This window comes from Microtus oregoni, unplaced genomic scaffold (assembly GCF_018167655.1).
Source record: "Microtus oregoni isolate MIOR12 unplaced genomic scaffold, Mior012 000005F_ref0000423, whole genome shotgun sequence".
Taxonomy (NCBI): domain Eukaryota; kingdom Metazoa; phylum Chordata; class Mammalia; order Rodentia; family Cricetidae; genus Microtus; species Microtus oregoni.
In genome coordinates, this window is record NW_024543064.1 from 50,413,519 (window position 1) to 50,990,234 (window position 576,716).

General features: G+C 42.7%; 1 protein-coding gene across 3 annotated transcripts; it reads right to left on the reverse strand.

Moving 5' to 3' along the window:
* Positions 1-32,756: 32,756 nt before the first annotated feature.
* Nfia (nuclear factor I A) lies at positions 32,757-371,391 on the reverse strand. Of its 3 annotated transcripts, XM_041652191.1 has the most exons (11): positions 371,015-371,391; positions 365,393-365,924; positions 194,648-194,713; positions 152,440-152,514; positions 137,005-137,122; positions 129,928-130,055; positions 108,821-108,949; positions 88,357-88,535; positions 85,730-85,895; positions 69,031-69,122; positions 32,757-40,028 (listed from the first exon to the last, which is right to left on the reverse strand). In XM_041652191.1, the coding sequence occupies exons 1-11, from the start codon at positions 371,039-371,041 to the stop codon at positions 40,011-40,013; spliced, it is 1,530 nt and encodes a 509-aa protein (XP_041508125.1). In that variant the 5' UTR covers positions 371,042-371,391; the 3' UTR covers positions 32,757-40,010. The 3 variants fall into 3 exon arrangements, with proteins under 3 accessions (XP_041508125.1, XP_041508127.1, XP_041508126.1); XM_041652193.1 differs by lacking the exon at positions 108,821-108,949; XM_041652192.1 differs by lacking the exon at positions 69,031-69,122.
* Positions 371,392-576,716: the final 205,325 nt, after the last annotated feature.

The following is a 576,716-nucleotide window of genomic DNA, read 5'->3' on the forward strand; positions in this document are numbered from 1 at the left end:
GGTCCTATACCTTAAGTACCATTTTTTGGCCATCCTGTCTGAGATGTTAGGAGTCCCTCGTAATACTAGGAGAACACTTAACTAGGTCACCAGTTTTCTATAACAGGCCACACCTTTGGTTTCAGGGGCTGTGAGGTCCCTGCCCAAATGTCCCTGATTTGTTTCTGTTGCTTGTGTGGCCATTTCATGTGTACATTTCCCACTGGTAATGACAGACCTTGTCTCTTCTAATCACAAATAGGCTTTTCATTGCGGTAGGGGTAGGTATAGATGAAAATGAAGATGGAGGTTGGGATGTCCAAGCTTGCCTATAAGACCTCTCAGCGCAGGATTGGTTTGGGGGTCAGGAGGACTTCTGTCTTTCTACTCTCTTCTTTTATTCTTGTTACAGGTTCCTCATATCCTGGGACTTCGAAGCCATGACTAAACAAGGTCTAAAATCAGCATACGTATCAGACTAGCCTGGTACTTTCCAGATACAGTGCTATTAATATTAGCTCTCACAACATAAATATGGCAATGGCTAACATGTATTAAGTGTCCCAGGCTTTCGTGGATACATTTAGCAAACGTAATGTCATTTAGTCCTCGTACCAAAGAGGGTACTATTATCCCAACTTTCTTAGTAAATATTGATGCTTGGTGAAGTTAAGTAAATAGTTGTGTGAGAATTTGGTCCTAAGACCATCTGCCAAAATCCCATGTGGCCACAGCTCCCTAGGAAGATTATCTTAGCAAGGAAGGACCATACCTCCTCTTACCGTCAGATGATTCTGAGGGTGACGCAGTGAGAACGAGGAAGGAGAGCTGCAGGGTTCCCCAGCAGAACAGTGTGCTATGTTCCTTCCATTTGGACAAGACCAGGTAGCACAGAGTGTGCTGTTGGAAAGCGAGCCATGTTGGTAGAGGACATTTTCATCTCTGCAGCCTGAGGCAATGGGATGTCAGTTATTCCTTCTAAAATTAATCTCTCTGCATCAGAGATATGGAGATTAAGGGTTCAGGGCACGATGGCTTACGCACAGATGAATTTGATTTGCTTTATGTTACTAAAATCTGGCTCACAAAGCGTTCCTTCCATCTAAGATCTCAGGGCCGTGGTGACTCAAAACCTACTGATGTGCCTAGGGGCAGCTTTCTTAAGGTTGCAAGCAAGACCTTCACATTTGCCAGTTTAAACTGGTTTTATAGCCACTGACCTCAATTCCAGCTTGAACTCAGCACACAGAAAAGTGATGATAATAAATGTATGTTAGAAAAATTCGTTGGCCGTTGGTATGTTGTCTTGTTGACTATCCCTTCTCTTTAACCGAATAAAAATTTTTGAGGAAAAATAAACATGTGTGAACAGGTACCCATCTTAGGTGCTATCCTCAGTCTATAAATGGCTGAGTTCTGTACATTACATTGTCCAAAGTGATAAGGTCGGAAATCAAATTGTTCCCCCAATGCCATTTTACGTAGCTTTTTCCCATCAATGTACAGGCGTTGGCATGCTGTCCCGTCCACATTCGCACATGGATTTTCCGTGAGTTTAGTCAGCTGTACAATTGTAGATCGAAGGACGCTTCTCCTGGCCTCATCCTCTCCACCTCTTCCTAGTAGTAGAGCCCAGATATCCATGGAGTCCCTTGCTTGGCTCAGGTCTCCTTTCTGGAGTGAAAGTCCTGTCCATTGTCTCCACAGGGACTCTATTTGTTTCCCCATTGTTCCCTTCGACTGTTTTGAGTCACAGGAATTTGTCAGGCTGGCCATGGGACCTAAGGTTGAGGATGGTTAAAGATGAGGAAAGCTTCTGAGATTCCCAGGAAACCACCTCCTCATCCATCTATGCTTACGGTGGAAGAGATCTGTCTTCTTTCTCTTGAGGGTGCACTGTGTGGGGAAGAGGCCTAGAAACATTACTGTGAGTGAAGCCAAGGAAGGGGATGAGGAAGGGAGAAAGGGGACCCTTAGAAGGATGGACTAGGGAGAAAGGCAGAGAAGCTCAAACAGAGCCACATAGCGGTGGCATCAGGATTGACTCTCAACTGTGTGGCTTCATTTGGGCTGTGCTGTTGTAGTGGGGTTATCTGCCTTTAGTTTGCATGTAAGAACCAAAGAACACAGCTTGAGGAACTCGTCAGAGCCTCATGCTAGAAAACACACACCATCAGTTAAAATCCAAGACTGCAGAGACTTTAAAATCACATCCATAATTTTTGTGTTTCTGGGGCTGGAACCCAGGTCTTCATACATGCTGGGTATGTATTCTACATGCTGGGTATGTGTTCTACGTGCTGGGTATGTGTTCTACGTGCTAGGTATGTGTTCTACATGCTGGGTATGTGTTCTACATGCTGGGAATGTGTTCTATGTGCTAGGTATGTGTTCTACATGCTGGGTATGTGTTCTACATGCTGGGTATGTGTTCTACATGCTGGGTATGTGTTCTACATGCTGGGAAAGTGTTCTATGTGCTAGGTATGTGTTCTACATGCTGGGTATGTGTTCTACATGCTGGGTATGTGTTCTACGTGCTGGGTATGTGTTCTACGTGCTGGGTATGTGTTCTATGTGCTGGGTATGTGTTCTACATGCTGGGAATGTGTTCTACGTGCTGGGTATGTGTTCTACATGCTGGGAATGTGTTCTACGTGCTAGGTATGTGTTCTACATGCTGGGTATGTGTTCTACGTGCTAGGTATGTGTTCTATGTGCTAGGTATGTGTTCTACATGTTAGGCATGTGTTCTATCACTGAGCTCTTTGCTCAGCCTCTGTTCTTTGATGCTTTCTCCAAAGATGAGTAAGAACAATGATTTTTTTTCCCTTTTCCCTCAGGAAAAATAAACAAACACTGCCTCCATTGAAGGTCCATCAAGCAGAGGCAGGCAGAAATAGAACAATACTACCACTGGAACAGAAAGAGTTGAACCAAAGCTACTAGAATCAATGGAATTGGACATAGCCAATGCTAGGTTTTCAGAAAAAGACCAACTAAAAACACTCGCTGATTCATTAAAATCCAGAGAAACCATTTTTAAATTTTATAATTAGTGGGGCTCTCAAAACATTTTTAATAACTGTGGAACAAATAAAAACATGGCAAAAATGAAGTATAAACTACTAAACTGTGTGTCTCAGCCACCACCTCCCCAACAATGGGGTGTTCTTTTTACTGAATCTCCGACAGATGGCCTTCTGCCTCTGTAAAGCAGAAATGTCCTGTTCATGAAAATGTCCCTGCCTCACGAGGTAAGTTTGCTTTTGTTTGTTTGGGTACAGTCTTTGGAGGCCAGCTCTCCCTGTACAGTTACAACCACTTGACCGGAAGCTATAGATAGAGTTCAGGATGGCCTTGCCCCGGCCGCCTTCTTGCCTCAGACTGCCAAGTGTTGAGATCATAGGTGTGCACCTCTTTGCCTGCTATAACTTTGGTTTTTAAATTACAATTTACTATAATTAATAAAAAACCCAAAATATACCTAAGAAAACCTAGTCATTACACACACACACACACACACACACACACACACACACACACACACACCTTTACTTTTATTTTAACTTTTAAACTTATTTTCTTAATATTTTATATTGTATTAAATTATACAATTCCTGTTTTTGACAAATGGCTTTTTTTTTGTTTGTTTGTTTTGGTTCTTCTTTGCCAGATGTAAGGGATGGTCAAACAGAATAAAGATGGTCCGATGTACCTGGTGGGGTAATGGGAAATGGAAAATCTTAGATGGAAACAGAGGGCACCTGTAGGAAATTATTTGCCATAGGTTGTTGATGGACACCTTCGTAAGCCTATGGAAAATGTATAGGAAGGCATTTTACAGGCTTTTGACTAAGGACAGAAGAACAGGCTTATGGACGAGGGTGACTTCATGGATGTGAGAGACTCATGCTGTGGCCAGCGAAAGGCAGCTGGAAGTAGACACCAGTGTTTGTTCAGTTGCTTGACAGAAGCCTGGACACTGCGGTGCCAACTTTAAACAGAGTTGAGACATCATAAATTCCTTGATATGAATAAAGGGAAAGAGTCCAAGGACCCTGTGAGATAGGAAGACTGGAGAGAATTTATCTCTCCTCATTCCCTGACTATGTCTCTTGGGAGAGAACAGAGAATACGCCTTTGGCCATAGGCTGGAGAAATACTTCCGGGGTGGTGGGGATGAGGCCACAGGACTGCTCTCAGCGATGGGCTCCCTGGATGCAGTGGGATTTAAACGGCTCCGAGCCTCAGGGCCTACATAAGAACTCTTCAACAGCAGAAGGCTGAAGGGCACCTTTTCTTGCCCCTTCCCAGGCGCACGTTGCTTTCATCTAGGCAATGAGAATTTTCCCGTTTCAGTTTCCTGGATTCAATTCTGAATCTTGAACAAGTAAGTAGGCAGAAGTAAGAAGTAAGAAGGCAGAAGGTCAGATTTTCTCAGCCACCTTGGGATAAGCACCCACCTACTCAACCTTACTTTGTTTAACTTTTCATGTTTTGCAAAGCTAAGTGGGATCAAATCTTGCCCTCAAATTTCATGCCCTCAGCAACTTGTGAGCTAGACCCCAACCATACTGTCCTTGATTTAGCTCCCTAGCTGATCCAAATTTCTCGACCTTGGAACTTTCCCGGTGCTGTTTACTGAAGATGTTCACTCATCCATGCCTGGATTAACTACACACAATCTATAGGTTTCAGGAGCAACAGCTCTGTCTTGTTGGGTTTTCCCTCCTACGCTCTGTTTTTGTTCCTAGGGGGAACCTCATTAGAAACTCAGTGTTAGTTACAACCGTGTTTGGCAGTCTTCTGTCTGCTTCTACTCCTATACCCTTACACGAGGTGTGAGAATAGCTTCGTTTCCCATGTCTGCTCAGAAATTGTTCTATCTATCTACCTATCTATCTATCTATCATCTATCTATCTATCTATCTATCTATCATCTATCTATTTATCCATCTATCTATTGTGTTCTGATTACGTTTCTTCACTTCTGTAGTGAGAGTATCTTAATAAATAGAAATCTATAAAGACATTTTTAGTGAGATCCTAGCATTTTCAATAAGGATTATCATAGCAATAACAGCAGTCTTGCTTTGAATGTTCCTCCCTGCCAAGCCATCACATATAGACTGCATGTGTGTGACCTGCTTAATCTGCCAAACCTAAAGGTTTATAGACTTCATATTCCTAAATTACAAATGTGTTGGAAGCATAGAAAATGAAGTCAACCTCTTCAGAGTCTCAAGGCCAGTATCCTGTACCCTCAGAACCTAGATCCAGGCTTTCTGACCCAAAATCCTGTGGTAAGCTTTCTTACACTCAACCAGTATTCTTGCTGATATATGTTAGGTTGTATCTAAATTTGGGCACCTGTGGACACTGGAATTCACCCCCTTATCTCCATACAGTTATCCAATACTATCTGAAAATATTTAGTCTTTTTTCCGCTAGACTGAACACCTTTCACCATCAGTGTGAGAATGTTCTTGCACTTTTTGATATACTCAGATCTAATAGACAAAGTTGAAAGATTTTACAGAAATACAGGATGCTGTGCTTAATTTGTACTTCATAAGGAACACGTCATTTAGTATGCATGAGATGTATTTCTGCATAGGATAAGCTTCATGCAATATTTGCAACACATGCTAAGAAGGACCATAGTTATCTGCAATGAAAAGTGTAGTTCTAATTTCAGCTTAATTGAATGTACTACATTTATTTGGTCATGTTTAGGAGAAAAAGAGTCTTCCATTGTAAATTTCAGTACTCAGGCTTTCGAGATATTACCGGGGTGAGGGCACCTGTTGCCAAGTCTTGTCAATCAGAGTTCAATTCCCGGGATCCACATGATAGGAGAGAACCGACTTCCAAAAGTTGTCCTCTGACCGCCACATAGACGCCCCTCCTCCAACTGAAAGCAAAATAGTGTTTTGTCTCGCCTTTCCATAAGCAATCATTGCAAGTAAGTTCTGGAGACTGTTATTATAAAAATGTGGGTTTCCGGGCACCAGTTAGGGCACTATCAATGCTCAGATAGGAGAAGCAGGTAAGTATCCCCTTAAGAGCCTTAAACATGAGTAGGCTTCAGCTCCTTTAAGGCTAATTGTTTCAGGTCTATAACCAAACACAAGCAGTGCAGATCACAGGTGACCCTGGGGGCTGCTGCTGCTGCTGGAGCCTGAGGTATCAAGCAGAGAGTGACGAGAATGGAAGTGCTTGGGGGTTATGGTAGGCGTTGAGCCATGAATGTGGTCATGGCTCTTATATGCCAGGCTAGTCAACAGAACGCAGTTTTAAATGGGGCAGTGTATAGTGATTTCCCGTAAATTGAAGCAATCCCTTCAGGGAGGAGTGGGGAGGCTTGAGAAACTCATGAAGCAGACAAACTTCATGTGTTTGGGAAAGCTGAGATGGTTCTCCCAGGGCCTTCCCCAAGGGTATAGAAGCAGTGAGCAGTTACCAGGAGAGACTCTGCCCACCTGAGTTGCTGAGAAGAGATTCTCCAAGCTCTCGGACTACCAAAAAGTAGTGGAGAGAGCTCCAGAGATGTAGATTTTGTGAGTTGCCGCTGGTGCTGGGGTGGGCTTTTCAGTGATCCAACTGCCTTTGAGTTATTCTTGTCCCTATAATTCCTCACCCATAATCCTATATGTAACCCTAATAAATGTATTGGTATTTGTCAACCATTTCTTCAGTCTGCCATGAGTACCCTATTTGGGTTGATAGATGTGTTCGTGCCTTCCCTCCAGTAAAAGTCTCACACAGCAGGCAACATGGGAACATTTTCTCTCTTGCCCCAGCCAGCCAACACCTGTTTTCTCTATTGTGTTAATCTTGGCGTTCATGGTTCCACAGAGCTTTTCCTCCACCCCTCCCCAAACAGTCCCCCAGGGTCCTGACACTGTCTTGTTCAAACACTGATCACCTCGGTCAGAGATTCCTACTCAGACTCTCCTTCTCTCCTCAGTTCCTTTGCGGCCTCAGTTTCCAGTTCAATTTGGTTTCCTGGGTCCTAGGTATTTGTACCACTGAGTACTGACGCCCAAGTGGAGCATATGTCTGTTCTAATACTAGACAGTACTGTGTCCACCTATTCTTGTTGGTCTCTGAGACTCAAACTCTATCATCAGTGGCTTCTGTGATGTTCAAAGCCCTCAGTTCATTTCATGATCTAGAAATGAACTTCCTTGACTAGATATGTCTGTTGTATCCCACAGTCCTTGGGCAACAGGCTGACTATGGAAATATTAATGATGCCTCATTGCTGAATATTAGCAGTGACAGTGCCCGAGTCATCCCAAAGAAACTCTGGTATTTGTTCCATGGCCACCAACCATCTTGGGTCATTCCCTTTCCCAACGCCACTATGTTTCTGACATACTTTAGACCTTTGAATCTGCGCAGGTTTATGGTAAGCCTGACCCGGGGGCTGATCTGACTTCTCTCCTTCTCAGTTTCTTGAGAGGTGTTTTCCTCTCATCCCACACTGCAAGGGCTTCATTGCTGTCTTCTTCTTGGAGTCAGTCTGGCTGCGAACCCTGCTGTGGTCTTTCCGTGGTAATACGGACAACTGGGCTCTGAGATTCATCTGCTCCACCCCCACTAGCCTCGCTGAGTCAGCTCTGTTTGTTGACAGATAACACCATAAATAGAGACTGGTTAAATGCTTGTCTCGAAACTGCCACCAGCTAGTATGTGGGAATGCCTGGGATTCACCTTCCAGTTCCCAAGTTCTCAAAGCCCACATCCTCTCTGCCCCTGGCACCCTTGCCAACACAGTGCAGAACCAGGGCAAGCCACTTCAGGTTTATGAGTTACCACTTCCTACACTCTAAAGTGGAGTTAATAACAGGTTAATAAGAGCAACTTCTCAAGATTGTTGTGCAGATTAAGCCAAATTATGTAAATTGGGCTCTTAGCCCAGAGCCTAACAGTTACCCTGCAAGAAATACTACCTTCTAGTCAGGCTGTGTTCCTCAGATTCTGTGCTGTTGGCCAAGAGGAATCTGTTCTTAGAAGAGCAGGCAATGAGGGCTCTTTCCCCAAATCATCACGGCATGGCCAAAATGGGTACACAAGAATGACCTCGGGCCTGCTCCTGGTATCTAAGAGCCTAGGTCTTCACTATTCCAGGCTGTGACTATTTGGGGGAGAAAAGCTCTTTGGGGGGGATAAATCTCTTTTGGTATTCCTAATCTTCCACCCCATCCAAGTATGCCCATAGCCCAGCTCTGAATTATGAGGCCATAAATCTCGATCACAAATTTATTGCCATAATTTATCAGCTCCTGTTGCTCAATGGCCAAGTAGTTAATTTTAAAATGAAGTGGGGCTGTTTTCATTAATACCCTTGCATTAACTACCTATCAAAACACTCAAAGACAATTAATACCATGTTGCCAAAGTACTGAACCAATAAATATCTCCAGTCTTGGCTTGTCTCTGGCAGATAAAAGACATCAGACACATCCCAGTTTTAACAATGTTCTCCCATTCTTCCTCTGTCATAGCACCAGGAGCGCTAATAGTTAAGAACCAGAGTAAGTGGCTGGACCATCCCATAACATGAATTTAAAGGCTGTTTCATGACATCTAAGTGAGGCCTTAGGGAGACCGTGGTAACAACAGTATGCTGAAAGTAGATAGGTGTTGCCTGAGGTCACACATCATCCTTACCACCGGTTTTGACTTCAAGGGCTTCTCAGAAAGCAAAAGTCCTTTATCTAGCAAGGTCTGTGATCTGGGTTGGCTAGCAGCAGTCTGAAGAGTGCAGTTGCTTCTTGGTCCTACAGCCGTACTTAGAAGATGTGGCAACTCTGGAGCCACATGTGGCCATCATGCCCCCCATTGAACGGTTATTCTACTAACGTGTGACCAGTACTTTCCGCAGAGATTTCTCAGGGAAGCCTAGTAATTCTACTTGCCCAAGTCAGCTTATCCAATCACTTTTTCCTCAGTCTGTGGGCCTACTGTGTATTAAACATTGCCCCTTTTCTGTGGAGATAGAACCTGACACTGTGTTAGCACTCAGGCTTTATGCTGGGCCTGTCCCCTGTCACCCGGCAAGATGTGCTTGCTAGTACTCAGGCAGTACTCTGACCCACTCAGGATCCTGACAAAGTCTTCAGCTATGCTTCCCCTTTAAAAGGTGGGCCCCACCCACCTCCTGTTTCTCTGCCCCCCCCTGCCCCTTTGCCTTTCTTTCCTCTCTTCTGCCTTACCTGTCTCCAGAGACCAGCCTCCTCCCTCCCCCTCCCCTTTCCCACTTTCTTACCCCCAGCTCTGCCACATGATGGCCGCCCTCCTTCTCTCTAGCTCACGTTACTTTTTAAAATTATAACATTGGTGGTGTGACTCGGTGCTGTCTTCACCTTTATTATCTTCCACTTATCAACATCATTTACATGAAAGAAAGAAACAGAAATCAAATCTGGCTCCCTTAAGGAAAACAGTCTTGGCAAGAAATGTAGGTGGTGCATTAATTTTTTTTATTGCTTCCCCCTTTTAAAAAATAATTATGTTCAGTGTGGCAAAAATTCAAAACTGTAGGTAAGCAAAGAGAGGATAATTAAGCTCCCCATTGCAAACACTTAGGCTCCACTGTGGTTAACTTGTGCCTCCTGTACTGGTTCACCTTCCTCCTTTCCATGGGTCCACTGATTCTTTCAAAGCATAATTGTCTTTTGTAACTTTGATCATTTATTCAGATTAGCCTATGTTGCTCTACAGTTCCTCTCAACAAATGCATTTCTTATAGCCAATGGCAACCTCCACTCTTGGGCCTGAACTTCACACAAGGCATTTTAAGAATGTATAATACTTTGTCAGATGGGGCTCTTACTTTTTTGAATATCGGTATTACTATAAACAAACCTGCGATTTGGTTTATCTAGTCATCCTTGCTACTATGTACACATTCAATTGTTCCCTGGGATAAGTTCTTGTATATACTCCTAACTATTCTAGCATATACACATGGATTCCTGTGTACAGCCCTAATTATTATCCCTGGGAAACTTAATTGAAATGTAGTTTCCAGGTCAAATCATTGCACATTTTATTACATTTTAAAAAATTATGTGGGTGTCTGTATATGTATATGTGTGTGTCTGTATGTGGTTATATGTGTATCTGTGTATGTGTATGTGTGTGTGTATGTGTATATATGTATATGTGTGTGTCTGTATGTGGTTATGTGTGTATCTGTGTATGTGTATGTGTGTGTGTGTATGTGTATGTATGTATATGTGTGTGTCTGTATGTGGTTATGTGTGTATCTGTGTATGTGTATGTGTGTGTATGTGTATGTATGTATATGTGTGTGTCTGTATGTGGTTATGTGTGTATCTGTGTATGTGTATGTGTGTGTGTATGTGTATGTATGTATATGTGTGTGTCTGTATGTGGTTATGTGTGTATCTGTGTATGTGTATGTGTGTGTATGTATGTATATGTGTGTGTCTGTATGTGGTTATGTGTGTATCTGTGTATGTGTATGTGTGTGTGTATGTGTATGTATGTATATGTGTGTGTCTGTATGTGGTTATGTGTGTATCTGTGTATGTGTATGTGTGTGTGTGTATGTGTATGTATGTATATGTGTGTGTCTGTATGTGGTTATGTGTGTATCTGTGTATGTGTATGTGTGTGTGTATGTGTGTGTGTGTATATGTGTGAGGAAAACTGCATAAGTCTATTCTCTCCTTCCACTGTATGGGTCAGGGATATTGAACATTGGCTATCAGGCTATCAAGAGCCCTTACACAATGAGCCATCTTGTCAATTCACATGGAACAATTTAAGATTGTGACACCTGTGGCCAACTATCCTTCAAAATTCTGCAGCCTATACTCTTTGACAGCTTTCTTCTCTAACACAGACTTGCTACCTTTGCACACTTGAGAGAGATGGCGGCAACCCCCTTTCCCCATCTCTGTGGATCTGCTGCAGAAGCCTCCCCTCCCTCCACTCAGTCCCCTCCCTCCTCTCAGTGTTCCTCCTCATCCAGCCCTGCTGCCCACTCTTGCTCCAGCCTCAGGGCTTCCCCTTTATCAGCTGAATTTCTCTATGGGCTCTTTCCACTAACGCCGAGGTTTGGATGAGGGCTATGTCCCAAGGGCCCATGTGTTGGGGGCTTGGTCTTCAGTGTCCTCATGTGAGAGGAGGCACGGACTTTTTAAAGGTGGGGTCTGGTCTCAGGCCCTTTAATCATTGGCTCTCACCTTGGAAATGATTAGGTTGTTTTTGTGAGAACTGGACCTAGATCATGAAAAATAAAATGGTTATATGAGCTGGAGCCTGGCCTGTGAATGACTCAGATTTCTGCGTGGCAGTCTGGTGATGGAGGAAGGTCATTGGTTAATTATAATAAAGAAACTGCTTGGCCCTCATAGGTTAAAATATAGGTGGGAGGAGTAAACAGAACAGAATGCCGGGAGAAAGAAGCTGAGTCAGGAGTCGCCATGGTTCTCCCACTCCAGACAAACGCAGGTTAAGATCTTCCCTGGTAAGCCACCTTGTGGGCTACACAGATTATTAGAAATGGGTTAGATCAATATGTAAGAGCTAGCCAGTAAGAGGCTGGAATTAATGGGCCAGGCAGTGTTTAAAAGAATACAGTTTCCGTATAATTATTTCGGGTAAAGCTAGCCAGGTGGCGGGAAGCAGCCCGCCGCCTTTATTACAACAGAGTGGCACCCAACGTGGGGTGCCAGATGAAGGTGTAAGTCATAAACAATCCCACACCAATTTGGAATTATGATTAATAGAGTGGTATTTATTTAAAGGGGAAAAAACTTACAGATCACCGTCCCAGACAACAGCCCTCTGCACAATCAGGAAGGAGTCTAGTCGCCGGAAACAGAGCAGGAAGCAAAGCGAGTGTGAGGAGGGAAGTGGCCCCTTTTTTAAAGAGAGAGAGACCATGCCCCAATGGGCTGGTATCTCAGCGGCTATTGGCTGGAGGAGCGGAAGGACCTCCCGCAACAGTCTGGTGTCTCCTGTCCTCCAGGATCTGGTCATGCTGCTGATGCTTTCTATTTTTTTTGTCCTCACCAGAAGCTGAACAATGGGTCCACATGATCTAGGAATTCTAGGCCACAATGCTCCGAGTTAAATATATAGTTTTAAGAACACAGTTTCTTGAATTCTGACCCAGTAACAAAAATTGGACCAATCCAACAATACTTTAAAATGTAGTTTTAAAAGATGAGATTTTATTATGAAGTATAGGGTAGTATTTATCCTCCTACCTCTGTTTCTTGAGTAATGAGTTTATAGACATGTGCCAGCGTGTTTAGCTTTAAAAATGTATCATTGTCTATTAAAGAAAAAACATTTCTTGACCCTATGATAGCCTGAATCATCCTTAGATTTATATGCTGAAGTCTACACTGTATTTGGAAATAGATCCTTAAAGAGGTAATTAAGATAAAGCAAGGCTATTTGGGATAGACCCTGATCCAATCTGAATGGTGTCCCCATGAGATGAGAAGATCTGGACACAGAGAGGACCAGGGTGATGCTCATGTACATATAAAGTGGCTGTCTACAAATCAGAAGGACTTCTTGGAATCCAAACCTGTTGACACCATGGTCTTCAATTTTCAGCCTTCCAAACTTGAAAAAATAAATTTCTATTAATATACTCCACCTGCATGTTTTTCTTTGTTCTTCATGTAGCCCAGGTTAATTTCATGAGAGCCTCCTGCCTCATATCTTTGAATAGAGAGGTGCCTCCTTGTATAAACTAGTCCCATTATGGCCATAGACACCAAACCCTTTGAAGTGTGTTAATCCCACAGATGGGAGGAGAAAGACCACTGACCCAAATCATGGACAAATTAAGTAGAGCAATCAATTAATTAAAGCAAGATATTTTATTTGTAGGCATAGACTGTCTCTTTCTAAATGTAGGGTTCAAGAGATCAACACTGGAAGGCAAATAGGTGGAGTTACAGAAGCAGAAAATAAGCATAGCAAGTTGGTCATAACAGCAAGGTGGTCATGACAAGGTGGTCATAACAACAGGTGGTCATAATAACCTTTTGAAACAAAGGCATGGTTGCCGTTTCTTGGAACAGGCAGTATAGAACCATTTGTAGTTAAGGTTATAGGCGAGGCATAGCCCAATCCTTGAGAAACAGATTTAATCGTAAGCAGGAATGAACCTATTTTGTCTTTGTTATAAGATGATTTTCAAACTTAAGATGGAGACAGGCTGGTTTGTCACCTGCACCCACATATTTTCACCTCTTGTTCCAGGTCCTTCCATATCGCACCACATCCTGACTTTTGCTTCTGCTATAGAAAATAGCTTCTCCCAAGATTACAAAAAACTTCCACCACACCACAAAAAGCACCTTGACCAGTGTGCTGTATGTGAGAGTAAGCATTCAATCATTGCGACAAACCAATTTAAAGGAATGAGATTTATTTTGCCTCACAATGTCCAAGATGTCCATCCATGGTCAGCTGGCTCTGTTGTTTCTGGGTCTGTGGAAAGGCAGGACATCACACTTACCATATGGCAGCTGGTGAATTGGGGGTAAGCACACATCAGGGAGAAACTGCAGCCTTCAAAGGGATGCTCATTGTCCAACCTCTTCCAACTATTCTCTACTCCCTAAAGCTGCCACCACCTTCTGCTATCATCACCAGAAGGAACCAAGCCAGCAGCATGTGAGCCTGTGTAGTCATTTGAGGGCCAAACCATAACCATGTGGAAAAGTGGGTGTTAACTGTTGGAATTGTTTAAGAAAGAAGTCCCAGCTAATCTGCCGCCTAAGGTAACAGGATAATAAATACACCCACTTTATTCCTTTCCAACATTTTTTTTGTCTTTTTCAATATTTGGAATGAATGGAACACACGCTTTAGATTTACTTAGAAGCAGGGAGCTGTGTGAAGCTGTGGCCAGTCCCCTCAGGTCTGCATGTCTTCTGTTGAGGGAGCTTACATGTGGTGGTTTGCAGCGTGCTCTCTCTAAAAGTGCGCTGTGTGCAGACTTCTTCCTTTTTAGGTATTGGAATAACGCTGCTTCCAGTGCTGTTCAGATCCATCAGTATCTTGTGCATCTCACCAATTTTCTTCATTTTCTCTTAGCTTCAAAAAAACCCATGATTAGGGCCTGGCTTCTATGAGTTTCAAAAGTTACTTGAACACTGGTGAAGAAGCTTGTGATCCTGGTGCCTGTTCTGCCCCTGACTATCATTTTCATCTCTACCCCTGGTGTCTCTCCTTTGGCTCTGGGGATTTCTTTGCAGCTGGCAATGATGCTGATACCATTCCGAGAAGATTGAATAGGACAATGACTGCCAAGGCAAGCACCCCATGTGACAGGGACTTTGGTCTTAGTGTCTGTCATTAACTGTTTTTTTGTTGTTGTTGTTGTCTTTCTGGAAGAAAGGATTTTAAGTGACCTTTCAGAATCAAGGACTGGTAACTCAATGTGCTTAAATAAACATTTGGAGAGTCAAGGCACAGAGACTACCAAAATACCTAAGCAGAGCTGCAATGCTTTGACAAAAGAAAGAATTTGGATCCGAAGTTAGGGTGTGGGTGGTTCCTATCACATCCCCATGGTACCCAGGCCAGGTGCAGCAGGGTGGAGGAGGGAGGAGGCAGAGGGACTTTCCTAACCAATCCATCAACCAAACCCTGTCTTGTGAGAGCTATGTGTCAGACCCTGGAGGCAAGAGGGCAGTCTCCTCCCAACTGGCACCAAACTCTTTTCTCCAGATTTACCTCCTCATCTCAATGCCATGCCTGCCTCTGCAGCTTCCCAGGCAGTTTCTCTGAAACCAGCTCCCCCTTACTCTAACACCTCTGCTTTCCCAGCTTCACCTGCCTGACAAGTTCATCCTTGGTATCCTGCTGCTTGGAATAGTTGCCAATAGTTCAATAAGCGTGCTTTCGCCGTATGTGTTTTGCATCTTGCAGTAAGGATTCAGAAATGCTCCCATTTTAAAACAGAGAGGGAAAGCCAGTTACACAGTGGAAATCCATGATAGCAATGGACAGAATGGTGTAGCAGAAGAAAGCAGGATGACACCAGCCCTGCAAACTGCCTTTAACACTCCTTCTTCCAGATTTCCAGGATCGCTCCATAGTTGTCTCCTCCCTACCCACAACCCTGTCCTCCAGGAGCCTTAGACAATTGAGAGCCAGGTCTCTACTTGACTTCAGTTACTCTTGGACACTGTAGCCTAAATCTGCAAACTGTAAATAGGCATGGGCACTAACAGGAGACCTTGTTACTTGTACTGCTGCTGTAATCCTCACCCCTGCCTCAAAGCACATACCAAAAGCTTCTATTTTGTCTAGTTTTCATGTCATTCTATAATCCAAGGATTTTGTTTTCTTTCAAGCTCAACTATATCATTTTTCAAAATATATACTGCTCAGTAATGTCAGTTATAAAACATACACACTTCAGGGTAGACCAGTTTGCCTGCCTCCACTCTATTTAGCTTCGAAGTATGAACTAGAACGCATATACAAAGGTAAGTACACGGACTAAACCCTTGCAGCTCCAGGACCCATACAACCTACTTAATTCCACTGATTTGGGGAATTGCTTTAAGTTTTGAATGTTAAGTGTTCTAGTGTTGCTGAAATTAGCAGTCCATACAATGAAATGTCTGTCTGTACTTAACTCATCCACAGTCAAAAAATTCAAAGACAATACAGTGATATACATAATCCAGACTCTCTGTGTATTTTCTATCTTTATGTGGCTTATTTTTTTTACTCGTTTTATTCCTTTAATCTATTCTGTCTGTACTCTTTTATATACTGTTACTGACTCTTTAAAGACTTTTATTTTTTAAAACTATTTACTTCTTTTTATAACTGTCTATACCCATTTTCCTCCCTCTCTCAAGCCTACATACATTTTTTAAACACAATGTGTCTTGGTTAGAGGTCTTTTGTGTCTGAATCTATGCTATTGTACATCTGAAATCCTTTTCTAGCAAGGAACATTTTAAAATGGTAAGCAGTATGGTCATGGCAGCCCTGGATGCTGGCTCTGCTCCTCTTGGCCTTTTAATATGGCAGAGGTACATTTACTGCCAGCTCTGGGACTACTGGGTGAGAGCCATGCTCATACCTCAACTCTGGGAAACACTGTGAAACACATAAACCATTTTGGTCTGAGTAAAAGCTAAATCTGCTATGCAGTGTGCTGCATGGCCTAGAAATGTCTCCATGTATGGTGGTGGGAATCTGCCATGCTTTCCTGCCTGTGCACACCTAGCAGACCTGATTCAGCTGCTTGCCCAGGTGGGGGTGCTGAGCAGCAGGCATGCTCTCAGCTACTTTATTCCTAATCCCAAGCAGGAATACAAGCACCCAGACCTGAAATGTGTGACTGGCCACACAGGTTATCCCCAAGTTGGGCACCATTTGTAGGTAGAGACCGCTCATTCAATCCCAGACATCCAGGCCCTAGTAATCACACAGAAAGTATGTTAATTACAACACTGCTTGGCCTATTAGCTCAAGCTTCTTATTAACTAACTCCTACATCTTAAGTTAACCCATTTCTATTATTTTATGTATCGCCATGAGGCTGTGGCTTACTGGGTAAAGTTATGGTGTTTGTCTCCTTCAGCAGCTACATGGTGTCTCTGTGACTCTGCCTACTCTCGCTCTATATGTCTTTCAACCTGGTTATATTCTGCCCTGATATAGGCTGAAGCAGCCTTTTTATTAACAAATGGTAATAAAACACATTGATAGCATGCAGAGGGGAATTCCACATCACTATTCTATTCTATTTTTTTTTTTGAGACAGGTTTTCTCAGTAGCTATGGAGCCTGTCCTGGAACTTGCTCTGTAGACCAGGCTGTCCTCAAACTCACAGAGATCCACCTGCCTCTGCCTCCTGAGTTCTGGAATTCTTTTTTTAAACCATTAGCTAATATTTTTAATGCTTTGACCTTTTAATATAGTTTCCCATGTTGTGGTGATCCCCTACTCACAAAATTTTTTTCTTGTTGTTATTTTACAACTGCAGTTTTACCAATGTTGTGAATCTCAATTCAAACATCTAACATGCAGGTGGTCCTAGGCTACCCATGTACAATCCCCCCAAAAATGAGATCCATAGACTTGGACACTATTCTAAGCTTTCTGTGAATCTGCTGAGGTCATTGTCTTGCTGCATTACTAGAAATAAACATAGTTTCTGGCTAACATTTGGTGATTATGGCTATGACCCTAAGTTTCAGCTTTATATTTCAAGTCCAAACATCTAAAAGTCACTTTTGAGTTAGTAATATAATATTCATCTTTCTGGGTCTGGGTTATCTCACTCAATATGATGTTTTCTAGATCCATTCATTTGCCTGCAAATTTCAAGATGTTATTTTTTTTTGCTATGTAGTACTCCATTGTGTAAATCTACCACATCTTCTTTATACAGTCTTAAGTAGAGAGGCATTTAGGTTGTTTCCAGGTTCTGGCTATGACAAACAATGCTACTATGAACATAGTTGAGCACATGTTCTTATGGTATGATTGAGCATGCTTTTGGTATATACTCAAAAGTGGTATTGCTGGGTCTTGAGGTAGGTTGTTTCCTACTTCTCTGAGAAATCACCATACTGATATCCAAAGTGGCTGTACCAGTTTGCAATCCTACCAGTAATGCAAGAGTGTTCCCTTTACTCTACAACAACCTCTCCAGCATAAGATGTCATCAGTGTTTTTGACCTTGGCCATTCTTGCAGATGTAAGATGGAAGGAATCTCAGAGTTGTTTTTATTTGCACTTCTCTGATGGCTAAAGATGTTGAGCATTTCCTTAAGTGTCTTTCAGTCATTTTAGATTCCTCTATTCAGAGTTCTCTGTTTAGGTCTCTACCCCAATTTTTATTGAATTATTTGTTCTTTTTATGACCAATTTCTTGAATTCTTTGTATATTTTGGAGATCAGCTCTCTGTCTGATGTCAGTGAAGATCTTTTTCCATTCTGTAGCTGCCATTTTGTATTGTTGACTATGTCCTTTACTTTAGAGAAGCTTCTCAGTTTCAGGAGATCGCATTTATTAATTGTTGCTCTCAGGGTCTGTGCTACAGGGGTTATATTTAAGAAGTGGTCTCCTTTTCCAATGCGTCCCACTTTCTCTTCTATAAGGTACACTGTGGTTGGTTTTATGTTGAGATCTTTGATCCATTTGGACTTGAGTTTTGTGCAAGGTGATAAATATGGATTTATTTTCATTCTTCTACATGTTGATATCCAGTTATGCCAGCACCATTTGTTGAATATGCTTTCTTTTTCTCTTTTCTATTTTTCATTACACTACTCTTAATGACCATCATATCTATAGTTGTGTCTTCTTTTCACTGCTGACATGGCTGATATGTGAGTTTAATAATCTTTGGTAGACCATTCTTCTCAAGGAGAATTTAACCACAATATTTCAAAGTACCAATTGTAGTTTTGTTAGTCCTGACTGTGTGCCAGGTATTTTTCTCCTTTGTTTCTCCAAGATAACTAAACTTCTCACAGTTTTATTCTTAACTTAAATACAGCTAAATTTATTCTTCAACTTTGATGATTGTTTGTTTAGAAATTTTGCACATTTAAAAGTGTGGTTTTTTTCTTACTGTTAGACTTAATTGCCCTTATTTATATTCTAGATTCATGTTCCTTGTATAACATAAGTGTGAAAAGTGTTTTCTAGTCTGTAAAAAGTTTTATCTATCTTTTCATAGTGTTTTATTTGGAAGGTTAAGATCTTGTTTTAATAAAGACCAAATGAACTTTTAAAAATGAATTATGATTTTTGCTATTGAATATAAGAAATTTTTACAACATTCACAGTCAAATTTTTTTCTATCATATTCTAGAAACTTTATAATTTTAGGGTTTACATTTAATTCAGTGACCCATTTTAACTTAAACTTTGAGCAAAGTGTGCAATGTACATAAAATTTATTTCTCCTCCCCATCTCTTCCTTCCAAGCAGGTTATATAACTTTCCAGTACTGTAAATTGAAGAGATTACATCTTCTCCATTGAGTTGCCTTTCTATAGGTGTCAAGCATGAATTGATTGCATTGTGTCAGTCTCTGGGTCCTGATCTACTGATTTCAGTTTGATTCCTTTGCTAATATGCTGTCTCTGTTATTAATCTTTATGATATGCCTTGTAATCACATAGTGTGGGCTATCACATAGTGTGTGTCTGTCCATTTAAATTTCTTTACAAATTTAAGATCAGATTGCTGATATATAGATAAGAAAATGATGATGGAGTTTATACCGAGATTGCATTGACTTTTTATACATCAACTTACAATGAATTGCCTTCTTAACAACATTGGGAATGTCAATCCAGAAATATGGCACATCTGCCTTATGAAGGCTTTCTTTCATTTTTTTTAGTGTTTTATAGTTTTTAGAAAATATATACTGAATATACTTTATTAGATGGCATGTTAGTACTCAGGGTACTATTTTGAGTAGAACTTTAATACTGAATTATAGCTGTTTGCTACTATCCCATAGTAGTTGAGTTAATTTTGTGTGCTGAGAATGTCAATATATTAGAATGAACGTGTGTGGTATTCCTGACATTTAAACTCATCCATTGAAGTTCTGATGGCCAATGTTATGGTATTTGGAGGCAAAGTGTTTGGGAGTTAGTGAGACTTAGATGAGGCTATATAAAACTGGGCTCTTCATGTTGTGCTTAGTGTCTCCATAAAAAGAGACACCAAAGCATGTGTGTTCTCTTCCTGCCACCTTCTCTGATATATACCAACAGAAGATCATATGAAGTGTGATCCTAATTAGTCTTAATAAGAAAAACCTGGTGTCAGATATTGTGATAAATGCTGAAATATCAGAGAAATAAAGGACCAGTCATAGTCACCTTTTAGCCCTCCAACTACTCTGACTGAAAAGGGCTGAGATCTGGTCTATACCCTGCCTTATCACTTCCTGTCTGTCTGTACAGACCTCCAGGGCTCTATGGTTAACTCATGGCTAGTTCCACTCTCTGATCTCCAGGCAAGCTTTATTTGTCAGAACACAAACAAAATATCACAAGTTTCCTCCTTTTTGTCTAAAATTAAAAAGAGAAGGTTAAAACTAACATAGAAAAACTATATACAATAAGTACAATAAGTATATACAATATATGTAGTCAAGAATTACATTAACAATGTTCAGTCCATTAGCATTTGACAAATTTAGAGAAAATATTTCATTATTTATCCTATGTTGGTGAGTACAAAGTGTTGTTCCTAATTCACCGTTTATTGTAATTTGCATTACCAACCCCAAACTATCTTTTGATCTCTCTCAACCCTATACACTTTACACCTCTTTAAGTGTTTTTTTTTTCTGAATTGTTAACAAAGAAAACTATATCTAGTCTTCAACTCTATCAGAGACCTGAGAAGGATATAATATTACCTGAATAACCAGGAAGTGCAAGCATGTGACTTTCAAAAAAAAAAATGTGAGAAATGGCAGAAACAGCTGGCTTCCCGAACAGCCACCCAAGGTTTCTCTGTAATTTTGGGCATCCATTTTTGGCTTACATGCCCAGAATACCTGACAGACTTTTCTGTAAAAAAGGATATTTTGAATGGCTGTCCTACCTTGTCTTGCTAAAGTTTGGCGATCAATCACGTTCTTTTGTGTCCTGCTCATCCAATTTGGACAGCAAATGTCAGCAATTGAGGCAAGGGTACTTTCTTGCCCAGTGGGTAACTTCTGTAACAAAGAAAGTAAACTTCATATAGAGTTTCTTCGATGCCCATCATCTTCTCTGAAGTAGATTGGTGTTGCCAGGAGCAGACATGTTTCATTGTCATTAAAAAAAAGAACCCATGTTAATAAAACACCTTAAATGCCATATTCTGTAGATCTTTGAAGATTTGCATTACATTATTAAATGAGCTGTATAGGTACAATACCTTGAACAAGAGTAGAAGTGTATGTACAGTATGTTCTAACAAAATAACCTTAAATTTATACCAATATATAAAAATCCACATCAATGTAAAATATTTAAGACTAGTAGTTGCTTTTTTGGTTTAAAAATAGATTCAATAATCTCCTCTATTATCTTAGGATTTCTATAACATATAGACAGTATAATAAAAATAATCTCAATTTTGTATCAACATACAAAAATCCAAGCCAATATAAAATATTTAAAACTAGTAGTTGCTTTTTGACTTGAAAGTGGATTCAAAAATGTATAGAAATTATATTTCTATATCCCTCCCCTTTTTTTCAGAACAGGAGTGTATGCTCCTTTTTAAGTTTTTATTTTTATTTTTGAACACAGGATTCTTAATCTCAGGGTCATTGATTTGAGCTCCACATTGGGTGCCAGATGAAGTGCAATCCTAATTAGTCTTAATAATAAAAACCTGGAGTCAGATATCATAGTAAATGCTGAAAGATCAGAGAAGTTAATGACCACGACACCACAGTCACCTCTCACCTCTCTGCTCAGACCGCAAAGGACCAAGATCCTCTCTACACCCTGCCTTATCACTTCCTGTCTGTCTGTACAGACCTCGAGACCTTTATGGTTAATTAGTAGCTTCCTCTACCCTCTGATCTTCTGGCAAACTTTGTCAGAACACAAAATACAGTCATGAACATATACAGTGATACCACTCCTAAGTCACGAGAGGAGCTCTGAGATTGGTACTGATTTGCTGCTTTGGTGGTTTGCATAAGAATGTCTCCCATAGATTCATATATTTGAACTGTGTGAAAGGATTAGAGGGTGCGGTCTTGTTGGAGGAAGTATGTCTCTGGGGGTGGGTTTTGAGGTTTCAAAAGCCCATGCTAGACCCAATCTCTCTTTCTCTGCCTAAGGATCATCATGTAAAACTTCCAGTCACTCCTTCAATGCCCACCTGCATGTTGCTGTGCTCCTACACCTCTGAAATGATAAGTCAGCCCCCAGATGGATGCTTTCTCCTTTCCTTGGTCACAGCATCTCTTCCCAGCAATAGAAAAGTGTTTTCATTTTGAGTGCACTGGTCTCCAGATCTGTAAGAAGTGCATTTCTGTCATTTAAGCCAACCTGACTGTAACATTTTGTACACACAAATAAATGTCTATTCTCATTTATTACTTTCGGAAGACTTTTTAAATAGACTGGGCTTTCTCCAGAGAGAAGGATGTAGCCTCTGAAGAAATACAGCTTTAATTTTCTTTAGCATTAGCCATGATGATGTGCTGAGCTATCGTTGAAATTTAGAGAAACATTTAAAAGCTAGTAATGCTGGATGTGTGTATTTAAATATTCGACCATGAATTATATTTAATTTTACCTTCAAAAGTTTGCAGTCCAGGAATGCTAGAGTACTGATTTTTCACAAGTCGCCTGTTGCATTCTTTGCTCTAATCAAGTGTCCCACTCGCTAGATCTGAGGCCTGGCCCTGGATGTGCACTTCTATCTGGGAAGTCATTGTTCAGACCGAGAGGAGAGCAGAGTAGAGGGATGTACCCTTCCTTGCTAAGAATCTCGTACCTTCTCACCTCGCCTGGAGTTCACCAGAAAGGACGATGGGTGACATAGTCTTCCCTGATCTCAAGGCATGACCTCTCTGCTATGATGCAGGGAGCAATTTCCTTGATTTGATATGGGGACATCTGGAGATGATGCACACACCAAGGGTACTGCTACTCAGCTCTCAGTGTGAGTGTAAATCGTTGTCATCATTAAGATTTTTCACAGGGCAATTTTTAGATACGGTTTGTGTTTTTTTCTTGTTGTTACAGAAAAGTCAAAACAATGGGACATCGTTTCCTTCAATTATCCTAAGATGGAATTCAGCATTTGTGTCCTAAGCTCCTTTGACTGGTTGCTGACAGTGGGAGAGAAGTTAAAATAACAGTCATTATTTGATGTATAGAGGATAACTCTGTCTCTATGCTGGAGAGGTGGGTCAAGGGTTAAGAGCATCTATTGCTCTTGCAGAGGTCCTGGGTTTGGTTCCCTGCTCCCACATGGCAGCTCACAGCCACTTGTAATTCCAGAGACTGACACCCTTTTCCAACTTCTGAGGCACAAGGCACAGACATGGAACATATAAATACATGCAGAAAAAACACGTAGCCACATAAAATAAAATTTAAAAACTATATGACTCTCAGGTTGGGAAGGTAGTTCAGTGACAGAGAACTTGACTAGTATGCAGGAGGCACTGTGCCCTTCCCAGCATGGCAAGAAAATGAATGTGTGGCAGGGAAGGAACTCTTTGTTTCTTTTTTTTTTTTTTTGGTTTTTCGAGACAGGGTTTCTCTGTGGTTTTGGAGCCTGTCCTGGATCTAGCTCTTATAGACCAGGCTGGTCTCGAACTCACAGAGATCCGCCTGCCCCACCACTGCCTAGCTCTCTTTGTTTCTAAACCTGACTAGTTTCTGTCTCTAAGGTATCATGAAGTCTTTCTGTAAGCAATTCAACAATTCAACTAGATAAGGTTTTAAGTAAGTATCTATTCATTTAATGACCTTTGACCTGCAGGGGAACAGTCAGCAACAACTGTTGTTAGTATTTCTGTAGTGTCCTTGTTAAGATGCTAAGATTGTTATCTTCAATTCCCCTGAGATCCAGCTACATAGGAAACAAAAGCGTCTGTGCGCTTTGCCTTTATGTGCCGATCTGCTTTGTAAAGACTTACTTTCTCTTAGACTATGTGTATATGTGGGTTTGTGATTGTGAGTGCAGGTAATCCTGGAAGCCAGAGGCATTGGAATACCCTGAGCTCTAGTTACAGGCTGTTGTGAGCCACCCTGTGTGGGTGCTGAGAGTTGAACTCGGTTCCTCTGGAAAAAGTTAACCACCAAGTAGATTATAACCACCGAGCCATCTCTCCAGCCTCATGAGTACCAATTTATGGAGGTAACAAAGTAAGGTTTGCTTTATTGGTAATAAATCTAGAAAAAAGAGTAGTTTTGGCTTTCTTTTTTTGTTTTTTTGAGACAGGGTTTCTCTGTAGTTTTGGAGCCTGTCCTGGAACTAGCACTGTAGACCAGGCAGGCCTCAAACTCACAGAGATCTACCTATCTCTGCTTCCCAAGTGCTGGGATTAAAGGCATGCACTGCCACCACCCAGCAAGTTTTGGTTTTCTTTTGCAAGTGCATAGCAGAGCCTCTATGTTCTGAGTTACCTGGCTTCAGAGAGTTGCTAATCGTTTTTAGGTTTTAAGTTCAAGACAAAGTTTCTCTGTGTTCAAAAGGTGCTTTAGGTTGAGTCTATTGATTATAAATCCAGCCACACTAAGAAGGGTGAAGGCAGGAAGTTGAGGTTGGAGGTAGGTGATGTCTAAGAGATCCTTTAAGAGAACCTAGGGAAACAGAGTCAGGGGCCTCTGTGCTGTGGGCCTCTTGTGAAGACCATCAGAAGGAAACATATTGCATGAAGCATAGTCAGGCTGGCTCAGCATGTAACCAGTTAAATGGTAGAAGAGCTGTGGCTCAGCCTGTCCCAGAGTGACTGGGACTGATGATTTCCAGGACAAGCTGGACCTGGCCACACACCAGATATGACATCCACCTGGCATGTGTGCACAGAGGAAAGCCTTGTGGCATGGCGAGGAGGCCACCATCTGTAAGTCACAGAGACTTGATCTTAGAAGAAACCAAAGCCACCAGTCTGGGCGATGATGTTCAGCTTCGTGACCTATAATAGATAGCTGTTTCATGCATAGGGCTGTGGTCCTTTGTTAGGACAGTCTTAGCTGACAAACACAGAGATGAACCGAGGCTAACAGCAGGCAGTGCCCTTTGTTGGGGCCAGTAAACACCAGTAACAAGCAGCCTCCAGCATCCAGGCTCAGATTAACAGGCAGAGGACAAATGGCCAAGGAGACAAGCACCAAGTGAAGAAGAAGAATCCACCATCGCTTCCATCAGGAAGCCAGTCAGTCATTTCTTATGGAGACTTGCGGTTCCATCTCTCCTTCCCTGCTCTTATCAACCTTCAAACATATCCCCCTGTTACTTACAGGTCAGGGTTGTCTCGGAGCATCCAGACTGATGAGTCCGAATGAGCATGTGCAGACGATCCTGCCTTCATTGATCTGCACAGCAGAGCTAGGGAAAGGGAAAGATGATTTAATGCCTGTTTCCCAAGACGGAAGGATTCTTTTATTTTTTTTTTTTTCGGCTCTCACCAAGGAGCAGACAAAGGAAACAGGCTTCACCTGTAACAGGAGGGGCTGCGTTAGACAGCAGGGAGATTTATCAGGCAAGGAGGCTGAGGGCCCCGGAGTGAGTTATAGTCTTCCTTTACCTGGAGATCTTCAAAGTAAGATATACTTCCTCTGACAGGCGCACTCAGGGGTGGTGTTGGGGTGGGATTCCTCGCCGGAGGCAGGGAAATGGACTCCAGCGACCTTTGAAGGTTGAGTCCGGCCTTCTGAGTGCAGCAGAAACTAAGACGGGAAAATTTCTGGTCTTGACATCCATCATGTGGGTGAATATGAACCTCTGCTGTTTCATAAGAATGGAGATTCGGGCCTGACTGCTCTATCAGTCAGGGCTCCAGCAGGAAACAGATGGCCCAGTCAATCGAAAATGATTTGAGAGGGTTTAATAAAGACACTATTTACAAAGGTCTGGGCAAGATGGAGATTATACATGATGTAGCAGTACTCTAAGGCTCTTAGTGCCTTCACTGGGGTACAGAAAACTATCTTGGGGTGGGGGGCTGCAATGTTCTATTGAGGAATGTTGCCAGTTAGAGAGCTCCCAGGACCAGAGCTCTGAAAGAGGCTTACTGAGGATCCTTGTCCCTCTTTACCAATCTACTCAAAAAAACCCCTTGACCAGACCAAACAAGCAGGAAGAACTTTGGGAAAGAGTGAGAGAGAAGATCAATTTGAAGAGGTGAATCAATTTCTCCTCCCTTTCCAGCACGGGGCGCCTTCTGTGTGCTGAGCAGACTTTCACTGATGTCAAACGCAGCTGACACATGTACTCCGTTCTACGAACCTCTGAGTGGCCATAAAGGTTACAGTCAAGAAGCTATTAAAATAAGTAAGGCAGGAAAGTTACTGAAGCCTCTTGTGACTCAGTGTATTCATCAGAAAAACCGGGATAATCATGGAGTCAGGATATATACGCTAGTCTCTGGAAGCATTAAGAATAACGCACAATGTTAAGAGGGCTCACTCAAATATGTCAGCTATTACCATCGTCCTTATTAGTGTGCACATCTCTCTGACAGTCTCTTGGGAGCTATCTCCTCTGTGAAGACTTCTTGGACTGGCCATCTCTAGACTGTGGCGCCTGCTGCGGTTTGAATACGTCTCCCAAAAGATTCTATGTTGGAAACTACATCCTCAAACTATGATATTTGGAGGTAGAGTTTTTGAAAAACAATTGGGATTGAATAAGGGCGGGGCACTTATACTGACATTAGCGACTTTTCATGGAGAGCTAGAGTAGCAAGCCAGCATTCAGGCTCAGTTTTGCCATGTGATACTTTCTGCCATGCTCTCATGAATCAAGAAGACCTTAATCAGAAGCTAGCATCATGCAGTTAGACTGCCCAGCCTCCAGAACCATGGTTAAATACATTTTTATTAGTTACCTAGCCTTAGGTATTTTGTTACAGCAACAGAGAACACAAAAGGACATCATTTCTCATTTAGATAAGGCCAGTGTACAGTTACCTGGCTTGCATATCTGCTTCCTCTGTTAAACTTTTCACCGTGTTGGGATTATTTTGGTTTTATCTCCTTTGATAGTCTTAAGTTCTAGTACATAGGAGATATTTGATAAAATTTGTTGTGTGGCCCAGGCATCGTCAAGAATCCAGCTGTCTTAGTGGCCAAGCAGAGAATTCCTCTCTTGAGAGTTAAACAAGAATTACTTACCTTGTTTTCCCTTAGGGTGAAGTTGGCTTTAAAAAGTTATCAGAAAGGAACAAATGAGAACACGGATTTGTCATTCATTGAACTCTTAGTCTCTCTTCCTTCTGTCAGAGAAAAGGGGTGTGGCTGGGGAAGAGTGGTTTTAGCAGCACCTTTTTCTGGGGTCCAGGGATTTTTTTCTTCCATAGTTTTCAAAGCCAGAGCCCAGTGTATGTATGCCATGAATGATGTTCAAGATAGCTTTGGAATTACCTCCTATTGGGTCAACTCCCAAAGTCAGGGGCATGCTTCTACTTTAGTGTTAGAACATGGCGTCTTTCTTTTCTAATGCCATGAAAGAGCACCATGACCAAGGCAACTTAAAAAAATATACCATTTGTCAGATGATGGAGGCACATGCCGTTAATTCCAGCATTTGGGAGGCAGAGGCAGGCAGATCTCTGTGAGTTCGAGGCCAGCCTGGTCCACAAAGTGAGTTCCAGGACAGCCAGGGTTGTTACACAAAGACCCTGTCTTGAAAAAGAAAAAAAAAAGCATTTAATTTGGGGGTTCATGGTTCCAGAGGTTATGATCGTCATGGTGGGGAGCATGGTGGTAGCGGGCAGGCATGGTGCTGGACCAGTAGTTGAGAGCTTGTATCCTGATCCGCAAGTTCAAGCAGAGGAAGAGAGCTAACTGGGGATGGCACAGGCTTTCAAAACATCAAAGCCACCCCAAAGACACTTCTTCCAAGGCCACACCTTTTAATCCTTCCCAAACAGTTCCACCTATTAGGGAACATGTATTCAAATCATATAGGCTATGGTGGGGGGCGGGGCTGTTCTCATCAAACCACCACACCTGCTGAGGTATAGGAGTAAGTTGCAACCCACAAAAACTCCTCAATATAAATGAAAGGGGAGCACATTATCACAAGGAAAATATAAGAGTTGGAGGGTGATTTTATATACTTTACAGCCTTAAGATGTATATGAATCCTTACTTTGAATCTTTGTATATGAATCCTTACTTGGTTCTTTACTTAGACAAATCATTAAAAATTAAAAATCAAAAAATTGTATGTATAGATGTTTTGTCTGCATGTATATCTGTATACTATATGTATTCAGTGCCCCCAGAGGCCAGAACTGGGCATTGGATCCTTTGGGACCAAACTTACAGATAGTTGTGACCTGCCATCTGGGTGCTGGAAATTGAACCTGGATCTTCTAGAAGAGCAGCAAGTGCTCTTAACCTTTGAGCCATATTGCCAGCCCCCAAATTATTTAAAAAAATGGAGACAATTGGTAGTATTTGAACAATGATAGCAGATAATATCAAGGAATTTTCCCAACATTTTGAGATATAAAAATTGTATCCCAAATATATTTCATAAAAGAACCTTGTCTTTTGGCGATGTAGTTACACCTATAAATGAAATTATATGGTAATTGAGATTTGTTTCAGAATAATCTAAGCATGGCCAGGAAGAAGACAGGAGCAGAGAGTCCAAAGTTGATTGTAAATGATAAATTATAGGCAAAGTTAACTTGACAATTCTGTCTATTTTTATATACACATGGTATTTTTCTATAATTTAAAGTGCAATGTGAACCAGACTTGAAATCCAGTTATCCAAAAGGCTGATGCAGGAAGATTATAAATCCTAGTCCATCTTGGGCTACAGAGTATGTTCAAGGCTAGACTGGGCTATCTTGGGTAAATTGGTGAGATCCTGTCTCAAAATAAGAAATAAAAAATGGGCTGGGAAAATAGTTGAGCTGTAGCGAATGTGTTTATTATGTGTGAGCATCAACATTCAATTTCTAGTAACACACACACGTCAGAAAAACAATTAATTCAATTTCAATGCCATGAAATAAGCATACTTTGAACAGGTTTTGTCCAAAAGAGTACTCAGTTCTGAATGTTGGTTAGCATTAAGGTGAGGCAGGAAAGGCATGGTGATCCGGGTGAGGGAGAACATGAACAAAGACACAGAGAAACACAGTGCTGAATGTAGCATATTCTCTGAGAAGGCAGATGGACTTGATTGGGGGAGAAGAGGTGAGTGCTCGGGTTTGACTGGCATACAGTGGACACTGATGACACCAGCATGCCCAACGAGCTGGTAGGAGCCAGCGTGCCTGTTGTTTTATTAGCAGTGCTGGCTGAATGGGACTGGAATCCGTACTGAATGTGCTGGATGCAAAGCCAACACGGGTTGAGCTGACGCTCTTTGGAGAATCTTTTTTCTTCTTTACAAGACAAAGTCCACCCTGGGTCTTGCTCATGGCCAGTGGGACCTTTCCTACTTAGTCACGTTCATTTACCATAGAGCCAGAACTTGAAGGTCCAGAAATGATGGCTGACATAACTTCCCTTGGGCCCATTGTCCCTGCTGGTAAGAATCAGTTGCTTGGCCAACCCTGTCCAGGAAAATGAGACCAGGGCCAGTGTTGCCCTGAAGCTGGGTTCTCTCCATCCTAATCTAGTGTTGATGCCTGTCTATCCCACTGCATTCTCATCTGTGTCTACTCCGCTGTTCTCACTTCTCTCCCCCAGGAAGCAAGATATTGATGTATTCATTTGACAGGCGAGGAAACTGAGAACCAAAGTGCAGAGATAATTTGCTTAATGTTCTGTGGCCAATAAAAGATGGGAGTGGGATTCTCTCTAGTTCTCTGGGTTCTTTGATCTCTTTTCTCCTCCTGCCTCTCCCCATCCTCCTCTTCCTCCTCTGTTCACCCCCTCCTCACTGACCCTCTTGAGACGGGGGTCTATCTGTGTAGTTCAGCTTGGCCACAAACTCATAATTCTCCTGCCTCCATTTCACATGCATTGGGATTACAGGCCTGTCTCACCTCACCTGGGAGTACTCTTGTTTCAAGCTCAGCTTCTCCCTGTAACTTCCCTGTCCTCCAGGATTTCAGGGCTCCTTTCTTCTGGTTGAACCAAATAATAACAGGCTGTTCTGTGATTGGTAGTTGGCTGGGAGGGTGTTCTACATGTATCAACTGTTTCAGGTCCTAAGGGAGGCACCAGACTCTTTTCCATTTTGTAGATGGGGAAATTGAAGAACTGACGGTTGGCAGCATTCAGAAAATGAGAAATCAACATGTAAATCCTAGACTAAATTTCTTGGGCTACTTCTTTCTGTTTAGCTGAGAATTCACCCAAATGAAGGTGTGAGAATACGCAGGAAGAGAATTTCTATTACCACTGCACTGAAATCTCTGCATTGCGGTCCTTTCTTTGGTTGTCGCATTCACGTAGCATTTATAACACGGCAGGCTAAACACATTTTAATTCGTTAGATATCCATAATGACCATGTCATAATTATTCCCATTTTATCAATGGGGAAACTGAGGTATTAGCCAATACCACAGAGCTAATGAAGGAGAGCGCTAGGGGTCAACCCAGCCAGTTTGGTACCTGAGTCCATGGTTTTGATTTCAGTATGGTCCTATGTCCAAGCCCTGCACCGGGATACCCCCTGTCCTAGATGGTTTAGGCTGACTTGGATTCCGATCTCATGAGGGTAAATTATAAAGACCAAAGTGATTAGGGACTGATTTGGCTTAACTTAAGCTCTAAGTCAAGTATTAAGAAGTTGCTCAATTCAACTTGGTCAGAAATGCATTGCAAGGACTGACCGTGCCTCTCCAAAAGTTGCCATCAGAGCAGAACTACAGCGCTTGCCGCAGGAGAGTTTAGCGCTTAGTAGCCTTTACTGTCCTTTTGGGCTCTGCTCTGCTCACTTCTCTTGCATTCTATCTTGAGCCTGCGGCCCACTGCTTACTCCCTCTCCGCGGCTCTCACTTCTTCAATGCTCTGCTCCCCTCAGTCCACTGTACGATGCTCACTTCCTCCCCTCCTCAAGTCTAGCCTTGTTCTCTGGCCTTCCTGTGATTTGCTTTGGCCAATGAGATGTGAGCCAAAGTGGTAGGAGTTGACTCCAGATGGGGCTGTTAAAAGCCATTAAGAACCCTGCCTATACCTCCTGCAACGGTCCGAATGCTATCTGTTTTCTGTCTTGTGTCCTAGAATGAGGCAATCCTGTGCAGAGGCCTCAGGCTATCCACAAGAGACATGTAAAATAAGTTTAAAATCCTCGTGGCTGTGGCATGTGGAATTGTTTCTTTGACGGTCTAGTTCTTTATACGAATCGAATGAATGGCTGTTTTATAAGCTTCTCTCCTATGGCACGAGGGTGAAATGTTCCCTTGCAGGCTCATGTTGAATGCCCAGTTCCCAGCTTGGAGACTTGGCCTTTTGAAGGCCCTGGGGCCCTGAGGAGGTGGGTCCTGGTTGGTGGAGGTAGACTGGAGAGGTAGGGCTTTGGAAGGTTATACTATCCCTGGTGTTGGCCTGTGCCTTCTCTTGGCCTGTTGGGATGCGAGGGGTCTCTGATACATGCTCCCACCACCAAGATCTCCACCCTGCCTTCTTCAGTTTGACGACTGAAAGCCCCTATGAAACACGAGCCCAGTGTTTCTGTCACGTGATGGGAAAAGTAACAAGTAAAGATCCATCTTGTGCTACAATGACATGCAGTGTCTTGATTCAAGATCAAATTTCATATTGCACCCTATCGTCTCTCCTTCCTTCAGCCTAATATGCCTTCCTGGAGTCCCCAGTAGGTGTAAGCTCCACGCTGATTCCAGGTACCTTCCTACATAATGTTTCCTTATTGCCCACTGTGAAATTTTCTTACTCTGTCTTTTGCCTGATCGTTTTTTACCTATGACATTGGCCTCGCTGGCTTTCAGAACAATGTGAAGACCCATGATGACTATGCTGTTGAGTGGATCTGAGTGATATTTGTCCACTAGATCATACGTCACAGGACAGATGCGGTTCTATTTACCGACTAGTCCTAGCATTGGCATAGTGTCTGGCACACAGTGGGCACTTTCCCACCAGTGTTTGTTGAGGAAGCTGTTAACAGACTCAAGCTGCAGTGGTGTGATTATGGGAAGGAAGCTGGCACCTGACTTCTTGCATTTGTATCCCGCCCAGGTGATTACTCTTTGCATGACCTCCAGCAACCAATCCCTGCTCAGGAGCCTCATCTACAAGGGGATAAAAACTATACTCATCTCACGGTGTGGCCTCAAGGTTAAAATGGATTAAATGGGCCCCTGATTTATGGCCCTGCTTGCCTAGTGTACCAGTTCACATCCTGCTGCTGAGGCTGGGGCTGGTATATGTATATTCTTGGTTCTATTTCCAGGCTCTCCTTCTAAACAGCTACTATTAGAACCAGCCAAGGAGATACCCTGGTGGGAGCCAAGAGGAGGATGGAGAGGAGAGAGTTTCCTTTCCACAGTGTGGCAGCAGCAGCTACAGCTGTAAAGCATTCTCCAGCTGCTTCTGACATCCCTGCTCCAGCTAGGCCTTGCTCGGCAGAAACCTCACCTCCCTTGGTAATTCTATCTCCAGCCAATCCTCTTCTCACAGAGGTGCTAATCATCTAGTATAGTGTTCCCATTTTGATGGTGCCCTTCTACCTCAAAAGATCCAGGTATCAGCCACACGTGTCCCACCCTCACCACCTGAACCCTTGCTTCCTTGTGCTTCTCCAGATCCATGGCTGATGGCTGTGCCCTACAGTTATCCCATCCAGGGCCATTTAGATGCCCCTTCTCTCATAGGACCCACTTCCTGATGCCTGATAGCAAGAATAAATCAGAGAGCAAGCACTCTGGGGACACAGGAAGCTCCAGGTGGGTGTGCAACCTTGCAGCTATCCAGGCGGGTAGGATGCCATACTCTCTTTGGAACCCTGTGGAAGATCCTACACACATAAAACTCATCCAGGGTAACGACGCTGCGGTCAGAAAGCCCGTCTTTTGGAGAAGCCCCAGCCCACAGCACAGGTCATGATGTACCCAGCAAAGAAAGACATGACTTCTGTAGCATTAGCAATTTTTTATTTTTCCTTTTTTGTTGCATAGGAAATGCAGTACTTGCTTCCAGTAATTGTATTGTAATGTGAGAAGGTGGTAGCACTAAGGGTTGAATACAAGAGTTAAACTAATCCACACCAGCTCGAAAACCCTGTGGAGATTTAGTTGGTAAGAATGGACGCCCACAGTGATTCTCAACCAATTACAAGTTTTCACAGAACACAGTCAACGAAAAGGGTAACTATGAGAGTCAATACAAATATGCTAGAGGCACAAGGGGCCCGGCTCATAAAAACAATTTCAGACCAAGTTATTAACACGGGGTGTTTCGTTTTACAATAGGTCTCTTTTTCCATCATGTAAAGATTTTAATCCTTTCCCCCACAATTTGAAATGAAAATCAGAGGCACTCTGAGGAGACATTTTTTTATTTCCATGTGTGATGGAAAGGGTTAGCAGGAGGGGAGAGAAGGAAGCATGGACTTCGCCTTGACAGTCTCCCTAAGGACCTAATGGGACCTGCTGGCAGTCCGCGTCTAGTCTGGCTGGCATCTCAGTGGCAAGTTTGCCAAGACCAGCAGAGAGACAGCGGCCTGAGGGGGAACAGAGCTAGCAGCTCCCACACACCTACCTCCTACCACAGCCAGTGGCCTGAGACCCTTATTTGAGAATGCTAACAGGTTATTAGCAAGAAAAAAAATTTAAAAAGTAAGAATACTACAAGTAACAGTCAAGGGAAAAGGAAAACCAGCGTTAGGTATTTTGGAAGCTGAGCATTGAAGAGCAGGAAGAATGGCCTATTCCTTGGATAGCACTTGCCTTTGAAACCACTATAGAGGCAGGAAACTTCGTATTTTCAAGTCTGTGATACTTTCTGCCAGGAACTTGCTCTAGTGAGCTAAGAGGTAGGACTTCTCCTGTGCCCTCTCGTGGTCCAGATACAGTTTACAAAGTTCGACCCAGATAGCATGGTGAGTCTATGGGTAGGGATGCGTGGCACACAGAGCAGGGGTCCTCAATGTGCTATAGCCCCATGCTGGAGTTCTCACATTGCTTCCGAGCATGGCTGGGACCTAGTTCCCATGTCTTAGCCCTCTAACTTGCTTGCTGGCTTAATGCGACCCTTCAGAGAATGAGGCAGATGGGTGCTGGCTGGTTCAGGGGGAAAATTAAGAAAAAGAAAAAAAATCAATTTGGAAAGCAAGTAGTTTCAAATTTAGACCCGACAAAAAAAAGAGCATATTAAAAAAATCCCGTGTTAATAGCAAACTTCTTTCTTATGAATCGAGCCCAAAGTTTGTACAGAGTTATAGTTTGGAAGAAAATATTGCATCTGTGCATGTAACTGAATAGCCACGTGAATTCTTATGATTTTTTTTTCTGTTTAATATGAGGAAGTCTGGTGTGAGGTGGATCAAGCATGGGTAAATTGTCCATTAAGATGTCAGTGTCGCCTAGCTCCTGCGGAGGGTCACAACAGCGACTCTCATGTGGAAATCTTCTCAGAGCGGTTTTTGCAGTAGCGCTCTTGAAATTCAAATGGTAGTTTTGAGACAAAAATCTTACCAGATACTGATTTCTGAAACCAAACACCCATGCTTGTCCCTTAGGAGAAACAAAATGAAACAAAAAACAAAAACAAAAAAATGAAAACAAAACACACGTAATACTGAATTTAAGTAAGTGTACACCTCCAAGATACTGAAGACAGCCGGAAGGAAGACAGAGTTCGCGTTCTCAGTGAAATACCTCAAACCTAGCTGACAAGAACCGAGGCAGAAAAAAAAAAGACTAACAGAACTTTGAGTAATATTCATACAGTTCACTAAGCATTATGGAATAGCATGCATAATATTGTACGGTTATCTTACATCACCTATACCAGAGGTCCTGACTGACAGACAGCGAAGGCTACCGGTGTAGAAAAATCTTACTTCAGAAGAGCAGTATAATACAGATTTCACAGGCACTACATTTTAATATATCAGGTATTATGCTGGTTTTCTTATAATTCTTTCTGTCCTAAAGCTGGCATTATAACAATGACCAAAAAGGCAAGGATTGAAGTAAACGGAAAGTAGATACCAAAGTTGATATAGTTATTTTTTTCTTCAGATAGATTAGTGCATAGTTCTCATGCAGATAAACACTGCTATGCATTTACACTGTTGGGAAGCAGAGTGAATTGAGCCCAAGTTGTCACATTTGTGTAAATCATTTTGTCAGCCTGTAATAGCACCATGTAATGGATTTGCATTAAACATTAAATTGATTTCAGAAGTGGTGACACTAGGTAAGTGCTATGGAATAGCTTCAATATACCTGCTATATATCAAAGCAATTTTCATCCCACTGCTTTTTTTATTGGAAAAAATAAAGGGGAAACATACATGACACTAATTAGACGATTGCACAGCCTTGGACGTGGAGAAGGCAGAGTAGGATTACGGTCAAACAGTAAGTGCATGCATTGACGTCAAGACAAAATGGCCTCGGAAGCCCATGTAAATGAAAGCCATGCCCGGAGGGCGGAGCAGCCTCTGGGACTGTCTGGGAAGGTCTGGCGGGTAGGCTGGGAGGCACCACCAAAGCGCTCCTCACTGACCACACGTCTCGTATTTTACACCTGTCAATGGAGGCCTGCTACCAGAAACCAGAAAGAAAAAAGAAGCAAAGAAAAACCAGACAGCCAGAGACACCAAGAGACAGGGAGGAAAGGATGGAGTGGTAGAGATGAGGGGAGAGACTCTGATGGAAGGGAATATCAAATGACATCCTTAAAAACCATTCTCCACCAAAAAAGAAAAAAAAAATCACAGGAGAAAATGTTTTCCTTTGCAAATAACTCATGATATCACCACTACAGAGGTTGAAGCACATGAGGATAAGGATCTGGGAAGGTGAAAGGCGACCTTTTTGAGATGGGTTTTGCATATTCCTGTGGGCTGACTGAAGATAGCACAGCGTGACTAGAGATTTGGATCCTGCACACTTGGACTGTCGGGGAAAGAAAACGGAAAGCTGGGAGAACGCAGACTGGAGGACCCATGGGAGTTATCTGGGTGATGGCGGCACTGGGTGGGGAGTGAGCTAATGTCCCGCCAAGAAGAGGCTGAAGAGACGCGCCTTAGTGGGGAGAGAAGAGCTGGAGGGGTAGGAGCATGGCACCAGAGGGCTTCTGCCCAGGAGGAGTTAGAAAAGGAACAGTGGCCAGCAGAGGGGCCAAGGGCAAGCAGTGACTGAAAGATGTTGAGAGTTAGTATTTGTGCCTCTGACTTCAGTTCCCAAAGAAAAAAATCTGGGGGGAGTCATTTGAGGGACCACTTTTGCCAATTGTGTTAATGCCATTTGATGAGAGAAGGGGAAAAAAAAATTCCAACATTTCTCAGAATCAAGGCTGGGCCTTCAAATGCTGATAGCTCTTGAGTCTGTCTGTCTGTCTCTACACCCTTGTAGTAATGTCTTCCTCAAGCACCTTCGCTCAGCATTGAACCTAAAACGCAAAACACGTGGGTTGGTCGGTGTTTTGTTCTTCCTACTTGATGACAACCAAACTACGGTTTCCCGCGGCTTTCTTGACAATGAAGCATGAACGGAACCGGAACTCAGTGTATTTACTACGTAACCCTTGTTTGCTATCACCCTACGCTGCCTCCACAATGGTTTAGAGCCTTGAAAACATTTTTTTTTCCTGCAATTCTGTTCAGAGTTCCCTAACTTTAGCTTCATCAAACTTAATACAACAAAATACCTTCAAAAATACAGCACACCTGTAACGTTCATTTTGCAATGGTTCTTCAGTAGACCTACACTTCTCAAGCATAGGAATATGCTATACCATTGGCGGAAAATAACTGTATTTAAATACTTACAAAAAACAAACAAACAAACAAACAAAAAAAAAGGAAACAGGAAAGTTTTAAACTTAAATCCAGTTCCCAAAGTGGGTTGAAAAGAAACGAAAAGCAATTCTATGAACGCTGCCTTTATAATGAACAATCAGAAATTTCACTAGGCTAATTTGACAGAAATTTTTCCTCATTTAGACAACATTACAAAAGTCCTGCATTATAAAATAGGGTAGAATAAATCAGTGTAATCAATAAAACTATACAACGATACAAATTATCTCTGAGTGGGCAGTTTATCCTCTTTCTTTGCAGCCGTGACTACAACATGCTCACTAAAAACACCTAAAACTGCCCAAACTATTGCTTAGTTGGTTTTGTTTAAAAAAGGGTGCAATTTTATTGTATATACAACCAATTTACTGGTAATACCTTGGCATTTTGCAAGGTTCTGACAAAATGTTTGTCTAGGCTTTTTCCCTTCACTGTGAAGCACTGAAAGCTGCTATTTTCTTTCTTTCTCTCTCTCTCTCTCTCTCTTTTTAGTGCACATATGTCATAATAAAGTAATGCCCAGCTAAGTGCTAGAGGGAAGGCAAAGTAGGCTGCTGGCTATAGGAAGTGACACCGTACACTGACAATCACACCATACAACAGCGCCAAGCGACTATTCAACCACTTATCAGACACATATGAAAATCCAAAATGTTTTATTTTATTTTTTTCCTTAAATAGAGATAACCAGTAAACAATTTTCAGAACTTGGAAGTTTAAAAACGTGCATATAAAAATGGGCATTATGTACTTTTTATTGAATGTGGATTGACTGCTGTCTGCTAAGAAAAGTGGGTGTGGGGGCTGAAGAGAAAGGAAGTTGTCTTTTTTTTTTTTAAGGCTTGCTTGTGAAAGGAACAGTTGTAAAAACAAAATTGCTTGAAGCAGGGTCAGCTTAGTGCTTCACAGTTTGACTGCTTCTCTAAGAGGAGCCCTTCCTGCGCACGTGCATCAAAAACCACAGAAGATACAAAGACAGACACCTAAAAACACACTGCGTCAAATGCAGCACTGACTTTGGTCAAATAAAAAAAAAAAGAAAAACTAATAATTGCTAAGCTTTTCTACATGATATAAGCAGGTATTGCATATTTTCATATATCTGGGGGAAAATAAAGGAAGACTCCAAATAAATTGAAAAACAATGCAGCAACATCCCAAATACTGATATTGTAAGCATCTACAGAGCTCAGAATAGCACTGCCACTGACCACACAGGACAATCAAGACTACGCCTGTCTGCGGAACAGCTAACTTTCTGTTTAGGTCTAGATGTTGAAATGGACGATGGCTGACATAAAGTTACATTTACAAAAAGTGTCTCCGAATGCTCGAGTAGGGAGAACCCCTTCAACAGAGGGGCGTGTGCAACAATTCCACAAGTCACCACTATCCAGGGCAAGGCACATTGATATGGAATTTCTGTTTTCGTGCAAATTAAGGAAAAAATAAAAAACAAAACAACACCGTTTGGGGGTAAAGATGAGGAGCAAAGTGTCTTCCCAAGAATTTCAGTTACTTGATTGTATAGGACAGTAGTTGAGCCCTTCTGAAGGGCTGAGACAGTTTAAAGGCAAGTGCCTAGAGAGGGTTACAATATTGTCTTAATGCACTCTACTTTATCCTACATTAGCTATATAAAAATTAGTTACTAACACTAGAACATGCAGAGACTTCCTCCGGCCAGCAGGGCCTGCCGGCCAGAACACATATATATGTATAGCATAGGAAACCTTGACGTTGCATGGGAAGCAAGGGGGTGCTTCGCTGTCTGGTAGAAAAATCACTTGCATTTTTTTTTGTTTGTTTCTGCTTTTTTATTTTTTTGGTCTTTTTTGATCTTTTTTTGTCTTTTTTTTTGTTTTTAAACATAAGATACAAGACATTGGGGGGGGGTGTGAACTTTTTTTCGTTTTCCCTAACGAGTACCCTTGATCTGAATGGGCACCAGCAGTTGTTCCCCTATCAGAGTTGTCAGTATTAAAGTTTCCCAGAGCCCAGTTCAGGGCTTGCAGAGGGTCATTGAAACTTCTGGACAATGTCTGGTACAATGAGGCGCTTGATAACTGATTGATCTGGTGTTGCCATACACATGTAAAAATTTCCAGAATTGGCATAATTCATTATAGTGATTTCTAGCTTATAAAATTAACAGATACCATGATTTCATTTGAGTTATGTGCTTTGATAACAGAAAATAATTAATTAGCATTTAATGTAGTTAACATATTGTGGTAAAAGCACCATTAGATTTGTATTTTTTTTGTTTTTTTTTTTTTTTAAATTTTCCTTCAGTTTTTTTTAAAGGGATACAAGTTTAACAATAAAAAACATAAAAAGCAAAAATAGCTCCCCTTTTTCTTGCAAGGCTGTTTTTTACCCCAATAATTTAGAGTCCTGGGGTGGAAGGACTTGAAAAACAAAAATAGAATTTTCAACAATCTCTATCTTACAAAGATACTTAGCTATCCAATGAAATTGCACTTCACTCAATTCAAAATTCGATTGTTTTGATTCCTGTCAGTTTCTGTCAAAACAGACCATCTTCCCCATTTCCATCTGAATTTTTGTGTCATTGTTGAAATTGTTGAAAAATGTTTTTTTTTTTTTTAATGTAAGTGCAGCATTTCTTGAAAACACAACAAATGATAGCAGTAGGCTTTGCCGTCCTTTTGGAATTGTTCTGCAACATGGGTGGGTTCACTGTCCCTGCGGGCTGTGTTGTGTATGTAACTGCTGACTGCTGAACCAAACCAAACGAAAAGAAAGATCAACGCAACTGCATTTTCTTTTTCTACTATGTTACAGGAAAAAAAAAAAAGAAAAAAAAAGAATAAAAAAAAAACCATTGCCCTTTGAGTGTCCTGTAAGTTACAGATCGCAGATCTCAGCTACTACAAAAAGATTCCATTCTCCAGGTGCTCCAGATGCTCAGGGAGGGGCACACCTGCGTGGGCAAAGTCATGAAATACTGTGAAAAGGCCAGGCTCATAAGGGAAGTGTGTTACAACAGGAAGTTAGTGAGCAAGGCTCCTCCTCTGCCAGCCGCTTCACCTAATGCTCACACCACCACCGAAAACACTTCAAATGTCACACAGCCCAACCATTTCCAGCACCATATGAGAAATTACGACAGTCCCTAAAGTATTTTTTTTTTTTTAAAAAATCCCGAAAGGTTATGGCCTTTGCTGTTTGACCATGACGCTTGCTGTTTCCATGTACAAGTTGATTCGAGTCGGTTTTTCTCCCCTTCCACTGACAGTGAAGTTGTAACTGCGCTGGGTTGAGGTTGCGTCCATGTTACAGAGTTGAGAAGGGGTCAGGTGGTCTGTCTGGTTGATGGTGGGATGCTGCAACTTTTATCCCAGGTACCAGGACTGGAAGACAAAAAGAAGAATATACTTAGAAGTGCAGGTGCATGCTGAGATTTGGTGCATGGGCTTGACTAGCGTGTGCAAAGCCCACAGAGATCTTCAGTGTACAAACACAAAAATGTGCAATTTTGTAAAACTACTTTGAAAGTTGCTCTTTGAACCAAGGGATCAGAATTGACCTCAGAGGTTTATGTGAACAAGGAATGGCAGGTGACAGTAAATCCCAAGCCACTGAAATTGAAATCTCACTCCTCTGACGTTAAAAGTCATTATCTTGGTTGGGGTTTGCCAGTGTTTTGAGTATGTCTTACTAAGTGACACCTTTCTGGCCACACGACATTCACATCAGGTTTTGTAACCTAGCGGGGAGCAGTTAAAAGAGGGCAAGGAACCTGGCTATGTTATTAGCACCTCACTCAGTGATGGGTGGGCTCAAGAAAGAGAAGCAAATTGGTGGGAAAGTGGCTGAAGGGTGAGGTTAGGCACTGTAGAGGGTAGTTATTGCTATGATTTTCTCAATATATTTTTCAGTGAGGTGTAGGTGCTAAAGACAGGTACTAAACATAAACACAACATTCTGTGAACATGCCCGGTGGCTGGTGGAGGCAGCTAAAACAGAAAGGTCTGGTGGGAAACACTGGATTGGTGGCCTGGGCTATCGGGAAGCTATTGTTACGAGGGAGAACTTAGGGTGCAAATTCATCTCCCACCCAGATGAATATACCTAGTTTTATATTCTTCTCTTAGAAGAGATCAATAGGACCACACCTTATGAAGCATCATCAGATTCAAGAAGGAAATGGGCCACTGCTTAGTCCTCATCCATGTTTCTATCTGCTCCATGCGCCAGTGGAGCTCTCTCTCAGCTTGTGGACCCTTCTTATGTCCCTTTCGTAAATGTCCAGGCGACCACATTTATGTCTGTTGGTGTTTCTTTGTCAGCAAAGAAAGTCAGCTAAACAAAATGACCAACTACAGACAAATGCCAGCGTCAGTTTCCCAAGTGACGTTAAATAGTGTGTGCCTTTTGCCAGCTTTCCTCTGAAGTGCCCTCAAGAACTACTGCGGTTGCTGGGAGTCAGAAAGTCCAGCAGCTTCTAGGCAAAGCTAATGGCTACAAGTTCGACGCCGACAGCACCAACTACGGTTACATCAGAACGGATTCCGGAGGGCTAAGGTTCACTCTTGTCAGAGAGCTACAATTAGGAAAAGTCGGGACTCCTTTGATCCCCAGGATAAATGGCTAAATGACAGCTCCAAGGATGTTGGTGTAAGATTTCCTGGTAACAACAAGCTACCTTTGATTTCCAGAGAAGCTTTAAAAAACAAAACAAAACAAACCACAAAACCACTCATCCTGTAGACTCGTAGATGTTACTCTCTGGCCGTGTGCTAGGGGGGAACACAAGAAAGCTGCTTCGAGCCGGAAAGGAAATCACCCTGGCAAAGCGCACATGGCCTAAATCTAGGCAGACAAAAGGAAGATGAGTGAGAAAGAAAGGGAGGGCCGCAAGCTCCAAGCTGTGTCTGTGGTAAGTCTCTCCTTAGTGCTGACTCAGATCGCTTGCCACATGCCCTCTGGTACAGCCCAGTCTGAAACGGAGTGGCCAGCGCTGGTCTCAATCTGTCTGCATGCTTTCTAGGGCATTTGTGAAATTCGGGACCTCTTCCATGTGACAGTCAGGACTTCTTGAAGCAAAGGCTTGGAACCTGGCGAGTCAGCAGGGGGAGCAGTTTTCCGTCCCACTGAACTCAGGACACTACAAAACCCAGCAGTGCCCTGTACTTCTGTTAAAAAGCAAAGCAAAGCAAAGCAAAAAAAAAAAAAAAAAAAGTTTCTTCACACATCTTACTATTCAGTGTGTGCCTCGCCCACAAGGTTACCCCAGAGCAGCTCTGTAACCCTTCACTGAAATAGGCTTTATTGATTGCTCTGGTCTATTGTTCTCTTTTCAAGTCCCCCAAGTTCAAGTTCATCCTGGTGTTACATCATGTCTGGTTGCTCTTAGCAACCAGACAGACCCAGACGTGACTATCATTAGCAAGAAACCCTCTGCTCTCCTCCCACCAACCTTCCAGTGGTTCTGACGTAGCAGGCCCACTGCAAACACACTGAAGTATTTATTCTGCCTAATTTATGACCTACCCAGCAAGCTAGACCCCCACTCCAAAAACCAACACTGTTGTATATTTAATTAATCTGTCTTTCTTTGGCATTTGAGAAAGTTAGACAAAGGACTAATTATTGTGTTTCCCTCTCCACACTTTTCTATTGGGGGGGGGGGATATGTGCATGGGAAAGAAAGCTATGAGGCCCGGCATCGGCCCCTCCCCTTTTTCTTTCTGCCCTATTGACATTTCATGAAATACTTTAGCTGCTTAACGGAGTTAGAAAGAAAAAAAAAAAACCCTACGCTGTGAATGTTACTCCTTCTGAGTTGGTATTCAGTAACACAAATCAACTCATGACATGTTTAAATTTAAATGCTAACCACACACTCTCAGAGTTACTTTAAAGGTTAGTTTTTAATCAATAGAAGTTGCTGACTCTGGGTTTTTGAGCTGCACACTGCAACTCACGGGCTTTTGTCTAATGGTAAAGCTTGGGAACTTTCTTCCTTGAGATGATTTTAGCAATGATTTGCAGACACAGAGGCTATTGTGCTCCCACCAGCAACATGTCAATAGAGGAGCCGAGCAGCCCTGTGGTGGGGTGTCAATATGACTCCTAAGGCAGGGGTTGGGGGTCTTTAATAACCCATGAAAAAAACCTTAATTAACCCTTTCAGGCCCAAACCAAAACCCATTCTTCCACTTTTCACTCCTGTAATTTGACCATTCGTACTTATTTCAACATCACACTAATCTTCATGACAATTAACCCAGCTACTTGACCAAGGGCTTCCAGAATGAGAAGTCAGGGGAACCACACACGAACTTTTTTCTTTCTTTCTTTTTTTTTTTTTTGAATGAGGTTTCTTAGTAAACTATCTGTAGAAATATAGTAGAGAAACACTTGTAACAAACAATAAGAAGAAATTCATCCACTTTATCAATTTTTCTGTCTATCAGTTTGTAGTTGAAGACACTGCTAAAGGCAATGAGAGGGCAGTCACCCACACAGAGGTGCCCCTGGATTTCTATAAACTTTTATCAACTGCTAATCACATCAGATGGATGGGAGAATACCAGGAAAGGTCTTTTCATTTTTCTTACGTTTTCCCTTAATGTCTGCTATTTAAAAACGTTGCAAGTTTGAGAACGCTCACTGGAGAATGACTCCGCACCTTCCTTCTTGGGACAGAAAAAAAAAATAGAGAAGGAATCTGAGGCTGGTAAATTCTTGGGTTGAATCAAATCATTGGGAAAATACCAGCACATGAAACAAAATTCATCTGTGGAGAGTCAAAAAATCATCCTCAGATCTGACGTCCGCTTGGGTTTCATATGACTTCTGCCTTCATACTTTATAGTCTCTTAATCTGCCCTACTGTATCCAGGCCACTACAAAGGAGTCTCTGTCCCTTATCTGCAGCGAGTGGCAATATTACAGCACAGCATCGGAGGATGTTATCTTGATACATTTACATTGAGGAAGTAAACTCTGAGCTTTGATCTATTTTTTTTTTCTGCAAGAACATTCGACTGCAGTTGATTTGGTGGCGCATAAATCCACACTCCCACAAAGGCTCTAGTTTCAGAAAATTAGCCAGTTCCATTCGCAATGTCCACGGTTCGGGATGTTCCAGGGGTGGGAGGGAACCTGTCCGCTTTCAGTGTTCAAGGTGAAACATCAAAAGGAATCTGCAGCCCAAGACAAGAGCTCAGCTTTCCCTCTAGCCGGTCAGATGGAGAAGTAATCTCATCAGGTTGGAAAGTGCTGACTCAGTATTTAATAAAGTGCCCGCAGATGTGGCGTCTCTAAGGTATTCAACTCATGTAATGCAAAACAGCTCCGCGCTGAACGTGCTTATAAAATTCCATTTAACCACTGCAGCACGGTTCTCGGAGGAGTTTTATCACACGTCCCGCCCCTTAATTTACAGCTCCATGAAAGTTCCAGTCCCATTCTGTGGGGATTCTGGAATGCTCACAGTAGTCAGGATTTACGAACCATAAACAGCCTCCGTCCCACTGCACCCTAAACAAGAGGGTTGAGGCAGCAGTAGGCACTGTGACAGCGGCAGTCTGTTTCTTCTCTTGTGCCGTGAGCAATTACAAGATGGAGTTGGTTCTGAGTCTACTGAAGATGGGCAACAAAGCCGGCGGGCTCAGCTCCTTGTTAACAACCAATATTCTAACACATACAACGTCTTATAGAGCCTTTTATGGGTCTCTCTCTCTCTCTACTCAGAGGGCAGGGCATACATTTTAAAATCAAAAAGGAAATAGGCCTGAGATAATTATATTTCACTTGGTGGTGGTGGTGGTGGTGGTGCTGTGGAGGGCAGGACAGACTGTGACGGCAGAATCTGTTTTTCAAATTAAAAAGTTAAACAAAAGGTCTCAAGGGCAAAGTTTAACGCTGAGCGGAAGGAGGTTGTTAATGTGGAATCCAGAACTGGGCGTGACTCTTAGCTTTCTTCTCCCAGCAAGGTGGGTTATTTAAGGACATTTACACACATAAACGGAAACAGGAATATACAGGAAGCTCCCCCCTCCAACACATCACACTGCCTACCAGGCCCACAAGGGACACAGCCAGCAGATGGGCTTGAGCGCAGCTACCATTTTGACCCTCGTGGCGATGCCGCCTCCGCTGGACCACACTATTCCAGTCGGTCATTTTTGGCTTCCTGTTCTTGTTTGCATGAACTAAGCCCACTTTTTAGCACAAGTGAGTTGTCTTTGGCAACTAAGCCAAAAGCCTGGGGGGCCCACCCCCCCATCTCTGACACAGAAGGAGTAGACAGACCTCTGTGCGGACTCCTGGCTTCTCCTTTTAGGATTAACCATTTGGGAGTCCTGAGTCACTTGGTCAATAAGTTCCAATGGTTTGCAGTCTGCTCGGTGTTATGTACAGGAGGCTCTGGGGATGTTAGGAGTAGAGAAATGTGGCCTCTGCCTTTAAGGGTTGTGGTGCCCAGCAGGAAGGGACTGGCTTTAGACTTCTGTGCCCTTCATGATTTCTCCAAGGATCTTGATAAACTTTGGTTGACTGATAAGGCCGGGTGTCCAAAGCCCCCACACTGAATTCCACTGATGGACAGTGTGACAGCAGATACGAAGAGCTCTGGGGTCCTGGAGTGCTGGGAATGAAGGAGGATGGCAGCCATGAGCACTGGATTCTTCTAGAAAGGGTGGCATGCTGTATACAGGTGTTAGTTATGGGTATTGCCAGCCTCGGGCTTTGATCTCCACAGCCATTTTTTCTTGTCTGATTTTATTTTGTTAATTAAAGAAAGCCTGTTTTTAATAACTCTAAACCAAGACTTGTTTATTGTACAGGAAACTATTAAAGCATTAATGGACCGTGAGTGGCCTCGCTTACCTTTGCGGCCTTATCTTTTCACCCCTTGAGCTGTGTTAAACTCCTTCCAGAATCCCCCAAAGCTAAATGTTTCCTCCCTGCTGGGCCTTTGGCACAGGCTATGCCTTTTCCTTGCTATGCTAACACTTGCTTGTCCCCAGGGTCTAAGATTAAATGACTTTTTTTTTTCTTTTTAAATTACGTGTGTGTGTGTGTGTGTGTGTTTGCCCCAGTGGGATGTGGAGGTCAGAGGACACATGGCAGGAGTTGGTTCTCTTTTTCTATGTAGGCCTCAGGGGTTGAATTCAGGTTGTCAGGCTTGGGAGCAAGTATCTTTACCTTCTGAGCCATCTCTCCCATCCCCAGATGCCCCCCCCTTTTTTTTCTGAGGGCCCCTTTTCAAGGACTTACCAATAGGGTTCTGATATGTTCATCTAAAGTATTATATTACCAATAAAGACTCAGGAGCAACGGAGGAGAGACCAGTTGACCTCTCCACACTTCCCCGATAGAAGAGACCACACCCTCTCTAAGTCCCTCCCTACTCCTTCCTGTGCATCTTCTCCATCAGTATCCTTGGCTTCTCTATGGCTAATTTGGGTCAGCTAGTTATTGGTTCCACACCACCCCCCCATTCCAGGCTAACGTTATTAACACAGTCTTGGGGAGTCACAGTGCGAGCAAACATCCCACAGTATAGTTCACCTGCTACTACGCTGGGGCTATGACAGTCTGCTTCTTCCCAGGAATGCGACTTAGGCTCTCAGGTGAGGCATCCCCAGGGTCTTGCCCAGTGGCTGACAGAGGAGATGCTGAGCAAATGTTGGTAAGTAAAGGAAGAGAAAGCAGCACCCTGGTTCCCAGAGCCAGGCAGGAGCTACCCCAGGTAAAGTACTACATCTAGATGGGTGTCCACAGCACGGCTAGGTCACATAGACACTCACGGTACATGCTCTGGCCTGCTGCAGCGATAGGCACCCTCCCTAGAGAGGCACACATCTCTAAGGGCCGCCCCGGGCAGTTCCGACTGAAGGGCTGTTGCAATGGGGCCAACTGTAGCCAACTGCGTCAGAAGCATGTGCAATAGTTTTGTAACATGGCCTTCTGCCTGCTTACTCCTTACACAGCCCTTGTCCAAACCACCGTTCCCTGGGGAATGACTACGCTGCTCCCAGCCAAGACCTCTGCTTTGGTTCAAACCTCAATGTGGGAAAACACTAATCTTTTTACCCAATAAACCAGCCAGTACCTACAGAGTTTGTGAGTGCATGCACGACCCAGTCCTGCAGGCTGTTCCACAGCTGGAATCTCACCATATCCCAGCGCACCCTGGTGTCAGCTCTTACCACCAAGTCAATTTTCTTCTTCGTCTCCCTTTACATTTTCCTCTGTTACTCTCGCCCCATGAAACCAAAGACTTCTGTGTTTAAAAATTGCCCTCTGGCCCACTTGTGTTTGCTCCCGAGACCTACTGGAGGACTATTCCCCCCGGCCCGCACCTGGACTCTGGAGTTGGACTCTGCAGGAATACTGGTTAGCTGTTTTCTGCGGACCAGCAGATCTTAGTCAAGGTTGGGAGTGCCTGAGTCTCAACTCCAGGAAATGGAAGTATCTTTATCCATTTTGAGAGGGTTAATGAGGTAATACTTGACTGAGGGCAAGTTTAGGAAACCAAGATCTGGGTTCTCAAATGATAATTATGGCTGGCCCGAGTGTCTTGTGAGTCCTACAGGGGACCCATTTCCTAAGAACGTGGTCGCTCAACCTAGTGTTTTCTCATATTGAATGCTAGATTTTTTTTTTGTTGTTGTTGTTGTTAAAAGTGGCAGCTGTACAATCGCCCTTGCCTAGTTGCAAGGGAAATTTCTTGAGAAAATTAAAATCTGTCTTTAATTGTGGTATTAGAATCAGAGCAGTGGAACCTACAGCACAAAGGGAACTGGCTCAAGGCCCTGAAAAGCACCAGGCTAAACTGAAGGCCTTCCAGGCTGGGGATGAGGGGTGCGTGGGGAGGGAGGGAGGGAGGGAGATGGGGAGTAGTCAGGAAACCAAGTGGGACAGAAACAATCCTATTTTGGTTTTTGTTAGTGAATGGCATACTACATAGATCAGAGACTTCTTATAAAACACAAGCCCCCACTGTACACAAAGCACAGGAAAACGTGAGGAAAAGGGGGGAAAAGTAAAAGCAGCTTAGGGTGTGTTAACGCTGCTATTCTGTCAGCTTAAAGAGTATTTTATGCTTGATCAACAGCTCTTTTTTATTGTGCTTTTCTTTCATTCATTGAAGACATCAAAGCGGGCCCCACCAGTGTACCTGCCCTTCTGGGGCGCTTGGGAGGAGGCGCTAATGAAGCAGGCCTCTGGGAGCCGGAGACCCCCGTGGACACGGCAGTTCAAAGGGAATATTTCAACAATGATTACATTTTGTAAATCTTTTTATGAAAGAGACAGCTTATTTCCTGCTTTTTCATGAAAAATAGATTCTATCCATTAAAGTGAGTCCGCGCCACGGAAGCTGCCTGAGATCTGAGGTGCAGGCGTGGAGATTAAGGGGACAGCGACCCGACCCCGATGAAATTGTCTGGAGCTCCTATCTGCTGGGCTGGGGTGACAGTACCGGATGTGCTGGGTGGAGCTGAGGTGGTGGCAGGGCCTTGCTTGCTTGGCCTTGGAAAACGGGTTGTGAATGTGGGGTGAAAATTTATGTGTGTGTGTCGGGGTTTGGGGGTTTTATTTTCTCCCTCGGACCATGCTTAGGATTAGTTCTCTTTTATGTTTTGATTCCACAAAGATCGACATATCAGGAAGCACTGAGCCACCAATACTTCTACAGGGTACAAGAAAGACAAAAGGTGATTTTTCTTTCCATTTCATTAAGTGCTACATTTAATGCTTAGAGATGTAAGACAAACCCCTTTTCATAGGGGAGGTTAGTCAGAAAAAGAGGAGTTTCCTCTTAAGACACAAGGAGGGTTTTATTAGTATCTAATGTCTGTCTTAAGAGGCAGGGTCTAGCCTTTTGTAAGTTTTGATTTTCATATTAAAGCATTCTTTCCCTAACTTTTTCCTTTTTTTCAAGGAGAAAGTTGTGTAGAATAAAGGCAAAAAAGGGGACATGATTTCCTGGGGAGCTACAAGATGAAAAAAAAAAGTATGTTTTCTACATCTTGGATTCCAGTTTTTATTAAATGCCTGCTGTCTAACAAGGGCAGACAGTCACACTTGGAGTTGGCTGAATGGTGGCCCAGGGAGGTAACTTTTTTGTTTGAAGAGATAGGCAGGGGATTGGAGGTCGGTGCTCAGTAGAGCATAGCCCCATCTTCTAATAACTGTTCCACCAGAGCTCTTCCTCCCAGAGATGGCTGGGGCTTACCGAAAACCGACCATGAGGACTGCCATTCTCTCCGTAGGGAGATAAAGCCAGGGAAGGGAAAAGGAACGTGACAGTTAGAGCCCCAGTTATTGCAGATTTCTCCCAGAGGCATCCTGCAGCAGAGTGCCCGGAGATCTGGACCCCGGCCAGGAACAAACTTTCACCCTTCGGCCCCAGGAGCCTCTGTGAGTGTCTAACACCTGCACCTTCATATATGGTTGTTGTTTTAAGACAGGGTTACATGTAACCCAGACTGACCTTGAAGTCACCATACAGCCTAGGATGACCCCAAGCTTCGGATCCTCCTGCCTACCCTCCCCCCAAACTGGGATTATAGGCTTATGTCATTATACCTGGTGATTTGGGGACTTTCTTCCCAGTAGGTGCCTCCTGCCTGTCCTCCCGTGTGCAGGTCTTTGCTTCTTTGCTCTTTTGCTTTAGTCCCCTGTGCCCGGTCTCTGTTCTTTCCTTTCTGGCCTGGTTTCCGACTTTCTACCTCAAGTGAGTCTCCCCCTTCCTGACCTGTGGTAAAGCCATGGAGGAATCACAGTAGACCCCAATCTCTCGAAGGCGACAGTTCTTCCTACTCCACTCACCATGAGAAGGAGGAAGAGGAAAGGAAGCCACAGCCCCTTTGCCAGGCAGCTGAGACTGGGGTCTACAGTGCACCCAAGGCAGGCACAGAGGCCATCTGAACAGACCATGGAGGAAGCCGTCGCTCTGCAGAACAAAGACTGGGAGGGCTGTGCAGCACAACTGGGCACAGGTCTGGGGCCCAGGGGTCTTGGACTCATACCCAGACTGGAGTGGAACCTTCTCTGATTACACTACAAAGATCGCCACTCCTTCCTGTCTGCTCTTTCTACGACGGCAGTTTTTAGATTCCGCTGGCCCTTTGGCCACAAAGTGGCGGTGATTTTGAGAGGGATGAGAGTATTCACACCCGTCCCACTTGAGGTTAGAGTAAGCCCTGTCTTGGAAAATGCCATTCCAGCTCTGCAGGATGCAGGAGGCTCAGCTTTTTGTGCACCCCAGGCTGCAGGAAACACACTTAAACAACACAAATCAGCTAAACTGGCCCCAAATGTGAGCAACCATTAGGGAAGCCCTGAGATAGATGGGGAGTGGGGATTACCAGTTGGTTCCCCTCCGCTGGCAACCCTGGCAAGGGGAATTCCTGCTTCCCTCAGTGCATTCTCTGAGCCCCCAAACCGGGGCCAAGACCCATGCTTGTCACCTCCTCCAGAGACCTCCAGAGACTGTGACAGGACTTAGAGTTTTCCAATAAAAGTTGCCTTTGTTGAGTAGTGACTGGCAAGACAAGACCACACTGAGGAGTTTACAACCTGGGTGACAGTGTTTTACCCCTTAATGCTGAAACAGCACATGCTTTTATGTTCCTTCTGAATTGTGTAGATTAAATTTACAACTAAGCAGTACTCATGATTACAAACAATTCTTTTCCCACAAGAATTTTCCCTGGGGTTGTAAAGAGGCAGCTTGTCTATGAATTGGAAGACAAGGTGAACGTCGCACAGTGTGTCCCAAGTGTCAACCTGAAGGGCCTCACCAGTGATTCGGTCACAGATGCACCATATGTGATGGGCAGCGTGACTTGGAGAGAAGAAATATCATCCTAGCAGAGAATATTTATTTTGACTTTCTTGGTAAGAATTTCTAAAGAGATAATCTTATAAGCTAAGGTAGATTCAAGAAGGTATTACAGAGAACCAGGCGTGCAAGCACGGAACCCCTCGCTTATGTTTTTGGCTAAGTTCTAGTTGGTAGGGCTCTACCAGTGACAGAAATTTCGGAGCTATTCAGAACATATGCAGAGTGCTAGCTCAGGGGAGTCCCACATGTCTACAGTCGCTGTGTTATTGTTTAATAAAACCAGTACAGACTGGATGACTACTAGATGCCTGTCAGGCCATTTAAGGGTCCTTTTCCCCTGTTAAACTATTGTACTAATAGGAGAGCCTATTGTTTATTTCACGAGAATGGTGGCAGGGTCAAACGATATATATCCCCACCTTCCTTCTGACTCAGCATTTACAAGCATCTTGCAGATGTGCAAAACTGTGCTATTCTAGAAGATGGTCCAGTTAAAAAAATAATTTAATATTTTCCTTGCTGTTAAAGAAGTGAACTGTCTGAGCTAAATAAAGTATGACTTCCTATTCGGCCATAACATTTCTGTATTGTTCTGCAGAAACACACTCATGAGTTCAAGTTCAGGCTCAAACTAAATGAAACGCCCGTCCTGAGTTTATCACCCACTTCACTGACATGATTCTCTCTGAACTCTGCCGGCACAGTGTGACTATTTCCAAGGCTTGGTGCAGGAATGTTTTAAGGCTGGAGTCTGGACTGCTTCCTAAGGCACAGCAGAGCTCTCTGAAGCTCCAGGAAGTTAACATTTCTGCAGACCTACTTTAGAGCAGGAGAGAGAAAAGATTCAAAACCAAAGGACTAGATCTGCCCAATTTTCCCTATTAGGTATTGATTCACCATCATTGGAAGGGTAAATCATGGATTCTAGAAGTATATTCTAGAATTCCATATCCATGACTTCAAGTTTTCTGCAATAATTTTCAACCTTTTGTGGAAGTGGCCAATGCACATTAGTTCTTCTCAAATATGAAGATGTGGGGTTACTTATAATACTTTCTTGTGGGGTTACTTATACTACTTTCTAGCTTGTGAAGGAAACAGAAAAGAGTTAACAGAAAAATGTCCCTCGCAAAATCTCATTTTATATTTCCAAATAAAAAAAACCAAACCAACTTCCCCCCCCCCCAACAAACAAACAAAAAACTACAAGAGGTTTTGGAGGTCAAAAACATCTTGGGAATTGCAAGCCAATAAATGGGCACCTAAGAGAAAGAGACGAAGTGGAGATTGTAAATTGTTCCCTAGGAAGCAACTGGAGAGAGCTGCTAGTTCCTGGCTAGTCAAGATCGACACTCGAGCGCTTTGAGCGCTTTGCTAATCAAGGGTCCAGGAGTAGAGAGGAGACAGCCATGGTCTTCATGGACTGAAGGGAGAAAAAGAGAATGGTGGGCTCAGCTTTTTGTCTTCTCTCTGGGAGAGAGTTTGTGAAGACAGTGGCCCAGAACACCACACAGTTGCACTTAGAGTGACCATCCTCTCACGGCATCTCTTCACATAGAACAGTTCTGTCTGAGAACTGATCACATCCAGCCAAACTACAGGTTGCTGGTCCCCAGGTTCATCGACAGCGCTCCTCCAGGGTGAGCCAGGACACACTACATAAATGGCTCAAGAGACACAGCTGCTGTGTGCACTGTGAGGCTCAGGAAATAGACCAAGGGTGGATTCGGGCAGTCAAGGGATCTGTGTCATTGACTTTGTTCATCACTTGAGAGGGGACTGAGACCGCCTCCCTAGCGTGGTGGGTATGAGGACGAAATGGAACAAGGTGTGAACAGGGTTTGTCATCCGATTATCCTCGCAAGTCCAGGGGACTGTAACAGATGCTGTGCTTTAGGAGGGGGAGGGGAGAGGATTTCTCCCCACCTGTGGCAAGACAGAAATCCTTCCCACGTGCTAGCTCGTGGGCTCTTCTTGGATTTGCAGGGGAACAGCACATGTCCACTGACTCTAGGCTAGATTTTACTCTGTCTCAATTCCTTGAACTCGGTTCCCTTCCACGCTGAAGAAATATCCAGTATCTGAAACTGACATAAGCTTCAAACCAAACCTTTTGCTGTGAAATCTGTAAGTTGCTTCTAGGTAACGTGGACACAAGTAACATGGGATTCGTGTTGTACAGAAATGGGCTTGAGGCTGATTTCTTTGGGTAGCAGTTTACCTATGGGATGGCATCCGAGCTCATAGCTCTGAAGGATGTCTTGGCCTTGACCCAGAACTGACTTGCAATCTGCAAACTGATGGCAGCCTATGTATGAGCTATCTCCCCTCCTCTGTCTGGCTTCTGCTTCTCTTCTTTATTTTTCACAAATGCTATTAAAAATTTGGTCTGCTGTCCATGGCCGGTGGAGCCGTGCCACGGAGGGTTCCTCCAGGAAAGGCATTAAGCATAGCTGCCAATGTCACTAAGCAACTCTTGCAAAATGGTGGGTGGGAGGAATCTGAAACTCCTAATTGCTTTGAAGACAAAACAAGTTGATAGTTCCAAAATGTTTTACACTTGTTTACATGCGTGGGAGTGAGTCCGGACCGAGGGCGACTTGGTCTCTGTCACCTCTCCTATAAACAGCACTCACATCCTTGTTTGCTGTCAGTGGCAGAGGCACTGCCAATTCCAGAAACTAGTTCTCTTGCCTGAGCTGAATGGAAGGGAGGAGATGAAGTGAGCAAGCTGCCTCCTGGCAGTAAATTTGGAACTTGGAGGAATGTGATCTCTTCTCTCACAGTGCCTTAGACTTAGTTATCCAGCACTTGGGAACTCCCCATCTTGCTAATCTTACGTCTGGTTCCTAGGCACAGAAAGCAGCCAACAACTGGTAGAGCCCAGTCTAGATCTGACAGCCCTGACCTGAGGCCAAAGGCACCTTAGTGACTTCTATGAAGACTTCCATCCAGTAGCTCTTGGTTGGCAAAAGTCACTGGGATGCAAAGCCCAGGGAAGCAGCCAAGCAAAGAGCCTCCCTGAAAGGTTCTGGAGGCCAGAAAACTGCCATGTTATTAGGGCTGGTGGGAACAGAACCTTCTTCACACTTTGACAGGAGAAAATATTTGGGAAGAAGCCACCAAGAGATACAGGATGGCTTTAGCTGGAGGCTAATGAGGTAAGGAAGAGCAATATGTATAGCATGAGCTAGCCCGCAGAGAAGATGTACGACCACCGCTGCTGCGAAGTCAGACCTCTCATTGATTCATCATCACCATATTTCATAATATTTGCCTAGAAAGACGCACAAAGCCTATCAGGTTAAATTAATCCTAATGGCCAATTTTCATCTTATTCTAATTAAACAATTTCAATGTAATTAATGCAAGCATAGAAATTAGTCAAAATTACAAATGTAAATGTTGAACTTTAAATCAAAGGTCCTTTCTATTCCTCATCTTATGTAAAAGCACTTTAGAGTGCTTGCCTGTGAGGTGATCAGGATGTTAACCTTTGTCTGCACTGTGAAGGACGGAGGATACAAACTAAAAAAAAAGAAAGAAAAAGGAAGCTATCTAGGAGCATGGAGCAACACACACACACGCACGCACGCACGCACGCACGCATGTAGAGACATGCACAACCTATGTTAGTCTATGAAAATAAACTCTCCCAAGGGGAACTGAATTAAAAGCTTTTTCTCCTCAAGATTCCAAAGCACTTGCCACTTTAGAGAAGTGTTTCTGAGACCCTTTAATACAGTTCCCCATTTCCTAGTGACCCCCAACCATAAAATTCTCTTCACTGCTACTTCATAACTGTAATTTTGCTGCTGTTCTAAATTATGATGTAAATTTCTTTTGGAGACAGAGGTTTGTCAAAGGGGTCGTGACCCTCAGGTTGGGAAACAATGCTCTAATGGATCCTGGGTTTTTACAAAATACCTCTGTAAAAGACAGAAACCATGACCACAGCCACACACTAGACCACCAGCTCCTCCTCTCTCTGCAGGTGGACTCCTTCCTTTCTGTCCTGGATGAGCTGTTTCTCCTCCAGGGCTTTGGCCCCTTTAGTTGAAGGTGCTGCTTTATTAAAGTGAAAAAAAAATGTCTTCCAACACCCAGTTAAATTTCTTGCTCTGAAACAATGAGTCCTAAGTAAATATCCTTTCAGGGAATTACCAGCTATGGTATTATGTCTTTAACATCAAAACTACTGGCATCTTGATGTGGATTTAAAGGCCGTACAAGATAAATAACCTAAGTGATCCCCATCAAGATATTAAAAAGCCATCCTTCTCTTTTTGTAAAAATCCAAAGTGGATGGATTTTGAACTCTAAAGCAGAGAAAGAAAAGGTCTCATGAAATGACCCCCCCCCATTTTCCCTAAAAAGGGGAGAGTAGTTATAAAAATCTGAAAGAGAAATACATGTTTTCTTGCTCTGTTTTGTTTTAAGTTAAGAACTTTGTGTGGCTGAATCGCACTTCGAGTGAACCTGCAGTCTCGCCAGGCAGCTCTCGGTTGGGGAGAGGGCGCTCCTGCTACTCTTACTCAGAAAACAAAGGGCAACATTCTCTTTTCCCAAAAGGAGGCCTTTGTCATGACATGGCTCCCCATCACCCCTCACTCCTGATTATATGAAAGAATTATTTGATAGCAATCAATTCACTATTACTGTTTGGGGACATTGCAGAAGAAGAGCAGAAAGGTTTAATAACGTAATTGATTAGTTCAGTGATCACCATTAGGCTTAGTAATGATGGTGGGATCCCTATACCTTAGTTAATGGTCATGGACAAGTCATTCCAAACTGCCAAAGGTAGCAATGGCTTTATCTTCTACCCCATGGGAATGACACTTAGCCCATCACATTTAAGGTTTGACCTTCACTGCACAGCATGATCTTAATCCCTAGATTTCATAATCTTAACTGGGCAACATTAAAATACGGATTGACTTCGGTTGGCAAGGATCTTTATGTTCTTTCCACTAGAAAAGCTATAAATTCAATGGCTGACCTTTTATTTCCAGGTCACAAGTGACACCCACTTGGCTTCGTCCATTCACATAGGATTTATGTTAGGGTTTGCAGGTTGAAGTCATGAAAGTTGAACTTTAATGAAATGTCTTTAAAGATGTGCACTTAAGCCAAAAATTTCCCACAAGAAATCGGTGATAGCTTGCTTCCAAACAGTGATTATCCCCCTGGCTCATCAATGGTCTCGACTGAATCTACTAATCGTTCACCTGGACTAAGTTTCTTTTAGAATCATTTTTTTTTCTGGGGGGTCCAAATTAACTGTGTTTGGGAGGTCACAGCAGCACCTTCACGTCCAGTTTGGATTTCTAAGTTGAAAGACTCTTGAGATCTCCCCTTCACCTTCCCACAACCCATCCATCTCCAGCTGGAAACGTTCCTCGTCCTTTTGTACCAAATCAATTGTATTGATGGGAGGCATTCGTTCAGGCTGTCAATCAGAGAAATGTGATCTGATGGGGCCCCAGTGCAGTGAGATAAGGAAGGAGGTCCAAAGCTGCTCGGGCCTACACCATCCGAATGAGATCAATGCTTCCCACCATACCCTCCCTGTCATGTAGCACCCTGACTGTCACAATTAATAATGCAGAAGGAGCTGATTAGCTTAAGTAAAGTGCTCTCTGCTGTGTAAACACATAGAGATCTATGAGGCAAGAGCTGGACAGAAAAGAAGAAAACATTATTTTTATTTTTCATGTGGACACACTCTCACTTTCCATTCTTCTCTTGTAACAATTACTGTACCAGCCACTCTGACAGAGTCAATAAATTGATCGGGGTCTTGAGGCAGTAGCAAGGCAGGCTAATCTGATGCACCATTATCTGCCCAGAGAGTGTAGGGTGGGGCACCCTCATGGAACAGAGAGCGGACGGGGAGGGAGCCGGTAGAGGAGAACCTGCCTGTCCTGGGTAGGTGAGTACCTCTCCACCTGTCACAACTGGAGCAGACAGGTGTGCTGCATGTGCTGGGAAAGGATGGGGTGGGCTGGGGAGGGGGGATCAGCCTTCAGCTTGGTTAAAGGATGCAGCCTAAGTAATACCATATGCACCACTTATTTGGGTCCCTGTGGAGGCTCCATCACTGGCAGGATCTGCAATTCAATGAGGATCACCACCCCATTAGGGCTAATCATGTCAGCCGCCCTATCTGACAAAACAAACACCCAGACGCCGCCCCTCCCAGGCTCACAACTTGCTTCTGCACTCAGACTTTGTCCTCCCTTCCCTCACCAAGCATAAAGTTTAATTGTTTTTTAATGTGGAATTATACAGAGACTCTCCACTGCATTCCTTGACAGATTTACCCTTCGAGACTGAAACTGATGCTGTTAGTTGGGTCTCCACTTGCTCCTTGGGAATATACTAAGCATGTTCTTAATAAATATATATCATGGCGCTGGCCAACAGGGGAATAATGGCGTACTTGACAGAGAAGGGATGTGGGAGGCCGAAGCCGCAGACTCAGCTCCGGGGCTCTCACCCCTTTAACACTGCCCTGTCTTCCGATCTGCAGGCCCTTCGTTCTGAAGAGAGCTGAGACTCCAGTTTCACCTCAGAGCCTACCTAGCTTGAGAGGGGGTGAAAGGTAGTGATTGGGCTCTCAAGTCCTAGTTAGAATCAATATTGATGCAACACCAATGGAAGGAAGGAATTAATTCATGACTTTATCAAAATGTGACTTCTGAGGATCAGGAGGCTAAACAGGATAATCTTGGTCACATGATAAATCAACCCAGATCTGCCTACTTCCAAAGTCTGTGTTTTCTTGATTCTTTCCACCTGGAAAGGAGAAATCTCAAGACCATATGTCTTCATACACAATGCCTGCAAATTCCATACCCAGTGGGGATCACACCAAGCAAGGCTGAGAAATCTTCATGCTGAAAGCCCTCTGTGCCTTTGCAAGTCCCAGTGTTCCACAAAATAAAGTTCAAGTGTCTCTTCCCCAGGTACACGCTCACCCATGACTAGACCCTCCCCCAGGTACACGCTCCCCATGACTAGACCCTCCCCCAGGTACACGCTTCCCATGACTAGACCCTCCGCCAGGTACACGCTCACCCATGACTAGACCCTCCCCCAGGTACACGCTACCCATGACTAGACCCTCCCCCAGGTACACGCTAACCCATGACTAGACCCTCCCCCAGATCCAGGGACATGCTCACCCATGACTAGACCCTCTCCCAGATCCAGGGACATGCTCACCCATGACTAGGCCCTCCCCCAGATCCAGGGACATGCTCACCCATGACTAGGCCCTCCTCTAGATCCAGGGACATGCTCACCCATGACTAGACCCTCCCCCAGATCCAGGGACATGCTCACCTATGACTAGGCCCTCCCCCAGATCCAGGGACATGCTCACCTATGACTAGGCCCTCCCCCAGATCCAGGGACATGCTCACCCATGACTAGGCCCTCCCCCAGATCCAGGGACATGCTCACCTATGACTAGACCCTCCCCCAGATCCAGGGACATGCTCACCCATGACTAGGCCCTCCCCCAGATCCAGGGACATGCTCACCTATGACTGGGCCCTCCCCCAGATCCAGGGACATGCTTACCTATGACTAGGGCCTCCCCCAGATCCAGGGACATGCTTACCCATGACTAGGGCCTCCCCCAGATCCAGGGACATGCTCACCTATGACTAGACCCTCCCCCAGATCCAGGGACATGCTCACCTATGACTAGGCCCTCCCCCAGATCCAGGGACATGCTCACCTATGACTAGACCCTCACCCAGATCCAGGGACATGCTCACCTATGACTAGGCCCGCCCCCAGATCCAGGGACATGCTCACCCATGACTCGGGCCTGGTTTAAACTCTGGCCTCACTGTTTAGCATTCTCAGCTGCTAACTTTATAAGACAGACCACACAAAGTAGTGTTCTCCACCCACTTGGTATACACTATCCCTGTCTGCAAAGGCATGTTCTTCTACCATGGATGCTTCTCCTACAATATCCCCCTCCCCACCATGACACTTCTCCCCCAGAGTTCTTCCTGCTCTTCAGTCCCAGGGACAGATCACACATGTTCCCACTGTGTCACCTGCCAGACCTTACTGTAATCTGCATACTTCCTCCCTGGCAGTCTGCGAGCTCTGTAGGTGGTGACTGGATTACATATACCCATGGCCTTCTTAGCTCTACATGGTCTGAGGAATACAGTAGATGCCCAATAACCCCTGACTTCCCTCACCTTGAGATCCATTACTTAGGTGACAAGTGGGAGACATGAGCTGAGAAGCCGGGTGCTCTCTGACTCTTATGCCCAACTCAATGCCTCTCCTGCTTTCCTGCTATGCACAGGATTGATGTATGATTGGTCTCATCACTGGACCTTTCTAAGCATTGTCCTATCCCATGGTACCACTCTTTCCTCATCCATACATGTAAACACACATGACGAGGCATCATGGGGACTGTGCCGAGGGGCAAGGCTGTAGGTCATGAGAACTGGCCATTAGTTCTTCTGTTAACTCAAGAAGGCAAGCTGCCTATCCAGCCTGTCCTGAACACTTCCTCCAGCAGCCAAGGCAGCCCAATGGGGACCCGAGGTTATTTTTACTCCGTGCTCATGTTCAGACTTGGGATAAAGAGGGCAGCACACAGAGGCAAGGACCAGTTGTGCTAACCCTGTACCAAGGCCAACATAGAAATGGTGGAAGTCACAAGTCCATGTGACTCAGGGGCGTGTGGAAAATATTAGGGCAGTTGTAACTCACTTCGGCTCTGCTACCAGGGAGCACTAGGGGCTTTAGCAAAGTCCTCATGAAGGTGTTAGGGAGAGGCACGTGCCGAGGTCTGTGCTTCAGTGGACAGACAATATTGTGAGCTCCAGAAGAGATGTCACGATGACAGCATTTTCCTTTATCTTCAGCACAAACTCATAAGGGTACTGAGGGGCTGAGGAGACAGGAGGAGTCGGCAGCTCTTTGTGGGAACTCTCCCTGGGTTGGAACTGTGTGTCCTTCAGACTGCCAAAGTCTTGGACTCATTAGCAGCTCCGGGAAGGGCCCTGGCCAGTCACCACCTGGCTACTCAATCATTCCCTCACGTGGACAGTCAGCACTTAAGAGTGGAGGGGCCCTGTGTGGCGGCGGCTCCTGGTGGTGGAGGGAGGCGGGTTTCCCTGCAAAGGCTGAATGGACTGTGGGAACCCACTGTGTTCAGCCCTCCTGGACTTCATGCTGCAAGGAGGGTGATGGGCTCAGTTTCCTGTTCTCTGAGCTCTGTTGACTCAGGCTCCGCAGAGCCCAGGGCTGTTCTTCTATAGAGGAAGCACCTGGCTCAAGGTCTGGTTGCTGGGTGAACCTCAGAGGCACTGGAGGGTACTGTGTACAGAGCCCCCGTGAGCTGAGCCACATGCCCTCTATACAGCTTTCTCAGAGGCCACAGTGACACAGTGAGAGGTGTCCTACCCCAGGGGGGCTGTCCTGCCTACTTCCTGGACCTTAAACAGCAGCTGAAAAGAGCTGACACCTCCTCTCTCTCTCTCTCTCTCTCTCTCTCTCTCTCTCTCTTTTCCATCTCTGTATATCTCTGTGTCTCTGCCTCTCTCTCTCTTCCATCTCTGTGTCTCTGCCTCTCTCTCTCTCTCTCTCTCTCTCTCACACACACACACACACACACACACACACACACACACACACTCACACTATAAGTCTCCTTAACACATGGGGAAGGAGTGGAGGACAAAACTGTATGAAAACCAATACTAAGAGTGAGAAGAGGTAACAGGGAAGTTAAAAGGCTCATGAGGCTTCTCAGAGAGTGGGAAAATGGCATGTGGGAGATACTCTTGATAGCCTGACTGGGATGTACTGCTTCTTCTTTCATGGAATCAACTTTATTTAGACATAAGAACATGATCATTATGGGGTAATGAGCCAAGATCTGAGGCAATCAATATGACCTTACGCTAGCTTTCCCAACAGCTAAATTTTGAACTAAAATGGGACTCAGTTTCAGATAATGGGAGCAAAGTAGAAATCTGGTAGCCAGGTACCTTTCTGTGCTATTGCTCGGACGGTGGAGTATGATACGGAGATAATGTCTGGAGCTGCAGCAGCTATTCTGGGATGGGGGGACCAAACATAATGACAGAAAGACAACATGCCAAGGATGACAGAGCAGAACTTTAGAAAAAACATGGGTTCCCGCTGGAGTCTCACAGCAGCTGGAACAATGGGAACCACTCATGGTTTTCTTGTCTTTTAAGAAAAATATCCTTGATCAGCTCAAGTTATACTCAACTGGCTTCCCTCCTTTTAGGTAGATACTATTGTTGATTTCATTAAATAGATGTGAAAGCTGAATTTCAAAGGGGAACATACATACGGACATAGCCATTATGTGAAGTCAGGCCACTCCCATTCCCTAGCTAGTGGCTTTATGCGTGTTCTAGAGAAATCAGACTAGAGTGGTAAGGACATGTCCCCTATTCTAGAATGATGGAGACATTCCTCTTCTGTGCAAACTATTAGCCAACTGTCTCCACCTCCTGCCTGTTACTTACAGCTCCACTTCTTACTCTCTGAGTCACTGATACAGAGCTGCAAAACTGTACGCAGGGTTGTAAAAATATTGGAAACAGTAAAGAAGACATCATGAATTAAAAACCAAGTGAGTGATGAATCTGAGGTGTTTGGGCAGCAGTGGCCATGCTGCGTGCAGGACCGCACTGCAGGCTTGAACGTGGTGCAGTGTGTACTTCTGCATGACCATCCATGCATCTTCACACGGTGCAGCACCAACAAGTGCTACCCGAATCACCTCAGTTCGAAGAGAGACTATTGCACGTTATGAATTGTAGTGTTTTTATTAATCATGCAGAGCTTTCTGCGCTTACAGAAACATAATGATTTCATTACGGAAAAACAAAGACTTTAAATATTTTCCTACTATTGTTCCAACTGTCAGCATGTTCGTATCAGATTAGTTTGATTATCATATTAGATCTTTGGGTTATCTTGGAACATTTAATTAAAACTTTTGTGTGTGTGTGTGTTGTTGACTTGAGTTTCATAAAACATTTGTTAAATGAATTTTGGTTTGTATATGGATAGAATTTCCAACAATTTCTTGATGGCCCTAAACAGGCTTCTGCCAGTTTGTTAATAGGCATTTATTACAAACGATATTCCCAGTATTGATAATTTTAAAATCAAAATGTTGATGAACTCTGAAAATTGTTGAAGATCATCTACATCTTGCAGTATCAGATAAATGATCACATCAATTTCATTAGTATACAAATTTACTGAAATCCTTAATAAATTATAAATCATATGCCTATCAAAATACTTTATAATGAATTTCTTTATGATTAATTATAAGTAAATGTTTGATTTGAACACTAGTTTTAAATACCTATAAGCCTGAGGTCAGGTAATGCTCGTGGGGCAAGGGTGGGTGGAAGTGAGAAGCGAGAACAGTCTCGTTCCTGGTTTCCTCCACTCTTCCACGCTCCTCAACATAACAACCACCACATCTTCAATATTTTCTCTTCTTCCTCTATGATATCTTAATTTCCCCTGAAATTACCTCTCTATTGCTGTTGATTGCATATTAATGTTGGGGGAAAAAGGCAGCAATATTTACCAGCAATATTTACTTGTGAGACTGCATGGTCCACACCACAATTCTTAGAATGCTTATCAGTTTATATCAACTAAAATTCTCCCTCCGTCTTTTTATTTTGGAGACAGGAGCTGCACCATTTCCAGCATGCTGGATGACAGGAATGCAACATGCTCTGGAGAAAAGAAGATCCCACTGGTTGAATGAGTTTTAAAAAGAGTCACATAGCTTGCCAGGACATCAGCTGCCAAGCCCAGGTGCCCTTGCACTGTTCCATGCTGAGGGCTCCTCTGAGTTCTTGCCGAATAGGAGGCATGGCTTTGTGCCCTGGCACTGCAACCTTGGTGATGTGGTTTGAGGAAATCACTTCCTCTTATTAAATCCGTTTTGTATGCTATTAAAACTGTAGACTAGAAATAACAACAATATATCTTTTCTAAGGGATGCTTTTAGGATCAAATGAACACACACACATATTCAGGCACATTATGTATTATACACATCTGCATACACATATATACTTAACACACATACACACACACCACAACCTCAGCTAAGAAACCAGGCTATAAAAACAAAATTACTGAGGAAAAAGAGAGAAAGCACAACCGTCACCAACATGACACTTAGCTCCTGAGTGAGGTAACAAAATCCGAGTGGAGACCTGAGGGCAAAGCACTAACTCGCACTCTCCTGAGCCTGGTCTTGGGCTAGAGGGCCTATTTGTACAGAAGCCCACCAATCCTACAAGCAGCACTTCCCCCAGGCAGACTGAGAAAACATGCAGCTTAGGAGGGGGCTGAGGCAGGTCTTCAGAATGTCCGAATTCAGTTTTATTTCTACTGGACCTAGGAAGCGAGAGCCTGGCCTCAAACCAGCTCTGGGGACAACAGTCGTAAGGTTTCACTGCACACAGCTAGGTGTGAAGATGGTGTTTGGGAAAGTTAGCTAGGAGGAAACTGAGTGAAGCCTTGGCTCCCTCAGTACCTTGGTGGAGTTTACTCGTTCTTTAGATTGCCAAGTGCCAATGCATGCCAGCTATAGAACCCTAAGGCGCATAGGCCCCAGACTTGGAGCTATGGGGTGGTTAATACAGAATACCAACTTGGCCAATGAGTAACTTTTCAAAGTTAAGAGCACAAGAGATTTTATCTGCTGTTCCTCTTCAATCAGCTGAAGGAAATGCTCAAACCCACCTGGAGGGTGGGGCAGGATGGGAAGGGACAAGCACATTGTTACTCTCTAAAAGAAATCGGTTCCTTTTGTGCTCGCCAGTCGTGCCTTTGCCTAACTGCCTTGCTGTGCTTGTCTTTCTGTGGCCAGGAAGTCAAGCGGGGTGAGTGGGCGGGAGGAAGGCAGTGGGCTTCAGCTCATGGGAATGTGCTGACAGAGCCTGGAGCTCTGTGAGGATACAATACCTGGAGTGGACATTTCTCAGAAAGCAGAGGGAGGGGTTCCCGGCTGGCCGGAAAGGATTCTAGTTGTATCTGCTTGGTCTGGGGAAGGTAGAGGTGCATGCTTCCTTTCTTAGGATGGTCTCAAATGTTACCTATCACCTGGTTGGCAAGAATTAAAAATGGCTTGTGTGTGTTTAGGAATAATGTACAAGAACCTTATTATCAGGCTAAAGTTAGATGAGGGCAGAAAAACAATCCAGTCTCTCCTGTCCCTTTTACTCTATGGAATAGTCTAAGAGCCATTCTGTGCTTTTGAAACCCCTTAGCCTATTCGCTAAGACTTTACTTTTTTCTTCAGAGACAGGTTCTTTTATAGCATAGTCTAGTCTAAAACTCTCCATGTAGCCCAAGCTAGCCTTAAACTCACGATCCTCCTGCCTCTGCCTCCCAAGTCCTGGGATTATAGCTGTGTGACCGTGCCTAGTCACACCGCACAACTAAAGTCAGTGCTATTGTTTCTTCATGTCTGCTTTTTCTACTGCACTCTCTAGAACTTCAGGGCAGTTGGTATCCCTTGCATTTTGTAAGTGTTAAAAAGTATAACAAGCAGTTAAATAAATATTAAAGTGGTTGAAATTGTGAAGACTTTTACAGATTGCTTAAGTTGTGGTTAGGACTTCAGCCAGGCCTCAGGAACGTGACACCAAGATTGGGCATGGATTGAAAACCTCTTCATGTCTCTATACTCCACTTTCCCTGTGGATGGTTACCCAAGGTGGCAGGGTGGGTGCTGTGGGCATCAGGTGAGGTAGTGGGTGTCAGTGCCATGGTTCACTCTGTGGAAACTTTTCTCGATGATGCATTCATTGTGAACACGAGGCCAAAGTGGTCATACTGTAGGCAGTGTACGGGGTGAGGCAGCTGAGACTTACTTAGCAGAAGTTTCAGCAAACTGGAATTATACCAAGCTGAGCCAGTCTCCTGGGGTTTTAAGTAGCATTTCAGATGGCACAGCTCTGTTGATGCAGAGTGGTAACAGCTCCGGTGGTAGAGAGAAAATGCTTGTTTTTAATACTGTTAGCATTAATTTTTCATTGTAAAGAATTCATCCTCATCAGAGCCTCAATCAAGATGAGCTCTCTGTTCAGTCTTCCTGTGTGAGAACGTATATATCTATTTATTAACTAATTGTTAATAAATAGTGAACTTTTTTTTTTGCTCTAAGTAAATTCCTGTTCATAATAGTTCTTGTTTTTAGAGACCAGATTAGATCAGGGGATACAGTTACAATGGCCCCCAGCTTTCTATCTGAAGAGTGGCGAGGTCTGTATCATTAAGAGCTGAGTGCAGCATATGGATGGTGTAGGAAGAGAGTCAATACTCAGCCGTTCTCCACGAGTTAGCACCAACCACCATGGGGATAGACACTAAATAAGATGAGCTGCAGGAGGAGGTGAGATATAAGTTCTCAGAGCAGGTAGGCTTTCCATAGTCCATAGGGAGCTGGCCATGTCTCCTGGTGAGTGCAGCTACAATGTATGCAGGAGTAAGGTGTGGGCCAGGCGACAGGCGCAGAAAAAGCAAGCAGAGGAACCAGGAGGAAGAAGAGTACAGATCACTTGGCAGAGCATCTAGCCAGAGCCAGAAGCCAGAGTATGAATGGAAACGGGCTTCCACGAGTGTAAGTGGGATGCATTTATCCCTCAACGATGGAGGATCCTCTGGAGTAAAAGTAGATTGGCAGGGAAAGAGGGGGAACAACAGCTTTCAATTATCCATGCCATCGTTCCCCACCAATCATTGCAGATGATGAATAGGTGTAATAAAAGCCAATATTCCATTTTTCCAATTTACATGAAAAGGAGGTCATAATACATTGTTACGCAGAAGAAACAGCAGGTTACTAAACAGTGGATGTAATACGACCTTATTTTTGCAATATACTTGAATGTGTAGAAACAGCCAGGGTGGATTTATATAGAAACATTAACAGTAGGACTACTAGTGATTCTTATTATTTCTCTCATCTGTATTTCCCACAATTAACATGCATCATGACTGTAATAAGATAAAATCACCATCGAAAAATAGGTTTTATCTTTTGGTGATAGGTTTATGCAACTTAGTATGATGTTATCTAGATTCATCCATACTGTGGCAAGTATCAGGATGTTCTTCATTTTAAGAAATGACAACTCTTACATTGCATGTGTAAACCATATTTTAGGAGAGATGTTTTCAAAGCAATTATGAAACTTCCAAACTCACCAAGAAAAATGTCTGCATTAGAAGGTATAGGGAATAAGTAGATAAATGGAAGAACCATCCTCTCTAGGATGGCATAGGAATGCCAAGAGATTTCCACCAGGAAATGGGTTTGGGGGAAAGGAGGACCATTTCATCTCACATCTGTTCATGAACTCAGTGCTGGATTCTTCTGTCTTGTTCTCAGACAGGGTCTCATCATCCATCCCAGGCTGATCTGGAACTTTCAGTCTTCCTGCCTTTGCCTCCCAAGGGCTGGATTATAGGCAAGGGTTCCTGTTCCTGGCTCTTCTGCATTTACAAATCTGTCTGGATGACTCCGACTTTCACTCACAAAGAGGCAGAGATAAGGAAAACATCTGTCTGACTGACTTTATTGGTGGAGTGTCAGAGAGCAAACTTCTGATCCCCTGGGAAAGCTTTCCTAATTTTAGCTAATACCAACTTTTGGGCCTTACAGCAAAGCTATCTCAGGACAACCACAAGCTTGCTTAGGAAGTGAGGAATCTGGGGATGTTCAAATTATATTGTTAAAAACCTTGTTAGCCAACACCGGTGTTACAGGTTTATTAGAACAACTACTTGGGAGACTGAGGCAGAAGAACATGGCCTAGCTGGACTACTGAGTGAGTTCAAGGTCATCCTGGGCAATTTAGTAAGAAACGGTCTTAAAAGTTTTTGAAAAGTAAAAACAAGACTTGGGATCAGTGGTAGAGCCTAGCATCTATGAGGTAATCCCCTGTACAGCATGCATACATGCACACACACACACACACACACACACACACACACACACAAACACACACACACACACAAACACACATACACACACAGAGTGATGGTTTGACTAGCTATGGCCCCCCATGTTTGCTTGACCCATTGGGAGTGGCATTATTTAGAGGTGTGACTTTGCTGGAGTGGGTGTGACCTTGTTGGAGGAAGTGTGTCCCTGTGGGGATGGGCTTTGAGGTTTTTTTATGCAGAAGCTACAGCCAGTAAGGCACACTCCTTTTGTTGCCTGTGGATCAAGATGTTGAACTCTCAGCTCCTTCTCCAGCACCATGTCTGCCTGCATGTCCCGCTATGAAGATAATGGATCAAAATCTCTGAAATTGTAAACCAGCCCCAATTAAATATTTTCCTTTATAAGAGTTGATGTTGTCATGGTGTCTCTTCACAGCAATAAAAACTGAAGATACACACACACACACACACACACACACACACACACACCCTGTAAAAAAATAACTTTAACTAATGACGCCTTACAAGGAGTCTGTATTTAAGGTCTACTGTTACTTGTCATCCACATCTAATACTTATTTTGAACAGTTTATTCTTAAAATGTTAGCATATATATCATAAAATAGTAATATTTGGGGAATGCAAATTTTATTTTAAGACATAAGACTAGATAGGTACATAGAGAGGGTGGAAAAAGACAGTTCCATCCCTGCAACTTCTCATGAGATGATTAGGAATGGCTTTCTTCAAGCCAAATGTGACAGGTGTCACCGTGGTAAGAACATTTAAGCTATTGTCACCACAATGCCAAATATTTAGTGGAAAACAAAAAGAATTCAGTTCTAGATGCCAATACTGGGCCTAAATGACATCATCCATCCAGATGCGTGCAAAATCTGGATTGTTAAGAATTGAAGTTTTGTGATCAACATCATGAAGACTCGGTTTTTGAACTAAACAAGGCACTTATGAAACAAAGTCATACTGGAAAAACACATTTTCATTATAAAGAGATAAATGAAAAAGACACATACAGTTTAGGTTATATGAATTAGTTTGTATAAAATATCATGCAAAATACCAAACAAGATACTTCAAAGTTGCAGTTTTCAGGTTCTCAACGAATCAATTTGAGCATACCCAAGCTTTGAAACAAAAAACCCGAAACAACCATCCAACTGAACTATGGGAGGCCCTCTGGCTTACCCTTCGCTGTGCCAGAACATGGAAGTTCAACGCACAAAGCTAAAGCATCTTCTAAGACAGATATTCTCAGGCAATGGTACAACTTCAAACCACCGGTAAAACATCTGAATATTTGAAGGCATGACAAAGTAAGCAAATAAGTGGGAAAATTTTAGAAGAGGCACTGAGTAGGGTTTTAATCTCAGACACCATGTGCAAGCCAGAGATTCAAGGGGAGAGGGGTCCCTCTTCTCAGGCCCTCCCTTTTTGGCTTAGTGCTGGACTTTGTGGGGTGCTGCTTCAGGGTAGGAAGGAAGGAGAAGCAGCACTGTGGATAAGCGCAGTAAAGCAGAGCCCTGTAAGATGGCAGCAGATTCAGGAAGCACCTGACTGTACTTATACACCAGGCAGCTGACGCCACACAGCTGAGCACAGGCACAGAACCGCACGGAGAAAATGTCAAGCCATGCTAAGAACCTCATGGACAAAATAATTTCTTAGAGCCAATTAGGAAATACATGGCCATATTCTAGTTAGGAAACGGAGGAGTCGTTTATTCTACAAGCTTGGACCTGATTCTGTGTTTTTTAAACCTCTACACATACTCCTTGGGACCCAGAGGTTTGTTGCTTCTCAACCCTCAGCGGCCACTTCAAGCCTGTTTTGAAAGAGCTCCTCTTAGCCTACACAGATCTAAACACAACTCTCTCTTGTGCTCGGTCAGCTCTGGGGATTCTGAGCTCTACTGTCAATCAGCCATCTCCACATGCCATTCGGCTTAGCCCCTCCCACTCTCAGCACCTTGCTTCCCCAGTGGCCAGCAATCACCTCCTCGGGACCAACATCAGTAACTTAATAAAGAGCTTAGAAACCCTTTGTCCTCACCCACCCCACTTTCTTTTAGAAAGTTTGCCAGTTTCCCGGGGCCATAAAATGAGAGGAGTGGCTGGTCTCCCTCCCCACATATGCTTCGATACCATGGAAACCAGGTTCCATGGGGCACATGTCTGTCTGCTTACAGCTAGAGAGACATGGCTGCCTCAAAAAGGGAATGCACACAGTTCAGCCTAGCAACCTTAACTTGCCATGGCAAAAGCAGTCTGGCCCAGAAGCCCCCCTCTCCTACCCCAATACCCTAAGCAAAGATCCCAGGACCATTGTTTATGGTTCCTGAGAACAAGGAGAAAACATGGCTTACAGGGCTGGGAGAGACAGAGTCAGGAGGAGAGGAACTGAAGAGGGGCTCAGGCATGTGGCCTGGTGTACCCCAAGACACATTAAACTGCACCTGATCAATAAAACACGCTGCACCACATACGGAAAAGATGAGAGCGGCCCACCTGTGTCTGTTGAGGGATATTTACAAAGCTTGGATCCCGTGGTCCAACACTGACGAATCGGTTTGCGGGGGAGGTGCTGGGTGTCGAGTAGGCTGTGAAGGGAAGGGACACATGCGTTCAGGAAGCAGCACGAGATTGCACACACAAACAACACCAAAACACACAGTCTCTGAGCCTGTGCAGCTGATTAATGCAAACGCTGGAGCTAGCAAAGGATCTGGCTAGCGAAGGGGGGGGGGGCAGGGATTGACACCTGGGGACCGCTGGAGTTAAAGGACATGGAGTTGGTGCTCAGAGGAGTTGTTTTCTCCTCCCATCATCCAAATTAGAACATGCAGGACATTTGCGAAGTTTACTCTGTATGTTAAATATGAGCCCTGGGGTGGAGAGAGACACCCTGGTCTTAGCGACAGGGAGAAAGGAGTGAAGTAGGAAACGGAGGGGCCCCGTTCATGTTATAGCCATGCTTTCTCAACTGCTACACTTGGACGAGCCACAAACCAACTCTGGGCCTCCAAGCTAGAGATGGAAGAAGCGTGTAAGGAAGGAATGAAGGGGGTCTCCAGGAAGGAGGAGCGAGCAGCCTTTCAGGGCCAGCTGCGTGTCTAGAATCTTTATGATGCCAGGTGTGCTTAAAACCTCTGAGTTGCCACTTGTCCATTCTTAGGACCTTTGCAGATGCAAACTGAGCTCTCTCTGGGACCTTGGTTATCACATTCGAGTTCACTAACCTCACTATACATGGAAGATTTGTTGGTTTGTGTTTAGGAGCTCCTTTGATGGAGAAAAGAAAATCAGGAGCTTTTTGAGAACCCAAATAAATTTGGATGCTGCATGAATTCACATCACCACAAACTTCAAAAATTATTTCTTTGTTCTAGAGTCTTTAGATTGCTATTGAATTGTAACTTTTATTTTTAATTCTCTCTCCCCTCCTCTCTCTCTCTCTCTCTCTCTCTCTCTCTCTCTCTCTCTCTGTCTGTGTGTGTGTGTGTGTGTGAATATGTACATGTGGATACATATACCTAAGGAATTCAGACTCTGATACCTAAGGTGTCAGATTCCCCGGAGCTGGAGTTCCGGGCGGTCGTGAACTGCCTGACCCAGGGCTGGAGATGAGACTAGCCCTCCGCGAGAGCAGTACCTAATTATAACTACTGAGCTAGCCCCAATGTCTACATTCTAAAAGCAATTTTTCAAAACTATCTCTAGATGTACACTATCTAAGGGGGAGGAGGGGAAGACCTCACAATTCTGCCAGGGCAGTTTTGCCTTTGTTGACATCACCCATTTCTCCTCGAGGTTCTGCTCTACAGAGGAGGGCCCATGCTGCTTGTTCCCACTCTTAAACACACACAGGGATATGATTCCTACTGAGTTGGCCCAAGTCCTGTTGGCTACGCTGGAAAGAGATGAGCCGTGCAGACAGGCCTGTGATGGTCACATGGCATAGCTGAGACATGGTGCAGCTGAGTTAAAATGCTGAGCGCAGGACGAACCCCAGGACCCTCTGAGATCAGGGTAGGATCGTTTTAGCAGCCGTCATCCAATAGTGGCTTTACACAGAAGGACGAGGATGCTTCATGTCATAGTCTACTAATGGGAATCTGCTGATTTCCTCTGGGATACCTTCTACGCCAGGCAGGTTTGAGTTGAGAGCTAGCTCTGCGTTCAGTCACAAGCCTGAGTTACTTGTGCCTCTTAGCCTATGACTTTGCTTTGATACACTCTAGGAAATATCAAAAAAAAAGTAAATGGAAAATATGAATTATAGTTGCCTGGCAGTATAGTTACCTGTTTCTAGAACACAAAAGGATGGAAGAGAGAGACAAGATGGAGGCCAGCACTGAAATCACCTCTTGAATCTGTTACTTAGCGGGGAAAGTATTCTTCTCATTGTGAGTAGGTGGGTGGTTTACACAGGCAGAGAAACGTGTGGAGGTGTGTCTGGGTTCTGAAGCTATGTGAATCATATGTTTCTGCAGCAGGAGCCCTTAGTCTGCCGGTCCCGACGACACAGTGCACTGGACAGCAGCTGCTTAGCAAAGGCACGCAGCAAATTTTCTCACGGCATTCTAGTCATACCGATAACATCCCAAACAAGCACACTAACTGACCACAGCATACATGTTGGGGCGTGTATGTGTGTTTGGCTACACTGGTCACAATAAACTGGCTTAGTTTGGAAAGGCATTCGTATGATGTCCCATTAGCTATTTCTGCTAGACCTAAATGTTGACATTTTTACTTTGTTTTCTCTTCCCATAATCTAAATTAGAACATCCAGGACATTTGCAAAGTATACTCTGTAGTCAAATATGAGCTCTGGAGTAGAAAGATATGTAGTTATTTTTTTTTTTAATTCTTTGTGGGCCCACCACCCAGCTCCTAAATAAATACAGAGAGACTTATTTTTACTTATGAATTCTGGGCCTTAGCATGGCTTATTTCTAGCCTGTCTGTTTAACTTAAATTATCCTATTTCTCTTTAACTACATTTTCCACCTCTGGGCTTTTTACCTTTTTATTCTACATATCTTCCTTTCCTTCTTACTCCATGGGTGACTGTGTGGCTGTGTGGCTGGCCCCTGGCCTCCTCCTAGTCTTCTTCTTTTCTTGCTCCTCCCTCTCCCTCTTCCCTAGATTTCTCCTTCTATTTAGTTTCATTACCCACCAGCACCACCTATTTCTCTTTCCTACCTAGCTCTTTATGAGATCATTCAGGTGTTTTAGGCAGGCAAAGTAACACAGCTTTACAGAGTTAAACAAAGGCAACATAAAAGAAAGCAACACATTTTTGCATCATTAAACAAATGTTCCACAGCAACAATGAGTGTAACACATCTTTAAGTAATATTCCACAACAGAGATAGACCCTGGTCTTAGTGACAGGGAGAAAGGAATGAGGTAGGACTTCTTGCCTTTGAATGAAGTGAATGAAGACTTAGTGTACAAACAACTTTGGTACTCAGAATTACTAGGAAGGGATAATTGTTTAATTCCCTTTCTTCAGACAAATCACAATAGTTTTCTGAACGACTCAGAAGGTCTCTAATGCTCCAAAGCGCTACTCAAATGCCAAAATTTATTCTGCTTAATAAAAACAAGAGAGTGGTCCTGAGAGATGTGGTAATGTGTTCACACTTATTTACCCTGAGGACTGTGGATGCCAGAGCTGCAGTCTCATGCTTAGGAAACATGGTTCTACAGAAAGACAGCTTCTGGGCACATTTACAGACATAGAAAAGGCAAGGGAAGGAAGGAGGGTTCGAAGGAAGGAAAACAAGGGGAAACAAGGAAGGAAGAAGACAAGGTAGAAAGACAAGGAAGGAAGGAAGGAAGGAAGGAAGGAAGGAAAGAATTCTAGTGTCTCTTCCATATTATAGCTATAAAGGGCAGAAGTTCAACTCTAACAGGATGTTAGTTCCTGAAAAGATATGACGGAAGTTGAATTTGATTTCTTTCCTTCAATAAAATAATGGAATCAGGGACTTGTAAAAGTCCTCAGCAAAACAGCAAAACCTCAGCTGAAATTTAAAAAAATAAACATATATCATAGCAAATCAGTGATATACACACAAACAAGAGTTTCCAAAATGAACAGAACATCAGGAAAAGATGGGCAATGTGGTAATTAACTACACATAACTGTTACAATGCTGCTACACCATATCATAGCTTTCCTGATAATTTTTGTCCTGTTCATAAGACCAATGATCAGATGCTGTGGGAAGAGCTATGGGAATTCATGAAATCTGGAAAATAGATATGGGGGGATTGCTGTAGGCATTTTGAGACTTCTGAAGGAGAGAACCAGGGGCAAATAGTGACTGTCTTTATGCCATCTACGGGGATTCCATTTTAGCTACAGAATATTCTTTTAAAAGTCCTTGTTTAAAATCTAATTGCTATTCATTTAGTGGCTTCTGAAACAAAGTGTTTGTTTTGATTTTTGGACGTCTGTCTGACATAGCCATGGTCAGTTTTTTCCTAACACCATGGAAGAATGTTTTATTAGCAGCTGCCGCCAGCTCTTTGTACTATCTGATGACATTTTAGGTGGGCCTTTACCACATAGTCTTAAGTACCAAAGTTAAAACCACAGTTGCTCTCCCCCTACCGCCATTCTCCTTGGCTCCTCCTTTCATGTGCATGTCTAATCCCACACTCCCTCACTAAGGACAGATACTCTCTTGCCATTGTAAGAACAAAGGGGCAAATGGTTCAAGAATCTTTCAATATCAGCAACAGTTTAACAGGGTCTCAGAATGGTGGAAACCGTGAGGTAGGTTTGGTGGCAGAGAGAGAGAGAGTAGAGAGACCCCATCAACACTACTCTTCACACCTCTTAGCTTCGAACTCAGCAATGGATACAGTCCGCAAAGTTACAGTTGGTGTCTTGGCCTCTTTTTCTGAATCAGAAAGAACAGGGATACATGTGGATAAGGAAGGAGACAACAGCATTTCCAGGGGAATTAGTGCCAACTGCAGCAACCCTGACCCAGAGACACTCGCTCCTGATATTAAGAATTTGGCAGGTATATTTTTGAATGGAAGTTATTACTATCCTGCCTTTGGAAAAAAAGTAAAAAGATGTTACTATTAGGATATCTATATCAAAGTCAACTGATATTTCATATATAATCTCCCAAATCTGACAAATTAGCAAATTCAGTTTGTGCTGCTCCTTTGGAGCTAGGTAGATGGGCAGATGGTTTAAGGTCTAGCGTAGCAGCTGAAACATGATAGGGAAGGTGGAAAGGAAGACTCCCGGAGCTTCTGTAGAACATGTGACTGCAAATGGGCCCTCTTTGAAAATTCAGATTGGTCTGCATTCACAGGCTCTCCAAGGAAGCTGAATGCTGGGTTTCCTGGGGGCGGAGCTGCTTGCTGGTGGTGTCTGCGGACAAATCAGCACAAGGGTGGGATCTTTTAGCATAAAAAATAACGCAGGAGACCAGGTGAACTCTGGCTTCTGACTTTACTTCCAGTTGCTAGCATCAACCCTTGCAGGTAGACCCACCTTCTGCTGGAAAGTGTGAAGAGAGATTTGTCTCTTGTTTCATCAAAGACACAACTTCTTGAAAGTGGCAAACACCCTCTTTCTTAGTTCGCTTACATCCAACAAGTCTAATGTCTGGAGTCCACCAGAGAGTTATTTTAATGTAGTCATATGTTCTCTACCCCAAAGATGCTTCTCTGTACACTTGCCATATGCCAGCCTCTGTTTCGCACACTGTTGCATACAAAGGTGACAAAGATGCCTGCTATCCTCAGATGTCAGAGTCAGCTGAGGAAATGCAAGTTTTAAAAATGATCATGAGAATCTCAAAGTAATACAGATAATCTGTGGGCTGTTCAAGACAGACAGTGACACCCTGTAAGAGGAAAAGGAAGACGTTTTAGAGGAGACGGAGATGGCTTTTGAGATGTGTGTGAAGGAGTGGGGTGGGCAGGTTCCTGGAGACAGGATATCACAGAGGAAGTAGCATAAGTCAGGAAGGGAGGATGCAATCTCAAAATGATGTTTTGCCATTTGCAAAGAGAAGGCTGATTCTGAAGGATTGGAAAACTGACGTTTGAAAAAATGAAGGGGAAGAGGTCCATGAAGTTAATTTTCTTTTAAAAGGAAGAAATAAGATATAGAATAAACAAAAACAATGTATCTTGGTTCCAGCACAACAGTCAGTAAGCCCCCACTTGGGACCTTTCCCTTCTGGTCCTGTACACCACTGCTCAGCTCTTACAGTCTCTTGCTCTCAGAAACTCATTTTTGGGTTTTCCTCAAAACTTTAGTTTCATTCCAAAGATCCTTGTGATTTTACAACCTGCCCAGGGAATGTTCAGTTACTGTAACAAGGGTAACCAAAGCAAGTTCGGAAATAACAGACTTATTTCTGAATAATACTAAGTCTTCAAACAACCGCCATATTATTAAATGATTCTCAGCGACACCTGACCACGACGGATGTTGATAAGTTGCAAACTGAAGCACCCCGTTAAATAGTGTTCCAAAATTTTAACTTCCTGTCATGTTTCATAGTGTGTGTGTGGGGGGGGGGTGGATGAGAAAAATTCCTTTAAAAATACTAAAACTATTAGAAAAGAGATTAGCGAATTTATAATGGAAACCATTACTATTGAATTCTTTTATGGATTTGAACAGCAGATACCTCCAAGGTTACTAGAGAATGCTGGAGAATACTGGAGCCTTTCTTTGTCAAATAAATCTACTGGTATGAGCTCACCTTATTAATTTCACAGAGCTGGGGACAACATTAGGAGTTTAAGTCCTTCGAAAGTCAGAGCTTTAGACAGCTTCCCATGCAAGAATGATGATACTGTTAGTTCTCATCATTGAAATCTAGAAGATCACCATTCCTAATTCCCACAGTTTGGATCAACCCCGTGCAGTCGGATCTCATCTCACTCTATCATCTCCGCCAATCTTCTGTCTTCACAAACAAGTTACATCCAAGAAGCACAGCCCTCAGGGCATGAACTTAAAGACACCTATCATCGGTAAGTTATGACAGAACAGCATATCCACCAGCTTCCTTCCTGGAAAGCTAATGCATTAACTTTAATATATTGGCATTACTAACATGTCCAATAACAACGTGCACGACAAGTCTATGGCCAACTGCTCGCAGAAGGCCTGGAAGGAGTCAACTCAGCCAGACGGCTTTGCTTTTGGTATTTCTGGTTGTATGGAGGTTCCTCAGCGCTGGCAGGAAGGTTGGAGGCACAGGTACACAGAGAGAGGGAACTGAAGGGATTTCTCAACTGAAGATGCTAGGACCTTAGGTTACTAAAAATCTGTGCAAAAATGTGGCACCTCCTCATGAGTGTTTCCAGCACCATTCTATTCAAACTGACCATAACTAATTTTTTAAAAAAAAATAAAAGGAGAACAGGCTTTGTTTCAGTTTATTTCTGAGAGCTAATCTAAATTCTGTAACTGTTACTTTTTTTTTGTATCAATGCTGTGTGTTGCTCCAATTGATAGGACATGTTTATTGATTCAAGGAGATTCTGTGGATGAAAAGGCACAGGTGAAAGTTATATTAAACAGCACGAGGAACAGACCCTGATTCAGCTCAGGTTTGCTAAAAAAAGAAACGTAGATCGATATATTGGCTCATTCTCCCTTGAAAAGCTCCTGCAACCTCTCAGAAGGCTGTGTAACTCTGGAAGCCTACTCATGGGAATTTATCTTCAGCAGACAGTAAGAATACTGATAAAGATTTATGCTCCAAGATGTTCATTACAGTATTGCTTATAATAGTGACAAGCTGGAACCAACTTATGAGGTAATGCCTCATACAGACAGTGGGAGCATTCTAGAGACAACCGTGTCTTCAAATAGTAACTGATGACATCACAATGTGCTTGCAATATGAAATAAAATCACCTTACAGGGCTGTAATATGCTCATGGATGGACACACCTATATATACATTTATATGTGTATGATGCTCAGTTAGGGCTGAAATGCCAACAGAAAACGGATGATTGGAAAATAAACTAAAGTGATTAGCTCTGATGAGTGGGGTGGCGAGCACTTTAACAATACCTTCTAGGGATGTTTCACTTTCCTTTCCCTTAGACAGGGTCTTGCTATGCAGCCTGGGATGGCCTGTAACTTGTGACAACCTTGCCCTGGGCCCCAAGTCTGAGACTATAGACATTCTTCACTATGACTGGATGGCTCAGTAATTATTAATCTTAAGTAAAGGCGGACAAATGGAACTTGAAAAACATAACACTATTTTTTTTAAAGGGCAGTGAGACATAGCAAATAAAGGTAGAGTCAGAACATCCTGGTGGAATCTAGAAGTTGTTTGAATTTTGATTGGGCAGGGCCTCTGTATGGAGCACAGGCTGGCTTCAAACTCATAATTCTGCTGTAGCCTATGGAGTGCTACCATGCTCACAGCTTGCCTTATTTGGTGCCTATTAGAAAGATGGTCTTTGCAGCCAGTTAACTTCTCCAAAATATCTGTACGTAAAGAGGTGAGGATAATACGTGTTATTTACTGTACTCTCCCTTAATCTGAATGTCTAACAGGCCGCTTTTCCAATAGACCAGTCCAGAGGGAGGTGTGGAAGAATTTCAGAAAAGACAGGAAGCCTGGATCCCTCTGTGCTTTGGGAGAAAACATTTGAAGAAAAATGTGCTGTCATCTACCCTGAGCTCACCGATTCTAAAATTTGAGGCTAAGAGAATTTACTATGCTCACAAGATATTTGTCTCCCAACAATTAAAAAATGCACTGACACTTCTTAAGAGGTCATGTTATATTGAGACTTCTCACAATTTGTAAGGGGATCAATTGTAGAAATCTTGCGAGCAGTTTGGTAATGGGTCTCAAGAGGAATGTTGCTGCCACTTGGCTTAGCGACTCCACTTCCAGCACTGCAGTCCATGAGATAATTAGGTTCAAACATGTGTTCAAGGAGATGCCAGGCCCTGTTCCATAGGATGGTGAAAATGGATGTTTAAATGGAAGGAGATGGGTACAAATTGCTTAAAACTGCACTTCTTAACTTCCTCATAAGCAAGGTATAACATTCTAGTTAAGAAAGTAGTACGTAGATATTACAGTCAGTATGATCCAAGCCAGTCCATGTATATCTATGAAAAAAATAAAGGCATAAATGTACTCTACAGAAGGATGGAGGAAAAGTGAAGTGCTGATAGTAGCTAATTGGAGGAACATACTTTTCTTTTCATATTTTTCTTTGTTTTAAAGTTTTCTTTATATATACACACACACACGCACACACACACACACACATATAAAATCTTTAAAAAGAAATTCTTAAAACTCACGTGTCATCTCTAAAAGCACAAAGGAGAGAAAACTATGGCAGATGCAGACTTGGACTGGCTGTGGCTATTCACATGCATGCAGCCTTCTGCTCCATTCTCTTCCCAAGGATGCCCATCCTCTTGACTGAATGCAGCACCTTGTGAATAGTGGGCAAGCACTGAGCTGCCCATCCCTTCAATTCTCATCTTGGTGTCCCTTCCCTTTTCCTACTCTGAGTCCTATGTTTTTCGTCTAACTCAGTGACATTTTTCTTGAAATAATAAAAGCATGTCTTTATGGGGTGTTTTAGAATGTTCAAAGGAAAATCACAGCATCACGCCTGTCAAACATGTTATATGTCCTGGCCGAGCAGAAAGCACTGGGCTTTGGTGCCCAAGAGGCTTGAGTTTGAGCGTTAGCTCAGGTTCGTTTTCTTTAGAGAAGGTCTCATAATTCCTCCTTATAGACATAATAACTGTACCTAATGCATTTAGAAGTAACGTACCCAGTGCCTGGGCTGCAACAACATTTTTTCTTTTTCTTTGCAATTAACATTTTAAAAAGATTGCTTTTATTTAGTGTGTGTGGGCGACTGCGCGCACGTCTCGGCACATGTGTGGAGGTTACAGAACAACTCGCGGGAACTGACTCTCCTTCCGCCACGTGGAGCCCACGCTGCCAGGCATAATGGCAAGTGCCCTCACCCACTGAGCTACCCTGCTGGCCCCCTTTCGCAAATGAAAACCTTAAAAGATAGACCATATACAAAACAAAACGCTCTGAAAATGATAACAAATTACTGCCACAGATAGTCTGTATCCGTCTGTATGCTGGGGATCCCTAAACAATGCCTGCTGTGAGCGAAATACAGACTTTATGCTGAAGCCTCTTAGAAGGGGAAATATTATTTATAGAAGATAACACATTTTGTTATTATGCTCAGGGCCAAAGGATTTAGTGTATGAGCAAGACTGTGAGAAGGTCATTAGGCAATACTTTTAAACATAAAGAAATAATTATATTTTATAAAAGAGCAAATCAAAACTTAATATCACTTGCTTCTATCAGAGGAGGCACTCCTGATAGTCTTGTCTCTTTCCTCCAGTCAACCCGGTTCTTAATTCCTAGCCCTTCCTCTCAGGCAGCATTCAGTGCAGGCCACACCTCTCAGGACCCTCTACCACATAGACCTCAAAGGCTATTCTGTGAGTCTAAATAGGCTTGTCTGCATTTGAAGAGCCAATAACAATTACACTGGTGGATATCCGGGGTCTCGGTCTCCCATTATAACTGACGCTTCAATAGCTACTTTAGATATAGCTTTGTTCATATATCCAACTACATGTGTTGCTTATATTTAAGATGTATGCATATATTTAAGATTTTATACAGAAATATGGAATACTTATGCTAAAAATGCTGTACATAATTACACACACATACACACACACACACACACACACTTGCACACATTCTATGAAGAGGCTAAACCATTGAAGGTCCTCCAATGGCCTGTTTTTCATATGTATGTTTGACAACATCATGTTAAATTACCTTTTGGTCTTTGCTAATGGGACAGGTATAAACCTTTAAAGTTTTCATTTACATTGCTCTACATCACACGAATTAGAAGCCTTTCTAATGTCTCCCTTCTCTTTCTTTATGTGCCTTCTTGTATTTATTTGATCGTGGAGCTTTCTGATCCAGACTTTGAAAAGCATGTATTAAGCATTTTGGCCTTTTGTCACAAATGCTGAAAATATTTTCTTCACATTATATTTTATAATTTGCTCCAGGTATTTTTCATGTGTATAATTTTTGATATTTTTAGTACAGAACTTGTTGGTTTTTTTCTTTGATGGATGCCTGGTTGGTATATGTGTGTGTATGTATATATGTGTGAATATATTGTATTTTTCAGAGAGGTCTTCCTCTCTTAAATATTATAAATAAAGCTGTACTGTGGTTTTTAAAGATCTGTAGGTCAACCTTTTAATGATTTTTGTCTGTCTGTTTGGGTTCCAGCTGAAATTTATTTTTATGGAAGAAATATTTTTCCAGAGGGCTACTCAGCTGTCGCAGTATACTCTACTGAATCCTGGATCTTTCCTTTCAGATGCCACTCTTTTCATAGACTAAACACTGTGTATTTGGGCTTTGCGATGGCTCATGTATTTGAAAGCTTGGTCCACAGTTGACAGAACTGTTTGGGAAGAATTAGGAGGTGAGACCCTGTTGGAAGAGGTGTGTCACTTGGAGTAGGCTTTGCAGTTTCAAAATCCCATGCCATTTCTAGTTCTCTCTCTCTCTCTCTCTCTCTCTCTCTCTCTCTCTCTCTCTCCAACTTGCAGATCAGGATGTAAGTTCTCAGCCACTGCTCCAAAATCATGCCATGTTAGGCAAGTCCCAAAATAAATGCATTTCAAAATAAGCTGCCATGGTCATGGTGTCCCTTCAGAGCTACTGAACACTAAGACTGACCTTACTCCTGATCCCCTAATGTATAAAAATCAGACTATAATGGAAAAAAACTGGGAGTGGTGGCTTATGCCTGTCATCCCTGAACTACGGAGGAAGCGGAATGCTAAAAGCTCCTTGCTTGCCTGGGCTACATAGCAAGATGGTCTCTGTCTGTGTCTGTCTGTCTCTTATTCACTCACACACATATACCATGCTGATAACAGAAGTATTAGTAAAGAGATTAAAATTAATGGAAAAAGGATAAAGTAAGTTTTGCTCTACATCAGACACTTCCTTGAGAGGAAGCAAAAATGGCAAGGAGATTTTTGGTATTGTTCTCTCTCTTGTGTATGGTGACGGTTAGAAGAATCTGTGGTATTAAAAAAATTCACAGGACTCTATGCCAAATTTTATTAAGTAGACATTTTAAAATTTAGAAAAGGATAATATAGTCTAGACATCAGTTGTGAAAAAAGTACTTTGGGAAATGGATCCACTAAGTTGGTTTTCTCTTAACTATAATCTACCATTTCTCTAAAAGATGGACCATAATCATTATGTCTTCCCCTAAATCTTTTATTTTTTGTTCTGTACCAGTGACTACTAAGGTCTTTCACGTTTCTCCACAGAGAGTTTTCGTTGCCACAGAAAAGGAAGTTTTAGGCTACTTCACAGAGTCTCACATCACAGTGAAACAGGGGAGTCCAGTTTCAAGGTGCTGGGAGGGAGTCATTTTCCTATAACACTTGCTACCTCATTTCTCCATTTTGTCTTCTCCTTCTCAATCGGCTGAATAGGAAGTTTTCCGCTATGGGTTAATGTGAGGGTGAAATGGGGCCCTTCATGTAAAAGGATTGTTAAAGTACCTGCGCCCCGCTGAGAGCTAGGCTCTTCTGTGGCATCCCTCTCAAGCGCCTCTCCCTAAAGCTGCCTGGTCATCTGAGAAGACGGAACCTCCAATGAGAGAAACCCCCACCAGATTGGCCTATGGGCGAGGCTATTGGGCATTTCTTTGATTGATGATTAATGTAAGAGCGCCTAGCACTCTGTGGATGGTACTACCCTTGGGCAAACGGTTCAGAGTTACATAAGAAAGGAGGCTGGTCAAGCCATGAGGAGTCTGCCATGGCCTCTGCCTCAGCCCTTACCTCTAATTTCCTGCCCTGACTTCCTTCTATGACAAACTGTGATGTGGAACTGTAAGCTGAAATAAATCCCTTCTTCTCCAAATTGCTCTTGTTCATGGTGTCCTATCACAGCAATAGAAACCCTGACTAAGATACATGTAGACATACATACATACATACATACAGTCTGCGGTAGCAGAGCTAACATGGGAGTCCCACCATTCTACCACCAGAACATCGTACTGGAAAAGGTAACCTTAATTTTCCCATTTCATTGTCTTGTGTATAAAATATTGACCTCAAAGGAATGGTAGGAAGATAACACACGTGGGCAAAGAGCTCTGGTTCACCAGAAGGCATCGAACATGTGTTGTTGGGTTTAAACACTTCTGTGCTTGTGAAAGATAATTGTTATGCTCTCGGTTATAGGTGCATATTCATTTACAGAATGAAACAGATATAAGATTCATTGGATACATAAAAATAAACAATAAATGTTACTTGCTATTACATGCTTCTACTTTAATAGAATTTTAGTTTAAAAAATCAAAAGTTCATAACCAAGAAGGAATGGAGGAGAAAAATGTTTATTACGAGCTTTTTTATGCATCTTAAATTGACTTTTAATTAATTAACAAAGGAAAATATGCATATTTTATCTCCCACCATAATTTAAAAGTGCTTTCTCCTTTGCATTCTAATTTCATGTTATGATGCCAATCTTTACTTTAGGAAAAAAGTGTGGAAAATTCCACTTTTGTGGGATGAGCTAGTGCCAACCTATGGCACGAGGACTCATAGAAATCAATCAATCTCTCTCTCTCTCTCTCTCTCTCTCTCTCTCTCTCTCTCTCTCAGGGGGTGGAGGAAATTTCATTATGTAGTTCTGGATGGCTAGAACTCACTATGTAGACCAGAGAGGCCTTGAACTCACAGGGATCCACCTGTCTCTGCCTCTAGAGTGCTGGGATTAAAGACATGTGCCACCACACACAGAATCTCAAAAACCTCATGCCATATTGTATGTTTGAAAAGAAGTCATTTATTAAGAATATGATGGGCCAGGTGGTAGTGAACATGCCTTTAATCCCAGCACCCCAGAGGCAGGTGGATCTCTGTGAGTTTGAGGCCAGTCTGGTATACAGTTCAACTTCCAGAACAGCCAGGGCTGTTACACAGAAAAGCCATGCCTCAAAAACAAAACAAAACAAGCAAATAATAATAAAAAAGATGATGCATCCTGAAATACTCTGCAACCGGTCCAGGGTTGCTATCCGCAGGAAGTTTTGCTTAGCTTGAGCACTGGGAGGTCTAATGGACTCAAACATCTAGTGCCCACCTCTCACTCAGAATGGCTTTTCCTATCAGCTTCCTGTCTTCATCCTTTCAGGAGCCCAGGCTAAAAGCCCTACAGGTCATGTCTGATTTCTCTCCTTCTTCTCAATCCACATCAGGTGCCTCTGCAAAGCTTATTAACTCTCTTTAGAATATGCCTGAAGTTCAAGAGCTTCTCACAGCTTCTACGAACCCCATTCCTAGGTCAGTGCATGGACAACTCTCACCTGGGTGATTGCCATAGCATGCCCACTATACTCTCAATTTCATCTGCTTGTCCCTAGCTTCCTAATTCATGTGTGTTTTGTTCATGATGAAAGTTCTTATCTGTTTCATTTACCTTGGTGCCCCTTGGTCTGGAATGGGGGCTGGCATGTAAACGACACCCACTACATCCATCACGACCTGCTTTTGCTCCTCCCCGGCAACCTATTTCAACAAAGCCTGCCAGAATTTTCTACTAATGTGCAGGCTTTAGGAAGCATTACTCTGCTAACAGTCTCACTTGCAGGAAATGTCCAGGTCCTGATGCTGGCCAACAAGCATCCTGCATCCAAGGTCCTCCTCCATCCTCATCACCTCTCCCAACTTTCTCACTGTCCCCACTTCCTCACGCACACCAGACTGTTGTGGCTGATCCCTTACCTACCAGGCATCAGGTCCCACCCCACCAGGGCCTTTCTCTAGTGTCAAAGGGCTGGGAGGTCTTGTTTCCCACTTGCATGCTACCCTACTGCCCCTTGTCCATCAGCGGCTCTGTACACATATTAAAATATCAAAGTTCTTTTTAGGAAAGAGTACAGCTTTATCCTCACTCCCACTTCCCTCGTTTTTAAAGGGATGTTGACAGGTTTTTCCCATTAAAATATATTTATTTTATAGGCAATTTTTTCCAGATCTGCCTTTTTTTTCTTTCTTTCTCATACTGAAAAGTTTAGTATTAGTTCCAGAGGCAACACATACTCCGCTTTAGGCTGGCATCATTTGTATTTCATTATTAGATGATATTAAAAATGTTGCTTTGACCTTTAGTCAGCCACAACGCATGCTTATTATCCTACTTCCTCCTGGATAACCTGCTGTGAGTGGGCAGAGGAGTGAATGCTACTCCCATCGAGAGGGAGCTGAAGCCTCCCAAAAGTTGGTAACAGAGGAGGCCTTTGGCTTGATTTCCTGTTTTATTTTTTAACTGAAAAAAACAATCTTATTTTACTGTAAGTAATCCCAAACCCCTAAATAGAAAAGTATCTGCCACTGTTCTTTGAAACAAGCTTCAGTTTTGGATGCACTGTCGGGACGCTGAGCATTGTACGGAACACCTTGACTGATGCTGCTTCCCACTGCGGGCGAGCTCTGATAAACTGCTAAGGACAGACAGATTGAACCATGCTGCAATTTTAGTTTCTAAGAAAGTACGTGATTATTAAAAAGTGTAATTTCCTCTTAACTTCTTATCCATCAGTAACACTAGTTTTCTACCTCTTTCCCAGCTTACTTCTGAGATGTGCCAATGGTTCACCGTTAAGCAGCTTCCTTCCCATGCTAACATACTGGTTCTCTCCTTTGCTGATGAGCGTAAGACTGACCCATCTCTCACCAGATAGGTCTATCTCCCCAAACTGTCCCTGGATTTCAGTCCTTCTGCTGAAGAATTTATGCACAATGTCATCTATTTACCCAAAGAAATACTAGACAATACAAAGTTCACTCTCTGATCATGTCCAAAGGATGCAAAGTCACTTTATATTCAATGTTCCCAGAACCAATTCCAGTGATGATGGTCTAAATGAAGGACTGTCTTTCCTTTTTGGCTCTTTCTCTCCTGTATCCATTGTCATTAATTACAATATCAAAGGGAAGAAAGCCAAGAGGCCTTCTTATTTAAATGCTTGTTTATGTTTGCAAAACACCCCTCCACCCATTTCCTTCTATTCAGCTGTTCTCCAAGTTCCTGACCTTACCACTTCTCTTCCTGATTGCTCTTCCATCTTTTTCTCTTTTCCTCTTCCAACAGAGGCACCCTGCCACCACCCCTGGGCTCTCTCCGGGGTACTGCCACTGCCCCCATCCCTACACTTTCATCCTCTCTAAAGGATTGAGGAAGGGCCCATCACACCACCTTTCAAAGCCAGGCTACCAGGTCACCTGGCAGCTACAGCCATCACTCTTTCTGCCATCACTGCAGACACGAACAGAGGCTATATTTGTATGTTCGCACCTTTTAGAGTCCTTCCATCTCCAAAAATTCCAAGAAATATCTGGAGAATTGCTCACTGTGGAATTCATCAAACAATCATTCCCACAATATAAAGAGATGTCAGAATAGTTTATGACTAAGTGTTCCCAGACTGTTGAGAGAAGAGTCAAAGGTTCTCTCTCTGCATTCAGTCCTACTCTGTTTTTCCTTCCCTTCCCAAGCCTCCTCATGTGGCTACCATGGCTTCCAGCTTTGACTTTTTATCAGGCCCGTCTTACTCTTAGTGGCATTCAATACACACACCTTTGCATGGACACGCTGATCTAGACAATTTCCTATCTCATGTATAAGGCATAGAACTTTTATCTCTCATCAAGTTTCTAGGGATAACCAACCCCTTTGCTATTAAGAATATGCACAAGCAGATGCTTTTAGGACATCATGGAAATAGTATTCTATGCAAACCACTCTAGCAATACACACACTTTACTAGGTTTTACCGTGTTCCCAGTACTCAGTATGTAGCTACAGCATCTTAATCTACCACCTACACCCAATCATCTCCGTCTCTGTTGTAGTTTGACAGAAGATGGGAGTGGTATTCACTGTGACTTGGATCTGGGCTCTGCCAGCTCAGGTTATAGATAAAGCGGTGGGATCTGTGCCTATTGCTGAAGCCCGCACAGCAAGGGACAAGGCTTAAGTGTGAACTCAGGTGCACAAAGCATGGTAAGTAACCGGCGCCTTGTCTCGGTCATACTTACTCGGTGAGGTGGGGGAGGCTGCACCTCCTTCTGTTGATGTGGTCGGAGGCTTGGTGTCTGGCATGGGCAGAGGCACAGGCCTGGCCATTGGTGGTGGCGGTGGCGGCGGCAACATTGGGGTGGGGAGGAATGGGTTGTGTACCTTGCCTTGACTGCTCCCATTGGGCTGCAAGGGGTTCAGAGAAAACACACACAAGGAAAAGAATAAACGGATGTCAGCTATTAGCTCCTTCTGCAAAGCAAGACTCGTTAGGTGCCTGCCAGGCACATCACAAATATTCAGGCTGTTGGAAGCACAGTGATCTTTTGTTCCCCAGAGGGTCATGTCTAGGAGCACTTTAGACCTGTCTGTCCCTGAATAACCAGTTCTTGCTTGGTGCTGTTTCAGCTACTGCTTCCCCCAACAATTTCAAAACATTTACAAAATGAATACAAAATGCTTGTTTAATATCTACATGCTTATTAGACTGAGGTGTTATTCCTCCATGGGCATTTATATAGGTAAAATTATGATCACTATAATATATATATATATATACACACACAATGATATTTTTAATTTTCATTTCTTAAAGTTGATCTAAGACAGTTAAAAATTGTATTCAAGGAACATAGATATTTTCTTTCACATATTATATAGAATTAGGTACAAAAACTGTAATATTTGGCTATCAGATTTCTATTAGGTAAAAATACCAGCTCTGATTTGACTTATACCAGCAAACGCCATGGAACTTGTCCTTTTCTGGCTGCCTGGTGTTAGTCACAGAACAGCTCCTAGCCAAGTCAAGTTTCCCTCAGAAGACAACATGTAACTTATTTTCAAAGTCTTTGAAAAAGTCTTACGGAGAGACTATTCTCAAACCCCGTAAAATTCTGGTCAAAACACAAAACAGGGCATTTGGCAGTTACAGAAAATGATGTCATGGCATTAAAGAGACCACATTGGATGTTCAGAAGTCAGAGTTGGTACCAATGACCAGCTCAGGTTTTCATGATTTCCCAAGTGGCTTTCCGTAATGAGTTACAGCCAGCAATAGCCCGTATGTAGACAGCAGGTCCAACCCAAAATTTAGTTGAAGGAGAGCCTATTGTCCTGGGCATTGAAGGATAAACTTAGTAATTCTTAGGCCCAGACCTTCATCGGCACTCGCGGTATTTGCAGTATGTTTCCCCGGATGCTGTCTGATGAGCAGAAAGTGTGCACACTCACTAGGTAGCATCCTTGTCTGTGTTCCCGGATGCTGTCTGATGAGCAGAAGGCTGTGCACACTCACTAGGTAGCATCCTTGTCTGTGATTCCCCGGATGCTGTCTGATGAGCAGAAGGCTGTGCACACTCACTAGGTAGCATCCTTGTCTGTGTTTCCCCGGATGCTGTCTGATGAGCAGAAGGCTGTGCACACTCACTAGGTAGCATCCTTGTCTGTGATTCCCCGGATGCTGTCTGATAAGCAGAAGGCTGTGCACACTCACTAGGTAGCATCCTTGCCTGTGATTCCCTGGATGCTGTCTGATGAGCAGAAGGCTGTGCACTCTTACTAGCATCCTTGCCTGTGTATAGTTTCTGTGTGGACCCAAAGTCCACACGTGAATATTTTAGAATAAGTGAAGCAAATGAATACACAAGCAAAATGGAAAAAAAAGGCACCGTATCGATTTGTTGTCTAGACAGAAATGTATCTGTGAACAGATCGCCAGACATTAGTCAAAGCTGCCATGCTGGCTCAAATCTGCAGAATCAGGTCTTTCTGCAGGGGAGAAAAACCAACGACAGAGCAGGGCGACATAGCATCCTAAACCAGGCAATAAGAATTATGGCTAATCTGTGGATGCATGCATAGATATTATAAGAAAAGGAAATCAAATATGGCTTTCTGCTGGTCTTAGTTTATTATTATTATTGCCAGTGGCCTTGGGATACAGCTATTCATTGTAAACATATAGCTTTATATTTGTAATAAAATTTGCGATTTTATAAAGTAACGTTTACTATTGGAATGTTATTTCAAATTGTGATTATTTGGTTTATTTGAGAAAAATGAAAACATTCATTTGTAGTTATTGAACGTGGCTCAGTTTTATATGAAGATAAGTGGAGAAGATAACTACCCGTAGAAATAACAAACCATAATAAACCTTGCTTCTAGCATCTTGAGTTCAAGTACTGGTCAACTGGATCTAAAGTGTTAGAAGACTGTATTTTTTTTTTCAAAAAAAATCAACTTGGTTGATCTGAAACATCTGCCTCCCTGTGCTCCCTACCTCTCTCGACTACCCCAAAACATGACTGAAAATTATTCGGTCTTTCTATTTAGCTAACTGCATGACCCTGGGGCTAGAATGCTGGAGGTGGAACTCAAAAGGTTACACGGTTCCCTCTCCAGACAATTTATATCCATAAGCTCGACAGCTGCAAACTTAACACAAACACCGATTTTAAACCCCGGCCAATCCCTCTTGTAGCGAGTTAACTTTCCCATAATCTAGAATAAATATGGCGTTTGCCTGCAGTCAGTCAGCATGATGTTAGGAAACAAAACCACGTGGTCACACACGGTCTCTTATTATTTTTACATTTGGTTAGCATTTCTAGAGAAATACGGGGGAAAAAAAAGGTTTCCTTACATTGAGGAAGCCCACCTGTCCAGCTTGCTGACCCGCATCAGGGCAGACAAGCTGGACAAACTCTTTCAGCGTCTCCTGAGGGTGGTAGCGGATGGCTGGGTGTGAGAAATAAGGCCCAGGCTGCTGGATGATCGGTGACGTTGGGAAGTGGAGCGTCGACGGCGTCGCATGTGGACTCGCTGCGGGAAACAAGACAAGACACGACACGTCAGGGTTATGGGTAACGCGGCTTGCACAGCTGAATCAACGGCCTCTTTCTATTATTTTTTTCATTTCTTCTCTGGGCCCAATTCACAGAGCTTGCTCATGTGACAGGATGTAGCGCTGGACACTTCTGATGGATTTTCTCCTCTAAGGCTCTAAGACAAACATGGAGGTTAGCGTAGGATAGAATTTCATGTTGCCTCTCTATGTTCAGTGGACGTGAGTTATAAAGGCATTAATAATCCTTGTTGAAGATGAAGATTATTCATTACCTTAAGAGCCTTTTTAATGAAGCAAGCAATAAAAAATGTATTTGGTAGATTAGACCTGATTTAACCGACATTACATTTGACAAATTCTAGTTTGCACATATGGATCCCCTTTCATGCTGAGCTACCCATAGATAATAATTCATTGTTAAAGCTCTTATACTCCTTTCAAGGAAATTTCTAGGGACTAATTCAGGACTGGAGTTTTTTGAAGTCTGTAGTAAATGATCACTTAATGAACCCATGCAATTTGGGTGCCTCACTTTACGGTGGAAGGTTCATGTTGCATTTTTCTCTGCTGCCCTTTCAAAGCTAAAGCAGCTACAGGCTGAGCAGGCAGGACTCCGTGAAAGGTTGCTTCTCTGCCATAAATCTGATAAGAGATTCAGACAACGACTCCTTTATATTTGAACCCTGATAAATATCGTTTGTACAAGATTACATTAGATAAAAAAGCTTATGTGAGATCTTAATAATTTTTCCAGGAATGCTTTTGTCCTTAAATTGGAGAGATGATGGCCAAGACCTGCCAGAGGATAAGGGCTTTGTGTGAGGGGGCTGATAACACTTAGAACAAGTCCAATCAGAAGAGAAAAGACTCCAGATAAGGGGTACACATGCCTGCCCCGGTCCCTTCCTTTTATAGTTTGAATCTTTCAACTGAAGGGTTTCCTACAAAGAGAAACACAGAAGTGCCCACAGTTTTAGACAATATGACTTTCTGAATACCAAGAAAAATTCATACTATTGAAGAGAATCCAAAGTTCAGTAGCCCCTCCTTTTTCCCACCATCCCACTGGAGTGGTTAGGAATGCATGCCTACTGATACTGGGGTCTCCTGAGGATTAGGGTATTTTTTTTTAAATAATAACCTTAAGGGGTAGGGCTTTGTGGGTCAGAGCAACCCTTATAGTTCCTACAGTACAAATGCAGAACACCAACCCAGGCTTCCTTCCAGATAATCAAGTAAAATCATCGGTTTCAGGCCACTTGAATTCATTCAATAAAGATTCAGAGATTCTCATCATGGTTTCAAGAGACAATGTTGGGATAAACCAGAAATTTTGTTTTTGCCCTTAATCATACCACTGAGGACATCACCAACATAATCTATTGATATCAGAATTTACCACACTGCCCCTCTCCCACTTACTCTTCTGTCTGCTCCTGCCTTGGTAGAAAGCTTGGCTATCGACTTAGTCGCTCACTCAGAACTGAGTATGGCACTGATAAATATTTGCTGGCTGCACACTAAATGTCTGAATAAAGTGTGATTATGAAAAATAAGAAAAATGACCATATAATTTTCCAAGGACAAAATACATTTTTGGACCCTGAGCCAGCAAACATGGAGGAAAACAGTTGTGAGTTAAGACTACCTACAACGAAATACAAATCTTGGAATCCATTATAATCTCCGAGTGAACACTGAGAAGCTGAAGAGTTAAATGCTCTTGGACTCTTCTTCCCCTGGAAATTGTGCTACTGGATTTAAAGAACGAAAGGACTCTATTTTTTTCTTCTAGCATGATGTAGTTGTCTCTAATGGTATAAGAAACATTGACCAGATCCCTGTTTTTGACAGAATCATTTCTAGTTAGCATTGTAGGTTTTATTTCTCAAACGAGGACAGGAATGTACTGAGTTGAAAAACATTATAGGTTCAACTGTTGCAGCGAGTCAAACACGAAGGCCCCGTGAGACTGACCTTGACGATAAAGTGGCATGGCCTCAGGTTCTCACAGAAAGTGCTGAGTGGCTTTTAGATTAGGAATGGTGGTGGCCAACAAGAGTGTGCTGCCCAAGGTACAACACTGCCTCGAGTAAAGACTAAGTAGATACAAGTTAAAGAAATAATTCACCAGTACTGTGCACTCTCCCTGTGAATTGTTAATAAACATCATTGAGCTTATTTTATTAAAGATGTAAAAGAAAATCAGCAGCAGCGTAAATTCAGACTTCAATTTCTTTATTACATTTTAGCAATAGCAATTTATTCATCTTTTCCTTATGGGTGCAGAATTCAGTGCAAGCCTGTGGTACTGTATAGAATTAATTCTATAATGACTGATTGATTAGGATCAATTAATTCTTAATTAATTCCAGGAAGTCATCTGGCCCGAGGTTCTAAATCATACTTCTGCTGAGTCTGCACTTACAGGGTTGTCCTCTCTAAACCTCTTTTCTCTTGCTGGGGACAGAGTCATCAGTTCAGTGGAGATGGGAGCAAGCTGGCTCGAGGCCATGACCTTTAGTTTCCTCAGACAGAAACCTGCTAGAGATGCCACAAAGATCTGCTGATTATTACTGGATCCCTGGTGTTTCTCTGGGTAATCTTCATCTTCTTCTGGACACTGAGGCCCCGAGAAGTCCAGAGCTAAGATTTAATCAACGTCTTTTCTACTTTTCTCCTCTCTATTTTTTCCTTCCCTTTTATCTTGGGGTTGATGTTGTAAGTATACCTAAGTTTGTATCTAAGTTGTTTCAAATCATTTTAGAAGGAGTCACTGGAGCTAAATCAATCAATTAAGTCATTAAATGTTCTTTGATTTGGCTGAAGCAAGCTGCATAGAAAGGAAACTGCCACGATGAAGCTGCCATGGTGTTGATGGAGAGCACAGGTGGCTAGGTGTCCAAATTTTTGATGAAGAGAAACATCTCTTATGGATGTGTGTGTGACTAGTTGACACAATAAAAAATTATGGTGCATTATGTAAATGCATATTTAGATCCTTTAAAATGTGCATTATTTACTTGAGAGTCAATAGAGGCTTTCTCCAGTGGTTACAGTTTATTGCCGAGCATCCATCTGGATCCATGTTGAAGTTAATACAATACTGTGAATTAAAAGACACTATCAAATTGGCTGCTTCTGGGGTCTACTGCTCTCAGTACCCCAGGCCAGGGGCAACACGCCTGTCGGGAATGCTTCCCTCTGAATGGCTCTCCCTGCTAGCTTAACCATAGGTAGCGGCCAACCTGGTTTACAGCAACTTGGGAATACAGATAGGATGGAGAGGAAGGAAGTGGGACAGATTTCTCTGTCTGTGACGGCCCAAACAACGTCATCACAAACACATTCAGAAACAGGATTTCCTAAGGGTCCAGTAATCACTTATGGTCAGGCAGAATGGCCTTGCTTCCTTTCTTTCCAGACTCCAGAACTTTCTAATTATTTAAAATTATCTCTTTTAATTTGAAGAAGAAAAAGGCTAAAAGTCCAACACAACTAAACATATGTTTAACTCAAAAATGCTTCCTTCTTTTAAAGCAGAATTGACCCGGCCTGGGGAGGAGAAGGCCAAGGCCATTACAATGTGGCGGGACACAGGACCTGACAGCGATGCATGGTCTTCCCGTCCAGTGAAAGGAGACCGCTCCGACACACACTTGAGTCATGTGCATGTGACCACAGACCACATAGAGAGAATGGTACTGAAATGGGTGACCACACCTTGTATCCTCAGAGTTTATTAAAATCTTAGAAAAGGAAGTCATTTCTTCTCACTATTTCCAGGGAGGCTTCTGAAGCCCAACCTAACAAATCCTAAGAACATATCTCCGTCTCGTAAAGCCAAACCTTCGTGTGCTGAAGCGTGTCATTCTCTGTGCAGCCCTGCTATTGCCCTTATCCTCATCTGTGAACCACTGGAGCTTCTCACAGCGTACACAGAGATGTTAATTAGCTTTTGTTTTTGGGCACCAGCCATCAGATTCTAGCCTGTCCTGGGAGAGGTTCAACAGGGAAGTTGTCCAGAGGTGACAGAGTCATAAATTCTCCTCCTCCTTCAAGTGCAGCATGCTTGCAGATACAGGCTTCTTTGCTGGTAAGAGTGAAGGAAGGGCAGCTCTGAAATCGAAGACTTGCAGAGTGTTGTGGTCTTCCTAGTATTCAGAGGGGCAGCAGCTGTGGTTCCAAGTTGTTTCTTCTGCTTGACTGTCACAAGGAACTGCTACCCATGCGTCTGCAGCAGCTTGGAATACTCTTTCCAGAGAAAGAGTGGCTTTGAGAACTCCTGACTACTCTTGCTTAGAAGTAAACTCCCCACCCCACAAGGCAAAGCTCAAAAGGAGAAGAAATTCTAAGAAAAAAAAAAAATCTCACCTAAAACCAAAAAGCCTTCCACAGGGGCAAACGGAAGTTGCATTGTTTGGGTTGTCAACTACTGAGCTTCTTAAGAAACTCTAAACCAACACTATACAACCCACTGAAGTCCACCTGAAGCTGAGAAATCTATCCTAATGGCCCACAGCTCTAATTGATAAATCATGCGTGAATCAGGCCTGCCATTTACGAAAGCTGAGAAGTTTGGGGCTGTGGGATTTATGTTAACAGACTCAGGAAAGGAGGAATTGGAACTGGTACTAGGGCCCTCAGGAGGCTGAGCCTTTTTTAAGCAACAAAGTGCGTGACTCAAAGCAAGCGAGGGTTCTTCACATTTTTCTTGTCCCTACCATGAGTGTCATCGAGAAGCATGTGAAAGGCACAGGAGAAAGCATCACATTGCACGATGCTTTGCAAAGTGGCAGGTGTTCATGTGAATGCTGCAGAGAGGGTAACAGCATGCTACAGCAGGGTTCCAAGCCGGTGATAAATCAAAGGCATCTTCTGATGGGCACTCAGAGTGTATGTCTCTTGGAAAAACAGATCTCCTCTCCTCCGACAAAGAGAGGCCAATGTTGTTTTACATTCTTATGTACATCCATTTTAACTACATAAAAATCAGTGCTTCTCTTGACTCCACAAAGTTCTCCTCTGGCCTTCACAGACAGGCTGTGGCTCTCACGTGATCTCTCCCCACATACCAGGTAAACAAACAAGTCCACAGCTTCTGGAGAAAAAGTTCTGTTTCTCCAAAGCTCTGGGTTCTGGTCTATCACAGAAACGGAGACTCCCAGTCTATGAAGGGTATTCTGAAAGTCTGTGGCTATATTCTACTCTGTGCTACAGAGCGGCCCTGGACAAGCCATTAACAAATGGGTGAAACTATGGTCAATAAAATCTCATTTCAAAATACAGAGTAGGCCTGGATTTACCCTGGCACACATTCATGTGATTCCGTTCATCCTTAACCCCCCTCTCAGCTCTGCAGTCAATCAATCACTGCTCTCTCTGTCTCTTCTTCACAGCCATTTGTGAAGCCCCAGGCTTCTGGGGCTTCCAAGGCCACTAGCACATCTTCCAGGCCTCCTGGAAGACTCGTGTCTCTTCACAGCTATTTAGCACGCTTTGGCCTTGGCTAGCTGCCCCCATCTATGGCATTCCGAGCTCAGCATATAAGTCAGAAAAGGAATGCAGCATAATGTAAGACCGAGAGGTCTTGGAGTAATAGATTCGAGTGTTCGAGACCCACGCAGCTTGTGTCCTGGAACTCCGAGGAAGGACGGCGAGTGAATGAAGAAAGGAAAGACACACAGACACATGCACTGGAAGTCTGGGACAACATGGGGTCTGATACTGCCACAACAGGGGTGCCGCACAGGGAGAGGGGTTAAGTAATCTGAGTAAGAGGTCTGTGTATGCCAGCAGTCTCAGGCTGTAGACATCCGGGAGGAGGAAGCTGTAGTGGCTAGTCTGCACACACTCCCCAGTCATTCATAAACGCACGCACGGCTCTGCAGGAAAGTTTGCCATTTCTACGGACCCTCACCTGGGTAAGGCTTTGCCACTTTTCTGGAGCGAAGGCATTGGGGCCCTCCACAGGCTGTGTCTATATCCACAATGCACACTTGCTCAGGACTCCACTCTCTCAGGGCTTCCTCCACCTCCTACATGTGGACTTAAAATTTAGCCCCGCCCACTCTCTGCCACAATTCAAGCTATAGTTTCTAAAGCTCTCTATGATTCTATCTGCCATCTCTATGATGGAGGCTAATACCACATAGATTTGCTGTGAGGTTGTGTGTGTTTGGTGTGTGGCACCTGATGCGGTTTCTGACCCCTCAACAGTCAGTGAACAGCCTCTTGTGCTGATATCACCATTACAGAAAAGGACACTGGGAGGCAGTTAAGAGACTGGAATTCATTCCCATATCCTCAGATCAGTTCTGGCTGTACAGAGCCTGTACCACACACAGGGGGAAGGTCGGTGGAGTAAAAAGTTCCCGTTCTCTGCCTCTCTCCACATACAGGACTATGTGGATATTGAGAGAGCAGCAACAGCATGGGTCTGACATAAGGATCTTAGAACTAATTTTGCAAACAACGAAATTCAGACACAGTATTAGCGGTGGCAATGCCTTTGCTCTTACAGTAAAATAACTATGTTCAAAAGCCTGAAATGCTTCTTTTCTGACCAATGATATTTTAAATATCTGCTCTTGCCTGAAACTCATGCTGAGACAACCTAGATGGTTAGAACTATGTGACCATCTTGCCAGGCATTTTTCCACTTAGCGCTCAGAACTTGGGTGCTAATGCTAACTATTCACACTGGCCTCTTCTTCCACCGTGGTGACACATCTGTCACTCAGGCTGCCTCCTGAACTATCCAGCTTCTGAGCATGCTCTCTAAATAGCGGCCTAACGTGGGCACATGGGAACCTTCATCTCTCTGTTGAAAGGCCCAACAGTGTATGCGGGTTAGATGGGTCGCACAGACTTAGCACGAAAGATGCTGTCCTAGGACCAAGGACACCTTTTGGGAAAGCTTCCTATTTAGACAGAAACCTGGGTGTTAGATTACTTTCTGCTTCTATATGGCTTACAAGGATGGACAAAGTCCCTTTCCTCTGGTTCTCTCATTTCAAAATAGGACTTGAAGGAAATACTTACTGAGGCCAAATTAAATTTGGGTGGATATATAGAATACAGTATCTAGAATCATGTTTACAAATAACTCGGTATGACTGGTTCATGGTAATCGAATAAAAATCTAGAAGGCTGGAAAACAAAGCAGTATATGTCATTAAAAATATTTTAAAAATAAGCCACAGGGCAGATCTCGACTGCTGGTTAGGATATCCAAGGTTTATAGACACGGAGTAGGTTAAGGTCTGACACACAGCCCCAGCCTTTATCCTGCCAGGGTTCGGAACTGACCATATTCTCACACTAACTGCACAGGCTACCATGGTGGTCCATGTGGAATGTGTTCAAACAGCTATGGCTATCGCAGATAGGAAGAGTGGGGATTTCATAGGCAAAGCTTTTGGTCAAGGCCTTTTATTCCAGTGACAGAAAGCATACTAAGGCAGCCCCATAACTGCAGAACCAAAGGACAAGCTTTAGCTCTTCTCTCCACCAACCATCAGGCTGACTGATGGAGGAAGGTCATTGGCTAATAAAGGAACTGCCTTGGCCCATTTTATTGGCTAGAGGATAGGTGGGAGGAGTAGACAGAACAGGACGCTGGGAGGAAGAGGAAGTGAGCTCAGTCTCGACAGCTCTCCTCTCGGGAGCAGACGCCTGAGAGAGACGCCATGCCCCGCTCCTGGGATGAAGCTCCGTCCCAGGATGGACATAGGCTAGAATCTTCCTGGTAAGCACACCTTGGGGTGCTATACACAGATGATTAGAAATGGGCTAAATTAATATGTGAGAATTAGCCTAGAAGAGAATGGGCCAAGCAGTGTTTAAATGAATACAGTTTGTGTGCTGTTATTTCGGGCATAAGCTAGCCGAGCAGGCGGCTGGGGTGTTGGGGACGCAGCCCCGCCGCCGCCTTTATTACTACAGCTGACGGCACTTGAAGACCGTGACGTTGATTGTGATAAGCAAAGGTCACTTCAGGTGCCCACCTGAATCTGACGTCTCCTTAGCCACCTTGCAGAATTAGAGTATTTCTTTCTAATGTTCATAGATTTTACTTAAGGGGAGGAAGAGTTAGTCCAGCATGTACAGTCTGGTACCAGCTGGCTCTGGTGCCCACTGCTCTGTGCCAGCCACCCCTTCTTGTGGACCTGCTCTGTTCTGTATGGGTTTCATATAACAAAATTGACCTTAAAATCCATACCAATGCAAATTATTCATACCTATATCATATCCCCCTTTAAATGTAAAAGAACATTTATAAACAATATTTGGGAATATGAAGCCTTTCTTTTTTGTTTAAACAGAAAAAGGAAAAATGATGTGGGAGTCTTCTGTGTTGTGTTGATTTCATTGGTTAATAAAGAAACTGCCTTGGGGCCAGGCGGTGGTGGCGCACGCCTTTAATCCCAGCACTTGGGAGGCAGAGGCAGGCGGATCTCTGTGAGTTCGAGGCCAGCCTGGTCTACAAAGGGAGTTCCAGGACAGGCTCTAAAGCTACAGAGAAACCCTGTCTCGAAAAACCAAAAAAAAAAAAAAAAAAAAAAAGAAACTGCCTTGGCCCTTTAATAGGACAGAACATTAGGTAGGCGGAGTAAACAGAACAGAATGCTGGGAGAAAGAAGCCTAGTCAGTCAGTCGCCATGATTCTCTCCAAGATGGACGCAGGTTAAGATCTTTCCTGGTAAGCCAGCTCGAGATGCTACACAGAATATTAGAAATGGGTTAGATCAATATGTAAGAGCTAGCCAATAAGAGGTTAAAACTAATGGACCAAGCAGTGTTTAAAAGAATACAGTTTCCGTGTAATTATTTTGGGGTATAAGCTAGCCAGGCAGCCGGGAGCCAGGGCCTCAGGAATGCAGCCCCACCGCCGCTCCTCATTACTACAGTTTCAAAAAGCAACTACTATGGATTAACACTGTTTCTGCCTCGCTAATGTGCACAAAGGTACTTAAGCCTTCTAAACTGGCAGGCACACTTTTATTTTCTAAGTGTGTAATAGTACCAACTAGAAAACCCTTTTGAGAGTTAGGAATGAATGTATAGAGGTCGAGCAGGCACATTCATTCAACAAACATACTGAGAATCTACTACCAGAGAAACAGTATGCTAGCTAGACTCGGAGTATTTATTATCCTTCAGATGTCTTCAGGAATGAGATATATGAAATGTAATCCAGAATATGCAGTGGGATCAGGAGAACGAGACTCCAGAGTTGAACGTTCACAAATGAAGCTACAGGTCTGCCTAGGTTTCAGTGAGAAGTGTCCCCCAGAGGTTCCTGTATGTGAACACTTGGTCTCCGGCTGACGGTGCTGTTATAGGTTACAGACCCTCAGGAGGAATAGCCTTGCTGGAGAAAGCACTTCCCTGGTTGGGGGCAAACGTGGAGGGTTTATATAGCCTCATACCACTCTCTGTTCTCTCTGTGTGTGACAATGTGGACAGCTAGTTTCTTGCCACGGCCGCCACGTCATGCCCTTCTCCTCCATGGCGGACTCTATCCCTCTGGAGCCTAAATAAACCCTTTCTTACTTAAGTTGCCTTGGCTGTGGTTTTCTATCGCAGCCTCAGAGAAGGTAACTAATACAGGGCTCACAGCAGGAACTAATGCCGGCCTTCTAGGCTTGGGTTTGATCTGTGCTTTACAAGTGCTGAGTGCAGAAACAAGTCCCAGGCTGGAGAGGGTTGTTGTCCACTACCTAGCATCCCAAACGGCTTCGTGCTTCCCCTCCTGGAATGTAAGGGACTGTTTTTGCCTGGCCAGCTGTCCTCATCCTTTCTTCTGTAATCAGAGGTCTAACATTTCTTTGGAGAGCTTTTTTCCCTCAACCTCAGGTTATGTGGTTAGTAACCCTGACACCTGGTTCTGATAGTGGTCGGAGAACTCAAGCTACACAATGAGATATCATCCCATTATCTTTGAGATATAAAAGTTGTTTAAGAGATGAGCAAATGGCCCCAATCAGGCAAATTAAATCTATGGGCATCCAGTGGTAGCTGCTTTTCTAGATCCATTGGAGAAAAGTGATTCTTTCTCCCTTTGGTCGAAATTAAGTGTGGAGTTGTTCGTGCTTTGGATGCTACAGCATCAGGAGATGGAGCCTGTGAAAAGGGCTCACAGTGAGAAGAGTAGAGGAGATGGGTTATGACCTGTGAGCTTGTTATAGTGCTCAGGAATTTGGGAGTTCAGGATTACCTAGTGAGATCCCTTAAAATGATAATGTTTTTAACTGTGTCACAGAAGGTACCCACAGAATCTGATGGACAAAGCCTCCAGCCTCCACCAACAGCTCAGATGGTGATGGTGCTATCCTCAGGTTCTTCTATGGCCTGCTCATTAACTCCATCTCAGCTGCAATGACGTCTGTTCTACTAGGTAGAAAGGTGAGAGTGGTCTTTCAAGCTCGACCATTTGGGCCTCCACTGTTCATGGCAGCTGAAGCCTCAACGATTATCTGCTGAATTGAGTCTCTAAGGAGCAGATGTTGTTGAACAAAGGTACTTCCCCTTTTAGCAAGAGAAACGGATAAAGGAGGTGGGGCTTGTATAGGTGAAGTCTCTGTCCATCAAGGGATAGGCCACTGGCTCCACAGCAGAGTCCCCTCTACCACACATGAGTGGGGGCACAGGGAACCTGGGTCCGCTCACTTCCTCCAGACCATCTTTCTTTTCCAGCTTGTTCTAGATCAGCAAGAGTAGAGGGGAAGTGAGGCACTAAGACCATTTCTAGGAACCAAAGAGAGCAAAGGAGGTTCTGAGCGCAAGGCAGGAGTCTGAGAGAAAAGGACATTTACCGGACACACTGCGTTCCAAGCCCCCCACACTGCACAGGGCATTTTACTCTCTCCTCTCATGGATGCTTTTCCAAGCACGTAAAAGTTGGAAGACAAAGGCCCACTAAGGACGAATGACTTCTACAGGCTTAAACAGAGCCCACATGGCTTGGTAGAACTTGGATTCTGTTGTGGACGGCTCTACTGCCAGGCATAGCTCCTTCCTATACATTCTCTGCTTCTCTTTAAATTACTTTTTCAGAGCCCAAATGGTTTATTTCCTTTTAGAGTTTTTTTGTCCCAGATCCCTTAGTACTGAAGTAGAAGCAGGCAGCTCAGATTCTCTCACACATGTTTTTCTCATAAGAAAGCCGAGCTCTTCGAGAGATGCAGCAAAGCAGCTGAGGTTGAATAGAAAGAAATGGCAAACAATGAATGTAAATTTTCTGTAGAGCCATGACTTGAGAAACCATGCAGGAGCATGTGAGTGAGTGCATTGCCCTGGTGTTCCTAACACACGGGATGCAGCCTGGGAGAGTGCCTCTCTGTTCTTGCAGCCATCTGGACAGGACAGGACGGCCCTACAGTGTGCGTCCCCTTGCCCCAATGGGTGACAGGCTGCACGACATAAACACTGCTGAAGCTCAGCTCCAGGCAATGCAGTGCACTTAACTTGAACATGATTTATGATTCTGTCAGTAGGGGAGGCTCCAACCTGCACTGATGCCTAAATGTGAGCTTTCTATTCCAAACAGAAGTTGGGGGGAGGGAGGAGAAAGGGAAAGGAGGAAGGAGGGAGAAAATGGGAGAAGACTATTTCACATGAAGAGAAGATACAAGTTCAATTTCAAAGTTTTACTTGTGTGCTAAAAACAGACAGACAAATAATGAGTTCTAAGCATGGAATCAATGTAAGACTAAACTAAACGAGGAAGAAAGAACTGCCAAGGGGCTTATTTGATAACAGTCACTTATAGTTGATGTGTTTGGTATCAGCAAAGGGTCTTGGCCACTGCCTCCACTTAAATATGGGCGTGGCTCCATGCCTGTGGCAGGGAGTGTACGGCTAAAGGCGAGAGAAAGAAAGGGATACAGGATAGGGAGGGGAAGCAGCGTCCTTTGTTAGGATGAGTGTGGATGTGAGTCCACCAGGCTAATCACCCTGTTATCCACAGCACTCCCTCCGGGGGATCTGTGACTCTTGAAGATTAAGGAGCCAAGTGGCCCCCTGCTCTAACCTGTCCTCCCTGGACAGCATATTAACGTGATTCCGCTACAGACGAACCCTCTTTAAAGTTTCCTGTAGGATGACAAATTAACCCAGCAGGGTGTCCCACACATCTATCTTCATACAAATTATTAGTGTAATAGAGCTCTGAGTTATGCATTTATCTGGTAATTATTGAACAGTTACACACAACCAAGCTGAGTTGCCCTGGCCCTTTATGAGGTTCGCTCGGTGGGTGGCCTTACAGTCAATTTGGGACGGTTCTCCACTCTGCAGCTCACTTGCAGAGAAATTAACTAAACAGCCTTCTCCTTTAAATATTTTCCATGTCACCGTGAAACTCTTTACAATACAATAAAGGTACAGTTTTAATTACGCGCTTCCTGACTTTTGTTATTTGTAGTTTTAAAACATTTGCTGGCGCTAGTTTTTCCTTTGGCTGGGCAGTAATAGCTGGTTGTAAGTATCTGGCTAATGAATTTAATAATTTCCTGAACTGAGACTTAAAGAGCCTTTGCTAAAATGCCGTATTTCCTCTCTGCTATCACTAAACGTCCAGTCCCCTGGACGTGGTGTCCGTGTGAAGCTGGGCCATGTGTGTGTGCTCGCTTTGTATTCCCAAATCTTTCCTGTCTTCCCCATGCTCCAGAGTGGAGCTTGCTAGGTCTGTGATGCCTGGCTTTGGAAATCAGCTGGAGTCATTCCTCCTGGAGACGGGCGATGTCATGTTTCCCCAGACGACAAACTCTAATAACAAACACCCTGAGTCTGTCTGTTGGCAGGGTTTGTCAGCACCGTGTTTGCCACAGGTACTTAGTTACTTCTCATTTTCTTGAGATGATTCAATTGCACTAACACAGGAGAAACAAATTAGACCCAGTTGAGCAGCAGTATGTTCTACAGCTAAGTTTAAGAAGCTTTCCTAAACAGCCAAGAAGTTTGTGGATACGACAGGAGAAAGCTGGACAAGACTAACCCTTGGGGCCTGTGCCAACAGAATAGGGCCATGGCTACAGTAATGAAACACCAGGGTATGTCTCTTCCGGGTTTGTCATTGAATGGAAACAATACTCTAGGCAAATATTGTGTTCTTTCAAAGGGACACAAAATGTTGAGCTATTTTTTTCCTAATACATAGCAAGGCAGAAACTCCTAGACAAATGAGTTCATATTCTAGGCACCTCCATAAATGCTGCAAAAATACTTGTTCTTGACAATATTAATTATCATTATTGTTGTTATTACAGAAGGGGGAAGAACTTCCCATTATTCTCCTCGCTTTCTGTTTCGATCACACATATGCATTCATTAATTTATCTGAGGAATGGTTTTTGAGAGCTCTTGCGCAGTCATGAGGCTGAGGGATTCAGGGGTGAATGGGTAAGGCACTGTGTCTGCCATTTAGTAACTGCTGCCTTCATATTTATCTCCCCTTCCCTGCTGCTTTCTTACTGTCTATGCATGCTGCAACCCACACTCCTCCAGCCATTCCTGGTGACCCTGACTTCTGGGAAGACGATCTTCATGCTCATATCTCTGCAGTATGCTTTTCTTGGCCAAACTGGGAAGTACTGTTGACTTCAGCTCCTCAGCAGTTTCATCATGAAGAGCAGGATTCTCTTCTGGGCCAGGAGGATCATAGATTGAGAAGGCTTTCAGAGAATATAAAGTTTTCACTTCCTTTCCAAATAGCACATGTCTTTGAAAGCTACACAGCAAATCTTTGGCTTATATGATTATTGTTTTGGTATATGTTATGAACACTTTTAGAATCAGGACAATTTGACTTCTAAACTATATACACACACAATGAACTCACATACCATCACACACACATACACATACCATGTGCACACACACCACATACATACACATACAGGTATGTACACACACACACAGACCACGTACACATACCACATATATAGATACAGGTATGTGCTTGCACACATATACACACACAATGCACACACACACATGCACACACACACACACATGCACACACACGTACCCTCATAAAGATGGAGTGGTGCAACCACACCTGCATTCGCTTCATTTTAATTTAATAGTACCTAGTTGTCTAACAGAATTATTTGTTTTCAGTTGCTCTCTATTTTGCATACTGACAAACAGATGGCAAAAGGTTTGAGACGGTATTGAGCATCATTCTTGTTTGTACTCTGACAATGCCAAATGACATGGTATTTCCCCAAGAGGATGCCCTTCTTTGTCTTCCCTGGCATCTGGTGCCTCTCCTAGCACAGTGGAGGTCAAGTCCAATTGCTGAATTGCTTGGGACTCTATGTGTTTCCGAGTTTGGATTTTATTTTAGAACTGGGAATATCTGTATACACTTACCAATTAAACAACCCTAACCTGAGAATCTGAAATTCAAAATGGGCCAAACATTGAGCACCAATGCGATGCCCAGGCTGTGTGACATCTGCGCTCACAAGCCCATTCTTGGGAGCATTTCTGATTTTAGATTAAGGTTGATCAGCCCACCATACAACTGCTGCTTTTCTCTTCCCTCAGCTGCCAAGCAGCAAGTACTCTGGGGATCCTCAGGCTCTGCTTACTCCCTCTATTCAGTGACTATAAGAGTACCTTGCTTGTTGTGAGCACTTGGTAAACATTTGTGGGACAAATTAAGGGGTCACCAGATGGTGACAAGAATTTTCAAGTTAATTTTAACATTGAGAAAAGCCAAAATGACTTTAAAACTGTTTGAAATCACTTGTGCCTCGGAGAAACTGTGCCTTTGCCAGTAGCAAGGAATCGGAGGGCAGTAAAGACAGAAGAGACAGGAGTCATTTAGGATAGCTATCTAAAAACGCAGTGTGAGAACACAGTCTATGTCATGACTATCAGCGTAGGTAAATGGCCATAGCATGTCTCAGACTAATAAAAAGTGTGAAAACAAACCAAAGGTTTGAATAAAGGGAGCTCTTTTTTTTTTCCGCCCCAGTGGCAGAATAAAGGTTAGGAACTACTGAACTGGAAACTAAACAAGATGAATGTGGTCTTGGCTCCGATCAGCTCAGATTGCTATTGGTAAGTCATATAAAGTGCATAAGGAACAGTTCACTAATATAGTCCTTCCTCATCTATTGATTTATACAACCCTGAATTTATACATAGCGACGATTATATTAAGCTAAAAAAAATCTAATCTATACGTTGTACCCTCCCTTATAGCTAAGCTAATTATAATAGTTTTGGCCATGTGACCATACAAAAAAGGACAATGGATGGCTGGTGAGATGGTTCAGTGGGTAAAGGTGCTTGTTGCCAAGCCTGAAGACTTAATTCAATTTCTGAGACCCACATTTTAGGAGGAGAGACTCCTGCAACTTGTCCTCTGACCTCTACACACACATGCCACTATATGATATAGAACGCATATACATACATACATACGTATGTATGCAGTGACATGTGTTTGTAGAGGTGAGAGGACAATAAATTTAAAATATCATTGATGGTTACTCCAAATCTTTAAAGGAGTCAGACAAAGGCTGGAAAAATGGATCAGCTGGCAAAGGAGCTTGCTGGAAAGCCTGGTGACCCGAACTTAATGCCTGGATCCCAAACTGTGAAAGGAGAGAACCGATCCCTGCAAGTCACTCTCTCATCTGCACACCTATGCTTGTTCACACGGACATACGAACACACACATACACACACACAATGTAAAAGGGCCAGACAAACCCTTATGGAATTATTTTCTTAAACTCTGTGCTGCATCCCCACAAAGAGTCATCTAGCTAAATGTGGGGTTCATGCAAAAATTGGCAACAGTAAAAGATTCTACATAACTGAAAATTAATTAAACAGTTAATGAACTCAAGGTGTTTCTGTAGTGTTCGCCTAGGCTGATCATGTGACTTTACCACAGCCTTGGTTGTGAGTGCATACATACTTCCCATTCCACATGCCACCCACACCACACAACACCGGCTGATGCCACCTGGGACACCTCCATTCGAGCTGAGACTCTTGAATGTCGTGAATTGAAAAGTTTTTTTTTTTTTTTAACATATGTGGTCTTCTGCTCTTATAGAAACAAAATGGTCTGATCACGGAAGACGAACATTTTTCTACCATCATTTGTCAGTATGTAGGTATCATATTAATACATCTTTGGATTGCATTGGAATACTTGGTTTCTAAAGTTGTTGTTTGAGTTGTTGATGAGACATATAAAAATAATTCAATGACTTCCGGCTTTAAGTTAGGACAAATTTCCTAACAATTTCTGAAATGACACTGAATATATATGTATTATATGTGTGTGAGAGTGTGTATGAGTGAGTGTGGAGGCATTCTCAGCACCGATGATAAAAATTCAAGTACTGATTCAATCTAAAAATGATGAAGATGCTTCATGTCTTGCAGTGTCAAATATTTAGCCAAAATATAATTCTATGTAGAAAATTAATAAACATATCCATCTTATTTATGACAAATTATCTTTGGTCTTTACTAAATATACAAAGTAACCAAAGAATTTTTAAAAATAATTTTTATGCTTTTTTTTATCAGCTACTCTTTGATTTAGACACCCATTCTATGTCTAAATACCCTAGGTCATGGAGAGACTTCTCAACGAGTGAAAGAAGTCTCAGAACTGAATCTACATCACCAGGCATAGTCACAACGTTTGGAACAACAGACAGAAGAACAGAGGTTTTCTTTCCAATTATCATAGATAAGATATAGTGCCATGATTGAACATGTTATGACGGGGATGACTTTAGGTAAAAGAAAGTCTTGATAAGCTCAATCTTCCAGCTTCCAGTGCCCAATAAACGCAATTGTGTACAATGACAAAAATGGCTTTGTTGAGATTTAACTTTTCTTGCTCCAGGTTATTTCAACACAGTAGTTTAACCCCTTCACCTGATTCTAACCGCACAGAGAAATAGGTGTCAAAGTATTATCCACATGGTACAGATGGTCCAACTGAGACCACAAGGCAAAGTGATTTATCAAAGCCACAAAGAAAGCCACTGCCAGGGAGGAGATTGGATTTAATAAACCACATACCTCTACCTTTATAATGTAAGCAGTAGAGTGGTCAGAGGAGCATAAGCTAAAACAAGCCATAGCATTTAGTACCAAAGCTTTTCTGAGGCCATCTCACACAGTTTGCTTTAGATGACAGGCTACGGTCCTCCCCCATCTTGGAAACTCCTTTAGAAGAAGTAAGCGAAAGATCATAAATTTGTGTTTGCTGTTTCTTCTGGAGCACTGAGAACTTATCAGAGTGTGTGGGTGGAGTATAGTGTGGTGTGGTGTAGGGGTTGGGGTAGAGTGTGAATTTCTTTTGAGTGTGCATTTACGTGCACTTAAACTACTTTTAATTTATCCACTACGTAAAACCTACTTGGTGATATAAAATGTGTGAAAGATTCGTTGGATACGACCGGACAAGTTTATTTTACCAAGATCTTTATATATTAAAGCTATTATAACTTTGTTTACATTTGTGACAGATGAGATGTTTCTGTGGGCTTTTGTTTGCTCTCTGATTTTATATAAAAATATTTTCTTCATGGAGTTGTACATTTTTTGATGTAACCTAACCCATATAAATCTTCCTTTGTGGTACTGTCCATTCATTTTAAGCTCTAAAAAAATGCCTCCCTATAATACAGAAATTAGAGGGCTATTCATCAACATCTTTTTCTAGCATAAAAATGCATTTTGAAGTTATTCACCAAGTAAATTTGAACGGAGATGTTCTATTGGTGATTTGGTCCTCATACTTGGCCTGAAAAACCAGTCTTTGTCTCTGAGGGGTACTATTGTAGGCATGAGCTTTCCAAGCAAAAGGGGATGCAGAACCCATTGTGAATGGCTCTTCAGTTTTGAGGGACAGCATCCCAACCTCGAAATACCTTAACCAACAGATGCCCCAGTTTGCCTACCTTAACTCTGATTCTCAGCACAGAGATGCAACGGAATGGAATCATTACCCTACTCCAAGGCCTATGCCACACACTAAAGGGTAGGAAGGGGACAGTGAGGATGGGTACCTGAGCAGATTTTCGAGAAAGGAGAACTGAGGATGTTGGGATTTGTCTTGAATGTTGGGGAAAACAAGGAATCTTTGGTATTCCATAGTTCTTAAATGAAGCTTCTCTTTCCTCATACACATCTTAAAACTATGAATATAATTAGGAGGTCAAAGGTCCATGTGTTGTGGGCTAAAGAAGTCTACTCTGGCCCAAAGCAGGGCAGGCCATCTTAGGAGAGGGGCTTAACCATTGTGCACCTGGTGTAAGTGCTAGGCAGTCCCAACAGTTCACAGAAATGCAGCTTGAAGCCAAGACACAGGGTAGATACCCTTGGTATTTTTCTGAATAAGAAATGATGTACGCACATTGTTTTCGTTCTTCAGAAAGTCTCCAAACATGCTACTGTATTGCAGTTGTCACAGGGAGAGTATGAGTTTGAGAAGAAAGGTTCACTCTCCATTGTGCGCCCTTCTCAAACTGATGAGACACTAACAAGCCAGAAGGTGAATGGGAACACAGGGGCAGCTCCCAGCCTTCCCAGCTGTTGGCATGCTGCTCTTCACCACCTTTGCTGCCCTGCTATAGGAGGGGTTTTTCATTTGCTTGGAGTGGCTGCTACTCATAGGACTCTTTAGATCTGACTTCAATGCTGTGCACTCTTTCAGGTCTCTTTATCTGATGCAGTGATAGTAGCCTGCTACACACCAGCTTTTCTTAATGCTCATTTCCTTCCTCCAGCTCTGTTCTCTGAGGAGGGGAGACACTGGCCCCAGTGTCTATACAGTGACAAGAACCCAGGAAGTCTTTAATGAACAAATGAATGAACTTCCACAACCCCCTCCTCTGAGTCCTGAAGAAAGATTTGCTCTTGACATTCATTTAGCATTTGAACATGCTAAACTGAACATAAAAGTGAGGAATAACATGCCTAGGACCATAAATATTCTGACCTAAAGCAGCTTCATACCTGCCATTTCCTGCTAAAGTTTAGATGCTCAACGAATGTTAATGACAGGCTCTAATACTAACTAATTTAATGGCTCATTCAGATGTGAATTCTCAGCTTTCTCTATATAATGTGTAATATACATATACCATATATATGTATGTGCACACATATATGTATGATAAGCATTTGTGACTATGCCATATGTACAAGTGAGGAAGAGTCAGGGAGCCTGATGAGAAAGTCATATCAATGAACACAGTATCTCTGAGATGAAGAAACTGAATTTCCTGATAAAGAAATGGTCTCCCATGACGGAGTATTTATTTTTTTAAGTGATATTTTTCACATGTTCTCTGTGCATCCATCTCAAGTACCACATTTTCTTAGGACTATCAGAGTTTTCATAAATGGATTCAGATTTGTGGCCCTAACATTGCAACAAATACCAGTTTCCCAGGTATATGTCAAAGTAGACAAGAGACTGTAACTCTCCAGGGTGTTTTATGATGCCAACCGGTAGATCACAGACATGAAGGAGAATCTGATGGAAGGGTGAAAATGGTCACAGTTATTCATACTCCTACCATGGGAGTTTTATAAATAAACCAATAAATATTTTCATCTTGCAATAGGATCAAGTTAAGTGAGTTGTTGACATTCTCTTGAGGTTTCAGTCTTGTCTTTAACGTGAAATACAAATCATATTTCTTGTGGACACATTTTAATAATAAACTTAAAAGCACATGAGACTAAAATAAGGAAAACATGGCAATGAAAACCAGACAAACTATCTACCACTTCAAAAGGAATGAATGAAGACAACTCGTCACCACCCCAATGCCAACAACCTCAACACAAAATGCCGCATATGGAAATCGGGTTTCGTGGGAAGAGTAACAGTAAGGATGGGAGACTGGAAAAACATTTATGTGAGACATAGGTAACTGGCCACATGGAAAAAGCACACACCCAGATACATACACACAGACATGCACACACACAACTCGAGAGCACACTTGATTTGGGCTCAAATTATTCCCCACCTCTGCAAAATCCCACTGCCTCTTTAAAAAAAAAATGTCTTTGTGTCTTTTAAAATTAGGATTGGATGCCGAATCTCTTTGGTCCCTAAAATTCGAAGACTACCCTTGAATAAAAGAATTGATCACTCACTGCAGGGGAGCCCTCACTGTCTCCTCACTTTGCTACTCTGATCTCAACATTACGATGCTTACACCTTGTGGGTCTCTGTGGAGCAACTCACCTCTGGGTCCTGTAATGACAGGTCGGTGATGCTGTGTGAATGCTGTCCCCAGGGAGGAGGTCTGCGAAGGGGAGGGGCTGCTGAAACCAGACTTCTCCGACTTCTTCAGTGTGGTTGGAGATGGCATGCCTGGTAAGAAGGGTTGATTTGTTGAGGCAACTTTAATCTACATAGCAACAATTTGTGTGATCAAAAAGACAACACGTAGAGTGGAAAAAGAAATAAAAATGGAATTGTTTGTAAATGGAAATTTATGCTGAATTGCTGTGAATTTGCTACAGGAACAAACAGGTAACAGAATGGCTCCCCTTTTAGGTGGTTCTATAATTTATTTCAATTTATTGTATTAAATCATAGTTTGTTGATTTTTCTCTACATGGGGTTTTCTGTATCTTGGATCTTCAGTGTCCCCTGTAAAAGACCTGCATTTTAAGATTTTCATGTTCATATTTTTAGTTGTGAGCCTTGTCTTTAATGGCTGAGCCATCTCTTCAGCCCATGACCCCAGCTAAGACCCTAAGCAATAGAGGAGAGGGTGCCCGAACTGGCCATGCCCTGTAGTCGGATTGATGACTATCTTAAACGTCACCATAGAACCTTCATCCAGCAACTGATGTAGACAGGGGCAGAGACCTGTGGTGGAGCATGGGCTGGGCTCCCAAAGCTCAGCTGGAGAGTGGGAGGAGTGAGAATATGAGCAAAGAGGTCAAGACCATGATGGGGACACCCACTGAAACAGTTTACCTGAGCTAGTGGGAGCTCACCAACTCTAGCCAAACAGGGAAGGAACCAACATAGGACCAAGCTAGACCCTCTAAATGTGGTATGACTGGGACAGACCATGGGGCCACTGGCAGGGGTCCCTGCTGTTTGTACTGGCTTTTTGGAACCCATTCTCTTTGGGTGGATACCTTGCTCAGCTTGGATATAGTGGGAAGGGCTTTGATCCTTCCTCGGAACAATGTGCTTTGCCCTCTCTGCAGAGGGGATGGAGAGTGAGGTGGCGGGTGGTGTGTGTGTGTGTGTGTGTGTGTGTGTGTGTGTGTGTAGGGAATGGGAGGAGGGGAGGGAGTGGAAACTGGGATTAGTATGTAAAATGAAAAAAGATAGTTTTTAAAAAATAAAAAAGATTTTCGCATTCAGAGTGGTTCTATTGTGGGGAGGAGGAACTTTAGGAGCTAGGTTAAGGGGGGAGATCATTGGGGGCATAGTGTTGGGTGGGATCCTGAGAGCTGATCCCTTCTTCTTGTTCTCTCTTGCTTCCTGGCCAGGAGGTAAGCAGTTTTACTAGCTGCCTTCTCTCCACCTTGCTATCACGCACCACACCAGTGAGCCTGGGAGGTCCACCCGAACACAAACCAGATCCTCTAAAACCACGAACCAATATGACTCTCTTCAAAAGCTGCTTTTCTTCCAGATACTTGTTCTAGTAATAGAAATCTGACTTACAGAGGCTTCAACTTTTCCAGGGAATCTGTCACGTGTCTGCGACCTCTGGGACCCTTACAAAGGAAGCTGCCTAAGCACACAAAGACAGCCTCACGTGCAATCATTTTGTCTTGTCAGTTACCGTATTTCAGCACCAAAGCATTTTGCTACACTTTAAATAATTTAGCTTTTTTTTACATAAAAATGCCCTTGATAATAGTAGCTCAGATGTTCCTTCAGTGAATTATTTATAGAACAAAAAAAGAAAAGATAAAAGTTAAAAAAAAAACCTTAAAAGACAAGCAATTGGGACTGGTTCAGTAAATATGGTCTAACCAATGCAAAGAATACTGTACAAGAATAATGCCATGGGAGATATTTATAATATACTGTTGACTGAAAAACCAATTATAACATGGGGTGTTGTAATACATCAATCACAGGATGTGCAACACAATTTAAGTGATTTTTTTTTTCTATGCAGAGAAAGAACTAGAAGATGTGTGTGAACTGTAACCATGTCTCCCTCAGTTGAGTTAAATTTCTATGGCTTTCCTTGCCTTCATTTTGCTTACTTGCCCTTTCTATGATGAACATACATTACCTTTATGCTAAGAAAACACAATAAGAGCTTGTTTTTTAAAAATAGCATTTTTTTTGCTCCAGAGTCTAGGGTTTTCACAACATTTCAAACTTAGGAAATGCTTTGGAAAGAAAAATTGTGGGGAAATAATGAGAAAACAGTTCCTTGTAATTACCAGATTTGTGGTGTTCTCCACACCATGCTGACAGACACAACTGGAGGCATCTATCCATTTGGGAGCGTGCCAGTTAAGACAACAGAAATTTGGACGTAAAAATAAAGGAAATGACTTCAAGTCTCCATATCACAGGACAAATCTGGGATTTCAAGTTTCCAGCACAAAATTGGTCTGCACTGCATCAGAAGAAGAAGTTCATTTACACATGTCTACCTGTAACTTTTCTTTTTGTCAATGCTCTGAGAATTATTTGGGCAAACTAGAAAAATAAGTAATAGATTTATTGGTATTAATTTGCAGCTGTCGTTGAGTAATTTCTAGGACTATGAACTATGATGAGCATTTTTTATTTAGATACAGAGATGGTCCAAATGTCAACTTGTTTGTCTATACCTAAACACATCTATTTTTTAAATCTGAGATTAGCTTGACTCTATGATATCCAAATACATGTGGATGTGAAGTGAGTCTGTTTTAGCCTTCTCTAAGTTAAAGATGTTGATCAAAGGTTGTGAAACATACCAAAGGATCCCAAAGGGTTGTGTGTGCATGCATTCGTGTGTATGAGTGTGTTTTTTAAACTCCCTGTACAGATTTCATCTTCACCTGTGATTTCACACAGAGATGCCACGTTATAACAAAATTTAAGGTTTCCATTCCAAGAGAGAAACAAACTAGTTAGTACATTTCTAGTCAGACGCAAGTACAGAATGGATGGCTGTGTGATTTCATTTTATTCGTACTCCTGAATCAAATGCTTTCTAGGTCAATTCCTACTTGATCTGAATTAAAAACAAAGTCACTAGTTCTAGTGACATTAATTACATTTGTTTGTTGAAAAGTCTACGGACCACACAATACCATGTGCTAACAGGTAGGATACACTGAGGTCATACATGAACACTCACTGCCAGTGACATAAACAAGGTATTATCATTTAACTACAGTGGGGAAAGCCTTTCAATAAAAAAGGAAATAATAAAACGTTTAAGTGTAGACATATCTCCCAAGTCATTCAAACCTCTGTTGCACAAATGAAGTTTTGAGCTGCCAATGATTCTACTTCTTTAAATTCAGTCAGATGCCTGAATTACATGTTAGGAAAGACACAGAAATAGAATAGCAGTGGAAGATGTCAAAACTTTGAAGACTGCAGATTTTATTTTAGTTTCTGAACAATGGAATCATAGTTATAGTTATGGTATTTAACCAACTTTATTGAAGGGAGAAAATGACTGACTCAAGAAAGCTGTGATTTCTTCAAAATGTTCATCTTTTCTCTCCATGTTTGATGTGTAAGAAAGGAACTTTAAGTACAATAGACAGTAACAAGTAAAGAATGATCAAGTGCTAAAAAATTAGTGAAATAGGGGCTTGGGAAAAGTTCAGTGGTTAAGCACTGCTGTTCAAGTATGAGGACCTGACTCCCAATCCAAATCCAAGAACCTACACAAAGCCAGGTGAAGCCATGCTCACTTAGTCCCCACACTCCTAAGGCATGACGTACGGCCCAGGGAGAAAAATCCCTGCAAGTCTGTAGGCCATCTAACCTGGAGTACACAGTACAGTAGCACAAACAGTGGAGACCTTGCCTAAAACCAGGGTGAGAGGTGAGGCCCACCTGCAGATTATATCTGACCTCCACATGCACATTGTAGTGTTAACGCACACACACACACGCACGGACACACACACGTTCAGACACACACACACACACACACACACACACACACACTTACACACTTTAAGCTCTCCTTGAAAGAGTTCAAAAGGGAAGAAGCTCAGTCAGCATGCAAGAACAACAAGCCAGACTGTCTAATCCTCTAAATTTATCCCAGTCAAGTAATGTGAACCCTAAGGCTCTCATGAAGCTCAAAATTACTTTGTGTTTTCAATTTTTAAAGACTTATATTGAGTACATTTCCTTATTATATACTTTAATATTTTTCTACATACATAATGTATGTTTTGGTTAATTTGTTTTGTATACTTAATTGACCAGATGAAATTTCAAAATGCAGCTAAAAATCCTCGATGTTAAAAGCTACAGATCATACATACATCTTGGCTTTTGCTTTCGGAATAGTTTAGTTTCCGTACATTACTTTAAAGAAAAATCCTCATTAAAGTCCTTTCACTCACTATCTGTGCACCAGGTTATAGAATTACTGTAAGAATGATAACTGGTAGGGATTTCTGTTAACAAACCCAGTCTTCAGTTTTAATGTACTATCCAGAGTAATGAAACTTTAAGAAGCCCAAGACCTTAGTTCTAAAGTCAAAAGGCTGAATTCTGCCAATGACTGTGAGGACATAAAGGAGAACCCTAAGCTCCGGAGAGGAGTACAGATGGAAGAAGACTATGACTCCAGCCTTGGAGAGACCTGAGCACCTTGTTAGACTGAATATACTCAGAACCCTGACCACAGAAATGGGACATGCAAAATGTGTGCTGCTTTCAGTTGCTAAGTATATTGTGATATGCCACCTGCACTAGGAACCAATAGGATTTCAGTTGCTAAGTATATTGCGATATGCCTTCTGCAATAGGAACCAATAGGATTTCAAATATGTACAGCAACACCCGTAATGCATATTCTCTAGACTTCCAGAATTTTCTGTAACTTTGACCTAACAAATCCTTAGTTGTAAGGTTTTCTCCAGGATACACTGAAATCAGTGAAAATGACACTACCTCTTGAAAAGGCTACGACGTTCTTGGAGTCAGGGAAGAGGGGTATAATTTGTGGTTATTTTCAAAAAAGGATTAAACACTTCTGGAAATTGTTATCCCCCCTCCCGCCGATTCTTGTAAGAAATAGATTTCAACAAATAAGATTAAATGGTATTTTAAAACTCTAAATTAATTCTCAAGGTCTCCTGGAGAAATCAAGACTTACTTTAAGTAATGAAAAAAGGAAACAAGAGAATCATGATTTTAACCATTTCAACCGCAGATTATAGGCTGATCAAAGACTTTGACCAAGAGCTCTGTAGTGGCAGCTGTGAAAGAATTGCAACAGGAACTAGGAAGTTGTTTCTGCCTGAGAATCTCCCGAAGGGGTCACTTTCAGGATCTATCGGAGCAGTGGGTGTGTGAGAGGACATACCATAAACATGAATTTTCCAATGATAGCTGGACAGACATTAAATTAATTTATGTGTCTGAATGTTTTGCTCGAGTGTATGTATGCATACCACATGTGTACCTGGTACTGTGGGAGTCAGAAGAGGGCTTTGGATCCCCTGAAAATAGAATTATGGATGGTTGTAAACCACTGCGTAGGGCCTGGGAATTGAACCCAGGTCCCCTTCAACAGCAACTGAAGCAGGTGAGTGTTGTTTCTTGGTTGAAGAGCTAGTAAAGATGTCATTTCCCTCTGAGAGTTGCCCCTACGTAGGTTAGAAGGAGACCCCCAAATGCTTCAAGGTTCATTTATATCAGCGGTTCTCAATCTTCCTAATGCTGTGACCCTTTAATACAGTTCCTCATGTTGTGGTGACCCCAGCCATTAAGTTATTTTGGTGCTGCTTCATAACTGCGATTTTGCTATGGTTAGGAATTTAATGTAAATATCTGATATGCAGGATCTCTGACATGTGACCCCTGTGGGGTTGCGACCCACATGTTGAGAACTGCTGGTATATATGGTCTTTGGCACATCTTGGCTATTCTTTTCCATATTGTCAGCTTCTAATCCCCAGCGTCTATCTGTGTAATGATCCTTGCTCCAGGTCAATTATTCCTTCAAGCCTAAAGGTTACAACAAGCCTTCATCTCCTACCTGTCTCCAAGAGAGCTAGGAGACACCTGGTAAAATCAAATTTCTGTACATTAATTGCTTTCAAAAATTGAACTGAGAATAATGAAGCTATAAATTGGAGATCGCCTACTATGTGCTGTGTACTTACAAATATCTGAAGTCCTTACATTTTTATTTCATCTATACAGGTATTATCCTTACCGTCCTACAATCTGATGCTGCAAGAGGTATAGATTATGGCACATTAAGAAATTTGCTCAAGATCATGCCTACTGATGGCATTTTAACAACCAGGTCTTGGCAACTTACTGAACAGTCAGGCTGGACAAAACCTGACTGTCGTCTCATTAGTACAAAGTAAGGTACTGCTAAGGTAAAGTTATATGCAGACTCAAGGCAATGTAAGTTAGGCAGATAGGATCTCTCCTTCTTGAAGAGTCAAGATGAATACTAACATTCTGGAGTAGAGAGGATCATGGGTAACTGAAACTGCACCAAGCAAAACAGCAGCCTGGGGCTGACACACCACTAGGGCAGGAAGCGGGGGGGGGGGGGGGGGGGGAGGAATCCTCTTGCAGGTGGGAGCAAGTCAAGCATGCCTGGGAATAGCCAGTAGGCTGAAGGAAGGCTCACAGGGTGACTGAGGGGAAAGACTGAGAAGGCGAGAGGCCAGTTAGTAAAGTAGAGGAACCCAGATTTGAACCCATGCAGCCAAGGCTCATTCTACTTTCTGTGTAACACTTCCCTTTCTGTAAATGCTGGTGACCACTTTTATGACTGGCTTCTTACATGCAGGCTCTTGGATTCAACTACCTTTCAGGTACAAGTCTAGGGAACCAAAAAGTCCAGTTGTGTCTATTAGACTAATAGCATCGGTATCAATTTCCCTGACATTTCTCAAGCCCAAAATGAAGGCTCAGGCACATCTCTTCAATTGACGAATTATGCCACATTCTCTACACTGCCCTTGGCAAGAACAGGGCCTTTCTAGCACCACTGAAACTACTCCACATGATTAGATTGGCTTTAACAACCAGGATGCTAAGGAAGATGCTAACTGGATAGACTAATGAAGGTTTTAGGACCATTCTGGTCCAGGTGGTGTAAATGCACAAAATGCCATATGAGGGTATGGTTGAAGAGTTTGTTCCATTCTTAGATTTTTGTACCAATGATAAAAACCATTACGGTTCACTGTAACATAATTTACTATAATTAACACACTAGGTAACCGTGAGGTAAAACATGTGACTATTAGCCTCTTTCAGTGAATAAAATGTCTGGACATCACTTTTTATGAGGAAGAGAATCCAATGAAAGGTAAGATGCATCCAAAGTCTATCCTTCTCATCCTGTGTGTATTTTAAAGGACGCTGCCAGAAAACCTCTGGAAGAATTACCATGTCATTGAGATGTCCAGGCTGTTTAAAAGGCTTGGTGACATAGTGATTCCTTCCTTTTTTTTCTTTAAATAAAAAGGAGTATGGTGGAAAACATTATACTAATCTTTCTAGGGAAAAGAAATAATGAATCTCTATTGTGCTCCAAATATTGTAAGTAGAAAGAGCTATGTATAGCTACAGAAAATAGAGCGGAGACACAAGGAAAATGCTACATGGAAACCTGGTTTCTGGGGCAACATGAAGCTTCCTCTTTCTTTAAAAACAAAAAAGCAAAAACACAGCCCAGAGACAAGTTGTGTGCCATGCTTCATATGTGTCCAGGAGACAGCATATTCTCTACCTACCCCACTGCCCTAGTCTTTCTTCCCACCATATGTTAGGGGAAGAACTGGCTTTGGCTCAACACAGCAGTCACTCCCTTTCATAGGAATGTGGGTAAAGAAGAAATTTGTGAGAAAAACAAATGATTTTCTTTGCACTAAAAAAAAATGCAACATGGTAAAACATTCTGCTTAGATATACAGTTGCAAAAGTAAACAATAACACCTGTGTTTGGTTTGCATCTGCCTTTTCCAATATGGCAGATGCCAGCCACGTGAAGCTACTCCAATGCACATGGGTTAACTTACAAATTCCATTGCTTGGCACCACCACAGTTTGGGTGTCCAGAGTCATGTGAGGCTGATGGTTACAGCACCTCACAGGGAAGATGCATGTGCTGGCATTGAGGTGGAGTCCCCTGGAGCAGCTTTTGTCTGTGTGATGCCAATGGACGTCCTACCTTCTCATTCTGTTGGACAGGGGTGGTAACATGGCTTTCATGGATCTTATTGTGAAAGACAGGAGTGCACAGGCAATTTGTAGTCTCGAGAAGCAAAGCTTGTGCACGGTGTGAAAGGATGGGGAACCCAAAGATTCCCCCTTTCTTTCCCTCTCATCTCCAAGAAGCCACAGGCAGTGCGGTCTTCCAGCTTTGTCAAAATCCTTATCGATGCTTTTCTGAGCAAATAACATTAGCCTCAGTGATGTGAGCTTAAGTGTTTATTAAAATATGCTCCTACCTGTCACTCCAATCATGATCAAACACTTGGAATTTGAGGGTTCAACTGGCAAAACTTAATTTGAAGGCAGTGTGGGGTAACGCTGGCAGGAGGACTCTATTTCCCTTAATATTTCTTGGATACATGGAAAGCACCCATCACTTTATCTGAAGTGAAAAATTTGAAGCTGATTGAAACATTTCATAAGGGAAAGAGAATATAATTTTAGGCCTCTTCAAATTGCTTGAACTGTGAAATCAAGTAATAAACACGAGAAAAGGTTCTGTCAGCGAGAATCTCGGCTTGGTATAGTCAGCGTTTTCTTGCTAAACCTTATTATGGCAAAGCATTTGATGCTCCATCTCTGTACTTGTTCATCCTCACAAATAAACTACTTTGACCTCCACCTGTTACTTAGTGAAGTCTGCCTGCCATCCTTCAATAACCCTGCTCTGTGCCCTGAAAGGCCGTTGAGCCGCAGAGAAAGCAGGGAGATAGACTTGTGCAGTGAATTGAGCTGATATCCTTGTATAACTATCCAGCAATTCACAGCTCAAGACAGGGCTATATAGTAAAGGAAAATGGATTTTTTAAAAAGTCAGTGTTTATAAATGTTGGAAAGAGGTAACGTGTTTCATCATTTGAAGATGGAGTTTTTCACAGAAAGTTTCTCTCTTAGGCTACTATTTAATGAAAACAGCTTCTAACCCATCTATAGATTGAACCCTCATTTCAGATCGATGAGCCCAAAGGCCATTTCAAAGCTTAAAAATATTTAGCGTCCAAGAATACTCATTACACTGATATTTTGCAAAACAAAACAAACTGCTGGATTTCAGCTACATCTTCATGCATGCAAAAATGCCACAGTATTATTAGCAGTATCTAGTAGACATTTCAAAAACCAAAAGGAATTCTGATAGCAATCACACAAATCCATGAGTCATTGCAGCACAGTATCTGGCTGGCTTGCTATTTCCTCTTTCTCTAACAACAGTGACATATCAAGCAGAGTAAGCTGCGTTTCTAATGATGAATGCTGCATTCGACAGAGGAAGGGTGTCTGTCTAATTACATTACGCACTTATCTGTGAGGGATCAGCAGCATGTTTCTGCTCCCTGTCATTCTCTGTGACAACATAATGATAGATCCGTTTACTTACGAGTGCAGTTATTAAAAACCGCGCTGTTTTCTTAACTGTCTTCATGTCTTGGAAATATTTTATTAAAAATTACTTATCTGACACTAAGGGTAAATGCTTGGCAGAGCTTTGCATATCAATTAAGAAAATGAGTCAGTTCCATTCAATCAATGTCTCCTGTTGAGTGTCGCATTCAGGTTCTGTGAAACTTGCCTCTTCTCCACAACGTTTTGGATCTGGAGTTAATGACTCACCCTTTCCTCCACTCGTCTTATTTATCCAATTTTTAAAGTTTGGTTTTTTTTACTTCAACTAAAAACTGCTCATGGCCGACATTTTCTCTGGAGTCATGATTTAACACTTCTTTTTCACATTCACACCTTTTTTGGAAACTCAACACAAGGATCCCATTTTAAGCAGACAACTCCCCGCAGGCCAATCAGGATGGATCGCTAGCTGTGCAGCATCGTTCACAGCTTTTTCTCTTCATGGGATGAACTTTATCCAGCACTTGTGAGGAAAAGGTCTTTATACGGGCTAAAAACAACACAGCAAACCACACTGGGCACTACAACCGGCTATTCCCAACCGAGCGACTACTACGTGTGTCAATGAAAAAGACAAAGCCGGCTTTCTCCACTCACTGATCCAAATGGCGATGGTTACTGACTTGCCCTTGACGGTGAAAGACAGCTAAACACTTTTAGGCCCTACACACATATTGGATATTAGAACCCATGACCTGGCTTACGTCAGCACCTAAGGTGTGCTGGGACGCAAGCAGGTCTGCAGAGTGACTTTGGTAGACTTCACTCTTCATGACACAGCTGACGAGCAGATGATGTGCTCTGACTGACATCGATCCACGTAATCCTGATATTCAGAAGTCACTAATGCTGAAAGCTGATGTTAGCTGAATGAACTCTAGGTTAGGCTTGCTAACAGGGCAGAAGAGCTGGGACTACATAGGACACTCAGATTAGAAATGGACATGGGCTCTTCGAGCTGATGAGGGAGGGGGACTTGATCGGGGGAGGGGGAGGGAAATGGGAGGCAGTGGCGGGGAGGAGGCAGAAATCTTTAATAAATAAATAAATTAAATAATAATAATAATAAAAAAAATGAATAAGTCATAACAGCAAAAAAAAAAAAAAAAGAAATGGACATGGGGCCGATGCTCTCAGAAGTTCTAACACGCTCAATCATGTCCATCTACACCAAATGGAAACTTTAATTTACCCCTCATTATTTGCAAAGGAGGTGCCCAGAAATTGGAATTATTCAAAATAGAGAACAAGAGGATTAACGGCCCACATCCAAACACAGGTTCTCAGGAGCCTGGTTTGAGTGAGTTCTGAACATCAGCAGAGGCTGGTGGCACCCGCTCTCCACAACCTTGCAAGGGGCTGGACTATACACAGGCCCTCACATCTAACAGACCAGAGAGCCAAGGATCGTAGCAGCACTGTATTTAATAATCCAAAAGCATCAGGCAGGATTATAGTTGATAAGAAAGGTGGGGAGGGGATCAGTAATCCTTGATTCTAAAAAGTCACACTAATGAACTGCTTTTAACATGTACAGTGTTTCCATTTCAGTTACATTTTCTGCTTCTAGGAAATATTGTAAAATGGAGGGGGCTCATGTATGCTGCATATCTCCCTGCCCCCTTCATCGGAGAGACATACACCGCAGCTAGGGCTGGAGGGAACCCTCACCGCTGGAGCACTCGGAGAGCTGTTCAGGAATCCATCAGGACTTGGTCTCTGATTTACTGTGTGCATGTGAGCACTTCCTGGAACCTCCCAGGACGGACTGCACCCATCATCTCCAAATGGGTGGCATGTCTTTGATTAATTGATGAGTTTATGATGTAACTGAAGCCTGTAGATGGATGGAGTTGGATAAATTATTGTAATTGTCTGCAGGAAAACAGGTTGCGCACACAGGCCCATCAGAAGCTGATGCCCAGGGAGACCAGGACTGCAGGGATCTACATGGACCCAAAGACTTCCTTCGTTCTCTCTTCCCATTCCTCATAGAAAAGATTCCTGCTCCAGAGTATTAAAGAACTACCTTATTAAAAAGCATTGGAAGCCTTTATTTCCACATGAAATATGGTATTATATCCTATCATTTAATATATACATAGATTCATTTGTATGGTAGAAAAACAGAAGGTAAATGAGAGAGAAATCAGCCTGCAAATATGATCCTAAATGATCTGATATCTGGTCACTTTTTAAATAAATTAAATGGATATATGTGAAATAATTACATATATGTTTCGCTCATATGTTTATATATTTTATGTATATATGCATGTATGTATGTGTATATACAATTGAGAATAATATGTGTTGACATAAATTGTTGCTTATAAAACACTTAAATATTTAAAATTCCAGCAGCAATCTAGTGACAAAAATATTAGTCAATGCCTTCTATCTTAATCAAATCATGGCCTAGTTTATATTTACACTATGTCCATACAGTAGAGAAATTAAGATCACTACTTAAAGGGAATTTTTCTTTTTATATCAGAGATTAAAACAACTTTGTGTTGTAGTTCAAGAAAATTTTAACAATATCTAATTTAATATCTAAGTAAAGCAAAATATCACATCTGAAGCAATGCTAATCTATCATGTATCTCTGTCTACCCTTTATCCATCTGGAAGTCACAAACCTATGACAGGGAGATCTTGGTACATATAAGAAATGATTTCTTTGGCTAGCTCAGGATGGTCCCAACTCACGCACTTCACCTACTGTTAACTTCCTAGAGGTTGTGCCATCTGCACACATGTTAGGGATGGGGCAGGTGATACTTGGCTGTTGGGAGGAGAAGGACCTGGAGACCAGGTCGGCTGCTGCCCTAGTGGTCAGGGGAGGGCTGGTAAGCAAGCCGAGCGCAGTGGGAGATTACTGCCCAAACCAATGAAGAAACTCCCAAACTGTGAGGTTTTCTGTCTCCCTTTCAGTCTCAGCACTGACTTAACTATTCCCCACTTTGCTTCAGTGAGCTGTACTCACTGAGGCCAGCTTTGACCTTGCTTATTTTTCTATTTCACCTTCCACTTTGCACAGAGCTTTGTAGGTGATATTTACAGATGCATACAACATGTTTCCCATTAAATGCCTTAGCATTATACCTCCTGTAACACTTCAGAGTTCTTCTAGTATTCTCAAAAAAAAAGATATACAATATTTCAATTTGTGTATCAATTTAACAAGCTCTAGGGCTTGTTAAATGTACCTCATGTATACTGTAGGCATCCCATAGATAATGACAGATACAGTACTTTGCACATAGTGGAAAGTCAGTAAATGGTAGCTTTTGATTTCTTCATAACATTATTTGATGTTCTCAGAGCTGAAGTAGAAGGTGGGGCTATTTTGTTGTTCCTGACTCTTCCACACGCAAAAATCCAGAAAATCTAGAGCAGTTTGCAAAGATTGCAGATTTGATCATGGGAGGAAACGAAAATTTTAGAGATTTTTAATTCCTAATTTCTATACATTTTTAGAAAGCATTCTGTCTTTTTCTTATTATTCTCTCTCAAACAGGCTTTCCAAGGGAGTGGGGGCTGGGGGGGGGGGAATCAGCTTTACCGCTCCTCTCTTCCTTTTGCAGGTCTCAGGCACACACTGAGCCAACAGCACCTGGGGATGGTGACAGGCACAGGGAGAGAAGAGTCCCAGGTGAGCCTCGCCAATCAGCATCATCTTTGCTATTGTTCCATTTTAAGATATTTCTACAGCTCACTTTCAAACGTGAAACTAAAGGATTCTGGTGGTCTGGGTAATTTATTTATTTACAAAGTCCCAGCTGAAAGGCAGTATCTGTTTTCTTGGGAGCTTCAGTATTTATAAAATCGAGCATCTGGGTTCTCCAAAGCCAATGAGGCTCCCCCCACCCATTCCTTCATCAAACGCGCTCAGCACTCTGATCTCAGTGTTTGACCGGATTCAAAGGACAAGATAGGACACACATGGTCTCCAGCTTCGTATTTATTTATTCAACAAATATTGATTGAATGTCTGTCACATTACCAGGCGCTGCAAACAGGCTTTGGAAGAAAAACAACAGTAATTTTGTTGAGCATGCTCTGCCATATATGCAGGTGGCACACAATACAGACTGTGTGTATGCGAGAAGACATGTCTTTCTTCTAGTAGATAGCTTTTTAGATTTCAGTAAAAAGGGTTGCTTTAGGCCCTTTTCTGACATTAAGAAAACAGCCCTGATAAAAAAGGTAGGCACATCTTTTGCAGGGTGGTGAGAGTACCCGTTTTGTAATGGTGCTTTTCTGTAGTACCCCTTTATTTAGGTGAGATTTCTCTGATAAGGGTCATTAAGACAGACCCTCATTCTCTCCTGATGCTCCGGGGCACAGCCTTCCCTAACGAGCAGGTGCCGATACTAAGCAGATAATGGGGGGAGCACCCTGCCACAGAGTGATGCTTTCCCACTGCTCCATAAATGCAGAGGAAAAGCCAGGACATTGATCCCACGGCAGTGTTCTGTGACGGCAACTCTTCCCATTACTGCAGGGGATTGTGGGAGATTTAATCATTTCCCCCTAATTTATGCGAGTGCAGCAGAGTGTCTGTGATCAATGGACTATTGTTACCAGTCTGACGCTGTTCTATTGGCATGTATAACGGGCCCTATATGTCTCAGCTAGATGTACGAGTTGGTAAACTCCCACCCTGAAACCTGAAGAGTGGCTGTAGGCAGTCAAATGGGACTGGCAGGTGTGGAAACCCACACAAGCCCCACAGGTGATTGGTTGTTTCGTTTTGTGACAGTTTCATTAGTTAGCCCAGGCTGGCCTTGAACTGTTAAGCCTCCTCTGCCTTAGCTTCCCAGATGCTGATGTTACCAGTGCAAGACCATGCCTCGCTTCTAATAAACGTTTTAAAAGGCTGCAATGAACTAATGCTACTCTCTAAATGTAATAGTGCATATAGTCAATGAGACCTAGTGTCCCAGTTCTGCAAATCTGGGGCCACCAGCTAACTGTTTGCCAAAATAGTCCTCTGGAGATGCTTTTAAAATGGTTTTGAAATGTATTTATTTATTTAATAACATTTTATAAGAACAGAGGACATACTTAATTTTGACCTTTAAAAATGAAATCAACTTATCCTGGAAATAAGTTTATCTCTGAGAGAAGTTCATCACTTATTACATTTAAAAAGTAATTGCAATTAAATATATTAGTTAATCAAGTTTGGCTTTAAGACTTGCACTGAACTGTTTGAAATTTACAACATTTTGACTGACATAATTGTGTCTATTAATAGTTTTATCATCTTGATGTGATTATACTTATAATGTATATATATATATAAACATAATTTAATGCATTCAAATTTTGAAACATTTTCTATACGAGAAAGTTCAAACAGTTCATTTTTTATTGTGTGTTTTAAAGCAGAGTTTCATCTAGTCCAGGCTGGCCTTGAACTCATTAAGTTGCCAAAGATGACCCTGAACTTGGGATGGGGTGCTGGAATCACATATGCCACTATACCCAATTTTAAGTAGCTTCTTAACCCCACAGTTAAACAGCACTGAGTTTCATGGACAAGTGTTCCAGCTTCACACTGAATTCCCTTTGGATCCACTGAAATGGCATGACATACTCAGTGCAGGGGCAGCCTCAAGTCTGGAAGCCGCACAGGCAGACAATCTGAAGAGCCCTCTATTTGGGGGATATAGAGAACATGAAAGAAGGTCATAGGGCAGCTAAGAAGTGACCACACAGAGAAGAAATATATTATTCCAATAATTATCATAATTTATTTTGTGCTAATTATTGGAAGACTAGTCTCTTTCAAGTTTGGAAATGTTTCTCAGCAGGATTCCATCCTAAGCCCAGTGTACTGGCCACTTGTTAAAGACACTGACCCTATTTCTCCACTGAGATTTATAGCTCTTTTAACTGCTATCAGTCTGTGCCCTCAATGATCCCAGGGACAAAAGTTCATGTGGTTGGAGGATATTAATTTTACAGAGGACTTTGGCTTCTATCAGCTCAGTTGAGGGTCCTGACTTAAGAGACAGAGATGGGGCTGAAATAATAGTATTGTTGTATTATTATTGTTGTATAATAGTATTGGCAGTCACTAAACCCCGAAGGGTTTTCAGAGGTTTGATCTTTGAGACAGGGACTCAGTGAGGTCTTCTTTGTATCTATCCTAGAATATTACACACAGTTGGCTCTTGATAAAATTCCATGACTTGATCTGACTGATAGTGGTACGATGAGCAGAGGCCTAAATGGGGGAAGGTGGGAGGGAACTGGGGACGAGGAGAAAGAGAGCACTTTTCTTTATTGTTACGAGGGTCAGCTGCTGCCTAGTATGTGAACCTCTCTGATCCCTATGAAAACGGGTGGGTTTCTATCAATTGGGGTAGGTTTAAAACCACTGCTGCTAAACACAGGGAGAAAGGCTTGATAGCATAACATTTAAAGGTAACTGCCTTTCAGATAATTTGGGCAAGTCCCACAGCCGTGAGATCTGGCTGGTCTCTGATGCATTTCCGAGACACTTCCTGCGGAGCTCACTGCAGGTCCTCGGAGGCTCGGTACATATGTATGGTACATACGTGATTGTATATGAGAAAAATGGAGAGGGAAGAGTAGAGATGTCCAGCACTAGTGAAGCAGGGAGATGATCTCTCCAAACCAGATAATCTTAACTATCTACAACACCTCAGAAAAACAGAGCACCGCTGAGATCCATGATACAGGCCTCACTCAACATGCATTATTTTTTATAATTTTCTGTGAAATAGCATAGAACGAAATCTTATTGACAAATAACTATGCATATATATGGAGGAAAAGTATAGTGTTTTGATGCATGGACATACTGCCCACTCACTAAGTCAGGGAAGTTAGTGCCTCTATCACCTCAAACGATGACCATTTCTTTGTCATAGCAACAGTCAAACTCCTTGCTTTGGGTTATTTTGAGATATACATATCACTAAATGTACCATTATCATCATATGTCATGTAGCATATCATTGAATGTAGCAGCTTTACTGTGTGACAATGTGTAGTTTCCTATTTCACTGTGACGTCTGGTGTACTGACCACTGTCCCCTCCATCGTCGCTTCCTCCTTTCCACCCTAACTGCCAATAAGCACTATTCTTTTCAATTACCTTTTTAAAAGTATCTGGTTTATTTAAAGGAAACCCAGTTAAGGAGAAGGCTGGTTGGAATATAGTTTAACGCCCTACTACTGATCAATGAGAAGCTTGGCTGAGTCTTAGCAATTATTTTTCCTACTATTTGCCAGTAATTAGATTTGACTGGAAGCCTGCAGGTTAAGAATATAGGAAATAGCAATTTTTAGAGGATTGCTGGCAGCAAATTCTGCTGTCGAGTGTATAAGCAAGCTCCTCTCTCTGCTTCATTCACTCCTCCAGTCAATATTTATTGAACACCTATTATGTCCTACACACTGCTGTGGGTTGTAGGAACACAGCAGTGTAAAAGACTAAGTCACACTCTGAGGGAGTGCACATTCTAAGGTGATAAGAGAGGGAGCATGGGTAAGGAAGAGAGAAGCCATGAAGGCAGAGATGGTGGACACAGGGCTTCTCTGACATAGCGTTTGAACAAGTTCTAAATACTGAAGATTATTTGATTTTATGGATGATATGACAGATATTTCATCATTAAGTTCATACTCCGCCTATATATACTGTTCTATGTGTATTTTAGTAGCTCATATCTTTTTTTTCCTGACCTAGGTTCCATGATAAGAGTTTGAGATAAGGAAAACAGGGAATTTTCAGGTCTTTCTAGCGAGTTATTTATGATTTTTATTATGACATTTTTAACTTAACTATGAGTCTGGAACACAAGACCTTGAAACATTAGCTTAAGTGATCATGCTCAAGAGGTTAAATACAGAAGTGAGCTTATATCTTGGCATCAACTTTGGTTCCAAAGACAGATCCTGGCCACAGACACACCATCAGTGTGGGCTTAGGCAAGCTGCTCTCAAAACAAACAAACAAACAAACAAACAAGCAAACAAACAACACCAGAGTCTGCCCATTCTGAAGAACATTAACCGACAAACACAGGCACAGCTAGGACTTTGCCGCAGCCCTTCCTAATCATTTGCATCATCATCTCATGGCCGACCTGTCACCTGTGTAGACTGCACAGCCATCGACGGGATGTGAGTTCTGACGGACAGAATTTCACGGGGCTCACGTCACAGTGCACGACCAGATCCAGTCCTACCAAGTTGTGAGACAACAGGGGAATGAAACCAAGCGGAGGGACGCATGGAGCACTGAGAAGCAGAAGCCAGCCCGAGACTGCCTAGCGTTTCAGACGAGCATCCTGGCCTGTGGGTTGCTGCACAGACAGGCAGAGTCAGGTGCCGGAAGTGCTGAGATGAACCATTTGAAAAACATGCGCGTAATTTACCGGAAGTCTGCACCGCTTCACTTTTCACCGTCTTCCTGTTGCTGAGGGAAGTCTCTCCTGGCCACCTTCAGGCCTCTATACTTAGGGAGCCCTGGAAACTCAGTGAGGCCTATCCCAGATGCCGAGCTCTCAGAGGGGAGCGGGAGGACAGCCTTGCTTCCTGTGTCACATCAGAAGCATAGACCCAGTGCCCTTCATACTTGTTGGGGAGAATTATCCCAAGCGCAGGCTGCCCATGCATTTGGATATACATAATTCCCAACATATTTCTGAAGGCAATTTACATGAGTGAACCACTAAAAGCCTCCCACTTAATTAACTGTACCCCTGGGGAAAAGCTATGTAGGCCCGGATAAGTGTGGGAACAACATAAAGGTGTTCTCTGTGCCAAAAAGGGGATTGGGCTTGATGGAAAATCCCCAAAAAGGACCATCTGGCGGCATAAATTATCCATTTAAAGTGGCTGGTGTGAGCTAATGACACCAAAGTCGCCATGAACATGTGCAACATCCCTCGGTTGTGTTTTAATGTCCCCTCAGGCCCTGTTTCAATTATGACTTTCTATGCTGAATATGGCCAAATATAAATTCATCCACTATGCTCTCCAGTCCCCAAAAATATATTGCCATGAGATTGCATTTTTCTTTAATGAAACAAGGACAGACAATGGGCAATCCTTTCAGGAACACGATTTCTTTAAGAAGAAGGAAAGGAAAAAAATCTCTCCATGCAAAGAGGATTTAACCATTAAACCTAGTTATCTGATGGCTGGCAAAGGGTGCGGAGACACAGATGTTAGGATTTAGAAACATTTGACTCGCAATGTGTAGGTATGAATGGGAACCGCTGTGAGTAAGAGAGTTACCAGGCTGAAGTGTTCTGTCCAACTGGACACCACAGCCCCCAAATATGCCAGAGAAGAAGAGGAGGAGGCTGGGAGGGCTGGACTCACTGTGTGGGGCTTTGTGTCTGTCAGCGTCATAAACTAGCTTCAGTACACATGGGACATGTGAGTATAGTCTCCTGCACACATGTTCCACACCTGTATAGTTCATTCTAATTGTCACCGAAGCAGGGCTCAACAAAGTTTCCCATCTTTTAATTTTTCAGTACACATAAACTTTCCATCAGCGCTACACAGGGGGCATGGTTTACTGGCAATGAAAGTCAGTGTTTGCATTCTCGCCTGACCTGGCTTTATTTCTTAGGCACTTTAAGTGCTGGTTGATATACGTGCGGACAAAGATGACGGACGAGCAGCCTGTTGAGGACAGCCACCACGCCTGGAGTGTTGCATGGATGACATTCAGAGACAAGGACACTAGCAGATCTTGGCACCCCTGTGTCCCTCACAACGCACAACACAAGATCGTCTGCTCTGGTTCTGCACCTGCTCTAAATCCCCTGAAAGCAGGAGCCCCTGCCGCGTCATCTACCCTGGAGTTCTCGGGAGTGGCATCATACTTGATCCAGAAATTTCAACTGAAGTTTGCTGAGTGGGTAAACTCAGGAGCTGTGTGAGGGCACTGGGCAGAAGGAAATCACACAGGAGTCTTACATTTTCATAAAGGAAGAAGATTAAAACAACCCAGTCGGTAGGGCTTGGGGGTTCATTGGTACTTGTTTTTTTTTTTTTTTTTTTTTTTTTTTTTTTTTTTTTTTTTTTTTTTTTGGTTTTTCGAGACAGGGTTTCTCTGTGGTTTTGGAGCCTGTCCTGGAACTAGCTCTTGTAGACCAGGCTGGTCTCGAACTCACAGAGATCTGCCTGCCTCTGCCTCTGCCTCCCGAGTGCTGGGATTAAAGGCGTGCGCCACCACGGCCCGGCATGGTACTTGTTTTCAATCAGGACAGAATGCAGCTAAGGTAGGGAGGAGGCGCACACTTCTGTGAATGTCAGACTTTATATCGATTATGGAAACTCCCATGATCAGCATCCAGATGGCTCCATCACCCTAAAATCTCCCTTCTGTGGCTTCTTTATAGTCATATAAAGCCATCTATAGCCATAGAGTTTGTATATTGAAAAACTGTTGGGGAGGAGAGGGAGGTGTAAGCTTGGAAAATGAGGGGCTAGTTCCAAGATTTTCTTGGTGCCCGTCTGTTCTTGCAGGCAGTTACTTTGAGACTGGAGTGAGGAGGGATAGCCCGAGAATTTGTTCTTTTTTCTCTGTATCCTTATGTGCTGGATATAATTCTTAAGTGGACAACACAGATCACTTCACTCTATCCTCAAGAGCACTGAAGCAGCTCTTACTACGGTCAGGTTGGGTTTGACAGGAAGGCCGTGTAGTCTGGCTGTAAGCACACAGCCCTGTCACTGAAGCGAAGACTGCACTTTAGATGATTCCCAAGTCTCTTTATCTTTTACCCATCTGACTTGTATTGACAAAGGCATTGGAGCTCATTCCCCAAGCTATATGGAGGTCAGATGTTAAGGTTTGACTTGTATTGACGAAGGCATTGGAGCCCATTCCCCTAAGCCACATGGAGGGCAGACTTTAAGGTCTCCAGAAGCTGCTGATATCATAATTGCTCTGAGATTCTACAGCCACCGCTGATGACCCCACGGTTAGACCAACAGAAATGTACCCAGGTTCGTGCAGACAGACATAAAAGTAGTTGTAGTGTTTAAACAATCATGATGGAAACCAACAACAAGGAAAAAACATCCAAATGTTCGTACGTTATAAAAATCCAACGTAATCTGTGGCATAGAAGACTTGTTCTGCTTTATACTGCTATCCATAGATTTGGGGAATTTGATAATTTTCCTTATAAATACTAGAGCATGCTTAAAAAAAAACAAAAGGCGTGTATGTATAAAAACAAAAGAAAACCACCACCCTGGAGACAAGGGGAACAATAAAGCCTGGAGCTTGAGTCCCCTGTGGGTTACACAGTGAGAGACCTCAGCTCGACAACGACCAAAGCAAAATGAAACACCTGTGGGCTCCATGCAGGGGACAGCCGTGAGTGAGACACACACACTCATCTGCCTTTCACTCCGGCTGTATCTGCTGTTCCCTGCCGCTGTACGTGTGAGGATAGGACCACCTGTGCATGCTGTCTCCTTCCCGCTCATGACCGTCCCCTGCTCACCTGGCTCGACTTCGTGCCATCCACTGGACTGACTGCCGCTCCCCGGGGAGCGCCCTTGGCCGGTGTAAAATGGTTCTTCACCAGGGCTGTCCATTTCGTCCTCCACAGACTTGAGGCGCTTGGTAGAGCTGATGGAAGAAACAAAGAAGAGCCTAAGCCACCTCTCTCCTGGACACCTCACTGGAAAAACGTGCAGTTCTAGGACCCTCTGCAGGCTCTTGTGGAGTTGTGCAACTGGACGTGGTACGCAACCTTGGCCTATGTGCCCAAGCTCTGGCTTCGTGTTTACTGATCAAGTTGTTGCGACCCCTCCATTTGGTGCCTTGTTTTCTTTGCGGAGTCAGTGGTTGGCTTCTGCTTTGGCCTCCACTTAGGAAGCCCAACTATCCTAGCGCCATAGGCATGGCTCAGGTGTGGTCATTAGCAGCACGTCTAGAAACTTATTCAATTCTCTGCAGAAGCCCCCAAAAGGTTAAAAATAAGTAAATAAAAAGCAGGGCTCATTATCTTTCTAGGGATGCTTTGATAGCTTGGGGGGCATTTTTCATCTTCCACTTGGATTCGTTCATTAAAAAAGAGATATTTACTACACATCACGTAGTCCGGATACTCCTTTAGGCACCAGAGATAAAATGCCAAACAGAATGGCTCAAAATAGCAGGAAGGAGTGAGTGCTTTGCCTTGAGATAAGGAAGAGCACAGACATACAGTCGTCTAGGGGCTTTTATGTCCTACACAGAGATGAGAAAAATGACATTTTATTTCATTCGTGTGAAGGAAGACTCAGTTTCTATAGAAGTATGACAGAGGAATTTTTGCAGTATATTTCTTTCCTTCGAGCTGAAGAGCGACTGAGGAACCTCCCCACTGTGAAGTGTGAGGGTTGGACAGCAGGGGCACATCGCCTGCTGCTGATGTCTGCTCTAGTGAGCGGACAGAGAGGGCCAGGAACACACTGCTGTGCACGCAGGTCTCCCACTCTGGGCAATGGCTGTGGGAAGCCTCCTGCCCACGTGTCAGGAGGAAGAACTCGCTCTGGGTTTCAGTCATCAGACACTGGCTGTGTAGCTAGCTCCTCCAGCCAAGGGCAGCACTCAGACCTGGAACAGTGTGGTGAGCCAGACATGGCTCTCCAAGAACAGAGATGGAGAGGCCCAGGGAAAACAGAGGGGGCACGAAGGAACCATGCACTGGCTGCGGATGGAGGTGCGCCGGTACTTAGACCTGGAGCTTGGGAAGGGCTCCTCAGGGCAGAGGGGCTCCTGAGCTGTGTGTAAGGGCTAATGAGATGGCAATAGAAACAGGAAGTGGCTAGAGTAGGCTGCCCCCACTAATGCACAACTCAGGCACTGTATGATTTTAAAAATATTAAAACCCTCGGTATTTTTTGGCAAACTGCCATTGCCTCAAGTTTCATAAGTTTTTTTTTTTCTAACCTTGACCTTTTTTCTTTGCCCCATGACACTTCCATGCCTCAAAATCTAAGAGGTTAATGTCTGGCCCCTGGGGTCGCAGCGGAACGTAGAATGGCAGGGCAGCATCCATCCTCACTGCTGAGCTCATGGTGTAAAGGTCACCAGATACTGAGTAACATCCCAAGAGCAGGTGCCTGGCAGCAGGGGCATAAGCCAGGTGTGATACACATAAAACTGCTCCTGAGATACTGAAACCAATAAACCAATGGAGGGGCCCAACAGATGAACATGGAGGTCAGAGAGGATACGGTAAGTCTGGACTTTATCCTACAAGCAACAAAGACTTCTGAAGTCCTCTATAGGTGTGACATGTGACATTGTGGAGAAGTGGCTGGGTAGTGCAGAGAACAGACTTGGGATGGCAGCAGGAAAAAGGAGGGGTTATAACCTGGGTAAGGGGAGATAATGTTACTGCCACAGTCTGAATTTTAAAATGCACAGGACACAATTTAGGTAAGAAATTTAAATCATTCACGTGGGTGGTTCAGTATTCTTAGGTTTTAAGTTCTATTCTCATTAAAACCAGATTGCAGGGAAGCAGCCCTCTGGTACCATGCTAATTTAGGACTCCAGGTCGGGTCTGAACTGCCTGGTGAATGGTCTTCCTTTTTCTGGAAGTTTGGTGAAAAGTAACCACTTGAAAAAAACCTTTTCTGCTTTATGTAAAATGTGGCGACGGCATGTTCTTTATTTGCAATTATACATACTACATACTGAAAACTAATTTCAATACATAAAAAGCACAAGCCCCTAGTGTCTCTCAACACAATCCTATTATCTCTTTTAATGGAAAATACAAATGTTCTAACCAACTGGTTCCCCTTCTTGCCTTGCAAGCAGGTAGCTAGGGGCCAAATTTAAAGCAAATCTCTTGGTCAAGGTTCTTGATCTAATAAGGAGTGCCCTCCTTTCCATATGGGTTCCGGTTTCTGTCTCTACACTTAGTAATACTTGTGTTTTAAAACTGTCAGCCACTTGAAATCATCTTGCAACTTAGAAGACTGTAAGTTGGGTGAAAACCTCTGGTATACTCCAGTCAGTCAAATACCAGACTTGCCTGTTCTGGCAAGACTGCAAGAGCTGTGGGGATGCAGGTAGGATCCCCCCGCCCCCCCGGGAGTGGTGCTGCCTTGGTATTCCATGATTCTTCTATTACTACCCAGAGTTTTATGTATGCGGATGACCAACAGGACTAATTGGATCCCGCTCAAGTGCACCCTACACAACTGACTACATGTTTTACAATGGCAGTTGTGATGTCTGGGGATAGACGTGACGTGCTTACTGAAGGAAGTTCCCAACTGCACCCAGGGGGCACAGATACAGGTTGACATGGCTCAGGGAGTAGCAGATTCATTTCCCAGGAGATTTCTGTACCTGCTGGTGCCCTAACCACCCTTCCCCAGACTCCTTTCCTCGCTTTTCACGTGTATCCGGATGTGATCATTTATCTGGCTCTGGATTTGACCCCCAACGTGAAGACTTTTAGAGAAACTGACTGGCAGAACTTTGAGGTCGTGGGAATAAGAAGTGCAAGTGATGTCCACTGTATCCTGGCTGACAACCCAAGGATTCTCCATCTTTTTTTTTTTTTTTTTTTTTTTTTTTTTTTTTTCAATCTCACATTTTATTTTATTTTTTAATTTATTTTTTTAAAAAAATAAAACAAACTATCTTTTTTTCATTTTTCATATCAATCCAAGTTCCCACTCCCTCCCCTCCTCCCAATCCCCTCACCTTCCTCCCCCACTCCACCAGTTCTCTCCTCAGAGAGGGTAAGGCATATTACTTTGAGGAAGGACCAAGGCACTCACTAGTATATCCAGGCTGAGCAAGATATCCATCCAAAGAGAATGGTTCCAAAAAGCCAGTACAGACAGTGGAGATAAGTCCTGGTGACACTGCCAGTGGCCCTGCAGTCTGCCCCAACATATAACTGTCACCCCCATTTAGAAGGCCTAGTTTGGCCCTATGCTGGTTCCTTCTTTGTCCGGCTGAAGTTGGTTAGCTCAAGTAAACTGTTTCAGTGGGTGTCCCCATCGTGGTCTTGACCTCTGTGCCCATATTCTCACTCCTCCCACTCTTCAGTTGGTCTCAGCCAAGTGTACCACTGAGAGTCTCTGTCTATTTCCATCAGTTGCTGGATGAAGGTTCTATGGTGACATTTAAGATACTTATCAATCTGATTACAAGGGAAGGCCAGTTTGGGAACCCTTTCCACTATTGCTTGGGGTCTTAGCTGGAATTATCCTTGTGGATTCCCAGGAATTTCCTGGGTACCAGGTTTCACGCTATTCCCACAATGGCTACCTCAATCAAAATATCTCTTTCCTTGTTCTCCATCTCTGTCTTTCCTCCATCTCACCTATCTCATTCCCTCAAGTTCTTCTTCCCCCTCCTCTTCTCCCCCAACATTCATTTTGTCAGGAGATCTTGTCCATTTCCCCTTCCCAGGGGGAATCTATAAATGTTTTTCTTTTTTTTTTTTTTTTTTTTTCCCATTGTAATCTTTTTTTTTTATTTTTTATTTTTTATTTTAATTTATTTATTTATTAAGAATTTCCATCTTTTTTATCAGTATCATTTTTTGATCTCTAGTGTCTACTCCAGTCAGATTATTATAAGTACTCCAAAGCTTCTGTGACGAGGGATCAGCCAAGCATCTATATTCAATGAGATCCAACCCCAGAGGTCAATTCCACTGTGTGCTGCTCTTTCCTTGTTAATATATTTCTGAGTTCTAAAACTTTGGGATTTCTTGGGAGTGTGCTAGTAAAATTCAAGTGTGAACTGCACAGGTGGGGATACCTGAGCTTGCGTATGAGGACATTCAGGATGGACACTGGCTCAGCATCTGCAAGCTGGATGTGTGGATAGAAGGACAAGAAGATCCAGGAAGAAGGAAAGTTGGCAGTGCTAAGAAGGATAGGCAGGGGGCTTCCGAGACACAGTTACTGATCCTATGACCTGCACGTGGATGACTATCGTGACAAAGTTCTTTAGAATAAAACGCTTATTCCTATTTTTATCCAACTTTTCTGTGATTTTGGAGATGCCCATCCTGCTGCAATATAAAACACACGGGAAACACAGCTCATGCTTATTTTGTTTACTTTATCTTCACTTTTATAAATGAACTGGTCCTTGATTCTGTCTTTTGATCCTGACTGTCTAATACAAGGATTCTACTGCATGCTTCCTAATACATGAGACACACCTTGCTTTGTACCCACAAGGCAAAACCATTCCCCTTACTGAGTGTTCACATCAACCAATCTGAACATCTCTACCTGTCAGTGTGCAAAGCTCCTCTGATTTGTTTTGGTGCCCATGGTGCCAAGTAAAAATACTTTGTGCCTATTGTTTGCTTCTGAGTTGGAGAAGAGACACTGTCCTTCAAAGGGCATAGAGCCAGACTGGGAGGAAAGACAAGCTTATGCCACTCAGAAAGCAATATACTCAGACAACAGCCACATGGACCAGGGTGAGGTGGTGACTTGAGATAACTGCTTTGCTGGGACCCCACATTCTATGGTTCCTGGATACACCATTGTTACTAAGACAATTCACTGCAAATAGCTATGGTTTGTAAATTGAAGAAGCCCCAAATTTGAATGGCGACCTGTCTCTACTGGGGCTATGGCCCTGGAAAGCTGCTGAACTACTCTGCGTGCCGGTGGCTCCAGGGCTGCGATGGCAAACTTGTCTGCTGGAGACAACTAAAACTTTTTTTTGTATGTGATTCTGGGCCATTCATCAAGGCATATTTTCTAATGCGATACAGATAATTCTGTTGAGTCTATATATTGAAGGACTTTTTTTTTTCTTTATTTTTTTCATCACTTTATTGTGGGCAGTGATATGCCTCAACAGGTAAGGTGCTTGCTGAGAAAAGCTAATAACTCAAGTTCCCTCTGGGAAACTCATGTAAAGGTGAAAGGAGGAACTGACTCCCAAAAATTTGTCCTTAGCTTCTATTTTACATCCTTGCAAGCACACCTGAATATATTCCGTCTCTCTTTTTCCTCTCTCTCCCCTTCTCTCTCTCTCACACACACCTACACACTAATAAAACAATAAATAAATAAACATCTCAGGAAGAGAACAACAAAAGAAAATCAAACATTACTAAGTTATTAACTAGTAATATTTATAATTAACTCCTTATCAGGACTAGTTATTTACAGAATAGGAGTGTGTGGAAGGACAGGAGGAAAGGAACACTGCAAGAGAGGTCCATGGGACAGAGGCTCACATGTGAAAAACAAGTCACCCATGCACTTTTAAATTAAGCTCCACCCGTAAGTATTTACAAAGCTTTTATTGTTGACAGAGTGCACTGTCTCTTCTGGCAGCAAATATTAAAAATCCTCCAAGTGTATTAACACCCAAATGTATTCTCAATCCCCCTTTTCTATTATAAATGCATTTGGGATTTGAGACTTTTGTTTTCTTGTGGAGGTGATACTGTAATGAACCAAGGAGGACATTTAAACAATGCTGAAGATATAATACAGTGTTCGAAATGACAGCTTGATTTATCTTCAAGTTGATGCTTAAGACACTGTTCATAAAGGTAAGGTAGATTCCCACACCAAGGAGAATGTCCACGCTCTGGGCATTATTTTAAATCATAAATGCCGAACAGAAATCGCATTTGATAAATGTTTTTCTGCAAAGCCGCAAACATGATTGGCAGCCCTACTCTGCTCCTTTCTTGGCTGTCACAGTCCAGTGCTAAAGCCAATTTGTTAGGAACGCCATGGCTCTGATGCCTAATCCCCTGCCCCGCGGTACAGGTTATCTAGAGACAGCAGGGTCTTGCAAAGTGCTTCTCCAGATGTTGGCTCTGATAGTTAACTAAGGGTATCAGGAAGTCTGGCACTCACAGGAAGCTGTGCTGTCCAACCTTGGCTTTTGCAGGCCTCCTGGACCACCTGGGTCCAAAGTATGGCCCTATCCTGCTATCTGACCTGTATTTCTTTTATAACCTCATACCAGGATACCAAATCAGATGCATCTTTGGGGAACTTATGGGGTCCAGCAGGCTAAAAAGGTTGTGGCCAGGGTGCATAGGCCAGTGTCCTCAGTTCCCACCATATCCCAAGCAAGCCAGGGCACTCACCTCTTTTTCCCCAGCCAAGCCCAGCCATCTTTCCCAGAGAATATGCTGCATCCATTATCACTCTTCTCCATGTATTCACTCAAATTATCCCTCATCCAGACACCGTGCCTTTCCTGCCTCGCCTTAAAGCATTCAGAGTGGAGCACCTCACCATTTTGGACAAAACTAATTCAAATCATGCTTATTTCATGGAATACACCTGAAGTAATTGGTTCTCTTACTGGTGTGTGTGTGTGTGCGCGCGCGCGTGCGTGCGTGCGTTTGTGTGTGTGTGCACGTGTGTGTGTATGACTTGCTATTTGTCTCATGTATATTTGCTTTGTCTCTCTAATGAGATAGCCTATTGAGGCTTACCCCACTTCTTTTGTACCCTCTACTGTTATAGACACATTGCTAAATATCCAGCAAGCTCAGAGTTCAAAATCAAGGTGTGCTTTTCTGTGTTTTAGCCTCTTGGAAGGCCACCAATTCACTCACCTGGTTGAGGATGTGCTGGGTAGAGACCTCCTCATTGCTCCTGGACTCATGCTGTAGTATGAGGAACTTTCCAAATCAGAGAGAGAAAAGTTGGGGCCGGTTCCTGCAGCGATTGGTGCTAGAGAGAGGAAAACAAACAAACCATAAGTTAAGTACTATGGATTCCAGATCGACAGAAACTGATGTTAGCGTAGCATGGAACATATTTTCTGTTGGCATTTATCTGCAAAGCTTATCCGGAATAGACACGAATAAACTGTGACATCAAAGGAACACTGACAGTAAAGATGGTCCACACCAGAAAAGTGCATTCTTTCCGAGGCGCCCTTTATCTTTTCCTTTCTGTAACAGTAAACTGTCACCAAGCTTGCGGCATTCCTGGATGTTTTAAATGAAAATACCTCTCATATTTTAGTCTTATTTTTTTTTTCAAAAATGACTGCCTCAAATTTTCTCTAGGTTTTTCTTCCTTTGATCCCAACAGCGTCTCCTTATCGGTATTTTGGAATTCCGTCTGAGTTTTAATGAGAGTGAATCGTCCATCTAGGCCCCCATTTCCCATTTCCTGCAATGGGAACTGTGCACTCTCTTGTCTTTGTAGCACATGAACTCCCTGCATACATCTGTATCTTGAGGTCTGTTGTTTTGCTTGTTAATTTGGTGGGATTTTGATTTTTTTTGGTGTGTTTGTGTGTATGAGTTACGTTTTTGCAAAGAAGGGTTGCTTGCACGGCATGCAGCAGGGACAGGAAGAACTGCAGTGATGACGAGATCGCATGGCCCGTGAAGCTGAAGTAGTTGCTACCCATACTTCATAGCAGATTTTGAAAACTTCTGATCCAATTGATCCTATCTATTATCTTTATAGTGAATCATTTTGGAGACATGATTACCTGTATTTTTATATCTTCCCACTTCTAGACGCCTTGCCTACAATAGCTTAACAAGTATTTTTTGAATGAAATTAGTCACACCTACCAATCTTTTTTTAAAACTGTAAATTCCACATTGAGACTAATGGTTCAAGAAGCCTCTTTGAAATATTATGTAAAAGAAGTACAGTAGATATACTTAAAATATAACATATACATATTAAGTCCACCAATGTAGAGAAATACATTCAATACATTAATATCTATTAGGAGAAAAGGTAATTAGGAACACCACGAGCCCAGATTTTACTCAAGAAATGATCATGGAGCACTGTTATTACCAATAACTGCTGGGAGCAGAAGACATGTAGACCAGAGACATCGCCCATGAACACACTACAGGGGAACCTGGCAGGTTAAGGTAGAGATAGCTGAGAAGCCTTTACACAGTAATCCTGAAACTGGCACCAGAAGTGAGTTTCTAACCCAGCTTCGGAGGAAGAGGCTCAAGGCAGTAAAAGGGCCTGAAAAAATGTATCTGGGTGCTGAAAGGACAGGAGGGACACAGATAACCGGAAGGAAAGTAGGAATTCTGGGTAGAGTGAAGAGCCTAAAGATAAGGGAACAGAAAATGTTGACTGGGTTTCTGACAGCTTTGTGTCACAGGACACAGAGTGACAAAAACCATGGCTAAGGTAGAGTCACAATGGATGGCTGAGGTTAGGTCATAAAGGATCTGGTCTTTTCTTCAGGAGTCCAGAGTTGAGTCTGGAGCATCAGAAGTTTGTGAACCATCAATGCATTTAGCATCTCTGGGAGTAGAAACCTCTGCAGTGAGATTGCCAGTGTCTACGCATCACCCCTGGCAGCCGGAGGCAATCAATCAACACTGGTCATATATGCAGGTGGCTGTACTGAGTTTTAATCACTAGAAAAAGAGGGGCCAGCAGCCTTTGGGGATACCATCGGTTTTGCATTTATAATCTAGAAATACCTCTCACTCATGAGAGCAAGCATGGGAGAGAAGGGGTGGTTGAAGAATTGAGTTGGTAAAACATGAGGCAGTGATGTCATTTAAACAAGAAGATGAGGTGAGATGAGAGCCAAGGATGGCCAGGAGGAGCCAGGTATCAGTTATACCAATCAGGACATTCTGTGTCCTACTGGCAGCTCCTTGTAACAGGAACGAGGGCTTCTCAGGATGCTTGCTGGGGAGGCAGGATGAACTGTAGAGTACCTTAAGTAACTATGGAGTCTGAAGACATGAAAGTATAGAGCAATTTCTAAAACTATACATGGAGTTGGCTAATAGCAATGACTAAATCTCAAGCATAGCTGTCATGTAAAAGCAATTCTTTACTAAGATACGGAAAACTGAAAATCGAGCACCTGTCTCAACAACAAGCTTTAATAAGAGAGGGGTCTTTAGCTCATCTTGACAATAGTGTAAACATGTTTCCACTCAATAATGCTGCTACTCATTCTATCATTTGTTTCTGTACTCAATTTATTTGCATAATTTCATCTTTTATTCCACAATATTTTATGTATGAAATGGGCTATTATGCAAGATGTCCCATGCCACTCATCATTACTGGAGCGGCCTGCACATAATACTATGGCAAGTGCTCCTGTACCTGGGGCCTCCTGGGCCCTCCAGCCTTGGTAACCAGAGAGAATGGAAAGGCCTGTCAGGGTCAAGAATCTGAATTTAGGTTTTCTTCACAAATTTCAGAGTGGAGCTCCTCGGCCCTGAGCATGGGGGCAGCCCCCTGTGGTAAGGAGGAGTGGTGAGGCAAGGCCTGGAAGGAGTGGGCGAACTCTGAGGCCTAGCTACACAGTGGTGGATGCTGGCCCTTCCTCTGAACACTTCACGTGCTGTGCGATCTGCTCTAGGAAAATGTCTCCTTCCTCTGTTACCTTTTTTTACAATACCAAGGGAGCCAGAATATGTGAAGGAAGAAACATGAATATGTAAATACAGTGCACTACCTCTACACAGATTTTAAAAAATAACTCAGCCCACATACGTGTTCCTTAATGGGCCTTATATTGACCTCCTATGTTTCATGTAGCTTGCAGTCAAGGGGGACGCAGCAAAGGCCCCAGACAGCCTGATCCAAAGTGCTCAATGAAATCATTGTGATTTCAGAGATTGGCAAACATGCACATCTAAAATTTTAAAGCATTCCAGAATCTAAAATGAGAATGAGCTTCTCAACCTGGGTTAACTAAGCCTAACAATGCAGACACCCAAACTGTGCCTTCCATACAAGGTCCTGGCTCACACGTACTCATGTCACTGTACATGCATGCAGCCCATACCCTATGTAGGGCCAGGAGAGTGCCTCACACCTACGTGCAGGCTTCCTGTTGCAATGTCCCTCTAACAGGCATAGCATTCTCCGAGTCTCCCATCTGGAAAACTGGCAGAGCCTCTGATAAGCAATAAAGACAGAACACCAGAAAGAAACGGTGGGGAGGCTTTTGGAGACCGTAGCACACCATGTATCTAGGAAGTACTAATGCCATGTAGCAAAATAATGATGATAACCATGCAAAACTGGCCCCAGCACTACCGCCATCATCATCATCACTCCCTTACGCGGTTTTCATGGGCCAGCTGCTAGGCTAAGATCTTTAAGCCTGTCCTCCCACTTAATCCTCAGAGCGCCACTAAGAAAGAGCCCAGGCACAAAGAGATAGAACAACTTGCCCAAGTCATGAAGACAGATCACACCACCTGACCTGAAGTCATCCATATCCCAGAACTGCCTCTGCACCCTGAAACAGCTCACTCCCCTTTGTATAGACAGTTGAAGATCAATAAATACACTTTGAATTAAGGAAATAGTTACCATCCCCATCCACCTCCCTCGACTTGGAGTAAAAATGAAAGTGTCTTCTATAAATACGCATAGGCATAGAGGAAGAGGCCCCTGTTTCTTAAGAAAGACGGCAATTACTCTAGCCTACGTATCTTGTTCACCAAGGAGTTTTTCTCAGAAGGTTAACTTTGGAAATTGAGCCTTCAGATGTTATTTCTAAGTCATGCATCTTCCCTTCCCCCTCATTCCTGTCATGAGTCGAATGTACTCTGTGTCATTTCTTAATAAATGGTTTGCTATTAAGACATCATTATAGTAATGTGGGCTATTGGAAGAAAGGGGTTACTTCGGGAGCCAGCCCTCTTGATGACCTGCTCTTCTGTACACATTAGCAGTTGGAGAGGGCTGTGGTTATTGAACTTCTGCCATCCACCAGAGACAATCTGCTCCGGGCTGCATTGCTGGAAAGAGAAAACTATGGGGAAAAAAATCCTATCCAAATTTCTAGGCTCCTCTGCCTGGGAGATGACGGTGCTGAGTGTAGGTCTTGTTCGGCAGGACTTTTCAGGAAGTGTTATCAAAACGTCTACCCATGCGTCCAGCCTACAGTTGAAGGCACACAGAGGCTGAATTTCCTGGGACAGTGCAGATTCCAAGAGTCTCTTTGGTACCTTAGGCATTGCTTCATATGCTTGAAAACAGTGGGCAGGGCATGGAAACTTCTGCCCCTGAGAGGCTTGCAGTCTAGGGATCAGACATCATAGCTGTCCTTTCCTCAGATCGGCATGCTCCTTCCCCAATACACACAAAGGGGGAAAAAAGGACCAAGGGCCATAAATCCCTTCCCAAGGCTATGAGGACTCAGCACTTGATTTCTAACTCATAAAATAACCATGAAAAATTAAGACATCTTTTTCTTTCAATTGTGTGACCAAAAAACACTCCCAGAGAGTTTGGAGTTTGCACTATAGACTGGGGGCTGGGGACTCCAACAATAGCACACAGTTCTATGCCGGAACAATTTCATGTTGTTTTGCATTCCGTTGGCAAAGGTCCTGTAAGAAAGTCCATGTCACTGCCACAAAAGGAGTGAACATGGGAAAATACTTGTTCTTCTTTCCATCAAAGGCTCAGTTGTAAGACACACAATGCTATGAAAACTGGCGAATCTGGAATCATCGTTAAAGGAAATTAACTTGGAAAGTAATTTATGGCAAGAAAATCCAACTCCTTTGTTATCTCCCTTTTACTGTAATATGTTTCCTGAACACTGCCTAAAAGAGAGGGCTTTTAGAAAGAAAAAAAAATAAGTATAGTCAAATTAACTCATTTTATCAATTTGTGTTCTCTGCCGGAGTTTCCTGACTGTGGCTATGACGGGCTGTAAAACTGATGAATTTGCATGGAAAAAGAAACCAGTGTAAGTAATTTGTGTAAGAGGTAACGCGGACATAGACTGCTATAATTCAGACGCCCTGCAGATAGCAGACCGCTGCAGGGTGAGCAGTTACGGGCTAGAAAAATGACCACGCTGCAGTCAGTCTGACTTGAATGGAAATCAATCATAAAGGTACTTTCTCTGCAGCTTCTACACCACAGCCTTCAGCAACTCCTTCGCCAAGCAGATTTCTGGTCTGTAAACCATGTGCTGATCTCCCCTTTCTACCCCTGGTTTTGGAGGAGTGGCCAAATGCAGATGGGGAGTAGGGTTTTCAAAGAGGAACATAAAAGGAAGGCAGTGAACTAAGACATGGATTTCCCTCTATGTGAGCTTGCCTGCTATGAAAAGGTTTAAGCAATGCTTTTCTTTTTCTTTTCTGAAATGCAGTGCTCGTTGCCAAAAGTCAACAGAATGCTTTTAACCCCACAAAAGCAGTTGCTAGCACACACAGATCACCTCACTCACACAGCCATGCCTTGTGGACACAAGTTAAGGAACTTGTGTGTGTGTGTGTGTGTGTGTGTGTGTGTGTGTGTGTGTGTATGAGAAGCACATAAATTTTTATTCATGAAAGCTATTTCAACTTTATTAAAATAGGCTGAATTCACTGATACTGAGTTATATTCCACTTTGAATCATAAAGGTTTGTTTGCCTTTAACAGGTAACTACTCTAAGTTTAATTTGTAAGTTATTCTTAGGCACTTGAGTACATATAATATGTCTTGTGAGGAACTCAGACGTAATCTCTACAAAGGATGAGCTGTCTCTTATTTACATAGCCCTCTTAGCATACAGCATAGGTCATTTCACAGATTATACATGTAACAAATGTTTACTGAATTGAAAAACAATCAAATGAGCATGCTAATGAAAACAGCAAAGGACTCCTGTCTGCTGATTTTTATTATGCGCCAGATAATGTACATAAGATATATAATTTTATCCTATACTACCCCTAGGGAACATATTAACATTATTCTCATTTCCAAATCAGAAAATAAACGGTGATGTTTAGCAAAGTGTGCAGGGATAGCGGAGGGATCTGATCTCAGGTATTTCTGCCTAAAGAAACAGGGAGCCGTAGCCTGTTCTCCTTGTCCTTGCTGTCTCATGGTCACTGGGGAGATGTGTTTCATGACATAAGTTACCACCATATAGTAGCAAGGATTTTGTGTCCTCTTCTTTCTTCTCCAGAATTTCAGCATGAGGAGTTATAGCTAGTTATAGTTATAGGCCTGGATGCAGGACCTCACACTAGGTTCAGGAGAGCGGCCATGAGGCAGTGAATGATGCTCACTGATCTCTTGCATTAGTGGCTTCTGCCTTTGGGACTGAAATTGATTTTCTGCATCTTAGAGCAGCATCATCTTGTCTAAGCTTTTGGTTGAAGTCAGATGTGGTACCCGTTTAGGATAAGATAAAGCCTCAGTCATGGGATTCAGTCTTCTTGACAGGGGAAGATTTGATGGCATAAAAGGTCGTCTTACCACAATGATCTATAAACCATGGAAGGGCTTCTACACATAAGCTCCTTCCAGAGGAGTACGCTGGTATTGACCATTAGCTGTATCAACAGAGTCCTTTTTTAATAACCCTCTAATTACCTGTCTACAAAATAGCAGTAACAAACAACAGCAACAACAACTGAATCATTTTCCTGCTTCATTTTTCCTCCTCCACTTACTGGGTGTTAATTATGGACTCCTATTAATCATGGCTCAGCTTAGCAACTGTTGTGTGGAGCAACTTTTCTGAGTGAGCTTAGTCTGTCTCTTCCCAGACATGTCTACGAACAACGGTCTTTCCAATCCATGACAGTTAGCTATGATCAGATATCCCAAACCAACTCTCAGCACACTTTGGGTCCTTATTGTGGGGCAGAAGAATTTCTATCAGGCTTTTGGAAATCAAAAGGAAGCTTTTTAGCTTCCCAGTGTTATTCATTGGATAGTAACATCTGTTCTTCAAAGTGGGGCCTATATAGCAAATAAAGATTTACTAAAGGGCATATTATCAGTAGTGATCTCCTGAATTTTTGCTCAGAAATAGAAGCATATTTTTAAATACTATAGAATTAGGTATTACTTAAAATGCAGATATGGTTAACCCATTAACGGCTGACCACTTACAACCTGCAACCTGCCAGTGTCAGAATGAGGATTTTTGAACACTCAGTTACCCATTAAATACCTATTAGCTACCCAGAATGCCGCAGAAAGGTAGGCTTTGGCTAAAACCACAAGGATTAAGAATTTTCTAGATAGATGAGTAAGAACAGTATTGGTATGTTCTTATTTTGTCACAGTTAACTGAAGTGAGCACTACAACGGTTGTAATAACCAATTATTAGGACTCAGTCCTAAAGTTGGAAATTCTTAATTATACAGATGTGCATGTTTTTAAACAATTTGCTGATAGTGGTCAGCTCAAGGATCAGCTCAAGAACACACAGTAGAGGGTCAAGGGAAAAGGCTTGATTCATAGCAATGATCATAGAAATTACCATTATTGGGCTCTCAGTAATTCAACCTTAGGGATCCTCTTATTTTACCTCTGCTATGTTCCTGAGACGCAACACCGTTTTAGCCCTCAGATTTATGCTCAGCATATAGTCAGGACTTTAAATATTTTATATTAAATAAATGATTATAACCTACGAGGGAAACATAGACAAGGAGCATTATAAATACTTACCAAAGTCCTATAGCTATTAAGGTTTAAGCTTTCATCCCCAATATAAATCCTGAACTACTCATGGAGCCATATAGCCATTTTGATCATGGATAGTCTGCACTAACCACAGAAAGTATGAGCAGAGTGACTTAGAAAAGATTAGCAATTGATGGACCTACAAAAAGAGACCATGACAACGAATTAGAATGTGTATCAGGGTATTATGTCTGCTTCTTTTCCCAGGGTCCAGTGTCTATCCTAAGAGTACTCAGAATCTGGTAAACTTAGCAGAGGCCTCAGCCGAGGATAGAGAACAAAGAGCCCAAACCCAGTCATTAGTGGCTCTAACCAGGACTGGCACACGTGTGAGTCTAACAGAGCACAGGACACTCATGCCCAGTGCTGTCCAGTGTCAGAAACACACTCCCACCACTTGTAACATACACAGTAGTGCACAAACAATGACTAGGACATATACCCAACACAGGACACACACATGCCTAATAGTAGGGCAGGACCAGCTGAGGACAAAGCCAACATCTGGGTAGGTCACCTTAGTAGCTCATCCCATTTGGTTGGTGAGGATGGGATAGAAGTATGTTGAGCCACCCATACGTGAATGGGCTCTCAAAGAGGTGGTAGGAAATCTTAGTCCTGCCAGTCCCTCTCATTTGCTTCTTGTTTTCCCATCCAGACACTTACCCCAAATGAGTCAAAGGAAAAAACTCTATGACAAAGCATTCTTCATAAATAATCCAATTTCAACATTTATTTTTAAATTGTATTGAATTATACTGGAGGAAATCTGTTAAGTTAAGCCAGACAGACTGATTTTTTTTTCTTCCTAAGAGTGTGGCAACATTTATTATTTTCTCTCCATGTGGGGGCTTGATTTAAACTAGAAAATGAAGCATTTGCAATGCTGTAATACATTTAGAATAAAGTAGCTGAGACTCAAAAAAAAATTAAGGGACTGATCAGCACTTTCTATTATGTAACTAACTTAACAGATTTTCTGTAAAGGCTGCATCTTGGATGTAGACACGATCTTTTAAAAGGCCTTCCAACCTATTGTCCACTGCACACCGTACCTTCCTTCCAGAAGGGGCGGCTCTGGCTTCTACGCCAAAGACGTGTGATGCTCATTTTAAAATTACTAGTAGAGCCTGCTATTGACCATCTAATTATGCCGAGTTCCATTTATAAACATAGCTAACCACTAAGTTTATGGAGACTTTTTGTGCGGCTTTAATAGGATATTGATCGAGAGCATAGTTTGAGTGGCCTGCCATTGAATTGTGTAATGGCAAACAAAGGCAAGGTCATAGCGACTGCTCGTGCTGGGGCTGGAGTCTATTTTTTATCATCGTCTTTTTGTTTCTTCTCTTAATGCTGAAACCCAAATGGTTTCTTTCAAATGAAGACCTTGCTTAAGAATATAAATTATTTAAAAATAATAATTTCTGTGTCCTGGGCATTGTTACTGTGTACCTTAACAGAGAGAGCCAACGGGCTGCCCGCTCAAACAAGTTTCTAAGTTATCCTGCTCCAGTAAAGGCAGAAAGATCTGCAGCCATTTGAGTGGTGACCCCCAAAGAATGGGGTATCGGAGACTTCTCCTTCTTATCTGAGATTCACTTCTTCATTCGTCTTTCTACATAAGAACAATTTGTATTTTCAAGTTTTAGTTTATTCCTACCCAAGTCTTATGTCCTTATTGTGCCTTTCCACCGAGTTAATCCTGCTTCAGTATTTCTGCCACGTCAGGTTAGACTCTGGTCAGTGGTTCTTACAAAACCTATGTGCATGGGTCTGGGCACTGGAAGCCATACCAAGGACTTACAAATGAAGTTCAAAAACGAGCTGTATTCAGAACTCCGTCATGGTTTCTGTGTGAGAATATCAACAGTGCACATTCCCAAGGCGGGAAACAGCCACTAGGGTGCCACCTCATGCCAGGCTGAGGCACAGGCCTGTTCCATTCACCGCCACTCTCCATTGACAAACAACTCAGGAACCCCAAGTCCACTGGGCAGCCAGGCTTTGTGGCGGAGTCAGGGTAATTCATCTGCCGGACTTTAATAGATTCTGCAGCCATGCAGCAGGAACCAGAGCCCGGGCTGAGGAGCTGAGAGTGGTTTTCACACCCAAAGATTCTAAGGCCAGCCACAGTGTACTGAGGATCCTGGCTTTGCAGAATTCCAGGGCTGTGAAGTCATAGTGAGCCACGGAGTTTACTTAACCCTTGCAGCCCGTTTGGGTGTACAAACCGCGCTGGCAATCAGAACCGGCAGAGCAGAGGCACAATGGGCTGTGTGTATCTGTGGTTTCGCTCGTTCCCACTGAGGCCTTTAAGGTTTCAGAGTCAACTCCAGCGACTTCAAGGGAAACAGTCAGCACTTGAGAAGGAAATGAGCAGTAGTGGGGTTTGGAGCAGAACTTTTTGAGCGCACACCAGGAGGGACATTTGGCAGCCGCGGAGCACATACTTTGAGGAAACGCTGGCACAAAATAAACAAGAATGGGCCTGACAGAGAGCCCTTGAAGCGGCGACGTTCAGCAGGCAGCAGAATGGGCTCTCCACCGCAGCTCATGGGAGGGGCCTATCTGAAAATGCCTGTGGAGGGCTTTGTGTAATAAAGCACCATCTCAACAGATGGCTCCTGTCTCCTCCTTCATGGGATTATGCTAAAACAACCTCAGTGATTCGGAACCACAGTCGCTCTCCGGAGCCTCTGCTCTGTTCTGAATTCTTCCTTTTCTCTGGCCCAGCATGCAGTGGTCTGTGTTTTCTCCCTCTTGTGGAACAAGGTAATAAATAATGAGACGGGGTTCAGATGGTCCCGCCACGTGTGGAGACAGGCAACAGAACGGATCCGTACTCTCAGCTACAGGACTTCCTTTGCTACAGTTCCCCAACATCAGATGATGATGGCAAAAATGAAAGGGAGGAGACAAAGATGAGGGAGTTCCTGGGTGCCTGCAGCTCCCATGGGCCAGCTGGAGTCCCGAGTTCAGCAGTTCCTTGCATCTGATCCAGGCATTTATCGTCAGGCAGCTGGGCTGTCTAGTCTAACTTTCACCTAGGAACTTGTGAGGCTGAGTTTCTCTGTCTTTGCCATCTTGGAGGTGGCAGGGTCACAACCAATACAATCAGCATATAGTTATCTCAGCGACTTTTCATTTGCAAATACTGAACTGGCAGGCCCCACTCCACTACAGTGAAAACTGCACTAGAATCCCGGAGAAATAAATATTTCTATGATCAAATGGAGAAGGCTAACCCTAGGTTTCTGGAAAGAGCAACCCTTCAATGCCAGAGGATCATATCTGAGTTACATGAAGTATCCACACTTGTGCCTGGTCACATCTAGCTGTGCCTTTGACGAATAAAGAAACCAGGTCAGGGTGGATCACCAAGGAAGACATTCTGAGGGAATAAGGAACTCTGACATGAGGGCCAGTGAAATACACCCACACAAGGGGCAAAACAACAGAGCGATCCAAGAGGTGTGCGCGTGTGTGCCATGTGGGCAGGTGGAGCACAGCCATTCGGGACAGAGAGATGATCCTGCATGATACGTATAGGAGATACGCTCTGTTACAGCTTTTGGAGGCATTTAGAATGGATACCAGGAACAAAAGCACAAGAGGAAATCCCAATGCAAACTCTACACTTTAGTTAATAATTGCCTGTCAATATTGGTTCACCTATAGTAAGAATTGTAGCAAACTACCCAAAGCTGTTAATAACAGAGGAATCAGTTAGAGATGGGGACTCTGTGTTTTGCTAACTGAAAATTATAAACCTAAAAAACTGCTCGAATATATTTTTTCCAGGACTGGTGATGTAGCTAATTGGTATGGGACATATCTAGCATGCTGAGACTCTGGGTTCAGTGTACAGCATGCACTGCCAGAATTAAAAATATGAAGAGTACTAATTTAAAACAAATCATATTGAAAATGAATCTAGGGATAATATAATTATGTATTTTACTTGTTCAATTTTGCATTATAGCAATCCTTTAAAATTTTCATTACTTTAGATATGCCACCTCAACAAGAAATGATCAATCAATCAAAGCCCAGGATCCTTTGGTCTATTTTACTCTATGATGGAGTTAGAGGAACAATCACGACAAAGGCTTGCAAGATCAAGATGCTCAGTGTCTTTGAGTACCGCAGCATCCTTCATCTGTGAAAAGGGACTGTGACTTAGGCACAGAAGCGCCAAGTGAAGCAGTGTCCACATATCTAGCCCAAAGTACAAGCCCAATGTACTTGGTAAATTCTCACTCACATCATTTTTAATATCCAAATTGAACAATGCAGGGCTAGCATCCTGGGTCTCAGCAACACATTGCCAGTTAGCTTAATCCTATTTCAAGGATGGAGAATGCTCCTCAGCCCCTCTTATCTGCAAAAATTCCCTACATCCCTAAAACAGGGGCTCAGCTCTCCCCATGTGGGTACAGGAAGAGAAAGGGCAACACATTTCTGAGGAATGAGCAAGGACCCACCTTCTTTATGCGACTCGGATGGCATGCTCTGCTAGTTAGCTTTTGTCGGCCTGACACAAACTAGGAAGAGGGAACCTCAGCTGTGGAACTATCTTCGTTAGATTGACAAGTGGGCATGTCATAGGGCATTGTATTGATTAATGATTGATGTTGGGCCGAGTCCACTGGTCATTCCTGGGCAGGTATTCCTGGATTGTCTAAGAGAGCAGGCTGAGCAAGCCAGTAGACTGCATTCCTCTGTGGTCACTGCTTCAGTTCCTGCCTCTAGGTTCCTTCTTTGGCTTCCTTTGATGATTGAGTGTGACCTGTAGGCAAATAAACCCTTTCTCCCCCCGCCCCCTTTTTTTTGGTCAGAGTTTATCACAGGCATAGAAACCTAACTACGGCATATGCCTTTGAGAAAAGTGTTCAGGCTGATGTCCAGCTTGGAGATCCCTCTTGCAGTAGCCAAGGAGATTGACAAAATAAACCTTGACAAACCTAGATTAAAGATCTAGGAAGAGAGGGTCTCTGGCATACAGTTGACCAGTTTGGCCTGAAGCCATGGTTTAGCTGATGCAGCCTGGTCCTGCTCTTGCCAAACAGCTGCAGTCAGCACAAGGCCATGTGTGAGTGAGTCCTGGAGCGATTACACAGCAGTGTGCAGAACCGGCAAGCATTGAGAAGCTGAAGGATGCTCACAATGCCAGGCCTTTGCTAACCAGCCCCCTACACAGGCACAGGAACCAATCCAAGACACGCTGCAAACTTAGCCCCAAGGGCAGGCATCCCCTCTGGCAATCTTGAAGGAACATGTAGAATTCACTTGGCAATCATGCTGCCTGAGACTGAGGGGAGGGCTAATCAATCTTGGCTATAAGAGCTGAAAGGAAAATAAGGGAAAGGAGGAAGGGCTAGATGCCAGGGATGTTTCTGAGCTGTCTGGCCTCTTACAACCCCCAGACCTTGGAACTCTTCTGGTAATGAAGACTAATGCAAGATTTGAGTAGCCAAGGCAGAATGAAATGGGCTAAAGCTCTAATATTAGAGTAAAAAGGATTTTTTTTTTTAAAAAGCAAGGCTATGCTTGGATCTCAATTAAGCTTCAATAAATATACTTCCCTCTAATGCTGCTATGACTGATACACTCTGATAAGATATACTCTTTATATGCTCTTATTAGTAAGAGTATAAAAAATTTAGAATATTGACAACCTTTAATATATGTGCATTGCTGTCTATGGCCAGATCATAGACTGGCAATTCAACCATGCTCTAACCAGAGAAGCACATGTCTTCCTGTTCAACAGTGCCAGCCAGCTCCCCCTCAGCTGATACTTTGGACACCTTTCATAACACAACCACAGGATCTCTAATGCAGGCCACCACCTGCTACTTCTACTGCCTCTCACTGAGGATTCTACCATTACCACCCAGAAGGACCTCATCACCAATGGCCGCCTCTCTCGCTGCCAGAATTCTAGCATACGCAGTTGCCTTTCCAGAACTTAAGCCTGGTCTTAAACAGAAAAGTTTCTAAAACTCCCCTGTGTTAGTCTCAGATTGTGGCCCACATCAAGGCTTACCTGAATCATTTATACTGCTTGGCTTTGAATAAATGATTTCCACTAGATAAATGATCCTTAGGGTCACCTGTAACCTTTATTGCAAGGATTAATTGGTAAACCCTTCCCCAAGGCCTGGCAGAGCACTAAACAAATAACAAATGGTCAAGAACTCCTGGATTTTCCTTCAGGCTCACATCGTCGCCTATTTTTTGGACACACAAGATTTATGCTAGCCTGTGATGATTAAAACAGAGTGGAAAAAATCTAGGCTTAGATTATCATCAGGCTGGCTTGAGTTTCCTTGCATCTATTAGGACCAACTAACTGGTTTACCTGTGCCTCCTTTCAAGCCTATAACACATACATCAGGGGCTACAAACTCCATTTCCTTCCGCAAAGGGCTTGATGCCATTTGGAAGTTGTGTTTAACAATATAACTTACCTACCATTAGTATTCTGAAATAGGTAGAGGATAAAAGTAAATCTTTAATATTTGTTTAATTTTACTTTTATTAATTAAATTTGTTGATTTATTTTACATCCCAACCATAATTCCCCCCTCCTTCCTCTTTTCCCATTTCCTCCCACAACCTCCCCGTTTTCCCCATTCATTCTTCCTCTGTTTCTGTTCAGAATGGGGCAGGCCTCCCATGGGTATCAACAAAGCAAGGCATATCAAGTTGATGTAGGACTAAGCGCCTCTTCTTGTATTGAGGCTGGACAAGGCACCCCTGTATGAGGAAGAGGTTCCCAAAAGTCAGCCAAAGCAGTAGGGGCAGCCCCTCCCCCCACTGTTAGGGGATTAAAGGTAGCCCAAGCTACACAATTGTCACACATATGCAGAGGGCCTATGTCAGTCCCATACAGGTTTTCTGGTCGCTGGTCTAGGCTCTGTGAGCACCTATGGGCCCAGGCTAGTTGTTTCTGTGGGTTCCCTTGTAATTTCACTTTAAAATTGAGACTGAGAGTAGGTGGTCGCTTTAGGAATGGTTTTAAAACAGAGATGTTCTGGAGGTGTATGTGTGAGGTGGGGAAAGAAGAGACAGAGAGCCAAAGACAGACAGACTTCCATGCTTCTTGGACGGTTTGAATTATGTCATAACAAACAATCAATGGGCCTTTGATCAACAGAACTGGGTGGTGGCACGCACTCTTCCGTCTTCGCTGCAGTTGGTCTTGACAAGCTGGTAAGGACCATGCTGTAACATGCCACTCAAACTGAGACCATTAGCATTGCTTACAGGTCAGAAACAAATTCTCTTAAGTGCAGAATTCTTTAGAAACCAGAGGGAAGAGTCAAGATCTTTTAAAGCCAAGTTCATACTATGTACCCAGGACTATTGGGAGACACTCAGTATTGGCCCTGACATAATGGCTCACATTAAAATACTAATTATTCCTAGCTTAGAAATATTGGCTTCCAAACACATTCAGTGGTGAAGTTCCTCTACGGAGAAGAACAAAAAGAGTTTCTGAAAGAAATACCCTATGTGAGAGGAAACACAAATTGACGGCAAATCTGGACCAAATCAGAGGAAAATTATACTTACTTTGTGACACTCTTACTAGCTCGGTCACACTGAAAACACCTGATGTGACAAAACTGTCCTGGAAGCCCAAATGTCCTGTGGAAACAAAATCAGAAGAAAACCAAGCGTCAGAATCAGAAAGCGCTCCCTGCACAAGTGTAAACACCCGTCCGTTATGATTAAGCATGCAAGGCCTAAGCGCACACTCAGCCCCCTCGGTGCTCCTGTGGGAGGGCACAGTCATTTGGTAACAGAGACAACTTTTGGGTTGAGTCTGGAGGTTGTGGAAAAGTTTTGAAACAACAGCTGGGTGATTTTCGAGATGGTTAAAAAAAAATCAACAGGAAATCTGAAACAAAAGACAATTTTAAAAGAAAGAAAGGAAAGAGATGACCCCCGAGGCTTAGTCATGGGGACGCAGCATCCCTGGGAATCAACTAGGAGAGCAAGGCTCTACAATGGTTAGAAACACTCACCATAGGAGTGTCTGACCAGGTTTAGCTGCCTGTATATTTAAATCAAATGAGCTTTAAAGGTATTCCTTTCTTTTCTAGAGGCCCTACAGAAGGAGTTCTGGAAGAGGCAGATGTAAACTCAGTCTTGAAATGTGGAAAGAAGTCATTTTGTTCATAGACACAAATTCATATTTGCTTAGTGAAAAAGGGTTTCGTGTTGGTTGATTTTTTTATAATATATATATATATATATATAAATGGTTCAAAATTGTTTCCTCTTTAAGTTTTATGTTTGCTTAATTTTAACTGAATGTAGTTAATTTTCTCTAAAATATCTGATTTTACACCCCACAAACATTGTACAACTTCATGGGGTATTTAAAAACATTTAAGCTTACAAATGGCGAGGGATACACAGTCTAAGATGTGTATCCCGGCACCTACAGGTTTCGTTCTGTGTCTTACAAGGCATATTATACTCGAGAGATTTTTTCGTGAAGTCGGCTTACTCTTTACCTGCTTTAAGTGTGATGCCCTGGAGCAAGTGTTAGCTGAAGATATTAAAAAAAGGAAAGAAAGAAAAAAACCAAAACACTGTTCTTTGCAGTAGGACGCACACCTTAAGAGATCCAGCCTGAGAGAATAAGCCATCTGTATGTACAGCAACCCGTCAGTAAGATGTGCACGCTTCAGAAAAGCTAGATTTCACATGCTGCTGAGGGGAAGCAAACCCATGGACTTCAGAGCATACATACCAGAAAGCTTACTAGATGCCACACCCAGCAATGCACAGAAGGAGCCAAGTTCTAGAGGGTCATTAGCAGAGCTATGAGTTCTTCTTTTGATTACAACAGAGTTTTGAGGAAGGAAGGATTTTACTGCGCTTTAAAATTTTCAGTTAATTCTGATATAACACAGGATATCTATGAGACCAAAAATAGTCCGAAGCTTTGGGATGTATACCAGTCATAACCCGCTGTTCAAAATGAAACGGCAGAAGTTCACCTTAAACATTCTGAAGGACTTTTACTTATCAAAGCGACCTACGTTTTGTATCTAGGGGATCCTATTTAGTAAGGGCTGAAGGTGCTGTCTCTTGGACTGAGAAGTAAAAACTTTAGCAAATAAATAAAAAATTCTCTTAAAGAGGTCTTGTCAAAACAGATCATAACATTTCTTTTTTACTGGGCACCATTAAGATCACGTTTACCCCAGAGATCATAACAGAGGAAATCCGCTACAGTGTACATGAATGTGGACTCCATGTGCACACCATCCAGGAAAACACAGATGAATGGGAAGTGCGGTTCTTCCTTACCTCTCTTTGTACAAGTTACAGGCTGACACTTGCTTCAGTACCAAACCCTGAAAGCCTGTATTTTCAGGAAAGACTCATAAGAATCTCTGAACTAAGCAAGCCCTTAATTCTGCCACCCAAAAGCAAGTCTATCTTCAAGCCTAGTTTGAGTCTGATGCAAGGAGTCAGGGGCAGGGTGACCTTTGTCATCTCTCACTGAGCAAACAAATTTGTGGAAACTAGATTCATGCTTAATTGGTTTACCAAAGGGATTTTTATGCCTCAAAGTAGCTAGTGAATAAAGAGATGAGTGAATCTTTAAACCAGTGATGTTCAAATCTTTTCCTTTGGCCCTCCTGGATTGCCAACTTCTAAACATCTAGGCATCTACTGGACATGCTATGCAGACATCTCACAGGCAGCCTTACATCTAACACGTCCAAAGTCTTTAGTTTTCTGTGATTTGGTGCTATCCTCTGTCTGCAGTTATACAATTGCCTAAACCCATGTGTCCACATTGATTCGGTTTCCAGGATATGTGGTTCCACCTCTCATGTTTCTTCTTTTCCTGAGACTGAGGTGGAGCGCATACCCAGTCCTCACCACCACGATGGGGAACCTCCAAACTGTCTGCTGTCTACTATTCACTCACTCATTTGGCATCCTCATGGATCCATTCCCTACTCTGGAGCCAGAACCATCTCCATCTCACTGAATGGCAGAGCCAACCACTCACTTAACACACATTTACTGAGCTGGGCTGGGCACTGTGCTGGATCTACGGTCCCGAATTTCAGAGAATTTGCAGTTTGGCCATAGAGACACATCAAAGTGTTTACAACAGATAGTATAGTCTAAGTGACACGAAGGGAACACACAAGGGATTTGAAAGGATGGCAAGGAAAACTCTTTCCTAGCACTGTCTGGAAGATATTGAGAAGATAGCTAGGACAGAGAGTTGGCAAGCTAGCTGGTAGGTATACAAAGGCTCCAAGGAGAGTAGCAAGTCCGGAAGAACCTGAGATCAATCCAACCTATTCAGGGCCCACTGGCCTATCAGAAACCTCACGAGAGTCCCACAGGTGGAACACCAACTGCTCATTTGTTTGCTTCTAACATTTTTTCTTATAATAAGGTTGAACTAAAACAAGCCCTGGAAAACTAAAAAAACTAAAATACTCAAATATATATATTTCTTTCAAGCCGAACAGGACTGGCTCAAGGAAAAAAAAAAACCCACTTCCACGTGGCTTCTGCTGAAGAAGGTGCCATTGGTTTTCTGCTAAGAAACGCCTGGGGTATGTACAATGGTGGCCATTCTGGTCCACTGTCTGGGAGAGCAGACAAAAGCAGAGTCGAAGGGCAGAATTGTTCAATGAACAGTAACACCTGCCCCAAAGAAACCCAGTCTCAGAGTTAAACTAGGATCAGGAGACAGCAAAAATAATTTCTCCTTCTATAGGTCGCCTACTGTCTCAAGACGGGGTGGAAGGGGAGGGAAGTAGATGAGCGTATGCAAGCCCGAAACATGAAAACACAGAGTGTAAGTATTTCCCATGCCCCCACGGTAGCATCTCTCCACCGTATAAATGAATGATCAGATAGATTTTATTTATAACTTGTCCCTGACAGACAGAAGGGTTGTGTAAACACTATTTAAGTGGCTAGTTTTGCTCCTTCGCTAGTTACTTGGAAACCCAGTGATGAACTCTGTTAGGTGACAGCAATGACGGGAAACCTAAGAAATGGTGGAAAAAGTGAGATGGTGGACACAATGACTAAGCAACCCGGGCAGATTAATCTTTCTTTCTCACACACACAGAGTCATAAAAATGACTTGCAGGGAAATCACACGGACCAGGTTGCTCTACGTTATTGCAAGATGAAGAAAAAGTGGAAACAAAAATACAAAGTAAATTCTGGTAGTTTGAAATTCAGATGTTATTAATGTTAAAGATCTCTGTGAACTCCGGAAACGCCTTGGGATTTCCACTTTGAGCAGGGCCTCTGAGAAACCATGGGAAAACATGGGCCGCTATTAAGCTCACCTGGCATGATGCAGCATTAGACTGTTGGATGGTCTAGCTCTAAATCCAGAACAACTGTACAGGAGACTGAAATAGAACAGGTCTCTTTTAATTTTAAATAAGATGGCTCGAAAGTTCCTCCACTGAAGTTTTTTCAATGAGTCCCCAAGTAGAGCACAGGTTTCAATGCCTGGGAGTTAACTGTTCCCAGTGCAGAGGGTGGAGCCCTTCTGGAACAACAGAACGTAAAGAGACACTCTTTTGTAAGTGCTCAGAAAAAGCCATTCTCTTTACCTCCACAATATCAGCAATTATTACGGGAAATGTCATTCTCTGGAAACCAAATCTCCTTTTATGGGAGGACAGAACATCTATCTACCTTTGGATGTTAAGACAGGAAAGGAAAAGCTAGATTTTCTGAGATGTGGTGAACCACTGAACTGCCGACAGGTTGGGGAAGAGAACCAGGAACAGGGCGTTGTGAGGGCCGGCCATTAAAGGAAGCCGAATGTCTCCACTGTGATGTTTGTATCTAAGGAGGATACAGATAAGACTTTATACAAGACTCGGTGTTTTTCATGTTCCGATACCAAGGCTGCCCCTGTCCTGAATGATCAGGTCTCATCTGGTTGTGGGTGTAGGCTGACTGCAGTGTGCAGCCAGTTCTGTTAAGTGACGACTTCCATTCTCTTCCTTCCATAGCAATTGAGTCTCTGACATTAGTAAATCACAGGCTAAGAAGAGAGACTTTCCAAGCCATATTCCTCGGTGATGGAGAAAGAAAAAGATCCCTTATTCTCCCCTATCATATTCCAGGAGTAACTTGGGTGTCCTGGGTTGTTCAGTTCCATAAAGGAAACTCCTTCCTGGAGGTGATGTCCTCCTTCTGTGCACTGAACAAGCCTACAGCACTCAAGGGATACAGCTCCATGTATTTCATATGTGCTCAAAAAATAAGGTGAAGTTAAACTTGACTTTGCCCCAAAAGGTCAAAAATCAATAATGTGAAGTTATAAAGGATTTCTGTTACACTGACCATTGTCACTAGCCTTCCACCTCATTGACATTATCTCTCCACTCTGTCAACAAGCCAGAAGGGCGCTATAGCTTACGAACTTACACTGTCAAAGGGCCCAGCACAGCCCAACCTCTCTGTGCAGTGTTTGGTCAGTGACTTGGATAATCTTATTCGTTGGGCCTCTACTGCAGCACATAAATTACTATGTTATTATTAACACTGCAATAGTTACTTCTGTACTCAATTTGATATCTCAGAAAGCAGGCCTTTTAGGAACTAAATGGAGGTATTTACTTCTATGGGTTGAATAAAGCCAAATTCTAACTTGAGCCTAATTTATGTTATATGATGATTAAATTATTTGCCATTCGTTAGAGAAATCTGTGATATTTCTGGTTGCTGAAAACAATTCCTTGTATTGAAAACACGAAGAATTCACATATCTATTTGTAAAGACATAAGAATGAAAACCTATTGTTTTGCTTTGAGAGTAACCTATGTGGTCGAGAAACAAATATCAGTAGCATTTGATTAAACTAAATTTGATTACCTGATGATTTTACATAGTCTAATTTTTGAATAATTAATGAAAGGACCACCTTTATCAACAGAACATCTAAAATTCAGAGTAATTGTTTAACTTATTTTGTATGTTTCTGAATATTGGATACATGATATCATGAAATAACCTGGATATGGAACGAACCATCAAGGCCACTTACTAGTGGAGAGACCAATACTATATTTTAACAAAGTTAGATTAATAAAAGTCAAGTTTTTGAAAACAATCATATATATATATATATATATATATATATATATATATATATATGTTTCTTCCCCCAAAATTTCTAAATATCTTAATTTTGCCCTTTGGTAAAGGCAGAATAAATTTCTCTCTCCCCCACCTTTCAAATACCCGAGGATGAGCTCTCCAGCCAGTGCCCCTCCTCCTAGCTGGAAATCCTTCCAATCATGGTTTTGTTTTGTTATGCTGTTTTTTTATAATAATAAATTAACTTCCCTATCTCCCTTAAACATTTAGACCACAACAGAATGGATGTTTTGCAAGTGGAGACTGTGTAAGAACAGAGAAATATTAACTTTGGGGATGATGTTTTCAAATATGCCACTGAAATATAAACAAATGGAGAAAAAATTTACATCAGCTAAGTGAAGCCACTATCCTTAGTATGAAGAAGCATTCGTTTACACATTTGATTTTTTTAAATTAATTTTGACGCTTTTAAATTAATTTAGTTTTGAACTAAAAGGGGGATTTCGACCAACCTTATTGCTTTCATGTTTTGAATCAAAGCTGCCTCCAAACATGGACAGTAACAACTGGTAATTGACAAATGGGTGGAACTATTTGTAATAACTCCAGCTTCTACTACGAACCCTTGCATATATTAGCGAAAAAATAAGGAAATTTATTCCCTGAATACATCTGAAACTGATTATCTTAAATGAAACAGACATGGAACTGGATCACCCGAGGGCTACCCTGGTTCATGGGTGTAAAACAGCAGAAAACCTTCATGGCCCATCACCCTGCCTTTCCTCTTTAGGTCTAATTCATGTGGCTGTGAGCCCATTAATAGAGCTCAGCTCGCTAAACCAGCATAAGACACGGGCAGTGACAAGGAGAGACGATGACCAGCAGCTATGTGCCAATTTTAAGACACTCAAAACTGATTTTGGTTCACTAAGCATGGAAAGAAAATCATTGATGAACTGAAGCAATACATCGTTTAAAAAAGGCTTTCAATTATGTTTCCAAGGCTACAGAGAAGAGCAAATCTAAGAGCTATTTTATACACAGGGATATGCATTTTTCCAAATTCTATAACATTAGTGAATATTTAAGGCCACAAAGAGCTTTCATTGCTTAGGCATTTTACTTTGTACAACTCTTGCAATAAGTACTCTATCATTAATGCCATAATTCGTGATGTTTACTCAATCACAGAGTCTATATTATACTTTTCTGCAGAAACTATTGCAGGTTACAAATCGTGTAGGCCACAATACTTTGAAGTTTTCTGGTCTAGCACAAACACAGAGTATTTTAGAAGTACCAGATAGTTCTTTGTGAAATATAACAAAATGAATTAGACTGTTGAGGCCACATCGGGTAAGGACAATGAAGGAACACTTTTTAAGACTTTAAAGTCATGTAATGCAATTCCAGGCTGGATTTTTCTTGTTAAAAAGAAGGAAAATGGGAGTGATTGGAAGAGAAAGGGGCCAATATTTGACAACAGAAATCAGCATAACCTTTTAACTGCAGCAGCCATGGGTGACTGCCCTTCGACCTTGGAAGATTATGTGGGATTTCAATGACAACAGCTGGAAACGAGCCTGTGTGAGCTGAGTACAGATCTGAGACCTGCTACAAAAGGCTGCACAGTCTGGGTCCAGATCTGCGTGCTCCTTAGAAACTGTTTCCCGCTCCTGGCTTAATACACTGTGAGCAGGAAAGTTGGTGAGGGGTTTTCTTTTCTTTTGGTTTTTTTTTTTTAAGTTTTCTTTTAACTTTTTTCCCCAAACAAGAAATCATTGGTGGATTTCATCATTCCCCATTCTCTTCCCCATCTGTACAGTTTACATTCCCACATGAAACAGGCCCACAGAGACACAGTAATTTATTTTTTTTTTACATATGACATTTCAAAGATAACGTATCTTGGAGTTTAATCACGCTTTCCTTGAGTGCTTAAATGGTCTTTTCTGTGGACATTGCAGTGGAAACCATCACAGAGACACAGGCGGCACACACACACACACAAACACACACACACACACACACACACACACACACACACACGGAGTGGTGGCAGTAGCGAGAGGAGGGCGACTAACTATAACTTTCCTATCAACAGTATAGAACATAATGCGTGTCCTCACCCATGTGGACAAAAGAACACTACCTATCCTACTTTTTTCCCTTGGCATGCACATTCCTGCTGCTAGGTTCATGATTTCATCCTTTTCTTTACTTACTTCTTGAATATATTAGCATTGTTAAGTCTGTAGGTTTGCTCACTCAACACAACATGAGAGAAGATGAATTCCAAAGAGGTTACCCTAACCTGGTAGATACAGAGATAATGGCTCAGAGATAGGGTCCGTTTAATCCACGAAACCTTCACCCCTTGTGCTGGAAGGCAGATATGCTGACGCAGGCGCACTTTCACTTCTCATTGCTCTGAAACCACCAAAATGACGCCGCACGATTACTGAAAGGACATGCTGCTGTGACTCATTTGTGCTGTTTTGGTTTTACAATGTGCCCTGTCTTACCTTCCACCACCCTGGGTTTTGCTGATTACTCTTCTTGCAATATCAAATTAGCAATTACTTAGCTTCAGTAGAGGTAGCCTTGCAACTATGCAAATAATTACCTGTGTCTGGCAAAGTCAACCCGGTGGAGTGGTACGGAATAAGCCGAAGCTGGTGGCACTGTCTTCTAGCTCAGACATGGGCCATCTGCCCACGCCCTTCTATAGCAACTGTAAATGTTCTTCCAAATGAGCCACGGGACAGAGTGTTTTTCAGAACAGACCAAATCCATTTACTGTTTCAAAATTCTATAAACAGAGTATTAAGGAATTCAATCCCCAGAGAAACTATATGGGTGTTGGCCTTAGTCTCCTGGGAGCTCCTGCCAAACTCACATATTTGTCCGACTATTGGTTTATATTGTCCTTTGCAGTTCTCAGAGGAGGAAGGGCCACTGTGTGTGATCTCGGTTCACTTTAGGACTGGGTCTGGCTGGTGACAGGTACACATGATAAATGTTCCAGAAGGCTGACCTAATTTCCGTTGAAGTGAGTGTTTTGCTAAGAACATTCCCTCACAGTGTCAGCTTGCAGCAGAGTCCCGAACCTGCCAGGGTCTGTTTCCACTGCTTGGGAAACTTTACTTAAAGCGGAGTTAGTTTTGTCTTGTTCAATAACCTCCAGAATCAGGTTTAAACTTATCTATGTTTTAAGCCCATTTAAGAGATGTAGTCGTCAAACATGCTAAGTGTGACAGTTTTCAGTTGTCTGTGATTAGAAAAGCTCAACTGTCTGAGCTAAATGAAATTGGGATTGACCTGAAATACATTTGTCTTTTCTTGCATAGGAAGATCAGTATGTCAAAATGCTCATTCATTTTGCCATTCACAAATTATGTTTGCAAGGTATTATTTACACAATAAAGTGGGAGGAGATACCATGGATGTTAGAGTCCTAAATTATACTAAGTTTCATTTCTTTGTAAATCAACACTAATGGTTGCACCTACCGCGTAAGTTTGTTGTTAGGAATAATGAGCTACTAAATTTTAAATGTTTAGCAAAGGACTTTGAGTACAGCATGTTATAAAATGGCTCATATCATTAATCTTATAGAAATGTTACTAGAAAAAATTCTAGTTACGTCTGCCCTTTTGACAAGGAATATTAAATATTCACATTTATACATCAGTGAGAATGTTGATAATCTGATTTGTTTGAGTAAACTTGGTGGTAAAATAAAATTATTTTCCAAAGCAAGTAACACAAAACTTGTTCCAAAAACAAACCCTCCGATATGTTTTAATGGATTATTCCAAACTAAGGGGATTAATAGTATTCAGCTTCTAAATTAGTTCAAATAAAGTAGATACAAATCTAATCCCTAAATATAATCTTATTTGTGCATAAACATACTTATTTGTAACATTCATAATAACTACCATTTAAAATTTCAAGTACAATTTTAAAAATAATTCGTTTTTTTATTTTTTTTTAATTTATTTATTTATTAAAGATTTCTGTCTCTTCCCCGCCACCGCCTCCCATTTCCCGCCACCGCCTCCCATTTCCCTCCCCCTCCCCCAAATAAGTCACCCCCCCCCCCTCAGCCGGAAAAGCAATCAGGGTTCCCTGTCCTGTGGGAAGTCCAAGGAACCCCCACCTCCATCCAGGTCTAGTAAGTTGAGCATCCAAACTGCCTAGGCTCCCACAAAGCCAGTGCGTGCAGTAGGATCAGAAACCCATTGCCATTGTTCTTGAGTTCTTTTTCTGACAGTAGACTAAGTTTGTTTTGTGGGGGAAGAAAAAAACAGCTTCCCCTGGCTAGTTTCACTTTAGTGTTTTAAGGATCTGGTTTCCTGCAAACTCCTGTTGCTATCTAACGTGGCCGCTCTAGAAAGTGGGTATTTAGAATCTAGTTTTTAAGCTACTTTTCAAATAAAAGCCATTTACAATTTTTAAAAACAGGAAGTGCTTCTCATCCTTCTAAATGGGTAGGATATATGTGATCATTATGCATGCTAAGTAAGGAAAAACTTATTTTGGTTAAGATCTCCACATTCTGGCTTTGTACCTCCACATAAACAGAGAGCCGTCGGAAAGCCTCGCTCAAGATGGGGTCTTGATTCCTTGTAGCTCAAAATCAATGCTAAGAGAGTTTGGCCTTTTAGGCGGAGGATGATCGACACGCTTCACTTTCCTGCCTTTGATCACTGAAGCACTTTGGGATGCAGGCAGTCTCCTTGATTTTAGGGAAAGAACCTTTGTTCTCACAAAATGGACCGAGTCCCTCTCAGCCTCAGCTGGAAGACAGCACGCTCACATTCTCAGAATTACTGCTTCTCATCAGGGCCGTCAGCATTTTGAAGGAAACTGGTCACTGCAGGACACTTAGCACACCCACTACCACCACCACCAGTAGTCTTTCACCACTGACTGCTGACTTTTTCCCAGGAAAACCAAAAAGGACCTCACATTTTGACATCCCCCTCCACCCAGTGGAGAAAAGCTGCCTTCAGACCTCACCATGCATCTAATATCGAATAATCTTACATGGAACTATCAGACACATTGGATCCAATGCTCCACTGTAAACTCCCAGAGGCCAGGCATTACGACTCTCACTGCCCCAGAAATCTTAGGTAACATGGAAAACTGGAGAAGATATATACATTCTGTTCTCTGCCATTAGCACAAAGATGCAGGTGGAATAAGACTGAACATAGGACCCAAATGACCCCACGTCCCTTCTGCTAAGAGAGGAGAATTCCACCCCAGAAACAGAACAATCCAGGCAACCATAGGCTGCATGATGTCAACCAACCAGCAAGTCCCATGACGGCCTAAGTTACCAGCGAGTTGAGGATGAGCGTAACTCATCCAGTTCTCTGAAAGTCTGCTTTCTCTGATCACCCTGATATTTTTCAGAACATCTATCATTTTCCCAATAGTAAGAAAATAAGTAAGGGCAGATACCCAGTGCCAAGTTGGAGCGTCCTTCTGCCTTATGAATTACAATGAGCTGTCCCTTTAGTTCAATTTCTGTCCTTAACCCACGGAAACCCATAAACCTCTGCAAGGTGGTAGAATAGTCACAGAAGAGGCAGGAAGTTTGTGTGTGTGTGTGTGTGTGTGTGTGTCTTTCACTTCATTTACACCCTCAAAGCGTGTAAACTGTCAGGGTCAATTGAAACGCTGCTCACTGCCCTGACTCTAATCTTAGAAACAGTGCCATGCAGGACACGGACTGTTGCTATCTTGAAGGTGGAACCCTTCTGGCCGCCACTGATGAAGCCAACACTACCTGCTTTATTTTTACAATGACTCACTTGTATAAAACTTAGTAAGGTTCAGGGATAATTTGGGGGCTCCAATTACCAACAGAAGTGTTAGAAAACAATGCAATTTTTAAAAAAGTGCTTTAAATATTTTCTTAAATTATTTTTCTACAGCTTGATTCACTCATTCAATAAACATTTATTGCTGCTCATAAGAACCATAGATAGGTGAACCCAGAACATATACCAACAAATTGTGTCCTTGGCCTAGTAAAAGTTCCTTTTAAGGAAGATGTAATGATGACTTTTTGATATTATTTCTATATACAGAGTGTTTTAGTTAGTTCACACATACTTTGTTTAAGCCCATCATAATTCCACACACTGATGACTAGGGAGATAGCTTTAATTTTTATAGCTTATTATTTATTTTTATATAAAAAAATAGGTCTCAGTTACTATCTTTGTGACCTGAAGTAAATTAACTACATATTCATAATTTTTTTTTTAGGAATACTTGATGGATCTTCTTTCTGCTCTGGGTATGTAGCAGGCAAGGGGCTTCATATTTTGGAACTTTGGGTACTTGCAGTCCCGTGGGATGAAATCTCTGGAAGGGTACAGACCCTCAGGGCAGAAGCAGTTTCTGAGAAGACTGGTCAGGAATGGCTCCCTGGAGGCTCAGGATGGCCTGTATAAGCCCACCAGGACCTGCACTAGTAGCAATGCAAACCTGAGGAGGTGACCCTCCATTTCATGTGTGCACAAATAAAAAGAGACCAGTGAGGGCTGATCTCTTCTGAGTGCTCACCCTGAGCCTAATCTTATCTCTGCTTTGTCCTGTGTCATTTCCTTCTTGCTATGATCGCCTTGTGTTTAGCCAAAGCAATGAGGACAGCTTTACGGCTTCCAGGCCAGTAACTCAAGGCCATATAGCCAGTGACTGCAAGGCAGGATTTCAACTCAAGAATCCACTCTCAGCTTTGGCACCATTTCCCAACTTAATAAGACACCAAGTCCGGAGGCCTAAGCCTTGGATCATAAGAAGAAGATGCTACGGGCAGGACAACCATGACTCTCACCACTGTCTATGTATACATGCCTGGTTTGGCCACTATAGGCAGTAGTTTTGCTTTCCATATCAGGCGATTCTACTCAAACTGAAACCTTTGCTTTTCAGACCAAGACAATATCCTTCACCAAACCCAGTAGGAAGGTTACTCTCTCCAGCTCAAGCCCAGTAAACCCACAGTCTCTCACAGTAGTTGCTACTCCTTAATACCATTTCTCCTCTCCTAAGACGCCTGCCCCATAATATACAGTGCTGTCCTATCCTCGCCCGCTACTTAGCTTACTGCTTTTCTTCTCAAATGCAAACGGTCAAAGCTATGCCATCTTCATAGCAACACTGAGAGAGAACCCTGGAAAGTGGAGCAGGATTACTAAATAAAAACACATTTATATGTTTTATTTGTTGGTTTGTTTTTAATTGCCGTTTAGCATCAAAATGAGACTCGGAAGAAAATAAGCCTTATGGTAAAAAATTCCCGTGTGAACTTTCTTTCCAGGTCAAAGTCCTGGGGAGGTGTTTAGTAATGAATTACAGAATGCTGCTCAGAACTGTGGCCTGGGAATATGGCTCAGTTAGTAAAGTACAAGCTGTGCTAGCAGAGGAGTCAGTTTGGATCTCTAGAACCATGTAAAAAGTCAGTGTGGGCAGAAGGATCCCCGGAGTGTGCTGACTAGCTGGTCTTGCTAAATCAGTGATCTCTAGGTTTAGCTAGAGAGAGCTTGTCTCAGAATAAACTGGAAACTGATAGACAAAGGCACGGAAAGCCAAGCTCTGGCCCCCACATTCACGGATACCTATAACTACAGGTGTATACAAATGCACATGTGTGCACGTGTACATGTGTGCATGTACACAGCGGGGGACACCAAAACTTAGGAACTCATTTGGGCTTTGAAATTAAATTGGGAAATAAATCTAATGAAGCTCTGGAGCCATGTTAATTCCCTATTTTGATCTGAGGACTTGGGAGGGATGTGGACTTTTGCAATGGCCTTCTGTGTATGAAAGATGAGGAAAAAATGCAAATCTCTCATGCGCCCAGGGTTTACCTCTCTGAACACTTTCACCATCCAAAGAGCACCCCCTTTATATTGTAAGTGTGCACCCACACAGACAGGTGCATCAGTATCAGAGACAAAATGCTGTGAAGAGGGCAGATGACCACAAAACAGGCAACACACAGCTGCTCACATCTTGGTGGCACTCGACCTCACAACAGAAACCTGAACCTTTCTTCTCCACTAGACAAAACAGGACTGTGACCGAATCCTCCACTGGGCACACACCCACAGCTCATTTTCACTGATGGCTGAGGACCTTGGGGCAGCTCAATCTCTTCTTCTCTCTGTAGATTGAGGACCAAATGAAGGAATGTACAGGCTCTGGCACTGCCTGGTAAAGGCACCGCTTACAAGGTTTGCTGATGCTACTTCTGGGCGCCTCTGACTTCAACGGTGATTCCAATGGGCTCTCATAAGAGATGCTTTCTTTTGCAATACTGAACTTCTATCCATTTGCAAGAGCTCATAGAGGAACGAACATCAAGAATTTGGTGAACAGTTTGCTAATCTGAAAAGAGTCCCACACCTGTTTATGAAATAAACAGCGAACTACTGATGCTACAAGGTATATACACACAAGTCTACTGATGGATGCTACAATGTATATACACACAAGTCTACTGATGGATGCTACAATGTATATACACACAAGTCTACTGATGGATGCTACAATGTATATACACACAAGTCTACTGATGGATGCTACAATGTATATACACACAAGTCTTAGTTCAAAGTTCCTCAGTGTGTGTTTTCCATAGGTGACATTTGGTAAGGTCTGGATACATTTATGATTGTCCCAACTATGTGGGCATCAGGTGTAGCGAGTTCCTAACATTTAATCCCTAGGGGTCAGGAAAACTGCTAAATACCTGAGAAGGCACAGAGTAATGACTAAAAACAAAGACACGGCACAAAAACATCATAGTGCCTAGAAACCCTGATTCTTAATTCCAGCACAGTATATAATCATTAATTCACCCAGCTAAATTTACCAAGGGCCTACAGTTTAGCTGTGCCCCGTAAGAGCTGGAGTTATAGAATGAAGACCGGATAGCAGCCTGCCATAGTTTGCATAGGCATGAGAACAGACCACTCCTCAGGAGGAGGTCCTCGTGTCACAAGGGCTGTGGAACATAGAGAACACCAGAGACAAAGACCTCAACCTGATTCTAGAAGTATGTTCAGGAAATTAAGAGGCACAAATAGAGGAGGGGGGGGAGGGAGAGACAGGGAAAGGAAGACGAGGAACAGAAAAAAAATGGAGAAAACAGAAGGGAACATTTCAGCTGGTAATGACCAGAGACGGGACTTTGGGAAACACCAGGGAAGATGAAGACTCTGGTACCCTTTCTTAATAGGAACACTATCGGTATGGGGAGGGGGGAATTACTGCAGAGGGCTGTGCTGGGCATCACAAGACATTTAGCAACTCTCACCCCACGTCCTTTCCTCCCATATGCTGGATGGAAAGAGGATGCTTTCTCCCCAGGCATTTTGACAAGGGGAAAAGCCTCCGCTGCATTACTTCTTGATTTGAGATTGGTTAAAGTATTAATGAGTGTCTGACAAGCATTAGGCTTGCAGTAATGTTTGCAGGTTCAGCCCACTCTCCTCCAGTGGTCTGGAGCATTCTCACCACAGCATCTCACCCTTCCAGCAATAGACTCATTAGAGCCTCACACTGCACCTACAGTAGTGAAAACGTGCCAGCCCAACACACCAAAGAGATTCCCCAAGCACAAGTAAATAAATACTCAAATGCCATTTCACCTGAGCTCCATCTTGACAGAGAAAGTCCAATAGGGTTTATCTCACAAACAGTCCCTGTGACAGCAAACCTCCCCAGGCAGTTTAAAGTGCTCAGCCAACAGCTTGAAAGACAGACTTTCACTACACTACAAAGAAAAGCAGTGGTTGTTCCAAATGATCGTTTGTAGGATAGAAAATTAAGGACAAAAAGAAACACCCACCTAAATTTCTATACTTTGGGAGTTTAACTTTACTCTTGAATTAATGCAAAAAGTAACCAAACCTTTCCACATGATAACTTCTGCATGGATTTTTCTCTCACTGTTGAAAGCTACAGAAACATGAAAAGACTCAAGGAAGGAAAAATCACTTCTTCATTTGTGAATTGGGGTAAGACAGCTCAACAGATAAAGGCACTTGCTGCTAAACCCAAAGATCTGAGTTCAGTTCCCGGAACCCACAGAGTGGCGAGAACTGACTCCAACAGGCCGTCCTTGGGCATTACACACGGTCCCACATCCACATACACTAGATAAATAAAGTAATAAAATTGAGGGCCGGGTCACTGCAGAAGGAGACGAAGACTGCCAGTACATAGGCCTGAACACAGGGCACTGAAAGAGCAACCTCTCCCCAACCCGCTATGGCATGGCCCTCTGTTCAGAAGGTTCGGTGAGAAGCTGCACATTATTTAAATGATGTCCAATCTTATAGGTTGGATAAACACAGCAAAGGCATGATCAGTAAAATCTGTCAAGAAACTCAGCAAGGTGTGTTGGGGTGGGGGTGGGACATAAAGGAGCAACACAGAGAAAAGAAACTCCACAGGGTAGTCCGGTCGCTGATAAACAGTTGGCCTCTATCCCCTTGCACTCACACAAACGGAAATGGTGTCAGAGCTGACTCTGCAGGGCAGGCTGCTAGACTGGAGGGTGGATTTCTTTAGTCTTGTGTAGAAATGGAAGAAGGAACTCTACCTCAGCACTGACTCTCAATTGCTGCCTAACTGGGTCTGGGCCCATTTGGAAGGTAGCATAGGATCTTACAGGCAAGGCTTCTGTGCTAACATGGAGACACAGCATTGACAAAGGCAGGGCCAGCAGGGATGAAGCCGACTGAAGGCTTAGGATGTGTTTCTCTTAGATCTGTAAACAAGCCCCAGAGTCAAGCGTTGACTTCATTGTTTCCTGAGAAATCAGAAGAAGAGAAATTTAAGTGATCCGCTTGAGTTCCTACCACTAACAATGGACAGAAGAGCCAGGACAAAGACTTAACTGGTTCCAAGCCATCTTCACCTCCCAGAGACCCCTTGTTAGACCCTCTTGGCTTCCCTATAAAGGTAAATTTTCACAGTTGTTGTTATTATAAAACCACATACATCATAGTTGGTCTTTATGTAAAAGAACAATATCCTGGTGTAAGAACTCAAGCTGACCAAATGGTTCCCTTCTATTCAGAGCCTCTGGAACCTGGATTACCACTCATCTCATTCATTTAAAGAAATCAAACTTTGTAATTTCCTGTAGTGCACAAATAAAGAGATCTCGGTGTTTTCCATTTTCAGCAACAATGATGATGCGTTCCTATGGGATTTCCCCCACTTGCCTGATCTTTTGACTCAGGCACTAAACAGCAAGGCAGGTAAGAGCCGCGAGTCACCTCTCTGTTAAGAGTTTCACGGTTACAGCCAGCTTTCCACCGCCCATTTCTGACAATCAAACGGAGAGAAGCTGGGTGCCACTAAATTTTTTCCAGCTTTACAAATTGAAAGCCAAAAAATTCCAGGAGCTACTAGGTTGTCCTGGGAGACTTGCCCCTCATGGAGTTCAGCTAGAGAAGGGGTCATGGTCTGTGGGAAGGGTAAATTCATGACCACGAGACAATATCATCATCACACGTCTTCTGCCCGTGTTCATAGCCAGGCACGCTCTCTCTGCACCACCACCTCCCAGTTCCACGGGGAGCACTTGGCTTCTCACATAATAATAACAACAGCAGCAGCTTACATTTATAGAGAGACGGGAGGGCCTATATTTCTTAACTCTTGACAAAAGATAGCTCCCAGCTCCACTTCAAGAACATCAGTTCTCATTACACAAGGCACAAAGAAATCAGGAGTCTGCAGAGATTTGCCAGTGAACGGACCTGCTAAAAGTTCACGAAGGTTTAGCTTGATCACAAACACGTGACGCCCTCGCCAGCCTGGCCATTCTGGAGAAACACCCCGTAACAATCACAGAGAGGAAACGCAGCTAACTCTGGGTCCCATTTCATCTCTCATTGCTGATGCGGGTGACCGATGCTTATTACGGTTCAGAAGTACATCACATTTTCTTGGCTTGCAGTGTTGGTCTAATCCATTTAGGCTGCTTTAGTGAAATATCATAAATTGAGTGGCTTCTAAACAACAAAATTTATTTCTTGAACTTCTGGCAGCTGGGACTCTGGAGAATAGAACACCAACAGTCTGGCTATTCCCTGACAACTCTCTTCTTAGAGGTGGTACCTTCAACTGCATCCCCATATGACAAAAGGGTACCTAAGCTCTTTGGGAACTGCTACAAGGGTTCTGCCCTCATGACCCAATCACTGACTCAAAGGCCTGCCTCCTACTAACACACCATGGGCTCAGAATTTGAACATATGGCCTTGGGGAGGGACACAGATTTTTGGGTCCTAGCATAAATGGCTGCAGAATGCATGGATCCTTCCATGTCCCACCAGAACTTTGTTTTGTTACTGCTTTTATGTAAAATTGATTTTCCATTAATCAACTCAGAATATTCTGGACAGTGTTCTCTTGGCTATGATAGAGGAAGGTGAGCTGAATCAGAAAGCGATTTCCCTGGATGCCAAGACACAGACGAACAGACCTCAAACTTGGGCATAGAGCCTGGTCTTCTTGTGGGACCGTGAGGGGGTTTCACACCTGACATGACGAAGCAATGCCTGCCCATGCTGACCCCACAGAAATGACACCAGCACTCCACGCCAGCAACAAAAGTTTAAGAAGCAAGCGATTCTAGGAAGAACCTTTGTAAGCTAGGAAATACAAGGACCAGCTACATTTTTTTAGGTACCTAGTTATGAACATTGGGAAGAGCTAAACAGAAGTGGGTGAATAACAGAAAGCCTTCCAGAAACAGAGAAGGAGAGAAATAGAATCCTATACCAAGCCTTATGTTCTAGCCCAAGAGTTTTGGTCTTTATCATTGGAGTGAAAATGTTTAGGGGAAGGCAGAAGAGACCTAGAGAAGCAAGGGGGGCAAAGGCTGGCATTGTATCTCTTGAAAACAGTTAGGAGGAGGGAATCCTTTGAGGTTCGGCCCTGGGTTCAAATCCAGCCTCACTCCTTTATAACCATAAAGCCTTAGAATCGTCCTCCGTCCTTCTAAGGATTAAGCAGGAGGACAGGCTCTGGGGACACAATGGCTTTTCAGTTTGATTGCACTCTCAGAGGGGTGGTTGTCACAGGGGTTGGCATCAGGACAGGCACAAAAGGAATCCTCACCCTCAAGGCTGACACAGGAATTTGTGAAAATCGTCTGGTCTCCCAGATTGTGTGTCTAGAGGTCTGAATAGTCACTGTATCTCACAGACCACCTGTCAGCCAGCGTGGCCATGAACTTGAAGCTTTCATGCCAAAGCCTCCATACTCCTTGCTTTCTACCGCTCCTCAGATGTGCTGAGATCTCTTCTGTGCAGCCCACTGCCATCCCAGGTACTTGGGAGGTTGCTCGAGGTGCATTCGGCCTGGTGCCCCTGGAGAACAGGGTAATACGGGGCCTCATGCTTAACCTCTGCTCTCCCTAGGGGGATCTAAAGCTCCACACTGCTCCATGTCTGCCGTCTTTCTTCCTTATCCCCTCTCCCTTTTTCTGCTATTTTTCTCATTCTCTAATATATCTTCATTTTTTCTTAAGTTTTAGTTTTGATCAACACAAAATTATTCATATTTATGGGGTGCCTTACGCTCCTGTGTATGCACGTGTTGTGGGATGATCAAATCAGCGCAATCAACACGTGTCACCTTAAATAGTTGTCATTTCTCCCCCTTTTTCCTCCCTCCCTTCCTTCCTCCCTCCCTCCCTCCCTTCCTCCCTCCCTCCTTTCCTACCTTCCTTTCTATTCTTTTTCCTGAGACAGGGTTTCTCTGTCTAACAGCTGTGGCTGTCTGGGAACTCACTTTGAAGCCCAGGCTGACCTTGAACTCACAGAGATCTGCCTGCCTTTGCCTCCCAAGTGCTGAGATTAAAGGTGTGCACCGCTACACCTGCTATTTGTCATTTCTTTGTGAGGAAAACATTCAAAAATTTTCTTCTTTTAGCCATTTTGAAATAATACATTTTTGTAAACTGTAAACACCAGGCTGGGGGAAAAAAAAAGATGGCCACAATTCTACGTAACTATATATAGCACACCTCTGTCTTCTCTTTGACTTCTTTCTCTCCCTCCTGTGTCCACTCCATACTCGACAGTCACAGCATTGATCTCTAAGTTGCTCCATAATATATACTTCGGTATGCAGTGAGTATATTGAAAAGTTAATAGGATATATTTTTATTGTGATCATAATGTTAATCACATCTAATGCTGGATAAAGCCCTTCTAGGGTGATGCCCACCATAGACCCGCAGCTAAGCAAGCTCCCCCAGCTGCTTTCACATCCCAGTGAACTTTGGAGACCTGGGTAAAGCTAGGCAGCTACTGACTAGACATCAAAGTTCTGTTTTGCGTACCAGGAAGGAAATCCAAGAGAATTGCATTTCAGGTCTTTCATTTACTTCTTCCTCAGAGACTGGGCTGCTGGGGTCTGTGTGGGCTATGGACATAAGTTCTTGGCATATTTTACCCCTCCAGACCTCAGGGTCAGAGAGGAGATGCCAAGAAGCTGATGGACGGTGGCAGTCTCTCCGCGTGTGATGACGGCTGCCCTTCCCAACTGCCTCCCTCTCATCCTCCACCTTCTTGCAAATATACCATGAGGGCCTGTATTCCTAGGCAGATCCTTAGAGTTCCTCTCGCAAAGATAATATGGCGACTCTGAACTCTCTCTGCTTTTCACGTTTTCTTTAAACTAGAATCTCTTTAAAAGAGAAAGTGTTAACCATAGGGATTTTAGGTTAACACAACTAACGCTTAGTCAGTCATGCTGTGTATAGGCATTTGGTGGTGGCGGTGATGGTGGTGACAGGAATTGAACTTTGGACCCTGAAATATGCTAGATGTTTGCTCTATAGCCCCCATGCTTTTATCAAATAAACATGGCACAGCAACAAAATTGAAAGATGATGCATGGTCTCTACAGTATATCTCCAGTGGCAGCAGAAGATCCTGTTTCTTCTAGGTTGGAATCCTTGGAAATACCTTTAGTGCCACTGAGGGCACAAGCCAGTCTCACACCAATTTCTGTGGCGTAAAGTGTGATTAAGGAATCTCTGACCGGGAAGCTGGAGACTGGTACCCAGAAGCAGGATCCACAAGTCTTGCAAAAGCTTCAGATCCTGCTTTGGTCTGAGCTGACCCATCCCGGCTCCTGTTTCCAGAGTCTCTCTCCTCCTCTTTTGCTATTTTCACTTCCTCAGACACAAGCCTTCAGCCCCACTCCACCACTGCCTTCAGGTCTCTGCTAAAATGACCAACTTCAAGTGAGACATTGATGCCTGATTCCCGCCACTCTGTGGTTCTAGCTTTCATTTTTCTCCACAGCACTGGTCACTACTTGTTCTTTTGACTTGTAACTTAATCTTCTGTCTCCAGCAACTAGAATGCATGTTCTGTGAGGGGCAGGAAGCTATGCGCACAAAGTAGGTGCTTAAGAAACATCTGCACCAAGTTGAAGGGAGAAGCCATTATTTTCTACCACTTCAGAAGTCATCTGGCCTGTGCAAGGTATGTAATCTTTCTGAGCCTCAGTTTCTTCACCAATAAAAGAAATGATGATGAAAGATTAAAAATCAGACACAGTTCACGACTCATTTAACTATTCAATTAACAGTTCAAAATGTGACCATCAGAATAGAAAAAAATAATTTCAACATCATTAAAAACAAATGAAGAGTGATGATTTGAACTTTTAAAGGCATTGCATAGCTCAGAATGCCTTGAAGGTGCACGAAAGACATTGTTCTCTTGAAGGACAGGTTGTTAGAACAGGGATAGTCCCCTATGCTGCAATCATTCTCCCACAAGGCATTGTTTTGATGAACTAAGAATAAAGAAATTATAAACATATTGCTTAGTTATACTCCCCAAATAAAATACATATTGAATAGAAAACACATTGGAAAGTTAGGTTTGTGGACTCCCCGTCCCACAGTATTGCAATAAAATGTTTGGGAACAGCTAATAAAACTAATATGCAGCTGGGTTCCCTGCCTAAACCAACTTGTGCTGATTACAAGATAGGTCACGAGGTCTGCGTGCTTTATTTTTGATGCATTCATTCTAATTGTTACTATGGGTGAAGACTAAACACAGAGACTCAAACATCCTGCTAAGGACGAGTTTACCCAAGGCACACCACATGTTTTCTTTTCTGTCGTGAGCCTGAGGGGGTTTCCAGAAAAACGAGATTCTTAGAAACTACACTTTCACTCGTCCTCACTTCAGCTTCCCACTTAGTCACTGTCCTGGAGCCTCCCAGTTGCTCTCCCTGGGTGAAATAAACCCGAGGTGGCACACAACAACAAGAGCCGTAGCTAGCAATGAGGCAGTTGGAAAACACAGTGCTCTTAAGACTGCTGAGTGGAGCAGTGTAACACAAGAAACAGCGTACCAATTTGTTGACATTATTATGCTCCGTATGGCTTCAGCTATGGGTAAGGTTCGCTCCCCCACTCCCACTGCCCAGGGTATTTGTTGAAAGCACATGGGATTGGGTGAGAATTCCAGGTGCCAGGTCATACTTCTCTACAATAAGTGAAGGAGGGCAGATGAGAACCTCTACCCGTTGCATGGGGAGATAGCAATTGTCAAAACTCATACTTTCCCACCTAGTACTTCCTCTTCTGCATCAAAAACCATTTTGGTTCTAAGCAGCTGCAGCACATCCATGCTGTGCCATATGTGAGAAAAAAATCCTTCTCAGACGAGCGCTAATAATGAGAATCAAAGGCAAGATGCCCAGGTTAACAGTGGTTGGGAGCCTTTCCGAAGCACAAGTTGCTTCCTTTGGAAGGACCTGGTGAGGATAATGTCTAGTCTTCTGCTCTGCTTCAAGAACCCAAAGCTCAGTAGTGGCGTAGGTCTTTAATCCCAGCACTTGGGAGGCAGAGGCAGGCGGATCTCTCTGAGCTCGAGGCCAGCCTGGTCTACATAGAGAGTTCCATTACAGCCAGAGCTCTCAATTCCAAACCAAACCCACCAATCAAAAAAACAAACAAAAATGCCTGCCCTTAGACAAGACTCTGATACTAGTTAGCTATTTGGGGGTGAGAGATTAAAACATATTTTTTCTCTCTCTCTCAAAAGGCTCTGCCTTCTAAATCTCATCTTCCAGTAAACAGCAGGCATCACCCTCTGGCCAAGGGGTCCTCAAGCCACTGGGAAGATGCCAGAGGGGTTTCCGCAATGTACTACAGGCAGGTACAGGACAAACGTCTGTTACACCCATGGAAGCATTTTTAAGTCCTTAAGGAGCAGCTGTTTCGGGGAGATGAATAACAGCTCTTTAAAAAGCATTGTTGACTTTAATTAAGATCTAGCTGTGAGAAATACTGAGAATTTCTGAAGACTATATGACCCCTCGAGCCCTACCTACCTTTGCTAGGCTTTATAAATTTCCCAATGGATCAGAAACAAGATCCTTTCATGGCTCAGCCAGGATTATGGATCCAGAGATGATTGTATTGGTTTCTCAGTACCCAGTTTGTGGGGCCTAAGAGAAGCATCTTGATCTGGTCTCCTCCATTTCCCTTAGAAGCATGGGCTGCTCCTCTGGTCCTCAGGGTCCTTGTGCCAGAGTCCCATGAGAAATTCACATTGGGACAGAGTGCCAACGAAAGCTTCTGCCTCCAGTGTACGGGTGTTTATTTTCTCACAGGTAATAGAAGCACACAATTAATCACGTATGTTTCTCTTTCTGCTTTGGCTGCCAGGAAATTCATAACCAAATTCATAGCTTAATGTAATTGATCATATTACTACATGGCAGTTTTTGTTCAAAGCTCTTCTCTGATTTTGCCTGTCTACTTAAATTAATTTATTTGTCAATTATCGTGTTTCACTTGTTTTCCCATTTTACTGTACATATTTTTGTAAGCCACCGATCTTTGCATAAGCATATACAGAGATTTAGAATATGTATACTGTGCATGTATGCATATACATTTTGTGTGTTTCTCTCTCTTATTTGTGCATATGTTATGTTGGTGATTAGAAAAAATAATTTCAGAAAGCACTGTTACATAACAGAAATGAAATTGGTTGTACTGGATTATTCTTTATAGATTCTATAATATAGACTATATTGTAGAGAATTATTTTAATGAGTTCAATGATTTTCTCATGGTATCTATTCAGAAACGGTCATGTTTAATGGCACTTTATATTATTTTTGATTAATGTGTATTTAGAATTCTTGGAATCAAATTTGTAAATTCTTAAAAGTTTTCAGACTAATGTAAATTTTTAAAAATTAAGTATGATTAACATACATATGTGAAGTAGGTATAGATCTGTTTGGATATCAAGTTGTTATATTTGGAAGAACTTCTGTAATGTTTCCTATAGGAAACCTGGAAGCACAATATAAATGATATCTATTATTGCTACTGACTTAGTCTATAAAATATGGTCATAGAGATGAACTGTATCTCACCAGTAAACATGTGAACAGCTGTGGAAATAAAGGGATGAGTGTGTGTGTGCGCGCGCGCGCGTGCGTGCACTGCTAGGAACTGAACAGGACCTAAAATACTTATTTAAGAGATCTATCGCTGAGCTATATCCCCAGACTCCCTGCGAGTTACAGACTGTTATTCTTAGTTCATGGCTTCTTGGGAGGACTCAGTGTCTTTGTAGACCAGAGGATTTTGGAGCCCCAGAGACCCCGTGCAATACTCTGCACAGCAAGGGGCTACATGGGAAATCTTAGGACATTTGAAAGCTTTGCTCTTGAAAGTATGGGACTCAGTATCCCTTTAAGACTGCTCTTCTTGTGGACCAGGAGATAAAGCCTAGGCAGTGAGAGAGATTCTTAGGGGAGGCCTCCACCTTTCTGATTTCCTTAGAACGGCACCGTTTGCTAATAACCCAGGAAGCACACATGAAGATGTTAACCAGCTTGTGCTTCAAACTAAGAGATTAAAAACACAGCTCATAAGAACAGCATGTGTATCTCCTGTCCTGCCATTTAAACTCCGAGTCGCTGTACAAACAAGTCTATCTTGAGGAAACAGGCTGAGTAATTTTCCATTTGGACTGTCTGAGATTTCACCGAGTACTTCAAACTTGCAGAAGTCTGTGCTGCCAGATATTTTCCTTAAATTTATTATCTACAGGTTTTCCCATTAAGACTTCCAATAAACAAAAATGCTCTTCTGAAAGGTTGGACTTTAAGTGAAAGCTTTTCTTTTCGCGGCACTGAGATTAAATTAAAAATAAATAAATAAATAAAGAGGTAGTGGCCTTTTTTGGCGAACACTGGTTAACATTCTTGGCTCATATCTGAAGACAGACTAAGGTTTCAGACACGTGAGCCTTCACAATCTTCAAAGGAAAGTTCAAAAGATGGGGAAGGAAGGTAAAACTACAAATCTATGCGAAGATCAAGAGCAGAGACACTGTCACGGCCGTGAATGTCAACAGTGACTCAAGGAAACTGGAGAGTCTGTAGACACAGTGACAGAGGCCATGGGGAGAGAGACGCTCCAGCACCTACACAGATTCAGAAAGGACCATCTCCTGTGGGCTTCCGCTAATTTACTGGATGCCTGTGCACAGATGCCAAGCAGAGCAGAAGTGCTCTGTCACCCTAATGATAGGATGGCATAATAATGCTACTTTACTCTTACATTAACTTATACACGTGTCAGGGCGTGCATGGGAACATGCTATGGTACACCTGTGGAGGTCAGAGGACAACGTGGGGAATAGGGTCTCTCCTTCCATTGTGTGGGCGCTAGGGATTGAACTCATGTTGTCAAGGGATGGTAGAAAGGACATGGATGCCAACAAGTAAAATAAGACAAATTTATCTCACATGGTACCAAGGTATTAAAATATGTCCAGTTGTTTTTATTCTTGTGTTTGTGAATATGTATGTGTATATGTGTGATATGTGTGTGCACGCAGGTTCACATGCACGGCCATATACCTTATGTTTTGAGACACTCACTAATTTGGTTCGACCAGCTGATCAGTAAGTTTTCCGAAACACAATTGTCTTTGCTTCTGAAGCACTGGATGGAGTTCCAGATGTACAACATCGAACCTGGCCTTTAGGTGGGAGACTGGGATCCAAACTGGGTTCCTCATGCTTACGTCAGTAAGCCTTTCTGTGAGTACACTTGAAAACATTTATGAGAAGAGCCCCCCAACTGTTTTGTCTTTTGGTTTTGTATTTATTTATATTTTTAGGCACTAGGTATATGCTGAAAACTGTGTGCCTTTTTCCATTATTGAATTTAAAATGCTAGACAGGTATGTGGCAGGTACTGTTTTTAATTTACAGTCTATGGAAGAGTCACCAAGGATTAGAAAGGATCAAGGCTAGTTGTGGCTGATCCAGGCATGAAGGCCAGCTTTCAGAATCCTAACTGTATGACAAGCGGAAGCAAAACTGAGGCACAGCTGGCAGCTAGTCCCTACACATGTCAACCTGGCTGTGCCGCTGGCAGACGCTCAGGGACAAGACAGAAGTGTGAGCCCTGTCTTGTGGCCACCATGTCTTCCTAACAGGGGCTTGTTCTCCTTTACATGGGTCACACTGATGGTTTTCCAGCTCGCCATGAACTTCCAGATGGAGAGGTGTCCTCGGCAACGCTACTGTATCGAAGAAACATGTTTCTTTCTCTTGGCTCCTCTATGTCCTTCTAGGTCCCTGAAATCTCACTCTCCACTCCATGTCTCTGGAATCTGAATGGAAGCGTCCTAACCGCTACATCCTCAGAGCACCTTGTCTGTTTCCCCTGAATTAGCATAAACTCCCGACATTATTAGATATATGGCTGCCCACTGCCTTCAAGAAAATTGTCTCTTAAAGACTATATCCAAAATGGCTCCGTGGCACCCACATATGCATCTTTAATAAAAGTTTAATGCAGAGTTAAAAGAAGAAAGGCAGGTACTATACTGCAACATTTATGTCCACGAAAGGGCTGTCCCCAGAGGAGCCAGCGAGCATTGCGATCAGTCTTCTCTCTGAAAGGATTTTCCAGTCAGCCTATCTCCATTCCATGTAGGTAATGGAGCTATTTTTCTGTTTAGGAACCAGTGGTTTAAGTAATGTAAGCTATGGATCAGTGGTTTGCAATGATGGGGCTGATCGAAAGACAATCACACTCAGCACTGCTAAGGTTAATGGCATTGCCTCTTATAGAGGAAATATAAAAGTGGAAGACAGGGAAGAAACCAATAAAAACATTTACACGCATCTTTAATGGTATGCAGAGTAGAGCCCACTTAAACGAATACCAACTAATGAAAACATCTCGAGAAGAGAGAGATTTTTAGGGAAACCTTTTATCTATGGGCTCTGTATTTATAGAGCAAACCTTTTAAATGAATATGGGGTTTAAAAAAAAGAATTAAATTGATAATTGTTGTGATTCATTGTGGTTCACATAGTTTTCATCAGGCCAATGAAATAAATGAACCATTTAACCAAGAAAGGCTTTTCCACCAAGTTGCGTCATCACGTGAGATGACTAGGGAGTGTCCTCAGAAGATGCCGCAGAGAAAGAACACTGCCTTGGGAACGGCTTGGGATACCCACTCTCGTGAGCCTTTGTGTGAGCACACCTGAAGACACTGATGTGAAGAGGAAGAGCCAGAACCCAGTGCAATTAACACAATGTACGGCAAGGAAAACATGCTGTAGCCTTCCCAACACACACGTCTTTCATGAAATTTGCTATTTACCGTGATTATTGTTTTGAGACAAGGTTTCACTATGTACCAAAGCTAGCCTATCACACACTATGAAGCCCAGAATGCCCTCAATGTGCTGCAGTCTTATTTCAGCCTCCCGAGTGCCCTGCAGGGATTATAGGCACAAGCCACCGCACTGGGCCATTTTTTTCCTTTTTGAAAATAAGCATGGATATCCTGAAGGCACGGACATGCAGTAGCGGGGCATGTGGAAAAGGCACAGGTTTGCGATCGGCATGAGTTATCATGGGACAGAAGCGTGAGGCTTGAAACAGAAGTGGCAATTACTACTCAAACATTCTTTTAAAATCTGGGAAATAACTTGTCAGGGTTCTAAATCTATAGTTCGTAGAGTCTGCGCTCCAGTGTATTGAGAAGGCAGATACTGATGGCTCCTTTAATGTCACCAAATGAAGGCAAGAGTTGCTGGGAAGTTGTTGGGGGAATCCTCAACATCTAATAAAATGTGGCCATACAGACACCAGGGTTATATAACTCAAGCCTGTTTTCTCCCTGAGCTGGTTATTCTCCTTACAAAGAAAAGCCAAATAGAAGTTGTTTGAAAGTGGACCCAGACACTCCTGGTGTGAATATCCTCATTCAAATAAGAATTTTAACAGTCTGGGAATTGAGGGAGTTTCAGAATAAATGAGCATGAGTCAGCTTGAAGCCACACACGGACACACAAACACACTCAGAAGTTCCCTAAATGTGCCTGGATAAACTGCAATTCTGTTAGACATTAAGGCTTTATTTGTGCATTTCTTTTGGCTATTTGGGGTGATTTGGGGTGCTTGCATTTCAATAACTATCTTAGAAATTTTAGAATATCAGATAAGTTCAGAATAGAGCTAGCGTGGTACCATGTGGACATGGGAACGATGCTTTTTGTTTCCTCAGGATTCTGCAGGCCTGGAGGGCAAGTTGTGTGTGAAATGCTATAATGCATTCCCCATTAGAGAGCAGCAGCCATTCAGGTAAGACCTCTGTAACTGTGCTCAACCAAAAGCCTAGCATTGTTGTGTTGAAAAATAAAAATCCCATAATACCTGCAGACTCCTAATATTTCTTTTGAAAGAGACATGGAAATGAAAGGTCTGGTTTCTAGGAATTATTTTAATAGCCAGATATGTGGCTTGATTGATTTATGCATTGTCACATATTTTCTATATTGTACCCTTACAAGAACAAGAATAATCATTGAACATTTCTTCAGATGGCAAAACTGAGGCAGAGGGAGACTCAGCCCCTTCCTCAGGTCAGTTGTAAGAAGGAACAAGATCACATGCAAATGCCCCAAGGCATTTCCCAGCCTGGGCTCTGCAAAGATCCCACTGGAGGAGGATGTAACTCCTTCCACATTCTCCTCCAACAGGAAACTTATTAGACCCATCATGTCTTCAGACTACCCATGTTTGGGTACCTCGGGAAGGCAAGAAGAAGAATAACAGAAACACCATTCAGCATATGCTGAAATAAGAAGGATGTGGCCTGCCTCGGGCCCAGTGCTGTCCCATTTAAGGCATCTCCTTCTGGTTTCCTTAACTCTCTGGGAACAAGGACCCTTCTGGGTCAGTTGTCTTCTTTGCCTATGCTTGGACTAGTGCTATCTAGCTCAGCCTCATAGACATTTTTCTTCTGTCAGAGCACTGCTCTGAGGAAAGATGCTGGCTGTGGACAGACAAGAAGTGTGGGGATGATGAGGATTCTCAAATAAGAAGCCTGAAGTCTTGCCAGGCCGGGCCAAGGCAACCCTTTTCTCCTTGACTGACAGCCAGCATTGCTGTAGGGCTTCAGACACATCTCTACCACAATATAGCAAACAAAAACATATGCTGTTTGGCCAACCATCTGAGTCCTAGATACAGGGCCGCACAGAGGACATGGGCAGGGAACCACACACTCTCCACAGAAGCCCACTGAGTGTGGACATCACCCACGTGCTTTTGATCTTTACAGTTTCTGCTGGTTTGTTTAAAAAGGTCTCGGTGTGTAGCTGAAGATTCAGAGTAACCTCAAATGTATTCTCTTGCCTCAGCCTCCAGAGTGAGTGGATTCTATGTGTACACACTCTACCTGGCCATCATCAGTAGCCTCAAAAAACAGCAGCCCTTTAGGAACGGCTCCTGTACCAGGCTACAAGGACACAGCAGCCTTGCTTTGTTCTGTGTTTATAGTAGAATATTGAACTCATACTTGGTGGGAGATAGACACTACACTCAGGAGAGAATGGAGAACAGAGATAGGCAAAGTTCTTGCTTTCATGGGGTTTATAATCCCCGGATACCTCCCTTTGCAGTTATTTCTATAATCACTGGACAAATCCAATAGTACAATGGCAAGAGTGGCAGTTACTTCAATAATCACTCAACAAACACAATGTTACAAGTGCAAAAGGGGCTCCAAATTCTAAGCAGACTATTTCCAAGCAAACTTCGTGGAGAAGAAAGAGAACGATTTCAACAGCATTTCAAATAACTTTCTTATGTCTGTCCATTCTTTCTGGAGAAGCTGCTAACTCTAAGGAAAGCTGAGAATTTGCATGGCAGAAAGGATTGCCGGGTAAGGCCCGACAGCGTGAAGGGTCTGCCTTCTCCTGCTGTCTGTGCCGTTCGAGGCGTATCCGCACTCAGCTCCCACAGTTCTGTGACTAAGGCCTGGAATGATATCTGCAAGACGGCAGATGTTTAATAAATAAATGTTGACTGGATGAGTAAATGTGATATCTGAAGATTTAGTGTGAAGATTTTTATAGTTCCCTGTAAACAGCAAGGAATTGGAGGCGAGAACAGTCACGTGACAGAGATGCACGCGATGAGCTTCACTCTAAAGGAGACCCCACCAGCAAGCAGTGCCAAAGTCCTGGTGGCCAGAGGGACACGGGGGATGGGCTGGCTTTCAGTACTTTCCCATTACATCTCTCAGGCTTGAATTTTATTATAACTGACTCAACAAATGTCCTTTTCAGAGCCCGACTCGGCAGGCTCGTGAGTTCACTGTGAAGCTTGCAGCCTTCTCTTCAATATTTACACAGTGAAAGGCCATTTGATTTGAGCTCTGAGGACATTAGATTTTGACAGCTTCGAAATGTCATTCTCAAAGCAAGGACTTCACATGAAGAGAACCCTGCCTCTAACTATCCTATAAATGCAAATATCCTTGACCAGAAAACCTTGAGCATGATGCTCTAAGGATGCTAGCGAGATTACATGGAGTTCTTTTTAACTGTATTAGTTTCCTTCCAACATCTCTTAAATTGAATTAGAGTAAAGTGGGGACGGCCTAGGTTCGAAAGGTGGATGCCAAAGAAGTCACATTTTAATTTCATCTCTGTCTCTCATCCACAGATGCTTTCTGGCTGTCAGCGAGGCAGTCAGCATGCTTTATCCCAGGGAAACAGGTGGGGTGACCGGCCACCCAGGCACTAGACACGAAGTGACCAGAAACCACTGTGCCTGTGCTGCATGCTCTGTACCCAGGACCTCTCCTCTGCATGCTCGTTTTGCTTATGGAGAACCTGGTGCATTCCCTCTTCCATATCAAGAGGAGGGAAGTCTTGCTTCATACCTTATCAAGGGTGCCAGATCTACCAATTAGGAAAATACCTTGATGGTGCATTTCCACCATAATTAACAAGGGAGATTGCCAAGAATATTAACTGAAAAATGCAACAGAGCACAAGGTTGATTCCTCTGCATTTGGAACAGAAGAGGAAGCAGCAGAGGGTGAGAGAAGACAGGAAGAGAGAAGAGAGCCAATGGGACAGAGGGCAGAGGCCAGTGCTTTTAAGAACAGCATTGTTTACAATCCGTGTGAAGATGCTTTTATCTTCTGAGGCATTACCCAAGTGCTTCTCATCTACCTTGTTCTCCCTACACCCAGAGTCAGTTACATGTGTCATTTTCATAGGTACATGGTACACAGACAGAACATAGGCTCAAACATCTGGGCCACAGAGCATGGAACACAGAATCCTAGAACAGGATAAATATGTGTGTGTGTGTGTGTGTGTGTGTGTGTGTGTGTGTGTGTGTGTGAACTGTCTCAGCAGGAGCAGCAACTGAGACCCAGAGGAGAACGTTCCCCCAGCCAGATAGGTAGACTTCAGATTTTCTCGATATATGGAAGGGAGATTTAGAGATAATCCCAATGGGTAAGAAGGCCCGTAGTCATCCAGTGACTGTGCACACTTCAGAACGGAGACCAACGATCTCATGTCTTCTGTGCATTCTTGTGCACCACCATTGCTGCCTCTTGCATAGCCTCAAACCTTCACCATGCACGCCAAACACTATCCAAACACACCCAGGAGAGCACAGTTGCATTTTATGTAAATACCTTCTCAACTCTCTGTTTTGCTCACATATGTACTTGACTGGGTCTGATGTTGTTTCTGTTTATATCCGTACTGCCTGGCACCACGTAGATTAATAAGTAGATGTGATTAAGATCAACCGGAAGGAAGATGAACGCCTTTTTTTTGATAGTATCATTGCTAAGTACAAGCCTTTTGAAAACCTCCAAAGTACCTTATTATCCACCATCTTAGTCTCAAGGCTCTCTGGAGGGAGATAGTAATAGAACCTGGCCCCTTACTGGCTACCAACCATGGACATGCTCTTTAGCCACCCTATTGCTCTCCCTGTCTATCTTGATAACCGCTGTGGCAAAATCAGATTGGATCCTCAAAACACTTTATACCATTTACTATAAGGCTCTCCTAGCCTTGCCTGACTGTGGTCAGCATTCTTGCTTGCCCTGATGATGTGCAGAGATCCCACATGGAAAGAGAGTTGAGTTCTGACAGTCCATGTGACAGATGATCAGGTTCTAAGCTTTGCTCTTATTTTAAAAGTTAAATGTCCAGGTCCTTTACACAGATAAGTGCTCCCTGGCTTGCACACAGTCCTCCTACAAGTCTGCTCAGATGGAACTGAACCCAAAACATATTTGGAAAGGATGAGTAACACAGCATAGAAGATAGGCAGTCTGCACATATCCCATCCTCTCTGACTCTTCCTGGCACCTGCTAAAAGCTGTGCAGAACCCTCTCACGATGAGGGACATCGTGTGTTAATTTCTCTGGTGAACTATTTCTGAAAGTTATTTATCATCTCTCTTAACTGAAAATTCATCTTTCCTTTACTTTTTTGAATAAATCCAAACTATGGCTTCTGATTAAGACCCAGTGAGTTCACAGGAATAGAGTCGCAAGCAAAAAACTGCATCTCATGCAGCTCGTCCTGGTGAATACAAGTTTGAGCATCATTTCTTAGATTGTTTTTCCCCTTTCCACCAGTTGTTAACTACTAGTCTCACTAAGGCTGGCTGGGAGAACTCCCACAGTATCACTCTGCAAATCCTGCAGCTGAACGGATACGCTGCTCTGTGCTTCTATTTCAGAATGGGCGACGTATCAATCCCCCTTCTGTTGTTAGGGTCTTTCTAAGGGTTCAAAGCTGTAACAAGGCATTCAATTGAAAAGCTTTCAGTTTAGAAAACATTTGAAATTTTCAAAGAAGGTCACCTGCTCCATGGGGTTAACATGATCTGTGAATGTGGGAACTGCCAGGAATCAGATATCCTAATGAACTTTGTCTCGCTCACTGCGAGCGGAGAATTAACCAATTCTTTTAAATAATTCACAAATCTGAAATGAAAGAGGTAAGGTGAAAATTCTTGTGTACTGCTCAAGAAAGAATGGGGATTGGAAGTAAGCATTTTATGTTTCCAATAAAACTACATTCTTCCACCTTCTGCAATTGAAGCAGTTTCAAATTTACTGGCAACTATATTTGTTTTATGCCATCCAACAAACATAACAGCACCTGGTTTAAATATTTAAAACAAATCCCATTTTAAATACTACCCAACTCTGGCAAGAAAACCAGATGCAAAGTTAGTTCATTGCTTAAAAATATCCACTAATGAAACCTAAATTCATAATATTTGACTTCCTCCAAAAAGCCCGAAGAATGTTCCTAAAATATAAGAATACATTTTCCGTAAAATATTATTTGCCAAAAATGAAATCAAGATGTCCACTAAGAGATGCTTCTTCATACCCTTGAGGCAATAAGGTGGCAAGAGAGATAGTGGGCTCCACTTGCTGAATATCTCTTGGGAACAGTTGCAAGTGCTGGTACCGTCAACACATACGCATGTTCACAAACATTCATATTTGCAACACTCACAAGAAATGACCTAGCAGCTTAAGTCTATAAAATGAAGCCTGTGGCTGCCTGAGTAAAACTTCTGTAGATATCCACCAAGAGGAGATGAGAGGGGAGGGGAGGAGAGAGGAAGGGAGGAAAAGGAACAAGAGAGGAGAGGAGGAAATGACTATGCATCCCAAGAAACAAACAAGAAGCAAAAGGCACTAACACTGTTAGAAGCAAAAACAGCAAGAAAATATATATCTTGGGGAAAATTCTGACACAGAAAACCAAACGCCCATTCCTCATCTCTTCCTATATAAATCCCTACATGCAGGACCACCTCTCCCCACCACGGCACTGGGACTGCATTACAGTCTGGAGGCTCTCTCTTGTCCTCCATGCTGTCTTTCAGACAGAATCCCATCAGGACTGTTTTTCTTAGAGAACCCGGATGAACACCCAGGTACACAAAATGCCGTCAAGGAATGTAAGCTTTGATCATAAAAACAAAAATGATTGTTTTCTTTATTTACCCCTGAAGTCCCAAAGAATTTAATTCTATTTCCTAGTACCGTTTCCCTTAAGCCTGTGGCCATTATTCATTTTTTCCAGTTAAAAGCATCAACTTTATGCTAATCTAACGTCTTCAGACCAGCTTATTTATTAGCCCAAGCAAACTTGTCCTGAGAAACTAGCACTCTGAACAGAACACTCAGCTTTTCCTGTTTGAAAGATGGAATCCTCTGCTTTCCAGCTTACCTGACATGCCTTTCTAGACTCCACCTCTGAAAGTGGAATTTTCCAGAGCTCAGTTTTGACAGTTTTCTTATATTCACCATCTTTTATGAGGCAAAGCGTTCTGCCAATAGCAAGATGTTATAAAACACACACACACACACACACACACACTTCCTTTGCCTTTTCTTTCAACGGTGACTTTCATAGGCCCCAATGGGTTATTCAATTCATATCCCACTGATTAAACTTTAACCCTTACTTTCATAGGTTGAGTGACTCTCAACTATCTCTACCGCACCTATTGACGACCCTTGACAACTGGCTCATTGTTCCACAACAACTACTGGGCAAGGTACCAAAAGTCACGAGAACTTGGAAGTAGTCTCCTCGGGTTTCATTTTCAGTGAGCCAAATTCCAGTGGTTTGACCCTTGGTGATCAGTGAACTCATCACAGACTAATCAAACCTTCCCACACACCATTATCATGGCTACTTCGGAAACTTCTACAGAGTGTGTGGAGAATATGGACTAGTTGCCAGATAAAATATAGAATTTGGCTTAAATAATGAAGACTTTGAGTGTAAGTATATTCTATGTACTATATACCCCAGAGCCAGCTTTCTTACTGTTCCTTTCTGCTAAAACAGAAGTAACTAATAATACCAAATTTTACTATATAATCTTTGGGTTTTAGTTCAAACGGCAACATCCCCGAATGGGACCATCCTGTGAACCTCTGTACAATAGTAACGCATCCTCATTCCACTTCACTTCTCTTCATAGAATGTAGCATTACATGTCATATTACATGTCTGTTAGTCAGTTTATCTAGTCTTCTGGGCCAAGAAGGGAAACATATTTAAGAGCTGGACTTTGCTTTGATCTGTGTTATGCTAAACATCGTCCCTGACGCTTAGAACACACGTGACAAATAGTTGAGGCATGAGCGAATGAATCTTCTCTTTTGCACCCCTTTCTAGGCTGTCAAGTCCTCAAGAAGAGGGATGTCAAAACCATGTCTGTGCTGGCTCAGCACTCCTAAGCACACGGCCTAACTGTGCCCTGAAGACACTCCCTTGCTGCCTTCAAGTCACGTGGCTGAGCTTTCCTCCACAGAGGATCATGTCTGGCTTTCAGTGACAGCTCTCCTTCGCTAATGTAGCCTGTTCAAAAGTTTCCCCTTGTTCATCTCTGAGCACACAAGTACTTGCTCGCTGTCTGGTTGTAAAATACCCACAGAAATCTAAGCAAACACTGCCTCCTGTGTGGACAGGTTGTTGGAGGGCTAGTTACTCTCTGGCTCGGACTTGCCACGGTGCTCTTTATTCTTCTCTTCTTGGATGTTTGCCATATGATGCCTGTGGATGAGACATATGAGACTTCTTGGCTGCCTTAGGGTTCAAGTCAACCAAGTATAGAAATTAACAACTCAGACGGAGCAGAGTGCTCTGCAGGAAATGCCATCCCTCCTCCCACCTTGCTAGGGTCATCCCAATAGATCTCCTGAACAATAAATTCATGCCAGGGAAACAAAGTTTCCAGGACCTGATAAAAACCCAAGGAGGAGAAAAGAACGAGAAAGATAGTGTGAGAAAAGTGCCCAAACCCTTGTGGCTCTATGAATCTTTCTGACAGACAACTAATCAATCTGGATTAGTGGCCCCTAAGTCACCAAATACATTATTTATATCACATTGCATTGACTAATATTACCCATAAACGGATTACTTCTTTTAAAAAAAAAACAACAACATTGCATGCTTCAAAACAACAAATTCTTATTCAAACAACAAATGAGAAGAGATCTCTTTGTGTCAGGGAAGGCTCATACACAATTCCTGACTCCAACGAGGCCCCCTGATACTTCACCATGCTGATCTTTGATTGATGGGGAAGTATGGGAAAAGTGGCCATCAGAAATGGTCCTTTTAATGGCATCTCCATCAAAGGGTCCTGTGGTGCTGGCTCCAGGCTCAGCTCACGGGGAGAACATCAATAGCAGATAGAGCTGCGGCCAAGCAGCAGGCAAACCTTCTACGGCACTGACTTGACGATGGCTTCCCCACTTTAATTCAAACGCTAGGCTCCAGATCTGTGAGTACAAATTATAAACTTTCCTATTTTGAATGTTACACTAAAAGGGCACTCCTGGGCCTCTCATGGGACACGGGAACAAATGAGTTGGAGAGACAAAAGGAAAACCCATTTTCTCTTCTTCCCCTCGTAATTAAATAATCGTAATAATTATGTAAGACGTTAGCGATGGGGGAGGGGAAATACCTAAAACAGATCACCTGCTTGTCCACTTCAGAATCTGAAAATCAGGGAATGGGATCTAAAACCCTCCCTATGGGATATCAGCCGTCAGAGCTGAAGCCCACACAGCAGTGAGCCTGTGTGTGGACAACGAACTGCTCACAGTGTGTGAGGGTGCAGCCACTTCTTTACAGCTACTCCTTCCTCCACTTTCCACACTGGACGCTGTGCAAGCTCAGCCATTCTATTGCCTCACTTGTCTTTCTCAAGAGGAGACCCAGAAGTCTAGAGAAGCTTCTAAGGAGATGACGATGGGGCACATGTGCTGAACTTACATAAGAAGTCAGAATTCATCAGGTTTCAAACTGTGACTTCAGAGCAAGCCATGGTCTCTTAAAGAAGAGGGACTGGCTCCATTGCATGGCTGAAAAACCATCAGTCGGAACTGAATCACAAAGAGCTGAAAACCAGCAGGCATTTAGGCTGCAGTGTCTCCCCGAGTTGGGGCCTTTACATATTTTAGAATATTGATCATTACCGTTATTGCCGCTATTTTGGTGGTCACTCTACTGTGTCTGTCCCTGAAGAGTTCCCTGAAGAACACTGCAGAGAATAATTGTTGCTAGGTAATTGTCAAAGAAAGTCATGCAAATTATGAAATATTGATAGGCTGTCTTTACAAGTCAATGGTGCCAGACTGCTCCTGTTTTGCCAATGAAATGCAAGTTGTAGGAGTGTGTGGCCTTCACAGCTCTTGAAATGACCTAAAAATGGCATATTCATCAAAACCAGCCTCTAATGTAAGAAGTCCACCCAGCGGTCACAATTTATTCAGTTTGAAATAATTGACTTTTCTGCCTTTTCAGTGTTATGAACATTGTGATTTAATATCACAGCACAGTATTATATTTGTGGATGAAGCAGAGAAAAGAAAATATTAAGTTGACTTTTTAAAAGAACATTTACCAGAGTTAAAACAGGTTCATCCAAAAGAGAAAAAGAAATTTATAGTTTTCTTATCTCACCCCCAACCTACAAAGTGCATCTTGCATGAAATTCTTAAGCTAGGAAGGAAGTATCCTTGCAACTTGTTTGGGAAAATATTAAAATATTCAAAATGTATGCACGAATGAGTGAGAATGATAACTAATAAAACAGTAACAACTATGGCGAAGATCAGCTGATTCTTTGTTCATCTAGTAACATTTAACAGTGATATTGAGCTTAACAATTTAAGATGGTACTGGAATAAATAAAATTAATCAACATAAAAGCCAGAGTCAAAAAAACAAACAAATGAAAAACAGCCAGAGTCAATATTGTTGTCGGCAGGTAGAATTTCATAATCTCAAAATCTGGGACAAGTGTCATGATTAATGGCTTCCCTACTTACACACGCCCATCTGAGGCTGGATGCGGCAGCATGGTGTAGCTGCTGGACAGGAACGAGCATCACTAAACTCAAAGACAGTGACCCCAATACTTACATGGATTCTCACTATCAAAACAACAACAACAACAACAAAAATCCATTTATAGCACTAAGGCAAGGTGAATAAGACAGACATAACTCCTCTCTTCCTGGCAGTGGAATTTTGCCCCTCTCATTTTTACTTCTGGGTGCTTCTCTGTTACTGGTAGGACCTAGTGGGGAATGCTGTGTCTGAGGATTGCCTGTGCTGACTTGACTCTGATTCTCTGCAGCCTAACTGAATAGGGCCTTGATTAAGCAGAAATGGTATTTCATAAGCTTTGCCCTCATCGGTGATGGACTTGATGCATTGGAGCAGCAAACTTCATCTACATTGCATTTTCTACAGCGACCAAAGATACCCAATGCCAACCTCACATGGTTTGGGGGAGCTAAGCTTAACCCACTTGCTCTAGCTTTGGCTCTAGCAACAACTGGTAAAATCTAGATAATTCTGTGTGTCATTTCCCACATACAAATTAGATATTCAACTTATATAGAGAATATCCTCCTCCCTAAAACCTTTATGATGACTAAATATATAAAAAAAATAGATGGGTAATGGCAACACTTTATCAACATAGTAACTCTACTTATTAAGCAAATAAATGCCCTTATCCTGTATGTTCAAAGTGAAGAGTTAGGTTATGTGCAAGATCGTTTTAAAGTGAATCTGTCATGAATTCTACCTTAGTCAGCTTACAAACTTTTATTGGTTTGCTTGGTTTTTCTTTTTGAGGGGGGTGTTATTTTCTTTAATTTTGGTCTGCTGTTGCTTTCTTTTCTTTATTCTTTTAATTATGGTTCTGGGATTGAACAAGGGGCCTCATCTACACTAGGCAAGCGATCTACTATTGATTTATACTCCCAACACAATTAACACCATTTTTCAGGTTCTACTTGCTTTATGCCCAGGTGGGGTGGGGTGGGGTGGTAGGGAACTTAGCTAATATCAAAGAAATTTAAGCAGAGTCCCTTCTTTCTAGAACACCTTTTAGAATACACACCCCCTGAGGTCCCAGGAACTCTGAATCTTCTCTTCCATTAAGTCCTTAAGCTCACAGGAAAGAAACAGAACGAGGACAGAGATAATCAGCAAAGTAGATGTACACTCTAGGACTTAAGGAACTTCCTGCCAAACGTCTTAGAGACCATCTACAGAGAATGGCCCTGCAGTTCCAGGTTATTTCTGACCACATTCCTTCTGCCCCAGGACTCCAGCTTGGGAACCTTGAATAGTGTCTGGTGTTCATGGCAAGCCTTACGTGAAGAACCTTTGGACTCTCCCTGTGAATGAGGCATTATACTGTCTCTACCCCTGCTCTCATTTCAATATTCATGTAGTAGGTTCCTTTCAGTATTTCTAGTATGCTTACAAGAAAATTAAGTTTACAGAAGCAGCTCATTTACTCACCCAGCTACTATTTAATTTGAACACAGGTCTGTCTGGCTCCAGAGGCAGTTTTGCCCATTAGATTATATCAATTTTGAGTTTCAGAAATGTTGGTATTTTATTTCTGGGCTCCAGATAACTCCTTAAAAATTTTTCCATCTACTGCTCTAATTGTACAAAGATTTGTGTTTTCTCACAGTCAAGTCTTAAGGGAAGAGGAGGAAAGAAAGCAGAGTTCTATAGAACCCAGCAGCCTGCCTGCAGCGGGTGAAGGCAGCTGCATCCACTTGAGGTAGAATTGCATGGCCTAGCTGATGGCTGGAGAGGAAGCAGCAAGTTACCATTTGGCCGTTCAGTCTCTAGAGTTTACTAGGGAAACAGCATTTGCTTCCCATTACCTTCATCAAGAGCGATGGGAAAAAGATTGTTTTCCCGTGTGTGTGTGTGTGTGTGTGTGTGTGTATGTGTGTGTGTGTGTATTTATATCGAAGGAACAGTGCGTTCTCACTTCATCCGAAGAACGGATTTTTGTCACGCCATCACACAGCAAGATTCCAAAACTTCACAGAGCTTAGCTGGTACACCTAGGAGAGCTTTTCCTTTCAAAATGAAACCAGATACCATTGAGAAACTCATGTTCACGCTCATAGTCTGGGGCAATGAGGAAGGACTTAACAGTCAATCAAGGCAGCACTGAGAACAGGCTACCCAGTGCGTGCAAATACCTTGCCCTAAGATCTTCATTTACTCCCTTTGTGATTCTGTGTCTTTAACAAAGAAAATGTGATATTTTTCTTCCAGTAAGGTCACCTGAGACTGGCAAAGGGCAGATGGAAGAAAGGAGTGGGCTGACCTTTTCCAGCAGAGAGGTCTAAGACACAAGGGCTTCTTCTTTAACGAAAATACACCGAAGCTTGGAAGGTACACAGTTTTTACATTATCTCTTGGATACAAACTCTCCCTCTCTTTGAACTCACACTCACGGATGCTTGAGGTAGCACCAAGTCATCCTGGTTAAAAGTGGACTTGGCCAGTAACACCATGCCTTTGGCCAAAACCCTGGGTGAGTCATGGGATGATTTTTGGCCGGGACATGCACAATATTGGTATTGCAGGCAACTCCAGAGAGGTATGCCAGGCCTCTCCAGGCTCAGTTTATATTTGCATGTGAACAGCTTGCTGGCCATTTTTTGAAGGCAGATGCATCGGAGACCTGATGGAGGGGTATCCAGACCTAAATATGTGAGCTACACACCCTACAGCTTATCAGTTTGTAGGATAAAAATAAAGTCATCTCTGGACACATCTTCAGGAAGATGAGCACAAATGTATTTTATGAAAAATGAGACATTTAAGGCATCACCAGCCAGGCCAAAAATAAAGAAACAAGTCTATAAATATTGCTGCATAGATTGCCAACAAAAGATAATATGCAGCTGCTTGACACTCAAAAAACTCTTTAGAGGTCTCTCCTTTTTTACTTTATTTTATTTATTTAGTAATTTTTTTAACTATGTCTTGGCAGGGGCAGGAAGGGGAACCTTTGATAAAGAAAAATTCACCAAAATACCAGAGTGAGGCTAGGGAATCATCAGTTCACATTTAAGGTCACAGTGAAGAACTGTAACAGAGTTTCCAGGATGGACAAAATAGAAAGTATTCTGAGCAATTAACGATAGGATTTCTAATGTTAAGGTGAGCCCTCCATCACAGCATACCAAATCATTCAGTTTGCCTATCCTTTCCGGATAATCAACTGGAGATCAAAATGGGAAAAAAATGAAGAAGAAAGAAGAAAGAGGAGAGGAATTCTTATTCAGGAAGTGGGAGATGAAAAACAAAGAATGATAGCATTATATGGGCAAGGAAAATGGAAGAAAAGTCCTGAACCATTATTAGTATCTTGATCTTTTTAATATAATGTCACTGAAAAGACTTCATATGTTAAGCATATTACCTTACTTAATTTTCACTAGGGTGATACTATCTTATTCTGGATAAATAAATGAATACCGTGCGAGGTTAAGTCATCATTTTAATATTACAGACATTAGTCTCACATTTGAGGAATTTAAAAGGCATCTATATATTGACCTATGATAGACTGCTAGTGTATAGCTCCTGTTTTATTAAATGAGTAGTTTTGTTCAATCCAATATTCCAATATATGACTATGTTTTTCATCCTTGCAGTGTGTATCACAAAGCTTGAACAATTCACACAATAGTATTATATGTAAAGTGTGTTTTCTCTCTTAGGAAGGTCTCTGCAGCAGTAACTTCACGTGGACTCTGAGATGAGGCTCAGCGGCAGAGGACCTGCCTAGCATGCAGGGACTACGGGTTCAAGCCCCAGTCCTGACAGCAGGGGAAGAGAGAAGGGAAGGAAGGACAGTGAGTGATAAGATTGCTCTGTTTACACAACTGAGGGATTTCATGGTCTCTTACTATTTTATTTTAGACAATTTAAAGCGAAAAATCTTTCAAAGATATGGCGCTTTCTTAAGGCCATTTGCAAAGGGCTAAGATTTAAATTATCCTGAAGACTAATTGTCCTTCTATGATCTTCAATAAACACCTTTGGACACTTCTCATTTTGAAGAGAACTGTTACAAAATGCCCTGAGAAGTCCATGGTACTTCTTACATGCTGTCCTAGAAAGTACCTTGGCAAATCCAGCCCTCCTCACATTTGTCTAGAAAATTCAATATCCTAGTGAGGAGACTTGCAGAAAAGACTGGGGTCGGGGCCGAGGCTGCTGGATGCCCCTTGAGTTTTCTCTTTGAATCCTCAGCGTTCTTGCTGTGAGTGCTCCTAGGGCAGCTGCTGGCTCCTGGGGACTCTGATACAGCAGCCAGAGTCCCATGCTAAACTTACCATTTTCTGGCTGGTCCTTAATGTCAGCATCACTTGGCTGGCTGGGACTTTCAGATTGACTTGAATCTGAAAAACATAAAAAATACAGCCAAAATTACAGGATCTGTGAGAGAAAGTGGATCAGAGGTGCCAGACTTTCTCAAAAGGTTCGGCCTAGAACCCAAGAGTGAGGATGTCAGGAAAATGACGTGATGAATGAAAAGACGGTAAAGGAAAAGCGGGAGGGGGCAGGTGCATGAGCCTTTAGCTCAAACACCCAGTTTGCCAATGCGTCCTGTAGTTCCTCTGTGCTAGATCAGTAACTGAAGCTCTTCAGAACCATTCTCCAAAGGAAAGGTGGTCCCCAACTCACTTCCTCATTACTTATATACTGGCATCTGGTAATGGCTTCATCCTCCATCACATACCTCTGAGGCTTGATTCTGACCATAATAAAGGGCATATTTTGAAGCTGGTACTGAAAAGCCCAGACAGCAGCACAGACTACAGACTCACGCCACTCAATCCCAAAGTTCTAGCTCATGTGCTAAAGTAACCAGTGCCCAGACAAGGCTTCCTGAGGCTCAAGCTTCCCTGCAGCACAAATGCTTTCCTGCAGTGGTAGGTATCAACCTGGGAACCTCAGAAGGGTTTGTTAATAAAGGCAGGATCTGCTAAACCTTTGCAAAATTTAATTATTTCTTCTTTTAAAAAATCATAATTTTTGAACTTAAAGTTTTTTTTCCATTAAGTTAACTTCTAAGTAAGATAGCTTAAAATAACTTTTTTTTTCCCAGAATGAGACAAAATGAACTTTCAAAAGAACTCCACAGAATTAGAAGCAAGTGTAGTTAGTGATATGTTTGGGAGAAAAGAGGGAAACCGAGGTGCACATCTCAAAGGGAATAAAGCATTTTCAGACATGTAGGCCAACAGACACAAATAATTATTTGAAGTAAATATATTAAAAACCTCTATATCTGAGGAAAGGACGGATTCTAACATTACCTGATGCCACAGCTTTACAATCAGTTATTTTTAATCTGACTGTGCTTCAGCAAGAAGCCAATACTCAATCAAGAGTTACAGCATGTAACCATGGCCAAACCAGAAGTGTCATGACATTGGGACCTAGCCACAGCATCCCTTCTCTTTCCTGGAGAAACTATATCAAGAAGTGGGACTCCCAGGGACTTTTCACCTAGAAATGCTAACCTTTGATGTTGAAGGGTTCCCCACTTTCAGATAGTAAGTATCTTCATTGTAAGAGAGCGCCAGAAGGGCTATGTCTACTTTAGGATTCTCAGACAATACTAACCTGGTAAATACAACAAAAAATTCTGTTGGGTCCAAAAATGAAAAGAAGAGAAGTGATAAAAAGGTTGATTTAAAAAACTTAAATCTAGCTTAAGAGCTTTTATATATCATAACAATTGCCATTTGTCATTTGTTACGATAGAAAAAACCAGAAATCATAATGTTTCAAAAGCCAGTAGAGGAAGCCTTTCAGAGTAAACTGCAAAGGCAGATCTCAAGCCGGTCCCTAAAGTTGGAAATTCAAATAAACTTATAATGAGATCACATTTGAAATCCTCATGACAGAAACTAGTATTATAATAGACAATGTAAAAGATAGCTAATTACTCTTTTCTTTTTCTAAGATCCTATAATTTTTTTCATTAAAAATTAAAAGGTAAACATTTAAAAACTATTCAAATGTGTTTCAAATGAGTCATACCATCATTGCTATTATTTTAGAAAAATCTCAAACCATCAATTACATAAAATTAAAGCAAAGTATCTAAATTTATTTTAGGGAAATTCCTTTTGATCATACACAAAACAAACAGATAAAATTTTTACCAAACATGGCATTTTCATTAAAATCATACAAACAAATCTAATCCTCTTCTTGATAGCTTAGCCAAAGTTGTGCTTGTAGCTGTGATATCTTCATAACTAAAAGATTCTCCACAAATCAGTGGAGAACATCTTTTCTGTCAATTAATTTAGATGCACAATAGACAAAGCGACTAAACTATTTATTTATATTAAAGAAAATAGGGATAATGAGCCCCGAACTTTTTTAATCTGATAGTAAATATCTTTCTGTTCATTTTTTGTTTAAAACATGTGTTCCCTCACCCCACCTTTAGAGAAACAGTAAACATGAGAAATACAAGCTGAATAGGAGGTATGTTCGAAGCTAGTTTAAAATTCCAAGCCACAGAAAAGCAAGCAGACAAGCATCAAAGTTGGGCACGGAAATGCTCAGGCTCCCTCTACAAGGGTCCAGCACTGCCCTGAATACTGAGACACAAACACGGGAAGAAGCGGCTAGCCAAACTGGGATCGAGCGTGAATTCTCAGTTTTATTCAAAACCCAGAGAACGTACCACCCGAGGCTGTCAAGCTAAACTATTCTATCCCAGGAAGGCTCAAGCAGAGCCAAGGCTCCACATGAAAACCCGGGTGCCCTAAATCTTTGGATAATTATTCTCTACCCGTCCTGGTGCAGTTCCACGAGGAGGAGACACAGCCCCTTTCTCCAACGTAAAAGGTCACAGATGCTGTTAAGTACAGAGCCAACCTTAGGACCAGAATTACAAATTAATTTCTACCCACACACAACGGATACAAATGAAAGACCTCTTAAGCATTTGCGTCGAAATAATACCAAAATAATTATTTTACCTTTCTCTTTTATATACTTTTTAGAGAAGTGAGAACAAACTTTATGTCTTTCTGTTTGGGGCACTTATTGTGTGGTGGCTTGATTTCTGATGACTTGAAATAGTTAGAACCCCTCAAAACAAATTTACTTGCACAGAGTGGGATGGTTCGTTCACACAGGGAGCCCCCCAATCCTCATGCACCAGATCAGTGACTTTCCTTAATGGTTCCTTGGTTAAAAGCCAAAGGATTTGCATTTTACAATGAGTATTACTTAAATTTTACAAGAATATTACTTAAAGGGTATCTAAGTGATGGTGTTGGAACACTGTTGCAGGAGAGTAGGAGTTACCTATTTCTCTCCATAGCTGCGGATCTGTTTGTTTTTCTTGTTTGTTTAATGAACCTTAAACATCAATCTAACCTTGAAAAGTGATACTACCTTTGGTTTTAAACAGTTTATGAGCATACATTTAAGACTATAATAGACAGGGTTTGCATATTGAAAGCTAGGTTAAGCCCTCTTAAGTGAACTGGTAGCCATCTTTCTGTGGGTTTTTATGGCTTCTACAGCTATATTGCTGCAGTACTCAAAGGTAGTCCACTATCAATATAATTGGCAGAGAAAGAATAAAATAAGTCCTAATGTCGACATATTGATCTCTGCTCCTATAACTTGTCTTGAGTTTGTAACTTCATATCCAATCCCTGCAAACTTAAGTCCCATCCCTTAGTGGAATGCAAAGGAAGACAAAAACGTTACTGTGTAAAGTGAAGAGGGAAGAATGTAGGTGTCACTTCCCTATATTTTATATTAATTAAACTTCTTGAAAAGGTGGCATATTGCCAGGCTTCCCTGTCCTTGACCTAGAATTAATCCCTGTCCCTCTGATCCGTCTTTCACTGTGCACACATCTCTCTTGGTACAGCTGATGGAAACTGTGGTGGAGACTCAAGCTCCTGCCGAGAGTCACTTCCTCTCCTGTCTCCAGGCCCTTTGATGGGCTGCCTGGCCCAGGGCACAGAGTTCAGTGACTGCTCAAGATATGAACTCTCAGCTCTTGTTCAGCTCCTTAAGACTGGGCAGCTGCCAGTGACAGCATGTCCCCGAAAAGTATATGGTCATCCATAAAGGGAGTGGGACTTAGAAACTGAAAACAAAGGGAAGGAAAGTCATTGTCTCTACTGTGTATCCCCCTTTCTGGGGGCTGGTAAGGGGAGGCGAGGCACACCCCTCTGACATGGGGTTCTCTGGAAACTGCATAATGGAAGTAGGCTGGAGACAAGCACCTTGGTGACCTGCCAGCACAGAACACAGGCTGAGCTGGGGACACGGACCAACACCCAGAAGGCCCTAAGTGTACACAGGCTATAAAAGCTCACCACTGGTAGGAACATTTCACATACTCAGATGTCCAAGGGGAGAAAAGCTGTGTGTTCTCCAATGGCCGCAGAGTACCTTGCAGGCCTTCAGATTGCAACCGAGAACTAAGCACAGCAGAGCAGGCCTCCCTTCCCTAAGTGTCCCAGCAGAATTCCCACGCATCCAGGGCAACATTCACACAAGCCTATGAACCACGAAAGCACAAATCTTGGTCTCTAGAAAAACAATTCAGTCTAAGTTTCATGCTATCAACACACACAATGATTTGCCTAAGGCTGAGCCTTCAAAGCTTTTGCTAGAATTTGTTCTCTAGTTCTTAATCTCCCAAACTGAAAGACAATAAGAAGACACTAGAAGGCATCCATACACACACAAAAACATGAGCCAGTCCAGTGGAAGAAGCTAAAACTTTTGTACCAAAGAATCAGAGTTCTCTATCACCTAAATAAAAGACTCAATGAGAAGATTGGATACTGTCCTGAAAACAAGAGAAGGGCTGAGGGAATTCCAGGGTGAAAGAAAGGAGGCGAGAGCTGGCTTGGACTGTAATCAACAAAGGCTTTCTGCAATTGTAGCCAATAACAACTTTAGAACTTAGGGAAGTTTCTGTCTTTATGGTGTGAGAAGGTGAGTCCTTTGTAATAGAGTTGGGTTAAATAATTCACCTTCTATATCTGCATAGTTAGAATAGGAAAAAATACCTGTCTCTAACAGTAAAGGGTCAAAATCACTTTTGTGCTTTGATCTATTCCCACATATGTACAGTAAGGGAAGCTAGAAGATTAAATGGTTATGACAGTCACAATTTGCTAACTGGCTCTCACAGTTGCTGTTATTAAAGAAATCATTGTTGGAATGCTATATTCAGAAATAGTGTCAGAGTCAGGCGGTAGTGGCGCACACCTTTAGTTCCAGCACACTTGGGAGACAGAGGCAGGTGGATCTCAGTGAGTTTGAGGCCAGCCTGAGCTACAGAGCAAGCACCGGGACAGGCTTCAAAGCTACACAGATAAACTCTGTCTTGGAAAACCAGAGAGAGACAGAGGAGAAATGCCCCTCAACTGAAGAATGGATAAAGAAAGTGTGGTACAATTACACAATGGAGTACTACACAGCAGAAAAGAATACTGACACCTTGAAATTTGCAGGCAATGGACAGATCTAGAAAACATCATATTGAATGAGATAACCAGACCCATAAAGACATATATAGTCTATTCTCACTCATAAGTGGCTTTTAGACATAAAGCAAAGAAAACCAACCTACAGTTCACAATCCCAGCGAACAATGAGGACCCTAAGAGAGGCATACATGGATCTAATCTATGGGAAGTAGAAAAAGACAAGATCTCCTGAGGAAATTGGGAGCATGGGGATCACGAGAGAGGGTTGAAGGGGAGCGGAGAGGTAGGGAGGGGGGTGGAGAAAAATATATAGCTCAATAAAAACAATAAAAAAGAAATACTGCCTGTGTTTTTTTTTAAATAGAATTAAGTTCTTAAAAACAAAAGAACTATTTGTGAAAACATGAGAATATAAAGTGTGGCTGCCCGGGTCATGCAGAGACACTCACGGCTTAGAGGGAAGCATCGAAGAATGCCACACAGTCAGCTAAGCAGAATGGTCTGGTGAAGGATGAACAATTTTGTAACATTATCGCTAAGTCTGAACCACAGAAAACACAGAAAAATGACTAGCACTCCTAAAGAATGTACAGAATCCTTCATGCACAACAAATAACCAAAGCGATATTTCAGGTCAATTCATGTACACAACCGTGACTCACCTAATGAAAAATTAACGTGCAATGACCTAGTTCTTAAAATAGATAAATGGCGGGGTAAATCATGGCATGTGCGTCTTCTTAAGTACTAGAATGGAAACACTTCACGATTCTTTGAATAGGAAGTATTATCTTTACACTAAGACACAGAATCTGGTCTCTATAATTTTTCCTAGTGGGCCAGAACTATGTGTTTTGTGCTAAGTGAATTGATTACATAATGGGGAGGTGAGGCGGGGAGAGCCCGCTCCAGAAGGGCCTGGCTAGTTTGCACATGTTGTAGTCGATGGAGAGAGAGCAAAGGCTGTGTTTGTGCAGCAACTACTTGGAAGGGGTCCACCAGACCACCCCGGGGCTGCCAGCTGCTCTGGAGATCCGCTCTTGAGCCACACCCGTGACTGGCATTTTCAAAGACCATATGAGACTGCTGTGTAATCTGGCTTATTTTCTTCCCCCAAACTTCTTTTTGTGATAGTTTTCTGAATAAGAAACTTGTGAAGCATTAACTTTACAGGAATTAGACTTTGGGCATTAATGCTGGTATTGGAAGCCCATCTGTTGAGCCAGGGCTGTGTGTGATGATGACGTGGCTGTTGAGGGTGAGTAGCGCATAACTATCTCATCACTTACTCTCAAGGTGCTAAATTCCATGTGCCTGCGGAGGCTGGGGAATGATGCAGTTTTAACATGTTGAGAAAAAATTAAATGGAGTAACTCCTGTGAACTGACAGTTAGGGTGAGTCATGTCTTAGCTTTAAAAGCCATGAATTCATTCACTCTAGAAGCAATAACAATAAAACTCACTAAGGTGTCAGTCTTCATAACAGGTGGGCTTCAAGGAATCTTTTCCTGTGAAATCAGTGATAGGAAGCTAGTGATCAGAAAAGACAGAAGGAATTTCTCCAATTTCCTTTGACAAAGATTTATTCCTAAAAATCACTATAATATTTACCCAAATACTTGAATCATATTTTTCCCACGAGAGGAGCATACTGACATGCAATGGTGACCTGTGGTTTAATTCAGAATTCCCATCACTGAGTCAACTTGGCCACCCACTCCTCCCAAGTAAACAAAGGTCTATGTAAAAAGTGTCATTATAAAACTATCGCGAATCAGAATTGTAATCAACTCTGCCTGTTGCTCATTATATAGTATGTTCGCAAAGTTGTCTATATACTTGAAAACAAAGCAAACCATTATCTCTGTTCTCTAAAGCAGAAAGGGTTCCCATGTACGACCGTGTCCTAAAAATAAACCCATCCAGTGAGTGCTGTGCACAGACAAATTGAAATCTTATGTGTCATTATTCATACATGTAATGTTTGTGAATCATCTTAGGACCAAAGAACTCTCTGCAGAGGGCATGCTGTTCAAGTTTGGGAGCAAGACAGTTCTTGCATTTATACTTCACTATTGAAGAGAGGATCTTACAACCATCTCAGCTACAGAACTTAACTTCCTGTATCTTAATTTCCTCATCTATAAAACAGGTACATTACTAATCATCTAACTCATTAGGACTGTGGCATAGATTAAGCAATATAGCACACTTCCCCCCCCACACACACACACATACAACTTTTTTTTTTCTTTTGAAATTTATAGATCACAAGCAACAACGTATTTTGGCCATCCAGGTCTTCTCATTCAAGCAACTTTTTCACTTTTAAAAAGTCAACCCCAGAGAAACCCTGTCTCGAAAAACCAAAAAAAAAAAAAAAAAAAAAAAGTCAACCCCACTTACACATGATGTGGTTCTGGTATAACAGCATTATAAACCTGGTCCTAAAGAAAGTGTCTCCACTCCCCCACTGTCTTCAATGATGGAAGTGTCAGGCTCACCTTGTGGGCACTTACTTCAGACACACTCTTGTGTGCAAAGTCTGTTTTCATGCAACATTTTGTCTGAGCCTGTAAGTAGTCACTGTGGTAGCTACAGAAGTCTGTGTAACAAGATGCAAGCAAATGACTTCCCATGAGCCTTTGCAGCAAACTGTACCAAGGGAGAGACATCTTTATTACCTTACCAGCCAGAAGTTTCCTCAAAAGTTAAGAACCCTGAGCTAGATCATGTTACTGAGTTTCAGGGGCTTGGGAATGCACTCCCAGCCAGTGGCCTTTGTATTCTGAGCCAACCTGGTGCGGTAATTCTGTCTGTCAGACAGTGAGGTCTGGGTGCTCAGGCCATGTGAAGACCAGTGGTATCCATCAGCCCATGGAATAATCTGTCAGTGGCAAAACCCCAAACCTCTGCATTGTAAGAAGGCCCGCCAATGGAGGCCACCGCAAAACCTTGGAAACTTAAACAAAACAAAACGACAGCTTTAACCATTTGCCCATCTTTGAAAAACCAAAAGCAGAAAACCTTTTCTACTTTCGCTGGACAGATTCCTGACATGAGGGTGAACCTGAGCTACATACAAAGCGAAAGGAGGAACTAACAATGTCCAGCCTAATTTTCAAAATCAGGGAGCTGCTCAAACAAAATAACAGAAATGATTCCTTCTGTATTCTACGGCTTAGACTGCAGCCTTTCTCCCCCCTTTTACTTCTAACTTAGTCATTCATCAAAATAGCTATATGAGAAGAGGTACGCAGTATTCTCCTTTGCTTCTTATTCCCCCCTCCTCTGGTTTTCAGGGTTTAAAACTCTTTGTGAAGGAACTGGACTGGTGTGCAGCTTGTCCTGGTAGACAAAATAAACCCATCAGGACTCTGCTTGTTTGTATTCTCCTCAGTGGCAACGTATGCATCAGCAGCTAAAAACAAAGAAACTTTTTAGCTGCTCAGAAGATGCAGAGGCTTCCCAAACAAGGGAGGGGAAGGGTAGGGGAGAGGAGGACGGGGGTGGGGCGTCCAGAAAAGTCTGACAGTCCATTCAATATAGGGATGATGGCTATAATGCACCCAGGTCCCCTCGCTGATTAAATATGCATTGGCACAGTTTTGATCGATGCAAGCCATGGCTCAGATGACACACCTGCAAAATCTTGAGCACAGAGCTCCCAGGAAGAGGGAAAATACAGTCTTGTCTCCTTATCTTTGTTTTCAAAGGCTCTCAATTTCTGTGCTTAGATATCTAATTTAATTCTCTCACCCCTCAGCAAACTGGATTAGGGAAGTCAATACTGCCTTTGTGCATGGCAGGAAAACACGGCTTTCCTCTTATTCAATTTAGCTATGACCTTTAGACAAAGATAATGACAACTGTCTAAAAGTCCAGTTAAGGTTTGAAGAAGAGGGTGCTGCCCCCAGGGTAGGGCTCCCTAAGAATTTGGGGAGACCAGATAGCAGGGGTTACTGTGGCATTTTCTCTCCTAACAAGGAATAATGAAGGATGGGGCGCTGAGAAGTAATGAACAGAGTCAAGCCAAAAGCATGGCAGGCAGGGCTGAGACACCTCATCTTAAGTCTCTGACAAGCTGTGAGTGAGAAGGGAGGGGCAGTGGTGTCTGAAGAGCACCGACTCTTAATGAGCAGACTGCTGATTCTGCAGTTGGGAGAATCACAGAGGTTCCGTCTCCCTAGGTGGAGGAGTTCCCACACTGCTGAGGGATGGAAGCAGAGGTTGAGGCAAGCCGAAGATCCGCAGGGTAATCATGCTCACACCATTGCTCCTTGCTAAAGGAGAAAAGGGAATGGACCGTCTTTCTGAAACGACACTGGCTCCTTTTCTCTGGTCTTTGGGTCTGGTCATTCCATCTAGCCATCCGTGAATTCGGCACCTACTACACAGCTTCCACTTTCTAGTCCATGGGACAGATGATGAGGAAAGGTAGAGAATCATCCCCGAAGCTCTGAGTCAGCCAGGACAACAGTAACAAAACAGATTCTATTAACACTTCACAATGGAATCCTGGTTCGTGGTGCTTGAGGCAGAGGAGGGACTGTGTTTCCTTCTTTCCTGATGTGGCACTCTGGGCAACTAACCGTACCTTAGTAATGTTATTTACAGGAGTCTGGATCCTGACTATCAGGTCATGGCTGAGGTGACCATTTTTAGTGAAATAGAGAGGGGGTTAGGCAAAGTGGTACCATAAGGGAAACGTTATATAATCACTATAAAATTGGTATGGTTGAAAATGCTGTAAGCTATTTAAATAATCAAACGAACAAACAAAAAAACAGACTGTGTATAGCAGTAACACTCGGATGGGTGGTAATTAATCCGACCTGGGTCCTCCCTTTCAGAGATGGTAATTGTGGCACAGGGTGTTCTACAAGAAAACTTGGGTTCCAGACCTTTCCTGGCATCTCTTCTAGCTGTGTGGGGTTGGGAAGCCCTTTGCACCCCTTAACTCATCCTAACTGGACTCTGAAGACCATGAAGGTTGGATTGTGTGACATAATGTGCCTTGTTGGTTATGGGAAGTGATCAGGCTCTAACTGTACACTGCATGGAGCCAATTTTCACAGAGTATCACTTGGGCTATTTTCATGTGATTTCTTTCCTGTTGCAGATAGCATACTGCTAGAACACACATTGCTTTCTGGGCTATGACATACAACTGGTCCTACCCTGGATGATGACTGTGCCAAAGATGCTTGGGGGTAAACTGTCTGGCGTTGAGAGGACTGCATGACTGCAAGACCAATGCTTTGCCTGTTGAGAACCAACCAGAGGGCTACTGTATGGCCCTAAATCAACCATATTTCCCCCCTTACACATGTAAATTCTCACTTTACACACTGGAAAAGCTAACAACAAGGGAGGTCATCTGCCTTCAGAAAGTTTTCCCAGCTCTCAGATTCGGCACTTGAACCAGATCCTTAGTAACTACATTGCTAGTTTGGTTGCAGTCAAGGCAGGGCAGCCCGTCTCTCCTAAGGGACTCAAAGGTACCTGTTCACTGTTGCTCACAGTAAGTATGATTTAAAATAACATGCATGCAGTTCAGTTCTCCTTGCAAATCAAAGACCATCTCTTCTTTACTTTATCAATGACCAAAAATAGCTCACTAAAAGTTTTAAGTGTCTATCTTCAGTAACTTGGCCAACCCCTGACCACTTGAGCCCTTAAACAATCTTTTCTCTTTATATCTTGACCCATTATGCCACCCAGAAATCTAAACCAAAACAAAAAAAAACCTTATTTTGTTTTTAAAAACTACTAAATAAAGAACTTAGGCAAGTTGTAGGCCTAGAATTTAGGACAACACCACTTTTCTAAAAAAAATTGGTTTGTTTATCTATTTTTATGGGTTTTGCATATGTATGTGTATGCACCATGTTCATGCCTGGTTCCTGTGGAAGTCAGAAGAGGTGGGTGAATCCCTTGTGAGGCATCATGTGGGTGCTGGAAAGTGAACCCAGGTCCTTTGCAATAGCAACATGCGCTCTTAACCACGGAGCCATCTTTCTAATCCCAACACTACAGTTACTTTAAATTGTGTGAAGAATGGAACATAGCCCTCACGCATGCCAGATATTCAGTGTGCCATTGAGCTATACCCTTAATCCTATTAAAAATATTTCATAGACACTTTCTCAAACATAATATCTGTAAAACAATGTGATCTCAACTCCCACGTTAACAGTCAGTTTTCTCCTTGTCTTTGGGGCCTGTAATACAAACGTTCACCATATAGCTATTCATTTGATGAACCCTAAATGTTCCTTCATCGATCTCCCCAGTATTATTACCACAGCCAGTTCAGGTGGAATCTAAGTCTTTCAAATTTCACCCACCTTCAAGTGAAAATAGTCATATTTCGGGCTTCCACGTCCTTATGATAAATGATGCAAATGATTTAAGTGAATCATTCCACTTTTCGGAGTTCCCTTTTGGAGTCTACCATGGCATATGCAGTGCTAAGTTATTTAAAATTAATTGCAGTACAATATTTTAAAGTTTCTTCACATGGTGCTAATCTCAAGTGCTTTGGATCTTTGAACCATACTTGGAAGACATCAAGTTCGGCATATCCTTCTAGCAAGGAGCAGCTGAACATCCTAAGAAGATTAACCAGTGGTCCTGCGTGAACTTTAATCTAGCACCGAAGCAAGCAGCACCGGATTATAAAATTTCAAAAATGTGTGAGTTGGTACAAAGCAGAAAACTGCAAACACCCCCACATAACAAGGAATAGGAAAAACAAACTTGGATAATGAAAACCCATGAGTTCACGTAATTAGATCTGAAATCCTGAAAGGCTTTCCAAAATCCACCAGTAGTCACAGGGGCCATGCACACAGCCTTTCCCTCCATCTGCGTTTCATCCTAATGGTCCCGCCAGTTTTCACTGTGGGGCACAGTCTCCATGTTTCTCCTCTCTTACTTCCGGTAGAAGTAAAAGCATCCCCACTCCTCCCCACTCCCACCACCACCCAGTAACTCATAATGGAAAAGCAACTTTGCTCAGTAAAACCCGAATTTAAAGTGTCTTCCAAACAACACATGGTAAGTTTGTGTAGGATTGGTCACATGAAGTTTCTCAGGATATATGTGTTTAAAAGCTGTTTTTTTTAAAGTATTATTACCCAGACTTATTTTAGTGAGAAGTTATGTGTACTTGGTGGTCTCTTCTTAATTATGTCTATATCGCACCAAATAACATACATTCTGGTTCGCTCTTCAAAAGTCAGCATGGATCCCATCACTCGTTCCCAGAGGAAGAGCTTCTTTACCGTGGGCAGTTTCAGGAGTAAATCAGTTCTTATCCCAAGAGCGAAGCGCTAAGAGACTTAGTCCCAAGCAGCCCAGGACTCATCAGAACCCACCTGCTCAGCTCGTTCCTTATAAAGTGCCTACTACCCCTGTCAGCCCCTCATGGAGTTTCTAGACGTCCAAAGCCTCTCTAACATTTGCCAGTGTTAGAAGGAGGAGGTGGAGATTTCTATAAACCACAAATGGCTTATTTGTTTATTTTACATTCAACAAATCTCTTGCCTCTAGCTTTTTATGTAGCTTACTTTTGGTAAAAGTGAACGCGCAGGGGAAAAAAAAAACACTTATGCAGAAACTACTGCATTAGTGGTGTGTGCGAACAAAGGTGGGCTGTTCCACCTGCCAATCCCACCTCATTTTCACAAAGCTCCTCCCACCGCTACTTGGCTCCATGATCAATTCTTTTTAATTAAAAAAATTACATGAACGTGTGTGTTGTTACTCATGTCTAAAACACACATATGTTATATATCACACACACACACACACACACACACACACACACACACACACAGTGATGTCATGATGTGATGCAGCCGAGGAGACTCTTGTCAGAGCTGGGGTCACAGTGTTTAGATTTTCAGTCTCCAATCATGGGTCAAGCCTGTAGAGGCCGGAGATTGGTATGAGTGTCTTCCTCCATCACTTACACTTATTGATGTAAGGTGTCTAGCTGAACCAAGAGCTCACATAATTAGCTAGTCTAACTAGTCAGCTTGCTCTGGGATGCCCTTTCCCTGCCTCCTGAGTGCCAGGATGGCAGGCAGCATCCACCCTGCAGGCAGTTACAAGGCTGCTTGGGAGCTGAGCTGCAGTCCTCACACATGCTGAGCCATCCCTCCCATCCCTATGGCAGCAATTCTCTCCTTTAAAAACAGGTGTGTGTGTGTGTGTGTGCATGCGTGCGCGCGCGCATGCACGTGTGTGGGGGGATGCCACAGAATGTGCTTTATATAGGTCAAAGGGAAGTCTTTGACTGGTTCCTTTCTTCTATCTGTTCGTGGGACTTGGACTCAAACTCAGACCACTTGAGCACCCAGCACGTTCCCATCAGGGACGACGCAGTGATTCTTGACTCTGACAGGATCAGCAGCCAGGTCAGTGAGGTAATCAGGCTTGACATACCTTTTTCAATCCTGTCTTCTATTAATTTGGGGATTAGAAAAAGAATAAGACAAAATCCTATTATAAATATTTTTATCTTGTTTTTGTTGTTGTTGCTTTTTATTTTTTTTTTCTCCAGGAACTAAGCAGAGGTATCTGTTGAGCGGGTGACAGAAACAACAATTCTAAGTGAGATAAAAAGTTTAACTGCAGCCAACATAGGAAAAGCTAGAAACTACCCAGGAATGAAGGTGGCCTGGTGTCCCCATCACATCTGTGAGTGACTAGGTTGGTGAATTGTAGGAACCATCATTCCGCAGTCAATCGTGGGGATGGTGGGAAGGCATGGGAGTTTCTCTTCCCTTCCTGTTGACTAAGCAGGCATCACCGCTCAAACAGCACACTGTCCCACCGGAGACTTCTCATGCTAACAGCAGCTAGGATCCCCACACAACTTGTCCCCAAAGGAGTCGTGTGTCTATATTGGAAGCTCACTCTACCTTGCAGCAGGGCTGGGAGGTGTCAGGACCTCTGAAAGGTGAGACCTGGTGGGAAGTAGCCATGCCAGTGGGAAAAACGAGCAAGCTGACACAGGACCTTTGAGACCATGATGAACTCTGACTTCTGATAGTCCTTCTGCCTTGCCAGTTGAGATCGCCATCTTGTATAATACCTGCTATGATGTCATGAAGTGATGAAGCTAATGAGACCCTTGGCAGAGCAAGGCCAAGTTTAGATTTTTAGACTCCAAAATCAAAATCTGCTTTCCTAAGTTATCCAGCCTCTGGTGCTTTGTTATTGTATCAGAAAATAGGTTAAAGCAGTATTTTGTGGACAATTATTTCTTCTTACTTTTACTCAAATAAATTTAAAAATCATCAAATTGATTTTATATTTTAGTTTTTATATATTTAATGATCCCCCTTTCTTGTTTAACTGGGGGGTCTTAGTCAAAAAGTGCTAAGCCCTTATCACAAAAGCAACTTCATGCCACAATATTGCAAGTATTTCGGCCTGCAATTGTTCTTAAAATCAGCCCACAATCTGTTATTAATGCCACCACCATGGTGGTAGTGTAGTGACATGCTTAAGGTGTGCAAACAGTTCAAAAAGAAAAATTTGAAATGAACAGAGAGTAATGTCTCACCAGCAGACACAGAAGTAAATTACCGACACTGCTAACACTGATGTCATGGTGAAGAGAGGCAAGAGCTAAGAAATTTCTTTTACAGGAGTTGGTATGTAAGTGGAAATTGGGAGCAAAGCAAAAAGATCTCATGGGCTGCTTTACCCAGCCAACCAGAAGTCCCTGTTGTGGTGCTCTGAGGGCAACGTCTTGCCCTCCCCAAGGACACAATGCAGAAAGCACGGGTAAAAAAGAAATTCATGAGGAACCTCAAATGTTATTCAACATTTTCAAGCAACTACGATATGTCAAACAGACCACATGATGCAAGCACGTTTAAATATAAGTTTCTATTTCTGTTTTAAAATAAAAAAGATCAGAAATACGAATCCAGAAAAGCAAAATCTCTTGCAGGTTTCGAAGCATATACAAACCCTGGCAAAAGAAAACACTGTTCACCGCCGCCATCTGCTTCCTGGCGCTGAGGAAACTTTCCTCACAGCCACGGTTTCTTACATTATAAAACCCACTAATTAGTTTTGTTGTAATAAGAAAAATAACCTTTGCATGGAAGGCACAGAGCCAGCTCGCTTTTTCTCTTGTTATTGGCTGCACCTTACGGTACAAGGTCTGTAACACTGCACGTGAAGCTAACCTCTGAGCACTCCTCCACCAGAGCACTTCATTATCCCGCAGAGTCTGTAGGACTCAGATGTGAGAGCATCCTCCAGGAAACCTCGGAGGTATTTGGCTTAGCACCTCCTCAGAGAACAGCAGTTCAGAGACAGGAGACCTGGGCTCCAGAGTGAACCATTCGAAGTTTGGGCTTGTTAACCTCATGGGAAGGCAGTGCCCCAAGTTAACTTGAGATTTCCCTTAGAATGCTTAAATTCTTTGAGCACAAATAATTCTTTCTTACAAATTACAAGTCTCAAGAAACTAGTTATCAAAAAAAAAATAAAAAAAACATGCAATGTCTCTCTGACCAACCTGAAAAAACTGGGGTGTCAGCACACACTGACTAAATGTTTTTTTATCATTAATTATTATCTAGATTCCTGTTTTCTTTCTAAAGAGAGAGAGAGAGGGAGAAAGAAAGGGTGTGAGTTTGGGTGGGTTGGAGATTGGAAGGATCTGGGAGAAGTTGGGGGATGTGAATCACAATATATTGTATGAAAGAAGATCTATTTTCAATAGTGAATAAACAAAAACACAACAACAACAAAATGAATAAAAACACAAAACTAGCAATTCTGTTGTGTATCAGATCTTTCTTGTTATCAACACTTTGGACAAATAGAGTTTTTCTACTGTATTTTAAAGATGTAAACAGGTTAATAAGCATTTACATCATAAAAACCAATGTTACTATTAAACAATCAAGGAAATGAAAACTCTACAAGAACTCCTTGGAATATACTCAAATAAATGCCGTAACACTCCAACTGGGTTTTCATGAACACCCACTGGGCGACCTGTCTATTGTGAGCACTACAGATACGGTATACAACAAAGGCCTCCCTGCTCACGGACAACATCCCACCTCTGAAGACCTGGTTCAACTATTTCCAATACGGGACCACTCAGAGGACCAGGGGACAAAGGGAATACAACCAAAGGTAGATTACAACCAAGGGTGTGATGGCAGGGGAGCACCAGGGAGTGGAGGGGCACAGCACTAGGAGAAAGAGTCATAAAACTAGAGGGGCAGTTAACAACCAGGGAAAGGTTGGATAGTACAGGGGTGGGGCAGCACTGGGAGAGGGGGCAGTATCGGGGGCGGGAAGCACCAGGGAAGGGGGGCAGCTCTGGTGTCAGGGGTGATAGTACCACATAGGTGGGAAGGACGCAAACCTGGTGCTCACCACATTTCAATCATTCCATGTAGAAATAAAATAAATAAGTGAAAATATTTTCTAAAAATTGAAAATGGGCATTTCTTTTTCAGAAAGTCATGTGAGGCCTGACTGGCTCAAACCAACCCTCTGCCCTTAATGAGCTAGTTTATTGGCTCAAAACCAAACCTTCCCTCTCCCATCTTCCCAAGTTGGTTCTGCAGGCTCCAACTTAGCTGGATTTTAAACCCACACTGAACTACAGGATAATCTATAGTGAACTCAAGAGCCCCTCAGTTTGGGGAATGAGAGACTCGGACCAAGTTTCACAGACCTGCTGGTATTGCAGGAATAACACCATCATTTCTACTGCAACAGTCTGTGACGTGATCACTCACCTCAAGGACACCGCCCATCAGGCTGGCCAACTCTGACTTGCCATTAAAATGCATTTGTTCAAACTTTTAACACTTCACTCCGCAGCTCACTATCCATCCTTGGAAAGGATCTTGGTGGATTTGTACAGGTCAGTGTTTGCTTTCACATTCTTGGGCATGAAAAGTGGCTCCATGCCTTCCTAGGACATGACAGTCACGTTAACACAGCACAGATATCTGCTCGGAATCTCCAGGATAATCCAGGGCAGAAGAGGAGACTCTTGGCAGACTGAATCGGTCCTTCTCCTGGCCCCTCACCTTGCTGACTGAGGGGGACCTCTGTTCCTGCTTCATTTCTCACTGCCTGTAATTCCCATCTGTCTTCCCAACAAGGTACGAGCCCCAGAGGGCGCCGGGCTCCTGCTCACCTGCATAAGCACTTGTACACAGTACAAGCGAACTGGGGGTGGGAGTGGGAGCTGGAATTGAGAAGCAGAGAATGGAGGGGCCAGTCTGGGCAAGGTGGAGCCAGAGTGATCCCTGAGATGGGTCACAGGCTTTTCTGTCTCTTAGGAGAAACCAATTCCAGCTAGGAAAAAACAAAAAAGAACAAGAAAACAAAAACCAAAACAACAACAACAACAAAATTATATTTCCTGGTAAGACTATAAAATTCCTCAAATGGCCAAATACAGCAGGGTAGTTGCCCTGGACCAGAGCTGGGCATTGTCTCATTTAACATCCACAATTATCTTACTTGATAAGGTGATATTTCAGACACGATCCCATACAAATAGAATCGACAAGGGAAGTAAGGATTCTACTCAGAAGACATTTCTAACAATGCTTGGCAAATATTTAGGATTCAGGTCTTTAAATAAAGCATTTTCTATGCTTGAGGCAGAAGAGCAGTAAAGTTTGGCCAAGTACTGCTCACTATGTGTCCTCTCGGGTCTCTACAGGAAACTGTGAGAGCATGTGCCACGAGGTGACTATGGCTTCATCCTCATTTCGGAAGTCCTTCCCTATATGTCAGGGATCCAGGACATGCTATAGCCAGGCAGAAGTGGCTCAGCGCTGCGTGGACTGGATATCAACAAAAGCCAGCATATGGAAGCTTCTGTAGACCCGGCCCAAACTGCACGAAAGGTTTGTTTTACTCTCTCCTTCTCTAGTGGGCTTATTAGCACAGGTGTGGGAATTGCACTGGCAGGGTAGGCAGGCTAATGACAAGTAGGTGTGTAGCCCATTTGCCACGCCCTAGTCTCTCAGCTGAACTGCTTCCAACCTTAGTTTGAGGAAGGCACACTCTCAAATGCGTTTGAATTCTGTTTTTGGAAACCCGACTAGATGTTAAAAATGTCATTTTCCAAATTAACTAAAAGTTCTGAAAATAGCTATTTTTATATATCTGCATTTTATATGATGGTACTTATTAACCAGACTGCATTTAGATTTTCATGAAGTAATATGATTTTTAAGACGATAAAATAACAAACACAAAACAGGATAATGAACATATAAGGAAATCTAATACAAATAAAGATTAAGGAAATAACATTTAGATTATGCAAAGAGAGGGAGAGAAAAGGCTTTACTGAGAAAAGTAAGTGTGAACAGATATAACCTGAGAAAACCGGCATACTTTCCTGCAGACACTGGTTTACAACACAGTCATCAGCAGATTCCTGTCTTAGTCCCTAAGTTACTTTTATATGTCATCTTTTCTGGGTAACTGAGGTAAAATTAACTAAAAACTTGTTTTCCCTCTGACAAAGTAAGGAAACTGATTTTGAAAAATGAAACTAAAAAGCAATTACTTACAAATTTAAAATAGACCACAAATAAAAACAACGGGGGACTGGAGAGATGCTTCAAGGACAAAGTGCTCAGCATACAAGCATGAGAACCTGGGTTCTGGTCCCCAGCACCCAGCTAAAAAGTGCATCCCTCTAATTCTAGCACTGTAAAGGCAGAGACAGGTGCGTCTAGAGCTCACTGGCCAGCTAGCCTTACAGAAACAGTGAGCTACAGGTTTGGTGAATGACTGCCTAAAAAAAAAAAATAACATTACAGTAGAGAGTGATATAGAAAGACATCTGACTTTGGCTATTGGCCTCCACATGACCTGATTACAAATGCACATGTACTAACACACACATAAGCATGAACACAAACATACGGTGCACATGCACACACGGACACACACATACACGCAAGTGTGAAGCAGGATGGCACCAGGTCCTGTAGCTCCTCCAGGCTGGCGGTAGTACATACAAAGCTGTAGCTCATAGACTGCAGCTGTTCTAACCCTCCTTTCTTTATTTAGAGAAGATGGGAGGTCTGTGTTGAGAGGATCCTTGCCTGCTACTTTACACAGAATGACACTCTGGGCTTAAGTAGTATGCTAGGTTTATGTGGGGCTTGCTTCCTCCTGGTTCCACATCCTGAGGGCAGGTTAGCAGTAGCCATATCAGCTGAGTTGAGAAACTTGAAGTCCAAATTTAAAGTCAACATCAGCAAGATGGATGGGGAAAGTGGAGCCCCTGGCCCCAAAGGACAGTGAGACCAGCAGGAGAAGTTCTGGGTGCTGCTGGAGATCTTTGCCGACAATGGAGTGACCCACTAGTAATCCTGATACTGGGAAGGTGGAGACAGGATCCCTGGAGCACACTCTAGGTTTACTGAGAGACCTTGCCTCAATAATTGAACAGGAAATGACTGAGGAAGATTCTTTATGCCCATCTCTGGCTTCCATATGCATATACATGTACACATGTGCATGTACCCACTCCATATGCATGCATACACGCATACCACACATGCAATTAAATAAATATAAAAATCCTACCAAATCTCTATGTTACCAGGCACAACTTTTATTTTTGGCTACAGAAACTCCAGGACAACAGGATGGATACCTAGTAGGCTCTATGAGGTACCAGGACAGGGAGGTATCTTTTCTTCACTCCAACAGGGATCTTAAGACAATAAAGAACAAAACCTGCCTAAACCCAAGCCTGAGTTTGGGTTAGGATGGGGTACCTACTTTCATGATGTAACTCCTAAACGCTCTGACTTTTCCACCCTGGCACCCTGTTAATGTAACCATAGTTCAAACGGTGTACTCACCACCATAAGACTGAGGCTCCATATGACATGTGTCCTCGGTCTGTTTCCTTTATTATAAGTGTGGTTTTATCTTTCTAAACTTGGGTATCTACCCCATTTCAGAAGGCCAAGCAAACACAGTGCATAATACAAACAGATTTCAGGCAAATCTGATATGTGTGCTTGATCATTTCTCATGATTGTATACCGAAAGAATCCCTGGCTGCTGAAGATTAAATATTTTTCCAATGCTGGAACATTGAGGCCTCATTTCAAACCACTCCAAGCAAGGAACACGGCGCTGACACAGCGATCGCTATGGTCTTGGAAAGACTGTGGGAAATGTCAAATGTATGGTCCTGGGGGCGACTGGTGGATGGGTTTGTGGTGTGTATGGCGTTCTGTTTTGTTTTGTTTTGTATGCGCTCTCTTTTCTCTTTCAGCCTCTGACAGAAACAGTTCTCTACCAACTTTCTGGCGACCTCCCAGGAAAACAGAAGGAAGCTGTATCCTGTACTTCCCCTGGGATCTAATGAGATACACAGCCCCTGGGCTTCTTTCAGTTTGGACTTTCAGATTGCTAAGCCAGTATAAAGGGGTCCTAGCTGTCACAAACATCACATGGCTGGGGTCACCTGCTGCTCGGGTTTTCTCATGCCAGTTGTTGACATAATAAGCACCCCTTACTCTTTAATTACAATTCACAGTGTGCAAACTATTCAATCTGCTTTAAGGCAGACTGTCTTTTAAATCAACACTAAAATTCTACTACTAATACGGCTCTGACTGAAATGCAGCAGAGCAAGGGCGTGTCCAGGAGGGCGCTCTGGAGATTCTGCCTCTGGGCAGCATTTCCACGACGTAGAAAGACGGCGTTGCTGCCCTTTCCTCGGCAGACAGACTGACGGATCTGCTATACAAATACTGGACAAGATGTTTCCTTGGTGCTTTTACATTTGTATGACTATTATCTTTGCTACCTGGGGGTCTTAGCTACTCTAGGTAAAAGAGTTTCCATCCAACAAGATTGCTGGATCGCTGCAGAATAAGGACTTTCTACTCCCTCCAACCCCCAGCGCCTCTCTAAACCCAGGGAAGTGCTAGTGATGCCTAACAAAAGTTTAACTAGAGCTGTGGCGTGTCAACACTCTATCATTTACTGGATCCTTGTATTTTGCTAACTACAGACCAGCGTAAGCTATATTATTGCAATCAAAACATGAAAGGTCATTCTAAAACAGAGCTCATTTAAAATAATATGACAATACAGGGAGCTGTTTAGAAAGTGCCAACACATAATTACAGTCTTCAGCTTTCTCCAAAAACAACACTGGAAATTAGTTCTAATTCCATCACAAAGAAAACTCCTATAAACTTAGGTGGGCTAACCTTCCAGTGAACTGTCCCAGTACTCTGGGGATTGTGATCTCATTTTCTTTGCCTGAAATGACATAAGAGGGAGCCCATGAAATGAGCCCGTGCAAAGTATTGTTGTGTTTAAAGTCTTAGTCAAAAGGCTTATTCACCCTCCCAGGATGTCTTGCTCTAAAATGTCACTAGCAACACTGACAAAATCAACAATCCAGCAAAGGAGAATCTGACACTCACAAAATAGCTACGCAGATTTTTTTTTCAAAAAAAGAATTATGTCTATCCTTGCCTTAATGGAGGATGTAAGATGGAGCGAGCAGCGTGGAGCCACACCTGATAATCAGCTCCTAATTATGCCTAAAACCTGACTTATGCTATTATCACACAATGATCATCAGTTGCTTGCATATGCGTGGGCCTATGGGCAGTGCCCACCTGGCAATCCGGAATTGGCAGCCCATGCCTACTTAAGGGCTGGGAGAGGTTTGTCCGGAGAGAGAGGGGAAGAGAGGGAAGAGAGAGAAAGTGAATAAAGTCCTGAATAAAACTGCAGTGAGAAGAGCTCCGGTGTGTCGCGTGTCATCCTTGCTGAACGAGGTGGGGCGTGACAGTAAGAGAACAGCAAATGTCACTGAATCAGACCAAGCCAGTCAACAGTTATTGGGGCTTCAGTAAGTCGTAGATAACAGTATAAACAACCACCACCAACTAAGACACAGGGCTTATTTTATTAGGATGTGATAGTCCAGTACCAGGAGCAGGTACCCCTTACACTTGCCTTTTAAAAACAGCATTTCTTAGGTAAACATTTAGAGATTGCTGTTGGATTCTGTCGTCATACAGACACACCAAACAATATTATTCCTTATTATTTAAGCTGTTTTAGTCTTCATATGGCTCCCTGCCATCCCCTCAAAGCCACTTGACCTCTACTCTCTTCTCTCTCTCCTTTCTTTTTATGAGATAGGATTTCTCTGTGTAACCCTGGCTCTCATGGAACTCTCCATGTAGACCAGGCTGACCTCAAACTCAAAGATCTGCGTCTCTCTACCTCCCACATTCTGGGATTAGAGGCATGCACCACCACTGCCCAGCTTGGCCTCCTGTTCTGTAACAGTCTCCGTTTGTTGTCTTGGCTGGTCACAGCAGTCAAGAGGGCCATGAGAAGCTCCAAGTTCTCCATTACATCAGTAGTGAGCCACTCCTGGCCTCCAGCCGGTGCTTCAGTGTTGGTTCAGTAATTTGTATCATGTTCTCTAACAGGTATGGCCTACCTTGAGTGTCAGCTCCAAGACCTGTGTTCGCTATGTTTGGGACAGTCTCCAGTCTCATTTGCAACCAGAAACTGACTTGAAATTCCCCAGCTGCTTTTCTGAGCCTAGAACCCAAGCCATCATCTAAAGCACTATGACAGCTGGCTGACTTCACTGATGTTAACTGCCTGTGTTGTTGTAACCCACTCGTCTACTTTTTATTTCTTGATTCTACCCAAATTTGGGCCATTCACCTTCTTCCAGTAAGGCATCTATGTGGTACACTGTACCATAAGGCTTGCAATAAATGTCTTCACACAAACTACAAGCAACCTCTCTTGACTAGCCTGAACTTTATGGAATCCCAAATCAGATTTAACAAACTATGTCAACCACAGTTGGTAATTTCAGGTCTTGGCCTTTACGGGTCTCATGTCCTTGGATATGAAATCCATCCGCTGGCTCTCTTATTCCTCCCTCAACAGGGAGGACACAACACAACCTCTTAACACTCTGTAAAGGATGCATATATGGAGTGGAGGGAAGTTTTATCTGTTGAAACCAGCAGACACCTGTTTGTCAAAATACTAATAATGTAGGCGTTCCTTTAAGATGAAACCTGCACACATTTTAGCTTTGTGCACTTGGACAGCCCACAGCCACACTGTTAAGGCAGACGTGAATTTCCGAAGACTTACTAGCTGCATTTCTGCAGCATTTCCCTGACACACTCATGCCCACAGGAAATCACAGCATTTCCAGCTTCATTCATTTAAAAGAGAGGTCAAATTTTAAAGTACTTTAAAAATAAGCTAGACCCACTTGTATTTTTTAAATGAATTTCTCAGCCTTTTATAGCTGTCTGACCTGTGCTTGATCTAACAGAAACTTTGTAACTCACCTTTACTGTCTTTCCCAGAACACTGGCTTATTTCATATGAGTTGAACTTTTTCTCCACTTTGAACTTGAAAGCCATTAGTTTGAGAATACATCGGAGAATAAGACAACTGACTTTAAGCACGCAAACACATAAAAGCAGCAGTTCTATGGCATCTAGCAAGTATTCATTTATCTTGCAAGATGGCTCATATTGCTTCCACTGAGAGTCTATCCAATGACAATATCATCCTAAGACTCAGTGAGTGGGTAAAGTGAGAAGGAATTGGTGTTGAACGCATGATGCTTGAAATGGGATTCAATGTTGACAAAAAAAATATTTTCTGGCATTCTGACATACCTCCAACTTCTAGGGGTGCAGTAAATAATATAAAATTATGAGAAATCCATATTAGAATCATCCTTAGGTATAGTGGTATATTATTTGTGTTTCAGTAAATAGAGCTTGCCTGAAGATCAGAAAAGCAAAGCAGTCAAGCCACTAGAGAGATCTTACCTCTCTCAAGGCTCAAAGTGGTGATATCCAGTCTCCACAAATTCTCAAACTCCACACTACACTGAGTTTCTCTCTCTACCCAGTCATATTGCTCCTGTCTATACCTCCCTAGTGCTGGGATTAAAGGTATATGATCCCAAATGCTGGGATCATCCATGTGTGAGCTCTGTTTCTCCTTTAGACAGATTCAATCTTGTGTAGCTCAAGGTGGGCTTGAACTCACAGAGATCCGTCTGCCACTGTCTCCTGAATCCTGGGATTAAAGGTGTGTGCGCTACTACTCCCTGGCCTGTATGGCTGTCTAGTGTGGCTGCTTTACCCTCTGGTCCTCAGGCATGCTTTATTTATTAAAACACAAAAAATATACCACAATTCTTAGCAACTGAGTTGAAACTTTTATCCACACAAAAGGAAAACTTAATAGCGAAGTTGATTCCAGTATATTTTTAAAATAATAAAAATAATTATGCAGATTAGCTCTTGCTACAGTATTTTCTAATCTAATATTTATATCTACTTATATTTTGTTAATTTTTATAATTATCAGAATACAATTACTTATATTCTCACTTAAATTTGAATTATTTTATTGAAAGATTAATTCCCATTCTATCATTACTTAATTGAGAATTAAATCAATCTTATAAATAATACTGTCAGAGTGTTTAGCCGTTCAAGACTTTTGGGTTACTGTAGCTATCATTTTTCATGTCATCATACTTACGATAAATCTTGTAACACCAAAAAGTCTAACTCCCAGCCCTTTGCTTAATATCAGTATTTATTATCAACCAAACAAAAATGTATAACTGTGCAAATTCAATGGTGGTGGTGTGATACCAGCACCCTGAAGTGACTGGCAGCCTCAAAGTAACAACTATGGTCAACACTATCAGCTGACTGAATCTACACACGTAGTTTTCTCAGAGACTTTTGTCAAATAAATACTTACCATCCTTATTTCAGATGGAAGAAATTGAGACAGAACTTAAGTATGGAACTCCCAAACTCTAGTGTCCCCACGTCAACAAGTTTCCCTCCCTCTCTCCTTGTATGTGTTTAAAAGTTGGGAGGAACCAAGGTGATTTTTCTATTGTGTTAGTTAAATACAGCGATATTATCTTATAATAAAGTCTTTAATAGTAAGCATAATTCTTTACAAGGAATAACTTTCAAGCTAAGATTTAACAAATACTTCATAAGATCCTTTTTAATGGCATACTATAAAACCCAAATCTTTGACTTGCTGTCAGAAGAAAAACCTAGAGTGTGTTTCAGGTTCTAAAGTACATTTTGACATGCACAAAGCCAACCTCTGGCTTACCAGCAATGTGGATTTTAATCTGTAGCCCTAATAAAAAGTGAACATTTCAGCCCATCACACAGACCCTTACATTTATGCCCCCTCCCCTCCAGATCATCTGTAGCTGGCCAGGTACTGGTGGGCACAGCGCCCCCCTTAGGTAAACAAGGGCTATATGTAAGTTGGCTTTGAGAGCAGAACTCCAGTGGTCAAAAAGCTGTTAAGAAAGGTAGAGTTGGTCCTCTAATCTAAAGTTAAAAATACTTTTGTCTGCTTGCATTTAAGCGGACGTTCTTCTTAGAGGCTCCCCCAGTCTCCATGCCCATAGAAGGCAGTACAGCCCTTGCATATAAATGGGGGCTGTTTTAGCACTTAAATTATTACAAATATTGAAAATGGCGCAGAAGCTTTTAGCAATGTACTCTTTGTCTTGTTTCCAGAGAAGCAATCCAATTAAAATGATTATTTTCAGCACAGATGAGCCATACCTTGTACTCAGCACTTCTTACAAGAACTGTGGAAAATAGGTTTGAAAACTTCCATATGTCTTCTGTGTACTTGGACTAACCAAGCATAATTTACAAATATTTTCCTAGAAAAGGAACTGTGTGTATTTTTTTCCTGCCTCTTCCAGTAAGAACCCATCCACGATGATTCCAATCTCCACTGTGTTTTATTCCTTGAGTTCACTATCTAACTCGTGGATCTTGTGTATTCAAACTTGTCACAAGGACATGAAAATGAATGTTATTCATTTCTTTATTTACTCCTTCCGCCTCTCTAGTCGCAATGCTGCTGTCCAGTAACAAATGCCCATGCTAACCACAAAGGACAACTTAATAAATGCCTTGGCTGAATTAATTTTCTTAGAGCATCTCTTTGCTTGACCTAACTATAGCATTTGGTTAGTAAGCCTTCAGGCCTTTAGAGATATTTTCCCTTTGAAACTAATTTCTTAGTTTATCATGTTTACAGGTTTTAAGTGTTTTCTTCCCCTTAATTACATATATTTAATTCTTGACATTTTTCCCACCAACAAATATGTATTAAGCATCCTTTATAAATTGCATTTTAAACTTATAAGTAATACTAATAATAATGGAAGGTAAGGGCTTATTTTATTTCTTTAGGGTTATAAGATAGATTGATGCCTTCCTTGTAAGGCATTTGCATGGCTCACCAAAACAACTCTGCTGCTTTGTTCATGTGACTCAAATAAATAATTAAAAGGATATATACTTGTATTGGCTGAATACTTAGGAGTGAGAATCAATTAAAACTAAATTGTATGCATGGTCTTCCAATAATATGTCACTTCAGGTGGTATGTGAGTCGGCCTTTCTGTTTGTAAGATCACAAAGGCCAGGCTAGAGCTAAATGTGACTTCTCCACGAGCATTTAGAAGTGGGTGTGCACAAATGTGTGGGCAAGCAGTGGACTAGCTAACTGACACATTTTCACTTATAAATATCTATATAATTAAGGGCCTTAAAAGCTTTTCTTAAAATACTAGAAATGATCACTGGTTAAGTTAGAGCTGCAGTATGGCCACCCTGTCCACCAGAAAACCTCCTGATGAGTTTTAAAGAGAAGCTTAGGTCAGCTTTATTAATAACCTCAGACTACTTCTCTGCAGCCTGACCATAACAGCCGTAGTACTGAGGCCAGCAGCGAACACAGAGCCGGAGGAAGACAGAGCTGCTAGAGGAACAAAGGCTCCAAAGATCAACTGCTTTTACTTTACTTGGGTTTGTGAGACAACCCAAGGCTGGGGATTGCATCAAGAAATCTGGGCACGAAGTTTCCAGAAGTGATCTAACCTTGGCCTTTAAGTACAAAGCTTTGTATCAGTGGGTGCACAAGTTACAATCATTCTCATAGACATGAACATTTTACTTCATCTTAATTACCTCCACCTGCACCATGACCTAGTAACTATAGTAAGTTAGAAGGAGAGTTAGGTGAGGTCGGTGCTTTTATTCATTCATTCATTCATTCATTCATTGCCTGTATCTACTTCAGAGACTTGGTAACTATGGCTGAATAGACTAATGTTGGCTCACCACATTGAATACATCTAAGAAAAACTTCAGAGTCCTAAAATAGTTCACTGAAGGTTCAGAAATAATGATGAAAGATAAGGTTTTTTTTTCTGCAAAAAAAAAAAAACGTTCAAGACCAAAAGACAATAAAGGAAATCATGTGCTTTTCAAGCTAAACCCTCTGCCCAGCCATGACACAACAAGGACTACAAGGGATCCAGCGGCTGTAGCAAACTCCGCCCAGAGGCAGTACACATACTCACATACGCCTTTGACATAGTAGTAGTGACCAGATGTCAGTGCGTGCCCTCCCCTCACCCTTGAGGCTTCTTCCTTCCCTTACCTGTTAAGGGTGATACTGAAACCAATTACACTTTGCCCCTCATGTACTGTGCCAGGCAGGATGCTATAATACCTTTCAGCAGTCTGTACAGCATTAACAAGAACACAGAGAGTAGCTGTAGTAAGCTGTCCCTGAAACAAACAAATCCTCACATGAGGGTTCGGGTCATAGATGCACTGAAGACGCTGCTTGCTGAACTCAGTACTGGGTAGAATGGTAGAGTGCACATGCTGTGACAGTCCAGTCCTTTAGAGTGACACCTAGTAGCTATGAGTCGGGCATGAAAGTGGGTGGAGTGCACACTTCACCAATATCAGATCAGGAGTGTGGCCACCTGGAGATAATTTAGTGTCATCTTAGTAGTGACCTTGAGGTACGGCAATGGCATTCTTTCATTGAAGACCTGAAACTTTGGTTATCTTGATGACAAGCTTCTAGTTTCCATCAACTCACAGGATCAAAACAACGATGTAGCAAATGTGGCCGAAGGTTCAGTATAAATTAAGATAGCAACACTATTTCCAGATAATATTGGCCAGGACACCTACTATTAATACCACCAGCAAAGCCACAACCTTTCCTACCACAATCTTTACGTCATGCCAACTATTAATACTCCGAAAGGAATCCAACGCCTCTTCTCAAGCAGTATGTGTTAGGTGCTATAAAGGATAGCTATAATTTAAGGCTTAGGATTTACAGTTCATACCTTCCAAAAGAAAGCAATTCACTTCCAAATACAGGTTCTGCCTTTAAATTGTGAACACATAAGGCATCTGCTAGAAAGCATTTTTAATTAGCTATGCTGGGTTTAGTTATTTTGGTTCTTCAGGGTACACACAAGGTTTACAGGACTTCACTTAGTTTATGGGGTTCATACAAGGCTCAAGTGAACCTGGAGCTTTTTATACAGCTTGGGTCTTAACTAGGGTGTGAGTGGTTTATAGATCATTCAAAAGAATTTCTGTCTTGGAATCTTGCCGAACTCTTAAAGAGAACTTAGAATATTTAAGTTCCAAATGAATTTATACCTTAGAGTGGTATAGCTTCTCAATGACTGTTTCCATTTTCTTACTATTTTCAATGAAAATCATAAAGGTGATACATGCAGAGGAGGATCTGAACATCTAAAGCCAAAAAAAAAAGAAATTTTAAATGTAATTAAACTCCTTGATATTTACAGAATAGTTTACAAAGTATTTCCACATATCATCTGACTTCTTTGAATGATGACTTCTGACCTATATGATATGATCAGATCAGCATCTATCTCAATATTTTCTCATATTCTTCATCTTTGTAATTATATTCTGTAACTGAAATATTTATGAGAATAATAACCCACTTTTAATACCCTTCATCTTGCAAACAACGTGTTAAATGAGCCTATCTTTACAGTGTTCCCCTGAAGAACAAAAGCTTGGGCCATAATAAATGGAAAATATTTTGGTGCCTACAGTTAGGACTTTGAACTTTGAAATTTTTATTTTATTTTTATGGAAATGTTTTCAGGGGATGCTATAATGAATTTTTACTATGTGTACCATGTTTCAATATTTAACACAATGAGTGGATACTTAGAAAACAAAAACTACAACCTCAATTTATAACCGTATACATGGTTTATTAGACTTTAGAACGGTGTTGTAACTATAGTTAAGTAAAAAAAAAAAAAAAACCGAAATATCTGGGTTCAGGATCCTCAAAGACCCAGCTGTTCCTGTTCATGCTAGCAGGTGGGACACCACTTTTACCACTGAGTTATATACAATGGGAGCTGCAAAGCCCAGCAAGCGGACATTCCGTCCACTGAATTTCAATTACTAAACTACAGAAGAAAGGAAATGTTTGCGTCTCTAATACATTTCATTCAGCACATCAGTAATTCATATCGCTTAGTCTACCTCTGAGTAACAATTTAAATCTAGACAGGTAGAAATAAATGTTGGGATTAATCTCTGAAGTCTATTAGGCATGTGTGGAAAATGCTTACACGAAGCCAAACATTATGGCACTTCAAAGGCGGGGGATGGGACTCTTTTGTTTGAGGAGAATTTCAAGATTTGGGCCTTTAGCCAGAACTCATGAATAATCTAGAGGCTTTAAACAATTACGAAAACCACTAAAATACTGTCATATTATTTGAATGCCACTTAAAGAAAACAATGGGGATGCTTCTGGGAATTCCTGACCCAGATCCAGGTGACTATAGAGGACTCGATTATCTAAATCCATCATTTTATCTGGAATTCATAACTGCATAACTGAGCTCACATATTCATTCATGGTAGACAACAGCAAAGCCTTCCCCTTCAGTTCACACTGGCACTGGGTACAGGGGAGCTAGTCTCTCTCACCTATCCTGGCAGACCCAGGCCTCTGGCTGTGAGGAAAACCACAATGTGGGGAGGAAAGCCTACGAAAGAATGAAAACAGAAAGTGTCTAAGGCCTTGGCAGAAGGACATTAAATAAAATAGAGAGTGGTGACTCATTTTGGCAGTGGATCCACCTCAACCCCTTCAAAGCCTTTGGCAAGAGTCCTCAGAGGAGACCCCAGCCTTTTGCCAAGCCACAAAACACCACAATTATTATCGCAGCAGTCATCAACAAAACAGATTTTGTAAACTGACTTGTTGGCACATAGATTAAAGAAGCTATAAAAAGGAGTAACAGCTGTTTGGGTTGCCCTATACAGAGAGCTATATAGAAAGGAGATTTTATATCTCTATACATACTTGGACAGACACAAGCAGAAACATACCACATGTACCAATTATGCATGTGGGCTCTACGGAAAGGGACAAAAATGCCAAACATACAGCACCATCAGCTTTAAGTACAAACAACCCTTTCAAATAAAAACACGTATTTTGGAAGGGCTGATCAAAAAATACCCTGAAGAAAAGATTCTGTAATTTCACCAAAGTACAGACTATGAAAAGAATGAATAAAGTTTCCCCTGAAAAGTACCGTGCTTTTTTACATAAGTATGAATGCTGATGAATTCTTTGCCAATTTGTAAAAATAGGCCTTAGCCTACCTCCATAAACATTACCCCGCTGGCATTTTATACCCTAAAATTTAGAATTATCTCATGCTCCAAGCAATGTGGAAAAAACAATCCTACTTGCTTAAATACCCATGGATGGATATGTAAGAAAAAAAAGAAAAATTTCATATTTTAACTGTTTTATTCCCACTGCCACACAACATTATTCACCTGAATATGAACTAAAATATCAGCTAGTGTGTACTAGAAATAAAAAGAAAAATGAAAACATTTTAATGATGATTATATACTTGAAACTTGAAAATGAGTGATTTTTTTGTGTGTGTGGTTTGAACTTGTGATTTTTAATTTGAAAACAAAGGTTTTCATAAAGTGGCAGTACAATGGATAAGAATTATCACAAAGAATTCAGGTGCACAGGCATACATGTGTATGTGTGAGTGTGAAAGAGAGAGAGGAAAGAGAAAGATGTCTGTGTACATGGTGAATATGCCCATGTGGGTTCATGTAGAGATCCTAGGGAGATGTTAGGTACACTGCTCCTTGCCTTACTGCCTCAAGACAGGCTTTCTTACTAAACCAGAAAGTTGCCACTTCAGCTAGGCTATTAGCCATGAAGTCCCCAGGATTTGCCCATCTCTGTCCCCTAATGCTGTGGTTAGTACATAGCACCATGCCTAGCTTTTAGGGGGTGACAGAGGCTGAGATCTATATAAGCAGGTCTGAATGCTTGCATGGGAAGCCTTGTTAACCAGTGAGCCATCTCTTCAGCAACCTCCTGTGCTCCCATCACCAAAGGGCTTTAAGCTATCCAACAGTGTAATATCACAGAACCGCATAAATAGACCATAACAACACATTGAGAGATCTGCCTTAAAACTCTCAGACACATTGCCAAGCCGACGCCAGCCACCTCCACAGCCCCTGCCTGAACTTGTACTCAAGGAATCTAAATAGGTGCTAACTGTCCTCCCTGAAAGGTGCCTGAGTTCAAATCTCAGCGTTCTCGGTGACATTTGGATTCTCCTATCGAACGGTTGTGTCTTTATCAACAACTGCTTACTACGAGAGGAAAGACTAGAACGGGACAGGTAGAAAGCTTAAGTGTCAACAGACATGATGGGCTGCCTTGGAAGAGAGAAGTAGTTTCAGTGTACTGAGAGCCAGATTTCGTAGATGTCTGCCGAGTGAGAGCCACAAACAGGCTCCATGCTGAACTGCCCCAAATCCAGAGTTCAAAAAGCTCATGCTAGCTAACTTCCACTTCTACACTGTTATCAGCAACGCTCCACCACCTGCCACGACCAATGGCGTCTCTGAAAAGCTACCCGAATATCAACCAAACTGCTGTGCCAATTAAAAACTGCCTTCAAGAATGCAGTCTCGAGCAGAACAAAAGCTAGCTCCTGGTGGTACTAAACACAGGCCCCTTTTAAGGAATTAATTTACTATACTTAGGTTCTGGGAGAAGTTAATTCATCGGTATGTTCAAAGTATCTCAGAGAGATTTCAACAAGTTGTAGAAATCTATTTGCTACTAGATCAGCCTTCAAATTGCCACAAGTCCTGTATTTCCACCTTGGTTTGGGAGTCATTGTTTGTATCCTTGGCCAAAGTGCACACAGTAACAGCTGCCCAGTTAAAGCCCAAATTCTTTTCTCCAGGTCTTGTGTTTTAAGTTCAAACTACTTTGCCTTATTATCGTTTTCCCAGCTTCTTCTGTCTACCTTGGAATCCAAGTGCATTATGCAGCCAGCACAATGAACCACCGTGCCAGCAGTAGCAGCCTGCTGCACCTATCCAAGAATTTTTAAAGCATCCAAGCACACACACTGTCTCCTGTGTAGCCTGGAGATCCCTATTGAGCTCATGCCAAGTGTCTGAAAAGTTGGACCCTGCATCCGGTATTTACACTAAGCTAAAATTCTAATCAGTACTAACAGCAGTATGTTTTAATTCACCCTATGATTTTATTTCAATCTGCTAAGCAGCACAACTGCCAGAATGCAATTGCTATAAACTTAAGTAAACAAATGCAAAACTAAAATAAATCTTAAACCTGTTGTATATAAAGTTTGTGCCACTTCACACAAGCAGTACAAAGAGGCACAGCCCAAAGTCTTAGTCGGTGCTTTTTTGCTCTCATGTAGAAAGCTCTTTGAAAGCATTGCCTTGTCTGGTCTCCCCACATCCCTTCTAAAGAATGATTTGGTACACAGTAGATCAGGGAGAGGAAACGGCCATGTTATTTTACGATGGGTTTTCACCTCAGTATCCCTTGAATCGTCTCCTGCCAAGCACGTGAAACAAGAAGTACACGGTGACTACCCGAATCTCTGGATGACACTGTAAGCACTCGTGCCAAAAAGTCGGTGCCAAGTCTTGCATCTTCAGAATCCCCCCCGCCTTTCTTTCTGGGTGTTAGCTATGTGGGGAAAGGGACTGGCAGAGGGAGGACCTGACCAACAAATTCTGAGAAGTTGGTCAGTATTTTGAACCTGCTCCGTGTGCTTAGATTTTGGCAGCCATCTTACAGCTTGGCAACCATTTTGAGAATTTGTTTGGCAAGCTCTCAGAATTCGCTGACACTGTTTAAATAGAATGCTAGTTAAAAATAGCCCATGCTAACCAATACAATGTGATATCAGGTAAAATAACCTCCGATAAGCCTTGCCAACAAAACGATTTACATCTTCATTGGGGTAATGACATCCCAAATTCCATAACTTAAATACACTGTATAACGCAGTTGCAAGTCTGAGTCCTTCAGCCCTTAGCAGACAAGCTGTTGAATTATACTGGAGGGAGGGACACCATGAGCAGGTAATTAAAGGAAGACAGAGATGGCCCTCCAAAACCACAATTAAGAGCAGAATGTTCCAGAGTTTGTTCAAAGACAAGAGGTGAACTAGATTGTAGAAAATGGCCACAGATTCTGTCAGACTGTGCTCCTACTCTTATCTCAGGAACCCTAGGAAAGTCTCGGACATGTACTACAAAAATTTCCTTAGGTAAGGAAATTATGGGCAACCCCACCATGATGATATAACTCTATGTAAAAATCATCCAAAAGGAAAAAAGAAAAACTTATAGATGTTGGTATTTTCCAAAACCACCACGCTATCTTGAACTTTATTCTTTCACCTTGAATTTCAAAGTATCTAATTCAATAAAAAAATACATTGTCATTTAAAATATTTCTTGATGTCTAAAATCCTAAAATATAAATAATTTTGCATGGTTGAGACTGACATCATTTCAAGACCTATATAGTTTTTTAAAAACACTGAAATGACAGTGAGTGAAATTTTACAACATATGGAAAAGGAAAATGGCAATCCAATAATCCGAAAATATCTCTTTTCCTGCTGGAATAAATAACACTTTGCGGCACGATTCAGTAACTTCCTTTTAATGTTATGAATATTTAATAATTCCATGTCAACATGGGGAAAAGCTTTATGATAAAAAAAGACCAAATTGTTCATACTTTGGGAGAAAAATAACAAACCAATCTTTTATTAGCCTACTATTATTACCAAATCATAAATATAATAATAAAGCCTAAAGAATTCTAAATTTTGTGATGTTCAACGATAACGACTAGAGTTTCTAAATAAAATTAAACAAAATGGCCACAAATCTATTTAAACACCGGTGCTCCTTGGGGTATAGTGGACATCTGGCTGATCCTCGAGCTCCAACTGAGCTACAATACAAAGGTACTGAGAGAGGAGAAAGACAGAGAAACAGCATCAGCAACTGTGCTCACATTAGTGCAGGGCTCTTAAACCTGAAGCCTGAACCTATTTCAATTCAGGAAATATTTTAATTCATATAATACCATCCAAAGTGAAACAATTCATTAAATCAGGCTCAGAACTGGAACATTACATAGGAAGACATTATGCTGAAATGGGTCAGCCTAACATCGTTATGCTACTCAGTGTGTCTCTGCTGAGTGACAGTATCTGCAGTGATATGACGTAAACCATACTAGGATGGCTTGGAATGCATTGATAAATTGCTCTATTGATCCTGTTCTGCTTCACTTACCATAATTATAGCACAGTAATGGAAGACATGAATGATAGATTTTCGGTAGAGAGGAAAGCCCAGAGATGCCTGTTTCTTTATGAGATTATATCAAATCCTTTCAATTAATACAACATGATTGATAAGTTACACTGAGGATGAGGCCTGATTCTAACGTTCTTTCTAAGGTATTACTATTCAAATGCTTGAGTTATTTCAAATAAATGTATTTAGCATTTTAAAGAAATAAAATTTGTAGGATGCTATTTCATAACTTATTTTAAGAATTTATTTTTCATTATTTTCAATTGTGTGTGTGTGATTGGTATGTTCACGTGAGTGCAGGTGTCCCTGGAGGCCAGAGGCACCTGGTTCTCTTAGAGATGGCGAAGGAGTTACACACAGTTGTTAGTTGTCCATCATGGGTGCTGGGAACCAAACTCGGATTCTCTGCAAGAGCAGTATGTGCTCTTCACCATCAGGTCACATCTCCAGCTCCATGGTTCCTAATCATTTTGCAAATCATTTTCATACCACTAAGAAATATCTTTCAAAACTTGAATAAACCTTACAAGCACATTATCATCTTATCTTCACTGACCAGACTAAAATCATTTAAAGAAAAATTACAGTATGGGGTATTAGGTATTATACTAAAGAAATAATAATAGAATGGAAGGATTCAGGTGACTGAAATAAGTTTGAGAAGAGAAAGTAAGCAATTATTAGCGCAGACAATAAGAAATCCCTTAGAATGAATTCAAATGAAAATAGAAACTTCTTAACAGACATCATATATGATTATTCCTTACTCCTAATTGCCCAATATGCACAAAAGCAGACATGCAGTGTCAGAGAAAGTCAGATCTGCATTAAAACCACATGAGTAGAGACTTATATAGCACCCTGATCATGCCATTGTAGGAAATAATATACAGCGTTTCCCCAAATGGATACATTTAAATTAAATGTATCATTCTTTGTCATGTGAAAAGAACGTGAGAAGTTCCTAATGCATCTGAACAACTCAGAACATGACTTGAATTGTTTTTCATTTCAAAATATTCACTAATGAAAAGATCTCATTTTATTTGCTTTTGCTGTTTAGAGAAAAATACATAAATATGGCAGAGTTGTATAAGAATATGCAACTGGCAGTAAAAAGATTTCCTCAACAACTAAATGGTGTAAAAATTGATCTCTGCTTCCCTTCTTGGATGACAAAGGCTACCATGGGAATAAAATGTAACCCAGGAGGGCTGCGACAGCATCAAATCTTCCCTGGCACACAAAGTCTGAAGCCCAGACACTGAAGGTTTACAGCAGGAAAACGCAGCATGCAGGGAACGACTCAAAGCCAGCTATCGACCACACCATTGATTTTGACTAGGGAAACCAAGAGGGGAAAAGCACCAGAAAAGATAGAATTTCCTCTTTCTTTTCGCTCCCCAACTTAGGGCTGCCAAACTTAGGTCTTCCCAGGCCTGAGTCCTGCGTCTTGCATTGCAGCTAGCCAGGATGTCTGCCTGAGATAATTCAAGCTGAAAGCAGACAGTTGGCAGTGGAAGCTGCTTCTCCAGGGACTTGCAGCACATCCTTGCATACACAGAATGCAGCTACTTGACAGAAGGGGACACGTGACTGTCCAGGTGATATCTGACCACATTCCACTGAGAATTAAAAAAAAAAAATGCTAGACTCTACCACTAACAGAAAGTGAAGCCAATCAAACCTGAAATGGTTTCCCTGTGTCTCAGACAAGGGGTCACAGATACTCCCAAATTCTAACATAATTCCCTCTCTCTCTCTCTTTCTCTCTCTCTCTCTCTCTCTCTCTCTCTCTCTCTCACACACACACACACACACACACACACACACACACAAACACACAGTCCCACTAGTTTGTCTAGAGTTCACTTTTTAACTTTTCACATAAATGAACACAGAGAGGGTCAAAAGCAAACTGAAAAGAAGCAAGGCAGACTGCTTGCTATAGCTCCTTGGGGTCTTAATCACATAATTTTGAATTGGTTGAGGATCATTTACTTGGATCATTATAATCATATCCTACAAGTATTCCACCATTTAATTTGTGAAACCCATGACCACAGAGCATGCACATAGAAAGAATTATTAGATACATTTATTTTATTGCTAAATTCAGAGATGGCTCCAAGCCATTTAAAAATAATAACAATAGTAATAATGATTAATAACAATGCACTTCCATTCTGACTCAGAACTCTCTTGAGGGGTTTTACTAGTGCTCACTAATTAAGCCTCACGCCTGCTCGCTAGGTATATAAGTACTGTTAGTCCAATGTTACATCTGGGAAATCCCAGCACTACCAGTGGGTCCCAGGAAATCAAGATCTTTAGGGTAGTCACAGGGAAAAAATAATTGTATGTGGAACTTTCTGGATGTTTCACCAATTGAAAAGTTTGTAAAATGTAGTAAACAAAAAAAATCATACAACTAATACAAAAAAAATACAAGTTGACTTATTTCTGGTCAAATCTTTTTTCTAAAAATATATAATAGTCTTTTTTTCCCTAGTTCATATTTATCCATTCTGCCCAGGAGGAGAAAAACAGTTTATGAATTTTTCTGAATTCACATTTTTTTTTGGTTGAGACAGGATTCTGAATTCACATTTTCATATAATAAGGCAACATTTCTCCCTCTATAGATATGAAAATGTTTATTGATCAGTCAATTGTCCAACTAATTTTTTTACTATCTTTGCTTTAATAAAACTATCTGAAACTTCTAAGTGCTCATCCACAGACCTGTAAGAAAGCTATGCCTCCAGACGCCGCATGAAGTGGGGCTTCCATGACACAGGCTAGCAACGGCCACAACACTGACTATTTCAGGTGAATGAATGCTTGGTTTCATTCATTCCCTCAGCACTGTGGGGAGCGTCTGGCAGATGAAAATCTGTACCTTCCTTCTTTGGGGTGGAGTGGAGTCTTGCAAGGGGAATAATGAATGCGATAATAAGGATCAAGACAGGACCTGCCCAGAGCAGCGCAAAGCCAGAGAGACATCTAACGACATGACCATCATAACTACTGTATTTTGAGAAAATAACTGACTCCTAACCTCCTTTACAAACAAGCAAAGCATTAAAATACACGGCAGAAAACGTGTTTCTTTGTGCCTTTAGAGTAAAAGCTCATCTGGAAAGGCTGGGGTCAGTCTTGAGTTATTTGAGTCCTTAGCTCTCTGACTAGTAAAGCAACCTGACAAGACTGTGGGGATCCTGATGGCCTCACAAACTGCTTAAACAGAAGGCGTGGACTTTTCTATTTTTGCCTTAAATATCCTATCCGCTGCTGAGGCTGCAGCTAGCCACTGGGCCTGTCTGAGGGATTAATTTCTTTTACATGGCACTATCTACAGGCTACTGAAGGCAAAGTGGCCTGGGAGGGAGAGAGACAAAGACAAGGACAAGCATTCAACTCGCAGAAGAGCTATTGGTGAGAGGCAGAGCTTACACATCCACTGGATGCGGGGGCGGGCCAGCACCAGGTGCACAGAGCTGCACCGCAGACTTTCAGAAACATGGGAAAGGAAGGTCATCCCTTTCCTTGCCCCTGTCCAGACTGTTTTAAATGAGAAAGACAAGTTCAGAGACTATTGCGCTGCTCTCTGGATGTTTACATATGGATTCGCAGAGGAAATGATACATCATGCTAAGTAACGACTGAGGCCAATTCAATGGAACTGGCTTGGGACTCCATTGCCCATGCTTATGTCCACCCTTGAGTAGATTCCAATATCCCAGTTACACCAGAATTCTCTTGGGATGGCACACAGCCTTGGCGACGGCACCCTGATATTACAGAGGAAGAAAATCTACTCTAAGAACTGGCTCCACGGGATAAAGCCCACCATGGGAACTGCTTTAGTACAATGCTAGATTCAAACATTTATTCTTCTCTTCAGATCAAGTACTCAGCACATCACTTCTACGGCTTTCCTGGTCTCTGTACCCGCCACTACACTCGGGTCCTTAAACACTTGGAGCATGTGGCTTCTCCAATAGTATGTCATAACCATGTCCAATGTGTGGTTGCTTCCTCTGGCCCCTGTAAACCGGCTTTCTCAATACAGGTCCGCGATCCCGCATCTGAGTTGTCTGGCACTCAGGGGTATACTCTGCTTCTCCTGCAGTAGAGATTTAAGAATTTGCTTCCTAACCAACTTCTACCATGTGGTATGTGTGCACATGGTCGCTTGAGAATAACATGGGGTCTTTCCTGGTCTGTCATTGCCAATATCCAATGACTAGCTTTAAAAGCCAGGGTGGGAACTCTTTCAGTATCCATGGGAGTCAAGAAGGAAGGAGAAAAAAAATGAAAACCCAAAGCAAACCAAACAAAAACAAAAACACAAAACCCAGCCATAATACAAAGGCACTGAATGTATGCTGTAGGAGCCTCAAGCTTATTTAGAGAAGATGATACACACTCAATTAAAAGTTTAGCAACCGAGTTTAATGATACACCAGAAGTAGAAGGATGGTTAGCTCCATGGTGATGTGCCTGAACAGCAAGTGTAACATCCGGGTTTACACACCCTGCACAGCAAGTGTAACATCCGGGTTTACACACCCTGCACAGCAAGTGTAACATCCGGGTTTACACACCCTGCACAGCACTGGAAAGAGTCTGAGGGATTTATGGGAAAAGGCAAGAGTTTAGAACAACATCAAATCCACATTGACTTCTGCACATCTCCACAAAGGGTTTGGGGGATGAGGCAAGCCACAAGTTTGGTTTTGAAAAAGAAAAAAAAAATACTACATAAAAACTAAATGTCTATACTTAGGGGCATAAAACTGGACTAAATTTCAAAGAAAGCTGATTTCTGAAAGGGTCCCCTATTGTGAATTTCTTTAATTTGCCATGATTAATAGGATAAATATTTACAGGCCAGCAAGTTGGAAATACAGCACCAATAAAAACTTTTCCCACTCTGGAAAATGTTAAACTTGGTTCTCTTGAAATGTGTGACACAGGCAGAATACTGGATGGTGGCATGGTGAACACACTTTATTGGCATTTAGTTGGGTTGACCTGCATAATTCACTGTGGCTTTGCCACTTCTAACATGTCATCCGAAACGTATGGAAATAAAACGTGCATGCAACATTTCTCTACTTTGCTTTACGTGAATATGTACATATATAAGATATGACTTATTTCCCCCCTTTTAGTTTAAGTGAGTATAATGTAACCACTCGGACATATTTGTGAACTTGAACTAATTATTGGTTGTGGAATGCCTACAAAATGTAAGAGCCACCCAATGCCATGTTTTAGCATTTGAATTTAATCTACTTAATAAAGTGAAGGGACAATTAAAGAAATTATCTCAGTGCTCCAATTCCTGAAATTTGTTCTTAGTATAATGAAACTCCAAGGCGTGGTGAGGAGACTGAAAACCTAGACCCTGGCGTCAAACCATCCCTGATAGCTGAGCAATGTTAGCAGAATCCTCAAACAGTAAAACTCCGTTTTCTTATGTACACAGATGGGATGCTACCCCAGGCCTCCCTAGAAGGCCTTGCTGTTAACATGCTGGTGTCCCTGTCGGGTGAGCAGGCCTTTACCCCAGACAATCTACTTGGAGGCTGAGACATTTTATAACGTTCTGAAATACAGTTCTACCACTTGAGCCCTAAGTATATAAGAGAATTTTAATAAATATTTTAATGGATCTGAAGTTTATGTATTTATGACTTTGTATCATTTATTAGCTGAGGTAAAATCTTGTTATATGATTGCAAATGTCAGCAAATAAACTGATACCCTCAACAAAGATATAACATCTCATAAAGACATGATGAGCAGAGACCATAGTAGCAAAACCATACATACCTTAATGCATACAACTTTCTCGCTGAAAAGCATTAAACATTTGTCAGGCTCAAGCAGGGATGCAAAAATGTATGATACTAAGTTTTATCTCCAGCCACTGTGTAGGTCCCAATAGGACACAACAGCCGAGAAATTATAAAGCAATTGCCCTGAAAATGATTAGATAACTGCAAAATTTTCTCAGAAAAGCAATTTTGTTTAGAAAGGGAGTTTTAGGTATATATTTCAACAAACAAGCTTAAATCCCAACTGTGTTCCGCTCTGAGTCGCATGCTAGGGACGCAGGGAGTTTCATATTCCAGTGAAGATCAAAAATAGCTACAGAGCAGAGTGATAACAATCATGATAGAGGTACCTAAAGGGCCCCTAGCTTTGCCAAGTGTCTGGTATGATTTTTTCAGATGACACACGGCTTAAGCTAAGAATTACAGAAGGGCTGGAGTCTTCCAGCTGCAAGGGGCTGGAGGCTTCCAGGCTGTGGATCCATCTCAAGGGAGATCTTTCTAAGCAGAAGAGCAGGAACACACAGAGGCGCCACGTTGATTCTGCAGTGCTCGGCGCTGATACCCACAGCACCTTGGGAAAAGAGAAGCGTTCCAACAGTACTAGATCAGACAGCTGGAACATGTGATTCTCAGCGGTGGTATTAGAGCACCAGGCTGGACTCTCTGCAGTAGATGATGAGAAGCCAATGGAGATTGCCAGTAGGAAGTGATAATTCCTTTTTGGAAAGATCATTTTGGCAAGAGTATAATGGAAGGATGAATGGCATGGAGAGAATGGGGCAAACAGAGGAGTCTAGAAACTGTCTAGGCTGGAAAAAACCATAAACAAAGGACTTACAAAGGTGGGAGTGGGTTTATATGCCTGCGAGAGGGAAGCTTGGCAGAACCCCACGATGATTTGATATGAAACTTGAAGCACAGTAAGAGATAACTTTCCGTCTGTGATCTGAGTGAGGTATGCTGTGGGTAGTATCATTAGATGTCACTTGTGTCCCTTCACGTGACCCCCTAAGCTCAGAACACCCACTTCACAGCTGGCCTTTTAAGTCTCTCCCAGATTACTTAAAGGTTTTCTTGAATAACCTGTGTTTTTACTATTGTCCTGGTTCACACTGTTTTATTTTTAACCACAGCTTCTTAGTGGAGATGGTTATCTGATTAAAATTTACTGTTGGGATATTTGCTTTTTAACTTGGTATTTATATACATATATATATATATCACCAATAACAATAAACTCCAACAGGTTGAGCCTTTTGTGTCTCTGGTTAGCTATCATAAATAACTGTGATTGTTACTGAGACTCACTCTCTCTTAGTCAGTGTTCTAGGAGAACATTAAACACAAGCAGTCATCTTGGCCTCTCTCTGGATTTTAGTGGGGTGACTGCAATAGCTCACGACACAGTTGAGGGGATGTAGATGGCAGCATCACGGTCTGGATACTATACTTCTTTGTGGCTGGCTTTCAAAGAATTTTTGTAAGTTTGGAATCAGAGTCAAATTTGATCAAATCCCTTTTGCCTGAAATTATTTATAACAAGGTTTTTGTGCCAGTATTCTTGGTTTGGGTAGAAAACTCAACATTTAAATCTTTTTGTTTCTTTCCAGAAAACGAGATGGCGAAGCTGACAAATGAACGCTGCAGAGGAAGGGAAGCCACGGGGCTCCTGACCATGGCTGCCATCATTCACTGCTGAGGAAGGGAAGCCACGGGGCTCCTGACCATGGCTGCCATCATTTGGCAGGCTCGGTTGGGGCTTCTAGGTGCTCAGTAAAGGAATCAACAATGGCTCCTCATCGAGATGCTATGTAGCTGGATGGTTCACTTATGGTGCGTAGGCTAATGTCAGTTAATAAGACCAACAGTGATTTTTTTTTTATTAAAAATAAGGATATTGTCTGGGGCAGTAATGGTGGTTGCAGGGCCTCTGTGCTTGGGCAAATGTTGAAGATAGAGAGATAACTTCCCTGCACTGTAAATGTCTCACAAAACTTCAAGAATAAGTACAAAAGTATTTATTTTTTTTAAGAATATACGGTAAAGTTAGTGGGAGATTTTACAGAAGCAAATTGTGCAGTATTTTCCCAAGAATATCTCTAAGTTGTTTAGTTCAGTAAGATCAGTAAAGCTGATTGCTACAGAAATTTATAAAATTTCTTACAAATTTAAGAAATTTTGAAAACAGAGAAAAAAACACATAACCTTTTGAAATGCCATTTCTAACTCATTCCCTCAAAGATTTGGTCAAATTTTGATTAAATATATTTATTTTTTTCTCTATATTTAACAGAAGGCAATTTTGTATCATTTGTGAAGGATATCTCCATTTTTGCTTATAAATGGATTCTTATCAGGTTTTTTTAAAGTTCAAATAATTAATATCAAAGTGGTAATACTTATCTGCCTTTCGTCATCCAGAATTATAGAGCCTATTGTTACACAGGAATATTTTTCAAAGAAAAATACACCCTCAAATAGTCAAGGTAATACTACTGAGGAGCAGATATACGCAGGAAGCGTCCATCACAAGGTCAGGATGTGAACAGGGAAGGCCCTCTAAGATGCTCCTCTGGATTTAATATATGACACACCTAGACATCTGAGGGCAGACACGCTGAGTGCAACCCATGGATGGAGACACTTACAGAGTGCTTGCTACTCCTTGTCCCCAGAATCAAGAAAAACAAGCAGTGGAATACTGCAAAGAGTTCAGAATTTTACATCTGTCAAAAGGGGAAACTGTCTGTGGGCCACAGGAGCCTGTCTTTACAACATTAGTCCCGTCACACGTAGGGCATTATTATCGGATTCTTTTGAACATCCTTCCTAGGGGTAAGTGCTCAACACTGATGTGTGGTCCAAGCCAAGCATGCACAGATGGGTGGCTACAGCTGCAGCCCCTCTGACAGGCTGCACAAACCCTTGGGGACACTTCCCCCAGCACCATCTATCCATCTTATTTGCTGGTACAAGTCCACCTTGCTCCAGCCTTTGTTGAGAGCGTCACAGGACCTGGGCCAAAATGTTACAATCTGAACAGGCCTTATTAATGGAATGAAAAATGGGCTCCCAAAATGCACATCGACAATGATCACGTTCTTCCTAAAATGACTGATAATTTTAATTAAAAAGGACATTATAATAGTATTTTTTACATCCTCAGAAACAGCGAGTTGTTTGAAGCCTCTCGCTAGCAGGGTGACTGAGTCAAGTTATTCAGTAAGAGCCACCTAGGCTTATTAAATTGCAGCCAAAGCAAATCTTCAAGATCCAGGAGATGGTGGCCATTGAGCTGGGGAGAGGTAGACTCAGTGGACCTACGTACCACAGTGTGAACCGGAAACCATATGTCTAGGGCAAAGGCTAGAGCAGGATTTATGACCGTCACCACAGATCGCTTCAGCACCTGCTCATCCTAGAACGGCTCACCAAAGCATAGCAATCAGGGCTAGGTAGGCCAAAGTTTTATTTACTTATCTACCTTCCAAAAAATGGTAACCGATGGCTCACGATTGTATTAAACATACACATACCCAAGTTCTAGCCATGAGATATGAACAAAAGTGGGGAAATAGGAAGACGAACTGCAGATGTGCAGGAAGATATATAACAGGGCAGAAATACGCTGAAGCAGCGACTGAGGTTAAGAACTAAATTTATCTCTGAGTTTCTTGGGAGCCAAGGCAAAAGAGAAACAAGAGTTTATGCAATTCTCAAGTTCTAATCACAGAGGGCAGACCACCTTTAGCATAAACTTTTTTCTACTGTGCTTTTAAAAAGCACGAATCAGCCTTCAAGTTTCCATTCCCAGATCCTGTCTGTCCCTGGCTGTGCCTGACCTAGATTGCCAAAGATTATGAAATCTACGCTTGATAAATAAATTGGGAAACAACTCGACCAATTTCTATGTTAAACAAAAAAAAAAAAAAAAGGAAAAGCAAATGAACAAACGTTTCCAAACATTTAAAAGTCAGAACCACTCAAAATAAAAATTGAAACCAGCGGCAAATAAAACTAACCCAAATCTTGGCGAAGCAGAATCCCAAGCCCTGTCGCTACAGGCTGGGAACCAGAGCAGCCAGCCAGGCTGTGTCTGTCTACGGCATATGGGGGAAGGTTCCAGGCAGTATCTCCAGGCTCATCTGATGGCACAGGTTCAACACCAGTGAATGGGCCTTAAACAAAGGGAGAACTCGTTGAAAATGGGCATTTGTGAGTCACCGGTCAGTGTGGCTGCGCAGTTCGTGGGAGTGGGAACCGCTGGCAGTGGGGCAGACTAGCGCGGCTCGGGCCTTTGGAGATCCTAAGCCCTGAAAGGCTGCGAGGTTCGAGCAGGCTGGTCACAGTGGCACACTTGGCTGAGTGCGTGGCCAGGTGGCTTGGGCATATTGGCAACAACTGGCAACCTGCCCGATGCATATGGCTCAGATTGCTACGCTCTTCCCACGAAGCCTTCCTAGACTCTTGAGCAAGCATTCGCTTGCGCACAAAATGCGTCTGCATGTTAAATAAAATCTTTTTAATAATATCTGTCTGATGTAAAAATCCTTTCACTAAAAACAAAAATAAAAAGATGGAGGCAGGTGGCTGCCAAGCTCATAATGAAAGCGTCTAGTGAGAAGAGGCGCCTCGGCCGATCCCGTCCAACTGGCTTTGCCCTCACGTCTTCGGCCCTTTCTCTTTCCCCAGGGTTAAATCACCCCTTCAAAGCCCTGGGAAGCAAGGTTTGTGTGGGCTTTCAGAAGGCTGCCAGGGGTCGGTTGACCATGAATTTCTCAAAATATAAAATAAATTGAGAGATTAAAATTGAACACTGTATCAAGGAACATTATTAAATCATGATTGACAGATAGCACTGAAAGGTGTCAGTATAGTCTATCATGTAAATACATATCTGGAGACTTGTTAAAACACAGCCTAAGTGCTAACTACTGAGGCACATGTTACTTCCCAAGTGATGCTAATGGTCCATAGCATGAGGCAGGAGTTAGGCTTCATAACTCCAGCCCAGCTCATTCCTCCAGCGATACTATACACTGCATTAAAATATTCCACAAATAGCATTTTCTGCCAGAGTTGGATTTTTCTCTACTAATCATATTTGTTGGATGTCTAGCATTTCAGGTTTTTTGCTGGGTATACTAAAAGCATTCATGGCTTGGGGATGAGTAGTTCTGAGGTAGAACACTTGCCTAGGTTTAATCTGCAGCTCCCACCTCCAAATCATACTGCCAATTAATGCATTAGTTAATTTGATTGCATGAATTACCACCAAGACCTTGTTTCACTTTTAATAATTTGCAAATATATGTTTGTGGTCTGTTAAAACTGCAAGCCATTTATCTAATGAACTGCGCTGAATCTTCTGGAATCACCACAGTCTACTTGGTAAGAAGATTAGACTTGATGTTGCACTGACGATATTTTTAAAGAAGATTTGTAGCAAAGCACAGCTCAAGAGCTAACAAAACTTTTTCTTTTAAACCAGTGAGGACTGCATGCCCTCTCAAATCTAAACTTTTACAAAGATACAAACAAACATATCTGGAAGAAAAGAACCATTGTGTGTCTTCAGTTACTAATGATGTCAGACTTAGACAGAAACAAGCAAACCTGCTTTTGATGAAGATGAAAATACATATACACAAAATTTGCTAAAGTTGACCATCTTTTTCCTATGCCCCCCCAATTTAAAAAAATACTAAGTGCATAAAAAAATTATAAAATGCCATTGCTACAAATACTTATTATAGGTTAAAGCCTTCCAATCACTCCTTCCCCGTTGTTGTTTGATTTTTATTTCAGGAACAACAGTTCTTTCCACTCTCCACAGCTGAAGTTTGCCTCACACTCATGACCTTCCTGCGTCAGTCTCCCAAAGAGCTGGGATGAAAGACATAACATAATACTCAACTTTGCAACATTTGGAGAGTCAGCACAAACTTAAGTCAGAAAAGTTTGGTGAAGTTTTGTGTCATGAATCTCAAGAACAATACTTTTTTTTAAAGTCTGTTTCTTGATAAGAACAACGACATAATAGATAAAGTCCGGCACTAGACCTCCCCATCCTGAAAATTAATAGGAAAGGGAATACAGAACTTATAAGGGAGCTTCATAGCCATATGAAACAACCTATGCAGGTCACACTTTCAACACCGTCACCCTGTCCTCTTGATCAGCAAGTGGTGCCACTTGGTGCTTTATTAGAACACCCTTTCACCAACTTGGCAGCATTCCAGACACTGCTGTCTCCAAGGACACGGTGTGAAGTCCTGAGGGTAAGTCACAGCGGGCTTTATGGAGGAGCAGAGGAGCCAAGGCAAGGACCCTGGCTCTGAGGCCAGTCTGGCTCTGCATACCTGGGCCCAAATAGAGCCTGAGCTGACTTAGGGGTGGCAATGGGATGGGGAGCAGTCAGTAGGGAGAGGATTTTCACCACAGAGACCAAAACAGTGTTTCATCACCCACATGCAGATGAAAGGCCAAAGGGCATAATTTCTCAAAGTGTGGCTTGGGAGGTTAATAGGGGTTACAAGCCAGAAAGAGCTCCGTGCACAAATAAATGCAACTTCTGCTGGTTAAACCAGGGTGTCAGGCCCCTTGACACAGAGCGTGCATTAGTCTGTGCAAGAGGGACACTTGTAAGCATGCCTTTTAATTTTATTTCACAACAGCAGCAAAAGCATCTCTTTTTTCCATTGAGCATAACAAAAGACAAAAGCATGAGAAAAATATTTTGGTTAATATTTACTTAAAAGTTAGATTTAAGTAAATGTTAATTAAAAGTTAAATTTAAATAAAATTGTTTAAGACATCGAAAAGGAAAGTTTAGGGCAACTCATTTAGTATCATTTAAAAATTTTTAATTGAAGCCTCTAATTTCCCTGTTTTAAACACAATGCCTAATTGCCGTTATTGTTTTATCTCTCAGTAAGGAAAATGCGAATTTCTCAGCACCGAAAGTTCCTTCCTCCCCCACACAGGCTCTGCCTCATGCTTCTCTCTTCATATTAGGCAAGAACCATCTGGTAACTTGGAAGTAGAGTCCCAGATTTCAACCAGGAGGCCTTCTGAAATTCAGGGCTGTAAACTGCTTGAGATAAAATATGAGGTTCATTTTTCTGGAGCAGTTTTCATGCAGGGAAATTTGAGTTGCCGTCCTCAGAAGAGCTAAGAGAACCTTGACCCGGACATTGACAGGGCAGAAACTGTGAATCTGAGGGCCAGCAGTATGCAGGGGATAGGGTGAAATTGCTAATTGAAATTAGAACTTAGTGTCAACTGTGAATCACATCATTTCACAAGGAATACTTGAGCAAATAACGACAGTGTCCCATGGACTTTGAAAGTCAGAAGGAACCCTGGAAAAGTTTCTCAATGCGATCTGAAATGCCCACCTCATGGTCTAAAAACAAGAATGGGCAGATCTGGAAGCAACCTCATTTGATGTTACCAATTCCCTTTGCCAAACTTGAAAAACTATACATTTGTACAGGTAAGTGGTCAAAATCTGAGTTTCTGTCTCCTTCTAGAAGGACAAGGAATGGTCGTTCTGTGAGAGCCGTAGATGGTACCTTTCATAAAAATACTTTTAAAAAAAATAATACAAGCATATGTTTGAATCCTAGCAGACTTCCCTGGTAAACACTCATTCTGTTTTATTTTTGCCTTTGGGCTCTGAGGATTTCCTGCCCCAAACTAGTCTCACCTAATGGTAATAAAGGGTTTAGTTTTCAATTCAAACTCCTGAAAAAAATGTCCTCTAAGTAGGGCAATTTCATTTAACTCAATTTTAAAAGTCCGACTGCTAAAAAATTCCAGATACAAAGAAGAATTAAACTGCTCTAAAAATAAACAATATTTGCTTAAGCAAATACACAGATTTAAGGCATATGGGCAAAAGCTAATGCTAGTGTAAACACACAGCAACATCTTTTTTCCCCTTCAGGGGAAAAAAAAAATCTCAGAACAGAAACATTTAAAAAAGTTATTTTGGTTTAAATTGTGAGCCCAATTTTTAATAAGCAATCATCTTTTACATAAGAAAAATATTTGTGTAGCCTCAGAAATCTGTTTCATTTCAGTGTGTGTGTGTGAAACTACTCATGAAAAATATATTCATAAAAAAAAATACCAGAATTGAAATTTTCTCTGCCACTGAAGCATGTGTATAATAAGTGTGCTCACTGGGCACAGCGGAGGATGAATTGTGTCCTACGACTGACTCGAAAAGGTTTCTTGTCTAACTGAACCACATTTTAAAGTCTGAAGAAAACGTTATTAACACAATGGTGTTCTAATCCATACTATGTATGTGCCGGCTTTGGTAGTTAGAACACTTAAAAAGGAGGGCTGGGCTCTGGCTCAAGGCTCTTCTCCAAAGTCAAAAAAAAAAAAAAAAAAAAAAAGGAAGCCACCAGAACACGCTCCTGGTAACTCTCACCCCAAGTGGGAAACGAAATTGCATAAACCTGTGTTTCACAGATGTTTCTAGAATGAAAACAAACAGGTTGAAAATACCCTATTGAGAAAAGACAAGAGACAGAGCCGCGGAGCTGCGAGACCCCAGCTGATTGCACAGGAGAGACTTAAAAACACCGTGTAAACCACTTTGCTTTTCCACCATGGAACTGCTTCGGTCTTTCACATCATTCCTGTGAGAATGTTCTTTCAAGGTGTTGCTTCCCTTAGCTAAATGTTTTAAAAAGACGTATAAGGAGCGCAGGGGACTTTTTAGCGTCTCTGTAACAAACAAGTACCCATGCTACCAGATTTTTACAGTGAAAGAATAAAACAAATTATCATCTAAAAACTTCTTCTAGTGGTGGCGTTTGATCTAACATTAAAGGAAGTATCTTGTTTTAGGGAATATTTTGAATAAAAATGTTATACTGCTTTCAGAATGCTTGAAGCCTAAAGACCAAATGTTCAGTTTTAACAAACCAACAATGTCTGTTCATTTTGCCCAAATCTTTTCAGCTTAAATATTCACAATGTACCATTATTACCGAATCATTATCTGCCTTTCGCTCTGACAACACCATCATAGGGGCTATGAAAGGCTCCTTTCTTCTCATGATTAGTCCCTAAAACATTTCCTCATCTTACAGTGCTTTTCAACTTCCCAGAATGCATTGCTCAATTACAGTGCTGAAATTAACTGTATGCCACTCTTATTTATTGAGAAAAGAATAATCAAGTACTCCGAGCCATGTCATGGGTTGCCCACAATTTTATATCAAATTTCAAGTAATAAAAAATATTAACCCTTTCAGACTGCTAATTTTTATCACCCTGTTTTTTAAAGCTTAATTTTGGGATAAACAAATTCTAAGTGTCTGTGAGAAATGATTGTTAAGATAAGAAACGGTTAGAAGTTTGCGCAGTAAGGTTTTAATCAGAGCCCGCCTCTCGTTCGCTCAGCAGCGGACGTCCCTTCCCCTCATGCTGCAGTGTGGCTGCAAGCAAACCCTGTCCCTACAAGCAGGTGGGGAGCAAGAGAAAGGCTGCCATTAGTGTGCAGCAAGGCTCCAACCGCAGGGCGATTCTGTTTATACCACTAGATAGCACCTTTTCCCCAGTAATACTAGTAATTTTATTAAGCAATTTTATTAAGTAGAGAATGTAATTCTTTTCACACGTGCCTTTCAAGCTGTTCTTCTAACAGGTAGTATTTGAGCTCAACATTACAAATGAAATTTGCCAACCCTCAAATAATGTTAAATTTACCATAATTATGTTTTACAGAAGACATCTTCAAAGTCCTCAGTAAGTTTTAATAGATCACATATCAAATGCTACAGCTGAGATACACTTAAGTAAATACATTGAATAAATAAAAACAAGAAACACAGAAAGTAATGAATCAAATGACTATATTCACACTGCAGGCACTTGTGTGGAAAAAGATGGGACTCTTTAACATATCAATTTGTATTTATTTGTTTTATACTTGAAGCCAACAGAAGAATGTAAATGAAAACACTTTTAAACCTCACAGATACTTGGTAGCCATGCATACATCAACTGTTCATAACCTGTGATTATTGTTCAGTATTTTTTGAAATAAGAAATTGGAGGGTGTGGGGGTTATTGTGGGTTTCAGCAAACCACAGTCTATTTAGGCAAAGCCAAGTATTAAAGAAAGGCCTAACTTGCCAAACCAAGATAAATACATGCCATTATTATGATTACATAAAAGCCACTGTTCTCTGCGTTACAATTTCTCTTATAATTGGCACTATTATAATTAAATGGATTCATATGTTTACAATACTTCTTTGAATTGTAAAGTGATTTAACAATGATAGTGTCTCTAATTTATTTTAACTATACTGACAAACTTCACTTAATCAATGGTCTAAATACCACATTTCCACAATAAATTAGGTAAATACCCACTAAGGCCTGAATTGCTATTGAGTTTAAGTATGTTATAATAAGGTGGCAAGTAACTTCTCCAAGGCGTGTTGCTGGACTCACCCACAAACCCACAAATTGGAGAGGACAGGGTAATGCGTACTAGTGGCATTTAAGATGTTCTGTGACAGACAGAGAGATGACATGGATGAGGGAGATGCATGCACACACACACACACATGCCACATGTCATCGATGGTAAAAGAACAATGGAGCACCCCTCAGATTTATCTGTCATCCCAAATGGGAGTTCATGTTTTATCTTATTATTAGAAATAATATAAAAATGGGATGTGGCAGATTATTATAAAATCATTATCAGTAATATAGAGAGTTTTATAGAGTCAGGGATTTGGGATAGGGTCAGGCCTCAGGGGGTAAAAAGGCTGTCATGTAAGAATTAAGAGCCAAGTTTGAGACCCCAAAACCCATGTGCAAAAAGCAGTGCAAACATCTACAATCACAGCACTCCTGCAGTGAGAGGAGGGGCACAACAGAATCCCCACAAGCTCACAGGCCAGCTAGCTTGGCAAACTCAGAAGAAAGTCACATGATCCTGTTCAAAACCAAGGAGAAGGAAAGGACCAACTCTAGAGGTTGTCTTCTGACCTTACACACACACACATACACACGGTTGGGGGTGTTGATTCAGGGAATTCTTCAACAACTTCTTCTTGATAAAACATGTCACGTGTCATTGGTAGTATAAAAGGCCATACAATATTTCATAGCTTTATTGCCACCCTCAAATGGAAGCTTATATTTTTCCCATTTAAAAAAAATAATGTGAAATAGCGGGTATTTTCTTAAATATGAGGTAGCAGTAAGTTTACGAATTAGTGCACTAATATATGTGAAACTCATATAACTATTAAATGCTTCAAAATAGTTTTGGTACAGAGATTAGTATTCACAAAAGCAATGTTCCCTTCCTATTTTTTTTGATTTATCTGTTTTTATTTTATGTGTATGAGCATTTTGCCCATATGTATGTCTACCACCTGTGCCCGTGGAGGCCAGAGAGGGCATTAGATTCCTTGGGACTGGAGAGTGAGATGGAGGGTCTCTCTGTGGAGCTGGAAATTAGACCCAGGTCCTCTGAAAAAGCAGCCAGTACCCTCAGCTGCTGAGTCATCTCTCCAGCCCCGCCCCAAGCAGTGGTTTTGCAGTATGTAAACAATGGTAAATATATATTATTAATTAGTATCTGTAACTAATTCTGTATCATTTGATTTCATCTTAAAACACTCCCTCAAGTAAAATTAATATTATTTTTTTAAACAAAAAGTCCTGTACTGTGAGCCATGATTACAACATGGACCTTTGTTGTTATAAGAATTAAAAAGCAAAAGTTTACAAACTCAATAAGCACCGCAGAATGAATTTCACAAACAATGGAGCACACACACTGTGCTATGCTACAGTCACTAGAATGACTGGAGAATGGAAAAAGGTGACTCTTTAGCCTGTGCTTGGGACCCTTTTCCTCTGCTGGGCTGCTACATCCAGCTGTGATGAGGGTTTGACCCAGTCTTATTGTTACTTATTAGGCCATGTGCAGTGGATATCCCTGATCTTTTTTTTTTTTTAAAGAGAAACAGAAGAGTTGATCAGGGAAGAGGAAGGGAAGGGGAGGGGAGGGACTGGGACGGATGGAGGGAAGAGAAACTGTGGTCGGGATGTAGGGATGTAATGTATGAGAGAATAAAAGTTTTTTTTTAAAGAAAGATGTTTTCTTTAACTTTTATGACTCTAATTACTAGGCAAAATTATAATAAACTTCCTATGGTAAATGGTAAAAAAAGAAAAGAAAAACGTGTCTGTGATGTAGCTGTTACTTTTTTTAATAAAATCACAAAATCTGTGTGTATATAATGCATTTTAGAAACAGTAATATTTTTGAGTATGTGACACTGTTAATTACTACTTAGCATATTCTGTGATAGTCCCAAGTGTTTTGAGGAAGTAAAGTCCAGAGGCACAGCAGACACACGGTCTTAATAAAACACTGCTATAAAATTCCTTTCCTAAAAGTTACTTTTACCATAATATTCTTGTAAAGTCAAAAAGAAAGATCTAAAATTATAGGCCATTAATAAGCACACAGAGAGTCAGAATGACTCTGTGACTTTGTCCAGTGGATGCATAATTGAGTTCACCCTCCTAGATGAAAGGAGAGGGTGTGTTTGAGCTGAGGTGTATTCTTTCCTCAATGGTTTCCTAAGTAACTTACTTGTAACAGAGTTCCTAAGAATAGAATGAAGTCAGTCTTGATTAGGAGAAAGTTAAAATAACCAGGGTGTAATGAGTCTGTAGAATAAAGGCAAAACTAGCTTTTTTTATGCTTTGATTCTTGATGTTCTAAATGATGAATGTGAGTTCAAAGCTCTCTGAGTTGGTTTCCAAGTTTTCAATGGAGACATTCAATGTCCAGCCAGAATGAAAGCAAAATCCCTTTAAATCCTTTAAAATACAAATCCATTTAAAACCTTAAACACGGCTTAGGGTAGCAGCTCTACTGCAAACACTTAGAGTGTACACTACATGCAAAACCACGAGAGATCATGTGGTCTGGAGAAAGTGGTCCAGACTAGCTAGCATTGCCATTCATCACTACTGATGCCGGGGACTGCTATAAAATCACTGAGGCTCCTCCATCTCTCTCACTTCCTCCTCTAGACGAAACAGGAAAAATACTTTTAAAACAAAGTCCAGGCATTTACTCTTCAGAGCCATGAAGTAATAGTTGGAACACACAACTGTCTTGAGACTCACGGTTGCCCGCTGCTCCCACAATGGATGGAGGTGAAGGGCATGTCCATAGAAACTCGTAGGGCTGCTTAAGAGGCAACAGCACTTCTGCTGCATACCTTATTCAAGGGAGACCACTTTATTAAGGGGAAAACCACGGCGAAAGCTAACTTCTTAGCAGTGTTACTACGTCTCGTAGTAGCAATGTTTCAAGCACAATGGGCAAGAACACAAACCAGGTAAGAATGCCTATTTTGTTGAAAAAAAAAAAATACCTTTGTAGTAAGACTGGACATTCTAAGAACAAAAATGTTCTACCTCCAACTCCCAAGATCGTTTCAGCCTATGTACAAACCACAATGGGTCCATCCACCAACACAGTAAGAATTTGCTGAGATTCTGTGTCAAATATTTATTCAAATAAATTTTCCTAGCTGTAACCAGAACACTTCAACATACAAGGGAGTCTGCCATGGATTTTATGCCCAACCTGATTCTTCCATGAATACCAGCAACAGGCATATGTACATTTGCATACACATCTCAAAGAAAAGACGAAGAACAGGTGGCAACACAGCCTTCACACCTGTCATGACAACCAACAAAACAATCTGCATACATAAAAAGCCATTGGAGTTGGTGGTCTAAGGTGTAACCCACATAGCGTGATTAATGAAACAATTTTAATAATATACCCTTTTAATAACATAATCTCTAAAACCTCCCCATTGTTGACCAATAGAAAAGCATGACCCAATTATTAAATATATAAATAATTACATAATTTGCCATTACTAGTAAGGTGAAAAATAAAAGTTGTTAGTTGCTGCCCCCTGGGTTTGGATCTTTTACACTGTGTCTTGATTTCTCATTCCTGCGTACTCTCGGGTTCTCTATGAAATGGAAACCTTGTACCATTTTGGTTTTTATTAGAATAAAACATAACCTTGAACTCCAACCACCATATTAATACAACTTCAATGAATATCAAAAAAAACATTTATACAGGTAGAAGGGTGAAAAGGTAAGCAGAAAGTCTTCATTAGGGCCAATCTTAAGATTTTAGGACCCCTACCCATCTTTTGGGGGGAAAGATAACGACATGGCCTATTTTCTCAGGAAAGATACTATGCTCACAAATATAAGCCACCCTGTGGCCTTTCAGAGGATCCTCAGGCTATCTGATGTTAGGAACTGAGCATGAGCAACACCAAACCTTTTCCTAACAACATCCCAGCAGCTCACCTCCTCTTCCAACTGCAACACCCTCAGAAACACAGCCGCCGTGTGGGGCCTTTCAGTACCTCCTGGAAGAGTGAAACAAGCCCTGAACACGCCTGTACATTTAGTGTGCCTGCATGGTTCGATCCCGTGGCCTGCTTTAATTAGTTAGCAACAATGTGATAAATATCCTTGACATGGGAAAGCGAAGTCGCGAACTGCGCATGCATTCCCAGGAGAAAGCTGCTGCACATGCTGAGGGTGAAGGGAACCAACACTTACTAGGTAGCTGTGTACCAGTGATTGCGTGAAGCCCTTCAGACACCACTTCTTCTCCAAGACAATGTTGATCAACAGTCACTGAATGGAGGGAGTTTCGGGACCTGGGGTAACTGGATGATAGGCAGGTACCTGAACTCCCAAAGTCCTTGAGTGAATTCAAGATCTCAAGCTAAATACAAAGTCCAGTCTTAGGCCTACATTCTGTCAATTTAAAGGGTGCAAAACTAGGGAGGTGAAGGGTATCTCAGTGAACTCTGAAGAGGATCACCTCTGCAAAAATTCAGGCTACTCAGGGTTATGGGGCAAGAGTTTCACAGCTTTCTTTGACCTGTGTCTGCCAGAGTTCCATTTCCCAATCTTGAGCTTTTCCCAATAGGTCCAGTGGGACCATCCCTCCTGACTTCAGCTCTGTCGTGGATTATTAACCAAAACTTGTACTTCTGAAACACAGTTAAAGGAATACTAGACAGAAAAATAGAGATAGCCTATCCTGAGCATAACCTTTATAACTACTTGGAGTTTACCTTAAAGTCATAATCATGCATATTAATACAAGTCAGAGGGTATATATAACTGTTTAAGAGTATAATCAGCCCCTTATAGAGAAAACATATGCGAAAAATATGACAAAGGCAGCTGCTACATTGCCAGCAAAGGCAGTGTATAGACGTCTCTCACCTGAGTGATCATGTCATGAAAAACAGACCGGCTTATCAAACAAAACTCCTAAATTCCCATGAAACAAGTTAGCTATCTCTTTTCAAGAGCCAACTTCTGCAGATGGCACTATCCACTATTCTAGAAGAGGGAGAGTAGGCCCCCATCTTTGCAACTGATCATCTGACAATATCCTTCACAGACGTTTCTTTATGTGGAGGCCGGGAGGTCTACAGTGTAGAGAGGGAAAACCAAAGAAGGTGGAAGACATCAGAGCTATGCGGGTGCACCTCTCAGGGAAAGATGACCACCATACTGGGTGACAGCACAAACTCACAGCCCTGGATAGGTGTATACGCTTGTCACCACAAACCACAGAGTGACACTCAGAAAAGCCCCCCCCCCCAACTCTCCAACAGAGATGGATAAGTAAACTTGACAGTCACTGTGATTGGGGGGAGCTGTGCCAAGACATCACTGTCAGCACCCCGAGAACATTCAGTATTTCTCCTCACACTTGGTAACATCAGTTATCTTCTCCCTAGGAAATAAACAGCCAAGTATGTTGAGGGGTTCTTAATTCCAATCAATATATTTGCTGCGGAACACATGGGCCTACATTTTGGTCTTTATGTTTTTGTCTTTGGTTTACCTACTGGGGACAGAATGGCCTATGAAACTGATGCCATGTCACAGAAAAAAAAGACAGAACAAGTCCTGGGATGCTTTGCCACGTGGTGGAAGTCAATAAAGAGCTCTTCTGCGCCACCTCATTTCCACAGGCAGCTACACTGTAACTCATTTAGAGGCCAAAAAGCTCGTCTCCAATAGGTATGAGCTTGGTTTATTTAACATGCCTGAGGAAGTTACACCTGTAATGATAAGGTTTAAGTCTTTTCTATTTAGCACTTATCATTGGAAAATATTATAATTAACTATGCAGCAAAGAACCTCGTTTTTATCAATGGGCTGGGCTTCTACTCTTTGACCTTGCCTTTTGATATACATTTTCAGCTAGTTATAAACATACCTAATGCCTTGTAATAAAGTTAGACTTAGCCATTTGCCTTCAACCATGAGTGATTTTAACATCGTTTTTGTTTTGTTTTCAAAATAAGGAAACGAAGAACCTGCTTATTTAAAGGTTATAGTATTACACAATCAGTAATTGCGCCAAGGCCCCATTAGAATTTTTCAGCTGCCTTTAACATATTAAAGAAATATTCCTGTAAGCCTCACAAAGGATTTTATGTCTCAAATAACAGTGCAATCACTTCGAGAAGTTTGACAGTGTTGAAAAGCTGTACCGTGTGTTTTATGTGCACGCCTGTACATTTCTGTGTGTGGGATGTGTGTGCTCTTGTGTGGAAGTCGGAGGACAGGTGCAGGTGTCACTTTTTGGGGTATCATCTGCTTCATTTTTACTTATCCAGGCCCTCTCAATGGCCCAAGAACTCACTGCATGGGCTAAACTATCTAGCCAGCAGATTCTGAGAATCCTCCTACTTCTACCTCCCTAGTATGAGGCTCACAAAGTCACATCACCAGTCCTGGCTGTTTATATGGCTCTTGGAATCTAATGCAGATTCCCAGGATAATCATTTTACCAACTGAGCTCTCTTCCCCGTCCCCAAGTCAAATGTATTTTTTAAAATATCTTCATTAAAATGCATTTTAAAATAATACTAACAACTCTTTAGATGTGACAATTTTCTTCAGTTTTAAAAGAGATTTATTCACTGAGAAGTGCCTGACAAACTTCTCCTATCTTTGTACTGCCATTCATTAGCTGAAGACTCCAGACACGCCAGGGCACTATCAGATGCCATAGGAGTAGAAAAGCGTGGCACCTGATATTCGTCAGGCTTTTCAAACACAATAATAATACTATTATAGGAATTCGCTTTAACTTGGAACTAGGGCCTATTTCACAAATGGCCATGATTTTAGCAAGGACAGTATATAACTTCCAAGCCACTTGCTATCTGAGATAATGCTATTTAACAAAATAAACACTTACAAAGCATCTCCATTCCACCGAACTTTCAAGCATAACGTAACAAGAGACCTGGAAGTCCTGAGAAAGCAAGGTTCAGCTACAGCCTCAGTGAGTTGGAAGCGCAGGATCTGGAGACACAAGAACTGTCCCACAGCCGGATGAACAAGAAGCAGTTAAACAGTCTGGAAAAACAATCCCTTAAATACCCGGAGCCTCAGTCTTCTCATCTCTAGACTGGAAACTGGTGTGGTGACAATGGTAATGGTAACAGCGGAAGCTTTATTTTACCGGAGAGCAACCGTGGAGCTCAAGTACCACGTGAGACTTCCTTCAGATGAGATGCACCCCATTTCAAGACTCCACTAGCACCAAACCTCACGGGCCTTCTATTTCTATCATCACACAGTGATCCTACAGAAGACATCAGCAAACCACCAGTTTTCTGAGATACTGCATTTTGTCTGCAAGAGCTGAGAATGGAAGTCTATTTAGCAATGCCATCTAATCCAAACTGGAGAGGCAATGTCTAGCTAGGAGCAATGTGATAAGCTCTGAGTAGAACCCCAGTGAGTTCCTCATGATCAGCAGGGTGACATCTCCGCTATGCCCGTCATCTTTCACTGAGGCCTAGCTTTGGTCATGAAATTACTCTATGTGCAGGTGAAGAAAAAGCAGTCCAAGCCTGGCTGGTGCCCTCCATCTAGGTTTGGATTGATAGGGCTGAACTTCTAAACTCCCATGCTTCTGAGAAACTCTATTACAATGCATTTGTTTGTTTAAAGCACATTTCAAAATTGCTTTCATTGACTACATTTCTTTAAGCTTTTGTACATTTATATAGCTGTCGAGCAGATTAAATTATGTAATAACTCATACGTTTCCACTTTGTTGATATATATCATTCACTGCCAGAGTTGTGAAAGATACAACTGAGTCCCTTTGCGTACATGAAACATCAGTAGTACTTATACTGTTTGGTCAAGGACAGACATGCAAGTGTATCTTGGGCACACACATGCAGACATGCATACACACACAGGGAGAGAGAGAGACAGAGACAAACAGTCAGGCAGACATTAGTATGTGGCAAGCAAGGCAAGAGCAGTGCATGTGGGAGAAGTTGAGTAAAGCTATTGTATTGCAGAGTTGGTGGTAAGTGCTTGAGGGGAAAGTGGATTTTACTTTATGAAACCCTTGCTGTCCTTTCCAGTGAACTGAACACAAGTAATAATAGATATTCTGGACACGAGATGTGCTATCAGGGGCACTTTATCCAAAGCAAACAGTAAAATAAGACCAATGGAGAGCTGAAGTTCTCTTAACTCAAGTTCAATTTGAGTAGAAAACCACATCCATTTGCCAGCGCAGATTTAAATGACATATCACCAACTGGAGATGAAAACAGAAAAGGGGAAAAAAAAAACCACACGCACACACACACAGGCCCTGTCATGAACAGGGTGACATATACTCGCTCATCCTTGGAGATGGGGACTTGCAGTCTGTCCCATATGAACACATATCTTCACATCCCTCGTCTCCTGTTGACACTGCAATGTTCACACATCATCTATATCAGGCACACGGAGCCTCCAACTCAAATGGTATCCAAGTCTGGAGCATCAAGCCAATGCCTTGGTGGACTCAAATATCAAGTGCCCCCAGAAATATTTAAGGGTCTGAATCAGAGCATGGGAAACAGTTGGAGAGTTAGAGCTCTCCACATGCTCTAAATCAAACCTGGGGGAGGCTGAAGTTGAAAATTTTATCTTTGTTATCCTTTGTATCACACTTGATTTTTGTCCTTTTCTTCTGATGCAGTCACAGCAATTGATTCCACTGCCTAGTACCAGCCACCACAGGCCAGTCGGGAAACACTGTAGTAGGCAGAGGGGTGGCAAGAGCAGAGGGGAAGCACGGGTGAGTTTCCTCAGATGTCCCTGCCAGACCACTAATGGTGAGCAGGCCACAGTGTGAAGAACCCAGGAAAAACAGCCCACTCAAGCAAAGAGCTAATGCAGCTGCCAAATTGGAAATAAGTAGGGTCTACTTTCGATTATCCACAAGTGGTTTAACCACAGGGCCTCCATCTTCCTACACTAAACCTCAGTCTGGGCTAAAACCCAGACATCAAGCAGAGCAGGGGTCTGCAAGCCTGAACACTATGTCTGCGTCTGAAGGTGTGGTCTCAGGGGCACAAAACTGTGGCTGTCCTTTAACGAAGCAAGTTATAAAGCTCCCTTATACAGGAACTATGCAGTCTACATGAATGGCCACTGCTAATACAAACTATGTTTGCATCCCTTTTCTGGTGCTATGGAAAATGTTTTTAAAAGTCATAAGCAGATGCTGAGTAAATAAAAGACGGTGTCATGAAAAATGTTGTTCACTTATTTGCTTATTTGGAGGGCTTTGTGGAGTCCTCACTACACTATCTGCAAGGCACCATTCTAGACACCGTGTCTGCCTTTACCAGGCTCACAGTCCATGCTGGATAACACTGTCCTCATGGTAAATACAATTTCCTCTGTAGCTCTAAAGAACAACAAATCTTAGTGTGGATCTCAAAAAGACATATAAGAACATCTTTCAATGGGGAAGAAGTGAAACTTGAGCAGAGGGTGCATCTGTCTTTGATGGTTTACCTCATTGCCTGTTCACTCGTCTGCTGTGGGATAATGCTCATGTGCACTATAAAGATTTATCACTCGTATTGGTTTAATAAAACGTTGACTGGTCAGTAGCCAGGCAGGAAGTATAGGCAGGGCAACCAGACTAGAAAAATTCTGGGAACAGGAAAAGACAAGAGACACAGTCATCATCCAGAAACAGAGGAGGTAAGATGAGAATGCCTTACTGAGAAAAGGTACCAAACCACATGGCTTAACATAAATAAGAATTATGGGTTAATTTAAGTTGTAAGGGCTAGTTAGTAATAAGCCTGAGCTAAGAGGCCAGTTTGTAATTAACATAAGCCTCTGTGTGTTTCTTTGGGACTGACCACTTGCCAGATTGGGCAGGACAGAAACTTCTATATGCATTTGTAAGAGCAGATTTCTGTGTCAGCTATCATCCTTCCTTTCAAAGCTCCTAAAACAAATAACCTCTCTCTGCTACAGCTAGGAACCTAACAACCCAATGTGCTCATTTAAATTCACTTCATACGTGGAAAAGAAGGATAAAGACCCAAACCTTCAGGGGAGTGTTCTCATGTTTTAAAAAGCAGAATCCTTCTTCCAAAGTCTCCATTGTTTGGAATATGCAGGAGAAAATAGCTAAGGGGACTGTCTGCTGGCATCCCAGACTGACTCTAGATCTCTATGGAGTACCTTCAAAATAAGGTTATCCAAACTGTCAGAAAATCAGGTTTTCTTTATAAAATATAGTGAATAATAAGATACTGAGACAGAAAGGTTAATAAAACTAAGTAGTTCATGGATGACATTTTCTTGTTGTCATTTAAAAACAGTTATCATTTAATATCATCACTAAATAAACAATAATTTGGCAAATTATTTCTGAACTGTGACCAAATGCTCCTTCGTAAACCAAGAAAACCACTGACTCCAAATTTCCACATTAAGGAAGCTATACTACATCTCCGTAACTGAGTAACACAAGGGGGTCTTTCTTGCTATTGAAAATGAAGACTAGGCTGGGGTGTGGCTCAGTGGTAGAGCGCAAGCCTAGCATGCATAAGACTGATATCTATCACTATAACAAAAAGGGGAGGGAGTGGGTTTCTTCTGTAGGTCATCACTAGAAAACTCCTAAACAAGCAGTTGCTGTAGGTATCTTCAGCCTTTTACAATGGTACAGTTCACTCAACTAGGCAAGTAGGGAGGTTATCCTGATACCCCAAGCCACAAGTGTGCAAACTTCCTTCCTAATACATCGTGCTCCTGCAATATATTCCCTTACTTAAAATTTATTGCTATAAATACAGAGAATGAAAAATGTGAAATGATGCCAGCTCAGCCGTCACTCCGGCTCCAATCCTTGGCTAAATTTATGCATTTCTCTGGTTTGTTTAAATGCCAAAGACTTAGGCACACCAGAAAGATATTACTCTTTTCTGTTTGGTGAGGAAGCCCCACCTGCCCACTACATACAGATGGAAGCACAAGAGAGCCAAGGGCAAAAAGATAAAAATGTGCACTCGGCAGATGAGAATAGCAGGCTTCAGATGCCCAGTCAGAAAGGCAGGAGCCACGAGTCAGCTTTGGAAATCTTATACCTTTCCAAAGCAGTGGCCATTTTTCTAGCCTTCATTCAGTGGATTTCTTTTATTTATGTGTTTATTTACTTATTTATTTGGTTAGTTAGTTAGTTAGCTTTGTTTCTTTTTTGTATTTGATTTAGATTTTGCAGTGCTGGGTATTCAAGCCAAGGCCCTACACATGCTAGGCAAGTAAGCTCTATTACTGATCTACATCCCCAAACCAACTCCAGATAAATTCAACAAAAGAAGGGCTAGAGACTAGGCTAGCAGCAGAAAGTTTGCCTAGCATGCACAAGGTCCCTGACACCAAAGAAGGTTTCTTTAAAAAATATTTTTTTTCTTTTAATGTCAATGGAATGAAGTGTGATTCAGGATGAGAAATGTCAGAGACAAATGGGTCATACTAGAAAGCATCCATTAGGATAAACCTAATAGAAGGTTATTTCAGGATCTAGGACCATGAGAAGTGCAACAAACTTAGCATATATCTAACAATCTTCCATCGTTTTATCTTCTAAGCTGGCCATTTAAACCCCAAGGATAAATGCCCATGGGCAGAAGGATATATTCAAGTTTGGAGACAATAAAAGCAATGACTTTTCTCTGCCTCCGGGAAAACCACAGCACAGCACATCAGAGTAGTCTCCTTGCTTAGCTACCATCGGGCAATGTGAGCATTGCTTTCTAGCTCACTCACCTTCCTTTGTAGTCTCACTTCACTTAAGGGAAACCACCTTTCCTGTTATACTTGGGAATATCCTGGGCTAAGAAACTCGACGCCATTACATTCTCCCCTTGAACCCCCCCCCCCCCCCGGGAGTTCTGATATCCTTATTTTTATATCCACTTTCATTGTTTAGCTAACATTGTTTCTGTCCTATAACACACTGATTTGGTATGAACATACTTCTGAAGTAGATATATTTTCAAAGTTACTGATAAAAATTCCTGGGAGGAAGTACATTAGGATGTTACTTTTTCTATGGTAGAATATATATGATCTCAGGTTACTTTTTAAAGATTTATTTCTTAAGTATTAATTATATGGATGCTTGTATGTCAATGTGTATGTTCGTGCCCATGTGGCAAGTGCCCTGAGAGACCAGGAGAGGGTGTCAGAGTGCCTGGGGCTGGAGTTAACAGACAGTTGTGAGCCACTCAGTGTGGTGTTGGGAAATGGTAATGCAAGAGTAGCAAGTACGCTTAACCATGGAATCTTTCTTTCTAGCCCCTCCATATTTATTTTAAGATAAAAAAATAATAAAATTACTTCGAGTTTACATACACAATGTAATGGATATACCTTGAAAGCTGTACAATCATTATCTTTTCAGAGATTATATGGAAAATAATTTTAAATCATACAAAATAAATAGCACACAAAACTGATGTTTGGCTCTAGATGGTTGTTGATGGTTCTCAAAATAGTTAATGGATACACAAACAACACTATTGCTAAACGAACGGGTTTGTTTTTCTAAAGTAAAACATATAAATCCAACAGAAAATTACTTTTCTGAGTATTTATTTTTCTTTGGAAAAATCAGCTTCTATTCAATACCATAGAAAAATGAACAAATAACTGACATTTTTAAAAATGTAGATTTTAGTTTGTAAATTTCCTTAATTTGGAGACTCTTTGGAGTCCATTTCCAGGGTTCCCCCATTGTAGAAGCAAATTCTTGTAGGAAACACTGGGAATGAATTCCCAATAATTTGGTCCTCTAATTAAAGGGGCTATTGCTATGGTGATCTTCACTCAGAGTTTCTCCTAAATGTGTCTGAAATCAGGTATCTGTAGCTGTCCACTACACCAAGAAACCAACCGAGTCTGAGCCCCTTTTAAGGTCTTAGGTTTTAGACTCCAGGCATTTTTATTAAAATTTTTTAAGCATAGCCAATAATAAAGCTTAATGTATATTTTATGAAAATTAACAAGGGAAGGGAATGCCAAGGCAGCCTTGTTAGTAGGATAATGAAATGCCACCCCTGTATGTAAGGCCCTGTGCTGTGTGCCCTGCAGTGTGCCCAGCAGCAGTCTCCCTGAGGCTCTGACATCCTGAAGTGCATCTGCTCCTCCCTTCCTACTTGGAAGTTAGCTTACCCAAGTTCACCTTCCACAACTTCAAACCCATGTATGCTTGGTTCCAAAGACTGTTTTCCTTTGAACTAAAAAAAGTAAGAGTTTGGGTCTTTTCAAAACTAAAAAACAAACATAAAGACAAAAGATTTACTGTGTTATACTTTCTTCAGAGTTTTCAAGATCTACATAGTCCTTCCTCCTCTTCCGAGCACTGTAGGCAGGGTACAGACAACACTTTGCAAACCAGTGGTCAGAAACAATGTGACAAAGAGAAGGATAAGGGACATAGACTTGTTGCAAAGCCATTTTCAGGGGAACAATGATCATCATGTTCGGAGAAGAAAAGGTAACAATGGCCAGTTAGCATGAAGGGGCTGGAGGACTCAAGCAGTCTTGCTTAGCCGAAGGCTTAGGAAAGCCTTTACTGCTCCTGCAGCCGAGGAGATGGTATGCTGGAGGGCTCTTGGGGAACAGTGTAGGTAGTGCTTGTAAAGCCACTCACAGCTACTGAACTGAAAACCACCCATGTTGTCCAAAATAGCCAGTCAAGGGTAATTAATCTGCAATTTTCTTATAATCTTTAAAACAATTTTTTTTTTCTGAATTGAAAAGGGCCTGTTCCTGTGCAGAGGGGGCAGAGAAGGTTTGTCAAGCATGAATCTGCTGGTGATGTTAGAAGTCCCACTTCACACAAGACAAATCTCTAGGAATCCCATCTGGGTACATCTGAATGGCGCTTCTGTGGTCAGAGGGAGCGCCCACAACCACATATTTCCTGGGACTCCTCCTACCCTGCAATATCAGCTGAACCCTGAATGCCTGATGAGTACAAGGCTCCTTACAATCATCAGCCTAGGGAGTTGGATGCTTACCTACAAACGAGACTAGAGATTTTTCTTGGGTGAAACCACGAAACTAGGACTGCGAATATAGGAGTAATGTCCAGATATATTGGTAAAAGTGCTTCCCTAGAACACGTGCAGGGGTCGAGCCCCAGGTTTGCATAAAGTCAACTGTTCTAATACATATCTGGATCAGAATCTCAAGGTCACTCTCTGCTACATAGCCAGTTGAAGGACAGTCTGGGGTACTTGATATGCTGTCTTATAAAGAAAATGAAGACAAAGAAAAGGAAGAGGTGGAGGAGGTAGCAGCAGCTAAAAAGCAAAGATAATCATATACATAACTGTTTATTATGCACAAATTTAAGATGCCTTGTGGTTTTGTTTCTAAGTTCAAAGGTCATGGGGATAGACAAAACCCATCATCTACTAAAATTTGAGAAAAATAAAAGCAAAGAAAAATACTATTTATTCTCTCAATGCAATACTTCATTGAAGTTTATTTCAAAAAAATTTTAGTTGTATACAATTTATATTTTCTTATCCAATTTCCTAACTCAACCCAGCTATGAAATTCAGAACCACTTCTGCAGACTCCCTCCCTCCCAGGGACAGAATTCCCCACCTCTTCACAGCTCAGATCATTGGTGACCTTTGGTGACCTTTTTGATTGTCATAGCGACCTTCACACTAAGTTGACTCCTGTCCATTCTCTGACTCCCATTAGTCGTAGATGCACATGTACAGATGCATTTTCAACAACACTCAGAACTGCAAGGGTGTTAAACCAAAACAACATTCTACAAATCATGGCAGAGCACGCACCAGTGTGTGTGTTGCCATGGGGTGGGTTTAGAGAACAAAAGTAAACAGAAATAATAGTTCCAAAAGACAGAAGTGAAGTAAATGGGTAGTTCTAAGACTTCTTCCCTACTTCCTTAGTAAGTACCCAATAGTCTATTTGTTACCTGGGACACAACATGCATCTTTTGTTCTGGTTTTGTTTTTGTTTTGTTTTTTGAGGCAATCTAACCCTCAGTTGTCCAGGCTGATCTTGAACTTGTGGTTTTAGTAGGCCCTCCTTCCTTGGCTGACGAAGTACAGAGGACTACAGTCATACACTACCATGGGTAAGCCTACATCTTGCATCTTAAAAATCCTTACAGGTAACAATATAATGTCAAAGAATCTCCATCTGTTCAAAGGATACCCATAAAAAGGAGGCAAAGTTGAATCTGTGAAAATTATCATGGCTGTGAAAAAGAATCTTCAAACTGACTTCCAAACATGAGTGCTAAGATGTCAGCCAAGGACTTCAGTTCAAAACTGTGGGAGCTCTTCTATTTTCTGTCAAGGTTACTTCAGGGAAACTAGCCTGGCCAAGGGAAATGTGAGCATCAGGGTGGTCTCTGTGGCTCTTTCCTCATGTCAAGCCTGTTACCAACCAAAGTAGTATCTCAGAAATTCTGCACCCCACGTGATACTATTCAGGGTGCTGGCAAGACTGTTTCTGTGTGAATATAAAATACTAGAAAGCATTTGTATTCATTTTAAATGCATTATATAAATGAGTTTTGCGTATTAATAATTTGCAAAATAAAAGAAATAATAAAACCTCACTGTGAGGCACTTTCTGAATGTCATAAAACTGTGACCCAATAGAATAAATACTGCGTGTGCCAAGGCTGAGCCACTGGAAGAAACATCAGCTCACAAACCTCTTAGTTCTGCCTCTCTTTTCATGTATATGTATCTGTGTTATGTGAGCATTTATGTGTGTCTGCGTGTGTATGGGCACCTATGTGTGTACAGGCACATTCGTACACGTGTATGCATGTGTATAGAAACTTAAGGTTAAAGCCGGGAGTTGCCTTGATTGCTTTCTATCTTATTCATTGAAGCAGGGTCTCAGCACTGATGATCGAAAACCAAAATCTCAACCAACCTGGAAAGTACTGAAGATACTCTGCATCTACAGTGTCATGTCATCAAGACTGAATTCCTTATAAAAAAGCACAAAAGCACGCCCGCCTTGTTACTACGAAAATTTGGTTTTATCTTTAACACATTTGAAATTACATACAAGTCAAGAAAATTGTTACAGTTATGATTTATTATTAGTGAACACTTGGTTCTGTATCTTTTCATATAGCAATACAGCCAGGTGATGTAATTTTTCTCAGGCAGAGAGGAGTGACGAGTGGACAAAGTTTCAGGCCTGCTCTCCATCAGGTAGGCCAGGTCTTACTAACATTCTTAGGCAGCTAAATATCCTCTGACGAGAGCAATGCAGTGCCTGGGCTCAAAGCCACTTCTAGGGCTTATATGATCCTAGGCGAACTCATCCGTGTGTTTATGCTTCAGACTCCTCATCTGCAGAATGGGTAGCCATTATAACCTAACTGAACTGACAATAATAGAAATTTATATTTGGCCTTGGGGTTTAAATCAACTGACATGTCCCCGTATTTGCCTAGTACCCTAAGCTTCTCAACAAAGTAAAGACTTCTTGAGCCAATAAAATACAGCTCTTCTGGCCAGAGTGGTGAAGCCCGAGAAATAGTCGCCGAAGTGATGGAATGAACAAATTATTAGAGAGAAAATCTTGCCCTCAAAGTTTGCAGCATCGCTGAGCATATGTCAGAAGAATGTTCACAGAGCAACAGGATGGATGGGAAACAAGAAAGGCAGCTGAGTTTGTTCTACTGAAGTCAAGGTCAATATCCAGTCTCCAAATAGCTTCTTTATCTTCAGTAACCACATCAACTCAAGGGCCACAGTGAGCTACAGCAAATATAGCACAAAACTCACAGCTGGAAATGAAATCAAACATTAGTGCATTCTGCTCCTTTGCCGTCTAAGGTCTGAGGATGGAGCCACATACAACGAAGCTTACCTAGCCCTCCAGGCTTGCACACAAAGGCCTTTTATTATCTTCTGAGAGGAAGTCTTCCTGCTGTGCCATATGTCAGTAGTACCTCAGGATTATTTCACGGGCACGCTCTAACTCCGAATCGATGTGTGGGTGAGACTGCACGTAGAAAATTCTATATTCCAAAACTGCTTTGTAGAACCTGGATGTGAATCAACTGGAGTTAAGTAACCTCCAGTCCTCCAGCTAGCTGGACCCGGTTCATCAATCAAAAAAGTAAGAACCTAGGACGGTCGAGTAACGAGAAGTTCTTCTGTACTAGACCCACTTCAAGCATGCCAGCAAAAAGTGGATCCGTCAATGAGGGCAATTCAGACAGAGTTCATCTTAGAAACTGCCAACGGCTGCTGTCAGCCAGCAACTTTTAGCATCTAGGGGGTGGGAGAAGGACACATCATCAGGAGAGAAACAGGAGGCTCTCTTGTCAGAGTGAGGGTCCTCATACCGCAGCACGTATGTGCCCTTAAAAAGATTACCCTCCTACAGGAGGTTTTACTGTCGAGTGGCCCAACTGGAGCTTGGCAAATGGTTAAAACATTTGGAGAGGATCATTTCCCTAAATGTACTTTCAGCATTTAAAGACCTAGGTCCTTCCAAAAATAATTTTTTTCTTTCCATTTCTTTCTCTTTAAGTCAGTCTGAATAGCAGTTATTGAGCATTCACTGTTACAAAGAACTGTCACAAGCATGAAGAAAACATGGTCCCAGTGTTCAAGAAAACACAGCCTGGTGGAGATGAATTCACACACAACTGACTACCATGTAAGCCAGACATAGCTAGCATAAGGCAACGTACGCCATGTGCGGCGGCAAAAGGAAGGGGAAGGAAGTAGGCTCACCAGGGAGGATGGACAGAAGAGCGAGCATTCCCTTTCTTGTTCCAGAAACTATCTGGGGCAGCATGAAGGCTAAGCGGGATTTCAACAGGCAAAGGAAGTCCTGGCAGCCAGCAGAAGAGCCCAGAAGAAGGAAACAGACGCACTGGGCTCAGAGATATCTGTTTCATAGGATGGAGTGGGTAAACGCTCTCAAGGACCTTTCCCTCCGCTACATACTCTGGGCACCTGAAGTGCCAGCACCCATGCCTTCTCCTTTAATGGTATCACTGATGGGCTCAACAGATTCTTGGGCTCTTTCATATAATGTTTGCCTATAATGTCTTCTCCCTGGTTTGACTCCTTCATTTAGACAGGGCAGGCTTTAACATGTGGCTCACGGAGAAAAGTGAAACCACAGGCACCAGCAGAACTCAGAATAAAAAACACATTTTGAAATAAAATAAAGGTTAAGCTCTCACACCAGCAGACCTTGCTTGATCAGCAAAAATGTAGGTGTTAACAGGAAATCGCTATATTGTGTAATCCCCATTTCACCCTCCACAAAATTGCTCTGTAATTCAAAATAAGTGAAGCAACAATTGGATGGATGACCAGTTTTTGTTGTTTACATAGTATAATGCACAAATGTGCAGTTTTCATGGCTTTCAGAATGACGGGATTTACATGAAGCTCCAACGGTAAAGAAAGTTGAAGTGCTGCGTTATAGTTAGCAGATGGTGAAATTTGAAGCAAACCCTTTCACCCACTCTCTAAAAGACATTTAAAATATTCTCCCCATCAGGGGCCTTCATTTTTTCTATTTTACACCCTGCTAATTCTTATCTTGTGCAAACATAATTTTTTTTAAATACAGGGTAGAAAGCAAAACAAAACAAAACGTGTTCTTGGCACATTAATCCCAGGGTGATCGGTGACAATGGAGTAAACTTTACATATACCTGTAACCTTGTCATTTTAAAACTTAAAATGACATCAAAATACTCTTGAACTACCTGGCACGACAGAACATCTAGGATAAGGTTAACAGGTCATTTGTAACAAGTTTCACAAGCCGACCTTTGGGCAAATGTGTACAAATAAGCCTTGGACAAAGCCAACCTCCTGCAAACTCTTCCAGAGGAGATTCACACAGACATCTTAGACTTCTGAGTCTTAAGAAACCATCTTTTGTTTTAATATTTAATTTTATTTATGTGTACATATGTATATCTGTGTGTGTGTGTTTGTGTGTGTGCATGTGTGCATGTGTGCAGTGTGCCACATGTGTGCAGGGGCCCATGAAGGCAAAAAGAAAGTATCAGATTCTCCTTGAAGTTGGAGTTAAAGGTGGTTGTAAGGTGCCTAAAATTGTGCTGGGAACCAGTTCCTTAAACACGGTGAACATGAGGATAAGGTCAGTTTTCTTTTCCGTTGTTGTCCCCAAATATCACTACCGTATCTTCTTTCCTTTTGCCTAGTTAGAATTCATTTAAAGGACCACGTCACAGAACCCCTGAGGAAGTTTAGGACCACAAGTTTATTGTGTGGGGAGGGAAGGGTTAAGCTCCATTTTACCACGACTAGGAAACAAGGCACAAAAAGGCCATCTCTAGCCACACTTGCTATTTTGGAACACTGGGCACTCGTCATGCTCTGGATGCTACGTGAGTCCTGAACTAGTGCCTTTCCAAACAAAGGAAGATGGGGCTGCGTCTCAGTTCCTGGTAACAAAGTAAAGATATCAGAATGCATTTCTTAAACAGATCACCTTACACTCTAGAGTCAGTAATTTAAACCATCATTAATAAACACCAATGTTTGTGTGGGAGAGTGTACAGGTGTATATGCAAGCATCACAGGATATGTATGGCGGACAGAGGACAACTTACCAAGGTCGGTTCTCTCTTTCCACTATAGGGTTCCAGAGAGGGAACTCAAATCTTCACCCTGGCAGCAAAGCTTTTACTCACTGAGCCATCTCACCAGCCCAATACTCCAGTGCTTTGTAGCTGGGAAACGGATCCTGGAGCTGGATGGCAGCTTTCATTTCTAGCTGTATTTCTGTTCACACCTACCAGCATACCAACCTTTAACCTAGAGTCTTCTTTGCAGAAACTCATTAAATGCTGTCATGGAAGGAGATGGCGACACCATGCCTTTCCCTTTGCCTAATGACTCAAGACCTCTCTCATAAATACATTCTAATTAAATTATGCTTCTCGTGATGCTCTCTCATGCAGTCCATGTACAGCTGTACCAAATACTCAATAGCTGATAGTCTATTAATAGCGTTCACCACTACCTGCTTCCCCCTCTCCTCTCCTCCCCTCCCCTCCCCTCCCCTCTCTCTCCTCTCCTCCCCTCCCCTCCCCTCCCCTCTCTCTCCTCTCCTCTCCTTCCCTCCCCTCCCCTCCCCTCCCCTCTCCTCTCCTCTCCTTCCCTCCCCTCCCCTCCCCTCCCCTCTCTCTCCTCTCCTCTCCTTCCCTCCCCTCCCCTCCCCTCCCCTCTCCTCTCCTCTCCTTCCCTCCCCTCCCCTCCCCTCCCCTCCCCTCTCCTCTCCTCTCCTTCCCTCCCCTCCCCTCCCCTCTCCTCTCCTCTCCTCTCCTCTCTCTCCTCTCCTCTCCTCTCCTCTCCTCTCCTCTCCTTCCCTCCCCTTCCCTCCCCTCTCCTCTCTTCTCCCCAAGTTTGGAGTCAAGAATCTTGGTTGACAAACACTTAGTTTGCCCTAAACCTTCATCAAATTATATTTTACTTATATGATATAAGCAAATTTATCTCTTTGAATAACAGAAAGAATACTACTTCTTGATGCTTGAAGGAAGAAAGGAGATAGGTAGGTGATTGGGTTCTTCATCTTCTCTCCAAGTAGAGAGGCTCTAGAGGGGAGGCTGCAACAACTAAAATCATCATGATGCGTCTTACAAAAGTTACCGGTAAGGATGTTCTGTAGAGGTGGTCAAAGACACTGTTCATTTAGGCTACCACAGTATATGGTACAAAGGATATTGATGAATAAAAATCAAACATAAGCAATAATTTGAAATCTTAGCACATATCACAGTTTATTATGTAATTTCCATGGGAATTTCCTGCTTTTAAACAAAATGTAGAAGAAATAGTTGTTTTCCCTCATGTGCTTTACTGTGTCTCTCCATAGCTTTACAGAGTACACAGGGGATTTACAGAAACTTGATCATTTGTAGTTAAAAGGCTATAGGAGAGACAGGCTAGACACTGTTGTGGCCTTCTCTCATTACACAGCCACTGTTCAAAATATAGCCATTAGCACTAGATCCTACTCAGATTCTGAAAGTGTTGAGCCTGTTTGTGGGGCTTTCCTTCATTCTCTCTGCCAATACTTCAAGGTGAGCATATGATTAGTTATGTGGCTGTGATAACTCACTGGACTGCATATGTACTTGCTGAAATACAATGGAGTGGTGTGTCTTGTCTACTCAATGCAATTACTATCATGGGCTTTATGATATTATTTATTTAGAGATCCCATTTCACAGCACAGGCTCCCCTAGTAACTGCTAACCCACACACAAATCATAAAGGAAATTCATTTTAGTAAGTCATAGGCTATAAAAAAAAAGGTACGCCAATGGTGTAATATGAGTAGTTACTGTAGATTGGATCAATTAATCTTACACGGAAAAACATCTTTTTTTCTATGATGTGTAAAATGTGATGGTTCATTTTATTTGTTTATTTTTGTATATATGGTACTGGGCCGTGTACATAATAGGCAAGTGCTTTGGCACTAAGCTAACTCCCAAGCCCCTCGTGGTGAATTTTAGCTAACATGTACTGGGTTCTTCCAATGCAGGAGGAGCATTCTGGGTGCTATACACAAATCAATGCACTCTATGATCCTTCTCATAAAATAAGAAAACTGTAGCCCAGAAAAGTTATGGTGCTTGCTCAAGATTGCAATGCTAATAAAGAACAGCTGAATTCTGCAGCCCCAAATGGGTTCTGTAGTCTGAAACACCAGTGACCATGCTGCTTCCTATGGGTAATGACTTGACTTTCAACAGTGAGGATGAAAACCATAGAGATTGCATTTACGTAGACGTGTGTCCTTACTATTAACCATGAAGTTATAAGTAAATAATTATGTTCCATGGCACCCATATGAGCAGCCATAGGCATCATCATAACAATAATGTCCTCACAGAGGTGAATGCTGGACTGGCTGCATCAGAAATTTAAAGTAAGCCACAGGAAAAGCTAACTTGGAGGCTTGGTCTCTGGAGGCTGAAACATTAGGAAATCTAGAGCCTAGGCATTCAAGGCCAGGTGGACAATATAACAATAACTCATTTCAAAAAGTAAATTAAGAACTAAATAAGCCACAGGTATAAGTTTTTCATGGGACAGTGCTATTTCTAACCAGGGTGAATTTGAAGACACCTGTTGTCACTGCTCAAGTTCCATAGGCAATGCCTTACATATCTCTAGCTCAGTTGCTTAAGCATATGACTGAAACATACGCAGGATGAGTATTCCTAAACCTAAAATACAAAGTCTGAAGTACTACAAACGATCAAACATTCTATGCACCAACAGAGTCACAGTGGAAAATTCCACACCTAGTTTTACATGATAGGTTGTAGCCAAGACGCATGTGCATTAAAGGCACTGTCTAAGACTGCCTGTAGACTTTATATATATGCACATGTCTACACACACACACACACACACATAAAATGAATTTGAAGCTTAGATTTGGGTTTTATCCCCCAAGATATCTTATTATGTATGTGCAACTATCCCAATGTTATATATTTGAAACACTTCAGATTCTGATCATTTAGATAAGAGATACTCAATCTGTATAAATGAAAACGCATAATTAGGGGAGACATCACCTATTTAGGGAACAAGCCAAAAACCAAAATGCCCAAACAAATAATCTCAGCATCCACCTCCAATAAAAGAAACAATAATGAGATGCATGTTTTAATCAAGGAGTTCTGGGTTCAAATCTTGGTTTGTTCTATGCTCAATGTTGCTCAGGGAATTCTGCTCCAAGCAAGCACAGAAGACTTGAGTCTCAAGTGAGGGGATGAGCACCTGTTGTACAGGAGAGGACGGCTGAGAACTGAAGGGGGCTCACAGGGCCTTCGCTCTGGATCATCCTTGGTGTTCTGCAATCGACCAATAACTGGCGACAGTTTAGGGAATGCTAGCAGCCAGCAGCACATCTCCCTGGATTCGTACGGGGAGAGCTACTTCTTTAGGACTCTCTCGCTCATGCTTTCTAGAAGGGCTCAATCATATTCTGTTACAAAATCTCAGACTTGTATATCCTGTAGTCGACGTACACAAAAAGAGGGGACAGAAAGAGACACACCTTCAGGCTCTCTCTTCTCAAGGTACAACTGCATCTCATATTAAACCCCCTTTCCAAAATTATATACTATGCTTAAGGGGCAGTAATCGTCACTCTTCAACTGAGAAGACAGAAAGCCCATCCTGGAGTCATATGTGTGAACCAGAATGGAATGGGGACCAGGAGGCACATGGCTGGTTGTCAGAATCCTAGTCAAGGGCACCAGCCATGATTCTTCACACCCATCCCCTTCCCTTAAGATAGTAAGTAGATTTACTTCCAAAGAGGAGGTGAGAGAATTTCAGAGTGATGTTTTTTTTTTTTTTTTTTTTCCCCTGTGGGGGAACGGCCGTTTTTCAACCCATTCCTAAGCATGGCAGGCATAATACTGCAGAGAGATGCCGGGAGATTCTGGGGTGGTGAGGTCCCTGCCTTTGAAGCAAGCCAGCCAGCAAACACAAATGCATGCAATTTGAAATTTTAATTAGGGTGCCATGTGCTGGTGACATATGGCGACATGCTGACAGCTGGGTGTCCAGGTTCAGGAACAGACCTGGGTTCTGAAGTCACAGTTGGCAGAAGCAAAGTTCTCTGCTTGGGCGCTAGGTGCTAGTGTGCCTGGAAAGTGTGTTGCCAACATCCCCTGCTACCCCGCACTGCCATCCTGCCATTTACAGACGCTGTCTGTAGGGGACCACCACTGCAGCTCAGACATACAGAGAGACAAAGATGAGAAGAAACAAGAAGATTAAAACCCGGTCCCAGGATCACAGTCTGGACTGGACCATGGACCTCATACTAGTCCTTGCAGAGGGTGCACTCTGTGGCATGAGGAGAAAGAACTCTGTTATCTGTTCCAAAGTGCAAAGGAATGAAGCTCTTTGACACTGCTAAACGTGATTTAAAATTAGGAGGCACACGCCAGACGATGAATCATGTGAGGTAGGGAAACTGAATCAAAACATTTTAAGACAACTTGTTAAGCATTAAAAGTCAAGCTCGTTAACTTTTTCTGCTCTTGGAATTTTTCTCCTGTGATGAATTAATAGTGGTCAGTTTGACCTTTGAAGCTCTGCAAGCTGCCTGAAAATGTCTCTAAACGGGTTAATGAATCGTCTTGCAGCCCTTCCACCCCCTCTGCCTGTCCCTCCCTGACTATTTACTATGTATGAAGTGGGACTAGTTTGAGTGTGCTGTTTCCAGGCAAGCCTGGGATCCACCAGGAACGCACTGAGTCTTTTAAGCCACACTGTATGTTAACAGTGCCATTCTTTGGATCCTTTTCTACTTATAAACCCCTTCTGAAATATAACCTTGACTATACAGGACTATAGTAGTGAGAAGGCCAAACTGGTCCCTCTGTGTCTCTCTGGAAATCTGAGTTTCTAACTATTAAGCCATGAAATTTTTCTGGAATACTATAAATATTGACACCAAATCTTCCTCCCTTCCTCCCTCCCTCCCTTGCTCTCACACACATTCCAAATCACTGAGAGAATTTAAGGTAGACTGATCACTGGGTTAGAAATCCAATACACACCAACAAGATCAGAAGCAAATATTTTAATGCTTTCCCTCATTCCCTGCCCCAGTTTTAAACAGTATAACTTATTTCACTTTGTTTTTACTATCAGTATTACTATAAGGATGCAGAAAAATATAGCCACAACACATTCTACTTGGAGTTAAATTTTTGGAAAGAAGCAAAACACACTGAAGATAAACATTAGCCATTTCAAGTTTTAGGCAACATTGCTGGACAACACAGACACCCAAATTTACATCCAAGCTGTAATCCCAGTAACTGGCTTGGATAGCAAATATGCATATGTGAGTATCTACCCTTAAAAACAAAGGATGCGGATGCAAAGAGCCTGACCTCTGGGCAGCTCCTTTGGCTTTCAGATCTGTTCTCCCCTGAAAAATGTGGGTGGATGCTCCTGTAGGAGAATCAGGGAAGCCACATACAAGTGTCTACCCAATTCCAGATACATTTCACATTCATCTCAAGCCAGCTTTTAACTGTTAATATGAAGATTCCTTTACCTCAGAATAAAGGGTCCAATGCCATCAAACAGGAATTGACAACGTACTTCATGACATGATGCCGAGAGACAGTTTTTTTGCCATGCTAAAGTGCTTTATAACATTCTTAGATTTCGGTTTACATCAAGTCTTGGGTACTGGTTTTCAATTCTATTATTTAAAAAGAATCCTATAGCTCTAATTTTCTCTAAGACACCCTGAAACTCTTTAGAGCACACCTATTACCTCTAACACCATGACGAAGCTAATAAAAACTGAAATGCAGAGTGTCTACAATAGCACTATGAAGAAATAGCCTTCAGAGGAGGTATTCCTTGTGGTTCTCAAAGTCTATTGCTAATGAATTGTACATTTTGATAATGTACATCATAGGAAAACGTGTTAGGAAACCCTTACAAAAGATAAGCATCGTTTTTGACTAGACAAACTATCATTAGATAAAACAGCTCATTTGTCTGATGCAAAAGTAAATTTCTCAAACACAATTTAGATATAGATAAGTAAGGCATTAGATTATATCTTAAAACATCATAACTTTTAAGGATACAATATAAGTAAAAAATAGAAAATAGGTCAACATAAAGAGAATAGTACACTAAAATGGTCACCAGAATGATATTATTCATGAGAATAAATTTCTAATTAGACCTTGAAATACAAAGGACTCAAGGAAATTAAAGTTGAGGTGGAACTTTCTTTGGGTCACATCTCATGTAAGGGGCATCACTAGCCTGCCTGACTATCGTGACAGAAACTACTGAGTGAACGGATGAACATGATAAAATCCTTTTGACAAAGGAATCTCAGAGGAGCAAAAATTAACAACCCCTGAGCTACAACAGAAAATAAAATGTTGCAAATGAACACCTGAAATTTCTGCAAATATCTACATCGGAGAATTAATTGAAAACATTTACATGCAGATTCTAGGTTAGCACTATGTGAACTGTGGTGGCTAACGTCAGCGAAACACACAAGAGGCAGAGGAAGAAAGGAGTCAGGACTGATTCACCAGAAAGCTACAGAAAAAGGACCCCTGATCTAAAAAAGAACAAACTCAAAGGGACTTGTGTTGGGTCTTGGGCTGGACGTACGCAGGTGTCTTTGAAACTGAATGGGGCTCTATACGGCCGGAGTGTCTGGATTGATGCAATCGCATTTGTTAAACAGCTTTGAGAACCCTAGAAATTAAGAGCTCTGCTCGACCGTCAATGAGAGTTCAGGAATAGGGCACTTTTAATTAAAGAGAAAAGTGATCAGCATGTGATAGCTGGAAGCGCGCTGGCTCAGGTCTTCTGTGTCTCCTTCCCAGTTACTACGCAAAGCATCTTCTTCATTACAGGATGATGGGGTAGGGGGCTGGGATGAGGCATCCTCATTTCTGAATTCTTTTAGGTAAAAATTAAGCTTGTATGGAAATTATTAGCTTTTCCTCTAAGAACTACTAGAGCCAGAGTATTTGTCACATTGCTGCAAGAATCAATTAGTTAATTAATTAAAGGAACAATTACTATGACCCTAAACTAGGCGTGAACAATGGAGACAGGATTGACTCAACTTCTAAAATATAGAGGCTATGATGGCTATCCTATCTGTGTTTTAGACAAGAAACTGACTACTCACTGTGGAGGGAAATATGGCTGCTGAGACACGCATCTTTCAGAGAATACACAAGAAATTCTAGAGCATATCAGTAGGTATGATTATCTGCCACTGAAGTGGGTCAAGTATTGTACTAAGCACTCTACATAATGTATTTCAAAATCTTCACAGCAACTTGATGAACTAGGTATTTTTACAATGCTATAACAAAGATAATAGGGGAAAAAACCCTCAAAGTTTATGATCAAGGGCAAATAGTTATCTAGTAAGGATCTGAACCCAGATCTCTGCCAGATGCAAAATTATATTGTTAATCAAATTAACTAATTATCAAATCAAATCAATCTTGTTAATCTTCACTACCACATTATACTAATGCTGTTCCTTTCTACACAAGCACTCCTCCATTTTAATTAAATCTATCAGACCAATCAGTTAATTGGGTCAAAAGTTAAGTTCACTTTGAATGTACATAGGCAAAGCCCTGAGAGAAGAACAAGTAGGTGAGAGTATTGCATTAGAACATCAATCTGCCACAGCAGGATACTGGTTTTTGCTACTTCAACAAAGGCCAGAAAACACAATGAGAAAACTTAAAATGGAAAAGTGTTAGTATTTAAAAGTAAATGTGTTAGCATCACAACTGTTTTCTGGGATCCAGGAGGTTTACAGCTCATTGAGAAAATGTTCTGTTCCCATATCATCAACATACAACTGCTCCTTCATCTTTCCACCACAGCTAACCGATGAAACATTTGAAGAGAAACATCACGAGATACCTACTGGGTGCCCTGCTATTAATTTTAGTTTTAGGTAGTTATCAGAAGGCACAATTCTATTATGGCTAATTTATAGATATTCCTTCTTTGTGTGGAGAGGGAAATGGGCCAGAAGGAGAAGGAAACCACTGGAAAGAGTCGCCTAATGATTGCAGTGGTAATTACTCAATACATAGTCAACATGGTAAAGTCGGAAACTGAAAATAAAGTCAAGAAATACATACATATGTAAGTAAATAATAAAGATCCTTGTAGTATTCAGTGATAAAAAGAAATAACAGAAAAGCTTCTTTTCATATTATGCTTTTCAGCTCCATCTTAGGCCCCACTGTTCTGAATAGCAGAGATAAAAATTTTCATAAGCACACAAACACTTCATAAATTGGTCCAAACCAAAGGCATTGGCCACCTGCCAACACCAGTAGGTCTTGGAGACACATTCAATGATAACAGCATTCTTCCTCCCACATCGGGGGAGTCTGCAGTTTCTGCCTGTTTGGAACTCTGTGATAGGCTAATCTGAAAACCATCAGAGTAATTTAAGGATGTGAGCAAGAGTTTTCGAGAGTGAGGACTAGCAGTGTTCAAATTCTGAAAAGCAGATTAAAGACAGGTACACAGACACTCAAGGGCCGGAAGATGACCAACAATTCTTTGGGATGCTAAATAAATGTATTGCCACAGTGACTTAACAGAACTGAACAAACCTCCAAATCGCCTCAGCATTTCCAGTAAAGCCAGTCACAGACAACACATGCACAAATACCTCCTTAGTTTGAGTTTCAAACTCAATAAAGGCTCAGTTCCACATGGCGGCCTAAAATTAGGCCGTTTAGCAGACTAAAGAAAGAGAAGGAAGCTTTTTGTTGGGTTATTTTTAATATTCTTTAAGGCTTCTCCAGTCCATTTCTTTCTTCTGTTTTAGTTTTAAGTCATGGTTGGAAAAATGGAAAAGGGGCTCCCGCAGGGCAAACTCAACTCCAAACGCATGTCCAGGGGGAGCATTAGGATTTCCTGGCATTTAGGGGAACCATATTTTTTCCTAATAACTCACCAATACTGGGAACCAAGACACAGCACAATTGTGCCCATTTTGTGCAATGGTTGAAGTGGAAGTAAGTAGGAGACTGGCAGAGGGAACGCCACGGAGCAACCGGGCTGCAAGGAGATAAGAACTTAAAGGATAGCATCACAAGACCCTCACCAAGGTTCTCAAACACAGCCGCTCTCTGCACACCAGGATCTGATGGAAACCAAAACCTAAATTAGGCAACTAGCCCCTGCCTAATTGAATCGGGGCCTGTAATGGACGGAGGCTGTTTCTCAGAACTGGAGTAAGTGATGCCGGGAAGAGAAGGCAGCCAACCAACCAGGCTGGAGACACGCAGGATTGGTAGAGCAGTCACCCAGAGTCTTCAGAAAGCAAATCCCATTGAGCACTTATGCACCCAGGTCACGGTGAGGCTGTATCATAGCAACTTGTGACCTGAAATACTACTATTCATTTGGTCATTAGTTTTTCTTGGTTCCTTTCACTTAGCCGTATTTTTGATAGCCAAATCCTTAAAAGAAAGGAGAGAATGAGAATGTTGTCAAATTTCAATAATGCCCAAGGGGGGGCCACCAATCTCTTAATGGCTGGGTCCAACATTCTTTCTGGAGTTACCCAGTAACAGATTAATGTAGCTAAGCATTATAACACTGGGCTCAAGTACGAAGAAAACATGCCTGAAATTTACAAGTAGATCTCTCTTGCTTGCCTGAAGAAAAAAAGAAACCCTCATTCTTTCTAATTTATTATAGTGTCAGAACCCATGTCTGGTCCTGGAAAATTTTTGGCACAGAGTTGGCTTTTTATTGTATTAGACCATTAAGGCTACCAAATCTCAATCACAAAACTACCAGAAGAGCTTGCTACTCACAGGAAAACAAAACACATGCAAGACAGCAACAAATCCGATCCAAGCCTCAGCCACATAGTTCTCTGTAAGTGACAGGTGAACCAAAGATCCTTGACATCTGTGGCCTTCAATTTATAGTTCTGGGCTCTGATATCTCACATATTCTAATTCCAAAAAGCACATTCTCTAAGGGTCAGAAGATGCTGTTTGTTGTTCGGTAGGCAATCCTAGATTTCCAGTCCCATCTAAAGATGTCCACATGCTAAATTTACAACCTACCCTGAGTCTATCTACCACTCCCACTACTCCTATGCATTTAAAATGAATCAATATTTTGATGTAGTCAGAAAATGGGGTTGAGATATGGATGTATGTTTACAGGCAAAGGGCTGAGAAGGCAGGAAAACGGTACTTAAAATCCTAACTAACAGCAGCCCTGTTTGGGAAATAACCAGTTCTCCAAGCATGGTTCACACCTAGCACAATAGTAGCAGTTCAAAAATAGTAGCCGTGTGGTAAAGGCCCACAGTTTGAGGTTAAGAATTCATTAGTTGAGGGGTTGGGGAGATGGCTCAGCTTTTAAGAGAATTATACTGCTCTTCCAGGGGACCAGAATTAGATTCTAGCACATACATCAGTAGCCAGTCACATCACCAGCTCCAGAGGGATCCAACTTCTCTGGCCTCTGTAGGCACCTGAACTCATGTGCATATGCCTCCTTACAGACACATACTCAAAGACATAATGAAAAAGTCTCATTTTCAAAGAAATGTTTAGTTAGAAATACCACAGGAATGGACCTGTTCTGATGCAAGCAACGTCACGGGGCCATTGAGGCTGTGACCTCAGGACTCACCTGCCTGATACCAATTCCTTGGCCAGCAAAATGAGGAATAACAGACCTATGCTCAAGGGGCAGTATGGAGGTTAAAGGAGATAAATGATTGAAAACTGACGAGGCTTAGAATACTGCTGTCTGCTAACAGAGTGCTATTCAATAACGCTATTAAATATACAGCTCAGAGCATTACTTTAACTTCGTTACATTGATTGATTTAATATCATCATTATTAAAATTACACAACACTGTAATTAGCTATAGCAACATGTGGTACCTCTAAGACATAAATGTGAGTTAAAGTTTCCAGAATCCAAGATGTGTTCTAAACCCATTCCATCCATCAGCCAGTATTTAGCAAGTATTTGAGACTCAACTTCCTAACACTGTGTCCTTACATATCAAAGTATAGGACATCTTTCCAGAACGGGCAAATGGAGTCTACAGAACAAAACTTTGGTGGTGAGCTCCCTGACTTATGGACCTACTTATGTGAACATTGGAGAAACGACCAGGGGCAGTTCTTAGAGTCTCACTTGGGAGCTGTCGCTCCCCACCTGCAGTTCAGATTCCTGTGTTAACCGGACAAAGAGAGGACAAGAGACACTGCCCAAAGGGCAAATATAGCCCATGTTTTAGCTTCAGGGCTGAGGGAGGGGCTCTGTCTGCTTTGCCCTCTGTCTCCTTTGTGTCCTGAAGGGCCCTGACTAACCTCCAGCTGGTCACACTCCTCCTTGACCTCCACCCTGCCGTAAGTCTTAAGTTCAGCACTTTAATTTGAACACATTACCCATTTACCAGCTTAACACTCTAACCAGCCATGATGCCCTAATTTCTAAGAAGCACAAAAGCTGGCCATTTTCCTTTACATATGCCATGTGCCATGAAAATGAGCCTATGAAATAATCATGACTATGTCTATGAAGTAGACATCGCTATGTGTGTTGCACAGGTTTGAAATACTAACTGTAACCTAATTTACTCTGGATGGAATTGGGCATACAGGACTTTGAATTAAGCTCAACTCCTATAAATAAGGCCTTATGCAATGGATAGAATTTGGAAAAAAGGCAAATTAGGTATTATAGAAACGGTTAATAGTAAAATAGTGCCTAAAATTATTATTGAAAAAGGAAGTGTTCAGATACACCATGTAGCAGATCACAACCTCAGAAGAACAGGCTTTTTATATGTCATAAACACCCAAGATTAGCCAAAACTCGCCTAAATGCCAGCTTTATCCTCCACAGCACAGAGTTAAATACTTTACCAAAAACAAAAAAACAAAAAACCAACAGCATTTCATGGTAGGGCCAAGACAACTATGCCACCCCATTTGAAGAACCAAGAGCAACGCACAACTCCTACAGGGAAGGCAAAATTGTTTCAAACTGAACTAGAAAAGAAAGGAGAAAAGAAGTCCTCTGTATCTTAGTCTCAGTTCTCTGTATATATCTTTCTCTGCAGCCCAGCACACAATGGAGACTTTGTTCAGCTACTCAGGGCTATTCATTTGCTATAATTCTCAGTGCTTTGGCGGATTGTGTTCTTCCTTTTCTGAAACTGAAAAGACGGTTATATAAGGAAGCATCAAGAGAAAGCTAACTGCTTCAGTTCACCAACTGGCAAAACCAGAACTATCATCTAGATGCAATGACTCCTCCACCAGGAAGCCCAGAACAGTCAGACACTCAGAGTCCTTGCTTAGCCCTGCCTCTGCCTAACTCTGCATGGACCAAAGCATGGTCCACCACACTTAAATCTCCCTAACCATGCACATCAGGCTGTAGACACAGTGGTGGGCTTGCATGGGCATATAGCCATGAGAAATGAGGATGCTATAGGCTTCTGAAGTCTTCAAGGTAAGAGTGCTATTCAAGACTTGTAAGCATCCCGCATAACAGGAAAGCAACTAAGAGGCAAGCTGGGGCCAACTGGAACTTCTGTGGGTACAGAGGTGCAGACAGCCTGCTCCATGGCACAGTCTCTGATGGTAAAACAGATCTCCCCAAGGCTTCTATCTGATATCACCCAGGCAGTGAGTGGAACACTGAGTCTAAGTAGAGAATGTCTCTATGCCATTGTCATAGCCCCTCACACGGAAATACTCTGTCTCACAGACGCATCAGTTCCTAAGTACAAAGCAAGAAGGGGTAGTTTTTAGACTACTAAGGCAGTGTGGCAGTTTTAGAGGCAGTTCCATGATGATGCCCTTCCAAGCTGTAGACCTTTTCTCCTAGAGGTAGATAGCTCATAGCAGATGCTAACACAGGGAGAGGGGCTCAGGTTAGTCATGATGGTCACAGATCTCACTACACTAGTAATAATAGTAGTAGCTGTTGTTGTTACAGGACATGTTTGTTACGTGCTTGCCATTTTCCAAGCAATAAGTTAAGCATTCTACTTGAATCACCTCATTTGACCATGTCTACTATTGCAGTTGACATATTACTAGCATGTCAACTTTGCTGAGTCCTTTGGGGGCTTCTTTGTGAGACAAGTGCTCCTTCACTAGACTCCAAAATGACCAGGCATGGAAAGTACCTACTCCAAGATGGAGAATGCATGAAATTCTGCTCTGACATTCGATATCCATTCAACTAGGTCCTGCCACTTACTCTTTCTTTGGCTTAGTTTCCTTCCCTAGAAAATGGGAAAGGCAATGGCAGTCTTTAAAAGGGTTACTGCCAAGGTTAAATAGAATACGTAAAAACACTTATAGTCTGATGCATTAGAATTATATAGGTATTAGCTGATTGTATTTTATTTCTAGCTCTAAGTAATATATTTTCCCTAAAAGGCCAATTAATCTAAACCAAATGCAAAAGTAATTGCAATAATCCTATGATGTAGGAATTATTTTTAGATTTCACTTTACAGATGAGCAAACTGAGGTTTATACTAGCTAGACAACCAGCTGGAGGATGAAGGCAGCCTCTAATACAGGCAGACTGACAGCCATAGTTTCATACCCTCTGGATCAGCATGCACTTTCAAAGGAGAACTGAACGTATTATCAAGGTATTCATACTATGTTAAGAGTCTTCTGGAGACTGGTAATCTCTGGTAATCTAGTGGATTATTCAGTGAAACTGAAAGTAAACCGACATACTTTGGAGTATTCCAACTTGACCAACATTCCATTCCCGATGTGATTAGATACAATACAAAAAGGGTATCTATGATTTTCTGTTCTTGTAAGACTGACAGGGTAGGGAAAGAATGATTATATAAGTAATTGAACAAATTAATAGGGTCATTTTGGATTTTCATAAGCAATTATTATATATAAAAGTATGATTGCCAACTTCAGAGTACTCCTTTATAGAGGTATCATTTGAACTAGGAGCTGAAAGATGAGAGAGAATACATCACTCACAGGAAAAGGGAGGGGATATCATTTTAGGCAAAAAAAAAAAAAGTAAAAAAGAGACTGACAGATTCCAAAGCTGAAAAGGAGATCAGTGAGGCTGAACCATGCAAAGAATCAACAGGATAAAGAGGCTAGAGAGGAAGGTGCAGATGCCAGATCACGCAGGGTAGGCCATGGCCACCAGTTTGAATTTTATTCCAAATGCATTGGAAAACACTAAACATTTTAAGCAGAGGGATGTTGGAAACTAATTTTCTTCTTTAGACTATCGGTTTGGGTACTGTGTGAATGAGTAAAACAGGGAAGACGGAAGCCAAGCTTTCTGACATCATCTGAGTAAGAATGGAACTGGAGATAGACCTTCTTTACTTTCGACAAATTTCCATCAAAAAATTGGAGATGTGTTTTATATTTGATTCTAATTGTTTATTAAAACCTAGCTTCCAACATCTATAAAGCCCAGAAGAATCTTAACTCTCTTCTTTAATGGCCTCAAGGTGGGAAGGTAGAAACTGAGGCATGGGAATTCTAAGACTTGCTAATGTCACATCAAGCAAGGAAGGGCAGATTTTATTCATTTAAAAAAAAAATCAGATGGGCTGGGAAGGGCACAAAATCAGAATAAAGCCTGCAAGTTTGTGGTAGTTTTCTGTTTGGGACACCTAAAACTCCACATTTGGCATCTGAAATATTTACAGTGTAGCTAAATCCTGTGAAATTTATCTCAGGATTCTCATATTAATGTGAAGTCGCCCAGCATTTAGCTCAGACACATCCATGGAGTCTGCAGGGTTAAAAGTGGCTCTGCGAAGTCAGAGAACTGGGTGTTCTGTCTGGGAAAAGTTCATGAACGTAATTGTACGCTCTTGTTTTCTTTCAGTTCCTTCCTTCAGCTTTATGTACTAAAAGACGACTCTCTGGGTTACACTTAGCCATTTTCCTACAAAAGCTCCCTAAAGTGACAAAGCTTTTTTAAAAACAAAACGGGGAGGGGTGGGGAGCCAATATGAAGTTCCTCTGAGTTCCTGCTCTCTGAGAGCACGGCTCCTATCACACAATAATGTGTTATTTTGTTGAATTTTGGCATCCATCTAGCTTGTTTGGTCAGAAGCCAAAAAATTAAGAGTGTGTCGGTCCACCAGTTTCTCAGCAGAGAAGCGCTCTTCTCACCCAGCCAGTGTGCAGTGCCCTTGGCCTCTGGCCAAGAAGGGAAATCCATTTTACATAAAGAATGCACCAAGCTCAAGTGCGCAAAGACTTTTTACCTACTGAAATAACTTTGTGGACAAATGCCAGTCTGCTAGACACATTCTGCAGGAACATTTGGCATGCATCGCAAGGCAAAGTACTCTGTGGAGGTAGCAAGCTTTTTCTGAACAAGGAAATGGCTGTGCTGCCCTCGTGGCACATCACGTGCCTTGGCACGGCCCGCTGATTGGTTGCGGCGGGTAAACACGGCGCCATGTACGGCAGCGTCGCCTCGCAGGTCGTGAAATGGCGCCGGGGCCCAGCCGGCCTCGGCCCCTCAAGTTCCTTGTTTTTGTTTTTGTTTTTCTGCTTTTGTTTTAATAAAGCTCACGGATTTGAGTAGAAACAGATTTCTCACAAACTTGCTTCTCCGGCTCGATTTCACAGCTCGGCGTACACTCGGGGCTGTCACAAGCTTGACAGCATTCCAGGGAAAATACTAACTGTAAACTTTGCAAGGAGAATTAAAGGAGCAGGCAGAAATGTCGGAAGGGTGTCCTCCCCTTGCAAAGCACGTGCATCTGCACTGCTGCAGGCTTCCAGTATGTGCCCACCTCTGCATGCCACAGCGGGAAGGAAGGAAAAATAGATACATCCCCTTTGGCTGAAGGCACGAAGGAGCCCTCTTCCTCTCAGGCCTGACCAGTTGAACACTGCACACTCTGATGTATAAATATTTGCCTCTGGCTGAAGTTCAAGCCCTATGTGGCTGCCAGACACAACAGAAAACCAACGTCCAAGGGAAAGTGTTTACTGTGGTGGTGGCCAAAGGAACAACAGCCAGTAAATGTTCGCGTCTGATTGGTCAGGCCCACTTACGGCAATATCATAAAGCACCAGGCCACTAGCCACTGACCACTGGGGGTGTTCCCACCCTTTCAGTAATGGCTGTGTTCTTTAACAGGCAGCCTTGCTTGTTAACATGAGACCAGAGGACTTCCTGGTGGTTTCCCGCGTGTTCCTCCAGAACAATCGGCCCAAATGATTCTTAGCCATGTTCTTAACTCTTAACGTTCCAGAAAAACAAATGGGTGCTCTTTCCAAGTACTCGAATAGGGTCTGTACCTTTTTGCACACTTTTACCTTTTCTGGTTGAGGGTAGGGCCATGAGCAGGTTTCCCGATTCCCATTGCTAAGTGTTCTATAATAAAGCTATTTAGTCAGCATTTGTTGAATTTTAACATTTTTCAAAATCACTCAAGAAAGAAAATAAAAAACCTCTGAGAGGTATCTAAAATGAATTTGTTTATGTTTAAAGCCGGATCTTGAACCCATGGCCTTGCACAGATTAACCAACTGGTCTACTGCTGAACTACACACACTGGGCTGTTGGTTTGTTGAGAAGAGGTATATAAATTGGCAGACTGCTCCTCACTGGCTTTGAAATCACTACGGAACCAAGACTAGTTTCAAACTTAGGATTCTCCTGCCTCAATTTCGCAGGTTTGCATTTCAGGGAAGTGTTTCTACAACTGGCTAAAATATTTCAAATTAAGTCATGCATCCTTCAAACTGCCTTGCTCCAAACCAGATTAGCTCTAAAACAGAAGGAAATAATAAAAGCTGGTCATCAAAAGATTATCTGTAACTGGGATAAAGAAACTGAATGAAAAACAAAAGGATGAACAAGAAAATCTTCAGGAAAGTAACGAATCCATGGTTAATATTAAGCATGTAGCTGACAGGGCTGAGCTTTCTATGAGTTTTCATATGGGGGGCACTCAATACAATTAAGGTACATCATGAACTTTTCATCATTACCTCAATATTTCTATCTCGATAAACAGTAATGTGGATGATACTTTTCCTTAGTATGGCACAGGAAACACATTTAGCTAAACTGAAAAGTTATACAGAAAAATGGGGCAGAAAAATCAAGAGAGAAAAAGATAAAAAAGGCTTTTGAGACTTTATTTTGATATGTCACAGAAATTTAGGTAAAGCAAGCTATTCTCTCTCTCTCTCTCCCTCCCCCTCTTCTCATTGTTTTTCAAGACAGGGTTTCCCTGTGTAACAGCCCTGGCTTGTTCCGGAATTTGCTGCAGACTAGGCTGGCCTTGAACTCCAAGAGATCTGCCTGCCTCTAGAGGCGTGCACTATGCTGCTGAGCTTTGCTGTGAGGTTATCATCTGTTTCAAATAAAATATGCATTTGCTGAACTGAAACATTTGCTAGGTTTGTTGAAAATGAAGATTTTTATATCCTATACAATTTAGAGCTTTAGCTTTGAAGATTCCCAAATCTTGATTAATCATCCTAGAGCTTAAAGAAATTTCTAAATTTGATTTTATTGCAAAACTAAAATAATTTGTCAAGTATTTCTATTTTTAAATGTTTATGAAACTTTTAACAACTATTACCTTCCTGTGATTTTTAACCAAATGCACCATTTAAATCTGATCTGTACTGAACCTTAGAAGGCCAGGACTGAGTACTGAGCCCAGCTTTCAAGTGATCCCTGAGAATCATGTGCAAGGGGATCACAGAGGAATGTTCTGTTCCCAGCTGTGAACAAGACAGAATTAGCTCTGAGAGGTTTCCTCCCACTGCCCTACTGGACGGAAAGGTCGGGATGGTCAGCTCTTGTAGTCTCAGCATGAACCGTCAAAACAACATGCGTGTTAAAAATAGATTGTCTGTAGCAACGAAAATACAAATGCAGAAAGAACTGAAAGTAAAATAGTTTTAATGTATTTAAATTTCAGATCAAACACTTTCCAAGAGCGTACCCTAAAACCAAAGCGTGAAGGGGAGAGTAACAAATAAATCCCCATTTTATAAACTCTCGTGTCTGAAAATTTTGAAAAACAATCATTCTGACCCGTGGCTGACACTTTTCTTAGGAAATTCCTTGGATTCACAAGTAATTCACTGGGAATTAAAACACTAGGGGCAAATGTACCACTCTTATTTGTTTATATTTTGATAACTAAATTTTTCTCAGCCCTATTTCTATGGAAATAAAAATGTTGTTTACTACCAGGGGAACTTGTTTATCTATCAGTGGGGATTACAACTGACATATTATGAGGTTCTTTTTAATTCAGTGGAATAACCAGGATGTTCGAAGGTGCTATGATAGGATCCACCCGACCACAATGGTAGAGAGAAGCAAGGATAACTGCTGTCTCCGATGTAAGTAGATACTTAAGACTCATCACGGTGTGGCTAATAAAGTGCGTGGCGTTTGTATGATAAAATGCTAAAACAATAAAAGTAAACTGGTGGTGAAAGCAATCCTATCTTAAGAGACTTTCACACCGAACAAAATGTATCTTCTAAATAAAAATTACGTTAGAGATGTAAATATTCCTTTAAAAGCCTCTGAATGCGTCTTTTACTAGCAGAGGCTTAGCCGTGTTATTCGCAATTCCCTCATTGTACCACAATGTACATTACTGTCTGTAAGCTCTAATTTGGCATGGCGCGTCATTAATGACCTGAATGGTGGCTGTTTCACACATACATATTTAATTACAACAGCTGAACAAATTACATATTTATGCTTTATAAAGGGGATTGCCAGTCAGATTCATTTGCTATGCATGCAGGTACAGGACTCCATCTGCAACAGCATCTGCACAACAAGAGCTGACAATTATCCATTGTACAGCCAGTAAGCATATCTGGGGAAACCTGTAAGGGAGGCAGTCGCATTAACTATTTCACTGCCTCCACCAGCCCCATTTTAACCAGGGGTCAAATCTTTTGAGCATTTTGTTGTTGATGTTGTTGTTATGTTGTTTTGTTTTATTTTATTTTTTCACATGTTTGCAAGTACTTTACTGCAGTCACAGGCCCAGTTTTGGTGTTGTTTGAGCCAATGTTTTGCTAGGCGAACACATCAGCATCCTGTTTCTACCTCTGAGGGTATGCACCACCATACCCAGTTTCATCATCTTCCAAAACCTTGACTCAGTAACATCTAAAGTTGTTTATGACACTCTAGTCAATGCTCTCTCACCTTCTGGTACGTTTAAGAGAAATGAGAGAAATTACCCAAGATTATAAATCCTGTACTATTACAGTGAAGCTGTCTGTTCTATTGTTGATTCAGCTTCTTACATGATCAGACATCCTCTTACACAAACAGCATGGGATTTACAGTCCCAGAACTCCAGCTCTGGTCCTGACCACTCAGCAGCTGCTCCTACGAGACAACTACCCTGCCTCAGAGTCAGCGTCTAGAGAAGTTAACGGTTCTGTTACTAGGCTTCACCGCATCATACGCCAGGATACTCAGACGAAGTAGGCAAGGACTTTTTAAAAAGAGAGCACACCCGGCCCCTTCTGAGAATCCTCAGACTCCTGCTGAGCATTCTCGTCAATTGCTTTCTCTAGCTAAGCCACATCTAAAAGCTACTGCTCTCTTTTGGTCTTTTTGTGATAAAGTCCCGTTGCCCGGGGTACAAACTCATCTTAAATGGCCTTAGGACTTTCCTATGTTTAATTTAATATGGCCAATGAGTAATATAAATACTCTGAACCATCATGTCCACTTCAAAACCCAAAGAGGAAGAATCAAGAATCAGCCAATCAATACCGAGGTTTTGCATTATCATTTAAGGCTTTTGCTAGGCAATAAAGAGGCTCCGGCATGATGGTCCCTAAAAGCTCCTCATGGTGTCTTTACCTCCTTAGGCCACAAAATAAAGAGCATGAGTCAGAGGTGTGGGTTTTCTAATGCTCCCTCTTGAGGGATACAGTTCAAGTCAGAGGCTAACTGTGTGGGGTGAAGGGACGGCAGCAAGCCTGGCTGGGGCCCTGGGTAGAGGAGTAGAAGGTGGAGTCCAGTCCTGCCCACTGAAGCATAACTCTTGTGATGCCCGAGTCAAAGAGCAGAACAGCAGCAGGTCCTCCTGCTAGGGGGACCAAGTAAACTTCTCATGTAGAAACGAGATTCACTTGGTATAGAGTATTAACTGGAAATGACAGAGATGGGGGCAGTGGTTGTTCTGTGGGCTGGAAATCCAAACCAATGTCCGATAGAAAAAAATAATCTTTTACATACTTTTTGAGAACTGTTGGAGAAACCTTCCTTTCCTGGTGCTTGACAGAGGCACCAACTCCTACAGGCCAAAAGTCAAGTGAAGAGGATCCTTGACTAGGTGTGTCCTCTCTTTCCCTTGACCCTGAAAGTATACAGGCATCCTCTGATAGTAAGACAACACTCTTCCGGCACTCTTCTAAGACGAAGATCTTCCCTTCCGTTTCCCAACAGTTCCCCATTCTCCACAGGTAGAAAGCACAAGTGACGTTAATATAGCTTCTCTGAAGGATGAAGCATTTGGGTTTTATCAGGTTGCTACACCCACTCTGTAGATGAGAAAACTGAGACTTGCAGAAGTGAAGTGCTTTACCCAACACAGATAAATGTGCACGAGTGGTAAGAAGGTCCACTTTGTGGATCTTAAATCTCATCTTTCCACCCCAACTAACCTCACCTTCTATGTGTCCACTGGGCCTTACTCACTTAATATGGCTAGCTGTCACTCACATGTTTGGGTCCCGGTCAAAACGGGTACTGGCTTCAAAAGCAAACATGGTAGCAAGTGCTGGTGCCCTCTCCGCAGTCTCTGCTCCTGGTAATCGAGAGGTCACCGCAGCTGAACTCACATGTGTTCCCATCTCAAGCGGAGCAAGCTTATTCTTTGGGCCACCAGCTCACAAAAAAAATGACATGGAGACTTATTATTAATTATGAAAGCTCAGCCTATAGCTTAGGCTAGTCCTACTTGTTACTGCAACTTAAATAAACCCATTTCTATTCATGTACATACTGCCCTGTGGTTTGTGGCTTTTTACCTCTCCTCTTGCATGTCTGTTCCCTCTGTGTCCAGCTGGTGACTCCACCTTTCTTCTTCCCAGAGCTCTCTCTGTCCAGAAGTCCCTGCTGTACCTCCTGCCTAGCTATTGGCCATTTAGCTTTTTATTAAACCAAGCACAGTGACATATCTTCACACAGTGTAAAGGAATATTCCACAACACTCAAGCATAAACAACCAATCTTTACCCTTTGGGTCTTCCCTATGGGAAGCCTGGGGGAGCAGAGGGGTGACTTGTTCAGGAGCAGAGCTCTACTTCTCAGCTCAACAATCACAAGTATATTTGGAATCCATCAGGATTGAAAGGGAATGAACAGAGCTGCCTCCAGCAATTATCTGCTTATAAAGGTTTCCTGCCTTCCCCCCAATACTATACTTCCTGGGGTCATTTCCTAAATAAACCATGTGAGCCCAAGCCTTTGTCATGGAGTCTACTAGAGAAGAAATATAAATTATATAAACAAGAACTATTTCGATACACAATGAACACCTAGTTTGGGGCCCATTGCCAACTGTAACCTCTCACCAGTGTTCCATGTACATGGCTCATACTGAACTTCCAAACAAGTGAACAATTCCAATAAAGCTTCAGCCTCTCCATGCTACCAAGGCAATTGCTGGAGACACCTGAACAATTATCCTTCAGCAAGTTATTTAAACCCCAGTGATAGCCAGCCCCTCCTGTGAATGCAGGGAATGATGTCTCCTGTACTATGGAAGGCCCATGGAAAACAATAGGGCATTTGTAAAAGCACCTAGCATATGACCCACATATTTAATAAAGGAACTAATACAGAATGTGGAATTAAATATAAAGCTAAAGGAAAGCTACTACGGTTTATGCAGATACTGATGAAAATATTTCTAAGACTTCAAAATTCTCAACATTCTTGCTTTTCATCATTCACTCTCTAGCAGCTTTTGAGTAACCAAGCCGAATTCAAACGCTTTAATGCATTCGCTCTCCCTGGCTGTGGACAGCATCACCTCTAAAGCTATGGGCAATACTCAGCATCTCCGCCGACCTTGGTAACCTTCAAAGCTAAAAGCCATTCTCTACCACACCCCTGCCCGCTCTCTGATGATCTAGGGGAAGGGCAGAGGGAATAACCATGGCCCCACAGAAGACGGATGAGCTTTGGTGAGGTGCCGTACACCAGTTCACACTGGAGGAAGAGATGAATGGTGCCTGGAAAGAGCTGATTTACTGTCTGAGGATAAAGTCTCCATAGATCTTCATTAAGAATGCTAACTTCCCAAGGTTGATTTGCAAGAGTGGCTGCTGCATGGGACAAAAGAGAAAAAAAATTTAAAGTTTGCAAATGTCAAGGCCGTCCGGGGCCAGTGTAGGGGTGGTTTATCAAGGCCTCTTCATTCACAGTGGCTCAGGGGAGTATGGACGGCTGGAAAGGAGAAACTGTATGTAACAGATGATATCCCGACACATTTACTCTCTGTCTCTCTTTCTCCCCATCACCATAAGCGCTATGTAAACTACTGTGTGAGCACTTATGATAAAGAACACACTGGAATATTTGCCCACCATTTATAACTGTTTTGAGATCCCATCACAACATCAGCAGGCGCACAACCTTTATATTATGATGTTATCTGAGTTCACAGAACTACTTAGTCTGGATAGTCCCAAGAATTGTTCGAGTTCTTTACAGAGGGTGGATAAAGTTTGTTTTTGATAAATAAAGAATGAATATAAAACCAGAAACAATAAAACTGGCATCTCTGGGGTATGTGCAGTATACTGAGGTAAAAGGAAGAGCCTGCTAGGACCTGGTCTTACAGTATGCTTTAGAAGGCCTTTTCCATTCACTAAGTGATACGTGCCTCTCCTCATCCTATGAAGTTCAATATTCACTTTAAAATAACATCTATAAAACCAAAATGGCAAAGTTTACAATGAAGAAAAAATGAACATGACACAGCACTGGCTGAGGTTTTCCTGGTGGACTCTGCCCCCCACCCTACCCCCAGCCCTTCGTTCAGCCTACCTGGCATGGGGTATGACTGCCTTTCCCTTCGCTACACAGGACAGGCCTCCCTATCCACCTCCTCCCAGCCAACCCCCTGCCACCAGATTCTACCTTGTGTACTGACAGCTAAGGCAAGTTCACCTTCGGAAGCTTGCTATAGGAGCTGGAGAGATGGCTCTCTCAGTAAGACACTTGCTGTGTGAGCATAGGGACCTTCTTCTGGATGTCTAGAGGATGTAACATTTGGGCAGGTCATGTCTGTAACCTCAGCACTGAGATCATGGATGGATACAGAAGGATTCCTGGAGCTCAATGGCCAGCCAGTCTAGATAACTAGGGAGTTCTGTGCTAAGTGAGAGACTCCTCAAAAATGAAGAGAGAGAACAACTAAGGCAAGCACCCGACGCTTACCAGTGGCTTATACACACACACACACACACACACACACAACACACACACACAACACACACACACAACACACACACACACACAACACACACACACACACGTGGGGGGGCGCTACACACAGAGTGAGGCATATCCATGTGTCAGTGTGCACACACACATACTACACCCACATACGCCTCATACATACACACACACACACACACACAAATAAATCAAAAGAAAAAAATAAGATCTAAACAATGTGCTTTTAATTCTGCCAGAAACCAGCTGGTGACTGTCATTTCTCTGTCTTTCCACTGGACTGTGAGATTCTCAATAGCAAAAATATGACTAATACAAAGTAAAGCATACCGTAGGTGTCCAAAAGTGCTGAATGACTAAGTGAGAGAATGACTGATGATGTCACTACCCGGGAGGAGGCAACAGAAGCAAGTGCAGAGTATGGTCAACAAAAATGTGATTATCTTCGACATAACTCAGTAGACTAGAGTCTATGACAATAAAATGCACAAACACTGGCTTACTACAGTACAACTTCCTATATTACAGGCTTAGTGGTTTGGGTTTTTGTTTGTTTGTTTGGGGGTTTTTGTTGCTTTTTTTTGTCTGTTTTTCAGGAACAGAGGGAGAAATAAAATTTCCCAAGGCTTAGAAAAGCCATGACTAAGAATTATCTGGCATTATCCCATCAGAGTTGACATTAATGGTAGAAACATCATCTAACAAGACTTTTTTCCCATCTACACTAATACGTTTCTCAAAGTCTTGAAATCATAATAAACATCAGAACAAAGAAATCTTAGTTTAAAAGGCAGTTATGGATGTTTGGTGATTGGTCCTTTAATGTGATAAAATTTACAGTCTATTTTTTGAAACTATTTAACCGAAGTTGGGAAGGAGCCACACACCACTAACCTCATGCAGTGCAGAAGGCCTTACCCACTACATTGTGGGATCCTCTCAAAGACCACATCATGTCTGACTGGTCCCAACAAAGGTTTGCCCATGAATCTCAGCTGTCACAACTTAAAACAGGACTTCAGTTTCAGGACATATAACCCAACAAAAGCCAAGATCTTTGCTCTCCATCCTACTTCAGGGACCAGATTCCCCTGCATTTCTGGTCCCTTATTTAATCTGTTGATTGGCAGGTGGGTTTCTGTTGTTGATGGGTTTTCTGACTTTTGTTTGTTGTTTGTTTTGTTTTGCTTTCTGTTTGGTTTGGGCCTCTTCCTAATTTGGGACTTTATTGTTTTGTTTTCTCCAGTGTTGGAAAGCAAACTTGGTAGCATCTAGCAAGTGCTCCACCACCAAGCCCCGTCCTCAGCTAGTCCCTCTCTGCTCTGCGATATCACTGCATGGAATCTCAGGCAACAAGAAGACTGCTTTCATTTTTCTCGGCTTTCCAAAATGAACATCAGATTCCTGGCTAGTTACTGGTTTGGGGTGGGGGGCAGGCACTGAGGAACAGGTTCACTTATTCAGGTCCTCCTTTCTTGCCTCCTTACTGCAATACCAGATGAAACAGGATATCAAATTCTTCTAAAGGCTATGTATGGTACACCCTATCTCTGTCCCTCTCGCCGATTCCTAATTGAATGTGGAATTCCCCAACCTCTTTCATCAAAAGTCCATTTCATTTCACTACCACGTGGCATGCAAAAGAAACCATCTGCTCTGTGAAGCATCAGCGTGAACGCTGCTTTCAGGGCAGGTAGCACGGTGAAGCAAAGGCCCGGACAACAGCTTTGCAAACTACCCTGGCCTGCTGAGAGCGCATGTGTTTCCCGACCAAGGAAGGCATGGAACAGACCAGGCCAGGGCTTCTGTAACTACATTCAGTCACTACCTCTCCATCTGCAAAATGTCCTCACCTCCTAAGTCAACTCTTCCTTTCACTCTCGCATGTGAGGGTAGGGCAGAAAAGAGCACATGGAAGCAGAACAATAATATGATAACAGTGCTTCAAGTGGAGACCAAATCCAAGAACTGTCCAAAGCTCTCATCATCTCTGGTCTGATTGATGTCTTTGTTTACTCTCCTCTAACGCAGAATTCATGTCCTGAAAATGTCCTGAGTACTGACTGCTATGCCATGGGCTTCCTATGCCTTCTTCACCAATTCCCTTAGGTACTACCAGCTTCAGAGGAATGAAACTGAGGCTGAAAAAAAAAAGTCACCTGCTCAAAACTGAAGAGTTAGAAAGTGACATAGCTGGGTTATCTGGATATAACTCTGATACCTCTTCTGGAACATCTCTATAGCCCAGAGAGGTAAGAGGAAGGGAATGGAGGGAGTAGGGAACAGTGAGGGGTGAGAGAGTGCCTGAGAATGAACAAAATTAATCCTTGTTCTTTTCTGGTGGGTAGATTTAAGGTCTCTATGAAGGGAAGGCGAAGGCCCCCTCCTCCAGGGAGAATACACAGGCTCTGATTGTGTTTCCTTTGTAAACGTGCACTGTCCAAAGAATCCCACACAACTTGCTGATGTATATAGTCTCTGTCACAGGACCTGAGAGACTGCTGTAATCAGAGAAAGAGAGAAATCTAGCACCTTGTTCTGCCTCTCTCTCTCTCTCTCTCTCTCTCTCTCTCTCTCTGTCTCTCTCTCTCTCTCTCACACACACACACACACACACACACACACAGAGACACACACACACACACATTGTGGGTTACCAGTACAGGAAGACAGCACACCTCTCTAACAGCTGTCCCTCCCAGCTGACCTTCACATTCCTTCGCCAGAGCCAACAGTTTCTTCCCTAAATGAGCAACAAAAGCTCTAGGCCAGCATCAAACCTCCAGGGCTCCAGCCCCAGTCATTTAGTAGTGGTGAAACCTTGAGCAGGATTTACAGGCACTTGGGCTACAGGTCCCTCATCTGTCCTTTGGAGGTAACAATACCCACTCTCTCTACCACATGGAGATGTCAGAAAAAAACCAAATGAGGAAACGAATGTGAAGAGTCCCTTTGAAAACTGCAGATACTGTACAAATATGAAGGATTATTATTTTTTGGATTCAATAAAACTTTCTCAATTGAATGAACCCTGTGTAGATGGATAGTCAAGTTATAATAACCAAGAAAAATGCTCTGGCCCCTGAAACAATTCACCGAGCCGCTCTCTCCCAGGAATGGGCACTGGTTGTGAAACGACTTAAAGCAGCGCTCTCTGCTGTCTTCTGGACAGGAATTGTTACCGGTTAAGGATAGGTAGGAAAATGGCTGATTCCAAAGGCACACAGCCTTTGACTATAAAAGGCTGGCCTTTCCTAGTCATGGAGTATGGCGTAAGGCAGAAAAACAAAGAGGTTACTGGTATTATTACAAGAGTTACTCAGGACAGGTGCCCTTATCTCCAACAGTGCTCAGAAGACTGCACATGCCCAACTCGGCTTCTTGTTAAATATTTCAAGGATGTTACTGGCTCCATTCTGAAACCAATCATAAACAAACTTCTAAATACAGCATGCTCAAAATACGTATTTCAGAAACATTAACCAATCTTTTGGCCATCTGTGGCCAACGTGTACCCAGCTCACTGAAAGCTGCCTTTCAAAGGGGAAGGAATATACTCTCACAGCCACGTGCATTTGGAATGGAGGGCCATGCATGCAGTATTACTTCTAATCATGTCTAAAGGTTCCTTTCTCTTTAGGAAGCAGAAATCCACTGCCAAACACACTGCTTCCATTCACAAGATTATTTATGGCACAGATAATTGAATTCTGGTCACATGACTAAGGAAGACTAGGTTGAGAGTGGAAAGAACCCAACCATAATTTCTAGAGAGACCCATAAATCATGGCTTTCTTCCCCTAGAGGTTGAAGTCCTCAGAGCTCTACGTATTCTTCCCTGGCATCTATACCAAGTTTGGAAACACCACAGAGATTCCTTTCTCTGCTCAGTGGCAAAGCTCATAAGGTAGACACCCTTAAATTATCCTCTGTATTGGCCCCTAAGAATGCCTATGGGGCTCAGAGGAATCTGCTGCCTTTCCATAGGCCAAATGTACCTCTGTCTTTCTTACAATCCACAGACCAGAATTAAGAATACTAGTCTATTCTGGTACTCCTTTCTAAATCCCCCCAAGAAAATCAAACACTTGCCAGATGCACACCACAAGTACAGCATCACAGGCAGGGCAGCCAGAGGAGGCAAAGTCTCGTGATCCTTCTCAAATCGACCAGCCGAAGACAGACCACATGCCTGTCCTAAACAAGGAGTTTCTCCCCAGTCCTCCATCCAGTGTTCTAGCAGAGTTAGGACTTTAATGAGTCAATCAGCTTGTATTGCAAATAACATTTATATCTCTTTGTGCTTCTTGGCTAAGCCTGAGAAGTCACTAAGCGTCTTGGTTACTTTAAAAATATTTTCTGCTTATTCTCGAAATACAAATGGAAGGAATAATGTCCAGCTAGAAGGTATAGGAAATGTGCTTTTTGCCTGAGGAATTGCTTTCTTTCTTTTTTTTTCTTTTTTCTTTTTTTTTTGGATTTTCGAGACAGGGTTTCTCCATAGCTTTTGGTTCCTGTCCTGGAACTAGTTCTTGTAGACCAGGCTGGCCTCGAACTCACAGAGATCCGCCTGCCTCTGCCTCCTGAGTGCTGGGATTAAAGGCGTGCGCCACCACCGCCCGGCTGAGGAATTGCTTTCTTAAATAGATCACATTTCCATTTGCTTGGCTTCTTAACTCAAGGAGATGGGTACACAACACCATCCTATCAGAATATTTTTTAGTCTGGAATAATTTTAGCATTTTAAATTTTCTTCACAGTTCCTTTTATTCAGTAGTTTCCAAGAACACAATAGAATTTGATGAAAGATTGTGAATAAAAGAAGCTTAAAGAGTAAGCAAATATTCCACAGTTATACCAACATGGTGTAGAATCTAGGGTCTTCTATGGAATATGAGTACAAACTGCATGTGCATGCCCACAAAAACAAGGGTGCCCATACCCTCTCTGAAGACCAAAGGCAAGGGCATAATAATAACATGGGCCTTGTCTTCTATAAGCCTTCTGGCCTTTTCTATTGAGGAAACGATGTCTCCCTCTCTCCCTCTGCCACCTCTCTCTTTTAAAACAAACTAAGAGTCACATTACTGTTTAATTAAAAAAAAAAAGTTTGTTTCTTTAAAAGCTTATCAAGGCCTAACACCTTTGCCAGTACTCCAACCATGATGCCACAACAGTCTGTGATAAGAATCCACCCATTAAGGAGGCAATGGCACTAATTTCTGTCCATTTCAGACCATCTTCTGGTGCTCCTACTACAGCAACGAAGACCAGTTCTGCTGGAAAGAAAAATGGTGCCCGTATCCTGTAGCTATCCGAGAGCTCAGCAGAGGAAAAAGTGTACCCCCAGGCGAAAGCACAGAAATCCTATGCATATAAAAGCCCCATGTTGTCTGGAATGTTGGGAAGTGACAAATCCTAAGGCTGCTAGGCTCCTGTGTAGGCCTTTACTAGCAATGGACATTTCTGGCCCAATCTAGCAATGTCAGCCTTGGCGGTAACTTACCCAGGAGCACAAGAGCTGTCGGAAGGATAACCTAGGCTTTGCTCTCCACTCATAGGTGTCTCTACCACATCCAACCAGGCACATAAGTAAATTATGAATCTGAAACACTATGAATCTATCAAACAATGTAACCGATACTTACTCAATCTGTCGTGGAGACAACTTCTTTTTGGGTCAGGGGTGACTTTGAAAACCCAATGAGAACGACTGTTGATAGTACCAGAGACTATGTGTGTGAGCATCTCCAAGGTAGCTCTATGGGGCCAGACAAGGAAGCCAGCACCCTGCCTACAGGTTCTTGACAGAGTTCAGACTGCTTGTCTGTGCTAACCGTTCTCATGCCTTCCAAGAGACAGTACAGACACGGAAAGACTAGACAGTGAGAAAGCCAGCCTTCACAGCGTCATAGCAAATGGAATGGAACTGGGAGCCAAAATAAACCTTCTCCCTTATGTTGCTTTTGGGGGGCCGTTTTATCACAGCAACAGGAATGGAGCTAACCCGAAATACAAGGCAGAGGAATACAGAGTCCCACCAGATGGCATGGCAGTGGCTGCAGTGAAAATCATGGAAGCCTTGTCACGTGTAGCTGGAGAGCCCGCAGGAACATCAGCAAGAGCCGGCTGCCGCAACACAGGCAGAAGGATAAATGGATTCTCCAGAGAGGAGGCTGGAGGAGGCTGTGGGAGCAGGGTCCCTGAAACAAGCGGCAAGTTGTCAAGTTTAACTAAAATGCAGATCACTGGGAGCTGACAGGACACTAAATATTTAGAACCCTCCAGTTTGTGCTTATTGTGCAACTAAAGATATCAAGCTGCAGATCTCCTATGTTGTTCTTTAAGTTTGCAGAAGCTGGCATAGGGATTAGGAGTGTTTTCTGAAAGCTTTTCAGACCCTCTGAAATTATTAATTTGGCGGCGGGTGGGAGGGGGGGGGGCTTTAGGAAGGAACCAACTAAGTTTTACAAATAAAAATCCCTTTAACCAAAGCCAGGAAAAGTTTAACAAGTTATTTGTGCATTTAGGCTTCCCGCAAATAGAGGCCCGCTATTAGGAGTAAACCCTGCTCAGATTTCTCTGTTTTATGTAGCTGCATCTTCTCTCTAACAGAATTGCGATAAGACAGAGTCTGTGTTCTAAACAAGCTGGGGACTTTCCATGAACAAAGGAAGCCAGTCTTGTTGTGAAAAAGAAAATACTGATAAGTTGGTGAATGGAAAATATTCAACAGTGATTCATAATTAAGCTTCCAAAAAAACTATAATCAAAGCTGAAAGCACCAAGATGTTGTGGCCAGGTGTAAGTTTTCAAACCTTAAACCTTAGAAGATAGAGAACCTCTCTCCAGAAGCCTGGAGTGATGCAGGGTGTCCCACACAATGTGACATTTGAGAGAAATGAGAGAGAATTGTTCACTGAACATCTTCAAGAATCAAGGTCCCTAGAACACGTCTCTGCACATAATCTCCGTAAGTCTCTTGTTTGAGGAAATAAAGCTATTTTAAATAAAGGCTCACTCAGCTGTGTATTTAATAGGAGTTCATGTTTAAATAACACTCTTGCTTTATTTCTCCATCACAGAAATAAAAGGGCACTTCGCTGCAGAATTTTCCATATCAGAACTATTACCTTCTCAGTTTTACTTCTTAATTCACACCTAGAGTACACACATGCACACACAGAGGTGGTCCACTTGGGCAGAAGGATAATAGAGGGCCCTGAAATCAGTTCCTGAGGAGAACATGGAAACATAAATCAGCCTCTGGCTTGCACAGACCACTGGCATTCATACCGCTCACTAAATGCTCCTTTCCTTGGTCTGTGTGGATCAGCTTCACAAGATGTGTGACTGTTAATACCCCAATATTTCCCATAAATATATTTATCAAATCTGCTTAAAAATGGGCACATAGCATAACAGAAACCTGTTAGGAAGCTCTGAGGGCATTCCTCAGTACTGTGCTCAGGGCCCGAGCCTCTCAGCCTTCAGTGATCCCCATCCGACCCATCAAGAGAGTGTGAGGTGTCAAAAAGCACAGAGCCTGATGACCTTACCAAGTGTGCAGGAAATGCACATGTGCAGGGAGAACCTGATATGGAGTTTAAATAGTCTCCAGGATTTGAATGAGGTTTACCTAAACATTGACTATAACTTTCGTGCAAAAGTTTGGGGATAAAGGAAATGAAACTAAAAGAAAATCAAGCAGATCATAACATCGAAGCACTACAAATGTTTTTAACAAGAAATCACAATATTTGGGACTCAAAATACAGCAGGATTAATGGTCGAAAAGTTGTTCATTATACTAAGATCCTTTTCAAACTATTTCAAATTAATATGTGAGGGACTGATTTTGAAACGCCTGTAAATTCCTAGAGACAAGGCAGACTGACTTAATTAAAATCAATAGCATCCACAGACACAGATGCACCAGCAGAAACACGGCTGCCCAGAAGCAAGAGCAGAAAAATCACTGCGTGCTCTCTTGTACATAACAGTGATATGACCTTAATAAATATTTCATCCCTTTCAGTGTACAGTCAATCATCAAGATAGCAAATTTTAATAGCTACAAAATATCATAATGACTACAAAGAAAGTGCCTCCTTTGGAGAAAAGTAAGCATATTCGAGAGCACGCCACCTCAGCTTTCTAAAGCACACTCCAGGTCAGTGCATGAGGAGAAGTGAGCACACTTACCTAGCCTTCCACCTACAGATTGATGGATTGCTGAAAGACATTCCATAGAGCACTTCAGTCACTACAGAACATTAGAAGAGTCATGTGGGAAAAGAAGTAAGTTCTCAAGTACATGAGCATTAGCTTTCTAGTGCCAGCAGAGGAAGAGCTCAATGAATACTCGCGGATCGACTGTCTTTAGGGACTAGCCAACATTCATGTGTCAGGAGAGCCGACAGAGGGACGTTCAGGTTTCTCTCGTGAGGTCTAATGAACAGCCACGAGTCCACAACCGAAAACAGTGCATTGTTCCTTCCATAAGCACATGATCATACACTTCCCCGTATTTGAGTCCATTTGTTAGTTTTCTTCTCAATTGCCTAGTGCGGGTGGATCTTCTGCTGGAGAGGAAATGAGTATGGAACACAAGACAGGGCTTCTAAAGCTCAACTCTGAAATGCACAGCTACTAACTTTAGGCAAGGCACTTAGGGTAAGGACCCAAGAAATCAGGTATCAGGACCTGGTTTACATAACATTATGAAGGCTAAAGATAGTTTTGATGCACCAAGCACAGTACTCACTGATCACTGTATACTAGATAGAAATACAAGTATTTCCCATGCAAATACATCCCTCTCCTTTTGCTCTTTCCTTCACTGAACACCAAATAAGTGATTACAATTCTCCTACAAGGTAGATCTCAAGACTGCTGCTATCCTAAGATTGCTTGGCATAGTAGACTGATTTATACATGTTTACCATGTTGAAAAGTTCTAAAAGCATTGTCTAAGCTTGGGCCTGATAAACATGCTTGCCTTTTCCTCTATATTTTGACTATCCACTCATCTTAGCATTACCAGACACTTCATTAACTAGATGAGCCTACCGTGTGGATTATACACAGGCTCTAAACACTCACTAGGCAGCCCACTCACAGACCTGACAGTTGACATCCTCATGTCTGGCGACCAGACGTGCAGTTGGAGTTTTATTAACATTCAGGTCATGATAACCCAAGTTTATAGCTCCGAGAAGAATCGATCAAGATCAAATTTTCAGAATATATTCTCTCAATTCGAGAATATTAGGTACATTTGGTGACTTCCTGAATTTGCCGAGGCCACTAGAAGCAGCTAACTCAGCAGTAAGTGCCAGAGGGTGTAAACAGAAATACTACACACAAGTAGAAGTGCTCTAGTCAAACAGGTATGGTTTCCTCTTAATGCAGTCCTGGCTGTGATGAAGAGTTCTTCAGATTCCATGCTGTCGAGTTTAATTAGCTAAGCACACACTTGTTGCGTGAGCATTCCAACTACATACATGCCTCTAAGTACAGTTCCAATCAGCTGAAAATGGCCCCTTTTGTAAAGCATCTTGGGAGATTTTCTCTGTTTGACTTAAACATTCAGCTAAATCCAGAAGGGAATCCCTCTCAACAGAGGCTATAAAATCAGGTACCAATTAGTAACATTTATTTTAGGATGGAATGATGAAAGAAAATTTAGCTTATCCATGGTCTAAAAAAAAATGTATGTATAGGGAAACTCGGGTGTGGCATAGTAAAATAGGAAACAGTTAATGCTTTTCCACCTGTAACCCCCCTACTAAAACTGAAAACACAGATTACCCAGAAATACATTTTCATACCTCTCCCCCAGATCTGTTCATTAGGGGCAGTAACCTATCCTATATAATACAAAGTAATTTAGTTCAAAAACTAACACTCTGGCTACTCATCTCTTTTCTTACCCCAATAATCCCTTTGCTTTATAATGATGAAATATGGAGGGCTTTCATATATCCTGGAGGCTGCAAGATCTTCAGGCCCTGCAGCAGGCTTTCATGGTCACTAGGTTGCAGTGGCAAGCACTGCCCGCCAGTGCTACAATGACCGTTAGCAGCATCTCGCTGCCTCCACCTGAGAGACTGGAGGGCTAGACAGTCACTGCCCTGCAAATGCATCCTAGCCAGAAGGACCCAGGATGAAGGGGATCTACTGTGTAGTGTATGGAGAAGCTGTGACTTGATGACTCACGGGGCAAATGAAATCCAGCCATCCCCCCGGCACCCTGCTGTGGACATAGGATGGCGGCCACACAATGGCAGAAGTGTTTGGGTGTTTTTAATCAAAGAACAAGAGAATGTTAGGACATCAAAATTAGAAAAGTGTCTGGATTCCTGACAGAATTGAGCAAATAAAGCAACAATGACTAACCTTCAAATTCACTGTTATACAAGGAAAATAAATCATTGTTTAAACTACTGATAAACTAAGATAGTTCTGTTTCTTGTAGCCAGCAGTATTCTCAAGACACAGCTGCAATCACTTAAAACATTAAAGCATTCTGTGATTTTCACAAAATTCTTATTTCTAGATTCTTCAGGGCTGAGAAACTAGCACCACTGGGCCTAGATTGTTCATCCAGCACTAATGCAGACTAAGAAGGGGACGGTAGTGGAATCGGCACTGGGACAAGGGCTCCCCATACCCATGTCATTACACAGGACCAGCGTTCAGTCCCCGGTACTCACACAGAGGCTCACAACCGCCTGTAACTCCAGCTGCAGGAGATCAGATGCTCTCTTTTGGTCTCCTCAGAAACCAGACATGCATATGATATACATCCATAGATGCAGACACTCATATACATAAAATAAAAATAAGTATTTAAAAATTATAAACAGGACACTACAAAAAACAAGGCATCACTGTATCCAACAAACTACTTTTAGTGTTGTTCAACAGAATCGGATACCCAGCACAGACAGTCATGTCTGCATGTACAGATGCATTTTTTTTTCTCTATTATTGGCTTTTCAACCGGCACACTGATTCTGGTTTTGCATCCACATCCTACCTACATAGAGAAGGAAGACACTACACCACCAAAGAAAGATACAGTCATATTTGGGGCCAAGGGTAATATCACAGTGGTAATAATGATAGCAACCCCTATTCATTGTGACTGAATATGGGCAATGTGATAAACAAATGCCTTACAAATACTACGACACCAAATATCCTCCTGAAACCCAACTGGTAGGTCTTGGTTTTAAAGATAAAAGAAATCTCGGCTCAGGGTGTAGCTCAGGGAGGAATGCTAGTCTGGCATTTAAAAGTCTCTGAGTTCCATCCCCCAACAATCAATCAATCAATAATAAATAAATAAAGAGAGGGAGAGAGGGAGAGAGAGAGAGACAGAGAGAGAGAGAGATATCTTGGAGAAAGGAAATGGAGCCCAAACTACACAGCAATAGTTAATTTGTGACCACAAATACATAAATCTTAATCACAAACATACTGCTTTATATGACCAAAAGTATCTGATTTTTTAATAAACTTTTCATAAGATATCTCAGATCGTACATCTCATGCCTATGTAGCTACATCCTAACATAAATATTAGGTCAAATATTTGATTTTTAATGCCTACTAATGTAAGTCTGGATTCCGGTATAGGATTTTCTTTTAAAGGCACTTCCTTCCTAAGTGTAACTGACCTGATACAGTAAATTCTTGAGATTCAAAAGTGACTCATTTCCAAAGCTCCACACATTAGCAGCTGGTATTATTCAATCTGAGATTTAAATTTATAATGTACTCTTGATAATGTACTTGCAATACATTTTTCACTTCTCTATCTCTTCAATGACACAAGATAAAAGATCTTTAGGGTATAAATATTTTATATAAACTTTCACTCTGTTTTTCTTCAGCCATTTGCCATTTGCAAACACTAGACATCATGCAAAAGATAATAAAGGTTGAGATATGGATTGGGTCTGGGAGGGAGCTGCTAAAACTGCTGCTCCACCATGGCGGCGGCAGGCGCCACAGCCACCCAATACAGCCCGGCTGACTAACCAGATACTTCACCCCCGCCATCTTTTGTTATACCCTAGGTTTGTAGAGGACATTGTCAGTGGCATTGGGACCTGAGCTGTGTTACCTCCCAGAACTATAGGGTTGCTTGCGGTCATCCCACCCGGTTGGTAATAGAAGATTTCTGAGGACCTGGACCAACTCTTCTCTTTGAAAACCATGAAGAGATGAACCACCCAGCTTCCTCAAAGATTTCCAAACTGCCCTTACCAATTCCTCCAGGTCTTGCTCCATGGATTGTGGTCTGGGCACCCTGAGGACCCTAATTTACTCCAGAAGTGAGCCTCAGGAGCCAAACATGACTGTATCAGAGGCAGCATAGAACAGGCTTCCAGAGATTTCTTTGCTCCAATAACTTTCCTTCCAACTGAGCCTTCTCTGGGAGAAAGAACAAGAAGCTCAAAACTCACAGAGATTCAGGACCTCTACACCGTAGTCACACACACAGCTTCTCCATGAACTTGGCTTTGAAGAAGACACTGTCTATGGACGATCTGAATCACTAGATAAAATCGCTTTTGAGGGCTTTTACAAATGCAAATATCTAAGGCTATAAATTTGCAAAGCTGCTTACATTTTCTACTTTTAACAATGACTTGCTTTTTATATAAGTTCATTTTGGAGAGAAACCTCCTGTAATTTGTTACTAATATTCTTGCATGCAGAAACGTAATTTAATCTTTTCCCTAGCATACCGCTAAGAATGTGAAAATGGTGTCAAGTGTCCCGGTGCAGTGAACATTCTAACTATTTGGGAATATAAGTATATATAGGATATGTGCACAAAAATGTACACACACACACACATACGGGGGGGGGGGGGGGAGGGAAGGAGAGAGAGAGAGAGAGAGATTCGCAAGTTATGATCCCACTTCAGCTGCTCTGACACTGTGTCCGTGTGCCCCTGCCTTCAGCTACCAGCTACCATGTCCTTTCTGTTTCTACTTTCCAGACTGAGGCAATTGTCCACTCCAACTTTATTTACTGTTCTGGAATGAAAATTCAGCGTTCCATCTAGAACAGGAGATATCCGAGACTTTAAGTGTCTCCTCTGTGCCTGTACTTGATCAAATTTAGTCAGACAAGGAGAGATTGGCTCTACTTGTTTGTGTGTGCATGTGTGTGTGTGTGTGTGTGTGTGTGTACACTAGTGTTAGATATATTTCTGAATGTAAAACCAAAGTTGTGATTCCTGAAGTGTATTTGCAAAGGGCCACGAGGAAACTGTGCATTTCACTTTCTCGGCCCTCATCTCCACCGATGGAAACAGATTAAGATAGTCTGTGAAAGCATTTAAAAACTCTGAGGAATGTGAGCTGGTGCTGCAGCCGCCAGGAAACAGGGGGCTGATGAGGAAGATGGTGGAGAACCTCCTCCATCTGGACGGTCATACGCGTGGGCCCCTGAGACAGCTCCAACGCTGAAAAACACCAGAAATGTGTGCCAAGGAAAGTGTGGTCAAAGTTTCAGAGCCATGAACCAGCAAGCCGAGTTCTTCCCAGCAAGCACTCAGGGCACAGCACCTAGAGAGAGGGGGCTTGTCTCCTAGTACTGAGGTCTTGTCCACTGTGAGGCAGAAGAGCGCAACATGCACACCCTTGGAGAAGGATGAAGCTAAATCTCCTATGTCAAAGCCTCATGGCATTGCAGCCTGATCCTGAAAATGCAGTTCGGGTCAGAATCTCTGCACATTCTCTTCACAAAGCAAAGTGCTGGGCCCCACCGACCTTCCACGGCCCTTCCATACCTGGGAAGGGACCGGGGACATACATCCCCAGAAAATTCCCCAATGCTAGAGTTGTTGCCCTTGTCACAACACTGTGAGAACTGCCACCTGAGGTCATGGACTCAGCTCGGCGATGGGACCAGAGGGAACCGGGGATATAATGAACTGGCCGAAAGTACAAGTGCTGTGCCGGGAAGAGGGATTCTAGACCCTTTCTGTTGCTCCAGCTTGAAACACGTCTCATGACAGAACGGCTCAGGCTGACTTGATGGAGGTATCCGAGGAATGTCTCCAACGATCCTTGCTGCTGCACGTGTGTTCACAGCGCTATAAGATTTCATCTACCTTGCCTGGTTTTATTCTCTTAACAACCTGATGTAGGCAGAACAAAGAGACATATAACACCTCCACACGATGAAATAAAAAAAAACTGACACAACACACACACAAATAAATAAATAAAAAGCAAACCAAGACAAAACAACAACAGTCACCCCACAGCCAAGGGACGAAATCAGTTAAGGGGACAGCACAGACTCTTAATAAGCTGGGGAGAAATAGTGCACCTCAGCCTCCTCCTCTAGGCTGTGCAGTCAGCCTGTAGCTGGCAGGCCCCTGATTCCATGACAGGTTCCGGTGCAGGCAGGCCTGGCACACACGCCATCTCCCTCCGAGGCCAACCTTTGCTTCTCTCCCTCTTTCTCTCACTCACTGAGACCGCTGCTTCGGTCATTCTTTGATTTGTCTTCCACCACGACCCAGTAAAGAAGTTGACTCTCCCAGGTGACAAGACTTACAAAGTTTATTCTGGGTTAGCTTACCTCTAGTGCTAGTCTTGGCTAATGCAATCATTAACCTGATTAATGCATACAGGGCCCTATGGAAGATTCTTCTGAGCAAAAGATGGAGGAAAACAAGACAGTGATCAATGGATTCAGTTAGTGACAGTACAACTCTAGCAAGAGGGGAAAGAGCAGACACAAGGCACAAGGCAGCTACTTCAGGTGGCTCGTAAGCTCAGGCAGGCGAGGAACAGATGCTTAGAAGACACCTGGGCAAATAACACAACAAACCGGCTGCTTACAACCCAAGTATTTAAACAGTGTTGCGATGCCCGGGCAGGAAAACAACTGCGCGTCTCCACACACAGGAAGTCTTGTACACACCCACTTCTCTAATGAACCCCTCACTACATGTCAGCCAAAGATTAACTCCATGGTTACTGTAAGCTTGAAGCCTGTATACGGATTTCTTTTTCCATACAACTTTTCAAATCAATTACATTCTTTGTTAGACAGGAATCAGAATGCACATATAGTGCACTTGGGAAAGCTGATTAGTTCAGTGAGGTTAAATGTGAATTTAAAGTATTTCTTTTAAAATGTGTTATTCCAAGGCAGTTAAAATAATAAACACAAAATAAATACATGGGGCTTTAGGCTGTTTGTTGCTTTGAGTAATTTCAGAACTGCTTTGTGCAAATAAATGATTAGCTAATCAGTATAAAACTCTAATCATTAAAATTAATGCTCATAAAACAGAGGCAGTGGTTTCTATCATCCAAGTAGATATCAAACAGAACCTCTGGGATGTAAACTATTTTGTTTTTTAAAAGGAAAGTGAATTTCTATTAAAAATAAAAGATTTTTTTTTCTAGTTTAAAAATAACGTAGTAGAGCTTAAGGGTGTTGTTTGAGGGTAGTATACCTGTCCGGAATTCAGTGGTGGGCACCACCACTACAATAATAATACAATAATTTTAATTAATATTATTATCGTAATAATGTGGTTAATTAGTAAAGCTTATAAGTGGTTAACAGAATCCACACTCTTAATCTTCCTATTCTGAAAGATGAGACGGCTTTTCTGCCACGAGCCTGTAGTCTCATTGCTTACGAAGGACCAGTGTTGATGGACGGTGATCTCCCTGCCCCGGCTCAGCTAATCTGGCCCAGACACATCTTTAATTTTCCTTGTATTTCTTTGTAAGATACACAAAGCTGTTAGTGGTTTGTCCCTCTGAAACCTGGGGATTCATGTAAACAACTTCTAAAATGGTATCTCAGAGAACAATTTATAGAGCATTGTGGCATAGTGCAGTTCAGAGTTGTGCTTGATTTAAAATGTTTAAAGTCCAACCACAGTGTCAGTCTGCCCAGAGAAATCTCTTACAAAGTTTCACACTCGACTGGGTTAAGAGACAGTGGGTATTAATCCTATGGCTTCTACACCAAGCTTCCTTTTTGTGGTCAGCAGAGAGGCTATGTGGTTGGTCTGAAGGAGTCCAAAGTCTTTTTTCTGTGTTAAAACAAGGGAAAGTGGGCCGCTGAGAGAGTGAAAGAAAAACCACAGCCAGCTCACGCTGCTGTAGCTTTCCCCTTAAATGTGGCCTGGAGCTATTCTGCTTTCCAAAAAAAGGTTTAATTTAAACCATACACGGGGCTGCAGGCTGCCACGTTTCCAAACTCAACATTCCTCTCAAATCCGTGCTCTTCAGAAAAAGAGTACTCCTTCCAATGCCACTCAGACATGCTTTAATAAATAAAATATCACTGCCCATCCATTACTTAATTTGATAATAATAATATGCCCTTCCCCTTCCTCTATTGACATTATTCTAAGTGCTTATTCAAGTGTGCTGATCTGCTGTAAACATCACCTGTACAGTCCAGTGGTGCTCTCTTTGGGGAAGCAGAGGAAAGGCAAAAAGAAGCCAGAAAGTGGCCCAGCGCCCAAGAAAACCAGCATGATGGGAAGCAACTATATGGGTCCTAAACAGCTTGTTGTATTTATGTTTAAAAAAGAAAAAAAAAGTCCTGTTTGCTTATTCCTTTGACGTCAGAATCTATGCTGTCATTCCGAACACCACCAGGGTGGCTAACAGTCACCAGCACCGAACGCAACGCCACAACCACACACCCACCACAAGTCACGGCAGGATCAGTGTGGCTGATCACCGCGCTGACCAGAGTGAACAGAATGAATACTCCACAGCTGGGGAGCTTTAATTTTCTGCCTCAGTGTATTTACTTGTATGTTCATTAAGAACTCCAGCCCCAGCAGGCAGCCCAGCACAAGTTTTTCTATGTGAGCTGCCATGCTCTATTATACATGACACTTGTCAATTAAAGAGGGAAAACCCTTTTAAAGCAAACTGAAGTTAAGCTGGTACTTTCTTCAACATCTGATTTACCGCTGCTGTTATCGTCCAAAGGGAAGTTTGTTTTAGAACAATGATAGCAGCAGTAATCCTCCCATTTTAGTAGTGAGGGATTTAAACACATTCAGGGCACTGGGGACCATTCAAAGGCTCCTTTCAGCAGAACTATGTATTTCAGTGGCCAAAGGAAGGTCTCCCTGATGGGATAACTGCCAAGAGTGGACAATGTTTTAGCCTAACAGTTAAGAGAATATCATTTTAAACTACCTGGAATAATACAAACATGACACAATAGATCAACGCAAGGCGTCCTCTGTAGTCCGTAAAACGCTCTCCCAAATAATGGAATCCATTAATAATGATTACAGCCCCAGTGCTTTTGCTACAGAAGTAATACCCAGTGCTACATCTCAACAGTCTCTAATAAATACATACAAGTCCCGCAAAAGGAACAAAATCATAACACAGCAGCTGACTACAGATTCCAGTGAGAACACAAATTAAAAAGCCATTGTGTAGGTTATTCTCTACTCAAACCTGATATTCTTTCTTTTGGTTAAATGCATTTTTCTTATCTACAAAACGGGACTTACATCAGGTGATCTCCCAGAATCTTTCCAGTTCTGGTTCCTCTAGGGTTTATAATTATTGGTGTGATTCTTAATGAAGTCACTTTCATGTTAATCTATTTATTTATTGTTTACTTACTGTGTGTGTATTGTGTGTGTGTACCCATGAGCACACAGGCAGGCCACAGAATGCGTGGCAGCCAGAGAACAGATTTTAAGGACCCTATTTTTGCCTTCCACCATATAGGACCCGGGGAATCGAACCGGGGTCACTAGACTTGGCAGCAAGTGCCCTATCTGCTGAGCCCTCTTGCCAGCCCAACAGGCACATCCATGCAGTAATGATGGGTGTCAGCATGGTCCCTGCCATTTCTGCTGTGAGACCTGAAATGAGCTTGAGCTGGGGGAAGAAAACCCAAGAGAAACGGTTTTGTCTTTATATTAGATTTAGGTTTTAGACAGTTAGTCTCCGGAACAAGCATGGAAAGCAATACATTTGGGGTGTTCTATGGTAAGTAAGTCATCCTAAGAACACAACCCCACGGAGACATGGACGAGTGACTCAGCAAGTATGAGAAGTCTTCAGGAGACACCTGATTACACTCCCTGAAAGAAAAGTCTCACTGGGTGTGGTGATATATACCCTTAAGTCCTGGCTACTGGGAGGCTGAGGCAGGAGGACTGCTTGAGTTCAGGGATTCTGGGCTGTAGGATGCTGTGTGGATCTGGCATCCACACTAACTTTGGTATCAATACGCTAACATCCCAGGAAGGGTGAACTACCTGTTTGCCTAAGATGAGGTGGGCTGACCATGATCAGAAAAGAAAAGCCTCAAAGATCGGAAATATAATTTAATTGTATTCTAGCTAAATAATGATGAATATTCATTGTTTATTTTGTGGCCAATATGTTGAGAAGTTCTTTGTGTGAATCATTCTCCTTGATGCCTCATGACAAATTATTATCCCCATTTTACAGGCAAAGAAACAAAGGCTTCTGTCAAGTCTCCTCCCAACATTGTCAGAAATGACCGATAGGGAAGCCATAAAGAAAATTTAAGTCCATGCAATCCCAGAGCTCAAACTATGCACGCAACCATGGGGACCAACTGGCCTGCCATCTTCAAAACTCCTTACCTTCATGTGATTTGAGTATGATAGATCAAGTCTCAAGTTAAAGGTAGTTTATAGACAGATTCCTTCTACGATACAGATCTTTAACGTGCTCTGTTTAAATATATGTGTTTCGATGCTCAAGTTAAAAATTTCACGGGCAACCTAAGTTCAAGATTGAGTTGAACTGAAAGAAAGGACCAAGTGTCAAATTGACTCCCAATCCTGTAGAGCAGTGGTTTTCAACCTTTCTGAGCTGCGACCCTTTCATACAGTTCCCCATGTTGTGGTGAACCCCCAAACATAAAACTATTTTCATTGCTACTTCATGACCATAATTTTGCTACTGTTATGAATCATAATGCTAATGTCTGTGTTTTCTGATGGTCTTAGGTGACCCCTGAGAAAGGGTCGCTCCACCCCATGAAAAGGTTGAGACCTACAGGTTGAGACCTTTTGCTTTAGTGCAAATCTTCCAAAATGCTCTTGACTATAGAAAGAAACAACAACAAGATTCTGGGTAATCTCCCTTCAGTAAGAGCCATCAGCAGCTCACCAGACAGAGGAGGCTGCAAAGTTATAAGGGAGTGTGTAGACACACAAGGGCCCGGAGAGCTACCGAAAGGATAAACAAAACACTCACCTAGAGGGCTCCAACCACCACATGCCTAAAATGTCAGAAAGATCCGGGCTCTATTTCTACCATATCCAAAACTCAAATAGGACCTCCACACTGACCCATCAAACAACCACACAAGCTAAGCCATCAACCAACAAATCACACAAAACCATTTCATACTCTCCACAGTGGCTCAGTATATTCAGCTATACACACTTATTTCCTTTAAAGTAGAGAAAGCAAAATAATTACCCATCATTGTTTATTTAGGCCATAAAATATAGACCAAAATAAAAAAAACAGCTGTGGTTCTTGAGGTTGACAGGATTGGAAAGAGGAAATTAAGGTGACAGCCAGAGACATCATTAGCTAACTCGAATATCAGACTTTGAGCCCTAGTAACAAAGACCATGTTAGAAGAAAGCACCATAGCAAATCCTATGTGCTTGGAGACAGTGCAGGTGGATGCACTGTGGTTAACAGGGAAGGGTGGAGTTACGGCAAACACCACTGGCATGTTTGATTCAAATGTCTGAATGCACTATTCTAGCAGCATTCAACCCACAGAATACTGGCTACCAGCCCTGAACATAGACTATAGACTATTTATTTCATTGACCAGGAAACTTGTTCTCAGAGACTGAAGGGAGTCACCTAAATCTGTGCACCCCACCTTCACGGGTAGTGTCAACACAGGGAAGCATATTTCCTAGCCCATGCTGAAGGTCATTCACTGAAGAAGCCCAGAGCTCACACTGAGCAGGGCTAGGCAAGACACAGCAGGCACCCTGCAGAGGGAACGGAGGTCAGCGGTCAGTGGAAGCCACACTAGCGCACACGGTGCCCGTGTAGACACTTCTAGGATGGCGCTTCTAGACTTGACTCTCTTCTGTCTTCAAAGAAGCACATTCCCCCAAAAGGAAAAGGGCCTCTGATCAAGACACTCTTAGAAAATCCTAGCTTGAGAAAAAATGTTAAAGCCCAGCTATAAATCTTCCAAAATGAGAATTTGTACTAGAAACACAGAGAGATCTTTAATTCTGCAGCACTGTGGGCTTCGTCTCATGAAGCCCACATATTTGCAGCTTATGTCATTATGTATCGGACGCCGCAGAAAGGCTCTGATTTGCCTGTGTGTGTCTGAATCAATGAGCTGAAGTTTTCCACAAGGGAAGGAAGTAGAGAGAACACTGCTTGCAGAAGCAGGGATTTACCTCCTGGGGCTCTCGGCAGTGAGTGATGGTTCTGACTCCTCCAGTTTGTATAAAAGGTTGAAGTTCAGTCTGGCGCAGGGCAGCATTCCACAAGACCCGCTGCCTCTATGGGCAGGCGATTAATCTCATGATCGATAGACCATATGATTAGGCACTAATAGCTGATAGGAGGAGAGAATAAACAACCATAAATTTGCTTTGTACCCAGCAATCCAACTGTAAGCAGGGCCATTTAATGGCCACACTGGGTCATGTTTCCTAAGGGCCCATATGGAATAAAAGAAATGGAAGACAAAAACGTTTTAAAAGATCTTCAATTATCATAGGTGTATGAGTGGGAGGGTGTCTGGGCCGGCTCTAATAGTGCAGTATTCTTTGATATAAGATGCCCACGGCTTCCACATTTGGAGTGAAGAGGGCAGATGCAGGAGTAAAAGTCTGTGTGCTGAAACAACACCTTTGTAAACAGCATCCTCAGCTACCCTCAGCATAGTCTAAGTGGTGCTGGGTGGTTCGGCTCATCCCTGGCAGGCACTGGAACCCAGGACCATCATGGACTGAGTGTGTACTCTGCCTCAGAGCAGTGGCTGGCCTCTGTAATTTCCTCTTTGCATGCAGATCACTGCTCTGCACTCCAGAGCTGTTTCTCAGCATGCCATGAACTTCCAGTGTTGGGAGTAGTTATGCGACATAAAAACCGTGATCCAGGAGGTCCTAAATCTCACTCTTTCTTTTCTCCTTTTCCCTGACTTCTTCCCTTTCCAAGACTCTGACCTCCTCCGTCAGGCCTTTGAAAGAAAGGCCATCAATCACCCCTAGACTAAGATGAAAACCTGAGCCCTCTCTGCACACTGGATGGTTTTCTCTGTGATAAAAATCGGAAAAATCTCTAAGACGACAAGTCCCCTTTCTAAGTGTCCCTCTTTTGGCCAATCCAGAGCCTCAAAGCAAAAAGCCCTCAAGCTCCTTATCAATGACCATGAAACAGGAAAGGAAGACACTTTGTTAAGCCAAAAGGAATGTGCTAGAGAAAGTACCAGATAAAGAAGAATTTGAAGCAGTCTTGCACTGTTCTCAGCCCTACAGCAGAGCTCACCAACCTCGGTCCTTTGAAAACTATCTGGGAAACAACCCACCCCGCTCCCCCCTTCTGAGCATCTCCCAGCCCCCACTCCACCGCTCCCTCCTCAGGCTTTCCAGCCTGGCCTTTGTGACTTCCCAAGCCTTGAGGGAAACAACTGTTTCCAGGGTTTCCCTTTAGGCTAATTGTTCAACACTGCCCAGGACTCTGGAGCCCACTGGAGAAAGCAGGCCCTTCAGATGCCCTAGGGAAGACTGGGGGGGAGGGGGAGGGGGAGACTTTCTGTTGGAAATTCATTCCTTGTTCATTAACAACCTCAAAGAAGCCTAGTGTAATAAGCAGTTAGTACAGTCAAGTGAGGGGAGAATTCTAAAATGTGCAGGCAAAATTCCTTTCAAACAGTTCCACTCAACAGAAGGTCTGAGTTGAAGGGCATTTAGGCAGGTGTGTTGAGTCACAAAGGGATGCCACCCAAGGTCAAGCATGAGGCATATTCCAAGGTCCAGGCACTGCACTGCTAGCTAACATTTCTTAGAGCAACAAGACCAGTTAGTACAAGGCACTGCACTGGCTGAACCCAAACGGGGCCAAAGAACTAATTCGTAGTGAGAAGGAAGAATTCAGCCAAACCCAAAACAGTTGGATGGCCAAGGAAGCCCTTCTGTCTGATATGCTAGGCCCAAGGGGACAGGGGCAGAACTCAGAACACAAAGGTACTTGATGGGGAACATAGGGCCCAGAGAGCAAAGGCTGAGCCCTAGGAGCAGGCCGTCCTGGTCAAGACTCTCTGGCCTATCACCCCTACCCAAGCATTCATATGGCTCAAGGACTTTCCAATGACTAGTATCAATTTCTGGCTATCTCTGAAACACTCAGAACACAGGGAGCAGACTCCCTATTCCCTGTGTACCCTGGGCTAATTTTCCCCCAGGGGAAAAAAGAACATCTCCTTTGAAGGTGTATAGAGGAATGGAGATCTAACCAGATATGCTGCCTGCCCTTGGGTGGTTACTTGAAAGCTGCCTGCCCCTCTAACAACAACACTGCAACAGTCTGTACACTCTACAGCAGGTAGAGACTGGGCACGTGTAAAATCATTTCTAATTCTCAAACTACCATACACATTAGTATTATATTCCTTTTTTTTTTTTTTCGAGTCAGGGTTTCTCTGGGGTTTTGGAGCCTGTCCTGGAACTAGCTCTTGTAGACCAGGCTGGTCTCGAACTCACAGAGATCCACCTGCCTCTGCCTCCCCAGTGCTGGGATTAAAGGCGTGCGCCACCACCGCCCGGCTAGTATTATATTCCCAACCCCATACTTCCCATATGGGAAAACAGAACCTGGTGAAGCTAAGTTACCAACCCAGAGTCACACTGCCATCCCCAGCAGAATGCAAAACCGATTCAATCTATTTGGAGAACGGGATGGTGGTGTTCGGTTAGCTTTTGGTGTCATCCACGCTACCTTGTTGGCTTCAGGGTAAAACTGTTTACTTAGCCTCAGGAGTTAGCTGGCACCACTAGCAGAGGCTAGCCCTCTGCCTTACATTCTTCACAGCATTTCCCAGAGATAACAGAGCTTACCATTAAGCCGTCAGAAACAAGACAGGTCTAGTTTTACCAAGTGCAGAATATAGACCAAGGTGAAGAACATGCAGTCGAAAAGGAAAGTGGTTCTGAGACACTAGAAATTGTTTTATGACTGTTATAAGGGAAAGGGGGAGGGAAGGGAGTAACTGATTTCATTTTTTTCATCCACAGAAAATATTACCTGAGACCTAAGACCCTACCACATCTTCCTTCTATATCCCACCACCTACTCATACCTTCCTCAACTGAATTAGAAAGGCAAAGGTTGGGCCTTGCCCATTACTTTTTTTTGTCTAGTTAGGAACTGTGTAGGATAATCTACTTGGAAGGTAATTTGCCCACCTGAGATTCAGCTTAGCGTGATCTTCTAGTCATAGGGGGAACCTATAACCGATCCCCCCCAAGTTACTGTAAAACCATGCATTTTCCATTTCAAAATAATGAGTACAATACAATTTATGAGATGCACATATAAATGACAAAGACCTCTGAGATAACCTGCACCCTCTGAAGATCTAGAAATGTAGATTTAGCATCACTATTAGTACTGAGGATGAACTTCCCAAAGTTTACACAGCAGGACCTTCAAGGAGATGCCCCCCATGACACCTCCTGAACATTCTTCTAATAGGTGCTAATAAAGAACCAATAGGAATCAGCCACACCCACTAGATTAGAAGCATGCTACTAGAAGCAGAGAGAACAAAAATACAGAGATCTTGATGGGGAAACAAAAGATTTTTTTTTAAAAAAAAAAAAAAACGGTTTCTTATGGTTAGATAGTAAAGGGTGGCAGTGTTGATCAAGGTCCTGGGGAAGCAGGACTGGGCTTTTTAAGCACTTTGCAACAGTGACCATTCACTCATTTCATAAACATCGACCAGCACCTACTGCACACCAAGTCCCTCTCTTGCCACAGGACACCGGGTACCGTCACTACTCGACCCTGAGCTGAAGCTGGTTAGCATCACCATGCAGTGAAAACTAAAGCGCAAAGAACTCTGTGTTGCTCTTGTCAATCAACCACCTTCTATTACTCACACCTGGAGAGGACAAATTCCCTGGCACTGGCGCTAAGTGAACATTAGCACCCTGGGATAACGCTGGACTCTGCCTGCTTACCAATATTACCTGCAACACACACAGACACAAGCCCGAGCTCTCGCGTTTCACAGACGTCAACCCTCGAACCAAGGCAGTTTCTTAGTGACACAAACTTCAGTGTGGGTAGGACTGTGAAAACTCTCATATCAGTCAGTACCACTGGTCTAAAACCGATGAAAATTCCCTGTGCTCCAACAACAGCTCAAACAACATAGAAAGTTCAAGGTCCAGTTCCACAAGAGACAGGAAATGAGCCCGAGGGCATAAAAGAAGCCTAAATCAACTGTTTCCCACTCACAATCAAGAAGGATGCTGAGCATGTCTGTACACACACACTACACAGAACCTTCTCTATCACAACATCCCTCAACGTTTTCAGACCTCAGATTGTCTATCATCTTTGATAACTGAAATGAATTTTGAGACTGTACTGATTCATGGAGGTATTCACTTTGACTCCCATCAGGTTCCACTATTTGGTATCTGTTTTATGGTGAATTTATGATACTCCTCAGGCAAGACTGCTGCAGATCTTCAGAACCAGACTCCCTTGAAAAGAACCTTCCTGATGTGTAATGACTCACAGCTCTGTATGTACAAGGTGAAATTCAACTTGGGCAAGCCACAGGGTGTCAGTCCATCTGGACCCCAGCAGACAGAGCATGCTCCAGTTTCAACTTCCAGGAAATATCTTTTGAGGAAAATCAAGTAAAACACATACTACTATCCAGTAAAAAAAAAAAAAAAACTTCAGAGAATACAGGGTAGGGTTCACTTGCCAGCATGAATCTTTACCCAAGCATCCTCCTTGTACCCACAAAAGCAGTCCCTCCTAGTAGAGTTTATCACTCAAAGAGAGGTATTGGGAACACTTACAACAGAAAATACAGACTCAAAAATTGAGTGATCAAATAAGCCCGGGAGACTCAGGAAGACATCTGGGAAGGGAGGGCTTCTAGAGGAGTCTTAGGAAACAAACCAGAATCATTAAGGATGCTGTCAGGTAGTGATGCTACCTGAGTAGTCTCCACCAAAACTGCAAAGTTGGATCTTAGAGTGTCTCTGCTGAGACAAGGTCTGTGGGATGGGAGAATCTCAGCAACAAAAATGGATCCTTGGTGGCTGAGTCCAAAGTCACTAGAACTGCTAACCAGGCATGGTTGGCTAAATAATGAATCCCACGATGTCCATGTGCTAATAACCAGAGCCTGTGAATACTACAGAAGGAACTTTGCAGAAGTGGTTGGGTGAATCTGGAGGCAACAAGGGCCCCACATCATTTTGTTCTCAACCCAGTGATATGGTTTTGAAGTTTCCTACCTTCGGAAGTATCGGAGAATACATTTCAATTGCTTTAAATCACCAAGTGTGTGTTAATTTCTTAAAACAGGAAACTAAAATCCAGGGCTTACAGTGGCACAGGAGAAAAAAAAAAGCTGAGTTAAATCAGCAGTGGCCTGACAACCTCCCCAACAGTCTAGGAACCAGGGTATGACAGGGAAGAAAAGCAATGTGGTAGCTTGCATTAATTCAGAGCTCAGCTTCACACACAACATTAAAAAACAACAAGCCACAAGTGACCCAGATGGATTATATAACCAAGACTGAGCAATCTCTCCTTTAGTGCAAGGAATTTATCCTAGGGGCTGATATTCAAAACTACGTCAGGCTCTGCTTCCTGGTACCTATGCCAGGAAGGCAGGGATATGTGTCTTCTTTTTTCATCTTGTAGCTGCAGGACCTAGAGCAAGGCCTGGCACGTAGTAAGGGCTCAGCGCAGTATTCTTAGTGAATAAATGAATGTCTGAAGGTTAAACTTACATAATCTATTCCCGAATGATCCTTTAGTCACCCAATGGGTAATGTATCTTCTTTGGAAGACTGGCTGACTGGCAAGACTTCACAGAAACTTCCTGCTCACATGTGCACTGGTGATTCCAGTCACTCAGAGAAACATGTAATAAAAACGGCAGAACAAATATTCAGAGAGGGAAAGTGAGGTTGTGTTATAGGGCAGAGTGTTAGCTTATACAGTGCTTGAGGGAAGCGTTAATTTCCTTGAGAATCTTTCTCCCCGACTTGGTGCTGAAGCGGCACAAACCAGACAGAGATCTGCCTGTCTCAGATTTACTACTGATGCCACAAGCATTCCAAGAATAAAATAACTGCAGGCGGATCTTGGTTCAATGAAACTTCCTGGGAATTTCAAAGAATCCAAAGACAAAGGCTACAAAGAACACTACCCTACTTAGACAGGAAATGAAGAAGTAACAGTAGTATCTAAAATGAAGCTGAAGTAGTAACAATAATATCTAAAGGGAGGTAGGTCAATACACTTCCAGGAGGACCCTGACACTGAACCCTATCATTCCACCTTCTTCTGAAGAAGACCGAGGTGTGAATTAAGCACTACCTATTCTCTCAAAGAAGACTCTCTGAGAATCCCACTCCCCGTCCCACCCCTGCTTCCAAGGCTAACGGCTAGAGCCTACAGAGCGGAACACAGTATAAGTCAGTTTTTACAATGGAGAAACTAAGACTTAGGCTAAGGTTTGGCAGCTGTCACAAGTTCAGGTGGATAGAGCCTGGCAAGGCTCGTGTGACTGCAGGACCCATCTCCTATACACAAATGCAGACATCTGAGCTCTGCCCATCACTAAATACTATCCTGCAGGAAGAACTTAGCATAGGCATGCACACACACACACACACACACACACACACACATATATATATATATATATATATCTTGGAATAAAACTAAGGTATAAGTTTTCCAGAATTACATGTCACAAAAGCACAAAGACTTCTAAGCTTTTCTTTTAACACACAGATCACTTAGACTAAAGAACTTACCTCACTCAGGCCTTCCCTAGTCCATCACTTTTCAAGTCTCGGCTTGGGACAAGGGATTTGCATTTCCTAAACTGTGCATGAGATGCTGTTGTGCAGTAAGGCTGGCCACACACTGTAGTAACCACTGACCTACAAATCTGATGTAGTTTCCAAATCTAGAAGAATCTGTTTGGGAAATAACAGGTCTTCAGATAATATTTAATAAGTGACTTAGCCTACTTTATATTAGAAAAATAACCAATATATTTGAATCGTGTATAAACTAAGTATAAGAGGGTTCTTTTATATATCTGTAGTATGGTAGCATATCCCCTGAAATAAGGGCTTGAGCATCTTACTGAGCAAGATTAATGACCTCTAGTTGGTTGGTGGCATGCCAGTGTGGACGCTGTAATCACAACTTCTCCAGTCACAGTGACGGGGTTTCTGCCCACTGTCTCCAGACTGTACACAGCTTCTCTAAGCTAGTTATCCTGTACAAGTTCCTAGCCTTACAAGGCTTAGCTTTCTCACTTGTACAATGGGTTCTTGAGACTATCAGACATAATATATAAGGAGGAGTCAGCTGCATGTAAAACACCAATAAAAATTATTAACTGGTAGCTATTATTAACTTAATCACAAATATATGTTTGTCAAAGTGATTACAGAAATCTTAATCTTAGGTAGTCAGTCACTTGAGAATACTTAGTCGATGTTGACCAAGACTGCTGTTGGTTCTTGGGGCATGCTTGCTTCTGAGTTACTATCATTTTGGAATATGTTTCTTAAAATCTCCTTACTAGGTTTCTTGTCACTACAAAGGTCTTTTTCTAAAAATATTACTGACAAATGGCCCCAAAAAGCATTCTTGAAGAATGCAAGGGCAAGAAGCAACAAGAGTCACCCAAAGAGGAGAAGCCAGGTGCTCCTCCTGGCTGAAGAGGACTGAGTCAACAGTTCCACTTGCTCTTGAGCCAGTCACCCACATGTGGATCTGCAGCCCTCTATTAGAATATCAGGTGAGAAACCACACCGTCCGCAAGCTGTGGCAAGGAGCCTCCAATCCAGCATCTCTCTATAGTTCAGGCACAGACACGTCTATGAGCCACACACCTGTTGGTCTTGTGTCTTCCTACCTTGTTAACTGGAAACTGTAGGCAGAATGCCCTTCTCCCAAAGCAATTTAGTGCAAGCAACATGTGCATTGCTATAGTGTTGAGAAAACTTACACTTGGAGAGGAACTCGAAAGCAGAAAGTAACCTTTATAATTCATATGCCTATGTTCATTCATAATACACAAGACTTAGAAAGGTACCCATGTGGACTCTTGGGAACAGGAAAATCCTAAAACCATCGTTTACTATTTTCACAGGAGGTTCAATATGGGCAGAAATCAAGAATACTGTTCTTCAGTCTAAGTTTATATCCTGAAATATGCTTCTTGTAAGAAATAATTTTAAAATGTGGAATCTAAAATTAAGCAAAAATAACATACAGTATGTTCAGCTTTGAAATTTGCCGGGACTCAGCCAAGTTTACCATAAACAGAAGGCAGAATTGTCTATTTTTAACTTTTCAGCCCTTGGGTGATTAAAATTTTGAGCCATAATAAACAACATTTTTCTTCTTTGCAGCATAATTTCTCATTTGAAATTGCAGTCGCTTTAGTTGTTCAGGAGATGTGGATTGAGCACTTCATGTTTTTAAATCCTTTCTCAAAAGGAACTTTCTTGAAAAGATTAAACCCATGTATTCACATGCCAAAAACACAAACAAGAATGAAAAGAACAGAACAAACCTTCCGAAGGTTCCAAACTGAACCGCCTTCCTTTTTGGTTTTAACTGCTTAGCAGTTAGACCTTCGGTCAGATGCCAGTTAGGAGAAGAACCCAGGAACCAGCCTTCTATTAGTGAATTCGCCACAAAGACCTTAGCATCACCCAGCAGATTATTTGGCATGTTTGCACACCTATTATGTCAGCAGAGTGTATCATCCCACCAGGAAAGACAGTTACATCTGCAATAAACCCATAGCCTTTGACAGGCCAGATAATTACACGAGTGCTCCACCGCCTCCTGTGCATGACCACTGTGCTAATGAAACTATTTTGGTGTGAAAAATCAAACAGGTCAAGACAAGTAGATCAGGAAACAGAAGAGACTCAGGTCGTAGAGAATGTCAGTGCTCTGAGTCACACAGAACTTAACCTCAGCCTGGAGAAAGGATGTAAACTCCTTCCCTCTCCTGGAAGAGTAGTATTCTTTGCCTTTGGCATTTTCTTAGTGCTAACTACTCAAGACTCCTCAGAAGCGATCAAGTTCAACAGTATCCTCTCCTTTTGAGTGTTACTTGCAGAGGAGCTGCTGGAAAGAAACCAAAGACAAGGCATAGGTGATAACTTTGAATGTATTTTCTTTTTCCCTATGGACCAGAGACAATTGCCATATCTCATTTGGAGGACAGGGGAAGAGTAAGAGAAGCCTCTTGTTTTCAGAAACAGGCCGGTGAACAGATGTGTTAGGGAAATCAGATGATGTGTCAGAAACAGAGCGTAAGTCGTCATCCCTGGAGCTTTGGGTGTACTCAGCTTCCTGTGTTTTCTTTCCTCTCGGCAAGTGGGCGTTGAAGGCTCCAGAGATGACTCCTTCTAGAGTAGGAGAGACTGGGCATTTCCTCTTCTCTCCTGAAGTCCTTCTAAGGAGCCTGCCTACCTGGACTTTACAGCTCACTATTCTTCAACAGTCTCTCATATAATATGGTTTTCTTCCCAAAGCATCTGGGTTTTCATTCTCTTGGCATTCTTCTTAGCATTTATACCCAAAACTAGGGGGAAAAAATTCCAGCTGTGGTCAGACCACAGCCCAACACAGCAATAGCTTTTGACATGGCAGTGTCGGAGTACTGGCCCCTATTAATCTTGTGGGCAGTGTACAAGGGTTATTTTCACAAGAACTGCTGTTGAATCAGAGTTCCACTCTGCTTTTGTGCGATGAAGCTTCTAATTCTAAACAAACCTTGCCTGTCCATGTTTAACAGAAAATGGGGTGGGGGTTCCCTTTCACTTTTCACCTTTCCAGTCTTGTCCCCAGCTGTGCCAGAATGCCCAGAGGTAAGAGCCTTAAGATTTCCCCAGGCTGCATTCCAGCAAAGTAGAACAATCTGAATGTGCTCATTCTCACTCCACCACTAAGGTCCTCTATCCCAGGCTACTTTAAATACATTTTCCCCTACTTAAAGTACGGAAAGTCACTGGGGAGCAGAACTCTACATGTAAAAAAAAAAAAAAAAAAAAAAAAAAAAAAAAAAAAAAATTTCACTTCAGTCTTAGAACAATTCAGGTCCACTGTGAATTGTTTTTCCTACTTATTCTAGAATATTAAATTACCCCAAACCCCTCACCTCCAAATAAAACCCTGCAAGAAATTTACCTATATCCTGGAGGCCAGTTAACAGTTTTGCTCTTTTCTCTCTCTTTTCTGTAGGCATTAGGACAGAATGTTGATTGCATTCCCTTAGCTATCAGTATGTAACAAGCTGTATGGCCTTCAGGGCAGGGCTACAGAGAAGTCTAAAGAAGGAGTTATTTTTCTTTCTTTCTTTTTTTTAAATGTACAATGGCCAATGTACAGTACTTATCTCGGTCTTGCAGCCCCACTGCTGGGTTGTCTTGGTCATATAAGGATTTCTGGAGTTTGGTAGTGGATGGTCTCGAGGCATTTACCTCCTCAGCTATTCCTGTCACCACTTTGTGGGCATCATTTGAGCTAACCTAATGTCTGGATTTCTACAGGTCATGGATCTGTAAAAACAGCTCTTCTCCTGGGTTTCCAAAAAACATCCTGTTAGTTCCACCCATTAGCAGGTATTTTTTTTTTCTGTAAAATTTCCTAACTACAGAAAGCAATTTCCCACCTCCATGGAAGATGGCAGAAGTTAGAAATATGCTTATCAACACTGGAAATGGGAATGAACTTCTTAATAGTCAGACGTAGACAAGAAAAATGTGAATACATCTGTTCAGAGGAATTTAGATGCAGCTGTGCCTGAAGGCAGGCAGGAAGACAGGCTCACTTCCTGATGAGGGTACACCTTCATTCGCAGGCCTCATCCACTCAGACACAGGAGAGGATACCGTGAAATCCCACAGGAAGGAAAGGTGATGTCATCACAGACCAGCTTTCAGCAAGGTCCCCCAACTTCTCTCCTTCTCACAGCCAGAAAGAGCCCAGTAAGCTCGCAGGAGGCAGAGCCCTGCACAGCTCTGCTCTGCGACACCAGGAGAGTCACTGCAGGGACACCGTCTGTGCGGTTGCTTCCCTGAGCACTTTCGGGGCTCCAACTGCAGGAGCTACAACATGGGAGACTTCTGAGCTAAGCTTTGAACATTCTCCTCTTTCCGTTTCATCATCTGAGCAACCAAATCCCTGAGAAACTGCTTCGGCTTTTCAGATAGGCAACCGAGGCTCGAGAGAGTTCAAAATGACCAACTGATGGTTAAGGAGGGAGACAGGCACAACTCAGTCACTAACCTGTCAGTGACAGACTCATCCTGCCGCTGAGGGCAAGGCCCAGGACATGGTATTTTGAAAATAATTTTTAATAACAAAGAAAAATGAGGAGAAGGGTGCTGTCTGTTGGGGGAAGTTGTCATAATCTCTATTTCATATAATTTAGTGTCCTTCCATGGGGATTTTAAAAAGCTAAGAACAGAGAGAAGTAACACTAAAACTAGTAGTAAAATCAGGGTATTTAACTGCTGCAGCTAATTAAAGAATGGGGAAAATCTACCTCAACTGAAAAAAGTAAAAAGTCCCAGCTTCCATATTTCTTCCTCCAAACAAGCAAATGGTCCAGAATCAACTCTGAAAAGTCACACACAGGACTCAGGCGGACTACTGCCTTGAGCAGCGACCTCTTAAGGCAGAAGATCTCTGCCCCAAATGCTGCAATTACGGTGGTGGTGGAGGGGCACTTTTACAGCTAGCCACTGATGTTCTCACGTACCCTGACTCTCAATGGGCAACTGAGGCTCAGAGCTGGGATCAGGCAGGGGGATAAGGATTTAAAGTGATATAAAAAAGGTTTAACATTCAACCAGGGATGAAAAGACCCAAGAGGGAAGGTTTCAGAGTATCCCAGGAACTTAAAAGACACATGGAAATTTCAAAAAGTAATAAGCATATCGGCACTAGTTTTTTCTCTGCCTGCCCCAAACCTGGCAGACCCTGGATTTCAAGCCTGATTTCTTGATAATGAAGTACCATGTACTTAATTGTCCTAAAAAAAAAATGTTCTTGGCCTTTAAAATCAGCCCAGCGGTCCCTCCCTGCAGCACTCCTGTCGATAACAAAGGAGACGATGAGGTACACAAGGTACCTAATGCACGCCGCAATAAATGCTTCAGCATCTGCCACCCTGAAACTCCCAACAACTTAGTGTATGGTCGAGCCACCATTTTCTTCAAAATGCTATACAATTCAACCCTTTAGCTTTCTCCTTTAAAATTAGCTTCACCTATAAGACATAATGTTTACACGTATAATCAGCTCTCACATAGTTGTAAGCCAGCTTGCTTAAAACCACGTTTAGGCCGGGAGGTGTAGTTCAGTGATGGAGCACTCAGCTGAGTTTGTTCAAGGCCCTCAGCCCAATCCCAGCACCACAAATAAAACGATGCCCCCCAACAAAACACGTCTGCACAACTGAAAAAAAGAAAGAAAACAAAACTTTGTAGATAGCTGGAGTTCCTTTACTGGCCCTCCTTCTGATGCTCAAGTACATCCTTGACAGACACCGCACACTGAGACAACCACCCTCCCTTTATAATTCTACTTCATCCCCATAAGGACACTTTAAGAAGAGAATTTTCACTGGACAGGGAAGGAACCAGTATAGCACCAAACTAGACCCTCTGAATGTGGGTGATTGTTGTATGGCTGGGCAGACTGCGGGACCACTGGTGGTGGCACCAGGTTTTATCCCTACTTCTTGTACTAGCTTTTTTGAAACCTATTCTTTTTGGATGGATACCTTGCTCAGCCTAGACACAGTAGGGAGGGCCTTGGACCTTCCCCAAAACAATGTGCCTCACCCTCTCTGAGGGGTGGGTAGGGGGTGGGGTGAGGTAGAGGGAATGGGAGGAGTGTAGGGAATGGGAACTAGGATTGGTATGTAAAATGAAAAAAGCTTGTTTTCTTTTTTAAAAAAAATAAAATTAAAAAAAGAAGAGAATTTTCTCTGCGTGTATAAATGATGAAATTGTCCTTCACAAGGGTCAAATAAATGCTAAAAAGAACTCTGAGATGAAAGCTTGCTAGAATTTGGACCCGGGTCTCTCAAGATTCCAATGTAAGACCACAGCTAGCTCTGAGAACATAAAGATCCATGAGATGTCCCAGATGCGCGCTAATGTGCCAAAGTCAGAGTGGTTTAAGTATAACCTATATTCCTGTATTCAGAAGGGCATCGCCATATCGAAACTAACATCCATCCAGTCTCAGGGCATAGTGGCTGGTATTGTCGCTGCTCCTGTCAGAAGATCACACAAGACCTCCCGTCTCCCAGTCTTCATAGCTTCTTCAAGCTTTTTATTAGCCCTAGTGTTGATTGCCTTCCCAGGGCATCTACTAGTTTGCATATAATTTGTCTAATTAAATTTATAGAAGAGATGTTTCTGGAACTGTGCTTCACCATCCCTACACCGCATGCTGTGGTCGCTAATGAGGACCTGAGCCCCACCTTAACTAGGCCTGAGTTTCAGCACAGACGAACTGTGGTTAAGACTGTCTTCAGTTGTCAGGAAAAAAAACTTTATTAAGGTCATGGAATGTGGAGAGTTTGATTAAAGCTAATCAAGAGAGAGAGCCAGGCTGCAGAGCAGCGAATCAAGGCTCAGGACATGTTTAACATAACTTCGCCCAGCCTATCTGTAAAAAGCAGACGTAAGTTAGGTCAGGTTCCCAGAAAGAATGCAGAGACAGACGCAGGCCTATTGTAGCCTGTGTTCTCTCCTAAGCCTAAAATGAACTCTCTCAACAAGTGGCTTGCACTCTAAGCCACCTGGGCACAAGTGAGGGTGGGGGAGGTGATTTTTACTTCAGATTTTAGGTCGGGGGAATATAATTATATTTTAATAAGCAGATTAGAAATATGAGCTCCATGGACACAGCCAGCTAAAAACAGAATCCAGATAGTTCTCGGTGCTAACGTGAACCTCAGAGCTGCTGTTAGTCAGCAAGCATAAAGCTAAGTCAGTCAACAAAAACCAAGTCTTATTTAGCTCCCTGAAGCAGATTCATAATACTGCTTTTCTTTTAGTAAAACTGGCCCTCAAGGTGTCACAGTCTTGACTCCAATGAGACATGGGGCCTGACCTTTCACAGGGTCCCTGGTCCTGGATACTTAGGTCTCCATTCTCTCAAGAACTAAATGAAAGTATGCCTGATTCACAATGTATTCACGGAGAATCAATGGACATAAAACCTCAAGGAGCTTTGGAAACGAAAAACTGTCTGGATTTTTTTTCCCCCTTGTCAACGTCATACTATATGTCTTTCTTTACTGCCTGATCCCTTCCAGGTGAGCTTTGGAATACAATATTGAACATACACCAAATTATTCTCTCCCTCTCTGACTTTCTGTCTCTATCACACATACACACACACACACACACACACATTCACAAACACTCATACACTGACACACACACACTGACATACACACACTCTCACACATAAACATTCATACTCACGAACATACATATTTACTCTCTCTCTCTCTCTCTCTCTCTCTCTCTCTCTCTCTCACACACACACACACACACACACACACACACACACACACACACTTTCAAAAAATCCTCATCCCCAATTGTATGACACTGATTTTAGCTACTTTTTCTATCAGCACATAAGTATCAATTTACTATACTAACAACTAACACTTAAGTTATCAAAGAACCTTGAAATGGTCATAATTGAGACACTGGGAGTTCTGTTTACATCTTCCATTGTTCTACCAGGCAAACAACTTCCAGGGCTACACACTGGTGGTTTCACAGGCCCCTGAAGTAGCAGGGACATGAGAAAACAGCAGGCCCAGGCTTTCTCCCAGGCCTGGCTCACCACTTTCCCCTGATTTACTGGAGGTAATGGAATACAGAGGCTTAGAAGGAACAGAGGAGCGCTGTACATAATGGGATTTAAATAATCTGATTTTCCTAAGAAAAGAAATTGAGAAGCAAAGAGATAAAGGATTTTCTAGACACACACACACACACACACACACACACACACACACCGAGCGCCCTGCAGTTTCCAAAGCACTTCTGCATCACTTAGATATTATGTAGTCACCACAAAAATCCACTATGGCAGAAGGAAGTTTCTTTTATTTAGTTCAAATAGAGAAGCAGCAGCGAAGCTAAATAAGAGTGAGCAGGATGGGTCAGAAGGTAAAGGCACCAAGCACCAAGCCTGAAGACCTGAGTTGGATTCCATGACTAACAAGGTAGAAGGAGAAAACCAGCTCCTGCAGGTTCTTCTCTAACCTCGCCATGCAGTACCAGCACGTGCGGTATATGGTAACATACACACGAGAGAGAGAGAGAATAAACAAACACTTGTTTAAGAAACAAAACAACTCTGGAAACTTCAAATACTTGTAGCAGTGCTCAAAGGAAGCAGGCTATTCTTCTGAATACCAGCTTGATGTTCTTGCCATTATTTGATGCTGTCTGTTCACGATCATGGCTTCCAAGGAGCAAATATTTATTGAGTAGCTGTGATATGCCAGGCACTGTTCTTGACACAAGAAAAACAATAGCCAACAAGACCAGTGAGGTCCTTTCCGCATAAAACACATTGCTGTGCACACACATGAACTTAGTAGTGGGTACCTACAGTTTCACATAGACGGCTTTCCATACACTTTTCTACAGCAGCCAGTCTGAGATGCATTAAAAATTAAGATCATATATATATATATATATATATATATATATATATATATTGTTCTAAGAACTGCACTTACTAGGTCAACACAAAACAAATAAATCCCAACCATTCTCATATCACTTCCTTTCTCATCCGTCCATACACTAGCCTTTGAGAACAATCTAGTCAAACAAATGAGACACGTCTACTCAAGTGTACATGTCTGCTGAGAAGGTAGAGATGGCTGCAAACATCCGAGGACAAATTAAAGTCCTCGGAAGAGTTAAGGGCCACATCAACACACACAGGTGCTAAAGTGTGCACACGAGCATCTTGCTTGGAAAAAGATGCTGCTGCTGTTCCTGCTGCTCTTCCTCCTCCTCCTCTTCCTTCTTAATCTACACAAAGCTCTGTCCTAAAGGCCTGAGAGTGGGGCAAAAGTCTGCTCCCACCTCTATTTCTGTTGCTGAATGCCACAGAAAATCAAGGCAGTGGTAAGGAGTTGCTTGCCAAGAGAATAAACTCTCAAACAAAAGACCCACTGTGATGTAAAAAAAACCAGACATCTAACCCATCCAACCCACCCTAAACCCACCATGCTCTGAACTTGTGTAATCCTTTACTAGTGTCTATGGTTTGTTCAAAGTTTTTCATACCTGTATCTAAACTGTCACTTTCTGTCTTCCAACTGCTCCTAAGAACTGGGCTATTCTAGTGTCTGTCTTTTCAGGCAGCCACGTAAGCAGTGAAACCACTAGTTCTCCACAGGCACACTGCTCTCGCTAGTACAGGACTTCAGCAGCTACCCAAGTCCCTGAGCTTTGGCATATGCCACCCTCCCTTTGAGTGAGATACAGAAAATACTCTCTCGCTGATGAATTAGTGAGCTTGGCACGATTGCTCTTTCCCCATTTCCAATCTTACCATTATGGAGAGAACAGTAAACATGATGTTGGAAGCCACTGATCTGAATGTGTAAAATTCAACCAAATCTTGCTCAGGTGATTCCCTACAATATGGTCCACTTAAGGGATGAAACAAAGGTGTGAGTTGTTAGAAATGGCAGCATGGACCCTATTTGGCATCTAGTATTGAACATCTCAGAGAACTTCTCAAGGATTTTCCTGATTTTGGGGTAGGGGTGCTTTTTTGTCTAAAATCACATAGCCAACACTGGACATGTCTTCATTACTATTCTGAAAAGGCAAATTATATTTACTTCACTTCTACCAATAGGCTAACCTAAATTTAGTTGATTTTTTTAAATGTAAAAAATGGTGGCATGCCAACACAAAGTTATGCTCTCCTGCTTCTTAAACGGGTGCTGGTAAAGCCAAAAGTAGGAAAAGAGTCACCCAAATATGGGCTATAGAAGTTAGTTTCTGGGCACACTCTACAAATCTATATCTGCTTGGCAACAACTCAGGAAAGAGATTCGGTTACTCCTTTCACAGTTGCAGAGTGTTCCCAAGATCTAAGGGATGAAAACAGCACGCACTGTATCAAAAGAGAGCCCAACCCGATCTGAAAAGACAAAGCAAAACAAAACAAAAAAACACATGCTATGTGCAGTCAGTTTAAAAATTATCATCATCAATGGAACCAAAACCCATCAATGGCACGGTTATCACACAGTCCTAGTCATGTGATCTGAGAGTCTAAGTGGGAATATTTTTTCCTTTTCTTTTTGCAGCATAAACACTTAAGCATTTAGTGATAAAATATTAAAAGCCTGAGGCTCCAGACCCACTGAGTACAAGTTGCTGATATAGCATCATAGACCAAGGAAAGGTGTCAAGTATGGTAAAATATGGCTCCAGCTTAGACATTAGGGGCTCTATTCCTTCCCTAATATGCTTGCCTTGCTCCCACTGCCCACAGTTAAATGTGCACAATGAGAAAATGCATCAGCTTGAAGCCTACAGAGGAAGTTCAGCACATCCCTGTCAATGAACAAAGAAACTGTCGCATTTGTTCATCACAAACAACTTATCTAAACACTGTTTTTAATTATAACATTAATTGATCTTTTGTCACTACTAATTAGAGCAATAGCATCACACTTAGTTACTCTACTAGCAGGGTTAACATTTAGTTGCTGGAAGATTCCTGGATGAAGAAGAGAGATGTGAGCAAAAAGAAAAGGTCATGGTTTGGGTTTTCTTTTTTCTTTCACTCTTTTTTTTTTTTAATGAAATGCTTCGTCACAGTCTGGCATTCATTGTAATTCTATTTTATTACTATTACTATGTGTGGGGGTACCCACTCAAGTCAGAAAAGGGTTTTGGGTTCCCTAGAGCTAGAGCTACAGGTGGCTTTGGCCTACCTAACCCAAGTAATGAGAACTTAACTTGGGTCTTCTGGAAGAGCAGGCAGCATTCGTAACTACTGACTCATCTCTCCAGCCCTAATTTTTATATTTTAATTAATATGCCTTGTAAAAGTCTTCATTTGACCTCACTGCAATTAAAATTCAAAATAGTAACCTAAAAAATGTTTCCCTACTGTAGAGAAATGATGGATATGAAAGAATAGTTTGATGACCGGAAAAGGTACCTACGAAGGTATGAGATTTAGGGGGGTAAAAGTCTCATGAACCTGTCACAGCCCCAGTCTATGAGAAATGTAAGGGACTTTAATGGGTATTCTAGTAGAGCCACTTAAAATTAAGTGATGAATTGGAATGAGAAAAGTTATTCCAATAAAAGCAAACAAATTAACTAACCTGACCTTAGTCCACATAAAAGATTCATTTTCTTAATGGAAACAAACTCTCCGAGTCTAGCTTGAGTTTAACCACTGAAGTGTATGCGGAACTTAAATGAAGCTACAAAAGGCTGCCCCCAGAAATTCAGGTGCACAGGCACAAGTGGGTAAGAATAGTTCTTGCAGCTGCAGGATATGCCACCGGCATGGTCTAGTATGACCCACTTCTACACTGATTGCCACATGAGTCAGAAACCTGTTAAGACCCAATTAACAAAAATGCTACGCATCACTGATGCATGCTTTGTCCAGAGCGTAATTCCACTGTTTCCCTAAGTAAATTCTGTCTTCCTATTCATTAACTTTCTCATCCCTTGGGTACAAGTAGCAACTTCTGCTATTTTCTTTTAAAGGGTTACAGAAGATCTGAAAGTTGCAGCAAAATGGCTATGTCATTCTGTCCATCACTCAAAGAGAGCGAGGTAACATCTGTCTTCATTGTGCATTTGCTACTTCTGACGGTGTCAAAACATGAGTCTTCCTCATTTCATCAACCAACTGAAATTAAACATAAGCATAAGCCAAACGGGAAAGGAGGTGGTCGCTTCTCTTCTTCAGGCCTCCACGGCTCAAGCTGTTATGCAAAGTGGAAGGATTTCCGAATTAGTCATTCTGGAGGCAAAAGAAGGTTCTGGGAAGTCTAGACTAGTGAGACAGGGCTGTCACATTTGAAGTAAAGATACTGACTTTGTCTATTTTGAGAAAAAAAAGTATTTTTTAAGGTCAAGGAAGTATCTCCATGTCAAAACAAGAACCACCACATTGGGTTAATACCCTTATTAAGTGAGGATTCTAACTCCGAGAAAGCTCACAAGGGGCAGTGTGTGAAGGTATGACTGGTTCTAAGATACTAAAGGCCTCCGAAGTCCTCTGTTTTACCACGACTTTTTAGCATATCCCTAGTGAGACACATAACAAAGAATTGACAACTTCCATTTTGAAACACGGCTGCTATGTGTATGTATTTCATGTCTAAGGAACCTGTCCTATAAAGTCAAGTGTTACAATTTATGTTCAGTTATTTTGTAAAACTATCCCAGGACAACTGGGTACTTTATGTGGTTTAGCAGTTAAATTAAAAAAAATAATAAAAGGTAACCTCCACCAGTTGTTAGAAAGGGCAAGAGCACAGTGCACATACTGTTCCAGGTGTGTGACCTTAAGAAAGTCATGCCAACATAAGCACCTGAGTATTTTCATCCTCAGAGAACAGAAGACTGCACAAACTAACCTCTACAGCATCAAGTTCAAATATTCTCTTTGTATGTTTTTTTTAAAAAATAATTTCCATCTTGTGAAGCCCGGTGCCCATCCATCACAACATGGGAGAGGATGTATCTGTGAACACTCTGGCTTGGTTCACACATAAAAGCTCGTCTTCTTTGACTAGGCACGTCACTTTGCCTGTGGGTCACTTCTCACACTGGACCATTGGTCCTCTTTACCAGAACCTACTAAGTTTATTAATTGCTCGATATGACATATTTTTAGACCCTTCACCCCAAATGGAGGGAAAGTAAAGGCTAAAATACTAAATAACACACAGTTTCCTGTAAATCATTTCATTACACTGAAGTCAACAGACCTTCAAAGTGTCCGACTTGGCAGGCACTGGGCTCCCTGTAAGGGAGTCAGGCCTTGTCAGGGCTACTGCCCTTGAGGAGTGGCCATGCCCAAGGAAATGAGGGCCTAAAGCAGGCAAATGCTGGGTATACACAGGGTAGTTCTCAATAGCCTCATTTTGCAAAAAGTCCCTACAGACTAAAGGGTGAGATTTTGGTGAACAAAACTTGAACTTATCATTTAATGCCCCTTTAAAAAAGTAAAAGAAAATGGTTTCTTCAACATCTATAATTTTAGTTCTTTTTTTAAAAAAATTGTATATGCTTTAAAAGGCTTACTTTCTTCTTGAGAATACTGAATCTCTTTCCATTTTTATGGAATAAATATTCTTCCTTAGGGTCCAAGGTTATCAAAAGAATACAGAAAATATTACAAACTCTAATTTCAGTCAGGCATCTTACAAGGGCATTTGCCATGTCTTATGGATAAAATAACAGGATCTGGAGAAAGACAAGTCACATGAATTAATGGCTGTTTGGAAGACTTCCCTAGAGAGGTTAATGAATTGAATCTGGAGGGTACACTTAGTGCTTCTTATATGTTTAGGAAAAAACTTGACAAAAGTTAACTGAAACCCCTTTTCCTAAAATTGCACAGGTCGGCTAAACACCATGAGCAAAACCAGTAACTGGCTCACAAGCCCATCTACTGTTCACCCTATTCCCTGTTTGTACAGTGGCCTCCATGAAGGAGAGCAGATAACTGGCTGCCGGGCCATATGGATGGCATGGGGGTGGGAGGAGACACTGAACTGTAGTCGAACACTGTGTTTTCTGAGTCTAGTCCTCTAGGGTTTAAAAAGAATCCTATATAATAAAGGTGAAATATAGTCAAGAAGGTATGTTTGAGGGTATGTACGTTGTTGACATGTTTTTCATCTTTTTTAAAAAAAACAAAAACCAACTACATAAAAGGTGGAAACAACCCTTTTGGGGAAAGAGAAATATATTTAATTCCTGGTCCTCCTGAGGCCGAATTTGGAGCAAGAGGGACAATAATGGAGGCAAAGTTCAGCTGAATAACAGGCAGCATTTCAGAGCAATCAAGACAAAGGCAGCCGCTCTCTTAGGGAGAGGGTCCCCCTTCAACCTGGGATGTGGCACTGTGTACCAAGAAAGCTGGTACAGATTTCAATTTCTGTTTTGCCTGAGGTGAGAAACACGATCCAAGGCAAGTCTGTTGTGCTCACAGAACTCAGTTTCCTCGTCTGTGAACTGCAAGTTGAGAAACACACGAGTCAAACGAGATAGCGATGAAGTACCTGGCAGACATTAGGCACTCAACATGATTAACACCTTCATCCCTGCTCCTTACCCCATCATATTCCTCCAGGCCAGGGAGGTATTACAGAAGAGGATCTCGCAGAGGAAGGAGGTGCTTACGTCAGGGTTTGGGTCAGCAAGACAGTGAATGAGTGGTACCTCCTCTGCGTGTGCATGGAGCAGAACGTGATTTATTTTCACCCATCTCCTGTCCTGGTCAACCACTTGGAAGTCAGAACGAATGCTCATGTTTTTTTTCTTGGGTATAATATGTTGCTAGCTCGTTTCACCGTATTTCAAAGAATTTTCCATAAGCACTTAAATGCTTCCATATGATACCATATTCTTCAGGTAACCCGAGTTCATACCATTCCCTAAACATGAGTCCCTATAAAATGTTCCAGAATCTCTTTTGTGTGCTCTGAATAGAATTTGTTAGGCTGCCAAACCGTTCAGTCTTCTGCAGATAGCTTTGTTGTTCCAAACTTGGTTATCAAATTCTTTTATCAGCATATTCTAATCAAAGCCTTTCAAAACAGTCTAAGGGTTAGGAAATACCATAAGGTCTAGATGAGAAGGGAGAGGGCAAAATGTAACTACCAACTAGGACAAAAGCAAAGGGCTGCTGTGACTTTCCTTCAGAAAGGAACACAGCGGCAGCTACTGTCATCTTGGGCTGCAAAGAATGCCAGCTCAAATGTCACATTCGAATAAATTATTGGACATTCATAAACAACAAAAATGGCGATATCCGAGCCTCACTCGTAACTCACGGATTTATGCAGATTCTTTAGTTGGAATTATTTAGGAGAGAAACTCTCTTCTGTCAAGCTATCATCATCTCTCAACTACAAATATCAAAGCATTAAGTGAGCAGTGTGGAAACAAGGAGGAGCCACAGGCCCCAAGCCTCCAGCAGCAGCTCACTCCGGCTGACGGTGGGTGTGCCCTGTCCCAGCTTCTGGAAGTAGCTGCTGGTCCCTCCTCTCAGTCCAGAAGCCCTGCTGCACACAACCTCCTTCAAGAGCCCCACCTCATCTTTACAGTGGAAAAAGACCAGGAAGCAGTGGACTCGGCAGCTAATAGAGAAGGGGGCCCCTCAACACGTTTGGCACCTGAGAAGCAAGCTGACGGCTTAAACGGAGCAACAATCGCTAAGAAGAAAATTCCCATTCGGTCCCAAATTTATCACTAGATATAATCACTGTTTCTTTCATTATTATTTTCTTTCAACCATGACAATAAACACATTTCAGAAAATAGTTATCGGTGGAAAGCTAGTCAAAGAATTCTGCTCTGATGGTGCCACAATTATGGAACTGGGAAGGCCTTTGTTGAGACTTTGTTCTGACTCTCTCAACATTCAAATACTTGGGATGCCTGTTCCTCTGCCTGTCAGAATAGAAATCCTTATGAATGTCAATATGAATAAAATCCTTATGAATGTCAACATGAATCCTTCCTAAGGATTCATACCACAAACCTTCCAGTCTACTCACATGCAAGGTGTCCTTCCTCTGGGAGGCCATAGCTCAAACACAACACTCCAGTGTCTACCAATCACGTGTCAGCACAGCAGGGCCTGAAGAGGTCATGAATGCTGGGCCCAGCCTCCTCATCTGACAGTCTACAAGGGCTAGCAAAATGCTTGACCTACAAAAAATTCTCACATTTGCCCCAGAAATGGTAGCCAAAGGGTAATGACAGCCAAGGATCTAAACGACTCGGCACAGAATAAGAAGTAAATCTGTCACCTGTGCTGTCTCTGTTCTGCTGCACTGACTACCACAGCAAAATTAATATCAACAATATTAAGAACAAAATCCTTAATGGTCCATTTTTTGTTTTTTCCTCCTGCCACACCGTAAAACTCTCCCTCCAAGAGAACACTTAGGTTAGTGTCAAGGAAAGGGGAGCTGTTTTGCATAATATTAAATAATCTGATAAAAAAGATGGTAAAACAGCAAGGTTTTACACATGCAAATTCACCCTTGTACCCAATTTCAATTCTCTTATGTTCACGATCTCTATTCTTGCTCTCCAGATGGACCATCAGCTTAACACCAATGCCAGTAACAGCTTGTGTATTGTTTGTTTAAAACAAAGATGATGGATTAAATATCATATGCAATGTGAGTAAAGAGGTTAAGGGTAATACCACTGGTTCTGAAATATATGATAGATGAAGCCCATATAGTGTCACTCAAGTAGACTCACATAAATAAAGATTTAATTTCATTTTTCATAGTCACAAGAGGAAGCATGCATTCATCTAGAATATGGAGCTTTTCCATGGCTCCAGATTTATTCTTGTTCTAAGGCATCATTACCCTCCAAATTACACAGACTTATGTCATTTCACTGAAACACTCATTCACCCATCGCATGCCCAGATCCAACGCTAACACTTTTGTTTTAAAATTATGCCAAAATGAGCAAACTTGAGATTCTTTCACCTATATTTGAGTACTCTGCAAAATGCCTTTAATCTTCTCAAATAAATTCCCCTAAGCCCTACTATTTCAATGTGTACTATAGAAACCAAAGAAACCATAGTGCAAGCGTCTTCCTACCCTCTGCCTTAGTCCATAAAGCTGCCCGTGGAGCAGCTGTCAGAACCAGCCCCACAGTGCTGGTTTCTTGCCCTGACTACTGGCTCTGACCTCATAAGCATGTGTGGTCTCCATTAGGAAAATGAGTTAAGAAAAAAAGAAAATGTTTAAAACCCAGAATGGAAGGACTGAACAAAACACAAAGATAATTCCATAAAGGGATTGTGCCGATAGGCTATCATATAAGAAGATTATCATCCACAGAAAAATGCGGACTATGAGACAGCTTCACAGAGAGGCTCAGGAAAGAGAGGCAGAGTTAGAATGCTCCATGTCTCATTCATACATTTGTATGCAAAATGAAATGGAACAGAGAGAAGAGAAGGGCTCATGTGGAGAAGTGAAAACACAGCCCCAACCTTGGAAGAGTTCTATTAGGGCCACCATTCCTAGCAACTTGTTGGGTTGAAACTTTATTGAAGATGGAATTTGTCCCTCCACAGTTGCACCACAATGAGAAAATATTTAAAGAAAGGTGTTTTGCAATTCCTATGTTTGGAATGAGTAATGAAATCCATAGAGCTACCGATGTTGTCTTGATACCAGTTTGTTGACATCCATTTAAAATGTCAGAACAAAAAGGCCGATAGACTGTCTCCAATGAGACCATCAACAACCCTGGGCAAACTCTGGGAGATATACAAGTTGGTTAAAAACTTCAGACTATAACAGCTTCATTGCCAAAATCATAATCAATGCAATCATAGTATATTACTTTATTTCAGCTTATCATACTGGACTGGCATTTTCTCTTAGATGTTTTTACCTATAGTAGATTAACAAACATCCAAAGAAAGGGAGACAATAATATAGGTCACCTTCATTGGTAACATAAGCAGGTAGATGTACATCATGAGTAAAATCCATTCACAATTATAAAGCACGCATGTACCTAGGGCTTGGAGCTAAAATTTGGGTTATGTAAAATTTCAGTTCCCTCATCACATTCTATGACTATAACATATAACATTCTATGATGCTAAGCCTATGTTTATTTATTTGTTCCCTTGGGTGGGTTTCTTTCTTGTGATAGAAGGTGGTTCCAGTCTATCTTTAAGGATATCTTTCCACCTTCATATTATCCTATTGCAATGACACACACTCAGGAAGATGCAGTTCTATAAGGTTAAGACTGAAAGACAACAGGAATGAAGCCATAATCCAAAGTCATGCCCTGTCACCTCTGAAGCCCAGACATATCCATTCCTTTTTCACTTCCAAGATCTAGCTGGTAAAGATTTCATTTCACGAAAATGCTACCTATTGTATTCATGCTTCCCAAAAGGTTAGATTAAGAATTCCTTCTTTATATTTATGGGACAATGGTGGCATAATCACACGACTGAATGTAACTTGAAATGATGGTACCTACTGTGCACGTACATGATGGTACCTACTGTGTGAGCTTCCTTCACACAGCTATTTAAGAAGAAGAAAGACTCTTTTCTTAAAATCTACTTACACAGTGAAAAGTCTTCATTCCATAAAGTGAACTCTGTTTGTGTTGAGTATATAGTCATTACTTTCTGAGAAAAAAAGTAAAAATAGAACCCAGATGGGTAGAAAAGAGTCTTCATTTTCAGTGAAAATTAACTCCAGGGGAAAAGCGCAAGTGCGTGCGTGCGTGCGTGTGTGTGTGTGTGTGTGTGTGTGTGTGAGTGTGTGAGTATGTACGCATATGCACACACACGTGTGTGGAACACTTTTGGTTTCTTGCTTATATATTTTACTTTGTGTAATTCTACTTGTTTTGGTGAAGAGTTTGGGTAACTTGGCACACTCTTTTACATTCTGAGCATGGTTGATAATTTCTAAACCAGAATCCGAAGAAGATAGTGTATGTCGTCTGAACTCAAAGGGGTCTTTCTAAAGGGCAACAAAGTGACTAACAGACAATTACTTGAAAATAGCCATTTAAAGGCCCTGGGAAGGGCAGAGTTAAAGGCAATCATCTCACCAACCTTAACTCACATTGGAATACTAAGCTATTGCATCATTGGCAGATCACAAGTCACACGTTGTCCTCGGTCCACTCCATTGAGTAACAGGCAATGCAATGCTTTAAATTTGATTTCCTAATGTCCTAGAGGTCAATTTCAGACCTAACAATTTGCTAATACAGTTATCATAAATTTGAGATTTTAAAGCTGTCCCTGGTATTGTGTCTAGCAGAAATCACTAACAAAATATAGTACCAGTCCTAATTAGATATTGTAGAACGCGCAGCATGTCTATGCTCTCTTGCCTTAAATTTAATATGGGAAGTTGCAAATGGCAAAGCCTCTGCCCCAAACTTTCTTCAACTACGACTTTCGGTGTTTTCATTCTTCTCAAGCAGAAGTGTTTGAAGAGCGGTTGCCGAGCAGCCACTTTCAGTTGAAAATGGCCTAGGCTGCAAGCTGTTAATAACTTCGGAGAGCCAAACTACGGAGGCCTCGTGTGTTCCCATACAGTCTTTCAAAGCGTTTTCAAGCACAGCTTTGAGATGGGTTGAAAAATGAGTGCTCTGCTTCCCCAGAGGCTCCACCACAAACATGCGGCTGTCTGTCACTGGAAACTGTCACTGTCATGGCAGACATGAAATCAGTGGACATAAGAACAGCAAACCGGCCAGGCAGGGTTTGCCTGGAATGCTCAACCCTGTGTAGCAACAGACATGATTTTGATTCTAACAATATTTCCAAACAATTCTTAAATCTGGCAGACAGAAAGAATACTAATCACCTAGATAAATGTGTTTCTTCTACATTCTGGAGGGGTGCCATAAGAATATATCCAGTTTAGTGAGCTCACAGGAGTGGAGTGCTGTCCCACTTGGCATTACTTATTGAATTTCATATTATTTTATTAGGATGTTGGTACAGATACTATGCAAAACTCCACAATTAAGTTAATTCCATCTTGTCAGCTCATACGATTATAAATATTACAGAGCCTAACTGAAACCACCAGGAACACACCACAAAACTTAAGCTAAAGAAATGTGATTTGACCCACAGGGACAGTAAGACAAAGGCAGAAGATCCCTTCTTTTCCTTGAGGACTCAAACACGCCGTTTCTAGGGTCAGGCTTCCATCTGAGAAGTAGGTACTCCCGAGACAGGAAATCAGTGGCAAGCCTTCTCTATGTGCAAAGCTTCTCCCTCCAGTTTTTATTTTTAAGCCAATATCCAAGTTAATGTGGCACAGATGGTATGGATAACTGGATAGCTGTTCCATCCAAAGGTATTAGAGACGAGTGTCTATTTACCAAGTGTAGCTGCGATACATGATTACTAAGTTTTTCCTAAAAATTTACATGCTCTATATTTATATACATCTTCTTCCTCAACAATAAGGCAAATATTATCATGACTCCATTTTTTGACCATAACCTAAAGAATTTTTTGTCAAAAGACGATATTTTCAGTTTCTTGAGTATGCACATATGCAAAGATTCGGTAAAAAACACTGTAAATTATTTCCGCCCTACAGATTATTTCACACTAGATGAAAATGAAGTTCCGAGTCATGCCAGCTCCTCTGATTATTGTGGCCTAAGCTTACATCTCTAGAAGGTCTCTGTGAATAGAAGACAAACAGAAATTTCCTCTCTCTGAACACTTGCAGCTTCAAGTTTACATCTCAGGACTTTCTGAAAGTGTGGGCCACGTGTGCTGAGAAGCTGAATTAATGTGGGAAAGACACGCATGATGTGGACCTGGTACCTAGGGAAGAATGGTGTGGCTCAGGCACAGACATCCAAGTTCACGGTACCATGGGATCTGGGAATGGGAAGGCAAGAGTGCCACCAGGATGGGGAATACCCACATAAAGGCTAACATCACCACGCATGCACACAGATATTTAAGAGAAAAAGTGCAAAGCATGTTCTTTGTTTCAACTGGAAGTCACAACAATCAATCTGAAAATCTTCCTGCTTGCACCAAAGAAGGGAAGGCTGATGATGCCTTCGATGTCCATTATACTGAATTAAACCATCCTGAGATGGGTTTCTCTTTCTTCTAGAGTGACTGGTCCCCTACCTGGATACCTAAAGCTATCGTGTTCTCCAAGTTCCCTTGAGATGCAACAATGAAACAACAGCAAACAGGCCAGTCAGAGAAACCTGGATCAAATGCAGGTCCATTTCCCCCAAAGACCAATCACTGCGGTGACCCTTCCAGCTCTGCCATAAGGTTCTTTCGTGTGAGATGCATCCGGATATGCACATACATTTCAGTCCTGAGTATTTTGTCTTCTCTCTATATAGAAGGTGAGTATGGTCTTACTGCCTCCCACGAAAAGCAGGCTCCTGGAGCTAGATTGTTGTTTGTTTCCTTTAGGCACAGTGATTGAGTACTTGCCTACCACATATAAGGGCCCAGTTTCTATCCTTAACATTTCAAAAAAGTAAAAATGAAAATTGTAAAGACAATAAGAGGGTTTGTGAGATGGCTCATTGGTTAAGAGCACTTGTTCTTGCAGAGGAACCAGATTTAGTTCCCAGCACTCACGTGGTGGCTCACAACCATCCATAATTCTAGTTCCAGGAGAGCCAACCCTCTCTTCTGACATCTGCATCAGACATGTATGTGAGACACAGACTTGCATGAGGCAAAACCCTCCGGGTATCTCATATGTATGTATGTATGTGTGTATATATGTTAGTATATATATATATATACACACACATGAACACACATGAGTGTGTGTATGAGAGAGAGAAAGCTAACAGGAGCATTGAGAGTAGGGACCAGAGATTCATACCTAGCAGGCCCTCTATACATGTATTTTGCAGTTTTAATATAAAAACAATAAACTAAAGCTTGTCAGAAAAACAAATTTATCACTAATAAGAAGCCATTACTAGTGAAATATAAAACAAGCCCTTAAAGCATTCATTATGTTCACAAAAAATTAAAATAAAACACAAAATTTATGTGGAAAACACAAAATCTATTGATCCATTAATATAAAACCCATGCCTACCCATGAATATATGTTTTTCTCTTCTCAGTCTCTTAATAGACTTGCCTTCAGAGCATCAGGGTAAGGAAAAGTTAGTTCCTAGAAGATCTTAAACTTCCAGAAGGAAAAATGACAATGTAGCACCAAGTAAACCCATATCATAAAGCAATGATTCATTACAAATATTCCTCTCTCCTGGGCTCACTTTTCCCTCTCTATGGAGGGATTTATACCTACAGCTTCTTCCATTACCATTAATGGGACAGGTCCACAGAATTCCACTAGAGGTTCACTAGAGAATAAGGCCTATATGAAACAGACAATTCATTTATTAAGTTTATAAAGAATTTCTAGTATAAGACAAAGCTCAATGTCTCTGTTAACTGCCCTAATGGGTATAGTTGAGTTGGAGAGGGTGAAGAAGAAAAATTATGCTAATTCTACTTCAGAAAATATCACAGCAAATATTGATCATGGGGCTACATGAGTCTAAGATCATTCTCAATGACAGACTGGCTTTGGTACCCTATTGTTATCTCAAAACCAAATAGTATTTTGAAGAATTTCTTGCCACAGGAGAAAAAGCATGCTTTTTAAAATGGAATGTTCTAACACATGCAGGGAATAAGGAATTTACAAGCCAACACAAGGTCATTATTTAATTTTTAATTAGGTTTCACCTACCAAGGAAAACTAAGTCTTCCTTCATCCATTTAACAAAATGCTCATTTAGAATACTCCATGGCTTAGAAAGCTTCAGAACAGATGTCGAAAATGAGAATTCAAGACCCAAGAATATATGAAACTCACTTGCCTCTGCTCTCAAGTGATCTGATAAACAAACAACCTAACTGGCTGCCGTCGTCACTGATAATTTATTTTCAGCGTCTGACAACGACATGCCAATTCACTTTGCTGAGGAAACATTCTTCTATTTGGGTGGGATGCACACAGATACCAACTTAACGAATGCCATTCTCACAAGATAATAGACCATAGAGAAGATGTGCGCCATCAAAAACCACTTTCTACCTATCAGAAAATGCCTTAACAACTGACAGTGTTTATCACGTTCATGAATCCTCCTTCCCTCCAGGCACGGTTCCAGAGCCAACCCCTTCTTCATTAAGGTCATCTCTAAACTGTTCAGTATCCATGCTGCCTGCATATCTGTGGTTACAAAAAGTCCTTACCTTTGCAATAGCCGATAGCAGCTTGACAGAGGCTGAGGGGAACCACGAAGCTATTTGTATTCTGTTAATTAACTAAGGGTCTCACTTTCACTGTCTGCAGGGGTTTTCTCTAATCCATATAATAATTCTTCTGATAATGAAGAATTCCCCTACTCCAGGACTATTTTGGAATCTCTAACTTAGGCTTTTGTTCTGATTTCATTAAACTTTATTAATAGCTGAAGAGACCCTAGAATGAGAAAAAATTAACCTCTGACTTAAACTCCTAAGAGAGCCAAGGGGAAGTCCTGAATGGGAACAAGACAAGAAGGCAGGCTTTCATCTCTTAGGCCATGGCTGCAGAGAAGGCAGGATATGGCTGCATGTGAGGAAGGGATCTGCAGGACAATCTACTCTACACACCCTTTTCCTAGCGTTTCCAACGGTTCACATTCAGAGTGAGTCAAGAGGATATAACACTAAAAAGTACACTTGTATCAAACTCCATGGCTGCCAAGGACTAATATGTCAAAGGCATCATATGTGGGCCTTCTACTTTTTGGGGAAGGCTCAACTAGATAAGCCCTTTCAACTTTGCCCTTGAAGTTGGTCAGCTACTTACAGGAAGCCTTGCTCAATGGTTGGTGCTGGGTCAACGATAGGTGCTTGCTGAAGGACTGAGGACAGAAACCAAACATTCCATACGCTTCACACTGGGTGCTGTACACAGACCACCTTTCTACTGCTTCCATATCATACTCTGGCCTTTGCTCTGCTCCCCGCCCTAATCACTGCTAGGCCCCACGGCTGCTCCTCCTGGCCATCAACCTTCCAACAGGCCTTTAATTCACAACTCAACTTCAGTTTAGTCAGCAAACCTCAAACACTCCCAGCTCACTGCTCCATCCTCGCATGGCCCTGGCCAGCCCTCAAGGCCCTGCTTCACTCTCATCCTCTTCATAGAGTCCTCAACTTGAATCAATACTGTCCACTTCTCCTGGGCCTCACGGGTCCTTCATGGCCTACATCGAACAGAGCGCTTAACTGTTTGTCCTGTGGCCCGGCAGAGCTATGAGCATCTGGAAGAGAAGAATAGCCTCTTGTCTTCCTCCGCTTCTCTCCCGTCAGTGTGTAACGTGGCCCCTCACTTCTGCTGAGTGATTGTGACATATCTGTTGATGCTTTGGAGTGAGTAGCATGAGCATGGACTGAGCTTTGTCTCTGGATGTGATGACCAATTTTAACCCGCATTGCTGTCTGAAATCCGGTCTTTCTAGCCTCTTGGAGGCATTGTCAGAACAGTGACAAGAGGACTGGCAAAAGACACTGTGCACACCGTGCCCAGCCTTATCAACGATAAGCCATTAAAGAAGCCCATGACTTCGTTGAGTAACTGATATGAAGTCAGCTTCCAATAAAGAGAAAATACTGGCAACATAACAGTTTAGCCTCCCTCAAAAGGGACAAGAATGTGTTATATCTTTTTGTGGGGGCTTGTGTTTTTGTTTTGTTTTGTTTTGCTGTCTGGGGCCTGCCACATATTACACAACATTGAGCTACTGCCTCAGCCTAGAAACCAAACTCAACTTCAGCTTTAGCCACCAAACCTTTAGACAGTCCCAATTCATCACAAATCCTCTGAATTTCTATAAAGTCTGTCATTATTCAGTACCTACACATTCAAAAGAAGAATGCACATGTCATGAAGTCGGGACTACGGTGCCTACCTAAGATGATTCCCATAACCAAACCTAGAGCAATGGTTCAATGCAGCTGCCACTCAATGTGAGCTTGCAAGTCAACTGAATTATTTAAGAAGCAACAGTTGATCATAAACCAAACAAGGATGGCACCAAGAGACATGCCACAGAGGACAGGGGAAAGCCCATGACACCTCAACTCTACACACTACAGGCAACAAAGGAATGTTGAAGAGAGGGAGACATAATCTTCCCCAGGGACGAGAACATCAATTGCTTATCCAATACCAAATGGTCAGCCCTGAAAAGACACATAGGAGTAACATTATACAGAATGAGCAGGTTGTATTTGTATATACAGGAACATACAGAATATACAGACACATTCATGTAATGGCAATTAATCAATAGGGGGCCATAAATTTGAAAAGAAGCAAGGAAGGAGAATTTGAAGGAAGAAAAGAGAAGATATGATGTAATTATATGATAACCTCAAAAATAAAATGGTTTATTTCCCATGTCAAACTAAAAATGATATTGAAATCAAGACTAACAAATAAATATAAAGTTATATATTCTATATATTATAAACAAACCATATATTCTAAAACAATAAAATGCTTTCAAGATAAATGCAAATTTAAAGGGAAGATCTTATTCCCAATCTTGTCCCAGTTTAGGGCCAATAAACCATTGGGAATGCTGTAACTTCAAAGTCAGTGCACTGTAGTTTCCTGTCTGAATATGAAATTCAATTTTAAGCTGATTATATCAAATGCCCAAAATGTGGTATCCCATAACAAGTCTTTTCTAGTCTCTTGAAGGCACTATCAGATCACAAACATGAAAAAGGCATGCTCATTCTTCTATGCACAATAACTGTACAAGTTCACAGTAAGAGCCACTACATCAGACATGTATTGTTTATTTCCACACACCCATCACACTATTGCAAGCCCAGTAACTCTGGATATTTAAGTTAGAGAGTGAGTATAGAAGTTCCATGGGGTAGTAGTAAAACTTAGCCCACTGCATGAGAATGTCTCTAATTTTAAATGAGTCTCTTCCCCTTTGTCTTTGAGACAGGCTCATGTAGTCCATGATGGTCTCAAACTTGCTATGTATCCAAGAATAACCTTAAGTTTCTTATTCTCCTGCCTCCACCTCTGACTGCTGGGAATGCATGTGTACACTATCTTTCTTGGTTTTAAATGAATATTAAAGGATATTTTACTTTACTAAACCCCTGTCTTAGAAACTACTTAAAGTGAGTAGTCATTGAAAGGGAAATTTTCAGTCCTCGGGGTGTAGCTCAGTGGTAGAGCTCAGGCTTAGAATATATAAGGCCCTGGATTTGACTCCTAAAGCAAGCCTCTCAAATGAAATTTTCTGACTTTATCCTCTGGTAAAGAAATTAAGCTGTCACACACATGTGTAAGCTGAGTAACAGCTACCTTCAGCATATCCTTAATCTTCAACAACAGCAGTCAAGTGCAAGACACCTCAATAAGCTAAAAGAGAGAAAATTTTAAAAAGTTAATTGACTATTGACAACTATAGATGAACTTTACAAAGTCCAACATCTTCACATACATACTTCGTGTGCATCTGTGCTCATGTGTGCGCACGTGTGCGTGCACACACAGACACACACACACACACACAAACACACAGCTCTTCACCTATCTGCAGACACAGTCTCATACACACAGCCCTTCAACTACTCAAGAACACGCATAGTACTCACCTACTCAAACACATAATCATACATACAGCCCTTCACCTACTGATGGGCAGTCTCATACACACGGTCCTTCACCTACCCATGTATACAGTCACTACCCAGGTACACAGTCAAGCACATACACCCTTCATCCTGAAATTCAGCCTCACTACTCCATATAAATGACAATAAGCCTTGATCTGAAACCTTGTCAGCACTGATTTAAGAACCAGTCTTTGGTTTTCATTTTATAAAGAGTGGAGTAGAAAAAAGAGAAAAATATATTCGCAAATAAATTGAAAGACATTTATTAAACAACAATGCTCAAAACACTAAAAACATACCTAAGCTGCCAATTTTTAGAGCATGTTTTTTTAAAAAAAAAATCTTTCTATTTTGGACAAATAGGATTAAACTTCTTAGACAATTCCTTGTTGTTTTGACTTCAACAATTTATGCAAATGAGATGTTAATTAGTGTAATTGTAACTTAAATTATGCTTGTGTAAACCTCTCCATTGGAAGGAAAGTGTGGGAATCTACACAACTGGTATTTAAAGTAGCTGCACTAACTCACTTCTGAAAGCCCAGCATCGCAAGATCACTTTCATGTCTTTACAATTTGTTTTTATGAGGTGATAACATTTTTACAAATACCATCATTTTTGGTTTTTTATATTGTAAGTGACAGTCTGACATTTTACAACTGGCTTATTGAAAACAAGAATTGAGCACTCTAGCAGTAACGGACATTAACTGCTGAATAGAGATTCAGATGCTAATGAGGTGAGAGGGGCTCCAGAAAGTTTTGATAAATGCTACACACACTCTAACTAGCTGTGAATGTGGGTTGACAAAGAGCATCTACACCAGGGTTCAATAAAATGTAACCCTTTAAATTAATCATACTGGCAGTATTTAATAGAATGCACAACAATCTCCTTTTCTGCTGGCTATAAAGCTGGAGAATGCAAGGTCTTCACAAGTGAATGTTCCCACATTCCCACTCCACATGGCGACTTTCATTGGAGCGTCTACAGCTGTTTCAAAAGTACTTACTGTAAATAGCAAGGGGTAAGCAGGTTTCGGGGCTGACTCTTTCACAACATGGAATGTAATCTTTCTCTTCTTTTTTATGTCTACATTCAAATAAAAACTCCTGAGTCAGAAGAAACATCAACATCTGAATGCTAGACACAGACCTGGTGCACAGTGGGTTCTCAATAACGAGCCATTGTCATAGGAAAGCCTGGCCAACTTACAAAAAGGAAAAAGCATCTGCTTGCATGAGATAAAAAAAATTAAAATCAGGAAGTAAGACAAGTATTAACTCTTCAAATCTGCAAAGTTAAAGTAGCTCTCTGTTCTTCCGGGGCTGGGGGCCCACCTGAAAGTTTACGTGAAAACTCCTCCTTGTGTCAAAGGAAAATGGTCAATAGTTATATCCTAATAAACGAAACTACACTGAGGATTCTCACAGATGTCAGAGGAACCCTACTTAGCTCATTTGTCAGGTTTTCACCAATCAAACTCTACTAAGGATCAAAAACCTACCGATTTCAACTGACTCTAGGACCAGGCATCTCCTTTGTATTTCGTAGCAAGGACAGAACATTAACATGTTATTTCTTCTTAAAGTGGCAATCCCTAATATCCTTTGTGGGTTTTGCCAATTTTAATCTTGGCAGGAAGTGGGAATCTGTGCACTCAGCAACACTGCAAGCTTGCTGGCTGTCAAAACCATGCCTCAGCCAATGCCTGAGTGGTATTCGTGTCATTTCACTACGGTAAGAAACTTACCCGTCTGACATATATGCCTCTAAATGTAGTGATTTATGCCAAAATTCAGACTCACTTACCCACCACCTAGATTTCATTTTTATAAGTCCCATAATTATTATAAATTCCCAATTATATATAAAGATTGTAGTTACAGCTTCTACTATACCTTAAAAGGGGGGGGGGTAATTATGAATCAACTTTTAGATTAAATGACAAGTGAACTTTTAAAAGCATAAAGTTATCTACTGATACATGTTCTATACATTTTATTAGTATATTTGCCTGCAGATACGGCATATTTTTAAAAAAATCACTTAATGCCCATGTGAACTACATACATTTCCAAGCTGACAAACTAATCAGTTCTTAACACACTGCCTAAAAACGTCACCTTTACCTTGACTTTTTAAGGTTAAAAATTCCCACTTTTAAAAACGCAGACTAGCAGAGAAATGTGTGCTATGGCTTAGAAATGGCCATTTAGCCAAATTGCATACCTGTGCTGCATCAGCGCAGGCAGAAGCATCTCTCTGCACTGGTCTAATGGACGGCAATGGAATTTAATTAACAAAACTCCTTTGACTTAGCTCATACTGTGCTGAATGTAATGGAATCCTCTCCACTAGTTGGTCTTCTCCCTTTCCTTTCTTCCTCTTTCAACTAAAGAATGCCCTTAACTGCCATTCGCTTTGAGAATATTAAAGGCTATGTACAATCCCTAAAGGATATAATACAGCCATCTTCTTACCCATGACTTAAATTTAGTTACTAAATCATATAACATAAAATAATTTAAAAGATACTTTGATAGTGATACACAGTATAGATTCAATTACCACAATGTCTCCATTAAAGGCCCTTTTATAGCATGAATAAAATGCAAATCCCCTTTGTGGATCAATACCAGAATATAATTCTATTCTGCCTCCTAGAAAAGGAAGTTACCCAGCGTAAATCATCTTCATGTGAAAATGGTAAAAAGGTAGTCCTTTTAATACCAATATATTAGCATGGCACTTTCTGTAGTACGCCACTTTAAAAGTAAATCCCAGCAACACTGGATATACCTAGGCGCAGAAAACCCATTTGCTATTGTTTTCATACTTATTTAAATGTCTGACACTAAATTCAGAGAGACATTTTAATTAAGCAAATCATCTCTTCTAAATAAAATCAAGAACAAACATTTAAAAAATGCTCCTGAGGGATTCTGTGTCAATATTAGCACCCTGCCTGCCTTTGGCTGGCTGGGCACACTGCACAGGTTCCTATGATGGATTAGCACGCTATCTCTGAATCTTTGACTTTGAACCATAACCTTTTTTGTGAACAATGACAGTTAGGACCTACCATTTGCCATCTGTAGAGATGGATGGGGTAAGGAACTTCTTGTACATTAATCACCCAACTGAGAAGAGACTTAAACGAAACACTAAAGCGTAACAAACCCCTGCCTGCTTAATCACTGTCTACCTAAGGCAGTCATTTCCCAGCAATCAGTTCACAAGACAGGGAGTGTCTATTTAAGTCTTAACAAACATTCCATGACAGAGGGGAGAAAGAAGGTCCATCCAAAACAGACATTTGAAGTTGTGAAAAATGGTACTGTACTTCAAAGCAAAGCGTGAGAGCCCGGGGCCTACAAGATGGCTCCGTGGGTAAAGGCACTTGCCTCCAAGCCCGATGACTTGAGTGAATTCCCACAATCCACACGGTCAAAGAAGTAAACTGACTCCCTCACATTGTCCTGACTTCCACGTGTGTGCACACAAGCACGCACAGAAAATAACTAAGTAAATTTACATTGTAAAACACCTTTTCCAAAGCTTGAGAGACTGGTGTACAACAGCGCATCAGAGCATCTCAAGGAGACAGACGCACAGCTTGCCTCTCCTTGCTGACAATGAGGAATGAACCTTACTGGGAAATGTTAGCTCACCATTCGCTTAAAAACACCACTCCCCACTAGTAAGTTCAAACAAGAACCATTCAGCATAACAGATCTTAGTAGAAAACTCAGTTCACTATTGTTTACACAGACTATATTCCCAGCCTCAGAAAGAGGGGGAGGGTCAATAAAGGAGGCAAGGTGGTATCCTTTTCCTACTTAAAATATTATCAGAAAAAGTGGTATTTAATTGGTAAAGCATTAACTTGTCTTTTTCATGGCTAAAAATAAATCAATAACTAATTGTCAGAGGTACTCTCCCTCTGAGGCAGGAACCCCAGCACCACACTGCGAGGGCTGAAAGGATGCGTGCACGAGAGAAGAGTCCACATAAACAGACACTGGCTATGTCATAGGAAACATGAACGAGCATACGGGGCACTCTGGCTAAAATGTGTAACTGGAGCTAGATCACCACATGGATTTTAACTGTAGTTCTGCCCCGGAAACCAAGTTCAAATATAATCTGAACACACAAATGATAGAAGCAGTGCTCTTAGAAGTTTCTAGGCATGGCTAAAAAAAAAATAATTCAATGTAATCAATTATACAAGACCAAAATAAAAGACATACCATATTCATAGATAAGATCTGATTTTTTAAAATGTCAGTTTCCCTCACCTCTAGAGTTAATATACATCTAAGCCAAGTCCCAATAAGCTCTTTCATGAAACTTGACCAGACAGTCCTATAATAGAGCCATGAAGGGTTGAGGACAGTGAGAGGCTTGTGAAAAGCAGAAATATAGATTTGCTTTACTGAAGCATTGTGGTAATAACACAAAATAGATTAATTGGTCACAATAGATCATTTGGGAACATACCACATGCAGAAGAAAGCTGCATAAACGGCAATAGTGGCATTGTGCTTAATAACTGGTGCATTATAAACTACTTGTTCATCTAGAAAAAAATGAGAGTGGACCCTACCTCACATCATCCATAAAATAAACTCTAAGGCAATACAAACTTGAATTTGATGAACACAAAAATATATTAAAATGCCATATATTTCTGAACTTGATGTAAAATATCATATTAAACAACACACAGAGATTCAAAAGCTTTGCTATATTAAAATTATGGTATCTTATTCAGCAAAATATCAGAAGATAATAAAATGTAAGGCATACACTGTGAAGAGATCCATGCAAGTGCAGAGCTGCCACAGATTAGAACTCAGGGCTGCTGGACCTCTGCATACCAGAGAGACAGGCAGTGAAGCGAAAAAAAAAAAAAAACATTAAAGGTAAGAACACTTCTCATAGACAAGGAAGGGAACAAGCTCCAACAAAAAAACAATCTCATCATTAACTAAATTAGAAATGAGGCTAAGACAGAGAGCGAGACGTGGCATAGCCTCTAGTCAGACAAAGGTAAAGTCTAATGATGTTGAATACAAGAGATAATGCAGACATCAGCACAAACTTCGGTAACCTGCTACTGTTAGTGAGTACAGATGTGTACTGTTATTAGCATGATAAAATATTATTGTTTTTACAAACCTTAACATTGACACACCTTATGACTGAACATTCTACTCCTAGGCACACTAGGTATGGACCCCAAGGAACTGAAAACAATCTATGGTTCTATTATACAATGAAACATCATACAACAAGAAACAACAATGTGCTACAACCTATGCAGTAACACTGGAAACACAATGTTGATGGGAGGAAAGGCAACCTAGTATCTATGCTGTATATATCACCTATCTGTCTACCTAATTTATAAAACTTAAAAACAGGTAAAACTAAACAATATATTTAGCACATAAATATGTGACAAGACATCTATTTTCAGAGGATAACAACTACAAATACAAAACTCAGAATAATGGGCGGGCTTTTCTGATTGATGAGTCAAGTGTGTGGAAGGCAGTGGTTCTGACTCCCATCTCAGGATGGGACAGGTCCATAGGTCTTCAGTCTGTGTGTGTGTGTGTGCTATAATTTACATGCTTCAAAATAAATAAGAACTGAAATTAGTAATGCTTATTAAAATGAAAATATTTTTCAGAATGCTCTACAAAGAACTTCTTGTAAGTGGCTTTAAAAGAAATATGTTGAGATTCAAACTTCTATTTTGAATATTTAAGTAATCCTATCCTTTTTTTCTCAAAGGAATCTATTAAGTGTCAAGTTGGAAAAAAAAATAAAAACCCTTCACATTCTTTTTTACTTGACTGACCTGAAACAATTATGTGTCAAATCCAATCAAAGCTTCTCTTTGCCAGCAAGGGCACAGTGATAAAAGGGGTACCCCAGCCAGGTCAGATGCAAACATGATAATCCACCCCACCTCACATACTCATGCTTAGTTCAAAATAAACTTGTATACTTGGGAAGGGGCTAAGAAAGATGAGCACAAGGCTTGTTGAAAAAAGTTGGGCAGCCTGTATATATTTGTTAAATGTGTGTTTATATTTTTTTGTATATACACACGTATAACACATTATACGTGTTGTATCTTCTTATATGTGGATGGGGGCAGCGTGTGAAAAAAATCAACAAAGTTTTGTCATCTGGCAGAAGAGAGATGAAGTAAGAGTTCAAAACATCCTCCCTGTGACAGTACTCAATGTCTAGTAATAAGCAGTGTGTTACCCTGTGTCCATACTCCCAGCTATCCTAGAGGCTGTGATAGTGAGATCTCTTGAGGCCATATTTCTCAGGCCAGCCTGGGAAGCACAGAGATCTAATAACAAAGAAAAATCTAGTTATAGAAGTGAGGATCTATAAACATCCTCAAATTTTTTAATTAATAGGACGTGAATAAAATGTGATGATCAAAGATGAATCTTGCTATTGGGGTGTTGCCTGTACTATCCCAAACCCAGTCATAACTTCAACACACCAGGCTCATGTGGGTATAGGGATAAACTTCCTTAAGAAGGTCTACATTTATCGACAGTCACTAATGGAGAGTGGAAATAGTACAGTCCATAAACCTACACTTGGCCAGGATGTCCAACTAGAAGATAAAGGAACAATGAGCTAGGGCAGCGCGTCTCTAAAATGCACTACAGGGGTCAACACGGAGTCCCTGTCTACCAGGCAGGATGGCTGCTCCTCTAAACACTCCTCACACCTGAGATAGCCCACCAGCAGCTGCCAACGAAAGAGAGGTCATTACAAGGAAGGCCAGTCTTTTGTCAGCTGCACCAAGTGACAAGGAACCAGCTTTTCCTCGGGTGCTGTAGTTTCACCAAGTATCTTGCCACAAATCAAGATTTTTTTTATTGAAGGAATAAAAGAAAAGTTAGAAAGCTTCATAATTCAAACTATAAGTGCAAACATAATTTTGATATAATTTTAATAACTAAAAATAAAGGTATTTTTATCTTCAATGCCTGATTGGACTTCTTTTTTTTAACATTTCAAGATAGCTTTAAAATTATTATATTAAAATCTGTTCCCAAACGGTTAGTTTTTTCTTCTCAAGGTAATTGTTTTTGTAAGCAAGTGGCTTATAACCTTCAATATGAATTACATACTTTACAAAAAAGTATGGAATTAGAAGATACATTTTAAATTGCATATACTCCCAGGGACACTACCTTCCAAGCAGCTCTGAGGACAAACTAAAATATAAGAGCCCTGTTCTCTATCACCTCCCATGTGTATCTGGTGACTGATCACCAAGGAAGGATGGTTAGAACCTGATTTCAGAATTTCTTATGGCAGCAAATACTTTCTCATACTTTACAAATAACATTCACTTTTGTATACTAAACTTGGCTTCTCATTATTTATAAGGTTCTATATTTATATATCAAAATTATCCTTTATCCCTTATCCTTTGCTGTAGTCAGGAGGAACTTTTAGACAGACAGCAGGCCAGACTGAAACACTTTCTGGGGAAGTCTATACTGGAATGGCTTTGATAATGAGTATGCTAGATAGAGAATAAAATCATGAATACGTATGTGTTGGGGTTCCTGGGTTAGTTTCTGTTGCCCTTTTAGAAGCTTATGGTACCTATGGTCAACAAGTCTTCAATTAAACAACGAAGATATGCATATGCCTGTGCTTTTTTGTGCTAATGAAACGATTAGCAGTTTTAATGAGTAAAGCTTTAGATTTTAGAAGGGGAAGGGAAAACCTTCAGCCCTATATACCTGACCCAATGTCATGACTGTGATCTTTAACTTCTGTACTGCTACCTGTGGTGTCCCCCAACTTTGGATAAGTAAATACACCATCCCCAAATAGACCCCATAAGTAAGGTGACATACAAACTTGTAAGTGCTCACTACAGATAAGGGGTGATGGATACACCTCTCCATGCTAACCAAGACAAAGTGTGGTTCAAAACCAACAAAAAAAAGCTTTGACTTTTTTTTCCACTCTGGGGAAAAGTGCCCCATTTTTAATGAACTTATACCCGAAAAATCACGCAGCACAGAGTATCTAGCTCCCTCTCTGCCTATCAAGGGGACCATGCACAAGCCACAGTGCACAGATGCTGAGGCGGGGCTCTCCTCATAGCGGAGCTGGGGCAATAGGGCATTACGCCATTCCCTAAACAGCATCTTTTCTAAGTTAAAAAAAAAAGCTCAGATGAAAGCAAAACACAGGATCTTAGAAATTAAAGAGAAAATATCCTGAATAATATTTTATAAATAATTCTAACTCTTAAGTTCAGAATTAGAATTAGTCACATATCAACAACTCCTTTGGACTAACACGAAACTAGATTTGGGTAAAGAAATAGATACTGATTTACATAATTGAGAAGAGAGAAACAATTCTCATCCAGGTATGAAAAATGGTTTTATTGTTTTTTGTTTGACAGGACTTAAAATCAAACCCAGGACCCCATGTGCAGTAAGCAACCACTACACCACCACCAAGTTACATCCCCAACACTTATTACTACTGTTAGAATTCCAAATATAAGCTGCTCAGTTTCATTTTGCTCCATCCAAATTCCCCTTCTGGTCATTAGTCACAAAGATGCTACGGTATATACACTAAATACCAGGTACTCTCCTGTCGTACATCCAAAGCAATACAAGCTTGTCCCCGTCCAGATAGAAGGCACAGCCCAATTTGTGAGACAGTTTTTCACGACACAGGATATGATGGTGGGGTACTAACATAGTCCTTGTGAATATCAGGACACTGGACAGGATCCTTAGCTCAAGCTGGGATGAAAAGAAAGCTTCCTTCCTTGAGGAAATGGGAAGACAGCTGAGTCTTGCTAACATTACCCAAGCAAAGGTGGGCTAGCACATTCTGAGCACGAGGAGTAGCACAGTAAGACACAAAAACATGCACGCATCTGCTACAATTGAAATTCCATGGGTAGATGCCTACAGAAGGCAGGCAGGAAGACGGCAGGGAGGTCCTGTGTGCTCCATACACAGGATCTTTATTCCTGTTTTCCCACGTGTCCTCTCCGAATTCAAGGAGAGTTGGGCTCGCTAGTTAACTCTGAAAGGTCATTTTACCCACCTCTCTCAGTTGATCCAGGCAGCGGTGTTTAAATACCGTATCTGTTATTCTGTTGACAGAAGGACTACACAGTAGTAGTAGCACAGGTAAAGGGGGTCTTGTCACTCACTCAAGTCCTTCCTCAACTGCCAGTTCCTCAAGTCCTGAAACTCTCTAACCCCAACTCCTCTCTCCCAAAGTTCAAAGAATGAAAGATCCTTTGGTTAGTGAAATCTCATCCTGGTGGGAATATGCAGATGGGGACTAACTACAATTTCTAAGACAAGCTATGCTGTTTCCAGATGTTGGCCTGAGTTCTCAAAAGAGAATAATACTCTGAAACAATTTTCTTCTAAAGACTCTAAAACCAGAAATGAGCGTTAACGGCATTACAAACTCAATTCCAACTTGGATAGACATATTTAGAAATACACAATATTAAGACATTAGGGAAGACTGTTTATCATTATTCAGTGCTGTCGGCACTATGAAGATATAGAAGACAAAACAACATAAAACTATAATGCTTTTCAGCATTATGACAAAACAAGGTGGGGAGAAAAATGGGGAAAATTCTAAAAATTAGGGGAAAAACAGATTTTCAAATTTTAAACTTCCATTATTTGGAAATAAGATACTTTTAAATAAAGGAAATACAAAATACTGCTAAAATCACCAGGCACACTCTGCATTTGTCTATACAGGTCATCTAATCCGAAGACGACGCGGTTTGCTTTGTCCTGGAGGAGCTGAACTGCTGACATCCCATGGACTGGATCAAGTGTGCTTCACTTCTCTTGCCCTCTTGCTGACTGTTAAACAAAGAGCTGCGTCTTGAGTTTCATGATGTCTCACATGTTTCTGAGACTAATCCCCAGCCATTTTTATTTACAGTGCTCCGAGCGAGTTTCTAGGACCACTCCGTGCCATTTTGTGAATGTTACACACTGCCATTTTCCGGGTCTTGAAACCAACTGTAGGATAGATTATTTGCTCTCTGATTTATATAGAAAGAAGCACGCAGGGCAGTGGTGGTAGAAATGGATTCTACTTTCAGCTTAAACAACAAGAAAATAAAGAATAGAGAAAAACAAACCCCAGCATATGCTATTGGGACCACCAGATTCCTGCTGCTCTTTCGTTACTTCATTGGAAACATGGACCTGTTCTGGTTCTTTTCACTGTCTACACACACTTTGCCACAGATGATCTATCCACCCCATACCACAGGCACACACACAGTCACAGTAGCTGTGGGTGCTCTCTATCCGAATGCAATGCCATGTGCACCTGCCACCTTCGGACGAGAAGGAAAGGCAGAACTACTCCAGACCCCTGGCGACTTCAAACCTGCTTCGCTGTGGAAGTCTTGCCATTGCTACACTCTCAGAGCGGGAGCAAAAACCTACTCTAGGAGTCTGCATGGCTGAGATCTGGCTGTGTTCTAGGAACCGCCACCAAATGCCAAATGAATTCCCTTCAGTTTGCTCTCCAAGGCTTCCCTTCCTTTCTGTTTTCCACTCTAATTCTTCCCATGTCTGCTTTTCCTGTAACTTTATTTGTTTCAGACTTCACCAGTACAAGGAAGACATCTTTAGAAAAAGAAACAAGCAAAAAAAAAAAATCGCATGTCTCTGTGGCTTGCTCGAGAGGACACCTGCCATAGTGGTCAGCTCGTAAGTAACATACGGCATGGACACCACTTTCCATGTCTGGTCTTTCTGAACATTTCCACGGATATTTCTGATACAAAAAAAAAACTTGAACACTAATAGAAACATAGTCAAATGTCACAACCCTCAATGTGCTCCAATTATCTTATTCAAAAAAGCAATGCAGGGGCCAATGCGATGGTTCACCTGGTAAAAGTGCCCGCAGAGCAAATCTGGTGAACTGAGATCTTTCCCTGGAACCTGGAAAAAGGTATAAAGAGCAAACTGACTCTACAGAGCTGTTACACTAGCACGGGCGTATACATACATCATGACGGGCACCTCACCCACATCCCCATCATGTAAACACACACACACACACACACACACACACACAATTTTCATTAAAAAAATTAACAACTCATTCTACAAATGTTTAAAGACTTCACATAGCCTATTAATTAGAAGGACCATAATGAAAGTGTCAAAAGCTTAAAAATATTAATACCTGAAGAAATTACCCCTAAGATAAGTAAATCATTGCATGGTATGTTCTTAAAATATTTTGGGAACCCAGCACCATGCAGAGGTCAAAAGAACTGAAAGCATCCTTGATGCCTCAGTTGCCAATGGAATCTGTCAAGAGAGGCAGCTAAACTGACCTCACTGGCCAGTATCTGCCCGGGCATCCACATGATGCAGCTGCTGCGAATTCACACAGTTTCCTCCATCGCAGCATTCCGGGGAGGCAGGAACGTCAGCTCCCTGCCTATAAAATAAAGTTCTGGGCCTCTGAGTTTGCTTTTAGGTAAGAAAGCAAACTTAATACCAACACAGACAATGTGCTAGGTGGCTTTTATACTACGTTTTGTAGGCTTCTAAATAAACCATGGATTTCAAGATTATTGTGCAGTTCTGGATAACGTATTTTTTTAACCATGTAAATCCAGAAGTAGGGCTTAGAGTACAATGTGTTGTGGGATATGTCAGAGATTTTACAAAAGAAGCCACAGAAGAACAATCTACTAACCGTTATACCTGGGAAAAGTTCCCCAACCTGCTTCCTACTACATAGAGGCAATTGCGAACACTCTTCCACCCAAATGGGAAGGTTTCTGTGCAGAGCTAGTAAGATGACATGTAAGGAAAGACTAGATAAATATTGCATTTTAAGAACACAAGCATGGGATCTGAGAGACTCAGCTTAAATGCAGGCTTCATTACTTCCTAATCGGCTGACTTGAGTGAGCTCTGCTCTCTGGTCCTCATGCCTGAGCAAAGGCGGCCACTCACACAAGACTTCTGAACAGAGCCATTCTCCCACATACAACAGCAACAATCCTCTCAAACTAGAAGTCAGAAACGAAACAAAGACGAACAAGCTCATGTAAAATCAAAGAAACCCATATCCACAACGTATAAAACTCGACAAAGCCATGGTACCCACATACACAAACCTCTCTGGATGCCCTGTGTTTGAGCCTGTAAAGGAAGGCTTTACCGCAGAACAAGACGAACCCCTAAAGTCTCTGGGTTCACTCCTAAATTAAGTGACTTCGTAGTACAGAGCCAAGGTGGAGTTCATGTTGCTGTCTAGCCTGGCTCCCTATCCTCCTGCCCGCCCACACATCAGCTGTCTCAGGACCCAGTGTCGCAGATTTGCCACCCTCCACCCTGTCACCTCCCAGGCTCAACTGAAAATGAAGCGAAAGCCAGGCACAGTAGGTCTCTACAGCAAAATTCAAAATGTCTCTCTTTGAAGAATCACAAAGCTTTTTGTTTGAAACCTCTGACCTTTCTAGAGAAATCAGTCACTGTAGTTTAAAAATGTAGGTGGCGAAAGTACAAAGGATTGCATTTATTCATTTTGCATGTTTTTCGTCTTTTCTGAACTGAGGGACACATACCTTTAAAACAATTACTTCTTTAACTGTAACATTTCAGCCTGAAATATTCCCACAAAAAAAATGTGCATGTGTATGTGTGTGTGTATATATATATATATCATATAATTATATGTGATATATAATATATGTTTTATATATAATATATAAAATAGACATTATATAATTATATGTATTGTAATGTAATATATTCTGGGCTTGGTACAGTGTTATATCTTTAGAATTATTATTCTTACAATTTTTTGTTGAAACTCTAAAACATAAAAATTTTAAAATATTGAAAAAAATTAATTAAAAATTTTAAATTCAGTCTCAAGTTATTACTAATCTCTAGATGTGTATATGAGCAAGATACAGTGGAGCAGATTGCTATGGCGCAGGTGTGGAGGTCAGGGAACAACTTTCTGGAGTTGGTTCTCTTTCCATCTCCATGTGTGTTCCAGGGATCAACACAGGCCAGCCAGCAGTCTCTCTGCGGTAGGCACCTTTGTCCCCTAGGCCATCTTGCCAGTACAGAACACAACACCTCTTGAGGGTAAAGGATGATGGGATTGATTTTCAAAAGTACATTAAAAGTAAATTTTAATAAAAGTCCTTGTTACTTATTGATAGGTCACAAAAGCACCGCAACGCTTGTCTTTCCCTGGCAGACACACACAGCAAGCTTACCCCCGCTGCACGACAGCACCACACAGACTCCCACGGTCAGAAATCACTGGAAACCGAATCCCAAAAGGAAAACCTCCCCATTTTACAAGAAGGAAAGAGAGGCCAGCTAAATGAATCCACCAGTCATTTCAGGAATGCACTGATTTTATATGATACACACATGTGCAAAAGTCCTGGCACAGTCCTATAAAGACACAAGCATTTTTCATGTGAACAAACCACAGCCAGATTCTTACCTCAAATCCTTGCTCATCCTAAACGTTGGTCAAGGACTTTAGTTTTCAGTCACTTGATTGTACAAATATACTCTCGGATACACCGTTTTCCATGGACAACATTTTGAAATACATATGATCAGTAATGCAAAGCACCAGCATATGAGAGGCAGGGTAGCCAAGTCTTCAGTTCCAGAACTTGGGAGGCAGAGGCAGGCAGACCTGAGTTCCAGACTAGCCTGGTTAACAGAACCAGTTCCAGGACAGCCAGGACTACACAGAGAAACGCTGTCTCAGATAGATAGATAGATAGATAGATAGATAGATAGATAGATAGACAGACAGACAAATAATATATAAAGACATAGGCATAAAAATATCTACAAGTTTTCCTGTTATAACAGAACCCACACAACCATGCAAGCATGCAGAGGCAAGCATGCAGACACACTGCACCTCATACACTATAGTAAACTTTTATGTGCCCCTATCACACACACCCATTTTGGATACTCTAAATGGACACAGAGAAAGGCTCCAGGTCACTTCACCTCTTTGGTCCCCATGTTCATGGCCCTCTGTAGTCAAAACTTTATAAAGATTGATGAGGATTGGTCATTCCAAGGCCTTTGATGTCAGCTCCTCTGGAAGTCAATGGAAGACTTGAAAGTGACAATGAGGACTCCTGTGTGTGCAATAATCATTTTGTGTGGGAGCTTAAAATCAAATAACTAATCCCTTTAGGGTTAAAATATACATAACTATAAATGTTTCCAGCAGGAAAAGGGAAAGCACATCAATATAGAACAGATGACTTCAAATTTCTAATATTAAGAAATTCGTCTCTGATTTTGAAAAGACAGTGAATACTGACGATGTAGTTCTACTGTCCCGGCTACTCACTGGCGAAGACCTTCCCCTTCCAAACATTCCTACACAGAACAAGCTGGGTGACTTACTGTAGCTCCCTTCTACGACAGCACCAAAGCAGCATGCTAGCCAGTCCTGGGCTGGTGAGGCTGTGAGACAGAGTATAGTCAACCAGATGACAGCAATCAGGCACAGGAGCCCGACCATGACAAGTGCTTCACAGTTTCACAGAACATTTAAAATATCCCCCCTCTTCTCTTTCTTGACCTTTTGAGAGAGGACCTAGTTCTATAGCCCAAGTTGGCAATCCTCCTGCGTCAGCCTGCTGAATACTGAGATAATAGGATTGAATTATTTTACCTAGCTTAGCAATCACCTTTTCAACCTCTAGTGTTTTTCAAAAGTCACACACACATAAACACACACACAAAAAAAATCTTATTTCAAGGTATGTATAATGACATACACCTTCAATCCCAGCACTCGGGAGTCAGAGGCAGATGGATCTCTGTGAGATCAGCCTCGCCCACGTAAATAGTTTCCAGGCCATTCATGGCTACAGAGTGAAACCCTGTCTCCTAGGACAAAAGTGGTATTTCTGTTCTATTTAACAAAAGTTCAACTGAGTAGTTGATTTAAATATACTTTAGAAGAATTAATACATACAATGAACTAATGTAGTATAAATTGACATCTTTTATTCTATTTACAATGATAAAATTCACATTGTGTGACTTTTAGGGCTTGCATTGCAATCATTAAGAACTAATCTTGGCTGGGGCATGGAGGGGCATGCCTTTAATCCCATAGTCTACAGAGTAAGTTCCAGGACAGCCAGGGCCACACAGAGAAATCCTGTCTCAAAAATGCCTCCTACCCATGAAAAAAAAAAAAACACCCTAATCTTGTTTAAGCTCCAAAAATCAAAATAAGGGAATTAAAATTAATCATCTCTGTTTTCATATTTTTCTACTTTAATTAAAAAATTAACTAATAAGATGTCTTTTTAGAACATGATTTTTACTTTGTTTTGTACTAACATAAAATCAAAGGCAAATTTTAAAGCAAAGCAATGTTTAAAATTAAATCATTACAAATTAAAAATAGCATTCCTTTTACACATAAAAATATGCTAAAAATGAACACAAATATGTCAAAAATTAAGATTTTTAGGTAATACTTGGTTTAATACTCAGTGTCATCCCAAAGTATCTAGCACTCATCAATCTAACTGTATCTTTAAAAAAATATTTTAATCCTGTTTCAAAATATACTTATTCACTATCCTGAAAACAAAAACAGATAACTCATTCCAGCTTTTTGACTGACAAGGGACTATTTCTCTCCTAACCAATCACAGCCTCTTCTATAGCTAAGACTTGAACTGTACAGAAAAAAATATCTCCATGGAAAGGTTTACATTTTGACAGTTAGTTCCCTTTGCTCCTAGGGAAGTGTGTGGCACCTTTAAACAGCATTTGGGTTACTATGACATAAGTTATAAAGATTTTGGAAACAGAAGACCTTCCTGCAAGTCATGGGCTGCTCTTCAGAGTTTTGTTACAATACTGATCTGAGCAAGGAGGTAAAGAAGGAAGGAAAAGGGAAGAAAGAAGGGGTGTAGAGAGTAGTCTGAGGCAGGCAGCTTGCCTAACAACGTGGGCTGCCCAGCTTTGAGGAAATCAAATGAAGTTAAAAAGAGCAAGCTAAGCATCAGGTAAACTCAGAACAGTGTCAACCACACTCAGACATGCAAAGTCGCGTTCCCTTCCTTCTGGTTCAGTGTTGGCATTCTCAATTGATGTGCGTGGCAAATATCTACCACCAGCTTAAGGGTTTGAAAGACATGAAAAGATGTCAAAGGCAACAAAGTTCTCAAAGATGTTAGATGATTCTCCTTCAGTTCATAGTCACTGGGACCATCCTATCAGTTGCTGAGTTAGTAACATGTTACAAAGCTCAGACGACTAAGAAGGGCAGTGTCAAGGCACAGGGAGCTAAAGGACTTACTTCTTGGTCTCTGCTTTGTCTTATGTAGCCTGTTTTGAAACAGAACAGCAAACACGTTTTGCTGTAGAGTTTCTGCCTTCACCGTTTGCTGGACTTATCACTCTTTATCTCCAAAACCATGTTTATTTAACGAGAACAGGGATGGGAGGACTAATTCCATCAGCCAAAACACTGCAGAGATCATAATAATAATAAAAAAATGAGTACGTATTTTCCAATTTGGGGGTTAGGGAGAGGAATGACACAAAAGGGGAAAAGCCACTTCTATTTAAGTAGAAGTGAGAAAATGCTGTCCCTCTCGGAGACATCAGAGTCTGGATCTAGAATGTGTGGGTTACCATTACATCAGTGGGAGAGAGCCTGAGAGTGGCCGGCACTGTGAGCTACATGACACAAATCAGCAGAAATCAGAAGCATGTCCTCGGCACCCTTGCATGTCCACAGCACCCTTGCTGTGTGCATTCTAGAGTCCTTAACTGAACGCCTACCCGCCAAATGAAGTCTTTGTACAACATTTGTTTCTAAAGTTTTGAATTGAACCTTGAAACTACAAAGTAGCAACTTTGTTTCAAACTAATTAAACAAAAACAAAACAAAACAAAAAAACCAACAAAGTGGAAATATGCATTATAAACGTCTCCACTTGACATCCTCCTGTCTGAGATCCTTTACAGTTGCTGCTTTGGCCAAAACTCCTTAGAGCTGCTCCACTTGTGCTTAAGTCTATGGCTTTACATTTCCCTTAACAATGCAAGTCGTTTGTGCATACTTTTCCTCCTCCACCCGGCTCCTTCCTCTTCTCCCAATCCCATAAGGGATCACAATTCATAATATTCTTAAAAGCAAGCTCTCACTTCTAAATAACCATCAAGAAATGACTTAAGGAATAGTACGAAACTAGATTTTAACACATTTGCTACACTCAATCTGCATTTTTTTCTTCTCCTCTAATCCTCAGTATTGTTTCAATAATCTATATTGACATTTAGGAGCAATTGCTTCTGTGGGAGATTTAAAGAGCCGACAGGCTGTTCTGCATCCTCTGGAAGGAGTTCCAGGCCTTAACCCAGTCCTACTGTGTACAGCACTGACCACAACAAAAGCTGTGGTTTCTCCCACACTAGCCTTAAATAGGTTTAAATTAACGCTATTCATCACAGGGTGGGAAGGAAGACAGGCAAACCATGCCAATAGCATTGGGAAACTTTCTAACCAACACAGTTAAACCTCCTAGCCATAAACAAACTGACTTCCATTCAAAAGCTTCCTCTCAACCAACTTTTGCCTGTGCTCCCATGAGTTCTCTGCCTTTGAACGTCCATCTTTTTTTACTATGGTCGAAGCACAGGATTTTGTTACTACATTCAAGGGAAAGGATATTGTTACTGTCCTCAGGTTACTGCAGAACACACTTAAGGCTCTAAAAGTCATATTTAATCTCAAGTCTGTTGGTTGCTAGAACTATTCTTATGGAATTAGGTGATAAAGCAGTATACATGTATCAATAATATATAATATAATCAATGTGCCAAAAATTCTACCATGCAATGTGCTTAAGGTCAGGATTGGAATTTGGGATATAGACTAGGTCTCTCTCAATTTTAAGTTTCACCACATATTAGACTTATCCCTTCTTTTTCCAAACATACTTTATCACCACAAATCATGGGAACTATGTGCACACGTTTCTGCTAGGGAGTTTGTTAAGCTTCTGAAAAAGTTTAATTATATATGTAGAGCCCTAGTCTTGAATATAAACACATATACACACATATTTGCTGACTATACTAGAAATGCAACCTCCCTATAATGAATGTGTTTAGCCACCTAAAAATTGGTAAAATTGTAAAAATTATTTGGACATAGAATAATTACAAAATATAACAAAATTTCTAATGTTTGAAATCATTTTATATGTACTGTACCTTATGTGTAATTGTTTTCACATTTTAAAAAGTATCTTTAGGATACTACTGAAACCATTGCTACTGCTTAAGCAGCGCTCTGGGTGCAGCCTGGGTGTGCACACATGCACACAAAGCACACACTCACAGGCACTCCCCATCTTACACCTGCTCTGAAGCAGTAGGAAGTGAATTCTCAATCTGTCAACATGACCATCTGGTCTATCTGCATATCATGGCTTTCTCTAGTACTATATGAAGGAATGGCAGTCACGAGGCCAAAATAAAACTAACGTGCACCTGAATGGGGAAGAGCTCCTCTTTTGGCTGAAATGGAAACACGTGGCTCATCATAGCCAAACTAGCAGAGTTCCGACTTAAAATGAATGTTCCTGAGAGCATAAGCAAAGGGAGACTTCGGTACGGACCGTGGGGTGATGGGTAAGCCTGCCCTGCAGGTTCCAGGATGGGTACCAAGCTGCTGGATACTGACACAGCTCTTCTAGCAAGGACAGAAACAGACCAAGCCGCAGCTCCTGCCCTCCAAGGCTCCTCTGCAGAGCGTTCACTTCCAATCTTAAGGCTCACAGACACTCGCACGGCCATTAGGATGGCATCAGTTCCTTTGTCATTGGCTAATTAGCAGTTGCAGCAATTTGCTGACAATTTTGGTCACTTAATCTTTCCAAGTAGATTTTTTTACGACGGCTAAAAATACTTGCAATCTTAGAAAACTCCTCACCTTTAAAAAGTGACAAAGGCCCAATGTGCTTCAGCTTTGGGCCCACTGCCACCTGCAAATTAGCAAGGGCCGCTGTTGAATTAAACATAATTCCGTTTGTTTAATTTTAGATTTTAAGCGTCACCACACGTAAAGACTACCTCAGAGCTGTTGCTGCTCCACATCAGGTAAGACCAAACACAAACAGTGACTATCATTTTATGTCGTAAAATAAAGCTGCCTACCTCTGTCCAAGAATGAAGTCCTTTTAAAAGTGCAACCTCATACCAAAATTTAACTAACTTAACAGAATCCTTAGAATTTGATTACATTTCCAGAAGTTATAGAGAAGCAGTTTCAAAAAAAAAAATGGAAAAAGAAAAGAAAGAAAGAAAAAACTCTCCAGAAAGTTCTCGGTTGAGTGCCTACTAATGAACAAAGGTTAACTTTATCTAAAAGGTCAAATGCCTGGTGGCTAAGGTTATGACCTTAACAACTTAAATTGTGACCTTGCCACGTGCCGGGTATATTGTAGATTCTGATACAGATCATCTGGTAAAGGCTAGTCATAAATTAGCTTTACTGTTACATGCCCACAAAGAAACCCATTTGCCATGATACCATAATACCACCAAGTCGTCATACGATACTCGGGAAAGACAATGCAAATAGAGACCAAATTAAAGACATAAAATGGTTTTGTTGTTTTATGGACCGGACATGATGAAAGTCTCAGGCTTATGGAATCACGTGACTTCACTATAGGTCTTACTGTTTATTTGACACAAAGTCACACAGTTCTAACACCACCAGATTTAGGGCTGTACTCAAAGCACTGGCTTTTATCATCTCTAAGCCTTAGGGGGGAAAATCACCTCTGCTTTTAACAAATATTTGATTATTCATTTTCTTCAAGTATACACATTTTAATGTTTTGCAAAAAAAAAATCAGCCAGTACATGAAGTAATAATCAACGTACATATTTTAAAAGAGCGCAGGGAACCTCATTTTGGTGGTTACGCAGAAGAGAGGAGGCATTCTGGAAGGAAGAAAGTACATTTTCAAAGCAATGAAAAAAATGCACTACAGGTGCAAAGGCCACAATGGTTTTGGCATGGATGGGGAAACACGCTTCAGAGCCTTTGCTTCTTGCCAATACTGGCAAGTCCTCAAAACTTTTAAGGAGGTAAAAACATTGTTTAGTGTTTACAAATCTTCAGCCTTCTAAGAGATGCTTGTCAAATCGGCCGCACATAGGTGACCGATCTACCTCGTATCAGCAGTGGCAACTTCTCTTCCACAAATAAGAGGTCGCAAAATATCTTAAATCAAATCTGAAGTGTTTCCCAATAAAAGGCCTCTACAAATTTCTTTTTGCAAGCTCCCTATTGCGGGCACGCAGGCAACCATTACGGTAGTGCTCTGGAAACCAATGGCCAGACATTTGGCTAGTATTCAGGTCCTGAGGAGGGATTCTGGGATCCACAAGGAACACCCAAGCGAAGGTAGTCTGATCCATGTGGCTGTCAATAAATCTTTCATGAGCTGTAAGAATGCTAACTCTTCTAAGCAACCTCCCAAATGTCATTACAACAGCATTACTCTTTCAGGCGTCTTCCCAACCAGCAACTGTGCTGTCTTAAGGACAGGAAGTAACTACACAATAATAACCCACTGACAGTGAAAGGTGAACCAGGGAATAGGAAGAGCCAGACAGCCACATGTCTTTTAAGGTAATTTCTCCCAGATCTTATAGAAATGCTTAACATAAAAGCACAGAATGGGTCTTGCTCAAACCGACAGAAACTCCACAGACATTTCAGTTTTGGTTGTTTCTTATAGGAAGCACACTCACACCCTTCGTCCGTTGCCGGCATCCTAAAGTCTCTAAGTTGTCCAATTAAAACTTTCACCATCATTAATAAATTCTTTTCATAAATATCTAAATGATAAACATATGATGTAAAGAGTGCACTAGAAAAGCACGGGGAACGCCTTATAACTGTTTTGCATGCTCAGGCACTTAACACACGCAAATGCTGAAAAAAAAAAACTTTAACTTTGCTTTTTACTATAGACAAGGAAAGTGAGCAGCAAGTATAAGGGGGGGAGGGAGGTTAAGGAACGGCCACTTGTTCCTGTTGAGAACTCCAGCTGCCTCGAACTGGCTAAAGCAACAGGCATGCGTTGTAATTGAGTGTACATTTTCAAAAGCCCAAATATTTGAGACATTTTCAGAGCACATCCTCTGAAATACACATCTCTCCCCTGGCAGCACGACAGAAACGATGGAGTGACAGGCTTGCAACGTCAGTTTCTCCAGTCTCTTAAGTAAGGACAGATGGGTAACAAAAGTTCTCCTTCTAAATCATATATTGAAAAAAAAAATAGAGTCAAATGCTAACCGATTTCTTTGAAAGTTAATTTTTTTTCAGATTTTAAAAATCTTTTGCAAAACAGTGTTGACTTTGCAGATAGCATACTTTCTTTTCATTGTGGGGAAAAAAGAAGAAAAAATGTGTGTGTGGAGGAGAGAGAGGGAGCTCCTGCACAAGCCACTGGTAGGATTCCACAACTTTCTTTCTCCCATCTGGCTTAAGTAACTGCCATGAAGGCAATCTAGCAAGACTGATATGTACATATAAAAAGTCAACAAGTTACACAAGACCTGAGCTTTCACGTAACACAATGAGCCTTTGTCTAAAACAAGACGAAAAGAACAAAGTAAAGCTGCATTATTCGAGCCAGCCCTCAACAGTTGATTCCTGAACGTTCTTCCAAATTCTGAAGCACACTCGGCTAAGACAGGTCTCAAAATCAATAGTGAATCTCATGCAAATCGAAATAGGTCGGTGGATTGATCACCAATAGCCATTTCCCAATGCATTTCACACGGGCTATGCAAGCCGGTCACGTTTAATATGACCTGCTTAGAGTCTGGTTGATTGGTTTCCTTCAGCTATTTGAAATGACGAAGAGAATTCCCACATAAGAAGCTGCTAAGCTTGGATATCAATGTGATTATCTTTCTTTCATAAATGCCCGGCATTTTCATAGTAACCTTACCTCCAGCTTCTTAATTGGCAAGGGGGTGCAAGAGGCCTCAAAAGTTTAAAAACAGTCCCAACAGAGAAGCAGCAAACAACAAACAAAATGCATTTTTAACAAGGCCACAATCCAGCTTAAAATCTATTCTTTATAACGAGGGTTGTCATGAGGCTTCTCTTACCATGAGTTGGGGAAAAAAAAGGTGACTACACCTTCTCACCCCCAGCATTACCAAGACTTCTGAGAGCACTACTTACCATATGTGACCTGAGTGGGAATTCTCTGACAGCTTTGCTGTTTTAACTGAATGAGGGTGGCAAATTGTCCTGACTCTGGTTTACCTCAGAAAGCTCACTGGCCCGATGCCCTAGGTTGGCCCTACGAGGAGGTCAGGAATGGTTCAGCATTCCCAGAGATCATCAGAAGGGCACACACAAGAAAGCGGAAGGAGGTCTTTCCATCGCACTTACCTGCTGCGTGCACAAAGTATGCCAAATATAAGTCGAGTTCCTTAACAGAAACCCCTATGTGATGGGGCTGGACACAGAGCCCTGGATTCGAGCACTGCGGGGACTTGACAAGGCGCTCGCCGTCAGTACTTTCCAGCGGGATACCTTTGAACAGGATCACCATGACGAGGTCCAACCTCCACACTTTGTCTGCCTGGCGGAGGCAGTCAATTCTCCGCATCTTGCCTTTCTGGTCTGGGTTGGAAAGGACACAGCACGGAGGTTTTTTCCCTGTAACTGTAAGAACAAAATCCTCTCGGTACTCAGGTCGGATATCTTTCCGTAACTTGGCCAGAAGTCGGGAAGCCCACTTCTGCTTGACTTCGGGCTTCTCACTGAGCAGTTCGTCCTTCACGGCCCTCTCCTCTTCTTTCGACATGCGCTTCTCATGTTTTTTGAAGTATTTCCGCTTTCGGGCCTGCAGGTTGAACCATGTGTAGGCGAAGGCGCGGACGTGGGGCAGAAGGGCTTCGATGAAAGGATGAAACTCATCCTAGGCACAGGAATAAAAAACAAGAGTACGAATATGACCAACACGAAAGAAGACAACTTGCCTCTGGAGTTGCCCTAAAGAAATCCTTCATTTCCCATGAAATGTGGCCCAAGTATTATATTTCCTTTAAAACCATATTAAAGGCCCTAAGGGCAACCAAGGGGAAGGGGAACATACTCTCAGCACCACTACATATGATCTGAATGGAGAAAATTTCGAAGAATTGCTCCACAGTTTGGAACATTGTACCGTGCGGCCTACTTCCCAAACCCTTTGCATAGCAAGCACAGTTGATCTAAGCGCTTATAACAATATATACTCTTAACCCTATTTCCAGGAGGCCATATCTAATTCTGTCTCAGCCTTGACCTCACCGTCTGTAGGGTAGCCAGGGCCCAGCAGCCAGATTGGCAAATTCTGAGCACTCAGGTGCCAGTAAATGTTTATGGAAGTCTAGGAGCAAGACCCATCTCTACCGTCAATGAAAACAAAGGCTTTCCTTCAGGAGAGCCCCTGTAGACTCTCACCGGCCTCTTATGTATTTGGGGAATATCTTAATTACTCTTTTAAATATTATAGTTACTGATAATTTACCAAAAAAAATTTAAAAAAAAATGTGTCAGATCTTTATAGGAAAAAAGGGAAGATCTGGTACTCATTTGGCTAAAATAAAAGACCTATGCGCAAGAAATCATGACGAACTATGGGAAGAGAACAAAAAAGGAGTGGGGGGGGCACGCCAAACAAAGCAGAGCTCCATGCCCAGAGTAAACAGGGTGCCCACCGTGACAGCACTCTAGCAACTGAACACATTCACAGACTGGTGGGCCTGGACTGGGAAGACCCTCAAAAGCAACCAACCCTATAAAATACATCATCTCATTTTTGAAAAATAATATTTCAGCTTTTTCCCCATCAGCAAACAGGAGATTCAGGGAAAACCTTCACAAATCTCTTTTTAAGAGTCAGATAATTTGAAGAGAAAATTAAAATTTAAAGCATTTGAATTTTTCTTCCTGGTTTACTTTAAAAAATATGCAATTCTTATGTTGACATTGGTTAGAAATTTTAAGTATAAAATTTTTTTAAAAGTTAAAAAGTAACATTCACAAATGCCTCAGAGAGGCCATTCAACTCCTGATTAACTAGGCCACACCAATTTTATATAACGGCTTTCTGCCACAAAGATAAATTATTTACTTTCAAATAAATAAAGATAAAAAACTAGAGGAATATTTGGTGACTTTTTGTGGAGATTTAGAGTGGGCAAATATAAACATATTCCTTTTTAACATTTTTAACAACCTAAATATATATATATATATATATATATATATATATATATATATATATTCTTGAGGTACGAGAAGCTGCAATATCAAAAATAGTATTACTACTAAAGAAATTATTATAATTTTAAACATTCAAATGTATATTGAAGGTAACATATTTTAATAGCCAAATCTGTTCAAATTTTTTACAAATTTTAATTAACCATGTAAACATTATATATAACATGATTCTTTAAATTAACAGTATAATAATATAATGTATATTTAATTGTTATAAAAATTGAGCTTTTCTCTCTTTCTGCACAAATTTTAGATTCCGTGGCTCAAGTTCAGTTTTAAAAGTTGCTCTTTTTCAAAAAAGGAATCAAAAAAAGAAGCGGTGGGTGCGCTTTGGTTAACATGTGTGCATTCTTCAAGTGGGGGAAAAAGAGTGAAATACAAGAATTATATTATTCTTTACCATAAACCATTAGCATTTTAAAACTGTATAATGTTTAAGAATCTTTATTCCTTTGGAAGAAAAACTCAGGGGGCAAGTCGCAGTTTATCCGCTAAGGTACATGCCAAACCACAAAGCATTTAAACATTACTAAATTCTGAGCTCATCCTTGAAATGTTCTGAAATACATAAATGCTCTGTACTTCGTATTGACTGACATCCAGATGTGTACAGGACATCCTAGAGACTAAGGCTGTGGCATCATGGAAAGAGTCTCTGAAGTCGACCTGAAACTACACAGTGAGCCTTCTCCAAAGGGAGGCTTTCATTTTAAAGACTCAGCTCCATTTTACAAGGCAAGGCAAATCCCTCCAAAATAAACTGTATCTGTGCTAAGACATTACTTTATTAATGATAATAAATACATTAAATAAACATTCTAACGTGGTATTTTTTTACGTCCAAAGATACTCCTAAAATACTTCTTAAAAACTAAAAACTGCATCAGTTCACGTTCAGAAGCACTGCATTCACCTGCCAACCAAATGCCCATAGGTCTCTTCATAAAATATCTGAAAATAAGGTCAGCTAGCCATCATGGACCATCTACATTCCCCAGGTCTGCATCAGAAGTATTTACAATGCATTATTCCCCAAAGGTTTCGAGAATGTGAGTAAAAATACACAATATTTTATATAGCTTTACTCAAATGACAATCATACTTAGCCAATGTATTGATAGAAATAGCTCTCAAATCAGCCAAACTTAAAAAAAAAATACAGGAAATGTCCAAAGAAAGCATAAATGTTTCGGGGGTGAGGGGATGCTCCTCGCATAAGTCATGCTGCTGAACAAAACACCATAAATTATGTACTATTTCAAAAAATATTCAGGAGCAAACAAGTCATATTTTACACACATAGTTGATGAGACTGTTACAACTCACCAATAAAAATAAACCTGTGGACCAGCTTCAAAGCCGCATTGCTTTGAATCGGCATCTAAAATGTGGGTCTGTTGAAAGCAGGCCAAGTTGAAGAGCCACAGAATAGTGGTGGTGCTGGAAACTAGGGTTCCCCCCCTCCCCAAGCTTTACTCATAAATTTCTGCTGACCTGTCAGGATTTCGGCAGGTACACTATGATATGCCTATCCTCAATCAAAAGAAGAGGCCTGGCATTCTCAAGGTAAAGCCCCTTCAAAGTGCACACAGCAAACTGAGCTTACTCTTACAGTTAGAATACACTTATCACCATGCGTCCTGGATCCTTTTATTTTATTTTTTAAATGAGCAATAAACGACCTAAGTTTTTCTTTCTGAAACTGGCTCGAACGTGTTATAAATATTCCAGAAAGTTAAATAAATTGTAAATCAACTTTTAAAGACCCTCTCATAAAACAAGTGAGCCTTTATTCCCTGTTTATTGTACACTTTCTTCCCAAACTGCTACAGCAAATAAGCGTTTCTCTTAGTGGTGTGGAGGCCTAGTGAATGCATCAATCAATGCTGCCAAGTGTGTAGGAGGGGAAAAGGGGAAGAAAAAAAACTTTCTGAACGTGATAATAACTCAAAAGAAGCCAACTTTGCTAAATACCTGACTCTGCCCTGGGCCTGCGTAGAGACACAGGTATGCTTCAGAAAGGCAGAGCCCCAGACCAGAACTTTATCTTTCCAAATCCTACTCGAGGAGACACCGTTGTGTCCATCAGGGTCTTTCTTGCTAGTGCAGCCTGCTGGCATTATCCACAAGTTCTCTGTGCTGCAAACTTTTGCCAATTGGAATTTCAGCCTTCGAATCTCAGCACTTTCACTGCAGAGTATCACTCATTCAAATTATCCTACACTTTGCATCTTATCCATATGCAATTGTGAACCTTGCCAGAAGTGGTTGGAGAAGTTTCATTCCATACTTCCACAAGCTACTAAAATAGTAACTTTGGAAGTGTGTGTGTGTGGGGGGGGGGCTTTTACAATAACTAAAACAACTGCTATCCATTATTAATGTGAGGCCTAAATCCCAAACAGACCATCTCCACATAAAAGATGCATTTAAGAGTCTTCTGAGATCAAATGGCCAGTGTTATTACTCTTAGATACTGCAGTAAGAAGGGAAGTCATGTGGGAAATAAATCCAGAATCTAGAGGGGAGAGGAAAAGCTACTGATACTTTCAGTCTTCCAAAGTATTCCCGGTAAACCGTTAGCTCCAGCTCATTGAAGGCACAGTGGTAGCGGGGTTTGGAAGGAGTCATGAATAAACCTTGTGCTAGAAGCATATAACTTCATGTAGGTGATTACTGGTCAGACTGCAATGTTTTAGAGCAGTATAAAGACTCGTGCTTAAGAAGAAAAATTAGCGCAAATCACTCTGACTTTGTGCCTTTTTAGTCAGAGAAAATAAATAATATATTCAAACGGGACCAGATCCGGAGCCGCAAAATAGCAATGTTTCCTTGCTGGTGGTGCAGACGAGACCGGGAGGAATAGGCTGGGAGGCTCGAGAAAGAGGGGCGGAGGGGCTCCAAACCCCACGCTGCGAGTGGGGTTGCAGGGAAAGTTGCCGGGTCCTGCGTGCTGAGGCTCCCGGGCCGTGCTTTGGCGGCGGCGGCAGCAGGGCAGCCGACTCCGGTCCGGCCACCGCTCGACCTCGGGCCGGAGCCCCACTCCACCCGCAGCGGCCCAGCCCGGCCCAACCCGCGGCCTCGGCAGCTCTCTGGCCTGCGCAGCTTGGGCACGCCCGACCCCGAAACTTTGGCCGGGGGCCGCGGGCGGGAGGCGAGGACGCAAGGTCCTGGGCCGGCGCGGGGCGTGCGACCATGGAGCCCACGGGCAAGGGCTCGCACCGCCCGCCGCGTCCGAGGGGCGCTGCCCGGCCCGGCCCGCAAGCTGGCACAAAACAAAAGTAAGAGTTGGGGCGTCGGCGGGGGGCGCGGTGGCGCGGGAGGACGCGGGCAGACAGGACGCCCCGGTACAGCCGGCGTGCGGGGCTTGCGGGGACTCCGCCGCCCCTCCCCGGCGCGGAGGAACCGCGGGCACCGCGCTCCGCGCCGCAGACGCCGAGTCCAGATTGCAGCGTGTCAGGGGCTGCAGCCGCGGACACACGTGCGGGGCGCCCGCAAGCCCCGGCGCTCCGCAGTCCGGCGCCCCGATATTAATTAACGCATTAATAAGAGGGCGCCATTAGCCATGTGCCCACACAAATGGCCGAGCAGGAGGAATGCACCCGCATGGAAACAAAGTTACTTTCTTAAAGCTGCAGCCCCCCCCCCCCCCGCACACGCGCGCGCACACACAGAAACACGCGCAGACACGGCTCCCGCCGAGGCACACGGCCGCCCCGCGCCCCCGCAGCTGCTTACCTGGGTGAGACAGAGCGGAGAATACATAACTGCCGGGCGGCGGGGGGTGCGTGCACGTCTGTGTGCGGGCTGGAGGTGTGCGTGAGTGTGGGTGCGAGAGGGAGAGAGAGGAGGAGAGAGCTAGGAGAGGGGGGGAGGAAAAAAAAATCAAGCCTGCTTCTTGCGTTCACATTTCCAACTCGGCTCAACTGCAGCAGCCAGCGCTCTTGCCGCTCCACGCGCTGAACTTTAACCCCGCCTAGAGTTTCCCTACACTCCACTATACTGTCTACTGTACGCGGGCGTTAAAGGCATAGCGCACCCTTTCCCGCTCCCGCGCCGGCCGGCCGGGTGCCCGCGAGCTGCCCGCGCGCCCGCCTGCGCCGCGTTCTGCACCGCACCGCTCGGCCGCCGCCCGCTCGCGCCGCCGCGGGGGGGTTGGGGGGGGAAGGCTGGGTGGGGGAGGGGCGGCTGCGGCGCTGACACCGGTCCCCAGCCTGCGCGGCTGCCCGCCCGCCGCTTGCTCCGCGCTCGCTGCCTCCCGCGGCCCCCGCCCCCGCCCGGCTCGGCGCGGTCCCGGGAACACGGCGCGGAGCGGTTTTCAGCGTGTCCTCCGGGCGGCTATAGGCTGCCACAGGATGTGCTTAAGCAAACAAAACTACTTTTCCTCCTCCCCATCCCCCCACTCGCGCCGCAGCCCTCCGCGGACGTCGGTGGAAGATTGGGGCAACTTTGCCAGGGCGCTCCGTACCCCCGTGGGCCGCTGGGTGGGCTCCCTAGAAGCCTTAGAGAAGGGCGCGCGATACATTTGCATGTATGCAAATTTCCTCTAAAAAAATCAGACCTTCTAGGTAACTTTTCCCCCCTTCCTCTGAAATGCGGTAAAGCTCAAAGCACTGTAATCTCTCCTGCGAAGCTTTCTGTGGGAATAGTGTCTTCGGCGGAGGTAATTATGCACAAAAGCCTGCTAACTTTGGGCAGCCACGGCCCTATAGCAGTCACTATCCGGGTGCTGGGGAATATAGTAAGATCACCCCAAAGATTCCCCAGATCGCGGGGGATGGGGATCCGGAGAAAGGAAGGCGGAGAGTCAGGAGCTGTTCTCTTCTAGAAGTCGGAGCTGGTGGGTTTGAATACAAACGCCCCCAAAAAGTTCTGTCACGTCAGAAACAACAGTGTTTTAGCTGGGACATCTTTCTGTGTGTCGAGAAGGAAAGCTGTGAAAGGGCTGTCCCCTTAGGAAAGGGATATGTTTGTATTCCCAAAAAAGAGTCCAGAACTGGACATGGGCTAACATACGAGTCCGCGTTCCCCAGACCCCTCTAGAAGGGTGAGTTTTGCGGTTCCCCAATCCTCCCCCCCCCCCCGCCACACACACTGGTAATATTTCTGAAAATGGAAAAGGGCTTCCTGCAATTATTTTAGGTTTGCTAAAGTATTGTTTTGGCGCGCGGGAGGGGGGGCGGTTTTAGGGTTTGGCACGTTGCCAACAAGCCTGCTCTTCCAGCTTTCTTTTTTCTCTTTCTTTTTTTTTTAACTTCATATTTTCTCTCTAGATTCTTTTCTCCTGGAGGAAAAAAAAATAGTATACCTGTCTCCTCCAGACTCTCATTTTCTCCTCTTGCTCTTCCTGAAGTTTTGCAGCCTTCTGTATTTACCAACCCTTCTCAGAAATCCTCAGATCCCGACACCGGCACACAGGTCAGGGATCTACTCCCTGGTGGAGGTGACAAGGCTCTAGCAGGCGTGCCCACCGGACAGAAGGGTGACTGATGGAGTATTGGGCACTTTTCATTCACATTTTTTTTTTTTGGAAGAGGCAAGAATGGTACTAGAGAAGGCCAGCTAGAACATTCTGCAGCAGCCTGCATCTCTAAAGTTGTGTTTCTTCTCTAGTCGGGTTGGGGGTATAGTATTTGCTCTAGTACCCAAGAATCCATTCTTTCCCACCCACTCCCTGCTCTTGCATGTTCTTGGAAACCTGTCCCATTACTTATTAAGGATTGAAGAAAAATAATAACTTCAACCTTTATTTAGGACGTCCATTTCACCAGACTAAGCAATAGCCTTTCCTTGGTTCCTCGTGTCTTTCAGTAAGGAAGAAATGTCCTCCAAGCTACAAGGAGTTAGAGAAACATTCCTGGCCAGGAAACCCTTTGCTGGGATCTATAACTTCAAGACTCTCCAAGTTTCCTCGACAGAAGTTTCTGGCTGAGGGACCAAACATGTAACTGAGGCACAGTGACAAGTTATTGTCCCGTGTGTGCTCTGAGGGAAGCTCTCTTCCAAAGCGGTTTTATTATTATTATTTATATAAAGATACACTTCACATCTGTCTGTTTTCTTACTTTTGATTCTCAAGGGGAATTAAAAAAAAATAGCTGGCTTCCGCCATGCCTTCTTTTTTTTTTTTAAATTGGGAAAGTAGTTGAATGCTGATATTTCCATTTTAGAAACTTCTTTTGTTGCAGCAGTGGATGTGCCTGCGATTTCCAGCATTCTGCGGTTAGCAATATTATCTTAAGTAACTTTTGGCGCCCTTCGTAAGACTTTTGGATATGGGACGATTGTTTGCGCCCTCTAGGCAAGGGCTGGATCCAAGTTCAGCACCAAAGCCCTCCACATCCGCTCCTGCTTTCTCTCCTATCTGTGCCAGCTCCCGCTCCCTCCCCCGCTCCGGAGGAGGGTGGAAGGCGGGGAACACTACAAAGCCCAGTTCCAACTACAGCCTTTACAAACTAAACTGAGAAAAAATACTGTAGAAGAGTTACAGTTACAGAATGGCTTCTGGTAACTTTCTCTCCAACAGGCATAAATTTAAACACACAAAGAAACAGATGTTCCAGAGCGGACAGACAGGGTAAAAAGCATGTCTAACTTTCTCCCCTCTTCTAGGTTGCAAAAGTAAATCCTTGTCTAGAGTTCACAAAGATACTCAGGGAGGGGGAGGAAGGAAGGACAGGGAAAGAGGGGGGAGGGAGGAGAGGGGTAAAGAGAAGGGAAAAGAGAGTGTAGGAAACACAGGTGATATATGAAAACTGGTTTATTGCAATCATATAAATGACCCATTGTTAGGAAGGGTAAACCCCTTATTGGAAACATTACTCCAGTCATTTATTTTGCAAGTGGTAGGAGGCTGCCTTGAAACTGGATTGTCTTTGCAAAAAGGAGGTTCCTGCCATGCTCTCTGCTATCCATATTCTCCCTGGCACAGAGCCCAGCCTTGCATTTACTGTTTTATTTGCAGAAACGTTACCTTGCCAGCTTTAGTGAAATCCTCTTAGATGTATAAATTACGTCAATAAAGTTTCACTTCTACATACATCCGAAATACCTCTCGTTTCTAGTCTACTTAATTGGGAAATTGTATTAATGTGATTTAGATTTTAATGCCCAACATAATGAAGATGGGACTGGGATTCCTAAGTGACAATACTATTTGCTCTATAGTTATTACCAAGACTAGCTCTAATAACTAGCATTTCCCAGCATTTCCTTCACTAGTTTATGACTTGCTGGTAACTCCTGTGCAGACTTCTCTAACTTGCATATTATCCCCAGTTGAATCGTGTTGCTGAATTGAGGATACAAGTGAACTGTCACATCAACTTTCCAAACCAAGTGTGACCTAAAGGCACAAGGCCTAGGGAAATACTTGGATGAGCATTAAATTCACATTTTAAAAAAGTAAGGAGTCCATATTATTTTCCACTCATTCCCTACAGAATTAGGAGGTGGTTGATATATTTGAGTCAGAGGCCGCAAGTTACATCTCCAAGACAAACTAAGGTAGTTGGTTTCCACCATACAGATGGCAAGGACTTGAACAAAAGGCCAGACAGCAGCTAATGCGGACAGTGGGTCATCTCCCGCACTTGTATCTCCAGTAAAGTTGTGGTCACAAGGAGAAGTGTGAACTTGGTGATTCTTAAAATGCTCTTTGCTACAGACCATCATCTGAAATGATAGAATTCAAGAAAATCTGCTCCTTCCCTCCTCCTTTTCAATCTATAGAGCAGCTGTCTTTCTACAAGTGAAGCATTCTCTCCCTTTGATATGCCAAAGACTCTAAAAGAACCAGTGAGAAGCTTTGTAACACTCAGTGATTTCTCAAACAAGTTAAACCTCTTCTTCTACAAGTTATCAACTTCCCTGAGTATTAAAAACAACAGCTAATGCAAGGTTAAATATTACTCTAGCAGAAGTTTCCAAAAGAGCAAAGTTAAAAGGCACACAGGATTCATGCAAAAATCCTCCCAAACAGCTTTTTTCTCCTTTAAACTCAAAAAATCTTTCCTATTGTGATTGCTAAATCCGGAAGCGCTGGTGTCTTTGACAGCTTGAACTACAAACACGCCAACCCCTTCAGAACTGCAGAGAACTTCAGATCTCCTTTGCCCCGCCCCCTAAGGCTATTACGAACCATTGTACACCCAAGCTTTCTCATGATTGGATAGAGCTTCTGTCAATCTTATATGTTGTCTCATTGATTAGAGGATCGAATCGTCAATTATTCTCTGGTCCAGACAGTTCTTTTCGGGTTAGGTTGACTGCAGAGGCCAGACGTCTTTAACAGAGCAGAGCACGTACAGGATCCCCTCCTCCCCCTTCCCCCTTTTCTGGAACCGAGCAAGCGCTAGGAGGAAAAAAAAATCTGTTAAGCTCAGCAATTTTTTCAAATCCTGGAAAAAAAAAAAAAAAGAAAGAAAGAAAAAGAAACCCGGTCTCTCTGCTACACATAGTACAAACGCCATCCACGAAGCTGTATCTTTAAAATAAAACCATCACAATAGACATTTACCCAGCAATCACTTAAGTGCATATTCGAGCTAGAGAAATTTTAAAGTCTTAGCCATTAAGCATAACCATTCTACCGTTGTTTATATAACGCATATAGTATAAATGTAAAATAGAAAGTTTAAGATGTACCACGTACCATTGCAATGTAAAAAGAGTACGTGAGAAACTTTAAAATGCTCAGACGAATTGCTTCATAGCTTGTCCCCTGTTTTTTGCATTAAAAAAAATAGCCAAATAAACTTGGAACCGTTGAAAACCCGGAAGAGATTTTTTTTAAAGCTGCTGGCCAATTGCAGGCTTCTTGGATATTTTTTTTTAACTCCAAATCAAAAGGCTTCTGCCACTGCAGAACACTCTCTCTCTCTCTCTCTCTCTCTCTCTCTCTCTCTTTCTCCCCCTCTCTCTCTCCTTCTCCCCCTCTCTCTCTCCTTCTCCCTCTCTCTCTCTCTCTCCCACACACAAACACACACACAATCTCTCCCTCTCTCGCAGTCTCTCTCTTTCTCTCTCTCCTCTCTGAAAGCGATCCAGTCTAACCCGGGCTGGCTGCTTCTCAGATTCTCTCTGGATTTGCCTGGTGTGCTTGTAAGAGACTTTGCAGAAGTTGCGATCCTTTCCGCAGCCCCTCTCGCCTCTCCCTACCCCCTTGTTTATTTCCGCAATCGCTGCAATTTGCATAGTAACCACGCAAGAGGCGGAGGGGCCTGAGGGGGCAGGGACAGGCCCGGGCCTCCCCTCCTCCCGCTCGGCGCAGTCTCCTCCTCCCCCGACAGCGCGTGGCCAATGGGAGCCCCGGCCTTCAGCGCAAGCTCGGGTCGGGGCTCCTGGCTGCCGGACGGCCCCTGGCTCGGTAGGCCCGGCTCCTGGGATCCCGGTTTTGGCACAGGGGAAGTTTTCCTGTTTGCGGAGCTCGCAGCAGGCTTTTGGAGATGAGAAGATTATGGAAAGCTTGCCCACAGTCATGCCGGTTTTGCATGTTTTAATCACGCCTGCACACCTGCTTTCTTGATTTCTTTTTCCAGAGCCTCTCGTGAGTTATTAGACAAGTTCATGATGGTTAGTGAGAGACTTAACCTTTATTTGCACTGATGTAGACCGGGAGTTAAAGATCCTCTCTGGTCCATTAAATCAAGGCGGAGCAAAATGTCAGAGAACTTCAATGAGATAAGGCTTTCGTCCTGGGTTTAGAACAGGAGAGTGGCCCTGCTCTCTCTAGATGACTGAATACAGAATGGCTAGGTGGGCTACACCAAGAATGCAGCTCCTTTAAAGCATTGATGCTTTAACAACATTCTAATTGGATCGACAAACTCCTGATTTATCAATAATCATGCAAACCCTGGATTGTACAAAGCCTAAAGCAATCCCTCCCCTTCTTACCCCCCCCAAAAGAGCTGGAGTGACGACTGGGGGAGGGGCATGTTAGTAACCGGGGTGAGAACTCCTCCTTCCAGTTGACCTTATATCACTAACCCAGACTCTTTATGACCATGTCATCTGAATATTTCGCCGTCAAACTTGTTTTTTGTGTTTGTTTTAAGCATCAAAATACCCTTTGGTGCAGAGTATTAAAGGGAGTATCTCTTTAAATGGAAACCATCACTACTAGGCTTGCACTTTTTGTTACTGTTATTGTTGTTATTTTTAATATGTTTGCTTTGTGTCCCTTAAGAAATTTAGGGTATTTTGTGAAATAAATGAATTACTGGAAATTGTGTACTTAGCTCAACTGATTTTTTTTTTTTAATTGTTATCAGGCCAAGACGACTAACAAACAAACATACATCCTGGTCCTCTGATTTCCGTAACTGTCCTTGGTGAAAAGGTCTAATCAATTAGTAAGACCCTTTACAGCTAAAGTAATGGCTCGAGGGGTCTCTCGTTTTATTTTGAGTTATAACTTTTGCTTCAGTAGTACACTTAGCAACCAGTCAGCTGATGCAGCTTTGCGGGGAGGGATCTTACTGTGTCTGTCCTTGGTATCAGACAAGCTTTGGCTGTTCTGGCTTGCTGTTCATAGACTAGGATAAGCTTTTACTCTTCACAGCCTGTGGCATTTAATTCAGTCCTTGTCTACCCAGCATCCACCTCCACTTGGCATACTACTCTCACTCAGAAATTAAATAGGATGGGATAGGTGATACTGATGTTGATGGTGACGATAAAGAATAGTTTAAGTAATAAGAAACATCCTAGGCCTACTTCAACTGGTACCAGGCTCTGTTGCCTTCAGACAGTTCTAATCCCACCTATAAAAGAGGACACTGACCTGTTGTGAGAATGAAAAGCCGTTTTGTCAAGGGTCAAGAGCCTCAGATAAGACCAGGAGATTCCCACTGCACCGCCATGGTCTGAGTAACCCACACTGCCGAGCAAGCCAGGCCTGATAAGTAGTTGGAAGCAGTGTGGGTTTTTTTGTGTAGTATTGGTAGTACATTAGCCTGATTTAATGTGGTAGGTTGATGCCATTACAAAAGTGATCTTGTGTGTGTCCCATATTCAACAGCAGACTGTGCATTTCAGAGGTCATCTTAGGTTCTAATATTCGTCATACCATGTGACTTTATACAAGTTATTTGGCCTCCGAAAGCATTAGCTTCTCCGTTTGGAAGATGAGAACATGTATGTAATGTGTGTAAATTGGCATCATCATAGTGAACCATGTTCTAAGCACATTGATATGACAGTATCATATATATGTATTATGCATACACATATATACATACTTACATGTAACCATATTGACCAAGTCTACATGACTCTGCCAGTAGAGTCATGAGGGCTGATGATATTTGTGATGAACCAAACATATACATTTGTCAGGTAAGGAGAAAACAGGTCATCCCTCTCCAGGTAATGTATAAAAGTGACTGATGGTGGCTAACTAAGTTGTATTTGACTTGCTTTATAGTAACTGGAGGACAAGTTATAACATCAGGCTAAGACAAGGTCATAGAGAGGCTTATGAGCAATTTTAGTTTCATTTCAAAGATTGGGAAGTCATCAAAGGTATTTAGCTAAAGAAAGAAATGAAATAAAATTTAATAAAATTTGCTGATGAGGAAACTCAACTTAGAGAAGAAGAAGAAGAAGAAGAAGAAGAAGAAGAAGAAGAAGAAGAGAACAAACACGCACTTTGTGGCTGGAGAAGGTGAAGACCTGAGCTACAGCTCAGCTGCAAACCATGAGAAGAAGGTTCCATAGAGGATGGGGTTAGGCTTAGATATGGAGTGGTCTGCTAAGTTCCCCCAGTGATGCTAATTTGGAAGGTTCTTGATGGAGATGAGGCCTAGATTTAGGGAACAAATTACTGGAGGGGTATCCTTGTGGCTGTGTCTTACCCTAGACTCCTCTTTCTCTGTGCCCTGGGCATCATGAGGTGAGTAGCTTCTTCCCAGTAGCCCCCATCCTTAGTCCCACTCCTACCTCCCCACACTCTTCCCAGTACTCAGCCCTGCCCCCGGGGTGGTGGTCATGAACTTCTGTTTTATCACAGGCCCAGAATCAGAACCAAGGCCTGTGGGATGAAAGCTCAGAAGCTATGAACCAACATAAATCATGTTTTAAAGTCGCTCTCTCTGGTATTTGGGGTCACAGTCAGAGAAAGCTAACAGTGCTACAGAGATCAGAAAGGAGAAGCCACGGATAGAAGTTTTCAAGGCATTTGATCAATTGGTACAATTCAGAAATAAATCTTTTCCAGACACTGCTTGGTGTCGAAGTGCCCACCGATAAAAGTAGAAGAGGCTCTCTCTGCTCACAAATTGCCACTTCCATCATGCCCTTCAACCTAATAATTGATTAAATAATGCAAAAACGGCATCATTAATAGATAGTACTCACATATTTAGTGTTTATACCTGATTGGTTTGTCCTAAATCTTGAATTTGCATCCAAGTAAATTCTGTTCCACCACATTAAAAAGCAGGTGCTCATCAAGGAGGGTGACTCGGAGTTGCTAACCTCATTGTGAGCCCGAGGTTCCATGGAGTTTGGCTTGATGCCTTGAAAATAGTCAGCTCTTCCAGGAATTCTGCTTGGTTGACCCAGATAGAACCCGAATCTTCTTGCAAGACATTGACATAGAAACTAGAGCGCCAGAGCCTGACAGAATTCGAGATGCAATTCAAAATTGCAGTACGTTTTGATAATCAGTTTGCTGTAATTATGAACAAGATGGAATGTTGAAACAAAAATGTATGTTTCTATTTTGTCAATTTCCCTGTGTAGGTCCTAGATCGACCAATGAATTTTCAAAGCAAGCTAATTACCATGGGCATTCACAAGATTAACATAATAAATGATAAGTTTTATAAGCAAAATCAAGTATAGGAATTAATAAGTCACCTACATAAGAAGTTTGGGCATCTATTGTCCCTTCTCCAGCCCCCTGTGTCGTATTGTCTTGAATATATAGATGAACAGTTAGAGCCTAGAGTTGGTACTTGCCACCCCTCCTCTTGGGGAGATATGTGACATGTGACTGAGTTTTCAATGACAATTCTTACATCATTTGTTTAAAGGAAATTTGCCTTGATATGGCCCTTCCCAAAGGCAAAAGGGAGGCCCTAACTTCAAGCAGAAGGCCTAGGACAATGCCCAGGAGGCAAGAGATCAGCAAGATGGAAGGATGTGGATCTCTAAATGACTTGGTGTGACAGTGCAGGTTCTATGTAAGGCTCGGTGCACTGAGATTACTGATGTACTAATAACCAGTAGTAACAAGATATGAAAGCTCCTTTTCCTTGTTATCTCTTAGAAACCCCGCAGGCTTTCCCCAACATAGTATTTAATATTGAATTTTATCGTCTACCTTCTTTTTCAGATTCTCCTTTTGTTCATTCTCTCCCTCTTGCTTTCTCATCCTTACCACAAGCAATGCATTGTTTTTCTTCTCTTTTTCTTTTCTTTTATCACGTGTGTGTGTGTGTGTGTGTGTGTGAGAGAGAGAGAGAGAGAGAGAGAGAGAGAGAGAGAGATTCCGTCTTGCCCAGAAGTTCCTGGTGTTTTTCTCCCTGTTCCATTCATTTTCAAGAGCTAACTTAATGCTCCTGCTCACTCCTCCCAGGCAGAATTATTCAAAAGCTCCTTTGCTCTCCACCATCTTACACTCATCTAAAGCTCTAGATGCTAAATATCAGTTATTTATATATACTCAAGAGACGAATATTCATCTTGTGTATGTCTAAGCAGAGTGCCCATAGCCAACCCTTTCCAGCCTCAGTACTCAGGTAGTAAACAAAATCAGGTGTAGGCTGTGGCTAGAGAGGGTCTGACCACAAGGGAGAATTGTGACATAAAGAGAGACTCTGAATGTGCCATTCACAGGATGCCATACTGGTCACCTTTACCCTTCTTGCTGAATAAGTGCCATTCTTATGACATAGATGAGGACCCTAAGGCGTCACAAACTATGGGGAGATAATCGAGCCGCTGGATATTTAGTCGATGGATAGAATAGCCTTGTTCACTTAGAATTTTTCTTCAAAGCTCTGGTCTGTGATGTTGCCTTTAGGAAGGAATGGGGACTTCAAATTTCTTAAAGTATAATTTTTGCGGTTACAGCCTGTAATCATGATCAAAAGCAAACACGTGGCCCCCCTCCTTCTCTGCTTGGACACAACAACTACGAGAGACAGGGCAGAATGTCATCTAAATGAGCTGCTGGGCTCACCAGGGAGGAGGAAACGGAAAGGGAACTCATGAGGATCCAGCCACCGCATTCTACGGGTGACCAAACTGAAGCTGGCAGAGCTAAGGAGCTGGCCACACAGCTGGTAAAGAATCAGCCCCTCTCCCAGTGCCAGGGCTATTACGTCATGCAGAGGCTGCTCTGCAGAAACAGGGAAGGAGCACATGACCCTGCCTGCTACCAAAGTCTGAAAGAAGCCTGGGGTTAGAGACAGACTGTTGAACCTGATGGAAAATAGAAAACCATGGATTGTTGAAACAGAGTCCAGGAGAGAACTTAGAGTTGTACTACGTGGGTAGACACTAAAAAATAATTTTCAGGACACTAAAGGAGGGTTGAAGGCAGGAGCCTGAGATGAGAATGTTGTGTTGAGAGATACGGACTCTGCTCTCTTCCATTGGTGACTTTGGACTGGTCAATGTCTTTGGCAAGGCCCTCTGGCTTCCTCCTCTGTGAAACAAAAATATCATCAGCCTTACTTTCTTCATAAAATTTGAGGAGGATTCACTGAAATCATGAGTGAGAAACTGGAAAGCAAAAACAAATCCTGAGATTCAGCTCCATGGGGCCCTGGACTACCAATAGCTGTTATTCTCTAGAGGCCTGTGAGGGCAAAGAACAATGCTACTTAGTCATGTTCATCTTGCCTACATTTTCTAGATTTTAGAATCAGATGTATAACACATGCACATACATATACAATAAAAATAAGTGAAAATAAGACAATATCTAAAGTCCATGTAATGAGAGCTTTATTAAGGCAGATTTAAAATTTTTGACCTTGAGGGCTGGGGAGATGGCTCAATAGGTCACATGCATAAAGAACTGAATTTGAATCTCCATCACCAAAATGCTGGTTGTGGACTATGTGACTATAACCCCAGCACTGGAGGTATGGGGGAGTGGCAAGTATATTCTGGGAGCTCCCTGGCCAGCCAGCCTGGCTGATATCCTCCTCTGCCCTCTACATTTGCACAAAGGCACATGAACCTGCACACACATCTGTGTACACACACACACACACACACACACACACACACACACACATCTGTACACACGCATACACACGGGGGGGCAGGACACAGAGAGAATGATTTTTACCTTGTGCTTCTTAATAATCAAAGAGAAAAGGGTAAAGCTTATGTAATATACAATATCCATAAAATATTCCAAAAGCAACACGGACTTTCAGATGTTGGAAAAGTTTGGCACAGACCTCCCGCCACATCCTCCGCTACTGCTGCATTGTGCGCCAGTTAACAGTGTGGTCATAGAGAGGTGGCTTCACCATCATGCTCTGGGTGTGGGAAAAGGAATAAGGGAGTGGGATGGATGGGGACCTTGTCCAAGGCCTCTTCAGCCGTCGGCCAAGTGCCTGGTCGTGGTGAGGCAGAATTTACCTAGTCGAATCTGTAAGAGCAGACCATCAACAACAAGAAAATAAGAGCCCAGCTGGGGGTTGGCACCTCTGACCCCTGACTTCACACATTCATGATGATATTAAGAACACACTACAACTCATCAAAAAGTAGAAAGAGAGGACATGGGGCCTGGGACCAAGTTGGCATGGGTGCTGGCTTTGAGTCCCTTTTCCAGCCTGGGCCCCAGAACTCTGCTGCCTGTTTTTCACAAGATTCTCAGATTGAAGCTGGCTAGGAGAACTCTAACAAACAGTACTGTTGAGCTGGAGCTGTTGTTCTTGTTCTTGTGCAATCAAACAGTGTAGGTGGAGTCAGCCTCAAAGCTCAGCCAATAGCAGTGCAGAGTCACTAAGAGATACCAAGAAGTTGGTATCAAGACCAGATTTTTTTTTTTCTCTAGAAAAATCACCATGGGGGCAGTATGGAGAATGATTTTGGAGCTTTAGTTACAAGCCACCTGTCATTTTCTTCCTTCATTTTATTACTTTCCCTTTTTAATTTTTGTTAATAATTAAAAAAAATTGCTGGGCAGTGGTGCCACACACCTTTAATCCCAGCACTTGGGAGGCAAAGGCAGGTAGAGTTCTCTGAATTCCAGGTCAGCCTTGTCTATGAAGTGAGTTCCAGGACAGCCAGAGCTGTTACACAGAGAAACCCTGTCTTAAAATAAATAAATAAACCAAACCAAACAACCAACCAAACAAGATCTCATATATCCCAGCTTAGCCTTGAACTTTTGTTGTAGTTAATGAGAGTGTTGAATTTTTTAATCTTCCTATAGTTACCTTCATAATCCTGGGATTCCAGGCTTGTGATCAGTTTATGCTCAGTTTCTGGGATTCTGGGAATCGAACCTAAGGCTTTGGAGGTTACATGAGCACACTACCAGCTGAGCACACTCTTGGCCCTCCATTAAAAAAAAAAAAAGAGTAGGAAACTTGGTCAAAATGACCCAGACACTAACCTGGAGCAAAAGATACTTAGTACACAGCTTGATTAAGAAATACTATGCTAGCTGGGCGGTGGTGGCGCACGCCTTTAATCCCAGCACTCGGGAGGCAGAGGCAGGCGGATCTCTGTGAGTTCGAGGCCAGCCTGGTCTACAAGAGCTAGTTCCAGGACAGGAACCAAAAGCTACGGAGAAACCCTGTCTCGAAAAATCAAAAAAAAAAAAAAAAAAAAGAAAAGAAAAGAAAGAAATACTATGCTGTACATCGTACATCTTTGCACATTTGTTTTGTTACATTAAAAATATGTTCTGCAATGTCTCTCAATGGTAGATGGCTTGCCTGGCATGTACAAGGCCCTGGGTTCTATTTCTCTGTCTGTCCATCTGTCTTTCTCTGCCTCTCTGTTTCTCTGTGTCATTCTCATACACAAACACACAAAAATGTCACATATAAGTTTTATATTTATGGAATAGTTTCAGAAAATAAATATTTCATTAAATGAATTATTTTTTCCTTTATTGAGGTAGTTTAATTCAGACTTCGTAACTTTTTCTTTTTAAATCATCTCATGTTGAAGCCAGTGGTGGTGCTGCATGCCTATAATCCTATCTCTTGGGAAAGAGGCTAAGGGAGGACGATCACAAATTTAAGGCTAGTGTTGCCTGAGGGAGAGAGAATTCCAGCCAGCATGGAGTAGATAGTCAATTCCTATCTCAAGCTAAATGAATAGATAGCGCCGTGTATAAAATCATAGAACAGATAGTGATGCTGTCTGCCCCTTTTATATGACCTGTCTCTCTTTACCCTGAAAATCATAAACATGTTGCATCCACAGAATTTTGCAATGAGAAAAATAGTGAGTGATCCTAGTAGACCCTGCTTTCAGTAGGCCAAGAAGCAACTTATTTTACTCTCAGAAATGAATTATTGGGGGAAATATTCCCGGTTTTAGTATGCAGAAGTCCTTGCTATGGTGCAGATATTAGGAGTCATCTAATCAGTGAAATGAAGCTGGAAAGAACAACATTTACCTTCAGAACATTTTGTTATTTGGCATAGCATTTGCTTTGTGTTTACTGAGGAAAGAAAACCAAAAGAGAACGGGAGGAGCCAGTTACAAAGAGGCCTCAGTGTGACCAGCACGCTTGCAGAGGCTGCTAGCTGAAGCAGGGTCGGATTAAGACTTGAAAAATTAAAGTTTCTCATGTACTTGGTATGTGCGTTGTAGAGTGAAAACAGAAGTTTTTAAAGAAGCCAAAAAGCGGTGTGTAATTCTGGTTTCAACAATATTCCTATTAATTTGCTAGCCCTCCCAAGAGAAATCACATTGACAATCTGTCAGCCATCTTTTGTCACGAGACAGCCACTTTAAACAATTTAAAAAGTATTTCTTTTATGTGCATGTGGGTGTTTGTCTGTGCATCACGTGGGTGTCTGGTGCCCATGGAGGCCAGAAGAGAGTGTTAAATTCTTGAGACTCGAGTTAGAGATGGTTGTGAGCCACCATGTGGGTCCTAGAAATTGAACCCAGGTCCTCTGGAAGATGAACCAGTGCACTGAACTGCTGAGCCATCTCTCCAGCACTGGGAACAAAAACTGGTTTGTGGGAATCCTTTCTACCATCCCTGACCGCTATGAAAATTTACATTCCCTGTCAAAAAATTTTTACAACACTCAACTATGAAATAAATTCAAGTTTGGGAATATTTCCTGAATTCCCTTAATATGCTAGATGTTACAATTGGGTCTGGGGATACCGGAAGGATGAATAAGGCATGACCTCACCTTTACACAGTAAGCAGTTTGAGGCATTGTTGGGTTATCTTATCACCGGTAAGGCTACTAGCATAGTAACTCTCTAGATCAGAGACACATATAACGTGTGCCATTGCTCCAAATAGCGAGCTGCATTAGAAGAAGGCTTCTTCATCTCTAATACTTTATTAGTGATTCTCTTTTGAAACTAGAAAATGCACTAAGCGTGCAGTGGACTAAACTGGAGACCGATGTGAGTATCGAACAGTGTACTGTATTACTAGTGTTCTAAAGTCTTCAGCTTCCAAAGGTCAGGATTTGAGGTGAGATCTACATTTTATGTTGTAGATAATCAAAGCATGTTGTAATATTAAGTGGTATTTAGAATACTGCCCGAGTCTTTTAAGGTTTTTGTAGCATGTTCAGAGTAGAGTTTTTCTTACTAGATAACATTTACAGAGAGACCTATTGATTCCTAAGCTAAATGTTTTTGATTGGAGAAGTTTTGAAGAACTTATAAAATTCACCCTCCTTTTTCTTTCAAAGCCAAACACGACCTACAGTTTTAAAGTCACCTGTATTGTTTTGATGTTGTCACTAGGTCATTCTAGTCATTTCATTGTGCTCAAAACTTTTTTTGTGAGGGATGTCCCATCATCACCAGACTGCTGTAAGTTGAATCAGAGTATAAGTTCAATGGCTACAGCCCCTTTATTTCTCACAGTGGGGGTTTAACACAGGAATTGGATCCTATGTTGAAAGTTAAAAAGCACTTCAGTGATGGTTAGAATAGTCCCAGCAAAATAAATTTGAAGATTTTTTTTACCATAGTATTTTTATACTACTTTAAAAACAACAACAACTGAGAAACACTATAATTGCCAGGATAGTGTTTATTGACTTCATGGAATTGTACACTGTACACTCATTTTCCCTAACCAAAAGCTTTCCAGTACACTGTGACTCTTGCTATGGACTTGTCCCACAGTGAGAAACTTTGCTTTGTGGGTTTTTTTTCTCCTTAAAAACTTTTTAAAAGTTAGTTTCCCTAACTGTCTGGGAGCTTCATAGTAGTGAATTTTTTCTATACTGAAGAATCTGTGTGTGTGTGTGTGTGTGTGTGTGTGTGTGTGTGTGTGTGTGTGTGTATTCATTCCTGGGTCTGACTTCAGGGCAGCATTTACAAGCTAAGGGCTACTCTGGTGCCTAGCCTTTCTGTCCCTATGTGCTCTTATTTGAATTTTTGTATATAGAGCACAGAGGTGTCAGTTAGAGAGTCCTGTGCAATCTAAGCCCAGGAATCTGGGACTTTCCGAGAAGAGGAAGTGGAGGTGCAGCTGCCCTGGAGCAGGGGTTTCCTGAGTGGATTGCTTGCTTTTATGTGGGCCTACATGCTAACTTGTGCATGAGTACTGTGCCCTGCCTATAAGTCAGTGGTTGGGATCCAAACATATTGCTGTCTGTTTTAAATGTTAGAGTAAGTAAAATGTATTATCATCATCATTATTATCATCATCATGACTAGACTCATATATATTATTCCAGCCACAGTGTTAGAAAGCTCCATTTTAGTTATATTGAAGAGCTTGCTCAACTGGGCATATATTCTCTGTGTACTTGACTTGAGTACTAGCTGAACTGTTTCATTTGGCTTTTCACTTTTTCTTAAATTGGGCTATTGGCTCATACTGTGGGCCATCCAATTGGCTGTCACGTAAATGAGAGCCAAGGGGTTGGCTTGCCTCTTTCTTTCCCAGTGTCAACCCCCATTCTGGGGGAAACAAGATTTCTAGCCCCAAATACCTACATGTTGGGATTGCATGCAAAGATGGGCCTGGAGCCCCAGTCTCTGAGTGCTGGATCAGGCAGACTTCCTCATGGAAAACCCTTCATTTGCAGGCTGCATGGCACTTAAACCCTTTCAAACTATGAACAGACTTCAGGAAAGTTACATCAGTCCAAACAAAGACACATTGCTTAAGTTGTTATTATACACCCCATGACATTACCTACACATCTACACATTCACGCTGTAATTATGTTTCCCATCTGACAAATGACATTGGCTCTCTGTGACAAATGATGCTGGCTCTGTGTAAGCAGCTTCAGGAAAAGCAGCACAAGTGTTGGGTAAAGGGTTTAAGGGTGAGACAACTTTTGGGACTGGGAAAGGGTTTCTTATGCCTAAAAAAAAAATCCACTCATGTTTTGCCTAAAATTTGAATCTAAAATAGGGTGTCAAAACTGTCCCCAGGTGGTTGGGGTCCCACTTCTAAAATGGAAGTGGATGGTGTGTTTTGCTGTGGAGAACATCGCGGGGGGTGGGGGGGGTGGGGTGGGGTGGGGGGATAGCAGGTGAAAGCAGGATTATAGATGGATGTACTCTTCTCAGAGTGCACAGCCCTCAGGACACAGCTAGCTAGCAATTGGTTAATTAGCCAACTCTTGCACCACTGGCTGCGTCTGCACCAAGTGCTGTCCCAAGATAGGGTTAGGAGTTTGCCTCCGCGGCATTTTGTGGTTGTTAAAGCAGAAGTCAGATGAAACCTAGACTGGACACATTTTTATTTCAAAAGACAGACAGAAGGATCCGTCCCGAAGGGGAACATGGCAACTACTTGGCGAAATAAAAGCAGATGAGAACAGATGATCCACACAAGTGAGGAAACCCACTTCTCTGGGTGGCGGAGCTGCCAAGAAGGCTGGAGGGAGATAGGCAGAGACCAACTCAACGTGGTCTTCTGGTCTGCAAAGGTTTGGCCTTCCCAAGGCTCAGAAGCTTTGGTGGCCATTTTCTTTCCCCTTTTTCTTTCTTTGGGTAAAGGGAAATTAAAACGGAAAAGCGAAATCTCCCAGCACCAACAACTCGGCTCCTCCCCCAAAAGAAAAAAAAAAAATAAAGCGCAGGTACTAAATCCAATCCACATGCATCCAGCGAAGCTCCCGCAGTCAACTCGATTCCCTTTGGCGAGCCATGCCGAAGGAGACGCGATCTGAAAAAAATCAATCAGAGCTCACGCCCCGCGCCGCTGCCGCCACCGCCGCAGCAGTGGCCGGGAGTCAGGGCTGCAGGATGCTCTGCCGCAGTGCACGTTCGTCGCAACCATCCAGCTCCGGTGAATAATGGAAGCACAGCGTGGAGACCATCAAGCTGATTTATCATGCAAAATAACTCACTGCTTCAGTCCAGCTCTTCGACGTGCCGCTTTAAATCACAAACACGCGCACACAGATCCATAGGCGCTCACACATGCACAGTGCACACGTGTGTGTGTGTGTGTGTGCACGCGCGCGCGAGATCGTGTGTGTGTGTGTGTGTGTGTGTGTAAGTATGTATGTGTTCGTTCGCGCGTGCGCGCCAGGACCAAGTGGAAGGATTCAGCATAGCGTATATGAAAGGGAAAACCAAAAGAGCTCACCACAGTACCCCCCCCCCATTTTTTGCAGCATGGACAAATACACACTGGCGCCAAATAAAGTCTGAGCAAAGCTAGAGTGTGTGCGAATCCAGCATAAGGAAAAGTCAGTAAAAAACGGGGGCCTTTTGTAAGCAAAGCCAAGTCTCCCCACCTTATTTTAAATAGAAAGGGAATATCATTACATGAGGTCAGTTCTAAAATGATGCTTTTCACTGCAGGCGCGTGTTGAAGAATGCAGTGGAAAGTTCCTGGGCGAACATCTGGTGAAGACATCCCAAGAATACATCTGAAATGAAGAAAGCAGTAAGAGCCTTCTTTTACAGATCATCTGTACCAAAGGGGGGTGGGTGTTAAAACTTTGTTTTCAAAGTGTGTTTTGGTCTCAGGGACCATCTGTTTTGTGGGTCGAAGCCTGACCCCAGTGAAAGGAAGTAGAGTCCTGGGTTCGAGCAAGTCTTTCCTTTTCAATGGCTCCTTTTCCTCTTCCGTAAAAATACAGAAGGTAAATGGTTTTTCTTGGCATAGTGACTTCAGGACTCCATTTACGTGGTGAGGCTTACCAAAGAGAGGGGGCACATTCTTCAGGTCTCTGTGCAGAAGGATGGACTGAATGTGTCAGTCTAATGGGCCTCAATCCTTAATGTGGAGAACTAACTCAAAGTGTGTTTAGCATATAAGGGGCTCTGCCTGAGAACGGATGGCAGTGTCACATAGCTCTACTTTTGAGGAAGAGGAGAAAGACTATCTAGATCAGCCAAAAGGATTTGCAGGGTGGAAAATTTTCAATGCTTCTGTTTACTAATAATCTGTATACAAAACGTACAGGATCACTTGGATAATTCAAACAAACAACATTTTAGTGAGTCGTATCTGCGTGCCAGGCTGGCTGTCTAGATTGGCCAAATTAATGGGATTAATTACTCCCTGCCTACTGTTTCAGAAAACAACTCCAGGCAGAGAAGGGTTACAGGCAAGGTTTGCTGTTGGATATTCTTCATCTGTGTAGTGATCACTAGGGCCAAACCACTTGCTAGTGTGGACTTGTGTGGGTTGAGTAATCACAGGCAATTTGGTTTAGCTTTGCCTCAGTTTCCTATGTTTATGTAGTAGGGAATACATCTGCAACTAATTCATAGAGGTGCCACAATCAGATGAATCATCTCATGAAAGTGCTTAGACCCCCCCAAGGCGGGTGTAAGAAATAAGTCCATGAATGTTAGGGGCTATTATCACACTAGTGTGCATACAGAACAAGCAGGGATCAGATGAAATAGATAGTTGAATGGCTTTTGGGTTTCAAAGAAGGTCTCTAAGCAGTTTATCTGTCTTTTCTGATGTTGGCATGAAGCAAGGAACTCAACAGTCTTTCTTATTAAGAGTAGCCAGAGCACCCCTCAAATCTCCAATACCATATGAGCTGGAGGGTTTCCCACTTCACCAGACCAAGGCAGATAGCCAACAGTGACTCTGTATGTCCAGTTCACACCTAGTCGTTCACATCTCCTTACCCAGGTGAGAGGAAAGCAAGGCGTTCTTGGGAGAGACGTTTCTGAGACTCCAGTTCCTGCCTTTTCCTGTTGTGCTGTTTTCTTGCCTGTACAACTTGTTACCTTAGACCCAGTCTCTGTCATTGAATTATGAAGCCAAAACCACCCCAGATCCCTGGCGTGCTCCTCTGTGTCCTTAGTTTAAAGGGCAAGAGGAACGCCTGGATTTCTCTCTTCTTTTAAGGATCCCCAGAGTGCATCCTGGGAAGGGTCGCAGGCAAGGGAATGCTTCAGGGACCAATTGTGTTTGTGTTTGCAGTTTGGGACTGGAGGCAAGCTGCTTTTAAAGCTTTATAGAGGAAGTGGGGATTAGGTGTTTCCAGAGCTAGGTAGGTGCTGGCAGGATTAGGTCATCCTTGTTGGAAAGTAAGGCCCCACTTTTTTTCCTGCCTGTGCACTTTGCAGCCCTAGATGCATTAACTGCTTGACCAGGGACAGTGGGACAGCCTATAGAGGACTGGCAGACCTGGAACTCCCTCAGAGGAACGGATGGCCCAAGATGTTAGTGTTTAAGGATTGGAGGCTCTGTGGCTAAGCTCCCCTCTGGCCAGAAAGGGTCTGGTTGGCTGCGTGGAGAGAAAAGTTGATTCCATCCAACCTGCTAGTGTGAGTTGAGCCCACTATTCCACTCGGTCAATCTCATTAACAGAATTTCCAAAACAGATGAATAGAAACACAGAGCAGGGTGTGCCTGCTTGCCCTTGCCTAGCTCCTGGCTCTCCTGGCTGTTTGGCCTGGCACGTTGTTCCAGCAGCTCAGGACTCCCCATCACTTTCACAGGCACGCAACTCTTCCCTTAAGAGGCTGTGCGTTTTAGAAAGGAAATTCAGTATACTTACACTTTAAACTTTTTTTGGAAATCCAGCGTGGGAAACCCGTTTCCCCTGAAGGACCTGACATCAGATGCTGTGAGTGCACAGCCTCACTCAACCTCAGCCTCCCTGCATCCTTCCTTGTGGGGATTTTGTGAAGCCCCGGTTTTTTGTTTCTGAGTTTCGAGGAGGAGAGTTTGAGCATAAATTCAATTCTGCCTCTCACTCCCATCTCCACCCATCCTGATCACAGGGATCTCCCCCAGAGAAAAGCCGGAGTCTGGGGGAGCGGAGACAAGGAGCTGGAAGCACCAAAGTGCGGGCCAAGGTCTGGTCTGCTGGCGGACGCTAAAGGAGGTAGCGGTTAGGCGCCGCCCTCTGGCTCAGGAGCTGACCTAGCCGGTGCCCCCTACCCGGCTGCTGTCTCGAATAGGAGGGAGCGCCACCGCGGGATATTCCCTGATTCCCTGCGAGTGCCTTTGCGAGTTGTTCAAAAAGGAAGATCAGCTGTTGAGCAGAGCTGAACTTCGGAAAGACTCTCCCCCTGGCCCTGCTTCTTTCCCTGGTAGAGACTTGTGAGAAACTCTAGTCCCAGTGTTTCTGTCTCTACAAGGCCAAGGACCCGATCTAATAGTCTAATAATGCACGCTAGCCAGTGAACTCAGTATCACAGCAGGCTATTCCCGGGTAGCTTAGGATAATGGAACAAGTTTACCAATCTCTTAAGGGGGAAATAGTGCAGGAATCTGAAATATTGTAAGTTACTAAAAACCCAAAGCAAACCAACGCCAACTTAAACCAAAGACGAACCAAAGTCAAAACAAAAATGCCCTTTCTTCATTACTGAATCATAGCGTCCACCCCCCAAAAAACTTCTATGGGTTTACTTTTGCTCAGACACCAGAGTCCTTGAATCTTTCAGGAAAATAGAGTTCTTCCAGGCCCTTCTGGAGGGCGCTCTTAATGCCACCGTGTTAATACGTTTTACAGGCAAGGTTTCAGAGAGACATCTTTCCCACGAAGGAAGACTGTACTATCACATCTGTTTACAGAGAGGACTGCCTGCAGAAAGGCAGAAAGACGGGATCCAACCCAACCAAAAACTACATTTTCCAACTTTGGAACTACAGTATTGAGTATTGTGGGCCATGGAGTGTCTGTGCCTGGAGCAGACTGTATGCTGCGCTATTTCCCACTGCCTGCTGCAACTCTCCCACAGACATTTTCCTTTCCCGTTTCTTTTTTGATAGTTGATTGTAATCCTTCCTTCCAATATCCAGAGTTAAGTCTCTATACTCCTTATGTTTGTGCCTTGAGTCAGACTTGGTCCTCACATACATGAGGTGGAAAGCCTTTGCTATCTAGCTGGCAGAACGTAAACTCAGAGTGGAAGGCTGTGGCCAGGGCAGAGCAGTCCACCACCATCGTTTATTTACACCCCGGGCATCTCATGGTGTACAGAATGAACTCCAGGGGGGCAATTGCAGAGTGGTGTGATCCCTTAGGCAGGAGAGCTTGTGAAGGTTGTAGACCCCACGACTGTACAGAAATGACTAAATGTGGTTTGCTGAGAAAACATAACGTTTCAGCTTCCTGAGTCTTAAGATATCCCAACACACTAAGTAAGCCTCCACCCCACCCCTCTTGGCAAACACCAACACACCCCAACACTCCTGGTCCTCTAGTGGCCCCCCACACTGTTGTGTGGTACCTTTTTAAATTATCTCTTTGAAAGATGATACCAACTTTCAGTAAATTTCATGCTTCCTTGTTCCTGGTAAGTTTTATTCAGGCACTGTGAGCTCTAAGATTGCCTTTCAAGGCTTGACGCAGGTTTCAACCCTGGAGTAGGAAAGGAGTAAAGACTCCGACTATGCCTTCAGGGAGCAAACGACATTTTATCTGGTTTACTGGGTGGGTGGGGGGTTGCTGAGTGCAAAGCAGACAGCTTTGTAGAAGACCCAGTCCATCGGCTTTGCTAACCTTGGAAGCTCAATTTCAACATGTTCCTCATTGTTTGCTTAAATGCCAGGGTAGAGCACAAAGGACACACTGCCTTTGGAACTTCTCTCCCTCTCCCCCACCAGCTGTGAGAATACAGCACACACCTGCTTGTTTGAGAGAGGCCAAATCCAGTTTCTGCCTCCCAGAGTGTATGAAGACCCCCTTCTGTTGAAACTGTACAGCGTGAGGCATTTGCTTGCAGCTCAGGAAAGGGAAAACACTTTTGTTTTGTCTGAAGACTCACTTAGAGACCAGGCCTGGCAATCTTGCTGTTAGTGTCAATGTTGGGAGAGCGCACAGTGCTGGAATTCTAAGACCAGAGTGCTAAGCCTGTGTCTCAGCTCTCTATTTCCATTGCTGGATTTTTTCATTTCACTTATTTTCTTCTTAGGGACCCCCACCTCCTCAAGCCTAAGAGTTTAATAGACACACACCTACTTTTCTCAAATTAAATTTAGGAGGTGGTATTGCAACCAAGAGTCACAACTGTACATACCCATTGTCATTGTTTATTTAAATTTATTTCAACTGTTCTTTAAAGGACTTGGAAAAGTGTAGCAAGTGCTAATGGGGCAAAGGAAAAAAAAATCGAGTTAGACGCATTTTACTTTTTCAGATCAAGGAAAAGGACTCCGAATAAAAGAATAAGCTTTATGCAGAGCATTTTTAAAACACTTCTCAGTAGCTCTACGCTGTCCTCCGCTAGATCTCTAAGAGTCATCCAGTTCCGCTTTCACTTTCCCCCCTCACACCCTCGCTAACTCGCTTAACAATCTCTGGCCTGAGGCCTCGGGTAGCGGCCAGATGACCCCACAGGTTTCCCCTGACCACAGCGCTCAACTTCAGAAGAACCCAGGGGAAAATGTCTTCTTCGTAAACTGCAGATGGAACAAATCATTCACCCAGTTCACCCCGCGAGCTGCGGTAGGAAGGACTTCGGTGGATCCTCAAGCTGGAACGTGCGCACTGGGACACATCCGCGGAGGTTGCGGCACGGCCCTACGCGTCCTCCCGCCCTGCAGAATGACCGGGTCACTCTAAGCCCAACCACCCTGCCACCCCACACCCGCCTCCCCCGCTCTGCCTCGCCACCACGCGTACTCCTAGCCGGGCTGCGGTGTGACTCCCTCCCCCATCGCGTACACCCCTACGCGCGTGGTTGGGGTTAGTATCTGGGAATTTGGCAGCGAAAACACAGGGTCCGGGCAGGAGTTGGAGGGAGAGAGACCCTGCGGAGACTTCACAAGCCACAGACACCCGCCCTGGCCGCAGAGTCCTGGGTAGGAGGCAGTCGAGGGTCACCAAGCAGGCCCTGCAGGTGCACCCTGTTGCATTCCCTTGCAAGTCTTTGGAGATTCGGCTTTTTAGAAGTTTGTAAAGTTGCTCCGCCCCCCCCCCCCCATTCATGGAGGGTGGTCACACTAGGGGATCACACTGTCCCCATCCCTCTATTCCCACTACTGAAGTTAGGGGAAGGGGTACAGGATGAGAGTGGCTTGGGGCGCTGGAGGATTGGGGTTCAAACACCGCCCAGGAGCCCCCGGTGGACGATGAGCGCTTGGAGAGGTCAAGGGACTCTGCTTCTCGGGAAGCTCAGTTTAACCGCTCCGCCCGCCCCAGGGGAGCGAGAGGTCGGGGAGGAAAGGACGATTTAATTTTTTTTTTCTTTTTAAAGAGAAGGTAGCTGGTGACCCCGGTGCTCACCCTTCAAGTTCCCCTAAGCGAAGCAGGGCGCCACCTACAGTCGAGTTCTAACTAGCACGATGGTGAGAAAGCCGGACAAGTTAAGGTGGCCCATCTCCTTTCAGCCAGTCCAGAGGGACAGTCTGGTAGCAGTAGCAGAGCAGAGAACACCAGAAATGTGCATTGGGGGCCTGTAGAGGCCGGGAAACAGAAGTAGCACCTCTGATTGGACATATTTGCCGTCTGAAGCTTTGAGTGGATTTTTATCCCAGTATCTCCCCCAGGTTTCAGCCAAGAGCAGTCTGTTTCATTGGAAACAGTATCTGTGTGACCTTGGACAAGTCACTCAGTCAGTCTCTCTTCTTTACCCCCCCCCCCTTCACTTCAGAACTATAGCTATGTGATAGGCTTCTTCTTCCTCTTCTTCTCCTTCTTCTCCTCCTCCTCCTTCTTCTTCTTCTTCTTCTTCTTCTTCTTCTTCTTCTTCTTCTTCTTTTTCTTCTCCTCCTCCTCCTCCTCCTCCTTCTTCTCTCTCTTCTTCTTCATCATCATTATTGAGACAGAGTAGGCGAGAAATTGCACATGCTAGGAGTTCCTACCTATTTCTAAAATAAAAAAAATAGAACTTTTCGAGAAATACAACTTCTAAGACATTGTTTAGGTGCTTTCTGCTCCATGAAAAAGTAGGTTGGTCTTGAGAAGAGAAGAGAAAGTCAGCCAAGTGGCCCTAGTGGCTGGTTCACTAACTATTCTATCTAATCTCACAGACAAAGGAAACATATTAATGGATGGCTATGACTACTTAATTATAATTTTACTTTACAAATTGCTAGTTACCATTTGAATGCCATACTGTATATGATGTACAATATTCCCATGGTTAAAATGAGGACATACAGTCCTGGAGATGCGAACTATAGTTGCAACTTCAGCAGCCCCAAGTCTTTTTTCAGAGCCTGTCTTTGATGGACAGTTTTAAGCTCTGGGAGAGTAGGTTAGGAGTTTTACATAGGAAGACAAAGGTTCTTTTCAATAGCACCTCTGACGACAAAGTAGGACTGGAAGTTCACACAAGAGGGAATGGAGGATCAGGGAGGTCAAAGGAGTCACTTTTGTGGGGGTGAGGGAAGTCAGGGCAGGAATTCAAGGTAAGAACCTGGAGGTAGGAACCCAGTTGCTCACTGGCTTGCCTTTTGGCTTTCCTGGCCTGCTTTTTCAAGGGAGTCCCTTTAAGAGGTGGCAGAGTAGGATCATAGAGAGCCCCACTCCACACAAAGTATCGGCTTTGGCATACTTATAAAAGTTATCAAGACAAGCCAGGCAGGAGAGGTGGCTGCTTAGTGGTTTTGCCATGCTGAAGGGTGGCACAGGCTGGCCTTTGCAGCCTAAGAAGTGCTGATTACTGCAGTGTTTCCTCAGGAAATGTTGACAATGGAAGAAAGAGCAAGGGGGGGGGGGGGGCAGTAGGTGAAGCCAGAGACAGATTGACTTATATTTCTGTTAATATAATTATCCTATGCTTACCTAATGGTCCACACAGCCAAATCTCATCAAACAGCCCAGTAAAAAAGTTTAGTTTAATATAGCAATTGCTGTCCTGGCATCTGAACTACAGTGACTGTGCTTTGTTGTTCTGGTTATGAGAATAATATACATTAAGTTTGCCCCCACCCCAACCCAGTGGCAAGTGCTCTACCACTGAGCTATGCCTCAAGCCCACTACTATGTTTTTTTTTTTGTACATCAAATGTGTCACTGCTTTGTGTCCTTGTAATAGTAGTGACATTTCATAATGAAAGGTTTGGATTACACGGAGAAGCAAATTATACTACTTTCAGCATTTTGGGGTTGCCATTGTGGAAAATTATGCATGAGCTCTCCTTTGTATCCATCAAAGCATAAAACCCGAACCACCATTCCTATCCAGAGTGCCTCTTTTACACCAGCAGAACAACAAGACTTATCCAATGGCCTCAAAGTAGAGCTGAGAAAATGGCTCTGTCTATAAAGTTCTTGGTGCATAAGTATAAAGACCCGAGTTCAATCCCCAGTACCATCTCAAATGCCAGGGAGAGAAGATCCTTAGGGATTGTTGGTCCACAACAATCTGCCAAGTTGGCAAGCTCCAGGTTCAGTAGGAGACCCTGTCTCAAAACTTGACATTGACCTGTGGCCTATGCGGTGCGTGCATGCGCGCGCGTGCACACACACATGCATGCATGTGCATGGCCTGAAGTTAAGCAACAGAAAGGTTTGAGTAGGGCATTGTCTGTAAAGGCAAGCATCCCACCTGCATCCTCCTGCCAGCTCCAGCTACGATCCCTCATCTTTCCAATACATTACTGAGAGCTCAGACTTTGGCAGGTTGTCTCCAGTCTCTACATAGTGACAGTGTTTCTAATAACCTAATAGATTTTCATTTTGAAGCACATGCCACAAGGAATCCATTAGCAGAAGAGTCCTAGTGGGTACCTAAAGTTACCAAATTAAGGTGAGGTGGCCAGCTTTGCAGTTTCTCTCTCTCTCTCTCTCTCTCTCTCTCTCTCTCTCTCTCCCTACTTACTTTTTAGTGACTGGTTGGTAATTAGGAGGGCTTTGTAAGAAACAGCAGGTGACCTATTTGTAAACTGTGCTTTCCATGTTCCGTATTCCAGGTTTTAGTAGAACTACAGAGAAATGCACGGGTGCTTCTGCCTAGAGTTTAAGATCTAACTTTTAGGGTAGAAATTTCTTCCTGTCTCCTATTCTAGGGTCCAGTCCTTCATTTTGTTATAATAAAATAATAGACTAAAGCTGAAAGAGAATGTGTCCCAACTCAGGTATTTCCTCTCTGAATTGACGGGCTTCATCCTAGAATTTGTAATGTTACTGACTTCATCTTCCTTTAATATCTCTCCATAAATAAGTAGCTTGAGGGAGCTCTTTAGGAAAGTTGGGAGCTGGAGTGTGTGACCTCATTTTATGCACAGCCACATATAGACAAGTTTACAAGGGACAGCGCTGTTCACCGAGAGCCCTTGCTCTGTTGTCTGATTCGTTATCGTGTTTCCATGTTATAGAAACCCATGCCAGTCAGCATAAAGGAGTTTGTGGCCACGTAACTAACTACTTCTTTTTGGTCCCGTTCTCCATGGTCTTTAGTGAAGAAAGGGCAAAGCAAATGGGTCGACTTCCAAGGCACTCTGAAACTTGTCACTGTTCTCCGTGCCACCCGTGTTGAACAAAACCCTTGGTCAATGGCAGGCTAAGTGGATAGTTAGTTATTAAAACAAAATGGCGGTTCACAACAGACTGCCGTGAGATTTATTTGAGACACTGAACTCCAGCTCCCAAGCATAAGGATGGAGATGTCACCTGCAAAGTCACTGAGGAGAGCCCCATAAAGAGTGTCTTTAGAGGGCCCAATTTCATGGGACAGTTGCTCAGAAAGTCAATTACTTTATGCTTGCACTAAAAAAAAAAAACCCAACTCAGAGTATTTACATCATTAAATGCTCCATCAAGGTCGCCATAGAAGGACTCCCGAGTATCTGACACAGCAGAGCTGATGGCTTGAAAACAAGATGGGCCACACTCAAGAGTTTATTTAGGAGCCTAGACCTATGCACCCAAGATATCTAGGGATCTTGGAAACCATTTTGAAATCATTTGAAGGGCAATTGGCAGTTACAACACTACTAAAAGTACTAATAGTCAAGGTCATTGCCTGCTGCAACTCTGTGTAATTCCCACACATGGAGATACCACTCGGAGATATCATTACTTCTATTTCACGGGTGTGGGGGCGAAGCAGAGACTTCATAAAAGGTATATATAGAACTTAGACAGACCAGACTAGCTGCAAACCACACATTTCCCCTCGTGGTTTTCAGGCCCCTAAGCCTTCTTGGTCTGGGCTTGACTTTCTCTGTCTTCCAAGAAGAGGTTTACTTCTTTCTCTTGGCACCTCAGACTCCATTTGCGTTGTGTATTTTACCCACACCGAGACCTTCTGAGATGGCAGCTAATTCCTTGGTCCCATCCTTATTTGTACACACAAGTGGCACACATACTTGGATACCTCATTCATTTCATCCCTGGTTTTGAGTTTTTCTCTTGACTTGTGGTTTTTGTTCTTTCCTGTGGTGGGGCCTGGTTCAGTGCTTCACATAAAGCTTGCTTCTTCAAAAATAATCCTGATTGCCTGTAAGGCATTCAGTCTGGTCTTTCTCCTCCTCGAGCAAAGCTGGGAGAGAAAATGAGGAAGAGTCCAGGCTTCTGTCATTGGCCCCGTTGCAGTCAGCCTCTGCCTCAAACCTCAAATGTAAAAGGTGAAAGCCTGGGAGGTAGTAAGAGTGTCCAAACGAAAGTCTCAAGGGGTGGCTTTATCACCCCCATGAACTCAACTTCTTGCCACAAACCGGTTGACCTCTTCAAATGAACTAGATTCTTGGCCTGGCACCGAGGCTGTGATAGTGGAAACATGCCTATCTGGAGGTGAGGGAGGGTGAAGCTGAGGAGAGAGCAATGGTGCCAAGAGTGGGGGCAGGGTGGGAGGAGGAGGAGGAGGTTTTCCCAGGAATTCCAGAGCTTTGGTTCCCAAGACTAGCAACTGCCCACTGTCCAGAGGAAGTGGCGGTTCCAGGTTGTCCACCAATGTCACATTACAGTGGCAGCGCGGGGCCAACCTCGGCTAGGTGCCCGCTTGGAATCTTCTAGCCTTTCCGGGATGGTTTGGCCAGTGAGCTATTCAAGAGTACCAACCTAAAAAGGCGGAACCAAGCTGGGGAGTCCGGCCTCGCTCTTCATCTTTTGGCCTCTCCCCGGGCAGGTGCAGTGGGGCGGGGGGGGGGGGGGAGGTTGTCCTGCCCTTGCCCACAGGATCCTCGCTCTGACTTTTGCGCTCCAGCCTCCTACTTCCGCAGAGCCTCTTCCGGTGGCTTGGGACCCTGCCAGGGTGTGGGGGACCTGGTAGTTGTCACCCATGTCCCAGCCTTGCTGGACAGCGAGGTGGCGCACTCAGCGTGCCCGCGGTGGAAAGGTTCATTTTAGAGTTGGAGAGCCTCAGTTTGGTGACTGGATCCGGTGAAAAGTTTCATTCCGGAGCTTCGGCTGTGACCCGGCGGCCGCGAGCGGACACCAGAGGGCGCCGCTTTAATGTGCTTCAAGCCCGGGATCCGTGGAAGGGGTGCGGACGTCGAGGCGGGCTGGGAAACCAGTTCTCTGCAACCTGATGGCGCGGTCCCAGAAGAGAATCTGAGGGACTCGTCTGGGAGCATCCTTTTTCTCTTTCGCCTTGGATCCAAAGCGGGGTACAGGGTGCCCCGAGGCCAGGTTCCCCTTTCCCATATGGCAAGATCGACTACAGGAGCTCGTGCCCGGGTCTTTTTCAGCACCTTAGAGTTCCTTGCAGCGCTGTCAGGGTGAGAAAGGAGGAGAGGTCCCTAACTGAAGCTGCGCCTCCTCTAACTGCTAAGGAACATGCCTGCAGGCGTTGAAGTGAGAGCGACTAATTAATTTCCTTAGCCCTTGTGCAGAATACTTTAGAATGGAAAAGTGAAGGTTTTCGATGAAAATGAAGCTTGATGGTGTGCACCTGCCACTAATGCACGGTGCACCGCAACTTCCCTCATTAGAGCGATGGCTTGGGTTGAGAACAAGTCATATAGTGAAAATCACTTCAACACGTGCCTGTTCATATGCATAAACTCCCGTGTACCAGATGGCAAAATATAATGACATCTTAAACAGCTAATTGCATAAACCTTGTAACGCAGATAATTGCTGTACCAAAGTAGGAGTTAATAATTTCCCACTGTATTGCCTGGCTTCAGAGTAATCCTTAAGGAAGTTGTGACAATTCAAACACACTAAAGTTCACCAAACGGTAATTAAAACTAGCACTTATATCGTTTCACTTCCAAACCCTTAATTATGATTTGGAAGAACTGCTCTGTGGAAACCTAGGAGTTATTCATGGTTATAACATTTGATGCCTGTGATTCATCAAGTTTTCCTTTGCGGGTCTCATGTGGCATAATATTATAGAAGCCATTGGAGATATATTATATTCTCTAAAGTTATTCCCATAGCGGGAGGTCTCCATTTGGGAGCACGAGTGGTTAATTCCCATCATCAGTGGACCTGTGGATTTATTGTCAATTTGCATTTATTCGACGAGCCCCTGCTATGATAAGTAACTCTAAGCCTTACCCTGTGGCTGACATTTCCAAACAGTTTGCTGGTTGGTATCTCATTTAATGTGCGATACAGCTATTACCAATGTACCATGCCTACTGTCCTTCTTCCATGAGGGAATTTATGAGGGAGCGATAAACTAGTTCCTCCAAGTTAGCTAGAAGTCATGAATCTGAAGTCATCAGAGCCCCAGGACCCGCACTGTTTACCGCTGTATTTAATTGTCCAATGAGTTACAATAGGACCTGAGTCAGTTAATATTTCTCTTTTATTTTCTAGTAATATTTATAAATAAAACTCAAATGTATTAATTAATTCTTAAAGTCAGTTTACGGGCAAGTGTCTTGGGTAGATTTACTTTCTTGGTCATTTTCATGATCCTTCTCAGCAAAAGATATCTGTGGTTTACATGGGGCCATTCCTAAATAAGCCAAAAAGAGCACAGCTGTAAAACTAGGTTTTGATTTCTCAATACCTAGTTCAAAAGGCAAGCATACCTTATACCTTAGTGTTTCTCTTTCTCCACTTGACAAAGACTACAATTAGCTGTTAGCATTTTAAAAAGCGCAGACCAGAACACAGCTAGAACACGATGCCCCCTAGAAAGCACACACAGAAGGACAATATCGTCTTTTTTCTCTCCATGTTGATATCGTAGCGTTTCTCTTCTTATCGTGTTGGGCAGAGAAGATGAGAGATGCCAGCTGTCTCCTCAGCATGGGGCCACCCTTGGAGACTCCCTTCTGTGAGTTATGTGCCCGTCTCCTCCGCAGTTGCTCTTACGCTCAGTCCTTAATTTAGTGGGAGGCGTGGCAGCTTTGCGGTCAGGAGCCCCACAGGCTCATCTATTTCCACCTTGACTTTGCAGAATGACCTTGGATAAGACAGACACTCCACGCCCATGACATTCAGGTTCTTCCCCCAAAACACAAAGGCCCTGGCTCATTACACGTCTCCCTCCTAGCTCCATCCTTCCGGGATGTTACGCAGCTGTTTCTCATCAAACTTTTAAAAATGGGAATGAGACTACTAGGTTGTTGTATTTTCCTTAATAAAATTCAAATCCGAGATGTTTAAGGCCTGACCAGATTTCGCAAGCATTTCTCCGATAGCTGTTGTTTTCTGGTGTAGTGCTCAGGGCATAAAGGGTGGTATGATGTAATTAGTCCTTGACATCACTGGTTCCTGATATAGCCAGGGACGGGCAGAGGGGCACAGCTATGCAGTGGCAGGCTGACTGCAGTGATAAGGACTACTGAAGCATATTATAAAGCAGGGGTTGTTCCTATGGTAGGGCGGTTTTCTAGCAGAGCTGACACTGGAACCAAATTTTGAAGTGCAACAGTGTTGATACACTGTGTATCCATGGGATGAGGGAGGTAAGAAGACATGGCTGCCTGAGGGTGAGGAGGACGACAGGTGGGCAGCGGTGATGGGGCAGGGGGAGGACTCTAGGCAGAAGAGATAAGCCTAGGGCAGATCTCTCACAAGACTTCGTGGAGGAGTTTGGACTATACCTGAATTTAACAGGGGATTAAAACTAAAAGTAGCTGGTCTTAGACTGTTCATTATTATTGGTAATTACTGGGTCACCTGTAATGCAGACAGTTTTCAGCTTGTTCATGTTGTCTGCTTTTTACTTGAGAGAATATGGCCACCGTACCTAAAGAACAGTCTTACTTTGGTCATTGGAGGGTAGGAAGTCTGCTCACCTCTGGTGATTACCAGTAAACCAAGTTTCATATGAGGTTATTCTGTAATTGCTTTGTTCTAGATCCCTATAGTCTCTAAGCTGGTGGCTCATCCTACATAGCAAGAAAAAAAAAAGATATAATCATTGTATAAGCCAAGGCAGAAAACTATGCTTTAAAATTCTATGCTTTAAATTTTTTTAAAATGATTACTCTTATGTATGTTGGTTTGAGATTAAGTGCTCAGATTTTCTAGTCTGAATTTTGGAAATCAAGAGCATTGCTTTACACAGTGCTGATAGAAACATGCGTTAGAAATACTCTCTGGAAAACAACTTGGCAATACCTGGAAAGTCTTCTATCTTCTGACCAGCAATTCCACTTCAGGAAACGTTTAGTCTTTTGGTCTTGGGGATCAAATGTCAAGCTTTGTATGTGAATCAACCAGAGTACTTCCCCATAAAGTCTCATGTCTAGGAATTCATCTTGAGGAAGCAATCAAGCAGTCAGCCTTCCACCCTTGGGTTTCCTATTTGCATATTTAACCAACAGATGATCCAGAGAGAGGTACTAGCACGTATGGGGTCTTCCCTTTTTACCTTTCCGTCAACAAAGCAACGTAGCAGCTTTTTACATAGCAATTTAAGAGGCTTTAACTGGTATTTTCTAAAAGTTTAAATGTAGGGATGTGTTACTTTCATAACCACAACAAAGAGTAAGCAAAACATGCAACTGTTATCTATATTAAAAAACAGAATCTGTGAAGCAATCTTGTAGACCCATCTTATGGTGGAAAAACAACACAGTTTGGGCTGCATTCCTCTGAGGACAAGGAAAGCTAATACAGTATTAAAAATAATATACTTAGAATAGGCAAGGTTGTGAAAACATTATTACCTGGCCAGAGTACAGAGAAAAATGAAACTCAGAGGTGAGTGTTTGGGCCTCCTTTTCTATTAGAAGCATTAGCCATCTAGAGACTGTGGCTGAGGAGTTGGTGAGAAGGCCACAAATTAGAGACTGGAAACTGGACCAGATTGTTTAAACCTGAGGATACAGGTGAACTAGAAATAGATGCCACAGGACTAAAGTCAGTTTTGAATCATCTTCAAATTGGATTGGAATGCTTATGACTTGAGGGCAGAGATAAATGTCAGTACTCCCCGAGGAAGATAATATCATCCTAGATTTCAAATGTGTCCTATCAACAGATACTCAAGTGCTCTGGCTGTTGTTTAATAAACAAAGAAAAAGAAGTAGACACACAAGAAGGCAAGATTATAGGAATAATGTGGCAAAGCGTACTGGCAATGGAGACAGACCCACGTGGGCTCTGGTTATAGAAATAATATGACAAAGCCTTCAAATTGAATAATCCTCACATGTGCAGGAGAAATACATCCAAATCACAGAAATATAGGGCAACTACAAAATGTTTGTAAGTACTCTCTAGACACTGCTATAGCTACACACATTATAAGATGAAGAAAACATTGTGTGTATCTATAATATTATATATGTATATATATATATATATATTGGAAAAATGTATAAAGCAATGATTGGAGAATCTGAAAAGGGAAATAGTCTTAATCATAATTATAATGAGAAATTTTAATATGCACTTTAGTATCTAATAGAACTCAAATCTCTAAGAACATAGAGAATTTGATAAATATCATGACAAACTTTGGTTTAACATATAGAATGAGTCACCTTATAATGCCAAAATATTGCCAAAATATGTATTTTTAAAAGCATATACAAAGATCAGAGAGTTTCTAAAATCATTCAGAAAATTCCCTCTCAGGTATTTAGGTCATAAGTTCACACCAGTTAGATCCTGGGAGGTCCCTTCCCCTTAGATTTCTTTTCTTTCTTTCTTTGCTTATGAGCCAGGGTCTCACTATGTAACGCTGACTGACCTGGCTTCCTCAGGTTCACAGAGATATACTTCACCTCCTTAGTTCTTAGAATACAGGCTTAAGTCACCATGCCTAGTCCAGGTATTTTGAAATTAATAAATGCAGTCCTGTAGTCCTATAGTTCAAAGAAGAAATAGCAATGGGAATTAGGAAATAATTTAAATGAAAAAAAAACAGTAAGCAGATGTGTTATAATGGAGCTAAAGCTATGATTAGATTAAATCTTTAGCATCCTGCATGTACACTAGAGGAACATGTGTAATCTGCATGGTAGAAAAGAGTGAGAACTGAAAAATCAACACTCATGATGCGTGTTTGGAGAAAGAAGTACAAAATAAAAACAATAGCAGAAAGCGAGAGACAGAACAATAGTAATAGCAACTAATTAAAACTAAACAGATCAGAGAGGATCAAAATTCTAGAAGTTTATTTGACAAAGCCAATAAAATTAATCATACTTCATGGGAAAAAAAGAATATAGAAAAAGAACAGAAAACACAGCTGATATCACAAATATCAAGAGGACATGGTTATAAAGATTACATATACTAAAAATGTAATAACTATGCAAATATATACAAAATATATGCAATATGAATAAATCCCCCCAAGCAACACAATTTTTTAAGTAAAGGGAAGTGTAAATAAATCAGTAATTATTAGATAAGATGAATGTACAATAAAAGTTTAAAAAAGAAAAATCTACGACTAAATGGCTTTTCCAAGAAATTTTATCTGTCATTTAAAAGAATAATTTGTACTAATTTTCTGAGAATTCTGCTAGAGAACAGAAAATATGAGGACCTTATGATATTTGAGTCATATGGATAGATTCTGCCGTGTTATGGTACATCACAGAATAACCTCAATACCAAACTTCTCTAAACATTCTGCACCAGTCTCTCCTGACAGATATAAAAGTGCCAAATGAAATAACCCTAGATAAAATAGCAAAGAAGCTTTAGCAATAATATGAAAAGCTAATATATCACGGCCAATATAGGTTTATTCCAGGAATTCAAGGTTGGTTTGGCATTGAAAACTCCACCAGTGTATTTCATTACTTAAATAGACAAGACAGAATATAATCACTTAACTCTATGCATGAAGACATCAAACAAAATTTAATATCCAAATATGCTATTGCAAACTCTAGCAAGCTTGCTATGCAAAGGAAGTAAGCTATAGGAAAAATCCCACAGCAAACATCATACACAATAATAAAATTAAAAAACTGTGAGATTGAGAACACAAGATTATCCACTATTGCTCCTTCTCTTCCCTTTGTACTAAGCCTCACTAATATGCTGATCTCGGCTAGGTGTTAATCCTAACTCATCCTGGCTAAGGTGCTGATCTTAGTGAACTGATCCTATCTATTGAAGCAAGGGATTTGTAGCAATAAAATGTATGTGTTTTATAAAAGAATGTATGCATTTTATAAAAGAAGAGTATAACTCATTTGTCTATTATGTTATCAAGTATAGAAAAGAATTCAGAATACACAAGAAGGACTTGGCTTAACAGGTAAGTTATGAGATCACTGGAGACATGCTCCACAGGGAAAAAACAGACAGCCTACAGCCCTACATTTCTATATCTCAGCCCCTAGTACCAGTCAATTCGAAATTTAAATGAATGTCTTTACAAGACAAAAGTATAAACCATTGAAGAATGAGCCTCAGAATAAACATATGTAAGAAAAATGCCTAAATAGAAGAGACATAATCATTGCTATAGTCATGCAGTACTATAGTATACATTTGCTGTTTCTCTCCTGAATTTTCTGTAGATTTATGTAGATTTGCATTCCCTATAAAAATTCAAAGAGTATTTTGAAAATGGAGTTTGAGAAGATTATTCTAGTTGCATATGTTAACACGAATAGCAGTGAGGATCCAGGACACTTAGTGAAGAAGGGCAGGCTGACTCATCCCACCAGATTTAGAGGGCATGCATATCAATGCAGTTGTTTCACCTAACTGAGCATGCCAGAAGACGACCAGGATATGTAGGCACTCCACTAAAGCAAAGAAGACCCTTCCTTCCTAGTGGTTCTTTCCAGAAGGGTCAGTTGACTATCACTTTAAAAAAAAAATGAATCGATACAACTTGTCCTCTCAGACTCAAATAAGCAAATTTCTCTACTCATTCTTTCATTCACCTCAAGCAGATCTGAAAGTGAAAGATAAAGCTGTGTGGATTCTAGAAGGGACCAGGTTAATATCATAACAAGCTTGGGTTAGGGAAACCAGGCAAAGGGACACACAGCTCTAACAATAAATATCGATATAATGAACTCCATAAAACTAAGAACCCCTTTGTCTCTGAAGACGTCATTAGGAAAATGGGACAGAAACCACCAATAGAAGATGTTTATGAAAGATGTAACAGATAAAATCACATGGGTAGAATAATAAAAAAAATGATAAAATGTGGTAAAATTTGGTAAATATTCCAGAGACTTGGACATATACCTCAGAAAGGAGGCTATTTGTGTCATTAAAAATGCAAACTAAACATGCCCGTTACTCCTTATAAGAGATACAAATTTAAACCACAATAAAATAACACATGCACAGCAGGATGGCTAAAATGATCAGACGCCAAAGCCAGCTGTTAGTGAGAGTGCCTATGTACTGGTTCACATTTTCATTCTTGCAGTGGTCACAAGATTGATGCAATTACTATGGGAGGCCGTTTGGTATTATCAACTGATGTTGAAAGATAGAACACCTTATAACCCAGAGATTACTCTCTGGTCTGTACACCTGTCAGTAGAAAGGTCTGATTTAAGAAAAGTGTCACGGGAAGTCACAGCAACATTGAGCTGGATGTCCTGGGTCTTTCCTGTAATCCTAGCACTTGGAGGCTGAGGCAGCAGGATCGTGGTTACCCTCGGTTACAGAATGAGTCAATGTCTCAAGCAAACAAACAAAAACCAACATCACCCAATAAAGAGAATTTATCAATATTTCAAGTAGTTAGATGTTGTTAGCCACACAAATAACCATTACCAGGTGAAATGGGTAAGTACAATGGTTAGTCCCACTGTAAAATAGTGTTCAAGAGTGAAAAAAAGAATGAGCTACAGCTATGTGCAGGATAGTGGACCCATCTTTAAAAATCTAACATTAATCAAAATAAATCAAACATGAAAGAAAGTATATGTATGATATACTTTATAAAGTACCAAAAAGAGAAAAAAGCAAGTTGAGGATACACTGCAGTGCTTAGCAATACTTAGGTGGCAAGATATAAGGAGACCTGATGATACTGAGGAGGCATCCTAAGGTTGGCCATCATCTGTGCCTTAACTAGGTGGTGTCATGTGTGCCCACTTAGACGAACTATAGAAGTCAGCTACTGTTGTCCATATATCTTATCTTACATATTTTTCCACTCGCAACTTTTTGCAATGTTTTATGTGTACCAGTTATACCAGTGATTCATGTTTAGACTGTATCCCCAAACTTTCAGAAACGTTAAAGACGATAGCAATTATCAATAGCTGATAGATCCCCATGATTTCCCATCATCATAACCTTCATCTGTGACCGGGCATCATCAGTAAATTGTGACACACTTACTCATGTACCCTCCCCCACAGCCATTCTTCATTAAGTTGGCTGACTTGTCATGGAAATTCCAATCAATTTCCCATTGCCTTCTGATCAACTTTCCATTCCTCTTATATATTCCCCAACTTGTTAGAGAAATAAAATAACCAGACCATTCTGGTATGGTACAATTGTATATGTCCTAGAAAGCTCCTCTACCTTGACAGGAACAGGAAAACCACGCATAAAACCAACACCACCCTGCAGATGCAGGAGCCTAAACAAAGGACTCTAAAGTCATAATCCATCCTTGGAACTGATCACATAGATGACAACTGTGACTTAGACTTTTCAGTTCACATTTTGTTTATTTTATCAAAAGACACTTTGGCATGTTCTGGCAGCCTGGAGCAGAGAGGACACTGTACAAATATGACTGTGCCCCATGGAGCTAGCATCCAGTTTTCCAGATCCCTTCAGATGTGTGTGTCATTTTTCCTAGTTTCGCCCTCCGCGGTGTTCCTTTTCCGCAACTGTTCAGCGTGCATCATTACTGCCCCCTTTCAACTCATCAAGAATGCCTCTAGCTTTCGGAAGGTGCAGTGAGATGATGACACATACTCCCTCTTCTTGATGTGCATCTGTGACGTTGAAGTATGGAAAATACATGTCCCCACTAATGAAAACCAGGTAACTGGGATGGATAAACAACTATAGGCTTCTCACCACAAGAAAGATAGTGAGAGTCTAAGCTGATGTAGAAGACTTTGAGGACAGGGTCCTTAGTTGAGCATCTATCTGTTTTTACTTGGAAACCAGTCACTAACTTGGCCTCAGAGTTCTTTCTGGCCATAATTCGTGATGGCCTCTCCTTTGTCTCCTTATCCAACTAGTTAACTTTTGCCCTGAGTTTTAAACTCTGATAGCCCTCCTATAGGAAGTCACTCTTAATTTTCTTCTCTCAAGTGTGTGTGTGTGTGTGTGTGTGTACGTGTCTTCTTCATGGCTTCTCACACCACTTTCCACGATAGTATTTATCACACCATCTTTGTTTTGTTCCAATTCTGAAATTCTATCACATATGCATGGTATCACATATACTTTTTACAGAATACTTATTCCTTTGTCTATGTTGTTGATTATAAGATAATGACTGATACTGGTAAGCATGTTTCTAAAATGGTACCCAAAAGAGGCGATGCTGACCTAAGCATATTGCCTTGTATGTGGCATCTCAGAAGATACAAAGGCGAGTGTAGGGCATCTTTTATGTGTAGTGAACCTGAGGTCAATTCTAGTGACTGAATTATGGTTCTCATGCTACTTTACTCACAAGACCTCTCCTGCTATGCTGTCCGCAATTCATTTTGTACAGCTTAATATTTTTATCTTCACTCGCAAAAGGAATAGATATTTCGTTGAATAAAATCCACAGTGATACAGAAGAGGGTAGAATAGTGAACACTGCAGGTGATTGGGTCAAGAGTTAAAGTAATCTTAGCAATCTTGAGCATTGGTTCCAAACCACACATCATGTTCCATGGCCATACCCGTGGAGCTCTATTTAGATTAAAAATGCCACAACTATAAACTCCAAGCATTTTGTCATCAGACTGGAAAAGTGTTTTAAGATATTAGTTGATTATTACGGGAAGCAAGAGGTGTCAGAAAGAAGCATCCCCCAGGTCTTAAGAATCAGATTACTAAATCAGCAGAGTGTGTGGGAGTAGATATATTCCAAAGCATCATCAAGGGGTGAAACTGGAAATGCTAATAGGATAAGTGGCGTGACCAGAGGTGTTACATCCAAAAGGAGAAGCCATTGTTGATGGAGGAAGGTCATTGGCTAATAAAGAAACTGCCTTGGCCCATCTGATAGGGCAGAATCTAGATTGGCAGAGTAAACAGAACAGAATGCTGGGAGGAAGAGGAAGTGAGCTCAGAAATCATGCAGCTCCTCTCAGAGCCAGATGCGATGAAGCAAGCTGCCAGGCCAGACATGCTGAATCTTTCCCGGTAAGCACACCTAGCAGTGCTACACAGATGATTAGAAATGGGCTAAATTAATATGTGAGAATTAGCCTAGAAGAGGCTAGATATAATGGGCCAGGCAGTGTTTAAAAGAATACAGTTTGTGTGTTGTTATTTTGGGTAAAGCTAGCCGGTGGCGGGAGCTGGGTGGCAGAATGCAACCCGCAGCTCCTACAACGCATTGGTCTGAGGGAGAGTGGATGACCCCCAATGAAACAACGCAAGTAGGGTGACTGAGGAGAAGAACTCGTTAGGGCATAGTCAGGAGGTAAATCAGTGGGTGGCGTTGAGGAGAGCTAGTTGCCTAGGTTTGAAACAGAACTTAAGGAACCCAAGACATATATAGTCAAAGCTCTGTTTATGTTAGCTACTCTTGTGACTGGTAGATTGGTATGCTGGCCCTCTGAGTTTCTAGACCCATCTCCAGTGAGATTCTATAAATAATTCTATTACTTGCTTCAGTTTTTGAATGTGCTGAGGAAAAATAGCTATTATTTGAACTTGAAATATATCCAGGGTTATTTAATTTATTTTTATTTTTTTGGTTTTTCAAGACATGGTTTCTCTGTAGCTTTGGAACCTATCCTGGAACTGGTTCTTGTAGACCAGGCTGGCCTCGAACTCACAGAGATCCGCCTGCCTCTGCCTGCTGAGTGCTGAGATTAAAGGTGTACACCACCACTGTCTGGCTTCAGGATTATTTTTAAACTTAAAAAAAATTAGATTAAAAAATTAATCTAATGTGTATGGATGTTTTGTTTGCATGCATATCTGTGCACTATGTGTGGGCCCAGTGCCAGAAAAGGGTGATGGATCTGCTGGAACTAGAATGACAGGTGTTGATGGGGTTCCATGTAGGTGCTGGGACTTGAACCTGTGTCCTCTGGAAGAGCATCAAGTGTTCTTAACCACAGAACTGCTTCCCCAGACCCAACAGTAATTTTTAAAGTAAAACTCATTATACATGGTTGCCATATTATATAGCATAGTGGCATAGAAACACTGAAATACATCCATGTTCACAGTACCTAAGAATGTCTACAGAGATGGAAATACTAAAGGGATCCTATTTCCTCAATTTGATTTGATCACCTCCAATTTGATCACCTCCATGTAAGATAGGCCTCCACATGACTGCCTTGGGGCATAGGTCAATATGGGCTTATGCCATAAAGGCTGTGCAGAGAAGGGCAGCTCTTGCCGTTTATGCTTAAGTAAGTTTGAGACTAGGCTAAGAGCTTTGCTACCATAATAATTGGTCCTGTGAAAACCTTAAAAAATAATATAGATCTAGAATTCAGTTTTAAAATCCCACTATGGAAGAAGTGTATTCTGAGGCCACCTGAGTCAGAATTTTTATCCACCTCAAGTGTTTATAAAAAAATCTGTGTACATGAGCCATATTTTCTAGAGATTCTGATTTGTGACTCTGGAACAGGGCCCAAGAAACTACATTGGTCCTAACCCAGTGCTTTCTCACTACTCCTCTAAGCTTTCTGCTCAAATACTAATGTTATCACTATGAAAATGAAGTTGTGTAGCCAGGTGTAGACACCATTTTGGAGGCTGTTGGATATTGTAGTAATGGGGCAGCGGGGCTGCGTTCTCAGCACCCCCGGCCGCCTGCCCGGCTAGCTTATGCCCAAAATAACAACACACAAACTGTATTCATTTAAACACTGCTTGGCCCATTCTCTTCTAGGCTAATTCTCATATATTAATTTAGCCCATTTCTAATCATCTGTGTGTAGCACCCCAAAGTGCGCTTACCAGGAAGATTCTAGCCTATGTCCATCCTGGGTCGGAGCTTCATCCCAGGAGCAGGGCATGGCATCTCTCTCAGGCGTCTGCTCCAGAGAGGAGAGCTGTCGAGACTGAGCTCACTTCCTCTTCCTCCCAGCGTCCTGTTCTGTCTACTCCTCCCACCTATCCTCTAACCAATAAAATGGGCCAAGGCAGTTCCTTTATTAGCCAATGACCTTCCTCCATCATTTCCCCTACAGGATATGATGGCTATAAAGACCATATAGGTCTCTTCTTGTTGGACCTCATCCCCAAGGGAGCATGGTCATGAACTATGATGATCAGTAAGAATCCAGGACCAGGTCAGAGGGTGAAAGTGTCTGTGACAATAATTAAACAGTGTTTATGAGGCACTTGAGGACCAGGGCACCTTGATGTGCTACTGAGAGCTGAATGTTAAGAATGAGACTGCTGTGCCCCAGGGTCGGGGATGCACCCAGTAGTTAGCAGTCCAGTGTCAAGGCCCTAAGAGGAGACGGTGGGAGGTAGGGTACCATGGCTGGACTATTTGAAGTGAAGGAGACAGGAAAATCAAGTGAGACAGGTTACCTACCCAGGTCGTGCACAGCTTTGGAAGCAAGGGAAACGCTCATTTTTATTTTAATGAGAGGGAATATACTAATGGGTTTTAAGGCAAAGAGGACATAATTTGATGTCCATTGTGTAAAGGTCTCTCTGGCTGTTCTATAGATTCAAAGTGTGTGTGTGTGTGTGTGTGTGTGTGTGTGTGTGTGTGTGTGTTATTGTCTCTGCCACTAGAGACAACTTGCCTTTCATAACAGTTTTGCTAACACTCTACCAACTCTCAGTTTACAAGGTTTGTTGTGCCGGGACTTCACACATTAGGCAAGCGCTGTTCTGCTGACCACATCCACACCTGCTTTCTTTCGTTGGGTCCTCTCAGGAAAAAAAATACAGAATTTCTCTTATCATGATCTTCATTTTATTGACAAGGAAACAAGTTTATAGAGGATGTGATTTTTGTTAGGCTACATGTTTTTGAAAGCAGACAAAAACATTGGAAAGATTTTGCTTAAAAAAGAGAGAGATCTAGTCCACTGAAGCGACAGCCCTCAGCCCTCAGAGATGCACTGGACTGGTGCCCCTGGGTCACTCCCCCAGTCATGACATGCCAGCTCTGGCGCAGCATTCTTGTTTGCCCGACATGTATGCACAGCTGAGCTCCAGATTTTGCTCCTCTTGGATATTCTGAGCATGCGCCTTTGGTGTTTTGTCATAAGCTGTTTTCTTCTCTCACTATTAAACTTGTTCTCAGAAAGTCAAGCACAGAGCCTGATATACCCTCATTGCCACTAATCACCAAGCCCGTTCTCATGGGAGCTCAGCCCAGTGCAACCATGCGTCATAGACGTTTGCTTCCTTCAGAACTGACAAATGAAAATTGTGTATATTAATGCTTAGGGCTTGCCACATGATGTTTTGAAATATGTATGCATTGTGAAATGGCTGTATCAAGCTAAATTGACATATGTATTATCTTACCCTGTTAGTGATTTCCAGATGACTATAGCTAACGTTTGTCATTACAATGCATAATAGATCTTTTGATTTTATCCCTTCTAAGTGAAATATTATACCATTTGACAGACATTTCCCCAGTGCCCAACACTCGTTCCTGGTAGCCACCATTCTCCTCTCTGTTTGTGAATTTGACTTTTAAACATTTCACATATGAGAGAGATCACAGTATTTACTGTCATGTGCCCAGTAGAGCTCACCTAATTTAACACCCTCCAGGTTCAGCCACACTGTCACAAAGGACAGGGTTTCCCCCTTTACATACATACATCTGCATTCTTTACGTGTCCATTAGTTAGGGACACTTACATTGATTCTGTATTTGGACATTGTAGGCAACCCTGCAACGAACAGGAGTAGGGATCCATGTGATACATTGATTCCATTTCCTCTGACTACAAATGCAATAGCAGGATTTCTGGATTACATGGTAGCTCTATAGGGAGTAAGTAAAATCCTGAGTAACTGTTTTTTGTTGTCATGGACACAGCTTTGCCTCAGACCCATGGGAATAACAAAGCCTTCCCCAGGTGAGGTTCAAAGGGTAGCAAAACCTTGCTCTGGGTCTAGTGTGATATTGCCAATGCTGAAAATGTCCACCATAACCTTTTCCTCCAGGGTGTTGATGGTCTGAGGACTGCTCCGACCAAGATTAGCAAAGCCTGCTTCCTCATTCAGCTGTATGCTATAACCCCACCTCCCAGCCCAGCTGCATATTATGAAAAGTCTGAGCTTCTCGGGTTCGGTGGCTTCTCCATTAGAGAGCCCAGATCTCTTTTGTATATGTGTGTCTGTGTCCTGTTGTTTTTGTATATGTGTATCTGTGTTTCTATAATTTCTTCATTCCTCACTGCCCCAGTTAGATCAGTCTCCAGAGCATTGGGAAGTATGGCGTAGCTCCACTTTCAGTTTTCTTAGGGAAACCCATCCTGCTTTCTATAGAGGCTGCGCTTATTTTTCTTCCCACCAGCAGTCTGTAACTGTTTCACTTCTGCACTTCTGTTCCCACAAGGTGTCTGTAAGGGTTCCAGTTTTCTACATCCCCATCAATCCCTGTTGTCTGTCAATGTGTATCTTTCTTTGTAATTTGTGTTGGCTTAGAAACTTAGGCAACCCTTATCTTTGTGCTGTAACATTGCCACTTCAGATACTTATTTGGGGTGTGTGTGTGTGTGTGTGTGTGTGTGTGTGTGTGTGAGAGAGAGAGAGAGAGAGAGAGAGAGAGAGAGAGAGAGACTTGTTTGTCCCGTGCTTCCCTCTTACTTTCCCTTTTAGATGGCTAGTAAGTCCTTAAAATTATATGCAAAATTGTGTGCTGCAATATATTTTTATAGAACAGAGCCTCATAGATTTACAGAGGACTCATGATCCAAGGTGTTATTTCTAGATACAAGCCAAATCCATTGAGTTTCGTTGGCTCCTCCACTATGATTGACTCTTACCTGGAACTGTGAGCTGAGATAATATTTTTCTCCCTAAGTTGATTTTGCCAGGTATTTTGTCATAGCTGCTGAAATGAAAGTCTGAAAGTCGGTGTAGACATCCTGAGATGCAGGCTGGCTGCTGCCATGAAGAGCCCACACCAGAACGAACCATACTAGATTCTGGCCTCAAACTACCAGCCTCCAAAGCTGAGCAAATATATCTCCCTACTTTCAAATTTACTTCGTAATATTTTGTGGAAGGAGCCTAAGCACACGAGGGCAGTGCTATCTCTTCTAGAACAAGGGAGTCCTGCCAAAGGTGAGGACAGCTGGTCATTGTCATTGTGCCTATAATGTGTGGTGGTTACCAGGGTACAGGGTTTGTAAAATGAGTGACCTGGAGCTTACAGAAGCAGGCTTTTGACTGCTTGCTCTAGCCATGTGAACTCCATCCTAGGCATCAGATGCTGAAGCAGAAATGTAGATTAATGTCTAGGGATGCGCATCCTAGAGCCAGGCTGCCTCGGCACTCACACAAGCAGCCTTAATTAAAACTCAGAGAGTCAAACTAGACTTGGAAGTAGAAAGAGGTTGAGCTGGGAATTGGAAGGAGTTAGAAATAAAGGAAGGAAAAAAAGAAATCGTGCAAGGGTAATACAATAAGGTAATGAAGTGAACATCATCACAATGCCTTGTACACATGTAAGAACTTGCGGAGAGAAATATGTTAAGATCAACAAATGTCGTTCCCACAATAATGACTGAATATTACAATCAAAGTTATTAATTGAAAAGAAATAAAAGATATCATATTTCAATAAATATCTGTTAAATGAATGCAGGGTAAGAGGAACTAGTGGAGGAGGCTTAGGAAGCAGGGCTAGCCCTGAAGGAAGTTCTTCACTATGGACATGTCTACTTCAAAGATCCTGGGGCAGAAGAAGTACATATTGAGCATCACAAACACAAACACACACACACACACACACACAAAACACACACACACACCATAGAGTGTAGAGAGGACAGAGGGAAGGTGACAAGAGATGAGATGAAAGGAAAAGGAAAGTAGGCTGTTGTGAGGAAAGGGAAACTGTCAGCAACAGAGAGAGACAACCCAGATGTCAGGGCTTCTAGCCCACTGAGCCGTCCTTCACTCTCCACTGAGAAGCAGACAGCACCTTTCTCTTTGGAGCAAACAGTGACCCAGCTTGAGTAGGTAGTAGGGAGTGGTAGAATTCCCAGGCATGTTTGCTTTATTTTTTAAAAATGGTCACTTAACACACCCAAGGCAGAAGGAGCTTGACAGGTGTGGGAAATTTACGAGCAGCTGCATATTAATGCATAAGAAGCTAAGGTGAAGAGATAATTGATGTGGGGGAAGATGGCCAGTGCCGACGGAGGGAAGGAAATGCTATAAAACATGGAAGATATCAGAGAGGCTAGGACGCACCAAAAGACAACCTACCTGCGCGAAGTGCCTTTTCCTCTAACAGGGAAGAGTGACAGCTCCTTAGGCCCAGTGTGAGCGGTCCTCTCTTTCATGTCCCTGGACTGGACTCAGAAGGGAAATGTTTGTGTATTTTAATTAAAACAGATCTGTGTTGTCAAACTTTCAACTTGAGACTTTTTTAATACAGACACCCGGACTACGCATGTGGTAGGAGTCACGAAGCCGTGTGGCACCATATTACACAAGGTGCTCTGGGCTTGCTCTGTCAAACCAATTAAATGCCTGCACTTCACACACTCTACAAGGCCAAATTAACACTTGTCAGGGGGAGACGCCTTTTGCTATGCAAGACCTGTAGCCTCCTTGATGCTGGCTAGCTTCCTCGCAAATCTCAGGCTATCTTGGGTGAATTACAGGAAGATGACACTTTATGTCCTAAATGGTTCTTTCCAAAATCTAGGTCTCCCCACAAGTCTGCTCTTGTTCCATCTATTCTAGAGTTCTAGTTAGTGAGCGGAAGGTCTTCACTCCCACAGATGGTTCATTCTCGCAAATAAACATTGCTATGTGTGTCAGTTCTCTTCCTCATAGGCAGTTTATAGCAAATGAAATGTGAACACTACTCCAGAAGTCCTCCTCAGATTAGCCACACATTGGGCTATGGTAGTTCATGGTGAGGCTCTATTGGTTGATCTGGTCACTGTTAATTCTTTGGTTGTTGTAAATCAGAGTTACCTAGCTCCTTATTTAGGTTGACATCTAGATAGACCTTGGCATAAGGTTGTGGTTTTACCAGCTGCCTTTTGACCTTGGTAAGTGTGTGTGTGTGTGTGTGTGTGTATGTGTGTGTGTGTAAGATGTCAGAGAACAAATTTTAGGAACTGATTGTCTCCCTCCACCTTGTTAAGACAACATCTCTCCTACTGTTTCTGCCCTACGGAATGCTTCCTGCTAGCCAACCCAGGACCTTCCATGCAGTTATCTTGTCTCTGCCTCCCATATCACAACTGAGTGTTGGTACTTCCGATGGGCACCACCATATTCAACCTTTCACTTGGGTTCTGTGAATCAAACTCACATTGACAGGCTTGTGTGGCAAGCATTTTCCCCCAGGGAACCATCTCCCAAGCTCTTTGGGAAATTTTTGATAAAGCAGTAGCCTGCCTTTAGTTATATCCTTATATCCTCCAAGATCATATATCCATTCTAGAACCTGACAGTAGGAAGTCCAAAAGATAGTGGGTGCCTTGAATACTTTTGGTCCCTCAGCCCTACTTTCAAGATTACTTCAGGCCTTGCTCTGGCTCCCCATCAAGGATTATTCATGAACCTTTTAGTAGATGAGCTTTTCTATAGGAACATGATTAAATACCTCCCCATTATCCTTTAGGAAGAAAGGGGAGTTAAGTAGGACATTGTAGCACAGGGAAGAATAACTTGGCATTTGAACAGAAGGGTTACAAGACCATAGATTCAAGGTAAGGTAAACCCCATATCAGCATTTGGAATATAGCTGCTTCAAACAGTTACTCTGCAGCAAGTCCAAGGCCACCAGGAGAAGAAACAACCAAAGTTGGGTGGGAGATGACACCCATGTCAGATAATCTGAACGACAGCCTTTAACAGGGTCTCCTGGGCCTCCAGTTTAAGCACACTCTATATATTCAATTGTCTAGTCCTGAAGTGAGCCTTTCACGTAGGCATCACGATGAAACGCATCTAAAGAGGAGCCTTTTATAATCATTTATTTTCAGCATTTGAGAGCAGCACTGGTCTAGGGGTATTAAAATGCATATTTAGGAGCCAGTTTGTCTGTTATCTATGTAATAAAAGCAATGATAGCAGGTTCCACCCAAAGACCTGTGACGTCTTCAGCCATGACGTCAAAAGGCCCTTCAAAAGCCGGGCGGTGGTGGCGCACGCCTTTAATCCCAGCACTTGGGAGGCAGAGGCAGGTAGATCTCTGTGAGTTCGAGGCCAGCCTGGTCTAGTTCCAGCTAGTTCCAGGACAGGAACCAAAAGCTACAGAGAAACCCTGTCTCGAAAAAAAAAAAAAAAAAAAAAGGCCCTTCAAATAGTTCACTCCAGCTCAAACACAGAAATCGAAAATTCTGAAGCTAAGGTCTGCACATGTCAGAGGGCATGCAATGTTTGTCTTTTGGGGTCTGGGTTACTGAACCCAGCATAACGCTTTCTGGCTTGCTCTATTTTATTTCATTTTTCTTTAAAGCAGAGTGAAATTCCATAGTGTAAATGTGCCGAAGTTTCATTATCTATTAATCAATTGAGGGACATCTAGCTGATTACATGTCCTAGCTATTGTGAATAAAACAGCAATAAACATGGGTGTGCAAGTAGCTCTGTCACAGGATATGGAATTCTTTGGTTATACATATATACACACATATACATACATACATACACACACACATATGGTTTTTCTCAGTCACACGATAACTATATTTGTAGCTTTTCGGAGAAACCTCCACACTGATTTCCATACTGGCTACACCGGTTTACACTCCCATCAACAGTAAATAAGGAAGCCCCCCTTTTCACATCCTTGCCAGCATTTGTTGTCATTTTGACTGTGGTAAGATAGAATCTCAAAATAGTTTTTTTTTAAACTTCTTTTTGTTTATTTTTTGTGTCTTTTACATCACCTATCTCCATCCCGTTCATTTCCTTGTCCCTTCATATCTGCCCTCTGCCTTGCAGCCTTCCCCCGCCAAAAATAAAATACAATTTGAAAGAAAAAAAAAAAGAAGAAAAGAGAAGGAAAAATCAATTCTCATCATGGAAGCTTCACTATGACACAGGGAGTCACACGGTAAACCCTTTTATCCATATATCTTTACTTGAAGGGTTCACTGCAGTCTTTGGTCTGTTTCAAGGCCTCGGGTTTCTGATAACTATTGATGCTGGGCCCTCACTGAATCTCCTCTTGGTCATGCTGTTGTTACCCTGTGTTGTGGAGATTTTGCAGTTCTGGGTCTGCGGGACCAGTCCCTTCACATGCTCCATCAGATCACATATGGGGTGGGCCAACGCATAACCCTGGTTTTGGACCTGGGAATTACAGGGTTGATCAGCCTGCCAGCTCTCCCTTGTCCTCACTGCCAGGGTGAGCTCTCCTGCATTACCCTGGCTCATTTATCCCCTGCAGTGGTGAGCAAGGGGCAGGGCTTGTTCTCCTGCTTTCATGTCCTCAGGGTTGGTTCTCCCACACCTACACCTTCAGGGCCAGCTCTACTGTGTTGCCCCTGCCTGGCATAGAGCCATTCTCCCAAGTGCTGCAGGTGATGAGGGACACGGACAGCTCTCCTGCTCTTATGACCTCAGGGCCAGCTCTCCCACCTGCCTCAGGCATTGATGGGCAGGGTGGGGGAGCTCCAAGTAGTTTTAATTTTCATTTCCCTGATGTCTAATGATGTTGAATAATTTGAACACATTTAAAAAGCAGCTTATCTTCCGTTTGCATTTCTCCTTTTGAGAACTCTCTGTTCAATATGTGCTTAACGCACAAATAGATACAACCAATTAAAAACACTCATATAGCACAGCGGATGTTAATTGATGTGTGAAAACAGGAACAGGCAAATGAGAGAAAAGGTGCTTGTAATCTTATTTTATTTTAGATATAGGGACTCTACACTGTGGGATAAAATCAGTCTATGTTGCTCAGGCTAACCCTGAGTTTTCTGGATTCAAATGAATTTTCCTGCTTCAGTCTTATGATTAACTTTAGTACTGGCTGGTTTTATGTGTCAACTTGACACAAGCTAGAGGCATCAAAGAGGAAGGAGCCTCAGTTGAGGAAATGCCTCCATAAAGATCCAGCTGTAAGGCATTTTCTCAATTAGTGATCAGTAGGGGACGATTCAACTCATGGTGGGTGGGGCCATCCCTGGATTGGTTGTCCTGGGTTCTATGAGAAATCGGGCTGAGCAAACCAGGGGAAGCAAGTCGGTAAACAGCTCCCCTCCATGGTCTCTGCATCATCTCCTGCTTCGGGTTCCTGTCCTGTTTGAGTTCCTGTCCTGACTTCCTTCAGTGATGAATAGCAATGTGGAAGTGTAAGCTGAGTAAACCCTTTCCTCCTCAACTTGCTTTGTGGTCATGGCGTTTTGTTGCAGCAATAGAAACCATAGCTAATATACCCTTCTTATAGTTTTATTATGAAGATTTCCCCCACAGGCTCATGGGATTGAACACTTAGCACCAGAGGCTGTGGAGCCTTAGGGATGTGTGACCAACCTAGCAGAAATGAGTTGTTGAGAGTGAATCTTGAATGTGATGGCCCATTCTGGTTTTGGTCTAGCTCTCTCTGTTTATGTTTCTCAAACTGTGAGGAGCTACTGTCTCATGCTGTTGCTATTATGAATGAAGCTGCCTCAGCTTCCATACCTTTCCTGCAAGATAGACTATGTCTCCCAAAACTGTGAGCCAAATCAACACTTTGTAGCTGGTTGGTTACTTTTTTGGTCACGCTGATGTAAGTTAAAGTCACTTGGGGAAAAGGAACATCATTTGAGGAATTGCCTCCATTGGTTTGGTCTGTAGGCCAGCCTGTGGGTTATTTTCTTGACAGACATGGGAAGAGCCAGCCCCCTGTGGGCATTGACATTCCTGGCAGGTGGTGCTTGGTTGTATTAGAAAGGGGGCTGAGCAAGGAATGAGTAACAAGCCAGTGAACAGTGTTTTCCATGGTCTTTGCTTCAGTTCCTGCCTCTAGGTTGGTACCTTGAGTCCCTCCCCTGAGTTCCCTCAACCATGGACTATAAGCTGCAGTAAACCCTTTCCTTTCCAAATTAGTTTTGGTCCCAGCAATAGGAAGCAAACCAAGACATCCTTCCTCCTATAAGCTGCTTCTGTCAGGATTTCACAGCATTGAGAACAGTGAGTGAGCAAGGCATTAGAAATAGTGCTAGAAAAGTCTCTGCTGACAGGATGGCATTTATATCAACTCTCAGTTGTCCGTGGGGTGCTGCTCACGTTCATTTTCTTGGTGCTCTCTTTCAGACTGTGTCTCTCGGTGGGTCTTGGACTGTCTAATGAGGCATTTCCTCTTCTCCCAGTCCCCAATGCCTTTCTTCTATAGCTTTTAGCACCATTTCTCCTTCCATGAGCACATGAGCACTTCCTAATCAGTGTCCTATTTACCATATTGTAGCCCTAAGAAAGCAAAGATAATGGCCATTTTGATTACTTAACTATATTCAAAACTCTCTCAGGGAAAGGGCTCTATATGTATTTGCTGAATGAATGAGAGAATTTGTACAGTAAGATTAATATATCCCCAGGATATGTTAACAGATTCAATTGAGGTATAAACGTGTAAGATATAAACATTTTTTGTAAATGTCAAGCTCTGTATACACGTTAATTATTATTATTTCTATGGATAAAAGATTCTTTTTTCATGTACATTTTTTTAAATTGGAAATGTTCCTACAAGAACAACAACACTAAATTTTAGAGACAGTGGATGTCCCTAGTTTAGACAATGTCAGTTTATAAAAGGTGGGCCTGGAAGTGATTCATGTCCTGATTGCAGTGGAATGAGCAACTTCATACGCTGTTGTGCCCACCATGATTTCGGTGTCCATGGTTTCCAAGAATGCCACCACCCCTAATGTTCACGTGGTCTAGACTCCTGTGGTATCTCCATGATCTGGGAGAAGAGCTTTATCTCCAGTATTCAGGCTAACTGCTTCCCATCCTTCCCTTTCGATCCTACTCCATGGCTGCCACTGTTGTTTGCAAATGCTTCCCTGAGATTTTTCAGGCAACATAATGTCTTTGATTATAGTTTCAGATGCAGCCCTGTGCTGGTTAGTTTTTTGTCAGTTACAAGCTAGACTTACTTGGGATAAAGGAACTTCACTTGAGGAATTGCTTCCATCAGATTGGGCTGTACACAAATCTGTGGGGGCATTTTTTTATGGTAGTGCTACCCCTGGGCAGGTGGTCCTGAGTTGTACAAGAAAGCAGGCTGAGCAAGCCACGGGGAACAAGCCAGTAAGCAGCATTCTGATGGCCTTTGCTTCAGCTCCTGTCTCCTGGTTCCTGCCATGACTTCCCTTCATAATGAATTGTGATCAAGACATGGAAACCAAATAAACCTTTTCTTCCCAAAGATGCTTTGGTATATGTTTATCACAGCAATAGAAGGCAAACTGCAACAACCCTTATCAAGTAGTACACAATCAAGCAGTGGAAGACTCTGTAAATGTGAGTCCCACCGTGTCTCTCCTAAGAGTGTAGTTCTGTATTTCATGGATGCTTTATGAGTCCAAATCTCCATTATGGCAATAGTGCGCTTCTGGAAAGATTCATAGCTCTGCCATTTACTCTGTGCCCTCGCTGTGTCCTTGGTTCTTCATCTATGACATGTGAGGATAATAGCAATCTCATAGACTGTAAGGATAAAGGTATTTAGAGGACACAATGTCATGGTTGTGGTTTCGATAATTATCTGACAAGCGTTCAGTTGCAGTCTGGGTTTTTATCAGCTGAAATCTCTCTTGGTTTCTTTCGTAGAGCTAAAAGGTGACTAATGTCTAGTTTGGTGGTGCTTTCTTTAGCACGGTCACACGATTAGCAGCACGGTTTCAGGATCCTCTGAGAGCTCCAGCCTCTGCTGCAGCCATTCCACAGGGATGTTCCTCTGATCCTGATTGCACTTTCCCAATGTTTGGCATCAGCTGAGGTCTGAGAAGGCAAGCTCTAAATTCTAGTTCTGCCACTTGCTGGATGAGGGATTGTTGGAGGGAAATTAATCTTTTTGCAGTTTATTGAAAGGGTCCCAGAGTTTCTTTCCAGAATCTTCTCTGAAGATTGAATGAGATAATACCCACCAAGAGCCAGCTCAGAGAGTTTTACAAATATCATCTCTGTTTCCCTTGCCCTTTGCTCAAAAGCAAATCCACATATTAATGGGAACTTTATGGAGAAACAATGAGATTGTGGAACATTATCGTGTCTTTGGTGGATGTTCCAACTCAGGAACTCAGAACTCATTTTGTAAACAGACTGGTGCAAGAAGCATCATTTTCACTTAATATTCTATAATCTGGGGAAGTACTTGATTAAAAAGTATTCCTTTCAGAGTTTTAAAAGAGACGCTCTGGGTAGGTGGATGACTCTGCTCCCAGAGTTATCAGATGGGAATCTCAGTACCAGATGTGGGCTACCTCCCCATGAATTGTTCAGGCAGACCCCAGCGGTCCCACAGCAAGACAGGCTGTAGCCACTGCTCTTGGGTACCCACCAGAACTAGATGGTAATAACAAATTGCTGCATACAACACACACCGTAAAATCAAGTGAGAACTGAGTTGGAAGCTTCCTCCCTAGTGGTTAGCTTTCATAGAGCTGGACGTTGTTATGAAGGCTGCCCTGGTGGGTGGAGGGGATCATCAACAGTCTTCATTTATTTGTGAACCCTGAAGGCTGCAATCTCAATCTGCCACACACGTGTTGGGATCAGGCAAAAGCACCTTGTCCTAAATACTGCCCTTTTGACATCAGACTCTGTTTTACCTGGAGGGTGAAACAAAGTTCAAGTTTCCAGGCCCTAAGGGTGCTAAGAACCTTTCGATAGCTCATCTACCTTGGCCTTAAAGAGTCCTTATGCAGTTTTAGTTTTCTGGATGCATTGTGGCTATTCCTAGCAACAGAAAGAACAAGTGAATCTCATTGGCTGGACTGAAAGCCTTGATTGTATATTGATTGACTATGGTAGAACATTAAAGCAGCCTCAAACTTTAAATCCTGATTGGTGAAAATTGTAACTGCCACTTGGCAACAACTGTTCGTGTTTTGTGCTTAAATACTTACTTCAGCTTGCAATGGGGGCTGTAGTTTAGCTCCCGAGTCTGATCTGCGGCTCTTATTGATTAGCTCCCCTCACCCCCTTCTTTTGTGCTTTCCTGCGTTAAATCTTGCCTTGCTGTAACCTTGTGTATCTGCTTGGGTTGATTTGGAGCCTCAGAGCACAACACAAGATATGCCCATTAGTACAATCGTGACATGATTAAAGTAGTTTAAAGTAGAGGTAACCAACTGCTTGCCGACTAAATTCCAGGCCTGCTCCCCTGGAGGTACTTCACACCTGTTAACCTAATCAAAAGTTTGTGACTGAGAAAGTCATAGGCCTCTGGGTGGAACCTACTATGTTCTTTTGCTAAATGTAGATGACATCAAACTACTTTCTAAATATCTATTTTCATACCCATAGATTAGTGCTACTCTCAGCTTTGGTCAGAGCAACATCCTTTGGCAGTGGGGAGCAGGTAATGCAGAGACTCCTAGATGTCCAAATGCTGAGAGGTGTGACTGCTGAATGAACGCTCAGCCTTAACCAGGACATTTGTATCAATCCCTCTCCAAGGCTCCGGCTACAGGAAGGAAGAGGTAGTGGAGAGACTGTGAGCTCCAGAGAACGAGGAGGAGTTCTGTGAAACACTGGACGGACAGGGCCATCACACACAGGCCGTGGTGGAGCCGTGGATATCGGCACTGGACCTGTATGGAGGCTGTCAACATCATGAACTAGAGAGGCACTCATGAGGTCCATCCCTCCTACGGGGCTTTTGGCAGCTAGTGGTTGCTGGAAGAAGGGATTTGCTTTCTTCCATGGAGTAGTACCGTACCTCCTCCATGTTCCAATAAGTGGCCTTCCTGCCCTTGCGTATCCATGTAACCCTAATAGAAAGTCAGCAGGTGACAAAATAAACACACAAATAGACAAAAGTCATGAAAATTGGAGGGGTGCCTTTTGGAAGAAGAGGGGCTTTAGTAGGAGTGGGAAGAAAATGAAATAAAGTCATCAACGTATCTTATACCTATGCAATTTTCAAAGAAAGAAGTTTAAAGAAGGAAGGAAAACTATTCTTTTCACTATAACAACTTATCAGTTTGCATACAGCTGGATAGCAGGTGGATTTACAAAATAATATCTTGATCTTGTTAAGGAGGAATTAGGGTCTGGGTGGTTGGTGAAACATGTCTTTAATCCCAGTCTTTAAGAGGCAGAGACAGGCAGACTTCTGAGTTTGAGACTAGCTTGGTCTACAAAGCAAGTTCCTAGACAGCCAGGGCTACACAGAGAAACCCTGTCTCAGAACAAAAAAAAAAAAAAAAAAAGCGAATTCGGAATGTTTGATGGCATTGTCATAGTACACACCAGAGATCTCTTAGAGTGCCCAAGAAGATTACATGATAATTCCAACTAGAACTTGCCCGTGTGTGTGTGTGTGTGTGTGTGTGTGTGTGTGTGTGTGTGTTTAATCCTGACAAAACTAACATAAAGCCAAAGCACCCCCTTCAAGCACACTTGGACTTTGTGTTCCCTCCCCTGGACGTCTTGCTAACCTTAGCTGATGATTTTCACCAACTGTTCATTTGCAGAATACATTTTACAATCTGTCACAGCTAAACTCTTCAAATTACGTTCCACTTCAAAAGAACTGGCTTTGCCTTCCAAATCCTCCTTTTCTTAGGCTTGGGGTTTTTGATAACGAATGTTTACTGAGGCCCCACTGTGTAAGTGGCAAGTTCCCAGGATGGCTTTTCCAATGCTCTTACTGTTCCAGATGTTGGTAAATTGAAAATCCATGAATCTCGAGTTAAGGGAGAATTAAAATTATGTGTGAACATGAACCAAGTGCTTAGCGGGCACCATGCTGTTCACCACTGGCAGCAACAGAATTGAGGGATTTATTTTCATCTTATTGACTTAAAATGTGAAATCTAGATGTGAGGGGCCTAGCCTACCTGTCCCTAGGGACTCTGCAAGCCAAAGCTACTCATTTAAATTCACCCAACATTCTTCTTGGCTTGGAAAATGCTCAAGTCACTCACTTTTTCCAGCCTGTGCTTTTGATAACATTTCATGGCCTATGAAATAGAAGTTGGCATCCAAGGCTATTCACAGCATGAATTCTGTTTACCTCTCCGTCCATGTTTCCTTTCATCCCTCCCCTGGCTCCCACTGATCCAACAAGATAACTTTTTGCTGTTCTTCTTTCATGAATTACCTGTTCTTGGCCAAGCACTGCTTCATTAATTAAAAACATTTAACTCCGACATTCCCCCCCCCTTCCCGGGAGGAAGAGGAACATAGTGAGCCATAGAGATGTCGCATGACTAGTTCATACCCCAAAACAAGTGCTAGTTCAAACTCACAAGCTAGTGAACGCATGAGTAGAGCCGGGTCTATAGCTCCAGACCACAGTGAGCAGGGCTGTTTCCCTCATCCCATGATGCCCCCCTCTTCATTCTGTGCCCTCCATGTGGCTACGGCACAGCTATGCTCTCTTCAAGAATGTACATGCTACAATTTTAGGGACTGTGATAGGTTATGTGATATGAAAAAAGGGAAGAATCAAGGAAGATGATCCTAGATTATTTAAGCGGACCCCATGAAATTACAGAAATCCTTGAAAGAAGAAGGGGAAGATAGCAAAAGAGAGTTAGATGAGGGGATAGTGAAGCAGGGTTGTTGACTTGGAAGATAGAAAAGAGATCAAGAGGCAGGGGTATTGTTCCAGTGACCCCTGGAAAAGACCTGGGCTCAGATTCTGTTTTAGAAACCCTGGAAAGGAAAGCCAACACATTGATATATATTCTGTGACCCCCCTCCAATCTAGACTTCTAAGCTGTAGAACCATATGATAAATTTGTATTAGTTATCACGTTTTCAATGATTTGTGGTAGCAATCATAGACAGTTAATAGGTTTGAGAACATGGCTCAGTGGTGGAGCCCTTGCCTTGCATTTTTAAGGCCCTTGGTTTGATCAATAACAAACAAGCAAATAAACAAGACAATTGCATCCCTCAAGTAGTCCACCCTCTTACTTGTATGCCATGGCCAACTGTTTTTCAATTCCACCTTCAAAACCTGCTCTTGGGAAAGGTCTGAAGTTGGAACTAATAGAGATTGAGCCTGTCTCTTCACCTAGGCGACACTGGGTGATGCATGAATAATTAATTACCCGGAGGCAATGGGAGCCCAAGCCCAATCTCCTGCTTTCAAGGAAAAATCCCTCAGGAGCACCAACATTTCTCAGGGATAGTTGACTGGAAACATAGTTGTTAATGATCTGTGCCAAAAATTGCAGATCTAGAAAACAGTTTGCGGTACATTTTGTGAGTGGCTTGTTGGAAATTTTATTAAATAGGTCTATTGAAATGCCATGACTTATTGTGATCAGTGCACCAAAAACTGATCCAACCAGTAATATATGCCAGGTAGTAAGTATATCAAGTCCTGAGCTTAGACATGAGTACAATATAGTCCACACTCATCAGATAACACGATCTAGTGGATTAGGTGTAGGGAAGAAACAGATAGAGGAAACAGAAATTGCAGGATGACAAGCGATATGGCCGAGTGAGGAAAGGAAGAGTCGTCAGCAACCCAGTTGCTAAGGCAATTCAACCAGTTCCTAGGCTCCCTGTCTCGTGGGAGATTGGGGTTCGATTCCCCAATGGGGAGCCATGAGGCTATGAATTCATTCTTGGTTAAGAAAAATAAGGTTTGATCAAGGAAGACCCCCTGAAAAATCTTCAATGGGAACAGATGACCCAGATTATCCAATGTTTCAGAGCACCTCTGTTGCAGTTTCTTCTGAGTTCTGCATCCAGAACAACCTCAACAGTATTGACTGAGATAATCCAGCCTCACAGAATACTCCAGTCAGTACTTGACCATAATCCCAAATTTTCTTTGGGTCACCATATGATTTTCAGAGTCCCCAATCAGCAGGAAGTACCCCAGAAAACTACTGCCACATTACCAAAAATGGATTATGGATATTTGTCTTTGTTTAGAGTGTTGGTTACAAGGTTTTGTGGATAATGGCCAGGAAAAAGCTAAACAAATAAGATTAGATTCAGAATTTTTGTTTTGAAAAGAATAAAAAGGAGAAATGCTGTAGGATAATGCTCTTGTACACTGTAAAGATTTGTCACTCAAATTAGTTTAATAAAATGCTGATTGGCCAGTAGAAAGGCAGGAAGTTTAGGTGGGATGGCCGGGCTAAGAGAATTCTGGGAAGAAGAAAGGCAGAGAGTCACTCACAATCCAGATGCAGAGGAAGCAAGATGAGAATGCCTTACTGAGAAAAGGTACCAAGCCACGTGGCTAAACATTGACAAGAATTATGGGTTAATTTAAGTTATAAGAGCTAACTAATAATAAGCCTGAGTTAATAAGCCAAACAATTTATAATTAATATAAGCCTCTGTGTGTTTCTTTGGGACTCACAACTGTGGGGCAGGGTAGGTCAGAAACTTCCGTCTACAGGCAACAACCTGGATGAGTGTCAATGCAGGGGTTAGAGTTGACTTCTGGAGAAGCATGGAGTGGTTTGGTAATGAGTAACATGGGTTTGAACTGATTAATTCAATGAAATAAACCAGAGTCCAAAAGCCACCTCCAAATGATGTCTGGTAATTCATTCAATTCAAGAAGGGTCTGACTTCATCTGTGAATGGGAGCATAGACTGAGATGGTAGGTGTGTGGCGTGGAGGTGTGGAAGGACATCCTAAACACAGGTGTGAGACTTTGCTCTGCATCTTTCAGACCAAGTTGGCTTGAGCACACACTGCAAGCCTCAGTGTGCTACCTCTGAAGCAGGGAAGCAGTTCCTTCTTTGCTAGGCTGTTAGGGCACAGTTACTGCACATCAAGCCAGTTGCATGGGTTTACTAGAGGGCAGTTGTTATGACAGGTGGGGAGGCTCATGTATGCCCCTTCCACTGTGTCCCGCCTTCCTGTAAGGACTGTGTTGCTCAGTTTTGTGAATTCTCCACATAATTCTAATCTTGATGGGGGGTTCTCAAGGGCCTGTGGTAGGCTCCAAAGGAGGTGCCAGTGAAGTTTGGCTTTATTTGGAAGCACGGAGACTTTCTGGTTCCTTTCCCACATACTGGCTACAGTCATCTTTCTGAACTGAAAGCTGGCCAAGCAAGTGATCCGGAGAAGAGATTTTCTCAGTAGTCCCTGGCTGCCCATTTGGTGTGATCTGCTCCTCATTTCTGCACCCAAGACACTCAGTGCTTTTACTGAGACTTGCCTCCCATGGTTTTCTTGCCCAGAGTGCTTTCATCTGACCATGCTGGTCTGGACAACTCCTGTTGCTTCTATAGGCCATCTCAAATGTTCATCTGAGAAGTGTAGTAATAGGGGTGGCGGAGCTGCGTCCCCAACACCCCAGCCGCCTGCCTGGCTAGCTTATGCCCCGAAATAACAATACACAAACTGTATTCATTTAAACACTGCTTGGCCCATTCTCTTCTAGGCTAATTCTCACATATTAATTTAGCCCATTTCTAATCTTCTGTGTGTAACACCCTAAGGTGCACTTACCGGGAAGATTCTAGCCTATGTCCATCCTGGGTCGGAGCTTCATCCCGGGAGCAGGGCATGGCATCTCTCTCAGGCGTCTGCTCCAGAGAGGAGAGCTGTGAGTCTCTGAGCTCACTTCCTCTTCTTCCCGGCATTCTGTTCTGTTTACTCCACCTACCTACGTCCTAACCAATCAAATGGGCCAAGGCAGTTCCTTTATTAGCCAATGACCTTCCTCCATCAGAGAAGCTTTCTCCACAAGACAGCTGCATCTTCTGGAATATCCTATTGTCCTTTACAGGCCTCCAAATACTCTATGTACATAGTACTAAATTAGCTATTCAGCTGCTGCTCCGACTGTCTTGTATCCATAGACAGCAGTCCTGTACAGCATTCATCTTTATATTGCTGGTACAAAATAGGGAGCCAATAAGGTTTGTCAAGTCACTGATGAATGAAGTGAGCAGAAGGCAGAATTTTATAGGTGCTAACACTTAGATACAGTACGGTAGTATGGGAGTCCCATAAGTAATTACACTATCACATTCTGTAACAGATTGGTACTAGCTAGGGAATGACAGTATGTCCAAGAGGTAATGAATTAAAACCCAACTGTAGCGTATATCCCCTTTCAGAAATGGGAGCAGCCTTCAAGCAGCTTGAAAAATAGGCCTCAGTAAAAGTGTAAGAAAATATGTGCAATTAGATGCAATCAATAAAGTTGTCCTTGACTAATGTCTATTTTTAAGGGAGTTTAATTAAATTATGAAAAAGGCCTCTCTGATTTAACTGTCAGTCTGGTTTATCATGTAGGCTCACAAGCTTTATGTCGGACTGTCTTTCAACATTTCTAGATGCTCCAGGAATGCTGTGATCCAGAGAAGTATCAAGCAATTGCTTTAGAGGAGGGAGTCTGGAAGGAAAGGCCGAGAAAGCAGTGGAGCCACAGGGCTTTGTGGGACATCCTGACAGCAACAAGAATCCTGAAAATTCATTTCCCCTCATTCACACAGAAAACACTTATTCATCGTGTACGTGTTAGGGTCTGTGCGAGATGCTAGCAGTATCTGGGATAGAAAAGACAGACATCAAGCAGACACATATATAAATAGATAACTATAAATAATTATGTTTATGATCCAGAATCTCAAATGCCCCCTTGTCATAATTCTGCTTATGCTAATTTAATATACTCAAAATAAGTATGAAGTAAGAAGAAATACATTTAATATAAAAATGTTAAGTCACTATGTTAGATATTTTGATAGGTCTTAGGGAAACAAAATACCTTCAAGAACTTAGCACTGCAGTAGAAGAAATAGGCAAATAAACGGTAAAAGGTTTAGTAAAGTATGGAAAGTGTGCTGCTGGAGGTAGGCACATGGGCTGTTGAAGGGACCCTCCTATTTCCTTTGAGTCCATCTCTCCCTCAGTCACATAGAGTGGACATCAGGATAGAAGGAACTGAATATCACCACTAGCTCTCTTTTACTTGGAGTCACTAGTTTTGGTCAGATCTCTGCATGTTTGCCTCCTTCTGACTTATGCAAGCAGAGGAAGGGCATGACTTCACAGAATCACCATTCTGAGAATGCAGAGGGACAGAAAAACAGCTGTGATGATAAATATGTGTACAAAAACTTAAACTTAAATAAATAAGAGCTTTAACAAAGGCACCTGGGGTGGGGGTGGGGGGATGAATAAAGCCACTTGCAGAAGCCAGAGTTACAAAATGAAAATCTCAGTGCTGGGTAGTACTCTACTTCCTTATGAGTTGTTGACTCCCAAACCAATGCAGACTAACCCTACGACAGTGGGCTGTTCACAAGAACTATGTAATTATACCTGGTTGCCAGAGACAGTACATACTTTGACTGTAGGGCATAGAGAAATCAACCTGAAACTTAGCTGGGTGTTTCCTCCCTCACTTTCATAGTGCTCAAAGGTGCTAGTCAGGCTATTAGACTAGAGCTGTTATCAACAATCCTACTCCGCTGTAGACTTTGCTTGCTATGAGGCAATCAGTCAAACCAGATGTGCCAGATGGTGCAATAGTGGCATGATGGTGATGGTTGTCACCAACTCTGTCTGACCAGATTTGAGGCCTGCCTTGCAGGAAGGGATTCAGGCCTGGTTATGAAAGCCTTCTCAAATGGCTGTTTAAGGGGTGGCTGTAGGCCCCACTGAGGAAGACATTGCTGTTGTTTTGCTAAATGTGTATTGTATATCTGTCAAGTTATCTCCTACATACTTATATTTATGCCATAGATCAGTGCTGCTGTTAGCTTTGGTCAGAGAAACTTCTTTTCGAAGTGAATGGTGGTTCCTGCAGAGACTCACAATCGGTCTAAGTGCTGAGAAGAAGTGATTTTGGGGGGTTTATCTCTAAATGAGACATAAATAACACCACTTTCAAGGCTCAGGAACCATCAATGAAGAGAGACTGGAAAGAAGGTAAGCCCCCAAAAAAGGGATGGAGAGTTATGGGATTCAGTCTCCCAGGCAGGACATGGTGTTACATTGTTGAACTCTTAGCAGCTGCAATTACCTGCACAAGTCCTGCTCAAGACTGAGCCCATCAGCATTCCATCATGGACGGTGAAATGGCTTAGAGGGTGCCACCGCTCCCTGAGGATCTATTTGACACCTTATGGTTGCTGGGGAAAGGAGTTACATTTTCTCCATGGTGTAGCCACCTGGTAATCTGCCTCCGTTGTAAATAACCCCTCATCCACTGTTTTTAAGTATTCCTAATGAAACTCGCTGGGGCACCAAGACAACTACTCAACAAACAAGCCAACAAATAAACAAAATCCATCTGTGGAGATAAGATAAGGAACTTTTGGTTAGAGTCAAGGAGCAGTGTAGAGATGGCCATCTTGAGAGCTTCACTCAGGTCCCGGATCCTGCAACTTTACTCACTCTCCAGGTGTTCTAGGCATCAGGATGGATGTCAAAGGCAGAAGGAGAACCAATAACAGCCAAGGATGCATAGCTTGATTTTCATATTTAAAATATACAATACATTTTTAATAAAAAATAAATAAATTTAAAAAATAAATAAAAATAAGTATGTAGATAAGTGGCTAGAGATAAATATCATTTAAAATCAGCTATTTGAATAAAATATTTTTTGAATAATAAAAGAAATACACAATACATGCACTTAAAATGCTTAATGTATCTATAATTAATTTCACTGATTTTTATTATAAACATTTAAAATATTTTTGACGAAGGTCACTTCATAAATTAACAACAGAAATAGCCTTAATTTCATTTTTCTTTGGTAGTGTGGTAGACAGTCAGGGCTTGTAATTAGCAACCACAGAGTGGACATTTGCTGCCCAAGAACAGCTGACTTTTTTTTTTCCTTTCTTTCTTTTCTTTTTCTTTTTTTCTTTCTTTCTTTTCTTTTCTTTTTTTTTTTTTTTGAGACAGTGTAACACAACTGACGTTCTTAAAGTAAAAATGTCCTTAGGTCGAGGGATTCCTGTGTTCCCTGTGGTTCTGAACATTTCAGAACCTAGAGGGCGTTAGAAATCCAAATTTTAGGTCTACGTTAAGCCCTTCATTGTTCAGACAAAGATGCTAAGACTCACAGGAAAAGGTACTATGGGATGCGACATGGCTGAGCCTGAAATCTCAGCTCGTCTAGTTCTCCAAGCCCACCACTTCCTATGACAGGCCTGTCTCTCAGGAAAGCACTTTGTGAATAAAAGCTCCTCACCTACAGGAGTTTGCCGCAAGAGAAACTACCCATGTGGGCATGGGATTCAAGAGGAAGCCTGGGCTGAGTTAGGTTCTGCCCGCACACAGCTGTTTGGTCTTGTAGCCTAAGTGGCAACCTTCTTTCTATGGGATAAGTAAGCACATGTCCTCTAGGGACATGAGAGATGGCCGAGGGTCCACGAAACAGAAAGTGGGCAGGGTTTACCTGGGGATAACACACCAGTTTACACCTTCAGAACCAGGGTCACTTAGGAAAGTCTGTTTGGAAACAGAGATGTGGATTCACAGGAAGATTACACATTGGCCTTGCCTTACCCTCTCTCTTGTTTCCTGCTGTCCTTGGGTCACTGGGGAAGGCTGGCAAGACGTTGACCAATTTGCTTGGCAGGTTTGGTCCACAAGTGCTATGTGTTCTCCATAGAGGGGTTAGGGGTGGTGGTGAGAGGGGGGAGGTTGGGTTGAGGGACTAGAATGGGAATCCAGGTAGGAAAGAGAAATCAAAGCCTGACCCACATCTAAGCTTATACAGAATTACAATCTGACCCTAAGTATACCAGGAAGACAGGCCCACCGCTCTGGGAAGGCAGCAAACTGAAAAGTGGTGTTTCCTTAAGTTCAAATGTGCCCTACCCTGGGTCTTTCAGGTCCCATACCCACTTATTCTCCTCTGTCTCACTCATTGCTATTGTCTGGGTGGGGAGGTCTTGGATAGGACATTCATCTCTGTTCAGAGACCTTATGAATTACTCAGTTTTCTCTCTATTACCCAGATTAATGTACAGCCAAAGAAAAGCAGGCCTGGGGCCTGTGTTCAGCATGCCCACCCAGTGCTGGCAGCTGGTATCCAAAAACTCCTGTTCTAGTTCCCTGGCATGAAGTTGGATTTCAGTATTCTGTCCTGACAACCTGTTGCTATCTGGGGAAAGTGGTCCAAAGGCATTTCCTTTAGACTAGATTTCAAATGCCTTTGTGACTCTCAAAAGTAAAGCTCTCTCGTTCTACCCTGCGATATTCTTAAGTGGAGAAACACGGACTTACATGCCTATGTCTTCAACAGTCCAGAAGCGTGCCTCCCACATTGATTAGTTTTTGCAAAGATGTCTAAAATTTACATGGTGGTTGCTACTAACATAGTCAGCACCGAGCTAATGAAAAACAGACAGGGCATCCTCCTCACCCACAAAGACCTTAATATTTACTACCCCAAATATGCAAATGATAATTTTGCTATAGTCAGAAATGTTCCAGGTTTCATTGTGATATGACATTGTCATCCACACACGTGTTGGGCTTCATCCCTAGATGTCCTGGGACTCATGCACCTAGCCAGTGGTCATAGGTTGGTCTTCCTGCTGACAAAACCTAGCCCGTTTATTGAGCAGAACAGCGTGAGAGGTGTCGTGAAGAAACTTTGCTGACCCTGCCTGTCTGCCCAGGAAGCTCTTTGCCTCATAAACACAGATGTCACGTCCTGACGGGCCCATGTCCCAGCAGAACTGTGGTGGATCAAGTCATCCATGATTTGTCTCATATCCCTGTACAGCCTGCCTTTCTTTCAGCAAGGGTCTGGATGCTGGGGCACTTGGGCTCAGTTTGGATCTGTTTACTACAAATTGTCCCTCAGCCTTTGGATATATTAATGATGATCAGACTCAAGTTGGCAAAGTTTCTCGGGTATCTTTTGAAGGTCACTTGTGAGATGGGCTCTACCTGTTGTCCCCCCTCCCTGGTTCTGAATGAAGGTCAGGGCGTGAGAGCATCGTGAGCTTGCGGCGGGTGACAAGTCCTCTGTTATGGCGGGGGGCGTGTGCTGTACTATAAATAACTCTGTCAATATTGTGGTAATGGCACTTTGAAGAGGTTATTTCACAAGTGCCACCGTACGAGAGACCACAGCTGCACTCATTATCTCTGAAGTGTGCCTCCCTCGGTGCCCATTGCAGGTGGCGCAATAGGGCAGGGCGAGCCTAGGTAATACTTAGATTGAGAATGAGGTTAGAGTAACATTGTTAGTTTCTCCATGGTGTTTGGCACAATGAAAACAAATTATAATGACTTAACTGGAAATGGGGGGGGGGGGAGAGAACAAAATGTAACTTCGTCCTAGACTCCCTGGGCTCACAAATAGCTCCTCCCCCTCTCAGGAGCATGCATCATAATTGACAGCAGTAGATTTTTTTGATAATTAATTGCAGTAAATTATCACTTGGCACAAAAAAGGCATAATTGCAATTAATTTGCAGCCTTCCCAGCCTAACACTGAATTAGAAATGACACTGCCATGGTTTGAGTGAGGAAGTAGAGGGAAACGGCGTACCTTTTGACACATAGAACTGGGGTAAGCTCTGCTTGTAATTTTTCTGATATGGATGCGCTGTCTTTGGCCTGTTTTGGTTTAGAGGTGTCTGATTCAGATTGTGACTATTGGGTCTACACTGTGGTAGTTGCCAAGGTAAGGGTGCCCTGCTGAGCTCCACATTGGCCTTCATCATGCTAGGCTTCAGCTGTTGTCAACCTGTGTCCTTCAGAGCCTGCTGCCTCAATCTCTGGGGCGCCAGAAGACTTACTTCAGATGACAAGTATTGTTATTATATTTTTATTTTAAATTTGTTGTTTTTAGAATTTGCTTTATTTTACATACAAGAATGTCTTGACCGCATTATTGCACCACATGAATGCATGGTGTTCCCAGAGGTCAGAAGAGGTCACTGGGTCCTCTGCAAGAGCAGCAAGTGTTCTTAACCATGCAGCCACCTCCCCAGCCCTCTAAATCCTTATTCTTAACAGCTTCATTGAAATGTTACTACCACATCATAGTGGTATGTGTTTAAGGTGTGCAACTCGATGTTCTGACATGCACATGCACTGTGAAGTAGTCATCATGGGTAATTAACACACAACCTTCTAGTTACTGCTGTGTGCACTGAGATTGAACTTAAGATCCCTCCTCCTAGCAGACTAGCAATATGAACAGTCTTTTAAGATCCCCCACGCCACTGCAGTAGATCTTTGGAAGTCACCGGTCTTGTAGAACTGCAGCTTAGCCCCTCTGCTCAGGAATTGCCCACTTTCCTCTTCTATCAATTTTGCTGAGTGAGATATGCAAGCGCCTCTGTCAAGATGCTCACCTTTCCTGGTGCTATCCATTTCCGGGGTGAAGCAGCTCATTGCTCAGATCTTAGGTATAGTGCAGTCTTGTAATGATTGGCATCAAGTTCAATCCAGTTACCCAATAAGTAACTTGAAATAGAAATTGTCACTGGATTTGAGGAACCTCTTTATATTTCATTAGCGAGCCTAAGAAACTATATCAGGAGGCTATGAAAGATTACATTTGGGGTAGAATTAAAATCAAGTGGGTTTGTTAACCCAAATGGTGGTCTAAAGATTATAGTGATGATGTTGTATTGTGATGTGGGAAGGTCATTGGTTAATAAAGAAACTGCCTTGGCCCATTTGATAGGCCAGCCCTTAGGTGGATGGAGTAGACAGAACAGAATACTGGGAGGAAGAAGAAAGTGAGGTCAGATGCGATGAAGCTCCGACCCAAGATGGACATAGGCTAGAATCTTCCTGGTAAGTCACCACCTCGTGGTGCTACACACATTAATAGAAATGGGTTAATCAAGATGTGAGAGTTAGCCAAGAAAAGGCTAGATATAATGGGTCAGGCAGTGTTATATGAATACAGTTTGTGTGTTGTTATTTTGGTGTAAAGCTAGCCATGCAGGGAGCCGGGTGGGACGAAAAGCAAGCCTGCTTGCAGCTCCTTCTACAGAGCCAACCCAAGGCTTGGAGTTTTTTCTAGTTGTGTTTATCTCCTGAGGTTGGGGAGAGAGAATCTCTGTGGCCAGAGCAAGAAACTGGGTCCCCAAGTCCCACAGTGTTTGGTTATTAAAAAAAGAGGTAAGGACCCTATTTCAGGAAGACCTATATAACAAAAAATGTCTTATTAAATCAGTTTGACACTCTTTGAATTCTTCTTAGCCCTGTTGTTATAAACATTAAAGTAAGATGACTCTGCAGCCGGAGCTCCTCATCACTGCTGCCCTGCCAAGGAACTCTGGCTTGCCCTGTGTGTAACACCTTCTCGGGGGGTTAATAAATCGTTCAGTCATCATGCAAGGCTCCTTCCTCACAGAGCAGTGCTCTCAATAACCCCTACCACCGGCATCCCCCGAATAACTTCCTGTAGTTGCATTCAATTAGTCACCATGGCTTTGCTGCGCAAGCTAATATTCGCCAGTGTCAGAGTTCAAATCACCCGGCAGATTTCAGGGGACTCCAAACTGAGCTCAAGCCCTACTTGCTGAGAGTCCGATTTTTCTCTTTTTAAAACCGAACTCCCTATATAAAGACTTACATCATAGAACAAGAGATGCAGATTCTACCCATGGGTTCTGTGCAGAGTGCCCATGGACCTGAGAAGTCAGGCTTCTCACTGGAAACAGAGTTCCGGTTTCACGGTCTTAAACCCAGATGTGATTTCCGTGTTGGAGACGAAGGTAGGAAGTCCTTGACAGACTCCCTCAAGAAGACGGAGGCTCACTCTATCTCCAGAAAAGGTAGAGCCATGATTTGTGGCAGACTCTGAGGGAGGTGGATTTTGATGGTAGGAAGAACCGTTTCAACATCCACAGCTGTCAGAGACAGGAGATGGGTATCAGGAAGTAGGGAGGGTATGAGTGGCAAAGGTGTGGAGTTGGAGCCATTCAACCTTATGCTTAGGGCTTTTAACTCGTTTTCAGTTTTCAAATGGAGTTGCTGATGGATTAATAGCCAAAGCTAGTAATCATTTCTTCTTCCAGTCATTTATGCATGAATACCTCAGGAGGGCCCTCCACCCCAGGCCTTTACTGTTTTCAGCTGTTCTGAAACTATCCTGACACCTCCTCTCCCCTGGGCTATGTGCCTTCAATTTAAACATCTTTTGTATGCATTTTCTCTGCCCTATCACGTGCCTCATTCCCTCTAATCCTACCTGAAGAAGGACATAGCCTCTTCTAATTCCTACCAGGAAAACCACCCAATGAAGGAGCTTAGGCCTGCACAAGGCAGAACTTAAAAACAGCATGTAAGGGGTTTCTTGGTTTTTGTTTTTCTCTCTAAAATTCTTTAGCCATGTTGACAACTTAAAGACTTACAGGCTCATGATGGGCAGAAGCGTTTCTGTCTTGTCCCTTCAGCTATCTGTAGTAAGCAAAACACCAAAGCATCAAATGCTGCCAATATCCCCAGTGAGAGAAAAGGAACTTCTTAAGCCTGTGTTGTCTAAACTGAGACCTAAATTCATTAAAGTGTTAAGCAGGACAAATACCCTTTCTTGTAACTAGATGCCTCTGCTGTTAGAAGAACACAAAACTGGACCAAAAACCTTGGTTTCTTTTGGAATCCAGGTGGCTTGTGGGGACTGAGGAAAGCCTTGTGGTAGTTACTAGCTGGCATAGGCGATAGCGGTTCCCAGGGGAAAGGCTGAGCATCTTCCCAGGATGGCAGGGACAGAGCCAGTGGGGACAGAGCCAGTGGGGTGGGTCTCTGCGGGGTCTCCACAAGGCCTTTGCAGGCAGAGTGGCTGCTCTTTTGCTGACTTTGCATTTCAGACACTGTCACCACTTGCTCTTTGGAAAAGGAACTGCAGAAAAACGTGCCTGGCTTAGGAATGACATGCTCACCCAGCCTTGCTGAGGCAGGATGGCTGCGGAGGGCAGGTGTACCCTAGGAATCCGTGCCCAGAGTCTGTGACCTGGGTCCAGCATCCGTTTGGCCACCACCACATGTGAGGGCTGTTCCATGCTGTCCTCCTGGGCAGGACTGGCTCATCGCATCACTGCTAAGAGATGGGAATCTGAACGATGGCTGACGGATTTACAAAGAGGACAAAAACAGAGAGCAAGGAGAAGCCGGAACTGTTGGGAGGGATGCAGTGTCAATCAAGCTGTTCTAGGCTGGATCTGCCTTGTGCTCACAGAGGGACCCTGGGTGCATCAACCCTCACCCTTGACTTCATTATGTGCTGCTCTGGGGCTCTGGGAGACTCTGCATAAGTATCAAAAGCTGAGAAGCAAATGCAGCCCTGTCATGGCTGCTATGCCTTTCTGTTTTGTTGCTAAAGCACCAGGATGAACTTTGCATAGAGGATTCAACCATGAAGAAAGTCTGAAAGCCCGCATTATAAAGGGGGGCCCAGTGGTCTCCAGCTCTGATGTTATGAGGATCTAGACAGAGGCATGAAAAAAGAGTGGATGCTGGGAAAGGAGCAGGACAAGAAGAAGAAATTCCTGCAACAAATAAATCCCCGTCCAATCTATCTTAATCCCTGAAACTTTAAAGATTTAAAATCTGCTTAAAAAAAAAAACACTGCAGTTCTCAGCAAATAGAGACACTTTAAATTATTTAGGTTTGTTATACCCACAAATCACCCATCCAGAACATTTTAAATAAAAAGCCAATAACTGTCTTTGCAAGAAATGTCCTTCTAGGGGGCCATGTATTAAGACATTAACCTGAATTGGGAGAGAATACCACGAGTGCCTTCCAAATTATAGTCATTTTATGAAATAAATAAATGAATTTGGCCACAGCGTGCTTATTTATTTATTTTTTTGCATTGAAATTCAAGGAATATATGTATTGTCAGCAACTTTTGGAAACAAAATCACTTAGGGCCCTAAGTACATAAAGTAACATTTTTGGAATATTTCACACACAAAAAAAATCAGTACCTTTCTCAAGCCTTTTGCTTTTTATAGTGCTTAGAAGAGAGGGAAAGGGAGAAGGAGAGAGAGGGAAATCAGCACATGGGCTCAGGGCTCTAGGTTCAGAATGCTCAGCTGACCAGTTCCTAGCTGTCATCTTGCTGCCGGCTGCGTTCCTGTTACGCCCTCATCGGTGAGTGGCACAGAGCTAAGCTTAACAACTGTGAGTTAATACAAACATTCTGCCTTTGTTCTTACCCATTAGTCATAGTCTACCCTCCGAGGAGGTGAGGGCACAGGGCAGGAGCTGTTCAAAGGTAACCACAGGGTTGTCTCTTAGAGATGATGGCGGCATGCCGACTGGAGGGGTGAGATGCTTGGGCCACATCCCTTTTTCTATCTGGGATGACCCTCAATAGCAAGATGAAATTCAGTGTGTTTACTTGAATTGCAAAAGCCATTCCAATGAAGTGTCCAAGATAAAACCAGACAAGGAGAGAAGGCTATGAGGGCTGGATGTAACATGGTAGTTAGAATCCAGTTGTATCTTAGTTGGCAACCATTTCCAAAGCATCTGTTCATTGTGTTTGAGCTTTTATCCCCTCCACAAAGCATTGAGAAACCGTTTCCTGTGTAGGATGCTGATGAGAATTCAAATCTAGGAGTATTTATTGGGTTCCTGCTGTTTTGCCTAAAGCCATAGTGCAGTCTTCCGGTCTGTAAAGAGCTCATCTAAAGGAGAGGGACATACACACACGGAGCACGGTGATCTAGTAAGGGAAATGCCACAGGAGGGTAAGTAGAAGGAGATGGAAGGACAGCAAAGGGAGCCTCCATTCGTCCTGGGGATGGGAGGTAGATCACAGAAGGCTTCTCTTATGGTAAAAAGGTGAGGTGAGGGTCATTTTATGTATTTGCAGGACACAGAGTCAAAGGCAAATGCAGGATCAAGAACAGAGACCTTCGAGTATCATGCTAAGAACCTGAGTCTTGTTCCTGATGATGGGAACCCAAGGATGGGTTTGATGCAGTGGGGGGGGAGGGGGAGGAGGCGGGGTTGTTGACAATGTTGGAAAGCATCCTCTGCTTTGTAGGCCCGAGGCAGTGTCCATTGGGCATTTTGAGAAGACATAGTTTTTTTTCTATGCTGTAACCCAGATTTCCATTTCTTAGGATCATACATATGAAGAAATTCTCTCTGTGTATGTCTTTGCATGTATATGTGGGGGGGAGGGGTACAGAGGTGCCAGAGCGCATGGGTGGTCAGTAGCAGGCGAGTCGGCCAATAAGCTTACAGGAATTTTCCTGTCTCTGCTCCTACTAGACATGAGCTGCCATGCCTGGTTATACACGCATTTGGGGATTTAAATTTAGCTCCTCACATTTGTGTGACAAGAACTTTACCCACTGAGCTATATCCCCAGGCCCTCACATGAAGACACTCTGGATAAGGCTGACTTTAATGTCATTGAAATAACTCTGGGTTGGGAGCTGTGAGACGTGGTCTAATCCACACTCTGCCTGCTCACTGTGTGGTCCTCGGAAGGAAATTCACTTCATATCTTTGCTATTTGATTCCATGAACTCTAAACGGATTAAGGCTATCTATTCCATCTGATCCCAGAGCACTGTGCCAGCATCAAGCGTTCTGTGATGTTTCTGAAGCTACCTAGACAATGCTGAGATCCCAAAGTCACGGGACAGGGAAGGAGTATGCAGTTCAGGCAGGGTCATGAGAACAGTTTGGCGAGGAGGTAAGTACATCTCTTAGTCGTTCTCGTTCCGTGCCTCCCAGGCATGTGCGTCTCCAGCCAGCCCAACAGAGTGTCTGAAGCTGGAAACAGCTCTGCTGATTTATAGGCAGGAGGCAGATTTGCTTTAATATCGCAACACAGAAAGTCAGTTCTCTTAAATAATCGGCTTGCAGATTTACGGCTGTGCCGTGTTCCAGGCTCGGTGCTGTCTCTGACCATGGATGGTGCTTCACTCTGGAATGGCTGAAGTCAGCAACTTCCCTGACACGGGGAAATAGATCCCAGGGCAGTAGCCAGCCCACTGGGTCAGCCCTTTTCTGCTGGCTTTTCTCCCTCCCACCACTTTATTACATACTGTCAAGCCTCTGGGGACCTTCTCAGAAAGCTGGGGGCTGCTTGGTTCCTGTGAAGCCAGAAAGGTTTGCAGAGAGAAAGAGCTGGGTCTCGTAGGTCACTAACTGGAGAGCAGAGTGCACCAGGGAGCTCCAATACTCTTTTTGTGTGTGTGTGGCAGTTACTGTTATGGTTTGGGGGGGGTGCTAATCATGAGGGGGGCTATTGACTCCTGGTTCCCAATAAAAACAATAATGCATTCGTTCTGCAAATATCTAGATGATTCTTACTATAATCCAGTAAATGTCTTGAGTGATTTACCATTTTCAGGACATTATTTTTCTTAATAACACTCTCATATGAGACCATCACTATGTCTGTGTTATGGAAGAAGGGGGTGGGTAGTAAAAGCAGCTTCTTGAAGGTCACAAAGCTACTGAGAAGTAGAGAGCTCAAACCCGTGCTCCATGGTAAACAACCCACCAATTTGACAGCGATGCAGTTACTGACTATTGGCCGTGTGTCCTGGTTTTGTCTTGCTGCATCGCTGCCCCAGCCCTGTAGGACAGGTGCTCTTGTGACCAGTCCAGCTGCATAGAGGAGAAAAACCAATGCAAGTGGGTGGCGAGCGGCAGAGCTAGGATGCGAGTCCCGCCGTTATAACTCGAGAGTGTGCTTCACTGTCAGTGTGATGGGACGCCTTGCATGTTCTGGAAAGCTTGAAGGAAAAAGGGGGCAGAAAGTCAACGTGAGAATTGCATCTTGCTTATTACATTTGCTATGGTTCAGTTAGGCTCTCCAGGGGCCTCCTTCCAGTTTGGCAGGGCAAAAACCGACTATGGAAACTGGAGAGTGTAGAGAATGGACAGCTTCTTGAATTGTTCTTTCTTTTTTAATGGGAACAGTTGACCTCCTTCCCAGCTACGGTGTCTTCACCCAGTTCAACAGCTCCATCAGGACTCCAGCAGGAGCCTACCCTGCCCTGGAGTCTACCATTGGTCCCTCTCTCCTTTATTTCTCATGCCTGACCCCACCTCCCTGGACTCAGAGCACGTTGACTTTCCCATCCCCGGTTCATCTCCTGTGAGCTTGGTCCTTCCGTCTTTATCTCTCCAGCACGTGGAGCCTGCCTGGGTGGATGCTGTCATCCCTTCAGCCACTTGTTCATTCTGCGTCGGGTTGAGGGGAGCCTGACAACTGGGGTTCCACTGAAGCACAAAAGCTGGTCCCTGTCACAAAGGACTCGCCGTCTGCCAGGCGAAGACTGCACAAGGTAACAATTCTAGTACGAGTCAAGTGGTTCTGTATTGAAAGACGCAGAGCTATGGCAACCAAGGGTAGCAATTCCTCAGTCAGATGAGTGTGCGAGCTTGTGTTCTACATGCGGGAAGACTGGGAATAAGGGAGGCGTTGGGAAATGGAAAAAGCTTGGATTGCTTCAAGCCAATGTTTGAATGTCAAGAGGGTGGGCGAAAGAGAAGGGGTTAGTGTTTTGTTCAGAGGGAACAGCGATTTGACGGTGCTCAAGTCCAGGACTGACTTTGGGTGGCCTTTAGAAAGACATAGCTAGAGTAAGGGGACCTGAAAGGAGACAGAGGAGGGTGCAGCTGCCAGGATTTGAGGACTCATGAGATGAGAGACTTGATGCATGGAACTCAGGAATTAGACGGATTTTTTTTTGTTGGTTTGTTTTCATTTTGTTTTTGCAGCTGAAGGTTATAAATAGAGCACCATAAACAGTGTTCTTGAAAACCCCCCCTTGCCTGCTGTGTGCTTAGGCTGCCCTAAGGTTTTCTGAGACATGCGATTGTGTTCAACCTCCCTGCAAATATCCTGTTTATTGTTCCCTATCTCCTCCAGACAAACTGTGTCCCAGCCACTGCACTGGGCATCCTGAAGGTCGGTGACAAAACCTGACCTTTTACAGCTCTTCCTGCACCGTGGCAGCTCTGCTGGCCTCTGCCTCTGTGCTCCATTTCAGCACTGAGACTGTCTGATGCATAGCAAGGCACCCAGTGAAGCTGGAGCAGAAAGGGTGAGAGGAGAATTAATCTAGATGGTGAGGAAGGAAACGAGGAGCATATTAATTAAATAATTACTATGTTTCATGTGTATGTGTGTCCACATGCATGTGGAGAAGTGACATGGTTTCCGTGTTCAGGTCAGAGGTGGTTTTCTCCTTCACTGTGTGGATCATGAAGATCGAGCTTACACTGTCTAGCTGAGCAGTAAGTGCCTTCACCTGCTGAACTTATGCTTTTATTGGAGTGGAGAATCCTTGGAGGTTCATGCATAAACATGTCACGATTTGATTGACACATGTGTGGTGTCCTGTTCTGTTGCTGTTACAGAACACTTGAGTGAGTAACGCGTTCTGAAGACACGTGTATTTACCTGTTAGCTCTGGAAGCAGAAGTCTAGGAGCAAGGTCATGGATCTGACAAGGACCTTCAGGCTGTGTCAGCCCATGGGAAAATAGAGAAGTCAAGAGTGAAACCACAAAGAGACCATGTTGGAATATATTAGAACTCACACCCACGATCACAGCCTTACTCCCTCGCAAACTCCATCAATCCACTTCGAGTAGAACCCCTTAGTGGGCACCACCTCCCAACTGCTGCACTGGAGATGGTGTTATCAGCAAAGGATTGCTGGGGCACACATTCGAATCCTAGAATGTCAATGACCAAGTAGGAGACACGGAAGAGGCTTTTGTCTAATCCAGATGAGCGATGTTGGCAGCTGGGATGCGAAGAAGCAGAGCACACAGCTGGATTCTGACTCTCTCACAGATTGATTCTGACTCTCACAGATTCTGACTCTTTCACGTTATGCTGAGTTAGATGCAGACTCTAAAAAAGGGACTTAGGGTGGCTCGAAGGCCCACTGCCTGAGCGTTTATCATAATGGGCTTGGTGTTCCATGAGCTGAGCGAGAGCCTGGAGTTTAAGCCCCTCTCCCCACATGTCACCACAGATTGTTGCTTTAATGGAGCAAAGTCAGGAGGCTGGTACAGAAATCCAGGAGATTGCTAGAAGGCTCTCTGGTAGCAGTGTCAATAGACTTACAGCTCCTACCAGAGTCCGAGGCTTGGAATCTCATTACTGAAACATTATTTCCTGGAAGATATGAGTAACTTAGTCACTCTGGTCTCTTTCATATCTCAGCGCTTCCAGGCACCTGTGCACTCCATCTGCAGTCCCATTATATCTTCCAGAAGGTACTCTCTTCTTTGGCCTATTGCTAAGTGACAGGATTTACTGCAGCCTCTCCTGTCAGGCCTAAATCAGGCTCTGTGAAGCTGACATTCTGCTAAGCAGAAACTCTGGCACAGGCTCTTAGTAATGAAAGGGTCTTTCCACATTTAATATCGGCTCGGTTATCCCCAAGTGATTTCCAGGGGAGTGGACCAAAAATTGCCTATCAGTCCAAATGAAGTATGCCACAATTTCCTCTGTTTTCCAGTTGCTTTTTAATTTCTACACCACCTGCTCCTAGCTTCACCAGGGCAGACTCTGCCAGTATCACCATCCGGGATCTTGTCTTTCTGTGATGTATAACTCATCATGTCATGGGCCCGTCCCTGCTCAGTGGCTAAAAGAAGTATTTGCCAGTATAGCACACTCTGTAGCCTAAAAGACATACACTGTGCTAACTTTCTTATATCCAGATGAGACTTTGAACTTGTTGGCAAAAGGTGCCACAACCTTCCGTGTGTGTGTGTGTGTGTGTGTGTGTGTGTGTGTGTGTGTGTATGCTTAGAATCTTCAACCAAGTCTAGGAGATGGAAAGAGTAGAGGTTTTGACATCTAGTCTTACTATTATTGTACTTACTAAGGTGGAGAACTCAAGTAAGTTAATTATGTTGCTTATATGTCTTTGAGTGCCCCAATAGCAGATTGGGTCTAGTATCTGCCTTCAGTGACTGTCACAGGAGTCAGAGGACATACAAGGAGTATGAACGTAAGTATGACATAAGAGGAACCTGATGTGTGGCGGTCTCAGAGTGTATGCTAATTCCTGTGGTGCCTCAGGTTTGTGACCGCATGAGCTTTGCCATCTGTGATGTGAGCGTAGACTGAACACCAGTAGAGATTGAGTGCTTTGATGCCGGGGGACTTATGTGAACTTCCACCCCTGCCTCTGATGTGATCCTGGGAAAGGGCATCATCTCATCATTCTCTGTTCTCATTTGGAAAGCAGAGAAGAAGGTCACACTGGCTATTAAGGATTGTCATGTGGGCTAGCTAACTAAGTCACTCCTGGAGTGCACTTAGAACTATGAAGGGCACAGAGTCAGCGTTCGGCAGCTGCTGGGAACCGCCATGGTCCAGGTTCCAGTCCACTAAGGAGCTGATTACCAATAGTATGTAGTGAATAAGTCCTGTTACAACTTCGCAAAGTTCATCCAGATAGTTGATTTCATGTGAGTCTCATAATCCTGAGATTATGTATGATTTTATACTTGAGAAATTGAGATACAAAGAGGGAAGGAAATGGTGAGGCTTACACACTAAGTTAAAGCCCAAGACAAGTCAGAACCCATCTTCTTGGCCCCTAATGAATAAAGTTGACCTCTGTTACCACCTACGGGGAGGATGTTGGCCGAGTCCTTGAAGTGGTGAGGAGCCGGGAGCATCCATTTACCATTCTCACATGGAGTGACAATATCACTGTGCACATTCCTGTGTGTTATACAACCCCACATGTAGGCATAATTAGCTTCTGCCACTTCGAGTTCATAGATGAGGAAGCTGAGCTCCGAGGGGTGATAGCCATAAACTCAAGGTTAAACAGCTAATGGATAACAGCTCTAGGGCCTGGACAACACATTTCCCGACATACCTTGCTCCTTTCCCTGGTGCCCCAGCCCAGTACTTTAGTGGTCACACCAGCCCCTCCCCTGACTGTACGCTCCTTTTAGAAGGACATCGGACCGAAGATCTTGGGTCCAGCAGCAGTCCTTCCCTCATGTTAGCTGTGCAACTCTGATCTTATCATTTTGAGCCTTCATTCTTCCATCTTCTGAATAGGAATTGCCCTGACCACATCTGATCTCAAGTTAGGAGGGGGTCCGAATGTGACAATCATAGGGGAAAAAACATGGCAGACAGGGTCATGAAGGACCTGCCAACTTATTAATATTTTAGATGCAATTATTCCCATAGCATAAGAACTCTTTTAAAGCACATAGTTCAGTACTTTTCTGTATCCATATTACTGTGCAATCTATGCAACTCCAGAATATTTTCCTCAGGTCTCAAGTCGCCATGTAACTGTTGCAGACTTTTTCCATTCCATTCCAAATCTAGTTTCCAGCTCTGTAGATGTATGATGGGCTCTTCATAGACATGAATGGATTCTTTCATTTGCTACAATGTCTTGAAGGTTTAGCTACCTGTTACAGTCCAAATGCTTCATTGTTTTAAAGACTGAATAATATTTCACTGTACTGCTGTAGCACCTGTTCTTTCTCTACTCAGGTGTTCAGGGGTGTTTGGGTTGTTTCTCATTTTTGGTTACCCTGAATAATAACACTTCAATAAATGTTTGTGCATGCCCTTTTATATGGATGTTGCTTAAAGTTCCCTTGAATATTTCCACAGAGGTGGTTTTGCTGACCATGTGGTAATTCAGTGTTAAGATCTGAGGAACTCTAGTGTGTGTTGCTCTATAAGGCCATGGTTTTCTAAGGCCAGATCTTTATTCTGCAAACCTCCCCATCTTAGATAATATTAAAACCCCACTTTGCCTAGTCAGACAGGTAAAAAAGGATTTTCCAAGTTTGTGGATTCAACAGAAAGAACACACTTAGCTATTTTGGCTTTCTAAGGCGGGTCCATGGAAAAGACCATCATTAGTGACTTACACTTTCCTATTCTTCACACTTGTCTACTGAGTTACCACTTATTTTTAAGACCGTTCCTTTATACCTGACCCTAGGAAATGGTTTTCAGGTGTTCATCTTGGAATGGATTAAGGGGCATGTTGTTAGGTCTGCAAGTTCACAGTCATCCTGGGTGATTCTGCAGTTACTCACCCCAGTGTACTTCAGTTAGCAGTGAGCTAGTGGGTGCCAGTGACCCACCAGACCGATGGGCTTGAAAACTACTATTGCCTAGTGCTGCTGTCTCCAGCCTGAGATCCCACCATGTGCCTGTGGGGGTAACAGCACAGCTGCTGCCCTGCCATTGGCCCCAAAGGCCCCAGAATGTGACAGTGGGTGATGATGGCACAAACCTATATTGTTTACTCTAATATGGGCTTACGGTTATTTTAGAGTACGTTCTTCCAGTTATAAAAGAAGAGGCATATTGTAGAGTAACCCCATGTTAATGGTAGCAGGAGCTGTCTGCAGACCAAGCTTGCTTCAGCTCTTGATGTCATGGAGATTGTGCTGAGAGACAGGCTCACGTGTGAGTGCACAGCTGTGAGCTCTCACCACAGAGCTGCATAACGGCTCAGTTTCCAAAATGTATTCCTGCCGTCAAGGAGCACACACATTGTTCTAAGTAATGCATGCACGTGGACATACTTTATGAGAACCAACAAAATACCTTCTATTTAAATAATTGTTATGAAGATGAGGAAACTACAATAGAGACAGGCTGAGTAGCTCACATCAAAGCACACAGCAGGAATTTACTGGAGGACCTGGTGATGGGGATCCAGATCTACAGTTTTTGTCTTTAATTATTTTTTGTTGTCTAATATTAAAAATTGTCTGAAATATCAATCCAGTCTGGATTGATGCACTTTTAGATTCCAAAATCTGTGGGTAGAACCTTGATTGTTTATGGTACATTTTAGAGAGCACAGGATCGTATGGCATCAGTGTGGGAGAAATACTGTGGATAGAAACCACAAGTAGGGAACCTGAAATGACCCTATCCTAGAGCAATACTGACGAATATCTTGCATATCATCATAGAACCTTCATCTGGTGATGGATGGAGATAGAGACAGAGACCCACACTGGAGCACTGGACTGAGCTCCCAAGGTCCCAATGAGGAGCAGAAGGAGGGAGAACATGAGCAAAGAAGTCGGGACCACGAGGGGTGCACCCACCCACTGAGACAGTGGGGCTGATCTACTGGGAGCTCACCAAGGCCAGCTGGACTGTGACTGAAAAAGTATGGGATAAAACTGGACTCTCTGAACATGGCGAACAATGAGGGCTGATGAGAAGCCAAGGACAGTGGCACGGGGTTTTGATCCTACTTAATGTGCTGGCTTTGTGGGAGCCTAGCCAGTTTGGATGTTCACCTTCCTAGATATGGACAGAGGGGGGAGGACCTAGGACTTACCACAGGGCAGGGAACCCTGACTGCTCTTTGGACTGGAGAGGGAGGGGGAAAGGAGTGGGGGGAGGGGGAGAAGGGTGGGAGGAGGAAGAGGGAAATGGGAGGCTGGGAGGAGGTGGAAACTTGTTTTTTTTTTTTCTCCTTTTCTCAATAAAAAAAAAAGAAAGTAAAAAAAAAAAAAAAAAAAAAAAAGAAACCACAAGTAGGAACTGCCAGACTCCACATCTTCCTTCCTGAGAACTCCGTGGTCCTGTCATCCAGATTCATCTCTTGTCACTCACATTTTAATGACAATCCCCACAAAAAACCCTTTTATTTCAGAGCGGTAATAGGTAACCAGACAAACTTTCTCCTGGGACTGTTAGTAGTTTGGTATGTCATTATTCCCTCTAGCCTTCTTTTTATACTTTCTGCGTTAATTAAATTTCAAGTAAAATCTGAATTGTATGGTATCTTAGGGTTTATATTGCAGTGATAAATTTTATAACCCAAAACAACTCAGAAAAAAAGAAATTTCTTTTGTTTATATTTTTACATCAAACCATCATCAAAGCAAAGTCAGGCCAGGAACTCAAGACAGGAGGCAGGAACTGAAGCAGAAGTCATGAAGAATGCTGCTTACTGTCTTGTTCCTCATGCCTTGCTCAGCCTGCTTTCTTACAGCACTCAGAACCACTAGCGCAGGGGTGGTGCTACCCACAATGGGCTGGACTTTCTATCAATCATTAATTAAAAAACTGCATGACAGGCTTGCCTATAGGAAATCTTATGGAAGGAGATGTTTTCTCAACCTAGAATTCTTCTGTCCTATGAATATAGCTTGTGTTGAGTTGACATAAAGCTAGCCAGAACATAGAGTAATCCTTTTCTAATCATATATTTCTATGATAAAATGTCCTCTCACCATTAGAAAATGTAGGGTTTTTTTCTCTTTGGAGGGCCACCACTCAGCTCCCAAATACATATACAGAGATTTATTCTTATGTATGAATGCCTGGCCTTAACTTGGCTTGTTTCTAGCCAGCTTTTCTTAATTTAAATTATCCCATCTATCTTTTGCCTCTGGGCTTTTACCTTTCTCTGTTCTTTATAATTCTTTTTCCTTCTTATGCAATGGCTGATTGTGTGGCTGGGTGGTTGGCCCCTGGTGTCCTCCTCTCCTCCTTTTCTCACTCCTCCCTCTTCTTCTATTTATTTGATCTGTTTGGCAGCCCCACCTATTCCTCTCTTATGCCTAGCTATTGGCTATTCAGCTCTTTATTAGACCAATCATGCATTCTAGGCAGGCAAAGTAACACAGCTTCATGGAGTTAAACAAATAAGACATAAAAGAATGGAACACATCTTTGCATCATTAAACAAATATCCCATAGCATAAACGAATATAACACATCTTCTACTTATAATATTCCACAACATAAGGAAAAAGGCACACTGTGATTTTAATGTCTCTTCCAAAATTCTCATGTGAAGCCTGAGCCCCATCTCGATGGATGAGGATGTAGATCTTTGAGAAGGAAGAAGTGGGCACTCATGAGTGGGATAAGAAGAAGCTTTTCACTGTTTCCTTCAAATAAGGATACAGGAGAATACATCCCAGAACTAACAAGTGATTTTAATTAGACATTTGATCTACCAGTCACCTTGGCTTTGACATTTTCAGCCTCTACCACCAGTGAACAAGAAGCTTCAGTTGTACATAAATCCTCTGGCCTATGGGGTTTGTCACAGTAACCCCAGTGGGATCGGACAGTAAGGGATTCCCATTTCTGACTCTTCTTCTTGGTAATGTCTTAGAGACTTCAGAGAAGGCAAGGGACATGCCAGTCCCAACTTCTTTCTCTTCCCCAAACACCATGGTTCCCCAGAACAGGGTGTCTCCTTCAACTGCTCCTCTGGGGAAATGGTCCGCCATCCTTCTCGTACCAACCTACCCTAGTCCAATTCCGATCCTTCTTCATCTTCCCATCTTAAGTCACACCCAAATTTTGTGTCCTCTCTCTCACTCACTCTGTATCTGTCCCCATTCCTCCCACCCCAATCCTAGTTCTCTGATGCCTCATCTCTCCCTGACATTGCTGCTGTCTGCGTTCTCCACTCTGCCCTTGTGCATCTGATGCTTCAGCAGCCAGATGATATTTGAAACACAAATCAGATCAGCGCCCCCGCCCCAAGCCCTGTGCGAAAACAGGCAATGGGTTTTTACCGAATCAATTAAACCCAGAGCTTCAGCTAGGACTGGTGCTTTGCTACCGCGCTCCTGTGCACACTTCTACCTCTCTTCCTTCAGCTCTTCTTTTGCTTGCCACCTCACTTCCATGGATTCTCTTTAAATGTGGCCAGGTTTCTTTACTCTCGCTGCTTTTAGCCTCTCGGAATCTTGTGTGGTTCATTTCCTCTCTATCTTTGGGAATGTCACTTTCAGAGTGTGGCCTTCCCTGAGCTTCCCTAGCCCTTCCGCTGTCACTCTCTGTCCCCTTTCCCATTTAGTTTATGCTTGTAGCAGTTGTCACCAATGCATTGTTTATCTGATGGTCTGTGACTGCCTCTGCATTCGAAAATCTGCTCTGTGAATTTTATTCCTAGTTCTAGTGCTCAGAGCAGTGTGCCGTGTCATGGGTTCTACTACATTTTCTTCAAATGAAACACAGAGCCCATGCGACTCCAGTCTTGTCCTCCTGTCCACTTTCATTTTCAGAGCTGGAATCTAGAGGAGGTGATGAGTCACTTATATCCTGCCAAGCTGATTTAGCAGTGAGGATCTAAGTCATAGTTAGTCCTCATCTTGAACATCATCTCTGCACGTGCCTCCTCTGGACACCATTTCCAGTGCACATTATTGTCAGGGACTCCCTTCTCTGCCTCAGCATCCTTTCCATTTCTTTCTTCACAAAACATGTGTTTATGTATTTATTTCTCTCTAACTTTTGCTACTTTTGCAAAAGCATTTCGTGTCAAGAGCTTTGGGAGGCCGAGAGAGAGAGAGTTTAGTTATTTTACTCAAGTAGACTTCAGTGTGCTTAGGCAGTGGAGGAAGCAAGATGAACACATCTTGGCTGTTGAATCCTAGCAGAATACCAGGCAGGGGCATTTGTTATGGCTCATGGGTGCCAGGCTAAATGCACCTACAACTGAAAGAAGGTGAAGGTGTCCATGAGGTTCTACCGATCACTCACTGTGCTGTGTCTCCTTGTCTGTACCGTACTGAAACAAGAATGGAAGAAACCTGTATTTGGAACATCACTGTGACTATGTAAAATTTGTGTTAACTTACAATGCTTGATGTTAAAAAAGAAAAAAAAAAAGACTTGCTATTTCCCACCAAAGATCTCTTGATCCCATCCAGTTAGTTAGTCATGTTAACACCTCTGTAAATATTGGCATCAGAGTCTTGTGAGTGCAGACCAGGGTAGCCCTGAGAGCACAGTGGTACAAACATTTCTTCCCACCCATACATGGTTGCCCTGTAGCTTGTTGTGTTGCCTGGGCAGCTGTACCAGAAATGTCCCTTGGCAAAGCCAAATGTCCATGTCTTTCTGTAAGGACGTAGCAAACTGGGTAGAGCCAATAGATAATAGAACTGAGACCAGATATGGTGCCTTGCAGAGTAAGTACATGGTTGGGCACACTAGACTTTCCCAAAGGGCGGATGCAGAAGTCAGTTAGTTCAGTATGGCAATTCGTGTGCCAGCGACTCATTAGCTCTGAGTTTCCCTCTGGCAAGCATGGTCTCTCTAGTTATCGGAACTAGTTCACAGCAGAGAGCTGGCCTGACTTTGAGCTCTCACAGAGCTGATATTCCAGGTGGTGGTAGTGATGTCTGTGTGTGTGTGTGTGTGTGTCAGACAGAGGATGGATCAAGCAAGTTAGGAAGGTGGCCAAGGTACAACTGTCAATGGAGCAGTTGGGGATTGAGAAGCCTGAGCAAAGAGCAGGAGAGAAGCCAGTCCTACTGAGGGAAGGGCATTCTAGGCTGTAGGACAAATGTGTCCAGTTGGATGAAGGACAACAGGGCTTGGGACTAGAGAACCGAGGGAAGTGAGTCAAGGGGGCAGGAAATGTGAACTAGACTTTGCAGCATTTGGCAGGAAATCCTGAGAACTGATTCTGACCTGTGGTCTCTAGGCATTTTGCTCCAAAGAGTCACGTGACATGCTTCAAGGATCATGTACAGTGTCTGGATAGACTCTGTCTAGGGGAAGAGGACACTTTCCTCTTGGGAGGAAAGACCTTCATCTCAGTCCCCTAGGTGGTTCATGCTGCTGGGTTGTTCCCAGAAGGCAGCATCAGAACAAGCAAGAGATACACAGTTTTAGCATCAGTAGAAGGCCTGGCCAGCATGACTTGTTCAACATGATTGTTGCCTAATGAAACAACGTCAACTCCCTTAACTGGAGTGTCTCTTTTTATGACTTAACATTACATTTATTTATTGTGCCTGCATGTGGGAGGAGTGGCCGTGAATGTCTGATGTGCAGGACAGTTGGGATGGCAGTGTTCTCCTGCTTGCAAGCTCAGATGAGGGGGGAGATCTGCTTTCAATTACATTTACCCAAAAAAGTGTGGGAGTGGGTTCTCTCCTTGTACCATGTAGTTTTTAGAGATGGAGCCCAGGTTGTCAGGCTTGGGGGTTAGCATCTTTACTGGTGGAGCCATCTCACTGGCCCACATTTTATGACTTTTATAACCGTTTAGTGGCTTACCTCCCAGAATCCTCCCTTGTATTTTTATGAAGGACTGGAAGCCCTGATCCTCCAACACAAAGAGGCCCCCGAGTCCCTGGGACCATGCAATGGAGTAGTTGACTGAAGGGGTACACTATACCCCAATCCGCCATCCTATTTCCAGTTTTTCTTTCCAATTTAGCTTGGGATCTGAGCTCTCATTGAACTATTACCATCTGGAATGACATCACCCATAGCCTTCTAAAATGCCACTCAACAAGTAGCGGGTCCTCAGTACTAGGGAGGTAACTCCTGTCTCCCTGGAGACTCTTCCAGCCTCACCCCCTCCAGGTCTACCCTCCCTCTCACACGGTGTTACTGGACTGAATTTAATCATTTCTTACACTCTCATTACTGTCTGACCAAGATTTATGAGTTGATAATTGTCTACAGTAAGGCCACGGAGTATGGTTTGTGTTGGGGGCTAACCTTCCTGGTGACATTTAGGATTAGAGGCACAATGAAAAGTATGAGTTCTACAGCCCCAAACTGGGTGACGTGATCCAGCTCGGTTAGTGATCCAGGGCCTTGGATTTCCCAACTGAGGACACATGAAGCTGGGCACAAAGGACAAGTAGTCTCAAAGGTTCATTTCACAAATTAATTTTTCAGGGCGTCACATCCCTCTGTCGACTCTGGGCACATTCTGAGTGACGTTTTCCAAGCAGAAGGATGACAACAGCTGACACCTCCGAGGCCTTTATTGAATTATTTTTACACACCATTAAAAAACCTTTTTTTTTGAGGGGGGAGGGTAAATCTAATTGAAGGCAGACCTCTCCCCTCATCCGAGCTTGCAAGTAGGAGAGTCCTATGGGTAAGAGAATGAAGTCATGGAAACTTCTCCAGCTTAGCGGCGAGACTTGGTCCCTCACATCCCTGGAACCTGGAGCACATGCTAACAGCCCTTCCTTGTGTGTACAAAGCAGACAGAGACAATGCAAAGAAAACATTGCCCAGTCCTCATTGTGAAGCCTCTAGCCAGCCCGAGACATCCATGAGGGATTTGTAGCTCTAGGTTGGGGATACCTAACACTAAGTCACTGAGTCATCGGGACATTTCCTAAAGAAACAGGATTGCTGGCGTGAGTCCCATGAAGTGAATCATAAAGTAAGAAAGTCTAATAAATATGAAGCCATGAGAATGCCTTCCTTCATACAGGCGTCCTTGGCTTACAGATCAAGGTCATTTTATTGTACCAAGCAGTGTACTCAGTACTCTAGAAAAGTCTGTAAAATTCTAAGGAGTCCACAGAAACTGGACTGTGTCTCCCCAGAAAGGCCAGAGCTGGGCTCTGCTCAGAGAGCTGACTTGAGTCTGGGGTTGGTGTAGGTGCTACTGGTTTTATCACAAGAGAAACCAAAGTCACTGTGTTTAGAGGGAGAGATTCGGGAGCAATGACAGTCCTATAAACTGGAAGCTTTGGGTATTAGAATAAGAATGCAGAAACCGGAGTCTTATGATGGCAGGACTATATTTCTATTTTCTGTTGATATATTCAGAATGCTCTGGTCACCAGGAGAGGTCTCATATGGTTTATAACACTGGCCCACAGGCAATGTGTGATGGTAACATCTCTGAAAGTATTATCTGCACCGACGATTTGACCAGTGCCTTGGGAACGTGTGCTTATTCCATTTTGAACAGTTTCCTCGTGGACTGTTGGCCCCTTTCTACAACTTTAAAGGGCCCATCACACACACGTACCTGTGTTGCACAGTGGTGATAGCCACAGGTTTCTTCTGAGTTATCACTGTGTTACATTTCCACAGTGAAGCGGACTGTAGCGAGAGGAAGCAGGTGTGAGGGTCTGGATCTTAAATGACCCCCAGTGGCCCACGTGTTAAGGGCTCAGACCCCCAGATAGCACTGCTGAGAGATGGCATAAGCTTTAAGAGGTGGGCAATTTCTAGGTTATCCTTTTCTGTTTCTTTCCTTCCTGGCCATGAGATGGGCAGCTCCCACTGTACTCAGCTGTCCTGCCATAGACCCAAACAATGGAACCTACTATACTCAGAAACCTCCAAAGCTATGGTCTAAGTAATACCTCGTCTGTTTCTAGCTCGATTATCACCAGCATTTTGGTACAGCAACGGAACAGCAGCAGACACCGGTCTTAAGAAAGCTCAAGGTCTCCGTTAGCAGTTATTATTCACCAGTAAATGTAAGTAGCATAGCCCCTACCGATATGCACTGCACAGTCCAAACCATCTTCCCTTGTTTGGGACCTCGTCTCTTTTTGTTCAAGACTTGGTTTCAGCTTGGTTCTGCTGCGCTCCGTCTTTGTGGAGTCTGCCTGCTGCCCTTTCGGTTCAGTGTCAAGACTTTATTTCTTAAGCGTCTGGCTTCCAGCTCACTGAAAATGTTGGCTTGGCTCCCTCTTACCATTCCAGATGGCTTCAAGCAAGCTCTCAGTTCACATCTGGCTTCTTGAATCACCACCTGGAGTTCCTACTGTGGCGTGGTACACTTCTGACCCTGCGTCCCAGAGATTCCCAACCCAGTCATGCGCGGGCGTGAGTTGCAACTGTCTGAGCTCAGCTGCTAAAAGTGGCAGGAATTTTGTGAGGCTGCTGCTAAAACCCAAGCCACATCATCTGCAATTAAATAAAGAGCCTCCAAACCAGAGTTAGCATCAGCTCCAAACCGTTTCCAATGCTCCTGACTAGAGTATCTCTACCTTGGATAAGAAGTAATAATATGGTGGCATTACTGGTACCACTTTCCAGTCCATTCTGCGACATCAAGCAGGCACTTGAAATCAGACCGGCAGGGGACAGTTATAGCACAGAGCATGGTGGGACTACAAACTCAGGCTTCCTGGCGGAGGACCTGTAAGTGCTTAGCAGCATGTTACTAAAAGACAGTGTTTTCACTGTGGTACTCAGAGGCTGCTCCAACTTGGAGGCTGCTCAAAGTTCTGGTAAACACACCCCTTGCAGTTATTCCCACAGCTTGGTCCCTCGTGGGACCGCCACCAGTTGCAGGCAGAGGATCAGTATCTATTCTTTCTTTGTTGCGAATTCTTCCTTTATCAATACTGCCCCACCCCTAGCCTATTTGGTGAATTACGATAAGGATGTAGGTTTACCAAGAAAGAGGGGACTTTTGGTAACCTCGGTGATCTCACAGTGTGGCAGGAAGAAACAACGTCCCCAGCAAGGCACCAGTTTCCAGCAGGGGTGTGTTCCTCAGGGTACAGAGAGACTCAGTTTCTAAGACATGTCTTGTACTAGGTAGATCCTGTCAGTAATAACTGTCTTTCAAAATAGAGGGTGGGTCTGTCTGCGTGAATGTACCCACCCATGCAATTGTGCACACAGGACTGTAGGTAAAGGAGTCATGCATTTGGGGATGATAGGAGGGAAGGGACGAGGGAGTAAAGGATGGCTTATGGATACCAAACAGGCCTAGAAGGTAGATGTTTGATAAGTAGACTTCGGATGTCAATGCTATCTAAAGCCTTTGCCCGGTGCCCTCTTTGGTATATCTAAGGGTGACTATTAGCTGGTATCACTGGGAATTGTTGGGGAGCCTAGGGAATGATAAATAGTCCTGGGCTTGGTACATTCATAAATTTCATAAAATGATAACTATTTAACACTCTCCAAAGGCTCCGAGGAAACAGCCAGTGTGACCCTTCACATACACCACCCGGCTTCACACATTTTATAATTAAACTGCCTTCAAGTGACTTATAACTTGGGATTTTTCCTTTTCCTAATAGACTGCTTTGGCACCTTTTAGGACTTGGCCGTTAACCGGGCTGCCTGTATTTCAGGAACACTCTTGAGTTCTGGAGAATAAAGAGCCATTGCTGAGCTTACGAAAAAGTATATTTCATACAGCACACCAGGGCTACCACTGTCCCCAGCGACTAAGTCACATGGCCCAGTTCATCTCTGTCAGGAGTGTCACAGCCTGAAGTCTGTGACTCTGAGCATCTCAGAATACAGAGATGTGATTGCTCTTCTGCTGGAAAGCAGTGTCCTAGCATGACATCTCGGACAACTGGGACCTGTGGAGCCATGAATCTGATTTTTTTTAAACACTTGCCTCCAGCCCGCTGGTGGCTTTATTTCTAAAGTAATTGTTTTATTGTTTTAATTGTGTAGCTCCAGATTGTGGACACATGTCTTCTGACTGTGTGTTTTTTCACTGAAACAGAGCTAGCACTAAATGACCTTAGTGAAAACTGTTCTTTCTTTGCAACACATGGCTAACACGGAGAAACATGTCTTAGCATATCTGTAAACAGGGCACTCGAAGAAGTTTATGTGTGAGATAGTCAGCCAGTGCTGTCCTAGCTGGCTGCTACCTGGGAGGATAATTGAGGCTGACCTATATTAAGTAACTTGCCTGTGGTCCCATGTCTCCTAAGTGACTGTGGAAGGCCAGTTTGTTAACACAGATCAAGGCAGGGGTGAGGGAAGAAGAAAGAGCATGGATTTGGAGGGGCAAATGAGAAACCCAACCCAGGGCTTCACAAGGAGGGAAACTTTGGGTTGTGGGGTGTGTGTGTGTGTGTGTGTGTGTGTGTGTAGAACCCTTTTAATAATAGGGATGTCACAGAGGTGGGTGGGAGATGTTTCATTGGGAAGGAAAGTAACCAGGTTACTAGATCAAACCTGCCACTTAGGGTGGTTGACTCGTTACTTTGTATTAGTGGTTTGGGAGAGTCTTCAGGGGAAACCAAGCCATGTGGGTGAGTTAAACATGGCTGCTATTCACTTTCAGTAATGTAAGAGCGTCCTGTGCATTTTCAGAATTACATCCATTTTCTTTGGCTGGGGCAAGATGGCTTGGGGAGATGAGCTCAAAGTCTGGGCAGGTGGTTAGGGCTAGGGGTCCTAGGCAAGGGTGTTCTGTAATGATGGAGTCTAAACAGATAAGCCCTTAGTCCAGAGCTTGGGACACGCTGCCTGGTGTGACCTGGGCACCAACAGGAATATGGCCACATTACAAATATGGATTCATCTGCTCTTTGGCAATCGAGAAACTGTTTACCGAATGCCTGTTGTGCCTGGAACTTTGCCAGTCTTGGAGATACGACCCATGGGGCAGACAAAGGGTGATGCCATAGAAATAAAAAAAAATGCATTTGGTCTTAGCCAAGAGGCTGAGAAGTGATAGGAACGGCACAGACGACACGACTCTAAGGGCTGCTGACACTTGTTTAGGATGAAGCCCCCGTAGACTGTGAGCTCCACGAGGACATGGAGTTTGTGATGGCTGTCTGTGCTCCCCGCTGCAATGCTAGCGATTAGAGCAGTGTGTGCCACATGGCGTGTGATTGTTGTTAGATAAGCATACCAGCCACCATTCCAAACAGATACAGATGCAACAGGTCACCTCATCTCACAGCCGCCCTGCGAAGCATCCAGACTCTTCATGTCCCTGGCCCCAAAGAGGCTTATTGAGTAGAGATGACTTGCAAAGATGTCTAGGGTGTCTACTTGCAACCACTTCTGTATGCAAAAGAGATGGTGTATTCAAGATGTGCTAGTGGCATCGTTTTTAGGGTACAGTTGGCACTAGTTAAGGTTGCCATGCCTGGTGATATAGGACTTCTGTATCACTATGTTTGGATTTGAACTCCAACGATGGGGCAGGGCCCCATCCAAAGATGGTCACCTTTGAGACAGAGTGCCGATCTTCAGACCAGGCATGCACCTCACCACAACAGCCGTTTCATTAGGCATTTACCCTGTGTGGTAAAGCTTATGCTCGGAACTGTGGTGAACTGGAAACATGAGTCTGAGTTTGCACTTTCAGAATCAGTGAGGCTCCATATACAGGAGGCAAAAACAATAGAGAGGCCTGGGGCCTGTGTTGAGCCATTGCAAACCTGAGGGGAACATGCCTCTGCCCTCTCTGTGGTAGTCAAAGGCCTGGCACAAATCACAATATTCTTGAGGGTCACAAGATACACGAACTCCCTCTGTGCTGCTCAAGGAGCCCCTTGTCATCCTAGGGTAGAGTTTTCCTTCTCAAGTCTGCCTTTGTTTGGTAGGTTTTTGGCTCCCAAGAAGGCTTAGATTTAATGAAGTGTCTGGAAGTCCTCAGGGAGAGGCAACTGAAGGGGGCAACTGGACTGTGAATGCCAGGTAAGCCACGTGCCTGAAAGACATGGCAATGGATCTTATCCCATCCACACACTGATTTCCCCACTAAAATGGTCATTGATAAAGGTTGGCCCCTACTGATCTGCTGGGGCTTTTTATGTCATAGGTTCACTTGGAGTTTGCCCTGTGTGGGGAGGCTGCCTCCCCGGACTCCAGTCTTCCTTTGAACAAAGGAGCTCCGTGCATGCTCCTTTGTAATCCTAAAAGGCCACAGCTTCAGACTGTGCTGGATGAGGACTCACTGAGATGTCTTCTTACTGGCTTGTGAACCCCGGGAAGCCCCAGCTGTGCAGAGAACAAGCTGTGGAGTAGCTTGCTTTGGTGCAGAGCGCCGACCCACCAGTCAGCAGGCTGGTGATTGATGGAGGTCTGTGCTCTGGGTTATGTGAGCTTGGGATGTTTTCCAGGGAAAAATCTGGTCATGAGGCAAGGGCTGGCCAGGTTTGAGATAAGTGTGAAAAACACATTACAAAAGGCAACAAACTGAACGTTTCCTGACAAGGGAACCGGCTCTATTTAAGGGGTCTCTGTGTGCCTGGGTCCCTGCAGGGCTGGATGCTGGGTGTGCAACAGTGTGCGAGCATGGGGAGAGGGTGTGCACAAGTGTTAGACACTAGAGAGGAGAAGAGTCAGAACATAGACGTGGCCGGGGAAGGCAGGATATTAATCATGCTAAAAGCAATCTGGCCCCATGGGATTTATAAGGATCCAACTAAAATCAATGGGAAATTTTATGAGACAATTTTCTTCTCGCTGGCTCTGGGGATTGTTTGAACTTTCATGGAGCTTCGGGCGGGGCTGGCTCAGAGTTCCTCTAGTTCTCACACCTGGGTGTGAGACTACGTCTTTTTCATGTTGGCAGCTTGGAGGTGAGTCATTTGGAAGGCCTGTAACCCCGACCTCCTGACTTCCTGACTCCTTTGCTCAGAACTCAGGCTGTTTGCTAGCAGTCTGGAGGAGTGGGAGGAGAAAGGGGGTCGGAGGGCCATGACCAGTGTGCTTTGTCTGTGGCGTTCGGATAGATGGGAGAGGACAGCAGATGCACACAGGGCTTTGGTCCTCAAGTGATGCCTGTGGCTCCTCATTTGCCTCAAAATCCTTCTAGATGCTTGATGTGATGGTTTTCTACCATCTCCCCCATTCTCCCCACCCAGCCAGCTTTCAGTCCAAATGACTGCAGGCTGCTCCTGAAGCCAGTTATCTTTGGAGGGCTCTCTTTATGCTGATGTCCTCCATCAGCTGAATTGCCAGGGAGCAGTTCTCATCTTGTGAGATGTGAGGTCTTGTTGTTTAGATGGGGGTTAATTGTGAACCACTTCACTCGGAAATGGACAGAAAACATTGACTAGACCTCCAGTAGCCACTCCTGAGCTTTGGGAGATACTAATGTTTGTTAAGCGAGCCTCTTTCCCAATCCTGGTGGTAAATACTGGTGCAGGATAATTGTCTATAATCTGTCAACTTTGTTTTAAATAATTGCTGATTGGCTAAGTAGTCAGGCAGGAAGTATAGGTGGGACAACCAGACATGAAGTAGAGGCTGGTCAATGAGAATAGAAGAATTCTGGGAAGGAGGAAGCCCATTCCTCCCCAGTCCTGTCCAGACACCCAAGAAGCAATGTGACTTGCCCCACCAAAAAAGGTACTGAGCCATGTGGCTAATGTATACTAGAATAATGGGCTAATGTAAGTTATAAGAGTTAATAAGGAGCCTGAGCTAATGGGCCAATCAATTTATCATTAATATAGACCTCTGTGTGATTTCTTTGGGGCTAAACGCCTGTGGGACCTGGTGGGAGGACAGAAACCAGGCAGGACAGAAAACTCAGTCAACAAAATACCAGGTGAAGCTAACATGTAGTAACCCCAAACTCTACCCCCCCCACACAAATAATATAAAATGATATGTACTTCTGTGATTGCTGATATTTATTTGCGCATGGTCTTTAGGGGACCATTTGGCAGCAGACATGTGCCAGAAATTCCACGTGTGATTGCTGGTGCTGAGAAAGAGCTCACGTGTGCCTGAAGCATATAGAAGGATAATCAGTCTAACGGAGCAAAGGTGACGACTACTCAATCGTCCCTTACAGCCAAAATAAAAAAAAAAAACAAGCTATGGTTTAATAATATGAAATATCACACAGTAGTTAAACAAATTGTCCCTTAGTAGCCAAAATAAAAAAAAAAACAAGCTATGGTTTAATAATATGAAATATCACACAGTAGTTAAACAAGATCTACAAGCACTATAGCCATAATGCTGTATAAAAAAGAAGCAGGCTGCATAACTGCTCATTTTTCATAGCCAAGTTAAAGACACAATCCTTCCCTTTAATGATGCACCCTGTGAAAAACCCCATCCAAATGAAATCAATTGCCTTTTCTCTCCCATTGAGCTTTATAACTTTGCAATTTATATCCAGTAATACTTTTACTGGATGGAAGAATTCTCTGAGTTTTCTGGCAGTCTTTAGATGTGTCACAGTGCCTGCCCCCCAATGCTGATTTTATGCTTATATGCCCTTTATGCTCTCTAAGAAACTAGCTTGTCTGTAAAGCTCTTGCCTAATGTGTGAGGTCTTAGTTTCAATCCCAGTACCATAAAGTAAGTAAAGAAGTAAGTAAATAAATAATGTCTTTGCCTCGTGTAGTGATCCATTCCTGTGCTGGGAAGGCAGAGGCAGGAAGATTGCTACAAACCTCAAGACACAGTGAGCTCTAGCAGAACCAGATCTACATAGCAGGTTTTCTTTTCTTTCCAAACAAACAAGCCAACTAAAAAGGACTTTGTAACTTCATTTGTTTACAGCTGACTTTCTACCCTTCCCTCGCCATCACGCTGGGCATGAGCTATGTGGCCATAAACACTCCATCTAGGGCATTATTGCATCTTAGAAATGGGCAACAATATTAATAATTACTTGTGCAGGGAGAAAAAAAGCACGCATATGTGTTTCGAAACATCTCCAACTATCTTCTTTCCAGAGAGTTTTATTATCTCCATTTCCAATGAGGAATTGACATCAGTGCATTCTGTCAGTGATGTTCCCTTCATCACTGAAGGCAGCGAGGGACAAAAATCCAGAGTCTTGCCTCATGGCCACCTGAAACAGTGAGAGGCTAAGGATTGAAGTCACTTGTCTTTTGTAGAAAGTCTGTTGCAATAAGCTGCCTTGCACGCAGCTGCAGAAAGTGGGCTGGCTGAATGACACCACTGGCTGTGCCTATTCGCTGGAGAAGATGGACACCTTTCTGGGAGTTGGGAGAGCAAGACAGGTGAAGAACCTTAGAGATCCAGGGAGGAGACTGATACCTGGAGAGAGAGAGTGGGTTTGTTTCAACTTTGCAGAATGTATTTGCATATGTGTTAGGTGCCTGGTAATTGCTCAAACTCATCAGAAATGGAGCCAAGGCAGAATGAATGAGGAAATCAGTGGAAAGGCAACTATTGAAATATTGCGACCAAAAGGTCTGCAGTAGATGCCAGGTCTTTTCCTTGTAGAAGGAAGGGCAGAGCTAGGACCAGATTCAGACTTCCAGAATCCCACCCAGCTTCTTCTCAACCTGGCCAGGTCCGTGTGGAGAGGATGGAATCTGACAGGAGACCATGCCTGCCTACTCTTGCTAGACAGAAGAAAACTGTTTTTAGTTTTCCCTGACAGTTGTCTGCTGCGTCACCACAGCCCCATCCGATTTTATGCTCACATGGCCATTACTCTCTATTAGCATACTAATAAATGTTTATGGGATTCTGCTGTATAAATGATAACTTTTACATATTATTAATTAACCTCATACATTACACGGGGAGCTCCTGAGCATTTACTGACTTGTAAAACAGGACAGGGCTGCACAGGGAACCAAGTTGGCAAAGTGGCTCTTTGCTCTATCCAGAGGAGGGGATGCAGCCTCATTTGTGGGATCCTTCACTCAAGCCTCAGAGACACAGACTTTTACAGAGACTTGGTCCCAGCTCTCCTCAGCTCTGACAATATTTCAATATTCCAAACTCTCATAGGCTGTTTCTTTGCCTGCAGGCTGAGGATAGCAGTCATAGGTATCCATGGGGGTACTTGGCCCATGGCAGGTACTCAGAGGACGCATAGTGAGTGAAGTTGAACTGATGCTGCGGGTTGATGAGTGGAGAGGGCAAAGAGTCAAAGTTCTATTTGGAGAACAACCGCAAAGGTAGGGATTTCTAAGAGCGGACAGGATATGTTGGAAGTGTATGAGGAGAAGGCTCTCCCCCCCCTGCATTCAAAAGGTAGTCTTCTGTTGTAGTTAGGAAGATTCCAAGGCTCTGAGAGTTTAGGGCCAGAAGGAAAGCAGACTCTAATGTTTGTTCTCTCTCCGCATCCATCAGTATCTGCATGAATTTGGGTGGTGATAAGAAAAGGGATTGGGCAAAACGGCAGCCTACAGAATGGGAAAAGATCTTCATCAACCCCACATCAGACAGGGATCTGATTTCCAAAATATACAAAGAACTCAAGAAATTTGTTATCAAAAGAACAAATAATTTAATAAGAAAATGGAGCACAGACCTAAACAGAGAACTCTTAAAATGACTGAAAGACACTTAAAGAAATGCTCTTAGTCTCAGAAAAATGCAAATCAAAACAACTCTGAGATTCCATTTTACACCTGTAAGAATGGCCAAGATCAAAAAGACTGACTACAACTTATGCTGGAGAGGTTGTGGGGTAAAGGGAAAACTCCTGCATTGCTGGTGGGAATGCTAGTTGGTACAGCCCCTTGGATGTCAGTATGGTCATTTCTCAGAAAATTAGAAAACAACGTTCCTCAATACCCAGTAATCCCTCTTTTGGGTATATATCCAAAGGATGCTCAATCGTGCCACAAAGACATGTGCTCAACTATGTTCATAACAGCATTGTTTGTCATAGCCAGAAACTGGAAACAACCTAAATGCCCTTCGACCAGAGAATAGATAAGGAAAATGTGATACATTTACTCAATGGAGTACTACACAGAAGAAAAAAAATAACGACATCTTGAATTTTGCAGGCAAATGGATGGAGCTAGAAAACATCATTTTGAGTGAAGTAACCCAGATACAGAAAGCCAATTATCACATATACTCACTTATAAATGGTCTTTAAACACAAAGCAAAGAAAACCAGCCCACAAATTATAATACCAAAGAACCTAGATAACAATGACAACCCTAAGAGAGACATACATAGATCAAATCTACAAGGGGAGTAGAAAGTAGAAAAAGACAAGATCTCCTGGGTAAATTGGAAGCATGGGGACCTGGGGAGAGGGTTGAAGGGGAAGGGAGAGGTAGGGAGGGAAGCAGAGAAAAATGTAGAGCCCAGTAAAAATTAAAAATGTATTTTATATATTCAAAAAAAGAAGAGGGGTTGGAGAGCACTTCCCATGATAGGAGACTGATTGCTAGAAAAACACTGGTTAGCAGTTATATCTAGTCCCCTTTCCTGAATGCCTATAGCTGAACATCCCTGTGTTTAGTGTTGTGAAAAGATGCGAAGATGCCATGGAAAAGCTCAGACCTGGGAAAGAGGGGACAGGTCCAGACTGTGATTAACATATTATTGATTCTAGATGAGTGTCTTTGTCCCTTGCATTCCAACTAATTGATCTCACATCTATAAAATGAAGCTGTCATATATATTAAGTCACTACCTTTGAGTTAGATGAGAAAGGGGTCACCTATCTATAGGCACATTCAGGACATTTTGCTTTATTTCAAATTGTTGTGAGGAGAGGCTGCTTGTTTATCCCAGCTGCCCAGCTAGCTTAGCCCCAAAATAACCACACAGAAACTATTAATTAAATCACTGTTTGGCCCATTAGCTCTAGTTTCTTATTGGTTAATTTTTACAACTTAATTTAACCCATATCTATTAATCTGTGTATCACCACATGGCAGTGGCTTACCGGGTAAAATTCCCAGTGTCTGTCTCTGGCAGATCCATGGTGTATCTCCGATTCCACCCTTCCTTATCCCAGCGTTCAGTTCTGTCTTCCCTGCCTACCTAAGTTCTGCCCTATCAACAGGCCAAAAGCAGTTTCTTTATTAACCAATGAAAGCAACACAAAGAGAGAAGGACCTCCTAAACCATCAAATGAGCTATGTTTTCACCTTGTACCCCACAACACTATCAGATGTTTAAGTACAAACCAATCTTTTAGACGTTTTTATTTACTAGTGCCTAGCAAAGAAAGTGCATTGACTCAATATATAGCTGTGAGAGACTAATTATAGACCAGGCATAATGGTAAGTGTTGGGGTGAGGGATAGAAGAGATGTGGCCTTTCCCTACAGGTGTTTTTCCTACTAGATGAGAGAACTCTAGATGTATCCAAAACAAAATACAGAAAACCAAGACTGGGATTTAGCATCCAAGATAATGTCCTGTGTGTGACCGCTGTCCTGACTGCAGCAGGACACTCCCTATCTGTGTTGCATTCCCCTGTGTTGAAGAAAGAAAGGTGACCATCTCTTTTGATGTTTACACACTGCTGGTTTTGTGTGTTCAAATGTTTGCGGACATAGTTGGATGGGGGCACATGTTGGTAGTTGAGTCTGGGATTTCACTGCTGACATGGTTTGATAGAAAATATGAATGAAATGATTTAAATCCAAAAGACATGGGGAAGCCCCTGGGGACAAGAAGGTACTTTCCAAGGAGGAAAAAAGTGCCTATCACAATAGAATTGATATTCATTACTGTCAGATCTTTTTATCTGATTCCTGCCCATTGAGCCTCTTTTCAAAGTTAGAAGCTCTCCCTCCCTGTCTGCCTCAGAATATCTCAAGTGCTTCTCGGATGGATTCCATGGAATCCAGATGATCCCTGGATAGCATTTAGAAAAGTATTTGCAGGGGCACCTGAAGCCTCAGCAAGAAATAACCATTTCATGATTATGATATAAGTGGAAAGAAAAGCCACCTGTCTTCAGTGCCCAGCCCAAAATGGTGTCTGCAACAGCAAGGTCAGGAATCTCTACAGAACCCCTTGGTAGCTAAGAGTTTTGAGTGGGCTTTGTGGGATGCTATGTAAGTGAGGCCTGTGGTTTCTGCATCTAGCATGGGTTCCCTCTGCTTTTTCTAACAGGACCCTCATTCTGAGTCAGGACAACCATACCTCCTTGATTCTCAGTCCTGTTCTGTGTGCGCGTGCGAATGCATGCACACACACGTGCGCAGGTGCACATATGTTTGAGAGTACCTGTGCATGTGTGTGCATGTGTATGTGAAAACCTTGGGTGTTATTCCTCAGGAATTATGTCCACTTTGTGTGTGTGTGAGAGAGAGACAGGGTTTCTCATTGGACTGAAATTTGCAGATAGATTAGTCTGAGACCCAGGAATTTTCTTGTCTTTGTCTCCCTTGTGCTGGGATAAAAAAATTTGCACTGCCACAAACATTCAGAATCAGGTGGGTTCTCGAGATCAAACTCAAGTGCTAAATTCTGTTCTTCCAAATGTCCCAGGTATCGAGTCCTTAAAATAGGCTTAAATCAAAATATCCATAGCAATACTCACATAATCTCTTTTCTTTCTCCTGCTTGAACCAGTTTTAGACTTTTTCTGTCATTTGCCTCTAACACATTCCTGATATGATATAGTGGGTAATAACTGATGTACATTTTAGAATACATCTGAGTAAATAATAATATTAGACCAATCACTATTCAAAATTAGCAGGGAAGCTTTGTGATTTAGTTTACAAGGAAGAACTACAAGCCCCAGAGAAAATAGCAGACTCACCTGAAGGAACAAGGCTAATAAGTGAAGGGGATAGTATAATGACACAGGCTTCTGAACACATTGATTGCTAAAGACACAGCTTATCCATACCAGATACATGGGCAAAGGACGTCACCGGTAGTGCTGACTGCTACATATATTATCTGATGGGATGGTACATCTGCAACTATGGGCTTATATCCAAAGGCCTGCAACCATGTGCTACAGCCATTGTCTTGGTCCTTTAGGCCTTTGCCATTTCTCACTGAGGTTACTTTAGTATTTATCTAGGTGGTCCTTCTGCCTCCACTCTCATTTACCAGCTCCTTATCTTCCATGCTGCAAAAGAGTAAGTTTTGTAAATGTACTCGATTATGGCATTGTGTGTGTACAGCCTTGTACCAGGTTGAAGCCTTTAGTACAAATACACTCACTTTGTAACCAAAGCATTCTAAGATGTGACTTATGAATATGGCTCTGTACCCTCACCCTCCTTGCTTCTTAAGTCACAATGAATGAATGATCTGTGGTTCTCCAAGTGTTGATTCATCCAGCTGCCTTTGTGCATACCATGCTAGCCTTGTGGGCTCTGTTTTCCTGTAAATCACTGTCACCCCTTAGATACTTCCTCAGGGGAACCTTTTTGGAATCCATTCCTTTTTTGGATATTTTTTTTTCATGTCTGTGTTGCACTCTGGACATAGCATTTATTATACTTTTCATCCTGTAGCACAACTGTGTATTATATGCCGGTGTTTCCTCTGCACGTGGGAAACAGTTGTGTTCCAGGAATTATACGTCAAGGGGTCCAGCAGATGGCCTGATACATGACAGTCAGTAAACGTGGTTCATGTGGATGAAGACGAGAGAACAGAGGGAATGACAGGAAGTGATCGTGGCTTTTTCTTGTTTGGCACTTTAAACTACTGTACAGGTTGTACACGAATTCTTTGATCAAAGTCAGCAAGATACCTGGCTTCAGGTTGAATCTATTACTTTATTTTGCTTGTGTTGCATGGGTGTTTTTAAAAGAAAGATTTCATGGTTCTGAAAAATTAAATTATTTTTCTGTGACCTCAGACACATGTAAGACATGCGGCTTGATGAATTGCTGGTGGTGGAGAGGGAGTCATGGAGGCTTTATGGGAGACGAGAGCCAAAGTAGGTATTTGGAAGCTGAGAAGTGAAGTCTTTTGGTACCATTGCTGGCTCTGGCCTTGGGCAGGAGGAAGATGTTTCATGTTAAGGATCTAAGAAGAGTGAACTTTGGTTTCCATGCACAGGAAACTTTCCCTCCCAAATGTGTCAAGGCTTGGAATCTCATGATGTGTGACAGTTAGACAGGAGTCGCATTCCCAAGGACCCTATCTCAAACTTGTCGTGGAAACTCCCAAGGGGGATCCTTTTGCTGAACCTTGTTATTCTTTTTCTAATTATGGTGCCCAAGTGTTGTGTCTGGTGAGTAATGGCATGTGTATGCCGAGCACAATTTTTGTATGCCGTAGTCATAATGTTGTGAAACTAACCCTCAATTACCATCCCCTACACATTAGTAGAAAATGTAGCTACAATCTCTGATTTGAGATATCTTGTGTATTACAGGAGGAACTTTATAGTACTTGGCTGAGCTTTTGGCAAATTTATTTATTGATTAGGATATCCTGATGGGGCATCTGTCCATCTATCCATCCATCCTCCCATCCATCCTTTAATCCACAGTAATTTTCTGAAATTCCATGTTTTTTTTTCATGTAGTTCACAGAGGTAATGAGGATTGATTACTGAAGCTGGGATGGGAGGCCAGGGAAGGAACGTCGTGTTGGAGGAGTAGAAGGTGAATGGAAGAATGGGGTGTGAATTAGCTAGGTTGGAAGATGGAAGGAAGAAGCAAATGGCAAATGGAATAGAGATGGCCAGGATCTAGGTACCCACACAGATGCAGTGTACAGGTATGAGAACACATGGTGACTCCAGGAATGAAAGCAGCTTGAACCAGGTACCACTTAGTACCTTTCTTGTGACAGGTTTCTCTACAGGGATCTTCTGGTGTGAGCTTTGCTGCATGGCTCCTACAGAGGAGGTCTGGTATCATGAAAATTACTATTCATTAGTTAGAGTGGACATTTCAAAATTGCTGTTGAAGATGGCAGAGACCAGGGACTACACTGATTAGCTTATATGTGCCAGAAGCATTATATTAAAGTCCAGTGTGATATTCTATGTTCTGCTGCAAGGAGAACCCACTTAGAGATAAAGATTCAGGAATGGAATCCCTGAACAGAATAACAAAATAATATAGCCAGCTTTGGGGATTGAAAACACTTACAGTCTTTCCGTTGTGCCATAGCAAAAGAGAGGCTTTCCCTTTTACAAATGGCTTCAAAAATGAGGATCTCCTTCTTTCCCCCAGAAGATACTGGAAACAGAGCTTTGTCATGTACTCTGTGGCTACTGGGAGTCTCTTTTGAAATAAAGCTCCCCAGAGGTACAAAGTGGCTACCAAGGAGTCATTCACTGTGGTGCTTTGACCAACTTTCCAGTTCCATCTAAAACCTTCCCTCCTTTGCCTGGCCTTCCTCAGTACTACAGCCTGCCCATACTGCAGCTCTGTTAGTTAGAAGCCACTGTGATCAGAGTATGGTCAATGATCGATAGTATCTGCCCCCGAGAAAGCTATATTGTTGCTAGATGCGGCTATTTCGCCAGGTCTTAAATATGTCTTTGTCCCTGTAGAGCTCCCTGCTTTGCTTACAAGTACCTGGACTCCTTCTTTCTCTCCAGTACCTAGCAGAGTAGACACACTAAAATCTCACATCATTTATTTTCTCATTGGATGTAAGAGGTCTTGCAATATTTTCTGAACTAGAAAATTTGATAGAAACTTGAATTGCTTTGTAGAGGTGTTTTTATTCATCACTCATGGTAGAATACAAAAACATAATTATGCTATAACAATCAAAACAACTCTCATCAAGAGGCCAGATCCATTTCCCTCCAATCTGTGCTTGCTTTGTGATTATTATTATTTTTTTATGATCATTTGAATTCGGGGGGAATGATGTTGTATGAGATATGCCTTCAGGTCTGGAGGGCCCAGCAAAAGAAATGCTTAGCTGAGACCTCTCCAGTTGTGAGCTCATAGAACTGTGACCCTAAAGAACAATGTTATTATAGATAACAGTTCGGGGATAACTTGTTAGGTATCAAATGCTAGTGGATATCCAGGGAATATGCCGTGTCTTAGTTATCATGCAAGCCCATGGGATGCTACTTTATGAAGAGGAAAAAAAGGGGTCAAAGGTAAAGTGATGAGGGATTGCACTTTGGGTCTTTATGAGCTGTCATAGCAAGCATTTTTCAGGAAACGTCTCAGCAGACACTGGGGCGTCAGAGGGCAAAGAGGTGTGTGCTGGAAGATGTCAGGAAAAGTTCAGAGCATGAGTTCCCTGCAGTGGGCTCTAGGTTCCCTGTATTCACGATGAGATGAGGTACGACGGACATTTACAAGGAGGGAAACAGTAATGATCATAGAATTCACTGGGCACTTCTTATGTACCAGAAGCTGTTTTGGGTCTCCAATCCTGAGAAAAGTCCTGGGCAGTTCCAGAAGAAATCAAATAGAGCACAAAACACCTAAGTGATGTATTCAACTACAAGAGGAAGTACCGATTAAGTAAATGGCTCATCCAGTAGAGCGTCGGACCCGCCACACCTTTTCCTGCTTCTCAACAGACTGAGCAGGCACTTGGTTGTTACTGGAAATTGGTGGAAGCCTTGCAGCAACCACCTGTGGCCTCAGATGCTGACTTAGTCCACTTTGTCACATGACAGTGGCGTTTCCAGCTTGAAAAGAACAGGAAGGGTCCTATGTGACCTGCTCTGTGAGGACATTATTTGGCTTATCAAGAAGTCTACAAGCAGCTTTTGTAGAAGGTGAAGAAAGAACCTTGAGCAGAGACCTCCAGAGACCCTCATGAGGTATGGCCATCCAGGATAAATTCAAGATGGTACCTTTCATTTTCCTAATAATGCTACACACTGCCTCTCCTGTACTGATTGGATAGGACTCCCTGAGCAGCATGTGGGATCCACCTACTGCTGAGAAAGCCGAGACTAAGAAGTCAACAATCATGTCGGTGTTGAAACAGGTCTACGTCATTTCCACTCCCACATTCTCAAACTAGTCATGAATGAGAACTCACGGACACAAGAGCACTTCCTGTGTTTGAGGCACGAGGTGTAGCGAAGAGGTAACCGTGTCTTATTCACAGTGGCAAGGTATGTGTAGACAGTGCTTACGAGAGCCACACTGAATGCTTAGCGCAGTCCATCTAATTCTCCTAACAGCCCGGTGAGGGGCATGCACTCAGCGTTCTCGGGCTATGCATGGGAAGGTGGATGAATCCAATAGCTTTCTAAAGCTTTTTCTAGGGCTTTTACCACCACAGTGTGCAGCCTCTGTGTTCTGGGTAGCACTGCCTCCGTGCTGGGGAGAGAAATTAGAGCTACATAATGAGGGCAGCTCTTACTGCCTTGTGTATTCAAAGTGGTTTGACCTCGAGCAAGCTAATTAAATTTTCTGCATCAATTTTTTATCTGTTAAATGGGAGTTTTGATGTCACCTCCTTCATAGTTAAAGAGAGGTTGTTGTACGAGTTAATTGGCTGTGTGTGTGCAGGTGTGTTGCCTCAAACAATCTCTCCTCATACATTTAGTACGATTGGAGTGTTTGTTATTATCCTATTATAAGGGGCCAGCATGAGCAAATCTGCAGGTGTGTAGCGCAAGCAAGTGCTGAGGGTCCTCAGAAGAAAGGAGGATTCACTTTCAGTGGAGATGATTAGGCTGGCTTCAGCGGGGAAGCCAGATGTAAGCTGAGACTCAATGGATACTGTCACAGAATGGAGGTGGAGGGGACGTCAGCATCTGTGGAATTGCGTGACTCTATCTCCTAGAGGAAATCTCATCTCATGGGGTTGGGCAGCCTCTTCATGTTCAGCTGCTTGGGGAAAGGCTTTAACTGTAAACCAAGCCTCCTTCTTTCTCTTCCTGCTCTCTTTAAGTCCTGTCCCGCTGCATGTCTGCTGACGTCATTCAAAGCTAGCTACATCAGAGACTACTTACTTCCTCAGCCAGCTCATCTGTGGTCTGCCCCTGTGGCACACCCTCCAGATGCTGCCTCGGATGCTGGCTTTTCTCCGCCATCCTTTCGGGAGTGATGCAACTGAACCATGCATTTCCCCGTAATAAGAAAAAAAAAATCTCTACACAAATAAGGGACTTGCCAATCTATAGACAGTCTCCGGATAGAACCATTGATTTGGAGCAGTCAGGGGCTCAGTAAACATTAATCTGCACAACAAGCCTGGAAGTCAGTTCTGTTATTATTCTCCACAGGGAAACGCTGAAAGCCTGTGTTGGAGCTCTCTTAGCACCGGTAGCTTTGTAAAACGTCATGGTAGATAGAGATAGAAGCTCAGCAATGGTCTAAGAGATTGCAAAGCCTACAGACAGAAGGTTGGCTGGCTGGGGGCTGGACCATACCCAGGCAAACTGAGAGAAGTTCTGTGGCAAGAGTGCTGTGACTGGATGGTGATGCTTGTCTTAGACAGAGATGGGTCCTGCCCCTGTCTTCCTCTCTCTGGAGAGCTGGCGTCCAGCTTGGTGCTGTCAGGAGGATTCAGTTTCCACAGAGAGAAGGAAGAGCAGATCGCTGTGCTCTATACTTTCACGCACTCCTTTGTCCATTTGTCTGTCTTCTGTTTGTCCTTCAGTTTCCTGCCCAGCTCTCACGCCATCCATAAGCCTTTCCTGGGACATGTTCTGTGTAGTAGAACATGGCAAGGGGATTCCTATTTGCTTGATCCCCTGTGATTTGAGTGGGGGCCTTCCCAAGGAACACTTTGGGATGGTATGGAGTAATGAGGGATGCAGAAAGGTTTTTCTCAGAGACAGGGATTGAGGTAGACGGTTCAGGGAGTCTCGGGCAGGCTGTCCTAACTGCTGCTTCTGTGCCTGCAGATGAGTGCCCAGCTGGCCCGCTGGCCACTGGCACGATCTTTTTGTGTGGTAACCGGTGGGACCACATATGTGCCTCTCCCTCATGCAGCCTCCTCACTGGCTCCTTCCAAGCTGGAGGTTCTGTCACGGTGTGGTCTGCCAAGCATGCTGAGATGCCCTGGGTCTATGCACAGGACTGTTCTGCATAGGGAAGTTCAGGTCAGGTTGGACCTCTCCCCCACTCCGTGTGTGTGTGTGTGTGTGTGTGTGTGTGTGTAAGTGCGCGTGTGGAAGGAAGCCCTTTCTGTTCTGCACATGAACTGTTTTCTAGGGTAAGGAACATAGCAGCTCTGTGTGCTCCATAGGATGCTCACTGATAGGGAAAGCCCAGCCACATGCTACAAAGTTTTCAAGTTCAACCCCTAGACACAGTGTGCTGCAGTTGGAAATCACAAGGAAGGGGGGAGGACCGAGAGAAAATGGAGAAAGTGAACCCTGAGCAGAAAGGGCAGCAATGAGCTGATTTTTCATGTCAGATTTTTAAGGATCTTGTCCTTCCTGTTTTTAAATATATAATTGGTAAGGTCCATGTTTCACTTATAGATTTTTTTTCCAATTTATTGTAGCTTTTCGTCTAATGTATGTGTCAGAGGCAGGGGTTTGCCAGTGCCCTGCTCTCCTAAGGTTCACTTCTGAGAGCTGCCTGCACTTCACTGGCCACAGAAGAGTACCTGACATTCAGGCTAGTGTCTTGGATATAATTGAATTGCTGGGATATGTTAAACATCGCAGGGCTTTAAGCCGAGGGTAATTTAATGATGTGGCCTTTAGGATTGTTAATTAGCACTGTCTGTATGAGCATGTAACAATAACACCACCTACTGTAAAGCGAACGTTCTGCACTCAGAACACTCCTTTCTTTAGGGCTTCCTGCAGAGAAGCGCTCATTAACTCCTTTGGTGACAAAGACTTTTCCCTTTGGGAATTCTCGCTCTCTCTCAGCTCCCATTCTTTTTCTGTGTGAAGCCAGGATGCAGCTGGCAGGCAGGAGCAGACAGAGAATTGCCGCTCAGGCCTGTGGTAGCAATGACTTGGATGGGCCTTCTCTGCCCAGCTGCTGGGATGCTGTAGTCCAGGAAGCAGAGAGGCTGAGGGAGGATGTGGACAGAGTCAAGAAAGGATACAGAGAAACTGCGACCCTGTATACTGTTGGTAAGAATTCAAATGGTGTGGAAATACCACAAAAATGAAAAAAGAACTCCCATGGGATCCAACACTTTTGACTGCTTATCCAAAAGGCTTGACTGAATCAGTATGTCAGAGCGATAACAACCCTCCTTAGTTCACTACAGCCCTCCTTAGTTCACTACTATTACAAGTGGGACAGATGCAGAAACATTGTGTCACCTGATGGATAAGTAGAAAAGAATAGATGACATTACATGCAATGAAATCCCATCTAGCCTTTAAAAGGCAGGCAGTTGTGCTGACATGGATTCATCCTGAAAACTTAAGTGAAATGAACCTGGCACAGAATGAGAAATATTGCCCAGTTCCACTCTTAAATATCTGAACATCAAATTCTGGGAATCCAACAGTCGAATGGTAGTTGCTACAAACAGTTGAACAACAGAGAAGATGGCGAGGTGCTAGTTCAATAGCATCACTATTCAGATGAAAGGGTTCTAGAGGTCAGCTATGTACCACTGTGCCTATGCTCCATGATAATGTGTTTTACACCTCAAATGTGCTAAGGATAGGACATGTCCCATGTCAGAGGTTCTCAGTGCAGTTGAAAACACACACACACACACACACACACACACACACACACACACGCACACACATACACACACACACACACACACGTCATTGGGATTAGATCATTGAAAGACAAGATGCTGACTTCCACTCTGCTTGCCCAGTTGGAAGAAATGGTCCATGGCTGTTTGGTGAGCCCGGGGGCTCAGTTGAACTGTGAGTTTGGAAGACGCCTGTGTGTGGCTGCATGTTACTAGTTTTGGGGAAGCTGCAGCTGTTGATCAGATGGGGGTACTCACTCTCCTTTTTTCATTTCTGCTCATATAGGCAAGGACTTTTAGAATCACTTATCTATCTCTTTAGTAACAAGTATCTATTTTTGAAGTTACATTCTTCAGAGAAAAATGTCAGCTATATTTAAATATTTGGATATTAGACTATGTCTTGTACTGTGTTCAGCCCAACCATCCCATGACAATGCTTTAGGTCATGGCATAACTGTGAGGTTTCTACTCTGGCCATCTCAGCTTTTCCCACCCTCCTCTCTGGTCTTGCTTTGGTTGCTTGCAATTTCACCTGGCCTCTAATTTAGAGATTGCATCCTGGCCTCGACTTTACTGACTGTCTGTAGCCCACCCCTGCCAAAGTCAGAGGTGCCTTTCAAATACTTCACAGTGCAGAGCCTGTTGAATGAGCTGGAACTCAGACCAGCTCCCTCTTCCTGTGCCAGCTCTTTGGCCCATTTTCTCCTAACCTGTCCAGCTGGCCCTTTTCATGGCCCTGCCTGGCCATCTCCCCGCTCTTTCACAGGTGCATCTGCCCAGTGCTGTCTGCTGCCCACACTTATGCCCTGATGCCGCTGCACTGTCTGACTGTACGGCTTGTTTTATTATTTTAATTTTTCTGCAACCTGCTTTTTGTTTCTTCTTTATTAGTGTCCCTTGTTTTTGCTGAGAACAGCCATCCAGCACTTTCTACTTTTGCAGCCCCTCCCCAGAAGACCCTTCCTCCCTTCAACTGCAGTCCCCCTCCTCTTACCCGTTGGCCTCTCCTACCTTGCCTCCTGCTCCCACGTGTGCCCCAGCTCCCCCGTGACTATCTTTGACTTCTGTCCTCATCATTATTTGTCCCGAAGTGTTACACTCCCTCTGTTCTTTCAACAAAATACTATTCCCTTGGCAGTGCCTTCCGTGGCAAACCCTGCACCCGCTGAGTTGGGTGTGCTTGCTTTTTCAGGGTATCTTCTAGGAGCTATCAGTAAAACTTTTATCCTCCTAACTGCCATGGATCTAGTCCGATTTTCATCCCAGATCATAACAGTATCTGGTCTGTACAAAGAATTCAAGTTTATTTTCATACAAATGAGTAGGTGAATTGGGAAGCTGAGACAGGAACTAGATTTTGTTCATCTCCCAGAGGCCAGACCACTAGTCTTCCTGTTAAAGATCTGGATGAGCACTCCTGTCTGTCTTTTGGACTGTAATTATCATTTTCTATCATTGGCTTTACTTATCTGAGTAAGTCTTGCCATTCCCGTCATGCTGCAGCTTCCTCTAGACGCTGTCCACATCCACACCAACCGTCTCCCTGAACACTCACTCTCACAAGGCTCGCGTGTTGTTTTACAAAGATTTATTTGTATGGAAAAGTTGTAAGTTACCTTTAAACTTCTTTGTTCAAGAGCAAGCTATTTATATTAGTGAACTAAGCTGATCTTAGTATTTTGTCACAGATATGCCTATTAACATGCATGGAAATTTGCTGAATTGTAATATTCATGAAACAAGGATGTCAGTTTGGTCCAGTGTTTTTCCCAGCAGGATGGTGGACAAGGATGGGGTTAAACAAATACTTTCTGATGAAATACAGACATCCTGTATTCTGCCTTCAGGAAATAGGTGAACTCAACTGGCTAAGGACAGTTATTGCATCACTTTCTCCCCCCAACTTTCTCAAAGTGGAAAAAAAAAAACATCTTTTCCCCGAAAGTATTTAACTAATCACAAGGTTAAAGACTCAGGGCCTTCCTTCAATCATTTAGTGAATAAAATTCTGTCTGGTTTTGTCTAGAGCTAGATTTAAAACGAGTAGGGGTAGGAGGAGGAGAACACAACAAAGACATAGACAAAGACGAAGATGAAGAATATGGGTCTCTGACATGGGTTTTCTAAGTCCCTAGCTCAAGCTGACAGCCATGGTACTTCTGTGAACACACTTTTAACTAGGTGGCATCTGGTGCCTCTCAATGCAAATACATTCCTACACAGGAGAGTGGCCCTTCTGTGGTGACTGAGTGGGCAATGTCTGTCAGATCAATTATGGACGAGACTCATCTTCTCTAAGGTTCCCCCACATATCTTTTCTCTCCTGAGAATTCACCTTGTACTCAACCTTCTGTCTCTGGGAGTCGGGAACGGCAGACAGTTGCCTGCCCCCAGCTGTTTCCCTCCTGAGGGCCTGGCGTAAAGGAACATTTCCCTGCCAGGTTTACATTTCCCTTCTGAAGGGTCTTCTCTCATTTCCAAACTGGACATCTAAACATGGTGCTAGTGGGTAGACCTTCCTATTTCTACTGACATACTGTGAGGACTCCTAGATGGTTGGTTGCTTTGACATTTGAGCAGTGAGTGGAGCCCATTGCCTGCCCCCGGCTGTCAATGTATGTCTAGTCTGCCTCATCTTGTGCTTTTTTTTTTTTCTGAGGTCACTGCTTCTCTGACCACAGGGAACAAGGCAAGGTCATAATATATAAAAAGCAGGGAGATTTCTGTAGGTGGGCTTCCTGTAAACACTGACTTGGGAGCTGCATCGCTTCCTTGAAGGCATGATTGGTACAACATTTTGAGACCCTCTCTTGGGTGTTTTAGAGATGAGACCTGGCATTCTGTTACTGAAGTCAAGTTCTCAGTATCTAATGGGCAGAGCCAGAGTATAATGAGATCAGTTGGCAGGGGCGTCATCTGGGGTACCCAGGAAGCATAGGTCTTGTTCATTTGCAAAAGTGCAAGGTGACAAGAGGTCAGACTTCTCTCAAGGCATGTTCAGGATGTGGCATCTCCTTTCAAATCTGCCCGGACCCGTGTCAGCCAGCAATGTTGTTGCAGCCTTGCTCCTCCGTGGCCATTCTTAGCAATCGTACATCTTCTCTTGTCCCACCAAAGCACAGCCACGACTATATTTTTAAAAACGCAATTCATGAAAACGCTTAAAGCCTTCTTAGTTCTGCCTGATGACCTGCTGCTGTTCCTTCCAGAGCTCTGACACTTACTGGTTGTGGTGGTCACCTCTTTGTGACACAAACACCAAAGCCATGCCTTACTATTGCTGCCCTTGCAGTTTCCTGTTGAGAATGCGTTTCAGCCAAGCCTTTGCATACTGGAACCTTTCACTATTGAGAGCAATTCGCTTTATTTTTAGCGCTGTGATTCTCTCCATCAGAAGACTTCTATTTATAAACTTGGGGCCTCATCTATTATTTTCTACTGCTCCTACAAACATAGTAGTCCTATGTAACAACCTTTTTGCTCAGCATTGTGTCCCTCTGGCTTAGAAATGCTAAGTTAAAGCAGGGGCTTAGCAGGTACTCACTAAGGATTGGAGGGATGGAAACAGTCTCTCTCCCTCTCTCTCTCTTTCTCTTACTCTCTCTCTCTCTCTCTCTCTCTCTCTCTCTCTCTCTCTCTGTGTGTGTATGTGTGTGTGTTGAAGGCACTATGACTTTTGTTACTTTTTCTTAAAGTGGGTTTAAGCTTAGCATCTGCAATCTGATAACACATTCAGGGTCCCACGTTACGATTTGTGAGCTGAGCAAACCCTTGTCTAACTTCTAAGCCTCCAGTGATTCATCTCTATAACGACATAATGACAGAAGGGTCAACTCCTAACTAAGTTGGGGGAGAAAACAGAATGATATAATATTTGATTGTCACAACCACAAAGCAATTGCTTAAGAAAAACAACTTTGCCAGCTTATACAAGGAAGAGTGGATTCATACCAAAGCCTCCAGAGGAAAAATAAGTACGGGCTCACAGATCCTACTTCCAAGAGAAACATCTTTAAAATCTAGGCCCGGTGCTGGCAACAGTCCTCTTGAGAATTACCCTTCCTTGAGATGTAGAGACAATTGTACACCCATTATTGGCCTCAGCAGACAATGAGAAGGAGTCTGAAGGGCAAAGCTCAAGCAGGCCCAGTGCCTGCATCCAGTATGCTGTCTGGCTTGGACCCTGGCTTTTGGGATGGGTGGTGGGGTTTAAAGAGCAGGGAGGAAGAGGCCAAGGAAACAACCTGGCAATGAGTAGAAATTCATTTCTAAGGCTTTGTTGAGCCCTGCAGGCCCAAGGCTGTCTCTTTTAGCTTCCTCCTACTTGCTTTCCTGTTTGGTTGGCAGGCTCCAGGCTGAGCCCACTCCGTGGCCCCTTGCTGGTGGGTCAGTGTGCTTTATTTCCCCTCTAATGAAAAGCATTTGTGTCTAGTAAATCTTTCCTTTGTCTTATTAAAACACTTGGTGCTGGTTATTGAGGTCTGTTCCAAGCTAGGTGAGAATCAATAAGGTGATCCACTTAATCATTTTAGCAATCAACAAGCTATTCTCTTAGTTTGCACTCTGGCCAAGGCCCACAGAAATAAAAGGCTTATCAGGTCCTCATAACCCACAGAATCGCGAGGAGACCGCCTCTTCATTTTCCTTCTTCCTGTGCCCCTCAGGGAGCCCCAAGTCCTCTGAAAAGCCCTACTGTCTGCTTGGCCTTAGGGCTGTGCTTGGCAAGATGGTGACCAACCCTAGGTTTCTGGAACATTCTTTTTGAAAGGAAAGCATACTTTTTTTGGCCAGGGGCAGTCAATACTTGATTGTAAATGCTTTTGTCTTGGCTATTGAGTTTTTGTATATTCCGTGCACCTGCTTGGACAATTACCCCGTCCCTCTAGGTTCAAGGCTCTCCAACATCAAGATTCAAATTCTAACAAGTGCAATTTGTTCGAAACAAGTTGTATATTTTGTGAAGAGTTAGAAGAGTTAAAATGTTCCCAATAAATGAAATTTAAAAAAAATGTGTAAGGAGATAGTTTTTTTTTTCTGATTTGGTTATTCCATACTATGTATATATTGAGTGATTTCACTGTTCCCCAGAAATATATGCACTACCATTATATGTAACAGTATTTATTTCCAAATAGACATATTGATTGTCTAAAACACAAGAATTAAAAGATACTCAAATTCTGTTTTTCCCAGGAAGTATCCTGTGGCACCTAGAGGGGTCAGGGGTCCTTGTGCTGGTTTGAACAGAGACACCGTACTTCCACCCTTCCCTGTTTTCCAGCTGAGAGTTTCCTAAGGTCTGGGTCTGTGGCTTAATTATCTGCATTATCAGCAACACCCTGCTACCTAGCACACAGAAATGACTCCCATGTACTTACTGAAAGGAAGGGATGGAAAGAAAAGGAAGGGAAGGAGGAAGGGAAAGAGAGAAGAAGGGAGAGAGGAAGGAAAGGAAGGAGAAAGGGAGACAGAAAAGGAGGGAGGGAGGAAAGAAATAAGGAAAAAGGGAAGAAAATAATTATTTCATCTAGTCCTGGATGTCAGTGTGGATTTTAATCTTGACATGGCCTGTAATTTCTGGGCATCTTTAACCAGTTCTGGCCTCAATTTCCTTTTCTTTCCACAAAGTATCTTAATCCTCTAATTCCTCTTGGCTCACACATTTCATACCCGCATGCCTCTAAGTCCATGGCTCCCAATTTGTTGATATCCAAAGTCACTGTAGGTAAATATATATATTTAGAAAGCTCTCATTTTAAACATGAACCAAATGTCCCAGTATTAGAAGTGACTTCATCCAGTTTGAAAAACATGCCTAACTGCAATAACAAGATGAAATAAAAGGAAAATAATCTATGGTAAAATCTTAGGTATTCATTTCACAAAAGTGAGGTAGTACCCAGCTAGAAGACACAATTGAGGACTCAGATACTTGCGAACTTCTCCTAGTCACTTTTAAGTAGGTCTCAGCTGCAAATGCATTCTAAAACAGGTGTCTCCTATAGTGTGGGAACTGGGGTCACCACCGGCATATTTGTACTGTATGTAAGTTTCGTTGTTTATATAACTGGTTTCATGTTACTTATTACAATTTTAAAGTAGCCCCATGTAGCCTTTCTAGAGCCGACATAATGGTCACATTGCTGGAATGTTCAGGGTGTATAAAACAAGGCAGAATTTAAGCACTGATAATAACAACAGGCATTTCACCTGGAAAACTATCTGGTAAACATTCAAAAGTCCTCTGCGAAGCAGGACAGCATGCTATCTGTAATTCAGCTTTATCCCTGACATTGAGTATCTGGGGAATCCATACCGTCTACCAACCGTATACCATCAGGGCATTCAATCATTGAACCAACAGACACCTTCCCACCTTGCACATGTTTGAAATGCTGTCTACAGGATGTTGCTGTTTCTGCCAGGAACTAGTGCCTCTGCAGTTCAAACTGTTAGAATGCCACATGCAGTCCTTTCCCGAAGGCAGCAGCGCAGTATCTCAGAGCTCCCCACGCACAGAGGGGTCCTGTCCTTCCAAGCTCTAGTGCTGCTGTCTTGAATTTCCTCATTGTTTTTGCATTTTCATTTTACTCCAGATGCTGTGAATTCTGTTGTCAGTCTTGGCTGTGTATTGGGATATATATGCTGTATTCTTAAACATCTAAGAGATGCTTTTGGCCTAAATGCCAACTAAGTTCTGCACACCAATGCTTTATTTTATTAGCTAGTATATTATCAACTTTTTTGATTATGGATTGAGCAACTTGTGTATTTGTTAATTGCTTTATTTATATATATTATACATTATATATATTTTATATATTATTTATACTATATTTATAAATATAGAATATTTATTTTATACTCTGGACTTGAAAGGTCCACATTCAAGTTCAGAAAGAGTTCATCAAATTTTGCATCCTCTTGTTTTACCATGAATTATTAATATTATTTTGCCACTAATAATAATTGTTAATTCTGTATAGAATAACTGACTTTAAAAAGATACACTGCTGGGGTCAGACCCCAGCTAAGACCCTAAGCAATAGTGGAGTGGATTCCTGAACTGACTTTGCCCTGTAGTAAGATTAATGACTTTCTTAAATGTCATCATAGAACCGATGTCCAGCAACTGATGGAAGCAGAGGCAGAGAACCATAGAAGAGCATTGGGCTGCGCTCCCAAAGTCCAGTCGAAGAGAGGGAGGAGTGCGAACAAAGAGGTCAAGACCATGATGGGGATACCCAATGAAACACCTGATCTGAACTAATGGGAGTCCACTAACTCCCGTCTGACAGCGAGGGAATCAGCACAGGACCAAGCTAGGCTCTCTGAATGTGGGTGACAGTTGAATGACTGGAGCAGACTGAAGGGCCACTGGCAGTGAGACCAGGACTTATTCCTACTGCTTGTTCTGGCTTTTTGAAACCCATTCTCTCTGGAGGGATACCTTGCTCTGCCTAGACATAGTGGGAACGGTCTTGGTCTTGCCTGAAAGCAATGTGCTAGACTTTGTTAACTCCCCAGGGGAAGCCTTATCTTCTCTGAGGAGTGGATGGGGGATAGAATGGGGGGGGGGTGAGAAGGGGAAAAGGTGAAGGGAGCAGGAGGAGGGGAGGGAGTGGGAAATGAATTTGGCATGTAAAATTAGAGAATCATTTTTTTTTAAAATAAATTAAGAGAAAAAATATATATATTTAAAGAAAAAAGATACACTGCATTTGGCAGTAATAAAACCCTGTCATAACCCACTAGCAAATGGATGTTTTGCTTCTGGTGTTATTTCAACATCTGTGAAGAAAGGTGCTTTTCTTTTTCTCTCAGCTATTCATTCAGAATGTGAAATCCTTGAAGAGATGCGAATTTCCCACCCAAGGTTTCCATCAAGAATCGATCAAACAAAGTTGAAAAACCTGTATCTGTATTGAATGTGTGCAGACTTTGCCTGGTTATTATTCCCAACACAACACAGACTACCAGATATTTGCACATCATTGGCCATGGAAGTTGTTTTAGTAATTGTTAGTAATCTAGAGATTATTATAGCGAACAGGAGGGTGTGTGTAGGTTATATAAAATTCATATCCGTTTATGAAAGGAACTTGAGTATCTGTGGATTTTGATATTTTGGTGATGGAGTTCTGGACCTATTACTTCCACACATGAAGGGAAACTATTTGGTTTCCTGTGAAATATATACAAAAAAAAAAGCAATTGCATTCAGAAAAAAAAAAAAACACCTACCTATTATTTAGGCTCACTCATGAAGGAGTTGTACCAAATTAAGAGAAAGGTGTAAAATTCATGTAATCACAAATCATGGAAGTTTTAGGGACTCAGATTGATTTTTAAAATTATTCAGGACTTAGATCTGCTTCAGCAAGATTGATGAGTTATTAAGATGAAGAATTTTGGATACTTCTGATATATGCAAGAGAAATATGTGTGTCCTAAGCTAAGAGCATTAAAAAAATTAAGCAAACTGTATATATTCTAACTGCAAGTAACTTTTACCTGACCATTAAATCAGAGCATGATAGATGCCTTCTAACACTTAATTTAGTTTAATTGTATTTTTTAGGAACATTTTCTGAAAAGATGCCATTTACTGTTTACTACTATTCAGTTTTCACTAATTCAGTGCAATCATAAGCAATAGCCAAACTAAACCCCACAGGGACTAAGTTTTAAAACTACTATAAATGGAATCCGCTGAGATACAGTTAATTGGTTCAGACAGTATTGTGCTTGGAAGGAAGACAAATGCCGACTTTAATTGATTGATTTATGGGGGAGCCACAGTGAAATCCAGGCATGGGGTCATGTCAAGGGTGGACCTCAACCTGCCCTCTCTGGGAAGAGGAAGGGCCTTTGGACTGTGAGTCTGGTGCTCTTCACTTTGTGGTAGTTTTATACACATGGAGTTGGAAAAACCCACATTTTCTTATGAACTGCTAGCTATATATGGTTTATACCCAAGAATTTGAAAGTACTTTTTAAAATAACATCAAGAAGATGACAGATTTTATTTGGCCAACTTTTACATGCAAACAGATTTCAGTGCACATGGGCATGCCCCCCCCCCCCCGTGTGTGTGAGTGGATGTGTGTGTGCGCACGCACACACACATCCACACATGTATTTGTGATATGAGCATGGAGATACTGCACGGGGTAGGTCGTTGCATGGCTTTGTGTTGAAGTACTAAAGCACCTTGTAAAGAGATGGTGGTTTTCCTGCCCACAGTGGTAGGAACCCTGGTCCCACAGCTGAAGCTCACAGACAGCAACACAGCTGTTTGGAAACTAGGAGCTCTGTGGGTCCGTTGGAGCATAGAACTCTTATGCTATGATGGAATTTTCAGAGTCTGTTGGTTCCTTAGCATTTAGGGTCTAGGGTTTAAAGACTGACCTCTGTCTAAGAATGTGTCAACAAAGGGCTTAGAAGTAAGAGATGGGCATTCCTCTGCAGAGAGATGGGTCCACCAGTTGTGGGGGTCCCATGAAAGTCAGAGTGTTCCATGTCTTAGTCGCGGGATTCTCCTAGGTGTGGGGGTGTCAGCTACCTGCCTTAGGTTCACTGTGGAGCTTGGCAGGGATGCTCAGTTCTTAGCCTCACTTCCTAGGTGTGCACTCAAGTCTGTGATGTGTCGTCCTTGACAACCTTCCTGGGTGATTCTCAGCCCTTTCAGAATACAGGAATAATTATAGGTTTCTCATCTGTTTCCTCGTTAGGAGAGGCACACATCTTGTTCTACAGTGCATCTATAGCATCTAATTTTAGCCATCAGTTGTAAAAGTCACTCAATAAATAGATTTTGAAATCAATGGATGGATGACTGGGTAAGAAAAGCCACACACTAATAACATAGCTCACTAATTGTTCTTTATAATTCTTTGTACTTCAGTAGTAGTGGCCTCAGATTCTAGTTTACGCTTCAGAACAGGGCAAGATATTTCCAATAAAATCTATCAAATCTTCAAAAATAAATCCTGCCATTAAAAACTGTAAAGTCTTGTTGAATATAGGTATCTGGAGTAGGGGGGTTGCTTCTGATTAATCTCTTGCTTTAGGCTCTCAGAAGGGAGTGAGGGTTACCAGACATATGTAGAGCCTCCTGAGAATTCTTAATTAAGTTTGTCTCTGTCCTTGCTTCCTATTCCACATTGAGACAGGTGTTCCTGGGGAACTTGCATGAACTTGTGCTTAACTGCTGGAGGAAAGAGTTCAAAGACAGACACATCATATTGTCATGGTTTGAGCATCTTTCAGCTCCCTCCCTGTTTGGGAACGGAGGATTCACTGGAGCTGCAACCTAACTCCGAGTCCAGCTTTCCCAGACAGAGGTTTTCTTCATAAAACCTACTCAGGCCCTTCTTCTCAAGTTCTTCATACACTTTCCACCAGAAAAAAGCAATCATTCATATCTAACAAAGGGCCTTGGATGCCTTAGATAGTTTCCATTGTGAGTTTTTGGCAGTGTCATTGCCCTAGCTCAAGTTACCTTCTGATCCTCTTCTCCCATCTGCTAAAAATGCATTATCCCCTTATTAGCTTGAAACCGTTACTGTTCGCTGTGGGCTAGAGAGGAACAATCCTACGCCTGGAATATTCCTGGAGACTGGAGATCCCTGGCTGCTCCACAAACTGACCTTACAGCGCCTGCTTCCCTGAGAATGGAACGGAGGCACGCTTTGGGAAAGGCTTGTTATCACAGTGGAAAACGTTGCAGAATACTGAGCTGAGAAGGTTGAGCACTGCCAGCAAGTGTCTGAATCCAGAGCCAAATATTTTCTTGGGAGGAGTGATCTCAGGGGTCAACACCACCAGGGGTTTCTGGGCTTAAGGGACACCAAGAGCATAGCCAGAGAGTGAACCTCTGAGTCTGCAGAATTAGCCGTGAACATTGCTGAAATTCTGTTCTTAATTCATTAGCAAAAATCAAGCTCCATCCCCACTCCTAAATATCTTAGACATTCTTACTGATAACTTCAGTGTGAAATATCTTCCAGGTTTCTACCTGAGATCTAAATAATGAGTGCACATCTATGAATCTAGGGGAGAAAAATTCTTCCTGTTCCATTATGCTCTCTAACCTACCATTGGAAATGCATCCTTTTGGTATATTTTTGCATGAGCTATGGTCAGAAATAAGACACAGGAGGAACACAAAACTCGTGGTTCTGTCACACTAGAAGTTGCTTGTCTTCATATCACACTGCAGTTGTTGAAGGGGTCCTGGAATATTACTGACCACCGTTCGAAATTTGGGCCATGGTTAGTTTGTCTAATGGAGCTCACTTTCCTGGAAGCATGAATGAGGATGCAGTTAGATTCCTATAACACAATACTTAAAATTTCTTGGCAACTATCGTTGGTAATTATGTATTTTTGATAATTAATAGATATTTTCTGAAAACACAATAAGTATCTCTAGTAGTTCAATGCATGGTCCTGTATGAATTAAAAAATGATCCCAAGGAGAGCCCTATGAATCATCAGATTGTTTATCAGGTCCATGACACCCCCAGAAATCAGCTTCACGCCTGCATTAGGTGATTATAGCTGTTGATTATGGTGCGAAATAAAAATAAATCTGGGCTTGAAGTCAAAAGTTTTGTGTTTGAGTTTCAGCTTGGCCACATGGCAGCTATAGAGCAAATTATAAGCTCTTGAGCTTCACTTTCTCCATAGTCCTAGCAAAATAATCACCACCCCATGAGGCAATTGGTGGGGTTAACAACCAGCAACCCTTTCTCCTGCTCTTCTAACCCCACTTGTTTATCATGTGTGCCCTTGCGTTCTCTCGCAAATAAAACGCTTATGGTACCACTATACTCTGTCCTGCATATGGGCTTGATCTTGGTGTGGTGTAAAGGGACGACACCTTCTTTATCACTGTTCCTCCTTTATTTTATTTATTTATTTATTTATTTATTTAATTTATTTATTTATTAAGGATTTCTGCCTCCTCCCCGCAACCGCTTCCCATTTCCCTCCCCCTCCCCCGATCAAGTCCCCCTCCCTCATCTGCTCTAAGAGCAATCAGGGTTCCCTGACCTGTGGGAAGCCCAAGGACTGCCCACCTCTATCAAATCACATTATTCATAAGGAAAATTTTATTTCCTATTGCCAGCCTCCCTTTCCTTCCCTCAAGCCCTTTCCATGTAGTGGCTGGTGCTTTGCCATCAGAAAGCCACCGCTCTCCGTTATGCCTCTTTTATAATAAGCTCTACCAAGCCAGCAGAATCCTACTCACACCCTTGTTAGTCCCCAGGATGTGCTCGGTCCCCATGCCACTAACACTCAGTGCCTGTTCTGTCATCCACTTTCTCCTCGTTCTCCTTCCTTGGTATTATGGCCATTCTCTTTTCTTTTCTTTGATTTTATTAAATTTTATTTTTATTTATTCAGTTTTTTATTTTTTATTTATTTATTTTTTTGAGATAGGGTTTCTCTGTAGCTTTGGAGCCTGTCCTGGCACTAGCTCTTATAGACCAGGCTGGTCTCGAACTCACAGAGATCTGCCTGCCTCTGCCTCCCGAGTGCTGGAATGTAAAGGCATGAGTCACCACCACCTGACTAATTATGGCGATTTTCAAGCATCAGAGAGAAAGCATTTGGAGTTTAGAAGAACATACTGCCATTATAGCATTGATATGCTGTAAACCACTATATTGCTTTTGTTTTAAAATTCCAGGTACCATAAAACATCCCAGAGTGCTACCCTCTTTATATTGCTTGAGGATTTAATACACGCATATACGATCTTCCTATCCCCTTCAATACAATTCCTCCCCTATACCCCGTCATCTTCCCCACACATTCATTCACTCTGATTTTTGTCTCCTCCTTATTCTCCTCCTCCTTCTTTTTCAAGGCTAAACCCACTCAGTGCTGTCTGTATTTGCATGGGTTTAGGACCATCTACTGGAAACTTCAGAATTGTCATATGAATCTAGACAGCTTTGGCAAAAAGTTTGGACACGATGTTAATTTTTAAAAGATGGCAAAAGATATACAGGCATGTTCTCTGAAGCCAAGAGGAGGGAACTTGTCAAGCATGGGCATGCTCCATGAGATCTGTCAAAATATTTTCTCTTTCTGAAAAACCTTGTAATAAAGCCCCCCACCCCCACTTACTCTTCACAGTTCTATGCTGTTCTCCAGGAAAGAATAAGTCTGCCAGGCCAGCGGTTTTATTGAAAAGAGGCATTCTCCTCTCCCACCTGCTCTTTCCCTGGCTAGAGAAGTCGCTGAAGGGAAGTGTTGACACTCAGCCCATTCGGGCTTGACTGAGGGGGCGTGGCTGGGGTGTGGCTGAGAGCTGTTGGAAGGTGAAGGGCAAGTTTGGTAGAGAATAGAAGAGAGGTACATCTGCTGAGCGGGCATGAGAGGCACTGTCCTGTGCCCAGCATCTGCAGCCTTGGGACCCAAGTAAAAGGCAAAGTTCCTTATAGTTTACGGAGGAAGGAACCAGAGCTTAGAAAAGCTGTATCATTTGTTCAAATTTCATCTGTAGGACTTGGATTATAGTTCCTGTCCAACATGACGTCACAGCACATGTATTGTTTGTTTGGTTTTCATTTTTTAAAAAAAACTATCCTAAATTTTATTACCCAACATATGTTCTCATGTATTTCCATCTACTTTTTGAGTCCTTACTCAAAAGTGAAGTGAACAGGGCTTCTCCCAAGAATTCTGGGAAACTTGTTTGTTACCATTAGCTTACATCTTTAACTGATCCTTCAAAAATCCTCTTCAGATAGACACAATAGAAATGTATTTATAATGTGTGGATATCGTAATTGGTTTGTGGTTTATTTTTGATATAGCCCCTCCGCTACAGTTTATAAACTAGGCCAGTGAGGCACGAGGTGGTTAAGTGACTAGCCCGAGGGGGAGATTTGTGCAAACATAAAGATGGGCCTGAAATTCTTCTACTTTGTATTCTGCCTTGGAAGGCAGGGAACATATGCTCAAGGGGGAGATCTCACAGTTTCATGTCAGGTTGTCTGCCTGCTAATTTAATCCTGTCATTCCTAGTTGCCTCCCTTTGGAGAAGACACCACCAGTTCTCTCTCTTTGGATATTTTTTACACTAAAATATTCCCTTTGCTCAGTCCCTCACTCTTCACAGGTGCCATCTTGGCCCAATCCCATGAGTCTGTGCTGCATCCCCTCCCATCTCCCAGAGGGTCCATAACTTTTCCCTGGATTTATTCAGAACTTTCCATTCCAGGATAGAGCAAGGAGGGGGCCAGTGATGCTTGTGGAGTCGAGCTCTCCTGGACCCTTCCTCCTCCTGGCTATGTCCCAGTCAGAGGAAAGGATGCTCTGGAGGTGGGGGTTATTGCAGTTTTGGAAACGCCGTCCTTCAAAATTTTTCTGGCATAAAATGTTCCATGTCTTTGCCTGGGTGAGGCCAGGGCTGGAACATTCAGCTGTGAGGGTGTTTATATTTGTGGAACTCTCCTGAACATTTGCTGCGGGTTTCCAGCAGCTGCTGTGTTGGAGCTCTGGGGAGACGGAGATCATGAATATTCAGGTGAAGCCACCAGAATGAACAGCCGTTAATAGAATAAATGCCTAAACAGTTGTGTAAGGCTTATTAAGACCTATTGGGGCTGAGATAATAAATTCCCACTTTGACATGTTGCAACTCCTGTCGCTGAAGCACTCTGGATCACCTCTTCCAAACTGAAGGAAAAAAAATGATGTGTGCTCTCTATGCGAACACAAAGAAACACCTGGACGCCTTGGCATGAGGAAGAGATTTGGCAGAGATCTTTCTGTGGACCAGCGAGGCCTCAGGAAAAGGATGTGTTGTGAGTTGTTTCGATTTTCAAGGCCATCTCAATCCGCTCCAGCTGGAGTGATCATTGTCTCTTACACTGTAGAAAATGCGTCTTGAGCCACCAGACCACCCCAACATTAGTTCTGCGCCAACAAGATTGTGAGGCCTGGGCACAAGTATCGCTTCCACACAAGCCCGTGGCCTGGGTCTCTCCCTCCATAAGAGTTTCCCAGTCCTTCCAGTCTTCCCAGAAGGTTACCATCCCAGAGAGGCCAAACACCTACTTGAATAGAGATTCATAGCTGGGAACTGATGCAAAATGGACCAGAGACCTTTCCCAGTACCTTTGCAGACAGGGTGAGAAGTATAGAGTCATGAATGGGACATGTGGGCCATGGTGACAGGAGCTGTTTCTTTTTCTGATGACAGCTGTCACCTTGAGTCAAGCTCACCTAGCCTCTAGTCACACAGCGTTACCCTAAGGTACAAGGAGGACTCTACTCAGGTTCACACCTACAGGCGGTCTCAGTCGTATTTGACCGGAAACCTGCTGTCGACTCCGATAAAGAGCATTTGACTGCAAATAAAGGCGGCTGGCTAACTGAATGAAAGAAACTGACCCGTGGCAGTGGGACTGCCTCCTGTGGAGCCACAGGGACAGCTCCTCTGTGTTAGACATACTGACTGATCTTCCCTACTCTGAAGATATAGTAAGGTCTGGATGAATGCAGCAAGTCGCCATTAGGGCTTTTGAAGGCACACAGACAAAACCAAGTGGATACCTGGGTGTAGTTTGAGAAGATCAGGAGATTTTAGGGCAATTCAGCAGTATTGTACCTGAGTCTGGGTTTTGCCTCTTGTACTTGGTCTGGGTCAGAATGACCCAAGGCGAGTGACTGCACTTCTCTGGAGTCTACTTCTCCCACCTGTGACTCGTACCATGTTACCTGTATGAAGCATTTCCCCCCACCATCCAACGTGGTTAGCTCACCAAGGACCAATATTCAGTAATCTCCCCAACACCGTACAACTTTTAAGCAAATCTTTTAATCTCCCCAAACTGGAAAAAAACCTCTGTTTATACAAAAGCCTCCCTGTGTAGCTGGAGCTTAATGACCCAGAGTGGTTCATCTTTTTCTCCGTTTCCTTCGTTCCCTTTGTACCCATGACAAATCAACCGCTGAGCCAGACTGTGAGGTCTAGCTCCCACCAACATGACGAGCCGCAGGCACTGCCTGATTCAGTATAAAAACGAAGAGAACTTCCTGCCCTGTGTACTTGCTAGACTGGCCTGAGTTGCGGTACTCCCGTTCTACAAAAGAAATGCCTTTTGGTTTATTTTGCTCTGTATGGGTGTTTTGTTGTGGGATATCGAGAATATTTGTTTTTTAACATACCCTCTCACAAGCTTATTCTGAGAATTAAAAGCACATAGACCTCTTGGTCAAGGAATTAACTCATGGTCTGTGCTCAATTAGTTAATTCATCCATTTAACAGCCATTTGTTTATTCTCTTATTTCCTGTTCCTTCTACCAAGGACTCAGCAAGGTTATTTTTTATTGTATTGTTTAGTACTGGGAGTGAACTTAGGAACTCACAGATGATGTTATGCAAGAGCTTAGACACGGAGTTATATTAATACTCTTCTTTTAATGTTTTATTTTGAGAGGGGGGCCTCAATAAGTTAACCAGACTGGCCTTGAACAGACTCTGTGTAAACTAGGCTCACCTTTAACTTGTCCTTGAGCCTCAGATTATCAAGTAGTTGGGATGACAAGCTACCAGCAAGCTGGGAAGGATTAATTTGGAAGCATTCTGTTGCCGTATAGATATTAGCATTTTTCCTATGTAGTTCCTAGATGTTACCATGTACCAGGTAAGACAGCAATTCATCTAAAAGCTAGGCAAATTAAAGAGAAAAAATATTTTAATTCCTCCCTATCTTTAGCCCTCTTTAGTCTCTTCTTAGGGGTGACCTGGTTATCAATATAAGACCTAATTTGTCTCATTGTTGTGTGTGTGTGTGTGTGTGTGTGTGTGTGTGTGTGTGTTATGTGTTGCAGTGAGCAGTCCAGAGTGAACAGCTGGAATAAATTATTTAGTCAAAGTTTGCTTAACCGGAAGGGCACTTATTTCCAGGAATGGCCAAAGGGTGAGGGGAACAGGCAGAAGGCAAGCAGCAAAGTTCCTCAAAAACTTTGAGGTCCAGGACAAGATGAGGTCTGGGATTGGATAGCAACTCATAATTTGAATAAAGATGATATGGTTTTCTTCATTTTACAAATTAGTCAGGAGCGTTCTGATGACTGTTGCTTTTCAGGAGTTGGGTCGGAAAGTGACCCTGAAAATCTATCCGAATGGGAAAACTCTAAGAAGAGTAGGCTAGGAAGACATAGATGTAGCCCCAATAAAGCTGAGATACACACTTGTTCATAATGATGGCCCCTGGATGGGGTCCTGATGGGGCTGGCTGCAGGAGATGCCTTTAGGAGGCTGCAGGCTAAAGTGTGCTTTCTTGGTCAACAGGAGGAGCCTGGCTGATTTTAGAGTAAATTTTATACCCCTCACCTACTCACCCCATAAACTAATACCTATTTTTATCACCTCCCTGATCTTTAATGGGAATGTCTGGTACTGCATGTCACTTCCTGAGTTCTGATTGGGAGAGTTTTCCAGGGTGTCAATCTTTGGTAATACCATTCTACTTGTTCCTTCCTCACACCCAGGTGTAGACTCTGGGAATACCGCCACACAGCAGGAAACCCATCAGAGCCCACGATTATAGACTGATTATTGAAAAATTCCTTTCCCTACAGTCCAAATACCTTTTCACATAAAGATACTCTAATAATTTTTACTTCTCTCTCCCTCTGAACAAACACCAAGCATTGCACACTCCTTGTTCCTGTTCTGGAAGATAAAATTCCATCAGTGGGAGCATACACAAGGCAGAATTCTTTCTTTAAGGGTTTTTGAGAATGAGCAATTTTATTCTCATCCAATATGGGGAGGGGGACAATAAACACAAAATCGAGATTGCTTCGTAGCTAATACGAGCAGGAAGTAATCGTCAACATGGTTAAACCTAAGCTAACATCCCAAGGGAGGTCACTTGGGGCCTACCCCAATGTTAGGGAGGGGGTAGGAGAAAGTGAAAGGTTGTACTTGGAAAGATTAGGAAGGATCAGTTACATCTACCTTTCATAATCTTACTGTTCTTGGCAGCCCTCGTATCGGCGTAGAGGCTGCAGAGTTGGGTGATTCACCCAAGGTCAGCATCTATCCAGGAAGTCTAAGATTCCCATGTGGCTGTTTGGCTCTAAAGCTGATTGCTTGCCCCCAGCTCACCCTATTCTAGTTCCCACTACTCCACTTAAAGTCTGAGAGTCTAAAAGAGACCCAAGAGTTTGTGTATGCCCTCAGAGCAACAGTCCCAGCCAGCAGCTCAGGTGTCCTGTGCAGAGCCAGGGAGACACAGGTCTCCAGTGCAGAGCTTCCGCCAGTGGTCCAGGCCACTAGCTTAGTATCTTAGACTTACACACACACACACACACACACACACACACACACACACACACACACAGAGTTGTTTGCAGTTGTGGTTATAAGTAATTTAAAATATGTTCCAGATGTAGCTAGCGGGTAGTAAGGCAGGTCTACAGGCGTGGGGAAGCCCAACCGTGCGCGGGCTCAGCACCCCAGGCTGGCTCAGGAAGTGGGTCTATAGGCTCCAAGGTAACAAGCTTCCTTTCTCCTTTGGCTGGAGGAAGCAGGGTGGGACGGGGCAGGGGAGCTGCAGCGACTTGAACTGCCTGACCAGAAGGTGGAAGTCCATTCTTCCTGATTCTTCTAGTAGGCTCTAGCTGGCACTTTCACAGTTAGACAGACTTGGGACTTCTGAAGCAGGAACATTGTATCTTCTAAGTAGCTTAGTACCTCGAATTCTCACTATTCTTATCTATACAATGGGCACCATAATTTGTTCTATAAAACTTTTCGGGAAATAAAAGAGAAGGCATGCAAAGAACCTGGAACGGGAAATGTTAACTCTCATGTCTTTCCTTCTGGATCGGAGTAATCCAGCCAACAGTTTTTAGACATTTTCCTTGGAATCGTAAAGGAAAACAGGTCCCAACGAATGTTCTTAGTTTCCCTCAGTTATCTTGACAGAGGTGGATGCCATTTGCCCTCCATGAAGAGGAGGTGGCAGGGATCAGGTGAGCGGCGTAGAGATTGCAGGGCAAGGGAGAGAGACTGTAGCAGCTGTGGAGAAAGGGACGTTGGGCGTAGCAGAGATGAATCAGATGAGGCCTGGCTTTGCTTTGTCTGCCCTTCGCCTCCATCTCGACACCTCAGCACTCAGGGTTAGAGTGTGTGATTCCTGTTGCTGACAAGCCCTGCAGCGCAAAGGTGGCCCCAAGGGGCTCAGTAAGTTTAAGTTACTTTCAAGAACCTTTATACCGTGCAGGGGTATTCCACATTCTCCTAAGGTTGCTCAGTGGATACATGGGAACCTCCAACTGTTGCTATGGGGGCACGTGAGCCAGAGTAAAAGGAACCTTTGACCTGCTGTGACCTCTGTAAGCCATCTATGGTGAAGGTAATACAGTCGCACCTGGAGCTTTCAAGTCTGGAGTCTTTGACAGTTTAAGCAAAAAGGGCAACATGTTTTTAGGCTCCTTCTTCATTGGCACATGTAGGGTCATAAGGGGCTGGGCTAGTCCTGCAACATCCAGGAGACAGTGCCTGTGCATGGTGGGAAGTTGAGAGAGAGTACTGGCCAGTGTCTTAGCACTGCCACTGTCCTTGTGATTGTCACCAAGTCATTCAATTTCCTGGCCAGTCCAGCTGGAATGGGTCTGAGAGTGACCTCCGAATTCCAGTCTGGGGAAGACTGAAGAAGTTATCTTAACAGTTAATATGGGGTTCAACATAAATGCACATGAGATAATAATGGGATCTATAGACACAGCCTCGGCCCTTACCTTGACTACCTCCTGGAACCTCCCAGAGCCTTGGTTTTTCTAAATGAGAGTCAGCAGTGCCGACTGCTGGGTTGTTTAGAAGAGAGGTGTTGTCTGAAGTGTTTCATTAATGACGCTGTGCTGGGAATGCCAGCGCTTCTGCCACCACTTCTCCCTGCTTACAGATTTTAGTATTGATCTTGGGTAGATTAAAGAAAAAAAATGGAGTGTTTATATTAAACACCATATAGGACACAGAGACTTTTAATGTCCTGTAACACTCACTTCCAGTAAGGGAAAAATGCAAGGCTTTCTGAAATGAAACACTCTTCTGAAGCATTTATTGGAACTTAATTTTACTACCTACCTCGTGTAGACAGGGCTTTTCTATGGGGAGTCAGTGACTCACCCCGAAAGCTTTTCCAACAACTGTGAAAAGTTATAGCTATTTGATTTCCCCAATAAAGAGTTACTAGCAGTAATAATCCCGGAGAATATTAGAATAGGTGCTGTGATCCCCATTCTCAGGTCCAAACTCAACGAGAGTAAATATTTTATGTAATATTTCCCAGATAAACTAAGCAAAGGTGGCACCTGGGGCCCTCTGATGTAGTTGAGGCTGCCTCATGGAACCCGTTCCCTTGCCTCTAGCTTGGTCATCCTGACCTGGGCAGGTTTGAACTAACGGTTGGACAGCAGTGTGTGCAAGTCTTCAAACTCAAACCAAGTCCCAACCCTAATCTCTTTCTTGGACATCCTCTTTCTTAGTTACTATATCTTTGAGTGGTGTTATCATCTTCCCAGTCTATGAGACTCAAGGTTCTTGTATGGCAACCAACGCCACCTACCACCTTTCCAAGGTGAGTCCAGAGATGGCTGTGTCATCTAGGTGATGCATCTCCTAGCATTGCCACTTGTCACTCCTTTCCATTGCTGCAGCTGCTGCCCCAAGTCAACACCTCATCAAGTGGTCCTGCCCATCTCCAGAGTACCTTTGTGTCATCATGTCTTCCCACATGCCATGAAGATTCTGGAAAGAATAGGTCTTCATATGCCATAACCCTGCTCATAAGTTTTCCACATATTGAATCTATAATCATCCACCCAGAAGACCCCCAAATAGTGTCTATCCTTTGAAGGGTTTTCCATAGCTAAGGTTGTACAGCCACAGAAATCTGCATATTATTCTAATCCGGATTATAGTCTCTGGAACATAAACTTTAAAGAGAATGTTTTCCGCTTTGCATAGAATCTCATTCTTTCCCCATAATCTCTCAGCAGTTTATATTCGTTGGTGTGCTAGTTACTCAATGGTTGACTTACTATGGCAAAAACTTTCCTTGATAATGGAGCATACTTGTTTATTCATATCTATCACCAGTGCTTGACAAATGGTCTTACTGCATCATATATACCAAACAAATACTCTACTCAGTTCTGCACTTCCTGTAAGTGTTCTTGTATTTCCCCACCCCTTCTCTTCCACTAGTTGTTACCCAGTTAACAAGAACTGAACTTGATTTCTATGGTAAGTCTTCATTTTCTTGGGAGGGGGAAATATCATGGCCAACTTGTTGGTCTTTGTTTTTTGTTTTTTTTTTTTTCTGTAAAAGGAAAGTCAAGGAAAAGCTATGTAATTAGATGGCCTTTGTTTGCATGTGGTAGATTTCCATACGGGAGGCACCCGGCACACTTCCCAATAAAAAGGCTTTTCATGATAAAGCAGAACATCAAAGTGGAAGTTAACAGCAGGAAGACAATTGACAAATTTGTCGCATGAGTCTGCACCGCTACTATTAAGGGTAATCATGTTAGTTTAAGAAAGATCTGGCACTTGGATTTGAAATATTCACATGTGAAAATGTTTCCAGGTGTGTGTTCTGGCTATGGTATATATGTGTCCACATTGTGGATGACTGGTAATTTGAACAAGGGCATACTCTATGTGCAAAATGATTAATCAGATACATTACTTAATAATGAATCTATTTGTTATTTTCTATTTTTTGGTTTTCAATGAGTGAGTTTATTAAGTATATACATTTTTATTTTCATTCACTCATTTTCCCCCTCACTTGATAAGTACCCTGGAGAGGTGAATGCATGCTTAGAGTTACCTAAGTAAAAGCAGTTCTCCATAAGAGTTCTGTTCACCTGCAATGATGACATAATGAAGGACAATTGTCTATATTCTGTCAATTATATTTTAAATAAACACGCATTGGCCAGTAGTCAGGCAGGAAGTATAGACAGGACAACCAGACAGGAAGTAGAGGTGGGTCAGTGAGAACAGGAAAATTCTGAGAAAAGGGAAGCTCCCTCTGCAGTCCTGTCCAGACATAGAAGAAGCAAGATATGACTACGCTGCTGAAAAATGTACTGAGCCATGTGGCTAACATATACTAGAATAATGGGCTAATGTAAGTTATAAGAGTTAATAAGAAGCCTGAGCTAATGGGCCAATCAGTTTATAGTTAATGTAGACCTCTGTGTGATTTCTTTGTGATTTAACAATTGCTGGAACTGGGTAGGACAGAAAATCCGGACAACAATGACAGATGGCTTCATCAAGAAATTAATACACAGCCAGGTAGTGGTGGTGCAGGACTTTAATCCCAGCACTCGGGAGGCAGAGGCAGGCAGATCTCTGTGAGTTCAAGGCCAGCCTGGTCTACAAGAGCTAGTTCCAGGACAGGCTCCAAAGCAACACAGAAAACCCTGTCTTGAAAAACCACAAAAAGACATTAATATGCATAGAAAAGAGCCTCACCTTTGATTTTTTGTGTATATCCATAATCAAATAATCATACCTAAATTTGAGCTGTGAAAAAGAAGTAGAAGACTTTAAATTTCTAGTTTTTCAGAACTGATAATTTATGAAATTTATTTCTGTTGAGCTTCAGGACTCATTACTTGAATCACCTGTTAGAAGTTCTGAATGAGGCCAAGTGAAAATATGCACAGACAGCTTGGATGTGAGGGGAATTCGGCGTGTGACCCTCCAAAGTGTATGATCAGGGTTTCGAGTTGTACCAAATAAATACTACTGGCTTATGTCATTATGCTAGTTCCCTTAAAACTTCAAATCTTGTTAGCTAGAAACATGTGTTTAAAATACCGAGAAACAATCAGAATATACCTGGTGGTACATATCACAGCCCATACATAAGATCCTCCGGGACACCCAGGAACTACTTATACTCAAGCACGAAAGAAAGAATTCACACACAATAGACTGTATAAACTTTGAAGACCTTTCAAGATGGCACCTACAGTTTGTCCCAGATCACGGTGCTCTAAGGGGATTGCAGGACCACTAACAACTTTGGGTCCATTAAACAGTGTACCAAATGGTGAAGGAACAGCCCATATGCCACAGAGCATGAGACAGGAATGCTGTAGTGCTGAGGCCAGCCCTCTGCGTAGCCATTTTGAATTCTGTCTCCCCTACCCACTCAATCTGTTTCTACTCTCTTGCTCTGGGTAGTCTCTATTTTAGACATGAAAGCCATTACCTTTAGCCCACTCTCGTTCTCTGGGGGACAGAGGATGCAGCATGATTTGTATGAACTTTAGATTCAGTTACTCTGCAAGGGGAATTTTCGATTCTTTTGGATTTTCTGCCAGGGAGTCTCAAAACTTGCTTCATTTTGAGTAGTTGATCTGAGCCTCTGAAAACAAAGTTGACTGGTAGGTTTAAGTTGGTGAGCTCTACTCCAGTAGGATGCTCTGCCAAGACCATGGAAAAGTGCCCCATTGATTCAGTTCACTTAAGATGAATAGTAAGACTGGGAGGAAAAACTTGATGTGAACTTAGAACTTTGAATGATTAACCCCAAGAAAAGGCTAATCGGAAGAAATTTATGGGACATATTTGCTATTTATGAGTGAATAAACTAAAATTTCTTCAATATGTTTCAGAAGGGCAAAACTACAACAGCAGGTGCTAATTCTAGGAGATTGTCCCAGGGATCCATTCTGTTCTTACGATATGGAGAAGGCTCAGCCCTTCCAATGCATAGCTATGCCTGAGTCTTTCTTTCACGTGGATTATGGCTCTCAGAAAAAGGCATGTGGTCCACATAGGAACCACACTGTCAAAGCCACTGGAGGTTGTGTGTATGATACTGCAGGTCCCTGGTCTTCACAGCAGACTAGCTGAACCGGAGATATTTTCAGGAATAGCTGCCGAAATCTGCATTGGCCCAAATTTTCTGATTGTTTGTTGTGCTTGATAGGAGGGATCAAAAATAGCATGGGAAGTGAAGAACCAGCCATCACTGAAAGGTATCTAGAAGGGGCTCAGGAATCCAGGTTTAGTGCCCCTCCCCAGGCATGCATCTGTTTCTCCTACACAGCAAGTAAATAGCATAGTCCCCGGGGATAATATGTACTCAAGAAAATTGCTAAAAAGAAAAGTGACTTCAAAGATATGAGCCTGTCTGCTATGATGTGAAGATTTTATTCCACAGTTTATACTGAACACTGGGATCTTTGGGAACAACTACGCTCATCTTGTGGCAGAGAAAATTGAAAAATAGGTCATTTATTCATCCGGTATTGTGCTAAGAGATTGAGAGATGCCTATGTGTTCTTTCAGTTTCCAAAGTAGAAATCACTTTCATGATTGTCCTTCCATTTTCATATGAGAAAAACAGCCCAGATTTTCATGGTCCAGAAATCACAGTGTTGAGTACAGAGATGAATGCCTGAGTGACCCAAGTCAGCCTCATGCCAAAATCTTTCCTCCACATTATCTGGATGGGGCACGGGATGGGGGTTGGGGAATGACAAAAAAAGTCCCTAGAGGGCCAGGGCCACACTAAGCAGATCTTTGAAATTTGTGGCTACCACCCTTAGACTCTTAAGAGAGTTGAGTGTGTTCTTAGTTTCTAGATCTTTTCACTTGAGAAGGGAGTAGTGAACTAGGCTCTGAAAAATTCCTGATATGAATGAATTAAATTTGATTAACTAATCCCTTAAGCCAGATTATGAGAAAATCATTAACACTATTAGAAAATTAGTACAAGTCATTAGGTAACAAGGTTGCTCATGAAGAGACCAAAATAACCAATAGAAAATCTCCGTTCGAATTTACTTGGCGAATAACTTCAAAATGTATTTTTATGCTAGAAAAAGATTTGATGAATAGCCCTCTAATTTCTGTATTATAGGGAGGCATTTTTTTAGAGCTTGAAATTAATGGACAGTACCACAAAGGAAGATTTATGTAGGTTAGATTACATCAGAAATGGACAACTCCACGAAGAAAATATTTTATATAAAATCAGAGAGAAAATAAAAGCCCACAGAAACATCTCATCTGCCACAAATGTAAACAAAGTTATAATAGCTTTAATATATAAAGATCTTGGTAAAATAAACCATATTATCCCCTAGTGTATGATTGTAGCAGGGAAGGGTGAGGTCAAGTATGGTGTGTCCATATGATAAGACCTTGACCAGCTGGCCAAATGATTCTTAGAAAGGGTATTCAGCAACATGGAGATCTTATCATAAAATGCTGAATTAAAAAAGCAAACTGTAGAATCACGTTCAACAAAATAAAGAGAAGCACCCACTCAGGGGGCTCCTTGTGCATTGGATGCTTTATCTCCTTAGACCCCCAACAACTGAATGGGGCATGTTCTTCTATTGTTTCCGTTGGATATTTGTGGAATGTGAGGCCCAGAGAAGTTAGGTAACCTGTCCAGTCGTATCCAACGAATTCTTAGGAGCTGAGATTCAAATCCAGGTCTCAGGCTGCAAAGCTGTAACTCTAGTTTTGACTTGTGATTTATGTTCTAGCGCTCTTTGGCACTCTTTTGATAGTTGCATCTCTCTTTATACCTTGCAAGGAATTAACACTTGCTCAACTGTGAGAAGTTTGGCGATTGATTGATTTAGAGACCAGCTTTAAATAGACAGGTGGGGATGGCCTGCTCAGCGTGAGGCTCTTCCTGCCTTCAGTCTCTTCTCCTGGTAAAAAGATGAGGAATCATGCAGGGCTATGCTGTGAAGGCTGACAATAGTGCCCAGAGTGTGGAGGGAATTCCGGAAATGGTAGCTGGCACTGAACTGAATAGCATCAGGCCGCTGTACAATGTGACAAAACAGAACTTTATCACCTAGCTTTGCCATCTTTTGTAAAAATGAATATATTGCTAATAGTCTTTGACATGTGAGGGTATGAAAGTTTAAATCTGATGTCCAGCCACCACTTTCTAGGACCCCAGAAGAGAGAATAGTTCCAAATAGTGCATTTTGCATAGGTAGGAAGCTTTCCTCCAGCGGTTCAGAACTCTACGAGATGAGGCTGAGCTGGGGAGAATAGAGTGTAGTATGGAAGTCTGAGGGAGGTGCCTCTGAATGCCCTGGTGCAGGGTCCTAGGTCATCTATTTACGCTTAGGACAACGCCAGGGTGCAATAGGATTCCTTGCTTGCTTCCCTCCACAGCCCAGTGAGATCTTCCAGAAGGCTCCTTCACCCACAAATGCTTTGCACGTCAATGTAAGAGAAATGGTGGCTTCATGATGAAGTGGGCAGACATCAAGTCAGAAATGGTCTTTACGAAAGGAGCCTGGAGTCCATGGTGGAGAGAGAACACGGGCCCCTCGAAGAAGCCCCAGGAACCTTTCTTTAGTCATAACCATAAGAGCTAGAGAGCTGTGCTGAGGACAGCGAGCTGGGGAACCCCATCCATGTTTGGCTCACCCTTGCTCCTCTGCTGTTTTTACACGTAACAACTTACCAGGAATCTGCTGAGCACCATGAGAGGTCAGGAAAGAGCCTCCGTGTGCCTTTGAAACTGTCTGCAGTTGGGATAATCTCACCTTCTGTGTTGAAAGGTTAACATTTGCCCGGGACTCTAATTACGAAGTACGCAGGAACCCTTGCGCTTGACTTAGAAGGTTAGATGCCTTGGAAAGCAGACCCAACGGGGACCAGAGCAGGCAGGCAAATGTCCAGTGGGAACCTGCCTTCAGTCCCGTGCTTCCTATTTTGAGTCTCTCTGGAGAATCTACGGGCATTATCGGACTGTGGTCAGGAAAGGGTGGTGCCGTTGTTGTCACAGAGGAAATGACCAATGAGTTAATTTTGGACTGGAGCGGTTTGCTCCGGGATCCGGCACAGGTGGCCCGAGTGGAACAGAAGAGGAGGAGGAGGCCCGCTCATGTTCGGATAGAATGGGATTTAGCCCCATGTGGGTCAGCGTGCCTGTTGCCTAGGGAAGGGCACCTTGGACGCCTCTCAGTTGGAAGATATTATCTCCAGATGGAGTCCTTTGCCTGCTGGCAAAGTCAGCAGCATTATTTGGTAATATTTTGATGTGCTATTTATATGGAAAGGGGCTTTATTGGTGTGTCTTTCACATCATTCACAAACAGCTCTAACTTTTCTTTCTAAAAGGGATATCAGCAACGAAGATGGCAAAGCTTAGAAAGGCATTAGGGCAAAGAATCGGCTGGGCATGGGCGCAGGCCCAATACCATGTGTCCTGGCCGGAGAGTCCAGGCCTAGGCTTGATTTGCATTCAGGCTGCATCTCTGGCTGCTGAAGCTGGACTCGCCTGTCACTCTGAGGAATCTGGCAAGAGCTCCAGACTCAGGGCTTCAATGAACGGGAAACACTTTGCTGGGCTGGAATGGGGGAAGGGGGAGGGCTTGGGAGAATGTAGCCAAAGGTTTCGTGTCATGCATTTGTCTGTTCATTGTCTTCGTTTGGGTAACAACAACTTAAAAGCAAACAAAGAGGTTCACATTATTATAGTAACCCGGGGAAAACTTCTAAAGCGCCTTTCGGAAATGTGCGTAGCATTGTTTGAAACCTCTCTCTCTCTCTCTCTCTCTCTCTCTCTCTCTCTCTCCATTTTAGTCAGCACAAATTTGGAGGCAAAACCAAAGCTAGTAATAGCATGTCTCATGCTGCTATCAGTTTTCCGCCAGGAGAACATTTTGGGACACACAGTCCTTTGTCTATTTCCAGAAGCTCAATTCAATGACATTACATGAATGACTACAACACTATAGCATGTTCTGCACCGTTTCAAATTGTAACCTAAAAAAGGGAAGAACTTGGAACTCCGCCAGAGTGTAATGATTTCAGTTCTCAAGAAAATCCAGCAACCATTACGCTACTCTCAATATTTTCTTGCTGTGGAAATTTAAGAATAGGCCCTAATCAAATAGCACCCCCATCCTCCATTTTGCCATGGTTCCTGTTACTAACCAGCCTCCTGTGTCTGTTTTGGCTTAAAAAAATAAATAAGTTTACAATACGTTTTTTTTTTTTTTTAAATGGAGCTGAATCAGACAATTGTATAGTTTAGAAAATGAAGGCAAAATGTAAAACAGGCTAATCACGATTCCAAATTCAATCTTCAGGTCTCTAATTGATCCCATCCCAAAGGTAACATTCTATGCTAATTGACATACTGAGATGGTTACAATTATGTAAAGTAAAACTAGGCCTGTAGGAAACTGTATGTCTTCATGAAGCACGGGAGATGGCCAGCTTTTATAATAGTTGATTGCAAAAGGATGCAACCACTTTGCTCACATTTCCTCCTTGGGTTTGGCCCTTGTACATGTGCAAGGAGCCCCTTTCCCAAGCCTTCAATAAAGTATAGATTTCAAGGCGAAGGTGACGTCATGCTATGGGGGGGCACAGTAGAAGGAGTCAGAATTCTCAGTGTTCATTTTGTAAGTCAGCTAGAAAGAAGAGAAAACGAAACCTAATGTTCCATATTTATTGACAGAATGACTTTCCTCTGCGATTGTGACCACACACACATGAGCGTGCTCAGCCTTGATAGGAAACAGATGGCGATAGAGCCGATGCTGCCCCAGGTGGACCCGCAGCGTTTGCAGATTCTGTAGGGTCTGGGCAACTCCTCAATGCTGTCCAGAAGGAGCCCTCATCCTCTCTCAGACCCCTCCAATTTTTTCCCCCTGTGGTAAGCACCCTGGATGGGAGGCCAGGACTCCCCGGGGGTGAGACTGGATGTTGAGGAGGCAGGAAAGCAGGAGGCCTGTTTATGCAATCAAGAGAGAAAGCAGCCTCCTTCAATGGTAGGGAACACCTGTGCCTCTTGGCATCTTGCCTCCCTGGACAGGCAAACCAAGCTAACCACGTGCATGGTGATTAGTATTATTCTCCCCTCCTGTTCAGCAACACTGGCAATAGGGGTATCATTAATACCATCCCTGCCCAGCTCGCTCTTCTGCCTCCCGACAATGTCAGTCCATCGCTGTCCCCATCAGCTCTGATTTATTGCGAAACCTCAACAAGCCTCTCTCCTGGATGGTTGCTATGGATTTTCTAACTGCATCCAACCTTGCCAGCTTTAATTCATGAAGTAGCTAAAGCCATAGAAACTCAACAACCGACTTCCTTGCCTAACCATTGCTGGCTTCCTAAGCGGCTCAGAATAGAACACAACTGCTCTTTGGTATTTTTTTTTTCTTGGTGTGTGTATATGTGTGTAATTATTTGTCTAATGCCTGCTTGGCTGCCAGTTTCTTTTACTGTATCCATAGCAGGGAGCCCACAGCAGGGAACACTCTGCCAGACCCTGTGTGGGGCCTTGGTAAGTCTTTGTCAAAGGAATGACTAAGGTGGACTGCCACCTACAGGGTGGGAGATAGGCCCTTCAATAAAATGTGTAGCCAATCCTAAAGCACTTCCTCCAAACCCTGACAAAGAAACTGTGACAGAAGCACTTTTATAGCCACAATCAGTCCGGACATGATTAGTTCCCCATGAAGGACCCCAGAGAGCAGCTAGCTGGTAAGTGGAGAACACTATAGCTTGCTCTTTGTTTTTTTTTTTTTTTTTTTTTTTTTGCTTTTTTTTTTTTTTAGACCTTCAAGACATTATGCTGGATGAGTTTTAGATTATCCTGTCTAACAAACTAATTTTTATAGATGGAGAAACCAAGTCGTGAGAAAGTTATCCACTTCCTAAATGACAAGCTATAGGCTTCAAGAAGATCCACGGAGCACCACAGAGAACCAAAGAGAAAGACATCCCACCATGTTCTCAAGTGTGCTGCTCAGTGCCTAGGTCAGCGGAGTGTAGCTATGTTAGGTGCCCCAGTGGGTGGGAGACCCAGGTCAGAGAGGGACAGGACAGAAAGCTCTCTTCAGAGTCTCTTTCAATTCCACTTCATTTGCACCGCTCCCTACTCCTTCCCTATCCTGATGTTACTGGCATTAAAGGCTCCCCTGGGGAGCCTGGAGTCAGGAAAAGCAGTCCAACAACAAGGGAGGACAGAGGGTCTTGGGTCAGAAACACCTGGCTAGACCCAAGCTCTTCCGCTTGGTTATAAACTTGAGTGATTTCTTTGAGCGTTCTAAACCTCAGTTTCTTCACAATAATGACCTCTAGGGTTGTTATAGGAAGTGAATGACCATGGGAGGGTTAGTGGAAGGAGTGGGGTATGTGTGAATATGATCAAAATATATTATATGAAATTATCAAAGACTTAATAAGGATTAAAGATGAACCTAACAAGAAAACCTGCTATATTTAGTGAACACTCAGTGATTTCTTTTTGTTCTTTTCCACGAGTCCTCTCTTCTAGTAAAACTCTCCCATCCTGGCTTTCTGGACTATACTCTCTACCTAAGAGGGCATTCACATTTTAAATAGGACCTTTCTTATTGTATTACATATAATTGTATAGTATGTTATATATTTTATGTTATTTAACCAATTTGTGTACAAATTTTATTTAACCAATTTGTATACAAATTTAACTTTTAATATAAGGTAATTTGTCAAAAAGTGAAGAAAAATCTATGATCAGGAAATGAAGTGGCACAGCCTTTGAGATCTCACTTAATTTTGAATTTCAAGTTCTGAACAATCAATGGAATGGCTTTGGGAAGGCTGAGCCCATTTTGAAAGTCTTCTCCTCCTCTCTTGTAAATGGGATCTGTAGTTGTTAAGACTGTGGTGAGGATCAATTATAATGAGGACATGGTGCCTGGCACAGAGGAGCCCCTTAGAGAAGCTAAGGCCCTTCCTTTTACCTGTTACCATCTGTGGTCCTGGAGACATCATCCCGATGACAGCCCATTAAACAATACAAAATTGCAATTCCCAGAGGATTGACTCTAATTTTAAAAATAGTAGAGAATAGGAAACTTCTTCCCAGACATGGCTTTAACTATATATACCAAGAATTGGAACTACTGGCTGTATTTATTATTCATTGTGATTCCCTAAGGGACTCACAGTCACCCATTAACACATCCAGAATCACTTAGGGGGATTTACAGTTACCCCGTGATACACCTAAAATCACTTAGGGGGTTTATAGGAGCCCACTGGCACAGCCAGAGTCACTTAGGGGATTGACAGTCACCCACTGGCACACCCAGAGTCACTTAGGAGATTTTCATTCTCCTGAGACTAAGACAAAGTGGTCTGTACTGAAAGCCACAGGGTGCCCACCACAGAAAAGTTCATAAGGTAGATGGGAGAATTTCTTTTAACATAGAGAACATGGACAGTTTTTTCTTAGCATGCATTATCCTGTGAGATGGCCTTGAAGGGAAGGAGGAGTCTCGGTGAGATTCTAGGAAACTGAGTCAGGAGAATCCAAAGTCTGAGTCCAGTCTTGGCTATTCAGTGAGAACCCACTCCAAAAATTATCATTTGGTGCTAGAGAAATAATTGTCAGTAAAATGCTTATCTCCTGAGCCTGAGAACCTGAGTTTGACTGCTCAAATCCACATTAAAAACAACGACAAACCAAAAAACCATTGGACATGGCGGTGCATTTTTATAATTCCAGCCCTGGAGGGTCAGACACAAAGGAATCCCCAAGTCAGCCCAGCTATCCTAATCTTGGGTAGCATTCTAACCATGAGGGAAGCTTCTTAAACTAGATGGTAAACAACTCAAAAGAGTTTCAGAAAGCTCCTGAAACTAACCAGATTCACTAGGCCCTTTCCTCCAAAGAGTAAGACCTGGAAGTAAGAATCTGAAAAGGGGGCCAGCTGGCTGGAAGAATCAGAAAGCAGCAGAGTGCAAGGAAGAGGTTTAGACCAACCAAGTCACTTAAAGGACGCTCTCCAATGTGGTGAGCTGCTGGCATACTGTGCAGTTGCTTTAGGTTTCCAACTTGGTGGAACTGTCACCCATGTTGCGGGTAGGCTTTAGAGCTTTAGCTGTCTTTGAGTCATTTCTGATCCTATAATCCCTCACACATTCCTAAAAGTAATTCCAATAAAACTCTTTGGTTCATCAAGTTGATTTTTTTGGTATCTATATTTTGGTCTGTTGTGGGTTCCCTGTCTGGGGTGAGTAGATGTATGTGTAGTGTCTCCCCAAAAAAAGTTGTCACACAATACCTTCTTGGTGAGTTGAAAGCCTGTGAGAAGTCCTGTCTTACAAAAAAGGTGATGATGCCTGAGAAATGCCAACCAATGTTGTCCTTTGTCCTCTGCATTCATGTACATGTACAACCAGTGTGCACATGAGCATGTGTGCGCGCACACACACACACACTCATGCACACACACACCAGACAGGAGCAAAATCAGAACAAAAATAAAATAAATGGAAGGAAGGATGGGCTTCCTGTAACAAATCTAGTTTATCTGGTAGCAGAACTATCAGTCCTGTCAGAAGTTGGTAGAATAAGTTAACTAGAGAATACTCACGATTGACATTTACTACCTCAGTTATTTCTATCTTCAAATGTTACGTATCACTTTTTAATTCCATCATGTTGATAGACAACAGGAAAGAAGAGTTGCTGAATAGCATTAAAATAGAAAAATCATTGGTGAGCAGCTCCAATTTCTACTTTGCTCATTTATCATTCATTCAATCACCATTTTGTTCATATTTTAATCAGATTTCATACCGCTTTCTGCGTTTATCTGTGACTTAGCTAGCAAAATTGTGGCCCATGGGTAAGGCAATGCATTTGACCTCCTTTCCCATCTAGGCACATAACCCAGGACTTCTGAGAGTAGCGTCTTTGTGGTTTCTTCTGTGATTCCCACTGCACTTGCCCATGCATTCTACACTGAGAAGACCACAGAGATGTGTGAGACATATCATGCTTGCAAGTGTACTTCTTAGTGTAGAAGTCAGATGAGTATTAAAAATGATAACCAGGCTGGGCGGTGGATGAATACACCTTTAATCCCAGTACTCGGGAAGCAGAAGCAGGCAGATTTCTGTGAATTCGAGGCCAGCCTGGTGTACAGAGTGAGTTCCTGGACAGCCAAGGCCACACAGAGAAACCCTGTCTCGAAAAACCAAAACAGGGAAAATAAAGTTCTAGTCACATCAGTGTTCTAATATCCACAGCAAGACAGCGAGATACAGCAGGAGGAGATAGAAAAAGGGATTCGAAACCTGATTGTGGTATCAGTAAAGCTTTGAGTAGTGACATATTAAGGTTGGTAGTATTTCAGGTGAGCCCTGGAGCTTCAGAGTCCAAAACACTGGTCCTGGCATTAAGGTTATAGCAGTCATAACAAAATTCCTTATCACTTCTTCCCAGCCGGGGGAGAGAAACAGACAGGAGGAACTGGAACTGTCCATGCTATGGGTCTGCATTTGAAATGCCCCTCAGGGTCTTATGCACTATTTTGAGAAGTTGTGGAACCCTTGGTGCATGGGTGCTGGTTGGTAGATACAGGCAGTTAGGAGTAGGCTGTGAGCCATACAGCATGGCCCTGCTTCCCGTCCCGCTCTATTTCTTGATCTGCCAAAATGTGTGAGAATTCTGCCAAGAGTTTCTGCTGTGCAAGGTCTGAATTATGAGCTAAGAAAGCCTTTCTTAATAGATCCACATCTATCACCATGCACAAAACTCAAGTTCAAATGGATCAAAGACCTCAACATAAGCCAACCACACTGAACCTCACAGAAAAGAGAGTGGGAAGTACACTTGAACACATTGGCACAGGAGACTACTTCCTAAATATAATCCCAGTAGCACAGACACTGAGAGAAACAATTAATAAATGGGACCCCCTGAAACTGAAAGCTTCTGTAAAGCAAAGGACAAGGTCAACAAGACAAAACGACAGCCTACAGAATGGGAAAAGATCTTTACCAACCCCACATCAGACAGAGGACTGATCTTCAAAATATACAAAGAACTCAGGAAATTAGTCATCAAAAGAACAAATAATCCAATTTTTTTAAAAAATTGAGTACAAGCCTAAATAGAGAACTTTCAACAGAGGAATCTAAAATGACTGAAAGACACTTAAGGAAATGTTCAACATCCTTAGCTGTCAGAAAAATGCAAATCAAAACAACTCTGAGATTCCATCTTATACCTGTAAGAATGGCCAAACTTAAAAACACTGATGACAACTTCTGCTTGAGAGAATGTGAGGCAAAGGGAACACTCTTGCATTGCTGGTGGGAGTGCAAATTGGTACAGTCCCTTTAGATATCAGTATGGCAATTTCTCAGAAAATTCAGAAACAACCTTCCTAAAGGCCCAGCAATACCACTCTTGGGCATATACCCAAAGGATGCTCAATCATACCACAAGGACATGTGCTCAATTATGTTCATAGCAGTATTGTTTGTCATAACCAGGATCTGGAAACAATCTGAATACACCTCGATTGAAGAATGGATAAGGAAAATGAGGCACGTTTATACAATGGAGTACTACACAGCAGAAAAAAATAATGACATCTTGAAATTTGTAGGCAAATGGGTGGAATTAGAAAACATCATATTGAGTGAGGTAACCCAGACCCAGAAAGAAAAATATTATATGTACTCACTCATACGTGGTTTTTAAACATAAAGCAAAGAAAACCAGCCTACAATTCACAATTCCAGAGAACCTAGACAACAATAAGGACCCTAAGAGAGACATACATGATCTAATCTATATGGGAAGTAGAAAAAGACAAGATCTCCTGAGTAAACTGGGAGCATGGGGACCATGGAAGAGGGTGGGGGGGTGAGGAAGAGAGGGAAGCAGAGAAAAATGTAGAGCTCAATAAAAAACAATAAGAAAAAGAAGTTGAAGAAAAAAAGTCTTTCTTCTTTTAAGTTGCTCTGTCCAGTGTCTTGTCACACAGTGAGGAAAGGGATGAACACCAGAGGAACATATAATACAGTATGACGAGAACCTAGACCCTAGGAGGAGGGAGAAAGGAGATGGGAAGTTGGAGAAAGGTCTGAGAGGCAATGTGTATATGACCACAAGCAGCGAAGTATGGTAGCCAAGGAAAGTGGGGATCTCTGCCAGCCAGAATGCTGATTCTTTCCGACATGGCCTTGCTACAGACATCCCTTCAGCTAATGGATATGTTTACCCCTAAAAAGACAGATATAACGTTCATCTAAAAATAACAGACCAACACAATGGTAACCCACAAGTCCGAGTAAACTCTGCTGTATCTTTGACGAGCTTGAATGAAGATTGTAAAGGCAAAGAAAAAAACTTTAGATAAGTTACTTGGGAAAATCTCCTGATCTTAGAAATGCAGGCAGAAATCAGTACCGGCTTGCTGGTAGAAAGGTATTGCCAGACTTGTGTTCTTTCAAGAGCCACACGGTTTGATTGTTGTGGTCTTAAGGAATGTAAAATGAAACAAAAACAAATGTTACAGGAATCTGTGTATACATGCAAAATGTACATATGTATGTAGACCCAGAAGGACCCTCTCATGGGGCGTCTGAGAAAGTCCTAAAAATATTATTTTTTCTCAGATAGGTAGGCATTACCCATCTCCCTTCATCACCTACATGTGCTAATATTTTCTGGACTTGATAAGCACCATTTTATCTTGGTATGTAACATTAACTCTTACATCAGATATCCCACTTAGAAGAATTTCTGGCCACAGTAATAGAAAACAATTCTTATAACAGGAATGGAAATTCATTAGGAGAAGGAGGAAAGTTTTAAAAACTGGAAAAATTACTTAATACTTCTGCTGTGATTTGAATACAAAATCTCTAAAGGTTTGTGTGTTTGGACACTTGGCTCCCAGCTGGTGGTGCTGTTAGGGAAGGCTGAGTAACTCTTTGGAGGCAGAGCCTCATTGGAGGAAATGGGTCACTGGGGGCTGTCTGCTGCTGTGAAGATGATACCTAAATTGTAATGTAGATAGCGGGTCAGTACCATGGGGTGTCCATGGAAGAAAGCCGAATAGATGGAATGGTGGGTGGAAAAGTGAGACAGGTGATGTCTGTTGCAGGCAGCAGGGATGGAGGGCCATGGCTAACGATACTCTTTGGAACAGAGGTGGTTCCATTATGAGTCCCAGATGCCAGACCCAGAGCTGCAGGATTTGGTGTTTACCTTATGAAGTTTTGGTGTTACTTTGGTCTGATCTTTCCTTTCTGTGCCCTTGTTTTTCCTTGTTCACACAGGAATATTTATTTTATGCCAATGTATACAGGAAGTGTGCAGTTTGTTCTTTGATTTTGCAGGGGTCACAGTTAAGAGACTGCAGTGCGTGAAGAGACTTTGGACTTTTGGGCAGTGTTAAGATTGTTAAATACCACGGGGACCTTTGGAGTTAGACTGAAGCATTTTTCATCAAAAGATGGCTGGGATCCAGTGAGAAATGTCTCTATAGGCTCAGATGTTTGAACACTTGGTTCTGGTCCCCAGCTGCATAGCTATTTGGGAAGGTTGTGGAACCGTTAGGAGGTAGCGTCTTGCTGGAGGCAGTGAGTCACTCAGGGTATGTTTTGAGGCTTCATATTCTGGCCCTTCTTCCTGTCTACCCTCTGCTTCCTTAGTGTGACTGTATTGTGATGGAACAGCCTTCATCTCCTGCCTGCTGCCAAGTCTGTCCTCTCATGATGGATTGTAACCTTCTGTAACTGTAATCCAAATTAAACTCTACGTTAAGTAACTTTTGCCCTTTTATTTTAATCAGAGCAGCAGAAGAGAAATAAAGAAACCCCTTTGAATTTATTTCTTCCTCTGTAAACTGAGGATGGTTTTCTATTATACAGGATTGCTGTGGAATAAATAGGTCACATGATTCTGTCATTAATCAGTCCCATTTACTCTTCCTGTCCTAAGATGGTTTCTTTCTCAGACGTCTAGGTGCCGAAGATTTCTGCCGACAACTTTGGGAGAGGAGCTAGGTGAGTGTTGATTAGGGCAGCGTTCCAGGCTGAACTAAGGGACACAGACCATCAGTACTTGCTTCAGTATAAACTCAACAGTGGTTTTGCTTATCTGAGGCTTACTGCTGGAAGACACGTTTGCTGGTGAAAAGGGAGGAAAAAACTGCCATTGAGAGAAATGGAGGGGTTCCTGTCATAGAGAAAAGCCTTGGCTTTGGAATATGTCTTCAAGATAGAGTTCAGTCTCAAAGAGTCCCTGTGACCCATGCAGGAAGAGCTCTGAGTAAGAGAAGAGAGAGCAGAACAGATTCTAAAGTCGTGGGAAACTAGAAGCATGAAGATATTCCACCCATCAGCCCACCAGTCCACCTACCCACTTACCTATTTCTAACTCTTTCTTGTATTGCTACCTGGAGGCCAAGATGGCGAGGTGAAAACATGCAATAATTTCTCTTGCACCTTAAACTTCCAATGGGGGAAAAATGTGAAATTCTAGATGGGTTTTGCATCTTGATTTTATTAGTTTTCTAATAATTATTAGCATTGCCAGCAGTACCATCCTGAACTCATGGGAATGACTTTTTTTTTTTACATGTTTGTGATGCAGATATGGACTAAGGACTTTGGGATATTTAGAATCCCTTTCTGTCTAAGAAGCTGTCAAATGGCACAAACTATATTTCAAATCCTCTTAGCTATAGTGTTTTTTACTTAGCTGTTAATATTGGTTTAGTGATGGAGGAGGGTCATCTTTCTGTTGTTTCATTGGTTAAGTAATAAAGAAACTGCTTGGCCTCTGATAGGACAGAAAATTAGGTAGGCAGAGTAGACAGAACAAAATGCTGGGAGAAAGAAGCTGAGTCTGACAGTCGCCATGATTCTCCCACTCCAGACAGACGCAGGTTAAGATCTTTCCTGGTAAGCCAGCTCGTGGTGCTACACAGAATATTAGAAATGGGTTAGATCAATATGTAAGAGCTAGCCAATAAGAGGCTAAAACTAATGGGCCAGGCAACGTTTAAAAGAATACAGTTTCCGTGTAATTATTTCGGATAAAGGTAGCCGTGCGGGCGGCCAGGTGCCAGGAACGTAGCCCGCCGCTCCTATTACAACAGTTTAGAGTTTTGGGAGACTGTATCTTCAGTCATGAAAAAGGAATCATTTTTTGTTGCAAGAATTCACTCACATTTATCGTTAATCTTTATTTCATACAAAATTATTGTATGGATGACCTTTATTTCATTAGAGTGTGAGGAAGGCTCCCACCACTGGCTTGAGCGACTTGTGACAAACAGTTCCTTGGATTATAACTCTGTGAGTCTGATCCTGGAATTTCACTCTAAGGCACAAACACTTCTGGAAATGAGTGGAAGTCAACTTTCCAGACTTAGAACTGAATGTATAAATCCACAGTGTGGGAGCCCGAGGTCATAGACTAAGCCAGAGGCAAACCTTAGCAGGGCCTGGTGGTGAGGAGCATCTGGAAGCTGTCACCATCAGCTCGCTTTCCTGGCCCATCATTGTCTAATCCCCCAGGTGTAGCCACTTAGCCTGCACCTGTGGGCTCAGCCCTGCTCCACTCTGGATCCAGTCCTCTCCCCACTTAAGAGGACTTTAAAGAACTCCAGGCCATTAGTTCAATCAACTAATGACTATTACCCAGTGAGTCGGATCTACATCCTGATTTCCTGGATTCTCTGTGGCTTACTCCATCCTGCCCTGGTGCTGTCTGAGGTCCAGTTTCATCAGAACCTGTTCTTCCTCTTCCTGGCCCCAGCTTCCCTGCATGTCTCGTATATCGCCAATGCTCTTAAGAGACATTGCTGGCACCAGGATGTCCCACACAACTGTAGCCTCCGACTGCTGCTGCCTCTCTGCCTGAATCTCCTCTTCTCAAGTATTCTCTTCTTTGGTCCCTTATAGCCCAGGATCACCTGGTCTTTGGGTTCTTGTTCATTTTCACCTTTCATTTGGAAACATCTGTGACTCACACACTGTGCTGAGTCTGTGGATGTGAATCTGAATCACACCCGTCCTCTGGTAATTCCTAGACCGTCAGAGAAGGCAGACACGGAAGCAAAAGTAATCTCCTCCAGGAGGGCAAGCACATATACAATGCCATGAAGAAAGGAATGAAGGTAGCTACTCCTAGTGGCTCCATAGAGGAGGAAAGCTGAGCCCTAAAGGTTAGATAGGAGCTGTTTACATGGATAGGTTGGAGGAACATTCCAGCAAAGAAGCAATAGAAAGCATATGTGCTTAGAGGTATATCAGGTAATCATGGGAGGCTGAAGTGAGGGATGGGTGGGAGGTAAGACTAATAAACTGGTTGGTAGAGCCAGTGATGGCCTTGAATTTAATAATAATGACTTCTACAGTAGTAAGAGTAGAGAAGGATGCTATCAATCACACCAAACCTAGTTTCTTTTTAAATAATGTTGTAAGTATGAATAACATATACTAAAAGGAATGGGCCTTTATTTCTCAAAATGAATATTCTAAGATGTTCCTGAGTGTTTCTAACATCTGTGGACAGAGCTTGGAAGTTAATGGCTTAAGCAGAGTTTACCATGGCTTTGGGAATGTTGATGAATCTTGTGTTGATGAAATGTTCTGGATCCTATTTGACCTCCACTGCCCTCTTCTGTAGCATCTGGGGGCCTGCAGTATTGAGCTTTAGGGATAAAATATGGTCTTCCAGTCCTACCCAGTTCAGAACATTTGCTAAAAGTCAATCCTGGTATGAAAGAAGGTGCTCGTGGCAGAGGTGTTATACACACGCCAGGGCTGCCTTCCTGACCCGATTTCGCTCCACACCCTTAGGTGCCATTGCTGATCTTTCTGACATTGAAAGGGGCTATAGGTCGGGACTGGCCACAGTTTCTAAAGTGAACCTTTGAGGTGGAGTCAAGGAAGAAAGGGGGAGCTTGCACGAGGAAGCTACTATAACAGTAGGAATAGCAGAGTTAGGAATAAACTTTAGAATGAAAACTAGATACGAAGCCCATTGCAAAATTAGAGACTTTAAATGTTTTGGTAAAGTGACAGAGGCCTCAGTTTTCCAGCCTTGGGAGGACAAGATTGTACTGGACCACTGCCACAGCCCTGTGTGAGGTAGGACTTCAATAAACATATTAAATTCAGGTTTTTGCTCTCTGGGACATAGTCTTCTTGAAACACTAGGATTACTGGTTCCTATCGGTATTAAAAATAATATTCCTTTGAAAATAGCATGTTCTTTTGGGAGGCCGGACGGTGACAGATTTACACTTTGTTCTTTTTATTTGGTCTGCATAAAACATTTTATTATAATAAATCTATTACTTTTTATAACAAGGAAACAGACAAGTGTCCACTGGCTCTCCCTTTAAACATTTCTCATAGGTACAAAGAATGGAAGGCGGGGACTGGAGAGATGGCTCAGAGGTTAAGAGCATTGCCTGCTCTTCCAAAGGTTCTGAGTTCAATTCCCAGCAACCACATGGAGGCAGTTGGGGCTTCAAGCCGAGGAGGCATGTAGGGAATAGTTGGGTCTTCAAGCCGATTGTTTCCAAATATCGAGGCTAGCATGGCGTATGATGTCTGGAAAACGCTTTGTAAATATGTGTTGAATGGGTGAATTTCAGGGTGGTTGGTGAAATCCATTACACTATCCATCATTGCCCCTCTTAAAGTCACCTATTTCCTGCTTATCTGGTTCCTTCTATAGAGTATTGGTGAGGGAGGGCTGAGTGAGACATAGGTGAGTGCCTCCACTTGGCCACACCCACTGCATGTTGGAAAGCCAGTTAAATCTCAGGCCTAAATCCTGGACTCAACCATAGGCAGGCCTAGGAAGTCCTAGAGGGTCTTTGACCTGCCAAGGCCGTGACTTTTGATGGATGGTACTTTCCGTGGGTGGTTGCTTTCTATAAATGCTGTTGTGGTTCATAGCACAAAGTTGACTGAAGCATATGCTAACCTCAGAGAACACATTTTAAAAAGTAACTTTGAAGAAACAGTCCCTGGGGTCGGGAGAGATGGGTCAGTGGTTAAGAGCACTGACTGTTCTTCCTGAAGACTAGGGTTCAATTCCCAGCACCTGTGTGGCTGCTCACAACGTCTGTAACTTCTAAGATCTGACACGTTTATACAGACATACATGCAGGCAAAACATCAATACCCATAAAATAAAAATAAATAATTTTAAAAGCAAAAGCAAGTCCTCACACAATGGCACCTTTCCTTCCAGCCCTGTTGCGGTTTTCGCTGAGGGTGCATTTTAGTTGCTGCGGTGTGCTACACAACCCAAGCAAATCGAAACGTAACAACCCTCACTTACCATGTGGAGACATGCTGGAAGTGGCGGAAGTTAAACTCCAAGGAACGAGACACGAAACAGAGGCTCCCTACTTTCTCTGAAGACGCTCATTAGCTTTGACTTTCTCACATTCTGCTTGCTGTGGCCTGCTGCCAGAAATGGTGACGGCAAAGATAGTAATTGCGAGTTAAACTATGTGAAGAGTGGCTGGGCTGTGGGGGAGTGCAGGTAGAGAACAGCTGGGAGGGAGGAGACAGACAGGAAGACATGGAGAGTAAGCACACAGACGCATGGGGAGATGCAGAGACAGTGACAGAGATGCAAAGGATAGAGCAGAGGACAAGGACGCAGAATACACCAGAGACTGTGTACAGAGGAAGACTGAGCATGTCTGAGCCAATAGGGCGGTAGGCAGGTTTAAAGGTCAAGACCGTGCTGAGGAGAAGACCAGACTGTGATCACTCAGATCATGTCGAACAATCTCGCTAGTGATGGGACAGTTCTCATAGGCAGCCGAGAGCGTCAAGTACAAGACAGATGTTCCAGATGTGGCTAGTCAGGCTGTCTGCCCTCACCCTTAGCTTAAGTTACACCGTGCCCCCTCCAGTACCACCTAATCACAGGTTAACCTGTGCCTGGTCTCACCTTGCCATGGATTCTTTGAATCCCTAGGCTGTGCATCTTCCTGGACAGAACTGGGGTTACTAAAGAAGCATAGGCGGGTGGACTTGTGGTGGGGGGCCCAACTTCCTTACTTCCTGGGGCTTCCAGATGCCCTGCAGTTCCCTCCACACTCAGCAGCTGCCTGGGGGAGTGCTCCTAGAAGGCTATCAATAGCCGCTGTCAATCCTGGAAGAGCTCCCGGCAGCAGAGCACCAGGGACCCAGCTAGCCACTACTTGGGCCAAGCTCTGCAGGAACTCCGCACGCACAAGGCTTTGACAAATGCCATGGTGTTCAGGCAGACTTGGGTCTGAAAGGAAATGTCAGGGAACAAAAAAAGGAAACGGAGAAGAAAGGAAGAAGCAGCTAGCATCTACTTTTGTGCCAGGCACCACCACATATGTTATCCATTGGAGCCACACACTAACCCCAGCAGGTGGCTATTTTTATCTTTGCTTTTTTTTTTTTGATAAGGAAATGAAAGTTTCAAGAGGTTAAGAAACCAGTCCAAGGTCTCTCAGCTAGTCAGTGACAGAGTTGCTAGCCTAGGACTGTTTCTCTACTGCCCCAGATTCCTCTCAAGGCCGCGTGAAATCCATCATCCTCCCAGGAGACAAAGGACTGCCGCTAAGTCGCCATTGAGGCAGGCTGGGAACACAGCCGGGCTCTGGCTGCCACCCCCTCCCCCAGAAATGTATGTTTCCACAATGAGGTTTTCTCTGCAAGTTAGTGCTTTTATGGCTCTCAGCAAAAATCTGTGACACCAGATGTTAAATGCAGCAGGAGAAAGCTATTTCCATCGTTGGGGAAATCTTGCACAGTGCACCGAATCTGGTCACATATCTGACTTCAGGCAACATGTGATCTGATTTCTGTTCACAGAGAGAGGCCGGCCGGGGCTGTTTGGGCCTCTGGGTGTTGGGGAGGGGGCAGCTTAGCCTCAGACTTCTGTGACTTGCTGGTAAACAACACCTGGCTTGTCTGGAGTCCAGGCCTCCAGGCCACAAATCTACAGTTATTTGCAGGGGCCTGACAATAATGCTGGTGGGCTTTGTCCTCTCTGTGGCCACCATCCCTTCAAGTCCTTCCTTCCTTCTGCCTTCTCTGTTCACGTCTGCATAATGTTTATTCCTATCTGGACTTATGGACCAACCCTCAAAGAACCTATAGGTTCTCTCTCTGCCTCTGTCTTTCTCTCTCCTCCTCCTCCTTTTCTTTCTTTCAAGCAAACAATAGCCAAATACCAACAGTTGCTTATAAATCATGCTTTGTCCATTTTCTGTGACTACCAAAAAATACCTGATACAATCAACTTAAAAAGAAAGAAGGTTTACAGTCTTAGAGATTTTTAGTCTATGGTGGATAGATGGCCTTGCTATTTTAGGATGAAGAAAAAACATCATGGTAGAAGTGTATGCATGTGCGTGTGCCCGTGTGTGCATATGTGCATTTGTGTGTGTGTGTGTGTGTGTGTGTGTGTGTGTGTGTGTGTGTGTGTTGGGGCGAGTTATTCACCTATAGCAGCTGGGAATAAAGACAGAGGAAGAATAGGAGCCAGGATCCCATAAGCCCCTCAAGGGCACATCTTCATGTTCCAGCTCCCCCCTTAAGTTCCAACATTTCAAGTTCCTTCTAAGATTTGGGGGGACATTTGAGGTGGGAGTTACCCAATATTACCTTCACAGGGGTGTCCTGATATAAAATAGGGGTGCTGGATACATGGATCATAGTGTCGTTGGAAGGTTACATTAGGTAATGTTTGTAATGATACCAGGATGTTGACTGGAAACACTCAGTGCTCAGGAGCTGCTAGAAGCCAGGACCAGTATGATACTATTGCCCCAGGTTTTTATTCCATTTGGTTGCAGTGACACCCTGTCACAGGTTCTAACTTAAGCTTCACTTGTTCCTTTCTCCCTGACTTGAGCATCTCTAGTACCCAACCTAGATGCTGAGTTCATACCACAAGACGCTCTCTAGTACGGGTCTGAGGTCCTCAGTTTTCTGCCTGTCTAACCCTGCCTGAGTCCAGGCCGCGTTGTCTGATGTGCTCAGGACAGGCGGCTTCTGGGGCCCAGCAGAGCCCTCAGTGAGTGAAGTAGGTCTCAGGCTCGCTTCCTGTTGTGTCTACAAGGAACAAGACGGCGATGTTTTCTGGGGAAGCCGTGATCACTCAAGTCGGGCCATACAAGGCTTTGCACTTTGCTGAGTCCAACGGCCTGCTCGTCAGCTCTATAAATTTAGAAACATGATATTTGTTCTTAAAGTCAGACTATAGCAGGGTTTGGGGACAGATTCCCTCTAGCCTGGTGTGTGAGCTGGGCCAGTTTGTTCATTTCTCAATGAGAAAGAGCTGGGAAAGGGACAGAACTGCTTGGGTCAGCACATGGACTGTCTGTAGGAAAATGTGCCAGGCGAGGGGATAGGATCTGAGACCGGGAGAGATGCCGAGACTTGGTGAATGCCCATGTCCGTGGCATCTTTCTCCAGCAGCAGCTGCGGTCATTGTCTGGTCCACTCACTTTCCTCAGAGTGGGACTAGTTCTTTCCTCAGGCATTCTTCCTCATATTCTAGCAAGGCCTTTCCTCTTTGGCAAACAGCAACACACATGGGTGGCGTTGCTGTTGATGATATTTAACAAGTGATTAGCTGCTTGCAATACAGTTTTGCCTTCCTGTGATTATTTGCCATAATTAAATTTAATTTGACAGATAATTTAATATGACAAATACTTACTGGACACCTACTATATGCTGTGCTTACTTAAGATTCTCCAGGTCATATTAGAGTCAGTCTCTTCAAGTTTAAATTAGAACGTATGCATTGAGCCAGGCCCTGTCCTAGGACATAGGTTCCAACAGTGGACTATATCCATGCAATCCTTACTGGTAGTCCTAGAGGGGAGAGCAAATCAGAAAGCACCGGTTTATTAGAATGGGTTAAACGACAAGAAACACAGAAATGCATAGAAATGTCATGAGTTCCACACTTGGCTTTCTGAAGGGAGTGACAGCTAATCTTGGGCCTGAATAGCTGTCAACAGGTATGAGGGATGTGAGTGCGTGTACATATGTGTGTGTGTGTGTATGCAAACAAGCTTATATACACATGGGTACTCATCTGTGTTTCTGTATCAGTGTGTGTGTGCGCGCGCCCGTGTATGTGTATGTGTGTGTGATTTCATGGCGCAATGGAGAGCACGCTAGGAGAAATAGGTGCTCTGAGCTGTGAGTGAGCTGGTGAAGTGGGCAGGGACCCCAGGCTGCAATATCGTACCCCACATGTTAAAACTTTGCCCTGACAGCAATAATAGGCTATGTAGAAATTGTCAGCAGGGTGTGGATCAACTCTATTTATGGTTTAGCGAAATAATTTTAAGTATAGGGAGCTGGAGGAGAAGTAATAGCATCCTTACTAGTACTTTCACGGATGTGTAAACATTTCTGCTCTGTCTCATTAAAGTTTTCCTATCTTTCTAGGTTTTCTATTTTTCTTCCTGCACCAGACCTTGAACCCAGGTCCTTGTGCACATTGGACAAACACTTTACTATTGAACCACATCAATAATAGCACATCCGATATTAAGCTACAACTCCAACCCTTGTATTTTGCCTTAGACAGTCCCACTATGTTGTCAAGGCTGGCCTCAAGCTGGCTATGTAGCTAAGACTGATTGAACATGAGATCCTCTTTTATGTAGGGCCTTACCTCAAAGTTCCTGTGACTAAAAGGGTGGGGAGCACTTTGTCTACTCTGAGTGGAGCAATCCCTGTTCCTTCTCCTCTTGTGGGTTGCCTACAATGCCCCTTAGTGCCTGGGAACAGGAATACGACATTGGGATCATACCTATATGCCAACGTTGTTTACATTAGTATTATAACTTTTGGAAAAGGAACAAAATGACCATAAAGATGACTTTAAAGGTGAGGATTACAAACTCCACCCTTGGTTATTTAGACTATTGATTTCTGTTAGAGAGGAGTTGGATGCGTGAATGAGGGAGGCAGCTCTAAACGAAAGGTCATTGATTGCTTCATTAGTGGAACAGGCTCTGGGGAAGGGCACAGATAATCCCGTTAGGGAAGTCAGCATGTCCTAATTGACTTACAATCTGTGAGATCTTGCCACTCCTTCACTTCTGTCAGCTGACCAAGGGGAGAAGGAAACTGGCTAGCTCCTCTGGGAACCAGGTTTGCCTTCCCTGGAAGTAAGAGCCACCTACCCCCAGCCTGTCACGTGCTACTGTACTACGCTTGCCCTGCCTGGGATCTCACAATGGGGAGTTTCCTGGTGTTTACAGAATCACTCTTGACTTTAACACATGGAGGAATGTGTTGCCTCAATCCCCTTTCTTTTAGCACTTTGTTAGCTGTTAAAAATGCGGGCTGGATGCATGTGGAAAGCCAAGGATGATTTTTCTCACTGCAGCCGCTCCCAGCAACCCTGAGAATGGGGGACCTGTCCATGTGAATCCCCACTGCTCCCGGCTATGTGGGGTTACATCTTGATGTGATTTCCTTCTACATGGTGTCTTCGTGAAGACTTTACTTCGTGCTCTCTTTCCCTTGTGCCCTCCTCCTCCCCCCATCCTTCCTCCACTAGTCCTCATCTCTCCTTCCTTCTTTCAGAATCGTATGATTTAACCCTATCCCTCAAGCATTTTTTGAGCATTACCGATGAGTTCCCACTGAGGGGCTATGGAACTGACCAAGATGTAGGTTGCTTCTCCAAAGACAATGCGAGAAATTATTCTAGAGGCAGAAAGTTTTGAGGCTCATCGGAGCCTAGGAGAAGGCACTAATTAATAAGCCCTCACTGGTAACCATGCATTATTATTTTTTTAATTGTCATGAAAACCATATGAAGTCAAGATTTTGATGTTTATTGTATTCAGGAAGAAGTGAGAGTCAAGAGAAGTAAGAAATGTGTTCAATGTTACAGACCTGGGCCCATTTGACTCTGAAGCTCATGTCTACTGGAGTTGTGAAATCCAGAGACAACACAGCGGGGTTCTGTAGGGACTAAGGAGCCATCAGCAAGGTCCCAGAGAAACACGACACTCTCCACAGGAGAGTAGGGTCCAATTTTACTATTTAAGTCTGGGGCTTTAGAATAGGACCAAACTTTTAATTAGTGTGGTGGTGGCTGGAAATAAAAGTAATTTTTACATTCATTTTGAAAGACAATTTTCAGATATGAAATCTTGCTGTCCAAATTGAGTTATGGATTGCAGAAAAATGTCTGGAGGGAAAACACACTTTGATGTTATTTGAACATGGGCTTCAGCCCCAGCTTCCTGCCTTGGCTAAATTCTGTGATCTTCTACCCAAACTACCTGTGAGGCTTGGTTTCTCCACCTGTAAAATGGCAAATGAGAGGCAGCTGGAGCCCATGATGGGAAATGTTAAAGCACTTTGGCTCACCGAAGACAGCGTTTGAATGTCTGGAAAGGTCAGAGATAGCCGCCCTCCTGAAGTCCGGGGAGCAAGAAGCCCTGTCTGGGTGCCCTGGTTCTATCCTCCAAATTCTCAGGCCACTGGTACTGTGTTGTATCAGAAATCACATGGAAGTCATGTAAGACCTATTTCTTATCCATATGTGAAGTTTGATGGAAGACAATCTCTAGCATGCTGCCAAACCAGATGGTGGCCCTCCCACCGCAGCAGTCCAGCTGCTTCTGGTCATATAGTGCCCTAAGCACAGGCTCCGCCTCCTCACCCATCTATTATTTGATCTCATTTGCTAGTACTATCCCCCGCCTCCATTGCATCTTATGCTCGAAACAGATTAGTCCCCCTGCTTTTTGAAAAATTTCCTGGCCTCGGGGCTTTGGCCATGGCTTTTTCCTCTGGTCTAGAACGTTCTTTCCTGGTGCCAACTTAACAGGCCTGCCACATGCCCTGACATTACCAGCTCCCTTACAGTTGTATTCTGTACATACTATTTACTACCTTCTAGCTTATTGTAGGCTGGGCCATTATCTAACCTCTCTATCTCTGAACATGGGTTTTATTTGGAGATTGTCTTTTTAGAGGTAAAGAAAAAAGTTTGTGCTGGGCGTGGTGGTATATAACTGCAATCACACACCCATTCTTCCTCTGCAACAGAATCTCTCTATACAGCCCAGGTTGATCTAGAGCTTGTAATGCCCCTGCCTCAGCTTGCCAAGTGCTGGGAATCCAGGTGTGCACCACCACGCCTGACTGAGACAATTCCTTCCGTTATCTATGCCAGGCTATGTCTGGTTTATGGCACTTTGTTCCGGCAGCCTTAGCAAATGAATGCACATTCTGTAATCTACTTCGGCAAGATTACATTTCTTCTCTGACCCCATCCCCACCCCTACCCCAGCTGGTCCCAGGCTCCACTCAGCAGAAGCTTTCTCTGGCTTTGCTGTACCCCAGCGGATCAATGACTGGCTCATATAAGCAGTTTAATAAAAATGCGTTGAGTGAATTTATCGTAAAACAGAGAGTTAATAAATGTACTCCCAGAAGGCCGTAACAGGAATGGGATGGAACAAGTAGGTCCCTGCCGATATCAACTTGGTTATGTCTGCAAGAATGGGTGGCCTCTGGCAGGCTTCTGTCTTCCCTCTGACCAGGCTTGAGAAACCCGATCCCTTCTTTGGAAGCCCTTTGAGGAGAGGAGTGCACAGCCTCATCAGCAACTGAGAACAGGTCCAGATGGAGCGTTTAGCACAGGGCTTGGGATCCAGTTACACTCCACCGTGCTGTAGCCGGCACTAATAAGGCCCGACGGCCTAATGGGCTGTCCTGTGGCGAGGCCGTGTGTAACAAGGTGGGAAACCGTGCAAGGGCAGGTAGTGCTGGGGGTGGATATGAATCAAAGTGGGCTTGGGAGGCTTCAGGAGGAAATCCTGGGCTCTCCAACCTCTTTCCAAAGGAGAGCAAAGTTTTCTCTTTGCTAATTGAAATGCACAATGGGCTTCCTTTGGTTGGCTCCTCTCCCATTCTGGCCCAGGCAAAGAACTGCAGGCATTATTGTTATGGGACAGCTTTTATTGAGCACGTACCGTGTGTCAGGTGCTGTTGTTCATTCTAGGCTGGGATGAAAGGAAAGCAAAATGGCGAGGAGCCTTTGAAGGACGCGGTTCACAGCGAGTCCTCGAAACAATGCCTGTCCTTCTTTTCACTCTCCCTCTGGCTCTCAGTGAGGGTGATTGGGTGTAGGAGGCAGAGAATATTGAAAAGGGCGCATTGATTTTAGGAGTCTCACGGTGGTGGTGCAGGCAGTTCTGTGTGAGAAGGCACTAGAGTGGGAGACCCCGCGAGGCTGAGGGTGGCCGAAGGAGCAGGAGTGGGAAGGAGAACGGAATTGCGGTTGGAACCTGCCCTGCACACTGGCAGAGACGATCATTGCGGGAAGAAGTCTGCAAGCTTTAGAGGCCCCTGCATTAAAGCTTAGGGCCAGGAGGAAGGGCCAGACACGGGACACGATACCAACAACAGTTCTATGTTTCACACGGCAAACAGGGAAGATAGCTTTTCTTTTGAGACAAGGCTTGGCAGTTCATAATTTTCCTTACCTCTATGAGGCAAATTATTGCCTCTAGTTTATTGCTGAAGAGATGGAGGCCCAAGGAGGAGCTAACTCATCCCAGTTTGCACAACCAGTAAGGGACAAAATGAAACCCCACAAATTCTGGCCTGTCTAACACTAGAGCTAGCTAGTACTTCTACCCATGAAGCACGCTGTCTGCCTGGTCTTTCTCTCAATGCTTCCTCCTTTGTGACTTTGGGTTCTCCTACCGTGTAAATATACAATTTCTGTGTCCTGCGCAGCTCCTTCTGGGAGTGTGGGGCTATCTTCTCCTTCGTCATCTGGTGTTGTCTTTGTCGGAACAATGATGGTGTGTCATTATTGCTATGGAGGGAATGCCTGCAAGAGCTGGTTTCCTGGGGCTGCTGTTGTAAGCATCACAAGCTGGGGGCCTGCGAACAGCAGGCCCTCTTTGCCTCCCATTTCTGGAGATTGCAAGTCGACAATCAAGGCGTCAGCAAAACGATGCTCCTTCTGAGTCCCGCAAGGGACATTCCTTCCCTTACACATTTCTGTGACTCCTCCTGGAAGTCCTCTGTGCTGTTGACCTGTGAACTTAGCACTTTCATTTGTCTCACTGACACCACCATGTGCGTGTTCTCTGCATGTCTCCAACCTCAGCGTTGCCCAATAGACACCAGTTGTATTGGATAGGAGCTCACTCTAATAACTGGATAATATCTGCAACAACTGTTTCTAAATGAATCAGGGTTGTGACTTCAATATATTTTTCTCAGAGATATGGTCAACCCAAAGCACTGTAGCCAAAGCCCCACTGTCGCTGAGACTCCAATGCCCACTGTCACTGAGACTCCATAATGGATACAATTTTGAGTTTTTAAACTTTCAACACTTTACTTCCTTCTTTTCTTTCTTTCTTCTTTCCTCCCTCCCTCTCACCTTCTCTCCCTTCTTCCCTCCCTCCCCCTCTTTCCCTCTCGTCTTTCTTTTTTTCTGGTGTATATGACATACATGTATGTATGTGTGTGTGTGAAAATTCATGTGTCTGAGTCTGAGCACCCATGTGGTCTGCCTCATGCATCCATCCCCACTTTCAGCTTTGACACGGGGTTTCTGCTCTTCCCAGCTTTCTACCCCAGGCTAGCTGCCAAGTTAGAGGAAAACAATGAATCTCAGCTCAGAAAGGGTTAGAGGTTTAGAGCTGGGGAGACAGACAACATATCTCCCTCAACTCCTGATGTCATATCCTGCCTTCAAATCCCCAAAACCCGTGTAAAACCTGGAGCCATATTCTGCCTGCATCTGTAATCTCAGTGCTTCTTCAGGGAGAGGGGAAAACAGAAGAATCCCCAGAAGTTAAAAGGCAGCTACCTTTGGTCTCTCTGAATCATAATTGGAATTAGTCTCTCCTTTTTCTTTTGAGCCTCTGGTCCTGCAAGATGTCTTCTCTACCTACTCCATGCCGTCAGTGCTCCCCTTTAAGCCCCATAATATTAGGGTTGTCTACATCCAGGGCACAGTGACTTTTACAGTTCACTAGACTTCGAGTATTTGGTCTGATTTGCCTAACCAAGTTAAAAGTTCCAGCTTCTCAGCAATGCAAATTGCTGCCTAGTTCATAGTGACTCAATAAAACCTTGCCGGCTGGCTGATATTCATCTGCTTCAGATGCTGCCCGAAGCTCAGAGTGCCATGGTATAACAGGGCCACACAGCCTGGTGACATGGAGAGCCAAGGAGAGATCCAGTCCGATTGGTGCTTATAAAAAGCTGTGCCCTGTAGACAGGCCCCACAGTCAGTCATTTTTCTGCTTTTGCAAGCCCCGATTCACCTGGGTAATTACCTTAACTTTCCACCTGACTTCTCCTGTGCCGACCCAGCCAAAATTGCTGGAGGTTTGACTAATCTAAGAACTGGTTGACCAAGAGCGCAACTGATTACAGAACAGAGCAGGCTCCAGAGGAAAATTCTAAAGGCCCTTTGTTCCAGGTATCCTCCGAGAGGACCCACCCATTGGGGATCACATTGCTGCTTCCAGTTCTGGGGCTCAGAAAGCTTCTCTTCCCCGCCGGAGGCTGGCAGGGCCCAGGAGCACTGTCAGGCTATCCTGGCCAGCTGTTTCCCTTGTTCACAGCAACCCTTTGTGCGGCCTTGGCTCTCCTTCCTCCCTCAGCTCTCCCCCTGAGAGTTTCCAGGGACAGCAGTGGGGCAGGAGTAAGCAGAGCAGATGCTCAGCCCTTCTCTTTGTTAGTGACAGTCCCAATGTGAATGTCACCCAAGGAAGTTGGCAAGAAATCAAAACTTAGAATCTAAGGGTTTTGTGTTGGATGATATCTCAGGGCTGATTTTGTCCAAATCAATCATTTTCTTGGTGGAGGGAAACCGAGGCATGAAACAATGAAGCTGTATATGTGATGTGGGCAGAGTGGCAAAAGTAAGATGCCCAGTATCATTGGCTGTCCCAGCCAATGTAAGTCAGCAGTAGAGGGTCATGGGCAAGGACCCTGTTCAATGATAGGAGTTTGGGCCAAGATTTCTATAGGAATAAATAGTATAGAAATTGTATAGGGATACATCTACAAAAACAAGCATCTAGCCCCACTCCTTAGCCTCATCTTAGAAATCTCCTTCCCATTTTAATAAAACTCCAGCCATCCTGGTATTTGTTTGCTTGTTTGTTTTTATTCCAAATCCCGTCCTACCCCTATGCGTGCCTTTCCAGTACAGGCAATCTTTGACACATACTTCACCTGGATAATGCCAAGTAAGATCTCATTCTTTGACATCTGCCATCAAAGCAATGCACACTTCTGATTGCCTTCACAGGGCTTTTTCTTTCAGGGAACTATCTATTGGAAGTCTGATGTTTTCGTTCCTTGTCTAGACTGCAGGGCTCAAGGAAGCAGAACTATTGGTGAGGGACACACACACACACACACACACACATCCTTTGTGACCCCAAAGGCTCTCCAGTCCTGGGTCGTGTGAGGCAAAAAAAGAAGCCATTACTGTATATCCTTGCCATGAGTTCTCTTTTTCCATTTTACCCTAAGTAACGGAGAACAAAGCTCAATTCACCAGAATGATCTGGTGTCTGGAGTTGCAGTGTTGTTCCCATTTTTAATCACTTGCACATAGTTAAGTGGAGACAGTTACAAGGTTCTAATTACTGAGGTGGTGGGTCCCATGGCACCTGTAAGGCATTCGGTGCAGTTCAGGAAGTAATGCTTCCTTTCCAGTTTACATCACCATTTAATCGAATTATTCCTTCCAGTTTAGCTTTCACATAGTCCATCAAAAAAGAGATTGCTCATTTCCTCGAGAAACTGTATATGTTCCTGTAATACCATTTTTCCCCCTCTTGTAGTAATCTGAGATTTTGTAACCTTCTCTCCCTACTGTATTCTCTGGTTAATGTATAAACTTGGAATAAGTTTCTTGACAGAGAAGTCAAGAGGGTCTCTCACCTGAGGGATTAGCATTTGCATTTCAGGAATGTGAGCGCTCAAAGGGGCCTTTCATACCCCCCCCATCATTCAGTGGCTTGTTTTCTGGGGGAGGAAACTGAGGCCCAGACAGGGGTAGTTGGTGGCTCCTGAGTTCTTCCCATTCTGCTGCTGTATACAAGATCCAAAAAGCCTGAGTAGGTGAAGTAGGCAAAGCCCCTGCCCTCAAGGAACATGTGCCCAGAGAATAAAACTGAAATTATTAGAATGAAAAGTATTCTGTGTTTTTAACTATGCAGAAGTACAACTGTTTTTAAATAGCTGGTTCCCCAAGGAACAATACAAAGAATGAGTTATAAGACATGAGAATATTTTACCTGCTTACTAGGTGAAGAGTGGTGTGGTGGTTTGAAAGAAAATGGTTCCCAAAGAGAGCAGTACTATTAGAAGGTGTGGCCTTGTCAAAGTAGGTGTGGCCTGGTTAGAGGCAGTGCATCACTGTGGGGGCAGGCTTTGAGGTCTCTTTTGCTCAATTTTCACTCAGTGTAACACTTAGACCTAACACTTCTTGTCTGTAAGATGTAGGACTCTGAGTTACCTCTCCAGCACCTTGTCTGCCTGCATGCTGCCGTGTCCCAACATGATTGATAATGAATCCCTGAAACTGTAAGCTGCCACTTCAATTAAATGTTTTCCTTTATAAGAGTTGCCATGGTTATGGTGTCTCTTCACAGCAATAGAAACTCTAACTAAGACAAGTGGTGAAAGAACATTCTAGGTAGAGGGAATAAGGGTCTGGTTGTAGCAGTGAGGAGATTTCTGAACACTCAGAAAGAGAAAGATCAGATGAAGCAGTTAAGGAGGCAGGTAGGGCCACTTCATGAAGCTGGGGGGTCTTATGTGAAGTGTGTGTGTGTGTGTGTGTGTGTGTGTGTGTGTGTGTGGTGTAATGGTGGGTGGTGGTGGTGATGGTAGTGATGGTGGTAGTGGTGGTGGTGGGTGAGGCGAAATGGCTCAGTGGTCAACATCACTGGCTGATTTTCCAGAGGATGGAAATTTTTGTTGACAGTACCCACATGGTTGGTGTAAACCAGTGATTCTAAACCTGAGTGTTGAGACCTCTTTGGGGGTTGCATATCAGATATTTACATTACAATTCATAAGAGTAGCAAAAATTACAGTTAGTAAGTAACAAGGAAATAATTTTTATGGCTGTGGGTCACTGCAACATGAGGAACTCTATTCACAGCATTAGGAAGATGGTTGAGGAGCACTGGTGTAACCACTTCCAACTCTAGACCAGCGGATTTGACTGCCTCTTCTGGCCTCCTCAGGTACTGCACATGTGTGGTCCACAGACAAGCACAGGTGAAACACTCACACACATAAAAATAAATTTTTAAAAATTTTTAAAGGGAATATGTGCCAGGGTCAAGAGGATCCTGTCAACTCTCTGCAGCTACTTTCCACCCATTCTTCCTCTGGTCTTTCCCAGGAGGCTGATCCATAAACCTTCTAGACAGTGCCTTCTTTTCCCCATGACAGGATTTGGTCAATAAGAGGCTGTAAGGGAGCCCAGCAGATGTGGGGAGAAAGGCTCTGTTGCCTGCCACCTACTAGCTTGTGACTTGACAGAATGGTGAACTATGTGTGTGTGTGTGTGTGTGTGTGTGTGTGTGTGTGGGAGGGTGTCGGGGGAGGGTGGTTCATTTCTGTTTAGAAACATGTCCTATAAACTTCCTTTGCCTGGCCCTTTAGGCTCGGAGGTGACAATAATTCTCTTTTCTGTTATTTCAGTTCACTTCACTTCTCTTCTTGGTCTCACTAGACCCTACATACTTCTCAGTAGATACTCCTTCATTATGTCCTCTCAGTTACACCATCTGAGATTTTTATGTTTCCTTTAGGGTTCTTTACTTTGGAGGTTGTGCCATGGAGAAGGCCCAGCAGTCGTGGGCATCGGTGGATCTTGCTGAGGGGGATCAGAAGTAGTCCAGGGACCACCTGAGGTTCCAATATATGTACCTGACAAAAAAACCAAGCAAACAGAAGACAAAACAACCATAGTAGCGCTCAACACCAGCTAAGACATTCACCGAGACTTTACAGCTGTCTAATGGACGTACCTATTGAAGAAGGACTTCCCTAGACACATTCTCAGCCTGCTTTCCCCCTTTGACTCCTAGCTGTGGAGGGTCACAAACCAGGATAAGTAAGCACAGCACATGGAGGAGATGGATGAAGAGAGACATACACAAAATCCAGGCATGGCTAATGTATAAAGGCAGGCTACCTGCTTGCAGCAGCCAACACAGAAAGCAAAATTATTCATTGATATTAGTCTGTTTAATCATTGACTAAGCTCCACCCAGAGACTTACAGGGTTGCCTAGATTTTCATCCAGATGGTAGGAAATGATGTTAACCCCCCCCCCAAACAGATTTATAGGCATCTAGGAAGCAGAACATCCCAAACTCTTTTGAGGGGTCTTTCTCACCAGTTTCATAATTTTAGGATATGCTGAAAGTTAAAATTCTATTATATTTTCAAGTTAACTTACTTAGCCATAAAATGCTTATCGAAGACTAGTTCCAAAGTAACTCTTGTTCCTTTCAATGTACTTTGAAAACTTCTGTTTTGACATGTTCAACACAATACCTATCAAAATCCCAGCAAAATTCTTTAAAGACCTCAAAAGAATGGTACTCAACTTTATATGGAAAAGCAAAATCCCTAGGACAGCCAAAACAATCCTATATAATAAAAGAACTTCTGGAGGCATCACAATCCCTGGCTTCAAACTCTACTACAGAGCTACAGTATCGAAAACAGCTTGGTAATGGCATAAAATAGACAGGAGGACCAATGGAACCGAATAGAAGACCCGGATATCAATCCACACATCTTCGAACACCTGATCTTTTACAAAGAAGCAAAAAATATCAAATGGAAAAAAGAAAGCATATTTAACAAGTGGTGCTGGCATAACTGGATATCAACATGTAGAAGAATGAAAATAAACCCATATCTATCACTATACACAAAACTCAAGTCCAAATGGATCAAAGACCTCAACATAAAGCCAGCCACACTGAACCTTATAGAAGATAAAGTGGGAAGTACACTTGAACACATTGGCACAGGATAACCCCAGTAGCACAGACACTGAGAGAAACAATTAATAAATAGTACCTCCTGAAATTTTAAAGCTTCTGTAAAGCAAAGGACACACTCAACAAGACAAAACAACAGCCTACAGAATGGGAAAAGATATTCACTAAACCACATCAGACAGAGGTCTGATTTCCAAAATATACAAAGAACTCAAAAAATTAGACAACAAAAGATCACATAATCCAATAAAAAATGGAGTATAGACATAAACAGAGAACTCTCAACAGAGGAATCTAAAATGGCTAAAAGACACTTAAGGAAATGTTCAACATCCTTAGTCATCAGAGAAATGCAAATCAAAACAACTCAGATTCCATCTTACACCTGTAAAAATGGCCAAGATCAAAAATACTGATGACAACTTATGCTGGAGAGGTTGTGGGAAAAAGGGAACACTTCTGCATTGCTGGTGGGAATGCAAGCTGGTACAATCCCTTTGGATGTCAGTGTGGTGATTTCTCAGAAAATTAGGAAACAACCTTCCTCAAGACCCAGCAATACCATTCTTTAGGTATATATCCAAAGGATGCTCAATTGTGCCACAAGGACATGTGCTCAACTATGTTCATAGCAGCTTTGTTTGTCATAGCCAGAACATGGAAACAACCTCAATGCCCTTTGACCAAAGAATGGATGAGGAAAATGTGGTACATTTACACAATGGAGTACTACACAGCAGAAAAAAATAACATCTTGAGCTTTGAGGGAAAATGGATGGAGCTAGAAAACATTATTTAGAGTAAGGTAACCCAGACACAGAAAGACAATTATCACATGTACTCACTCATAGGTGGTTTTTAAACATAAAGCAAAGAAAGCCAGCCTACAAACCACAATCCCAGAGAATTTAGACAACAATGAGGACACTAAGAGAAACTTACTTAGATCTAATTTACATGGGAAGTAGAAAGTAGAAAAAGACAAGATCTCCTGAGTAAATTGGGAGCATTGAGACCTTGGCAGGAGGGTTGAAAGGGGGAAGGGAGAGGCAGGGAAGGGAGAGGCAGGGAAGGGAGCAGAGAAAAATGTAGAGCTCAATAAACATCAATACAAATTGTTTTTTGGAGGAAAAAAAAAGTTACCAAAAAAAGAAAAGAAAACTTCTGTTTTAATATCAAATGTGTAGATAAGTTAAACTTGAATGTATTTTCTTCTAGGAAGGCAGGAGTATAGCTTATTAGAGCCAATACAATGAGATTTAGTCTACCAGTAGAGTTGTAAGTAGATGTTGATGCTCAAGATCAGGAAACCTTAAAAACCAATATATGAAGATACCTTGTATATAATATTTGTTACACAAGTGTCAAATCATACTTTGCATTCTTTTAATAGGCTCTGGAATTCCATAGCCTGTACAGGGTCACTTACCAGAATCATTACAATCATGTAATAAAATGAAAGCTGGGAAGAAAGAAAACACCAAGTAAGAACTGGTCCAAAAGTGGTTTTGGAAGTCATCTTTGTCCAGTGATGGGATGCAGGGCAAGTAGGAATTCTTAAACTCTTTATAGAGTCCCTTGGATATCTGTGTTCCTATTCATTTCAGTAAGGTCTAAAACTTTGAAGCATCTGATTGTCACTGTAGGAACTCACAGAGAGGATGCTCACAGAATATTTGCTGAATGCATGCCTTAGAATACACCTTTATTTCCAAGAAGAGGATACGGGCCCTCCTCCTTCCAGTCTATGCCCAAATCTCCACAGGCTTTAAGGTCATCATTACAACATCTCTGGGCAAGAGTTGCTACTGTTACCACGTGGGTAAGAAGGGTGGGACCCACGAGAATCACATGGCTGGTTGTGCCCATTTTTGGCTTTGTTGGCTGTGGCACACTTACATGCAGAATTTAAGCACTGAAGGGACTGAGGTTTTCCTAAGGACACAAAATGTGAGAGACCTTACTGCTTTCTGAGGCAGGAGATCTAACAAGGGTCCTCTGTGGCTTCATGCAAAGACCGTTTGCAGCTTCTCAGGCCTCACAGATTTCCCTGGTCTTACTTCTTTCCCCCACACACTTCCTGAATGCTTCTTGAGCACCCAGGGATGCTTTAGCACATCTCTCCTCCAGACTCACGTGTTTTGTCACTCACCTCTCTCAACCTCTTAACCAAGAGTCAACATTGTATAGTCAGCTCACCCGAGGACCTCATTTCAAACCAAGAATCTCCCCTTACCTGATTTTTCTTTGTCTTCAATCCCATTGCTCCTTAACAATCAGAAGAATTCCCAGCATAGAGGAGGTTCTCAGCAAGCACAGTAAATTAACTCAAATATTCAAGCAGCCTCCATTTTAGTGGGATTTTCCACAGCTACGCAATACTCTGAAATGCCTGGTCCTGAGTGGGCTTTCTGCTCAAATACAGCTGCTCTTTCCAGCTCACTAGACAGAAGGTTGGATCTCCTAGACATAGTGAAATGCTGAGAAGGGGTTTGCAGTGTGAATGTCTTTACAGCCCACTTTAACTCCTCTTCTTACCTCTCTAATTCCAAATATGACTGACACAAAGAGAACAAAACCAGTTTGTTTGGGCTCCAATGTTTAGTTAAATCAAACTTAGCTTCATCTATTTTATGATCCAGTTGGCTTCTGGAGGAAGAACATCTGGGTCTGCATCTTCTTCTACCATTTTTGCTGGGTGGCTTTGCTTATTTTTTGTACCTCTCAGTGTCCTCAGTAGGAGGGAAAGAGTAGAAGTCTCTGCGGCCCAGGGTTGCAATGGAATCCACCTAGAGTAAGACACGTGCTTTGGATCTGCGCTGATGAGTGTTGGTGCTTTCCTGCTAACTGATGTGATTGGTGTACTGCTGTCTCTGTATCGAACTTTGTGGAAAAGGATACCCCTGCCTGTTCATGACTGCTCTAGACCCAGGGACTGCCTGGGTAGTCATGAGCTAGGTTTGTATCTGTGTAGCTCAGCGAGGCAAGGAGACAACCATGCCTAGTGATGCCAGTTTCCTAAAAACACTGTGTTCTGGCCAGCCCAGCTGGGCCCCAGGCATCACCCTGGCCACTGGCATTCTCCGGTAGCTGCTGCCCAGCTGGTTGGCTGGAGAAAAGACCACGTTCTGTGCTCTTGCCAAGCCATGGGTGAGAGGCAGGCTGCTGCCTTCCCAGCCCAGTGACACGGGAGCCCAGGACTTGACAGAGATAATTTTCTTGTCACCAGGTCTGAACTAGTCGTCTTCAAACTCGTGTTCTGAAACAGGGCCAAATCCTCAAGCCGGAGTTCCCAGGGTAGGGAGCTGGCAGTCCCTGAAATGGTACCATTCTAAGAAAAAAGAAAAATCTTAATACAACTTGCCAGGGAATTCAGTGTCATTCTTTCTTTCTTTGTGTGTGTGTGTGTGTGTGTGTGTTTGGATGTATGCAGGAAGCCTCGGAATCTCTTGAAAAAACAGGATTAAGAGAAAAAAAGGAAGAAGGAAAGAAAAGGTAAACCCTTTCCTCTCCAGGGAGACATTAGAGGAACAACGCAGCCTGAGGGAGGTTTTAATGCCAAGAAAGCCTGTTCTAAGCCAGTCAGAGAGAGCAGCCAGGGTGGGCACCGGTGGGCAGCTGCAAGCTATTCAAAACCACTCTGGCAGAGGGGAAATGATCTTTCTTTTATCACTCTTTTTTTTTTTTTTTAAAAGAGGGAAGTTAAAAAAATACAAAAGACGCAGAAACATGCTGATGTCACCGAGAGGGGAGTCCCAGGTCACAACCAACAGTGGGAGTGTCAAGGATTGCCCGCCCCACAGCCTCAGCTCAGTTCTCAAAGGCGGCCTAGACAATAATCAGATGCCAAGCCATGTGAAGTGCCCAGAGGCGACTCCAAAACACCCAGCCCACCAGCGGGTGAAGGCTGCCAACGAGCCAGATGCTGCAGCTTTAAAAATATCTTCCACTGCTTGGCATCTGCAATCGCGGCTGCTGTCTCTTCTCCAGGAAGGAGTGGCCAGGCTGGGCCAGCCGGGCAGGCAGCAGCAGTGCGCTTTTCTAGGCAGAACCCAGAGCCCCAGAGAGACTCTGGCCAGGCTGCCCATTTGGCCTTGTTAAATCACCCCCAGCATATGGTGAGAGACATCTGCCCAGGGCCCAGACCTCACAGACGGCATGGAGAGGTTGGGACCAGCTTTCTGAGGCCGAATGTCCAGGCTGACTTTCCACAGGGAGCCAGGATGAAATTTTAGGACTTGAGTCTCCTGTGAGCAGAGTTGAACCCTGACAAACATGGAACTTTCTGGGTCATGCTACCACCAATCTGGTTTCCTGCGACACCTGCTAACTTTGCTGTTAAATGGGGTAAAAATCTATGCCTCATGGTTTGATGTGGGGATGTGGTAATTCGTTCAAGCGATTGGGTCTGCCCTTTGGGTTCTAGTTGAAGGAGCCCCAGTTTTCCCATTTATAAAATTCAGAGCTCTCTCCAGCAAGTTGAGGTTTCAAGAGTTCTCAGAGATCCAGCAGCACTTTCCCCGATTCCTACTAACTGCCGGGCACTGATGGAATTCATCTGCCTAGGAATTGTGTTTCTTTAATTGCACTGAGATATAGTCTCCTTTCAAACTGCCTGACTAGCTATGAAGTTAGGCAAATTTCTTGGGGACCAATAGGGAGTTAATAAGCTGTCTACGATGGAAGCGAAAGCCTTCCTTAGAAAATTTCCCTTTGTCTCTTTGGACCCTTTTGTCCTTCCACCCAAAACACAGGGTCCAGAGAGCAAAAGCATGGTTTCCTCTCTCTTCTTTTTAATGTCCAGATGGCAGTCCATGGATTTATAGTGTGCTTCCCCCATTTCAAAAGTCCATCAGCCAACTCTTTTGGTGAGGCATCATCCCAGAACTGAAGGTAGGGAGAACTCTATTTCCAAAGTGTTTTAAAGAAGAGAAACGCACAGGTGTGTTTGCAGACACAGCCCTGGACACTGCAAGAGGGGGCACAACCCTTCCTTATCCTCGCCTATGCCCCAGCACATCCTTGTAGTGTGCAGCATGTCCACTCACTGTCTTTTATAGCAACAGCCTCAATCTGTAAGCCAGCGGATGCTTGTGATGTCATTCACAGCCTTTATTCTCACCTGTCGCCAGTCCTAGTGACCCAGAGCTAACTTAGAGCCTCATCGCCTCCAGGTTCCACTCTAGTTGTGGAACAAATGGCTGGGTTACGTCAGTCAGTTTCTTCCATTTCCTGGCCACAGTTTTATTTTAAGAATAGGCGATGAAAGGAGACAGAGACAGAGACCCATATTGGAGCACCGGACAGAAATCTCAAGGTCCAAATCAGGAGCAGAAGGAGAGAGAGCACGAGCAAGGAACTCAGGACCGCGAGGGGTGCACCCACACACTGAGAACATGGGGATGTTCTATTGGGAACTCACCAAGGCCAGCTGGCCTGGGTCTGAAAAAGCCTGGGATAAAACCGGACTCGCTGAACATAGTGGACAATGAGGACTACTGAGAACTCAAGAACAATGGCAATGGGTTTTTGATCCTACTGCACGTACTGGCTTTGTGGGAGCCTAGGCAGTTTGGATGCTCACCTTACTAGACCTGGATGGAGGTGGGGGTTCCTTGGACTTCCCACAGGGCAGGGAACCCTGATTGCTCTTTGGACTGACGAGGGAGGGGGAATTGGTTGGGGGAGGGGAAAGGAAATGGGAAGCGGTGGTGGGGAAGAGACAGAAATCTTTAATAAATAAATAAATTAAAAAAAAAGAATAGACCGTAGCATCTGGACAAACCCAAATGGAATGAATTTTGGAGCTTTGTTGGGAAAGCTGAGATGTTTCTTAGATAGCAGTAATGAAGTTACTCAGGAGGCACCTAAGGAAGGCAGCATGGAGATCCTAGTCACTATGAGTTCTGGATCAGCCTTGATGAAAGATAAGTCTATAGTTGAACTTCTCAATGATGAGAGGCTGTAGATTGATTCTAGGGGAAGTTTTCATTGTTTTATTTAAACAAAAAGGAAGTGTTAACTTGCTTGCTGTAAAGACTGCATTGGGACCAGAACTTCTGGTAGCCACCTGTGCTGTTCTTTTCATGTTGGCCTTGGGATTCTTAAAGGAACCATTAGGAGCAATCTCAGTACAGAGAAATTAGTTACATATCAGTTTCTGCTCCATGACATTATGGACCAGAAACTTCCAAAAGCCATTTGTTTCTTATCTTATGATGGAGGAAGGTCATTGGCTAATAAAGGAACTGCCTTGGCCCATTTTATTGGTTAGAAGATAGGTGGGAGGAGTAGGCAGAACAGGACGCTGGGAGGAAGAGGAAGTGAGCTCAGTCTCGACAGCTCTCCTCTCTGGAGCAGACACCTGAGAGACACGCCATGAAGCTCCGACCCAGGATGGACTAGGCTAGAATCTTCCTGGTAAGACCGGTTCTCACAGATTATTAGAGATGGGTTGATCGGGATATCAGAATTAGCCAGTAAGGGCTAGAGCTAAAGGGCCAAGCAGTGTTTAAATGAATACAGTTTGTGTGTTGTTATTTCGGGTAAAGCTAGCCGTGCGGGAAGCTGGGGTGCTGGGGACGCAGCCCCGCCACTCTTATTACTACAATCTTACATGATCTAATCAACAACACTGGGTACCAATATCTATTCTTTGACTTGTTCCCATTCTCTGTTGTCAATACATTCAGGTATATTTCTGCCAGCTCGCTTAATTTTGACATATTCATCTGACTGGTACTGGGGCAACTTCTCTGCCCTTTATTCTAAAGTCTTGTTCTCTATAAGAGACAGAGAGTAGGTTTGATGGCAAGTAGAAGTGGCTGCTTTTGTAGGTAAAGCTGGGAAGCATTCCAATGCAGTATTCTATAGTGTTTAGTAAGCCAATTTGACCCATGTTTTCTATATTTAGCAACTGGAAATATATGTTTATATTCAGAGAAGTCTGAAGAAGTTATATGTACAGACAAGTGGCCTGGCTTTATCTTTAGACTGTTAGCAAAGACTTAAAAGTCTTGTTTTCTTTTTCTTTTATCTTTTTGGTTTGACACATATGGCAGGGCTATCAGAGCTTGCTCAGGATTAAAATTTTTATTAAAAAATAAATTTCATCAAATTTTTAATATATGAAAAGACTGGTAGGCCACAAAGGGCCAATAATCCCATAGTTCACACACATTTTTTCAATGATAAAAAGTAAGAACTTATATTTGCACCCATGTTTTACATTTCTTTTAGCAGGCCATTATCTAGTGCAGGTCTATATGATGGTCTTTGTAGACTGCAGACTTTGAAGCTGAAGTTGTACACGTGATCCATAGGCCCTCATATAAATAATCAAGTGAATTTGCTATCAATTGCTTGCCTAACCTGCCATGCTGCAACAGTCCAGCTGTGACACCCGTGAGCTTATGCCAGACTGGAAACCATGCATCCTGCTTTATGGACAGCTTTGTCTAAGTTTTGAACTACTTGTGTGTCAGATCATAATTGTCTGTCTGTCTGTATATCACCAAGAAGCACATCGAGCCAGCATAATAATTGGTTCACCTATGAAATAGAAATATCTTATTCTCGAGCCTTCAGAGTTCTGGCCTGTAGTAAATGAAGAATATATTGAGATTGCAGCTCAGTCTGCTAACACTAATCAAAGAGAAAGTTCACAGAGGCCACCACCTATACTCTTTATCAATGCAATCAGAATTTGTATGAGGGTGGGAATTAAAAAAAATATTGAAATGAAACAACACAAAGGAATATCATCTGTCACCCAACATGAAATGCTACAGTTATTCAGAATAAATTCATTTCTGTTCACCTTTGAACTTGCAAAAATACTATTAGTTCTAACATTTATTTTTATCAGTAAAACTACAATACATACATTTATTCCATAATAGCTAAAAACAAGTGTACAAGATGCTACTTAAGGTGTTCTTACAGCTCAAACAAAGTCTATGCTTCCCTCTGGGCTGACTTTGCCTCAGAGTGGTGGCTGTAACAAGTAGTAGGAAAATGACAAGCGACATTGTTCAGAACTTTGCAGATCACAAAGTATCATTTAAGGATGAGTGTGCTTCTACTCTTAAACTCTAAGTTTTCTGCTTTCTCTTCATGCTCCATTATGCTCTGGGCTTCCAGGGTTTGGTAATAGCACCCTACTTCACTATTTTGATGTATTGTGAATTATTACTTCACATGGTAGCCTCTGCCCCTGCTCAAAAGCACAGTGAAAGAATGTGAAAGTTGTCATTTGAAAGGGAATCACATGTGTCAACCTCAAATAAAAGATGTAACTTCAGCGGGTGAAGGACGTGCTCTTTTGTATGTATGCCTTACAGGAATGATCACAAAAGATTCTTCCAGAGCCACAACCTTTCAGAGTGTCCCCAACCTTTTATAAAGGCCACTCTGACAGGGACATCTATCCAGGAACTTTCTATTCAACCCCAGACTTGGGTTAATCAGTTGCCAATGGCAACTGTTTTACAATATCTGTTGAGTTCTTATTTTGCCTTTAAAAACTTCCTTTTGCTTCCAATGCTGATATCCCCACGGCTTCCAGTCACTGCAACCTCAAGGCATGAAGGTTCTGTCTCCCCTATTACAATATAGCTTTCCCTTTTCCAAATAAAATGTGATTCTTTGGAGAATTTATCTCTGTTTTCTTGTTTTTTTTTTTTCCTGTTTTTTAGATTGACAGAACAGATGATGTCTTGCTCATTTTTTTTTTTTTGTATTTTCAGTTCTTAAACTGGTGCAGAATATTTGCTTAATAAGTGTTTTGTTGGGAGCCAACAGAAACACTGAAGTGGTTGATTCCCCCTCATCCCCTCAGCACTCATAGTTGTTTCCCAATCGGTAATACTTTTTAAGTGCCATCAGTTGGTGTTAATATTGAGGAATATTTATTAAGGAACGATTTTGTTCATAATATTTGGCAAAACACCACTGTCTTTGACATCAACCCTCTTCACTCAGTCCTCCCAAGTCCAAGTGCACGGCCCCACTAGCTTTCCTTGGGTCTGTTTTAAGGGACATAGCTAACAAGTCATGATAGCATCCCCACAACCCTTCCTCCTGCATGCTCACTGTCACCTGGTCACCTGTGTGGCATGCTCCCAAGGGTGTCTTCCTGTCAAACCCTGGCTGGAAGGAATGGAGTTTAGGAACATTACCTCCTTAATGTTCTTTACTCGGGCCTGCACGTCATGGTTAGTCATTAGCCTGTTTCATTCCTTTCTGTTCCCTGTCAGTGCTGGGTCTTTGCAGCTGCCGGGCATTTTTTTTTTTTATTTTAATCATTCAGCACACTAAACCGCATGCATAATTTAACTTAAACTGACTTAAAGGAAGAATTTTTCTTTAATTATCTTTGTCTATTAGAGCTTCAAAGTATATAAATGATGGACGAGTGTTAGGCCAAAGGACCACGTGTGTGTCCTCAGTGGCTCCCACCTCTGACCTAACATCTCACGTGCTCACCTCTTTCAGGATCAGAGCAGACTTTTAGCATCCCGGATCAGATTCACTTGTCCAAAGGAAAGAAAAGCAAGGATTTTCTGTTTTTCAGTGACTCAGACATAGTAGGGATCTTAGATTCCTATGCAAAGCAATTGCTACTTATTCCCTGGCTTTTGTTCTATGACCCTACACTTACACTAAGCAAGGTGTATAAAAGTCCAGTTAAAGGCCTGGCTCTTCCAAAAGTCAGTTTAATAGCTATTATCATTGCATCTTTGGGTTTACTGATAAATGACAGAAGAAAAAAATTTAGAAAGCAAAAAATTAGCTTGGCATGGTGGCACATGCCTTTAATTCCAGCACTTGGGAGGCAGAGGCAGGCGAATATCTGTGAGTTCAAGACCATCCTCGTCTACAAATTTAGTTCCAGAACAGCCAGGACTGTTACACAGAGAAACCCTGTTTCAAAACATCAAACCAAAGTAAATAAGTAAATAAATAAATAAATTAGATAAATAAAAATGAAAAGAAATTTGTATTGAATTGAATTGTATGTAGCTGTCTTGTGGTTGCTTAACCAGTTTTTCCCAATGGAGAACTTCCAGAAGGGAGATTCTGTCATACTGCTTTCCATATCTTTAGTAATCAAGATAATACTTGGTACTGAAAAGGTTTAAAGATATAGCCATGTGCCTGTGTCGATGATGGTAAAATCATGCCCTATTGTTGTGGCTTAGATATGAATGAATGCCCCACAAAAGGGTTGTGTCTTCAGCTAATGGTGACTGAACTGAGAAGTGACTGGATCATGAACGTACAAAGTTTAGCAATGGGTTCACCCATGAGCACGTTGCTAGCTCAAGAGGCTCTAGGACTGGGGGCTTAAGAGGAAGATGTAGGTTGCTAGGGACATGCCTTTGAAGGATATCTTGCCCTAGGTCCCTTCCTGTCTTTCTCTGCTTCCTGCCCCAGTGAGATGAGCAGCCTTTTCCTTCATGCATGCTGCCAGCATACTGTGATAATCCTGCCCTGCTACAGGCCCAGGGATGCGTAGAACCCGAATCAATCTTTCCTCCCTTGAGTTATTTTCTCATGTATTCTGTTATGCAAGACAAAAGGTAACATAAATAATGAGTGTTCGTGAGGTGGCAGCCTCAGATTCCTTATAAACTGTCGCAGACCACAAATATCCTTTTGGGAAACGAGCTCCCTCTTGTGCTATGGAAAAGGCCACATGGTTACCAGTGGTCCCCACAGGCAGTCAGAGGCAGAGCCACTGTTATGAGACGAGTTTATTGACTTTCGTGCTTAGCCTCCGAACCACTGTCATGTATATATGCTGGTGTTGCTTCATTGCTAGAAGGCTAATGTTGTATTTCAGGCCCCAGAACGTAGAAGAGGGAGAAGCAGGGAAGGAAGTAAGGCCTCAGGACTAGGGGTGGGCAGCAGCAAACTGAATTTGTGCTGGTGACCAGAGGGGTGAGCCTGATGTCTAATTCCTGGCGCTATAGACTTCCCTGCACTCCAGGTTACCAGTGTTATCCAGTAGGTTTTCTACCAGGCCATGATCACTGCCAGTATCAGCCCAGTGCAAGGCAGGCTAGAGCTGTAACAGCAGTGCTAATGGGAACTTGGCCCTGCCCCAAGCCAGCATGGAAAGCTGCTGCTGGCTCCTGTAAAGAATCCTTGGTCCGGGCCATTTTTCCAACAAAGCAAAATTCAGCACCCTCAAGAAACGCCATGGCCTGTCCTTGGTGCCAAACTCGAGGAAAATCAAGTTGTACGACTCTTCCCCCTGCCTGGGTGAAATGACAGATAGCAAAAGAGCCTTCAGTTTCCTCTACCCCAAAAAAGTCTGCCAGAGATATAAATATTTAAAAACAGGAGCTCGGCGGAGGGAGTTAGCTTTCCCTGTTCTTCCTTGGCAAGCGTTCACCCACTCACTCGGTATCATTTGACTCCGTGTGATGGAATGGCAGGTCTGGGTTGCACATCCTAACTTCTGACACCCGGTTGGGGAAAAAATGACTGTGAACTCTTTCTTTGTCGCCTGAAACAGACCTGGGCCCTGGTTGTGAATGCCAGGCTGAGCAGAGCTGGGGAGGAGAGCCTGCACGTTTGTGCCCCCCTCTTGCTGGTTCTTTATTTTTATCTGCTGCTGAGAAGTCCTTCCTGGTTTCTGCCCAGTAGTGCGGCACATTAGCCTTGGCACAGGGTTGGCCAATTTATTTTTGTTTCTTATTTCTTCCTGACTCTCCTTAGCTCCCACTGGACAAGCCAGTGACAAGTTTGTAAATGTGGACTGTCCTCCTTCCTTTGTTTCCTTTGTGTGGCCATCCTCCAAACGGGGGTTCCAGGAGACAATTTGGTACGAATTCTCTGTTTCATACAGAGAAGTAGATACTAACCTTGTGATAGGCTTGAATAGCACAGATAACCTTCATAACATAGGCCTTCATCACAGATGACCTTCACAATCTAGGCCTCCTTAATTTTAGGTGGATTAGAGGGAACTAATGAGGATTTTGAAACGGGCTTTGGACTAAAACGCTCAACATGCAAATCTACTGAAAACCCAAATAATTTGAAAGCACAATTACCCCAGTCTCCAGACCTCCCTTTCCTCTCTCTCTTAATTCATCTCTGCATGTTCCTCCTCTCTCTGTCTCCCTCTTTGTGCCTCTCTCTCTCTCTCTCTCTCTCTCTCTCTCTCTCTCTCCTTTCTTCCCTCCTTCCTTTCCTCCCTCTCTCTTTCTTCCTTCTCTAAATTGCTTGATCCTCGGAGTCCCTTTTAACACGGTTTAGGACTCACAAGAGTTAATAGGCAAAGGGGGGAGGAACCCACTTGTTTTAAGCCGGGCGCCTGTCACCTTCTCTTGGCAATTACACTGCTAATGGCTGGGTCCCAAGCAAAGTGGCAAAGAATATCTCTTCTCACGTTCCCAACTCACAGTGCATTCCCAAATACCAGATGGTGTTTTTGGAATCCATTTCACTATGTTTGATATGACAATACTTTTGTATAATGTTAAATTATATATAACTATTGCAAATAGCTGAGATCAGAACAACCAAGAAGCAGAAAATTAGCCCCAAGAAGGAAAGATAGAAACTAAAGACTGTAGACTTTCATTTGCCCCCATTGTGCCCTAGCCCCTTCGGATTTTCTTTTCATCGGAAGAGGATTGGCAGGAGGGGCTGGGGTGTGCGGAGAAATCGGGTAGCTGCCTGGAGGAACATAGGGGTGGGAATGGGAGGAGCAAAAAGTAGCGCTGCTGTGTTTTGCAGTGAAACGACATCGTACTGGGATCCTCTCTCTGCTAGAGTTCAGTGTAGAGAAGGAAAAAGTTGCCAGACATTCTGAGAACGGCATCATCTTCTCCCAATGGCCAGAATCTCAAAATAAGCCGCACACGATCCTCAAGCTCACGAAGAGCCCTCTCTGGAATGCTTGTATTTTTTCATTCCTTGTGAAGGGACCAGGAAGGGAATTAGTGGAGCTGTAAACCTCACTCACTCACGCTGGGGGTGGGGGGATGTGGAGAATGAACAGCAACAATAAAACAAATACTGACTTCAAATGGCATAAAGGAATCTAGCAGAAATAGGCCAGAGGCTGTTACCCGTATAGGGGCACAGGGACACAATAATGTCATTTCTAAACAGTCAAAGGAACTGGACTCTTTTAACAAAACCATCTCAAAGAATCCACTCTCTCAACACAGGAATAACACCCACTGAGCCATATAGTTCTATCCCAGCTGGCCAAATGGGGGTAAACACCACTCTTTAATTTTAATTTTCTGGCTATTTGACAATGGGCAACCCGGGTCTTCTTTCCCCAACCTTCCAACAGGCCTTATCTCCATGCTGCAGGACTTACTGACTTCAGCCCAGAGCGAATGCATTACAGCCAAGTGATAAATTGCTTAAAATTATTCTTAAAAAAATGAAAATGCTGGAAATCTCTGAAGCTGCCTTTTGAATGGAGGGTGCGCAGGACAATTTCCAAGCTGCATAGATTAGGGAGACTTTGAGCACATTGATTCCTTCATCATCAGTCACATTACCAGCCTTCAGAGGCCATCTTCAGAGCCAAGGGCTCACCCTATTTATGCCACTTGGCTTTCCGTGGCAGGCCAGGTGTTTTTTTTTTCCTCCCCTCTCCCTATCCTTCGTCCTTGTTCCATGCAATCCGTTCCATGACTGCCTCCTCCCCCACCCTCCCCTCCTAGCATATAGTCACCCTCTGCTCCCCAGAAAGCTCGCCCAGCTCCAGTGACTACTACATAATTAACAATAACTTGTAGCAATGCAATTTAAGAGTCCTTTTAATGGGCGCCGATGGTAGAATGTATAGCCCATCTTTCTTTGTCATCTGAGAAAAGCGGCCCCATGTAGAGCTGCTGGTAGCCGAGTGACGCTTTGTTGTCGGGCACCAGACACAGTACCAGCTGTACTGGCAGGTAGCCGAAGAGCAAGGAGATAGCTGCCAAACTATGCTATACAGAGGGAGCCGTGCCAAAGAGAAAGGGACCTTTGCATGCCATGACCCTTGACCCCCAAGTCAGCATGGATCCAATAGCCCTCCCTTTCCAGACAATTGCATCTTTCATTCCTCCACAAACTGCGACTAGAAAGGGCCCGTTTGTGATGGAGTTAGTTAGCTTATAAGTTCCCAGCAATTGAGTCATTGCATTTCTCTCCCATTTTTTTTTTTAAAACAGTGATGCTGGCCCATGCCTGCACCCTAATCTGGAGGTAGGACTAGGTAAGTAATTAAACAAGGGAAAATTAGGCAAGCAAAACATTTGCAACCCCGCAGCCAACTGGTGTGGGGCACGGATTTAGGGCGAGGGAACGGAGTTGAGATAATGACCATACGGCATTTAGAAAGTCAAATGGAAGGTGAACTCTCACCTGATGGGGCAGCCCCCCATAAGAGGACTCACAGAATGCGCTGAGGGGCCTTGCCAGCACACTCAGCTCTGCTCTCTAAGGCTTCTTTCATCCCAGCAGCAAGGCTTTTGTTTGCTCAACTTGGATTAATGAGAAACTAAGAGCGAGTATTTGAATATGTCCTTGCAAGTTCACTTTTGTTCCTTGAACAGCACAAGGGGTCTATGGGAAACGGATTTTATTTTGTATTTTAAAGACATTCTGTATCAGGGGCTGTGAAAAGAACCCCAAAAGGCTCAAGTGAGGACCACCTTGGAGTGACAGTAGCCTTTCTGAACCAGTGGACAAGGAAAAGGATGTCTGCATGTCATACCTAAGCAGCTGCATACCATGGGGGCACCTAGGAAACGGAGGCTCCCGCAGTGCCTGGGACATAAGGAGCCTGACTTTAGCATCCTGCATCTTTACTTCTTTCTAGAAAAATAAAATGTGGTCTATGTGGAAGCAGACTCTGCCCTCTTCTTCAAGAGCAGAGGCATTTCTGGAACCATCTTTTTATCTGTGTCCGTATCAAAGGAACCATTTTGGAGGTAGGGAGAGAGCAAGACACCTGCAGGGCAGCCTGGAGGACCACACCTGACTTCAGGCTCCCACGCAGAGCGTCTGTTCTTTATTTTCACTCCATACGAAACTAATGGAATTTGCAGTTGATTAACCTCGAATCTGGAGAAGCGATCCAGTCTGCGACTGCAGCTGCCAGAGCCCCGGCCCCTTGTCCTTCTGAACTGAGTCATTGTAGCAACAAGTGTTCCTCCTCAGAGGCACAGGTCCAGAGTAGTGGGAATGAGAGTGAACATCCCCCAAGTCTGGGGCAGCTGGCAGGAATGGCAGCAGGCTGAGCTAGCTTCTGAGTCTAAAAATAAAATGCTGGTGTTTGGATAACAAATTCTATCAGGAACCCAGAAGCTTCTAAGGGAAACAGAAGTCCTTTATATGTGGATTCTGGGCTTGGGGGAGCCAGATCCCTTCTTACATACAGGCTGTGTGGTTGTGCAAGCTACTGAAGTTCTCAGTACCTCCCAGGCCTCTTCTGCCAACTGGGAATGATCATAAGAATGGCGGGAGTGTAAAGAAGTCTCAGCGGATTAGGATTTGTAGTTAAGTGCAGTGCTTAGCCTACTGTAAGCTTGCGCATTTCTTCCCTTAAAAGGACACAGATTTATTTTCAGGAAATTGTGCAACTGTGTATCAGTCTTACACTGCATCAGGAGAAATCAGTTCTTTCTTCAACAGTTTATCAGCATAGCTGCCTTAGAACTCTGGTTAGAAGGTGGAACCAGCCAGGCAAAGGACTGTTCCTCACTGTTCCGTGTACGACGGTAAAGGTTGCTGTTTGATTTTTTCCAAGCGGAGCCCACCACATATGGTATATTTAGTGCATAAAATGTGGCAGTTGGATTCCTGTGTTGTGTTTTTTTTATATTGTCATGTAAACAAATAATTCCAAACATATTTCTTCTTTGTAGTTTTGTTTCTGTTTTGCAAATTGTTTCAGGCATCAATAAACAGGACTGTACAAGTGTGCACACAACTGTAGAGCCCACTTAGCGTAGCAGGCACTCCTCACACATTCATTTACTCAACACCGCTACTCTCGAGTCATGCCAACATCCCTCCGTTTCTGCCTCATGACTAATACAGTGTTATTGAAACCCATTTCGTGTCTTACACCCGGGGAGCTCCACTAACCTTTCTGATGTGTAACACCTGGTGCCTATCGAAAGTCAAAATAAGAAAGAGGGCTTCTTTCTTAATGAAACTTCTTTCCTGGCATTCATGGGGTCGGAGTCCTTGGCCAGAGTTTTCAGGAGAGGATCAGTAAAGGGAAAGAAAGCTTATTGCAACAGAAAAGCAGGAACTAAAATGCACAGCACCGTGATTGGGAGGCGTTTGGTGAGAGGCAGCTGGGCATCCAAGGGGGTGGTGCTTTCATCTTTTACATCAAGGAAAGTGAAAAGAACTTTTCACTTGGAAAATAGCACTCTGCCAATTTCAAAATGTCTTTCCCAACCCGGAACACTAATAATCATGGCTGAAGAGTGAGGCGGTGGGCTAAGCCTCTTCTGGCCATGTTATATAACAGAGAGAGAATCTACTGCTTTGTGAGCTTTCCAAATAGGCAAGCACCCTAACAAAGGCAGATAGGACGACAATAGCCGCATTCACTCACTTTTCTTGAGCTAAAAAGAGGCAAGTGATAGCAACATATGCTCTAAATGTGACCCATGCAGTTTGCTTAAAGGCAAAATAAGATAAAAGTCCGTGCTGCGCGCAGAGCTTAAACGGAAGCATACGTATCTGTGTACTTCCTTCCCGTCCCCATGTGTTGCCCTGGGGTGGGTGGGATCAGAATGCACCTCACACCTTTCACTCTAGGATCTTGAGGCCTGCCACCAGCCTGAGAGAGCTGGGGCACAGGCTGCCTCACAAGCAAGGATGCAGTGTCCTCTCTTGTACTTGATTGAACCCAAGTTGCTGGAGAGGTAGGGCGGTACTCTTTTTAAAATTTCAGTGATGATGCTAATGGGGTATAGCTGGTCAAGGTGACTTTCCACAGCCATAACATTCTTAAAGGAGTTGGTTCCTTTGCACAGAACTTGACGTTGATCTTGGAATCTTCCAGAAAACAAAACAAAACAAACAAACATAAAGATGGCTGAAACTAAGAGTAATCTTCTTATGATTCTTTATTTTGGGGGTGGGGGTAGAGCTTGGAATACTAGCAAAGAAGAGTCACAACTCAAGGACACGAATTCCTGAAGTGCATGTTTTATAACCAAGAGTAAGATTTGGGCAGCCAAGAGTGGCAACTGATGAGTATTTTCCTCTCTGTTCCAAACTCTTGATCTGTGGTTGTAGCAGCGGACTTGCCCAGAGGAGGGTGCTTTCTGTAGCAATGCCCTAAGCAAAGTTGCCAAGATGCTAAGTTTGAGTGAAACACATGTGCGTGGAAGCCTGCGGTGCAAGCTTGTGTGCAGGCTTCACTTGGAGAGCACACCTCCAATGTTAGAGAGCCTGGTGTTCCTGTTATCAGACGGCGGGCCTTCTGTTTACTACAGAGGTCTTGTGTGATCTGGTGCATGGGATTCTTGGGGAAAAATGTTTTTGTCAGAGCCATGTTAGTCTTTAGGGACATGCACAAGAGAGAAGCCCTTCTTTTGCTGAAATCGTATTTATAAACACTGTGCCTACAGATCAGATGATTATTATGTTCCTGAACAGATTTAGCATGGTGTGAAGAAGACTAAGGCACTCGACAGGACCCAGGAATCCTTGTTTTCCCTAGAGAACTTCATAGAGTTATATAAAGAAAAACAAACGAATCTCTCCTTTATTCCTTTATCCACACCCCAAACCCAAGCTTCTAATGGGGAAAAAAAATCCAAACAAATACAAGGAAATGATGTATTGGTTTAAGAACAATGACAATGACAGCTAACACTGTATTTATGATGCACCTGAATACCACTAAGCATCTTATATCATCACTCCCTTCAAACACACAAGAAAACTGAGGCCAGGAGTTTAAGGGACTTTTTCAGAGTCACATGTTCTCAGGTAATGTTTTTGGACACTGGGGATGTCTGTCTATTGAATTAATTCTCTTTTAAAAAACTTGATTTTTGCCAGGTTGTGGTGGTATATGCTTTTAATTCCAGCACTCGGGAGGCAGAGGCAGGCAGATCTCTGTGAGTTTGAGGCCAGCTGGTCTACAAGAGCTAGTTCCAGGACAGGCTCCAAAGTTATAGAGAAACTCTGTCTTGAAAAACCAAAACCAAACCAAACCAACCAAACAAAAAAACCTCAAAAACTTAATCATTTAATTTTAAAAAAATTTGAGTCAGAGTTCTCCCTACATAATCGAAGATAGCCACAGCCTATCTATACTTCGGCCTACACTCCCATGTTCTGGGATCACAGGCCTAGCAAGTCAAGCCCCTTAATGTTCTAATCATTACTTAAACTGACAAGAGACAGTATTGTTTCTGTGGCTTATGATGTTCTAATTAAAATAAGAAGAGAATGAGGTATCCAGCCAAGAGCCACAAGAAAATCTTGCCTATGCTCTTCTGGATGGATAGAAATATCCCACTCCATGTGAAATAAGCCCATAAAGCAGTGGTTTTCAAACTGTGGGACATAGAAGATATCTTGAATATCAGATATTTACATTATTATTTACAACAGTAGCAAACTTGCAGTTATGAAGTACCAACAAAATAATTTTATGGTTGGGGGTCACCACAACAGGAGGACCTGTATTAAAGGGTCCCAGCATCAACAAGGTTGAGAACCACTGCTCTAAGGGTCAAGGGACAATGCTGTTATTATTTAACTCCCATTGAGAGGTAACAGTTGCTTGTCACCTTTAAATACACAGTAAATATTTATTTAATGAGTACATACATGAAATTAATTTTTCTGAAAACACATTTACCCTTCAACAGTTCTGAGGGATGAATTTAAAACCGTGGTCTATTTTCCCAGGCATGGAACCAGTCTCCCCTTCTTTCTAGTCTATATGTTACCAAGACATTCAAACTTATCTGTATGGTTACAGATAATGTAAAGCGTGATTACATTCATGGGCAGTGGGGCTTGGTGATAGGTGACACAGGGAAGGTGTGCCAAGCACAGCTAGAAGGGGAATTCAAGAGGGACTCCATGAAGGCAGTTCTGCAGAAGAGGCCAAGTCCTGTCTGAAGCACAGGAATGATGCTCAACATTATTGACCTTTTGGGAAAGGCAAATACCAATGGTGAGATGCCCCACCCCACCGACTAGGTTAGCTGAAAACAAAGCGACAAAAAAAGTAGCGAGCAAGGTGCATAAGGCCAATTATGGAGAATTTGGAATCCTTCTATATGACTGGTGGGGATGTTAAATGGTACAGTTGCTGTGGGGAAAAAGTGTGGTCTTTCTCCCAAAACTCAAATACAGAATTACCATAGACTCCAGCGATTCTATTTACATAACCAAAAGAATTAAAAGCAAGGATGTGAACAGATCTCTGCACACCATGTTCATATCTGCATTCCCAACTGCTAAGGGACAACCCATCCACATGGCTACCAATGGATAACTAGATTGTCGACTTGTAGCCTGTACCTACAGATTGGCTGTCACTGACCTTCAAGGGGGCAAGAAGCTTTGACAAGTGCTACAGCATGATGCTCTGTGAGTCAAAAGGCAAGGGACAGACAAATATTTATGATTGAACTTACATGAGACACTGAGCACATAAGACATACTTACAGAAAGTAGAATGGGGGTTATTGAGTGCTGGGGACATGGGAGGGAAGGTTGCTTTTTAATTGGTGTAGAGTTTAGGGTGAAAAAATTTTGGTGGTCATGGTTGCAAAATAGTGTGAATGTACTTAATACCAATGCAATATATAAAAGGCTAAAATAGTAATTTTATATCTATCTATTTTAACACACACACACACACATACACACACACCAGAAAACCCACATTAAAAAACAAAACAAACAAAACCAAGCCCCTTCTATCTCTAGAGGCAACGGGCAGCAGGCTAGAAGTGTGAAAATGTCTGTAGGCTTGGGATGAGATTAATCTCTTGAGACACCAACAGATTCTCAGTGCCCACCTCCATAGTAAAAGTGTGTTGGGTGAGGGTGCTGACGGTCTGCTGGCACTCTCCCAGGGATGGGGAAGTGCATGGCAGCTGCCCAGCCCCTAAGGCATGGTGTTCCTGAGCTTGTCAGTGAGTCAACCATCTGGCACCCAGGGCTCAGGGTTCCCAATCTCTGCCTTGAATACTTTTTGAATTTGACTGAGTCTGGGTGTGGTGGTCCTCAGATCTCTCCTGCGAAGCTGGTTCTCCTTCATCAGGGCTTTGGGTTTTTATAGGATTCTAGCCCTAAACAAAGAAATGTCTTTTGTCACATTAAGAATTAGATAAATTGTTTCCGGTAACAATGGGCGCATTAATAAAGGCCATCTAAGGCTGATGCCTATTGCTTGTTGAAGATGGAAAGTTCCTTTTATGTAAGTGACACTTGTGGAGGATGTGTCAGTCCCTAGGAAACCTCGCAGATATGAATAGCCAAAGGGCAGAAGTGAATTTTAGTTGCATTGACACTGCTCATCATTCCTTATACTCAGGGCCCGTGCCTTGTTTCCCACATGGCCTTGGTACCTGCCTTTCCAAAGCTCAGAATGTAACAGGTTTCCAGAAGATCTTTCCATATGACGTCATGAATGTACTCCAAATTTTCTATTATTTGCTTATAGTCTTGTGAGAAAGAGATGGGGACTGGACTCCTTTCTAATTTTCATAACAGAACCTTCCTGTAAACGGCAGTATTTCCTGTGAAATTCTATCTGGGGATTTTGTCCACCTATGAGGTCAAATACATTGGAGGTAATAAGCCCCTAGCTTGGTGGGTTCAATGCCTTGGGGATCCTAGAAGGGGAAGGAGTTAGTCTCTATCAGAAAGCTGGTGGGGAAAGGGTGCTCTTTCCCACCCCCCCTATCATCTCCTGACCCATTCCCCTCCTGTCATCTCTGAACCCTTCCTGCAGGAGCTCTCTGCCACTCCAGTGCCTGCCACCCCATGCTGTCCCTGCTGCCCTTGTCAGGTGACCCTCCACTCCTACGTTCAGCTCAGACTTTTATCACATGGCTTTCTGTTGCTATCTTATCAGGCAGCCCCACTCCTTTTCCATCCTTCCAGGCCTACTTGAGCTTTTAGTCATAGGGCTCCCCTCCTCCCTCCCCACCCTCACTCACACAGCGCCTCTCCTCCCGTTGCCTCCTGTATCACACAGTCTGCTCTGTTTCCTATTAGGGGAGTGTGCATTTTAAATGTCTCAGCCGAGGCTGTTTCTGTGGCCACAGAGCCTCTGCCGCAACCCCCCTCCCTGCCCCTTCCCGAGTCAGACACCAGAGCGTGAGCATCGGTTTACAGTTGCTGGCCAGATACCAGATGTTCTGGGTGGAAGCAAATTGTCATAGAAAATGTTTGTCATTTCAGATAAAGATCAATGCTAAAAGTGGTAAGGATGGAAAGGAACAAAAGGAGCTACAGTTTTCCTTGTCCTTGTCATAATTAATAACAGTCTCGGGCAGCCCCCTCTCCCTGTGCCCCTTATCCGGTTAGAAATGGTTATAAACTCGTTTTCCCCTCGAAGCATCCCCAGCAGGCAGTCTTTATCACACCGTTCTAACATGGCTGGGAAGGGACTTAAGTGGATAACAGAAAAGGAAGACGGGTACTACAGGTGGAGTATTCCTTATCTAAACGCATGGAAAGGAAAGGGATTTGGATTGGACCGTTTTGGATTTTGTAATGTGCGCACACAGAAACAATTCCTTGGGGATGGGGTGCTAGACTAAGCAGAAAATTTATTGATGTTTATTAAACACATGGCTTATGTAAAATAGTTTTTAACACTTTTTTGCAGGAAGTGATGTTTTACGATAGAGAATTCTGTGGGCACTCAAAAAGTTTTGGGCTTTGGGATGTTTTGAGTTTTGCTTTCCCAGAATAAGGATGTACAACCTAGAAAATTCTTCTTCAGCATAAAGGTAGTATAGACTATTAGGATTGAAATCCAGAGCCAGGGTGGTAATAATAATAATAATAATAATAATAATAATAATAATAATTCAATCTCTTTATGTGGGGATGAAGTGACTGACAGTGGAGTTCTTCATCTGGTTTCAGGCGCTACAACATGACTGTTCCTAGGAAATCCTTCTTGGAGAATCATTTCAGGCACACAGCTTGTCAAAGACACAGTAAAACTCAGGACATCAACCTGGCTGCTTTAGCATGTGTAGAAACCCTGTTTCTCCAGGTCATTAGAGATCAGTACTTTCAACATATGCTTTCAGGACATGTTCCTGTTGCTTACTGTTACACAGACATCTTTGTAAACAAAGATGCTTTAAAATCATTGAAATTATAATAATAATATTATTATTATGACAGGAGAATCTGGCTAGTAAGCCCAGGCTGGTCTTGAATTTGTGACCTGCCTCCCTCAAACATCACCAATGTTGGAACTGTAGAGACGTATCACTCCATGGAGCTAGAACCCTTCTTCTAGTGACTTTAGGGACAGGAGGAAGAATTGCTACGACATTTCTCCACAGGTCATGGAGAACATTGCCAGGGCAGACAACACTCCTGTTGGGCTGCAGATTGGTGGCACCCTGGCTGGTTTGAATCTCCCAAAGGAGAGAGCAGCCCTTCTTGAAGCATATACAAAGAGGGCTTGACAAAGTTAGTGCAAACGTTAAGGAAGAGAGATCTACAGTGAAGACAATCTGAAATTCCAGTTTGGTGGGGATAACGAATAAACACATGTCTTGTAATATTTAAGGTGTCTGGAAACCAAGAGATTCATCCTTTGTGTGTCATAGATAAGAAGTGGGTGACGCTTGTCTTTGGAGACGTAGACTCCTAGTTTCTGACTGCTTCCTCTTCTTCGCTTTGCCGTCCTTCTCTGGTGTGTGTTCAATAAGTGGTTGCGTGACCCCGCCCACACCGTCACAGCCTGGGCTAGCCTGAAATTCTACTAGGACTCAGCAACCATTTCAGTGCCCAGTAAACTGGTTTGTTCATAAAAGAAGAGACACACTGGAACTCTAGGCAGCATCTCAGCCCCATGACAGCTGTTACAGAAAAACTGGGTCTGCATGTTCGTCAGGCATTAGGAGTATGTGGACCACAGCTTAGCCCACATATTGAAGAAATGATGCGAAGAAGTAAAACCATGGTTTTAATTTTAAAAGTTTTATTACCACAAATCTAAGAGAAAGGCACAGGCAAGTGAAAGGTCACATAGCCAACTCGTCCTTACTTCCAGAGGGAACCTTCAATTCCTCTGCATCCCTATCTGCAGGGAAGGGGACAGGATTCCCAGGTTTCCTCAGTTATGGCAATGGGAGGGTCAGATAGCAGTGATGTGGCGTGCTCATTCACTCAGAGCGTGCAGAGAAGAGAGAGTATTAGCGATCACTTAGTCCCCTACTGTGCTTTGGTACCAGATATAATATGATAGGAACAGGAAGCAGACTGAATCCCAGTCTAACCAGAGAAGACATTACAAATATTGTAAAGGCTTCTCTAGATATTTCTGTAAGCTAAAGTTCACATTTGTGAATTTTATTCCAATTTTTGCTCATTGCAAGCATGATTTAATCCAAGAGAATGTATTCAAAAGAAAGTATACAAAACACCTAAACTATACTAACTAGAGATGGGCCTTTTTCTTAGTTGATAGTTATTTTTAATAAGGTAACCAGAAGAAACATAAGACTGGCAACTTAAATCAGTTTTTCTCTTAAAAATGTTACTTGGTCTTATCAGACAGGCATCAGCGGGGGACATCCCAAAGCAACTTTGCTTGTTCCTATCTGTGCCTGACCTGAAGCACATGTCAGAGTATGGTATATGGCCAAGGCTACAATAAGGCCCTGATTCTCAGCTTTATTAAGTTTGTGTTTTACTGCAGTTTTAGGCGTTTGTCTTCTATGTGGGCTCAATGGAAAGAGCATGGTATTTGGTGATGCTGTCTTAGTTAGGATTTCTGTTGCTGTGAAGACGCCATGATATGGCACTCTTATAAGGAAAACATTTAACTGGGGTGGCTCACTTACAGTTTCAGAGGTTCAGTCCATTATCATCATGGTGGGGAGCATGGCAGCATGCAGGCAGACATGGTGCTGGCTACATCCAGACCAGAAGGCAACAGGAAGTGTCTGTGTCACTGAATGAAGTTTAAGCATAAGAGACCTCAAAGCCTGCCCCCACAATGACACACTTCCTTCAACAAAGACACACCTACTCCAACAAGGCCACACCTACTTCAACAAGGCCACACCTGCTTCATCAAAACCAAACCTCCCAAGAGCATCATTCCCTGTGAGGTTAGGGGGACCAATTATATTCAAACTACCACAGATGCCTTGAAAGAGTATTATGATGTTGGTAAATTTATTGACTCTGATTCTCGGGGTATTTGGGGGGCTATTCTAATTTTGAATAACACTATGTGTATTTGGAGAGGTATAGACCAATGTGTGTGGAAATGGCAGATGATACTTGCTCCAGAATATCATGCACTAAAGATGTTAATTTTCTCCTTTGTCTAAATTTTAGTTGTCACATGTTTATAAGCTAATGCTAAGAACAATGCCCCTTGGGCTCAGACAGTCCTTGGCATTAAAGACAGCATAGTACTTGGATGTCTGCAAAACATGGGTTTAACAGAGACCCATCATCCCTAGAGTCCCAAAAGGACTTTAGAGTAGGTCACTGCTAACTAGAAAGTAAAATCAAGCTGACTAGCTTTTACTCCCAAATACTGGTTGCTTGATACATTTTTTTTAAATAGATACTAGTAAGTGCCAAGAGAGTCAACCTAGAGAACAGTTTGGTGCAGGAAAGGCAAATGATCTAAAATGAGGGTTTCTATTTTTCAGAATCAAACCTTTGAAGCTCATGTGTTTCTTTGAAAGGAAATTTTCATTTTAAGAGTTGAACCTGCAAAGTGAATCTATCTTGGGATGCTTACCCTTCTTAATTGGCATTTCATCCATAATAAGGATGTTTTAAACTTCTGGCCTCCATCAGCTTGCAGGACGCAAAGACTTTACGAGGGATACATCAGCAGTCAGGCATCAAGTCAGAGAAAGAGGCAGCCAGCCCACCTAACTTCCGGGCCCAGGCCCAGCTCTTCCTCATCCCCCTTCCACGCAGTCACTGCTGGTACTACAGCTGTTTAAAGTGTGAGTTGCCTCATACTGTTTTCCCTTTTAAAACTTGGAAAGTATTTCATCACTTATGGAAGTGTTTACACATTCCTTCAGAAAATTTCATTTTCTGGGAGCAACACTAAGTGATGAGTGGCTCTTCGGATGAATGACTGATGAATTCGGAGGCCAATAAGCCAACTTGTTGCCCTCCTCTGAGATGCTGTGGCTTGTTTTCTTCTACCAGCGCCCTCTACTCCAGTGCAAATTTTCATGCTACTCAATCAACCTTCAAATTTTAACAACCCCATTTCCTGATAATGTTAATTTTAACTCTTTCTGTACCCTTATTCTTCCCCATAGACATAACGCCAAATAAACCAAAATTCTAGCCCTACCTCTTATTTTAACCTAATTCATTACTACCATAATTCAAATACACTAGTACTGTCTTCAACTTCATCATAATCTTAACCCTTAACTCTATCCAAAAACTTACCCCTAACCCCAGCTTGTACTCTATATCTCAGGACACATCAGCTGTGAGGCTGGGATGTGAAAACAGCTCTTTCAGGTAGGTGGGCAGCTGCGGCATCACAGGGCTCCTCAGAAAACCAGTGAGCGTTTTTAATTTTCAATGACCATCTTATGATTCAAATACCCAAGTAAGAAATGACCCCTGGAAGATAGCTGATTCTGCTGTATGAGGAATCTGGGTTCCCTCTAAGGCCTGGAGCCACTGAGTTCCTCTGAGGAGCCCTTAGCTCTCTCTGTGCATAAAAGGTTTTCCCTGCTAGGAACATACAACATTTTATCTGGTGAGAGTGTTATTCTAGAAACTCAGTGCAGTGATACATCTTTTAACAAAGAAAGTCACATTTTTCATTCCTTACATTTATATGAAAATTTGAAGTAGAAAAATTGTTTCTTTACTGTGTAAGTTTCTCAGCTCTAGCAAAGCAATGTATAGCCTAGTACTTGAGGGCTTGATATGAATAGTATTGAGCCTGCAACTTGCTTTAACACTATTTAGAGCATAGTCTGTGTTCAGTCTTCACACTAATGACTTATAATAATCATTTATTTAGGTTCTGCACACTTGCTATAGGGGAGACTTCTAGGCATTTATGGTTTTGCTCTGGATATTGTTGGAAATAGAGTTGGTTTCCTACATGACTTCCAAGTGCCATTATTTTTCTGAGTAGCTCTCCATTGCCTTAGGAATCCATCATGGTAAGCCGTTTCTATTTGGTTTGCTTGGGTTTTCCAGAAACTTAATCATCTCATTCGAAGATAGCAATACTTTAGACTTCCTTCAGTAATTGCATAGCATATTATGCTTTATGTCTTCAGAGTTGGTCAGGACTTCTAGGACAGCTTTCAGTACTAATGGCGATGTGGATCCGTCCATCGCTGTTAATCTGGGAACTCCTGTGTGATGCTGATCGCTCTCAATTATTCTTCCCCCATTTTACTTCACGTGGTTAGGCGAGCTATCCCTTGAAACCTTTACTTTAAGAATTTACTGTGTGTATATGTTTACACAGCTGTACAACACAGTACAGTTTATTTTGTAAAATTTACGAATGTCCTAGAAGATGGTGTAGTCTATGATTACGGAGGTCAATGTCATCTAGTTATTTTAATGTTACTGATTATAGCTCTTCAAATGGATCATGTCATTATTGTTGTCTACTTGAACTATCAAAGGTGGCTAAACCTGTACAAAATTAAACAGGTGAAAATTGGGTTTCTGCCCATTTCTTCCTTTTTTGCTAGTTTTTGTGTTATATCATTCGGTATTAGGTTAATTGATGCATGAAGTAATTAATATTACTATACTTCCATCTTATCATTCTCTAGCTCGTCATTATGAATAAATAAAAAATAATATTGTGCATTTATCTAGTTTCCTTGTTTAGTAGTTTCTGACTTGAAACTTGCTAGGATCAGAAATGGAGATTATTTCTCTTTTCATTTCATCTATTTAATAACTCTGTCTTCCTCTTATTTTTAATGTAAACACTTTTGTTTAAGCATGCCAGTAGTAACAAATATCGGGACTTAATATTTTAAATTCATCTGACAATCTTGTTTAGATCACCTGCAATTATTGTTGTACAGATTGTTTCTTTAACTTCTGTTAGTCTGTTCTACTTAATTTATTTTTCTTTTGATTCTCTTCTTTGGCTGTTTAGTCTGGATTTTTACACATGGAACAGTGTATGCATTTTAACTTTCTTAGTAACGCGGGAGGAAATACATCCTCCTTTCAACTTCCCTCGAAGCTTCCAAAACCAGTCGTTGATCTTAACTTATCTTAATATTAAAGTTGGTGATTGAGTAGAATTTTTGAACCTCTTCTACATGAGATAAGATGCTTGGTAAAATTTTTATCCTCTTCTCACTTTTCTTTGTGGCTGTGCTGCCTTCTCCCTGGAGCACAGGCTGGGTGTAGGTGGGACCTCTGCTTAGCTCTCCCTTGGAACACAGGAAGCATGGCTCAGGCTATTAATGTCTTGCATGTGCTCGTTCTTTTTTCAACCTCTTTTAATGTCTTTGATGATTGCTTCCTTTCCAATTGTTCCGGTTATTGAAACACCTTTGAGGTCCTTGAGTTGGAACTTAGTTTCTGGGTTGGTGTCATTCCCTGTTATGTGATTTTTTCCTTCCTTCCTTCCTTCCTTCCTTCCTTCCTTCCTTCCTCCTTCCCTCCCTCCCTTCCTCCCTCCCTACCTCCCTCCCTCCTTCCCTCCCTTCCTTTCTGTTTGTGTAATTCATCTTTTTGGGAAGTTATTGAAAATGTAACTTCTGAACTATCATACCCAGGCTCACACACTGTGTCTGTCCGCAGCACCCTTAGACTGCTAAGGATTATTAGTTGTTTAAATCACTACTTCACGTTGACAATCTCATTAAAATTTTTTTCCATCCGGGTGTTTACCTGTCTTTTCCCTCCTAATGTTTTTTAATATTTTTTATAACACAGAAAGATGTAAAGACTATTTTGTTATTAATGGTTTTCAGATATTTCTTCCCTCCAAGTTTCCCTCTGACTCAGCAGCATTCAGTGATTTTTTTTTAACTGTGTGCTGTTTCTACTTGTCCATTTTCAAGTGGGCAAAGAGTTATTTGAATCCATTTTTTTCTGTGTCCATACATTTGGTGTGCTAATGGCACATGGCAATCTAGCTACTCTCCTGTTGGGTCCTGGTGAAATCCTTTCCTCTGATCTGTTACTGCTGTCTGATGCTCTGGCCTAATATCCATGTAGCTCATCTTTCTGCTGTTCTGGCCTGTGATGACAATTTTTCTTAACTCAGTGCCTGACTATCTGATATTCATTGCAGGTGTAATGCTCAAAACTCTACTTCTAATCTTTCAAACACACTTGGACTTTGTTCACATCTTCCCCATCTTTTAGGATTTACTAGAAGAATGGGTTTTACTAGACAGTTTGACAGTCAACACTGGATTTTCCCATGCCCAACGCAGTTCATATGCAGTAAGTTCATTATCTGAGTAAACACAGGAGTACTAGATGGAAAGAGGAATGAGTGTCTCTAAGTTACATAGAGGGACAGTATGGGGTGACACAGGTCTGTCTCACTGCCATGGAAGGTGGGTATTTTGTATTTGGAGCAAGATGGTCATGAGACATTTATTACATGTTTTTATCTGGTGTCATAGACATGGATTTAGTGGAATTTCCTACCAGAGTTGTCACTGAGTCAATGCATACTACTACTATTTGGTTTTTGTTTGTTTATTTTAAAAAGATCTCATCTTTTGTGTCTTAAGTAAGGGGAAACTAGAGAAGGTTTCTTTAAGGATTCTCAGTGAGATGCTGAGAAGCCAGAGATGTGCAGTGCTTTTAATTGACTCAGACTCTGAAGAGTCAACTATTACCCTGTGCAGACAGTCTGTAGCTCTGTAGTCTCAAATCCTAAACTCCACTGAGCTTTGTGGGTCTTATTCTCCCATAGAAAAGTACTAACAGCATGGTTAATAACTAATTCAAATCTTCAACAGCAGGCATAGCCGTCATAAACGATACATTAAATTGGGCCATATAGCCAGGTTTCAGACCAGTGTTCAAATCACAGGTCAGTCACTTAACTATTTTCTAAAGTAGTTTTATCTGCTTAAAGTACATTTATTACATTTTCTTATTTGTGTGTGTGTGTATGTGTGTGATTGCATGCATTCATGTGTATGTGTGGTGTGGGTGCACACATGGGGAGGTAGGTCAGAGTTCAACTTGACAAAGTCAGTTTTCTCCTTTAACCATGTGTGTCCTTGGGATTGAACTCACATCATCGGGCTTGGCAGCAAGCGCCTGCATTTCTGAGCCAATCTCAACAGCCCCACTTATTAGCTTTCTGAACAAAATCTAAGTCGTCCTTCAGCTTCTAGCCTGGAAAATAGGCTACTATGGGACAAGACTATGGCAGGGAAGTGAAACAGTCTGTAAAGTATGGCCCATGGATATACTGGATTTCATGTTATCTGTCATTATTATTTTTAATGTCATTTAAAATAGTCTCTTCATTTCCTAATACAGTTTTCTTAAGTTATAAAGTGTTGCTGTTACTAAGTTTGTTAACTATGCTGGTAATCAATAACTTGAGAAGTCTTTGTATGCAGACTTGGCTCCACCTCCCAAGGGATTCTGGTCTTGTATAGGTTTGCTGAGTGAAGGGTGTTGAGCAGAGTTGAGCCTGCACATCAGCGCGAATGTAGGTTACAGTGGAGTTCTCCCAAGACTTTCACCGAGTCTTGGCTCAAGAAACAGGCCTTGTATCTGGAGAAGAATGTGCACTTGCTTGGATGAATCTTTACTACAAACAATGATTTTTTTTGTATTATGGGATAAGGCTTTATTTAGATATTCTTTCAGAGGTTTTACATTTCTGAGAGGTATCTTGAGCACAGGGAGATGCATTGTCTAAATCAAGTGAATGGGGCAAATTACTCTATCACTGGGATAGCAATGCCTTTTCCTTCATATACAAATACATCATTTTGAAGAGATCAGTTTGTTAAATATTCTTAAGCCACTTGACTATTTTCCCAGGCCCTTGAATATTGATATCCTAAAATGTAGTAGTTAATATAATAATGACACTTGACAACGCCAGTGAAAATAATTACAAATTTACTGATGGCAGGCCCTTACTAACGAATAACATATGTGAGGCCTGTTGTTAATGACTTGCACACGTATCTTGTTATCCACAAGGCAGGTACTACAGCTCATCTAGCTTTATGTATGAGCCATTTACCTGAGATGGTGCTTCTAGAGCGATGGCAAAAATGACTCCATCACAAGTTCGTATCTTCTCTCTGTTACCATCTCACTCCCTTCTCTACACACGCATGCACATTCTTTCTCTTATCCACCCCTCCACATTACTTTTGGCTTAGAGAATGGATCAGCTTCTCATTCCTCATATTGGGCTATCAGGGAGAGTCAAAAAGGACCATAGAGTGCCCTGAAGGGCTGTGAAGATTTTGCTCTAATGTATCTATTCAGAGCCTGTTTTGAGAGTTGGCAATAGTGATTCCTATGTTTGTGGGATTTTCTAATATTCCAGGAGGCTTTTCTGCTAGCTAATCTGCCTGCTCTTTCATACGGTGCTTGGACTTCATAGACAGAGACTGACACCATGGTCTCAAAGGTGTTGTGCCTGACCACTAGAGAGTTTAAGAGGGATTTTAAAGTTCCATGTAGATTATTGGAGGGAGATTGGGGGCTATTAATAATTTTGATAGTAACAAAATGAACACTTTTTGAATGTTTATCATCTGCCAAATGCCCTGCTAATGACATCAAATCACAAGCTTGTTGAACCCTCAACAGCCATGTGTGGACAATTCTGGAGTCAAAGGGTGCTCCTAACACAGCCAGGTCTCAAATGCAAGATCATGACTCCAGCCTCTAATTTATATTTTATTAGGGAGAAATGAATTTTAAGTACATATAAAGAGAGGACTTTGTCCACTTTTAAACACATTTTGCCATGTGGAAAATATTAATTATGATCGCAGTAATTAAGATCAGCATGCATTCTACCACCTGCTTACTCATTAGATCAGTAAACATCTCCCTACTACCTACTATCATGCTGGATACTTTCCTGGAGGCAAGCAAACACGTATGAGCCACATCTCCTGTGGAGGTTATGATATGATGGAGGGAGTAAAACATTAAACAATCACACATTTCTGAATGTAAACAGTACTCTGTTTGTTTATGTATCAAGGTCTGGAGTGTTCTGAGATCCCATAGCATAGAAATAGAGTGCTCTAACACGACTTGGGGGCGGGGCAGATAAAGCATCCTAAGAAAGCGTGTTTGTATTGAGGATGGTAGTTAGAATGCTAACTACAAAGAGAGTCATTTTCTAGGGAAAGAAGAATGTGTTCAGCATCTGAGGTGCCAAGAGTTTGAGGGTCTGACAGAAGCTCAGTTTCGGGGCTGAGCCCTTTCAACAAGAAGAATGGAGAGGCAGAAACATGCAGGGCTGGTGAAGGGTTTTACTCTTTCTCTAAAAACAAGGGCAATCCATTGAGATGACAGATGACCTGTGTCTGAAAAGGTCCTTTAGCCTTCACTGTGAAGAATGATTGCAGGAGGCAAAGACAGATGTGTTGAAATCAGTTAGGAAGCTATTGTGGTGATGTGGGCCAGTCAAGATGGCAGATTGAGCTGGGAGACAGTGGCGGGTGGAGAAGTTAAGAATTACCTAGGACATAAGTGTAATGGGATCAATGTTGAATTTAGATAGATGGAATATGCAAGAGGACAGGGTCAGAGTAGCTCTCGGGTCCCTGGCTTGTGTAGTGTGCACTGTTCTGTTAAGCCCCACGATGATGACTGTTGTATCTCCAATTTGAAGATGGAGAAGCATCTGAAATATTCTTAGGCACTGTCCACTTTGTGTCATGCATTTTGCCCAGTGCCAATATCCATTCAGGCAGCCTGAATCTGAAATCTGTGCTCTTGACAGCTGCATCACTGAGGAAGGGGAAGTACTACACTGCTCATAGCAAAGGCTGCCTTACATGTAACAGGTAAGTGAAGGATGTCACGAAGGAAACGGGCATTGTGACTTTAACATACATAGTCCTATCCCAAGTCCAAGCTTTCCGATGCTCACGGACACTGACAGCGGGTGCTATTGCCATTTCTATCAAGTCACTGAACAGTCCTAGTTTCAGCAATTATGATTTTGTTAAGCTCGATTTGTACGTGTGTGTTTGAGTAGGGGTGGGTGTGAACGCGTGTGTGCACATGGAGGCTGGAGGCTAATGTGGTGTTTTCTTCAATTGCTCTCCATCATAGTTTCTGAGTCACAGTGTTGCATCAAATGTGGGAGTCCACAGATTTGGCTAGACTGGCCGTTCTGCATTACCAAAGAGACTCTCCTGTTTTCATCTCCCTAGCGGCAGGGAGTGCATGCTTCCACACCCATATTTGTATGTCACGTCTGGAGATCTAAACTCAGGTCCTCTTGCCTGTGAAGCAAGTAAATTTATTAATCAAGCCCTCTCCCCACCCATAAATATCATTTCTATAAGGAAACAATTCATGCCCATTTATAAAAAAGACTAAAGAACAAAAGAAAGAAGAAAGAAAAGAGAAAACAGAAAAGAAAATCTGCTGACCTGTCGCTCAGGGAGGAGAAAGAGCTTGCTTGGTTTTCTTGAAAGAATGCCCTGTTCTCTGACCTGGGTGGTTATTTCATAGAGGGATCACTATAGCCTGGGCTTTGGGGTGAATTTGAGTTTAGGAGAACTTAGGCCTCTAGAGCTCCAGTCTTGTCTGTACAGTGGAGGAAATCTGTTCTCATTTAATAATATGGTCATGGGCCACTGTCTTTGGAGCTTGCATGGGAGTGTGACAGTGCTGGGCACATTAGCACCATTGCAGCAGGTACGGCCTTGGACTCTCAAGCCTCTTGTTGGCCCTTCTTATTAACAAGGACCCAGTTTCCTCGCTGGTACAGTGGAAATGCAAATGATACTCTCACAGAGACCCCGTGAGCTATAGCTCACCTTGTGGCAAGTACTTGAAGAACCCACCACACACACAGGAGGCCATCAAATGGTAGCCAGGAGTCTCAGAAGCAAGTGGCAGGACAGAAGCCTATGGAATATTCTCTCTCTGGGGAAACACAAAGAAAGGCCCATTGGCCCTTACTGCCCACGCGTTCCAATATCTTATTGAGCTACGGTTCTTTTAAGTTCATGATACAATCTGGACACAGGAGATATGAAGCTTAAGGCCTAGATTCAGGTTCTTAAAGAAACAACATAGCTCTAGAGAGCAAATCAAAACACTCCAACACGATTTGGCAGTCACTGATGGGATTCTCTGAGCAAGGCTACCTGGGGCTTGTAGGGGAAGTGACTCGTTTTTGCTTCTGAGAACAGAGAGGCTTCACAAACGAGCCCTCCTTTCCACTGGGAATTGAGGAAGGGTTGAATTTGTTGGGAAAAGAAAATGGGCATGTTCTCCAGTCTGAGTGCTTAAGGAAAAACAACTCCCCCTCCCTGTTTTTTGTTTTTAAATCTCGCTCCTCTATAGTGTGGTTAGAGCATATCATGCCCAAGGGCCCCCTTCCTCCTTGATATACTCACTGGTCCTCTGCCTTTCTTCTACCTACAACAGCCTGCCCGGAGGAAAGGAGAAGGTGTGAACGGCTTGGCATGCAGTGTGGCTTGCAGGGCTGTGACCTTTCCCCCGGGTTATTTGCCTTTAAGTCTCTTGCTGTTTTGTCCAGTGAAACTCATTGATGCTAGTATCTCATTCTGTCTTAGGATCCATGGTGGGCATCCAGAACACCAAGTCCCACATAGCAGACACAGTCTGTGTGGTTACTGTAGGGCTATACGTACCATATGCACTGTGGCCAAAAGATATTGCTTCCCAGCTGTCCCAGACCCGGTGCTCCCTATTGAATATCTTAGCTGATATGCTTGATTAGAAAATAGTTGGATTTCTGACTTGGTGTGCTTAGCTTTATTTCTTGACTTCTAATTGAGAAGTTATAGCAGCCCCCTTTTATAATTATTTCAATTCTTCTCATATTTCCCTTCTTAAGAGCCCTACCATCAATACTGTGCACACTTTGGCCTGAGTGTTGGGCAACATGTCTTTCAAGGGTTCCCTACCATTCATGGAGCATGGTAGGAACACCTGTTAGCAGGTTGTTTCCTGAGAAGTTACAAAATAAGAAGTGAGATTACTATTTTCTTAAAATAAGAAACCCAGAACAATGTATGCTGATTTTAATTGCTTCTTAAATAAATGGATGAAATCAATTATTTAGTTGACAATGTTTATCTTTTCAGCATCTGAAGGGAGTTTATTAAATCCAGCTGCTAAGCCATTTCATTAGCATGAGTTAAAGGCTCACATCTGGGGAGAAGGTGCTTGAGGAAAATTGGGGGTGAGCAGCAGAGGGGACTGTCTTAGAAACTTAAGGGTCACTGTCCCTAGATAGTAGAGGCTTGTCTATGTACTAGTCATGTAGGGATATGTGGTCTAACATGGGTCAGCTATTTGTATTGAGTGCCTGATTCTGCTTATGTGTCCCAGCTTTCCCCATGTATTATGGCTCTGAGCAGGCTGCTCGGCCTGGGATCATTCATATCCATCTTTGACCTGGTCCTTATTACCCCTTAAAACAGTTAGCTGGGCAACAGCATGAGCCTAACAAGTGTCTCTCTCTTTCTCTTTCTTTCTTTCTTTCTTTCTTTCTTTCTTTCCTTCCTTCCTTCTCTCTCTCTCTCTCTCCTCTTCTTCTCTCTCTCTCTCTCTCTCTCTCTCTCTCTCTCTCTCTCTCTCACACACACACACACACACACACACACACAATCTTGGATTATAGGGAATAAAAAATTCTGTCCAACACATGCCACCAAAAAAAAAAAGAGCTCTTGCTGAGATGTTTTGTTTACAGTCAGCCATTGTCTGGAGAATAGGTGTTTATTTGTAGTGAGTATATTAAGATCATTGACATGAGACATATGTAACCTGCATTGTGTCTTCTCTGATTGAAAAGTCTGTATTGGGGCAAACCTTCCATTAGAAAATCTTGTGGCAATGAAAACTGTCCAACACCAATCTTTAATATCAATATTCTAGGCTATCACTGTGCTTATGAGGAGAGGTGGGGGAAGGAAGAGAAGAAAGAAAGGAGAGAATAGATGCTTTTCTGTGGAAAAAGTGGCCTATTGAAAAGTGTCATAGTTCACTTAAGACTGTAAGTGAAATATCCACTAAATAGATATTAAATAACAGAAAACAGTTCCTACCATTCTTTAAGAACTTAGACATGTTTATTTCCTATAAACATACATTTTTTTGTGAATGACTAGATTTATGCATTTATGACTGGCTAGTCTCTCACAGTTTCTTTAGCTCCTTTGACAGCACCGAACCTTCCTGTTGCTAAACAGGAAGATGGATCCCTCTTTTAGATCAGGAGTCAATGTCACAAGACTGGTGTCCTGTTCTTTTTTCGGCCACATTATAACCTTTGCACCTCTATAGCGTGCAGACTTGTGTCTCTACAAATGGATGGTCCCAGCCATCTGAAGTTCTGAGTAGTATTACACTCCAATTATTAACTCACCTGAGACAAGCAGGTCTAAATTAAACAAGTGGACTCTACAGCCTAAGCAGCTTCTTTTCAGCTTGTGCCTTGTCTGGGGTGATGGGAAAGCCTTGACAATCTTGTTTCTTTTGGATATAAAATAGGTTTGTGATAGGATAAAAATTATCCAAAGTACCTAGCATATATCTCCCATATTGGCATCGATCCAGGTTCCCTGTGCTGGTGAAATATTTAGCTAGGCACTGAGGGACTCCTTTCTACCTGCGAGCTGAAACAGCAGCTGTTGTCTGGGCCTTCTCAGTGGTACATAAACGAAGGGATGAAGGGCTGTCTGCACAGCCTTACATGCTAAACCCTTCGTACCAGCCTAACCTACTAACTCCTCTTGTCACATCATTCCTTCCTACTCTCTTCATCCTCTGTTATTCTGCAGTATAAGGTAGGAAATGCTTATATGGCCACCAAGAATGCTCTTAAATCCACCTAGCAAATTCTTATTGAGGGCCAGACAGTGGACAGAGTGAGGGCAAGAGAGGGACTTTTCAGCAGGCTTCTAGAGTACAGCTCTGCAAATATACACAAGGCAGTAAAAATTTATAAGGTCAGTTTACTTGTGTTACGTTATTAATTTTGGGCGATTAGATGACGTAAGACAAATCTTTATGCTCTTTTTGCGGTCTACTGTTTCATCCCCCCGTCTCGAGTCCATATCATAATATAGGCTCATCTGGAGCACGCAGACTCTCTGTCACAAGAAGAAAGAATCCATTCTTGTCTGGAGGCAAAGGGATCCCAGAGAGGCCTTGGGAATCCTGTTAGATTAACACATTCACTTGTTCTGAGTTGCCTCTCTATTCGATCTGAGTGCTTGCACTTCTGAGCCAAACTCAGAGAGAGGGACTGCGTAAGGGCTACCAGCATCTGCTTCCAGAAGCGCATCTTGCCTTCTCCCTTATAGCCTTCCATTATTTACACGGTTTCACAGAACTAGCCTGGAATGGTCGTCTTTAGATGAACTTTCGTGCCTACATTACAAGTTTCCATTTGGGTCAGGGCTATCCCACTTGAAAATGTCCACTTATGACTCCCAGCTGCAGATTCTTTCCTTGTCATCCTCACAAGTGCACACAGGAACACTCACAGACACGTGTGACTGTGGGCATGCACAGGCTGCCATACACCCCTCACGATATGTACGCCAGCATCCAGAAAGAACAATGCATTGTCGAAACTGTCCTGTTGAGTTTGCAATCTAGAGTGAGTTACTGAGTGCTGATAAGTAAAGGAAGTGCAACCAGACAGCTTAATCCTCCAATTTCCTGTCTTTTAATCAGCCCCTGATTCTCTTGGCTTTAAATTAGAAACACTCCTGACAATATTCAGGACAGGTGAAGGAAAATCAACTAGAAAATAAGGAAGGACAAAGCGTTTACTTCACTGTCTAAAGTTCACAGGAGAAATATGACCATAACAACCGGAAATCAAGATTTTTAAGAAAGATAGCAGAAGAGCCCAGGCTAGCTTACACAGCCAATCATATTTCCGAATGAAGCAGATTTGGACCATAATTAGATTTAAGGAGGAAAAAAAAAGGAACTAGTCTAATGTATTTGCTTCTCTCTAAGAATAGTGGATTGTGTTTGAAAAGCAGTTGTACAGGGCTGACCTCAAAGAAAATGATAAGAATAAATTCTTAATGTATGTGGAAGAAATAAAGTCAACCCTACCCCATTCAGATTTTTCTTAGAACCTATTACTTCCAGTGCTGAGAGAAAAGGAATGTTTTGAGGGCATCGAAACATCCGAGGGCGGTAGATATTCTTAGACATACTATGGTCACACGTATTTACAATGGTGGTCTCTGCTTAAAGTTGCTTATTTAATAATTAGCTCAGATCATAAAAATATTTTTAAAAGGCATGCAAATATGTTAAATTCAAAGTATGTAAATATGTTTACCATGGGCTCTTCTAAAAATAGACCAGATACTGAGATGATGTTATGCTTTATTTTTTCCTGGTCCTTCTTCTTTGGAGTCTTTTCATGTGTTTCCGTTTTAGCTCTTTCCAAGTTATTTCAATCCTTATCTTGAAAGGGCTGGTGCCAATTCCTAGGAAAATCTTCCTTAGGCATTATCTTCAAAGGCATGCAGAAAGTGGTCATTAGGAAAAGTTGTTCAGTTGACAACATTTAAAAGGGGAAATGTTCTCACAACTTGAACCCAGGCAAACAGCAGCAAGAGGTTTCCCTGCCAGTCATTGTGGAAGTAGACTCCAGGTGATGGCTTTTAATTGATAGACAGAGTAAGACAGTATTTCACAAAAATATGATTTTTACATGCGTATTTAAAAAAAAAAAAAGCTGTTGATACCACAAGGTATGACAGATCCTTCTTGCCCAAACATGTTCCCGGTATACCAAGTTTGAGTTGCAAACAATTGGACTAAAACAACAATTATTGATCGACAATTAATGTGTCAATTTCTAAAGAAATTGTCAAAAATAATTGGTTCGGAGTTTGGCCCGGGTAATTGCAGCTAATTGCAGAATCACCCAGTAGTTTTTGCTTTCATTATCATAAATTTTAAATTTGAGTGCTAGAAGAGAGAGACAAGTGTATTTTGGGATTCACAGACAAATTTTCCCATAACAAACCCTTCTCCCTGAGTTAGTTTGACAGAGAGAAGGATTAGCCTGCCCATTTTGAAGCCCTGTGGGGAGAATGAAGGTGTTCTGGTGGGTGGAAGCCTCTCTTGTAGCATACATGTGCATTCGGGGCATTTCCAATTTGTTTAGAGCTGGGAAAATTTTTGTGAGCACTTTCTTTAGCTTTCTGTCGGAAAGTTTCAACTAGAGATGTCACAACACAGTGAGATGAAGTTGATACGCAATATCTATTTCTTGATTTACATGATTAAAGCATCAGAGAAGTGGCTCAGATATCAAAAGATTCCCCCTAAGAGGCCGTGCCAAAGGTAATTACTGTTAAGATGTGCATGCTTGAACCCGGGTGCCTGTCAAACTCCCAGTTGTTTACAACTTAGTGGCTTTGAATAAAAGTTTTCATTAGGCTTTGGAATATCCCGCATACTTTTTTGATCCATTTTGATATACAAATACATTTTTAATTTATTATATGCCATGCCCCTCAAGAAAGCATTAATTTTTAACCTAAAGAAGAAGTAGCCAGAGATGTCCCTTCTCAGCAATTTACACCTCAAAATAACTGTTTCTTAAGTGGAAGTCGTCTTTTAAAGATGAAGCTAAAACTTAGATTCAAAAAGAACAGTAACTCCTTCATGCAGCCGTTTTCCAGTTAGTTATCAGAAAGGGCACTACACTCTACTGTAAACCAGAGCAGTTATGGGGGGCAGGGAGGAAAGGAGAGGGGAGAGGGGGAGTTCTTCTCAATCTTTCATTGACCGGTTTCTTTCATCCTAGTGTGTCTTTATTATTTAGGAAAAAAACAATTCAAAAGTGATGCAAGCTCCACCCATTTGCACCTAAATCCTGGAAGAGGTGAGGATCCCCCATAACCTGGCCCAGCACATGCCCCCAAACTAAAACAAACAAACTCATTTGCCATACAAATTGTTTACGATTCATTAAAAAGCAAAATTGCATATCCCGGTGCTGGCAGCTGAGGCCGAGTCTCCACGGGCGGAGGGGGCATTCACTGACTTGCCTTTGTATGCTGGGAGGACCAAGCCGGAGGTTCCCACTAGGAGCCCGGAGTCTGAGCAACCAGATGACACAGGAGGTAATTTTAAAGTTTTATTTGCCTTTAATGTGAAATGCAGATCTTGAACTGTCCTTTGCTTGAAGAACCTTGTAAGCCAGGAGAAGTTTATTTATTTATTTTTTTTGCAGTTTGGAAAAATTCTTTGGGTTAGTAAGGTGGTGATATTGAGGGAAAAGGACTGAGGGCTATTCAAAGAACAAGTTCTAAAAAATATGTGAAATTTTTATTCTTTTAATTAGTTGTTTCCCCCTTCATCAAAGCTTTTCTTTAGTTGACTCCCAATAATGGAAATTTACATCAGAATTATTTGTAACTGGTAGGTCTAAAATGCTATGGTGTGCAAGATTCCTAAGGGAACTAAAATTTCTATTTATTCCCTACGGTAATTTCTGCAACTTCTCTAAAGAGCCTGTAGGTTTCTCACCCCTTATTCAAAACAAAAATCAAGAAGCACTGAAGACACTTCTTAGCAGTGTGCAGCCTACACAGCAGCGTGCAAGCTTCCAGCATTGTTTATCTTCAGTCAAAGGCATTGCTAAATGTTTCCACCACTTTTATACATTATATTCCCTGCGGTAAAACATCTGTAAAATAATTTTAAATGAAAAGCAACTTCCAAGTAAACTTTACAGCAAAGAATTTACAGTTTTCCAACTTAAAAAAAAAAAAAGAAAAAGAAAGAAAAGAAAAGCCTTTGGTGATCTTTGCAAGAAATAATCATAATAATAAAGACACAATTTGCCATAAAAAGTAACAGTCTATAAAATTTAGGACCTCTTGAAATACAGTGAGGAAATGAAGTGTTTTACCCAGAACAAGGCATCAGCACAGTTTTTTTTTTCCAAGCTTACAACTTAGTCTAGAAAATAATTGCCAGACTAATCAGTAAATTCATTTGTAGTGCTTAACAAGCTGTGTGAATTGAAGCAATATCACCGTCTCATGCAAGCAAACCTTGCTCTCGCTGGCAGAAAGTCTAATGGGAAAATAAATGCCTTGAATAAAAGTTCAGGGTCATAATAGATAGGCGGTTGCAAGTCTCATTAGCCAAAAGCCGTCTGTAATATCGTCCTGCACCCACTGGTAAAGTTTCTGGTGTCTAGTTAAGAAATTGCCAGAGAAAACAGACATGTACGCACATACCCACAACTACTTTTGCTCAAGTCCTTGGAATGGACACACTGAATCTCAGGCAGCAGCCGCACAGAATCCTGTAGTAGTTCCCTTTAATAGTCTCAGCCTTCCGAATTCCTACATCTCGCCACAATGATAGCACCATTTGTCCAGCAAGGGAGAGGACTTTTTCTGCAGATCGCACAGTGAACCATGCCCTGTTTTGTAATTCCATTCGCCAGACTCCCCCTTCTACATCACACACTCTCCTTTTCTTAAACTGATATCTATGTGAAATGAGCTGAAGTTCACGGTCCAGTTAGGAACGGATAATACATTCATTGTCCTGGGAGCAAACTTTTTTTTTTTTTCTTTTCCGCTCCCTGGAAGAATTCACGCTTGCTGCAAGAATAATAATTACGGAAAACTCGGAATGCGGTGCTAACGAATTAATCCTTAACGGACACCACCCTAACGAGGACAGCAATGATTCTGGGACTCTCTTCCTCACAGGACGAGCGTCTCCTGGGACAATGAGCTATTGTACATCCTGCCCCTCCACTCTAGCGCTTATAGATCCCAGAAGTCAAAGGTTGTCTGGCCTGGTTGACCATGACATGGGAGTTAACTCATTCGGCAGCTACAAGTAGAAGTTCCTGAAACTTTCTTTTGCCCGGAGTAACTGAAAGAAAACGTGTGTGGACCGGTTCCACGCAGAGTTGGCGGTTCTAAGGGATGGAAGGTCTGCTCCTCTGACACAAACAAACTTGGAAAAGTTAGATGTGAGTGAGAGCTATGGTCCCCTGATGGAGGATGAGGAACAGAGTACTCTCACAGGTGACTTAAGGCATTCCAATTCCTGGGGCATGAAAGGTTCACTCGGGGCTTGTCTGTCTCCCGTGCTCAATATGCACCCCTAGAAAATTTCACAGCCAAGGAGAACCATGCGCCCCATAGTTCTCAAAAACAAAAGTAAAGAGGACGTGAATCTAGGGAGAGGGCACAAGACCCAAGGGGCAGGACAAACTGCTCCTTTACAGACGTCTGTGGCCAAAACCCAGAATTCTATCTTAAAACTTGCGACACTCTTAAAATATCTGTTAATAATAGCAATCACAATATAAAAACCTCCAAACACCAAATACTGTCCCATAGAAAACAAGGGCAAGCAATGCTAGGAACTCAAGTTGCAGAGTGGCAGGGAGAGGGAGGGTGGCAAGAGGAAGCAGTGTGAGGCGGCCCCACTGAAGAGTGTGAAAAAAATCAAATGTGAGTTTGATGAATGTGAGGTCTGGGACATTTTGTCAAAGAGGGAGGGAAAGTAGAAAAGGGGGGGAAAAGGAAAAAAAAAAAGGCAGTCCCGGCTGCCAACTCACCATCCACCAAGTTCTGGCCGAGATGTCGTAGCAAAGCTGCCATTTGATGGAGCCGTCGGAAGCTTTCCCTGCCATTACGCTGTCAGCAAGCTTCATCTGATGCTAACTCACGGGAGATAAGACACCTAATTGAGAAAACATTTGCAGTGGCATGTGGGGCAACATGTAGTCCGGTCCATACCATATGGAATCATGGGTAAAAAAAAAAATCTCCTTGACAATGAACCAATCTCTCCCAGACCCAGTGGCAAGGTGAAGTGGAGATGAGGATTCTGCTGCTCTCACTGTCTTCCCTTCTCCCTCTTTAAAACAAGAGCCCACTGCTACACATCAAAGGGAGGTGGTTAAAATTAGGGCTTCATCACTCGGATGATTTTGGTCTGCAAGGTTTTTCCTTTCCTTCCAACAACCAACCCCCCCCCCTTTTTTTTTTTTAAGGAGAATAAAGAGATTTAATAGGACAAAGGCAGGTAGTGGGCTGCGGAGGGAGATCGCCACAGGCTATTAGCCTAAAATTTCTGCCTGACAGATGGAACTGCTTAGAGACTATCATGCAATGTTTGGGGCGTTTTTTTCCCTCCCCCCCCAACTCAGACTTTAAGTCTGATTCAGTATCTGTTTTTCGCAGCCTCTCTCCTCAAGAACGTGAGCTGCGTGTTTTAGAAAGTGTTTGGTTCGGTTTTGCTGGGATGCACATCTCCCTTGGAAGCAAAGCAAAGAGTCGAAAACTGAATCTGGGAATAACTGAACAGGTTTTCCAAGAAGAAAAAAAATTCCAGGGGCAAAATATTGCTCTTTCTATACCTTGTTTGGTTTTTTTTTGATTTTTAATTAATTCATTAGTTAATTTGGTTATGAAAGAACCTAAGTACAAGATGCCAGTACCAGAGTCTCTTGCTTTCTGGTTCAGTTGGCATTGTGTTTGGTTGTGTTTGTACGTGAGCAAATGACTGCATTCCTGATGTGCTCTTGTTCTCGCCAGCACTAGACTATATATCTATATTTTTGATGTTGTTAAAATGAATTCTGGACGTCTTCGTTCTTTAAAAATAAAGCAAGCACTTATTGTCAATTCATTTTTACACAGTTCAGGCTAAATTTGATATGAGAGAGTCAGGAAAAATTCACTCTGATTTTCTTACTATGACTTAGCCATCTTTTTTTTTTTTTTTTTTTTTTTGGTAGGAATTTCAAGTTAAGCTTTTTATTTTTTTCTCATGAAAAACCCAAGAACATGCACCTTGCAATAAGAAGTACTGAAAAATGATGACTTTTAAGGGGGAAAAACTCCAGACAGCTGCTGAATTCAAAGCACTTATTCAGAACTAATGGGGAAAAGGAAGAGTTCAGTATTGTATTTGGTCGCTTGCATTTGGTAGCTGTCATTCCCGTGAGCTGAGCTGTGCTGGGGCTGCAGATAACACCTGTGCAACAGCAGCACTGCGCATGCATCCTGAGTGCTGTTTGGGAGATGAGCAACTCTGGGCTCCCCAGATTAACACCAGTGACTGCCTGCAGTTCCATGCCTAGAGGCCTTCCGTTTGGACACATCAGAGCCCGGGAGAACTGAACGCTACTTCTCAAAATGCTTCAACTGTGGTCCTTGAAGAGTTGTGTTTTTACAGTCCAACTATCTAATGGATTTTTTTCTAGCCATATTTTCAACCTAATTATGTTTTGGTAGCTTCGTTCAGGTCTTTAAGTTATTAAGAGATCAGATTATTATTTTTTTCTTTATGGCCTACTCCTTAATAGTTGTAGGGGTTATTATTATTATTGCTATTATTATTATTATTACTAACTATTTAATCTTATGATAGTACAGTAGATATCTCTTTTTGATCAAAATCATTTCAGTAAAGTCATTTTTAGTCTTTAGAAATAGAGGCGTGGCTCACAGGTTGCATTTAGGGACAATAAATTGGGCATTTATTCTCTTTCTCGTTCCCCATTGTACTTTTCTAACAACACGGGGCTAGGAGAATTATTCTCACTCCTTGGAAGGTTCTTTGTGTTTGCATGTCCCTGGTCTCAGATCTATTCGAAGAATCTGTGATAGCCCAGCAAATGTTAGATTGGTCTGCCGAAGGACACATGCTCCTTTCAGAAACGCACCCCAACATTCTGGGCCAGAACCCCCACAGCTTTGTGCAATTCCCATCTGGAGAAAGACAAGGAAAGGGTTTGTAAATTCTATGTAAAATGTAAAATAGTAACTTGGCTCCCCCTACCCCCCCCCCCGCCCCCAGCCCAAGGAATAGGAAAAGGAAGCTGTACTCTGTCTTTGACCCTCCCTCCCTCCCTCCCTCCCTCCCTCCCTCCCTCCCTCCCTCCCGTTCACTTCTCTCAGGCTCTCTTTCCCACTCTGTCTTCTCCAGCTTCCTGTCCTGCATAAAGGTGCACGGCCATGTCTCCTTGTGAGGCTGCAGCGTTGCCATGTCTAAATGTGCCTGTCAGAAGTCTCAGAAGTTGGAGGTGTTTGTCCTTGGAGACACAGCTTTTCCAGGATTCAGAACAGTTTATGCTTGCCCTGTTATTTATGAATGAATG

What these genes read in the sequence shown, in the direction of transcription:
- Nfia (XM_041652191.1), bottom strand. Translation starts at nt 371,041, where the DNA reads ATGTATTCTCCGCTCTGTCTCACCCAG. An exon ending in ATGGCACGAAGTCGAGCCAG is followed by an intron (nt 108,950 to 129,927) that starts GTGAGCAGGGGA and finishes CCTTCTTACCAG; the next exon opens with GCATGCCATCTCCAACCACA. An exon ending in AGCCTCCCCCACCTCACCGA is followed by an intron (nt 69,123 to 85,729) that starts GTAAGTATGACC and finishes TTCCCTTCACAG; the next exon opens with CCTACTCGACACCCAGCACC.